Raw genomic sequence first — 456385 nt, 5'->3', positions numbered from 1 at the left:
TAACTGTATGTTGGTGGTTGCTTTCGCAGCATCTTTGTCTTCGTGTCCACATCCATCATGTAAACACCTGAACCATTTCCTTTTTGCACTAAGGTGATTTTTTGTGTGGGTCCAGCATGGTGAGCTTCTAATATACTAAGAGACGTGTGTGTCGGCGTTAGTATAAGAGCCTATGTCCCTTCCTCACACCTCTTCTTTCCTCCCAGTAAATGGTTCCTATACTTTATTTCCAGCTTTTCCAGCCCATCTGTGCTTTGTGCCAGGAGGGAAAAAGGTGCAGAGAGAATTTCATGACTACAAAAGCAAAGGTTAACATTACTCACAGCATAAAAACAATTTAAAAGGGAGCAAAAGGGCTCTAATGGCCCGACAGTCTTCAAAGAAAATGTATTTTGCGCTCAAAATAATTCATAGCTTTTTGCCAGTGGCTTTTCAGCTTCCCGGAGACCCAGCATGAACCACTGTATTTTTCCCAGCAGGCTCTCTGCTCCTTGCAAAATGGCCTTCGCCAGGGCATACCTCGCATCCCCTCCAAATATTGACAGCACTGAGTCCATTGCTTATTGGAAAAATGGCTGTAAGTAATGTTTTATCAGCCGATGCAATCTCCACACCTGTATTTTCTCCTGTCATATGACAATATTTGACGAGATTAATGATTTGATCCCATGACATTTTATTTCCCATCACTGTCAATCTGCCAGCAAACAACTCACTTACTTTTGGCATTTAGTGTAGGAAGCATGTAGCAGCATTTGCTTTGCTCTTGTATTATTCATGAACTACAAAATTTACTGGAGGCATATAAACCTCAGTGACTGCTGGCTCAGACCTGAAACTCTTCCCTGTTTGCATTCATTTCTTTTAAATTACACTCCACAGAATGATGCCGCTTGTCATGTCTAGAGCAACGTTCCAGCCACTATTTTTAGCTCTGAAAACAGCAATGGTCCTGTCTGCCACCACGACGTAATTGGCTAATAATGATAAACCTCGCGACCTTTGAACTTCCACGGCTTCGGGGGTCTCCCGCTCGCGTCCCCAGGGGCCCACGTGTCCCGACAGCTTGAACGATGAGTGGCGGACGGCTGCCTCAAGCCGCCGCCTCCCATTTCGAATGCACGCTAAACACAGAGCTTCCAAAATGGGCTCTAAACAAATGATTAATAGAGCATTTAGAGCGTCCCCGCTGACCAGCGCGTCCCTATTAACAGCCACTAACAGAGGCCCTCTGGGGTCAAAAGGTTTAAAGACTTTCTAATAAAAGTAACAGAGACATGGGGATGTGTTTTGGAGGAGAAAAAGTTGTTTCTCAGTTTGAAATGCTGACAAGTTAATAATCCCCTCTCAAATGGCCCTACCGCAGTAAAATGGCCAGTTTGTTCTTACTTTTATTGCTATCATCTGTCAGTCACTCTCATCCTTTCCTTTTTTTTCTACTTCTTCTTAAGTGGACTGAAAGAGCTAAATCAGCTTTACAATAATGTTCTTGCAGGGGCTTTATTCTCTTTCTTTTCTTTTTCGCTTAAATGTGAATTTGTATTGTATTTTAGGCAGGAAATGCCTAATGGATTCCCAAAGACGTATTCATGACATGGTAATGAGATTCAAATTTGTAGGACATTTTTGACCTGAAAAAAAAGAGGCATCGGCTTTTTCCCGTTTGAATTGTGTATTTTTTTTTTTTCAGTTAGTCTCACTGTTCCCAATGTCGTTTGAAAGTGTATGCAATGGAGACAAAGCGAGGAAAAAAAAGAGTTAACATGTGGAAATAACTGTGGAATATATTGATCTGTCACTTCCTGTCAAAACACAGGTTTGCAGAGTTGACGCGGAGCGGGGGTCAGCGCTAAGCTGCATTGTTTTATTCCACTGTGTTGCTTTTTAGGCGCAAACTTCCATCACCAGAAACGAGCAACGCTTGCCGACGTTCACTTTAACAAACAATCTAAATCATCCCACCTACAACATCCTTCTACAGGCTGCAAACGCTCCCTAGGTCACAGAACACGTGCTATTCAGCTTCTAATATTATTTGATTAAACAAATCCTTCGTGCAACAAACCTGCAGCTATAATTTGCTGCAGAGTCAGAAATCTAACAATATTTTAAGCTGATGTTGTGCATAAAGTGTAATATTTTGCGGGGCAACAGTGGCTACAGGATCAACCTGCCCCCGTCCCAGTCTGACCAGTCATAATAACTGTGAGACTGGTGCCAGCGTCATTCCAGCTCTGCTGAGCATCCGAAAACACCGACTCAGTTGGAAAAACATGTCCATTGTGCAACGATAAACCACTGCAAACTTTACACTTGCCAAAGTGGGAAATTTATATAACTTAGCTGTGTCACCGAAACCACACAGCAGACAGGCTGCCCAGAGAGCGTGACACATCCTGGACTGAAAACAAGATAGCGAGAACAGAACAGACTCTATACGACCAGCGTTATTCGTGCTAATACATAAAAACTATTACGTCCTTTGTTTATTAGTCATGTGTGGAGCCTATTAGCAGAATAATGGAGCTCCCTCTGAATGCAAAGTCTCTGCTGCCTGTCTAAGAACAAAACAATGCCTCTTATAATCTACTTTGGTTAGTCCAATCAGTTGGTTGTCAAGAACTATCCTTAATCATCGTACATAACATGCAGTGCATTAAAGTGGCATTCTTGTAAACACCATATCTGTAATAGCGAGTGACAAGCCGCCTTTGTTTGCACCATAATAACTGGGTGTTGGAATAACTTCTCAATGACTTTAAGTAAGCAGCCAGACTCACTCTGCTTCCATTCAGCCGCGCAGGCCGGTAACCTGGGCTGACGGGGGATTACACCTAGCAGCCCGGCGGGGCGGGCGTCGCGGGGGTTCACCTGCGCTCCGGAGACGCGGAGGTGCGTTCCCTGCGCACGCGACGCGGAGGAACGTGCGAGCAGCCCCGTCGGACGTCAGCCCGGACGCCCGTCGCACACTCATCGCACTCAATCTGGAAGCTGCGGCTTCTGGGTGAATCTGTTTAGTGTCCTTCGGTTCAGATGAAGCGCTACATTAGCCATGCTCGAGGGCATCTGGGAGGGAGGGCGGGGGGGTGGGGGGGGGGGGGGGGGGTGGGACGCCTTGAGATGGTCCAGACAGACCAGTGGGCAGGCTCAAACTCTTCTCCTCCACAACAAGGACCCACACTGACGCGTGCTCAGACCCTGCAACCTGAGAGGGCACAGGGGTCCTCCAGCCTCCTCGCGGGGGTAAATGAACCCAGATGCTTCCCACATGTGACAGTGGGGGTGGGTGGGTGCCAGAAAGGGGGTTTTCTTCTTCTTCTTCCCCTGTCTGTAATATTCCTGCGCTTTCTCATGACTGCTGTCTGATCACAGGGGCCTCCGTGCAAGGAGCATTGTGGGAAATGATCACAGGGGCGTTTGTCTTTGAAGGAGAGTGAGCAGCGGCAAAACCTTTAAGTCCTTTCCTGTTTCGCTTCCTGTCGAGCTGCCACCTGGCCGGTTCAGTGCATCCTAGTCAACCTGTGGCGGCCACGAGGCTCAAATGTGTTCGGGCTCAAAGTAATACATGTAAATGTAAAGTTACAATTAACTCGTCAGTATTTCTACTGGTTCTACTGGTGCTGACTTTCCCAGTGTCAGTCATTTCTTAGCAGTGATCCAGCTCCAGAATGCAACCGTATCCTCAGCCGGAGATGAGTGGTGTAATAGCAAAAACTAGCTGCGTGAAAACGTTGGAATGCCAATGGGTTCCTTCATTCTCTCTGCTCTTCAAAGCCTCTTTTCCGCTGCAGTCTGCAGCTATGTGCTTTTCAGCCGGGACCTCAGGAGTAACCTGTGTCATTACCAATCTGCCAGGCCGTCCTGATGCCATCCAGATGCCCCCGTCCGGAAAACACACACCGGCCTCTTTGTTTGCTCCACTTGAGGTGTAGACACATATACAGATGCGCACACTTAAACCAATTCGCCAACGCAGATACGGCCCGGCGACTCAGCCGCCCGCCTGATGAGCGTACAGGAATACACTTCCTGCTTCATCCGCCTGCTTTCGCTCACTGCCACGTCACCGGGGCGAGAGTTAAATTGGAGAGGACTTAATTTCCTGAAATGAAATGACTGTCAACTCAACTCGGCTCCATCGTCTCAGGAGGGCGTAAACAAAATAAGCCGCTCCTTCCATTCTAATAAGCGGCGGAGTGAGTTTGAAATATCAAAGGCAACCGTGGTAAAAGGCATCGCTCTGAAATGAATTATGAATGAAGGCTTTCTTTGATCTGGGGGATTTGCAGTTAGCCAGCAACATGTAGCTGCCGTGCATGTCATCACGGCCATTAAGGAAGTGCTGACGTCTGTGTGATTAGGCAGGACAAAACAGCAGGCACCTGCGTGCGAGCCAGCGCGTGCGTCCTCCACATCTGGCGGATCCGTGCGCTGTGTGTGCACGCGTGCACGTGCATGCTGCGGGATGAGAGCGTGCGTGTCTGCGTGGTGTGCCGGCTGTCTGTCCTGCCTCGAGGGGAGATAGATGGCTGAGTGTTGTTGTTGTCCAGAGAGCAGACACTCAGACAGCCGCTCACACATGATTAATTGTTTCCTTGTTGGGACTGGGACCAGTTGACTGTGCCTGGGCCAGGGCCTCCCACCCAGCCTTCATGTGTGTGTGTGTGATGAAAGGCAAAGACAGTAAGAGAGAGAGAGAGAGAGAGAGAGAGAGAGAGAGAATGTTAGGCCCCGTTTTATGACTTTGTCTGTCATTGTCCTCTCTTTTTAGACATGTGCTATTGTTTTGAACGCAGCCGCACAGAGAAGCTGCGAGGTTTCTGCTTGAATGTGGTGCGGATGATGGATGCGATTTGAGGAAATAAATGTGTCTGGCAACCTTTTCATGCTCGCCTGCATGGCATTGCGCAATGCTAAAGGTCCTTAATGAACTTTTTCCGGCTATTGATCGCCCCGTTATCTACAACGCGGATGCGGTGGCGCTCTAATTACTCGATCCAAGTGATAGGAGCTCGACTGTTGCCTTGAATCGTGGCCTGCACATTGATTCCTCATAGGTCATCACAGCTCAGGTTGATCTGCGGTGATGCTGGGTTTCATAGGAGTGCATGAGTGAGTCTGATGATTGATTAATTACAATTATCAGAGGCCTGATAATTCAGCAGAGATGATAATAACATCAAGTGTGCTTTATTGCTCTGGCGGAAAAAGCCTCTCCTGTGTCTAAATTGTCCCCCCTGTTAATTTCTCTTCTTTCACTGTCCAATGCTTTTAAGTGCAGCAGGACAGATGGATAGCTGATCAAACACCGGAGGTCTGGGAGGGAACGAGGGGTAAAAAAAATGGGAATAAAAATAGAAAACAAACTCTCTAATTGCCAGGTATCACGGAGGAAGGAGGCACAGCAGGGGGTGTTGTTGCCACGGACGTCACGGCTAAAAACACGCTGCCATCCTCGCGGGGCCGTTCGGCTCCGTTGCACATTGTGCTTAAAACGATGGCACGAGGATGACTCACATGCACTGATTCACTTTACATTAGACCCCTAATCACAGCAGCTATTATCCCCACTTTGTTTTGATACAAGTACTGGACTCCACCAAGATGTGTTAAATAGATGCAAACCGTTTAGTCGGTGAGCGTTGCCACTTTGGGTTGTTATTTCACAGCGCAGGCGACTGGGGCCTCGTGCTGCATGAGCTGATACTGGTTTTGGTTGTAGTTGTGGAACTGGGAGCCATGCTGGAACTACCCAGAATCCATCAGTCCTTTTAGGCAGGATTGGTTCTATGGGCCATAGGTTGCCTGCGCTTTGCTCTTTAACTTTTGTGAAATTGTCCACTTGTCAAACGCCTCGCGAGATGGCTGAAGCGGCGCCTCGTAATCCGTCCCGACATCAGACCGTAGCCTTGTGTTTTCTCAGTGACTCAAGCACCAGGGGATAGCGTTAAACTGAAACATGCCTAGCCGTTCCTTCCCCGCGCGCCAAGATGTCAGAGCGATTTAAAACGCAGACGGGTTTAAGCGACAGTGAAGCCACATCGCGGTCCCGTACTGTCTGAAGCATCCGGTGTCACGTTCACACGCTCCAGTGAATTTATCCTTATTGCAGCTGAGCTGTGATGCACGTGGTGAATGGATTCCAGTGCAAATATACAACCAGAGAATGGTTAGCTAGTCCGATTATTATCATTCAAATCCTGCTTGTACACGGAATGTGCAGCATTTTCCACACTTTTCTGTCGCATCTACTGTATATATCAACTGCTTTTAATTCTGCATCCACATTATTTGTAGAGTAGGATCTCAGGGGGTCCGCCGTGTCTTCTGATCTCATAGAAAAGGGAAAAACCCATTCAAGAAAACACGATCATTTCGATGAGGATGAATGGGGCTAAAAAAGTGGCTTGTGGTCAGTCCATACTGGTTAATTGAGGCAGTTAGGGGAGAAGAGACTTGAAAGCCGCAGTCCTCCTTGACACTGATGGCTGTCCTATAAGGGACCCTCAGTAGAGCCCTCAGGTCTTTTGATAGGGCACTCGCCAGCGTCCTTGGGGGCTGTTTCACCCCCCACAATAAACAGGCAGCCCTTTGTCACCAGGAGTAGGGGGGTCTGGAGGGTTGCTCCTCGTTATTATTTTCTAAAGTAATTATACCTTATTATCTGTGTTTACTTTAGCGGGGGTGCGAGTGTGCAGGTGTGGGCCATTCGGCAGTGGGTTGGCAGTCTCGCTGGAGAACGCACCCCTGAGTGTCCTTTTTAATTTTTTTTACTCTCTCTCCTCCATCGTTACTTGGAGGTTTCGGGGGGTTTTAGTAGTAGTATTCTAGCCCTGCCGCTAATTTCAGCCCAACAAAAGAAACATGCAATTAGGGCTATTATAGTAGCAGCTGCATGCTTCCTAGCTGTGCAGCAATAGCTTCGTCTTCTCCCGGGTTCTGTGGAGATGGGATTGGAGAAGGGGAGATGCGGAGAGAACAGGCGCTGCAGCGGTGGGGAGAGCTGGAATGGTCACAGTAGCCTCCAGTGTGAGCTTTAAAGAGAGGAAAATACAGCCTTGGAGACTGGTGTGTTTCTTCAGCGTAGACACGGCAGGGACTCTCGCCCACAGGCTCATGGGCCTCGAGAACAATGGATCTGCCATCTCCCAATATGAAGTGTTATGAAATAGTCCTCGCCACTGTTCCATTGGCCGCTCTCTTGCATGAAGTCATGTGGTCAAAGGACTGCGTAGGCTGAGAGAGAACAATTTGCAAATAAGAAAACGCTTTCTGAAGAATCACTGCTTTCAGGCAGGCAAGAATCAGTTTACACAATGTGCAGTTTCCCCAGACTGAGTTCTGTGTGAAATTTTCTCTAGACAAAGCCGCCGAACTATTATTCTGGAAAAGCAATTCACTGTTCAAATATGTCAGAATTAGACCTTCCACTGATTTCAAAATATTCTCCCAGCAGACCATTTAGCTCTTTCTAAGTCAAAATGAATTATGTGGACCACAAAAACGCCTGCACAAATTAAAGTGATGATTAAATGGGATCAACGAACTTCTGAAGACACAGAAAAGCCTGGTGATCTGTGAGGTTTAATATTGAGGGCCCATTGAGGCCCTCACACTGCCGAACACAAGGGACCAATCTTACGCTCTCAGCACAAACAAAATGGTCACAGGTCCTCCTCTGTTGCCCTCACTTACCGATTCTCTCACTTCACTGACTTCCCAACCCTTAGAATAATCATCTGGCCCAGGGCCAACGCCATAAACAGATAAGAATATCTCAGATGTGCAAGTCAGAGGTCTTAAGAGTATTGTTAATGATCATGTCACCTTGTCTGCAAATAAAGCCTTTACTTTCTTGAGTGACGTGTGCTGCATGTCAGCAGCAGCTGGAGGTTTGTCTTTAAATAGAGACGGGCGATTCACTCATGAGAGCTATTGGACTGTGATATGCGGCTGATTGAGATAATAAGTAGTAAACAGGGATTTTGTATTTTCCCAGAAGAGAACAAGAGATGGGCATGAGATGATTGTCAGCGAGCATTCAGTTGCCAACATTTCAAACGCTTGACCTAACGGATTCCCACTTCCACCTTTTCATGCCAAACTCTGAGTGTAACACTTTACAGCATGGAGTGATTCTTTCCAAATTTAAACTGATGCAAAACAGTAAATAAGAGCCAAGTGGTAAATCTGTATCACAACGGAAACATTCAAAAAGCTGCAGATAAAACATGTGCTGAATGTAAGTAACAAATAAAAAATAAATGCTGAATTTATTGAATGTTATGTTTAAACACATACCTGCCAGTGTGATGCAAAAACCCAGCAGCACAAACCTCTGCTTCTAAAGTGACCATACATACCAAAAACTATGATGTACAGACTAAATAAATAAGGAGATGATTGCACCTGAAGAAAATAGGAATTGGACTTTACGCCTAATTATATATAGAAAGGACATTTCCAGGATAAAAGTTTCACTAAATGGAAATACTTAAGTACAAAACTGTACATAAATACAGTACTTGAGTAAATATGTTTAGGTTACTTTCCACTTTTGCAAAGGATAGCAATGTTGTTTCAGGATGAAAGCTGCTCTTACAGCTTTGGTCTTACCGGCATCCATTTCGCCTCATTAGGACCCTGGGACTGAGAGTCGACAAAACACTGAGAGAAATCATTTTGCTGGGGGAGTGTGGCAGGGATAAATTGGCCTCTGGTTCAGTACAGGAGTCCCCGCTGTGCCAAGCGGAAGAGAAGGGCCTGGCTGGCAGTAGGGGCAGGCCCAGGCAAGGCAGGCTGGGAGGCCCCATGCTGAGACCCCCCCACTGCCTCTGACAAACACGGCAGTGGATAATCTCTCCTTCAGGGACTCAGCCCTGCGCTGTGGGGCTAAGAGGGAAGGGAGCTGTTATATAGCACAGTGTAGAGGAACTGGCTGTGTATGTAGCATGCAACACAAACCCGTTTGCTTTATGTACTTGCACTGTGCACGATCCCGCCATTACTTTTTCATGATCTCTCATGCAGATATCAGTTTGACAGTTTTAATTACCACAGCCTTACATTAAGTATGGTTACTATATAGCGAGCATAGCTATCTTAAATAAAATCTATTGAGCCACTGCACTTCAGTAAAATCATGCGAAGCTCATGCAGCCCAAAATAAATGCATGTGTCAAAGGGCAATAACAAGCTGCAATAACAAGTGGATTGTAATGACTTGGTAAGTCCTTCTGTGGAGATTAACATGTCTTACAAGGTATGTAATTCATAGATGTTTTATCCAACCTCTGACTCAACTCCCATAATAAATCCAAGAACCACATAGATGAATTTAGATTACATATGCAAGTATAAGATAACATGGACTGGGCTGGTTAAATTTAGCTAAGGGTTTTTGCAACAAAGATGAATTGGAGGTACAAAGCCAATCAAGATGTATTCACTCACCACCATAGCTTCCTCAACTTCAGCAGCATTCCTATAATTACTAAAGAAATGTAATCAAGTTACAACAGACTAGAAGAAAATCTGTAGGTGTTGCGCAAACAGTAAATTACCTCTAGATGTTATGCTCTAAATCTATAAAGAGTAGTTGGTCAGTAAAGACACTCAAAAAAGGATTTTCTCCAAACATTTAGTTAAATTTTTTTTACAAAAAGACAAACAAATCAGTTCTGTTGTCGTGTGGTCGACAAGAAATATTGACATATTAAAGTCCCTATCATGCGCTCTTGTATATTCAAAGATCCCATCAGCTGCTACGACGTCTCCATCTTGTAGCCATGTTTTTCCAGCTCCGCTCTGCAGGGAGAAAAAGAGATCAAGTCAGTGGAGATGATTACAGGTGGGTGGTTAAGGCATAAGTACCCTCTGCTATTGATTGTAAGAACCATTAAGAGATGGGAGTGAAAAAAATATATAAATATTGCATTATGCGCACAGCTATGGATTTGATGATTACACATATATGGCGTCTGTGCCCTTTCACAATAATGATATCGTTAAGAAACACCTTAATAGCATGGCTTTCATAATTGGTCTAAATAAAACAGTAGCGTATTACTGACTAAAGTGTACTCAAATAAAAACACACCAGCCACTTAGGGGACATTGATTATTCAATAAGTGTAACTACAGGCCTATAACGCATAATAGTTATAATTACAACTTTATTTAAAACAAGTTTTTAATATAGCAGCAAAATTATTTAAAAAGACACACTAATGCAAAACTGACAAGAAAATTTATGGTAAGAAATCTTTTTTTTTTAACTTAGCATTTTACACACTCCTGTGCAGTCTCTAGCCTAAATTACAAATTGGATAACGGAAATCAAAGTAATCATTTCATGTTGTATGTTGTACTGTTTGTACTTTTTCTTATCTGAGATGCACCACCTGCCAACAACAAGTCAAATTCCTCATTCTATAAAGTTCTCTACAGAACCTGGCATTAAGCTTTTCTGATTCTGATCCTGATCTGTAAACACGTGTGTGTGTGTGTGTGTGTGTGTGTGTGTGTGTGTGTGTGTGTGTGTGTGTGTGTGTGTGTGTGCTAATGCTTGATATTATCCTTCTGGATTAATCCGGCTGGTTAGAGACAACTTCATGTAAGGGACACTTCACCTTCAGTATTTATAAATCAAACCACTTATGTGCCATTTACATAGGGTTAAGAAACTAATTAAACTAAAGACAGTAAGTAAGTATTTCTGGCATTACCTCAGCTGATTTGAGAAGTCATCTTCTACGTTGTCATCATCCCAGTTATCCTCCCACACATGCGCATCTTCATCTTCATCCAGACCCGTCCAGTCTGTGGTATTTTTACACGATAAACAAACATGGCTAGAATAATATTTAGGAGTTGGACACATTACACGCACAACTGGCGGCCTTAATCTCTTGGTCACTAAAAGACTCAGGCTAGCTTGATTGCTAACTTTAGCTAAAGAGCTACACACAAAATATGTACACAGTTTAATCCACAGGTCAAATACAACCAGTTGCTCTTGACTTAAAAGACGGAGAGCTCAACTGAACAGTCGATTATTGTTTCAGATACACAAATGGGCCGTGGCTGTGGCAGTACCAAGGTCTAGAATAGCTAGCTATGTAGCTAAGCGCTAGTGTGGCTAAGCTAGCTGAGTCACTGCTGCAGGACCCAGCACCGAAAACCTCTAAATCGTTCGCTAAAGTCGGTAGATTTTCTACATAATGCGTAAACGACTTGCCCTCAGCTGGGAATTCTTCGAACTCATCATCTTCCTCCAACAGGCCGAGGTCCACAGTCTGCTTCTTGTCCGACATAGTGGATGTCTTGCTGTTATGTTGCTGTTTGCTAATGACCGTCTCCCAAACGCTGAGGCTTGTGGGACGTTGAAGGGTTTCAAGCGGGGAGCGACTGCGCTACTTCTGCGCAGACGAGCGCAGCACTCAGCAGACGCCAATATTTACAGCATGGCCAAGCAATGTGAACTCCCTCCTGATGCCACAAGTAAACTAAAAATAACATTACACTTCCATTACATTACATTTCGAATCCTTTGTTTAATTGTTATGTCTACAACTAGTCCGTGTCACACTTTTCTTGATTAAGCTGGTCTGTGAACAGTTCTGGAAAAGTTAATTGATATCACCATTACCAGCTTGTCACAGTGAGTTACCATGTGACGATAACATATTTCATATGTACAAAATAATTAAATAACCAAAGTATAAAACAAAGCTGTACCTGCATTGTGGTTGTGGTGAAATTGTCACAGCATTTATTGTTGCACATTTTGCTGAACACTGGTCTTTGTTTGGCATCACACCTGTTCATCGGCATGCATGCTTTCTGTATGTAGTAGTGGTTTATCATTGAAGGCTTGGAACAATAGATAATACATGGAAATATGCCTCTCCGTGTGTATCTATCCCAGACACCCACACAACCGCATAAGCCTCCAGCATACTCTCTTTTCTCAAAACACATGCAGTCAAGTCAGTCAAATTTCCTCAAAGATTTTTCTTTAGGAACAAATGCACATTGTAACCCATGCGGCCGGCTCAAATAAAGAAGCGACAGCCCCAGCTTAGGATGTATTTAAGATCAATGAAAGAACATATTTACCACAAAACCACTCGTGCCACAATGAAAATTGCTTTACAGCTGTCATATGTTGACAGATGGAGAAAACCTCAATTTAGGCTGAGTCCTATTTTCAAATTATTTTGTAATCAGGCTAAGCCCTTACACATGACGATGCCACAACATTTGAACGAGGGAGAAACATGAAATGCACGGTGCAAGCGAATGCCACAAATAACCCCATGTCAGCTACATGTAAAAATGTGTATGTCTAGAAATGTAAATGACTACAGAAGCATTAAAAGGAGCATAATTTATAATGAATTCATTAAATTACAAAATTAGCAAACTTGCATTGTAAAAAAACCATAACAAAACTAAACAAAAAAAAACACAACAAAACAAAAAACCTTAGTTAGCAATAAAATATTTAGCAATAATTCTTTTGTTGTCTCAATCAGCTGACCGTATTTTTGGTAACATGCATTCTCACACAATCCTGTTTAGGCTACCTGACAAGGTATAGCTCAGAAAAATGCAGGTCACCCTGGGGATTTTCTTTGGTCTAACATATTTCAACAAAGTGGCTGAATGATGGAGTGCCTGGCTTTGAGCTGCCCTCCCTGAGGTACAGTAGCTGATTCTGGTGCCCACGTCACTCAGTCTCAGGTGCAGATGAAGCCCTGGGAAGTGGCTGCAGCGTCCACCCAACATACCTGAGACTGCAGTTACACCGCGCCTGGCGCCTGGAGTCTCTCTGTTCAGGGAAAATAGAAGGAGACGGAGGGGTTCGGGGGAGGGTGGGCTTCATAGAAAGAAGATATAACGTGGCCACCGCAGACAGACTTCAGCACGACGTGTATCTGAGTAGAAGCATCACATTTCTGTCCTTTCACAAAACCCTCTGGGAAAGGACAGGTCGGCAGCCGCCATGAGTACACAGAGAGACAGAAAGGGGAGACAGGGGAAGACTCCGGCTGAAGCTGCCTGGCCAGTCTGACGGTCTGCCCCTTCAACCCCCACCGCCACCGCCTGGCTCTTTATCACAGGCCCGGCTCAAGGTATGGCCTTCAGGCGGTTCACACTGAGAGGCAGATGGAAGGAAATGGGTGGAGATTTGAAAGAGAGGAGAGAGGTTTGTCTCTGTCTCACCAAATAATCTAGAGTCCCTACCAGAGATAACAGACAAGACCTTTACTTCCACTTCCACAACGAGGAAAGCGACAGCGCATGTGAAGACAGCAGGCCTCGCGTTGTATTTCCCTGCCATTCACAATTATAACCCTCGAATGTTAAGTCTAGGCTTATTTTTACATATATTGTAAAGGTGTGAAGCATTATGGTAGAAGAGTAACAAGATATATGAGGTTAAAGAAAGGCCGTAAGACACACAAGAACATGATCATCATGGATTAAGAGGACTTAACGAGCCAATTAACGAGGCAAATCCTACAAAAACATGTAAGCGTGCTCCTCGGAAATCTGCAGCGAGAGTGATATGCTTCCAGGATATGTCTGTCAAGATCTTGTATTAAATTTAATCCCAGCCCGTCACTGAGTCTGCTCCATTGTGTGTTGTCTGAAAAGTCAGTCTCCTTTTTTCATATTAATACTTAGAGGAGTGGAGAAATGCTAAGTGTCGGTCGTTTCACAAGCCTTTTCAGAATGACATTGACTTCCCAATAAAACAGAAAGGTTGTTTATGTGTTTGTTTTGCCGTTCAAATCTATTTTTCAGGAACTCCTATTCACTCAGATGTCTGTCATGACGAATTTAACATTCATATTATCCCCTCTGTCCGTCTTGAAAAGCTCTGTCATCTTGGGTTTGAGGTACAGTTTGCCAAGAGGCTAATGGCCCTTTATGACAGTACAATCTGATGCCTGTCCCGGGTAGCCTGCAGGTAATCCTGCCCACCTCGGCAGCTTAGCCCTGCGCGGGCTTAAGTTGCATATTTTGTTTTTATCAGGACGCTGCTGATAAATGCTATCAGCGGGGGAGAAATGAAATATGGGGGGTCTAGCGCCATAAAAAGGCGAAATCTAGGCTTGAGGAACAATGACACTTCTGTTGGCGGAGCCAGACTGGGCTCGAACCGACAGAACATTATTCATTATATATATTTTTTTAAACACTAAGATGGCACAAATTCCACTAGTGGGCTTTGCAAACCTTTTCTACATTTTAGGTTTCTTTGCATAAATGCATGATAATCTGTCCACTCGTCACAGTCCCAATCACAATTACAATAGCTGTACTATTAGCCTCCCAAAATATCATTTAATAAAATCATAAAATTACATGCTAATTTATTTCCAGTAATGCGTGCTAATAGTGTGCTACCTCTGTGTCCGTGGTCCAATGCCACGGACCTATACTGTACGTGAAAAGCACTCACACACTCTTACCATAGGTGATAACCCCCTCTGTGAAAAGCACTCTTATTGGAAGTACCCATTATCTCCAAAGTCTATCCTCATGCTGACACTAAGTCATTAGTTTAAGCTGTCCTCTTTCCTGTTTAAAGCCACAGTTAATTTCTTTGGCAACGGAGCATGGTGAATTGAATCGCATTATAACTGACTGCTGCAATTAATGACACATAAATTAACAACATCCACAGATATACATTACACGCAATGCATGAGTTCATGTGTTTTATAAAGAGATAAAAGTGGATCATTCAGTCCGTAGGTACGAGGACGAAGTGATACATGTTCTTATTTTTCATCAAGGCTTTCGAGCCGTTGCTCATTTGGGCCTGAAATGCATCTATTGTGCTATGAAATGTCCCGAGACCAGAGCCACAAATGGGCTTTGTGAGCGATGACACCTGTCAAACGTCTGCTGGTCTAGATCTCTAACCTCTTTGCTTAAAAAGTCTTCATTTTGCCAAAGATGTCTTATTTCATCCAGCTTTACACTAACCACATCCAGCCATACCATATTTTCATCTGCTTTATATATTAAGAGGATTATTATACATGCTTAGTTGCTTCCATATCTATCATCACATGTCTCCTTTCTCGCCCGTTTCCCCCCTCTCCCTCTCCTCAGTCATTTTCTATTTCTCCATCTATCACACATGAAACAGACGCACCTCCCTCTCTCCAGTTATAGTCATGGTATGTCAAAGTCTTCGTGTCCCACACAGCGGGGGGTTTCGGCGAGTGAGTGACAAGACCTGCTCTGCTCCTCTCCCCGACACCTGTCAGAGCCTCCTCTGTCATCCGTGTGCAGGGATGGAAATGAGCAGGAGTGACACAACATGCCAGAGGTGACGGTGACGGCCTCACCTCTCGCCTTCTCTTTCTAAATCAGCTGCGCGGCTCGTGTGGCGGCTGGGTAATATTAATTATCTACTCCCAGCTTCCAGATGAACGCTTGTTGTGATGCAGTGATCTCACGCTCGTCAGACATGTGAGTTGCGAGGCTGTGCACATATTGTCTTCTGTTGTCAAAAAAAAAAAATTGTTAATGCTTTCGACCCGTCAGTCTTAAAACATTTCTGCCTGTGTGATTTGTATGTTTAAAAGCTGGGATGATTCCACGTTTCTTAGTGGAGCTTTACCACAAGATGTCTTTGTTTCTACTGATGTGCTGTTTCTTAGATTACAGAGTTTTATGTAGGTATATTGACTAAACAGCTGTTTGGTATTTAGGATGATCCTAAACTGACTTTTCTAGCTCTGATTAGCAAACGTTACGTATTTGAACTAACTTCTTTGCCCTGACGGTCTGTAGTAACTAAAGTGCCCTGATCCATCTGCAACTGTAATGTAATCCAGCTTTTTTTTTCATTGTTGATTTGATATAATCTCTAACTGACTAATTCTCCACAATTTGGTTGGACTGAATTCCATGCGCCTAATCCCCAACATGTGGCTGGGGCCGCTAGCCCCGGAAAAGTCTGTGATTGGTCTGATTGATAAATGAAGCCGTCCTCATGCTTTTGGGCGTCCATTTGAAGGGGGCCTCTGTGGGTCTGGACTATGTCCAGGAAACCTGGGACAGCCACTTATTAAGTAGTTAGACCCTCAAGACGAGGCTGCAGACAGGGACGGCTGGTGGTCACCTGGGCTCGGCGTCTACGCGCCATCACTCAGGTTTGGCGCTCGGACTGTGGTTTCACGCTGCGAGCGATTGGTCGGCCGCGTTCCTTCCGCTCCCGGGTCGAGGTCCACGCGGCCGTTTGAATTACACCCATCCACTCAACGAGCAACACTTTGTTAGCAATTCAACTTTGTTCAAGACATAACAATGTGAAGTTTACACTTCTAATTATGCTCGTACTATTATTTTACCCCTGTGGTAGCAATTTGGATTCCCTTCACAGGTGATGTTTTCGCCTTGGCAAAGTTAATGATAAAACAGACAGGGAGAACCCCCCATCTCCCCTTTTTCAGATTCATTACTGTTTCTAAATTGTTTCTTCTCCTTCACTGGATTATTTTACAAGATTCACAGTGTGTCTGTTCATCATCAATTTCACACATTTCAGGGGGTGGGATAAACATCGTAAATGAAGCATAGAGTAAGGCCACAGTATATAGACGCATTATAATATTCTTACTATGACTTCAGAAGAAATATTATTTCAACCAGCGAATATGACACAGAATAACAGCCACTGGTAACAATAAAAGCTTAGTTTGGACCTGAAGCTCTGGCAGCAAAAAACACCAAAATAAATGTTTTCTTGAGAAAATGGCCACGGGTAAGTCGTCAGCAGCTCAGCCAGTAACGCGCCGACGCCGTATCCAAGCAGAGCGTCCAGAGCAGAACTTATATGAAACACTAGGAGGTGAAAAGAAAAGTGGTGATTTGTCATTAAGACTTTTCAAAGAAAGGCCAATGCCAAGGGTCCAATTTATGCTTGTTATAATTTTACACCAATCACTCCCCCATGCCCCTTAACACATTTTTCTTCCAGGTATCCAAAGAACGCCTCACAAGCTGCAGCTGGAACCATGTGATTAAATGTAGAAATATTGGGCTGCATACAATGCCAGAACTGTGTAATGCTGCTATATGTTTTCTGCGTGCAATTTTTAATCAATCATCCTGACAGAAATATTTTTAAACGTAAATTGTTACAACCAGTCTCTGCTTAATGTGACAGAGTCCAGATAAGCATCCTATCAGAAGTGCTTGCGTTATTGTGGGTCATGCAACGTGTTTGGCAGCCGCCTCGCACTGTCTGCTGTAAACTATTCTGGCCCGGAGCGCAAGCTCTCTCTGGGCTCATTAATGCGGAGAGAAGGTGAGGAAAGCCTTTTTTCAGTGTCACTGCCAGGTACAGTTTCTTTTGGCCGCTGCAGCGTTTGTAGAACACGCTCTCATAAAAGCGAAATCAAACGCTCCAGTTCTTGAATGGGATGTTGGAAAATTATTTACAGGCAAATAAAGTTGCGTGCGACCACGCGCGGAGCCTTCCAGTTCGGGGGTGTATGGTTTTATTTAGCAGAAATCATTTGCACTCTGAAATTTGGAAGCGTCCACCGTGATTTGCTGCAGACCCTCGTTAATCTCTTGCACACACTCGAAAGTCGATCCTCTAAATTTAACACCGCTCTCGCCGTCGGCCGCCGCGATTTTTGTGGAAAGGCCCGAGACGCGTTCAGGGGCTCGGAGCGCGCGGCTCGGTACCTCGTCGCGTGCAAACACAGGCGCGCAGACTGTGACCTCGGCTGACTGGGCCGCTAATGGGCGCTGGCGCAGCTGGGTGGGGCGCTTGGCGTGACTGCGAGGGACCACCGCGCAGCCGTAGCATGACCCCCGGAGGCCAGCTCCCAAGCATGTGCACTGGGCTGCACTTGTTCCGCTGGAGGAGCCGGCGGAGACAAAAGGGAAAGGAACTTCCCCAGACCTCCATTTGGGCTGTTTGGACAACTCCAAGGCCCCGGCATTGCCCCCGGGGGGCTCTGGGCCGGCCTGCAGACGGGGGGGGGGGGGGGGACTGGGAAATAAGCCACCAAGAGGCAACGCGCGTGCGTGTTACAAGGAATGCATGACATCAGCGCTTCGGGGAATTCACAAAAGCCACTTCCTACATGTATTCAAATATATTTAGAATTCACCAAATGTAGTCATCGGAATCATAAAGTGGCGCATTGTCTTCCCCTTTTTAATATTAATGTCATGATTTAGGAATGCTTTGCTTTTATTAGTTGGGTGAATTGCCTTTCATTAAATGGACTGTGTCAAAGACTTCATGGATATAAAGTCTGTGATTAACGCCCAGGTATACAGGATACAGCACGCATAAAATGAATTATTTGCCTGGTTTATGTGAGCATGTGCAGCGTTTTATACAAGCGTGACTCATAGTTTCTCCACTGCATGTTTATTTGTTTGTTTATTTGTTGGCCATATATTTTGTTGGATAACGACCCGCAACAGTGGAAGCCAAAGGGGGAAACGCGTGTAATGGCCAGCGCACAGCTTGTTTTTCCAGCCAGCGTAATGGATGAAGCAGGGAGTAAAACAAGCTGCTGTAACCGAACCATCAGTCAACAGAGACCTAACCGAGCCCTGTCCTGTGGCCGGCTATGAGAATTCAATTACCTTCATATATGGCATCAGGACAGAAACGATTGCAGAGCGTTGGGTAAAGAGGCCGCCGTGAGCGGACGCGTCAGGGCTGTAAGGAGGCGGTCAAAGAGTCATCGAAGGAGCTTTTTAGCGAGGGGAGAAAAAAGGTTTGGGTGTAGTTACATGAACGCAGCTTGGCCTCGGCGGATGACAAATTGTCCGGCAGTGGGACAGGACGGTTCAGCCAGCTGGTTGGCCCCATCAGCCGCTTGATTGATGGTGTTGATGTTCCAAATCGGCCGCCAACACGCCGAGTACAGGACCCGTAATAGCGCAGCTTTAGATTGGCCCTGAAGATAGCAGGAAGTGCACAGGGGGGGGGGGCTGCAGGGGAAAAAGGACACGTTCCCATGTATACATGTACCACTGCACGAGGGCCTGAGAGCTGCAGCGGCTGCTTTAAAGGCGCGTTATCAGGAAGGAGAGATCGAACGGCGGCGCTATCGCTCCGGCATCGGCCGCGGGTCACGTCCCAACATCATCGACACTCGGACATGAAACCCCCCGAGGTCGGGACGCGATCATTACTGTCAGACAGAGGTCAGAGGTGGAGCTCTCGCATCCACAGGCCTCAGACCAGCGCGTTTAAAAACACGAGGGTTGGAAGGAGGACAACCTCTCACTAATTGTAACAGCCGTCCCTTCATCACAGTTACAGGCTCTCTGAATAACACACTGTACCTTTGATCACCAGCAAGGAAGTCTGGGATCGTGTGGGAGGTTCACAGAGCTGGACACACGCAAAGGGGAACCACAGCGGCTCATGGTCCCACTGAAGAACAAACTGGGATTATTTTAAGACCAGTTTGTACTGTAGTCATTTAAACTACATTAATAGACAACTACAAATCCTCCATTTTGCTTTTGCTTAACTGTATTTTCTTTTCAATATGAGGTTACAGAATTAATTTCCAACCCCACATAAGCACACCCTTGTTCATGCAGGTGTTATAGTAGTTCCCCCAAATTCCTTTTGTGTAGTTAAAGTGCACACTTTTTAAATGCTTTTGCCTCAGTGAAGAGATTATAAAGAGTTTACAATGATGGAACTTTGAGTTGACCTGTTCAGTGAAACACCTCTTCTCTTCCATTATGTGAACATCCACAACTCAGAATTATAAGAGTAAAAAAAACACAACCCCATAGCTGGTAATATCAGCGGTCCCACCGCTCGCTGCACCCAGCAGCAGTGTGAAGAGGTTAGCCGCTAGCGCTAATGAAATAAAATCCGACTGATTCTGGGCTGTAATAAAATCACGGGAAATTAAAAACTGCAGCAGTGCTCAATTGCGTCTGATTACCTGACACTAAAGGGCACAAAGGTCAGGACCTACACAGGTTTTATTCTGGAAACTTTGCTTGATAATCCGCCTTATATGGACCTGATATTACTTTTAAATAGAAAGGGACTATCATCTGCAAAGAGATGTCTCTTAGATTGTTTTTTTGAGCGTGATATGTTCTGAGAGGTGTGAGAAAACATTCACTCTGATTCGTATCATGGTCTTTTTTACATTGTGTTATAATGTGGCCTAAAAATATAAGTTATTCCTGAATACCTTTATTAGCACAAACCCAGAGAGACGCTCTGACTGATTAGTTCTGATTGATTGGAGAAAGACGATGGGATGAAAGCCAACAAGCTGGTGTATGAGCTGCTATTAAGATGATGTCTGGAATCTATGAACCACTACAATTGTTTTCAGTCACACACACTTCACACATTCACACAGTAAAGGTTTCTTGATTTAACATAAACACAGTTATTTTGAAGCATATTTGAAAATATTTTATTCATTTATACATTTAAACGTAATTACATGTTTGCACATTTACAAATCTTTACATTTTTACATTACTGTAATGAGATCTGTGCTTGGAAACTTACAATTTGTATTGTTATATTTTGCCAACTCTAATTTTCTTCTCTTAATCCCAACGCGTTCTCCCTATCTGAGCTCAGTGAACACATCATGAGATCAGCGGTGACACACAGCCCGCTATCGTGTTCAATCAGAATCCGGGCAAAATCAACTGAAAGTGTCCTGTGGCAGCGCTGCACACATTCCCTCAGACACATCCTCTCCTTCTGGAACCCGGCGTATGATCTACTCTCTGGACATGTGTGCAGAGGTGTAATTTCCAGCTTTTCCTCCTGAGTTAGGACACCCCCTGCCTACACACACACACACACACACACACACACACACACACACACACACACACACACACACACACACACACCATTCACCCCTGAATTCTTGGATAATTTTGGTCACTTTTCACCCTTGGCAGGCTGGTGCAGTACAAATGACAGAGGCAGTGCAGGCCTTGCAGCTGTGTTTGAGACCTCACCAGCCCCCGAGAGCAGCACAGCCGCACACACACGCTTATTCACACGTACCACCTACTGGCACAGCAGTAGAAAGAGAAGACCGTGGTTAGCCTACCTCACTATTATGTTCTGGGCCTATTATGTGTGTGTGTGTACACATGTGTGCATTTGATTGTATCTTTCTCCTTTATCTGTTCTCCCCATGTCGTTCTCTCTCCCTCCCGGCCCCCTCCCTCTCCCTCTCTTGTCCTCCTCCTCTCGGATCCTTCCTCCTCGCCGTGATTTCACAGACCTCCACTTACTCCATTGTGCCGAGAAACAAAAAAATAAAAGGAACACAATCGCCTTGTCCTCTTTCTCATCTTAATAAGCAGCTCCAAGTTTGATAATTACACGTTCAGGCCGCCTCATGAGTTTCTATGCAGTGTTCACATCAGGGAGAAAGCCATTGACTCCGCTGTTGAGGGGAGCAACTACTAGGAATGACTGACAACTGTCTCCCTCCCCTTTCGGTCGAGGAGGCTGTAAAAGTGGGAAGAGCGCAGATCAATTCTGTCTCCTCGTTAGGGAGTGCGTCCCCCGAACGCCTCCGTGCAGCCGCCGGAGCCGCCCGAGGACCACATGCGTCGCTGGGCCCGCGATCCGCTCCGCAGCCTGTCGCCATGTGCTGCCGATTAATGGGGGGTTTCTGTGGAGCAGGCGCAGAGGAGACGGCCAGGCTGAGGCGCGTCTTCTGTGGCGGAAGCCAATCTGTTTGGGATTAGAGGAATGAGCGGTGTTGCTGACGCCGAGGCGTCCGGCGTAAGGAGAAGGGAGGCGCACGGCGGATGTGTTGACGCAGAGCTGATTGTGTTTTGGAACGCGTCCGGTTATCGGCGACGCTTCGAATCTCAAACCAAACGGGACGCATCTGCGGCTATTCCGTCCATTCGCGAGGCCTCAATTCGGCGTGAAATGCTCCCGCGCTAGTTTCCCTTCTGGCTGATTGTTACTGCTCCCTTCGTCCTCAGGCATTGGGACGTTAAACCCTCGTACCTGCGCTGGAAGAAAGCAATGAAGGCCTGTTCTGCTTCCACACAGCGTGACGCACAGACGCACCTTATCTGGCTCCTCCACACAGAGAGGCCTTCTTTTGTGAACCAGAGGCCCCCTCAGCCATTATGATGGCAATCTTGATGATTAAAGAGCCATGGAACAAACTGGGCTACCTGTTGCCATGATGTCATGTCTAGTCTGGAGCAACTGTGATGATTAAGATTTAAGAGCATTAGAGAATTTTACTGGATGCTGTTTGTGGAAAAATATCAATTAGCTCTTGGCCCGCGAAGACGCCGCCGATGTTCTGGAGCCGGAGTTTGAGCCCATTAGGCGGAACATACATGTGCCCGTGTTGTTTTCCAGCTCGGGTACGAGAAGCAGCTGTTTCCTTCGACCGCACTCCCGTTTTTCGAAAGGCTGAAACCGAACCGGGCAATTATCACACTTGGATTAAAAGGAGCGGCTCCCGAACCGTCGCCCCCGCGGGTTCGCGGCGGATGCGCGTTGGGTTCGGGTTGGTATCGGCGCGGCGCTTTTTTCCCGCGAGCCGCTGGGATTTGGCTCGTTCCAGCTTGTGTAGTCTAACATTTAAATCGTTTTTTTTTTTTTCCAATAAACGCTTCTGTCACGCTTGTCAAATTCATTGAAAGCAGTAGTTGAATTAAACTTTATGAAACTCAGCCGCTGGAGCTACTTTGTAATAACAGAACGTGAAATGTGCAGGCTGCCGCTTGGAGTGACAGATGAGCAGACAATTAATACTTTTCGGTGGGTATTTAGTCTTGTAGTGTTCCTCAGCTCTACCATTAGAGCATTTTTCAGCTCTCTGTTTTGATTTTATAATATTACTAATAACACATACAGTATTAACCCCGTTGGGGAAATTCTTGTGGGCGACGCGTCAAGGGTTTGGGATCAGCGCCTCGGCCGACTACTGTCTTACTGACTGGGCTCCCGTCAGTCTCTGCTGTCAACAGCTACAGTTCAAGCTGCAGCCAACAGAGAAATGCTCTGTTATGTAACTCAATTCATCCTGATCCTAGAAATTGACATTTTAGTTTTCTTTAGTTGACTTTCAGCTTAGTTCCCTGCAGTGAATATGTTTTCTTTCCGTCCTCTTCCTCATCGATCACTATTTACCTTCCTCCCATCACAGGTGCCACACTCACGTGAAGCCAGGCCCGGGTCCTCGGCCTCTGGAGGATCCACCAGAGGACCGGGCCTGAGCTCTCAATGCAAATGCGCAGCAACACTTGAGAAGCGAGAGCGAACGAGGCCCTTGGAGGATTTTTTTTTTTCTCAGAAGCACAACTATACACAAACACATGAATACAGATACGCAGGCTGCGAAGCACTGACCTTCCACGTCTGCGTCCTCGGGTCAGTGTTATTTCTGGCTCAGACTTGTCAGTGCGTCACTGGGGAGCGTGTGCCGTGCCTGCTTAATTGGAGTTACCTCAAAGCAGGCATAAAAAACCCAGGCCATATTTATGAGGCGGCGTTTTAGCCGCTCGTCACCAACGCGTGTCCGCGCTGTAAAGTAAAGTTTGACCGAGCGATGGCCGATGTCACAGAGGACGCATCCCCGTCCCCGTGGCAGTTATTTGTTGGAATCAGGCGGACAGAGACGCGTTTGTGCGCCGACGCCTGCTGCTCGCGACTCCGTTCCACACCAGAAGCTCCTGTTGGAGTGGAATAATTTACGACGGGCGTTTTAAGGTGGTTCTGTAAAAGCAGGCCTGTTTCATTTTGCACTGAAAGCCTATAAATCCCAGAGGTGGCATGAGTTAGTGTAACTGTAACCGCGGTTGTGATGAAGACCTGCTCTCCGAGTAGGTGCTGATGCTCTTTACAGCTGAGAACCGGCGTGCGCTGACTTTATGCTTCCACCCAAAACCTATTTATTTCATCAAAGTTCACTTTATTTCTTTGCAAACATTTAAGCAGCAGACAGTTTTAAATGAATATCATAAATATCTCTGTCCAACACTTTCTGAACTTAAAGACAACATCTTTTATTCCGATCTTCCCTCCTTTTGATGGCTGTGCGGCTGATGCAAAGCGCGGCGCATCCATTTTTCATTTCCTTTTCTTGTGCCGTGGAATCGTACACCTGAGGAGAAACAAGCGTCTGCCGCCGTCTCCAACCCCCCAGTGTGAAGCTGATGTAGCATCTCGCTCACAAACACTCTTTGTCACCTGTTTGTCTTCCTCCAGTGAACACAAAAGCTGTTGTTTTTGGTTTTGTATGGAGTATTCTGGCCACTTCACACCTGTCATTCACACATTCATCTCTACTAGTCTGTCCATTCAGCAGCATGAGCACAAGTTTTCTCCGTTTTTTTGTGAACTGCATTAATTTTCCCGGTGAATGGCCCCATTCGCCATTGTCCAATTTATACAATAGACAAACTACTTAATAATTATTCCCACAAAGACATTCATGAACAACAACAATCACTTTATTTTTCTGATGGATTCTCACGTCTGGGTTTATCCTGCAGTACATCACTCCACTAAGCACAGTAACAATAGCAACGGCCTCGTCTGACGTTATCCGCGGTCCATATCTGCGGAGCCGCCGTAACAGTGGGGACGGAGCCGGCTGGATTTCATGATTGTTGGCCTGCAGAGGCGTGGGCTGTGGTTAGCAGTGAGCCTGCCAGCCAGGCCATGCGATAGGCATTACCTCAGAGCAAGCCTCCGCGTGCACCGCTGCACTTTAAGAGCTTTGCAATGCACATTAACACTCCTGGCTCCTCGCAGGCCCGGGTTTCTTTGTAGTTGGAGCGACGCTGCGTTTGAAACATAACAGATTACATTAGTTTTGTCGAACCGCTGTGTGATACTTTCGCGTCCCGAAGGAACTTTCAATTCCAAGGTTTGGGTTATTTTCAATGGACCGTAGCAGCAGAGTTGGACTTTTTCGCAGCAGTTCTGACACAAGTATATTTATGTGTCATTCTGACAGAAGCTAAGTGGCTTTCTGTGCAAATACTAGGTGGGGATATTTTTTTGTATTGACTGACCTAAACCTCAATAAACATGGAGTTAATATGCTAAACCTATATAAAACGACCCTAAGAAAAACGACACGCTCACGCGAGCGTTGACTGCGTTGCACGCAGCTTTTCAGAGCTCAGTAGTACAAAGTGTAAGACTTGTGGGTGATTGTTGGGCACTAATGGACAGAACAGTACAGTACTGTCGTAATAAACGTACAAACACGTATTTTCCACCCGCGTGCACGCATTAAGGTGATTATGGCGAGAGCAGCGTGATGGCTTTGCTAGAATCAAACGCAGGAGCTCATTCTGCGTTTTTAAATTATTAGTCTGTCTCACGGTTTTATGAGCCCGCGTTCCACGTCGCTCCCCAGTTTTCTCTGTGCCACTTTAACTTTATGCCACCTATAGCTCCGGCAATTTAGCTTTTAGTAATGGCGGCGATGGCTACATGCTTGGTTTCAGAAACATTAACGTGCGCTGCGTGCCGCTCGCGGGTCTAACAGAGACTTATTATAATGCGAGACGTTCTTCTGGGTTTCAAATATAATCCATTGTTGCCAATCTCCTGGCTGAAACCTCAAACGCTTCTCAGTGGCGGCCATCTTGATTTCATGCTGGTTTCCCGCATTTGGTTTTCGGGGGCGGGGGGGGCAAAATGAGGCGTGCAAATACCGCGAGACAGCAGGAAATGGAGACTAAGGGCTTCAACAAACCATTGCGATGGCCGACACACTAATCACAGGTTGCTAAACCCGAATCTTGATAGCTGGTGTGTTTGTGAATGCACAAAACCACAAGGTTGAGTCAGGAGAGGTCGAAGATGCCAATGCTGGAAACTCTGCTTAATACATTGCTGTAGAAAGGTGTCTTAGCCTCGCTCTGTTTACAGGCTTGGTGCCTATGGTCGTCTGCTGCACGGGCTTTTAGTGCTTAGAGTAAACCATCAGCTAATCAGCGGTGCCTTCACTGCCTCCCTGAGTAATGCTCCAGTAACAACCGTGTTATCTGATGATATTTCTCTGGTATCAAGCTGTTTTTTATGTAGTGCACACACAACATGAGTTTATTTTACAGGAGAGGTCTGTAGGTTTTCTATCACACTATTACAGTATCGTCCATGCTCTGAATGCTTGATGATTTATACTTTTGGCGCCTTCCATCAAGCAGCGGTTGACTCGAACATTTATACAACCTTTCAGGCTGTTGCAAGAACGTTGCAAAAGTCCTCCCAGTCCTGATTAACGTGATTAATGGATAATACAGTCGGGCCGGAGCTGCGCTTGCTGCAGAACATTTATTTAAGGCGAGGGTTTAACATACTATTGAGAAGCAAAGGCTGAAAAATGGCGAAAGGGACGCAGGAGTTTGTTTTGGCCTGGGAGCCTTGTTCTCCTCTACGAAACGGGTTCACAGACTCGTAGTGTGGCTCTTTTATTTGACTATGTAGGAAAAAATGGCTTTGTATAATCACCAAGCTGAAAAAAGGGAAGAAAATTGGCAACCGTTTTTTGTGCAAAACATTAAAAACAGAGCAAGGAGAGAGGGGCAGAGGGAGACGCTTCTGACCGCAACTCATAAACCGCACTTTATTTAGACTGGCGTGCACCCATTATTTGTTCACAGGGGCTTTCAGTCAGTCTGAGGGAAATAGGTTCCAGCATCTGGGGGGGGGGGGGGGGGGGGGGTTGACGGAGGAGAGGGAGAGAGAGGGAGGGAGAGAGAGAGAGAGAGAGGAGGTGGGATGAACTCTTGCCAGGTGTCGGCTGTTGCCATGGCGCTCCATCAGGCGACTCCATTGCAGCGCGGCGGGCTCATCAGTGACTGAATGCCAATGGGAGGGCGTTCATGCCATGGAGAAATCGAAAGTGGCTCTAAAGCACTGCGTGCCGACCCCCCCCCCAACCCCCCTTCCCCCCCGTACTACTCGCCGCCACCCACCGCACCTTACAGGAATGTATAGGACTGCGAGCTGTTTGTGTGATGCGTGACTGACAGGGAGAGTCCAGTAATGCACTTAAGGCTGGCTTTCTCAGGGCGCGCCACTGGGAATTCAATGTTTTCTGTGACATCCACATAAGAGTTGGTTTCAAAACAGGCCCTGATGACTCTCGTTCGCTGGATGCTCCGCTGGTGAGGGTTGTGTTTTTTATCCAAAGCCAGGCTCTCCAAGCACCAAGCTGCATGGCTTTCATTTTTTTAGGGGGGGGTTCAAGCTCCAGCTGCAGCCGTGGTGGGAATTTGGATTGAATTTTTTTTTTTTTGCATCCACAAAAACATAATTTGCTTCATATTCTCAATATCAGTGACATCTTGTCTTAACCACTCTCATGCTGCTCCGCTGTGAATGGTTTACATTATCATCCCCTCCGCTACGCATGGCTCCAGCAGTGTTTCCATGTTCATGAATATTATGTGGCATTGTCAGAAATGTCACCATCATCATCACCGATACACAAAACCGCCCCATCTCTATTCACCTATATTCCTGTTGAGCAGCAACTGTACATATTCACCCGCTGAATAGGCCTGGCTCACAGCATCTCTTAGCAACTGTTGCTATGTGTAACATTGTTGAACTCCACCTCTCGCTCGCTCTTCAAACACGAATGACTAATCCATCACGGAGCACATTGAAAGCTCTCGGTGAGGCCTCTGGAGCCGCTTGACGCCCCCCGTGACCCTCTCCTGGATGTTTCCTCATTACTTTATAATGTATTCACGCTTATGCTTCCATGGCGCTCGCCCTGGCCTCGTAATGGGAGGAAGCAGTGAGCTGTTCCAATGCATGCGAGCCCGGCACAATTTGCACTTCATTTTATTAACAAAAAACAGCCAGCCCGGCTTCTGGTGACGCCTTGCCAAAACTCACCAGGCTCCAGTGTGCAGTAGCGACAAATTTTCTGCACTGTGACGACAGGATAGAGTCTCTCAGCATCAGTGGGGTACCTCCGCTGGCCCCCAGGAGCTCCTGTCATTATATGTGTTTGCAATCATGGGAGCTGAATACCTTGGCTGGAAGTGAGGGAGAGGACCGACGGAGGGGGAAGGAGATTGAGAGGGAGAGAGAGAGAGACAGAATGAATGTTTCGGCTCCTCTTCGGTGTTTTGAGCTTTCTGAAATGCATGTGCTATCATAGCAATGTTGTGTTTACCACAGCAGGAGGCAAACACAGAGTCACAGAGGAGGGGCGCGGAAACGCCAGACACAGTAAAATGAGCAAAATACATACATTAGGATTCTCTGTATTCACTACACACAAGCCGAGCAGAGGAGGAAAAAACTCATTTCAATATAAATGGGAGACAAGCAGGGAGTGTGTCTTTATGTCAGCTTTTGAATATCCTTTTTTTTTTTTTTTTTTTTTTTTGCTCGCCACATGGAAATATCCTGCTGAAGCCCTGAGACGAGTTTTTGCCGGGAAGTCAGGATGTCAATGTTAATTTTCTTCCCGTTGCTAAGGAGACTCTCTCTCGCAGAGGCCCTGGTTCCCTCCCCCATGGTCACCGCGCTTTCAGTCAAAGAAGCCTGTTCTGTTTCCTGTCTCCTCCGTTCTGCAATCAGACACTGAGCAACATCTCCACATCGGGCTGCTCCGTGGACCAGGAGACCCGGACATCTGGGGGGGAGTGTGTTGATTTCCAGCGAGGACGGACGTCCTCCCAGCGAGCTAGTCACGGGTCCTGTAGTACGAGCCACCTTAATATATCAACATCACACCCCCTTTAAGACAGAGCCTCGGTGGCCAACAAGTAGCAAAGACAACACTGTAAACACTAAACATTTTAGTCTGTCAAGGCCTAGTCAGAAGTGGAAATCACTGACACAAATAGCTGTTGTGTGGCTGCCTCCAAATGATCCCTCTCAGCCTCCATAGTCACCTTTCCGGCTGACACGCTGCGCTAGTTATCATGTAACACATCAGGAGCTTAAGGGGGTTTAGATGATACGCTGCATGGCTCGCGCACACACACACACACACGCACACGCACGCACGCACGCACGCACACACACTCACCTAACCGAGCTCATTCTCTTGCTGCAATCGCACAGACACTGCAGCTCAGGTCAGTAATGAGAGGAGACTCCCAGTATTAGACTGGAGATGGTCAAGAAGCATTGGCGGAAAGCTTCCCTGTGTTATTCCCTTGTTTTCTTAATGTTCAGTCTTTAGCTGTAATTATGAGAAACCAACGCGTGTTTAAAATAAACAAGAAGGTAGAAACCAACGAGTGTTTTTAGGTGGATTTTATTCAGTGTTGAAACAGCAAGACACAGTGTAAGGGTTTCATTTGCACCTGACAGATTTAATTACAATACAATTAGACTCATGCACTTGAAATATAATTATTGCACGTTACACAGTTATCAGTTCATACATCATCTGTATGTTAACATTGCATTTAAATTATATACATGGATGCTAAACAAGGTGAAAGGCTTCATTCAAAGGAGCAGTAAATGTCCAGCAGCACTTCCCAGACACGTCCTGTGTCTTGTTTAATGACCAGCGGTTCCATGGAATAGAATTCACAGTGTTGCAAAAAACAAAACCCACCATCAAGACGTTTGGACGGTCAGCCTGAAAAGTCACATCAGTGTTTCAACTCGCCTCTGAATGCCTATGTTCGGTTCAATCACACGTTCATTATTCATGCAGCGCACACAGGAAACATCACTTACACTCGTCTTTAACATGGAAATTGCCCGAGGCATAAGACAAGATCATACACTGATTTCTCCTAAGTGCACATATGCAGGCAGCAAAGTTGGTGGCTGAGGGCTAAACAGAGAAAAGACAAAAATGACAGGGATTTCACCACTGAATCCATTTAGCAAGCCACTGACACATGAATGAGGGCAGAGAGAGAGAAAAGGAGAGAGGAGAGAGCGTGCAAGGGAGGGAGGCAGGGAAAAAAAGAGTAGACAACCAATTTGGGAGTAATGCAACTAAAAACTGACAAGTGTAATTTCATCCATCTGGGCCGATGTGTAAAAAGCGCTGCTCCGAACATTCCCCATGATTCCCCCTGATTGATCTTCCCCCGGTCTGAAACACCTATTATTAGCCACGAGCCTAATAGCACCAGGATGGCTCAGCGCTCTCCCAGGGGCCAATTCTCCGGTCATCTGCCCCTCACTCACCACAGCTGTGGAAACCAGCCAGGGAGAGGGAGGAAAGAAAGGGGGAGGCGAGGAGGAGATGGAACTGCCAAGAGGAGATGGAGGCGTACCTACAATATGGGGGGGGGGGGGGGGGGGGGTTAGGGAGCAGGGACTGAGGTTGAGGGGAGTGGGGAGAGTGGGTGTGAAGAGGGAGGTGGAGAGGAGAGAAGGGGCCTGGATGGAGCGGAGAGGAGGGAGGACATGATGGCAAAGGAGGAGGCACAGGGAGACAAAAAGAGGAAAAGTTATTAACAGACAGAATAAAAATAGTTTTACCCACAAAACTCATTATCGTGTAATACATTCAGTCAGAGAAACCCCTGTCGCACATATGAGACGCAGCTTGTTTAAACTGAATTACAACTGCTGATGTGAAATTGCACATTTATAAGTCTCATTAAACATCAGGGGCCCTTTTTCCCCGAGCTTCTCGTTTTAATCAAATTGTTGCGTTTTTATCATTTATCAGTTGAAACCACTGAAACATCCTTGAAAAGCAATATTCCACACTGAGCCACTGCGTTCATCAGTTATTTTATATGACACAATAATGGTTTTAATCACTTCACTAATGTATATTTGTCGGCAACTATAACTATAACTCCTGTGGGAGCCCACGAGTGCAGGCTGCTGCCTCACCACATAATAAAAGGCACAAGCTGTATTAAAATTAAATATGTCACCATAGAAATACTTGTAATTGATTGTCAAATAACGTACATGAGAGGATCCTTGAATCTGATCGCATCATTTTAGGCCAATATGGTTGAAATGCTTAGAAATTCCACGTTTATGCACCTAAATTCAAATCTAATACAGCTTCTGATCATAGAAATATTCAAGGATGAAAAAGATTCAGAGTAAATGTTGCCAGTTTGTGTTTAGACACCAAAGTGTTCAAGTCCGCGCTCAAGGTCCTGGACCCGGAGCTGTTGCCTGACGCTCAAGGTGAGACGTCAGCGATGAGGAAGTTTGCAGCATGAAGCTGAAGGAGAACTGCTGATTGGTGTTGGGCCCTTTTTGGGTGAATTTGCAATGGCTTAGGGTCAGAAGCCACCTGTTAATCGGCCCTTCAGTCTCTGTGATTGACTGAGCCCTCAGGTGAGGCGTGATGCATTTCCAAGGGCAACGATGGCAATAATTGGATCCCTTCACTTCACCAAAATGAGCAAAGTCCAAAATAAATCCCTCCACTCAATCTAACAGTTCAGAGGAATGATAATAAACATGCTGGGGGCCTTCAAGCCAGAGCTAGATATTATAAGGAGGCTGCAGACGTCCCCTGGACAAATCATTAAACTGATGTGTGATCTGTGGTTTGTTAAGTTCCTGACCCTGAACTGTGCTGCTAATGTTATAGAGGCTGTTATGCTTCATTTTTCATCCTCAAGCGATAATAAAATGGTCACATCTAGGATTTTTTACAAATTGAGTTTAGTAAAAAATGACACGGCGTTGATGCTATTATTAAAATCTTTATTTTATACAAAATGCTCAGAACTTATAAATCAAAAGGCAAATTTAGAAAGTAATCAGTAACACTTTTCACATAATTATTTTAATTATTGAAATATGTTTAATGCCTGCAGTATAATGACTAATATAATTAAACTATAGTGAATTCACACGCAAGAAAACAGACTCGTGTAATAAATATTTCAACGTAATATTTCATTTCATAGTTTGTGAGGATGTCGTCCCTCGGGGTTCGCTCTGCATGAAAGGTCCCCATCATTTACTCAGTTCCCTCAGCTCTCTGTGACTTAACAGGCCAGCACAGCCAAGTAAAGCCCGGTTTCAGGAAGGAGTGTCTTGAGGCGCAGCAGACAAAGGTCCACAGTGATCACCTGACAAACTCCCCCAACCCACAGTTCATGAGAACCCGAGCGGCATCTGAGAATGAAACACGCTTGTCCGGCGCTATATTCCGCCAGGTGTGACTCCCTTTCTCCTCACTTTTCTTCCACTTCACTTCACAGTGTGCTCTTAAATTTCACACTCTTTTATTTTGCAGCCACTGTTGGCTATTGTGTGCAGCACTTCCTCCACTGGGTCATTCATTCCTCGACTTTGCTGTGGGAGCGCACGCAATACTTTATTAGTTTGTGCAGGTTTGTGTGTGAAGGACGGACGTGTCCGAGCCCACCTTCGTTTTTTATTAGCTCTGAAAAGCTAAAATCAGATCTGAATGTTTCATATTCCCTCTGGTTCCAAGTTGAAGCGCTCCATAAACCGCCTGATAGTCGTTCATCTCTTTTATTTGGCTGGCATCATATAAATCTCAATCTCTGGTCCAAGTGATATTTTAATAGCTCAGTGATGGGCTCACTTATCATACATATGCTGAGGTCGTTGATCTTTGCCCTGATTCCACATCCCATGTTTCCTCAGCCACAGCTCATTTTATAATAAAAAGGAGCCACGTTGGCGTTTCATCTGAACGCACAGACCAACAGGGTCGCGTTTCTTTCTCAGCTGGGTTCTGCGTCTCATTAAGAATGTAGCCATTCGAATTCATTTCCAAACAATCGGTGCAGGATTTTTCCTCCCTGTTCTTTTCCTGCAAGGACCGACGCAATCGGGACATTCAATATCCCCCACCACAATTTGTTATGTCCTTTCTGGAGGGGTTCACGCTTCAGTGCTTCAGGTGTCATTTCTCCGATCTATCAGGCTCCGTGTAGCGCGTGGCGCGCACCTGAAGCGCGCTCGGAGCCTGTGGAGGGTTTAAACCACCTCGCACGGACACCACCCCCACTGACGGCCTCACCACAGCAACTGTCTGTGTCACTGACAAACAAACCGTAAATAAATACAGATAAATAGATATAGATTTTAATCTATATTCTAAACATTTTTATGGGATTCATATAAGTAGCTGCATTGTATCCCTTAATGCATAACCTAGAGTAGAATATTAATAATATCATAATAATAATAATAAAGCAAAGCTATTCATGTAATTTGACTACACGTGTAAAGACTAAACTCTCAACGTTTCGCACCTCTCATTATAATTTCCGGTTAATCACATTGTGTCATTCAATATTTCCGTGTTTCCACAGTGGCAGGTTGCTGCTCACTTGTGCCTGCTCCGTGAACATTTCAGGACTTTGATAAATACTCCTTGTTGTTCTTTCTTAATTCTTTTTCTCTCCCCCCTTTCTCTCCGTCACGGCAGATGAAAAGGCGCCGTAATTATTCCAGGAGGTTGGGAAATAAATGATTGTCTTTGAAGTAGGCCCGGGCCTTGGACTACATTAGAAGCCAAGCATGTGATTTGCGACTGTTGAAGTAAAACCCCTCACTCTGCAGCAGAAAAAAATGGAAAATGAGGAGGGTGGATTCTCGGCAAAAGAAAATGGTATCTTTGTTTGCTCCCCTTTGTTTACCGGGGGATTCGTTCTCATTTTCCCCCTTTTTTTTCATTTTTACTAATTCATTTCAATGGCTTTCAAACTGGAAAATGGAAATGTTGCTCCTGCCCTCTATTTCGGCGGCAGCGTCCTGGCAACAGAGCAATTTTCTATCATCAGGGATAAACGGCATCGAACAGTACATTCTGATAAAAAAAAGCCCATGATTGCTGGCCTTCCTGTCTGTCATCCACCGACCAAATCCTCTCCTTCAAGAACGACCACTGTTCTGTCAGACCTAATAATGTCGCGTATTAAGTCGAGAGAGCGGGGGAAAAGGGGGACCGACGCACGGCCAGACTCTCACTGGTCTTATTTGTCACCAAGCTAAAATTCAGATCAACTTCTGGATACAGCTCCTTTGTTACTGACCTGGAACACAGGATCATGCAGTTCGATAAATTCACATAAAGCCATGACCCGAGCGCCATCAACTGCTCTGAGCCAACTAATGTCGTATTACTATGAACATAAGACATAAAAAAACAGAAAATAAAATCCTTTACTCTTATTTACCTCTGAAAACATGAGCAAAAAATCTAAAGACGTTCAAATACACGCTTGTTGTTGGTACTGAATTTCGTAACATCAGGCTGTCGTTTATTGAAATTTCAGGAAGGACTAAACAGAAAAACCACGAGGCGCGCGAGGAAAACGAAGCGGGGCAATTACTCAGGTGAGTCTAAGCATGCGCCGAGAAAAGGCGAGAAAAGAAACAAGCCAGTATAATTAGGATGCAGTCCGCGGGACCAGTGCAGCTTCAGCCATGCCAAATTAAATCCATTAGTCTATGAGAGGATGCGGAGACTCAGTGGTGGAGGCCTTTGCTTATTTGTGGTCATTTAACTCCAATCCCAACACCTTGCGCCGTCTGAGGGCCCTCGCCTGCACCTGGGGCCATGCATACGCCAATTCTGCCATTTACTCTGGATAATGCAATACTAATTTATGATGCAAAACGCATTGTAAACAGTCGCCTGCTTGGAAACGCATGGCTTTCTTTACGACAAAACCGCACTCATTTTTCTTGGTTTAGTGGTCACGCTTTCACAAAACACATCAAAGCGTGTAATAAGTTGGTTTATATTAGCACGCTGTGCGCAGTTCGTGCGCGTAAAAGCGGCGCGCCACCGTTTGGGCACGGATGAATCCTCGCGCAGCATCAAGGGCTGATCGGTGATCGTTTTGGGGCTGATGTGGGTGTGTGCAAAAGGGCGGTTGCTTCCTCTAAATCTAGTTACAACGAACCGTGTCACACTGACAGCTGTTTGTGGCGCGCATCTGCTTCTCTTCGCCACTTTCCGCCCTTCGCACCGCGGAGACGGAGAGCCGTCGTCGCCTGGTTGTCTGTGCAGCGCCGGTGGCTTTTGCGCCGTTGAAAGGGGAGACATGTTGTTTAAGTGCCTCCCGGTCACTGTCTCCAGTGACAAGCCTCAGAGTCCCCAGTCGCCTCGGTCCCCGAGCAGCCGAGGAGGTGGGGGTTTTTCCAAGTCAATAGATGTTTAGAGGGAGCGACCACAAACGCGCAGCCTCTCCTGCAATTATGACCCGTGCATTGCTGGAACTCCGTGTTAACGCTCAGACATGATTAACACATGTGGCCAAAATAAAAAGAAGACGACGAGTGGCGTTAAAACGCCAAGTGTGAGAGAATAAGAGGGGGAGAGAAACGGGACTAGTTATATTTGTCTTTCAGAGAATTTGAGCGTAAATATGCCGTCTTTTTGTGTGGCCTTATCCATTTGTACCCTGTCTTCGGATTTATAAACTGACCATAACCTAGTTAACCATAACGGCAAACTGAACCAACAGCAGATATGAAATACTCTCAGTTTTCATGCGTCTAATCTCAGACAATGGATGTGAGGGAAACCCTGGCCTGATACATCCACCGCGGTTTGATATTGGAGTGATTTTAGAGAGTCATTCATCAGCGTTTATAAGACAGCTGGAAATAAAGACCACTTCTGTTAAACCACCACGGCCATTGATTGTGGGAAGGTCAATCATCTACTTAGGGACAAAGTGATTTCTAAATTTGCAGCTGAACGCTGTTCATTTTGTGATTGACATTTGGACGAACGGAAATATCAAATAATTTCTCTCCAGGATAAGGCTATGAACTCCTACAGTCCAAGATTAATGGGACAGAGAGGAGCTGCGACAGCGGGTGGGAGCGTCACAAGCTTATAGTGTCCTCGTTTAAAACATTCGCGCAGCCGAAAATGTGCGTTTGACTTCAGTGAGGCTCGTTTTTTTTAAATCCAGTCACTGTCAGCATCCACGCTTGTCAGCACGCATACAATAGGTCACATCTTAAACATGTCAAAAAGCACCAAGGTCGAGGATGTCATGTCCTATCCAGTCAAACAAATCCGTCCTTTCACCACTCCACTCCATCTCACTGTGCTTCGAACAGCCTCCCAGCAGCCCTGCGGGACACCGAGACTTTGACATTACCCGCACTGTTAGCCCGCAATTTAATAATCCCGCAGTGGCACAAACATGATGCTGCAAAACCCGAAGAATGAGAGCGTCTCTTTATAAGCGAGCCCAGAGATTTTAGCCCGCGGGGGAAGCGACTAACATCACCGCAAAGCATGTCTGTCTTTGTAGTAGCACTCAAGGGTGATTAGAAAGATATAGGATCTGGTTTCTCCTCTGCGTGTCCATGTGGAACACGGGCAGGGGAATTGGCCGGTCTGTTAGATCACTGAGGGGTGACCGAGGTGTGCCGACTCCTGCTAGGTCTGAAAGGCCACTCAGGCAAAAAGAAGCAGCCAATAAAATCATTTAGCCTATCAATGTCAACAGAAAGGAGCGTTCGAAAGAAGCTCTTACCTGCAGCCCCCTGAAGACACACGAGGACCCCGATTTAAAAAAAAAATTAATTTATCTAAAAGAGCCTTGGAAGAAGGAAGCAAATCCATGTGGATGTCTCGCTCGGCTCTCGTTGCTCCCTGTGTGCTCCTCTCTTGGTCCGCTGCTGTAAAATGATTATCCGGCTGGGTTGTGCACTTTTAAATCCCACAAAGTAAATAACAACCGTAGCTGACGATAATAGCAAGGTACCAAGTTCTTGTTACAGAAATGGAGAAAATTGAAACTAAACGCTGCATTTAGACAACCATTTTTGATAAGAGGATAATTGAGGCGACACTGGCGTGTAATTAGGGGATAATTTATGCTATATCCACTTTTATTCCACCCTCCCAAAATAAATCTAGTCCATAATCATTACAGGCGAATTGTTCTTAATTTTATAGCTGCAATTTGAGTAAAGTGTGGCCGCTAATCAAATAGGTTTTCGTAGTAACTTGATTGCAACCATAATTATTTTTCATCGCCTTTTTCGTGAAATCTCTGAATGCTGTTACGACAAAAAAAATGTGCTGAAAGTGGTGCAAAACATGATTTGAATGTCTATTGCATTATTCTAAGCGGAAATTGCATTTTATCCCTATTTGCGAATCGAACATCGCAGCCCTCAGAGGCAAACTGTATAATTTACATATATTGAGGACCCTACAAGGCCTCATATTACAACAGAGATAAAAGACACTGTCAGTTTATCTCGGTATCCACCCTTCTATCTGCAAAATAACCTATTGTACCTCAGACATATTGTTATTTGATGTGTCACGCGCACTTTATTTTGAATTGTCTGAGGATCTTTAATCATATGGTCAGTAGCCCCAAGAAAAAGGAGCGGTTATTATATATGTTAGTATCAGAGCGGAGGGGGGCTTGAGAGGAACTGCTCATTAGGCGACATCAAAGCAAAAGTTGCACAGAAAAAAATATCAAATTCACCGTGAAATTAATGCAAACGTGCTCATTTGAAAATGTGTGTTATAGGCTTATTTGCAGCTATATGTTAAGCAGCTCCACCTGCGTCTGAGGTTTCCTTGACGTAAAACAGACCCCCCCCCCCAATATAAACATGGCACTAAAGGTAAAAAGTCTTTAGAGGTATGTTAAATAGGCAAAATGTAAATGTTTATAGTTTTGATAAAAAAGTATTTAAATCCGGCTAAACGAGGCTAAATGGCGTAAAAAATGGTTGAATTTTATAGTGTAGACTAATTTGTAAAACAAATATGTGCCATTTTGTTTAAAATCTATTGATTTCTACTTGTTGTAGCTTAAATATCGCCAATATTTCCCCTGGTGGGTTAATTAGTTCCAGAGTAAATAGAAACAGGCATTTACAGGCTCATCCGGCTAAATCAAAGTGCGCACTATACGCTGGGCGTCGCGCGTAATTTGGGGGTTTGAGTAAAAAACAAAATCGACACGGCAGTTCCAAAAGACTGGGTTCTACGTGTGAAACTTGTCTGTCGGAATTAGGCGTTTTTCCCACCATATATTATTTCCCCCATAGTTGTGGTGGGAGCTGGTAAGGTGGGTTAACTCCAGCTCAAGTCCCCGTGAAGCGCAGAGCAGTGATGACGTTGGGTAGGATGACCAATCGGGAGGCGCTGCCCTTTGGAGACAAACCATTTTACTTGTAGTGTCTGCATCAAGTCTGGAAGCAAGGGCTCAATTTTAACAGAATCCACCTTATAATCTCTCCCTTAACTTATGCCTACCTTCCGCCACTTTGAGTGAGAATATCACAAGACAAGGGGGGAGATAAAGACGCCTCTGGGGGGAAAAAATCGGGTGTTAATAGGACAATATCTGTTCGCGTTGGAGAGGAGAGACAGACAACAGCACAGCGAGAGAGAAACCCTATTTGGTCCTGGGAGAGAGGGGGGTGAGTGCTCTCAAGGCAGAAAATTCGATGATGACCATGACTACGATGGCTGACGGTCTGGAGGCTCAGGACTCGTCCAAGTCTGCGTTCATGGAGTTTGGGCAGCAGTCGCACTCACAACAGAGCTCCCCGTCGATGGCCGGCGGCCACTACCCGCTGCATTGTCTGCACTCCGGCTCGCACGCGCACCACCAGCACGACAACACCGCGTACCCCGGGAGCAACACCTACAACAGGTCGCTACCCTACCCCTACGTGAGCCACCCGCACCACAGCCCGTACCTGCCATCCTATCACAACAACACGGGAGGACAGACAAGGTTAGACGGCACAGGTAAGGAAGCCCCCATTTTAAGCAGCCGAGTGGGGAAAAACGCGCGGCGCGTCGCGTCCGCTCCGCGGCTCGCGGCGCCGCTGGCGCACGTCTCGTTTCTGCGCGGCCGGCGCACGGTGGGCTCCCGCGTCCGCGTCCGCTCCGAACTCGGACGAGTGCCCCTTTGGAGCGTGGGTGGGTGTTTACGCCGAGCCAAAAAACGCGCAGCTCCACGTCGCAGCCCGTCCCGCGTCGCGCTCTCTCGGTTCCCACGAAACCTGGTTTAATGCCCGGGGTGTGATCATCACGACCGTGCAATCCTCACCAGCTACTCGTGGAAATTAGGCAGCCCGCACGCCTTCGGTGTTGTAATTAGCATTTAATTGACATGTCATTACGAGCAATATCCTAAATATGACAGCGTATGAGGACTGTGGCTGCGACGGCGCGTAAAGGCAACGACAGACCCTGACGCTCAGCAGCGAACTTCTCCTTTTTAGGCTCCTCATTCGGGCGCCACTGATTTTTTTTTTTATACCACTTTTACAGCTGTTGCCGTGTCCCGGGCACAAACAAGAATCCAGCCGGGCCGCGGGGTGTGAATAATAACGTTGCTTGTTTTTGTTGCAGAGCAGCAGAAAACGACGGTGATTGAAAACGGGGAAATTCGCTTTAATGGCAAAGGGAAGAAGATCCGCAAGCCTCGGACGATTTACTCCAGTTTGCAGCTGCAGGCACTGAACCATCGTTTCCAGCAAACCCAGTACCTCGCTTTACCGGAGCGCGCCGAGCTGGCCGCGTCTCTAGGACTGACACAAACCCAGGTAGGAACGGGAGGTGCACTGATTTACGAACAGACGCGAGCGATCCTATGAGTCATTGCGTACAGTTAAATGAGGATTCGCGTTATTGCACTAATGCTCTATTTATGATCCGTCGGCCGTTAATAATTACAGTGCACAACGCTCTCCTAATTGCACGCGTTGCTCCTGCAGGTCAAGATTTGGTTCCAGAATAAAAGGTCAAAGTTCAAGAAGCTGCTGAAACAAGGAGGCAACCCCCATGAGAGCGAACCTATACCGGGCTCCATGTCCCTCTCCCCGCGGTCCCCGACCATCCCTCCGATCTGGGACGTCTCGGCCTCGTCCAAAGGAGTAAACATGCCCGGCAACAGCTACATGCCCGGCTACTCTCACTGGTATTCCTCTCCACATCAAGACTCGATGCAGAGATAGACTGACGCGGCACGGGGGTCGAGCGAGCTGTCTGGAGGCCTGCGGATCCTCCGTTTCCAACGTAGCCTACAATTTGGGTCAGCGCAGAGACCGGACGCTGGAGGGGGGGGGCAGAGTCCCCGTGCGTCGCACCTTGGCTGGAGGATAAAACACATAAAGCAGCCAAGCCTGGGTGCGGTGACACAACACAAGGAAACTAACCGTTTTTTTTAGCGTTACATGGCTGTTCAGTGGGCTCGCATATTTGTTATGCTTTCATTCATGTCAACATCTGAGCGTCAATATACCAAATATTACCAGTGACATTTTAGCCACTTTGGGCAGAGACTGCTTACGCTCCACGCGCGCCGTGGCGCCCGGAAGCTGTTGCCATGGTGGACTCCTGACTGCTTTTCTTTTTTTTTTTTTTTTTTTTTCTTGGTTGTTCCTTCAACATGCAAAAACGAGCAAATTGTCTGTCTGTAAATATGATCTGCGATTTTAGTTGTACATACACTTTTTATGTTTTGTCAGATTGAGTAAACCGTGACTCAAAACAGACGCCTGCTGTTGCATGATTTACAAACATGAAATTACGCTTTAAGCCGGGCCTTTTTTTTTGGGGGGGGGGGGTGCTTCTTATTGGGCCAACATCGCGTTAGAACAGGCCTATTTCCCGTCTCCCTGGTGTGCGCACGCTAACAGCCGACAATATGAACATAAGTTAATGGCACAATGCTCAGTCAAAGCCCATATCAGCAGAGTAAACATTTCACATAAACGCAACGCGCTCAATGGCTGAAGGGGAACGCCACAGTATATAGATTTATCAAATGCACTCAGCTCCAGAGGAAATTAACTTACCCCGCACCGCCGCTGTCTACATTCACCCCGAAAGACATTTGCTCCTGGTCCAGCTTATCTTGTCATTTCACCCTCAATTATTAGAAGTATTGACAAAATGTTTTCTCCCTTCTCTCCGTCCTAATGCAGGCCGTTAAATGCCAAGCTCCACGGGATCGATGTTGAACAAAGCAGCCAGCTGCAGTGGCGTTCAATATGAAGGAGATATTTGGGACAATTTGTGGGTTTTTATCCAAGTGAGGCTTTTTTTTCCATTCTCATAAATGCAGGCATAATTAGGGTAATTTTTGATGTAGCCCGCTGATTACAGCGTTTTTACCGTCAAAGATAATTACCTGTAATTTTCTACCACTTTTAATACTAAAAGGCATCTTTATTTGGATTTGAGGTAGCACAGATGGAACAAAAGGGAAAATTATTCGGTTATTCATATACAAATTGCTGAGAAGAGTGAGCGCTCGGGATATTATCTGAAATTAGAACGCTGAAAAGCTTCATGCAGCTGTCAAGTCGCGGATGTCCCACTGGCGCACATTCAGCCTACCTGGGCCCCCAGGCTGGGGCCTATCTACTCCTGGGCCATGTGCACCCTGATCTGCGAGGCTGCAGGGAGCCCGATTGCAGCAGTCGAGTAAACATCAACAGAGCTCATAAATACGCCATCGTGCGTATTCAGCAGCAAGAAATGTGTTTGGGGAAATGGGGGAAAGGGGCTTTGATGAGCTAGAGTCACAGACCTGAGACTGAAGCTAGATAGATGGATAGATGGATAGATAGATAGATAGATAGATAGATAGATAGATAGATAGATAGATAGATAGATAGATAGATAGATAGATAGATAGATAGATAGATAGATAGATAGATAGATAGATAGATAGATAGATAGATAGATGATAGATAGATAGATAGATAGATAGATAGATAGATAGATAGATAGATAGATAGATAGATAGATAGACGTATGGGGGTGGGGGATGCAGAGAGAGACTGAGCTAGGGATGAGCTCCATCAGTGGCTGGTGCACTCAGACATCTCACACATGCACACATCACTCCATCAAATACATCACAAAAACACTAAAGCTGAGAGAAAACCACACGTTTTCTTTCTCTGCCGCAAAACAAATTTTAGCCAAGAGAGATTCGTTTCTGCCTGTAGGACGAGAAATAGGAGTGAGGATAGAAGAGCGAGCCTTACCTCTCTCCGCTTCTCCAACATAGACTAACCCAAAAGCTCTGCACTGTTTTACTGCTGGTGGTTGAATAAGCAAATCCAGGTGGGAAAGTGTTTGCACACCCCGGTAAGCTCTTATATATTGCCTGCAAAATTAGCTGTTATTACTGTCACTGTTTAGTGATGGCGAGCTTGAAAAAAAAGCTCTCTGCAATCAAGAACCAAGCGCATCTTTGCAAATTATAGGTAATTGTCAATGTCCAGATTATGATAATGGAGGCCCTAATCCTGGAGAATAATTATTGTGGAGTGTTACAGTTGAAGCTGTCCAGTAAAGCTAACTGTCATTATTTAGACTCGATTTGCAAAACGGGGGAAACTAGCTGAGTGGAAAATGTTCGGTTGGAAATAAACGGGGGCTCTCGATATAATGGCACCACTAGTGTGTGTGTGTGTGTGTGTGTGTGTGTGTGTGTGTGTGTGTGTGTGTGTGTGTGTGTGTGTGTGTGTGTGTGTGAGAGAGAGAGAGAGAGTTGGATGGATGGTGGGAGACATACAGTAGTGATGTGTGTACGTGTGTAATATAGAGGCCTATGTGTGCGACCGTGCACGAGAGATGTGCGCGTGCGCGTCACAACGTTAACGTCTGAATTTCTCGAGTGACCTGCTCGCGTTGTAATTACGCTACTGCCGTTTATCACGCGGCGGAAATGGGGCTGAAAACAACACGCGGCCCGGCGGTTTTAGACGGAGAGGCGCATCCTGTTGTGTTGCTCGGTTCAATGTGCGCGAGGCGCGTCCAGTGCTGCAGTCTGGAGCAGGAAGAGGCTTCCGTGTCAGGTGGGGAAAGGGTCACATGGAGCGTTGTTTAGCGAGTTAGTGTGTGTGAGGAAGAGAAGAGGAGCGTGGATGTATGTTTTGTTTTTTTTTTAAATCACCTGTGATTTTTTTTTATCTGTGCATTTGACCGGAAAATCCAAGTCTAGCTAATTCTTCCAATTCCCAGTTTCTGCCATTTGCGCGGTTTCTTCTGTGGTTTTTACAGCAGCAACGCTGGTATTAATAACTGCTAATGGCTGGGTGAAATTTTATTTTTTTCGTTTAAAATTCTACCCGGAAGGTGGGCTGTGGCCGGGAGTCGCAGAGCCGCGGAGCCGGTCTACCCCCACAGGAATGCGGATTGTCTGAGATCTCCGTGCCGCCCCCTCGCCTCCTCTCTGCCATTCAAAGCGCCTAATTGTAGGGGACACAAAGCGAGAGCGGCTGCAGACTGTCTGCAGCGAGGAGCGAGGCTTTTTCCTCACAGACGCTGGAACCCACTGAGAGGCTCAATCAGGTTGCTCAGATCCAATATGAATAATAAAAAATAAAGGTGGCCATTGCGGCAGTCACCTGAGAATGTATAATAATAATAATATTAATTTATAATAATAATCTGGATTATAATTTCTATATGAATTTGATTGTGCAACAAATACAGTGAAACAACTGCAAAATGCAATATTAGTCATTTATCATATATCATAAAATTATTTTCTGTCCTAATCATATACAACACTATCCCACTGTAATCTGAGATGTGTGTAGCTCAAGATAGCTACACAGCAGTATTGTTTACGTTACATGTCTCTATAACAAAAAGTGATCCTTTTATTTTAAAAAGTTACATTTTTGCAGTCAATGTATTTTCTTTATTTATTTTTAAAATATCTTAGCAAATATAGACAAAATTGAGTTGGAACATATTTATTAAATTGTGATCTCGACGATGGTAACTCGTTATTCGTGTAATATGTGCAAACATAACCTATACAACCTTCAGCACATTTTCAAAAAATAAAATAAATAAGAACCACGTACTGACTATAAATCGTGCGTGTTGTGGAAAATAAAAACCACTAAGATTAGATTTACGACATTTAAATCATCTTAATAATGAGCAGCTGTGGTTTACAACCTTGTGAGGCAACGTCACCTGAGGCTCACAAACAATATTTATGTCTGCGAGACGTGAGTCGTGATTTTCTGTTTAAACAGATGAGGGTGGAAATGACACTGAGGCCGGAGGTTTCCAAGTTTCACTGTCCATTTCAACGTTTAATATCTTCCAAAATGCAATAAATTACATGCACACATTTACACATTTTACACATTTCTTCTAAGACCGTCATCAAATACATTGCATATTCCTCTGAAATGTGAACACGAGTCCATAGAAGGAAAAAGAAGATTCGATATGAACAAATGGGTTTTTCAATATAACGTCCCCGCTCCAAGAGCCAACGAGTGCTGTATCGAGTTGGGGGTCTGCAGGTGGGAAGTCATGGAGCTGCCGGCAGAGGTGTACCATGATCCCGAGTTTTCCAAAAAGTTAGAAGCTGTCGTGTTGATGCTTTGTTGCTGCAGGCTGTGGGGCCTGGAGGGGCCCTGAGTGTCCCAAACGGCCGGAGACTGTGGAGAGTTGCACGCCATGGGGTCGCTGGAGCTGGGGCTGTGCTCGGGCGGAAGCTCGCCGTTTTTCATGATTTTCTTCATTTTTGATCTCCTGTTCTGGAACCAGATTTTCACCTGGAAACGTGTGGGGGGGAGACGGCGCCATAATTATCTCACTGTAGCCACAAAAACAATCGACTCAAACGAGGATCGTGCGTAAAGACGCGCCTGAAGCCAAACTCGGCAAAACGGTTATTGCTTCAGCAACGAGGCATTTGGGGCGATACGATTTCCTTATTTTACGATTGAAACTGAATTAATAAATGCATTTGATCAAACATCCCACCTGTGTCTGCGTGAGTCCCAGCGAGGCGGCCAGCTCGGCTCTCTCCGGCAGCGCCAGGTACTGCGTGTTCTGGAAGCGCCTCTGCAGGGCGGCCAGCTGGAAGCTGGAGTAGATCGTCCGGGGTTTTCTCACTTTCTTCGGCTTCCCGTTCACCATCCGCACCTCGGGCTCGCTTATTTCCTTCTCTGTCAAAATAACCACGGCCAATGCGAGAGGAATTGTCCCGTTACAAAGTGATCTTTGTTGCGAATTGTCGTGCGAGCGCTTTCACGCGAATACGTCGAGAATACGTTACAAACAAATCAGTTAAATTGTTAAAATAAACGTGAAATTGTATTAATTTCAGGTTAGAATAAACACATAGATAATTCGAATATTTTTTATAAGAATTTACTACTAGTATATAATCAATTGTCAAAGAAAAATAGAAATTCAGGCGCGTACCTTGCGGACTGGGCTGCGCCTGCACTCTGCTGTAAGTCCCAGCGTACTGGTGGTAGGCTGGGGTCGTGTAAGAGCTGTAATCACTGTAGGATTTTGTTGAGTAATTTCCAGCGGATCCATTTACCGTCGGGTACTGGTACTGGTAGGCATTGAGCGGCTTCCCGTACGAGGTGGAGCTGGGCGAACAATAGCCGTGAGTGACTCCACCGGCGGGGCTGTAGTAGCCCGAATCCGTGGCGGTGGACTCGGGTAAAGTGGGAGATTCCTGAGACGGATGGTGCATGCTGGAGAGTTGAAAAGAGCTCTGGAAATCTGCAGGTTTCACACTCGGGATCCTCCGGTCGAATACTCCAGTCATACTTCGGGAAGAAACGCGTGGGCTTTGTTTTATACAATTAGCAAAAAACGAGGCAGTCTGACTCCAAAGTGGGTTGAAAGCTACACTGGCATTGTTTAAAGGCTCTCGGGCCGTCGGGCTCTGGTGAAGACTGCAGCCAGCCTCGCAGCAAAGACTTGGTTAAATCCTAAATCGCGCTCTTACGCACTGCAGGGAGGATCTGGTTCCATTGGCCAAGGCGCACACAGACACAGCTACACCCAATTCACTCAGCCAGCTTTCTTATAGGGGGGAAAACCACCCGGGCTATGTGGCTGCATTGTTGTGTTTTTATACTATCAATCAGTGGAAGCAATTAAAGTGTTGGCCGTGTCGCCAATCGACGTTGTCAGAAGACTGAATTAGAGACAATACCTCATTACGAAAAAGGCCTCCTGCTGTAAGACTGACCGATTATTACCATAATCGTCATTATTCTGTATTTAATCGTTTTATTTAAACAGACTCAACATTATATTAATTTTATTTGGCAAAATAGACCTCACATGACGTAAAAATCAAATATTGTCATCTTAAAGGAAAGAGAAATACTCAAAAATAAAAGTTCCTAGGATAACTATCAAGCTCATAGTCCAATTATGGAATTATAGTCTTGCATCTCACAATGTTAAATTTAATATATCCCAAATATTTGCAACCTATCCAATATATTTAATTAGTTGCATATATTATAATCCAAAACGGACTAAATGATCCCTCTTACAATTACATGTTATTCCCTTGCCAGTTGATTTCTGATTGTCATGAAAAATAATATCAAAATCCACAAGCTTCTCTCGGGGGATCTTTAGAGATGCATCTTATCTCATCTAATCCTGAAATCTGCCAAAAGTCAGTGTTCAGCGCCTCCGTTTTAAGCATTCAGTGGCGAACAGCGCCGACTAGTGGCGACCAAGGAAAGCTACAAACCAAAGTCTCCTGATGGGAAATTCGAGGTATTCTTACAAAATAAAATATAATAGAAAATGAATCCCAAATTACTATTAAGACTTGTGTTACTAATTCACCTTGTGCCCATAATACAGTGATTAGTGTGTGTGTGTGTGTGTGTGTGTGTGTGTGTGTGTGTGTGTGTGTGTGTGTGTGTGTGTGTGTGTGTGTGTGTGTGTGTGTGTGTGTGTGTGTATGTCGACATCCCCACTGAAGTAAACAAATAAAAAAAAAGAGTCTAAGCAACAGGTGTGACGACTGAATAACCGCTTGATATTTTGAGGACTGTAATTTATGATGCATACTGTATCATTATATATTCAGATCTGAATCATCTGATCATTAAACATCAAAATTAAATGTAGGCCTATATTCTGAGATCCTTGAAAATGCTTCTTTACTAATTATCTTCAGAACTCATAATTAATAAAACTAACTCATAAAGAAAATAAATCATAATTTACCTAAATTACCACAAGAAACTAATGTGCACCAGAGCTCTTATGCAGACCCCCATATGCCCATTAACAGCTGAACTATTACATATACCGAGCCGCTGGCGTCCATGGTTGTTTCAACTTCTTTCGTACACCGGAAACACTTCTCAAACAGAGGCAGTACATCTCTTCCTGTGCTGCCTTGCTCGTCCAATTGTATTTATTCATTTATTAAAGATGAGATAATTGTTGTAGGTAGCAGTGTGGACCAACAGCATGGCGGCATAATCGACCTGTGAAAAATGTAATATGCTGTGTTTATTGGATTTGAATTCAGGTCAAGCGGTTGAGACCGCGCAGCGTGCGTCTAACGTCACTCGAGAGTTTGAGTAGCAAGATAGTGCCCCTCCCTTTTCCACTGCTATCTAAAAACTAATTGCTATACTCTGTAAAAACTGCAAAACACATTTTACCGCGTGTCCTACACTTTTAAAATACGTTAAAAGTACTACGACACGTAATAATTACATTAAAATGGCAACATTAAAAAGGTTTTGGCTGCCAAAGGGATGTGACCCAAGACGGAAGTAGTGGGCAGGTCATCCTCTCGACCTGCGTGGGTCTTTTCGGCGCTATCTCTTCTCTCGGCTCTCGTTTTGTGTGTTGGGGGGATGGGGTTGTGCCGAGGATGAGAGACTACAAATATTTACGACTTGGCTAACTAAATATCCCTATTTCCAAACTGGGCTTCAACCATCGCTCCTTTATACTTTTCGGACACGTATGAGTTTGAGTGGAATTTGGCCAAGATAAAGTGGAGTATTATTACGTCCACGACACACGCTTAAAAAGTCGACAAAATGTATTCCTCTGCTGGAGGTAAGTGCTGCAGCTAGCGTTAGCATCGGCTAACTGATGCACACAGCGACATTTTACACACTAGGTGTAACATTTAGATAGAAAAATGCAGCCAGCTACTTCAAGCACACAGCCATTATTGTTGTACCTAGCCGTTTCACGAGGAGAAAGGACTCCGGACACGCGTCTTCAGGAATAGCCCGTCTCAGTCTAAAGTGGAAGCACTGGTAGTAGAGACAAGCTTAGCTAGCGTGCAACAACAACAAACTGCTGTTAGCCAAGTTAGCTTCAGTGGTACCTCGTTTCCGAACTTGCTGTTCGTTAGCCTCTCAGTGCAAAAAGAACGATGTCTGATGGGTGTGTATTTGACTAAAACGCCATAGCGAAACGAACATACGTTCATACTTGTTTGCAGTAAATTGTACTTTGTAATGTTACATTTTAACGGACGACCACGGTAGCTAATTTTATAACAAATCTTTAACAAATCAGGTAGTAACTGACTTAATTAGGTGATTTTTAACTCCTTATTAGCAATTTAAGACACATGACGCTATTAAGTCACTCGCCTAATAACCCATGTAACTATAAAAGGAATGTAAAACATAAAAAGCGTGGTCGACGTTTTTTTAGAACAACAACACAGGGTTAGAAAAAAACACTTTTAATGTTTACGTAAAGTTTCACTATGAATTTTCTTGATTTATGATTTAGTGTTTATCCTGTGTTATGTGAGGCATTTGTGTTGGTATGACATGTCATGTCACTTGGTATATGACAACATATAAATTAAAATGTGAGCTGGTGTGTATTTTTAGTCTAATCCTAGGAGAATGGCTGGCTGTGGCACAGTAAGATCCCCAGCGTCCTTGTTTGGTTCTGTGTGTGAACAGATAAATTGCTCACGATTGTGTAGATCCTGATGTAGAAGCGATAGATCGAATGAAGCAGGCGCTTGCAATGCATATGTAAAGATGACAAATAGGATACTGATCTTGCTATATCAACACATTGTGTTCAGTCCAATGTATTTTTAAAGCGTGAATAGGGTTTTAAACCTTTAACATTTGATTTTTTTTTTTTGTCCTCTTTAGCTTCTGAGACGCTTGAGGGCCCCCGGTCCTCTGGGTCAATAAGCTCTGGTAAGTATTTTTGGACTCTGAAGGCTTAAACTGGCCTCATTGGTCCAAGTGGCAATATTATGCTTCGTTACATCCATCAAGCGTCATAGTTATGATGAAGTACAACTTAAACATTTGAATGACTAATGAAATAGGACACAAGTAATTTAGGACTCTAGCTGAGATTAGAAAATGCTCCTTTAATATGGTATATAGTCCTTTTTATTCTCTAGCCTCAGGCCTTTCAGTAACAGCCCCTTTTGAGTGATGGGGGTTTTATGGGTGTTCCTGTTTGAATGAACAGAGCTGCAGCACAAAGATAAAGCATTCAGGGGAATGTAAAGGGTGTCGTGCCTGTATAACTGTAATGTCTGAAGTTGCAGATATGGAGCTTCATGGTTCAGCTCACCTACAAACTATGAAAGCTTTAGTGAATCTTCTACTGCAGAATAAAAAAGTATTGCTGACACCTGAAATATTTTAGGGAGTTTACGAAGAACATTCTCTGGCTTTGATTAGGTGTCTAAATGAGCTTACTAATAGCTGACGTTGCATCTGTCAAGCCAACTCAAAGGGTTGTTGTTTTTTTTTGCTAAAAGCATTAGTCTGGAATAAATCTTCTTCTCAGCTTGAAACCAAAACATAGTCAGTAATCTTGTTTTGTAACTGCAAAGCTCATGTCTCTCATCAAAGTTATTCAGAAATTAGTTTCAGCCCATAAACTTTAACAAAATGAAAACCTAGTTAAATCCCTGTTTTCCTTTTATGATAAGCTAAAAAACACACAGTTCATTTTTGTCCGTACACAACCCTGTGCATGTTTATCTGAATACCATCTGCCTTAGACTAGTATGGCTAATTGGAAATTGATGCATTGAAATGTTTATGTCTGTAAACTGTGGTACTTATCATGCGCTATGTTGCTTTCTCCCAACTGACCCCGATGTGTCAGAACCCCCCTCTTCCCCAGTACCAGAATATGTGTTCAAGCCACCATCACGGCCTGACTTTGGCACCATGGGCAGGACAATCAAGCTTCAGGCCAACTTCTTTGAGATGGAAATCCCCAGACTGGAGGTCTACCATTACGACATAGACATCAAGCCTGAGAAATGTCCCAGGAGGGTCAATCGGTAGGAATATGTGTAAACACCTTCAGCAGCCCCTGGCATGTGGTTCATCAGTGGTTAGGATGTGCAGGGCATTGTGGTAATATGTTTCATTTTGTTTTAAGTGAAATTGTGGAGCACATGGTCCAGCACTTTAAAACCCAGATCTTTGGTGATCGAAAGCCAGTGTATGATGGGAGGAAAAATCTTTACACTGCCATGCCCTTGCCTATAGGCAGAGATAAGGTACGTGTTGTACACAGCAACCTCCAATGGTAAAATCTCATGCTTGAGGAAATGACATCTTAAAAATATTTGCCCTCGTTCTCATCCACTACACAGGTGGAGCTTGAGGTGACCATTCCCGGTGAAGGCAAGGACCGCAGCTTCAAAGTGTCCATTAAGTGGGTGTCCTGTGTTAGCCTGCAAGCTCTTCATGAGGCGCTATCTGGACGGCTACCTAGCGTCCCCTTTGAGACCATTCAGGCCTTGGATGTGGTCATGAGACATTTGCCCTCTATGAGGTCAGTTACATTCTGTCAAAAATTGTCTTATATGTGGTTAAGAAGTTCTACATGATCATTTCTGATCTGATTGCTTTTTGAACATGCATGTGAAATTTTACGACCGACTTTGTTTCGTTGCAGGTATACCCCAGTGGGACGTTCTTTCTTCACGCCGTCAGAGGGATCCTCAAACCCACTCGGTGGTGGCAGAGAGGTGTGGTTTGGCTTCCATCAGTCTGTCAGGCCTTCTCTCTGGAAAATGATGCTGAACATTGATGGTATTATTCATGTTTCTTTCATATAACTTGTTGTTTAATGATTGTTGTTGTTGCAGGACTATAATCCCTTCATTTGTTTGCAGTTTCAGCCACTGCTTTCTACAAAGCTCAACCTGTGATTGAGTTTATGTGTGAGGTCTTGGATTTCAAAAGCGTTGAAGAACAACAGAAGCCCTTAACAGACTCTCAGCGAGTCAAGTTTACTAAGGAAATCAAAGGTAAGTATGTGGAGGTATTTGTTTGATGTAAAAGGAAAAATGGGTTCATAGGAAGAATTATGTGAGGTATGAGTGATAATAGGTTCCACTTACATTATAAATTTTACTGAGGGGCCAGTGTAAAGTCTTTAGTTTAAATTTATTTTCTATAATTCAGCTCAAACAGTTTAAAACATCTTTATGTTCCTATCCAAAATTGGCATGTAATGCTCACCATCTGGGGGATTTTTGATGCCTCTACTCAGGCCTAAAGGTGGAGATCACTCACTGTGGGCAGATGAAGCGAAAGTACAGAGTGTGCAATGTGACCAGAAGACCAGCCAGCCACCAAACGTAAGAATCCTAGGTTTTAAATTACATTGTATAAATGTTGGGTGTATCTTTGACAAACTAATGTGAATATTGTCCATCTGCATGCATTGCTTCTGAGTACAAATGTTTATAATTGAGTGTTTGATTTATTTATCCCTGTAGATTCCCCCTGCAGCAGGAGAATGGCCAAACAATTGAATGCACCGTAGCGCAGTACTTCAAAGACAAATACAAGCTTATTCTGCGATACCCCCACCTCCCATGTCTACAGGTGGGACAGGAGCAAAAGCACACCTACCTACCTCTAGAGGTAAGTGTCATAAGTGGTTATCCTACATTTGGAGAAGTGATGTACTCTCGTCTTCTACATCATTGTGTGTTTGTCCATTCTAGGTGTGTAACATAGTGGCAGGGCAGCGCTGCATCAAAAAACTCACAGACAATCAGACCTCCACTATGATTCGTGCCACAGCTCGATCAGCACCAGACCGTCAAGACGAGATTAGCAAACTGGTGAGTCACACTCTGACTTCTTGGCCCCTGAACCATAACCTTCCACATTTTTATAACAACTACATAAACATTTTTTTCTCTCCCAGATGAGAAGTGCCAACTTCAACACTGACCCTTATGTTCGAGAGTTTGGAGTAATGGTGAGAGATGAGATGACAGAAGTGAATGGCCGAGTTCTACAAGCACCATCTATTCTGTATGGAGGCAGGGTATGCTGATCACCAGTTTCTGCAAATAATAACCTACAGTTATTGTTGTTTTTGTGGATGTAACTGCAATACAATCATTAATTCTATTGGGGTTCATCAATTAAACTTCACACTGTGTTCTGTCATTACAATGTGCAGAATAAAGCAATAGCCACACCAATACACGGAGTGTGGGACATGAGAAACAAGCAGTTCCACACAGGCATTGAAATCAAAGTGTGGGCCATCGCCTGCTTCGCGCCACAAAGACAGTGCACTGAACTCCTGCTCAAGTAAGTGTGACACATGCCGTTAGCGCTCATGTGCTTCAGCTTGTTGTTAATAGACCAAACTTTGGCTCTGAAAAGGGATTTGTGTAGTCTTCCTCCTGTATGGCAATGAGAGTGTGCGCGGAGCTCAGGAGCTTGTGTTCTTCAATCTCACCACTAAATGCTGACTAATCTTTCAAAATTCACATATTATACCTTAAATGGTAAAACTACTTGAACCGCTAAGACCATAAATTTATTTAAAGGGGAAATTAGACCCGTACTTCAATCAATGATAAGAGTGTTAGATGTTGCCTGGGAGGTGGTGCTTTAATAAAGAAATTATAATTCTGGAAAAATATGTGCTGCCTTCAGTTGTAATTGATAATGTTGACCTGAAAAATTAAACCTTCCTCTGTTTCAGAGCCTTCACAGATCAGCTGAGAAAGATCTCTAGGGATGCCGGAATGCCCATCCAGGGTCAGCCTTGCTTCTGTAAATACGCCCAGGGAGCGGACAGTGTGGAGCCCATGTTTAGACACCTCAAGTACACCTACCAGGGCCTCCAGCTGGTCGTAGTGATCCTACCAGGGAAGACGCCAGTCTATGGTGAGGGCTTCAGTCGTACAGCATATACTTCAAGAATCCAGTGGGAAAACATGGTCCATTTGCCCTCCTCTGAAGATATGGAACATCTTAACCTGCAAACTTGCACCAGAGCCGATGATCTGTTAATTGATATGTTAATAATACTGACGGATATCTTGCTATCGTCGTATTGTGTTGTAGCTGAGGTGAAACGTGTCGGGGACACTGTGCTGGGCATGGCCACGCAGTGTGTGCAGGTGAAGAATGTTCAAAAGACAACACCCCAGACTCTCTCCAACCTCTGTCTGAAGATCAACGTCAAACTGGGTGGTGTTAACAACATCCTTCTCCCACAGGGCAGGTTAGTGCAAATAGAACATCACAATTGCAGTGCTTAAATTAAAATGAATGAATTAAAATCTCTTTCGCTGTAATTTTTAATGTTTTGACTTTTGTCTTCACTGCCCATTTGTTCCAGGCCAATGGTGTTCCAGCAGCCAGTGATTTTCCTTGGTGCAGATGTGACTCATCCGCCTGCAGGAGATGGAAAAAAGCCTTCTATTGCCGCTGTAAGTAGCATCACTACACTCCATACAAATCATTTAAAAAAAATTTTGATTGTTTGGTTGACTTTTATGTATTTGTTTGTACAAAATACAACCAGGCCTTAAGAAATAACTGTTTTTCTTGAGTATTAAATGTTATTTTTGTTCAAAATTAAAATCATTACAGCTATTCAGGCATCCATATCAATTGTTTTTTGGCCCCTCTCTTTTTACTTTAAATATCACATTTACGTTATTGCATGTGACACTGAACCATATTTTATCCCCCTCTCCAGGTTGTGGGGAGTATGGATGCCCATCCTAGCAGATACTGTGCAACAGTCCGGGTGCAACAGCATCGTCAAGACATCATTCAGGACCTGGCTACCATGGTGAGAGAGTTGCTGATCCAGTTCTACAAGTCCACCCGTTTCAAGCCCACAAGGATCATCTACTATAGGGATGGAATCTCAGAGGGCCAGTTCAATCAGGTAACCCACACAACCTGTAGAACAGTCTGAAGAATATGTTCAATCTTTCTCAGTTTTACTTTCTTGCACCTTCAGATATTAATCTTTAATATCCGTTGTCCTGAATGCATCCAGGTTCTTCAGCATGAGCTGCTGGCGATCCGTGAGGCCTGCATTAAACTAGAGAAGGACTATCAGCCTGGTATCACATTTGTTGTGGTGCAAAAGAGGCACCACACAAGACTGTTCTGTATGGACAGAAATGAGAGGGTCAGTATTTGATTGAATTTTGTCAGTTTTCTAGTAACCATAGCTGGGAAATATTGCACACTAAAGTCATATAATCACTTAAATAAACTGATGGGAGCATTCATTAGTCGCATTTTGTGGATGTTTCTGCAGGTTGGGAAAAGTGGCAACATTCCTGCAGGCACCACAGTGGACACGAAAATCACTCATCCATCAGAGTTTGACTTCTACCTTTGCAGTCACGCTGGCATTCAGGTACGAACTAAATTATTATCAGCCCGGCATTACTTAAGTATTTTTGAAAAACTATTTTCAAATGGAACAGATGGATTACAGGGACACAAATCAATGCGTCTGTTTTAACTGTGCAGGGAACCAGCAGGCCGTCTCACTACCATGTGCTCTGGGACGACAACCACTTCTCATCCGATGAACTCCAGGTCCTCACCTACCAACTATGCCACACCTATGTGCGCTGCACCCGCTCAGTTTCCATCCCAGCGCCAGCCTACTACGCCCATTTAGTGGCTTTCCGTGCTCGCTATCACTTAGTTGACAAAGAGCATGACAGGTAAGGACACGGCCTGGTAAATCAGATGTAAAATCTTTAGACAAAACCACTAAAACACTTCTGTATTTCAGTGCTGAGGGGAGTCACACATCAGGCCAGAGCAATGGCCGCGACCACCAGGCTTTGGCCAAGGCCGTTCAGATCCACCAAGACACCCTGCGCACCATGTATTTTGCCTGAGAGCAAACAACACCAGGTTGGCGTGGGTGAGACCCCACTGATGGAACACACTACCCTTCGCTGTCTTACCTGTCAGCTATAGATAGCATCACTTAAGCCTATGTCTACAATAGTACTTCAGCCCCTGACAGACACAAAACACCAAGCCAGCTATTAGACTGTAAGACACAAAAGACTCCCTTTTTTATGGGGATTGAGCTGGAAGAGGTTTTATTTACATGTTGTGCATTAGTGTGTATTTGTATTTGTTGTAGGGAAATATTGCAAAATCTGAGAAGCAAGAGTAAAGTTTGTACACTGATAGAAGAAATCTAACATTTCTGAACTAGTGGGCAGTAACATTATGCATCGGGGTGTTTACTTTAAAAGGAGCTGTTCAACCTCTTATTTTCATTGTTTTGTTGGGCCTTGGTGCTTGAAAGGAGAACAAGACATCAAAGATGATGGGGTCCATTGACTGTTAATATGCCTAATGATTTTTCTCCTCTGACAAACATTATTTATCAGCCAATCAAAGCTAAATGCACTGACTAGAATGGGTACTTCAATCAGGACAATAGTACTTAATATATTGAGAGTTGCGTGTGATTTTCACATAGGGCACTATGTGATGAAAAGTGCCATTTGAGACCACTTTTCTGTCGTCATTTCTATGTAAAAACTATGAATTGGCCCACATCAGCTGGGTTTTCAGTATTTGCCCTTGATTGACACTGATGAACCTTTAATGCCAAATCTGGTGACAACTTGCTAAAGGATTCTTTGCATCAGATTTGTTATCAACCCTTCAACCAACATTTTATCCTGAGGGCTTTTAGTGTTCAGAAATGTAAAGAACAGCATTTTTTTATCTTCCTCTGCCTCATGTTTTAGTCTGAACTGAAAAAAGGTGCACCCGTAGCCCCATACATTGGGACTGGTTCCCAACAAGGACACCTACTCTGAGCCGTGTTGATAGGAGACACCTGATGAAGAAAATGACACGGAGGGGAACTTAATGAAATCTGGGTTTGTTCCCTTCTGTTTTTCGCAGCCTGTTTTAATTTCAATCAGTTTTTGTAATGCATATGCATGTGGCTGACTTCTGTTTGACACATTTAGACATTTGTTGTTTAGGCATAGTTGTTTTTTTCTTCCTTTGTACACATTAACCCTACTTCTATTTTTACTGTATATACCAAGAGGATAGTGTTCTCTGCAGTGTCTTTGTCAGTGCAAGATGTTTGTGTGGAGTCTCATTTTCCAGGCATTCGGTACAGTGGAGTGAACGCCGCAACATGTCAGAGATGAACCGATTGAAAGCCCCTTAAAGAAACTCTTTCTCTTAAAGAAAGCCTTTGCTCCAAGAATCAGGAGCAGAAATCGCACAAATGTTGGGTTTTATGCAAATTACTTTTTGTGAGTCTTTATACTATATAGTAATGTTGGTTATAAGGTATATTTTGAATAAGCTTTCAGTAGAGGCTGCTGAAAATATAAAGATTTTTTTAATGACTGGCCCACACACAGATAAATTTAAGTGTATTTGTATACAGAATTTAAATGCAAATATTCTCTTGCCTTCTAAGACAGTTTCAGTCTTACTAGTAATTCTAGATATACCCTAACATCCCACCTAGGTTTTACTGCTAAGGTAAGCTGGCGAATGTTCATATAGTGATCGGAGGAGAGTAGTCTATCTTTTCTAACTATGCATCATTTTTAACCAAGAGATTTAGCAGTGAGGCATCTGACTAAGATTTGGGTCATTTCTAGAAGTAGATAATGTGTTTTGGTTTTTTTTGTTAGTTTTTTAGCATGTTGCATTTAGTAGCGTTTGAGTGCTTATCAGCGTCTTCATACCTTTCTGCAGGGATGAAGTCTTTGTGTGGTCATTTGTATCGTTGTAGATTTTATAGTCTAAAAATGTTGGGTGTATCCTTTGTATCACACCGTCTTTCTTAGCCAAACAAGATTGCAAACTTTTACATGACTAATAATGAAAAGACATTGAAGCACAAAAAGACATGTTGATTCTAGGTGCTAGACGTTTTCCCCGTAAACCACCTTAAATCCTCGCTGGACTAGTCCACAAGGCGTTTTACTCCTCTGCTTAAAGGTTCTTTGTCTTTTTTTGAGGATCTCTCTCTGTCTCTTTCTTTCTCTCTGTCTCTTTGTATCTCTCTGTGTTATTCTTTTACTTATTTACCTGTAAAGCAACTAGAAATCCGACTGACTGTGTTTGTGGGGCATTCTGAAAATCATGTACTTGATATTTACTTTTATGATGTCAATATTGTTCTTATTGGTGCTGGTCTCGCAACATGTAAATTTGGATGCACTTTTGATAGCAGGACATTGGAATGAATTCTGTACACGTGTTCCTCAATCGACGCAGGAGGCTCGGCCATATTGTGACACTGGTGTAATTGTATGGAAATGGCTGTGTGTTCTACCTCTTGTTACCTGTTTTAGTGTAATGGTAACATCACACTGCTGGCCATTTCTGTATAATTACCCTGCTATCTATGTAATTGGCATTGTTTGAATCTTGGATTGACATTGGGGGTTGTGCTTGAGTGCGCAATGGTGAACACTCTTGATGTAGTTGCGATCTGTCATAGTTTGACTCGAGCTGATGAGAGAATGTGTTTGTGTTTGTTTTTTTTTTTTGTTTGTCACCTTTTTAGGGTTTTGGAGCATTGAGCTGTATGACCAAATTCTTAGTGTGTTTCTATTCACACAAAGCTTTCCCTTTTTTCCTTTTTAATTCTATGCACCAATGAAATGAGACTTTCTCGACACCTTAGTTTTTCACCAAAGCAGTATGACACACACGTAAAGCCCACAATCAGCTGGAAACATTAAGTGTAACTAAAAGGTGCTGTAAGTCAGACTGTTAAGATAGATGACTAAAATACATGTTTAAATCGTCACGAGTAGTTCAGTTGCAGATCAGAAATGTGAAGCGTCTTTGCAGCAGGGCGTTCATTTGTATGAACAGAGCACCCAGATGATCTACTTATTCAATTGTTCAGTCTATTTACCAGCTCGCAAAGTTTTGCCAGGGTGTTCTACAGAAGATGTCTGACGTGTGTCACATTATCTATAATGAGTGTGATCCCCAAAAACTTGGGTTTGTACTTGTTGTTACTGCTTCTTTGTGTTTAACGTAACGTATACCAGCACCTTAATGTACCAGATCAGAATGACATTGCTTTTCTTGGAGATGTTATTTTTGCACTAACATGGATACACTTTGACGCTGTTGCAGCATTGGAGAATTAATTAGGTTGCAGAATGGCAGCAGCATTTTTTTTTCTTTTGTTAAAAAAGAAAAAGCAGTTGCCGTTGATGGTTTTTTTTTAAAATAAAAGAAGCATGGACAGCCTCAGTACGTGCAGTCACCATTCATTTAGCCAAGAGATCCTGCCTAGTCGACCAACACTCAGTGTGTTGTCTTTCACTAATATCCTGATGCCTTTTAACTGTTAAAGGAAGAGTCAAACTTGAAGCTGCATGGGTGGGCTGCCTTTTGTTGTGGCAGAAAGGTGCTTTATGCAAAACAAACTGACAAGCGTTAAAGAGCTCGTTCGCTGCAGACAGTAAGGCTTCTCTGATCACTGCGCGTTGTGTGCTGTGAGAGAATGTGAGCGTGTAGGTTTTACATCACCGATACAAGGCCTCGTGGCACCACCACAGATTCTACTAATATACATATCATGATGAGCTGCGGCAAGAATGTGTATGAAATGAACAAATGAATACACGAGCCTGGGTGAACATGGCACTTCTCAGTTTGCGCGGTGCTCCGTACGGCAAAGCGTCAAAGCAGGAACCCAAACAACACGGCGGCAGACGCACGTCTAAATTCACACCTCAGATTGGCATCGCTTTCACAGGGTGACTGAAAGTTGGACAAAGCTGGTTGGTTGTAAGATGAATAGCATATCATAAGCTAATGTAACCGGCTAATTGTGTTTTCAAGATAGAACGTTTACTTATTTAGTAGGTATGTTTAAATTAAAGACGCTGTTGGTAAAACAGCTCTGGGCTTGGAATAAAAATATATATATCAGTTTAATGTCCTGTGTATAGTAAAGCCTCTCATGCATCTCCTGTAGAGAAACTATTGCTGACATAAAGAAACCTCCTTTTAGAATAGAACCTTCTCTTCGAGTTATGTCAATGAATGTAGTGTGTGTGTGTGTGTGTGTGTGTGTGTGTGTGTGTGTGTGTGTGTGTGTGTGTGTGTGTGTGTGTGTGTGTGTGTGTGTGTGTGTGTGTGTGTGTGTGTTTTGTAATATTTTATAGGCTTGTATCCATCCAGTACATTTATATTTGCTTCAAGTGTATAGCTTTTTTGTGTTTCTTTTATTTATAGGCTTTAATAATTGCAGAAGGTATTATCATTAATAACTAATTGGTTTAAATATTTCCCATGTCACAGCCATTGTTAACCTGAATTACAGAATTGTGCAGGTGAGCAGAGCGTAGTAATCTTTCCTGTCCTGGCGTCATGCTTGCGTGAGATAACGTGTGGGTGTGTGATGGTTGTTTTCCGTCTTATTTGCTCTTTTTCAGCTCCTGCTTTAAACCTCAGTCTGATTCTTGTTCGGTTCTTGCAGAGTTGCTTTGTGAAACTCCCCTGGCCTCATGAACTCATTAGCCCAGTGCCACTGGAAGGTGTAGAGCTAAGTTTGAGTTTGGGTGATGCTTGTGTTCCTCACTTTTGGTGATTGTATTACTATGCAGGTCTATCAACGTTGCTTTTAGTTTTTCGTGGCGCTCTGATGGATTTAGACCTATAGTTTCCCTGTTCCGTTGCTAAATGGGTGTCAGCACATCAATGTTCACCCACCGAAGTGCTGTTGTGCAACATGACATCACTAAATTCCCACAACCTAAACAAAAATGTTGTTCATAGTAGTTGCTGTTGCTACAGACAAGCTGGTTTCACAGTTACTCCATACGTAATGTCTTTTTAAGCATTTAATAATCATTTCTTACACAATTGTAAGCTACTGTCATAGGGAAAAAACTGGATTTTGTGCAACAACAAACCAGAATGTTTTCCTCTTCCTGGCCACTCCAACAGTTACATTACGTCGTATCACAGCTAATAATGACGCATACAAACACATTCTGATCACCTCGAAGGTAGGAGTAAATGTGCAGCTGTTCCCGGTGCTGATCTGTTTTAGATGGGTGGAGTTGAATGTTTGTCACCCTGTTGTAGAGGAAAGTCTCTCGTAGTCTTCCAGCTGGGACTCTCCTTCATACTTGAGTACAGATTGTAAAACTATCTTTCCTCGCGGTCGATGCTTGGCACCGTCACAGTGAGAGCGCGCTGTTAATTAGGTTCTGTTTTAACCAGTAAGTGCAGCAGTGTGGGCTAAAACATGGAGCTGTTGAGGGAACGCACTGAACATTATTGTTACAAACACAGTCGTTCCCAAACTATGTTTTGTGCTCCTTAACTCATTTTTACTCTTGCATGGAGCAATGCTGCACTGCAGAGTCTGGCTGTGCATCACAGTAGGATTGCATGCGTATTTCCTTTTAATCTGGCACCCAAATATATTTGCATATAATTTCAAATGCACTGGCAGAGCATAGTTTGTATTTGTAGCTTCACGTTGCAGTATTTACCCTAAAGGCATATTAGAACTAGAATGTCTTCAGTTGCCACTTTTCCATTTTTAGCCGTGTGTGCTGCGTTGTTGTACAGACGACTGGAAAGAGGTGTTACATGTTCTAGTACAAAAACCTGTTGGCGTGAAATGAAATGTTGCTATAATGTTAACAGTCCCTATAGGATGAATTCAAAGTTTGATCTGCCGGTCTAACATTTCCTAGTTTCCACACAATGAATTCTCGGGACTTGGCTGATCTGCGACTCGTTTGAGTTCATATTAGTTTGACAAAGTGCTGCAGAGCTGACATTCCCGGTCAGTTGGTTGCCAATTGATGATCAGTGCGGTCACAGCTACTCGGTGGCAAAAATAGAACCCAGTGCTCGAGACCTCAGAAGAATGGAGCCAAGTAATTGCCATGCCTCTCTCCAGCAGCCATTACTGGTCCAGAATGGGACGTGGATGTACCCACAGTCGATCTGAACTGAACTGTTACGGAGCTTCACCACACATTACCAAACTAGTACCTTCCAGCTGATCTAAATGCATCCATTTAAGCAAGACTCATGGGTATTTTTGTGTTTTTTGTATTAGGCATTTCTAGTTTTCACAATGACTTGGCTTTTTATTTACCAACTTGGACAAAAACTACCTCAGAGCAGCATCAGGTGCTAGCTAATATTAGCCCTAATTCAAGATAATGGTAAGAAAATCAAACATTGAAGTGACCAAACCAATATATAAGCCAATGTTTTGTGAGAGCGGCTGTCTTTTTCTTAAAGTGCGGTAAATAGAAAAGCAAACTGGCTGGTTGCTTTAGTTCCATTGTAGGGGACCAAATTTGAATTATGGGAAGTCTCATTGTGTTCATTGCTTCAAAAGGGATTCAAGGACAAGCCAGCACGATCTAGGATTCATGAGGTGAAATAAACCGGATGACTGGATCATATATTGCCAAATGTGCCATCGTAATTACTATTCATTAATAATCCAGCTAAGCTTTAGGGGTGTGGTAGTGGCAGTGAAGGTTTGTTTGGAAAGATGTATGTACAGCAATAATGTTGGACTTTAATCTGTGGTTTGCTGGTAAGGTTGGTTCCTTTACTTCAGTCTTGTATGTCTACGTCGAAGCAACGCTCAAACATTTACATTTGTGATTCATAATTACACACAGCCGTAAATGAGTAGATGTACCGATGGGACCTGCCTTGTGTTTTCAGGTTTACCAGAATGTTGAAATATTAAGGTTTCGTACCAGATAGAGCCGCTCCATGTGCTCACATGCCTACAGTTGTTAACCCAGTACTGCAATAAAATCGGGGAGGACGTCCCTGACTCTGACTTGGCTCATATCTACTTTCCTTAGATTAGCCAGGTTCAACAACATTTTTGTAAAGGTTTTAAAACATGATTCACAAAAGGGAAGATACACATTTTAATTTATTCACAGTGGATCAAATCATTGTTAACTTCAGCAAAAGGTACATATGAGGTTGTGTGGCGTTGAGCTGCAGATTGTTTTAGTCTGAACTGAAAGCATCCCGTGTGTTCGTTTCGTGTGCCTTTTGTCGAATCTCTCTCTTCTCGATCGGCCCCAGCTTTGGGTTTGTGAGTCCTTTCAACAAAGGTTTGACTAAATCTGCCGCACCACAAAACAAAAGTCATTTTCTATTTTTAATGATCATGTAAAGTTGCGTGTAGATGCTGCATAGAACGATCAGTATTTGTGTTTGCACTTTCAAAGCAGTCTCAAAAGACGCCCTCAAGGTCGGGCACAAAGTAAAACATAACTGACGAGGTATTTTATCAATAGGAAATCTAAGGAATAATATGACTTTGAAGAGCTTTTCTAAAAAGGTTGATATATCTATATATATTAATGAAGTACCTCATAAGCCTGATATATGCTGCATTGACTTTTTTCTTTAGTGTACTTCATATTGTCCAATAAATTTTTAATTTTGCCCTTTCGGGAGGTTTGAATGTCACTGCAGGCTTTGCCAGCGCCGCCACCAGTTAATCTGATAGTCGGACAGAAGGGGGACAATACACGTTGTGGCCAAATTTTAGACATGTGTCACTTATGCAATTTAAACGCGAATGTGATTTCATCCAAACGATTCCTGGCTGTCGCAGCGTCTCGTCTGCTTCTGCGTCTGCAGTGTCAAACTTCTCGACCGAGGCTCTGTGGTCCAACGACTGCTGACTCAGGTATCGCCATGAAAGGGCTATATCTGCTTATTACGCCCCCCCCCCCCCCCCCCCCCCCCCACCCCCCTCACACACACACACACACACACACACACACACACACACCTTTGTCTTAAACTAGCCTTAGAAACCCACACGAGGTCCCTGCAGGTCCCCTGAACGGTCACAGTGGGAATCCTCTGATCCACAGCCGAAGCCTGTTTGTCCTGATGTGATGCGCTTTCAAGGCAGGTCTGTGCCGTTGTAGCTAACTGACCGAGTTAACGGAGCAAGTTCAGCAGCTCTCGACACTGTGTTACTATTATGGGCTGTTGTAGCTGCGATTTCCGCCTGGGATGTCGCATCAGTTCAAAAAGCTGGAGGAACAATAACAGCGTAACCACAGCGACGCATCCACTGCAATAAATGCATCGTGTTCCACATCATCACGTCTCATCATCCAGATATTAGCCTTTATGATCTCAACTGGTTCATTATAAGATAACACATTATTATGAAAGAGCATTCCCACTGTGACCTTTCGAGGCTCCACAGGCTCTTAACGGGCCTTAAGCGTTTAACAAATTATGCACTACAGTTTCAGATTAAACCGAGTTCGACTCCTGTTCAGACACGAAGTTGCGCCATTGTTGTGTTGTTATCTACCTCCTATGAATGTAGGGGCTTTCCTGGAGTTGTAGTCAGCTGCAAAGCTTTTTTAAAAACACAAATACTTGTCAATTAGAATCTCTGTTCCCCCGTTCATTCAAACATGGAGGATTTCAGGACACTTGATTTTGTCTTGGTGGGTGTTTTGTTTTTTTCCCCTTCTTTTAAACGTTTTAATCTATTTTCATTTTAATAGAAGCCAGGATGGAGGATCAAAGTGACCAAAGTCTCTTAGTACAGGCAGGCCTGCACAGCTGTGTGAATTCAAACCTCCCTTCATTTGTGTCATTTTGAACTCTCGTCTGAGTTATTTATTTTCTCTCTTTTTATCTCTCTCACTCTTTTCTCCCTTATTTAAACCACAACATGCCAAAACTGAATTTGCTGTCATTCCTGTTCTGGTGAGGGTCTTTATGTTGCTGAATTAATATGTTCACATCCACTGCTAAGCTCATTGATGTTGTAAAGTTGTAAGCTTTTGATTTCTATTTTACATTTCCTTATTTTTGTTAACAATTACGCTTACAGGACACGAGACATGCTGTAAACCCTGTTAGGACATAATGTGAATACGTATCATTTAATATAGTTCACTCTTTGGCTTGACTGTAAGTTGCGATAATTAATAAAAATGTCTAAAAAGTCATGTTGTCTTGACATTTAATTTCTTTTATGCCTATTGAATTGCTCTATCTTTGTTCCAGCGTCACGGTCTCATTTCAGTACTGTTTTAAATCTTGAACACAAACAAAATGTTTTGGGAAGTTTAATGAACTTTATTCATCATAACTTTGGTGATAAGAATGTAAAAAGAAATTTGGAGACATGAGGTTGATGTGAAAACAGTCAAATGTGGCACAGATTGACGTGTTACATCTAATGAATAAGGTTCAGTTTCAGGTTTGTCATTTATCGCTCATGAAGTTCAAAGGTCTGTTGTTGGCTTTATTTAAATATTTACCATCAGGTAATATGTCTAATACATGTATAGCCCGTAGGTGAAACACCAGTGGTTTAACAGTACATGAGAACGCTCAGGGGCTTTGGCAAACAGCAACACATTAGGACGGTGCAGGTTTGTGCCACATTCACAAAGATAAAACAACAACACGATTAAATGAAAATAAGCTAGACAAAACCATGAAATCTGTGAATCACCACAAAGATGAAAAACTAGAGAGGAAACCTCCACAAAACAATTGATCTTATAAAAAGCACATTATATATATATATATATATATATATATATATATATATTTATTTTTTTTTATTTTATATAGCAGAGGAAATTTTAACCTCTTCTTTGATTCTGTGGAAGACGCTCGTCATAAGTCTGGGGGCAGCTATGCAAAAACATTAATAGATTTAATGGTCTGGATGTGAAAATGAACACGGAGCTACACGGGTTGCTCAGAAAAGGCGATGAGGTGCAGCCGGGGCTATCGAACAGCGTTCGGCTCGGAGATGATCCACTCGTCTTCGCTTTCGAGCTACAGGCTGGAGGTCGTTAGTCGTGGGCATCCACAAAGGAAGACGTCTACAAAATAAAAACTACGACAATAAATAAAAGCAAGAAAAAAGGGGCCCAATTACACGACCAGGAGTGTTTTTGTTTTTTTCATTCCACATCAAATAGAAAGATTTTTCATAAAAAGTATAAAATAAATAAGCACTCTTTCCCTTTGAGTTCTGAGTAGAAAAACAGTTGCACAGCGTTTAGGCCCAAGAGGAGAGAGAGTCGTTAGCAGTATTTTTTTTTTTGTGTGTTGCTTTGCAGAAGTCGTCTCTACTTTGGCCTTTGTGGTCGGAAACTTGCTGGCGGATCCGTCTCCCGTGGCTTCCGCTGCCGGCCCTCAGTAAACCCAGTTCACCGGGACCCACTGGGGTTCGCTGCACAGCTTGTCCACGGCAGCCTGTAACGTCTCGAAGGCCTTGTCCAGGTTGTCGTTGACGATGGTCAGGTCGAAGTAGTGGCCGTAGGCGCGCTGGATGCGGGCGCTCTCGTCCACCGTCTTCCTCAGGTCCACGTCCTGCCGACACACAAACACAGGCGAGGCGTCAGCGCGTGAACGGGCCGGGCCGCGTCTCAACGCTGCCTCTAAGCTGCGGGTGCGTGTCAACGTACGGTGAGCTGCTTCGTGGTGATGCCGGCGTCCACCACCGCCTTGTGCATGGCCTTGAGCGTGTCGAAGTCCGGGGCTGCGATGAAGACCACGTACGGCATGAACTCGGCCGTCTTCAGAACCTTCAGAGCCTGGAGAGAGACACGACTGTAAAGCATCTGCTCGGCCTATCAGGTCGCAGCCCTCCGGCCTCACCTGCGGGTTGACGTCCAGGATGCAGGTGCGCCCCGCGGCCACCACCTCGTGGATGGACTCGATCTTGGTGCCGTACAGGTTGCCGTCGTACTCGCCGTGCTCCAGGAAGCGGGCGGCCCGGACGTCCACCTCCATCTCCGTCCTGCTGGTGAAGTGGTAGGAGTTTCCGTCCAGCTCCTCGTCGCGAGGCCGCCGCGAAGTGACTGGGGAGAAGAGGGTAGTTGATTGGCGCGCGTGTTGGGCTCCGGCAGCGGTTCAAAACTCAACCCTGGCCGTACATGGTATGGTGGTGCCGAAGCGGGTGGGGTGGAGAACCATGAGCCGGTTCTTCAGGCTGCGCCGGCCCACGCCCTGCGCCCCGATCAGAACCAGCGTCTTCCTCTGGAACGGCGGGACCTTTGCCACTTCCTCATAGATCTGCAGCTCGTGTCTGTCGAACTCTGTTGGCGCACAGGCAGGTTCACGCGGTCACTGGCGGCCATTAGAGAACAGGTGACGAAGGTGCGAAGACTCCACCCACCTGCATTCTTGGCCGTCAGGTACATCATCTTCTTCTTCTTCTTTCCAGCTATAGTGCCACAGAGGATCCCTATAAAAAAAAACTCAAGGTTCATGCTCTTGCAGTGTTTGGCCAGCAGGGGGCAGGCGTGGACCAGGCCACAAGTGGCAGGTCTGGCAGCAAACCAGTTCATCACGCTAATGGAGAAAGCTGTATCACAGCCTGACAGCCTTCAGCTGGAGCAGAAGCACAGCGTTTGTACATGGACCCACTGACGTACCCGATCCATCAAAGTCTCGAGGGACGAAGGCTTTCCTCTTCTCCTCTAGGAACTGACTGGGAATCAGTCCCGTCGCCCCGCCGACCACGTGACTCGCCTGCAGGTCACACATGAGTCCAGTTAGGCGCTGAACCTCATCCTCATCTACTGGGAACCAGTGGGGGAAGCTCACCTGCCACCAGTTGGGATCCTCCCTGTTGACGATCTGGAGGATGTCGCCTTTGTTGAAGGCTATTCCCGCCTCGCGACAGGGAATCAGGTTGTCGTTGGCAGGATTGTAGTCAAAGTACGGCCGCACGTACACCTGTCGGCAACACAAACAGTGTTCTAGAAACAGTCCAATACGTGGAGGGCGTGCACTGGGAAAGACAAAACGAGCTCAGCAGCGGTTCATTCACACCTACTAGCTCCTGCCCCGCGCCCGACGCAGTTGTTCACGCTGAGCAACAGCGGAGGCTTCTGCCAAGAAGGGTAAGTGCTCTGGCCCGGTATTAGATTAAACAGGCGGCCGAGGGAAGCAATAAAACAAGCCCGTAAAATCTATTGTGCGAAGCGCCCCGAGCCACGGGGTCGGATGTAACTCTGCATTATGTCTCATTCGGGTCCCACTGCTGCTCGTTCAGTTTAGGCCTCGCAGGTGAGGACGTCTGTTTGTTCTGGAGGAGTCTGAACCATCAAAACCCGTGTGTGTGTGTGTGACACACAGCTAGTGTGACCTACATAGCATGTGGAGTGTTATTAATAGGGGTCCCAGGGTTCACATTCCTGCATAGAGGATTGTGGGACATCTCGCCAGCCCCGCACCACTGCCCAACATCTGGCGGCCATTATGCAGACGCTCCTGTTTACGTGCTGGTGCGTACCTGAGGGGGTGCAGGGGCGTCACGGTAGCTCGGGAGTATTTTCAGCGTGATCCCCCCGCTGCAGTCTTTGAGCATCTCCTGCAGCTCGGTGGGGTTGTTGCCCACGTCCTTCCCGTTCACCTCCTTGATGATGTCGCCCACGTGGAGCAGGCCCTGCCTGTCGATCATGCCGCCGTGAAGGATCCTGGCAATGACCAGGTCATCTTTCTCCACGCGAAACGTCACGCCCTGAGAGGAGGAGGAGGAGGAGGCAGCAGGTGTTATGGCTTCACGTGCTGACTTTCGCTGTCCTTCACCCACACTCCAACTGTGATCCACATGGTTTTACATCCTTCAACACACACACACACACACACACACACACGCACACACACACTGCTCACCAGTGGCTCTCCTGCCTTTTTTCGAATCCCAATCATGCGCACGGCATCCGCCTGCATCAGCGCGCTGTTCACCGCTGCGTCATTGGTTGTCTCGGTTGGGGGCGGGACTTCGTAGCACTTTGAGGCCACCATGTCGTGAGCCTCTAAAAGACACTGAGAGACAGAGAGGAGGACAAAGATGATGACGTGGACACGATCCAACACATTAAAGGTTACACTACAGATCTCTATACATCTATTACTTTGTCAGTATTAGAACTTGATTCACACACAAGCCTCTATCAACAATGAGTAACATTTAAAGCTGTGTTTACAAAACCTAATTGTCTAATGGCTTTAAAGCCCCACATATGGATTAGGCTCCAAATCTAATCAATTAAAATACAGTTCATTTGTTATTGCCCCACGAGCTAAGAAAACTTGTTTAGATTTTACTCTTATTACTCATATACTGATATATCATCACCAGACAAGCATGGCCAATAAAAACCACATCTATAAATGATGTAATATGTTTCTCTGACCCCCCCTCTCGTCTCTGCCCCCCTTTTCAGTAGGTCAACGGAGTCTTATCCTCCAGCTTACAGTACAAACACATCTGATCGGTGCAGGGCTCAGGACTCCACCTCCTATTGGTGCAGCCTTCACAAAGCCTCTGATAGGTCCAGAGATAGAGGTTAGTGTCCTACTGATGCATGGGAAAGGGATCTAATATGTCAGCTGCTGCAATTAAAGTCAAAACATTACAGCAGGTCCTACTTTAAAGTTTATTATGGGAATAAAGCAGCTCTTCACTTCCAGCGTGCACGCACGCACGCACGCACGCGTGTGGGCTCTGCTGCTGATCCTCTCACCTGGAAGTGCGGCTCCTGCAGGATCCTGGACAGCTCCGCCGCGCTGTCGTCCTTCACCTTCAGGTTGCTGATGTCGCCCAGGATCTCCGTCACCAGCTCCACGTTGTTGTCCTGCACCGCCTCCAGCTTCACTTCCTCCAGCTGCTCGTGAGCCTGGGAGGAGACAGAGGCGCTCAGGAAGGGGAGGCTTCCTACAGGCCCCGTTGAATGGGGCTAATTTGCCGGTCGTGCAGCGCAGACGGCCGCCACCAGACGGGCTTCTGAATGCAAAGCGGCGCAGAGCTGATTCCGCTCCGTACGCGAGCCGCCGTCTGTCTCATGTTACCCTGTTAGAAGTCAGAGCAGGATTTGTTTGTTTGGTCATCTGTCATATCTGCTCTCTGTGAACGGAGCAGCGTGGCGGCAGCCTGGCCTCCGGCTAGCAGCGGTGCGTTAGCGCGCGTGTGCAGGAAGTTACGGCCGGTGTGGCGGTCTCACGGCGCCGCCGCCGCTCGGCCCCGGCCGCGTGTGTGCTACCTTGACCTGGGAACGTACCATGGGACTTTCCATGATGCCGCGCAGGAAGAGCAGGTCGATGTCTTTGGCGCCTCTGGAGGTGGGCAGCTCGCCCACATTGTCCAACACCTGCTGCATGGCTGGGCGGGCGAGGATGCAGAGAGAGAGAGAGCGCGAGAGAGAGAGAGAGAGAGAGAGAGAGAGATGCAAGAGTTGTTAGAGAAAAGCATGAAGACGTCACGTCTGATCTGACTTTCATGTTACAAAATAAAAGCCAAGGAGCATCAATTAGGCCTTGACTGCATGAGTCTCCATTCACTTCATGCAGATTTTTAAACACATATTTCCCCAAACCAAGAGTCTAGTCCCTCAGAAGAACCTGTGCAGACCCCAGGCGTCTGCGAACACCCGATAACAGTCGAAATACGCCCAATCCCCAGATTTTCAGCGTTCTCACGGTGTCGGTTGCAACAGAGCGTGCTGTCGAAGGCACAAACAGAGAGAGAGCGGTGTGAAGTGGAGGTGTCGGCCAGCTGACGCCCTGATACCAGGGGCTCTGAGCCCGTGTGCAACGGGTCGAACCCTGGGAGCGTGTGTGGGCACTAAATACGTCCATAAATACTGGATGCTCTCAAAGCTTCATCACGATTTAACTATGACTTATGATTCACGTCATAATATCAGAGCACAGACATGTAAATCAAACATTTATGAAACTTATAAAGAACACAATCCACTGCATACTATTAATTTAGCATACGTCTACAGCAGTTGACTATCAACCATTTACTACACAACAAGTCATAAACGTCTAAAACTCCTTTCATACATATAATTTACAGCGTATTTAAATGATATTTATTGTGTGTGGAGGCCAAACAGTTTATCAGAGCAGAGGCGTAATTGTCATGAAGACAGTCATTTAACCGACCAACGTAAACAAGTGTCGAAACACTGGCTCGGTTGCAGCAGAACGACCTGAAGTTTGAAAAGCAATGTGTGATTCATACTTATTCATGTTCTGGAGTAATCTAAAAGAGAGTTCATACTATTTAATACAGCAACAAAGTCGCCTGCTGACCTTTAGCCTCGCGGTCAGCTCGCTGTCATTTCAAAATCAACCACAGGAATGTCCACGCAGCAAACACACACACACACACACACACACACACACACACACACACACACACACACACACACACACACACACACACACACACACGCACATACTGCTTGTGTGTACATTACACATCGGCACAAGCAACCAAGCGATACTTTTCTATCCAGTGAGAGATTGGATAAACTAAATCCTCCTCCACAAATTCTCCATAATCCTATGAAATATGGCTTGAAGATACAACCACCTACCAACTTGTTAAGCTCTGCGTGAAGTTGTGAGAACTCCCAGATTACAGGACCGGACAATGTACAGCAGGGCTTTAGTTCAGATGTGGGCATTCATCCCCATAAGACAAAGAAAACAAACCTGGCTGCACTAAAGCATCATCCTCCACATCCAAAGTCCCTTCACATAATCATTCATTCCCTTAGTACTGCAGGTTAACGATGGAAGCACCTGCAGGGAAAAACAGAACAACTCTCACAGCTTAAGCTCCTCTAAACTCCAGGAGGGAACTGTATCACGTTTGAAGATTTCAGAGACTCGAACGATTTATATCACATACAAAAACATAACGTGATTAAAAATCAACCCACATCTTGAGTGAGCTCTAACACCTTATATCTGCTGCAGCTGGTAGTAAACTATTAAAGTGATTAAAGCCAGAGTAGATCTCAGCCGTCGGTGCGAAAATAGCTTTAGAGTTAATGGCGTCCAGTGGCAAATGAATGCAGATGAACATCTGGCGGCGCTTTAACCAGGCGCTTGGAAAGAGATCAGGCAATATGGATACGAAAACCACTGATCACACTCGTTTTCCACATTTGAAGGTGAATAAAGCAACTGTCAGTTAACTACTACTGCATTCGGATGACGAGCATTTAGATGTAAATATGTTAAACCTCTCTCCATGCACTAATGGTTTGATGCCAAATACATTTACTCACTCTGTGCCTGGACTCTGACCAATGAAATAAGATGAATGCAATCTAATCCAAAAGCCCTTCTATCAGTCAATACAGGACCCAAGACCTCCTCTTCCTCCTCCTCCTCCTCCTCCTCCTCCTCCTCCTCCTCCTCCTCCTCCTCCTCCTCCTCCTCCTCCTCCTCCTCCTCCTTCTTTCCTCACCTCCAGACGCATCTGCTCCCTGGGTGGAACGTGCAGCCGGGGGCTCCTCCACGCCAGGCTGTCCCTGGGGCGTCACCTCCTCCTCGCTCGCCCCGTTGGGGCAGGCGTCCTCCATGGCCGTGACCATCACCGAGCTCTCCTTCCTCCTCCCTGCTGCCACAAGTATGCTAAGGCTAACCACTAGTAAACCACTAGCAGCTCAGAAACTATGTCTGCTGTCCTCCGATCCTCTCGTCTGGCACTGCTGACCCTCTAAACTCCCACAAAAACAAAGAGAGAGAGAGAGGGGGGGGGGTATGGGGATTGAGGGCAGGGAATGAGAGAAAAAATGAGACACAAAAGAGAGTGGGATTAAGATCAGGAAATATTATGAAACAGGGCGGGAAGGAGGGGTGGGCAGGAGGAGGAGGAGGAGGAGGAAGGACGAGTGGGGAGAAATTCAAGAAGAAGCCGAGACGCTGATGTGAAGATGCCGGGAGTGCAGGAGCGCACACAGACAGATGTGGACGTGCGTGTAACGCTTGGAAGCCCCCCCCCCCCACTCTGGTTTTAATACCCTACCCTCCTACCCCTGACCCCCCCGCCGCCCCTGTTGATGCCATGCGCACATAATCCCACAATCCTCTCCTGCCGTGCCGGACTTGCTCAAGTACCCCCCACCCCCTCCTCCCCCCTCCGCTCTCGCATCCCTGATCGCACCTCACCTCAGGTCGAGTTGCCCCTCACACACACACACACACACACACACACACATGCACACACACACACACACACACACACACACCAGCACGGCGGAGTGAGTCATTATGTAAGTAACCTTATGTAAGTTGGACTGAAGGAGGACTGACCCCCATGTCCGTGTTCTCACTCTTCATTCAGCATGTGCAGGAACTCTCTGACATTGGATTTGTCCGTGTTCCCGCAGCGGGCGTCCACTTCTTTAAGGCAGCAGTGTGTCCGCCTAATGAGAGCGTCACCTCTCCCTCCTTTTCCTTTCATGTCTCTCCCTCTAAATGAATGTGCCCTCACAACCTTACATCTCTCAGTGATGCTGACAGGATTATCCACTTTTTTTTCTCCATGCCTGAAACTAAACAGGTTTTTTTTATATTGGACAGGAACCTTTTTTACTGTATTTCTTTTTTATATGGGAATGAATAATCACTACACACTACAAACATCAGCAGAATGTCTAGGGTTTGTGCTCTGGGGACCAGGAATGACCATCCATTTCACCATTTGATGGCCTGACAGACACACGGCCAGCCATAAAACTGCAAGGTCAGCAAGATGGACACAGCGTTGTGGTTTCCTTTTTGTTGCAGTGCTGAAGCCGTCAATAAGCTGAGGACGACAAGGAGCTCCCTCTCGCCTCTGTCACAGGGATGCAAGAAGTAGGTATGTAGACCTCACTCCCCAGTCAACCCCTCCCCCAAATCGAGGTGTGGGATTTTAATCCGGCCGCAGAAGCCCGGGATTACACAGTCTCCTATCACCCCTCATCATATCCAGTGCTCGTCAATCTCTACAAAGTTACCACCACTAACAGCTGTTAGTTACACGACACACAGTCGCAGCAGTCGGGAGCATTGTCACAGGGTCAGAGTGGTTTATTGATCGCTCCGTTCCTCTCCAACGGCACATGATTGACATCGTTACACAGATGAGTTGATTTCACACAAACAATGGGAGGGATATGGAGGAAACAAAGCACTTGCTGTAGGAGTTATCGCGCCATCGTGGGAAGTCGACACAGGTGTTTTGGAAGCTGATCCCCAAATTTGACTACATGCAAAGTGTTTACCTGCGCCGGTCGGTGAGGCTCTACTGGATCAAGTCCTACTGGAAGCTCATCAGTCGACCCGCGGAGCCCTGGAAGGACGGGAGGCAGTGAGACGTGTGAACATTTGCAGCGTTTATCCGTCTGAGCCATGAATATTTAACCGCGCTTGCATTCGCGCACACCGGTTTTCATCATTCCTCACAGACTCCACAGCTCCTGCTGTTTCCCCGTGGATTATCTGTTTCATCTATCTGTGTCATCCCCCTCCACATGCGCGAGACGGGAGCTTTGTCCAGCGAGCTACTGAAGGAGGCATCAGGCTGCAAAACGAGCACCGTCCTCTGAAAGTAATGACAAAGCACCCGGCGCACGTTCACACAGAGTGGCTTCGCATTTGTGTAAGCTTTGATTGTGGGTTTATTATTGAATAATGCTGGATATTTATGTATAATACAGTTCACTTTTGCCTGATTTCGAAAAATCATGTTCGAAGTTAGCATCAAATGCTCTCATGCTTTGTAAAGTGGCTAAATGGAGCTTTTGCTTATCAGGATACTGTGAAATGTTTAAAGGTGTTGTCTGATAAAACCACATCTGGAGGCACTGAGGCCGTTCATTCTGCTCTGAATATCCATTGTCAACTAGACCATTACAAAACGCGAGCCGACACAAAACAATGGAATTGTGTGATTTTGAATAATGGATGCCTGCAGTCACCCACAGAACAATATGCTATTATTCATACGCGCTTCGTTTCGTTCAGCTTCCTCCGCTTTCCTTCGTACTTCTGAGCTTCTTCTTGCCCAGAGCAGTGGAAGCACAACAGGCTGTTCAATAACAATCTGCATAATATTCCTCTTTGTTAGTTATCATACTGTTCAATTAGCCTTTGGCATTAACCACCTCCACAGTCTGGACACAGGCTAGGTCCGGGCACCTCTGTCTTTGTGATTGTCTGATGTTTTTTACCCATCACGCCAGAGCTAATTGCGCTTTCTCAGTGTGAGCTGTAGAGACGAGGCGCGAGATAGCGAGGGGTCCACTTGTTATGCAACACGGATTACTGTTAAGCTAAAACGCTGATTGGGAGCGAACGATATCCCTTGAAAGAATGTTAATAGAGACAAAAGCGCAGCGTTAGTTTTCCCGACAGCTCGATCAGGGACCAATCAAAGGCCCGAACGAGGAAGGAGGAGCAGAAGGAAGAAGAAAATATGAAAGGTCACAACCTGATTTGAGAGGAATGTACTGTATGAAGGGAGGTGGAGGGGAGGAGGGAATAAAGGATTGATGAAGGGCAGAGTAGGAGTCAAGAAGAAGAAGGGCAACAGAGAACAAGAACTACGGATCATAGGGAAGACAGAATAGACTAGACTGTACGGTCCATCCATGCTATGACAATGCGCTGTATACAAAGAAGAGATGCTGAGAGGCTGTGCACAAGGATTTCCCTTGATGTTGTAGCAGTGTCCACTCTGAAAGTCACAGGAAATCCCTCGGTTGGTCCCTTAAAAAAAAGGATGAGCCAACAAAAAGTCCTTTCAGTGCCCCTGGTCCACATGCACTCAGATGATGGACAGTTCGTGGAAGGGGATTATGAGGAGGGATCACAGTGTGTGTGTGTGTGTGTGTGTGTGTGTGTGTGTGTGTGTGTGTGTGTGTGTGTGTGTGTGTGTGTGTGTGTGTGTGTGTGTGTGTGTGTGTGTCCGTACATGCTGATAACAGCACAGACAGACATCAGCAGGCTGTGAGGTTTTATTTCCACCAGTTCTAGTCACGCTAGCCTCAGCCTCTGATCCTGTGTCCCTGTGTTTGTGTCATTGCATGGCGCGCTGAGCCAAATGCCTCATGGGAAAAAAAACATGGGTTTATGAGACGCCACGAAACCTACGTCTCTACATTCTCTCTCCGGCCCCGAGGCGCGGCTCTGAGAGCGGCCCGTCTCTCTCGGTTCCTCTCGGTGACTTGAAAATCACAAAGGACGAGCGCTGCCTGGACATTCAGATGTCACTTCACCCGCTGGTAGCAATTAGCCGACTGTCTAAGCACAGGGCTGCAGCATAACACGAGCACGGTAACGACTGCTGGAGGGGAGAGGACGTTCAGTGTGTGTGTGTGTGTGTGCGTGTGTGTGTGTGCGTGTGTGTGTGTGTAATGAACCCTATCTGCTCTCTCACACATCACCCTCTGTCTCCAGACAAATTGTATGTAGGTCACTCCGTGTATTACGGCAGCCGTTCAATAAGAGGATTACCCGTCAACCAAGATGGCTGCTGAGTTAGATCAATATGGCCAAACATTCACCGTGCCCATATTTTTCAACCCATTATCACCGATTACTCAGCTGCCAGCGTAAACGTCTACGAGCCACTTTGTTTCTCCAGATCTCCCGCAAACCCTCAGAGTGCTGCTCCAGCCGGCTTTCTGCTGACTCATGTTTACTCGCGCTCTCCACCTGACACCGCAGTCTGAACTGCCGCCACTTAACTCAAACACATCATCTGTTGCACCAGCGCACTTTCCCCGCATCACCCAGGGTGACCCCGTCCTCGTCCTCACCCCCCCACCCCTCGGCACCATACGCGAGGCCGTCTTAATAACAGGCAGCTCGTGTCATAATTTGCTGCGCCTGCTTCTCTTCTCAGCCTGCTGTTACTGGCCATTAGCAGGAAGGGGTGAGATGGGGGGGGGGGGGGTGATGCAACGGCGCCTAACATGACTGCAAAGTTTTAAACATCATTAAACAGATGTTGTGTGATGTGCACATACTGGACGGGAGGGAGGAATTAGACCTGGCTCCTTTCACACAGGACTATATAACAGGTAGGAAATGCCCCCCACTCGGCTGATGATGCATATGATGATGCACATGCAGAGAGCAGCCCTCTGACATCTGCGTTGCTCAAAGGTTTGAGTCACGGTGGCCTGGTTCTTTTTCTCTCTCTCTCTCTCTCTCTCTCTCGTTCGGCCCTTCCTTGTTGTTTTCTCCCCGCCCGCCGTATCTGGGTATTAATAATGGAAAAGTAGAAGCTTTGGAGTGCTGCACTTGGCCTGAGAGTGACTCACTGACAACTGTCATGCGTTCTAACAGCAGTAATGCCTCAGCCACCCCCACCCCACCCCACCCCACCCCACCCCAGGAAGGATTATGTACATGAACAGAACAATAAAGGCCATCCTGGATCATGACTCTAAAGACTTACTGGAGGTCTTGTCTCCACTACTCAGACACTAATGCCCTAACATACCAAACTGTCTGCTTCCCTTCCCTTTGTTCCTCCTATTACACTCGTGAAATCTGATTACGTCCCATCATAAGAAATTGAATTGAAATTAGGACTAGAACTCCCCTTTCAACGGTCCCTACTGACCCTCTCGGTGGCCTGGTGGCCAGAGCCCCTCCCAGGAAGGATCCCCAAAGATGCTGCGTGTGCGCGTGGCACGGTCTTCCCCCGTCGCGTGCGCCAGAATGAAACAGCTTATAAACATTTTCAAGTGATAATGCGTCCCTCCACCCGGGGACGTGTTCTAGTCTCCTCTGTTTTCCCGGTTCCATTGAGTGTTCATGTAAAGTGGCTGTGAAATTTGGAAATATAATAATCAAAAGAAGCGTCTGGACGCGCCTCGGGTCCGAATCATGAGCGCAACACAAACAAACCCTGACATTTGTTACGAAAGTTTTTTTTTCTGCTGTGTTTCACTGAGGGGCGGCACGTTCCAGCCTCCTCAGTCTGTCAGCGCCACTACAACCTGCGTTTCTTCGCGGAAACTGTTCTAGGCCACGGTTCTGACGCACGGCCGCATCCGCGCGCAACATAGCGTGCGCTCGAACCGTGCGCCGGGCGCTCGAGCCGTTTGGGGGCTGTCTGCGTCCGCGCGGACAGCTGTAGAATCCCACCGATCCTGCCACACGTGCGGCCATTTTTTGTTACCCATCTGAGCCATTGTGGTGCACGCGCACATTGACGACTCCGACCCCGCCGCCGTATCCGTCCTCCTGGTTTTCAGGAAAAGGGAAAGTGCACGTCGGACTCCACGGTGGGCGCCCCGTGACCAGCTGATACGTCCGTGAATAAAGGCTGGAGCAGCGGGCTCCGTAGCGGGGCAACATCCCCCTCTGTCAAACTCCACTGCGGCTCAAACACGCTTAAGTGTCTTTGTCTCCCTTTTTAGACGCCAACTATGAATGAATTCAAACATCCTCCCCACCGGGAATCCGGTCACGAGCCGCGACTTACCCGTGAACAGTGCGCTGGATTTCGTGGTCCACCGACCGTCCCGGTTGGACATTCAGACCCCCCTCAGCTGTCTGTCCTGGTCCCGCTGCAGACTACCCGAGAACACGATGCCAATCACGCCGACACGCCCCGCCCCATCCCTCTGACGTCACCGCCCCAACCAATGGCGACCGAGGATCAACCCTCTCTGAGTGAGTACATTGTAGCACATAGTAATGCCTCAGCGGCACGCTATTCCATTCACATAAATACATATCGCCACGCAAAAGCAGCCATTACAGCGTCAACAAAGACACACACGCCACAATAGAATAATTCAGTTTGACTAATAAAATCAAATTACTCATTTCTGCGCCACCTCATTTTAATAATATTAAAGACTGGACATGTAGTTACTTCCGCCTGTTCCTCACAGAAAGTCCTGACCCTCGTTGAGCCAGAGAGCAATTCATCTCATGTTAATACCCGAAAAGCTATTTGAGTCAAACAGCCAAATGTGGAACCATCACGTGAATACCAACTCCCCGCTGAATGGGTCCCCTCCTCCGGGCTCTACCTCATTTCCATTGCAGACCGTGTGTCTGCATTGCTTCTTAACCGCTCTATTTGTGCTCTGAGGGCTGATTTGTTATCGGGTTGCGCCAGGCTAACCACTCGTGTAATTGCAGTAATGCTCCTGGAAATGCCGTGTCTCTCTCCATTTAGCGTCACAGCAGGTACGCGTCCCCGCGGCCACAAGGGAGCGCCATCAGCTCCCTAATTGGCGGCCTTCCATCGACCGATGGCGTCTGACCGCATTAGAGCTCACCGGGCCGTTCATGCTCGGGAGACTCAATTTAAACGCAGGCCTACCTTCGCCGCGTTCCCACCCGTTACCTCGTCTCGCAGGGTTACAGTCGCCGGAACAGTCACGAGCGTCAGTTGGGAGGTTAGGTGTGGCGCAGCAAGTTCAAACATGACCTCATCAGGAGGGATGACAGGGCAGTCCACGAGGAAGGGGAGTGCAGAGACTCAGTGAAGACAGAAGCACATTCTCTCTAATCTAATACATCTTCGGCCAATTTTCAGTATCTTAAAGAGTCTGTGTTGCTTTTAAAGAAGACGAGTCATTTCTTCAAACAATGAGTCTTTATTTCACAATTTTACAATACAATCAACATGCCCCTCCCCACTTCAGTGTTTCACACATGAATAAACTATTTACAGTTTTATGACATATACTCTAAGCAGCAGGTTGGGTGACGACGAGGGGCTGAATGTAGACGGCGGGCGATAGAGGTGAAAGGGACAGAGGCAGGGTGGTGGTGGTGGGACAGATGTGTAGAGGTCAGAATATCAGCAGTGATGGGGCGGCAGTGAGGTCCAGCCAACACCGATGACATCATCACCACAACGATGGGTCATATCTGGTGGGAGGGAAGAAGAAGTCAAGGTCAGCGTCCCCGGACGCACACGGAGCACGCGGGCCTGTGTTCTCACCTTGACTGTGGAAGTGCGTCTGTGCTTCCCTTCAGCAGCAGCTCTGAGACCAGCGTGTCCAGGATCTCAGGACTGGACCTCTTCCCGTACCTGTCGCGCACAAAGACATGAAGCCGTGACGGCAACTTGTCAAGCTTCTGAAGGGATTAGCGTCGTCTTCGAGCTTCACGCTGGGACGAGTGACACCCCAGTTACCCCGCGGGTCCCGGTGTCACGTTCGTGATCGTAAGCCCAGTGAAAACCAAACGCACTCGGACACAGCTGTGCCGCAGGTGGTCCGTTTCTGCCCCTCTGATGATAAGCTGTGCTGGAGCGCTGCTAAACGCCCGCGGTGGCATCCGAGCCGCTGACAATCGGAGGAAAGCTGAAAGCGGTGGGCGATTTGACAGCGCGAGCCACAGGTTTGGTAAATGTGCAGCAGGTGGAACAAGCCGGACGGAACCGGACCGGGAGGCAACTTCATGGATCCGAAATGCTTCAAATCACCCCTGACTTCTTCTGATGCCACTTTCATTACACATGGCTTTGTTAAATATAGAAACAAGATAAAACACAATGGCACAGCCCAGAGTGTTGAGTCAGTTCAGTCACAGGAGAAGGAAAATCCCTGCAAATTAGTCCTCGATGTAAAATTAAACCTCAAATTAAACTGACTCCAGCTCTGCTAATGAGCTTTCTAAATGCATGTTCATTGCATTGGGCTGCATCCTGTTCTTACAGAGAGGTGCAATTAGTCCGCCTACCTCTGCCTTGTAATGAGGTTGATGTAGTGTCTCAGGGCTGAGTAGTACTTGGCCAGTTCCTCCGCTGGGGCGTCCTCTCCGGGGTTCTCCGGTTTCACCGGGTATCCCTCCGTCAGGGCGCCCAGGCACAGCAGCGCCCACAGAAGGAACCCCAGGGTCCCCAAGCAGCTCACCAAGTTAGGATGCATCTGGCGGGGCGAAGCGGGACACTTTGAAACCACACTGCAGTTCAGTGGCACGAGACCTGACTGCGCCCCGAGCGCGTTATTAGCTGGTCGGAGGCGTCCAAACGACACACCTTCGATAATATTCCAGTATTATTCCAGCTGCTCAACCGGCATCAAAAGTCAGACAGGGAAACTTTTAGCTACTTTAAAATGTCACGTCGGTAGTTTGGCAAATAAAACGTCGAGTTACTTACATTTCCCAGAGGGTCAACGGGGAGAATTGCGCGCTGTCTCGTGGCGTCTCGTCTGCTCTTCGGTGCGCTCGGTGCGCGCCGGGTTTTATAGTGCGCCAGACGCGCCGCGGGAGTACGCGTCAAATATCTCTTTCTTCATGTGAACGTCACTGCTGATGCTGTTATTAGTGCGTTTAACAAAGCCATTTCTATTAATTTATCGAAACGAGGCAAACTAAAAATACAGGGACTTAATAAGCCTCGTCACCAATGGAGGATTAGGGATGAAGTCGTTTTTAGTAGAAAGTGGCCAATCCAGCTGCTTTAATCACATTTAGGACACTGTATGAACAATACAGCTGTATTGCAGCAAGTGTGTTATATATATTTATTTATATACATACTTTGCACACACTGATGTATCTCTTCTTCTCCTCTTCTTGACTCTGTCACTGTGTGTTTACACATATACACATGCTGAGTAACATGTTTTGATCTTTCTGATGCTTCTGTACAAGGAACAAGGTGATAAATGGTTTTCGAAATCAAGCAGTGAGTTCTCTGCATAATGAAATCAAGCGCCTCAGAGAATGGCGGCGATGTAACATTGTGCCTCTGCTCTGAATGAAACTCCTCCAGGCGGCCTTCCGCAAATGGCGCCTTGGGCGACGTGAACCGAAGCAGGTTGTTCACAGACGCTCCACTGACGCGCTGTTTGACTGAATCAGTCCACTTATTTCTCGTTGCGGTGCATTCCGTTGGATGGAAACGAGAGACTGGTGCGCTCAATGTGAACAAAAGGCCTAAATGTGAATATGGCGCTACGTCGGTGAAAGAAGAGCCCAATCTCCAAGGCACCCTCTTAATAAGAAAACCCAAATAGCACTTCAAATGAAACTCTACCACCGAGTGCTTCATTTACCTCCCATTCATAATCCTTTTGTACACCAGCCCGCAGCCGTGTAATCTATCAAAATCAGCATTCTTCAGCAGTGCTGCTTTTTAAGTTGCGCAGAGGATGCGTTAAGGGCTCTTTGTGCGACACAGGATGCTCAGAGGGAAGACGGCGAATGAGACACAAGCGGGAGAATGTGGAGTGCACAGTCATGACCGAGTCAGGATGATCACAGGCAGGAATCGGAGCATCTACATCTCTTCAGGGGACACATGCACACTTACTTCAATGGGTCGAACACCTTCTTGTTTAAATAGCTTGCAGCCGTGCAAGTAGCTGACGCGTGAATCAAGCAGATGCACTGTACAAAGCACGCAGGCGGAGTTGGGAGGTCAGCTGGGGTCAGCTTTGCACAGAATGTAATGGGAAGAGGTGAAAGGTGACACCCGATAGCCAGATGTTGTGATAGGAAAGGATCATCGCGACCCAAGGTGGAAGAAAATGTAGAGTATGATTCTGAAACCAAATACGCTCATTACACAGTGGATTAAGACACAGGCTCAGACTAAGCCGTGTCTTCAGGGAAGCGTCACCAAAACACTATGCAGGCGTCCAGCCGGAGCCAAAGAGCCTAAACAACTCAAACATGGAAAACCCATGTCTTCATATCAGCACCGTTTAACCAGTCAGGTCAGATAATGGTGAGAAAGTGCTGGACACAAAAGACGAATGTGCTCGTGTCAGGACAAAGTAAAAGGGACGGAGTTCAAGAGATGCGCGTTATTCACCGCGCGCAACCCGGCGCCGAAAAGCAGCTGTCAATCATCCCCAGCGCCGCGCAGGTCGTTCACGTCGTCGACGTCCGTCAGATTAGTCGCAAACAACGTTACAATTCCACGTTTCCGTAAGCGCACGTCGCTTCTGTGCACAGACAGTTCTTGGGAGCTGTTTAAATGCAAATTGCGCGTTCCCCTCCCCTCATCATCAGCCCCCCGGTTTGGACAATAAGTTCTCTCCCAAGACTTGTTAGGATGGAAAGGCCTGTAATTTCCCACTACTGTGAAAAACGCTTTTCAAATTTACAGTGTGTACAACTGTAAAAAAAAAAAGTAACAGCGACAAACTGGCTGCATGTGTCGGTCGCCAGCAAACACACTGGGGAGACAAACAGAAAAAAAGCGAAATCTCACACAGCTTTGGCGCTTTCTCAGCTATAACACCGGTTTTGAGCGAGACTCTGACATCTAAATTGCCGCTTTTGAGTTTTCTATTGTGCTATGGTGACAGTGTGTTACTGCTGGTAAGCAAGCACCACTATTACTTAGAGCATCCTTTGAGCCTTGTTGAACGTGGGATGCAGCGTCGCAGCGAAGGTGACTCGAGTCGAGAGCTTTTGGTATTTGGTTAGATTTGCAGGATTGTTGTCATTAAACTCAATTAAATTAATTATGAGCAGCGCTGGTACACTGGTTTCAAACCAACCAGGGATCATTTCTGCTGCCGTTGTCACTGTGAACGCTTCCAGGAAGCAGGTTCTGGAATTCGTCCGTCTCCGTTTTGACTTTGACATTAATTGACAGCCTTTGCATGAAATGAATGAGCCGATAACAGCTTCCACGTTAAAGCACAGTGCTGGCAACGGCTCAAAGTGGAAAGAAGAGAAGAACGCTCCTTGTGCTTTTATTTGTTCTTCCGTCGCACTAATTAAACCCCGGCAGCTTCGGGAGTGGCTCCGCCTCGTCCGTTTTCGTTTACCTGTTTTTTACTCCTTCTCTCTGCGCTCCTCGCTGTCTACTGTGATCTGTGCAGTGTGCGTCACTGGCGCATCCGCTCCTGGGGTGAAGGCAGCGCGGACGTCACGCCAAGGCAGACACCGCGTACGGTGCTTTTGATTGACAGACGGGCACGGGGTCAAGCTCAAGCTGCGGCCGCTTGATTCGTCTCAGGTGTGGAGGTCAGAGCACTGTGTAAAACCTGATGCAACCGTTAACTACGTCAAAGGGCAACGACGTGGGTGAGACAACAGTGACCTGGAGGGGTTGCTGTCATGTTAAGCCTTTGTTAGTGGATGCAAGTCAATGTCATTGACAATTTATCCTACTGTTTTAAATGATTACGACGTCAAAAGAGTTAAAACGCTAATGAGGGAGATGATGAGGCATCCAATAGCAGACGAGGCTGACAGGTGACGTTTTAGAGACATTTTATCAACTAAAGAGCTTAATAAACGGGTTGAGGCAGACACTGTCTAAAGCCCGAACACAAAGAGCCAGCTGGAGAGGAATATATGTGGAGACTCTGAACACTGGAGGCTAATTGCAACAGGAATCAGGTGTGTGTTGCTGACTGGAGAGCAGAGCTAATCAAGGAGAGTGGGGCCAAGAGAGTGTGTGTGTGTGTGTGTGTGTGTGTGTGTGTGTGTGTGTGTGTGTGTGTGTGTGTGTGTGTGTGTGTGTGTGTGTGTGTGTGTGTGTGTGTGTGTGTGTGTGTGTGTGTGTGTGTGTGTGTGTGAGAGATGCAGGTAAATGGCAACAGAGGATCCGAAAGCAGGGACAGAAACATAACAGTGTGAGAAATCAGACTAAACTGTTAATTTAAATACTTTTACACACAAGATACTTTGAAATATCTTCAACCCTTTAAGAAGATTTCAACTTTAACGTCTTAACGTGGCGACTGGAAACCCTTTTCACAGCCCCAGTTCCGATGAGTAAACGAGATCCCAGGTTGAACATTACCACCACATTATGATCCTAGACGCCGGCACCGCAGGTGAAGAGCTCGATAATGGAGAGGAAAATGCCGGCTAATGCGCCAGAAAGTGACTGAACGCTCGAATTCTCGGTAGAAACACTGCATTTCCCCACACGGCTGTCAATCAGGGCGTTGAGGGGGCTCAAATGCCTATTCTGCAAATTAGTCATTTCCAGGTTTAATGTTATTATGCAGGTAGCCGGTGGCGCGGCGCATAATGCTGAACAATGTGTTACACACACAAAGCACACTCACTGCACACAAGTCTTAGTTAGTACAATATTGAAATTAGGAACGGGTCTAATGGGGCTCAAGCTGTAAGTAGTGGTTCTGACTTTTACCTGCAATTGTATTGTTTTATAAAAGAACAAATTTGGCCTAAATGAGTGGCCAAAGCACTCGCATTTTAAAAGGAGGAACACCTTTAATGGCCTTGTTTAGATTATTTGGGATGATCAGTACGACTGTCCTGCGTCCCATTCGTCAGCTGATTAGCTCTATAATGAAAATGGGAAGGAGCCTCTGTTTGACAGGCGGCTACGGCTGGAGTCATTGGTTGCCTTGTTTCACGAAACGTCCAAATGCAATCAGAGAGGTTTGGGTGATTATCGCTGCACGGCCGGCCCTTATCACAAGGCACACAACAAATATACTGTGTCCTCGTTACAAAACGATGCAGTAGGAATGGGAGAGATAGGGAAACTTGGTCTCCCCTTGAATCAGCTTCAACCAGATTCATATAAAACCACACAAACAGTCATCATTACATTCCTAACAACTGTGGATCATTTTAACATTAGAACTAGTTTTTGTCAACATACAGTGCATCTGACACGATTCTGAGGTGCCTGCATGACTTTAAACGCTTTGTGGGGGGCATACTACAGCTACAGTCATTTCTCACGACACGCTTTTCATCCTCCTCCCTGACTGAGTCGTCGCAGGAGGGGATTCAAGCGGAGCCTCTCTGAAGGAGCAGCACTGTCAATTACCCATAGTTTCAAGTTTTCAAAAGGCGCAACACGCAGACGCCCGACGTGTCAAAGTCATGCACGCGATTGTGCTTCAACTGTAGGTCGTGATGTGTTTTTTTGTCTGAAGCAGAACAATGTGTATTTTGTTGATCAAAAGCGGACAAACTGATTTTAATATAAGTCGTGTGTCATGGTCTTTTCATGTTTTGGGGGCTCTCGCTGCAGCTGCATTGTCCTCAGTCCGACCTGTGACTTGTGGCTCCTCGCCTCTGGCTTTTTGTTACCTCTTTATCGTCTCTGTGGGGAAATTAGAGGAGCGCGTTTTTCCCTTCGCAGTCGAGCAAGAGTGCGCTCACTCTAACTGTCACAGGGTTAATTGGGTGTTTCCTTGTGCAGTAATTGCCAATTTAATCTTCTGTGCTTGCTGCTTGATTTGCCGCGTTGCATCTGTCAGTCATGATGGGTGTGGTTTCCATGGGGATAAAAGAGGTGTAGTCCTTCCCTGTAACGGCCAGGCTGATTTACCTGTAGCCTCCTCACAGCGCTGGTTTGGAGAGGCTGTAATTTCCCCGCGCTAACGTGCCAAGTTTCTTCATCTTAATTAATTGGGTTTTTGGTCTTTCTCTCCCGCGTCTCACTCCACCAGCAGCTTCTGTGCAGTGGAAACAGGACAGGTGTGTTTTTTTAAGGATGCTTGAGTCTAGTAATCAGCAAAGCTCCTCCGGATATCAAAGGGGAAATGCAATTGGTTTCATGTGCATGTGTGTACTTACTTTATCTTGTGGCAACCTGATGCCCCGGCCCTCATAGATATACACACACTGAACCTGAAATGTCAGAGACGGGTTCAGCTTCATGCGTCTTGTCCAGCCTTTGACTGCTGAGACCCAGGTGCATCCAGTGCATCCTCCAGGCGCAGCCCTACTTGCTTTACTTCAAGACCACCTGTTCATCTCATAACACACACACACACACACACACACACACACACACACACAGATGCATTTCCCAGCACCAGCGTAAGTTCTGATCCAGCGCAACTTAGCAGCCTCACATCGAGGACATTTGAGTGGGAGTGAATTCTCATCTAGTTGCCCATTCGCTGTATTTCTTTATTTCAACGTAAGACGCTTGAAAGTGGGCCGCCAGTGGAGAAAACATGACCCGCTTCAATCTCCATTCAGTGTGTGAATTAAATCAACCCTCATCACGGCTGATCTGCCATGAGGAATGGGATTAATCAATCGGAGACAGCGCATCTATCTGCAAATTAAAAACTGTGCTCCTCGCTGAGCACGTAGCGCTGTGGTTCTGGAGTTATTTTGGTGACATGTTGAGTGGGAGGCTTTCTTTTTGTCACTGAACATCAATCCTATAAACCTCAGATGTGTAAATCAAAAATCTATGGAACACGTATCATTAAGTCATAAATATGATGCCTTACTTATATGTCAGGTAAATCAGTTATTCTAGGATTAGACAGAGTTTTTATATATTTTACATGTGATTTGTTTTAGGTTTCAGACCTTAATAGGGAATCGGAATTGATTTGTAGATCTGGATCATCGTGCTACTGAAGGCTGCCCACACTCCAAACCTCCGATTGAATCAATATACTGTCAGTTAATTGTTCGGCTGTGAGGTGGAGTTTAATCACTACTGTTGGTGACAGTTGATTGTGTCAGTGTCACGACACATACAAAGACAGACAGACAGACAGACAGACAGACAGACAGACAGACACAGACAGACAGACAGACACACACACACACACACACACACACACACACACACACACACACACACACACACACACACACAAAACGATTTAACTGTGCAGCAATGAAATCTTCTTAGGCTTTAAACAATACTGAGGATCAGAATAAAAGTGACCCAGACGGCTGTGGACCCCACAAGTTTTAGGGATGTTTAGAATCTACACTACACATGTTTTTGTGCACTGCCAGGTATTGTAGGATGAAAACCACAGATGGTGTCAAGCTAAACACTTCAATTCCTGATTCCCGAAAAAGGTAAAATTAGACACGACATTCTGTGGGGAAGAACAAATGTTCAGGACATTTAAATGTGAAATTACAAACTCACAAATTGAGGCATAAATCAACAGCATTTTCAATCTTACATAATTAAATAGGTTTTAAAACTTTAATTAATTGTGCATATTCAATCACTAATTTAAATGTTAATGTTTTTAGGATAGATGCAAATATGCAATAAGAAAGACTGGTATTTTTGTGTCTCCTGCATGATTCAGGCGTGGATTCAGCCTTATTAAACACCTAAATATGAAGGGGACTGCATATGTGTTCATTCAGTACGCTGTGCTGCTCTTTACTGCCCTCAAACGCCACTGAGGGGAACTTTTTTCAGAACATCTGTACTGTTTTCCCACAGTCTCACAAATCTCACCAAAACGCGGATGAGCTGATTCACATTAGTTTAGGTTGTACATAAACCGGCTAGATGTCTAGCACCTAAACCACAGGCTTTCAATCAAGTGTGTTTAAGTGACAGGGTACAGTAACCTACTTTATAATAATTATCTAGAGTTGTAATAAACTACTTAGGTTGTAGTTTTAATAAGAAAATGTGTTCTGAGCTAATTGGACAATCATATCATATTATTTGGATTATTATTAACAGCAGTAGTCGTAGTAGTAGTAGAGCTAATATTTTTCTAAGATTGTTTTGAGGGTTTGAACAAGAATCTAGAGATTTAGATCTAACATTACAGTCAGGACCATTGTCTACACATTTAAAAAACTGTAAGAATGTAGAGCTGCTTTGTAGCTTAATGGGTTTCTTGTACAGAAGGAAAACGAAGGCGTTTGAATACATTTCCCAGAATGCCGTGTAGTGACGTAGGCAGTAGACGTTCAGAGGAGCCATAAAAGTCAGCACAGTTGAATGCTTAGTATTCCAGCTCTCGACTTTTGCTCGCAATGACCTGCTCGCTCAGAAGATCGCAGAATTAGACGTTGAACCGATAAACAGGAGGACCAGAAACCCGAACGTGAGGCTCGGAGGCTACATTTTTACAACAGAAACTGCGGTTCCTTCGTGTCATTCCCCAGCGACAGCAGGTCCTGCCAGAGAAGCATCATTCTGAAACGCTGTCAGACTCAAGTAGCAGCTGGAGCGGGCGGTCGCACGTTTGGAGCCTGGTAATTACAGCTTCGTAAATGTCAGCAACGTTATATTTGTGTAAAAGCATCTTAGTTTGATGACTATTACTGCGTGTGCAGGTAACGTTTTCACTGTCTGTTGACAGTCAAGTTTGAGCGTTACGGGTTGTTTAGCTAACATGTTTAGCTAACATGCAGTGTTGTTTGAAACTGACTCAACTGAGCTAAGGCGGCTTCTGACTGTCTAAAAACGTAACCAATAAAACTCATTATTCTTCACAGTAAGTAGTAGATGTTATCCCTGCATTCTTTGTTTATTTTTATTTTTTGGCGTAGTGTTTTAATTTCTCCGCTTGTTACTTAATTTCTCACGCCGTGTTTTGAAAATCCGTTCTACTCGATGTGCACTGACGTTTCAGACCTTTGCAGGTCAGCTGATTAAGTCTGTTGCTGAGTCTACAGCACAAGCAGCAGTTTCTTCAGTCAATATTTAACCACCGGTTTAGTTATTGTGTGTCTTATCGTCGCCAATCGCGCCAGAAGCCACCCAATATTTAAACAGTTATCCGAGTAAGTGGACGTTCATTGTCTGAAGATGGTAAGTGAATGGCGTGCCTGTCTGCAGAATAATAACCAGGCCCGGTGAATAGAGTCGCATGGCAGTGTCTGGATACTGCAGCTCTTGTGGTTTGCGAACAACCCGAAGATAGATTAAATCTGTTGGCAGACAAATACACTGCGCCCTGAAGGCATAACATTTTCTGGACACAACAACGCGCAGCCGTAGCTCTGCTTCGATTCCATAAACACTATAGTGGTTGAGTTGTGCATACTGAGGGATATGAGTGCATGTGGGGGGCAAAAAGCATTGTTAAATGTATTCTGTTACCCATCTTTTCATAATTAATTCCCTCATTCACTGTCCCCTTTCTGACCTTGCTAGGGAATGACCGCCTCACACCCTCACACACTGTGCAGAGAATGGCCTTGATGACAAAGTTATGAAAACTGAGATGTCCTCACTTTATTGTCCCTTTGTGAATGGTGCGCTCCCTTGCGATTGGTCAGTTCAATAACCAGAGTAGAGGTGGGGTTACGGATTGACTTCTTCCTCCGACAACTGCTGTGTCCTGGAGCTGCAGGGTGGATTTAGTCTTATTCAAAGTGGTAATCGGGTGTCTGGGCTGGAAAAGCGCAGCAAACGCATTTGTATTTGGTATTATTCAAATGTAACCACGTCCACATGGCTACCGTCTCCTTGCCAAAATGATGAGGTGGATTTTGTTCTTCATCCAAGACAAGCAGTTATTTAGTTGTCTGTTTTCTGCTCCCAATTACACGCGCCATTGCTTAAATCTGTGTTTCTTTACCTGTTGTTAATTATACCTTTTCTGTCTTGTGTCCTTCTCAAATGCAGTCTGCGGATGCTCAGCATGAACACCTACGCTGCACTGATCACCTTGTGCTAAAACAGTTTGTGGGTTTCATATTCTCGTTCCACATCCTGGCTTCTGCTGTTGCTCAACAGATGTCACGTCTGAGGGGTTGGACAGGATGCTGCAGCGGTTAAAAACATGTCTTCTGCTGTGTGACAACATGTCATGTTGGAGTTTACTTGACTGAGATGCTGACATGAGCAATGAAAATGCTTTGCGGTGAACTTTGACCTCTGACCTCACAGTGTATAGGCAAATTAGAAAAGTAAATTTCCCTGCGGAAATTATCAAATTGTTACTATAGCACACCCAAGACAAGACCCCCAGACCAGGTCCCGTGAGCACCCCTCCCCGTCGTGTCTCCCAGTACCATGCTGGGTGCACTCCTGCGGAGGAACATGTCCCAGAAGTTGAGTGTGCTGCTGGTAGTGTTTGGCCTGGCATGGGGACTTATGCTGTTGCGCTACACTGTACAGCAGCCACGGCACGAGAGCAGCACTGAGCTACGTGAGCAGATTCTAGAGCTCAGTCGACGATACGTGAAGGTCCTGACAGAAGAAAACCAGAACTCACCAGCTGGGCCACAGGGAACCTCCATGGCTGGTTATGGTGAGTATTTAAGATAAAGTCAGGTTCAAATATTTGGCATTTGCAATTTTCCTTCTTGCACATGAAATCATTAATTATTTACTGCAATATAACAATAATATATAATAGATCATTTGTGTTAATTTTTTTTCTCTACCCACCTCTTATGCACATAGCTGATCTGAAGAGGACTATAGCTGTGTTGCTGGATGACATTCTGACGCGGTTGGTGAAACTGGAAGGAAAAATTGAAATAGTGGTCAATGCCTCTGCCACAAACACCTCCCATACAACAGGGGGCGTCCTTGCTTCCCCTCCCGCTGCCCTACAGAAAGCCTCTAAGCAGGAGTCGCCTGGCAGCCACCCAGGAACGTCCCGCCTTCACCCACACATCCGTAACCGGCGCCGACCATATTAGGAGCGTAGTCTTAATTGGTGCACAAAATTTGTCTTTAGCACACTTTCCAGCATTCATCTTATGAGTAATAGACATCATAAAAATCATTTGGGAGACATATGGACATCCAGAAGCTTGAACCATGGGATGCATCTTAATTTAATATTCTAAGGAAAGAAGGATGACTTTCTTATGCTCAGTGCTATCATATGCTGGATGTGTGTTTTGTTTCTTTATATTTTCACTGCTGATGTTTTGGCCTAAGTGTAAGTATTTTTTATAATACAATAGTCGACTGTTGATGTTAAGGCAGAGGTATCAAAATGGCCTATAATGCTCTTCTGTCTATATGTAAATCAACTGAAAAATACTGCTTTACATATCAAAATGCTAAACTAAACAGCAACAAACAGTCAACATGACAGTCACTACATGTTGGTGCAGTTGCCAGATACTGTGTGAAGACGATTCTTCAGCTTCTAGCATAAACACATACACATTTGAGAATAAACCATATAGTTCACATGTAAGAGATAATCCAAAGAATATTTTGAGCACTCCATTTAAAGAGAGTCTAAATGTGTATTTACATTTTCTGACAAGTTGTGGTTCATGAAGAACATGACAGGATGAAGCTACTTTGTCATTTGTCATTGTACACTTGTGTGTCTGTCTGGGTGTGTGCGCCTTTGAAAGCCAACGATTCGCTTGCCTGGTGTTTAGACTTTTTAAATTTAGATGTGTAACAGATTGAATGTACTGTGTGGTCAGTATTTAGCCTGCAGTCATGTGAAGATGCTTGACCTACTGCTCACACATGTTCAGGGTTTGTGTTGCACTGTGCACTCTAGAGATATTCTACTATCTAAGTACTGGGCTCTTGCAGTTTTTACTTTAGAAGTATGCCAGGCTCTGCAATATATATTCTTTGAAACCCTTCTTCAGAAACTTTGTTAAAATACTTTACTGTGTCCTGCCCAGAGGTTAAACATGTTTAATTCGCTTATTATTATTCTGTGATAACTTTTTTTTTTACAAATCTGGTAAATAATTGAATCACTATCATTTGGGGACTGGCAAAGTAAGTGAAAATTAATAAAATCTTGCTTACATATTAAACATTTTATTTTGAGGTTGTCAAACTGAAACAGTGACTCGCTGAGTTTCCATTAATGTACGTTGATAAATGCGACTCGTTATTACAGGGTTAACTACTCAACCGTGCTGTATGTTGTGTTTGATTGGTTCCACGTGTTGCTTTCATAACGGAGCCATTTTTCTGAAACGGTTCCCTGAAAGTTTTTTTAGGGTAAATTGTGGGACGTTCACGTGCGGTAAGAATTTCTCCAACAAGAAAGGGGCGGCAGGGACGAGATGGGGGATGACGTCACACTCTGCGGTACATAAACATACCACCCACCTCACGCGCCATCTTCCAGCTAATAACCGACCAAAAATAAAATACGTCGCTCAGCTTGATTGCAGCGTTATTCTGCCAGGTACTTATTTGTATTAAATAAGCGGAACGATGAGTGACATTGAGGAAGTAAACTATGAAGGACGGGTAAGTAATTACATCGAATGTTATGTCTCCCTTTCTTCCTTCGCGTGGCTGATAATGAGGAAACTAGAAGTCACCGCATCCTTAAGCTAATGTTTGTTTAAGCTAGCTAATGCTAAGCTACGATGGCTTTCTTCGCTTTAGCAGCAGTTCACTGGGGTAGCGATCAAGAGAAGTGCTGTGTATTTAATAAAAGCCAACAATGTCAATGAAAAATACTGGTTCCGCTCTGTTAGCTCCGCTAGAAGCTAGCCGTCTGTAGCGCCTTAGCCGTGCAGCCTCGGCATGCTCGAAGTGCCCTGCTTGTTCTCTTTCATAGCCAATATTAAAAAAAAATCACTCACTCGCTTGTAATGTTCCAAATAACCCTAATATTATTTACAACGACTAACTATACGGCGACCTTTTTACATCACTGCAGCCTATGTTGCACGTTGACCACATGAATTTTTGTTTAGCCTACGCTAGCATTACATTTACAGACATGCTAAGCCACTGGTCCTTCTCTGGTTTCACGCTTCATATTTGCTAGTTGAAGTTCCGCTATCACATAAATTAGAAAACGTATTACTAAAATTTCTGTAATGTTCCCCATGTGTACAGTTTCTGGAATATTTCAACTTAATGTAGCATCAGTGTAATATATCTGCATTCAGTGTTTTTTTTTCCTCATTTAAGATTTTCACCTTTTTCTTAAACTTACGGTCTTAATTTTATTGAATGTTCTTTTTTCATTAAGGTTATTGATCGTGAAGGATTTGAAGAGTTTTATCCAAGAATGATGAAGAAAATTTTCAAGATAAACGAAGGCTAATGAAAACATGTTCAGAGCAGAACGTAGAAGTGGAAAGGGAGAAAATGTGACGGAAGAATGGTGTCAGATAGACGCACGTGCATTGTAATGGCTAAAATGAAACTGGTGTCAGTTTGGGTGAAGAGAGGAAAAACAGACCTGGAATCAGAAAATGAGAAAGCTGAAAAAAGAAGAATGAAGAAGGATAGAAATCCTGAGAGAAGGGGGTAGCGTGTAAAGAATCTGGAAGAATGAATGTGTCCCTAGGTTAAGTAAATACAATGTCTTTTCTATACCATGCTCCCTTTCTGTAACATAAAATGCATGTATTATTTTTTCCTTTGATGGCCCAGGTGGACATGGAATTAGACCTGTACACTTATTACATATTAATATGCCATACTGTAAACCCATGATACATGTATTGATATTATCTCTAACCTTTTCTTCCACAGTAAATGTGCTGTGCAATATGTGTGCAATATACTCTACTCCTACTCTTACTTCTCTGTGCTAGATAGTGTTCATAGTGTAAAGAAGTGAATGTATATGTCCATGAAAAAAATTCTGAACATGATGTTGTGCAATAGGGGTCACGCTCCCCGTCTAAATCGGATCATGGGAGTCCAGCTCGGCTGAAGTCGGAGAGCAGGTCCGGCTCCCCGAGCCCATCAGGGGTCTCCAAACACTCTGAATCCAGATCCCACTCTCGGTCTAAATCTAGGTATGATAGTTCTTTTTTTTAAACATTGTTATCACATTGTATTACAGACAAGTGAATGTTTTTTAGGGGCTTTAAATTTGTCTTGGTTTGAAGCTTTTGAAAATATTTGTTCTTAAATTTTTTTCTAATGTTTTTCACTAGATTTTTCAAGATGCATCTTTTTAGATACCGCTCTTCTGCCTCCTGCTTTTCAGGTCTCGTTCAAGGCGGCACTCAAACCGCCGCTGTAGCCATTCACGCTCTCGATCCTATTCCCACCGGAGGAAGTCTCGCTCTCGGTCCTACAGTCCTGAATATCGTCGCAGGAGGAGCCAGAGCACTTCTCCTATGTCAAACCGGCGTCGCCACGCTGGGAGCAGGGTGAGTGTCTTGAGCTCAGACTGCCTCCTAATTAACCTTCAATATAAAAATATTTGGACAAATTGCTGTAGAACTTGAAACCAATATGTTAACTCATTGCAGCATATTGAATAGTAATCCTTGTAATTAGGTCATATTTACGTGAATTTGTTCATCAGATGATTGTGGTTCATGCTGTGGGAAGCCACTTCCACATGACATTTAATAACCCCTTTTATTAACATTCCCCTTTTTCCATTATGTCAACAGAGCCATGACTTCCCAAAAGAAGCATACAGTCATGGCGGTGATGCTGATGTTAGGGTATGTGGACCTTTTGTTTGTTTTCCCTGTGGGTCAAAGGTTCTCTTCCAGTGTAATGGGGTGAAGATAAATCAACTTGCTTTACAAGAACTTACTATATTTGGACAAAAATGCAGGTTATGAGACATTGCATTTAGAATTAATTCTGTGTAATATTAAATAGTGTCATTTGTTTTATTATGTGAGAAATTAATATGTACTGTAAAATAATGTTCTTGTGTATGGTACAATTTTGTTGACACAATATTTTAAAGCTTTGAGCCCACCAAAATGGTAAACTTAAGTAGTTTACTTGTGAAATTATTGAATGTAATGATGTAACAATCCGTTAACCTTTTCCTTAGTTTTACACCTAACCTGCAACATTACATAATGTACTTCCTCCTTAAGCCTGTGTTTCAAGAGGTCCATGAAAACTTGAGATTTGAAAGCAAATGAAATAGTCTCTTGGTGTGTTAAAGTCTCCCCGAGATCATGTTTTTGAAAGCAGTTTAAGGGGTTATTAAAGCTGTCATAGTTTACCCACTGAACAGTTTCTACTCTTCTTAGAGGGAAATGTTTTGCAAATGTGTGTCACTGCCTTGGGTGTAAACCTTGAAATATGTATTTTTATTTATTTATTTTTATACAAAGTCTTTTAATATATAATAAGGGATGTTTTTTCTATTTACCTGCTTCTGTTATATTTTTTTATACAGGTATACCCAATATGCACATTAAAATGTGCAATGTGAATTAACATGCTTTGCATATTAAATATAGCACAGTTAGTATGCAAATGGATGTGGTGGCCACCTCAATAGCACTGATCCATACTGTTGACCTTTCCAGGCAAACCCTGACCCAAGCACATGTTTGGGGGTGTTTGGCTTGAGCCTGTACACTACAGAGCGAGACCTGAGGGAGGTGTTTTCTCGCTATGGTCCTCTGGCTGGGGTCAATGTGGTGTATGACCAGCGCACGGGTCGCTCTCGTGGCTTTGCCTTCGTATACTTTGAGAGGCTTGAAGATTCCAAAGAGGTAGGGGTATTTGTGTTTACTTGGTCTCATGGACCATCTTGAATGTTGGTACAGGAGACTAATTGGTAATGGGGTGAGGTGTAACATATAGTTTGAGTAGATAGCTAGATCAAAAGAAAAGAGGATTGCTTTGGGCCTTTATAACTAGAAATTAATTCCGTATAGTCACAAAGTAAATAAACTGTCTTGCCCCAACATCAAATGTTTTACTATTTTGATTTGTCCACTTTAAAATGTGTTAAACTTGTATGTTAAACTTCAGGTTCTATATTTACTCACTAATCTTCCGCGTTCAACCTGTTACTTTACTTGTACCTAATGGCAAGACCAGTGAGTGTAGACCCATATTGACCGTTACAGCTAAACTATTGTGCATCTTGTGTTCATAACTCTAGTTATATGTAAGGTCAAAAGTCTTCCACATCACTCCTCTAGTTTTATATAGGTGTGTTTACATGGTTGCGCCACTAGGTGTCTGCCTTGCCACAGAGTCTCTGGTTTTAAAGTCACATAGCAAGGGTTGGTAATGTATTGTAGGTAGATGTTTTGTTTATTAATTTTGACCGTGGCCTGATAACATCTTCTTCTTCCTCCTGTGCTAACTAGGCTATGGAGCGAGCAAATGGCATGGAGCTGGATGGAAGGCGCATCAGAGTGGATTACTCCATTACCAAGCGTCCCCATACTCCCACACCAGGAATCTACATGGGACGCCCAACACAGTAATATCAACACTAATGTGATAGCTTGTATATAAAATTACTTGTCACATACTAGATACTCTTAACAATCATTCAACTTGCAAATGAACTATTAAATTGGGTGTATTGTGATATCAGCACGGTGTGTGTAGAAATGTTTTGGGGTTTTTTTTTTGTTTTTTTTTTTCTTCCTTGAACCATGTATAGTTATTTCCAACAGATATAAGACACCTGGAAGACTTAGCCTTGTTCCTTTTGTCTGTTTCAACAGCAACGGTGGTGGAGGTGGCGGCGGTGGCAGCAGTAGGAGGGGAAGGGACTCGTACTATGACCGTGGCTATGACCGTGGCTATGACCGCTATGACAGATATGACAGATATGAGGAGTATGACTACAGGTATAGGTGAGTAATGCTTCGAGTACATCGGTGTAGCACTGCTGATGTAGGAGGAACTGTATACATTGTTCTTGTCTCTTCGCAGTCGCAGGCGCTCTCCATCACCCTACTACAGTCGATACAGGTCTCGTTCACGGTCTCGCTCCTACAGCCCACGTAAGTGTGAGGAGATATGCACATTGCGTACGGCAGAAAACCTGGCTTACTCTACTTCATAGTCTTCAGCCACAAAATCATTGCCGTCAGGGTGCAGATATATTTTATTGGTGTCTTTAATGAGTAGGAACTGTACTAATGGGTTTTACATTTTCTTTTTGCAGGACGATATTAAGTTGCTTCTTTCAACTGATGTCTGACTCATTAATTGTGTTTTCTGAAGAACTCCTTTTGAATCAGCATGTCTAAAGCAACGGAACACTTTGCGACAACTATTCATTACATGCAATAGATGTTTTTAATTTTTAGGTGTTTTTGATGAATCCTTGTTTAGTGGGAGAAAAGAATGGAGCACGAGTTGGTATTTGTTCCTTCATTCTTAGATGTACATCCCTCCTCTCTTTTCTGCAGCCATTAAGCTTTTGTTAAACAATGGTGAAGATTTATTGGGCTATGATGGGGGAAAAAATTGTTTTATTAAATAAGTGTGACAACCGTGTCTAGTAAGCTATTCTAAGAATAAGACGAGAACATCTCTGAATGGTGCCAAGCACTAACAGTTTACTGGTAAGTAGTACATGAATAGGGGCTGTAAAATCAGCTGTTAGGCCACAATCAGTGTGTTATTCTTTGCTTGCAGTCACTGTTTTGGTCAAAGAAGTAATTCTTTGAGTTTCTCCAGACTTTTATTATTGTGTATCCTATTGTTTTTTGTTTCTTTGTATGGAAATACAACTCGATGAAACCTCCAAACTTTCTAAGGTGTTTTTCTGCCTAAATGTGCATGAAGTTGAAGTTAAGCTTTTGGGTTGTATAGGTGGGAGGTAATACTGTAAGTTGAGTGGGTGAGGTGGGAAAACAAGCTGTGAGATTTTCACAGAACAAGACTGGAGCCAAGATGTGCATGATAAGTTTATGTTCACACAAATTTAAAGTTACTTTGTAAAATGTACAATGCATTCTGTAAAAGTCCGCTTTTGTCTGATTCAGGCTACAACAAAGGAAACATGTAGGAGATTCTGCCCAACTTTTTATTGGGTGCCTTTTATTGCATAAGATACAAAGGAATAAAAAGATGACTTCATACATTTATACTTTGTTCAATGCGTTACATAAAATGTACCCAGAGACAACAAGGATGATAATGATCATTCCTCTCAAACACTTAAAGTTAATACTACATTTCTTCTACTCCATACAGTACAGCAATCAGACTGTCTCATTAGTTGGTCAGAGTTAGATAAAACTGCAGATTGCATCAACTACAACTATCAGATAAAGGTTTGGATGCCTATAGACTGAGTGACTGATCACCTAAGTAAACCTGAAGGAATGGAGGTTCTTTATCTATAGACCTTAGCCCCAACAATAGGGCACTTCAGATGGGGTTAATAATCAGCGCTGACATGTCATGGGGCCCCTTCAGAGTTATGCGATTATTCACACTGACTCAAAGGTAACTCTTAAGGCTCCAAGGTAACCAGTAGCTGGAATGATAAAAAGGGCAAGGTCTGAGGTCTTCTGGTTCTATGTCTACTGTATATTATTATTAACTTTTAAATTTAATGTGTAGTGTACTTTGATCAATGGATGTGAGATTGTGTCTTTAATTGCACAGGTATCATGGCAGGGGCCACTTCCTCAATACTGGGACTTCATTTAGCAATTACTCGCCTACAGGCCTTGAGCTCAGACATTAATAAACATATGAACAGGCATGTTCTGGTTCAGAGAAAGGACAAGAGGAGGAATCTAAACAATTTGCCAGGAGGAAATAGTCCACACATTCTACCTCGCATAGAAAGATGAAGCAATGTATGCTTGCACTTTGGAGCCGAACGCATGCAATTCAATTACGATGTCACTACTTTTATCTTTTCTCAGTTTTTCATCAGTTTTATCACTTGTTTACTATAGATGTCAGGGTTTATAGTGGTGAGCCAAAGATGTCTGCATCAGGTGCAATCTATAACATCAATTGTTTGTTATCTGAACAGATTTGGGAGGGGAGGCCTGTAACATCATGGCAACGTCCGAAGGTTAACAGACAACTGCACTTATTCTATATGGCGTGAATGCAGCGCTTCTGTTTGGGGCGTAGGCTGAAAATCCTAACATCTATGTGTTTGCTATTTAATCAGAACAAACTGATTCAGTTATTATCTCTCTTTTATTTATCAAAGCATTGATAGAGGTTTTCAAAGAATAGTTTCCTTTTACTTACTAAATGCTGACATTTTTGGAGGTTAAATGCATAAAGTTTATTTGTCCTAATGTCTTTTAACAGTTGCTAACTCATTTTTCTGAGCATAATAGAATCATTTATTATCTAGTTAACTGTTCTTCAATATTTTGCACATGATTAAATACCAAATTCAATGAGAAGAGGCAATCTGCAGACAGCAGAAAAGTTTATTAGTCTTAACACCTAAAAGTTTCTGGTTGAAACATTTTGTTTAACCTGTAATAAATAATTTGTATTTTTGAAGAAAAATAAAAGAATAAGCCAGAAGGTGGGCAGATAAATGCTCCCAAGATTTTAGCTAAAAGTCTGTTTTGACAAACTATATCATAGCTATGTCCAGATTCACTAAGTCATGCATTTTAAATTTACAATAAGCAAAACAACAACTGTACAACAAATAATGATTTCCCCTCCCTTTTGAAAACAAGATATTAACAGTTAGAAACTGTTTGCTTTTGAACTGTTAAAAACATCTCCAACCTAAATCACAGAAGCTTATCAGTCAAGTTGCTAAAACCAGTAAACAAGCAACCAGATGACATGGATTCAACAAGGAGACATAGCTTCAAGCTAAAGTGTGGAGATAAAGTATAGCTTCCATGTGCAAACATTCATGTGATTCTGTGCAAAGCCTCCCTTTTTGTCAGACATATGTCCTGCATGAGCAAGTGGTCTTATTGTAACCAAACGCTGAGGAATTCAAAAATGCAGTTATCTAAACATCACATCAAAATACAAATGTTCAACAGATGTTTGTTGCAAAAACTAGTTGTGCTAAAAACACTGAAAAATAAAAACAAATGCAAAATTAAAGCTATTAATTTACAGCAAGTGCGTCTAATATAAGGTCCTCAACAAAGAAACAAATTATATCCAATTAAATACATAATAAATTAGAAATTGAGGTATAATTATGGCATCTTGTTTAACCAAATCATATTACAAGGGCTGCTGTGTTTGCAAATAGACCATGATTAGCCTATTACAGCATATTTAAATCAAAACCATGGACTAATTATTTGTTTCATTAAAACATATATTTACAGTATTCACTTTTAGTGAGAGGAAACGTTTTCATACAGATTTCCAGGAGTTGGGTTTTGTCTGGAAACAAAACGGATACGTTACGTGTAAACAATAAATGTCACAGTTTCTAGGGAAAGCAGAAATAATATAATAGAGAATATCTGGAGTGCGTTAGCTTCATAAATACACTGGCAGGAATGATTAACTTGTTTTTTAAACGACATATCCCTTGACATGTGTTTTGAAGGGGCACAAACCGCCATTTTCTAATGAGATGAAGGTGCCACACCATAGGAGAGTCTGTGGAGGCAACACAAAAAAATCCAAATCTTTGTCTTGCAGTCTACGTGAGAGCACATGAGGGGAACAGAAAACACACGTGTGGAGCAAAAAGCAGCAGCATTAGCATCGACAGGGACCCTGTTTCCACTGCATTTCACATTACTGTAAGGCTCTAGATTCTCTCCAACATGGCGTGTTCCCTGACTCCAGTCCAAAGCGGTCGGCCAGTGGATTTAATGGTTCCAGCTCAAGTGGAAATAAAACATTGTTAAAAGGCTTGAATCGCCTAACAATAACTAAAAGGTAATAATAAAAACGATCTCACCGGAAAACAGAATCCCTTGATTCAGTGTAGTCTAAAGGGGGCTTGCGTTTGGCGGCGTAGACTATATCTTGGAGTGAGGCCAGCAGCTCAAAGTTGGGCAATAAGATGCGTTTTACTTAAATAATCTGCCTCCCATCCTCCCTGCCTCAGTCTAGAAATATCCTAGACTATGTATAACGAGATCGATTTGTCCGCTCTTTCGCTGCACTGACTTTAATCGCAGATCTCTTCCCACATAGGATGCAGTCTAGTCTGAAACTTTATGTCAGTTCGCCCCTATGGAATTTGTCCATAGCGATGAGTCCTGAAGCTGGGGGCGGGGAGACTTTCTGTACATTCCTCAGCGATACATTCACTACTCCTCCTGCAGAGTCTGCAGCCACACACACACACACACACGCACGCACTGAGACACACACACACACACAGGCTGCAGCCATGCATTGGCTCATTTAAACCGACAGAGCCGTGGAGCACGCTCACATGACCGCTGTCTCTATACGTTCAGTCCGCAGCTATACCGACTACGAGGATCTAAGGAGCCGAGTGCATTTACGCCGACCTCGCGCGTGCGTTTCGTTATTTCCTCGCGCTGGAATGCAGTAAAGTCAAATGAACTAAGTTGTAAAAAATTGTCCGAGCCTAAATAGGCCATTAGAAAAGACTCGGGTTCGTTAAATACCCTGTAAGTGACCATACACAAGAGGCAATAGAGTCTAAGGATCTGTCATTCAGTAAAACATTACTGAGAAACATTCCTTAAAATGAACCGTGAAAGTACACTTTAAACGATTAAAAGTTATAAGGCAGTCGGGTACGTTTGTTTTTAACCGTTTCCTTTATTCACTTTCCGCTATTCAGGTTTAAAGCAGTGGATCCTAAAAGTAAACACACCCTTAAACGTCATGAAGAGTCGGGAACGTTTAGAAAAGCGCCGCGGATTTTGTCCGCGGCTCGTGTTTCGTTACATTTTTATGGGTTATGACAAAGCCCAACGGAGGAAACCTGGGGGAGAAAGGCATCATTGGCGCGCTGATTCATATAGAATAGTCGCGCCGAGCAGCCAATGAATGGGCGCGTTGAGGCCGAGCCAGCAGCAGTAGTACGGAACGGCTCTGCGCTCCTCTGATTGGACGGCCTCTCCGACCAATCAGGGAGCCGGATGTGTTTGTTCAGCAGCTCAGGAGTAAACCCATTGAGACAGCCATGGCCCCAGTCTGAGCCAGTGGCTGAAGGGCCCACTAAACCAACACTCCCATTGTAACCTGCTTTACATGAGCATGCACACCTAGGCCTATTCATCAGCAAACACCGCGGGGACTCGCTGCTATCATTTCAGGTCAAAGCACAGGCATCGGCAGCGTTGCAGTGGAGGCTACGCCCACCTGGGATCACTTTTCTGATACAACTTTTGAAAACGACATATCAAACATACACCTTGTAATGAAACAGTGGAAACAAAACTGTGATGATACTATGTTTACACATTATTACTATTTTAACCTTTGACCATACTATTTTAACATTTTACACACAGTCTATAATTTAGACATAGTTTTTATCTTGTTTGTAGTAATTGATATAGGACAACCTATATGTTGCCATCATAATCATATAGAAATTAAATTATACCTCTGTCTGTGCCAACATGGTCCAGAAAAATACAAAAAACAAATACATTATCATGTTCACTGCATATATATATCTATATCTATATATATATAGATATATATATAGATATATATATATACCGTCACATGTCCTTAAACCTACATACTTGCAGATTAATGAAACCCTGGAGTTTAACACACACACACACACACACACACACACACACACACACACACACACACACACACACACACACACACACATTATGTACAGTATTATGTGTAGTCTGCTGACATCCGCTATCATGATGGTTACATCCATACACTTAAAGTCACTTTCTACAGCACAATACAGTTTACCAGCTAGAACTATTGCTACAACTTTAATGCAGGATTTATTTTTTCAAACTGCAGAGATTTAGGTCAATGTCCCTAAAATAATAAACTGGAAACTGAAATGTTTGCACGTGTAACAAAAATTCAGCTTTGAAACCTCGTTTGCATGTACGCTGGGTCACATTTTCAGGAATGTGTGCTGGAATGCGCAAGGGTGTCATTTCATTTTTACACTTTGGATGTGTGAGCTGTCCTATAAGTTGTTATTTATTATTGCAGTACTGGTGTTTTTATTACTGATGTTTGCTGATTGTTTCAACAGGTATCTTATGGATTACCACACATTAGTCCCGTAAACAGGGCGATTCTATGACCTATGGGTAAACTATCAGCCTTCGCCTTAGCTTTACGACAGATAGTATTGACAGTTGCATAATGTTTTAGCCATGTATTCTACACGTGATTCCATTTGGGCTATGCCTTACATAGGACACTAGAGGCACTTTGGTGGAGGAGACCCCTCCCTCCTAATCGCAATGCCGGAGGTATAGCAGAGAGGCTTCGCCATGTGCATTCAGTTTGCTGGGCCAGTTCTTCCTCCTTGCACCAAATGGTGTGAAAGTTGGAAAAAAAGTGGCGTGGCAGCCCTCGAAGACTCCCCCTTGATATTATTTTGTGCCAGTCGGGCCTGCCGTTGGACTTTGAGTTGTGGATCATGGAGGGCACGGCTCCACTGTAGTTGGAAAAGATGGATGCCGTCATTTGGATAGTAGTACGTGTCCTTCCCATGTTGCGCGAGAGCCCCACAGCCGCTGCAAGACCCTCCCAGTACAGGATTCTAAAAATTAAATGTGCACACTATGCATTTTTACAATATAATGCAACATCATTTATGAATGGCCCCACCCCCTTTTCCTCCCAATGTGTCATCGGTGCAGCGCACTTAAACGCCGCCGTGCGCACAAGCCCCCGCAATATGAGCGTCTCTCCGTTGTGAGCGTGCGTGAGCGCACTGCCGCTTTACTATTCCTCCACCGACCAATGGGAGCCGAGGGTTTGCAGAGAAAGGCACACGAATGTGATTTTAGTAAAGATACACTGGGTTCTCACGGAATCCCTTTACGCACGTAGCTCGCCAGGTTTTTGCCCAACACCAATCCGGTCTTCCCCTCCTTTTTTCTCCACTCCCCTCCGCTGTCCCCACCCCAGATTGTCGTGCAATTTTCCTCAATCCCAAACACTTAATTGAGCAATTGGGATTCCTCACGTGTGGGCTGATTTGTAGTTTGAACACGTGGCTCATTCAAAAAAGCCGGAATAGCAGAGGATTTTTTTTCTCCCCCTTCTTCTTCTTCTTATTCTAGGCTCTAGACTTAGAGGCGGGCGCCAGCCAGCCAGCCTTACCGTGTGTGACATTCTCTGTCTCATTGCCAAGGGGTTTGGAGGAAGACACAAAGTAGTTTCTCCTCCTTTTCACCCAGCCCGCCATCGTTTGGAGACACGAGATTAATAATTGAGCATTTATTTATTGCGCGACAGAGACAGAGGGGCGAGGGAGCGCAAACGCACCGCGAGGCTGACAGTTTAAATCTATCTGTGGCTTGAACGACCGGGAAGCACGCCACAGCCGCTCGCTGGTAGTAAAGGCGATTTAGGCGACTCCAAACGCTGCACCTCCGCGAGCGCAAAATAACTATCACTTCCTCGGCGCAGAGATTGTCGCTTTTCGGCGTGGAACATGAACAAGCTATACATCGGTAACGTGAGCGCGGAGGCGAGCGAGGAGGACTTCGAAACTATCTTTGAGCAGTGGAAGATTCCGCACAGTGGTCCTTTCCTTGTCAAAACTGGCTATGCGTTTGTGGACTGCCCGGACGAGAAGGCTGCGATGAAGGCCATCGATGTTCTTTCAGGTGAGTGTTTTTGGTGGGTGGAAAACTCGTGGTGGGGAAAGACGCACGAACTGCTGCAATTGTGTGGAGATTGCCTTTACTTCAGGGCCCCTGTGATAAATTCGCGTAGCCCAGCGGGGTGGGGGGGGGGGTGTTTCCACGCGTTTATTTCACTCACACAACCTTTACGTGGCCTTTTGACACCGTGGGCTCATCTAAATAGATGCTGAACGTTTGGCAGGATTTCTGCCGGTGTGATTGTGTGTGTTTTTTTTGATAAAATGGTCGCGTAAACACAGGCATGAGGATGAGGACACCCAGGCTTTGCTAGTGCATGCTGTGCGCCGTTCAGGGCACTGGGGCTGCGCACGCCGTGGAGGGAGCCTCGTTGTGGGGCTTTATCACACAGCCCACTTTGGCACGAGTGGGAAACACGGGTCGTGGTCGTTTCGCTGCTTTCGCCGGCTTCAATTTAAACTTGCGCTCTTCTCCTGGCTTCAAAGTGTCGGCCTTCCCCGGCGGCCACAGCTCGCTACATTGTGAAGCCATTTCGCCCATGCTGACACACCAGGTGGTTTAATTGTGTTGGTCAAATGTAGGCCGACTACCCAAGACACACGACTATCTACGTTCACCATATTGTCCCCCTCGCCTCGTGTTGTGGTGTTAAATTAACCTTAAGCCTGTTCACACAGGACACGTAACTATGTAGCCAAAGTCGTATAATTTTACGATTTGAGCTAACGTCTGGCTCGTTTGTGTCCTCGTGCTGTTGGTGGCTCGCGCACATTGAGCAATTTGCGTTGCTAATATCACCCTATGCTGAAAATATCCAGGACGCTGCCATGTCTACGTAGGCCTGTTTAGGTTTAACACACTCCACAAAGGGAGTAGTAAACACTAAGTGTACTAAATAAATTTCCAAATGTAAGGAAAACAGGGGTCGTTTGGCGGGTTGAATGACTAATGGGATATATATATTTTTAAAGTTGTTTTTGTTTTTCTAGGTAAAGTCGAACTTCATGGGAAAGTTCTGGAAGTGGAGCACTCGGTCCCCAAACGTCAAAGGTAGGTCGTGCTTTCGTGTGTAACGCTTGATTCACGTCGTGGGAACGCCACCGTGCTTTCCCCCCCCCCTCCCCGTGGGCTCTACCATTTTCTATATTTCCTACTTCATTTCCAGCTCTAGACGATGCGGTGCTGAACGTGTGCACCGGCGTTGCCGCAAAGCCCCGCTGACTCGGCGGCGTATTTTGCTTTGCGCTAAATGCACTGTGTGTGTGTGTGTGTTTTTTTTTTTTTGCGTGGGTGCTGTGGGGGTCACATCTGAGGGGCATATGGCGGAGCACTCCCTCCTGTCGCCATGACTGGGGTGCTCCTCAAACCGTCGTGCATTTAGCTTCACCCGGCGTGTGACTGAGTTTTTCGTCAGTGGAGGTTTCGGTTTACGTGCAATAGTTGAATTAACGCAGAGGCCGGAGCTCAGGGCGCTTAGTGGAGCCTGGGACTGCGTGTAGGCCCCGTGGAGTCGTCCATTTAAGAAGGATCTGCCTGTCATTCTCCCCGCCTGCCCTGCGCTTCCGCCCTCTTCTGCACATTGTGCTGCTGTTGCATGAGATGGACTCCCAAACGCGAGTGGAATGGGAGGTTTGGGGCCTAAGTCACGGGAAACCCCTAAGGTTCAGAGTGAGACCCCCGTGGCCGCACTGGCGTGTCGGGTTTCACTGGCACGTTTCCCAAAAATGCACCATATACGCGTTTTTTGGCGAGGATGTGATTGCGCTTGTGCTTTTCGCCATTCTGCGCGTGTTTGCGTGCTTGACGCACCTCGGTGCTGGAAATTCTGCTGCTGAATAGGACTAAAACTCTAAAAAAAAATGACGCTTGCTTGGAATTCGCTGTACGGATTTACGCCGGCGGACGACGAGCAATTTGCATGGCGTGGTTAGTTTAAAGTTTAATTGAGTGACCCGCTGTTTTGCGTAAAGTAACGCGTCTCACGTGATTTGAGAAAAGTCGCTTTGCAACGTGTAGCTTATTATTTTACACCGTCAAACGTAGTTAGAAATTATTTAGGAGTCGCTTGGATATGAAAATGGAGTGTTTTGACTATCTTGGGGGTGAAATCTATTTTCCACCTGAACGTCACCCAAGCGTAGGCTGCACAGTAGCTCTGCTAAATAAACCAGGTGAGTTGTGTGGGGATTTAGCGTCAAACGTTGACGTGCTCCTCCATAAGATCCTGGTCACGGAAAAAAAACTGGTGACGTTGCTGTTTTTTGGTGCAGTCTCTTGTGTTGACTGCAACCGAGTCAAGTTTCAGCCACACAAAAAGTGAAACGTGCCTTCCTCTTACAACATGGAACATAGCGGTAGTCAATGGGAACCGTGTTCCGAGCATAAGATACACGCCGCACACACCAGTGGGCTGGGGCCCCTCTTTGCATTCCAGCCTGCTAATATCAGCTGGGGGGCTCGGCCAATCACCATAGCTTAACCTTTGAACCCCACAGGGAAGGGGGGAAGTGCAGTCACAGGCCGGGCTCAAGGTGGGGTGGCTGCAGTCAAGGCTTTGCTGTGTGTGGATGGGCCCGCGTAGAGTGACGTGTCCCGCTGTGCCACACCTCGCGTACTGTAAAGCTTTTTCATGTGCTTTCGCCTCAATCTGTGGAGTAGTTGTGGCCAAAGGTCCACTAGAATTTTATTAGCAGCACATCTGCCATGTGAAGTAGTGACACCAATTACAAATGTCTTTTGCATTAACACTATTCTGAATATAAAAACGTCTTCACTGACTTTTACTGTGAGAGTATTTTAGTTAACTTATTATTTACATTTGATCTACTTCTGGAAAATATGGTGTGCTTGAAAAATATTCAACCTTTTTTAAGTAACACCCACTCAAACCTAACGTGTTAATTATTGTTAAAAAAGCAAAAAAGCCTGTTCATTACGGTGTTGGGCTTGTAGCTGCACATGAGTAGAAGCAATTCTATGTTCTGAATGGTGAACAAATTTTAACTTTATTATAATTTTGAAAGGAAGTCACGCTCACAGCAATGTCAAAGGGGTCAAGTTATGATAAATGCTTAGTAGAAATATTCGGTCAAATTTGCACAGCCCCTCCTGCACGTATAGACAGTTTAACGTACAGGAAGAAAGAAAATGGCAAAGCTATAGGAGGGGTGGCCCCAAGTGTGTGTGTGTGTGTGCGCGTGCGTGCGTGTTGGCTGAACACAGACGTTACTCTTTGTTCCCAGTCGTACCACTATCACTTCATTTATACGGTGTTTGACACACTGGGTTGCGTTTGTTGACAGTACTGTAAAACTGCAAGTTTTGTTGTTCACTTTCTCTATGCATGGTGGCGTCACAATATTGCTTTTAGAAACATTTGTAATTGAAGACTAATGCGTAGCCTTTATGGCTTCTTGCTCTTTATACAAAAATTCTGGGTCATGGGGTCACTGTGGGGCCCCACCTGCAAAAACGGGGATTTGGAATGGGGACTTGCGGTGCCAACGAATTATGAATGTGGCCCCTTGTTTTACCCCAAGTGCAAGCAGAGGTTACTCCAGTTCTCCACCTATGTTTTAAATGACATTATGTTTTCACATTCCGGTAAATAGAACAGTTTTGTGTTCTGGTCCTAAAGACACAAATGAGCCTTTACAGAACGTAATTTCGGTTTAAATCACTGGTTTGGAATTCTGAGGGAATTCCAAATGAAAGTGTTAGAATGTGGCTTAACATGTGCACAATGTGCATGTAAGTCCTGCGAGAGGGCAGCAGGAACCGGACTGTGTGGAGTTCAGTCATTCAGAACCTATGCATGCTGAATAGTGAATGGCTGTAGATGGGCGTTGAGCACGGATCTTGTGGCCCACACTGTTTTGGGTAGTGATGTAGGTTGTTTTATAACGATTGAACGATACAGTACACAGTGCTTGACTGGTGAATTTGTGAGTTTACTTTAGTGATTGTGTTGTTATTTTTTTTTAATTCATGCATGTTTGCATCCATGTTTCCTGGGTGTCAGCTGGGCAGAGAGGAAAGGAGGGAACATTTGTAGTCTTGATCCATTTTTTTTTAAGTGAATAAGGAGCTTGACCACCTCCTGGCCATCACATGATGAGTGGACCCCAGTCACTCCAGGCCCAGACCCTCCCCTCCTACTTTTAACCCTGCTCTACATGTTCCTGTCAGCGGACTTGTCCGTGTCCATGGCAACAGGGCCCCACCCCCACGGGGCAGAGAGGGCCCTTGTTACCCTTGCCTAAAACAGGGCTGGTCCACCCACCCCCCCCAACACACACACACACAATCAAAGGCTGGACTAGAGAATGTATACACCCCCACCTCACCCGGTGCCTTGGCTGCCCACTTCCGTGTGTGGAGCTATAGGTTAATCCGCCTGGAAGTGCTTGGTGCATTTGCACACTTCGCGTGGCGTTCTCACCGCAATGCAGAGCATACGAAGCGCGTGGGGAGGGCAGGCCACGCCAGATCGGCCAGAAAGGGCACAGTGGCCAAAAACAATTCAAAGTTATTTGTTAATTTTCTTCTGTTTACTCGTGTAGATTTAATTAGTTTCTGTGTCCAATGAAATGCTGTGGGGCCACAGTTGGCGTGATTACGGCCGCAGTAGCTAGACTGAGGAATTTCAGATACTGCGGCCCCTGATGCGTGTGTGAGTTGAAGGTCTAGATGTGCTTTGCAATTATGCTCAACTTTATTAAGGGTAAAGTGTAGTTTATATTTACAAAAAAGGTAATGGTGGTTTTACTTGATGAGCTGCTTTTAAATCAGCTGACGCCTGAGAGAATAGAATGTGATGTTTTACACACAAGACTGTGATTCTGCGTTGCATGTTTCCTTTTTTTTCTGATCTCCACTCTCATTTTGCTCATTGTGGTCTGTGTGACACGGAGTCAAGTTCCTTCCAGTTTTCAAACTTATTTTTTTTAAAAAGGCACTTGTGGAACTATGATCCATATCTGCTTGACCTCCACAAATGCACCTTTTGTCAAATGTAGCTACATGTTGGCCCTTCATTCTCAAAGGGTGAGCTGCAGGTCCTTCCTGGTTGACTGTAGAGACAACAAACAGCGGCATCGTTGTAACCACTAGTCTTCAATGACTGCTGCTGTCTGCACGCTGTAGAAAACAAGCATGCCTTTTTTATTCATGCTGTTGAATGTGATGCAGTTGAGGTTCCTTTTGGTACCAGCGCTAATCTTCTGCTTTTAGAGACTGACTAGGCATGGACTCATGCGGATGTTGATTAACCTGAATTGTGTTGGCATGTTACTCATGCTTTTTTGTCGTTTACTACATCTATTGCTGCCTTACCTGGGTTTCCCCCCCTTTTTTTTTTTTTTGCTTTTTGTCCCTGTCTGATTTTGTGCTTTGACAAAGCTTTTAAACTGTGAGCCAGGGGGTGCAACATATTTAGCTTAATTTTATTTTTGAACACCCTCCACTTAATTTTGGCCTCCCAGTGATGATTCCATATGGCCCTCTTGCCCACTTTTCCTCTTTCTCCTTTTAGCCTGTTATCTTGATGCACCTGCTGAGCTGGAAACTGAATTAAAATGGTAGTAATAACTGCTGCCTCTCCACCCCGATCTGTCTCTGTGCTCAGTGAATGAAGATCTGCTCTTCTCTAAACAAAAACCTTATCAGTGAATTGTATTGTTGTACAGCTGACTAATCATTTATCCCATTTCTCTCTCTCTCTCTTTCCATCTTTCCCTAATTCATTTTTTTTCTTGTCCATCCCCCACTCTCTTCCATCCTTGTTCTGTCTCCAGGAGCTGTAAGCTGCAGATCAGGAACATCCCGCCTCACATGCAGTGGGAGGTGAGTGCTAACGTGCTGCTAACTGTTTCCAGGGTGGGGCTGAAAGGGGGCAGGCCAAGGCTTTTTTCTTTTTTTCCTTTTTTTTTTTGGTGCCCTCAGGAGTCACCTTGCGTCCCTTTTGGGATCTAATTGAGATGTGCTGGATAATTTTGTGCAAGACTGCAGTTCAGACCAATGTGTTGATTTGGTAGAAGTGAAACTGATATCAGAACATTGAAAATGCAGTTGTGGTCATTGTAAATCTATGTGGGAAGGATGTGATAGGTGGTGAGGTTTTACTCAAATATCCTGCTGACAGTTGGGCATCTAACTTGTACACATGAAGCATTTACATGATGGTTTATGTGGTATGTAATAAGATGATTTGGAATATTGCTGATTCTTCTAATTTCCTTTAATGGAAAATGTGACTTAAACGCCCTATCGTGTTGTATCAAGGCTGCCTTTCAACACAGTGATGCTTTGAAAGCTTCTTCACACCAGTATGTTTTTGCAAAAAAGCCATTTTGCAAATTATGTAAAAATAAACCAAGGTATTGTATGTTTCTCAACTCCTCAGACATGTGATGAGGGACCTGACTAGCCTCAGATACGCTAGTCTTTATAGCTTATGGGACCCTTTAGAAAATTGAGAATCACTTATTTAGTAGTGTTGTGACGTGTGTGTGTAGCTTATGAAAACGGTGTCCTTGAGACAGAGGATGGACACAGACACAAATCTCAGACAATATTGTAATTTATCCATTTAATAATCTGAGGTAAATCCTAGACTTTCACAACTTGAGGGTTATAAGTCTATACGGTGTTAATTTAACTTTTGTTGAATGCTGAAGAAATTTGTCTAAAGGTGTTGTACACACAAAAGGACACCAGCCATTATTGCCACTGTAAACTTATCATTTGTAAGCAAGTGTTATGATCATTATTTTGCAAAATTACATTGACATACAAACCCGTTAGTGTTGCCACATTTAAAAAAAAAAATGATTTGCAATTCTTGACTCAATCTTGATCTTCTAATGGATTAAACAATTTAAATGCAAATTGGATTAAACATTACGTGAACCATATGATTCTACTCAATGCTGTCAGTGATAAATTCTCATGAAGAGCATGTTTGCCTTGAGATATATGCACTAGATGTTCTTAACAGGTTTCCACAATTGCTTTCCAGAAGCAGAAAATCAGATTATTTTATTTTCTGCAGAGTGAAGTTGACTTGTTGTATTAAAAAATTAAAAGCATACGTAAAAATGAAAAAGAACAAATGGTGTAACGTCAGAATTTTAGGCCACTGCCTGATCAGTGAAATATGACTGTTGAGCAACAGTAGTGTGTTTGTGTGAGAGAGAGAGAGAGAGAGAGAGAGAGAGAACACACAGTGTCTATTTCATTCTCGCCATGTGATAACTGTTTAATTTAAACCATTTATTTGTATTCACTGGTTACTCTGATTACATGCTAATCTGCAGGACACACAGTATTTTTGGAGAAAAGTTTGTCAGACTAATTTAAAATGTTAAAATTAAGCTTTTTTTTTTTTATCCTAAAACAATGTGTCATATGCAAGATCCCTTTTGCTTTCTGTGTGGAATCTCCTATTCTGGTATCACAGCTTAAGGTTACATGAGTCGTGTGTGTGTGTTTTCTTTAACTCTGCAGAGGTTTAGCTGGTAAGCGTGTGTGCGTAGTTTTATTCGCATACTGATAATGATTATGGAAGCATAACTGTGTAATTCTTAAGTCACTAGTAAGATTTCAGCAATGTTTCAGCCTAGTTCAGCTAACTGGACGAATGGCTGTGCAAAGGCTGTTATAATGGTGGGCTTGCCTTGTCTACGCATGTCCATTGACTGGCGCTGCAGATCCACCCATGTTCCTAGTATGTGGCAAACAAACTGCTTTCTCTAAAGGTGACATGGAGGCTTCCCTGCCTCAGAGGGGGAGGGGTTAAGAAATGAACAGAAAAGGAAGGGATCTTTTGATGCAAAGGCCTTGTATGTGCCTTATCAAGTAGGTAAGACAATGGTCATGGTGTGTGCGTGTTGCTGTAAGGCGTTACAGCGAGAGAATGGTGCCGAGAGTAGTGGCGTGTTCGCAAGCTGTAGTGGGTGTGTGAGCCTGGACTGTTTCCCCTTCCCTTCCATGTGCTCCGATTCACAGAATGTGTAGCATGAACTTGCACCCCTCCCCCAGTCACTGCTTCCTGCTGGAATGTACCCCACCCTTTCCTGAATGGCCTGGATTCCCATTGGCCAGCCTTGACGGACGGACAGGCAGATCAGCCAGCCCAGCGACTCTTGGTTTCAAGGAACTCTCAGTCCTGGAGCAGCCAATGATGGAGAGTGGCGATGGCAGGGAGGCGGGCGGTTGCCTGGTTGGTGGGTTGGAGGAGTGTGGAATAGTGGGTGGGGGGCAGGGATGATGTCTTGTTGGCTAGAAAGTGGGGTTGAGCTCTTGGGGGTGTGGCTTCGGGTTTTGACTGAGCATAGTCGGAGGTCTTAGCTTAGCTTGGATCGTTCGCTCCCCCTTCCGCCACATTTGATCGGCTATGCATTAAAATGCCTGGGCCGCCAGATTAAAGCAGTTGACGAGCTGTGTGGCTTTCTATTTAACACACATTCTCTACCTATTTACCTCTTAATGTATGGTTTTTAGCCCTTTCGTGGTTACTCAAGGCTATTAAGAAATGCGAAACATCAACCTAAAAATTTGGCTATACAGCTTTTTAATTGTGTTGCTTTAAAACAAAGGTGGTTTTGTATTTTCTGAAAAGTCCCCTTTTTATACATTTTTATTCATTCCTAAATCAACTACAATAAAACTCTCACTGTCAGTGTAGCTCCATGCAAGTGCATTAAGGGAAGAGTCATAATTTAAGGTAGATAGGCTGCAAAATCCATCCATGTAAGTCTGTATTGAACTCTAGGTTTCAAAATTAATGGAGTGTGTCCTGGAAGTGAGCTGGGCTGGTTCCCACAGATGAGCTGCTTACTAACAGGTTCTGGTCAAAGCTTTCGAAGGCTGTGTAATCATGCCTTTCTTTTTTTTTCTTCTTTCAGGTCTTGGATAGTATGCTAGCTCAGTACGGTACAGTAGAGGGCTGTGAACAAGGTAAATAATGTTTCTCACACTAATTAAAATGTAATTCCAACACCCATCTGAGTTACAAATGCTGCATATACAGGGTTATTTTGGTTTATTTGTCCAAATAAAAAAAATGGTTGCAGACTTTATAAAGCAGTTTGTAATTGTCTATGTTAAAGGAGTGCAATACACGGTCTGTCACTGACTGTTTGAATCGACTCTGCTGTGTTTCTCCTATAGTAAACACTGACACAGAGACTGCAGTAGTCAACGTTCGATATGCTGCCAAGGACCAGACAAGGCTGTAAGTCTACACACTTGCATTCACACTATTGCGCTCACTCTTGCGTCTTGCTATCTTTTGAGTTCTTTTGAGTTTTTCATTTTACCTAAGATTTTATAATACCATCAACTCAATTTTTATAGCACACTCTCAAAGAATTACTATAGTTTAATTTGATGTTTTGTGATGTGCTCTGTGTGTTTGTTTCAGTGGGAGGGGGTTAAATTAGCCAACTGGTGCCCCCTGGTGTACACGATTCATACTACAGTATTTCTCTTTGCACTAGTCTCCTGCTTATCATTTAAAACCTCCATGTCAGAAAGGCAGCCATGTGTTAAGTGTGTATTAAAGTCTTGGGGTTGACTGATTTTTGCAGCCCCTTGTTGCTGTTAACTCACTCTTGTGAAGCTCAGTCCTAACGGGCCAGTAAGAGCTTTTCAATTTGGCAGCTGCTGAGAACTTTTCCTGTTTTTGAATCCTCACTGGCAAGTGATTTACCTAGAGCCATCTTTTTCTGCCCTTGCAGTGCAATGGAGAAGCTGAATGGCTATATGATGGAGAACTATGCCTTGAAAGTGTCTTACATCCCAGATGAGACTGCTGCAGAAGGGCCCGAAGGTCCTTCAGCAGGGGGCAGGAGAGGTTTTAACGCCCGTGGACCCCCTCGTGCCGGCTCTCCAGGCCTAGGTGCACGACCCAAAGTGCAGTCAGACATTCCACTGCGTATGTTGGTTCCAACACAGTTTGTAGGTGCAATTATAGGCAAAGAAGGTGCTACTATACGCAACATCACCAAACGGACCCACTCAAAGTACGTATGTGGTCTATGTCTATTGAAAATGGGAGGAGCACCATCCTTTACTACATACTATTCACTGACCTATTTATCAAACTTTCATTTGTCCAGGATTGACATTCATAGAAAAGAAAATGCAGGTGCAGCGGAGAAGCCCATCACAATTCACTCCACACCTGATGGTTGTTCGAATGCTTGTCGCACAATCATGGAAATCATGCAGAAGGAAGCCCTCGACACAAAGTTGTGAGTTCAGTTTGTGACAAACGTATGCTTCTGCTTGATGGAGCGGTCACCTGATGTGTGAAAGACTAAAAGTAGATGTTTGCTAAGCAGTTACAGCATTTGTAAATTAGTAATAGGTTTGTTTTAAACCTGTTTTTCCCATGTGCTCTAGTCAGTGATAATATGCCTACTGTGATGTTTAGTAGACGTGTTTCATTTGGATTTTGCAAATGGTAAACTTTTTTTAACAAGCAAATTAACTTTAAACGACCAACTGAATGTGTGGTTGCAGTACTGAGGAGATCCCCCTGAAAATCCTTGCGCACAATAACTTTGTAGGAAGATTAATCGGAAAGGAAGGACGCAACCTGAAGAAAATCGAGCAGGACACAGGGACCAAGATCACAATCTCACCGTAAGGCTGTTTGTCACATGTCCAGGCCTCATCTCCTGTGATTTGGCTTGCATTATTGTTGTGGTGCATTCATTTCTGCCTTTTTCGGTCTAGTCTCCAGGATCTGACCCTGTACAACCCAGAGCGGACCATCACTGTAAAGGGCTCCATCGAGGCGTGCTCAAGAGCTGAGGAGGAGGTGATGAAGAAGGTCAGGGAGTCGTACGAGAGCGACATGGCTGCTATGAATGTAGGTCTTTTTAAAGGTTATCAGAGTAACTTCAAATGGAAGCTATTGTATTAAACTGAATAGTTTGATTCCTTCCAATATGAGTTTTTTTTTGTTAAATGTTTATAGACTCACCCTAACGTGGATCCCATTCTCTCTGTTCTGTCCAATTTCAGCTCCAGTCTAACTTGATTCCGGGCTTGAATCTGAACGCCCTGGGCCTGTTTCCCAGTGGAGCCCCAGGCATGGGTCCCTCCATGTCTAACGTCCCACCTCCTGGAGCTCACGGTGGATGCTCGTCGTTCGGAGTACGTGACACTTTCTAACTTGCAAACTGTCCAGTTGCTTGCCTCACACACTAGTTTAAACCAAGGCCTGGCTTTAGGTCCGTCATTAAACACACTGTGCGTAAACTGTTTGGGTTAGGCTAGTGAGAACCGGCAGTCGGTTTAATGTTTCTTTTCTCCTTTAGTGCAGTCCTTATGGGGGTGAGGGGCCATTTTGGGCTTCTATGCTGTTGGCGAGCAGCCAGCACCTTGCTGTAAGTCACCCATCCCAAAGTGCTTTGCACGGCTTGTGGCTGCTCGCTGCAGGGTTTTTCTCCGGCTGCCCATTGATTTCAACTTGGCCTGTTTGCATTTAACCTGGTCAATGGGGGAAAGGACGCTCCCGAAGGACCAGAGTAGCTTGAACAGGTGTTTTAATGTGATTTCTGCCAAACGTGTTTGCAGTTGTTGGGGAAAGTGAATGTTTTTAGAAGGGTGAGTTAATGTCAGAATGTTGCAATGGCAGCTGTCAATGCTCTCAGCTTAAGCATTGACTGGAATGTGGTATCGGTCCAAAACAAAAAGCACTACTTGTTGTTCCAGTTTGACGCCCTTTCCAGAGTTGGTCCCTCTCACCCTAGACACTTGAGTGCAAACAATGAGTGTTGGTATTGCAGAACATGCAGTCCACCATGGAATGACTGGAAATTACCAGTGGAACCTCGATATGGCTTTTGCGCATTGGTGGCTGGAGCAAGTTTTCTTTGAATCTACACAATTCTTACAGGCCACAGTTGCACTAAACTATTTATACCCAACAGGGACCCCCAGAATCGGAAACGGTTCACCTGTTCATCCCTGCACTTGCAGTAGGAGCCATCATAGGAAAACAGGGTCAACATATAAAACAGCTGTCGCACTTTGCCGGAGCCTCAATTAAGGTAAGCAGCAGACGAGTCTTAGAGTCACTTGTTGGTGTAAGATGGAAGCATGGGGAAGCTTTGTTTTATTTTAATGTTGTGATCTCCATCAGATTGCCCCAGCAGAGGGAATGGATGCCAAACAAAGAATGGTGATTATTGTTGGACCACCAGAGGCTCAGTTTAAGGTGTGGAATTTTAGAAATGAGTGATTGGAGCTACGTTAAAATCTGAGTTGCCATTAGTGTTTCAACCATTACATTTAATTAAGACTGAAGGTCTTGACTGTGAAACCAACAATAATCTCTGTTCCCTATTCGGCTGCAGGCTCAGTGTCGCATATTTAGCAAGTTGAAAGAAGAGAATTTCTTTGGACCCAAGGAAGAGGTGAAGCTGGAGGCACACATCAAGGTTCCCTCGTTCGCTGCTGGACGGGTAATAGGAAAGGGTGGGAAAACGGTAAGTAGTTATTAGTACTGGAATCGGTCAACAAACCCAAGACAGAACTGTTTCCCATAACTTAATTCGCACCAATAGGAAATGTGTTACCACTTTTCAGTTTTTAACCGATTGTCTTTGGCTGTAGGTAAACGAGCTCCAGAACCTTACATGTGCAGAAGTAGTGGTACCCAGGGACCAGACGCCTGATGAGAACGACCAGGTTATAGTGAAGATTAGCGGACACTTCTTTGCCTGTCAGGTGGGTGTTAGGGACAACAGGCTTGCACACTGGATCTAGGGCACAAAGTTTAAAATATTGGTGTCTTATAAAATGAATAAAGATCTTTCTAAATTACTGTTGACCCTAAGAGCTAGTTTTACAGAATTAGCCATTGCCAAACTTGACTAATGCGCCAATTAACACGTGTGCCATAATCATCTAGTTGGCCCAGAGGAAGATTCAGGAGATCCTGGCTCAGGTCAGGAGGCAGCAGCAGCCCAAGCCAGCACCTGGAGCCCAACCACCGCTGCCCCGCAGGAAGTAAAGACCCAGTGAACCTGGAGGGACTGGTGACTGAAACTGCCGGAAGACTTGACAGACGAACGGATGGAGTGGGGTCCTCCGAGGACTAGGACAAGGAGTGGACGTGCTCATCTCAGGGGGTCAAATGTTATCAGAACCCAACCAAACATCTGCCCCTCCTTGTCTTACTTGAACTTTCAAGAGTGACTAAAGTGAACCTGCGCCTCTAAACCTCCACCCACCTCACCTCTACATCTGTGAGAATGTACTTCTGAGGGCTCCCAACAATGTCACCTGCCCTCACTCGTACGCGCCTCGACCGCTCTTCTCCTCCCCCCACGGGTGTGTTAAACTTTTTATTTTGTTTTTTAAGACTTTACACTAGAATCACAAAGAAAAATAAGGATCCCCCTCCTATCACCTATTGTTGGTGTGGTACTTCAAACCTGACAGAATAGTTTGGTTGACTTCAGATTTTTTTTCATAGCGTTTAATTGGTTGAATATTTCTGGTGAGTTTTCTGTGGAAAAGAGAAGGCATTGCTAACAAGGTCCAGGTTGGACCAACAGATTTATTTGGGGGGAGGGTTGGCTCAGTTTGGGTGGGCCGTGTTTAGGGGAAAGATTCTTGTTTCAGGACAGGACCCCTGAAAGGGTGAATTATATTGGGCGTCCTGCCCTTGTAATGATAGTGGCATTTTATAAATTCGGATGCATTTTATAGATAGACCTATATACATAGATGAATAAATACATATATATATATATATATATATATATGTTTAGAGGTGAGGGCAGCGCCGTGACTGACACTTTGGGAAATGGTGCCGAACTGCTGCTGCCCTGAAAAAACCAATTTAATATGCATTTTACTTAACTACCTCAGGATCCTAGTACCTCCAAAAGAGAAAAGAAAAATGATTATATATAAATATATATTAAAAAAAATGTTCCTTTCTTTTTTATTTTGCTTTTGTGGTATTTTGTATACTTTATAAAGCTGATAGTCTTTGAACATTTTTATTTTTTTAAGAAAATTTAAAATGTGGTCAGCTGCCAACTGACCTTGCCTTCAACTCTGGTGCTTTAGGTGGCATTGTACATGTTTGTGTGACTTATGACCCTGTACAGAAGTCTATTTGTACATAGCAGCCCCGGAGCAAGAGTTGGTGGGCCCCCTCAGCTGGCGGCTGACAGGAGTATTAAGAAAATCACCTCAGTTTTCCCCTGAGGGTCCACCATCTTCTGAAGAAAAAAAAAGTACAAAATAACCAAGACATGCAAATAAAGCCAACCATGTATACTTGCCGCAATGCCATTTAGTTTGGGGATTGACATCTTTATTGGTAATGGTACTATAATTGGTCAGAATTTCATTTTTGCCTTCCTATGAGGGCTGTGGTCAGGCTTGTGCAGGGTGGTGGACTCTTAACTGTCCCACCGGCCGCTGCCCAAGAGCCTGTGGAGCTCCTGGCGTTGGCTTCGGTTCCCAGGCCTCTCGTCACCTTGTATCACAAGGTCACAGTCTGACTAGGTTTATTTTCAGAGCAAGCTTTGTCAGTTAGGAACCAGGTCGTCAAGTCAATATTAACTAAATGGTGAGGGTAGGGGGAGTCGCCCTGATAGACGCCTTTTTTTTTTTTTTTGCCGTTAGGATGGCTTAAATATTTCTGTATAACCCACAAATTTAACGTCGCAACTTAGTTGTTCAAACAGGGGAAAGGAACCAGGATAGACAAACATACTGAATGAATCCTTACTAAGACTAGAGAGAGAGAATCCAAAATTTTATTAAAGTTTATTTCATTTCCTCATGCCGAATGTAAATATGTTGATTGTGGTAAAAGTGCTTGAGTGTATCCATGCTTCCACAGTAGAACACCGTCTACCTCAGCTGAGGGGGTGGGGGGTTGTTGTGGCACTAGGCGCCCCCACCCTGCCCCCACTGAGCGCCAGCGCGCACTGATACCTCAGTCCCCCCGAACACTTCTGTACATGCGTGCCATCCTGACATCGCGCTGAACTGAGGGGCACAAGTGATACTTAGTCGTCGTCCCCCCCGACACCTCCTGTCCCCCCGCTTCCTGCAAAAACCCCTCTGCACCCCACCCTCCCTCTCTCCGCCGCAGTTTGTTTTGATCTACCTCTTTAGACACTTATTTGAAGTAGAGGCATTCTTCTATTTGTTAGAAATTACCCCCCCCCCCCCCCCCCCCCCCCTTTCCGCTTCTCTGTGCTTGCCCACACATGATTGAGAACTTTAAAATCACATTGTCTTAGGAAGACAAATTAAATGATCAAAAAAATTTTTTTGACACTGGTTTATATAGAACATTTTTGGCTTAACGGAAATCCTCAAACAATTCTTCCTGCTTTCTATTTTTGGTGGTGTGACTTACGTGTATTTGAACTTTTTGCTTGGGGTTTTTTTGTGGAAAAAGGTCAAATCAAGTGTTTAATTTTGCATTTAGTAGTGAAAATGAGAAAATACGGTTTTTAAAAATAAAAGGGCCTGCCTTTTTTTGTTTGATTTGTAAGACTCAAAATAGAAAAGTCCTGTCTTATTTTCTCTTTTTGTCTTTCACAGACATTACAGTCGCTGATTTGGTAGCTATTTTCTTTGTTAGCTTTTCCTGGCTGTGTATCATCAACTTGGTATGGAACAGATTTGAGGGTCTGGGATTTTTGGAAAAGTTGTCTTAACTTCAGCATGATATTCCCTCCTCCCCCTCTGCAACCATGCTTGTGCCCCTTCACCTCCCTCACACACAGCTCCACTTGTCAGATGCCTCTGAATTAAAAAAAACAAAACAAAAACCATGAGGTTTGTTTTTCTTCTGCGCCCTTCATATTTCCCATGACCAATTAACATCACAAAGCAAATTCGTGTTAGTAGTATTATTGTCCCAGAACATGCCTCAAACTCTGTGCCGGAGCATTCCATGCTGTTTGCTTTGTGTAACCTGGGCTTTTGCGGTTTTAGCTGTTGCCGAGGAACAAATATTTGTATATCTAAACCCAGTTTTGAGACCTTAACCCTAGTCCTAACCAGATTCCATTCAACTGGTTAGGGACTAGATGAATTAAGAGGGTAAATCACACAAGGCTGCAAAATTTGCATCAACAACTCACCTGCTCCTTTTTTTTTCCTGGGTTGTTGGCGTTAAATACTGTATAGGTAGTGGATCAGCTCGACCCTGAATCTTAAATTGGTAAACGATTGTACTAGAAGTGGTGTCGGTTATAAACAAGTGATCTTGTCCGTCCAAATTTTCACCTTTTAATTCACTGATCTCAGCACTGCTATTATAATATTATACACTGTTAGGAAAACCATTATTATATCTTGTTACAACAGAGGGTACTGGTTAAGGCGTTTTGGAAAAGTGGTACAGAAAAGCATTTTTGATCAAAATGGCTGATTTCAGGTCAGTACCTGAACCTAGTTCATATCCTAGCAACTACTTTACTCAAAGCTGAAATGGAAAAGAGCAGCGGTTGTCAGCATTTTTAATAAATCATCCTACTCCACGTCCTCTACTGGAGCATCAGTCGCTTGCTGGGCCTCAGCTAAACAAACCAAATGCTAATGATGATTTACACTCTGTAGCTCTGAGACCTACAGGGGTCGAGTCTCAGTCAGCAGGTGACAGCTCTCCTCACTGGCGGGGAACAGGGCCTGTTTCAGGCGAACCATGGGGCCCCTGGTCCGAGCCTGGCCGACGGCGTCCTCCACCAGCGTCCCGCGGATGGGTCGGTAGACCCTGTAGCGCCTGCCAGAGGAGAGGGATTTGAGGCAGGGGCCGGGTCGGCTTAAAAGCCCATCGTCGTGACGAATACTCACCTGTAGACCAGGTAGCCGACGAAAGCGAAGACGACGACCAGCACAGCGCTGGAGAAGAGCGCCACCACTGCCGTGTTGGGAGACTTGGAGGCTGGAAGACAGAACGTGATCTCATGACTGGACTTGGAGACGGGCAGCTGCAGGCGCGTAACTCACCCGTGTCCTGGGATTTGATGGTGACGGTGGTGCTGGCCAGCGCCAGGCTGCCGGGGTCCTCCAGGGTGATGTTGACGCAGTAGACGCCGGGTTCCGGGAACGTCCTCCGGAGGCGCACCTCGCACTGCGTCGACGGGGACACGTCGTCGCACATGATGCTGCTCACCTCCGTGCAGTTGGGGTCCGACACGATGGTACAGGCTGAGGTGGGGGGCGCTGGAGGTCGGGGGGGGAACAAATGAGGCCTTCGACAGGTCACCGCTGGCCAGCAGAGTGGATGGGGCGCTTACCTGCCCAGGCACTTCACCAGGAAGGTGACGTCCATGCTGCTCTCTCTGGCGGCGGACACGTCCACGATGCGGTTGCTTTGCTGGCTGTTCAATGGGAGCTTCGCTTCTGTCAACAGGTACAGACATGGAAGAGTATTTCCCCTCAGACATGGGGTTGTCGACTGTCCTGACTGCGCTCCCACCTACCGATGATGGTGATGTTGTTTGTGAAGGTGCCGTAGACGTAGCGGAAGCACTGGTTGCCGGCGAATCGCCTGCTGCGGAGTCGGGCCATGGTGGTGGCGTTGGCCTCTGGAGTCGCACTGGCAACAGCAGGCGGGAGCGACTCTGTGACGGGCAGCCCTGAGGTGGTAGCCACGGAAACGGTGGAGGGGAAGGGCCTGGCGGTGGCGGTGGTGCTAGCGGGTCCTGGGTCACAAAGCAAACGGCACAGGTCTAGGCTCACTTCAACGGCAGGTGGATGCATTCAGGTGGTGCCCCATGAGTCCACAGGCCTCACCGTGGGTGGTCTCCGCCTTCACAGTGGCAGCAGGGGTGGTAGATGTCGCTGCGGGAGAAGGCACATGTAACACTCACGTATATCATTTGCGTGATCGTGCTCCCGGTGGGCGTGGCTCGTTACCCGTGGGAGGCGGCCGCGCGGTGCTGCCCGGCGTGGGGGTCCCGGCGGTCGTGGCAGCGGGCGGGGGGCACTCCTCTGGGAACGCCGCCTCCACCACCAGCCTCACGCTCACGTCGCCCGGCGCGCCGAAGGTGTGCGCGGCCACGGGCCGGTGCGTCACCAGCCGGTTGCCGTCGCTGAAGTCCCACAGGTAGTCGACGGACGCGGCGGCGCTCAGGTAGCCGCTGGGGTCGTGGAGCTGGACGCTGAACAGCACGGCCTCGCCGCGGTAGAACACGTTCTCTGGCTGCTTGGGCGCGGCCTTCTGGAAGATGGTCACCGCCACTGGGATCTTATCTGGGGCGGCGAAGTCGGGTTAGGGTCGCTCGTCGGGCGAGGTGGTGTGAAGCGAACGTGAGGCTCAGCGCTACCTGTGACGTAGAAGACGGTGGCGTCGGTGGTGAGGGGCGTGTACTGCCGGTGCTCGTGCTTCCTGTAAACCATGACCTCCATGATCTCGGCTCCCAGCGGCATGTTGGTGGTGTTGATGGTCACGCTGGAGGAGGAGCCGTCGCACGTCTCGTAGTACTGACCTGCGAACACGGGGGGGCGTGACGTTCATTTAGCATTTAGCATGTAGCTGCGGACCCGTCCAGCGTCTCACCCATTGTGTGCCACACGTAGACGTAGCTCTTGCGCCTCCAGTCGCTGCTCAGAGGGAACGGCTTCCCGTCGGGGAACACGTTGCACTTGGTCGTGTCTGTACACTTTCCGAAGCCGTAGTCGTCGAGCCACGCGGTCCAGTTGTACACGTAGCCAGAGTTGACCTGCCCGTGTCCTGCTCACACCAGGGGAAAGGGAATCAAAAGCAAGCGTTGAACATGACCTTACTCATAGTGTTTGAGATGTGACGTTCAGGGACGCGTTGGCTTCAGCTCCTACCGTCCATGCAGTGCTGATCCCAGACGACGTATCCGTTCGGATCCACCTTCTGACACTGTGGGTAGCCAAGCTTGGCCGTGAAGGTGATGGAGGAGCCGTTCAGAGCGGGGCTGTCGCTGGTCAGCTGGACCTTGGGTTTGCCTGCAGGGGCGCACGTTTCAGGTAAAGGATTCAAAACACGGTGCCACATCGGAACAAGACGGACCCCACTGACCTATTCCATACACGTGGTCCTTCGGCTTTGGGTTCGGGTTTGTTGGGGGGTAGAGGTAATCGTCCCAGTGGTTGGTGTCAGGGTCCCAGCCAGGGATTGAGGGAATATGAAAGTGGTCTGATACCTCGTGCTTGTGGGAGAACATGTCACCGTACGCTGCATAGAAAGACAGGAGATGAGGCTTAGGACTTCAGGATCATGGGTGTTTACATTTTGCTTGTGGAAAATAATGAAAATACCTGGAACACATAAAAATGAATAATCTAATTTTTGTTCTCCATTTCTCTATTGTGGAGTTTTAAATGGATTATTTCCCCGTCCCTATGTGAATCAGGAGGCGAAAGGGGTTCAGGGAATATTTGTTGCATCCTGTCAAATGTCTCTCAGCTGTAAAGAACAACACATTCCGCCCAGTCCATGTAATCTGATTAAAGGAAAGAGTCCACACAGGAACGTCTCTGTGTGAACGGGCTCATGGTTCGACGAACCTGAGGCGAATCCGCGCCACTGGACGCATTTGAGATTCGTTATTGTAAATGAATGAGACAGATGAATGTTGTTACTTGGTTGTTGAAGCTGCTGTTACAGTTTTTAGGCTGGTGTCATTCGTTGCACTCGCCTTAATTGAGCTCATGGGACCGTGACAGCAGAGAGCTGACGTCAGAAATATATCATTTAAATATCGGTTAAAAGTTTATTTCATTTTGCACGTTCTCACTGCTCCACTGACGGATGCCAATGATGAATATTTAAATAGTCAAACCACTTTAGACTCGCTGTGCAGCTGTGAGCCTCAAGACTTGTCGACAAGTCGCGTAAAGTAATATCACTTACTTGTTTGTCCATCGGCTTGATAAACAGAGCAGGTCAAAGCCAGGAGGAAAATGAATTGCTCGGCTTCCATTTCCACTATTCAGCAGGAAAAGCCCGTGATCGATGGTCTGTGCCTATAAACGGCCAAGTCTCCGCACAAACCCCGCTGCGCTGCCGCAGATCGCGTCTCCGTGTGTCTGCGCGTCCAGCTGCCCTCGACTCGCTCCGTCCTGATGTTCGGTAATTAAATCTGGGGCGGCCGAGCCACGCAGACATGTGATGTGTCCTAACAGGGCGCATCTCACCACCCATTAGCTTCTTGGAAACAGGAAACTCATGAGAGATGAGAGGACACGGTTCCTCGCGCGCGCCCCGCATTATTCGTTTCTTCTTTTTTGAAGAATTTAATTTTTATACAGTCAATTCTATGAGGCTGCATTATATTTATGAACGCTGACGTCTTGTTGTTGTTTGGTTGATGGTTTAATAATCGGTTTCAAATTATTCTTTGGCAATTAAAACGTTTGTGACGTATTTAATAATAAAATACATTTCTAATTGGAAACGGCAAATTTGTCTTCTGTTTTATTTTTGCCGATTTTCTCATCAAAGATGTTGTTATTACTCTGAAACTTTTACAAGTTTAAATAAAGACTGTTTTAAATCGTTCACCAATAATCGTCGTATGAATCTATTTCACTTTGTGTCACCGTTTAAAACCCATTTGACTATTTCACATGACGCTTCACTAAAGGCAACAGTGGTCAATTGTGCAAATCAGTACAGTGAAGTAATACATTTATTACACGGTGGTCAATTATCTTTTCGTTGTAGCGATGTTTGGACGCCTCACAACCGTAAACGCGCGTGCGTGGCAGCTCAACACATGACCGCATTATTCCCGATGTTCGTGCCGTTCAGCTGTGTCACGGTGAGACGCGTGCGAGGGCCGCGCGCGATGCGCCACGGCGGCTGCGCAAAAGCAGGAGGAAAGGGTGTGATGCCCGCAGTTGCGTTCGTTTGCGACACAACCCGGCGTGTGACCGGCGTCGTTACAGCGGGTCTCCTGCTGTCACAAGAGGAGTTTAGGAACTGAACACAAAGGACTCCTGGTCTGCAGAGTGACATGTGGAACACGGTTTTATTTCGCATAAAACCACGGGAACGTTTGCGTCAGAGGGAAACTGTGATATCGAAATGGGAAAAATACAGTTTAAAAACACTATTTTACTGAATATAATTCAGTTTTCTCATTTAGGCTAAATACAAATAAAGAACTTTTGATGAGAAACAAGTAAAGAAGAACGAGAATAATAACTGAGCGGTGATATTCAAAAACAGAAGATGTGGGATACGTCGGTATTACAAATAACCAGAAGCTTATGCTGAATCCCTGGAGTCAGTCGCTAGTCGTTGTGCGCGCCTGAAGCCCACGTGACTACAGGCGACGACACCTGAACGATAAAAGCCTTCAAAGTCCCTAATTAAAAACGGAATATTGGAAATCAAAGCTTTGCTGTCACAACGAAGCCCCTGGACCACAACAAACATCAAGAATCGACTGTGTTTCAGTGATATTTGTGTTTTAATAAAGACTGATTTCATCACACTAGTAAATTCATTCCAATGCATTTATAGGTCATCGCACCGTCAGCTGGTGCGCAGCCTATGGAACCAAGTAACACAAGGCTACCGGGAGCTCAGCATCACAGCTGGTTCTCATCACGACTGTGTGTCAGCCATGGAGACGAGGTGTGGAAATGGGTGAACTTCACAGCTGCTGAGTGGAAAATTAAGAGCCTTTTACGAGTCGTTAGTAAACAGAAAGTAAGTTTAATAAATAAATAAATAAATAAAAATAAATGTCAGTACCGATCCGTGTCCACGAGAGGGCAGCACCACTCCGCAGCTCCTCGGACTGTTGAACGACTATGACGAGTACCTTGAACTCCCACAAAGCATAAGCACCTGCTGAGTTTATTGAATTCATAGATCCACTATATAACGCGTGTGTTCTGCTTCGTCCAACTGCAAATAAAGTTAGTTGAATGTGATTTTTCACATTTAAGAACCTGGATGATTTTTCATTTATTTACTTTGGCTGTATTGGATATGTGTTAATAATTTGTAAAAGAAAAAAAGGTTGTTTCAACATCTACCTCTGTGTCTTTTTATGTACGTGTGGATGTGTTTGTGGTTTAAATCTCTAGAGATTCTCGCTGTGATGATCCCAGAGTCTCAAGTTACTCTGAGGTTAAGTTTGGGTTTAAGTTGGGCTCAAAATCAGCCAAGCAGTGATTATGGTTTAGGCTTGGTGTTAGGCAGGACATGAACATAAGAGGTGTGTGTGTGTGTGTGTGTGTGTGTGTGTGTGTGTGTGTGTGTGTGTGTGTGTGTGTGTGTGTGTGTGTGTGTGTGTGTGTGTGCCACACGCACTTGTTGAAGGACAGAAATATGAATAATGAGCAACAATCCAGAAATGCAGTGTGCAGCCAATTTTTTTTATTGTCTCCCTCTGTGTGTGTGTGTGTGAGTCCTTGTCGTGTTGTCTTCTTTTACAGCTCTGTCTTTTGGACACTCAGTGGAACATTCATGTATACATTCCTGAGTGCGAACCGAATCCCGGACCTTCTCCCTCTCTTTCTCTGCATATTTTTGTGTTCATATTCCTTTAGTGCGTGTGCGTGCGTGTGTGTGTGTGTGTGTGTGTGTTTCTGTAAATGTGCTGGCAGTGGAAAACTTCAATTCAGTGTGTGTTTTGGCTGCAGGATGGAACATGTGGGAGTGTTCTCCGCGCTGCACTGGAGACACATGAAGACCTTTATTCCTCTTCAAACTCAGAGGCTTATAAACGAGTTCCCACAAAGAGACGAGCGCTGGGAGCTGGTCACTTCTGGTTCTGACTGCTTCCTTCACCCCTCTGATCTTTCATGTTGCCTTTCATTTCCAGCGCCTTGCCTCTCTTTCACCCCCTCCCATTGCCCTTTCAACTACTCAATCAGTCTCCTGAGGCCCTCCTCCTCCTCTGTATGCTGTAATCATGATGATGAGAAGCCATTCTGCCCTGTCATCCTGAGCAAAGCGCCTTTGTTTTACAGTGGGGAGAGGGCCGGGACCCGCTAAGCCCACCCCACCTCAGACAGACAGCCAGACACTCCACCAATAGCAGGGAGGAGGTCTGGAAGCCTCGCAGCTGAAGTAAACACACAAGAGCAGGTCAGGTCTTTGTGATGTGGTGACATTGTTTAAAATATCACCAAGAGGCCCAAACAGAAAAATATGAGCGTTTCCTATAGACTGCTGCAGTTTAGTTTCACTGTCTGGCTACAACAAGGTAATAAAATATCCCCAAGACTGTTAGCTCTTCAAGTAAACCAAAAAAGAAGCGAGAGTGAGATTTTTCGTCTCCATCCAGCTGAAAACAGCAGCCTCGTCTGCCAAGATCCGCGGAGGATCCGCGGCGATACAAGCTGCGATCGCCCCGCTTCCCGGCACCGACAGACGGTCATGGGACCGCGGGGCTCGCCGCCAGCTGGCCGGAGAGCGCATCTTTGATGTGTGACGCACCGGGGAGACGTCTGCACCAGAACGACCGTCTCACGCTCAAACCGGAGGAAACAAATTTATGAGCGTATGAAAGAGCACTGTCCCGTTCCACTGCAGCGCGGCTTCATTCGCGACGGGCTGCGCTTGTAAAAGAAAAGTTTGGAAATAGACCGGAGGCATTTTTTTTATTCAACTTGGACGGATTCCTGCGCGCAGACATGCAAAATCTGTGAACAGCATCATTTGAGCAACGCGCAGTCGGAGGATGTTGACAAGTTGTCGGAATCCTTTTAGAATATGAATAAATGAGGTGACTGTGAGAACGGATTGAGGGCAGGTCCGTGGATCAGGTGCGTCCTGCGCTAAAGTGCACGGGCACACGTTTACGCAGGCTCTAGGACCGCGGAGGGAGAGCGCACCTCCACCAGCTACAAGTTTGAGCTTTGTCCCGGTTTTGTTGACACTTGTATGTCTGCTCTGTCCTCCACCAACGGCCGGAGAACATGCGCGGCTTGTTGGATGAGCCGTGAGACGCTGGTGGAACATGACGAGGAAGGATCCACCGACGCGCAGGGGCAGTTTTTGAGCCCGTCCTCTCCTCCGCGCGCTCCGGCATGAGGCTGCGGGGCAGAAGCACCGCGGCCCGGCGGAGGATGCTCTGTCTCTGGCTGCTGCTCCTCGGCTTCGCCCTGGTCACACTGGCGCTCTCCGGCTTCTTTAGCCGAGACAGAAGCCACGGGTATCAGAAAGCTCCAGCACCGGGCGGCGCCCTCCGGCGGGTCCTCAGACCACCGGACCTGGAGCTCATCGTGGACCCGCGCGACCCCGCCTTGGAGCTCGGCGCCGATGCGGCTCCTCTGAAGTCTCTGCAGGAGGACCAGCTGTTGGTGGTGCAGTCCTCGCAAGGCAGCAGGACTCCTCCGCAGAAGAAGGGGACGTACAAGGTGCTCCTGCCGGGCGCCAATAAGGACGCGGACGCTCCGGCGCCCGTGGCGCACGGTGGCACGGGCGGAGCGCGCCGGGCGCACGTGGAGGCGCTGGGGGAGGACGCGGAGCTGGCCGCAGCGCACAAGTACGGCTTCAACGAGGCGCTTAGCGAGGGCATCTCTGTGCGCCGCAGGCTGCCGGAGACGCGTCATCCTGGGTAAGTGCGGCCAAAGCGCACGGCGGACCCCACTTTGAAACACAGCGCTCACGTTTCCGCCTTTTAACAGGTGCTTCGAGGAGCAATACAGCGAGTCGCTGCCGTCGGCCAGTGTCGTGATCTGCTTCCACGACGAAGCCTGGTCCACGCTGCTGCGCACGGTGCACAGCGTCCTGGACACCGCGCCCAGACGGTACCTGCAGGAGGTTCTGTTGGTGGACGACCTGAGCCAGCACGGTACCCCCCCCCCCCCCCCCCCCCCCCCCCCCCACACACACACACACAGCATACCCGTCCGCTTTGACGCCACGCTGAACTCCCCTTTGTGTCCGTGCACCTTCCAGGTCACTTAAAGAGCGTTCTGGGCGAGTATGTGGCCCATTTGGACGGGGTGCGCTTGATTCGCAACACCAAGCGCCTCGGTGTTGCGGGGTGCCGTTCTGTGGGCGCTGCCCGGGCGGCTGGGGAGGTGCTGGTGTTTATGGACTCCCACTGTGAGTGTCAGAGAGGCTGGCTGGAACCGCTGCTGGAGAGGGTGGCCCAGGACAGGTATTGGACTGAAGTCACAGCATCATTTGTAAAGGGAAATAACATGAAAGCAGAGGTGCGCGTGCCCGACTCTCATGATTCGGCTCCAGCCTCGTGTCTCGGGCCGCCTGCAGCGTGGCTCTAATTAGACTAGATAATTAGGCTGAGCTCTCCTGCCTGGAATCTGGAGCCATTCCGCTCCTTCAGCCACATGTTTGACCCTTTCCCCCGTTTTAATCTGTTCCATTTGATTTTCCCCGAGCAACACGTAACACGTCTTCTTTAACAACAAAATCAACATAAACAGGAACAATTTTTAAAAAAAGGACAACGCACAAACCCAAGAAACTGCTGCCATCTTTTATTGCTAGAACCACATTTTGACTTTATTCACTAACTTTATTTGAATCACTCTAAAAGTAAAACTCCCGTCACAGTAAAATGTCTCTTTATGTGAATGTTGTCTATGTGCAGGACCAGAGTGGTGTCTCCGATCATAGACGTGATAGACTGGCAGAGCTTCCAGTACAACGCCACCCAGTGGCCGGTCCGGGGAGTGTTCGACTGGAAACTCAACTTCTATTGGGAATCGAACTCTCATCAGCCAAACACGGATGATAAACCTCTACCGTGGGTCTATATTTGTTGATGTTTATTATGTGCATAAACCTTCTCTGGCACTAATTTATTTCCGTTCTTGCCTTCGTCTCTGGCAGGAGCCCAGTCTTAGGAGGTGAAGTTGTGGCCATTGACAGACATTTTTTCCAAAGTGTGGGATCCTACGACCCTGGGATGCTACTGTGGGGGACAGAGCAAATTGAACTTTCAATTAGGGTAAGATAAAAAAACAACAACAACTTTATTAGCGCCCTTTCATCCAAATCCTTTAATTCAGGTGCTCACACAGGATAAGGAGATAACAGATTGTCTGGGCTCTTCCTCTGAAGCAGCATAAGGTTCCTGTGGCTCAGAGTCTGGGTCGCCTTCTGTTTGGGCTTCAGGAGCACTGTGCTGGGACCTGATGCCTTTTGCAAACAATGCATTCGGGTCTAGGAAGGTTTTGTCCAGCTGACAAAGGAAGGGAAGGTTATGAAATAGCTCAGCTCAGTCAACACGTGTAGTCATTGGAACAATTCAATCACAAATAAGGTCCAACGGATCAAATCAGATTTTTAGTATTTATGTAACTTAAACTATGTGACAGAGTTCATGTGTGTGCTTTTTTTTGCCTGTCCCAGGTGTGGTGCTGTGGGGGCTCCATGGAGGTGGTGCCCTGCTCTCGCGTGGCCCACTTAAACCACTACCACCTGTCGTACAGCTTCCCGGACCAGGAGCTGCTCCAGAGGAACAAGATCCGCCTCGCCGACACCTGGATGGACGCGTACAAGAAGATCTTCTACCGCAGAGACACCTTCGCCCATTTCCTCCGGCAGGTGCGTGTGTGTGTGTGTGTGCGTGTGTGTGGAGCGGACACGGTGAATATTAGTCCCATAAATGTGCGTTGTGCAGTCGGAGAGTCCCAACATCTCAAAGCGTCTGCGGCTCAAGAGGAGTCTGGGCTGTAGGAACTTCCGCTGGTACCTGACGACGGTGTATCCACAGCTCTACATCCCCCAGGACAGACCTGGGCTGTCGGGCGAGGTACTGCACACACACACACACACACACACACACACACACTCCCCGCTCCCCTAGGACAGACTCACACTGTGATGTGTTGCATTTGTGCCTGCGTGAAGCTGTACAACGTGGCCACGGGCAGCTGTGCAGACCACCCGCGGGGGCGGGGGCTGCGGGGTGGAGCCGTGACCGTGGCGCCGTGCAGCGGGACGGGCAGCCAGGTAACGGGAGGCCGGTGGGGGGTCACAGCAGAGGAGGAGCGGGCGATTCACGGGCTGCGTTTCTCCCGCAGCACTGTGAACTCAACCTGGAGGGCGAGGTGCGATGGGGCCCAATGGGCGCCCTGTGTCTGGATGCCCGGGCGGAGAGGGTGCTGCTGTCCCCCTGCCCCAGCCAGCGGCCCACCGCCGGCCGACTCCAGTGGAAGTTCCAAAAGGCAAGAAACAGGCCTAAGTATTTGTGAGCCACAGAGCCAACGGCATGCTGACGCTCCGTTCTGTGCTGCAGCTCAGCGGCCAGCTCGTTCACCAGCAGTCCCAGCTGTGTGTGGAGGCTGCGACGGACGGAGGGGGGCTCTACCTACGGCCCTGCACCCATCACCCCCGGCAGCAGTGGCACTTTGAGCAGCTGGTGGCGCCCAGAGGCGCATGAACACCGCCCCCTAGTGGTGGACTTGCAACACGGGACCCCTCCGTGCAGTACTGTATGTTCTATGCATAGTGATGCGTCGATATGTTTACTTCATAACGAGCTGTTCCTGTTTTAAGGATTGCAAATAGAATTTATTGTAGTGAAGAAACAGATCAGTGTATATTCCTGTATAATAGATTGAATCCTCTACAAGAAAATGAGATTTTGGTCATCGTTAACTCATAACAGTTCTTCCAGTCATAATGTAGGATATGTATCAAAAGGGCATGTTTGGGTTGCGGCCAAAGACGCTCAGACCAGTTGACTGGAGACTGTAAATGAGGTGAGAGTGCGAATGGTCGTCTGCCTACAGTATGTGGCCCTGTGATGACTGGCAGCCTGTCCAGCGTGTGACTTATCAGCCGTCAACAGCAGAGGGCGCCACCTGCCTTCACAATCTGAGGCCTCCACTGTCAAACCTGTAGAATCTTTATGATTTGTTTATTTTTTTCAACATGTTGAGTTTCACATTGGGACAGAAACCGCCAGGGTGACGACCTTGTGCTCGTCCTGTGACTGAGCGCTTGCCCCCGGGTCCTGAATGCTAGTTACTGTCAGATAGTTAGCATGGTGCGGGAGGCTCCGTTAGGTACATGACACCTCGTTAATAAAAGCAGGCATCTGATATGTCTGCAGCTTGGAGGCATGAGTCGAAGACCTAAAGGCAACATGTCTATCAAATCATATCATCCAGAATTCCAGCCAATATTAAGCAAGTGTTAAAATACTTAGCCTTACTAATTTTTTTTATCTTTTGCATTAATTGCTGGACTGACACTCGTCATTTTGCTTTATTAGATTCCAGGCACTGACATCGGTGCTGACTCCATAATGGAACAGTCTGGACACAGATCAGCAGATAGTTGGCTCTGTGCAAATAGAAATCTGCACCACCCGAGTGCGAGAACCCATGTGGAACTTGGTAGAAAAAAAAAAAATGAGTTGCTGCTGGTAAACGACTTAAATCCCAGAAGGCGCCGGGGATCTCTGCTGTCGCCTTAAATGGCTGACGCGCGTGAAAGGGTCCCGTCAGAGGATCGGCTACGCCGCCTACAGGAGTAACAGTTGCTCAGCGCGCTCCCGGTCGCGTCTCCCAGCAATACGCCTTTAAGTGAGCACATGCTGGAACCCACCGCCCTCGGCAGAATACAACATCTCCTTCTAGAACATGTGCTTTAGAGTTTGCAGATATAGACTAAAAACAGCGTTGGAGCTTCTACACTGTGTAACTTGATCTCTTTCCATCCCTGCGTTTTGTAATTCCTCCAGTTTTCTCCCCTTTCCATTCACTATAAATCGGTCTGTGTGACATGTTCTCTCTGATCCTCGTTCCTCTGCTCCTCTCCCTCCCGTCGTGACACTGTCCTGCTTCTCTCTCGCCGGCTCTGACCTTTTCCTGCCCTTCTTCCCGTCCTCCATCTTGGTGCTGAAGGGCGTGCGGTGAATATGGCTAACGCCCATAGACGCTACTGTTGTTTCTCCAGCTCACATGCAGCATCACACATCTTCCCGAGGACCCAGCGTGACTCAGATGGATGTGAGAGGCCGTGATGCAGTGAGCTGTGGCCCCTTTATGAAGATCCATGGGCCCATTTCTCCCCCCGAACGGTGGTGGCTCCACTCACTTCGTGCACCTCAAAGAGCCTCGGGTCTTCTTTACACAGACGCGGTTGTTTCCAGAGATTCATAATGTGCTTTTTGTGCAATTAGCTCGGCGAGGATGGGCCTCGGGACCCGGCGCCGCCGCCCAGCAAAGATTAAGTGCAATAAAATGTGACAAAACCGTCGCTTGCAGCAGTAATTAAGGTGAGAGGCAAAAAAGCGGTTTTTGAGCGTCTCATTTAGAAAGTTGCCGGTGACAACGACACTTTATAAAGACTCTTGAAAGTCTGAGGCAGCGTTTCAATAACACCCTTGTGCCTGTAAAACACCAAACACCGTTCAACCGCTCCTTCATTGCGAATTGCTGTCCTGAAAAAAACGAAACACCCTCATTATATACAAAATGTTACAGATAATGAAACTGTCCCTGATCTGAGCGTCTTTGTGCTTTAGGTAAATGACAGTGCACATGTCAAACAGCCATTTAATACTGTAACATGAGCTCTTCTGCAAAATGAATAAATAAATAACGTTTTTATGGATTCATAAACACACCTGAAGGTCTGTTCTCACTCACTCACAACTGAATTAGAATTCTTTCAAAAGCGACGACTGAAGCGACTCGTGCACAACACGCTGCGCTGCGGTCACGTTCCCTTTTAGGGACTCAAGGACGCTCACTGTGCAAAATAATAGTACAGTTTTCGAACAGAAAAAAAATCTCTCAATCTTTAAACATGTCATAAAATCATAAAACCCTTCGTTATTTTCACTGACTCTCATTTGGTGCCATGCATCACATTATAGCTATAGTAATGATTAGCAATAAGTACATGGGTATGATGGAGAACAAAAAAGAGATTGTCCTCATTCTATTTCCAGTGACATCTGTTCAGTTAAATGTGAGGAACCAACAAACAGAGTCTGAAGCAGAGCCGAGTGCTGGAATAAAACAACCGTTGGTTACAGTAGTTATCCAAAGGAACGCACGTCACCACGAAACAAAGCGCGCAGGAACATGATGTGCTGTGTAAAAGCTGCCAGATGTTCACGGAGACAGAGAAATGATTCCTGTCGTCTCCTGAACATTTAAGTCCAGACTTTTCCAGGCGAGACAACTATTTACCCAAAGGTCTGCCTGGTGCTGATGCTCCCATCTACTGTTTAAAATGCCAGACGACCGTCTGACAGGTGAGCAACAAAGGAGGTAATTTAGCAGCTCCTCCAGTTTCCAGTGCTTGATGGACAGGACGCAGACGTACACCTCCAAGAGAAGAGGCTGCTATTAATCTCTACCTCTGTCATGCACATTGTCCACCCCCCCCACCACCACCACCACCAGCACCGCTTGTACCAGCGGCCCAGACTCATTTATCAAACCCACACCGTGTCCTGCGAGCGTCTCTCCCCTCCCATCCTGTTTCACACCGATGCAAATGCAGACGAACGTGAAGTCCCAGCGAGGAGAGATTTCCTCATTCTGATGTGTTCGTGTGCTATACAAGCAAACGGGCGCGGCGACATAGGAGCTGAATGGAAACTGGAGGAGTTCGGCACACGTCTCCATCACATACTGTATCCCTGCCTCTGGCACCAGGTGTGCCCTTGAGCAAGACACCAACCACCATACATTTCCTGCACTGATGGGATCAATAAAGGTTCAATTATTATACAATGATGATGCTATTTTGCTCACATGGCACTATGCTAAGCTGCTGCACGTTATGTTTTTGACCTCACTACATTCACAGGCCTGTTAATATTCAGTAGAGTCAGTCACGCCACAGAGTTGGTTGGTCTAGATACACATACAGTTTGTGATGAAAACCGTGCTGTGGTACTGTATGTCCTTCTTTTACCTAAGAGAGGAGCTCTCACCTGCATGGACACAGTGTTTTTCTCTGCTGAAATCTGGGACGAGGAACAAATGAAGAAGCTCTTTTCTCTGAGATAAAGTGCTCATTTGAATGGAAGAGTGCACGCAAGCGCCTTCGCGTGCACGTTCGCGCGGGAAGAGGGGACAGAGATGAATAGTCGCGGTATTTGGGTCAGGGCCATCATCAAACAAAGTGAACGGAGTGGATTAAACATACACAGGCGCGCAGCAAACGAGCCAGTGTGAAATACAGAGTTAAGTGTATGTTAAGTGTAAACACGAACGCCCACGTATCAAATCACTGCGCGTTCCTCCTCTTTTCGAAATCATTTGCTGCTTTTTAGTCACAGTGAGAGCCAAGTTTAATCGAAACCCGGTAAGTGGTGAGGAGGAAGAAAGCAAAGAGTGCGAAGGGCCTCGCTAATGACAGGCAAAGTGAATGGGAGATGAGCGTTCCAGCAGGTGGAGGAGAAGAAGCGCTCAGAGATGAGAGCTAAATGCGGAGATGATCGAACACAAGTCGCTTCCCTGCGAGAACCAGTCAACAACAGGGACACACGTTTACGCTAAACAAATGGGGGCCGCTCTGCTATTTTAACCACAGTGTGACCTGACGGGGAGCAGGACTAGTCGTTGTGCGTTTGCTGTGTGTCGCTGGGATAGATGGTAAGTGTAAGCGTGGACAGAGTCCAGTCACGATCCAGCTGATGTCAGTGACAGCATGTCACAGATGATGCATCACTGCTGCCCAACAGGCAGCTGATTACATTTTTTATTTTATCGTCTTTTATTTTGACTGCTTGAACACCACACACCCTACTCTCTATACAAAAAGACCTGCAGTCCGGATAGATCAGCGATCTGTTCAGGCTGAAGCGGTTCAGATGAGCGACGGACAACATGAGGATTTCCCGGAGCTGAGCTTTGGTTAATGTTTATGAATAAACACAGCGTCAGCAGGTAACAGTCATATTTGTAGTTTATTAGCATAACAGTTTTTGTATCTAATAAATATCAAAATGTTAAGGGAAAAAAAAGATTTTGATTACAGTACATTCCATTTGCAAACGACGTGAATTTGATAGACGGCAGTTGACCTGTCGGGCAGAGTTGTGACCTTTGACCTGGTGTAGGATTGCATTGGCTGGCACCAGCGAACAGCACAGTAGCATCATTTCTTACCTTCACGCACTCGACTCTCTTTGAGGTAAAAAAATACATCTTTAGCATCGATACATTCATAGAAATATAAAAGCGTCTTTAAGTCCCTATTGTGCTTTTAAGTGGGAATATTGCGTTCACTCTGAAAAGCTGAGATAATGGATCTCCAGAGTCGGTAACCCTGGGTGACAATGGGCGTGCGTCTGGATCACGGGCCAATTTTGCATTGGTGGTTTGCTCCAGGCAACTTCACAACAGGGGCGATTACCTTGTGCCTAATTCTCCTTTAAAACTGAACCCGAGTTCGATAAATATGCATCAGTAAATGCCAGGTTCAGCTAATAAAAGAGCGAACCTTGTTTCCTTTAAATAGATATATAAATGGCAAGCTGGATTTCCACAGGGTGACATGCAGCATGTTAATGTGTGTCTACAGGCACTACTCAGAAGGCTCAGAAAGGCATGCAGAGGGGGAGAGAGAGAGAGACAGAGGGAGAGAAAGAGAGAGAGGGAGAGAGGAAGAGAGAGAGAGAGAGAGAGAGAGAGAAAGAAAGAGAGAGAGAGAGAGAGAGAGAGAGAGGTACAGTATGCATGGAGGGGAAGGGGAAAAGAAAACAGAGAAGGAGTCCCTGTGCTCGGTGTGACAGACAACAGCAGGGGCTGTGCTGCCTGAGGCATAACAACCCCCTGCCCCCCCCCCACCACCACCTCCACAACCAGCTCCTCTCGCTCGCCCTCTTCCCTGAGGGGTGGCGGTAAAGAGCACAATATGTCCCGTCCTCGTCCTCTCCCACCAGCCCTCGCTCCCAGTCCAACCAGCCGTGCACCAGTGGAAGCTGTGTGCAGCCGGGAGCCAGAGAGGCGCTCCTCGCCTCCCGCCCCACGTGTCCTCCATCGCTGCTCTACCTCAGTGTTAGGGCCGAGGGGAGAGCTGCCCCCGAACCTCCACCTCTCTCTGCCGTGTCCAACAGCACTACATTTCTATAGGTTCGGCTAATGCACCAGTTCCCTTTGTACTTTCATGCAACAGTTTTTCGTAAAAACACGTGCAACAAAAGGAAACAAAACAGAAGGAATCTGAGTTGTGTCCCTGCAAAATGTCCTCCAGTAACATAATGGGGACTCCAGTTGATAGGTTTGACCCTAAGTTCAAGATTCTCCAAAAAGGGACCCTGAAAAAGTTCAGAGTCCTGGAAAGTTCAAATTGAAAGGTTGCTACAAGCTCTGGTCTGGGTTGGGATTCGGTCGCCCAGGCTGCGACTGAGGCGAACAGCTGGAGCTCTGATGAGGGCCGTCGCTGCCCCCGTCCTGCGGAGGAGAGCTGTGTGGCCTCGATCTGACGGCGGGAGACGACCACGGCGGCGACAGAACATGGGGCCGTAAACGAGGGGCTGGAGAGTTGGGGCTGGAAGGCGGAGCTGAGCCGGGGAAGGGCCCCGGGCGGGGGTCCAGGGGTCTGTGTAGCAGAGAGTCCACGTGGGCCCGGGGGGCGGCGGCGGGGGAGGGCAGCAGCGTGTGGAGGGAGGCACCCTGAGCGGAGGAAGGCGACGGGTGGGAGCGCGGGCGGAGGGAGGGGGACAGGTAGGCGCGGTGAGCCGGGGAGTGGGCGGGGCACACCACGGCGGGTGGCTGCGCCGCCGACATGAGGCTCTCCAGGATCTGAGCCATCCGCTTCATGACTTGACCGAGGTCGGCGACTTCCCTTCCCAGCGTGCTCACCTGCAGAACACAATCACAGCACGTTCAAGCTCAAAAGATGCACGTTTCACCGTCGTAACAACAAAAAACAATCTCCTTGGCAACGCCGTGCCGCTATCGTTGGGCATTACGCGCTGATTAGCTGTCCACGGAGCCCCGCCCACGTGCCATCTGCTCCTGCCAGTCAAAGCACTCGTGACCATTCATCAGGCTAATCATGCACATCAGCGCTACGCTGTGCGCATCAGCCCCCAGCAGGACACGCACCTCCAGGTGGGAAGTGCTCCAGTTGCTGTGTGGAGATGTCAAGAAGTGATCAGGCTGAGTGCATAAATATATCGCCAGACAAAATGAGGCTGGGAGCTCCCGCTCGTCTGCGTCCTACTTCAGGTAACAGCGCTAATGCACGTTCCATCACAGTCCGTCACGTCTGGGATGTTCCTGGTCATTCACACCGCGTGACTGTAATCTGCCGTGCCCGTTCTTTTAGGAAAATTGCCAGTCTCCGCTATTAGGGTTCTCCCATCTCGCGTTCTCGCTGCCTCTCTCTCTGGAGCGGCTGATGAAAGCCCGGGTCTGATCTCGGGCTCTGATAAAAATAGAAGCCACAGGACGGTCCAATCTGACACGCTGTCAACATGATTCCAGTGCTCCCACCACGGGCACGGGCCCCAGAGGAGCCGCATTCGGGAACAGACCCGGACCCAGTTTCAGGTGCCGATCACAAGCAAGCGAGCAAACAAACAAACAAACAAACAAACACTGAATCTTTGCAAGTCAATAGTTGCTTTGTGTTGGTACCAAGATCCTATTGAATTAGTTGGAAGTTGGTTTGTAGTCTCCTCTCACAATGAGCAATGTGAGGAAGTCCAACGTTCCGGAGCAACAAAATCAAACGCTTACTGGGTGGAGCCGGACCACCAGAACCCGAGTCCAGATAGGACTGGTTCACGTTTGTTTGCAGCGTCGGCCGCCTTCGTAGTGAGAGCCGTATGAGAATCAGCAGTGGCATTAATCTTTTTAAGCCCACTTTCACATGAAGTGTTTGCTTTGCTCCTCAGAACGGCTGTCGCTTATAAAACGAGACAAACAAAAAGAGGAAACTGCACCCAGACCAGGAGCCCTCGAAAGACACTTGCTGTTTGATTTTGATTAAATAATTGGTGCAATTGCTGTTAATTACTGCATTTTTTTAAACCTGACCTTTTAGCTGCTGAAGCAAAGGCAGGAGGTGTGTGTGTGTGTGTGGGGGGGGTGATGCTGCTGCAGACTGAGGGATGAGTAAATGGCCTAATGCTGGCGCAAAGGAAAACGAGCCCTGTTTAATGCATTTTGGTGCAACCTGTGTGTGTCTGGTGTCACACGCTGCTCCCGCCTGTCATTCCTGTTTGTGTGCCTTGCTCCCGTCCCCTATGGTGATCGGTGCGGACAGATCCAAGTGAGAATTAGCAGACAGAAAGGCCACGCTGGGAGAGTTCCTGTCAGAACACCAGGACGACAGACGCGTCTCACGGTCTGTGTATTCATCCAGGTTACGTCCTAAGGCTTAGCAGGAGGAAGCAAACTGTCCCCATCACCTGCTACAGGTTTAATGTCAATGAAGCCAACAGCCGATCAACTCCACAGGAAACAGCCTGACACACACACCATCACAACTGAAGGCAGATGTCTAACCCTTCACATGTCACCCCTCAAACAGGCCTTCAAAGAAGTGAGGACCAGCCAAAATGTCCTCAATTTGGTAGGAAAATACATTTTTGGTCCTCAGTTAGACACAAGTACAAGTACAAGTACACACACACACACACACACACACACACACACACACACACACACACACACACACACACACACACACACACACACACACCCCACCTGCTGGTCGAGGTGTCTCAGTTGTCCCCTGGTCTCTTCCGCTTTCGCTGCTAGCTCTGCCGTGCTGATCTGCAGCATATCTGGGACACAAAATTAGCAAGTAACAAATTACTCCACTGCTTTAAAGCCCGCACCCGGTATTGGGGTGCGCGTCGACTCTGGAGGCTCTGAGGGAGGAGGCAGCCTTCGTTACATAGCATCACAGGGAGTTGTTTGCAACAGTGTATCACAACCCAGGATGTGGATGTGAATTTGTGTCAGGACCTGTGGCCGACGCCGAGGCACTGGTTGGTTCTTTGATGGGGCGACTGTGTGTGTAGGAGAACGTCTCCATCCCCTCGCTGTCTTCAGTCCCATCCACTATCCTGCAGAGGAAGTGGGAGAATTAATACTCTGATATACATTTAGGCTTTATTTTTAACAGTGGTTTTGAAACTGAGTCAACCAGTGCAGAAAGTGACAGATTGAATTGAAGGCTTTGTTGTACTTTTACTGATAATTAAGTGTTTTTATACACATACTCCATTTCACTGACTTAAAAAAAGCAATTAGACAAAGTGATATAATCGTATATGACGTGTCATTCTGTAAATGTGGTTGCAGTGGCTTCGCGGTCCATCACTGCCTGAAGCCTGGAACCTATGGACCAGATGCTGCTTTCACTGCAGCTGTCTTCGCTTCCTGCTCAGTCTTGGAGGCGTTCAGCTTCAGCGAGTGACATCCGCGTCATCGTGCTGAAGTGGCTGCTTGACCATTGCAAGAATATTCCACCATCTTGCCTCGAGCCTACGAATCTTGAACTCCTCTCTACCCGACGTAGAGCTCCGGTGAGGTTGGACGTGTGTAGCTTCAGAGCTCATTCATCCATCAGGCTTCCTCGGCAGCCATGCATGCCCATGCAATAACGCCATGCTTCACAGATTAGGCAGGAAAGCTGCAGACCATGAGCAGCTCCTTCCACAAGAACAGTTCTTCACCGGCTTTCACTCACAACAGCTAACAAAATATTCTACTTTGAGGTAAATAACCATTTTAAACTTGCTGCGGGCAGCTGTTCATGCACAGAAGGTTCATAAAGATCGATCATAATTAGGTAACGATCCAAACAGATGCGAGTACCAGAGATCCAACTCACCTTGAACTGAGGCTGGAAGGGTCTAAAGTGCTGAGGGTCATTTCCTGGATCTTCCCCTGAGACCTTCTGGAGCTCTGTCCCATGAATTTCTCACCGGGTCGCCTCAGCGGAGACTTCTCGCTGTGCCTCACGCCCCGGTTCTGTTCCAAAGACACGGGCCGCTCCTCCTCCTCGTCCTCCTCCTCTTCCTTTCGCTCTTCGATGATGGGTGGGTAGCCTTGAACAATCTGCCCATTCCTTCTCACCCCTGACTGGTGATAATAAAACAGCAGGCAACAAATAAGCTGGGATTTGAGCCTAGCTATTGCGAGAATGTTTGGTGAGTTTGAAAAAGGAAAAAAAAAAGAAAGAACTGACATCAAGGTAAAATCTATTGATGTGGATTTTGCTGCATTGGCCTTGATGATGTCAAACATCTTTGAATTCCTCTTCTAAAAAGAAATAACAGCTATTTTCCGTTCTCTCTGTTGCAGCAAATGTTACTGTACTAGTCTGTTTTTCTGCTTAACAAAAGGCATATTTGCGCAGTTAAGGTCATAGATGTGCGCAGATACCAACAGAGGTGAAACGATGAGCCAAGTAAACTCTGACAAGGCTTTAATAAACATGGAACGTCTTCTTAATCAGAGCCAAGCTCCTCAGTGACCTATTGATCAGTGAGTTATGACCTTTTCCTCTGGGAGGAAATACACCACCAGCACCAGCATCTGGAAGCTCCAACCGATTTTCTGTGAAATGTCTGACTTCACATGTTTCATTTGAATCATTTTTGCAGCCTGAGCACTACTTGTGGTGAAATTGGTGGTTATGGGGTTATAACCCTGGTGATGGCTCTCATTGCACTTACTGTACACATCTGCTGGCTGATGCTCGCTGTTAGTGAAGAGGAAAGGTTTTACTGCACACTGAAGGAGGCATAAATCGAGTGCATGCGAGTCTGGCTTTGTTACCTGCGGATCTAGAGCAGCTGTGGACAGCCTGGCCTTAACCTGGAAGGAAGCCAGAGAGGAAATAAATCAAATGTGTGAACGGCTGATTGTCTATTCTTGGATTTAATTTACAGGGGGAGCTGCTTTGCGAGGCTCGGCAGTAGATTACGCGCCGAGGAGAGAACACGGGAACAGTATGTGAATGAGTGAATATGACGCGTGGTGATGTGATGACGGGGAATAACTCCCCGTAATGTGGCGCCGCGCTCATATGCAAGGCAGTAATAACCAAACAGCAATCACAACATCCCCCCGCTACCCGGAGCTGCCTCCCTCCTGTCCCTGCCCCTATGCACATTAGCTTCCCCTGAAAGCCCTGCGGCAGGCTGTGTGTGAGTATGAGTGTGTGTGTGTGTGTGTGTGTGTGTGTGTGTGTGTGTGTGTGTGTTGGCCAGGGGTGCACGAGCAGGAGAGGACTATAATTGAAGCAGAACCCCTCCAGGACCCGCGGCCGTTCTTGACCCCCTCTCCCCTCACTCCAAGCCCCCATCCTGTCCAGCCCGTCCCCACTCTCGCCATCATCTCCCCTCACCTCAGGGGGACCTCAACGAGCCGACTCACGTGCGCCTCGTGGCCCTCCCTCAGGTTGTACGTGAGGTCCTGCTGGATGTCCTGGACAAAGTTGTGGGAGTACTCGGGGTAGAGGTCCAGCACCTCGTAGAGCCCCTTCAGGTTGATGCACTGCAGGTCGCAGTAGGTCAGCGCTTTCACGTCCGCGTTGGTCTTGATCACGCGGCTGTCCAGCGACAGGTTCGCCCCGATCAGGTCCCCCTTGCCTGAATGGGAGGGGGACACGGAGAGGGCGGGTCAGACCAGGGGCTCCTCTAATGCACACTCATGTGACATTTATTGAAGGGTGACGGGGGTTTCACAGCTTTTTAATGATGAGCTGTGAGTCTGTGTGCATGGTCTGAAACCCTAACGTGTCCATAAAACAGTTCTTATCCTGTTCCTATGATATATACAGGACAGAGCTAAGCACCCCGGTCGTGCTAATGCCCCTTAAGCTGTGATCAAATATTCATTACGGTCATTGTGAACTGCCAGCGCTCCTCATCGGCTGATGGAGCGGCAGTCGTGACTACTCCCATTCGCTCCGTCCACTCCTCCTCACCTCACTCATTACTTCCCTCCTCCCCCTCCTCCTTTGTGCTCTCTATTTCTCCATTTCTCACTCCAGCTATTTCCAACGCTCTTTGTCATTGTCTTCTCCCTCTTTACGACTGCTCCCCTGCCTGTATTTCATCTGTCCCTGTCCTCTGCGTCTCCTTGTCTTCTTTTCCAACTCTTTTCTTTGTAATCTTCTTCTGTTTTTGTTTTTTCTGCGCGGTTTTCATTTCATTATTTTCTTCCTCTCTTCGTGCTTTGTATTTTCTAGCGCATTTTCATTCCTTCTTCATTTTCTTTTCATTTTACAACTGACTGTCTTCCTTTTTACCTATTTCCTTTATTAAACCTTTATCTGTTCTTGATCCTTTGCCTTTTACTCTTCCTTCTTTAAGGTTCTCTTTCTTTCTTCTCACGTTCTTACTTTCTTTTAACTTTACTTACTTTCTTCACTTACTTTGAATTACCTTCACCGTTTTTCACACATTTTCTCCCTCCTGGCAGTTTCGTATTGCTTTACTTGGTCCTCTTCTTTCTTTCGATCTCCCCTTCTAACTTAAATCTTTTTTCGTGTTTTAACTTCTTTCTTGCTTCCAATATGCTTCATACTTTGAATTTATTTCCTTCTTCTACAAATTCACATTTCTCATTGCCTCTAATCTTTTTTCGTTGCTTCCTTTTCTTGCTTCTTACCCTTCCTTATTTCCTTCTCTACTTTGGTGCTGCTCAGCTGCATTCTCTCCTGTTCCTCACTGTTTCATGTCTTCAGTGATCTTTTCCTCTCATTCATCCCTCAGTCCATCTACCTCTCTCCCTCATCTCCCTCTTCTCTTTTGCAACTCTCCTCCTTAATCCAGGCCAGCTTCACTGACGCTTCTTACTTTTGCCTTACGATCGCCCACAATTTACATGACACCAAGCTGCAGCCGTGGAAGTGTGGTGTGACCAGAAACAGAGGGAGAGAGTCGGTCAGACACCCGATGTCAACCTGACCTTCTGCACAGTCAGCAGGCAAACACAGAGGCAATGCGCTCTGTGCCTGTCAAGCCTACAAGCACCACTCTGTGCACCAGTAAACAATGCCACCTACTTGATGCGCACACAAACAGGAGCTGAGACAAACAACTGGCAGACAGATGTTAGACAAACATACAAAAACAAAGATGGAAATTAGCCTTGTAGCAAACAATAAAGTAGCAGAAGAAGTTTTGCAAACTCCATCCTGAGGATTCGGACCTTCTTCCTACACAGACAGCTATGAGGGCTAAGCTGCTCCTTTTCTCATGGCTTTTATCAAGCACACATTTGGTTGGTTTGATCATTAGTTCAGGGACATGCCAATGATTTGAACACCAGCCACTGTAGACCGCCTGCCTCCTGTGGACCAAACATCTGCTGCATCGGTTTCTCCATCTGGGTCAGTTAACGCTCCTCAGGTGGTCTTTTATGCATAACATGATGTAATTAAATTTATTTTTCTTTGATCGGAACATCATATAATTATCTTACTGCTTTAACAGCACAACTCTTTCTGTAACAAATGATTATATTTCTAACCCAAATATATTTTTTTAGCTTGACCTGAATTGCAGCATCAGCAAATGTTTTAAATTCCTGTTCATTAATGAGCATCTGATTTCTACTTTCTGGACTTTATTACAATGAGCGGCAATAATATGTATTACGAAGAATGTTGTGGGGAGATAACAGGGTAAAACTATAATGAGGACACTCTGTCCACCTCCCCTTGCCCACGTCGTACCCAGGATGGCCAGCACCATGCTGTCCTTGAGCACCTCCATGGAGCCCGAGCAGACAAAGAAGATGGCCTGCAGTGCGTCGCCCTGTCGGAGCAGGTACTCTCCGGGAGCACAGAAAGACGTCTTGATGTGCAGAGACAGGGAGCGCAGGCAGCCGCGACTGGCAGAGGCGAACAGCGACAGCTCCAGGATCTCCTTGTTAAGGTGCATGGTGATGTCGGACCGCAGCTCGTCCGGGAAGTCCTTCAGCAGCTGTGGAGGTGATGGGAGCGAGAAATGGCGAGAATGAGACAGGGGAAGATAAAAAGAGGATCTAGGCAAGAGTGAGGAGAGCGTGACAGCTGTGAAAATATCTCCTGCCTCGGTTGTCATTCATTTGATTCCTAACCTGTTGCACTAAAGGAGGCGTTCATAGAAAGTAAGGTCAAGTTAATGTCCATGGCAAAAAATTACATGTTTAGTTAGGAATATTTAAGTAGTATTGGTTGATTTTAAACCCAGTTATGGAATGAACAATAAACCTAATAGAATCTGAAATATCATGCTCTACTTTTGTGTAAAGAAATCATGAACATCATCCATGTGTCTTCTTGTTAGGACAAAGCGATGAGTCACCACTTTAATCAACAGGCCCATTGATAATTAATCTTTCTGGGACTCATCTTCATCACTTCTTCTGCAGTGAGCTGGGCCCTGACAGCCGTCTTGCAGGCATTCACAGGCTGGATTTGACCACTGAATGGCTTCCCTCGGCTCGTCAAAGGTGTTGCTGTTTGTGTTCACACCTTTGTAACCCCAACAGTCTCACGTCTTTATAAATATTAATGAAGGAGTAAGAATGAAGCAGTTTCATTTTGTATGGTTGAAGCTAATTTGATTTGCTATTTTAGAATATCCAATGTAAATGTTAAAAAATGTTAATGTAAAATACCCCATATTTCATTTTGATATGTGATTAAGCACAAAGTAAGCAAGTAGCTGAAATAAAAAAAAACATTTCTAATGGCTTTAGAATATATGTGCCAGTGTACCTCATTGCAGTCAATGCCATTGTTGACCGACCAAGTTGTCTGAAAATACTCCAACATGCGCTGCTTGAGGCTCTGTGGCAGGTGATGGACACGTATGAAGTCCTTGAGGTCTTTGGTTCTGGTGTGGTACTGGGACCAGCGCGAGTACATCCTCTGGATAATGGCTGTCACATTACCAAAGACCAAGGCATGCATCAGCGCTGCAGGTAAGAAGGGGGAGAGGCGGCACAGGAACGGGATGAAGACAGGAACAGAAGGAAATAAATGGCCCTGACACAAAAATAGCCAAACTTCATCCTCTTGGATGTTTAATGGGGTCTGGTTGCTGGAGATTTGACAAAGTAGGAAGAACACAGTAGGCTTGTTCACTAGTGGAGAGCAGTTCAGTTTGACCCCTGCAGGTTAATGCCTGCCTCATAAAGTTAAATAATATAATATTGATTTAGTCGTAATTAAAGACTTTACCTCCGATAAGCATGACGCAGATGGAGAAGATCTTCTCTGCGTCGGTGTTGGCCGACACGTTGCCGAAGCCCACGCTGGTCAGGCTGCTGAGGGTGAAGTAGAGCGACGCGATGTACATGCTGCGGATGGACAGGTTGCTGCTGGTGCCGTTCCCGCCTCCCAAGCCGAAGTACGGCGACTCCAAGCGCTTCCCAAGCTCGTGGAGCCACCCTGGACCCAAACCGTAACAGTGGAGATATTGATACGATTCACAACCTCCTGACTCCTGATGATGTTGATGCTGTGATTATTGCGTAGACGTGTGATGAGCATCTGCAGCTGATGAGGAAACTGACAGCTCTGGGTTCTGGCTAGAATTGCTCTCTTCGGTGCGAAACACACCAGATGCTTGGGGATCCCGAACTGATCTTTGGTCAGCTCAGTGTGGAAACGCGCAGCTGATCCCGGGAGAGTTTCCCGCAGACACTGATGAATGGTAATTGGATAGAAGCCCCTCGTACAGTAGCTCCCCGACTTCAACGCTCAGTCCGGCATCAGAAACATATAATTAGGATACAATGCATTAATCCTGCCTCGCGCACTGAGCTGTGATTTTGTGACACCGAAATGCAGTAATTGGTGAGGAGAGATCTGAGTCATTCTCATGACTGAGTCAATGCTGACCCAGAACCAGTTATGAAGACACCAGGGTGAGGTAATTGCAAGCGATGCAGCTCATCGATACTGACCAGAGATCAGCCCAGTGGGCCTTATTATATGGAGACCTGGAGGATGAGGGGCCTTCACCATGAATTAAAAAGGACTCAGGCTACACATGTTGCACAAACAACTACACGCTGGCGCACACACACACTCTTATATCTCCATTAAATGCATATTCTGTGACACACCTGAAGATAAAACACACAACGTCTTTCCACTGAACACGTGTCATTTTGCTGCTGTGTTTTAACCTATGGACACGGGCTCATCTAAGGACAGAGTTATGCCTTACATAAGCCAGTATAGTAGCATTAATAGGGTTTTCAGAACAGCCATTCATTCAGTGATAATAGGCAATGAAACCACAGTGAGTCAGACTATTAAAACATGTTTACACAGAACGAGGAATAAAATCACTACAGTAAAAACTGAGTAAAGAAAAGAAAAAGGAGTCAAATGGAGAGAATGAGATATGTCAAGGATTCCTATTATTGATGCTGGATGATGAATAAAAAAACTCAACATATTAGCTTAATGGCCTTTAATTGGAGCTATTCATTTCACACATTCCTCTCAGGTCAAATCAGGTCTTTTATCCAACCTGCTTTTGGTGTTTCAGTGTGATCGACCTCCACACGATGTCTGCTGCTACCAGGTCTCCACCGCACCCACATCAGCAGCAGTAGTAGTTGCGCTGATGTCACTTACATCCCACACTCATATATTTAATAAGGGTCTCTTGTTGTTCATGTTTCTTCACAGACCTATTCTTCTCTTTTGTAAATATTTACTGTAAAAGGCAAATGAACTCACCCTAATGGCTGTTTTCACAGGCAAGTTATTAGATTTCTTTTTCAAAAACTGTTGCCCAGCAACACTAATCAAAACTCCAACAGCACCCGAGATACAGATTTTTAGAAAGATCACTGAAAGCTGAAAGTGGAGGCGGTTCACGGGGCGTTCGGACTCACCAATGTCCCAGTTGTAGGCATTGGCCTCCATCTCCATCTTGCCGATGATGTACCAGATGCAGGCCATCCAGTGGGCCAGCAGGGCGAACATGGACATCAGCAGGGTGAGCACCACCGTGCTGTGCTGCGAGTAGCGGTCCATCTTCTGGAGGAGCCGCAGCAAGCGGAGCAGGCGCACAGTTTTTAACAGGTGGACCACGGACACCTGGGGATGGAGGCCAGTGACTCAAGGTAAGTTTATTTATAGAATATGGCAAATATATGGATTTCCAGCAGGTTTTGTCACACGGGGCATTTCCTGAAGTTAATGAGCTTCACAGTCATCATGCACTTCAATAACCTTTACCAGTGGCATCTCCATAGTGATATCACCTCTCTACCTCACCTTAGTGGTGCCTGAAACACCATCTTTGCCTAAAACAATACTTCATCATTTATTTTATTCAGTACATTATATGATTGTGTTAATAAAGCTCCTCGCCTTCAGGATATCTTCATTTAAGTGCTTTTGGAGTCACTGATGTGATAGTTTGTTTCAGTATTTGTATTCGTCACTCTTTCTGCTCTGTCCTTCTGTTTCTAGTTCCCTCTGTTGACTTGAACTCCACTTCTCCCTTTCACATCTCTCTCTCATTCATGTGCTTCAGATGTGAATGTCATCCGTTGTGCACCCCGGCCTTCAGGCAAGCTCCACCAGCAGTCTATCAGCTGGTGATTGCTGCAGCATAGCCCCTTTAAGGGGCACACACACACACACACACACACACACACACACACACACACACACACACACACACACACACACACACACACACACACACACCAGCATATAGAGGGATGTAGGACAAGGAGGATATTTGTAACCTTTTTGTGAGGGTGTATGTTGCACATCAATTTGTATGTGTGTGTGTGTGTGTGTGTGTGTGTGTGTGTGTGTGTGTGTGTGTGTGTGTGTGTGTGTGTGTGTGTGTGTGTGTGTGTGTGTGTGTGTGTGTGTGTGTCACTTTCACTTGCACCTGTGGGTATACAACTGCACAACTTCAGCATTGTGTGTGTGTGTGTGTGTGCATTTAGCGGCATCTGTGTGTGTGTGTTGGGACTGAGAAAGTGGGACAGTAAATCCATAGAAATAATGAATATCTAATGCATCAATTACAGTAAACACAGGGATTAAACTGATGACATAATGCAAAAGGAACAAAAAAAAGGAGGAAGTGTGTTCTAATTAGATGTCAGCTGTGCCATGTTGAACTCCGGACAGTCTTTAGCAGAGCTGCTCCTACTGTATGTGACCTCCAGCGTGCTTCACAAGAGCTCCTTCCACCCTCTACTCCGCTACTGTAGCTGAGCGAAATGGAGAACTGGTGCAGCGCGAGGGGTAATGAAGCCTCCTACCAAGCCCTGGGGAGAAGCCCCATCTCCTCTCCCCCATTCATCACCACCCTGCATCCCACCTATGGAGAGGCAGGCTGTGCCCCATCGCATCCTCCTTCAGCACCAGCCCCCGTCAGCAGCATACTACGTCCTACCATGCACACTCACACTGCTGCTTCAACTTCTCCTCTCACGTTCCCATCCCACTCCGACGCTCTTGTTTCCATTTCCTCTGCTCATCAGGTGTGAAATTCACCCAGCTCCTCGATTGCCTACCGTACGTCCCAGTAAGGCGGCATTTGTGCAACGGAGGACTATAACTTCACAGAAATGCTCATTATTTCTCCCCCCGTGGCCGCGCCTTCAGCCCTACGAGCCAATCACAACAACCACGCTGCGTGTGTTTATTTTTATTTATTTTATTAATACAGCAGCATAAATGCATGGGTTATGCTGCTCAAGTACCAAGCAGAGCTCCAGAGCCAGGAGATGCATTTATGGCGCCGTTAATAATAACTAGTAAATTCTTAATAAGGAATTACTGTCTTTGGCCCAGGGGTGGAGACAGTATGATGCTTATATTACACTATACAGTAAACTAATATAAAAGTACTTCAGTGTAAACAAGCACAACAAATGGTAAATGCTTTAGTTTCTTTTTTACTCCACTTTGTCATGTTTATTCAAACTCTAAATATATATGAAAAGACGGCTTGTGTCCACTAAGAGGACATCAGTGTGAATGCTCCGTCCTTGGAGGGGACGCCGGGCACAATGCTCAGCAATTACTGGCTAACAGCTACGGGGGAACCGGTGGCCCAGTAGCCCCACACCCCAAACCTCAGCCTACTGGGAGTAAGTGGTATTTATATTAATAGCGTCTGGCCCCTTTGCCTGGAGCAGCCTGTCAATGCTCCCAAGCCTTCACTGTCCCTCTGCTTCACAGCAGCCTGTGTTTTCAACAGCACTTTTTTTCCCCCATCGTTCCTCTCGCTGGATTTATTTCTGCTTTTTTTTTTATGTCATTATAAATAATCGTCCTGTTTCACTCCTTTTTTCTTCACACAAGACGCTGGTGTGGCTTCGGCCAGTGCGGACACATTTTCCTTCGCATCACTGTGGCTGAGTGAGAACACAGCGTAAGGATTAAATTAAAGGCCGCACAGCAAGCGAAGAACAACAACAAAAAAAAACCCTCCACGAGCGACCAATCAGAAGCCCCCCAGCGCTTCCACTGGGTCACATCATTCAGCTGGAGACAAGACATGACGCTCTACCTAATTGCTCCAGATCTCAGTTTTTTCTTAATCTTAAGGGGGTCATGACTCAGACTCAGGCTTTAATGATACAGTTTTATTTTCTCAACACCGCCAGAAACCACAGTATGTTCAGTCAATAGTCGGTGGAAACAACCCATTTAATCTGATCTGGTGGAATATCAACACACCAACAAGGGAAAGAAGAGCATCAAGAATCTCTTCTTTTCTTAATTTATTATTGTTTTACCAGAAGCTTTACTCACCACGCTGACTTTGAAGGCATAAAGCAGGTCAAAGGGCAGCGCAGCAACCAGGTCGATGATGAACCACGTGGTCAGGTAGTGGAAGCAGATCTGCCGCGCGTCGAAAATCACCTGGCCCGATTTGCTGACGTACGTGGTGCGAAAGTTGAAAACAATGTCTGACGGGGCAAACGCAAAAACCAACAGTTACGCCTCGCGCCAATTTCCGCGGCGCTCGCTTTGCCGCGCGTGCACCACCAACCTATGATGAAGAGTATCTCCACGGCGATGTCGCTGACGGTGGTGCTGCGGGTCAGGTCGTCGTCGTCGCCGATGAAGCACACGTTGTAGGGCACGGTCACGGCCACGTAGAACGTGGCCAGCAGGATGAGCCAGTCCCAGCCGGCCTTGAACGCGCTGTAGTGCAGCAGGATGAACTTGGACTTCTTGGCGTCTGCGACCTTGTACTCTGGCAGCGCCGGCGGGTCTCCAAACACGTTCTGGACCGGAGACACAGGCCCGGAGACGGATCAGTGATGTTTCATCACGTCAAAAAAAATCCTAATGACAGAGACCAAACAACGGGCCCTTTCCCTGCGTGGGAGCGCGTGGCGCTACCTTGTTGAGTTTGATCTTGCTCTTCTCGCGGCTGTGGAGGTGGCCGGAGATGTGGTAGAGCACCGTGCTGCTCCGCAGCCGGGCCGAGCTGAACGGAGAGCCCGGTTTCACCCTGCTGCGCCGCCGCTCTGCGAACACACACAAACACAGGCCTCTAACACTTCACCCCCCGAGGTGAAATCCTGATGACTGAGAGTCATTAACCTTGATGAAATACCTAATATTCTTTCCTGAGTAAAAAACATGAATATGCAGGAAGGATCTCTGTGCAACCTGCACAATTTCTGAGAGGAGAAGAGAAACCGGGATTGGTTTGTTTTTGTAAATGTCATACTGTTTTTTTTATTGGTTGATTTTTTTTTTTTGGACAGAGCTCCGGGGGGCGAGGGAGGCAGTAACGCATGATACGGTAGATTTGTTTCGGTAGAAGTGAGCGCGCCCGTGTACCTGCAGGTCTGTTACTCTCTACGAGTTCCCTTCCACTGAACTGTAGGAGGCGACGCAGGAGAAGCCGGGCAATAAAAGAAGGCACTTCATCACCGCCGGCTCGGAGCCCCGCGCTCGCTGCTGCTGCACCCGCGGGAGATGACAGAGGCCGGATCGGCTCGCGGGGAGATAATGGCAGTAACAAAGCTGGACAATGGAGCTGATAAGTGCTTGTTGGTGTCCGTTCTCAACTTCTGCAGACGCTCTGCAGAAGTTTAGACCACTGGAGTGAACAGACAGGGCCCATCCATAACGCGGCGCAGCCTCTGGGGATGCGACGCGGCAGGAGATGGAGACGTGCTTATTTTTAGACCCAATGAATTTCCCTCCGTTCTCGCGTCCGTTGGAGCGGCAGGTGACGGGGAGGAGCTGGGGTTGCGTATGAGGGGCGGGGGGGCGGATCAGGGAGGTGACGGAGGGTAGATACTGTAAAAGCAGCTGCAATAGTTGATCCGAGGCAACGACCTGTGAAGCACCATCATCTTTTAGGTCCTTTAATTGTATTTTTCCAGAACCCGTTGTCTCTCACTTTGCTTTTAACTTTTTAACCAACTCTGTATTGTTGTAAACACAGAGAGGAGCCCCCCCCTCCCAAGAGCACCACAATGCAAATGTTTAAGACGCAGCGGGCGCGTTCTCATTTAAACAGGCTTGTCAGGCCCAAACCCATTATAGTGAGGCGCTTGTCTCTGTGTGAGCGCATGCTGCATCAGCCTCCTTCCCTTTTTTTCATCAGTGAAAGGCATTTCATTATGTGGGCAAAAATAACATTCTGCATTCTCCTCTCCCATATTTACAGTAATTAGAATAATTAGGCAAATCCAGGGGAGGCAGGCCTGAGATGGGAAAGGGCAGTTTGCTCTCTTCACAAACACACACATTGATCTTGCCTTCGGCTGCAGCTCCGGCGTTGCCGTTACGATTCATTCGATGAAACTGATCGATGCAACAGTGGGTATTTTTTGTGCAGCGAGCGCTGTAACTGTGAGGTCTGGGGTGAGCAAACACGTCCGTCACCTGCCAACTGCTGTCTGTAACTTATGCACCAGTATGTAATAAAAATATGCCACATCTCCCCTGAAGTATTTGAATCGTTCATAATTTAATAACACAACCACGCGTACTGACCTTCCTTCTTGTCCTCTTGGATGGCTTTGGCTTTAGTGTCAGTAATATCCTTAAATGAAGCCAGAAAGAGCACCACGTCTCCTTTCTCATTCTTAATTGGCACGATGTCCAGCAGGCACCAGAACGGTTCAGCTGAAAGGGGAGAAACCAGTGTAATTACACTCACAATGGCTTTACAAGTTTTGTGTAACTTCACATATATATATATATATATATGTGTGTGTGTGTGTGTGTGTGTGTTTGTAACGCAGCTCTCCAGACTTATTAGGACGTCTCTGCAGCTGCGGGTCCCGTGGGAGATGCGGAGCCTTTAAATAGACGCCGTCCCGGCTCCTCGGGCGCAGCGAGGGATGAACCCATCTCTGAGATCCCATCTCCTGCTAAATAGATTGCCTTTCACAGGAACTGCAGGTCAGCCTCTGCGAGCATTGTTTCTGCGCCTCCGCCTGTGTTCATCATTTTAACACTCTTGTAAATCCCATTTATCAGCGATCTAATAGGGTGTTTTTCTGTGCAGAAATCCCTGAAAATGAATCCCTCTGTTCACTGGTGCGCCATTCATTTTAGCTCCTAAAGCCAATTTAAATAATACTGCCTCTGCGCCCGGTGGGTGGGAGGAGACGGCTTGTAGTGACACGCACACACACAAAGCGACACAAACGTGTGCGACTGCCTTCTGCTCTCGGGCATGTTGTTAGAACCTGTTCGCAGACGGCACCGAACGGGCCGCGGTGCGGTGGACAAGCCTGTTCAGGACGGGTAACGGAGCAGATCTGCCTGTCGGAACAACGCGGAGCATCTCAGCTCTCCCAGTTTGTTAGTGTTCATTTTAAAATGGAAATAATTAATCACATCGCATTCAGTCTAATCCACATCAAGCTGTGCGGTGCCATCCTCATGGCAACGATGGCGGATCCGTTTTTTTTATGTTTTGCAAAACTACTACATGGCAACTACTCATTGCTTCGAGAATTTGATCACTAATTCTATTTCTTATGTGAAGAAATTGTCCTTTGTCGAGGTGGAACTCTTGCTCAGTGGGTAGAGATATTTGCTAATTAAGAGGGCTTTCCCACGGATTTCCTCCCATCAGTCCCACTCACAATTCTCCTTGGCTAGAGATTACTCAATGTAGTGTGTGTGTGTGTGCGTGCGTGTGAATATGAATACGCGCATCACCGCGAGACGAGACAGCACCATCAAGCACCCAGTGAGAGAGTGAGTGCGTCGCTGATTGCGAGCACGCAGCTTTTCTCCGCTCTCAGTCAGACAGAAGGAGAACAAACTGAGTCAATCAGCTCCGTTTATTTTCAGGACTCGGCGGTGACAGACACGAAGACAGGCAGCGCGCGTGCGCGCGCGCGACGGAGCTGCTCGAACAGCACAACTGGTGCCACATGGAAATAGTTAAGGGCACGAACGAGATGGGGAAGGTGTTTAAATTAGCACGAGAGAGAGAAGCAAATGAGATAACATTCAGAAAGTGCTGGGAGAGAAGGTGAGAGGAGCGCGAGCGACGGGGAGGCGCAGACAGTCACATCTGTGAGCGGATTAGCAACGCGTGTCTGTGTAAACTTCACTGAGCCGCCTGCTACAGCTCCTTCATAAATCAGCCCGATCAAATGCAAAAACGGCACAGAAGCCCTCACGTGCGCATGCGCGTACCTGCAGCACACAGGGCTGGAAGCCATAGGCGTTAAATCGGTGTACACGTTTGACCACACGAGCTAACGTACTGGCTAGCTTACTTTTGTAGTTTTGCACACAAACGCAACACATACAGCGAGTGAGCGGTCCGCGGGAAACAACCAGAACCAGAAGCATTACAGAGGCGCCAACCCCGTAATGACCCAGCGCTGCACACGGCCCCGTCCCACATCACAGCGCGCCCGCCTCCACTGATCCCCGGACGCGCTCATTATTTCGGACTCCATTTTGTTCTCGGCCCAGCTGGCTAATCAGCGCGGCGCGCGACCGCCGCCGTCGTCGGCCCCGGCGGAAGGGACGAAGACGGGGTTAAAAATGTGGAAGTTTAATGCGTGTTAAATAATAACTTAATGCGTGTTAAATAATAACGGAGGCTTGTGACTGATTGCTTTGTCTAATCGCCCATTAACGAGAACGAGCCAATGGAAGTGTTATATGTCCATTTCTCACCAGCATCCATGCAAATTTAAACGGAGCTTCGGAAATAGTCACAAAGAATGAATGTTCATGTCTAGAAATATATGTGCCCGAATGACAGGCCCTCAGTCTGTGCTCTCTAATAGTTGAATCTAGTAAAAGCTGGGTTTAACGGTGCCGTGACGTCACCAAGCGTGATCACCTGTCCTCACCTGTCTTCTTGCAGAACATGATCTCGTCCTTGAACTCCTTGCGCTCCTCCAGGGCGTCGTCGATGCTGAGGATGACGCTCTCGCTGGACTCGGGCCCGTACAGGAACTTGCAGGCGCAGCTCTTCTGCATGACCTCCGCCCGCGAGAAGCCCGTGAGCTCGCAGAAGCCATCGGAGCAGTAGACGATGGGGAACCCCTTGGACACCTGAGCGTTGGCCAGGATGAAGTTGCTGTCTGCGCGCGACGCGGGGAGAAAGGCCGTTTAGAATAACTTCAACGAACTCAGGAATGTCTTATGCAGTTAAAAAAATAATGAGCTGTGAGTTCAGCCTATTCCCAGCTCGTCTAAAGGAGAAGGAAACTCCATGTTAAAGTTCCCCGAAGCCTGTTTAACATATCTTAAAGTGCGAAGACAGTGACACAAAGAATAACATTTAATGTGTTTTCTAATTCTAGTCAGGAAGTGAAGATAGTAAAACTCCCCACAGACCACGCTGGCTTCTACTCTTCTTTAATTTATTCCTTCAAGTATCCCTATCAGGCCTGACACCAGCCTCCGGGCAGCAGCAGACCCACAACACTGCAAATATCAGGCAAAGCAAAGTATATAGTAAATATCATTGATTAACACTGGTAATAGTCACAGTTACAAGGCTTTTACACTTGCCTTGATGTCCTGAATCCTACTTTAAATAGTACAGCAGCACAAGCTGTGAGTGTATAATGTCCCAGCCTCTGTCTGGAGTTGTGTTTCTCTTACGGCCGCTTTATTAGTTCTGCTTTGGTCTCCGCGCATTTAGGAGAATTATGCTGCCCGTTGGCACCGGCGATGCTGATGATCCATAACGCGTACGCTCCCACCGCCAGCCTCATTAGGTAGCGACGCAGAGACACGCGCTCGCTCTCAGCCAGCCGGCATTAAAGGCACATTTCACTTCACCAGGGCTTTTGGCTGCGAGACCACTCAGCTTCCACCACCCACTTTTCAAACGCCAGCACATAGAAATGGAAGCGGCTGGTCAAGGGGTCAGCGAGCGCTGATGGGATGCTCAGCTCAGGTGGATGAAGGCCCATGTGGGCTGTGAGGTGAACGTCATTTACCTCATAGAGGACTAATTTACCGGGACCCTAAACAGCAATAAAATCCTACTCTCCAATCACATTGGAGAAGCTCACTTGAGAGTGAAGTGTGGTGATATTTTGGTAAATGTGAGGATGTTAGAGAATATCACTATTAATTAGCCTGTAGTTTATATGTGTAGTTCTTTGGCAGCTGCTTATATCTAAATGTATCCATTATAGCACACACACACACACACTGAGCTGTGCTGACAGACAGCTAATGTTTACAGTGCAATAGCCATTATCCAAGACAGCGGAGCAGTGATTCTATAATGAGCTCGAACTAACAATAAAATGAGTAAGAATTTCTCAATTCACACATTCAATTCACATTCGCTGTTACGTTAACGAATGGCTCCCAGTTAAACAAAGCGTTTGTTTAATCACAGAAATTAAACGTCACCAACACACAGAAACACAAACCTCTGTATAGGAGACGCCCTGCGAAGTGACTTGTTTCTATTACGTTTCATTACAAAAATCAATTTTCTGCATCAATAATTCGTTTTCCCACCGACCCTGATGTTTAATTGTTTTATGTTGCACGTCAGGCTTTGCTGGAGGAAACCACTTCTAGACCCGAACGGGGAATAGCAGCGGAGGACAAATCCCATGTACGCGTCCCTCAAGAGGAACAACGTTCCCTTTTTCTAATCCCATTTGGAGATCGGCGCTTGCTGGAAATCACGACAGGTATTAGCGAATCCGGGTTTCTACTTTTCCTCTTGTACTGAGTAAAATGAACACGGCTTCCATTTTAACATTAGTCAAAGAAAAAGAAGAAGCCTCCAAGAGCGTGTCTGGTCTTGTCAGCAGTAATATTCAGGGCCCAGACAGATGGTCAGAGCGGGTCTCGGTGTAGGGACCAGCTGTCAGACGTGAGGCCTCTCAGGCTCGGGGTAAGCGAGCGAGAGGCCAACAGCATCCAGAGCCTCTGGGGGATAAGGAGCAAAGGCCTGAAGTCTGCCTCATTGTGCTGACAGCAGGCTAATATTTACAGTGAGCAACACACTGCACGCTGTTTGACAGTGGATTACTTTAGCTGGGCATTGACAGATGCGCTGGTAAAGAGGGGGATAGTGAATTACATGATTGGTGATACTTCAGACTCTAATAGGTCTATGCAGTCTCTCTGTTGTGTACGTTGTGTCTTAAATTAGAGGCTGCACATGTGAATCGACTGATTCGGTGTCTGCTTCATAATATGCAGCTTTTCTCTCCCAATCAGAGAATTAGAGATATAATAATTTTGCACACTTCATTGACTGCATAGACATGCATGAGGGCGTGTGTGTGACGGGCTGTGACCAGGTAGGTTCTGCATGTGTGACTGTGTCTGTCGCACACAAAAACTCAGACCAGGAGTACAAACACCGACGTGGGTCACGGCGGATGTGGCCACTGAGTCGAGACGTTTTGCAGCAGTGCAGCAGAAAACGCCCTCACGGACGAAAGACAAATGGCAAATGAATGTTTCATGAGACGAACTGTCGTATCTCACAGGAACAACAGGAGTCGAGCATTGTTTTAATCATCTTGTACCATTTTATAAGACAAACATCTTCGGGCTTGTTGTGTCTCCAGACAACACATTGAACTTCAGCATCTCTCTCAGAGCAAACCCTGGGAGCTTTTCCAGGACCGTTTAAAGCTGCAAAGGTCTTCGGTACGTAATGAATTAAAGATGCACTGTATTGTAATGAATGCTACTTTTTCGTTGCAGAAGGGAGGGAATCTATACTTCCTGAAATAAACACTGCTTACATGGAGGTTCACACAGCCTCATTGAATGAATTTTATGTCTTCTCTCCACCGCTCCTGTAAATGTCCTACTTTCCCTTCCCTCCTTCCTCCCTCCGTTGCCTACGCACCAACGTTACGTCCCTCCGGTGTCACACCTTTGCTGCATTTCCTCCCAGCAGCCTCCCCTCCCTCCCTTTAACCATCCATTCCCAGCCTCCCCCATCAACCTTTGCTCCCTCCTTCCCTCCCAACAGCTCCTCATATCCCTCCTACCAGTTTGGATCCCTCCACCTAATTACTCTTCATCTCCTCTCTACCCTTGGAATTTCTCCAGTCTTTGCCTCTTCTCGCTGATCCATTTAGCTCCTCCACTCCCTGCACACACTCACCTTCATCCCAGCGCCTCTATGAGCGCATCATCTGTCTACTTTTACAATATCTCCCCTGCACCCTGAACCCTGGCTAATGGAAAAGCCTGAATCATCTGACTCTCCACTACTCTTTTGTCTATTTCTCTTGTTCCCTTTTTAACTTCACATCTCCTCTCTGCCTCAACCCCTGCGCGTCACCTGACATTTCTCCTCTGTACAGTATTTCACTCCATTCTGAAATTCCTTGGGTTAATTGCCCTGGCGTAGGAGCGCATAGATCATCTCTTCTTATGCTCATGCTACTGTGCGACAGCTGCCTCAGAAACCCCACTGACACTGGAAGAAGGGAGGGAGGAGAGATGGAGACACAGAAAGCAAGAGAGAGGAGGGAAGACAAAGAGAATACAGAACCATCTTATGCACAAGGTCAGAGAGTGCCTTGTGATGGATGCAACTATCAGCATACAAGAGTTATTTCCCTATCAGCTCGCATAGCAAAAAACAGCACATGGTCAAACAATTGGATAAACGTGGCCCCTTGTGATCACAATCACAGTGACTCATAACAACTACATGTGGCTCTTTCATACCAGGAGTAGGTCCAAGCCTTCAGTACTGCAGTAAGTAGATGGGTCAGAGAGGACCCAAAGCAGCACAAACTGCAGCATCAGGCCCAGTAAGTTAGTAGTGTCGCAACGAGAAGGGCTTCACTGTCCGTACGCTGACGTGCTCTAGATTCCGGGTTTTAACCAGAGTCACGATTGCTCCACACGCACATTCACCGGGCCCTCGACAGCTCCGTGCCACCACCCAGAGCGAACCCCACAGCTATTTACGGCGCGCCTCTTATGAGGGGCGAGCGAGAACGAGAACGCACTGGAGGCAGAGAGAGGCAGCGACGCCAGAGCGGTAAGCCGAAACCGACAAGAGAGATCCAGCAGGGAGGGAAAGAGATGGATGGCAAAGAAGGTGAGGAAATGAATGATGGGGGAGGTGTGGACAGGTAAGGGGGGGGGGGGGGGGGGGTAGACACACTCAGAGGCAGACAGATGAGAGTGGGAATGGGACGCAGGGTGAGAGGGTGACGTGAGGAGCTGAAAGTGAGCGGGATGGAGCTGTAAGAGGTGCAATGATGAAAGATGTGGATGGAGTGGGGTAAAAATTGGGAGAGAAGTGGGGAGATGGATGGAAAGATCTCCGCAGCTCCTGGCCGGAACTCACACAGGCCCGGAGGAAACGGACACAGAAAAATTGGGCACACACACACACACACACACACACACACACACAAAAAAAGTCACTTCGTAGTTGCCATAGCTACCACAGACACACACCATGGTAACCAAGGTTACTGTACAGTTTGTCAGCAAAAGCATATTGAATCTAATACATGGGTTTGTAGGAGTAGTCAAAAATCATGCCGTAATCCTCACACAATGTAGGGTGTAACATTGGATCTAATGGGAGAAAGTCATTAGACAAATCCACAGCCTTAATCACTTCAGTGCTTCTTCATCACACAGACCCCCAGGCTCTCCAGCTGAAACATTACACCAGTCATTACAATGCTGTAATTTGACAAAGCCCCTCCCGGCTTTCACTCTCTATCTCTTTTTGGTCAATATCTTCTTCAACCTCAGTTCTCTCTCTCTTTCTCTTTCTCTCTCCCTCTCTCTCTCTCTCCCTCTCTCTCTCTCTCTCTCGCTGCATCATCAGATGTCCCGTCAGCAGCTTCTCTGTCTTTTCTGACAGAACCCAAGTCTTTCATCAGAAAATTAATAAAGTCTAAAAATGGCCAGCTCGGCTCTGGAAGGCTGCTGCCGAACCTGCCTGGACAGTCCATTAGAGGCAGCGATTAGGAAAGGAGCCTTGCTAATTATGCGCTTTAACAAGGCGCAGCGTCTGCGGTGACGGGGTCTCGCAGGGAGAAGTCTCAGAAGTTTGCTGGAACAGAGGAACGCCCCTGCTTTCAAGACCCCAGTAATAATCAACTCCGGTGACCTCAGTGCAAGGACAGCGTTTGCCTGCTGAGCCCGTACTGATGATGGTGGCCGTGTCCCCTGAACCGCCGACTTTGTCAAAGCTTGTTAGAGAAGTAGATTGTGCTAGTTTGCTATTCGCACAAAGCTGAAATTTACATATTCCACACTTACAGTAGATAATTTAAATCCCGGGTCCAACCAGGAGCAGAGTTTGTATGTTCCCCCTGTGTAGGTATGGGTTCAGGATGTACCTCGTCTCTCATTTAATGATAGGATGGATGCACGGATGGATGGATGAATGAATGAATGAATGGATGGATGAATGGATGGATGGATGGATGGATGGATGGATGGATGGATGGTTGGATCCGTGATAGTGTTTTACGTGAAGCTGTGGTCGTAATTCCACGCTGGTTAATGAAAAACAAGTCCTCTCTCTTCTATTTCATTCAGTTCTATGCAGCAGGGCACAACAACATTGTTGTTTATTTTCACCCTAAATTAAAATCTGATATTAAGTGGGCTTTGGAGTAAATAGGAACAGCAGTGCCAATCCCCTGCCAGTAAGTGAGAGCCCTCTGCTCCCTGCAGCACTACAGTCAATGATGATTGATTACTCGCTCCCCGCCTCATAACTGCACTCATTACTTCCTTCACAGTCCACATCAGACCTGCTTTCCCCAGTTAGAATAATAAAAGTGTAAACTAACAGTCTTCTAAGTTCCTAATAAAGAAAATTAAGACACTTTCTGGGGCTCTCTCTGCTAATCCCAGCAAACGGTGGAGGTTATCTCCACTTTAATAAACCTTGTTGAAACATATGTGCGTCAGCATGTGGTCCGTGGTCTTTCAAACTCAGTAATTAGCTCCCTGGGTCTTACTGCGGGTCATAAGGTTGCTCGTGAGACCGCGCCACAGCGGTGTGAGCTCTCTCTTGTCTGAGACAGCAGGATCTGATAGTGACAGCTCCTTCCATTGTGCGCGGTACTCTGATGAGTTTTAAACATTCACCTGCCGGCAAGTAATCACGACGTGGGATCCCAAAGCCACTTTAAACGGCTTAATTAGATGTGCTGCTTGGAAAAAAAAAAAAAAAAAAGTTAATCAGTGGAGAGGAAACTTCTGCCGTGCTATCCTTATGTTCAAAGACAGCTGAGCGCACAAACACACACATCCACACACAAAACCGAGGAAGCTACTTCCATGAAAAGCTCTTTCTCTCTCGCGCTCTCTGTATTTTTCATTCACGCACACACACCTAAACATCACCAGCCCCTCCCTGGGCCGACTCAGCACACAGCTGTTCCACGTCTTGGTGTTGGCGATAGTGACAGTAATTATCTGCCTTGTGGAGGTGGAACCAGTGTGAGATGAAATACAAAAGCTCGTACAGCATGCGGCACGCGCCGGGAGACTCTGCGTTGCTGTGGGCTACAAGTGCACAGTCAAACCATCTGCATCATTTGGCAGGAGGACCTCCTTCTCCTCCTTCTCCCCAGCGGAGGTCAGCGTGGAGCGGTTAGCTCTGCCCAGGCCGCTCCCACAGGCCCGGAGCGGGTTGGGAGGACGGGCGGAGGTGTGATTCTCCAGCTGAATGCAGTGGGTCACGGCAGTCTCACGCAGTCATCACACAGTTACACATTCTGTTATTTTAGTCTCTGGCAAACAGGGACGCACTGAACCCGGCGCAGTGTCTGTGTCAAACTATTAGACAACAGAACAACTTATTTAAAGCCTTGAACATGTGCATCTCGTCCTGGTGAGCTCATTAAACGAGCCAGTGTGTTACCCGCCTCCATAAAGGGCAACATTAATATTGGGATACCAACAGTTCAGTTTAATAAGCCCTGGTCTGAACCTCTCTGTGTGAAGACATAAGAGGTTTAAACTATTTTAGAGGCCACTTGTAAATGTCCAAAGCCCTTTTTGTGATTTCGAATCGGATTAAAACTCGCCTTCTTTCACCTTTATCCATTTATTTTACACGGTTTCCAGGTCTAAATGACCTGTCCGGGCTTTGGATGATGTCAGCGGGGACCACATAGGAGTGGACCTTGCACTTCCCTTATATTTGCCCACGGCCGGGCCATCAGATGCAATTTGTCCCGTCGAGCACCGCTGCTTCCCGCCTGCACCCTCTCGCGGTTTCAACCCAACGCTAATTTCTTCTACCTCTCTAGCTCAAGGACAGTGGTTCATTCTCTGGGGCTTGACAAACTACTTCTGCCATAGGTACAGTACCACTCCAATTCCCCTGTGTTATGAGAGAGCTCTGGCCCAGGCAGCTGAAAGTTTGTTGCTGCTCGACATATTGCCTGCTCTTACTCATTCAGTGGTGCTCAACCGGCGGTTATGGGGACTGAAATAAGGATGGATGTCTGTGGTTATTATTGCAGCAATATGAACTCACTGCAGGAAGTGCATAATATCCCAAATAGTAGGATATGAGTTAGCTTCAGCCACTGTAGGCATGATATAGTGTATTATTACCCACTGATTTGATTTACAGACATTTCCTATGGTTGACAGTTAAAATCTTTTGAGCAGGTGTGCTGGGCTGGAATGTGTTTAAAAGTGTGCCGTGACACATTACATGCAGAGTCTTGGACACCAAAGAACAATTTATACTGTAGCTGACACTAAATGAGTAGAGCCATAGTCTCCTATACAGTATGTGGCTGTATACGTTGCTGGAGGACCCGACAATAGGCAGGACACACACAGCTCATAAACTGAGGGAATTGTTGCCAATATAAGATTCAATACCAACAATAAAGAAGTGTAACTTTTAAAGGACTCTGAAGATGATTTAAGGGCAGAATAGTGTACCGCTACTGGAGCACACAGTGTTTTATGTTCTGGAAGAAACAAGGCCACGAAGACAAGTGACAAAAGTACAGAGTAAGTTGTTTTTTAGGAACGCCTCAGTGACTCACATCAGCTTTAAGGCCGCTGGCCAATTAATTTTGATGAATTTCTCTTCCTTGTCCAAAGAGAACTTGAAAAGTTTGATTTGTGCTGGTGTACTGTAGTCCCAGCCAGGCAACGTCAGACACGGGCTTCAACTTGTGCACGAGTTTGCTGTTTGTCGCGCACTGTGGCGCCCAGTTAACCCTTTGCCACTGTCTGAGGTGCTGAGGTTACAGCAGCTTCAGCACCGTGGACAGCGACAGGAGCGCCCGGGCTTCCATTCACCTTCTCGCCCTCATATGAAACAATTCTGAATTACGTTAAAATGTCTTAGTGTCAGTGAACAAACCTGACAACCATTCGTTTATGCCATTTGCATTAAGGGAATAAGACATAAATACAAAAACGTAAAACTGCATGGACAACCATTGAGCCTTTGATTTTTGCAGGAATGCATTGTTTATAACCTTTAAAGGCAAACGAGCAGACAACTTTCATTAAAACCATTAGAGCCACCTATAGAAAAAATGTAAGCAAACTTACGTGTGCCATCAAACCGTGTGGCTATAGTATCCAGAAACGTGTTCTGTGGCGCTAATAATCCTTTCATCACAGGCATTTTCTCTGCCTAATGTCGAAGTCCCCATCAAAGTTACCGAAGAGATGGTGCAAGTCGTCCAAACGTGTAGGGTGTTCCCATTGAAGGCGCTGGACCTGTACGAACGAGCGTCTATCTGCTCAGCTCAGCACAATGCGATCCCCCAGTCGGCGGAGAGTGCACGTGAGGCGCGCGCCCGTGCGTGTCTGGAGCTCGTGTCGCGTGTGTGCAAATGACAAAGGTAGCATGAAGCCCCACAGGTGCAGCTCAGGTAGTAGCCAGGGACGACGACGGGAACGAGAGGTCCCCTGTCAGCGGTGCCATTATTATGCGGCCGGACTCAATGATCGTCTCTCCACGGCGCGCAATGGTGGGAGACATCAGTCACTCTCAACTACAACTGCGATCAAAGCGCGAACGGGGGAGCTTTTTGGCGTGGAGACGCCAATATGAACTTTTATTAAGCAGTTTCAACACCTGCTTTGTTTGTCTGCCACAAATACACAACAGGGCATTAGCGTCTAATTAATAGCATTGCTTTCATCGTTTATCCAAACCCTGAGGAAAATTATAACACACACACATACCAGGTTTAAAGGACCGGAAGTCAAAAAATAATAAGATTAATACGATTCAATAAGGGTTTAATCCAAAAATATTAATAATATTAATACGATTCAATAAAGGTTGATTGTGACGTATGTAAAAATATCCCTCATTATAAAAAGGATAAAGGTACTGAAGTAAACAGCGTCCCCCAAAACCACGTGACCTGCACTTGCACAGGTCATAAATAAACAAATAAAAGTGAAACTAAATGCAATAGTTGCATGACATATTGCACAGTAATTGCGTTGGGAGATGCACGGTTCACTTAGGTTGTGCTGGCAGTGTGACAGTCAGCCTGTCCACACTGCTCTTTGTCTCCCCAACACAGTGTACAATAACCTGTCAGCAGCCTCACAGCTGCCGCAACTGACAGGAACTTTACACGAGCGCTCGACGCCCCCTACTGGTGAAAGCCAGACATAACCTCGCTGGAACAGAATAGAGTCTTCGTGCCCTCATGTGGACAGTTTATAGAAATAAAAGCAGAGGACACTATGAGAATGTAATATATATATCTATATATATATATATATATATATAGATATATTACACACGCACTGTGTCACGCGTGTGTGTCTGTGCGTGTGTCTGTATATATATATATATATATATATATATATATATATATATATATATATACATACATACACACAAGGTGATTTATCTTCCTCAAAACCATCAATGTGATATATGTAATTATTTAATTACTAACTAATAAATTCTCACAATTTAAATGAGAGGAAAAAACATGATTCTGCTCAGAGATTTAACAGCTATGATCGCTGTAATCATAAAATCCTAACACGCAAAGTTAAACTCTCCTCTGTAAATCCACAAATGGGATTAGACCCAAGGTTTTTCCATTACAAGCCACATGTTGGAATTACAAGACACCTCTAGCAAACATCAACACACTCTCTCTCTCTCACACACACACACACACACACATACACACACACACACACACACACACACACACACACACACACACACACACACACACACACACACACACACACACACAAAGGCACGCTCTAATACACATGCAAGTGCAATGTAAGAAATGCAACTAAACTCCAATCTAGGTCAATCCCATTACTAAAGTGCTACACCACAAATCAAGCACTCTGCCTCCTACACAGGCCCTCCACACGAGCGAAGCCGTCGCTACAGATGTTACGTCATTTGGACCGAGCGAGACGTTCAGGTGCTCCAGAGCCGACTGATGTGAATCACACACACAACAACAGGCCTGTATGCACAGAAATGCACTCAGCCAAACCTACAGAACACACGCGAGGAAACATGTGAGTCACGTCCCTGAGGTGAAGTGAGAGCGCACACGGATACGTCCATAAACGTGCCAGCTAATGAAATTAAAGCAGACAGCCAACACACAGCGATGCTTCACCTGGGTAATTAAGTGCTTAATGCATCATTTAAGCCTGATCGCCGCTGCGGTGTGTGTCATACTTAAGTTGGTAGAGAAGTGACAGTTGAGTCAAAACGAATCACTGTAGCTCAGGGTGATAGCTCACCTTATTAACCTGCGTTTTTCTACATCACTGTCTTAATTGTTCACTAGCTATCTAATCATTGATCAGATATTCAACCCACTGACTCCAAGGGAGCTATTGTGGTAAACACACTTCATGGCTCTGCAGTTGTGAGAACCTGACCTGTGTCAGGGCAGTGTTGGAAATCTTGAACATTTAGAAGCCATTTCAAATTTCCTCTCAGACTCACACTTGATTGACTATAATAATAGTAATAATATATTATAGATTCTAATAACAGATCATTCTAAAGGGTTAAACTTTTAACCTAGTAAAAGGCTCTGATGCCAGCAACATAAACAGTATTCAAACAGGCATTAAGCAGTAGATACTGAGAATGAGGAACGTGTTTGTTTGCACCTCATCGCTATGTGAATGCTGTTTTGCCTGAATAATGTGCTGCTCCACTGTAAGTTCAGCTCCACTCCTCCGTCTCTGTTCCTTGGTTTGATTATAAACAGTCCAAATTAAACTCTAATCAGATCTGGCCTCATGCCTGCGTTCATGTGTTAAGGCTCCCTCGCTATACGTTGCAAAGGCAACGCTGTGCCAACATTTTAACCTAATGGTTTTTATGATGCCCCCGGGTGACGTACTGTACAGGAAATGGGCACGGCTCTTTAAAGATACAGCTATAAGTTAATTTTATACGCTGACTGTGACAGGGCTAATAGCTCACGTTGTTCTGTCTGTGGAGTGCGTGCACGGACAGATCATCCTGTAGTCATCGCTCACGAACCACCTTCCTAACGCTGGAGTAAACAGAGAAATGACCTCATTCAACCTACAAAATAAAAGCCAGTAGCTTTGGACCTGGTTGTATCTGACAGCTCAACCTGAGCTCCGACTCCCATCTTTTAGTCCCTCAGATCAAATGCGTATCTCATGTCAGAGCTTTGCTGACCTCAGACCTGCTCAGTGACATCTGCAGGGTCCTGACAAGGGTCAAGGTTTAATCACTAGCAAACCCTTCATTATGTTCTTTTCATGTAAATCACATTAGGCAAATTCACCATAACTGTCAGAAAATTCTGTTTGGTCCTAAGTGAAAGACAGTTTATTTCAAGATGGGCTCTTTCACACTGTGTAACCACAAGCACGCATCTGTGACTTTCACAGCGTCTCTGTGCATCTGCAACACTTTCAGCACCGAAAAGTGCAACACTGACTGTTGATACTTTGTTTCCCCCTTTAACGCACCAACATGATCCACCCATCTAACAGCAGCGGACCCACCAACCATATCATGAGTTTATAATAACCACATCACATCCATGGCGAATGAGGTGGAATGAAAATCTAACCTAATTTGGAGAGATACATGGCTGTGTGAGTAGTAGGGTGTCCCCTGAGATGAGGAGCTGTGTGCTGCGCTGGTAGCATGCTCCGTGAGCGTGTAATGGTCTTAATTATCATTTAGCATGCCAGCCTCATTGACAACATATCAAGCCAGTGATAAAATAGGGTGACAGAGAGAGAGAGCGAGAGCGAGAGAGAGAGAGAGAGAGAGAGAGAGAGAGAGAGAGAGGGGCAGATGTGAGTGTATAAACACTTAAAGGCACAGGCACATGCAACAGCAGCAGATGCCGCTAAATGCACACACACACACACACACACACACACACACACACACACACACACACACACACACACACACACAATGCTGAAGTTGTGCAGTTGTATACCCACAGGTGCAAGTGAAAGTGACACACACACACACACACACACACACACACACACACACACACACACACACACACGGACCCTACTGAGTGACATCTCTCTTCCTGAATTAGTCACGATGAATGATGTTTAACCAGCCGTGACTCGTTCTGGCTGGAGAGATAGCTAATTCACTTTGTTTAATTAGTCAAAAGTAGTAGAGCATGCTCTCTCTCGCCAAACATACACTCCCGTTGCACAACATCCGCCGCCTCTCCCACTGGAGTGACACAGACCTGTATCCACGCAGCTGCAGCGCTTCTTCGCAGGCTTCACCAACAGCACGCAACCCATGTACCCGCAGCTCTTCGCGGTGGGACAGGGCTTCCAGGCGCCGTTCGGACATCCCGGCTGCGGAGGTGAGGCGCGTTTCTGCTGCATGAGGGAGGTGTAGTGACAGCTGCAACTTCAGGTTCCTGCAAACAGCACGGAGTGCAAGCTCTTGTTTATCCTGACTGATTCAACGGTAGATAAACTTGGAGGTACAGTGACGGAGTACTTTACTATGAGGTGCATGATTATTGGAGTTCTACTGTGATATAGTTTAGCATAGTAAATGAATACAATATATATTATTGTTCTTCTATTTGTATTTTGTAATATGCTATATTATATAGTAAAGACTATGAAATACGAGCTACACTGTACATGAAGTACTGTATACAGCCTTAAGATAGTATAGCGCTGTACTGTATACTGTAGTAGTACAGTAGTACTGCACGTTATAATGGTGGTGTTGTACTATAAACCTTGTGACTATGAGACACCATCGTTCAGAAGTTAATCTCAGTCAGCCACTTCCAACTTGTCCTGCTCCACTTTGTTACCATGGAGAGCTCCAATACCCTAAAGACAATAATAAGTGCGTGCACAGCATGCGGCAGAAAATAATAAATAGATTTATGCGCAATTGTCACATTTAATACATTTACGGAGCGCGCTAGTGAATTCATTATTACACCATATGCTAATGCAGCTGGGTCCGCGTATTTATGAGCCTGTGTGCGAGTGTGTGTTGGTCTCTCTCTCTCTCTCTCCCTCCCTCCCTGCCTCCCTCCCTCCCTTCCTCCGCGTGCGCATAGGGCTTTGAAGTGTAACCAACAACTGCTGTCCCACAGTCAGCGCTGTAGCCTAATAAATGACAGGGAACGTACTCCAGGAGCTCGGAGGCATGCATTGTTCTCTCCGGAGCCCGAGCCGCGGGAGCAGCGTGTTTCGGATGCACGTGAACTTGCACTGAAAGGCCAATCCGACGCCGCACCGGGGAGCGAAGAGCGGCCGGAGAACGCGGAGGGATAGGGCAAAAAACTACTCGGACCCGAAACACGAGTAAACACGAGACAATGTCGACGTGCAACGGGCGATCGATGTGAGCCGGGGCACGCGCGCGAGCGTACAGCTGAGCACATACCGACAGCCAGGCGAGCGGAGCGGAGCGGGCGTGCGAGGGGAACGTATGGATGCAGCCGACGGAGGGTCGGCGTGTTGATGCGCGATGGCAGCTCGTGGATGCACATTGCGCCGCCTGAAACAGGTTGGTGTCGCCGCGATCAAACTTCGGCGCGATCGGACGCGGGACGATTAGCGCGCGTTTTGCGCGTTCGAGACGGAGCGAATTAGCGTCGCTCGCGGCGGCGCGCGCCTGGAGATGACAGCGGCGCAATTAGGGAAGCGGCGCCGCGGCATCCGGCGGACTTTTATCGTGTTTAGACGGCAGAATCGCTGCATCTGTGTGAAGGTCATCTTCCGGAGCTCACTCGGAAAATTTTCGGATTCAAATGTGCTTTTTTAAAATGATGCTGTTTAATGCAGAGCTGCGAAATAAACAGTTTATTTCCACACTAGCCAAGTAGCTACAGATACTTACTTACAGATCGTACTTTTTAGTGTACTCAGTATTCTGTTTTTTATTGCTGCCTAGAAACTGAACATAGCATATTTAATTGCAATGTAGTCTAATAACATAATAGGAGCTTAAAAGAGTAAAGTTTCAGCATAAACGCACTGCTGACCACATCTCCCCTAATCGTCTCAGTGATTACAGGCTCTTGATTCCCAGTGTCTCTGTCTCTGTGTCAGTGTGAGACCACAGATGGACACCCCGTGTAATGGAGCCATGAAACCTGAGGGCGGTGATCCCGTTATTGACCCCCGGCCGCCTCCTGCCAAGCTGGCTCGACTGGAGCCCAACGGAGCGGGCTCCTCGGCCCAGGAGAGGAGCCGGCAGGGGAGTCCCGTGGCCCGGAACCCGTGCCCGGCGCCGAAAGCGGCCGCGGGGAGGCCACAGGGCAAGAGCTGGCACAGCCGAGGTACATGTTCATGAGCTGCTGGTGAGGGGCTCAGAGAAACACGATACAGCTAATTATGTCAGCGATATGAATGTTATTCTGGTTAATATTGGGTTTTGGGTGATTTGGGGTGAGGAGAAGCTACAAAGCATGATAAGTATATTTCACAGTGAGAATGCGAATGGTTGAGAGATGTTCCACTGCTGTAATGGTTCGTGTGCGTGGCCTCAGGGAGCCTGCTGCCGGTGTTCTGCGTGGTGGAGCACAGGGAAAGCCTCGCGGAAGGGGAGCGCCGGGAGGAGCACGCCGAGTTCGTGTTGGTCAAGCGGGACCTGCTGTTCAACCAGCTGATCGAGATGGCCCTGCTCACGCTGGGCTACTCGCACAGCTCCGCCGCGCAGGCTAAAGGTACGCTAGCACGCGGCTTTGAGGCTCCATCACCGTTCCGCACACTGTTTCTATGTGTGTGTGTGTGTGTGTGTGTGTGTGTGTGTGCGTTCAGGGTTGATCCAGGTCGGCCGGTGGAACCCGGTGCCCCTGTCCTGTGTCACCGACGCTCCCGACGCCACCGTGGCTGACATGCTGCAGGATGTTCACCATGTTGTCACCCTTAAAATACAGCTGCACAGGTAGCGCACCGTTCAACGCCTCTCGTCACAGACGCGGTCGCCTGGTGATTGTTTTTGTGTCTATTTTTAGTCGTAATGAGTCACGTTTGCGCCTTTTTAATAGTTTTAGTTCACTGATAATCATTTTGGAGCATTTAGCATCACACTCATGTCATATTGTAAATCTCCTCTAATGCTTTTTTGTATACTTTTAAAGTATACATGGACCAGCCATAGATCAGAAGCTTCTTTAGGACAGTGCACATGTTAAAGACTAGAGAAGTTGTGACGAGACCCTGAATCCATGAAAGTTTTCTCATCAGACCTTCCCAAGTGCTTCGGTTTATTGCCGCAGCTAAGACTTCATTCTTCTTTCACGCCCCTGAATGTGTTTGTGCTTTATTTAATACACAAGTGTGCGATTCTGTGTTTTGACATAAAAGTCCACGCTGTGGGTGTGAAGGAAAGTGTGAGCGTGATGATGGGGGGTGTTTGTCACCTCAGCGATAGACTGGCAGATCAGATGATGGGGTTCCTTCCTTCGCGTCACGCAGTGCATGCTGGGAGATGCTCCCTGCAAGCAAATAAAAGAAAATCCCCTTATTTTATATTTAAACTTTACTTATCACTAGAAGCAGCACTCAGCCCTTGGAAACTTTCCTGTGGCTTTGAAGGAAGCTTTTTCACGTCTGGGGAAATGATGCCACAGAGTTACATTATGAGACTTTATTTAAACTGTGTTAAATTGCTGCAGTACAAAACAGTAACAGTCTAACATGAGCGAATGTTGCTGCACAAGGAATTCACTTTGGCCTCTGTCCAGCTGTCCAAAGCTGGAGGACCTGCCGGCCGAGCAGTGGACTCACTCCACGGTGAGAAACGCCCTGAAGGAGCTGCTCAAGGACATGAACCAGAGCTCCCTGGCCAAGGAGTGCCCGCTGTCTCAGGTACAAACACACAGCGAAGGTCAAGGTGTGCGTGCGTCATCACGTGCATGTGTGGTCCCGTCGTCAGACAGGGCGTCCGGATGCAGAGGTAGATACGGTACGGAGGCAGCGCAGAGGAGAGCAGCAGATAAAGGCAGATGCATATCTTTTAAAAGCCATGCTGCTCGGCCTGCTGCCTATCTCGATTCCACTGACTGCAGGCCTGTCTGTCTGACTGTCTGTCTGTCTGTCTGTCTGTCTGTCCCCCAGCCTGTCTGTCCATCAGCGTCGCTCTCCGTTAGCTTGTATCTGACTAATTCAGCAATAACATCCATATCTGGCTTGAAGATCTCCTTCAGTTCTCGTGTGCTTAATTAAGCAAATACAAAAACAACTGCAGAAATAATTTTACATTAATCACGGAATATTCTTTATGGATATCCATAATTACCAGCTTAGCCTAGCTGCTATTTTGCCTGAGGGTGCGTAGGACATCTACGGTTTCATATAAAAAGAAATATCTCTGCTTTTCTGATTCCTTCCTTGCTTGTAGAGCGTTCAGATCTGATCCAAGCCTGTCCTCCCTCCCCCTCCTCTCTCTCTCTCTCTCTCTCTCTCTCTCTCCTCTCTCTCTCTCTCCGGTCCTCTCTCTCCTCTCCTCTCTCTCTCTCCCTCTCTCTCATCCTCTCTCTCTCTCTCTCTCTCTCTCTCTCTCTCTCTCTCTCTCTCTCTCTCTCTCTCTCTCTCTCTCTCTCTCTCTCTCTCTCTCTCTCTCTCTCTCTCTCTCTCTCCTATCACTCCCTTTACCCCCCTCTCTTGTTTGCAAGAAGCAGATTAAAATAAATATGAGGAGATGAAAGGTGTAATCAGATGTAAAGATTGCACAGGATGGTCTTCGGGGAAAGACCGAGCGCGTGCGTGTGTGTGGGAGACAGACAAAGAGGAGTAGTCTCCCATGACCTCTGGTGTTTTGTTTGATTACCCCCACACGCGTGCGCGCTTGCGTGCGTGCGCACACACTGACGCGCTCATCTGTCTTTATTATCCTATTTACCTGGGGGTCTTTTTAATAACACTGATCTGAGTTCATTAATATCAAATGTGTGAACAGCTGAGACACCCAGGCTGCCCCTAGCAGGAGCTCGGAGGATCTAATGAATTTCTATTGTCTCCTCACTTCTGTTTCAGAGTATGATATCATCTATTGTAAATAGCACTTACTATGCAAATGTCTCAGCTGCCAAGTGTCACGAGTTTGGTCGGTGGTACAAGCACTTCAAGAAGACCAAATGCTTCAAGGGTGAGGAAGCTCAATCCAGCACGCACACAGTGAAGCCTGTAAAGGGGGTCTGAAGTACAGGATTAATTGTGGTTTACAGTAGCACCAAGACAACAAAACAGCTGACAGGGAATTACATCATTTATAAAACCTTACTGCCAATTAAACTATTCTCTCTCAAGAATTAAAGCTTTTTTGTCTCATACATATTTAATGCACCGGTTAGATTTGAGCCGGTTTTAATTCTCCCCCATTTGTCTCCACCAGAAACTGACAGCTTCTCGGACCAGTCCACGCATGTCACGCTCGCCCAGCAGCCAGTCGCCGCGAGCCCAGCTGAGCAGGGCTTGACCCGCCTGTACCCGCGCGGCGCCGTGGGCAACATATGCGGCCGCCCCCCCCTCTCGCTGCACCCTCCGGGCTTGGTCACCCAACCTCTCAGCTCCCAAATGGTCAACCAGCAGCTGGTGATGGCCCAGTTCCTCAACCAGCAGTACGCCGTTAGCCGCATGCTAGCGGGCCAGAGCCTGTCCTCGTCCACGCAGCAGTATCTGAACCACCCCCCGGTGGGGAGAGCCCCCGCCAAGGTGTTCTCCGTAGCCCCGGACCCCCAAGCCCCACAGCAGGCGCAGGGCGGCCCAGCAGGGGGCCCCACGGCCGGGCTGCAGAACCAGACGTCGGCCGGACCCGGACCCGGCGTGGGGCAGTGTGACGTGCCAAGTGACATCTATCAGTCTGTGAGGGAGGAGCTGAAGAGAGCGGGCATCTCTCAGGCCATCTTTGCCCGGGTCGCCTTCAACAGAACCCAGGTACTGAGTGGGCAGAGGCAGGGTTAGGTTTCACACAACTCGATGTGGGAAGTGTTGTCTGGTGGTGCGATAGCGGGTTAGCGTGTTCTGCGTTTGTTTAGCACGTTGGCATGGCCTTTGCCGCAGTGTCCCCCCTCCATCATGCATGCATGCGTGTGTGTGTGTGTGTGTGTGTGTGTGTGTGCCAGCTCTCTGCAGCACAAAGCTGGTGCCAACACTGAAGCAGATGCTGGGCCAACTAATCACAACCCCTTGGAGAAATGCTGTCTCCCTCTCTACCTCTTCCCCCCTCTCTCTCTCGCTCTGTCTCTCTCTCTGTCCCTCCATCATTTCCCTCACTTTTATTTTTTTATTAAGTTCTGCATCCTCCTTCTCTTCTTTTTTTTTATCATATTGGTCACACTGCTTCCTCTCCTATTGCCTCTAATGCAAAAACATCCCATTATCTGCGTCCATCATCTAACATTCACCACCACGCCCACAGAAATGGCGCTCAAAGGACCGGCTAAGCCCATTGTTATTATTATTATTGGCGCCATTATCATTTTCATCACAATAAGCAGAGCTACTTATTATCCACCCCCACGTTCCTCGGTTGCCAAGTCCAAGGTGCTCTGGTGCCAGTTGTACAAGTTGGGCACGGCGCCAACGTGCCATCCAGAAGCGAGCGACGCATTTGTCAACTGCCGATTTGCGCGGAGCCGCCGTCAATTTGAAAAGCGGCGTTTGTTGGGCGCGTTCGAAGATGATCCATGATTTGAATAAGAAGCCGTAGAATCTGCACATGGTGTTTGAAGGCTGCAAAGACGGAATAATGTTCACGGGACAAGCGAGGAGCGAGCTCAGCACCGACCGAATGGGCTCTGCATCATCTATAAGTTGTAATGGTGCCTGTTTTAATGAGATTTAGAGCTGGATACACACACAGACACTGGATGCATCTGGATCCGTATTGTGTAAATGATGTGTGTGATCCACCAGGGTCTGCTGTCAGAGATCCTGCGTAAGGAGGAGGAACCTAAACACGCCTCCCAGTCTCTGCTGGTCAACCTGCGGGCCATGTACAGCTTCCTGCAGCTGCCCGAAGCAGAGAGGGAGCGCATCTACCAGGAGGAGAAGGAGCGGAGCCTGACCGGATTCACACCCACCTGCAACAACACCCCCCCGAGATCCACACAGGTCAGAACAAACAGAGGCAGAACATTCTGATCTGATGGATCTGTGAAGATCATCATTTACATGTTCCATGTAAAGAATATGATCCTCACTGGCTTCCTGTCTGTTTCATAGAGCTTTAGGTGGAACCTGCTCCATGCTCACTGTGCCGTATTTAAACCCGGCCCTCTTGTCTTTCTTTCTTCCTGCCTCTTTTAAAGGCGAGACTGTCGCCGGTTACAGCAGACAGAGCCATGAGAACAGACAGTTGTGTCCTCAATGTCAGCGCCTCCATCTATGACGAGATTCACCACGAGATGAAGAGAGCCAAGGTCTCCCAGGCTTTGTTTGCAAAGGTTGCTGCCTCCAAGAGTCAGGTGCAGTAGCTGCTTTCTTTCATTCTGTCCATATTTGAAACACATATTTTGCACCCAAAAGTGTCTTGGTTGTTTAAACTTAGCATCCACAATGAATCCATCACTTGAATTAAAGTAATGATGGCTAGTGTGTGTGTGTGTGTGTGTGTGTGTGTGTGTGTGTGTGTGTGTGTGTGTGTGTGTGTGTGTGTGTGTGTGTGTGTGGAGGGAAGCCCAGATAATCAACCAGCAGCTGTACTCTGCAGAGAACTATCATCAGTGCATCAGACTGCTATTGTGTCCTAAATTATCGCTTTAATAGTCGTCGTACACACGCGCGCACACACAAACACACACCAGTTACATCTGCCCATAAACGCGCTGTTATTGGCACATGCAGTCCCACAAACTCGCACAAATGCACTAATACTCACAAGCATGATTTGAGTGTTTATTGTTCTCATTTTTATGGCAGCCCCATAAGCTTGTTATTGCCTTTTGTTTTGAGGATAATTTACCTTCATGGAATGGAAGGCTTTTGGCTGTCTCATTTTCTCTTTCTTTTATACGTGTCTCACAATTTTCACATTTTGTTTATTTTTCATTTTAGTTTCTTTCTACCCCTCCCCTTGTAACTTTCCCTTCACTCCCGTCGTAATCAAGGTGCTTAGAGGTCGTTTGGCCTCAAGGCCAATACAGAGAAGTGCTTCAACCCCCCCCCCCCCCTCTCTCTTTCTCTCTCTCTTTCTCTCTCTCTCTCTCTCCCTCTCTACCCAGTTGTTTGGCAGCCAACACCATGCTGGATCTCACTGCTCTATCTGCACAGTGCATCTGGATGGTATTGTGCTAAATTTGGGCTACAGCCAGGAGTGTGTGTGTGTGTGTGTGTGTGTGTGTGTGTGTGTGTGTGTGTGTGTGTGTGTGTGTGTGTGTGTGTGTGTGTGTGTGTGTGTGTGTGTGTGTGTTTGTGTGTGTGTGTGTCTATAAGCCAGCTTGTAAAGACGATCATGCTCCAGTTCCTGCTTCTGAAACTAACTTGGCTTTACGTTCCTCAATCTGCCACTCACAAGTTTCTTCTGTCGTGATGCAGAACGGATTCAAGGGAAAAATTCTCACCATGATCTCCTAGTTTGGTGATTAGAGCATATTTACTTTTCAAATCCGTCTTTATTGTTTCTGGTTATATACTGGAAGCTTAGCAAACAATAAATCCACAAAAAGCCTTACATCAACCTTTTCTGATTCAATGTGATAGATGATTTCTGTGAACTTTATGTTTACAGACCAAGCAACACTGCTTTGTTGTTTGTTTCTGAATTCAGACACTCAACTTTGCATTTACAACCAATTATATCTACTTAAATTCTAATTAGTCACCAAATGAATTGGAGAGTGGGTGTACCGGGGTGAAATGAATCAAAACTCATCATAGAAATTTACATGTAGTTACCATGGCAATTTTGATGTCCCAAAACAATTTTAGCTTTATGGCTTCGGTTTGCAGTAGAAAAGATTAAATGTGAGTAAAAGTCTGTGCATCAATGTGTTCAACGTCAACAAGCTGATTTTGTGTGTGTTTTTAATGCACATTTACCTGTAAAGCTGTCGTCTGTTGCATTGTGTTTACATGTTAGAGCCGTTTCTCACACCGTGGGTGCATGTTCCTGCTGCAGGGCTGGCTGTGTGAGCTGCTGCGCTGGAAGGAGGACCCCAGTCCGGAGAACCGCACGCTGTGGGAGAACCTGTGCATGATCCGCAGGTTCCTCAGCCTGGCTCAGGCCGAGCGAGACGCCATCTACGAGCAGGAGAGCGGCAGCATCGGCGCGCAGCAGCACTGCACCGACAGGCTGACGGTGCTCAGCAACGACAATGCTCTGGTGAGAACACAAACACAAAATCATCATCCGTGACACGGACAGTGGGTCGAAATCTGGAAAAAACACACGTCCAGGAAGAAAAGTTTCAAATAAAATGTAAAAGATATTTAAAAGAAAACTGATTTAGCAGAGTAATGATCACTAAATACCAAAGATGCTGGAAAATAAAGATGATTACCTCATTAAGCAATAATTAGTGAGACTGATTAGTTCTTTTTTCACTTTCATTACACGTGGATTGATGGTTTGATTACAGCATAGTTAATGTGAAAATACAGTGTATCTCTCTGTGTGAGTACACGTTGAATTGGAGATGGCAAAACCCCCACATTTGTTGCAGACAATTTACTGTTGAGGAACAAAAGAAAATGATCTTATTGTCATGAAAACACAGTGTTTGACAGTGATCACATGTACAGCGTGTTCTATTAATATACATTTAAACGGAGGTCTGCAGTGAAAAAGCTAGATACATTTATGGTTCCCATTTTTTTTCTCTCAGTACCAACGTAATTCCCCACTGCCACAGCAACACCATCTCCAACCCCATCAACCCCTGCAGCCAGAAACAGGACCTCATCTGTCTCCACGGCAACCATGCACAGCATCTCCAGCCGAGTCTGAGGTTGGAGGCTACTGGGGTCATCTGAAAGTGCGTTTCCAAGGCAGGGGCAGTAGCAATGGTGAGCGAGGGGACAGTAAGGACTGGGTTGAGGGGGGAGGAGGAGATAAATGCAGCTTGGGAGGGGACTGGGGCTGCACTGGAGGGGTGATGGATAAAAGTATGAACAACAATGAGCAGGTGGGAGCTGGCAATGTAAGTGAAGAAAAAGCAAATGAGCCTGTAGACCTCAAAGAAGGCAGCGTTAAGGAGAAGGTGTCTGATAAATGGTCTAGCGTAAAAGATGAGGAACGAGGCACAGCCGGGGTTTGTTCTGCTGATAACGTTGAGGACGACATACACAGTGAGGGGTTGAAAGTGTCCCACGAGGCACTCGGGATCCTGCAGAGCTTCATCCAGGACGTGGGTCTCAACCCAGACGAGGAGGCGGTCCACACCCTGTCTGCTCAGCTGGGCCTGCCTAAACACATCATCCGCAGCTTCTTCAACAGCCAGGACCAAGGGCGGTATCAGCACCAGAAGCACAGTGTGGACAGCCAGCGCTGCGGTACAGCACCGGGCTTGTTTCAGGCTGACACGGCTGCGGAGGAGCAAGGAGAGCAGCATTATGCAAAGACTGATACAGAGCAAAGGGGAGTGGAAATACAAAGGAATGAAGCAAGCGACAGAACGGTTTTAAAAGAAGCAGATGCTGGAACTCAGACTGCTCTCCCTATGAAGGAAGAGCGGGAGAGCTACATGTGACCCTGAACACAGCGGGTGACAAATCACGGGTGATGCAAACAGGGATTTTCTCTTAAAGGCTATAGAAAGAGCAAGGGGTGATTAACTGTATCCTTTATAAAACAGCTTCTACAATATTCATCTAGAAAGAATGCACTCGAGACAGAAAATAACTGTGACTACATGTACAGATGATCTTATAGTAAATGTGTTCCGTGTGTAGATACATATGTCTCATTCCATGGGAGCCAGAACAATGAGCATCAGATCTCATGTCACTGTTTAAATAGGATTACCCACATTGAGTGATTGATGTGGGTTTTAAGATACGTTCATGCCACAAATGCCTTGTAGAAAGTAGCACTGCCAGTTTGTTTTCTTTTATATATCTTGTTTTTATTATATTTTATATTTATATTTTGTCAAATTCAGCTGTTTCCTTCAGGTATTTCCTGAATGGTTGTGTTCCTCCATATTGTCAGTCATACTATATTGAACATCTGTTTTCAATTAAACATAAATGGATTCATATACAAGACCGTGCTGTATGTCACAATCCTAAATACATACAGTACATAATTATTTGGAAATAATGTGTGAATTATTACTGCAGTGCCTAATGAATAAGTATAAGAAACAATGAATACAGTTGCTGTAAGGAAAATATTATACGCATTCATGTAGAGGTTGTATTCACAATATCACCTTTGGTTACTGCTGGTAAAGATCAAATTGTTTGATGGACTATTCATAGTATACAGTACATAAAATATTTGTTCTCATGCATGAATTTGTAAAGGTCTCAAAAATGTAGCTGCAAATGTTGGTGTGTTCACACATCTTGTGTTGTGCTGATTTATCTATAGGTTCTAGTTAATTGTTTGCATTCTTAGTACATGTACACACAACGTGTGTTGCAGTATGTTAAGCTAAACACATTGTGTAAATGGGAAGTTCACCTTTTTTCAAGTTTGTCTTCAAACAACAGGTCAGGTCATAGAATGATCTCTTCACTGTTAGGAAGTCGCATTAGCAGCTAGGCTAACATTAGCTTCATGTTTGTGTTCATTTATTTACAGCAATTTAAATGAATATTAAATAATCTTTTCAAATACATTTTCACACAGAGTAGACTGTAGATTGTTGCTCATTACCTACTGCACATATCACATATCCTGATATTTAATGGGAGGTAATTTAATCTGACTGTTGCGGTAAGACAGACTTGAAAGAAAAACATGTGAACGAGTCCTTTAATGTTTTTTATGTTTCCTCATGAAAGATAAATTACGGACCAGAGGCTGCAGAACATGTACATCAAACAGTAAAGCAGGCAGCGGCACTTTTATCTGCAAGTCATAATTGTATGCTTGTTATTTTAATCTGCTCGCTGATCAACAATCTGAGTGAGATTAATAAAGTTGAATGTGTTTTAAGAGTAAACTGGACACATTTAAGTAAAAGAAAAAAACCTTCGAGTCCATTTCAATTCATAGGACTGAACGTTATTCATTTAAAAACTGAATATTTTTTATGTATACAAAATATTACACAATGTTATACTTTTTATCTCCAGATTTGAAGCCTCGTGACACAATCGATGTGAAAGGCTCAGATAGCCGTGAGGCCAGCGTGTAATTTCTGCTGTGAGACAGATAAAACAATGATTGTTTGCTTTCCAAGCAGCATCAAACCAGATATTTGCACAGTTAATATGTTTTGTTTTGATGTGTTGGCAAATGTATGAATCTGGATCTGGGGGCTTTCATCATGGCACAAAGACTAATTGAAACAAGCGGAGACGTAAAACACACAAAGGCATCGTTAAGCTAAATGAAAGGTTCAGGTTATCCCCATGGCATCTACTGTACATGTACTGTATTCATGTTATAATGTTAGTACTGCCGATTTCTGTTCCTTCCGTCTTCAATCTCTTCCGTTTCTAACTCAGTTTCTGTATCGTGCTCTCTCTCCCTGACTCTCATCTCCGTCTCTTTGGGACCTTTTACATCGCTGCTCGCAGACAGTGCAACATTCAAGCCCCATTTGGCCGGGCTCGCTCTATAGAGTAATTCAATAAAGCTATGCTCTTTTCTGTCATCTGTTACCATGACGATACCTTAGCAAGGGCCAACACGAAGTCATGAAAGCCTCATATCAGTAATATTAGCTTTAATAATGATGATAATGGGGCTCTTGAAATGCCATGCCCGTGATGGTGATGGTGATGATAATGGCTACGATGGTCATTATGGGAGCTTTGTGGTAACCCCCCACCACCAGCACACATACAAACACACACAGCACTACACTACCAATGCACACATCTGAGCCATTAATGCTGTCTAATGTCACCACCTGCACATTTATTTTCATATGGTCTCCTGCCTTTTTCCATCATGTCTGTTGTGCTGCTTTTGTTCAGTTTGTTATTGTGGTCTTTGTTGTCTGCGGGAATCGCTTTATGATGGAGGTGTTTGTTAAAAGCACTCTACCCATAAACTTGTCTGACCTCAGAAATTGCTGCAATTTAGTCTCCATAAAACTGTCTTAATTAACCTTCATGTTGCGGAGCTGCTCCAGTGTTCTTGCTTATTCATGATGTGTTTAATTCCTCCTCTGTGCTTGTGGTCGACTGTATACTGCACTATAAGCATCTTACAAGACGCTTTTTACAGCTCTTCCTTTCTGTCTTTTCTAAAAAAAAATCGGAATCTAACATTTGTACCAGAAAATATGTTGCTTCTTCAATAACAGAAAGAACGTATACTTTTATGTACTCACCTACTTTTTTGGTGTTTTACTTTCCAGGTTGCTTTTATTTTTACTCTATTACAAATCAGAGGGAAATCATGCATTTTACAGCATTAGCTACTACCTTCTACCACCTGCAGACAAGCGCGTCATCGAGCGCGTCCCCGGCCTCAGCTCCTCGGTCACGTGACGAGTCAGCTGGTCTTCAGCACATCCGCCTGACTCGCTACTGTTTACAAATCGGCAGACAGCGTACGGCAGAATGAGGAGTCCTGCGTGACCTGACCAGGTATCTGAGCCGCACCGAGATGTCGCCATGCTCTGTTTTACGCTCGTGGTCACGTTTTTTCAACCCGCATGTGTGTGTGAGCGCGCGCGCGCTGTGCGACGGTACCTGCTGCCTGCGCCGCAGCTGTGTGTCGAAAGTGCGGACAGGCCCGTGCACTGACTCGGTTGCGACTTGCTAACAACCACGCTAACGTCACACTACGTTCCCTGCTTCCCGTCGTTACATGTCGCATTCACTGAGCAGTGACACCTGTCGCATAATATTGTAGGTTTATTGCGCTGGTTCGGGCTGTTTTTGCGTTTTTGTTGGCACGAGGTGCAAGTTAGCTTAGCTGCAGTTTGGCGTTTCGCTCTTCCTCCCCGTCCGTGGAGCCTCGCTGTTGTTGTTTACTGTGAGTTCTGGTCTGTGAACTCTAATGTTACGCGCGCCTTCAAGCTGCTTTCTAGCCCGTCTCATCAGACTTGGTAACGCGTTCAGGGAACAACTGACTGCACGTAAACGCAGCATGGCAGGGACGTGTCAAGTGTTTGACGCTTCATTCCTCATTTATCTAAATTTCTGTTTCATCACATTCGTTGCACTTAGATCATGGGCACAGAAATCAATTGACGTCTTTGTTTAAATACATGCAGTTTTACAGGCTAAAGTATTTGAACACTGACTAGTTTAAAAAAGCTTCTTAAACTCGTTTGTTGGGAATGCTGCTTGGTAAGAACCGTGGAAATGTAGGACGAATCTGCGCAGAGTAGGGCACGTAAATCAAAATATGGTTGATTTGCCTGTGTTCTGCAGTACTACTGATCTGTGGGTGTGTGATTCTGAACCAGCATCATTCACATGGACTCTTACTGTGTTTTACTTCTTCACTGTGCCTCCTTGTAAACAGTCAATAACGCAGCCCCACTGCGTTAACTTTGCTGCACACACACAGCATTGACAGTCAGAGGAAACATGTCAGCGGTGGGGGAATTCATAATGTGTACTTGACTTCAGAATCAGTTCCTGAATGTTAAGCTCATCTTCCTCGTTCGTCGTGCATTGTAGGTCTTTTCACAGCCTTTTCGGCATGTGACAGGTTAAAATAAAGCTGCTTCCCACCCCTCGCCTCCAGTTGCACAAGAGTGAATTGTTAGCACTTGAATCTGTGTTTCTATGTTTCTTCCCTGTTTTTTCAGAATGGTTTTCAGACGACTGGCAAGTATTTGGTAACTAATTCTCTCAGTACAGGGCAAATGGACTGTGTTTTTCCAAGATTAGCGTCCCAAGCATGTTCTCAGCCTCTTGCAGGGCATGTGACCGTGAAGCCTGCCGGGCTCTTGCTGTGCTGGAGTAGAGACATGTGAGTTTGTTTAGCTGGGCTGTCTTGCTGCACTCTGCCGCTGTGACCGGAGCCGTCAGTGACAGCTGCTCTCAGTGACGGCCCTTGAATCTTTTTCTGAAGGATCATCTTCATCTGTGTTGAGATTGTTTGTTTTTTTTATTGTAAGAGAAATGATGCGTGCACATTTGTAATTCACTCAGGTATCTGTAAGTGGAGCTTTTATATGCTTTATTTAAATGTAGCATGTATTAAATGAAAAGGCAATGAACAAGAATGCTGGGACTTTTTAGGCTAATGTTCTCCAGCAGGTCCTTTTGAGGTAATTACTGTTCTTAGGTGCCTTTATAGCTGTAATCATTAGATCTCTTAAATGCTGGTTTCACACCCACTGTGCTGTGAGGCTTGGCCCATTCCAGACTTTTATTTGCTTTAAGATCAAGATGCTGCTGTAAATCAGTTAAGATTTATTTGTTTTGTCCAGTCAACCGCAAGCCACGTTTCAGTCATGTTTCAGCCATTAGCACTGAACGAGACAGAGGTTTCTGACATTGGGCAGTGTTTTCCTCCTTGCATTGAATGTTTTCCTTCAGAATAAAGGCACCCTGTGTTGGATTCAACAAACTAACCCTTAAACACAACTGAGCCTTCTCTGTAGTTCACTGAGAGTGATATAGTGTAGTGTCAGTGTTGTATTTTCTTCATTTCTTCCCGTGAGGACAGAGCTGATGTGACCCACTGCGCTGTACGAAGAAGCTCCAGTTTAGATTCATGTCTAAAGGCTGAATGACTTCTTGGTTTACGTAGCTTATTGCATGAACCTCACTTTTATTCTGATGGTGTGCTGTTACTGAGTATTATTATATGTCTAGCGCTTCACCTTTTAATGCCAACATGTCTCACTGTAGATAGGATAGAGTTTTTCTTCAATGTAAGGGCAATAACACTTTACACTGAATAGAGGAGGCTGCCTGACTGACAACAATTCAAAACTTTTTAAAGAAAGAACACGTTCCAGTGTCAAAATGTTAATTTACGGCATGTTATTAGAAAGTTATGGATTGAGCTTCGTGTGTTGCTTGTCGTCGTAAGTCCCAGGAACAGAACTTCTCTCTCGGAACAGATGGACTCAGTGTTATTTGTATGTTGATTTATTTATGCATTTCATTATGTATTGATTTGATTATTTCATGAAAGATCCGTGTTTTGAATTATTGAGGTGTCTCCAGGTGCTGCGGAATGAATTATGCAGAAGCTAATTTGCCTTGATTATTAGTTTGGTAAAGTTAGGAGTGCCGCTTGACGTTGGGCTGAGGGAAGGAAAGAGAAGACTCGCTTCAGGCAAGACGGTGCCAGCGTGCAGAGGCCTCAAGCCTTTCAGCTACATCGTCTCTCGCTCGCGCACACATGCCTCCTCAAAGTGCAGCCTTGCAGTGAGGGGTCTTTGAAGGCTTCTTTACAAAGTTGTGGAAGGGCCCTCTTTTTATTTGTGGAAGGAGGGGACAAAGTGCTGGGTGTGTTTACAAGCCTGTAGGGAAAATATTCCTCAAAATACAATTTAACAATCTGTGCAAAGCAAATTACAGTCAGATAGTGATAATATCATCCTGCATGAGGTGACTACAGTTATATTTGTGGCTGCTCAGGAGAGTTTAACTCTTTTATGCCAACCTTTTAAAGTAAAATTTAGAAGACAGGCTATTATTGGAGACATCTTTTGAGAACGTTCCTCTGTTTTCCCTATAGTTGTGGATTAGTTACGATAATTAAGTAGGATAAAATCCCTTTTATGAAGGAGGGGAGGAAAAACCCCTACTGAGTGAAGGGGAGCATTAGTCTTGGAGGAGAACAGATGTTTCCTAAGAAAACAGGCACATACATTATGCATAAAATAATTTCTATTTCGATGGCTTGTGCAGCTCGTTTATTGAGCGGCGCTCCATTCATATGGTTAATAGGTTTAGGACATGCCTTTGTTTTGTCACTTCCACAATTAATAAAGCAAAGGAAAGCGTGTCACTGTATGGAAGCTCGCCGCTGTGTAGGCCTGCGTATTAGGCTAACCATATTCATAAACATGGGATAATCCCAAGCCGGATAAGGAACGGAGGAATTGGTTAACCTAGATTGTGGCACGTCTCTGAGAAAGTGAAACTTCCGTCAGAAGCGTGGCGGCAAGGAGAATTTTTCCACTTTTTAAGGTTTTCCTAAATGCCACCTTTTGTCTTGCAGTGCTAAAAATTAATTAAATAATTAATTCAAATTTAAATTTGAATTTTTCTTTGGAGTTTCATAACATCTTAACTATGAGATCTATGATTTGTGACCTTTTCAGATGTTTGATTATTCTTCCTTCTCGTTGCAGAATCATCATTCTTTGTGAGTCTTGGTTGAGGAGAATCACAAGGCTGTGACAGTAAGTACTGTAGGCGGCAGCAGGTAGATAACGCTGATTAAGAGAGCTCTTATTTACTCTTACTGTATCAGCCAGACCGGCGTTCGTTCAAAGAAACGGTACCTCTCAGCAGGTCCTCTGATCAAAGATCAGTCTCACAATCAGTAGACATGAGTAATTTTATTGGAAATCAAGGCTTTGTCATTGGGACGATGTTGAGCCATGACGTAACACACTTAACTAAGACCCTTTTTTAGTTTATTTCTTGCCTGTTCTGTGTCTTTGGCCAGGTCCAGCTGGGTCGTGGTCATGCAGCACCCCAATTTTGAGACCCGCCACCCTCTCCAGACGGACGAGCAGCAGGAGACCGGATTCGATCCGCTAAACAATTTCAACAAAAACCACAGCAGTAGGTCAACGTTCATCAGCGGCTCTGTCAAAACTGGAAATGGGAGTGTAGGAGTCAGTCAAGACAGGTTGATATGAAGACACAATAGTGTGAAGAAATGTGGTGTGAGTCAGGCTTGCGACACCCCCAGGCCGAGGCTGATTTTGTGCCTTTCTGCCTACACGTGAGAGGGGGATGATGGGTGTTGGCGTTTAGTGGAACTGATGAATATTTATGCCAAGGGTCCCAGTGGACTGATCCACTCCTGTACCTAATTTTGATAGACAGCTCTCTGACTTGAATACACGCTCACCTGCAGGCCAAATTAGACTTATTACTGCCAATAAAGAGCAAGATGAGTAGTTTCTGCCGTCCCTGTCTCTTGCATAACTTAAAAACAAAGGCCCAAAAATAACATGGTCATGAAGAAGCAATAAAAAAGAAAGCTGGGTTTGGAGTGGAGTTGCTGGCGAAGGTTGTGTTTTCGTTCACGGCTCTTGTGATTGATTTGTGCTTTCACTCCTTATCGCTGGTTGCTTTACATGTGCCTCTCTGTTTTAATAGTAGGATCCCTTGACAGCAGCGGTTGCTCTCAGTCGACCTTCCTCTCGTACAGGTGAGGCTTTGTGTTTCCCGGGGAGTGCACGACACACTCTTGGCCCAGCATCCCCTCCAGCATCCCAGTTTACTGCTGGATGACACATTGCGCAGAATCGTGTTCCCAATTTGGGTTGAGAAGCTCATAAATCTCCTTGTCCTCTGCCTCCCCCCCCCCCCCCCCCCGTGCAGGAAAGAATGGGACGACTTGTTCCTCAACAGTAATTACCTGGCGAGGATCCGGCAGGCGGGCATCAACGGTCGACTGAGAAGCAGCCGCTTTCGGAGCGTTTGCTGGAAGGTAACTGCCAAGCGAATTAAGGAGTCCTATCGAGTTTGATTAGAGGGGCTTTGGCAGTTTCCCTGCCTCAGAAAAACCAGCATTTCTGGCAACATACAGTACAGGAGGCATCTTAGAGCTTAGTCTTGAAATAGTAAGTTACAGTTCGGTTTATACATTATGAAGCAAAGAAAAGGCCTGGAGGTGGTCCTGAGGTAGCTGCTACTAGAAAACACAAGAGTCCACATGATCAGAGGTCTGTCTGAGACAAAGAACTCTTTGACCACAGCCAGTCAAGTCAAGAACACACTGGAGCAGAGTTATGGCTGCTAATGGAACCGTATCACAGGTGTGCATGTGATATGAGTGCTAATAAACGTACCAGGATGAGTTCTGCTTCATAGTACATTACAAAATTCAATATGAGATCTAGGTTTTGGGGCATTCATGAAACATGTACTCTGTGTCCGTCAGCTGTACCTTGAGGCTCTTCCAGAAGACAAGGGACAGTGGATCAACAAGACCAAGGAGCTGCGGGCCCAGTATGAGAAGATCAAAGAGATGGTACCCACCATTACTGTAGTTAAGGAAACGGACATGTAACATGGTCATTAATCTCAGGATAATGTGAATGATGGTTTGTTCTGTGTCTCAGCACATCACCAACCCTCGCAAGGCTGCAGGACAACAGGACCTAGTGGTTAACAACCCGCTTTCCCAGGATGAGGGGGTGAGTTTGTGTCTGTGTGTGTGTAATGGTCAGTCCCATTTCCATTATATTATTGAAATATCATTTAAAATGCATTTGAAATGTAATATAGTTTTTTGTGTATAACAAACATGTTGACCATCATATTTAGGTGAAAAATATTTTAAAAAAATTATTTCTGTCAATGTTTTTATTATTATTATTTCCAGAGCCTGTGGAATAAGTTCTTCCAGGATAAAGAACTGAAGGGGATGATCAAACAGGACGTGTTGAGGACGTCAGTATCTGCTTTTTTCTCATTGCCCTAATCCATCAGCACGGCGTAAACGTCTGTTTGTTGGGCTTTCTTTCCACATTTGCACCAGGTTCCCAGAGATACATTACTTCCAGGACGATGATGTGAGAACCAAGCTGACGGACATTCTTTTCTGTTATGCCAGAGAAAACGAGCAGTTACTATATAAACAGGTATGATTGACCTCAAGGCTGGTGTGTGTGTGTGTGTGTGTGTGTGTGTGTGTGTGTGTGTGTGTGTGTGTGTGTGTGTGTGTGTGTGTGTGTGTGTGTGTGTGTGTGTGTGTGTGTGTGTGTGTGTGTGTGTGTGTGTGTGTGTGTGTGTGTGTGTGTGTGTGTGTGTGTGTGTGTGTGTGTGTGTGTGTGTGTGTGTGTGTGTGTGTGTGTGTGTGTGTGTGTGTGTGTGTGTCCAGTGAGCTCAGACAATAGAGCAAAATACCTTTGTAACTTAATCATTATCAGTGTCTCACTGTCTGTAACAGGTGCCAGCGAATAAACAGACAGCTAGTACAGCTTGTTTTTTGCAAACTAGAAGTGACATGTGGCCAGGCAGTGGCTAACAATGTCTAAATTAAATCTGTCATCCTAGATTAGAAATCTCGTGCATCACTATTAAACTAGGACTGACCATAAATGAACCATATTCTCTCTCTCCCCCTTGCCCCCTTGCATCCCACGCTCTTTAAACCTCTGTCTCTGTCTGTCTCTGACTGTAGGGGATGCATGAGTTGCTGGCTCCCATTGTGTTTGTCCTGCATTGTGACCATCAGGCCTTCCAGCATGCCAGCGAAACTGCCAGCCCCAGGTCAGTTCCTCATAGCTGTGAATTGTTTGCACTTTAGTAGCCATAAATATCAGCCGGCCTGCCCCTGCCTCAGTGGCTTACATGTAGCCTGAAGCTAAAACAGCTATTTCTCTTCCCACAGTGAGGAGATGAAGTGTCTGTTGAACCCAGCGTACCTTGAACACGATGCCTAGTGAGTGCACTCCCAATCATTTCTTGTTCCCGTCCTGCCTCCTCACTATTAAACATTTTATACCCTTTTAAAGTTCCATCTCCAGCTCTCTCGTTATGATTCTTTTTTTTATTGTCTTGTATTGCATCTCCATCTCTTTCCCCTCAACACATGCATGCACTTCTATCCACAGTGCCATGTTCTCACAGCTGATGGAGACGGCAGAACCGTGGTTCTCCTGCTACGAGAGGGAAGTGAGGAAGGTCAGTTTGACGTGAAGACCTGTTTTACTTGTATCAGAATTACCGATCGCTGCAACAAGCTTTTGCTTTTTGCACCATCATAAACATTTATACCTTAAATTGTAATCCATAAGATCCCTGCTGTGTTTTTTTTTTTTTTTAAAAACACACCTATGGTTCCCATGGTAACAGCAGGTGCCATTTATTATTACGGCAACTGTCTGAGTTTTCGCTCATCAGATCAAGTTAGTGTAATTACAAGCAAAAACAATAATTACTGACTGCAATAATTATAACTGATCAGATGTGACATTTGTGACAAATGTTTCCTGGGACTCATTCACCATAAAGGCCACTGTGCATTTTAATTATTCTAAGGCTTTACTACAGTAGCAGTATTGGGATGAACATTGAGCTTCCATCATCCTACTGATCCATGAAGTGTATGAATGATTGTTTCATAAAGTTGAGACCATTAAAAATGGGATTTAGTTCCACTGAAATCTTTACGTTGAGTTTTCACATATCCAAACAGCAGAAACTTGCACAAAATAACTTTTGTTCAAGCAAGACATTTGCATGCCCTCCTTAATAAATGTAATCCTCTTTAGCATATGTGGAGAATTTTTATCAGATGGCCACAGATGCTGCTCGCCGATGTTCATATAATGTTATGCTGATTATATAATGATCCACTCCTTCAGGGTAAGGAAGAGATGCTGACCAGCATCCCGTTCGCTAGGCCTCAGGACGCGGGGCCATCTGTTGCCATAGTGACCAAAGTCAACCGCATCCAGGACCAGATGGTGAAGAAGCACGACGTGGAACTGCACATGCACCTCAACCGGCTGGAGATCGCTCCACAAATCTATGGCATGTCAGTATCTACACGTGATGTTTTTTTTTTTTTGTTTTTTTTTTGTTTTGTTTTTTTTGGACCCTCAACCACCGAACAAATAATATTACCATATCTGTCTCTGTGTCCTGCAGCCGGTGGGTGCGTCTGCTGTTCGGACGCGAGTTTCCGCTCCAGGACTTGCTGGTGGTGTGGGACGCTCTGTTTGCTGACAGCGTCACTCTGGACCTGGTGGACTACATCTTTGTGGCCATGCTGCTCTACATCCGAGATGCTCGTATGTCCATTCATTACTGATGTAATCCAATAACCGCGTGTGTTGTCTTTGTAGCATGGGCTTTCATAAAAACACTTAACGGCAAGAATGTGATTTACTCTACCTCATTTAATCAGATGGAGTCATATTCCCTAAATAGACAGCAGACCTGCTGCCATGCAGGAGGCAGGATACGCTGAAAATATTCACTTCTCTGTTCACATCTCTTTGCTGCTATTCAACATATGCCAAGGAAAGAAAAAACACTGATACAGAGCAAGACACCCAGTGCTTAAGGTTTCATTTTCAGTTGTAGCTGCAAAATGTGTGACTGGTCTAAGCTTTAATGCTTTAAACCAACTGAGAGATGCAGGCGAGGATGGTAATCAGTGCTCACTGAGTGTGACTAATGCTGTATTTGCTTTGTGTCTGTTGTAGTCATTGCTAGTAACTTCCAGACCTGCCTGGGCCTCTTAATGCACTACCCTCCGATAGGTGACATCAACTCTCTTCTGCAGAAGGCTCTGTTCCTCAGAGACCCCAAAGTAAGCAACCATGGTTCTGGTTCAGGTGCTCTGCTTTGCTTCTTTATATTTGAAGTCCCCTGAGGCTTGATGTGGTGCTATATCCTCCTCAACTATGCCTCACTGATCAGGGAACTGTAGCAGTGTTGCACCGTGTGAAATATATAGATCCTCTTAAACAATCTATGCTTATTTAGTCATTAATTACATAATAGCAACATGATTTCTTTCATTATCTAAGAGTTGAAGAACACAAACAACACAAACCAGAAGTGTGTTTAGGGATGAGGCAGATCAGCAAATGTTTCAGTTCCTCATATATGATTGTAAAGTATATTAGTGGTTTCAAAGAACTCACAGTAAGTACATGAAGCACAGATGTTTGGGAGAAAACGCGCCCATAAACAAGTGAAACATGACATCACAGACACCTATTGCATTGTTTTGGGTGCATTAGCAGTATTTAGGTCTGAACATTAAATAACTGTTTCATAGAAGCCACTACAAACTCACCAAATATCTAAGGGATTTAAAAGTGTGTCCTGGACACACAAACAAACAACAGAGGGCCACGTTCTTGTCTTTAGCGCTACATGTAAATCAGTCATTGTTGTGTGTCTTGAGTGAAGTATGACCTTTGTCATCTCCAGTATGTTTATTTTACAGTCATCATAAGTAAATAAAAATTCACTGACCCAAACACAACTCACCCCCCTCCCGTTCACTACTCTCCTCTGATGAGATTTCAGGAAAGAGCCTGATCTGACGTGACAGTGCCCCCCCCCTCCCCCCAGGTGTTTAAGCACGTCCCATTCCGTCCACATCAGAGCTACACCTGGGGCTGGTCTGACTCAGACGCATCAACGCACCCGGTTCACTTGTTTATGTACATGGAGGCAGAAGTTACTGTAGCTTGACTTGTTTATCACGCACACATGGGGCATTTCTTTTTTTACCTGTACTGTACGTGTGCTGACAAAAACTGTTGTTGCAGAACAATCCGCGACCCGTAAACTACCAGTTCCAGCAGAACCTGGATTACTACAAAACCAGGGGAGCAGATCTGATGAACAAGACACGGTAACGCTCCTCATTAAGCATTTAAGGTTATAAGCTAAAGGCCACAGTTATGTTATTGCCCCCACCAGCAACCAAACTAAAATCCAGGCCCATCAGTCCGTCTGTACACTTTATGCTTTGTGTTTGTAGTTCTAATTCCGGTGCCAAAGCCGCCCCCCTCAACATCAACAAGGTCTCCAACAGCCTGCTCAACTTCGGTAGGAAACTCATTGCGCCGGCCATGTCGGGGGGCTCTGGCGGCGTCTCGCCCATCAACACCGAGGTACACTCCTCCTCTTCCTCCTCCTCGTCCACCTCGCCCGCCTCTGTCCCGGCCCCCGCCCCGGCTCACCCGCTGGCCGAGCCCCCGTCGAGTCAGACAGCGGGCCACGCACAGAACCAGCCCCACCGCCTGTTAAAGTCCGAGAGCATGCCTGTGCACCTCAGCAAAGGTGAGAGACAACGCGGCGATGGCTTGACATTTCAGGACCGTGTTCTTCCTGACAGATACTAAGTGGTTTTGGTTTCTTGGCATTTGTATAACTGGTGTATTATTTGCATGTACAGATCATCTGAGTATCTAAAAATAAACCCATGGTTTGTGTGGTTGTTGCAACATCAGCTTTGATTCTACTCTATTTGTTAGATGTAGTTTCAGGTGGAGTGTCTGAGGTGTCTCTTCCAGCCCAGACTCACACTGACACACAAGGTAACAGCTGCCATGGCGCCTGCTTGTATACCACCCTTACACGTGGCCATGTCGGCACCACTGCTGTATGTCGTTTAGTGTTTGGCCTGCTGTTCCTGCTGCTGAGGTCGTGAGCGCAGTTCGAGTTCATAGCATGTAATGGAGAGCTTTGGCCAGCAGAGGGCGCTCACAACTCGCCACAGAAGTTATACACATGAGCGTCATGGGTGTGCTGTGATTACCTGCAGTCGGCATGTGCTCAACAGCTTATTTGTGCATCTTGTTTTTAAATCACAGTGGCTGCACAGTAAATGTTGTTTACAATGCGTTTGCTAGTTCCTCTGCAATTCATTGTAAATACAAAGAAACAAAGATTAAATTATATAAAAATGACTGACCTATAGTTTTTAAATGCAGTCAACTAATACTCTAATAAATGAAATGCAGTTCTAAATTGACTACCTAAATTTGCATTTAAATAATGATTTAATGAGCTTTGCTGTAGAGCAGCAGCAGGCGTTCTGATTGGTCTTCCTCTACATGTGACTCTGACATCAACATAACAGCTGGCCAATCAGAACGCCTGCTGCTGCTCTGTGGGTGGGACCTTTTAATCAGCAGGTCTTACAGTGCATACAGTAATTAAAAGGCAAATTGAATTGAAATATATTTTTGTAGATTATGTCACCCTAGGTGTCAAATTCTTTGAATGCTCATCTCTTTTTTTCTCATGGACTTGATGTGAAAATGATTGTGCTCCTACTTAGAACAACTTTCAACAGCAGTTTAATCAAATTCTTCAGTCAAGGTCCATTCACTGACTTTTTCCCATGCCTTCAACTGAATATCTGTGCTTTGTTAAAGCTAGTAGGTAGAACTACTCATGTTTATCAATAGGTCGTAAAATATAAAGCATATTTTGTCTTGTGCTTCCTGTTTGTTTCTCAGGACAAAGCTCCAGGACAGTCAGTTCCTCTCCCAGCATAGACAGCCTCACTGGTGGGCGGGGCCAGTGCTCTGCCTCCCCACCGCTTCCTCCCTCCAGAGGCAGTGATGTCAGCACTTCATCTCCACCGCTCTCTGCCACCAGGAAGGAATCTTTCTTCAATATCACTCGCTCTCGGTCCCACAGCAAGACCATGGGCAAGAAAGAGATGGTGAGCATTGCAACCTTTTGTTTACAGAAAGGGCGAAGCACAATAAATATTTTCCATACTCTCTTTATGATGGCGTTATCAACAGGAGGAAGACCTGGAAGGCCAGATCTCTTTCCTACAGGGTCAAATCAATGACTTGGAGGCCATGAGCAAGTACTGTGCCAAGATGATGAACATGCACATCTGTGAGTGCATGTTACTCTTGTTAACTTTTCACAGTCTAAATGTTACTTCAGTTGTTTTCTCAGAGCGCTTGGTACAATATCTGTTGTGTGTCAGTGTCTAAAAAAGGAATATGCGACTGCTATTTATAGGTAAGATCCAGGAGGTGATTCTCCAAGAACACCTGGAAAAGGAGGACGAGGTGCTTGTGTCACTGGCTGGACTCAAACAGGTTAGCTCCAGCATGCAGGCTGAATGCACAGGAGAGTTTTTCCACATCATCTTTAACTCTACTCTCCTAATATTCGTCCTTTCTGTTACCTTCTCCCTCTCAGATCAAAGACATCCTGAAGGGAGCACTGCGCTTTAACCAAAGCCAGCTGGAGGCCGAGAACGAGGAGATCACCATCGCCGATGATCACTACACCTCCACAGCAGCTGCGGAGACGGCTCGGAGCGCTGTCGGTCGCCACGGAAACCACCAGCCGCCGTCCGGCAGCAGGCGGAGTCGTGACGCCGACATGGACGGGGGTGGGAGCGCAGACGAGAAGGAAGAGGAGGAGCAGCCGATGACCCCACCTGAGCAACAGGTTTGTAGCTGCCAGCAGCGTTATCAGCATTAACAGTTTACCACAGGATTAGTTTTCAGTTTGACTGCATGAACTTTTGATCCTTTGTTCAGTGTCTCCAAATCTGGTCATTTCCATCAACAAATTATGACACCATGTGACACTAAATCTGTTCCCCCAGGATCCAGCCTAGAATGATTCTGCACAGTGAACACAACTACTCAATGAAAATATTGAGTCAAAAATTCTGTAGCATTTAATCAGCTGAGTTTAAAGTGAGGAGCCAACCATAGTTACACAGCCTTGGTTCATCATTTCGTGCAGGTGCCGTATTCCCTCGGCTCGGAGGGCAAGAACTGGGACGACTACATCCTCGTGTCCCAGGATGAGGACTTGCAGGCGGCGGAGGGGGGGGCGGGCGGCGGCCGAGCCGCCGCCGCGTGCACCCCGCCCGTCCGCCGGGGCCGCGGCTTGGTGAGGATGGAGCCCGAGGGCGCCGCCGGGAGCTTCCACGACCCCCTGATGGCCGCCACGACGTCGGGCTCCTCCAGCCCGGACGAGGGCTCCACCCACAGCAAGGACTCTGATTTCACCATCGTCAACCCAAATGACCTGTGAACAAGCAACCCCCCCCACCCCCACTCCTCCTCCTCTCATACCTGCATCATATCCTGCTCAGAGGGTGTGATAGGAGGAAACTGACTTTGGATCAGGCTGGCGAATCTGCAGTTTGCGGTGGAGTATCAGCTGATTTGCTGTTGGCTAAACAATTGCACACGTGGACTGTGACCATTCCAGTCACAGGTACCTTCTCCTGTCTCTTTTAACTGTCATCTGTGCCACTTTAGTCCTGTCTCAGCTGATGCTGTAAGCTGTCTATCTAATGCCTGTCTCCTCATTTTGTTGGGTTCTGTCACTCATTTTACTGTAGTGCCCTGTTCTGCAGAAAGTGGGCACCTTTTAACTGCATCCCCCATCACGACATATATGCTCTGAGCTGGACCTTAAACTGCAATTTACCTCTCCCTGTGAGCCGACCGTAGTCTTTTGGACTTTGATACTGCACTTATTCTATATGTGGAGATGTGGCCATACCTCTGACTGTGCCCTGTGTCTGTCTCACTGTGTCCTTACAGAGGACGCTGTCCTCTGATACTCAGAAGGAAGCCTGTCCTGTCAGTTGTGAAGGGCGGCTTTCTCCCCCTCCTAAAGCAGTGCCTCTGACCATTAGTCGTCTCTCAACCAAACAAAACCTGACTCGAAGATCTTATTGTTTTTGTTAGCTTTTTTTTTTTTTTTTTTAATAAAAACACTTTTAATCCTTAGATTTATAGTTTGCTGGATAAAAGGATTAAATTATGGAGTAAGTCTGTTTTTTTCCCTTACATTTTAAAACCTGATTCCAATGTGGACATTTTAATGTGGTGAATTGACACGTTTTAATTTGTCACATTACTGTGTAGTTCTTCTGTTCTCTTCCCATGGAAACAGTGTAAACTAGCGCGCACGGAACGAATGTCTGCTCATTCAGCGTAATTAACTCTAGACAAATAAAACTACAGAGCTCTTGCTGCATCTAAATGTTTCTTTGTCTGGAAAAATGTTTTTGCCTTTGTGGCACTGATGTGAACCCTGATTCTTTTTTTTTTTTTGCAGGTCAAATTTGGAGTGTAAGTATAAAACTGTTACATTAAGTGGGTCAAACAGAAAGATAAAATCACATCTTAAAAATGCATAACGCTGTAAACTAATGTGCATCTTCCAAAAGAGCCATAAAGTTAAATCAATGAAAAACATATTACCTTCATAAAGGAGAATTTATTGCTAAGCTGTTGAAGTCGACTGCATTGGTCCTGGCAAGGGTTATATAACACACTGTAGCTCTATCAGACAAATGGGATACATCTTCTGGGGACCATGATAATAAACAGTCAGGCTTCTAACAGGCTCATGTTGACATTTAATGCCATGCTCTGGACCGCTTCACTGCTGTGGGCCAGACCTGGTACCATGCTCATCATTTTGCAGATGTGGGTTTGATCCAGGCTAAAGCAAATTCGATATCCCTGAATTTATGCCATGCTTACGTCTGGAGGAATAACAGAAACATAAGCATCAGTCATTTAAAACTAGTTTATTCCATATGGAGGAGTGGGAATCTTTAACAGCAAAACCGAGTCAAGCTGCATCTACTGCACTGATATTTGTCTGAAATGTTTTCATCCAGGACAGATGATGGATGTAAAATATTCTTTACAGCTAAATGATGGCTGATGGTAAAATGCTGTGTAGCGTTTGCACCCAAATCAAGCACATTCAGCAAAACGGTTCTTGTTCCCTAGAGGCAGATGCACGCACAGCTGTGGGGCAGTTTGATCACTATGGCACGTAACAGTGGTTTCATTAGCTTCAGGAAAATAGAAAAATATAGACTGCTGTAAGTAACAATATTTAAAAGGCAGAATGGAGGGTTGTGGAAAGACACAGGAACTACACATGGAAATGGACGACGTGTACAGTGACATACACTATGGGCTCAAACTTGATATTGCTGGATAACAGCTTATTGACGCACAAGCTGCTACCGCTGAATGGCAACGACTGTTAGCATGTCATGGCTCAAGATCTCGTCATCAGACTGCGATAGAAATCGATTAGTCCTCCCTCTGCGGGACACGTGCCGAACTCCGGGAGCGTTGCACACACGGAGCGGTTAATACTCTTCTGATGTATTTACATTTTAATACAGTACATTAATACAGTACGTCTGCAGCTCTTTCGACAGATTGGTGGCCGGTGGCTAAAGATTTACATTCATCGACTCCATAGTTCCTTCTTAGAAACACTGCTTTCCGTTGTACAGTATCACGAGGGGGTCCCGCTGGGGCGGACTAAAGGGTTGGATGCACCTCTAAGGAGCGTTTGTCACAGCAGCTGCAGTGTTGATTTGGTCACGCGCTTTCTACGCCGAGGGTCCGCTTGCACTCAGGATGGGCTTCTCATCCTGACCTCGTCGCGTTTGGGAGCGAACTCTCCTCACGCCTAGGCTCTCCTTGGTGAGGTTTCCGGTCAGGGCAGCATCGTGGACCTGCTTCATGTTGTCCTGGACTTCAGCCTTGGCGTGTGTCAGCAGGTCGGTCTGGCCCTGGATGAAAAGGAGACCCCAGAGAGAGAGAGTGAAGGGCACAGCACACTGATGGAGATGGAGCCTAGAGGTGGAGGGAGCCTGTGGGGATGAGTGGGGGCCCCTCAATACACACGTGAGTGTGTGTTGCTGACCTTGAGGATGGTGATGTTCCAGCTGAAACTCTCCAGCGCTCTGGTGACCTTGCGACCCTTCAGCCCCTCCTTTGCCGCCAGGTTCTGTAGCTTCTCATGAAACTCCATGGCTAGAGATGAAAACAAGCAGAGCACATGGGAGGGTGACCCTTCATACGCCAGCAGAAAGAAGGGACCACACGTTAGCAGCACGGGGAGCACAGATGGTTTGTTGCACGGGTCTACTAAAGGCCACCACGACTAATGAGCCTCAGAAAACATGTTCTTCAACCCAGCCTTCCTGTCTGCATCCGGTTATCTATCAGCACTGCTGTACGTATGAGTTGTAATGGACCCACACCACCGTAATGTGTTACTCAGAATTGCATTCCTGGCAATGTGTAGACCGCATGCTGTCACTGTGTGTGTGTGTGTGTGTGTGTGTGTGTGTGTGTGTGTGTGTGTGTGTGTGTGTGCGCGCGTCTGACACAGTAAATAATCATAAAGCAAGAGTGAGTCATTTCATCAACGCTAGTAAGATTCTGGAATGTTAGAATCAATGTGTGACTGAGGTGTTTCATTGAAGTACTCGACTCTGCCGCTGTTCTCGTTGCATAGGTGGCTCCTGCACAGCGCAGGTCACACACTGATTATTTGAGTGTTCAGCTAAAGGTTACTGAGGATCTTTCACTTCACCTTTTGCCTTGTTATTTCACAGCTAGATTGCTGCTATTTCTCTTCACTCTTTTTCTGTCCTACACTGTCCAGGCCCAGCATTCCTTGTGATCATTCTGTTCCTCAGTGTGAATGGCTGACTGAGGTTCTGTCCCCCACTGTGTCCCACCATCACTGGGACATCCTATCGTCTACAGTATCTTCAAATACAAGTTGAGGTCTTCATTTACACACGAACTACATAAACTTCCTGGACATGCCACATGGAGATGAAGCAACTGGAAATGAGCAATGGAAAATTCAAAAGGAAGGAAGAAAGGCTGATGGAACATGTGAGCAACGGATGAAGACAGATACAGAGAAAGAACAAGTGGCATCACAGAACTTGGGCCTGTGGCCGCTGAGCGTGTGCAGTGGGTTGTCGTTGTGTGTCTGGCTTCTTTTGGCTGCCCCGGGCCACTGTCCCACTGTTACCATGGAAACCCGGAAGTGGGTTAACACGGGGCACATCACTGCGAGCCCAGTCTTTAAACGTGCCAAATTGCGGACCACACACACACACACACACACACACACACACACACACACACACACACACACACACACACACACACACACACACACACACACACACACACACACGGAGGAAAGAACAGATTGTAATTTGTGTTCCTCACACATATTCCCTCTGTTATTGAACATCTGCAAACACACACACACACACACACACACACTTGCACGCACACACTCGCATGCACACACAAACACACACGGTGTCGCCGCTCCACATTCAAACGCACCTACAGAAGTTGCCTGAATAATAACCTTTACCGCACGGTTGCTAGGCAACGCAAAGCCTACGTGCCAATGTATTGTGTGTGCATGAGCGCGTCTGTTTCTCTGTGAAAACTGGCAAAGCCAATAGACTGAGTCTCCAAGTGACTACAGGAACAGTCGCATGCACAGACGAGAGACGTCGTCTGTGGCCCAGAGACAAAAATAAGCCAAGGCCAGAAAATCTGGATGTCCCAGGATGTATCACGTTCACTTCCTGTGATGTTTGAAGGTAACAGCCAGGTTAGAAGCTTCTCAATAAGCAGGTCAGGGCCAGAGAAGGCAGCTGGACCTCTGCTTCGACCCTGGGGTCACTGTACCCTTAAGCTAGGCAGCTAAAACAGTCAAGATTATTGGATGGGAAAGCATCTTTATCACATCATTCCCAACACTTTCTGTGTGATCGTATCCCATTAATTACCTACTACAAACTAAGTGAGAAAGTAAGTGTTTTGTAGCACTTCAGCAAACACTGAATTTCATTCACTCCCTCCTCTCCCTCAGTACTCCTGTCTTCCTCTCAGCGTTGCCTCCAGCTATCAGTCTCTGTCACTCATCTTCCCACGCCTTCGTTTCGTGCCTCAGCTCTGATGTAACTTCCAGACATCCATCTCTGCCACCAGCCGGCCAACGGCTTCCCCTGAGTGACCCCTCTGCCTCCTCCACCGCCCGGACGGCGGGGTGCTCCCCCGCCTTGGGATCACCTGATCGCCATCTCCACTCTGTACACACAGGAAGCGCTTTGTTCCAAAGATCAGGCCTCGGGCCCTGCAGCCGGGCCTTATCAGATGAGCGTGGCGGCAGAAATAAAAGATGCACCATGGAGTTGGGGAATGTGCCGCTGTGTCGGCCTGTTCGGCGGCCTGAGCCGAGAACTGATGGATATGTCACAGATTGTTTAATCAGTTGTCCCTAAAACGCAGTTCACTGGAGGATGGAAGCAGCGTGGAGCCTGTGGATTTGTAAACATTCATCTCCCACAAAAGCCTGTCTCTTTCTCTACAATGGCCCCGACTGAACTCGCATTATCTTTTGCTTAGTCCTCCAAGCACTGTAACCTACAGACACTAAAGGCATCATTCCCTTTTAAACAAATGACGTCATATAACGTTTATTTTTAACATAGCCTAGAAAGTCACATGTTAATTTTCTATACTAAGCAACTGGTTAACACTTTCAAATGTCAATCATGCTGCTCCAGCGTGACAGCTCAAGCCTGATTCAGCGTAGGGAACGTCATGATGCGTGTGTTTGGTGTGTTTGAGGGCTTGTTTATTGCCACCACGATGACAGGCTGGCAGACTAATGTCTGATGGCCCGAGGGGCTTGGGTGAAGTAAACAAACCTCTGCCAAAGATCATGGAAATGATATCAGCAGGTCACATATTGGGCCCTTCGCTTTGGGAGATAGAAGAGCGATAAACAGGAACTGTGCCAATTTAAACCCAATCCGTCCAAAACGTACAGAAGAACTGTGTGTGCGAAAGGAAAGGAAAGGAAAGGAAAGGAAAGGAAAGGAAAGGAAAGGAAAGGAAAGGAAAGGAAAGGAAAGGAAAGGAAAGGAAAGGAAAGGAAAGGAAAGGAAAGGAAAGGAAAGGAAAGGAGAAAGCAGTAAAGAGAAGTTAATGCGCAAGTTAATGCCGTGTGGATAACAACATTGCTGAAGAGGCTGTGTGGGCGTAGTCACGAGTGAACTAGGAATATGGGCATGGCCTCTTCTCTACTCGTTACACACACATCTTAACACACGCTCTACATAGCAGCAACTCGTAGACACACATGCAAAGCAACAAACACGCCTACGCACCCGTTGTCTGAATGTGCAGGATCTTGTCGTAGATTCCATCAGAGAGCTCCATCACCGCTCTGCTGGCCTGGACCATCTGCAGACAGGGAGAGGTCCATTAGCATGGAGCGCACGCACACGCGTAGGTGTGTGACCCCATTGCCCCTTGGCTCATTTACATCAGGTAAATGTGCTGCACATGGTGAGAACAGACACAGTAGGTGAAACTGGTGTTAGTGCTGCATATGTGATAAAATGACATGTTATAATATTTGTACATGGATGCACATGAGGATTACCCCCCCCCCCCACACACACACACAAACACGCTTATGCCTGATTAATTGTGCACCTCGACTCGCTAACCCTGCTGGGACGTGACCCCTCGGTGGGGAAAGCATTGCTGTTCAACAAATAGGGGATTAACTACAGTCCAGTACTTAGACCACACACACACACACACACACACACACACACACACACACACACACACACACACACACACACACACACACACACACACACACACACACACACACACACTTTCCTTCATTTCCTGTCCCCGCTGCTGTGCGTCTCCCTTCAGGCACCGGGACGGAGGTGTGGAATCAATTTAGGTGAACGACCAAATCTATGCTAATGGCATTCAGCGCCAGGGTGAGCTTTTTCCGCTCTGATCCGCTTGGTCGGGAAGGGAAGTGGCTAAAGATACTCACACGCGTAGCGTGCACAAACACACAGGCAGCGTCTTATTTACACAAGTACACAGTCAGTCCTGGCGGCGCAGCAGTGACAAATAGCTGTAGTTAAAAAACCTTAATCATGGATTAATAAGGCTGGAAACACATGCATGTGTCTCCACCACAGCCTGTAGCTGCAAACCTCTCACATGGAACACGTACAGTATAGTACTGAATCTCTTAACTGGCCTTTCATACTGACTGCATGTCGTCTCGTATAGGAGTGTGGGAATATCTGATGTGAAACAACATGTGAGCTTTGAGCAAGTAATGAATCAAGCATTGCAATGCAACAATACAGTGAAACCTGTCAACGAGCGCTGGGCCAAAGCTTTATGGACCAGAGGGACGAGATGAGTCAACGCTACGAGATAAAAGGATGGAAAGAAGGGATGTCTGAAAAACAGGCATAATAAAGGAAACAGAAATAGACTGATGTGTCATGATTGGAGCTAAACAAACAAACCGGGACCTCAAACCTACGGATCCCACTTCTTTGACCGGCTGTCGTGTCGACTATGACACCAGTGACCTCTCTACCCACTCCGTTCTCAGTCTGCGTGTGTGCGTCCGTGGGGGAGTTATCTCAATGGCTGCACTTATTTTTATGCACCATTACATAAATTAAGTCTGTTAATTAGATCTCCTCGGTCGGTGAAAGTCCCCAGTTAATCGGTGAGGGAGCGCAGAGGATGGAGGCGAGAGCAAATTAAGAAGTTGTCTGATGCAAAGCAAAGAAAGCTTGTTTTGTGTTAGAACAGTCAGTCAGAAGGAAGCGTCAGACCCTGGGGGGGGGGGGTTCTCATTGTTAGGTCAAGTCGACAGGAGATGGGAGGAGGCCAGCTATTGCTTTTGTTTGCTCCTTCCTTCCTTTTGATGATTGTGAGAGTTGTGTGTTGTGTGCACTCGGTAACATACAAGCGCGTTAGCATGTCGGCTCCCTTCCTCTCTCACCAGTTCATACGTGGAGACGACCCTGCGGAGGACGTCGGGCAGCGGCCCCTGCGGCTCCAGGGTGGGGTAGTCGTCCCGCAGGTCAAACAGCAGCAAAGGCATCCCCTCTGGACCCGACACCGCGGAGCTCAGGGCCAGCACGCACTGCATGAGGTTGGCCACGGCCGAGACCCCACAAAGCTCCCTGAACACCTCCACCGAGTTCTGTGCAAAAGCAAAGAAGACAATGAATGAGCCGATTCCTGCTCAAAACTTTCCTTTCGTCTCTCTCTCTCTTTTCTTTTTCTCCAATTTCTGGAGCCTGATGGAACATCAGTGCAGAGGATGCGTTCAAATCAGGATGAATGTGAAATCTATTTTCAGCTCGGTCTCTTTTATTTCAATCTCTCTCTCACACGCGACCACAGAGGTAATCAAAGGATGCGCCGGCAAAAAGCTTTTCATTTTCCTTCTGCTGCTGATTTTCCCACCCGCGGTTGATGGCGAAATGCGAGAGGTGGATGCTGATGCCGCCTGAACATGTTTTATTACCTGTTTGATTGGGGGACACGAGCGCCAATGCAATGGTTAGATCAGCCTTTAACAACTGAAGAATGTTGGCATATATGTCACTACTGTATATCCATCAATAGCATCAATAGGATGTGGCTCGTTAATGCATCTATAAATTGTTCAGTTTGTATGAAATGTCATAAAATAGTTAAAACTACTCATAATATTTCACAGAATCCAAAGTAAAATCTTCATAAAGCTTGTTCTGTTCAGTCAACAGCCCGAAAGCCAAAAATATCCCATTCACAGAAACATAAAAGCTGCAGATTTTCTGATCTGACAAGGTGAACTGGCGAATGTTTGGCATTTCTGCTCCATTAATTATTTAAATGATTTACTTTCAGTGGAGCTGAAAGAACTAGTTGTGTTTGAACAGTATTAATGTTTGAAGCAGAGCGATGATTATTAGCAACTGTGATGATTACAGCGACCGTGTTTTGACCAAAGCGACATTCTCATCCTCACCTGCATGTTTTCCCTCAGGTCAGTAGCTTCTCTCAGCAGAGGGGCGGCCATCTTGAAAACCTCGTCCACAGCCCGGATGCCCAGGTCCCGCAGGGCCGTGTAGTCGCGGCCCTTCCGGGCCTTGCGCACGGACAGGCCCCTCTTGTGAGGCTTCCCCCCTCCCCTGCGATTGGTGAGGGCCACGTGGACGAACAGCTTGGCGTGTGGAAGCTCCTCCCCCGTCAGGCACTGCAGCGGCACGTGTCGGTAGCCCGACTGGAGGCACTCGACGGGGATCGTGTACTGGCCTGTGGGGTCACAGTGTGTATTTAGCCACTCGGCGGCTAATGAAGATGCTAAAAATGCTAAATGAGGACCCCAGGGCTTCTGAATGACGCTGACCTATGAACTCGTCACCAATGAAGTCGTCGTCCAGCACCACAAAGCGAACCATGGCGAGCTCTGGCAGGTTGATCTGGAACTCGAAGCTCTCATCAAAGATGGGATTGTCCCCGTTCTGGGTCACCGTCCTGGTGCGGCGTTCTGTGCAGTCCGCTGGAATGCCATGGATCTCCACATACACATAAGGGTCCACCACATCCCCTTTGGCCCCAGAACCCCTTGGTTTTGGCAGGTTCTGGCCACTAATTACCTGGAAGAAGGTTAAAAAATGGACATAGGGACTTTGAGTCAACAAACAAGCTGGGAAACATACTGTATAACCAGACATTATTCGTCCACACCTTGACATGAAGCAGCTGCGGGGACACCCCAGGCACCGTGTCCCTGGTATCGGCGCTGAAATAGGACACTTCCTGCCGCATGATGTCTGGCCGCAGGACGTAACCACAGCCCCCGTTCTGCCGGAACCAGGCTGTGTTCAGGTCCATCATCAGCCCCGCCGTTTGAAAATTCATCGACACGATCTGGCAACCGCACTTCCACAGGTCCTGAGGGTTCATGTTGCTGGAGTCGATGCGCATCGGCTTGGGGTACACCCGCGACAGGAAACGCTTGTTGTGGTTGACAAAGTCGCGGGGGCTGTCGCCGGCAAGACGCAGGGCCAGGGTCTCGTGAAAGGAACACAGCTCCCAAGGCCTTTGGCTTTTAGATGACGTTTTAAAGTCTGTAAAGCGGACCGAGCGGCAGAGCGTCACCAGGCCCGACAGCTCCTTCAGGAGCTGGAACTGTTTGGGAGCCAGATGAGAAGGATTCGACGGACTGACGTTGCCTTTTTGCAGGATGTCCTTCTCGCTCCCGGCGTTGTTGGCCGCTTTCATCTTCTGGCACATCTCTGCTCCTTCGTCCTCCTCGCTGACCTCCCCGTCTTCTCCGTTGGAGAACTTCTTACCCTTAATTAAGATTCGATGCCGCAGGGCATGAGGCGACGGCAGGTACAAGTCTCCTTCGTCTGGGGGATCTGTGTACAACATGTCCCCTAGTATTTTCGTGAGATGTTGCCACATTACTCTCTGTTGCAAAAGCGAGCTGTGGTTTTCAATACAAATAATTAATGGATAGTCCGACGCCACAAATGCAAACTTTCCAATAGCTTCTAACACACAGCGTAGGGACAGCGGTGGGGAGAGTGTGCGTCCAGTACACACCACCGGCTCCTCATCAGGGCCATCCCACACGTCTACCTCTACGCATCGACAGCCCATCTTGAGAGCGCGGATGTAGCCGGAGATGTCGGAGGGCCCTTTGAACTGGTCCTCTATGAGGTAGGTGTTGTGGGAGGAGTTGATGTAGTAGTGGGACAAAGGCTGGGACATGTCCTGGCACACGGCGTCGTGCTCGCTGTCAAAGAGGTGGCACTCGGGCGAAGTGAGGTAGCTGGTGAAGCCGTCCAGGGACAGGTAGCCCCGCTGTCGGCCCTCCTCCGTGGGCTCGTGGGACCGGATGAGCTTCAGGCTGGTCTCCTCGCTCACCTGGAAGACAGGAAGTAAGAGTAGGCAGGTTGGACAGAAATGTGGCATGAGTTGCTTTCTGTGTGTGTGTCACCTACTTGGGCCATGCCCTGCTCCGCCTCCAGGAACCTCATCAGGTCCTGGGTGTCCAGGAACTCCTTGTTGCTGGAGAACTGCACCAACAGAAAGTAGATTTCCGGACGTGTGCAGAAGTCGTGGAAGACCTTGTTGAATTCCTGCTTGGTGACTCGTTCGCTCCTTCCTGTTGGCTTTTTGGGTTCGCTCAGGTCTTGAACTCCGGACCCATTGTCCAGCGTTGATCCACACATCCTCTCCCTGAGTCTCTGAAGCTCCTTAAACCTCTGCTCCACCTTGCCGCTGCTCACGCCGGGGTTCACGCTCTGTATGAGCTTAACGGCCGACTGCAAGCGGATCCCTCCGTCGACGCCCTCCTGCCCGTTGGGATCAGCCGCGGAGGAGAACAGCTGCTCCAGCCAGCCAAGGCGGAGGCTGTCCTGACTGCTGGCCAGCATGTCGAGGGCATGCTTCTTGTACTGCATCAGATACCTGGAGGTGGATGGGAGACGGACGGGCATGTCTGACACAGCGGGACTATTTCATATTATGTTGAGTGAAGACTTCAACAGTCTTCACTGAACATAATATAACCTATGTAACACTTAAGAGTGTTCTTCAGATCCATTTTTTCATCCCAGGGCAGCTGGGAAAGGCTCATGTGACCCTCCAGTGATCCAGACTCTGCTTTTTTAAGCATGGCTGAGAGCATTTTAATTACTTCTGCTTGACTGGTAAGTTTTGTAGCATTCTCATTCTTTTTAATCTCATATTGACAACTACAGAATCTGAAACACTGGGTGGAAAGCTGCAGAGCGTAGCACGGAGGGCGGAGGGCGGCAAAGACTATTGATTTTCGGTACAAGGTGTTATCTTAAGCTGCAAATGTGTTTGTGTCGAAGTGTCAGTCAAATCTCACACCATTTTTTTATATTACAAAATTCAAATGATCCTTCTAGTCAACTCATCAACATATCAACATATCTAATTTCTATAAAAGAGGAGCAAAGGACCTGAACTCAGATATATAATATATGACACATGGTTATATAAGAAAGAGATTAAATGAGCAGCTTGTGTTGTTGTGTATAAATGTGAAGCTTCTGTAATATAACTTCTCTGTTACGCCGTACCTTAGACCAGTCACCCAGATGTTGGCCACTTCTGCAGAGTTGGCCACCAGGTCCAGGCTTTCATACAGCTCTCCATAAATGATGGAGAACGCACAGTCTTCTGATATCTGCTCATAAACGCCGCTGGTGCGGAAGGTTTCTGTGTTACGGCCGGTCCGTACCTACAATTTAAAATACCAACCTCAGATAAAACAGAAAAACAAGACACGTGACTGTCGTTTCAATTCCTCTCATTGCTCCAAACTAAGAGAATCGGGCGTCATTCAGCAACTCGGTCGGTTCATGTCACTAACCTCTCGTATGGAGGCGAGGAAGATCCGGGCTTTGTCCGACTCTTTCTTCGACGGCTCCCAGAACAGAGCCTGGAGGCCGGCGTCCAGCAGGTAGTAGCGCTGGTAGACGCGCGAGTTGGGACGGATCTTCTTCAGTTCACAGCCCTCCACCTGAAAGCAGGTATGAACGATCAGTCAACCGCTGATTTCACTTGTGAACAGACTCTGTACAGTATGTGTGTCTCAGGCTTGTGCTTTGGGTGAAGGCCAACCAATGGACCCACCATGGAGTGGATGCAGTCGGCGGCGCTGCTGATCTTCTTCTCTGACAGGCTGCTGCTGAAGGACACCGTCTTCTTCCTGTCCCGACCTGCACGCGACCCGTCCTGATGAGGATGGAGGACAGGGGGTATGTGAGGATGGCACCGATAATGGCATGGTTGGGGGGAGGGGGGCGGAGAAGTGAGTTACACAAGAGAGACAGAGAAGAATATTCTCTGCTTGTGCATGACAAGCATTTTTCCCCGGCCAGAATGGATCTCAGAGGATTAAAGGCACATCAGCTTATATAACCATACATAAAGACAGATTATTTGGAGCCTCCTCCTCCCGATCTGTTATTGTTTTGTACTACAATGCTAAAAGCCTTTGCTTGCCCTTGCCCTTCACCATTACACCATTAATCATACCTGACTAGACGGAGCCGGCAGACGGCCGCATTCTAATTCTGCCCATCTACAATGACCGTGACAGACCCAATCAGTTTATCTGAGCTCAGCATCGCAGCTCGTCCATCTGATTTATTGACCAATCAGACGCCGGCCCCCACAGAGAACCTCATGCTATCAGATAAGAGCATATATGTTGGAGAAGTTATTGAATTCTGCTTATTCCAGAGTCCTGTTCAATCGAATCACAGGCATCAGCGAAACTAATCTGAGGAAGAATGCGATGGGTAACATAATTGCAGTTGATTCAATCTCAAGGGCAGTGATTGGATGCGTAGACACACACACACACACGTAGCTATGACACTTATGACACTTTATTTTAAGGATCAATCACGCAAGGAAAGGAAATCAGCAAGTCGTGATTTGTTTTGTAATATTCTAATGTAAATATGAGTCAAGTCCAATATTACAGTCTTTTTTTAAAGATTTAGATTTTTTTCCAAGAAATAAATGAATTAAAGCACAATTTCCAGTGGACGATCAAATCCAGCTGCCTGTTGTGGCCAATGAACACACAAAGGCAGAAAATGTGTCATTTCAAAAGTCCAGTTGATCCCAGTGTCTGATCTCCATTTCATACTTATAGTGAAGATCTGGGACGGCGCCTAATGAAGCTCTACTCATTAGCATGACTCTCATTTGATTCAAATAAGACTTCATATAACCCTCAAGAGCACTCGGATCTTTTATGAAAGAAGAAAAGAGGGGGGACCCTTCATATGAAAGAAATCCGAGGGGATACGAAAGCCGGGAAGAGATGAGGGGATGAAACAACCTGAGCTGTGTTTCATCTGAAGAATATGAATGAACACGTGAAAGAACGGAAGCATAATTTACAGGGGATGAAAGGTTATTCTCACCGGGAGGAGGGGATCCTGTAACATCACCGGCACAAATCCTTATAGAGTCGCTTCATTAAATGGAGAAGCGTTTCCAGGGGCAACAGGGTTTTTGGAGGGGGGCAATGGGGGAGTGAAGAGAGTAGAAGCCCTAAAAATACCCCCATAATAGAGGGTGAGAGGGGGAGTAGGCGGAGTGTGGACACGCGGGGGAGAGAGTGAACGTTTCCAGGAAGTGAGAAAAGTGAAAGTGCGGGCGAAAATCGAAGTTCGCGCTAACTGCGTGTTCTTACCTCCGGAGCGTGACAGGAACTACCTTTAAATTTAGCCCCGCTGGGACGCCGCGTGCGCACGTGGCGACCTCGCCACGGGCCCCACGCGGTGCCGCCACATGGTCACGCTTCCTCCTTGGCGCCGCGCGCCAGACGTCGATCTGACGCCGGTCCGGTCGGCATCGGTTCCCGCCGATACACTGAGAAATAACTCTCTTTCCTCTTTAGCATCTGCAGTTAATATTACGAGTTATTACACTTCTTCTCCCCGAACCAGCACTTCACCTTGTTTACGTTTCACTCAGACATCATTAGGTCCTTTTGTGCACGAGATGGTGCCTTTTCAACATTTGGGCCATTTTTACATTTTGATGGTTTTGTTTGGGAGATTAACGCTGAGATTAACGATAATGCTGCGCGTGGGCTGCCTCCTAATTCACTGTAAATCCTCTGCCCCGTCTCCTGCTGGCGTCCTGTCATTTCCTAAAAAGTGATACTTTGTGATACATTTTTATCTGCCTTAAACCACACGATCTAATAGACTGTGCATGTCCTGCGAGCTGCGTGCAAAGCACCAGGGTTCGTCTCGTGTGATCTGGCGGGATTCAATTATCTAATGTGCGACGTGTGACCTGCTGGACTTGAAAACAACGAGTGATCGTTACAGGGCTGAAACTAAGCAGGGAGTGCAGTTAAAAGACCAGGCAGCGCATGTGAAAGTACAGATTTCTATGCAAGGAACAGGAGATCAGAGAAGCTAAACTCACAGTTCCCACACAGACGACCCAACGAGGCCTCCAGGCCCCGATAACCTACAAATTACATTACACCTAATCTGTCAGAATGCACCGAACGCCTCCGACACGAAGGCCCCGCGCTCTTTCCTCACTGAGAGCAAAACCACCAGTGTTCTTCAAAACAGGAAGCAGCCTGTCAGCCCATCGCAGTGAGCTTCCTGTGGCTCACGGCTGAAAGCCGCGTGAGGCGGAGACGCAGAGGAGAGACAGTAGAGAGAGTCGTACAGTAAGACAGTGTTTGAGGATGTTCACAGTAGCTGGAAACTCTGTCTGTCCCAACACCCAAACTATTTTTGGATATGACACATTAGTGACATGAACATTAAGTGGGAGGAAAACTACGAGTTTGGTTGAAACACTATTATAACATGACAAGTGACATGAAATAACACACAATGACAGCGTAGTTCCTTTCATTTTGGATGAGTGAGGAAGAGGAAGGTCGGCGTATGTCTGGCAGGAACGACTATTTAGTGGCCAGAGGTAGAAGTCCAAACTCCAGACAAACATTAATATCCAGAAAGATGAGATATGGGAAGAATGGAGGCGGTTCCTGATGCGGGCGGTGACGGAGCCTGCAGGCGCGAGCGAGGCCTGCGACGTCATCAGTCAGCGGGATGAAGACGCAGGTCATTAGCGGTCGACCCCTCTGATGCGCTAATGAAAGACGGATAAATGCTTGGGAGGACGGCGGTTGTTGCGTGGCACAAATGATCAACAGGAGGACGCCCGTGGCGTTGCGTTTGGCAAAGCCGTGACGGATGACGCCGGGCGTGCTTTATTCCGGAGCGCGACGCCGGCGGGGGAGGGAGGGGTCAGGATTCAGAGGCGACGACTCAGTGGGAACGTGAGGTGATGTATGGAACGAGCAGAACAGGCCTTCAAGAGAGAGAGAGCAAGGTAGGATTCAAGATTTAATGCTGACAGCGACGTATGTGTGTGTGTGTGTGTGTGTGTGTGTGTGTGTGTGTGTGTGTGTGTGTGTGTGTGTGTGTGTGTGTGTGTGTGTGTGTTCGCACGAGGCGTCAGCCCCTTTATTGCAATAGTGATGAACAGGCCCACAGATGAACTGAGACGCGAGTGATGGAGCAGCGGCAGGGATATGGATGTGGTTAGGGAGGGTGTGACAGAGTTACACAGAGGTCACATTTATCACATCTGTTAGAATAAACACGGGGGAACAGGACATGTCTCACACGTTCCTAACTCCATCGCTTGATCAGTCCATCTAAGTCAGATAATCTGGGTTTTCGACCTTAATGAGGACCCGATCTCATGGCCTGTGTTTTCTGGGCAGCGCCTGCAGTGGGAGATAATGATGTTAAGAGAGAATGCAAGGCAACCGCTGTCACTGCTGTGAGCCCCCCCCCCACACACACACACACGCACGCACACACGCACGCACACACGCACGCACACACGCACGCACGCGCGCGCACACACACACACACACACACACACACACACACGTACACACACGTACACACGCACACACACACGCAAGCACACACGCACGCATGCAGGCACACACACGCACACACACACAAACACACGCACACACACACGCAAAACGAAACACGTAGAAGGGTGATTTGAAAAGGTCGTCCTGTCAGAGAACTAACCACGAGCGCAGCTGACGAGCGTCACAGACATCATTTTCCGAACAGCGCCGCCGCTAAAACCAAGAACAGGCAGTTGGAGAGTGGCGTCGGGCACCGACCGCGAGTACGAAGCGAGCCGAGCGGGGTTCCCACACCCCCGCCCCCGCCCCCTCCCCCGATGCCTCCGGTCAGGCTCACTCGCAGCGCTCTGAGCGAGGCGCTCACCTTTCCTGCGGGTGAGTGGGTTCGGCCCCGTCCGGGTTCTGTTCCGACGCTGTTTAACGGAGGCTAAAGATGTTGATTCGCTCCACGCGCGCATCCTCCAGCGAATCCTCCTCCCTCTGCAGAAGATCTGAATTTCTTACACGTGATGCGTTCAGAACTGACATGCATGAGTCACACACACACTGTACAGATGTGCTCATACACACACATGCATTTCCCCTGTTAATAGCATCATGCTGGTTGAGTAAACAGTGAGGCCAGCATCCGTATCCAACACTTCGCTGATTCCAGGAAGACACTCTGTTCCTTTAGATGTTCAAGTACATGTCACCGTGTCCTTCAGGATCCTTGAGCTGTGCTTTAAAAACCAGCCCCACATAATGATGCCGGCCGCGTGTGCCTCACGTTGGCTCCGTTCACCAGGGAGCTGGAAAGCACATACTCGCTCCGCTCAGCTGCGTTTCCCTCAAAGGCGGATCGGTGCGAGCGCGGGGGAACGCCGGGAAAAACGCCACCTGATTGTGCATCTTCTTCACGCACACGGGCGCGAGGCGGAATAAGACGGGAGGGCGGCGCCAGGTCCATTCTGATGCAACGCGAGCCTCCTGTTAGAACCAGCCTGGAAGAGTTCAGCCTCAGGGGCAGAGGAGTGAGTGTGTGCAAGGTGTGTGTGTGTGTGTGTGTGTGTGTGTGTGTGTGTGTGTGTGTGTGTGTGTGTGTGTGTGTGTGTGTGGTCTAGTGAGAGAGGGAGAATCGTTGTGTCACCGCCAACCGCTCATGACTTTATAGCAATATTGCAACACGAAGTGCTGGAGGAAATTGGCCAACTGGCCGCGTTCCTGCCCCGCCGAGCGGAGGCCGAGCGCTCGGCGCCGAGGCTTCGATCGAGCGCTCGTGTCCTCGAGACCTCCCACTTGCCCCGAGGGGCTGGAGAACGGAGCCGACAGTGATTGGGAGCGAGATGCTGCACGGACGTAGGGCCGGCGTTTGAGCGAATGCACCCTGATCCAAACCTGCAGCGGGCGGCTGCGCCGGTCGGGTCCGCGTGTTCCGGCCCTGGAGGGTTAATAGGTGACATCGCCTGCTGTCTGGCTTGCCCGTATCGACCACATCCAGTGAGTGAGGAGCCCGGACGATCGGTTCTTAGGTTTTGAGGTCTCCTACGCTCAGTGGTCAAGAATCACACTCAACAGCGTCAATTAATAATGAGGCCTGGACATGAAGATGGAGAAGAGGCAGATGAAAGCGGCCACACGTGTGTACGGATGACTCACTGGTGTTTTTATACTCGCTGTTCTGTGCAGTTTGTTTAACTTTCTATGGCGTCAGCATCACATTCCTGCAGGGGCTTGTTGCGTTGCCGTTCAAAGTGTTTTCAGTAATCACATCCTACTTTATGCCACATCTTGCCTTTTAACCGAAGGGGGTTTCAGAAGCCTGAGCTGCACCAGTGCTTTTGGCTCCTGGTATAATTACGCAAGATGAGCCGTCGTTCTCTTGGAGGACCGTCGTTCGGCCTACCTTGATCAGACTGCTGCGTCGAGGGATCGGCTTCGTCGCCGATTCCGAGCCTGCGCTCTCCCACGTCGGCGACTCGCAGCTGGACGGGTCGTGCAGCCTCGTCGCGGCGGCGTCGGGCGCGCTGCAGCCGCCGTTTGACACGGGTTCCTCCCGGTGCGTCTCCAGGCTCGCTCCGGCCGCCGCCGCCGCCGCCGCAGCCTTTCGGCCAGCAACCGGTGGAGCGGCGGCGCTCTTCCTCTCCCCGAAATCAGCCATGGTGTCACTTTTATTCGTCGGCTCCACCGAAAGCTGCGGGGCTCCCAACGCAAAGCAACGGCGCCGCGCGCGGATACGGACGTGCCATCGTGTACAGCGAGCGATCGGAGACTGTGCGCCACGAGCGGAGGAAACTTCTCTCTCTCTCTCTCTCTCTCGATCGCAGCGTCTCTCTCCCCTTCACGCACGCACACGCCGAGGGGCGATGACAGAAGGGCAGACAGCTGAGCGACAGTAGTGACCGACACACCCCCAAAGCTCCGCGGCCAATACTAATCGCGTGTCCGCGGCAGCCGTGCGCGCGTATGCGCGCGCGTGCGTTCAGACGGAGGCAGGCTGCTCCGTGGCGGCTGTGGAAATGTCAGTCCCCGCCACAGCGCAATGATGTGAACCGCGGTGGGCTTAAAGTCATCATCCGTCACCAGTGTGTTACTGTTGGTAGAGTAGATGCGTGGGTGGGTGCTTTCCTGCCCATCAAAAAGCGTTCTTATTGGTGTTTCATGCATGAACTTTTGTTCTGTGGGGTTGTGAAATATGTGTACTATTGAAGGGACAGATGAAAAACGAGAGACCTGTTGACACCTAAACCCGCAGCTATAACTTGTTAACATTTATTTTTTTGGGGATGGCCATTTGGACACGGTCCCTTAATGTACATACCACAACACAGCAGTCTGCACCTTTACAATTTCAGATTGAATCAAGGTCGTGGATGATCCGGGAACAATTTATTGCAGTGCATTTCTCTGGGACAGATGCCAAGTTCTCCTTTTTTTTCTTTTGCCCAAAATGTAATTACGGCAGCTCAGGTTCTCAGCAGGATGACGCACGCAGCGAAAGGTGCATCCAGGTTTTATGGGTAGATTAATGTCCACGCTGGCCTGGCTGCAGACAAACAACATGCTCCAAATAAGTGAAATGATTCTGTGTATTGACACACAGTCAGTGAAACACAAACACAAGTCAAGGTCGTTGCACCACTGGTTGCGTGATTTATACGGTGGGTGTTCTCTCACTTTTCAGTGTCCCTTGTAATAAAAGGCCCGGTGGTACATAGAGTTCATAATTTAGAAAGAACCTTATCTTAGGAGACTGGAGTTTCCTCCATTTCATTATCAGCCCTTCATTAGCATAATGTAATGGCTGCAATAAAAGTTGTACACTGGTCCGTCCTTGTTGAGAAAACTGAGCCGATTTTGTTGCAATGCTAAACCACGGTGTCATGCTCACACAGGGATTAATCTGTTTTGCTCCTTCTGGCAAACTCAGATCACTTAGGTGATTTATACTAAAAGCTAAATGATCATCTTGTTCTCCGACGGACTCTTTCTGGAGGACATTTACACATTAGCTTAGGGAGGATAACACACAGCTTGTTCTTTCCCTGAGTGTGACCTTCTTTGAGAAAAGGTGAAAGCCGGTGGTGGAGTCAGGCTGAACTTCAAGTTGTTGTTGTTTTAGAGCTGCACCTTTATTTAAAAGTGGGATTTGGGACAAGTACACGTGACCTTCACTCGTCATGCAGCCTGTCACATACAGTAATTCTAACTCCCACTAAATGCATTTATTCACAGAATTTAAGAGCTACTGTCACAGGATCCTTCATCAGCAGCATTTTATTATGTACAGATTGAATGCTGCAATAACTTCCAAACTAATGTAGGTGCGATGCAGCAGCATCAGACACATTATGTGCTGACTACAAGGAACATCAGTCAAACAACGGTGACATAAATACAGCATCTGCAGGGCAGCACCACTCCCCAGACATGTGAAAGTACACCACAAGTTTTAATATAAACCCAAGTGTCACCAAATATAGATAAATGACTCCGTCCATGATTTGTAGAGAGATCCCGTTATAATGTAGTGTCTGCATGATAATCCAACACTGAATAATGTTCATTCATCTCATTTTGAATCGTCACGTAATTTTTGTCAAAAATTCTGTTCAGTGACGGATCCATACGACAGCTACTTACTGCCAGAAATACACATACCCCAGGAAGGAGCCCCACTTAGACCCATGAGCCATGTACAATATCTCCAAGCATATGGCTGCTACCACTGAACAGAACCTTTGGGATGAATGTGACCTGGTAAATGAGAACCTTAATTTATACTGGAGGGAAGGAAGGATGCCTCCCCAGGAACACTGCATGCTGCCATCTAGTGTTCTTCTACTTTTAGAACACACTGCCAGGAGGATCTGACTCCGCTTTGAGAGCTGGTTCTGCAGCGAGACACAATGCCTCTCCAACGGTGCAATCAAATAGACTCATCAGAATTAATTACTGCTTTATTTTAGTTTATTTCTGCATGAAGACACTTTCTTTGGCATGTGAGTTTAATAGTTCAGAGTAAACAGCTGTTCCCCGCTCTTAGTCATCCAGCTGGCAGAGGCACGCCACCCCACGGTTGATCCAGTGTTTCTGTGGTTTGTCAGAGGGAAGCTCCATGGACAGGACGTAGTTGGTGGAGTGGCCTGTGGTGGACAAGGTTCCTCTGCGAGCACTGGTTTTGTAAACGGGACAAGCATAGATGTTTTCATGTGTGAACTTAGTCATTTCTCCCGGTTTGAGCTTGATGATGGGCAAAGAGTCAAAGAGAATCTTGGGGAGGGACTCTCCAATCACCATGTTCTCCTTGTCCCAGCGTGCCCCCTCCATAAAAAGGCCTTTAACATAGGTTCCATTCTCCGGCTTCTCGTCAAAGTGGGTCTTCTCTTCCATTACCTGGAATACAGCTCAGACATTAATACAAAGTCAAAATAGCTCTAATGTATAAAATTAATGACTGAATATCAGAAAAAAATACCATACTTCAAATTCAAAGCCAATGTAGTCTATTGGAATGGTATATTTCCTTGCGAAATTCTGAGACACCCCGGTAAGAAATGACTGGGTGAAGTAAAAGCCAGAAAGCCAGAAGACTGTGGGTGGGCCACTGTCTATCCAGTCCTGTCAGAACATCCAATGCAGTCACTCCTCATGCAGAGCTTCAATTTGCCACTATTTCAATTCTTACTTGTAGGAACTGCAGTCTGGCCAACAGATCCGTCACGTAGCTCCCCAGCGGTTTGAGAGATGGATATGACTTTGCTGCCCACATGCCGGGCACCTTGCCCACCAGCATGCTGTCAAAGACATCTTCAAGTTCAGCAGACATAACAATCTGGCCCTTCAGAGCTTTGCGGACATTTACCAAGCTCGCCCTCACGACTTGTGTGAGCCTGACAGAAGAAGTGACAAGAGTGATGTCAGATAAATAAACATGTCCTTTCAGACATACTGGTGATGCTGGTTTTATTTGAAGCTACTGTAGGTGAAGATGGTGGTGAAGATGAACAGTTAATTACAGGAGCACTGTACCTGTTGAAGCGTATTACTTCCTGCCTCAAAACAGTATTCATAGACTCCTCGTACATGACCGGGTATTTACCATTCACCATTTGTGTGTCAAAATCTGCGGGTAGCTTGGACAAGACGTCTTCTGCAAGCTCATCCACTACTTCCTATAATATAAACATACGACAATATGAAGCTTCAAGGTAGAAAAGCCAGCCGGACTACATAAACCAGAGTGTAGAGGGCGCAAACCTGAGGAGACTTAGCCCCGCCCCCTGCCTGCCTGGGCAGAGTCAGCAGTACTCCCTCCAGGAGCAGATTGGTCTCTTGGTTGTCTTTCGTGATGTCAGCGTTGCTATGAAGTCCAAAAATACAGGGATCGGCAGAAATTGGTAGACTTCGAATGTAGTTGACGTACGTCTGGAATAAAGAAAACATTTATTTTAACTCATTATTATTCATTTGAGAATGTACTTGCTGCTCAAAGGATTTCAGTTAATCCATTCATAGTGTATGTAGTAATAATTAGGAATTCACCAGAACTGAAAGCACAGTACCTCATATGAGCCATGAGCTGGGACGTAGTAAAAATCTCCTTCACACAGGTGGTAGCATTCCTGCTCTATCAGATCCCAACTGTAAAAGATGGACAGGAGTGACAGCAGCAATCGTCTGTCTTTGTCATCTGTCACTCTACCTCCATAGTTGCATTCTCCTGTAAAACAACAGAAGAAAGGACTTTTATGAGTAGTTCATTTAGAAGCTTTGTAAAAGATTATGTTAAGATTATTAAGATCAGGTGTGATAGACAGTCCATCAACACACAGGAACGCTTCCACATTCACATCTACAGTATAGGCAAGTGAACATGTTTCAAATGAACCTGACTGCATATTTTTGGACTTCTAAGGAATCTGAAGTACCCATAAAGAACAGAAAGAACAACAGTAACACTATCGTATTAATACATAATATACTGTACCACATCCTGCTGTGTTGAAAATTCTAACCTGTAAGGTATGTGAGGGCCTCCAGTGGAACGTCATCATACTCATCTAAAAACATCTGGATCTGTCTGATACTAATCCTCAGGTCTGACTCATTGAACTCATAAGGAATATTCCAACCTGAAGACAGAAGTTAATTAATCCTGAAAATATGCTTTATAGTGAATAAAGACTAGCAAATACCAGATACTGTTACATAGCTCACCCAGAGGTCCAAAGTTCCTTCTTTCCTGTACTAGTGCATGGAAGAAGGTGAGACCAAACATTAGTTTCTGCCATATGACTTGTTTTTTAGAGCTGCTGAAAAAGGCTGGGTCTGAGATGGGGTGACTCAGGTAGGAGCGCAGCAGGTTGGCTCTTATTCCTTTAGGAGGCTCATTGGTCATCTTCAGCCCATTCTGCAGAATACTTACTGGAAACTTATTACATGGATAACTCGTTAACCACAGCCTGTGAAGATGAGACGCATGCATTTAATGTTATAGCATGAACAGGATTTAGGAAAGTTCACTACTGTATGTAGAATCAGGTACCTGAAATCAGTGTGTGTGTTTTCTGGAGTTATAATTTCCTCACAGATCCTCTCCAGAGTGGGCATCCAGCTGGTGGCTAAGTGGCAGTTTTGAAGGACCACCCAGGTGCCTTCTTTGATGGCTTTGTCAATCATCTGAGCTGCTATCGGTCCTTGTCCCTGACCCAGAGAAATGGTTTGGGTCTTACTACTGCCCATTTTTAAGTCCTCGGCAAACTTCAGCAGACCTGAGAAAAGATGTTTAGACTTCAAAACTAAGATCAGGGCCATGTGGTTAGAATAGAAACTAACGTAGAAATCTGCGTTTGAATAATCACCTGCAGTTGGATCTGATCCTGGCGACAACACAAAGACGAGTGGTGAGCAACAGTTGGAGTCTTTGTAGCTTCCTGCCAGGTCAAAGGTGGGTGGTTCGATATAGGCTTGTCCCATATTCTCCACTATAAAATCGTGCACGGCTGGAACCAATTTATCTGGTCTGAAGCATCTAATAACAACCATTCGGTCCATCCCCGTCAGTTCATTCCACTTGTCAGGCAGCTGGTCCTTATGGGGCTTCCCTGAATCATAAAGCTTCCTCCATTCAGAGATGTTGCCTTGGACGTGTTCAAAAAACCCATTCAGGTTTGGCAATTTGGAGGCTTCAACAATACTACACCAAGATTTGTCAGACAGCCACTCTGGGGCTGGGTTGGGGTAAGAGTTATGCAAAGCAATGCCACCCGTTAGGAAGAAGCGCCAAACTTGGTCATCGACTTGACCCTTACCCTGCAAGATCCCTACAGTAAGCAACAAAGAGAAGAGGAGTTTATCCTTCTCAAAAAGGGAGCGACAGACATTATTGTAGATGCTGAGTGTGAAATGCTCAACAATGTTGCTAATTCTTTTGGCTACATCATCACTTTTCACACTCTCTGCAATAGAAATGAGGTAGAGGTTGATGAACCAGGCCAAGGAGTACTGGTACATAGGTTCAATGTTGGCCAGTTCTGAGATGCAGAAAAACAAGATGGAGGAGTGCTCAGCTACGGGCCGGTACCCCATACGAGTGTCATCAATCTCCCTCTCTGTGACGTTCGCGATATTCTGCTTTTTAGATATCTCCTCAGAGAGAATTTTGGAAGAAGACAAAATCTTAATAGCAGTCTCATCCTCCAAGATGTTTCCCTCTGAGGAGGAGAGCACTTGTAATATTTGATCCTCAATTTCCTTTAGCTGCTTGTTGTTGGCAGCACTTTCCAGAATGAGCTGATTCTTCTTCTCCTCCAGCTCAGGTTTCTCTTTGGCGGCTACAAGCCCAAGCAGCTGATCCTGTAAGCCTTGTGGAGTGATCATGAAGTTCAGCAGACATACTTTGACAGCCACCTCTGGAAGGTAGTGAGGGTTTCTCAGTCCAGTGGTCATGTAGAACAAAAAGTCTTTGGAATATTCCACAACATTCTCCCCTATTTTCATGTACTCAACACCCTGCTGTTTGAAGGTCTGCTTCAGCAACACAGGCTCAAGTACAGGATCAAGTTCTTCTCCAACATTTTCCAAAAGAACAGGGGTACCAAACTGGATGCAATTCTCCAAGACTCTGACATAGTTTCCATCTGACTGTTTGAGTATAGAGAGCTTATTCGCCTTCTCCATGTTCTTGATCCACTTGTTAGCTTGACCTTGAGGGTCAATTATTAGCGGCCAGCGACGAGAGTTAAACACAATGATACCGTTATCTGTGGAGAAGGAGTCCACTGGCAGCCCCGCGATCTGCCATGCCCTGATAGCCACTTGGTTCCCCAATGTACTGCTGAGGCTGAAGTACTTAGAGCTGGGAATTTTCTTCTCATGGCACAACATGTGCCACTGTTTCTGGCACTCTCTACGGTAGTCTACTGTGAAGGCCCCAAGGTATGATACGGTTCCCGAGGAGAGGAGTATATCACCAGTCAGGTTGGTATATCTGCAGAGTGGAAGTATAGTAGCGGTATCAGGTAAAATTACACACACACGCACACACACACACACACACACACACACACACACACACACACACACACACACACACACACATATTTTTTTAAATACCTCATCTCTAGTTGCCTTGCAGCCTCTGTCCACCTGTCCTTCTCTCCACCCAATCCCCCAATCAGCTTCTCTGCCCTGATCAGCTTCTGAGAACACATTTCAATGTTGTCCTCCAACTCTTTTTTCTTCTTAATCATTGCTGTCAAGTTATCATTCAGGCTCTGCAGTCTGTCCTCTACTTTTTTCAACTCAGCTCTCTTCACAGCTAACATCTTCATCTGTACTCCCAGCTCCTCCTCAGCCATCCTAAGTCTTTCCTTCTTAGGGGCCACCACTTTGGCCACACGCTCATAGACTTCCATTGCTCGAACCCATTTACAGAGACCCTCACAAGCGGATGAGACGTGTTTAATGACAGAGGGCTGGAAGTCAGGGTTGTCAATGAATTTCTCTCTGATCTTCTTCATGTAAGGGGCAGGAATGTTGTCTTTATCATAGGCTTTGAGGTTTTCTAAAAACTTTAGGTCTCCAAGGAGTTTCTTAGATGGGCCCCAGAAGTCTTCAACCATCTTACCTGAAACACAATCACAAAATCAAACTAACCTTACAGTAAAAACCTTTCGCAGAATTTTTAATAAGAGCTTTTAACAACTAAAAACACCATACCTGAGCCACTGGGATCAGGTTTCCTTTCAGGTTTGATGCCTTTCATGACACAGACTGACTCCATGACTAGTTTGACTGGACCAGGAGGGTTCTGCATAGATTTGACTACTGTGATGTCTGCAGGTTTTAATGTGTCCAGGGCTGACAAAGCAGCCTCCAGTGCAGGCATTGCTTCTGCAAGATCTCCTTCACATTCATCCTGAAATACAACGAATGGCATCAGAAAATGTAGCTGCCACACAAAAACAGCAATAATACCTGACTAGAAAATCACATGCACTGCATACTTTAATAGCTTGGGCTGCAGCTGCGGCTTCATTTGCTACTTTCTCATCAGCAGATACTATTTCTTTCTTAGCGTCCACCTCCACAGTTTCCTGCTCTATCTTAACCATCATCTTGTCTGTCTCAGCTGAGGTTTGAATGAGTTCCGGTTGCAAGGCTGTCAGTTCCTGCTGCATCACTGACACCTATACAGTAGATGGTAGGAATTTGAATGATAATCAAATCAAAACAATATTTAAGCAAAAAATGAACATGTTTAAGGTATATATCACCTGAGATGCAGCAAATTCTAGTTTCTCAAGACCAATAATGTAGCGGTCCTTCGCAGTAGCAACTTCATTCCTCTTGGCAGTGAGTAAAGTTTTAAAGGTGAGAATGAGCTCAAGGTAGGAAGTAGGTGTGACATAGTTGTGTCTCCTTAATCTGGAAAAATATCTCTCAGACATCTCTCTAACACTTGTTTGGAAGGTCTTGCACATTTCCACCACCCTGAGACATGTAAAAGAAAATGTAACTGCAAGGTAAAGTACATGCCAAAGCCATAGCAGGTATGACTTTTTTGCAACCGTTTAAATGTTTCCTTACTCCAGTCTGATTTCACGCTCCATCTCTACATCCTCTAGGAACTTGTGGGCAACCATCTCCAAAGCATCATTTGGCCATGCGTGAAACCAGTCAATGGTGCAGCAGTTAATAAGGGAAGGAAACATTCTAAGACGGTTCCTAAACGCATCACCGATGGGACTCATGGCTGTTAAACACATTCATTTTTCACTTACTACTTAGTAAAACATCAGCCAAAATCATAATGTACAGGTCTTGGTGCCTACCTAGCACAATATGAAGGTTGGCCTTCACACGATCAATAAAGAAGTTGTACATCGAGAGTGGAGTGGGATCAATCTTTTTTCCTTCCATCCGGGCAATTCCCTGCACTTTCTCAATGATATCAGCCCGTTCGTCAGCAGCAAAGATGTTAGGCACATCACCGGTGTTGAGCAGCATGTTGATGTCTTCCAGCATACCCTCGTCCTTAATTTGACTGTCTGTAAAAAGGAACACTAATCTCTTCCCCTCAATCCCGGCTTTAATCATCACCCGCTTGAGGTCATCCCGCCAATCTGACTTGCCGTAGCTCTTGGTTAACTCAATCTGGAACAGCATGTAATCACTGATGAAGGTGCTCAGCTTTGTGCTGCTCTGACGACCTGAGCCACCAATGCCAACAAGAAGAAGGTGGCCGTCATCTTGTTTCAGCACTCGGCAGATCCGGGAAATGTGCTCAATGGCGAACTTGAACATTACAAGAGACATTTGGGCCTTGTTGCAATTGTTGTATTCACTGAGGTAGAACTCCATCACATCTTGCAAGGCATGTAAGTCTGTGACTTCGTCATAGGCCTTAGTATCAGACTCAGGCTTGGCATAGTCGCCAAAAAACAAACTACGAATACTTTCATCAACTACTTTGCCATTTTGGCTGAGGTGGTTCAGAAGCTAGAAAAAAAATTACAAATCAGTGAATCACTATATTAATAATGAGAAACGGAAATATCATCATAAATATATCTATATATATATAGATATATAGATAGATAGATAGATAGATAGATAGATAGATAGATAGATAGATAGATAGATAGATAGATAGATAGATAGATAGATAGATAGATAGATAGATAGATAGATAGATAGATAGATAGATAGATAGATAGATATTTCACATTTTTAAGCATGTATATCCTCATTTAGTATTTACCTTGTCCAGACTCTGCTTAAACACACTTAAGGTTCTTTCTTTAACGATTGTAAAAAACATTTCCTTGTCTTCATTGTCAATAAGCCTGTCGTAAAAAACTCTGTAGACTTCATGAATCCACAGGCGTATCAGTTTGTCTCCATCCTTACATAAATGGCCAAAACACATGTAATTAATATATAATTAGAGAGATTCACATCAATGTCTTTAAACATTTTGCTGGTGTCCAATCTTGCCTGCATGTGTGTGTGTGGAGCCAGGATCACGCCACGTATCACTCTAGCAAAGTCTCGCAAGTTGAAGATGTAGTGTGATTTAGATGGAGTGGGGAGGAAGCTCGTCATGGTATCCTTATACACAGCCAAAGTGGCTTGGACCATGATCTTTCCTAGCCTAGGAGGAAAAACACAGGTTTTTGTGAGTCTTCAAATTTTCTTACAGCATTTATTAAAAATTAGGAGTTACCTGTAGAAAGAAGCATCAAAGCCCTTGCTGAAATGCCAGTCAGTAATAGAGCTGAATATCTTGGTCAGTGTTTCATCGTCAAAGCAATCAATAGAGATGACGTTCAAATGACGAGTAAAGCGGCCTAGCATTTCAAATAGTGGGTTAATAATATAGTGATTTCTTTAATAGCATTGCTAATTTCATATTTGAAATAACAATGATTTCAAAATACCTGTAATGTCATTCTTCCCACCGCCAGGTGGCCCCATTGCGGCCATAAAAAGGAGGTCCACTACGTGTAATCTGGACGTGTCCTTCTTGTCATACCAGTGGTGGTGGTCAATCCACTGTCTTAACAGTTCGATCGGGGGCTGGGCACCATATATTTCTTTAGCTGGCATGTTCAGGTCATCTGTAGAGAAGTGATATTGGCGATATTTAAAATCAGCTTTAAAAACAATATGTGAATAAAGATGTCCTTCTGTGTCCGACCAATTTTACCAACATAGACGATACACTTCTTTCCCATAGGAGGTCCAAACACTCCTTTCCTTCTTCGATCCAGCTTGGCCATGATGATGTCTTGGGTCTGATTTGCGGAAGTGCGGGCAGAGAAGTTGATGCAGTTTGGTGTGTACTTCTCTTTCGGTAATTTTACCAAAAAACTTTGATTAATGACTGATTTTCCAGTGCCAGTGGGGCCAACAAACAACATAGGTACTTCGTGTGCCAGGTAGGTGTGCAAGAAAAAGAGCTGGCGTGTTGTCTCTGTAGTGGGGATAATGAGGTCTGATACCTGGAAGATTCAAAGAAAGTAGAATAATGAAAAAGATGTATCTTTAACTCTGTGAATTTAACACACAAACCTTGGCTGCAGCTGGGATGAGGTTCTCTTCACTTTTTATTAAATCAGTCCATACATTCCACTGTCCTTGCCCCTCCTTCTGGAAGTAGTAGTCATATACAGTGCCTGAAACAAGTAAACATCATCATTTGCTAACATAAAGGCAGATTGTTATCTGGTATGTTAACCATAAACATTTTCTGACCTCTCTCAGGAAAAATGTTATTCTGTTTGAGCCTAATGCTTTTAGGCCGAGGACTCTCATCGTCCATGCCCATGACCAGATTGCGGAAGAATACATTAAACTTCCGACGACTGTCCCCAGTTATAGTTCCACCTAAAGTCCATACAACTGAGAAAAGGAAGAGACCTTGCAGCCACAGGGTTATCTGCTGGCTGGTCAGGGTCTGTTTATCATTGGGTCCGGCAGCAGATACCTCATCTAGATATTAAGTAGAGCAGAAAGTTACACATGCACAAAGAGAAAAAACTGAAAAGCGATCTACTGTATTAAATGCCATTCTCACTAACCCATCAGGCAGGTATACAGCTTCATTAGGCTAGAAACCAAGTGAATGGGAGATGTTCGTAACACAAAGCTACAATTTTTCTCTATGAAGTCCAGACAGGGCTGAACTAACCAATTAAAAAGATCCATGATCTGTAGACAAAGAGGATATGATGAAAAAAGACAAAGGACATAAGAAGTCAAAAGGCCTACCAAGAATCCTTGTTTGTTATCTTACAAGTTCTTTATGTTCAGTGCTGAAGCTTTCAGGCAGTGTGGTCATGTAAGAATCTCTAAGAGGAGTCCAACCCAGCTGCTGAGGTTCCAAATAGATCATCCCACACCTATAGACATAAAATTGCACACTGTAAACATTACTTTGTCTAAAATCTTCAAGATGTCTGTAGCGCTTCTGTCTGGGTTACTTACCGACTGACAGTAGCTGGGGACGCTTGCTCCAGGTCAGCGGGTTCAAAGATTAGGCTCATCTTGGGACTCATCTGAATGATCTCACCACTCATAAGACAAAGCTATCAAAAGACAGAGTGAACAAGACTGAGGCTTAATGATCAATGACAGAAGACAGAAAAAATATTTTATAGATTACAAACACTTAAAATCCACATTCTCTCTATATTCTAGATGCCAGCTACTCAAATAAATAATGAAAAAGGTCAGCACCTTTTTGTTGTCATCCAGCACGGTATTCATGTTCTCAATCCAGACTGCGTCAATCGGTCCATCAAAGATGATCCATTGCCGATTTTCTGACGTAGAGATGGCCTGATCCCTAAAGGAGGTGGCCAGTACACCATCAGACCACTCATGGCTGACCTGATCAAAGCAGCCATAAAGCTGTCCCATAGTGATGGATTTTGGGTTGATGATGCAGTAGTTTACTGCAAACTCGTCCATTAGTTTGGCTGTAGCAAGATAGTTACAAAAATTAATATTAGCAAAAAATCTATATATAAATTAATTAATATATACAGTATCTGCTGAGTCATAAGTTGGCATAGTCAGTTTGTGTTCGATGGATGATCAGTAAATTTATAATAAATAAACCACGGCAACCTTTGTAAAGGTCTCCAAGAGAAGCAGCAAGAACTTGATAGGCAGATGTTTTTCCTCCAAGAGGATCCCCTACTATCATAAAACCATGGCGAACCAGCATCATCTCATATATCTATACATAAGCACAAATACAATTATAAGTATATTTAGTGTAAAGATTAATAACAATCTAAACAACGTTTATGGGCATTGCTAAGCAATTCTCTCTTTCTTAACTCTTTTATACCTGAATTATTTTACCAAGAAACCATGGAACAGGCTGGAGGTTTAGTTTAGCAATGTTGTCACAGAGAGCTTTGAGGAGAAGGTCATATTCCGGCTTTGGAAGGACCACTCCAGGGAACAGATCTGAAATTATTCCCTGTAGGCAACAAAAGCAGTGGACAAAAATCATTAATTAATCAATTAATTTATACATAACTGAATGCAAATACATTGGGCGTAAATTGTGACACCTGAAACAGTGGCACATCCTGTGCAAGAAATTTGGCCATGTTGACGTCCATCAGTGCCCTGAGCAACAGAACACTTTCATTCTCCTTTGGATACTTCAGCTTTAGATTCCCAGCGGCTGTGAGCACAGACTTAACAGCTCGCATACCATAGTCATAGTGGTGCTGGGAGGAGAGCTGCTCAGAGCACAAGCGGTAGGTGGCTACAATCTTCTGAGACAAGCTGTCGTTTAAATTGTGCAAATTATATATAATTATTCAAATATACCCAAAGGAACTAAGTAATGTATTGTTCGGGAAATTATTCACACAAACCTGCGTGATTCAATGAAACCCATGGAGTAGAGTGAGATCTCTCCAATGAGGCAATAGTCTGGCACCATCATAGCCACTGTACGGAAGAGAGCCTGCAAATTTGCAAGTATGAATCCAGAACATATTGTATTTCACTAAGCTTTGGTGTGTTTAGAAATGTTCATAATGATTCTACTGTGCCAGAATAATGTACCTTCAGGTTGTCAGGGAGCTCGGCCCTGCCAGCGTATCCAGGGTTCATTGTAATGAAGACAGAGCAGGTGGGGTTCAGTGACAGCTCTGTCCCCTCAAACAGGAAGGTCTTCATGTTCTTGGCAATAGCTTGTTGTATGCAAAGGACCTGCTGAGCCACCACAGAAAGCACTTCAACCTGGGACACACAAGAAAAACGTGTGAATGTATAATACGGTAGTTTGTTTTGCTTGACATGTTTAAAACACAGAACAAAAAGATTTGGCCAGTTTTACAACCTTACCTCAATTCTATTGAACTCATCAAAACAGGCCCAAGCTCCAGACTGAGCCAGTCCCTTGAAGAACTTACTCATGGCCTTATAATCCAGACCATCTGAACAGTTAAACACCACACACTGAGAAAAAAAAAGAAAAGAATCTGAGAATCCATGGGAAGAAAACTGAAGAAACTATAGCTTTCTAATTGTTCTGTTACCTGCTTAGCCAAGGCCTTTGCAAGATCTTTTGTTGTCTCAGTCTTGCCAGTTCCTGCGGGACCCTCAGGAGCTCCCCCCAAGTTCAACTTCAAAGCTCCCATCAGTGTCCTGGTGTGGCACAAACACATTTGACTACTGTGAAACGTTCAAAGAATTTCACAATTTGGACATCTGAAAACATTGAAGGTCTTTGAGCAACTGTAGATCCACAGTCATAGCGTGAGTCACCTGTAGCAGCGATCTGTGAGTGGTGTAATCACCAGACGTGGGGAGTTGCCCAGATATTCATAGCCATATTTCAAACAGGTGGTGATCATGCGCAACATCACGTCTTCGTCTTCCCAGAAGTAACGCAGCTGGGAAATCCACGCAAAGTCATTTAGAGAGGAGATTCTATCATCTGCCAGTTTTGCCACAACATCTCGAGCTAGGGAAGAAACAGTTTATATTAACACACCTCATTCATTAAAATGTATTATATTAACTGTATGTTACAGTATATTTGCTTTTTACCATGAACATCAATCACAGTAAGAGCCCCAAGTGTCATTCTTGCCCCTCCTGGCAGTTTCCCACGCACTAGTTCCACAATGTCTGCAATCTGGATGTTGCATTTCTCCACATACGCCTTTGGAATTAAAAGTTAGTGCACACATTAGATCCTAGTGTCATATTTGCAATATTTAGTCATATTAACTTAACAATATGTAGGACTGAGCATCACATAAACACATGTAAAAGACTGACAGGCAGGGAGTTGGTCTGGATGGCTTCAGATACTTCACTGGTCCAAAAGATGGAGGAAGCACAAATGACAACTTGGCCCGGCCATTGCAACACCCACTTCTTTCTGGGCGCCTGCAGTAAATAAATGAATATGATAATATAAGCTAAGATAAATTATAATAAAATCCTATTTATTTACTACCCTATATACAAGTTAGCAACTAACTAGATGACAGTATTACAGTACCTGTGACAGCATTATAATCAAAAACTGTCAGACCATATGCACCAAATCATAGATTCCAAAACCTCCAAATACCTGTGCATATTCAATCAATCCTTGATGGACAACATGTCGAACACTCCTGAGCATTTGTTTCTCTACCTGCAGCAGCCACTTCTCCACCATACCCTAAAAAACAATTTACCATTTTCTATATTCTCATCAGGTTATGTCCGATACTGTAAATAACATGTAGCAAGATTGACATTTTAAACAGCTATGTGTGCCTTTATTTAAATGACCACAAGCACATTCTGTTCACTACCTTGGCCTGGGCTGGATAAATCTTTTCTGTGAAGGGCACAGTCTCTTTCTCAGAGCTTATCATGCCAGTAATCTCCATGTTGTCAGTGAACTCCAGTTTAGCAATGCCCTCAAAGCACTTCTTCAGATGAGGCTGCACACACAGTGGGTCTTTGGTCTGGGACAGAATCTCCAGCAACTCATCGTTCGACAGAAAAAAGAATCTGTAAATAGAGGACAAAAAATACTAAACCATAAAACTCAGGGAGACACTGATAATTTTCAGTTGCAGGTACTTTAGGTTTACTTTTAATAAGTTAAATCACATTTATATTTTTTAATCAAAAACCTTGGGAAATAAAGCCTCTTCTTTTCCAGGTATGTATTGAGGCCTTTTTGGATGTCATCCAGGAAGACATTGGACTCCTGAAGCTGTTCCAGCATGTTGGGTTGGCCTGTAGCTACCAGTACACGTGCGTCCTTAACCTGGAACAGTGCAATAAAACACAAGTCAAATCCAAGGGAATAATGACTAATTAGACTAAATAAAACTAGAAGTTTGTTTCATGAGGATTTTACTGCTTCGCTAATGATGTTCTTCCAGTATCCATCCACAACGGCAAATTTGCGACCTTCCTCTGGCATCTGGGCTATGATGTCCTCAGAGCTGAAAATGGGTTCAAGGTACAGCCAAGTCGCCTGACACTTCAACATGGCATCGAGGATGTCCTGCATACTCAGCAATTTGTCTTCCCATTGCTTAGGAGAAAGACAAACACTCAAACAGTGCACTATTAACATAATCACATCAATAAAATGTGTTTACAATGACAGGACTAATGTGGAGTGAGTTTGTTGAACTACAGTTTTCTGTTAGAATTGTTTTAGTAATGTTATGGCTGGCACAGCTGGGGTTGTGTTTACGTAGATCAGGTTATTTTTTATGCATTCTGGCATGAAATTGTGCTAAGGGAAACAGAAACACAAAGACAAAGTTACAGCAGCAGGAGAGGTGCAAATTATGTGCAGTGTCAAATTTGAAACATTTGTGCAATGGCACAGGTAATTATAGTACATTTTTGCCAGTGGTAGCACAGTAGTCAACACAGCTTAGAATGAATTCCCAGTACTGTTCCATTCTTCAGCAAAGGAAGAAAGAACATATCATTATCATAGCTGAGGTCACTATGGTTACATGTACTATTTGCACCTCATTACCTACGGTGCACAGCAAATGCTTTGTCCTTTGTATTACCTCATCAGGTGGACCAAGCCTGTTTTGTGGTGCTGTGTCTTACCTTACACTCCCTCTCTAATGGCTTAATGAAAGGAGACCCACGCATGGTCTGGGTCTTGATAATGTGGTCATCCAGAAGCACTTGGATGTCATCTACAGCTGATATAATACTGGTGCCCTGAAATGAAACAGAAAAAAAATTTGGTGGTCAAAATAAGGTTCTTGTGAAGAGGTACAGAACAATGTCTACTGTACAAGTACTAAACATTTTTCATACCCTATCTTTATAAGGAGTGAAAGAGAACTGGAGGTTGGCCCATTCATTATTCATTTTCTCCATTGACTTTTCCAGTGAGTATTCTTTACTGGCAGATGCTCCAATCTCTTCTAGCCTGTGGTTAGAAAAAAACTCAGCACCTTTTGTTCATAGCAAACATTTCCATAAATCGGTAAATGTCTATTTTGATCCCTAGTGGTGTATTCTATTACATAATGATGCAAATAAAATGTTTTACTTGTTTGAGAACTTTAACAGGCCAATGTCCAACATGTTCAGCAGGGAGCTGTTCTCATCTGGTTTGACTGCAAAGCCCACAATGCTGCTAATCTGAAGGTAGACAAGAGAGTCATGGATTATTTATGTCACCTTCATGAATTAGGCAATGAAGGACAATTAGTCTCCGATGATCTAAGAAATGATCTGACCTTTTCCCAGTGTCGGTCTTTAATTCCTGGGTTGCAGATGGTTGTCAGGAGGGTTAGGTTTAGCTTGAACTGGTCTATCTTGTTTTTGAAGCTTTTAGCCACACGACATGGTCCAGGCACATTAACTAAAGTCTTGGTCAGTTTGTGCATTGTCCTCCACATAATGTCCACCTCTTCAGAGATTTTCTCAGCATTTAGCTGTCGGAAAGGACCTTAAATGTTAAAGAAAGTAAACAATTGTGACTAGAACTCCTGTTTGCATTTGCTAATTACATTCAGCTGTGTCTCTAACCATTCATCCACACTTCTGACAAGCTTTGAAAATTTAGTGCTGTGGTCCACAGTTGTTCGTACGGCTGTTTGTCAGCTATCAGAGTTTGTATCATTGGAAATTGGCTCTGCTCCATCTCCAGTAAACTCTGCTCCTTGTTGATATTCTGTAGAAATTAAAATGGCATTTTCAGTCATAAGAACAACGCAATTAAGAATTTTTGTTTTATTTAAAAAAGGGTCAAAGTACAGTAGTAACTGTATATAAACTCTTACCTCTGCTTCAGTGACACCAGCTTCCAGGTTTGAAGTGATTTGGGAGAGACTTCCTACATTGTTCCTTATCTCTTCGATGTTCATCACTTCCTTTTTTTTAAAAACCTGTATCTTATCGTTGATTGATTGCAGATTCTGGTTCAGGTCAAATGTCCTGTAGAGTACAACCGCTACAGTATTTCAGAAAACACTGACTTGCAATTTCCATATAAGAGGATAGTGAGAGAGTGACATAGTGTGGAGACACTGGATTTAAAGCCATCCTAATGCCTAAAACATTTAATGTGGAATACTAGGTGATGTCAGGGTGAAGCTGTGGAGCTGTCACTTGTGGTGAAATGTGTTTTTTTAGTAACCTCTTTTCAAGAGAGTCCACAGCCTGTTTACTGATGGTGACAGTACGAGCCTTGCTGTTATCCAGTTCAATTAGGATCTGATTGGGCCACTGGAAAACTTGGGAGTTCAGTCTTAAGTCATCCACTGGTGAAAAAATAGAAAAAATAAATTGGTCACAGTGGTCTTCCATTAGTGGTTCATAGATCGAGTTATCTGGATAATGTTGTGACACTTTATTAATACTGTGACTAGGTTTCACATACTTGGCAGAGTGGCATAGTCCAGGAGAAAGCTGAGGCGGTATATTGCCTCATCAATCTCATCTATCAGACTGTGAACTGTCACCTCACTGGTCTTTTTAATGTACTGGGTCAGGGTTACCAACTCCTCCGTGGTTTCTGGGGTGCCTCTGACAATCTCGGTAATGTCTTCATACTTTTGACAGATCCTGGCCAAAAACAGTAAAAGTAGTGCTTGACGAGCTATTTTATCTTTTTAATATTAGTGAAAACACAAAATACCAAAATACAGAATCAAAACATCATCTCTCACCGCTTGTTAAGCTCTCGGTTCTCCTCTATTTCAAACATGATGACCTTGTCTTTTAGATTTTCTGCCCATTCACACAAATCTTCATTCAGCTTTCCAGCATGGAGACAAAACATTGACAGTGGCACAGTAACGTGCATTGAGGCAATCTCTATCCACAAATGATGAATACTTTCAATTTTCTGAAAATTGGAGAGGAGACAAGGACTTTGGTAAAGCAATCAAACAGTGAGTGCAACTAGAACACAGAAAGTATTTAGTGTAGACTTCGGATGGAAAGCTTTGATTACCCTGGTAAATTCCTCTAACGAGTGCTTCTCTTTCAGGAATGCTGCTATCTCCTGCTTTGCTGTATGATCCAGTAGACCATGGTATTTTTGATAAACATTCAAATACCTAGATAGTGAGATACAGTACAGCTGGTTAACAGGTACTGTTAAATATAAATACTCAGATGCATGCATTAAATACAGATTACATGTGATTACTTTTTGGGTCCCACAGTATTCTTATCAAAAACATCCTTTGCCTGATTGATTAGGTTTGTAACCAATGACTCATTGTGACTGACGGTTCGAAGGAACAAGTTCTTCACATCAGGAAAGAGATTACATTCCACCTGGAACAAACAAACAGTGATATGTTATATTTATTTGTGCTACATACTGTACAAGTGTAAACCACATTCAACTATGTGTAGTGTCAAGGAAATAGAAATAGGGTCACTAAAGGTCATATGGCTGAAGGATTACAATACCCTCGGGAGTTTCTCAGCGCTCTTGATGATTTCCATGAAGGCGCCATGAATGACCTTCCAACACTCCTGGAAGCTTGGACTAAAGTCAATGTCACACTCAGTTGCTTGCAACTTAACCAGCAACACCTGAGCCTGAACATACTTCATCTCATCAAATATGCTGCCAAAGTCATTGCCTTCCTGACAAACAACATAAAACAAAGACTTTAACCAGATTTTAGAAAAGCAGTATTATGTCATATTATCCATTTAGTTTCTAAAAATATTTGAAACTAACACAATTAACCAAACCTCATGTAGAGTAAAAAAATATAGCAGGTCCTGTAATGATGCTATGACCATGCTTCGAAGCTGCAATGACATGAGAGCAGCCACACAGTTGAAGAACTCCTGGATTCCAACTGGAGCAACATCTTTGCTTTCATGTATACAGGTACGAGGCAACCACAGGTTCTCGCAGGAGCCAATCAGGGATGCACATTGAGGTAGCCATCTGAAACAAGACGGTTGAGATATGTTAAATGTTCAAACTTTTTAGGGACAGTCCCATTATCAATCAGTATTGTTGCAGGTCATGTGACTATATTTACTGACACTTGCACAACCCACCGACACATAATGTCTTTTGAATAGATTCTGGATGTCAGTGAACGTGGTCACACTATAGTATCATGGTATCCATGTGGGTACATTTACAAACATGAAAAATACAGAAATCGCCAGTTTCTATAAATTGCACGGCTCAGATTTCAGTCATGCAGCAGGGCTGCTACACGGTCTAACAGGCTATGAAACAGGTACGTGACAAAGGATGTAATGTAATCCTAAAGTGAAGGACTATGTAAAGCAATCTCCTGAAAGAAAGCCTGACAAAGTGGACAAGGTGGAAATATGACCCTACACTTACAATAGGATTAGTTCTTTCTACATATTACAGACAACAGCAAGTGAGAAGACATGCTTTGAGAAATCTTTGGTCCATTATGCTCTCACTAAGTGTCTGTTGGCCTGGCATCACTAACATTTGGATCAGTTCTTCTCTGGCGGTTTGGCACTGTTTCTGGATGAACTCTTCAAACTCAGTCGGTAGGAGGGGAAGATTAGTAGAGAAAATGTCCTCAAGTCGGAAGAATCTCAAAGAGGAGAAGCTGAGAAACAAATTAAAAGATGATGACTTATTTTTGACATTTTCACTTTCACATGTTATTTTTAATTATTTTTGGTTGTCTAATATTACAAATAGAAACAAGGAAACCTAAAACCAATTTAAAGTAAGTTGTATAAAAATAAAATGTATACCTTTGTTTAAATCCTAATGTTAAGACTTAAATGTCAGGTAAAGTAATTTAGCCATCAAGATCTGTAGAAGCATACACTCCATATGTACAGTATGTGAAATACAAAAGAATATCTGTGACTGCATGGAAAAGTGCTTTTACGTCTGTATTACCTGTCTAGCCATATATCATGCAGCAGGACCATAATCCTACTGACTGTAAACAGATGCTGGCTTTGCCATATGTGTGCCATCCTGAAACTCATTGCCCAAGGCAGGGGAGCACGGATCACCCTCCGGGGAAAGGGCTTGGGGATGCTGGATATGGAAAGTCGCTGGCGCTCAGATGGATCCATCAATATGTAGTCCACTGGTAAGAAAATACATAAAAGACAAAGAAGATTGAAAAGAAGGAATGTCTATAAATTTAATGTTAAAGAGGATAACCTTTAAATCATAGACTGTATGAATATAGCAGTACTGCTATTACATTACTACTGAAACAATATTGTACCTATGCTCTTCTTGAGACTGAAGTAATAATCTTTTTTCACCTCCTCTTCAATGTTAGCCCTCATATTCTGGATGTTTTTTAGGCTATACTCAGTATCAGGTGGCACTAGGGACATGATGTTATTCATTTGCTGAAGTGGCTGTGGAGCCAACACAGATCTGGGGACACCAGACGTGATGTAGTGCATGTATGTCTGTGTGAACAAAGTTACAATTAGAAATTTTCTGAAAATTCTGATTAGAAACTATGACATCCATTACTGAATTCACAGACACTCACTTCCAGTTCATTCTCATTTGGCTCTCCCTCCAAGACTCCCATCATCTTCTCTTGGTTGCGCATGATGTCCAGCTGCTCCATAGGACTCATTGGACGGCTGCTGGGAGTGTGGATACTCTTTGCTCTGGGTTGGGCTGAGTTCCTTGGAAAACATATATCAGTCACAAGAAAAAAAAAGCATAACAAAAGATGAACTCCTGGTGAACCAAGCTACTTTTAGTGTAGGTACCTATTTCGTGGCATAACTGATTGTGTTCTTCCAGGTGGAAAAGATGCTAAAAGCTTCATTAAGAATAAAACTAAAATGTTTCAAGAGCAATATTTAGTATAAATAATGATAACATAAAGTAAAGCCAATTTAAGGTAGGTCTAGGCAGGCTTCCCTTTTTACAAACCATGATACCGTATAGAATCATGAAAGGATACAAGAAAATGTTGGTTTTGTTGAGGACTGGCGGAGGGTGGGTCGTCTTTGACAGAGTTTGATCATTTTCAGGTCCTGGGCCCGTGGACTGTAATTGTTTGCAATAGACTCGCTGGGTGTGCGATGGTGACGCAGCTCTTTAAAGGGAACTGCCAAGGTCCTTGAATTCATCTGAAGAATAGGTGGGTGATGGCTGTGGCTCAGCACTTTCTAAAGGTGACATAATGCATATATTATATCTGTATATTTGTTGATTAGAGGCACTGGAGTCAGCACTACTTATACAGTAATCAGTATCCTTACTTGATACAGTTCTGAGAGTTCTGTATCACAAGCCCTGGTTAAAGGTGGTGGGAAAGGGTATTCTCTCTTCTGAGTCATGTTATAGACAGAGTTTTCCTCCATCTGTAGTTCAAACACAAGTAAGAGAGTTGCAGCAAGCGATTATAAACTAACTGAAAGTTAAACTGTATCTATCCACACAGAGTAGTCCTAACTTTCCTGACTTCATTAATGAGTTGTAGACAGCAGCATTTTTATGATGGTAATAAAACGTTTGTGCTAAAGAACCAACTACAAGCTAGCTAAATGAGATTGTTTCACCAAAAATATGTAGCGTTAGCCAAAAACAAAGACGCGAGACAGGTTGACCTACCTGTTGCAAACGATCCATCTTGGTTTTTTTGCCTATAAAATGAAAGAATAAAAGATCATTTTTAATCATTTCAATAAAGGAACGAATAAAAGTAAACATTTCAGTACACAGTAACGTCACGTAACGTTAAACAAACCAAACATACCCTTAAATGACAGTAAACGTCACCGTCTATCAGTTGCAGTCATTTAACGCTCATTCATTTCATTCATTGTTGAGTGGCTTAAATGTGTCGTATAAATATATTCGCCAAGCGCAATTGCCGTCAAAAAACGCATCTGCCATTCACTTACTGCACAAACGTAAGAACTTTACTCGCGTGGCATTGGTTGCTCTGCCATCGCTTTGACTAATGAGAAAACCTTCACGTCAGTGCAAACTGAAACGCTGTTGTCATACGAGACGTCTCCATAGTAACACCGACAGCCACCTTGTTACCGTCTGAGAGGTTGAAGTCTGTGGGCGGGGTCGCGCGTGCCTGCAGGTTATAGCGGAAGCAAATTTCCCCCATTAGATTCCAACCTCTAGCATGGATGACATTGCATGTGCATGTTCAACAGGTTCATTCACAGACCTAGGCTTATTTGGTGGGCTGTAATAAAATAATTTATGTGGATGCACAATCAACATCGTTGGGAAGTTATATTCTGCACTCAAAGCAACGCTTCTCTCACATGTGCTTACTGTACAGATGGGCACGTGAGTGTCACAGAGGCCAAGAGTATAAATACGAGTATAATTTGAAGACTGGATGATGGCTTGCATTCAGCTGTATATTTATTGGCATATATCTTTAAAACAATAATAAATGATAAAAGACAAAATAATATAAAGATAAATAGCGTGAATTAGAACGTAAGACAGGATGTACAATAAAATTTGGGTCTGATTCTCAGGGCACACTGGCATACAAATATCAAGTATCCATCTAAGATGAATGACTAAAGATTATTAATGACTAAAATTATTCGTAAAATATATTTCTAGAGATACATAAAGCAGTTTAGCAGGAGCACTTGGATGCCGGCTGTCGTGAAACTCCACAAAGAAGCAGGAGCACTTTTTTAACGAACGTTAGGATGTTACCGCCAAGATCAAAAACAGACGTTGGTAAGACTTAATAGAACGTTCATGTCTAAATGTAATTGGACGATGAAAAGTGGGCGTGGTTTGCGAATAGGTAGTGACTGTTGTCGGGCAGAAAATCGTGGCGCTTTCTTTGAGTTTGTCCAGCTAACTTATTAGTTTTAACATTTATTTTAGATATGGTAAGTTGGTAAAGTACGCAGCCCTCGTGTACGACAGCATAATTTTAGTTACAGGTTTGACTGCATGGCCGGTTTGTTTAGTTAAAAAGTTTCTGAGTCTGATAAGCGTATGCGCTAACTATGCTAAGCTAACATTAGATAATTAGCGACCTTCACCTCTAGCACTGAAAAGGCGCACTAGCGTAAAGTAGCTAATGTTTGCTTTGGTTGACACTATTAAGCTAAAATTGTTATAACACATGTAACAACTAACTATCCAACACCGATGATAACTCACCACCGATGTGCAGCGCTCAGATTTTATCGTTTTTGTTGCTTACGTTTTTGCATATTTAGCCAAAACCGTGGAAAACGTCGAGTACCATTTCAATTTAACGTTCGTCACAGTCACCGGATGTCAAGTTTAGTCAAGTTCGATTAATCGATTCGCAGAAAATCGCAACCTCAGTTAATTAAGTCTAAATAGTTTTACTGTTCGCTTTAGGTACCGTGCATTTTTTGTCATTCTATTCAATCATTTTTTTTCAAGGATGTCCACAAGCCTCGGAGCAGCAGCCAGCTTTCACCCTCCCTGAAGTTGTCAAATGGATACATTCTACCTGAAGGCAAACTGACTCCCAACGCCCTCTTTGTTGGTGGGATTGATATGAAGGTATCCTTCATTTACGTAATCATCGTTTAAAATAAAAAAATTCTATCAATTTATTGCAGTCTTGTTAATCAATGCATACGCATTTTTGAACTATGCAGGTTAGAGACAGATGTTTAGATTTCTTTGCCAGATGATCTTTCATCTTTGCTTGGTAGTTGCCTTTGACTGTATTGTATGCACATGGGTATTTGTATTTCTTCCACTTCTCCAAATAGAGGGCAAATGTTAAAGTGTAACACCTCCAATACATATATTTTTTTAAGAAAAATAATTTACACCTTCAGGTGGATGAAAATGAAATGCGGGACTTTTTTGCAAGATATGGAACAGTTAAAGAAGTAAAAATAATCACGTACCGTGGAGGAATCTGCAAAGGGTAAGTTTTGCTGTCTAAAGGTGCCCAGTTGTAAGTGAACCCTTCAATATTATTTTTCTACTGTTATTCAATTTTTGATATTGTAGTGTTAATGTTTTTACTATGATGTTAAACGTTAAAAGCATTTTTTTATAGAACAGGAAACAAGTAACATGCGCCCCACTTCTGTGTAACACTAGAATATTTTTGCTTTTAGTTGAATTCTTCTTCTTCTTTCAAATCTGAAGTGTTTCCTGTTCCAGTTTTTTTTGTCTATGCCTTTATCTATTTTATCAATATTCATTATCTTAATTCCAAAGTAGATTTTTTTGGTGTGTGTCTTACGTATTGATTTGTTTTTCTCATTTAATTATTTTGCTTTCCTAGGTATGGGTTCGTATACTTTAGCGAAGATGTCAACATTCAGTCAATCACCGAGGTAATTATATATCCATTTTCATTTTGCATATTTAATTTGCGATTCAAGGTAGTTTTACTTTGGTCACGTATATGTTTCGCGACAGCAACAGATCATTTTTAAGGGCCGAAAACTCAAGCTGGGTCCAGCTATCATGAAAGAGAGGAGCGCTCGTATGTGTTCTGATATATTTTCAAACATTTAAAGATGGTATATCACTCAACATACACTTATAACATACTGCTGTGTGATTTTTCTTTTCGCCTTGTCTCTGTCCAGGCTCCATGCCATCCCGTTTCATTGGCCCAGCCCCTTGGATGAGTGCCCCTCAGTACTTTTACTGCTCTTGCTGCTCACCCATGGGAGGGGGGATGACACAACATTCACCCATCCTCAGTGGAGGCAACCCATACAATCAGGTAATGTATGAGAAATTCATTTTAATATAATAATATTTTTAATAATAGTTTTATTTCTAATTGTTTACTTCTGTGTTTTCACCATGTATTAATTTACATGATCTAAGTCCTGTGTAATACACAGATCTTTTTTAATGTGTTTTTGCTCGCTCTTCTTGCAGCCATATCCCAACTTTGGAGGGGTCATGATTCCACAGATGCCAATGAACTATGCACAGAATGGCTATGCGTACCAGGTATGCCACATGTGTTCACACCTGCAAACACACACTTCTACAGCACCTTAGTACAGAGTCCTGTAGGAACATTAGTGTCGAATAAAACGTTCAACTTAAACTGAGCCAAGTGGTGAGTCTGGGTTTCTACTCTTTGACCACTGACCACTCTCCCCCCACACACAGTACACTCCACCTCACTGGATGATGGACCACAGGACACGACCTCAGGTGACCGGCTCATTCAGTGAATAGGAATAGATTTCACTACACACATTAGGTTTTTGAAAAAACAAGTCATTTTGTATTACATGGAACGACATTGATCTGGAAGCATTTTATTTACATGGGTTTCTTGGCCATTGTTTTGTAAATTAATAATGTAATCAATTATTACTGTTATTTTCACATAGGAATATTAAGATGTTGACAGTCTGCAGTTCCCACATTTGCCAGTAGATGGTGTTGTCTGACCAATATTGACACCGAAAAAATGATCTGATTCAGTCAATTTGTCTCACTGTAACATGTTGCTTTTGTGCTCATGACTGTATTCTTGAGAGTGTGTTTTATGTTATTTGATTACATCTTATGTCTCTGTTTCGTCTCAGCCAGGATTTTGTGTAAATTTAAATTCTGTTTCCAGAGCTATGTGGACTGCGGAGTCCAGACTATGCTAACTGTGCTGTAGTCTACACATTCCAAGCCTTCTGCCAGGTAAAGTACTGCTCCCAACCACAAAGAGTGATAAATCCCAGGAAAGTGGTAGATGGGCTTTACATGAGTTTGGGATCAAGGACTGCCACTATTTGAATAAGAAAGCATTTAATCTTGATTTGCTGTTTCCTGCCCCCTCAGGTACAAGCTACGGCCCGTCAAAATGCAGCTAGACCACTATAAGCCACCCAACTTCTCAGACCGTTTTCAGTGTACACTCCCTTCCCTTGCCTCACCTTTTGTGAGACCCATTTTAACACCAGACTGCAGTAGTTCTCCACTTGAACTATACTAGTTGCATCACAGTGACCTTTGACCACAATTGGTCAGGTTCAGCTGTGGTCATCTGCTTTTAACCCACATGAATCACAGTAATAATTGCATAAGATCAGAGCACCCTCACTATACAAGCTGATATATGGGCTCACTTTTGTGTGTGTGTGTAATTAATTCCCCAAAGGTTGAAAAAGATTTTTAAGCCTTCCCTTTGTCCCTATTTTATGTTTAAGTATTTATTTTGGACTTATTTTAAGTGTTTGTTTAGTTGGGTATTCTAGCCTGTCCAGGGGCTTCTGTACATACAATGTGTATATATATATATATATATTATTACTGTATCAATGTCTTGATAGCAATCTGTTTATTTGAGGATTGGAGTAAGCTTCAGCTCCAGTTCAAACCTAATCCCTCTCCTAATTACGAGTCTTCGGTAATTCTGCGTGTGGGCACTCAAATCCAAGCACTCACATCTATTTAGTGCTCAGTTTTTTTTTTAAATTATATCTAGATTGACATTGGAAACAAAAGACATCTCTCTGATGTTGCAGCAGCTCTGTCACTGATGCCCTTTTGTGGTCAAACACCACACGCTATTGTGGGGCTCTGATGTTTCCCTCTTGTGATTCCAGAGGTTCACGCTAAAGATAATCACAGCACCCATTTTATTTCTCATTGCCCATCTTTCATCTAAATGAAAAGTGAAAAAATGGGGATTTTAAACCACTACAAACAAAAAACAATTTAATATACTGTAAAGTAAGATGTTCTGTTTGATTTGTTTGGGCAAAATGTTCACTGTATGTACTGTAGTTCACTTTATGCTGGCGTGGAACTTCACTGGTAATTTTTTGTTTTTATTTTACGGAGCACAGCATTTTACACTTGTTTTTTTCAGAAGGTGCACTTAATGTATCTTTTTGACTTTTTTCACCTTTAGTGTACGTCAGCATTTGTTTTTGCTCAAATAGGTTTTGTGTACATCAGGATTGACCTCACGGTCTTCTGTGTACATCTCATACAAATCTAATGCTTGTTCAGACAGCGTAGGCACTACACTGAAGTTTGGTTATTAATGTTGAGGTTTTGCAGGGTTTGGGTACTTCTGAAAAATAAATGTTGAAGTGTGTTATTTGCTTGGGCGTGTTGTATTTGTCATTTTGGGCAATATTTTTTATATTCATTTTAAATTCAGTGGATAATGTTGGTGCATGGAGCTCAGGCTGCAGTGCATCTCCTGCTGTAGCTTCCAGCCTCCGCAACCCTGTCAGCCGGCTGCTGGGTTTCGGTCAGGGTTGGATTGCCTGTCTTCCCTGGCAACAAGCCCATCATCTCTTGGTCACAGAGCGTTTTGTTTTGGTCACAGTCTAGTGGTGTGACTGGGCTCCCCAGAGTGCCATATGCAGCCTGTGACTGCAGCAGCAGCCGCACCCACCCTACCCCCCAGTCAGACGATTGTGAATTATGGATAAGTCTGGATAGCTTCTTATGAAATATGAATATTTTAAAGGAAACCCTTGAAAAACAAACACGTCCAGCATACCTGAGGAACTGAAGCAAAAACTTAACACAGGGCCCAAAACATTTACAAACAATACAATCTCCATGTTACTCTAATTGATATGTAGATCCAAAGATGCGTTTGCTGCCCTTCTGTAAATGGCATTTGTGTTACTGTAAAGTCTTTAATAATAATTCCATTTTTCCAAAGAGTTGTACTGTAGATGATCCAACGTGGAGCGCAGCGAATGACGAACGACAGGGAGGAGATAACATGCGCGTAAAGCATCTCTCTCACCACCTTTCACGCGCGCCGGCGACAGACGGTGAAGTAGACAGGGTGTTTGTCATCAGTTCCCCGTGAATTGGAGCAGCATTCGAGAGGCTTTCGCGTTTCTCTCCCCGTTGGATCGCAGCGTCAGACTCGCGTGCGTAATTCCTCGAGACATCGGCGAGGGAGACGCGACGGACGCGCATCCACCGACTCCGGCGTGAGGACGCGCGTCGGTCCGCACACACTTCGCGCTTCGTGGGAACCAGTATTGGTGAGTTTAACTCTTTAGCGTGGCCGCTTGCTTCCTAAGAGTTTTCACATCTTGTTGTTGACAATTAATGGTTTGCCTGCTGCTAAAACCAGTTACCGAAGCTAAACGCAGTAGCTCCATATATCAATTTTGTGTCTTGTTTTCTTGAGTATGAGAGTGAGACTTTTTAGGGAAAAATGAGAACCGCTCGATAGCCTGGTTCCGGAAACCTCCCAGAACTAAGGGACCGTGAAGTTTTTGTATTCATTTCAGAACGAGAAGTCACATTTAGACATTCATCCACTTATTTGATGTATGTGATGCTTTGTGCCACTCGTGCTCGTGGCGGAACGAAATGAATAAGCCCTCTGCTCGCTGTCACAGGTTGAAGTGAACTCAAGATATGCGTGACGGAGTCAATGTGCGGAGCGCAGATGGCTGTGTGTGCGTGTGCGTGTCAGAACGTGACAGATTCGGTGCGTAAGCGACCTGTCATGTATCATTTCCCGTTCACCAAACCGCCGCCGTTAACGGGCGGCGTCAGCGGGCCACGTGTTGTGAGCGCGCGCGGAGGCAGCGCGAGGTTAAAGGAAAACCAGAAACATGCAATTTCAAGCTAGATTGCTCCCACGACGTGCGCGGGCATCAGTTAGTTACACGGACCCGTGCGGCTGCTCACCATACAGTTAGAGCAACTATTTGAATGGCGTCCGTTTCATCACGTGGGTCTCATAAACAGCGGGCTGGAATTCATTAGTGATTGTTACAGCATGGAAACGGAACCTATTATTTTTAGAATTATCTGTACAGCGCACACCTCAAGTGTCTGCTGCATCGGTGCCCCAGTCTAAACAGCTGTCCTTTGTTCATAAACTGTTCTTTTCAAAGCATAACGGCTTGTGCATGAGCTGCTCAACAGACCAATACATCAATGTCATAATTTGTTTTCATCCTCCCTGCAGCTTCATTAAAACACCTTTTGAGGTGACTACTTTGTTGCCTGGGGGGAAATCACGCCTTCATCCAGGCAACCTGACATGCTCCCAGTAGCTCACGCTGTCTGTCTTTTTTCATCTCCGCTGTCTGTCTCCATTGGCCCTTCCTTCTGTCTTTCTTCTCATTCTGCTCCTTGTTTGTTTTTTTTCCTGCTCATCAAGTCGCCTCATCTCCGGGTAGACACTGAGTGGAACTCCAAGCCAGCGGGAGGGAAGACCACTCCCTAGGAGTCTGTCTGTCACCTCCAATTCAGAAACGTGGTTGGACACAAACACAAATTACTAATAAGGATCTTATAACAATGCAAGGGTTTTCATGTACACACGTGTAGAATCTTTGTCACACAAGCATGTGATTTCATATAACATCACACACTTATAAAGCAGCTGTAATACCTTCCTTTGTCCAAACAGAGACGCACGTGTGATAATATAGGAGCCTGAAAGCCAGAAGTGACACTTTTATGTGCCCGTACTTGCTATGAATCAGTTTAGTGCATCAGGTGCAGACATGAACACAACACACAGGTGCAATATATTCCATGCAGCAACAGCAAACACTTTACCCCAGGTGCCATTAGCCAGTTATACTGTAGTTGGAGCGGATACTGTACAATCCTGCCCAGCCCCCCCAACTTCAGACGGGCCAACACTGTTGGTCTGCTGTTCATGTTTGTGGTCGAAGTTGCAGTTTAACTCTCAGGCAACTTAACTAGTTCAAGTTTAGTTGAGATAAAATAATAGTCAGACACCAAAACAATAATTTAATCACGTCGCTTGCACTGATTCAGATTCAGAGACAGATTCTTCATCTTCAAGTATGAGGTGATGATGGGTTGCAGCTTATATTATACTATGTACTGTAACACAATTTTGTACGCAATGACAAAGTAATATACAGTAGGATGAACCAAACCGTAAGTAGTAACAAACCACTAGAATTGAACACCTCCCCGGTGTTTCTATCTATATTTACTGTGAATTCTGCCGAGCTCGTCGCTCTCCCACAGCTGTGAATGAACGCTGCTTCTTAGGAAGCGGGCGTCCTCCTGTGAGCGGCGCGGGTGGTAGCGGAGCAGCGGCAGAGCACAGGCGGATTATGCTCTCGCGTAAATCCGCTGTCATTTCAAAACTCTCCGTTACATGAGATTCTCTAATGAGAAGCTGCTCTGTGCTCTCTGCTAGTCCCCGTCTGTCTGTCTCCCTCTGCGCCTCATTCTATCTCACCCCTCTTTTTTTTTTCTTTTTTTGCTTCTTTTATCCGTCTCTTGCTCCTATCTCTGCCAGTTTAATGGGTGTTTTTTTGCTGTCAAGGCCGTTTTCTGCCTGTGAGTATGTGTGAGAGCGAGTGAGATCTCCCGTTTGAAGTCGGCATGTACAGAAAAGGGCCTCGTATGTAGCAAAAGGCCTCGAGTGTCGAGGAACTGGAGTTTCTCGGCAACTGCAACCTTGTTTTTTTTGTCTCCCCCTCATTCGAAGTTCAATTATTCAGATCGGTTCCAGACAGGAGTTCATCTGTCAAAGCGGGCCCTTTGTTTTTACTGTCAGCGTGCAATGAAATGGATGATGAGGTGTTGGATCAAACCGATGAGCTGTAGGCTACTTGAAAAGACCAGAACCAATCACGTTTTATTGACAGCAGTAAAACCCAATTGTCACGAGCAAAATCGTAAGCGAATTATTGCAAATTGTTATGACTTTTTAGTTCTGCCTAATGCATTATGCATCGAATAAAGACTATGATTGCACGTGATTACTTTGAAAATGGAGGTCATTTGCATGGGAATAGGTTAGATATTGTATTATTAAAGAACACTGGAGCCAAGACAGAGGGCAGGAGAGGGAGGAAGTGGATCTATGGAACTTCATGCAAATCATTCTCCATGGATGTTCCTGTCTCCCGTGCTTCTCCTCATAACCCGGTCACTGGAAAGTCATGATTAACATATTCTGACCACATTCTTCTCTATTTGTGTGCTTCACCCTCCGGCCTACTTTCTTTTCCACCCTAAACCAGACAGACACGAAGCCCGCTAAGCATCATCACATTAACCTGGCTTTGTCCCCCAGCAGACAGTGTGCTTGAAAGTACAGCCCTGCAGGGAGAAAGCTTGGAAGTGGATCTACACGCTCTAGTCATAACCCAGGTCGCACTTAGCTGTCTGTCTGGAGACATTGGAATCATTTTATAGGACTTAACAGTCTCAGCAGGGGAGCACTTGTGCGGCAGTAACTCGCCGGGCCACCAGACAGAAAGGCAGAATGGATGGAGGCTAGAAACGGCTGCCAGAAGTAAAAAAAAAAGGATTGTATTCAGATAAACAAGAGCCATAAATGTCTGAGCCTCTGGGATGGACTGAGGCAAAGTGTCTGAACATTCTCTTTAGGAGTCATGGACGTGTACAGGCTGAATGGGCGCGAGACCATCTGGCTCATTATCAGCACATAGTTCAAAATGCTGCGTCTGGTGCTACGGGTGTCAGAGTGCTGATGCTCAACTCTAACGCAGAATGCGATTTACATGAACATGCAACAGACGTTTTAATCCAGGCATCTTTTTTTTTCTTTTTTTCTTTGCTCATTTAGACTTTTACCTGAGATTGGAGGAAAGTTGACGGAGTAAAAAACAAAAAAAAAGTGGAAGAACAGCGTGAAGGCAAAAGTCAGATGAAGTGATAACGAGCAGGACAGAGTTAGAAGTGATTGTAGCTTGTAAGGAAGTTTATTGTAAGACTAATCAAGGCTACTGTAGCAGGAGAAAGCAGGGAGTTTGTCCTAATCAAGGCAGACTGGAGCACAGAAGACGCCAAAGAGAATGGGAGTGATTAAGACATGGGAGAGAGAGTTTTACAAATGATAAACAAGACCAGGCTGAGGATGAAGTAGTGGGAGCTGTGAGAGGATACAGTAGGAGGAGGAAGAGGAGACAAAGCATCAACCCTTCATCCTCACTGTAAAAACTGAGTATGTGCACACTATAGTCTGAAAGTCACCTTACACACACACACACACACACACACACACACTAGGCTTAATGCAGCCTGTTAGGATCGTTAGCCGAGTTAACGTCCGTGCACTTGGCCCGATGGGAGTGACTGTGTCATTCTCCATGCTCCAAACAGATGCAGAGGCACAGATATGAACCTGCAGAGGTGCAACCCCCCCACCCCACCGCCCTCCCCCGGTCGCCCTTTTACGGGGCACACTGGGCGTAACCATGGCGATGCTCCGGGCACGGACGTTGTCACATCAAATTAACGTGATGATAATTGACCACACCTTCCATCTCATCTCCTTTACCCATATTTTGTCATCTAATTATACACCCCCACCCGATTGTCAGCTTCAGAAGCCTGTCTTTTTATGCAGATTTTCAGTGTTTATATGTAAATGATCTAATTTAAGAAAGAAGTATTTAAAAAAAAAATCAAAATCTCATCTTGCGGGTCTTGAAACAAGGTGAAAAAGACTTAAAATAAGACAGATTTTAGTTTTGTTGCTTCAAAAGTACCGGATCAACATGTAAATGACTCACCAGAACATGTTCACCGTCCTCTCCGCTCCCCTCATCTCATCTCCCCTCCTCTCCTCTATCTAGTTTCATGTTGCTCTGCTTGACAGGGCAGGAAATCGGTCTCATTTCTGCTTTAATTCGTTCTGATCAAACATGTCGCTTCCAATCAGCCCTATTTGATTAGGAGATGCCCATATCACAGCCCAGCAAGCAGGTAATGGTTGACACTCCCATATTTCAGCATTGTGTGCGTGTGGGCATGTGAGCGATACAGACCGGGAGATAGAGACGCACACTATTGTATTTCATGCATCATGAGCTCAGCTCGCACGTGAGAAACCGCATTTAGGGTGTGTGTGTGTGTAGGTACTATTTTCTTCTATATATTTAGTGGCAAAAACTCAAGACGAGTTTTTGCCACTCGCCTCCTGTGATTCCTGCAGAGTTAGACACAGTAGCTGTGCACCAAGCCGCACTCCCAGTATGTTTGCACACAACTTAGGACGTGATTTTTACGGGACTGGACTCTTTGCGACGGTGCCGACAGGTGCACACAGGAGAGAGAGGGAGAAAGAGAGAGACCTTCTAGCACACTTAGGAACCGCGGCTGCTAATGGAGTGTACGAGATTACGCCCAAAACACTAAAAGCGAGCGAGTGAGAGATGCTGAGCTGATTAATGTGCCGCTGAGTTCCACAGTGAAATATGATTTCTGGTGGTCAAACTGTGGCAAGCTGCCACAAATAAATTGAAGACATGGGGAACTCTGCTTCACTCTTTCTTCCCGGTATTAAATGTTTATTATTATTATTTCTTATGTTTTAGGCTCCTCTCCTGACAGAGATATGGGCTGCAGGCTCCCCAAGTTGCGAAAGGCAGAAGAGAGACGAAGCCCTGGTAACATCTACTCCACCCTCCGACGGCCTCAGGTGGAGACCAAAGTGGGCGTGGCCTACACCTACCACTTCCTGGATTTCCTTCTGGGAAAAGAAGGTATAGATGGAGTCTCTAGGCCAGTGCGTTGCCTTTTATCTTTTTTTGTGACTGAACCTGACTCCTCCCACGAGCGGCTTCGGACGTTATCACGCCATTCAATGGTCATTATCAGTGGTTATCAGCCCATACGTATGGGCCGGCAGTTGCCCATCTACCTGCTGGCAGCGGTGAATAGGTGCAGTAGGTCCTCGTCATTGATTCGTAAGGTTGATCACGGCTCGGATGATTTAACCAGCAGAGTCAGTAGGGGCGCCGTTGAGCGGTTGTTGTTCCGACGGGAGGATCGAAGTTTTTGATTTTGATTTATTAGCGAGCATAACTTAGCAAGTAGCTAGCGGTATTGTGTTAGCTAACTGTAACCTGAACCCCCCACCCGTTATCCAGCCCTAACCCTAACCACAATAACCTCTAAAGCTGCTTAACATAGCAACTTAGCTAGCTGTTAGCTGTTCGCGAGGAGGCAGAGCAGGCACCTACTGGCCCATTCGAATGCGCTGATAAGTTCTGATCAGCCCATTCGTAATGGCTGATAACATCCGAAGCGGGTGCCTCCCACTTGGAAAATAAGGATGACGCTATAGTTAGCAGCACTCTATACTTTACCTTTAAAAGTCTGTGAGGCCATTGTTTCGGTTTTACCACCCACAAACCTATTCCTTTCTTTCAGTCTCACAGCTCTTAACCGCTGGCATTTCCAGATGCAGCAGGAAGCTTTTTTTCCAACAAAACACCTCTTAAAACACACGGTGCACTACTTGTTAGTGAACAGCTGGTGAACACAACAGAGTAGAGCTGCAACTAACTTTGTTTACTGATTAATATGCATTTTCTTCAATGTTGTCACAAAATCCCAAAAGAATAACCCCCCCCCCCCCAATATATATTTTTTAATTTCCTATTTTGTCACACCAGAGCAGGAGCAACAGAGTATAAATCACATATGCTAATGATTAATGCGCTGCTTCTTTCGATTTCTCCGATGATCATTTTAAGTGTCTGACTCGGGAGCGGTGGCGATTTCAGACACAGCTCAGCGGAACAGAACAAATCTTGGCCATCAGATGCAGCAGGCGAGCCTCATTCAGATCTGATACACGTTTGTCAGAGTTCCAGTCTGAGGGAGAGGAGGCGCCAGCAAATGTGTGCTGGTGAATTTCCAGCAATTAAAGTAAATTCTCAGCACAGTTGACTTGAACTTGAAGTTGTTTTGTCATCTTGAACTCCCGCTGCACAGCTTGTATGAAATGCTTTCTGTTTAACTTTACTCAGTTAAATGGAATGTTTAGGTCAGCGGCTCGGAGCGACTCCGTCTTGGGAACAGCGCGTGCATCGGTTTGTGCAAAATGAGACATTTTTGTGTCTTATAGCGCGTGTGGGTGGGTGTGTGTGTGCGTGTGCACGGGCTCACAGCATCCTGAGAGCGTTTGATGAGAATCCTCCAGAGGCATCTGGTTTCTAAAAATACTAAGTCTGCCATTGTGCTGGTATGGACTGTGAGGAGATAGAATGGAAGCGAGGCGGGAGGAGGAGAAGCTGATATTAAACAATCACCCTCCTTTTTTTTTTAATTTCAGCGTGGTTAATGCCGGCGCCGTGCACTCCATCGCCCGACAAGTCGAAGCAGGTGCAAGTGTCTCGCTGAAGTCCCCTTTTAGACGGGCTTCCAGTGCGACATTGTAACAGACAGCAGGCGCGGACCAGCGGCCAAATGGCAACGGGTCCGGATGCCAGTCGACTTCATTCTCAGCCAGCCCTGTTATGTTTGGCAAATTGGTTAGGCTGTGGCGTTGGCTGAGAGCGATCTGGCAACCCGAAACGGTGGCGGTGACCAAAGCCGATAATAGACGCGAGGATTGTTTGTCTTTCTCGTTGCTAATCACACGGGCAGCAGCACACACGTAGCGATACAGAAAGGCCACACACACTCACACACGCACGCAGATAGTGTTCGTAGAAGCTCATCACACACACACACACACACACTTTATAGTCAACAGAGTTCATGTTATCTTTCCAGGCAGGCAGGTCATTTATATGGTAAACTCTGACGCCACCTGAGCTGCTTAAGATGGCTATACCTTATTTTAGGATAAACACTGTGGATTGATTGTGTTATTGTGTGCGGTGGAGAGTGGGTGTGCGCCTGCCGCCATCCAGCTCGATCCTTCTCCCCGCTCGCGATAGAGCGACGGCGAGAAGTGAAGGATTCCTTAAGGATTATCTGATTGTTTGTGGAGATTGAGCGACGTCGTTCCCAGCGAGGGGATTTATTTGTGTGTCATGTCTGCGTGCGTGTAGGAGGCAGACGGTGGAATCTGTATGTCAGCCCGTGACATTGAGGAAAACCCACGGTCAAATCCACGCTTTAATTCAATTTGGCTTTCATTAATAACATTATTTAGTTGCCAGTGTGACTTGACGGCTCCCACACAGTAATGAAAAACAAATATCTTTGCTGGTGCCCCTGTGAGATATGTGGGACTAGATGTCTGTTTATTAAACCAAGTTGTTTTCCCAGGAAGAAGCAGCTTAATATCCAGATGGACGAGGGCCGTGTGGCTTCCAACTTGACCTTTGACCTCGATGATGTAGCGCCAGGCCTTGTTTTAGGAGCTGCAGCGCTGTTTCCATGTGACTCAGCGCAGCTCGCTCACACTGGGTCACGGCAACCCAGGGAGGAGGAGGAGGAGGAGGAGGAGGAGGGAGAATATGCTCAGCGGTTGAGGGAAGTTGGCCTGCGCTTCACACGCGGACCCTCTGATTTGATTTTCCAGCACCTTCTCATTATTTTGTGTCCTGTTCTACTGGACTTTCTTGTTACTCACATCCCCCAATGTGCTACACCTCAACTAATTATCCCCCTTTAAAAAGTGCCATGGGTTCATTATCTCTGTTGTAAAGCTGATTGGTTACTTATCAATGTCAAATGTGAAATGTAACACCCAGGTCTACATGTGCTTCTTATCAAAGTCATGCTTCCGTAATGAGCAGAAGAAACGGAGAGGGGAGAAAAGTCGAACTAAAGGCAGGCGGGATCCAAGTCAAGGTGAAGCACTGAACAGAGGGTGAGAGAATGAACAGCACACGACAAATGAAAGATGTCGACGAGAGGAGAGAGAGCAAAAGGTGTGAGCGCGCGCGAGCGAGCGAGCGGGAGGCAGGAATCTGCGGATGTGTGAGGGAGGAAGTTAGGTGTGATGCCGTGTGACTAATGCCGGTCTCTGGAGCAGAGAGCGAGAGGCTGAACTCCGTTGATGACTTTCTGCCTCCCTGTAGCGACGGAGACCCACTCGGCTCATTAAAACGTACCGCGTGCGCCCTTTTGCGGTTTGCCGCGTTACCCGTGGGCGCGCGTCGGCTTCACGCGTGATCCGCACCTGGACGTGAAGCTGACGTGGTCCCCGTTGACGCGTCCCTTCTACCTGGCGTGATGTATGTATGTGTTTGCTCTCGGTGTCTGCGCGTGATGCATTTGGCGCGGCGGCGATCCATCAACGTGCGACATCTGCACCGGCTGACACGCGTCTCCCCGTAAACGTTTTTCATGACAGATTGACTGGAAATGCCGATCTGCCGCACGGCGCTTGAAACGATTTATCCGGATCACTCCTTAATGTCGCGCCAGTCTTCGTGGCAAAAGGCCTCGTCGACGCTGCCAGCAAAGATGGCGCGGCGCTGATACGTGTCAGAAGTGAGCCGCACGAGAATTCACAGCATCACAAGAACACGGTACAGTACGTGCCGTAAGCGCCATGTTTTTTCCCTTTCCTCCTCTGCGTGTACTCGTCAGCCGCGTTCGTCTGAACCCCGTGCTTTGACTGAGGCGTGTGAGAAGCGGGCGCTCCGCGGAGATCAAGCCGCATTTGGAAGCGCTCATACGCTGACCAACAACCGTCGCAGCCTGCGGCTACGTTCCCCCAACAGCGGGGAGCTCCGGGCTCCTGGAAGATGATTATTTTATAGTCACACTTTTGGCACATATCCCCGCTTAAAACCTCCGTGAGTCATTAGGAGGCCATTTAAATATACGTGAAGCTCCAGGAAGCGCGGGGATAAGCCTGGAGGTTGGCTGTGAGTCGTAATCCCCGCGCACCGCCTGGCAGGCTTAGCGCGGAGCTCTTCCCCTCGCGCGCGCACAGCCGAAGAGACGGGCACCAGACGAGATACTGTGGCCCGGGGGAAGTGATTCGACACTCGCACGCGGATTGAGGGATTTGTGCGCGGGATGAATAAGCCCTTTGCGAGCGGCCGCAGGAAGGGTGCGACGCGCCGCCTGTAAGGCCTGCGAAAGGTCACAAAGGTGCTGGAGACGGAAGCAGAGGCGCGAGGACTAACAACGACTCCGGCGTCTCTCTCTCTCTCTCTCTCTCTCTCTCTCTCTCTCTCCGGCTCCATAAAACTCCACCCAACCCTTCGTACCGCCGCGAGCCGTTCCCGTGTTCCCGTTCTGGAGCGGAACCTCTGCCTCCCTTTAAACCCCGCCGTGGCGGACGGTATAAATGAAGTTGCTTCCCGGCCCAAAGCGCCGCGTAACATCCTAATAACTTCTGCATCTCATCGGTGGCTGAGCGCCAGCCGCGCACGGCTAATGACAGCTAATGACTGTTTACTGTGACAGGATCGTTGTTCTCGCACCCCCCACCCTCACCCCACCACGCTCTCCAGCTGTTCTCACTATTATCACTGTACTGCTTTTGATAAGTCCCAACAGACGCCCGTTTAAGTGTTTGCTTGATGAAAGGCCTCCATGGTTCCAAGCAACAATGCCAAGATGATGGGATGGCTGGATTTTTTCAGGAGAGGGTGTGTTAATTTGATGCTATCCCAGCATCCTTGTGTGTGTGTGTGTGTGTGTGTGTGTGTGTGTGTGTGTGTGTGTGTGTGTGTGTGTGTGTGTGTGTGTGTGTGTGTTCGCTAAAACATGCCACACGATAGAGAACAAATTGAAACTGAGATAGCTTGTGTGTCTCTGTTTCTTCTGTGTGTGTGTGTTTTGTGTGTCTGGATAATTTATTCAGGTTATTTTCTCTTTTCCAGACCCATGCAAATGAGATTGAATGGGAAAGGGTGACAAGCATTCAGGCACAAACAGACAGCCTCATCTCTCTCTCTCTCTCTCTCTCTCTCTCTCTCTCTCTCTCTACCACAGCCCTGCTAACTACCCCTCTCTCTCTCTCTCTCTCTCTCTCTCTCTCTCTCTCTCTCTCCCACCGCCCTGCTAACTCCCCCTCTCTCTCTCTCCATCTCTCTCTCTCTCTCTCTCTCTCTCTCTCTCTCTCTCTCTCTCTCTCTCTCTCTCGCACACCTGGTCCTGAAACATGCAGCCATACACACGTTCCCCTAAAAACCTGTAAACGGAGAGGCAGCCTCGCCACAATGCGCTGACCCCGGAGAGGGCGGCTCTCGCACACATCGCCGCTCGCCCTGGCAGATTTGTCCCCACAGTTTGCTTCCATACGATAAGCACCACTGACCGTTTCCACTGATGTGATAGCGTTTTCTGTCCATTGTTGCGGGCAATAAGGGAACCGGCATGTGATAGCATGGTCTTTCAAACCTTTTGATGTGTGTGTGTGTGTGTGTGTGTGTGTGTGTGTGTGTGTGTTATGTACAGTGGCTGTATGTCTTTGTGCTTACTGAGAGCCAGCCTGTGCTGCTGACTGGAGCACACAGGCTAATAGTTCTGCTGTAATTAGTTTCAGATTTAGCGTGAAGATGCCATGTGTTGCTGTTCTGAGGGAATTATCATAATGAAACATGCTCTCGCTTTGTTCCTTCACACCTTTTGTCTCCACGCTCGTCTTTGTTCCTGCTTCCCTTCCCCTCCACATATCGTTTCTCCACCCGGTCCCATTTGTAATGCACCCCACCCCCCCTCTCGCCGCCGCCATCTTGCCTCACCCGCTTCTCCGTCTCCCGCAGAGGTGCCCGTGTCGTCCGTGCTGTGCCTCTCGTCGGTCCGCGAGCTGCCGGTTCAGGTGCGGGAGCTGTACGCGCAGGGCTTCGTCCTGGTGGCCGTGCACCCGTTCGTGCACCCGTGCGGCCCTCGCCACGCGCACGTCCAGCGGCAGCTCCACAGGGCCGTGCTGATCCGGGAGACGCCCAGGTACACACACACACACACACACACACACACACACACACACACACACACACACACGCTACAGGCTGATTAAGATGAATGGAACCTGCAGCCAGATTTAGACTGCTGTTAGTAGATACTGTAGCAGCTTAGCTCTTGTTACGCTGAAGCCAACCGAGACCTATTATAACGAGCGCCTCACCTCACATCCTTGATGTAAAATTAATTGCAGATGAGTCAGCCACAAAACACGACTAACTTTAGCTCGCTGTCCCAATTCTTTCACTTTTGACTATACATGATAACATACTGTACTGTGTGACGTCCCTGTGTATCATTTCCGTAACCCAGATATTCCTTTTTTAACACCAAAAACTCTAATATTCACCACCACACCTGAGCACTGGGGTTCTTTTTTCACACCTCCCCACTCTCAGCTCTGGCACAGCGTGCAAGGTGAGCTGTGTGTGACATCCCCTCATATGCATATTGTCTCAAGCTCACGGCACGAAATGCTGAAATGTTCATCTGTAGCTCAGTTTCAGTCTCACAGATTAAAGGGTTAAAAATATTAAATATTTCCCTGACTTTCTCCTTATTCAGCCATAATTAGATGGTCTCCGCTATACGTTGACGTCAGACATTGTTCTTTGTCTTTTCAGTCTTCTCACTACATTTCTTGTCACTTGCTTTTGTTGCAATTAAAGGAATTTCTTTGCTTACTCTACATTTTTCGGCGTCCGCGGTGCTCTTTTGATGTGAACTGAAGGAATAGCAGATTGTACTCGCACCCGCACCCGCACCCGCGCACGAGCACGAGCACACGCCCTCTGTCGCACGCAGGCAGGTGCCAGGCTGCTCCTTTGATGCCCCTCCTGCCAAGTGGTCCCGCTGCTTCCTGGCACCTGTCACCGTGGAGACGACTGATTGCATCATCAGCGCTCACCGGTGGGGAGCGGCACGCTGGAAAGGAGGAGCCATCGCTCCATCCTTTCATCTGCTTTCTCCAGCGATGCCCCCCCCCCTTTACTTTTGCCCCCCCCCCCGTCCCCTTTGCTCTGCCTTTTATCTCCCCATCACCACCATCCCCTTTCATCAGAACCCCCTTCAAAATAAAAGAAAACAAATCTGACACATCTACTGTTTCAAATGTAGCTGAGTGTGTCACTCACGCCTCAGAGCGCCAGATATTACGGCGGCCTTCCCACTGACCTCAATCCAAATCTGAAGAGGCGTATCTGAATACTCCTTTCATAATGGTGTCTTGCAGCGAGAGTGGAGGGAAATTCAATTCCTATTTCTGTCTAATAAATCTTTGTGATGAAGGTGAGTGCGTGTATTCCTTAAATGGGAATTTCACCTCTGCTCCAGAACTGACATAGTTTCGCTGCGCTCATTCTGGGTCGATGGGCGCTCCCGATCACGGGCGTTTCCACCACAAGCTATAGATGCCCAGGCTCATTTGCACTGTGTGATGGAACCGCTCAAGTGATAGCGGATAGGAAATAGTTCTGAGAAGAACGTTATAGCACGATGAACATTTACATTTCCTGGTTCGCGAGAGCGGAGTCTAACCGACGATCGGCGCTTCGGCCTGAATGTTTGTTTCATTCTCGTCGCCCCGCAGTTCGGAGAAGAGCCAGCTGAAGTGGGCGAGGCGGCGTCTAGAGACAGACGTGTGCGTGGCCGGGCACCAGGCCGCTGACCCTGAAGTGATCCAGAGCTATGTCAAGAGGGTGAGTCCAGTGAGGCGTGCTTTAGTTCTATGACTGTGACCATTCCCAGTCACGTTCATCCCAAAGGTGCCTCCGTCCTATGGCCTCAACTCTGTCTTTTATAGTTCTGGTTTACAGTTCTTTTCGGCTTTAAAATATTGGAGTTTCTTTTTTACGTATTTTATATGTTAATTGATATTTGGGGTAAAACTACACCCAACTCTCAGAGTGATCCATCTGTGGATATTACAGGTTTTTCTTTTTAACTAACTCTTCGTCGAAGCCAACCGCTGATCAGAGGCTTTCCAGTTCCAACGCCGCAAACCTGATCTGGTGTGAAGGATTTTACCAGTTGGTCGTGAAGGGAGACGAGCAAGAACCAGGTCCATTCGCAGCGTTTTGGACCCAAATGGGCTGCGTAGAGGATGAATTCCCACTAGTTGCCTCACCTGCTCACCATTCCCTCCTCCATTACAGAGAAACGATGGCTCCAGCTGCTGTAGTACAGCGGCTACAGTGAGCGTTGGCCTTATAATACCATGCTCACCACAGAACCCAAACTGGCATTTATCTGCTGTAAAACTCACTTTTAGACTCTGCTCATGAATTTGCCAGCAGTCCTACAATGGGAAATGAAAATGTGCTCTATTGAATAGATTTGCATCTGAACACCCAGAGAGCACAAAGGGAAACCTGATTGGATGGAAATGCACATCGCTGAGTATAATGTGATCGGCTCCGGCAGCGTGACATGAATAACCAATCAGATCACAAGCTGCCGGAGAGTTCGAGATAAGGAGCCGGGAGCAGGGCCAGTGTGAGGAGGACACGGTGTGTGTGTGTGTGTGTGTGTGCGTTTTTAAACTCTATCCTTCCTCTCTATATTCGTCATCAGATAAACCTGTGTAGGCTCTGGGGTGACTGCGAGAGCACCAGATGCTAATAGAGAGGCTGTATCTGAATATGGGCACGTGTGTATGAGTGAAGTGTCAAAAGTGGTGGGTAATGGGGGAAGATGTGTCTCATTATTGTTCGCCGCTAGTTCGCAATCTGATTTCTTCCCCATTGAGCCTGTCTAAAACTGTCAGCCCAAATATCAACTGACAATTAACCGGAGGAACTCCGTGGGAGGGAGCGACTCCCGCGCATGCACGCGGTCGCACGCGCACGCTGTCACGCGTGTACACACACGGACGCGCTGGAATAATGAGGCCCTTTTGTCATTTGAATATTTGATCTTTGCACATGATTAGGCGGGTCGTTATTTTGTAGAATATCCACTCTGCGTACGTCAGCCTTTGTTTGTGTGTAAATGAGGCTTTGTTTGTCTGACAATGGTGCAAATGTATTTAAGATGCAGCCAATGACACATTTTATATTATTTTTATTCAAATAGAGTTTGCTGTTGTGAGTAGAGGTGATAACAGCGCTCTGTGTGTGTGTGTGTGTGTGTGTGTGTGTGTGTGTGTGTGTGTGTGTGTGTGTGTGTGTGTGTCGCCCACAGATCCAGGATGTGGCAGAGCAAGGTGTGATGTTCGTTGGCTTTCTGCAGCAGCCGGGTGGAGGACCCAGCTTCCTGGGGCACTGGGACCCTGAGGAGTTGTCGTCCTTACACTCAAGCCCCTCGCCCATACACAGACACCCCGTCAGCGCCAACGTGACCCCAACAGAACCACATCAGACCAGCGTAGGCCCTGAATGCCTCTTTGAACCTCTGGCGTCGGATGATGAGAGTGTGGAGTGGAACACTCCGAGACACGCAGCCTTGGAACCCGCCCAGAGTTCAGAGAACCTGGAGGGATTCGATGAAGAGCCGCTAGGATCAACAGAGCGGTCCGGGCGTCACCGCAGGTCTGGCGTCCACACGTTTCAGCCCCCAGATGCTGAAGGGGGCCACATACATCCCAGCCCAGTGCAACAGCAGCCGGGTCAACTACCGACACTGCTTCACCTCCCCAACCAGGACAGAAGAGCGTCGAGCCCCGAGAGCTGCCTCAGCTCCCCGGACCTCGAGCGCAGCCGCGACGATGCGACGCACAACAACAACCACATCCGACTCAGAGGTCCGGAGAAGGCTTCGCCACCGGCGCGCGCTCGTAAGGGCTCCCCCTCGTTTGACAGGTACCGAGGCCGCGCCGCCGCCGCCGCCGCTAATGGTCCTGTTGGTTGTGTGTCTGCAGGGATGCAGCTCTTCGCCCTGTACAACCACACAGGGGAGCTGGACACCTCCCTGCGGTTCTACTCACTCCGGGTGCCTCTGCAGGTGCAGAAGGAGGGAGGGCTGATCACGGACATCGACGCCCACTGGCTGGATCACATGACTCAGCATTTCAGCAGTGGCGCTCACCTCGTCGATGGCTTCTTCTACGTCGGAGAGGATAATGGTACGTTTGTCCACAGGCCGCCGCTCAGTCACCCGTGGAATAGGTTGTCTCGAGCCACGAGGAAGCAGGAATGACTTTTAACTTCTCTGTTGATCGCGTCTGCTCACCTCTGACCCTGTCTCAAATTTGTCCCGTTTCCACACAGGCAATGGGGTTTCGTCCGAGGACAGCGTCTTCATCTTCCAGAACTCTGCTCAGGAGACCGTGAACGCCTCGTTCGACGCCATTGTGGTTGAGCAGTGGACTGTTGTTGATGTGGGTCTTGTATTAATGCATCTTTGCCTCCTAATGCGTCCTTTGTGGCTGGAGGCGCCAGCTGTTACATGTGGTCTCTTCCTCCTGCTCAGGGTGTTGTTGTGAAGGCAGACTACATCCCATTGCTCCAGTCTTTAGCTCCGTATGGATGGAGGCTGACGTGTGTGTTACCAACACCGATTGTGAAGACCAACAGGTACAGTTGCTCCACACCACCACAGCCTGAGCTCAGTTTAACCATAAACTCCCTGCTCTAACAAACCTGTCCTCTGCTTAATAGCATCACCTACAACAACACTACTGCTGTTGAGGTTTGAATCAGTGCTGCCTGTGTGGTTGTTTCTGAGATTGGGACTGACAGCGTGGCTTAGATACACAGGACAGATTTTTTTTTTTTTTTTACGATCTGGCAAATCACGATCATTTGCACCTCTCAACATGAAACCGCCTTTGAGATCTGTGGGCGCCGCGAAGCAAAAACACCGTCACCGAAATAAGTTTGTCTTGTAACCTGTCACTTTTGCGAGGAGCGGATTTCAACAAATGCAGCATGTGTGACAGATTATAGCAGAGCGGCTAACAGTCGTAAAAGTGCAGGTCTTGTCTTTTTGCAGTGACGGCAGTTTGTCGACCAAGCAAATCCTTTTCCTTCAGAGGCCCATTTTGCAGCGCAAGAGGAAAGACTTCAAGGTTTGCTCCCCTTTTCTCACATCTAGACAACAAATCTGTCACTTGTTTCTGTTGTGTCTTTAAGATACGTGACATTATGTCACAGAAGGTGCCATTAAAAAGTCATGTTACTAAATATGGGATGTACAGCAAATATAAAACTCCTCTGGAACACTCTAATAATAGGCTAATAGTCACCCTCAAAGTGTTACAGGAATGAGGCATCAATGAAGGAGGCTTTGTTGTGGTTTGTCAGGTGTCTGGAGAGACTGAAGCAAGAAAGAAACAAAACAGAGCGGAAAACTGTCTCAAATACATCTGTTTGATTTCAGATGCCCAACCTCAGGGGTCGCAGCAAGGCAAAGAAAGACTCAATTGGAGAAGAGGAGAGAGAAAGCAGGTCCCCTTTGATGGAGACGGAGATGGACAGGTTGAGGCGCGGCGCAACGGAAGAGGCGGAGGAGGGCGAACGCAGGAGGAGCTGGGACAGCGGAAGGAGCGAAGGAGCGAGCCGGGAGGAGGGCGAAGCGGAGGCGCCACATCAAACGGGCTCCTCTCCGCCGCCGCCGGGGAGCCGGGCGTCTGCCGAGGAGCGGGAGGAGGAAACGGACATCGACAGGGTCCCGCGGTCCAAGCGGGAGAAGGCCGTGAGATGGACAGATGTGTGTCAGGAGGATGACGCAAGGGCCAAGGAGGAGGCCAGGATGGAGGAACGGATCAAACAGCAGCTGTTTTCTGGGGTTTGTTGACACATTGGGCACAGAAACAAGGGGAGGGGAACAGAAACCTGGTGAGTTGATCAAAAAACCCTTTTATAGGGATGTTCTGATCCTCTGTGGGCAACTGAGATGTAGTCAATACGTCCTGCTTTATTTAGGGCCTTAACACAAGTCTTTGAGGTTGGAGCTCCTGTAAATGGGTTTCGTGTTTTTTCTGCTTTGGGTCAATGATGCTACATGTATTTATATAAGATGAATCATGGCTATTCTATACAAGCTAGAGCACAGCTCCAGTGTTATTTTCCTGAGCGTTGTCGTATTTTAATACTTTCTTGTAAAAGGGTTGTTAATAATGAATTATCGATTTCACTCAGCTCCTTGTATTTTTATATGTAAGGCATTTAAGTTGAGATGCAAAGAAATTTAACCCAATCTGCAGCAGGCGGCACTAGAGCTTAAGTCATACATGTACATAGCTTATCTGTGATACAGTATATAATGGAATTATACATCAGCCAAAACATTATCTACAATTGCACAGACAAATTATTGGCACCTCTTAGTAGTAGTGATAAATAAGTGGGTTGTAGTGATATTTCAAGCAGACTGTTGCCTTCTATTAGTGCTACAGATGTCTTTAGTCGTGTAATATGTCATTCAGCCTCTGAACAGAGCTGTCTGTGGAGATAAGAATGAAAACATTGCCAAGTATATTCAAGGTAAAGCCTACAAAACCGTCTCCAAACACCTTTAGGTTACCATCACCACAGCTATTAATATTAGGAACTTTAAGCTGCTCGGGACCATAACCAACCTGGCAACCGGGATGTGGATGAAATAAGCAAATTTACCCAATTGGGAAAAGGCATGATTAACAGAAACAGATACAAGCTGAGCTCCAAGATCCTGGTACAGCAGCAGTCAAACAGCTTCCTGTATTACTTGACTGAGGAAGACGCCAGGTTTGAATAGAAACACTGAAAAACAGACAGCTTTTTGCTGAAATGCATGTCCACTGATGTGATGTTCACAAAGAAGAAATGATCTACACTGTGAAACAGAGACCTTTATATTATGCTTTATTGCATCTGGTACAGAAGGCCTTCAACATGTTCAGCGCAAAATGAAATCTGAGGACTGTCAAGGAGAAAAAAAAGTAGTCTGCCCATGGAAACAGCTGAAACTGGGAGCAGGCGACCGTCCAAACTCGAAGAGGAGCAGCAGCAGCTCAGGAACGACCAGTGGAAAACTGGATGTTTAATATTAACTATCAGATGCATTGGAGGTTGAAAAGTGGACTCAAACATTTGTGTCCATAAGATGTTTTGTGTGTTGAATTATTTAAATAATTTTGCATCAATAATCAAAAGCATCATTCCCATAAACTAAAAACAACTTAAATATATTTTAGAGAAAATTGTAAAAAGGTGAACCCAAATGTAAAACTGTTTGTAGTTTAGTTTTGTTTAGCCAGATTTCAAACGCTCTGGCTAGAAGCGACTTGCTTTTTGTAACTGAGATTTCCTCTTTAGACCATGTGTAAATTAGAAAAACCTATTTATTACCTTTTCTGGCTTAACTGTGCTGTGTGTATAGTGTGACATGTAAGCCTTTATAAAAAAGGCAGAGGTCAATAAAGTCTTTTAAAAACAGATAGACTCCATTTCCTTTTATCTGTAACTCTAATGTCACAGCAATAAAAGTTCTTCATATGATAACGAAACAACGCCAAAGCGAGTCTCAATGGCACAACCCCCACGGAGAGACAACAACTGGAAGCTTGCCACCATCAGAGGGATGTTCAGTGAGGCAAACCAATCAGAGACCACCTGGAGGTTCTATTACAGTGCACCGTGGGATACTCCCTCCACCCCGGGATGTAAAAACCGTTTATAGGTATGTGGACGTGTGCAACTGTGGAAGAAACACTATATGAAATGGCCTCAAAGAAACTCAAGCACTGTAAAATCTTCAGTTCTGAAAATAAATATCTCCATGCTCTTACATATTAAAGTACATATATACACAGTAGAACATGGGTAAGATTGTGTTGCCAAATTAGAGGTATTTAAAATAAAAAACGGATTCACTTCAACAAACACAAAATCACAGTACACAGTCCCATTGTTGCACTTTATCTGTCCTACTCCCTGATGTTTACACTTATGAGCTGTGTTGTGACAATTACTGTATTTGCTGGAAGTGTCTATGCGATTCTATTGCTTCATATTTAAAAATAATTAAACAGCCAAAACATTAGAACCATCTCATAATATAATGCACCTCAATAAAACTGTTTCAACACAGTTGTAAGTTCAACAATGCCGTAAAACTGAAATTCTAAAATTCATCTTATTAAAGTACTAGTAATACATTTCACATCCATTGTCTTTGTAAGTCAACAGCTGGCTGTGGAGCGAGTGGTCAGAGCCGACTATCACTGTTCAGGCACAGGCTACAGCATCAGGAATCAGAGGATGAATTTCCTCGAGCAGTCGCACACATACTCAAGTTCACACCAGTGGAATAATTCTCTTGTTTTCCATCCTCACCCCACTCATTCTCTACCCAAGGGCCACGAGGAGAAACCTATTGGCTTCTGGTAATCGTAGGCTTTTCTACCACCACTTCTCAAAGAGAATCCGATCTTTTGGCAGGCTGAGGTCCATAAGGGTTTGCGAAATTGCTTCAATCATGGGCGGTGGCCCACAAAGGTAACACAAAGTCCTCTGTGGGTCCACGTGGGCATGCAGCTCCTCCTTTGTAATTCTCCTGCCTGGGGAGACACAAGTGAGGTTCATCAATTAACCAGGGCTCAGCGGTTTACAGTACCAACCTCCCACGTGGAGCTTTGATAGGGCCTGTTCTACACGATGACACAGATAAATCAACAAGGGCAGACTGTGGCAGGATGTGACAGTCACTCAATCATTCCGGCTAAATAAAGAAGTGGATGCATGTGGGAGTCATGTGTGAATGGACAGTACTTACGGTTGACAAATGGCTGGAGGTGTGGGTCGACATCTGTGCTCTGTTGCGTGACATGGAAGTCACAGGAGAACTTGTCGGGGAACTCCTGACACGCCTTGATGACAGAGCTCTGGGATCACAGAAGGTCAGTGGTAATGCATTTTTTAAAGAGTAATTCCTTATATACTGAACCCTCCTCCCTATATGGCGCAGACATACATGATAACAAACAATCCCTGCTGGTTCTACATGATGATAATCTTTAATTCTCCGCTGACACAGTCCAAGCACGTACCTTAAAGAGCAGCTCCTGGGTGTTCTTGGCGCTGTAGCATAAGTGAGCAGACCCAATGTTGTAGTCCCGACCCCCCGAGGCACGGTTCAGATGCAGTAAATCTATCGTGTGAAGTAAAATGGAGTAAAGAGGGTTGATCCCAACACCACCGGCCACCAGCAGCAAATCAACGGAAGGGTCGGAGGGCGATGGGTCGAAGAAAAAGTCCCCACCGACACGCATGGCCACACGGGAGCCTAACGCACACTGACACAATGAACAGAAGAGAAGGAATTCAATTTACAGAAAAGGGTAGAGGGTGAAAGGGCGACAGACGATTAAACGGATACCTGTTTCTGATATAAAAATCTCTGCCAAGTGTAGTATTTCTTTAAGTGCATTACAGACAAGACTCAGCAAACAGTACAATAATCTTTGCATATGGATGAAAGCAATTTCACAAGTTTCACAGTGAAGGTCTTTGAAGTCAAAAGCAGCAGTAAATATGCCGCCGTACACATGTAAGTGCGTGTACGCATAATAATGTGCACTACTCTTAATCTGCGATCACAGTTCCTACCCGTTTGTGCCTCACGGAGAGGAGTCAGAGCACAATATTAAACAAAAGCATCATCAAACAATCCTGGGAGAGAGAGGGAGTCTTAGAATATGCCGACACATCACAGGTCTCACGCTCAACGCAGCAGCTCAGAGCTTTTCATTAGGGCTCATCATCAAACACAGAAGCAGCAAACAAACATGAGTGCAGGAAAGGAAAGGTGAGCTGGGAAAAAAAAACACTTCATATCCAAATAAACATTATTGTGTTTAATATACAACCACTTTCTATGAGACAACATTATGCAGCAGCGCTGATTTCCAACCTCTATCGCACCTTAACGCACTCATCCATTCTTGCTTTTTCCGGTGACTTAACCCGTGGCCTTCTGATTATAACCAAACACAGTGTGTTCAAACAGTGCAGACTTTATGAAGGCTCTATGTCATACAGATGGGGAACATCCACTTACCCCGGTATGGATCCAGTGTGCAGGGGGATGTTTGGCATGTTTCACAGCCAGCTCAACAACGCCCTCGCGCTGCAGCAGACCTGGGCTGGAGCACATGGAGAACCCTCCCACCGTCTCCACATCAGGGATAAAGAGATCCACCCTGCACACAAAACACACAGTCATCCAATTGACATGTTATACAAGTAATAAAATGAAAATGCTGCTCAATAACAGTCTATTGAGGACTTTGAATGTGCTGAGTTGAGGGTAGATGTGTGAATGAAAGTAGAGCTGTGAACTGTGACCTCAGTGAAAGGGGCAGTGGTTTTAGAAAACAAGCCCAACAAAACCAAACCAGCTGGAACGTTAGCCACCGTTCATACAGAGTGCAGCAGCGGAGCCACATCTGTCCATCAATAAGCAGAGAACCCACACAGAGGAAAACAGCTGCTCCGCACCAATGTTCCGCCATCACAATGACCCACTGTTACATTTGAGTGAGAAACTGACCCCATGACCATCAAACGCATCATAAATATGGCTGTGCTCTAAAAACACACATATGTTCCACCCACTCCTCCCCCTCTCCCACCTGGACACTAGCAACTAAAGTTATTTTTCCTTAGAAACTCATGGATTTTCATCTATTTACATTCATTATCACAGGGCAGCTAACTGCCAGTTTTACATCTCACCACCGCCTACCAACAGTATGGCCTCATGTACATATTCTGCATGGGCATGGTTCACTAATTAACACTGGCAGCACAGGCTGTCAGACACACAAAACAAGCTCTGCCTTTATCGGAGATGTGCTTAACATGCTGTGAAAAATCACAAACTCTTGAAAGTGAAAATGGGATCCAAAATTAATTTCAATGATTAAAGATACAATATAAACCACCAACCCAGTCTATACTGCTGCTACCTACACAGAAATATAGAATAAAAACTCACGAGATCGTCTTTAATAATTGTGTGACATTCTGTTAAATTCTTCCTTAATATTCAGTCCCTGCGTCCTAAAAACACAAAACTGACAGAACTAAAACAAGTTAGTGGAACAAAAAACATCACAAGCTCTTTCAACTATAAAGTTGATCTAACCGAAAATATTTGCTTTCAGCTGACACAACTCAACCAAGTCAAATTAACTGACAAGACAAAAACAAGTTTTTGAATGTGTGTCTACCATCAAAACAAATCAAACCTGGAGCTTTAAGAGGTTTATTTTCCTGACTTTCTTTGAGAACACCCTGAGTGCTTTAAATTAACAATAGTCTTTCAGCTGTGGTACAAGATTATTAAGAAATGCATGTTATTCTAATTGCTAGTAAATGTAAGGAAAAAAATAACAACACAGTAACACAAGGGCAAGTTAAACACCACCACCACCCTGTGGTTGCTAGGAAAACTACAGGAGTTCTAAAAAAAACCCAGAGGTTTGTTTCACAAACAAGGTTATGATCTAAAGCTTTTATTTGATGGCAAGTGAGTTTAAGAACTGTTTTATGGTCGTTACCATGATTTCTACCATGATGCCTTATGAACTAAATTCATACGTATTGTTTTTATCTAGCTTGCTTTCCTTAAGCGATAAGTGAAATTGTTCATCAGAACTACTTGTGCAAAATAGTGGCTGGGAGCTGCACACAGATGATGCTGCCCTCTACCCCCACATTAGACCATTAAAACGTCCAGTTTGTGACTACTAGCAGCCAAAATAACAGCAAAGCCTAGAAACATTATTCTGTCTTGATCTCATTAGACATCCATCATGTATCACAACACAGTCACAGTTTTCCTGTTAAGATGCAAAAGCATGAGCTGGCAAACACTGTGAAAGCATCTACTCACCACTGTCCAGCTTTGAAGCTGAAGTCTGGATGGACAGCTACCCTCACGCGTTTTACTGTCTCAGACTCATTCATGATTCCACAAACTTGAGCTGGATACAGACCCTGTTTGGAGATCAAGCATATTCTCAGGGTGAACATTTGGATACAGTCAAAATGTGGGATTATTACACGTCAATAAAATTCCAAATGATTAGCTTACGTCCTGTCTGTAGTTGTTTGCTGTCCTCTCTAGGTGGTCCATTTGTCTTTTGGAGGACATATTTCTGCCCAAAAAGGTTGAATATTTGTCAGTAGAAAGCAAAATGTCTTTTTGGGTGATTTGGTTTAACAACCCCTTCAGGATTTATCATAGGAAACAGATGTGACAAGAACAAGTAGTTCTCTCATGCATCAAAACAGTTCCCCTGTCAGCCACTACTCTGTCGGGGGTCAGAGGTGAACAGCCTGGACAGCAGACCACAAAGTCAGGGTTTTCCAGAAGAAATTTACCTTGTGACAGAGCTGCGGGAGGCGGGACAAGACAGGATGAACCTTCGGGTGGCGGAGGAGAGCAACGATGGAATGCTCATGATGACCTGGGATTGAAATCATAAAAGAGAATCAGTTATTCAATGCGAGCATATAACCATTAATCCGCTGTAATACAGCAGTGAAATGAACAACTGTTCAAACGAATAAAGCCGTCCAGCTAATGTCACCCCACCGCTAATCCCCTCAGAAAAAAAGGAGAGAGTGTTTTTTAGTGGGCTCAACACCAGATACCAGTTTAGCCAGTAACGCTCAATTCTAAAAACTGTAGTCTGTAAAATAAACATAAAGATCAACATGACTACACTGGCTTCTTTAAAGTTTCGCGTGACCTCCTGCGTCATGCAGTTGATGCTAGTAGCCCACTAGCTCTATATGTTAGCAATTCGGCATCTGTTTTGCTATTAAATAGAAAAAGTACAATGAACCACGAGCTGCCGAGAGTCTCACCGAAGTAGTGACGCTCTTTTTACATCAGATGATATTCATATTTCTCTCCAGTATCGTTGGAATAACCTTGGTGCTGTATTGCATGACACTGTGGGCGCCGCTTTCTTCTTCGTGGACGCTATTCTACGGCTGCCGTCTTCTTCTGCTGTCAGCTCCTAATATTACGTTAGTGGTAATAGCGCCGCCTGTCTGTACATTATAAAAAAACACAGGCGACATACAGTATTAATACAATATTTTTTCCATCTTAACACATATTCATAAATATATTAAAAATATTATGTTGCGTTATGAATGTATTTAAAATTATATTGTAAATACATATTAATATAATATCAATATAAATATGTAAAACAATATACATATAAATTGCTTTTCAAATGATTTGTCCAATTGCACTACAGTACTAACAGTTGTAATGATTTCTTATGTATTTTCATGCCATTATATATTTGTTCACAAGGTGGAGTGATTTGAATATTCAACACAATGGCATTAAGCTACATTATCTGAAACAAAGAGATGACAGGTAACTTGTCAGCTGGAATTTGCCCTCACTTAATCTTTCATGTATAGTGTTTGTCAGCAGTAGACTGGTAAAGAGGGAGGCTTTACACTGTATGCACTAACGAGTGACATTATGATCAGGTAAACCAACACAACAAAGAGCAGTGATGCACAATATGAAACACAGAGTACTCTAAGAAAAGTGGCACTTGAAAATTTTTTCTCTAGAAACTAATAATCTAATAGTCTTATCTATCTATCAATCTATCTAATCTAATATAATCTAATCTACTGTAGTCTAATCTAATAAACTAAATACATTTTTCTATGTGAAAGTTGTGAAAACCTCAGTGAGTTCTTGTTAGATAGGTGGTAATTAAAGTACATGGTCACGTCAGCAGACACAGAGTAGACATCAATAAAATGATTAGTCATAGGCTCCTAGTTGGCTCATTGTGTACAGTACCAACAGTTCTAAACCTCCGCTCCCAAAGATGGCATTTACCAGCTCCCTCCTCCGGGTACTGTCACTGTCAGCAGCAGTCTGGTGAAGTCTACATGCATCCACCTGAAAGCTCAGGCCATGAAAGAGCTACTGATGCTGCGTCTGCACATAACTGACCTAGGAACTGTTAACAACACAAAAGTCAAGCTGGAAGAAGGTCTGTCAATCACCTGGGAGGCTGAAGAGGTGTTTAATTTGCCCGTTGGTTGGCAGTCTTTACAAAACTTACACCAAGCTTTTGGACCAAGCTAAGAGATTAGCATCAACACCCCAACTGGAGAAACAAAAATGAAACTGATCTGTCAGCGAAGTCAGCACAAGTCAGGGACAAGAAATAAATGCTGCAATAATCACTTGAATGACCTACAGCTGTAGACCCTGAAAACAGAAGAACAATGTGTTCACTGGCTGCGTGAAAGAATATATAGAAACACAATGAGGATGGTAACAACCAAGAACTGGCAATAAAAAAACAGTAATCAACAGAATGAATGGATGCAGCAGAATATTATCTGCAAGTGATGCACGGGATTTACCCAATTTCATTTTTCCTTTTTCATATATGGCACATGGTGAAAACAGTCCATCAGCTCAGGTCCATGACACCATGTTTAAGATGCTGTGCGTGTGGTCACTACCATATGCCAATCTGTGTACAGCTGTACTGTATGAGTGTGTGTACCAGTCTGTCTGGTTACAGTACCCAAAAGAAACTCTCAATAAATACAAAGACAGTGACCAGGAACTGTAGGATTCCTTTCTGCATTCCTGAGGGTTTCATCGAGTGTCTGCAGAGGTAATCACAGGTGAAGCTCAGGTGAGTGCTAGTTTAATAACACTTTAATAAACCTGCCAAAATCCAACAGCAATGCAACACAATCAAAACACAATTCACCTCCAGCTAAATGCTGCGACAGAGTTAGTTCATGTGGAGCTGGTGCACATCTTTTACTGCTTCTGAAGCGCTGGCTTATCTGTCAGGCAACTGGTTTTTAAACAGGCCGAGATGTTCAGCGTGTGACTTGTCGCTGCCATCAGACACGGTAGCCGCTCACTTCCTGCAGCGCGAGCTGACTCTACCAGTCCGACTGGCTGCCCTCCTGCTCGCTTTCCCATGGTGAGCACGCCTTGGTGCGACGTGTTGTTCTCCGAAGCGCAGTGACAGAACGGGAATCTCAGGCTCGGTCATTTCACAACCACTCGCCGGGGGGACTCGGATGCACGCGGCACACGTGTGATGCAAGCAAAGAATACACATGGCACATTTTTCAAACAGGCCACATCTGTGAGGCAAGATAAATATTTATATATGGGTGAATGAGTACTCTGATGACTAATTCTATGTGTTAAGCGTAAATATCACTGCAAATTTGTCTTGACCTGTGTATTTGCATAAAACAGATATGAATACACAACATGGCATTATCGGGCTTTTCTGAGATTAGAAGATGATTATGAACACCATTCACGCACTGACTCACCTCCACTCCAACCGTTCTCAGTTAAATCCCCTTGTTGTTCGGGACTGAAAAAAGAAAGGCCGTGATCACCAGCGCGAGGACGCGACAGGTGCATTTCAGCGTGCTGCTGCAGCGAAACCACCAGGGTTGGCAGGTCGCGCTGCTCCGTCACACCTGTGTGCGGTTGCCATGGAGAACAGAAGTGTTGTTTCCTGTGGCGCGCGGTGGCACGGGGTCAACAATTCCTGTGACACAAGCAGACGTGGGTGAAGGGAATACCTTGCACAATCCCAGGCGGTTTCAAAACAGCTCGGGAATATCACTTAGTTTTGAGTAAACATTCTCCACGTTCCTCGTCGTCTCAGTGGGCAAACGCTCCGCTTTCACCCAGAGGAAACCGCTCAACGCGCTGACAGATAAGCTCTCTGTCAAATGTTTATACTGCAGGGCTTTATCAAAAAGCATCTCTCGATGAATGTTTGCTTTATCAGATGAGATGGAAGTTAATGATGAACTCTCAGCGAAACTACAGTAGTGGTGTAGTTACAGAGAGGAAACCGGATTGAGAGATATGGGACAGAGAGTCAGACTAGGAGATGTTATGGTAAGATAAAATCCTGTTATTATGATATTATTCAGACCAGCTCAGGTTGACCATTAGATCATTTAGTGTTTTATTTATCAGATCATAGAAATAAATCTTTATTACCCAGAGTCAGCTTCTCTAATGTGTCTTCTTCTGCATCCACTCATCCACAGTGTACAGTATATTCTATCCTGTAGTGGCGTGGGAAAGGGTTTCGAGGGCGATGGGAAGAGAGGGAGTCCCCAGGTATGCAGGTCACATCCTGTTGAAGCAGAGAGGAAGACGAGGACAAGGAACAGAGATTGCATGTTGAACATTCCTGTTGCTAGTACAACTTTCACTGAGAGTGTGGAGGAGAGAGCCCAAACGCATTCCCTCCACACTGTGTTTCTGTTTATCTGTGGCTGGGTCTTCCCTGTTGGCCCTGATCAACTCTGAAACCATCTGACCTAAGTCATGCCAGGAGAAACTACTGTAATACTACTAGCATGACATGGCTTTTAAAGGAAATGTTTAAAGTAAATGGAAGAACAAGTTCCTGTTTTTTTCAGCAGAGGTTCTGACCAAGTGTAATGGGTAGAACTGGGTTTGATCCCCTAATGAAGATAAGAGGTTCTGATGAGTGAGTGAGAGACATTCTTAGTGATTGAACCTGCATCTACTATGATACGTTCAATGTCCCAGTCCAACGTTATTGGTAAGAAAACTGACTAAGAAAATGGCCATTGCTAAAACTCCCCAGTTGTTGTCTACAGTATGTGGCTGTTATTACAGAGATCCTGCAGATTAAAACATTAAACTATTACCATTGCCTGTCAACAAGATCTAAGGGCATCAGAGGTATTAATTACTAATTATTACTAGTGGTATAATTTTAAAATACAAAAGGGATGTATGGGATGCCTCATAATTATGTGACTAGCTTGTAAAAGTAAATATGTAAAAGTCCCCACCCTGCCGGTAAAGAAGCAGCCTTTGTATTACTCCTGCACTCTCCATTGTCGACCCTCTCCAGGACGCTGGGTGTGGGTCAGGTGGGCCTGTTTAATAATGCAGCGGTGTGTAAAATTAACTTTTTACTCTTTTAGCTATGTACATTAAGCAAAGGTTAGCTGTCCATCTACTAACAACATATTTTATTCTTCTTATGGTAATCTATACCCCAAACCCCCCATTGATAGCCCCATGAATCATAAAAAGCTAAGTAAAACCTGACAGAGCAGCATCATGTTCATACAGTAGAAAGCTGATGATGATCCATGTACTGTCTCCTGGTGTCAGGCAATAAAACTGTATAATTGTTTAAAGGACGTTGATAAAGTAATAACAGGCGGCTTTGGGCAAACTTACAACAGACAACGTCACGTCTAGCGCAGCGTCATCGCACAGGCGTCCTGACGTCTTCACAGCGCGATTTCAGCACATGGTCCTATTTTAAACCACGTAGCAGAACTGCGTGCTGTCAAGTACAGCGTGTTTCTGGCAGGCGGCTGTTAATACTAATAACATTACTGAATAAACATCCCACTAACCACTCCTTTGCATGACGGCGCTACTAATGGGCGTCCAAAAAAAAAGGAACGTAATTTGGCTTTGACGACCTGGGTTGGGTTCAACTTACACAATGAGCTCTTTTTTTACCCACTCGCAGAAGAGGTGCGGGCTCCCGTGGGGTATGTTGCCAGGCAACCCAACGCCCCACCCACCTTAGCAATGGATACACCTGAGGGGGGTGTGATCACGTGACGAAATCCGAGCGTTCTTCCAATCAGCCGCGAGGACAGGTGCCTAGCGATGAGAGTTTCGGAGGCGGAAACCTAGACCGTAACCTGTGTTTATAAGTGTGTCAGTTCATTTGTACTGTTCTCAGAAGGAGGAGTGATATTTGTAGCATTACAGGAAAGCAATAGATAGCAATAAAAGAAAGGAAAAATATCAAGTTTGTGGAAGTGGGGAGTGCGTCGAGCCAGGACACCTGCTCGTGCGTAAAATGGATACTGCTGCGTCTTTCTGAGGGATCGTTTAAGTATCTTTGAGCGCTTCGCTGCTGAAGAACTCGGCGCCCAGCTGTTCTTTGGATTTCGCCTCTCGACTCGGTCGAAAGTGTGAAATTGACACTTCGATCGGGGTCGTTTTCAAGCTTCTACATCACTTGTAGCTCAGGTGAGGGTTCTGAAATCTCATTTGGCCATTGTTCCCTTGAGAATCACTGCCTGGGTTTGCGCTGCTGTTTTCAGGACTGATTAAACCAGTTTTGCAGACAAGGTGAAGATGGTCACACTGGTTATTCATAGGATTAGCTTGTAAGAAGTCGCCGCGCCTGTTCTTAATTGTTATCAGGTAGAGGACATTAAATCCGAGTATTATCACACTGAGCTTTTAGATGAACTTCTGGTTTGGACAGGAAAATGGAAAATGTGCAGCACAATAAAATATTTTACAGTGAACACCTGCATGTTTTAGAGTGATATGTGTATTGTTTTACATGTTCAAATTACAGACAGACTTTTTTCTTCAGTGCTTTATAAGAAACATTAGATTAGGAGTGTGAAGGGTGACACAAGAATGTGTAAGTTAACCACAGTACTTAAGTTCATATGCACTGGGGATGTTCAAAGCAGAAAAAAAACTCATGTTGATGAAATATCAACGGTAGTCATTATTGTTGATGCAACTTTGTATCTTCTTCTTGTATCAGTTCCCAAAAGCTAAGATGACAGAGAGAACTCCCTGGTGGAAGGCTTTCCTGCCAAAGTGGAAATCCAGCGGCTCCAAGGACGCCAGTGCATCGAACACCATTGGTCCAGACTTTGACCCTTTTGCGACCTGCAGGAACACCGGCGACCAGCCCAAAGACTCCAACAACAGCTCCAACCTCCTCAGTAACGAAAGGTACGACGACTCCCAGATAGATTCGTTCTTCAATGAGCGCTCGACGCGGAGGAACATGACGGTGTCGCGCTCAGGACGATTCAAAGAGAAGAGGAAGGTGCGCTCAAGCCTTCCTATACAGGAGAAAGAGAATGTGGCATCAGGGCAAAAGGACTGACGGCGAGGATCTGATCAAAGACTATATAAAGATGGTTGAAGAAAAGAAGGGTTTGAGAACATACAGATGCTTCAACTCTCAGTGGGGGGTCTATTGCACATTGCGTAAGATGGTGATGAGGAGGACAAGAAGCATTTACTTATAGCCCGGTAGTTGTGTGAAAAGAAATATTGACCAGTTTGGACATTTGTTGTGACAAAGGAGCCTTTAGAATGGTTATGGAACCATTGCATCATTATATCATAACTAAAAAACCAAACATGGACAAACGGTAGTAATGTAGTGAGCATGTAGAAGCCGAGCACAGCACACGGCCCATGTCTCTGTTTCAGCCATGGACACGTTTAATTAATCATTAGTCAAGTGTGATATGCTTCAGGAAAAAAATGTTTATAAGATGTTTACACTATTGTTGTTATAAGAACTATATAGTTTGATAATGAAGTATAATGATAATGGTAATATTTACAAAAAAAATTGGGTTTTGAAGGGTCTGAAGGATGTTTGTGTTAATGACTTTGCTTTTATGTGTGGAAGAAATTAAGAAAAAGCTTGTGAGCGGCTTTTAGTCAGATGCACACTTGCCACTTAAATTAAAAAAATAATAATTAGAATGAAGGATAAATTAATGAATGTGTCCAACAGAAGGAGAGGAAACTAAGTTGGGATAGTATAGTCCCTGGTGTAGTTTGGTGGACAGAACCAGTGCTTTCTGGACCTGTCAGTACTTGAATGAAGGCAAATATTTTGAAATAAATCTGATAACTGCTACAAACAATGACAAGTGTTATTGTGGTTTATTATAGCAATTAATCACAATTAATGCATCAACTAATGGAGAACTCGGTGCTGTCTCCCATGAGAAGGTTTTAAAACAGCAATCAAGCAAAGGATATATGCAAGTCAAACAATGTGTTCATAAAAGAGATCAAAATCGCTCAAATGTTACTTCAGTTTGAGTGTTGAGTGCACTGAGTGGGACTCATCACATTGTCTTAAAAAGGTAATTATAAGTAATTACTGCCATTTAGATAAACTGACTGCAGTGAGTGCGAAACCCTTTGTTCTGTCACTTAAGGGCAAAGCACGTCTGTGTCACTGCATTCCTTTGATGCTGTTCTAAAACTTCCAAGTGTGTGTGAATGTGCTTTTTGACACAGGGTTTCTTCAAACCCAAAATAGTATTGGCAATAACAACACTAGTGAATAGTGTTATGTCCAAATCAAGAACAAACCCAGTTCTTAACAAACGGATTAATTAAACCTAAATGTTTGCATCATGCGTCACCGGGTGAGTGTGTGAAACTTGACCTTTAACTTGTGTTGCTGTGGAAACAAGCAATAATTAGCTGCAACAAAGACACAAATCGTCACAGGGAATCACAATAAGCAAGATACATGTTAGTTTTGTACTTTCCAAAGCAACAGTTACGTCACTAAGACCAAGTACAAATAACTCCAGGGCTGTAGACCAAAACAAACCAACAGTTGTGAAAAAGTCCAAGACTGATGCTTAGAAACATGGACTGGGCTCTGTATCTGGAATCCTCCAATGTCAGAGCTGAACTCAGAATGTTCTAGTGGCAGCGTCAGAACGGAGGTCAAAGGTCAAGTTTAGGATCTTAACACTTATCTCAGTAACAAGATGCATGGGTTGAAGAAGCCCAGTCACCAGAGAACAAGGAGGAGTTTACAAAATGCACCAATACAAATACAGTTATGTATAATAAATATGTGTAACTGAACACATGATATGTGAAAAAAATTCCAAGAACCCACAAGGAGCTGAAAGCGTTAATTACCCAGCACATGGCAAAGGTTTATGCTTATAACTGTTTATTATAACACAACTGCTGTGACCGAACGAAGCAGCGAGACTGTAAATGACTGAAAGGCAATGCAATGTCATGCTATCAACACAAGGGGGCGACCTTAGGCTGCAGCCATACAAACTCAACAGTAAAGTAAGTTTAACCGACTGGGATCAGGATGATTTGATCTATCGTGTGTTTACTGCACAAACGTCACACGTGTGAGTCAAGGTGAGTTAAGGTTTTTGCTAAGGGTTCAGTAGAGGTGATGAGCGCGAGCCTCTCTCGTTGCCCCACGCAGAGTGCGGTGCGGTGCGTCGAGGTGTGGCCTGGAGCTGTGCGCCTCCCGTGGTGCGTTCACGGCGGACTGGCCCGTAAACAGGCCGACCCATAAAGACACCATTGTGCCGGAGCGCAGTTGCGCGTTTTCTGCGTCCGCTTTGTGGCTCTCTTGCTCCGAGGAGCTCCTCGAGCTTGAGTTATTGACAGTGCAGACCGGACGAGCCGTGTCCTCATTTGACTAAAAATAACTTGACCGCCGTGGGCTGAGGCCAGTCTGCTGCACTCCATCTAACCGAAGCTTCCCCGCAAACAGGTGGATCACACGAATACCTCCTCAAGGTAAGACAAACCGTTACTGCCCGTTCTAGTCTAAGTGCAACCTATACTGTATGTGACAGGAGGTTGTTAACGTGTCAGAGACAAACTTCAGCAGGACTTATTGATGAACTTTATTCCAGTGAACAGAAAAAACACTTACAGTACAGGCAACAGATGATAGAGAGAGATAACTGCTTTTTCAAAGTGTGTTGACTTTACTTCTTTATTCTTTGACGTCTCACTGACTTTAATACATATTTATTAATCAAATAGGTTTCTTCTTGGATTATTACAAAATGTGCCACTTACATCCCAAAATAACTTTTTGGGGAGGAGGTTTAGTGTTATGAAGTCTTAAGGTAATAAAACACCAGACTGTTTGTTGTTGTTGAGGTTACACCCTCTCCTGTATTGATCCATACAAATGATGCTTTTTAATATCCCGAAGGCAGGGACTAGTTTACAAGTAAATATTACCAAGTAAGCAGAGTTTTTCCTTCCTTTTTGTGTATTTGGCACATAAAGAAGTGAGTTTTTAGGCTGATGTCCAGCTGCCTGCCTGTGTCACGTCGCTTCAGGGAGAACACGACGCGTTACACGTCTAATAAAAGCAAGTGGTGTGTGCGAGCGGTGCGTTTCCAGTCACTGGCCCACCTGCGCCCCACCAGCTCAGCTAACAAGTGTCCAGCTCTGCCCCCAGTGTCACAGAGGCCGCGTGACACAGATAGGACGCTAGAAATAGCAGTGGCCATCGTCCCTGAGAGGAAAGTGCATCCACACACACACACACACACACACACACACACACACACACACACACACACACACACACACACACACACACACACACACACACACACAGACGCCAGGAAGAGCTTCAAAAAAGCTGATCTTGTCCTGAAATATTATATTGATGTGTGGATTTTATGAGAAACCTGAGGAGGTGTCCTGTCGAGACTCGCTGACTGTCACTGTGGATTATTTAACAGCTCGGCTGCACTGAAACGTGATGACACTATTGCTGAGGTGATCCTGCAAAGTTCATGCATGGACACTGTTGCTCACTTTTGTTACTGAACTAATTGTTCCTAAACGTATCCACATGTTGAATGTGATTTGAAGAACGGGGTGTTGGACGCTGTCGAGCTTTTCCTGTGGAGCTTCCTTAACGTGTTTTCCGTTACTGCAGTAAACGGCACGCGGCTAAAAAGGGTCGGGGTCCATTACTTTACACACAACACTCATTGTTTGCCTGCACAGTCGGTCCACAGGGCGCTGTAGGAGGGAGGACGTGTGTGTGTGTGTGTGTGTGTGTGTGTGTGTGTGTGTGTGTGTGTGTGTTACATTTCTTCGGGGAGGATGGAGCCATAGCTGTTTCCTGTTATGAGCTCTATGCTGGTGATAGCACTTCCTATTCAGGGAGGAGGGCAGGAGATCATGGAGTGGGCCCCTTCACACAGTAGCAGCGTCTGCCGCAGAGGAAACAGCCCTACAACTACACTAGGTGACCACGCCGCTCTGCTTGCTTCCAGGTACAGGGTGCACATTGTCCAGGCATGCCAGTCCCACCGCCTCCCCCTCCGCCTCCCCCAGCTCCCCCTCCACCCCCACCACCGCCCAGCGCGCCGCTGCCACAGGTACTGCGGTTAGAGCTTTTCTCTGAGTCCCTCTCTCAATGCACACGCACCAGTCCCTTATAGCCTTCTAACAGGCCATCAACCCAACACCTGGAGGTCCTTTGCATTATTGATTGAGCGGGTGAACACACAGACAGTAGAGCAGACAGTAGACTTTTACTAGAAGAAGCGTGTTGTGTTTCCATGTCTCATATTGTCCTACAGTGGATATAAGAGTAGTCTCTAGATTGTAGTTTTTCTGTTGTGTGATAAGCTTCTATATATCCACACTCAACACTCAATACCTTTACTATTATACTTTATTAACTTTTTATTTTTTTATTTTTATTACATTATACTATTATCTTAGGTTGACACTGCATCCATAATTAATAGAAAGACAACAGATGCAGTTGCTAATAACTACTGGCCTGGTTCCTGATTGGTTGACACATTGTCTCACTTCCTGATTGGCTCAGAGATATTATCATGGCTTCTGATGGTTGGGACACAGTCCTAGCTCCACTGGGTTTAATAAATCAACTAATACTTTGTGTAGGAGCTAAAGGCTTGTCCTCTGGGTGATCAAACATAGCAAATCCCTTTCCCCTGCTTGTGTGACAGAGCCCAATAGAACCTCCTAAATGCCCGTCTGCTGTAGGAGGAGGTGGAAGGAATGCCCTGCTGGCTGACATCCAGAAAGGAACCAGGCTCCGGAAAGTCACCCAGGTCAATGACCGCAGTGCCCCCGTTGTTGATAGTAAGAGCAACAGACACACATTGTCCGCACAGTAATTGGAACATCACATGCTGCTAGTGTCTCTGACTCGTCGTTCATGAGGTGTAATGGGTGAATTGGAATGTATTGTAAGCCACCGCGGGATTTTAGAAGCATTTGGGACGATTCTCTTTAATTATATAGTGGGTGAAGCAAAATGTGTAGTTGCCTTAACGAATCAGGTGATTTAGATTGTGCAAACTTGGCAACGTCCTACCTGTAAATGATGTTTGTTCGCCAGAGAGCAAGGCCAGTCCTGGGGACGTTCCCACCAGTACTGGTGCTCCTCTGGGTGCGTCAGCAGGAACAGTGGCCATGGGACCCACTTTGAGTGGGCTCTTTGCTGCAGGGTTCCCCACTCTCAGGCCGATAGGACAGCGAGACTTAGCAGGAAAGGTCACAGGTCGGTAAAAGCTACTGTAACTAGATGGTGTTTTCAGTTTACTCTGACTGCATCATCTCTTTGTTTATGTTCATAAGTGTCGAGGTCAAGCTCCTCCATATCCCTGAAGCCGACATGGAACCCTCCCTCAGCTGACCCCGGCACCGGGTCGGAACCTCACCGGACGACGGAGCTCCGAGTCTCCACCCACCGTCCGTTTGCTTCCTCGTCCTCCGCTCCTCCGTCGCCGTCGCACGGCAGCAAGCACCCGCCCCCCTTCCCTGCTTCTTCTCCTCCTCCACCCCCCCCATCTCTCCCATGTGGCCCTCCTCCCCCTCCCCCCGCTCCTCCTTCTGCTCCTCCCCCTCCCCCGGCTCCTCCTTCGGCCCCTCCCCCCCCTCCACCGCATCACACCTTGCACGAGCGGCCGGTCGGCAAGCCTCCACCCGTCCCCTCCTGCCCTCCCCCACCGCCTCCCACCCAGGTGACCAAGCCCACCTGGCTCCCCATCCAGCACTCCCACCACACCGTCGTCCCCCATCCTTCGACCCCGCCGCCTCCTCCTCCACCTTTCCAGGCCTCCTCTGCTGTCCCAGGGGACCGCTCCTCAGGGTGCTTCTACCCTCCACCTGTCCACCCTGAGCCTTCTAGATTTACCAACTCGCACGCCAGCCCTCCGGTCCCACCTCCACCTCCCCCTCTCCCAGCTTCCTTCACTCCCACCTACCCTTCCACCCTCCCTCCACCACCACCCAAGACAGCCCCAGTGCCTTCTCCAGCCATGCGCTCTCTGCCACCATCATATCCCTGTAACGCTCCCACTCGTAGGCCACCTGCTGTTCCCAGGGGTGCGGGTAGGTGGACACGCCAAGAACCTGCCGTTTTGCTGTCTTCAATACAACAGAATGTAATATTTGCATATGCTTTTTAATAATGACCCCCAGGAGCGGGGCGGTTGGCTCCTCCACCAGCGCCCCCAGCCCGTTCTGCCACCACAGAGCTGTCCATCCGTATTCCTCCACCACCCCCTTCCAGTCTGAGGAACGGCCACCTGCACAGCCTGGGTGAGACTTACTTTTTCAGTATATATAGCATTACCACACGAAAGTATGCAAACTGCACCTACTGTTAGAGGAGAGGGAAACACAGTGACAGAGGATGTCACTGTCGTAAGCATTTGACCTATTTCAGTGACCCAATAGTTCAGAAAGAGGACAAATGAGAGTCCCTGAGCATATGTTCACTCTACTTCAGCAGATGATTTTGAATCCAAATTCCAGTTCCACCCTGTAGAAGATTTACCCCCTCCGGATGAGTTCAAAGCTTTCCCTAGGATTTACCCCAGCAAAGAGAACAGAGGTAGCAGCACAGCGCGCTCAGCTTTATTTCCTACGCTTTCGTAGCATCTGTTAAGATGTTCTCTTTTTCTGCTCTGACAGTCAACCCCAAACCACCCGGGGTTCGGACACACCTCAGATGAGGCCCAACCCAGCTCTCCGTCCTCAACACGCAACAAAAAGACTCAGTATTTCTCCTTCTTCCCATGGTAATCGCATAACTGTCAGATGTTTGGATGCAGGGTCCATGTGTGTCATTTGTGTTATGTGTGTGTGTGTGTGTGTGTGCAAGTGTCAAACAGAGTGCCGCCTTATACTGACGGTGACCTTTGACTTTTTCCAGTGTGGAATGTTTTGAATGTGTGTGTGAGGACGACAACACTCCCACCTCATAGTGTTAAGCTAATTTGGGCGTACACACACTAGCAGCTACATGGTTTGCTAGCATTTCAGTATCAACATACAATGTTTATCATGCACCCAGTCCTGCTGTATATGGAGTCCTAACAAAAAGCTTAAGCACATTTTAAAAGTGGTTCGTGCAAACTGTGATCCTGCTGTAACTACAGCTCAGAGACACATCCTTCAAGAGCCGGGAGTGTAAAAGTATCTTAAGTTGCTACATTTTAGCTACAAACTCAATGCAGGTAATTTCAGGTAATTATTTGCTTTCACTGCAGGAAATCCAAACCCAGTGTGTTTATAGTCCATTGTGAATACAGAATACAAGTGGTGCTTTGTGTGTTTATGCAAATTCTTCCAATGCAATGTATAAATATGTGATGTAAAGGTTATTGACACTGTGAGGATCAGGTCTCTTATGAATCATTAATGTGTGAATATAAGGTTGCTTCTTCCCAGTGTTTTAACCGCGACTAACATCTGTTAAGACAGTGCCACCTGCTGGTTCAATCTGTAAAGTGTTACAAAGTGTGACAAAATAAACCACAGTATTTTCTTTACAGAAATCACACTTACATCATTGATCACAAGTGGGTGGTTCATGTTTTTTTCTGGCCAAACCAAAGCAACTTTATACAAAGTACAATATAAAAAAATAAAATAAAAAATCATAATTGAAGATTTGTGATGTGTATAAATATGTTAACCTGGCTCAGTTGACACTTATTTGGATCAAGACAGTAAGATACAAAGTTGGAAGTAACTTTATTTGTAGCACATTGGCCAGATAAACAGGGTTTGTGACTGAATCACCTGCCATCATTGTTCAGGAGAACATCAATACAGGACACCAAAAAAGGGGTCTGTCTATAAACGAGAAATGTTAAAGAGGAATATTATGTAGTATATATATAATGCAGTAGTGCAGAAAATATAGATATGGCTCTAAAGAAGAACCATACAGGCCTGAATTGTCTACAGTGAAGGCATCCATTGGCACAAAACTACCACACCTGGCTTCACAGAGGATGGGTTGAATTGTTGCGCATGATAGGTAGGTAAAACTGCATCTCTTGCCTCGCACTTGAGAGATAGACTTTACAGTTCATCGTGTTTGTAAGTGAACTCTCTGGAGGATATGAAGCCATCTTTGTTCTCATCCTCTTTGGTAAAAATATCTTCCACCATGTTCTCATGTAGTGTGTCATTGGGAGGGTACCCGTGACGCTCAAACTCCTTCCTGAGGTATTCTTTCACCTGGAAGATATAGTGAAAGTAGACCACAATGAAAATAGGGGTTTGTGATATTACATTTAGATTATTATACCTATATTGTATTTCAGTTCATTCACCTCATGTCTGGAAAGTCTCCAGTCATCGTTAAGGTCCATTTCTTGGAAGGACTCGTGTGACCTTGGTCCATTTCTGATCTCAAGCACCTCAACAATGAAGGTTAGTGTACTTTCAGGTGGAATTTTACCTGATCAGGAAAAGCAGGAAAACCAAAGGTCAAGGTGTCAACTAAAACTCTGATTAACCATAATCTGTGGGGTCTGTATGCTTCAGTGTAAGAAAACAGTTGGTCAGTTAGTATTGCAGAAGTGGAACTCCTTTGTTAGTTAATCTGACAGCAGGTTGTGTGTGAAATTGTGACTAAATTGGTATTCAGAATTAGACATATACTGTCACATAGGTATTTTGTTATTGCATATTGTTAGTGAGGCACATGGAGTATGAGTCATGTATGTGTGTGTGCTTACCAGGACAAACCATAGTAACGTTCACATGCTCCATGTTGAGTAAAAGTAGGATCAACATGACTGAATGAAGGTTTCATTCACTGTGGGCCTCCTAGAAAGCCATTTAAAAGAAAATGTTTTTTAACAGAAAACGTGTCTACAATAAATAAAACCCAAGAGAGTGCAGTGCAGTTGAATAGTGTGACAGCATGCAAGAAGACTTCATACAATACAGGACATGCAGACAAACGTTTGGTACCTGTGCCTTCCTTGCCATAGGCCATGGCTGGAGGTACGACCAGCTTCCTCTTCTCTCCAGAGCACATGTCCTGCAGACCTTTATCCCAGCCTTTGATCACTTCTTTGATGCCCAGTGTGAACCAAACCGGCTGTTTGTCACCGTGGGTTCGACTGTGAATGAACAAATTAATGCGTTTTGGGAAAGGACATGCTGCAATAGGTTGGAAGCTGAAGCTTGTTATGCAGCTGGTGGAGCCTAATGTTAAGTCACGTGTCCGAGGACCGTACCGTAAGTTTGTGTACCAACCAAATATACTTTAAACTGCACAGGGAAACGTGTAAATAGCTACATTCGCCATAAAGTCTCCTGGATGCGCAGTAGCAGAAGCTAAAGAGTTATGCTAATTTAAAAGTGACGTGACGTCAGCGTGCCACGCAGGAAACCTACCTGGAGTGGAACATTGTCCCATTTTCGAAGTAGCCCTCGTGATGCACCAGCAGCATGTCTCCATACTTGGACTTGCGGTGGCAGAGAAACGGCCTGTGCAGGACCTCCACCGACACCTCGGCCTCGCGCAGCTTCGCCCCGCTGACAGACGCCAGCAGGCAGGAGCAGAGGGAGCTCAGCACCGTCAGCAGCATGTTCGCGGTACCAACTGACAGCCACGCGACCCACAAGTTCCCACTGAGCAGAAGCAGCTGCGGTGACGTGCGCACGTGCACGTCTACGTGGCAGGGCAGCGACGTTTCACGACGCGTGTTGTTGCCGGAAGTGCTCTCGTGATTGGTTGTCCCTCGACACAAGCCCCGCCCACCCACGACCCGCTCCACCCCGCGTCAAACTTAATGCGCTGTGAACTTTAGGCTTTATTTTTATTAGCGTACATAAATGTGTGCAATTTACAGTCATGCAAGCACATTATTAATGACGTATTTGAATTAATTCAGTCTTCTTCGGTAGTGGAGCAGTTTCTTCATGCTGCTACAACATTCACTAATTCTGTTATTGCACTATACAGTAACATTCAGTTCTGTCTTTGAATTTATGGACAATCACTTTCAAATGTCCACGCTGACAATAGAGCCTAATGCAGTCTGTTGTGCGGTTTACATTCACATGCACTATAACAGCATTGCACTTCATGAGTATATTAATATGGCACAAACACATTTACATGTGATTTGCATATTACAGTACATATAGATAACTCTACGGTGGTCGTGTTTCTCTCTCTTTACAAAATTATTTTAGATCACAGCTTATTTTTAAAGTAACAGTCAGCCGCTCGTACACAGTAAATATTTCATATAATACAATCCTTATATTGTTAAAATGTTTCCCACCACCACTAACATCCATAACAGTGCTGCAGCCGGTGATGTGTCAGCAACAGGGAGCCGTTCCCTGAGACCAGTGAAGGAATTGGCCCTGTGGGGCTGGAGAGCCCATTCACAGCAGACACGCAGGGAACTAGAGAATTCTCCCCCTTAGTTCTGTTTCTTCTTTCAAAGGTGAGACTTCAGTAGACATCTGAAGCAGGATCCTGATTAGAGATCATCTGTTGGTGATATTTCTCAGTTCAAGTGAAAAGATTTGCAGCCAGTGGAATCGATAAGGCAGGAGTCTGTGCATCTGAGTTGCCCAAAAGATCTGCAGGAGACAGAAAATTATTTTCACGAGTATAAAGGATGTTTTACTATGCTACTTATATACCCTGCAATTTATGCATCACAAATGTGGGCAGTGATTTTTTTCTGGGCAGTTTCAGAGAAATCGCATTAGAGCATCAAGCTGCTTCCAAATGAGTTGGCATGTTAGTGTGTCCCTACTTAAAGCTGTCAGTGAACATACCCAGGAATATAGGACTTGCATGTTTGATAACCAAAGTCCTTGCCATCGCACTCCTCCATGCCTTCATGTCGGTAGCCATCTCCACAGTAAGCCCACTTACAGTCTGAGGTGACAAAGATAGAGAGAGAGTCATAGAGGGATGGAAGCGAGGGAGAGAGAGAGAGAGAGAGAGCGAGAGAGAGAGAGAGAGAGAGAGGGAGAGACATTACTAATTGTCTTGGCACTCCTGTGTGCCTCGGTGATGCCAGTACAGCATTTTCGTGCTCATTAAAATGAACAGCCGAGTACAGAGTAGTGAGCATGGCAGGAAAAGAAAGGTTGAGATTAATGACACATCAAGGGAAGCTTTCACAGTGCGTACAGCTTTTATCCCGTGCTACATGTGGGCTGAGACGCTGGTATGCGGTGGTTAGGCTCCACAGGGTGTTTCGTGAGCACCTGAGTGTACAATATGACAGCAGAGGGTTTGTGCAGCAAACGGTCCGGCCCACGTCATCCTTACAGCAGTTGCATGTGCGCTAGAGAGACAAGTGACTCACTGAGACAAGCATCGGTGACAATCTGGTTTCCGTCATCGCACTCCTCTCCGTGCTGGGCCTGCACCTTTCCATCCCCACATGCACCGACCCTGTCCGATGCTTTCTCTGTGGACTGGAACGGCTGGAAAGGCTGAGGAATAGTAACAGAGGACACTCTTAATTTCATCTGCCAGTTCAAATTCAAAATTAGCCATTCAACCGTGGCAAGGTTATTTTCAGTTTTAGATCTGAGCTAAAGATATTGGATAATGTGCTGATTACCAGCATCAGTATTTTAAAGATCTGTAGTCATGCCTGATTATTGCAGTAAAACAAAACTAGTAGTCCTCACCTGTATGGACTTCCATCCATCTTTGTCTTTAAAGTACAGCATCCTCTGGTCCTTCCGGAATGCTATTGCATTGTCCAGATGTAGTCGGTTCATCTCCTCCTCATTGCTGACAACAAATATCTGCACACATGCATATATGAATCAATGAAAACTGATGATTATTTGGATACTGGCATACATATTTTAAGTTTGAAAAGTTATCTGAGAATGAGTGAATCATTTCTCACAGCTGGGACTTTATTGGGGCCGCCCCGTTGCGTGTAGCTTCCAAATGGAGCATTATTAAGTCTGTCACAGTCACAGCGGCCTGGAGACCCTGGGAGACCCTTCTCTCCCTTTTCTCCTACTAAATACAGTCCTGCAACAAACGCATACATGGCAGCAGCTGTGTAACACACACAAGGCTGACTGTTTGTGAATATGTTTTTAACGTATACCTGCGGCAGGTGGACCGGGTGGACCAGGCTGACCGTGTGGACCTGGTGGGCCAGGGGGGCCCATGACCCCTGCAGCTCCAGTCTGCCCTTTAATGCCCTGTACAAACCAGGCAACACCTCAGATAAAATGCACACACAAACACAACCTCACACACTTAAGGTAGAAGAAAAGGTCTAAGATGTGAGAGACCCAACTGCCCCCATTGGAAATTTTGGACCAGAGAATCAGAATGGAACTAGTTCTCTTTGTGTTTTATTCTTGCCTGTGTGTTCCTCACCTGTTTGCCTCTTTTCCCAGGCCGCCCAGTGGGGCCTCTCCTCCCTGGCACCCCTGGCTCTCCCTTTGGTCCCTGTTCACCCTGGTGGATGAGCAAGGTTTAGGAATAATCTGTTCAAATAAAACTTTTAGGGGCCGTCATTGTTTATGTGGTCTCACCTTCTGGCCGAGCATCCCAGGCAAACCAACAGAGCCCTGCATGCAGACACAATGCCATTATCTCAGGATGGGAAGCACTGTGAGAATTTACAATCTTAGACATCTTACTAAAATGTTTTGAAACCAACTTTGGATTTCAACCAACACTTTTGCCACTCTTCAGCCAAACCGAGGTGTAATCATCTTATTAAAAGTGGGGTCAATTAAAACAGCATGAAATAGAGTGCTCATCATCAGAGCTGGGCATAAACAGTCCCAGTGTAGATCACAGAATAATTTCTAAACTATTTATGGATTCGCAATAAAAAAAGGATTGCTCAGACCTTATCGCCTTTTGGTCCTACTGATCCAGGATCACCAGGAGAGCCCTTTAGTTAAAAAAAAAACAAGTAGACTGTTATACATTCTAATCTATAACAGTTGGTAATGATAAACATTTATAGTGGATTCATAAGTCGGAACACACCTTATCTCCTTTGTAACCAGGTAAACCCTAAAAAAGCCAGATGATGAATGTAGCGGTGTATTACACTAACAGAGCAGGTGAGTCTGTGTATGATGCTGGGAGGTCTTGACTGACCTTTGTCCCTGGAGGTCCTCTCAGTCCTGGTAACCCCATGAGTCCTGGATCTCCTTTCTCACCCTAATAGTAAGAACCTACATTACAGTCTGTGTCTGATTATATCAAAACACTTCACCAGCGAGGTGAACTCTGTGACCCACTCACTTTAGGTCCCTCTGGGCCAGGCCATCCTGGAAGTCCTTGTTTCCCTGGGAGTCCTGGAGCACCAGTACGACCCTATCGAAGAACAGCAAACCAGCACTTCATTAATCATCAATCAATCAAAGTAACTGTAACCTTTTCTAGACCTTGCAGAGACGATAATGTAATTGTGGTTGGTTTTTAAATTTAAATCGCATGATGTGTTTTTTGTATCATAGCTCCATGCAATCGTAGCAGGGTGTCGTCTTTGAGCTCCCTGTCATTAAAACACCAGCCCTTTAGAGTCACTGTGGACCTTCTGCTGCATGCAGTGATTTATCAAGGAGAGCGAAAGCACTTAGAGAGATTAAAGTGCAGAACTGGAGCGGTGGAGAGGCTGGATCAGCAGCACTTGAGTCCAGTGTGAGGGATTACGGAGCCAGGCCAAGGAAAAGAAGGATGGGATGCAGCAGAGAAGGAAAGAAGAGGGAGACTGGCGGAAAGTTGGGGAGCAGGAGGGTGACGAGGGACGCTCAGCGATGTGAGCGGGCATTGCTAATGCAGCTTGACCCATTTAGCGGCAAACAGAACACAACCACATGAACATGAGTAGACAAATCACATCAGAGATGAATATGAAGCGCAACAGAAGCAGAAAACCCATGATCCCATTATCCCAAGGACAACCAGGAAGATGAGTGCAAGAAGCGGCCCACCTTTGACCCAGGACGTCCAATTTCTCCCTGGAGAAGGACAAACGAGGGGAGAGGAGATGGAGGCTTTATTAGAGCGGAGCGGAGCGCAAGGACACGCGCGTGCTTCCATAGTAAAATACATTACAGCAATATATTTTATGCAATACGAGATACCTTCTCTCCCTTCGGTCCTCTTATGCCAGGTAATCCACCGTGACCCTGAAAAATGACACCAAGGTTATATATGGCCCGCTGCAGCTCACACATCCTCTAAGGAGCACGACACGTGTGTGGACAGATCGATACTAACAAGGTCATTAGGTTTTCCTAACACATTTATTTCCATTTGCTGTCCAAAAACGGCTGATGGACGTGCAATACTTTTAGATTTCATTTGAGACTTAAAGGGATTACCTCTGGTCCACGGGGTCCTGGAGGTCCCGGGGGTCCAGACCGACACTCTGGTGTCGCCGGTTTCTCCTCCTCCTGCACCTCCACTGCAACAACGCCCGGCTCCAATATGCTCAAACCCTCCTTGGAACACAGAGGCACAAAATCAAAGGCGTGCGTGTACAAATGTGTGTAAATGAGCTGCACTTCTACAGCAGGTGTGTGTGTGTGTGTGTGTGTGTGTGTGTGTGTGTGAGTGCATTGGTGGATAACTACAGGGCTGCCCCGCTTCCACAGCAGGGGCGGCGGTGGGAAGAGCGGCGGCGGCGGCGGCGACGTGAGGCAACAGGGCTCGAACCTCATGGGCTCCGCCGGCAACCTGAGCCCTGAGAGGAGGGGGGGGGGGGGGGGGGGGGGGGTCACTGACAGGCCGCCATGACGGTTGACGGCGGTGAACGCTTCATGTAACACAACGTCCTACCTGAGCGGGCCCAAAGGGCGCTGTCGATGTGGTGCTGATGGGAAACGGTCCAGGCGGGACACAGGATGATGTGAAGGGACACTGCAATCTGGACCAGATCCATTTTGCTTTCTTGCTTCCCTTAAAACAGAGAAGAAGAAACTTATTCTGCCTGCTCAGCGTTTTGCACCCACTGGCAGCTGTCACGTTGCGTTCACGGGTGCCACTATTTCAACACCCCCCCCCCCCCCCACACACACACAGCACAGTGAACTTGTTGCAGCTCCACACTGCAGCAGATGCAGCCGCCGCTGTATTTCCAGCCGAGCCCCGCCCCTCTTCAGCCCCGTTCCACAACCGGAGCCGTGGCAGACAGATGTCATATCAACTGTAGTAAGACGGCATCATAATCAGCCTCACACACATCTATAAGAATATGTTAGTGGAGGTGAGACCCTGTCCCCAAAATTACATCCCGTGTTGAAGCACGTGTGTTGTGCTCAAAAGCTGCAGCAACGAGTCCGCTCATCAATATATTCATTATCATGGCTTCGGAATCTAATATTTAATTCATGTTTTTAGCAACTCAATGCACAGACATGCTCTTTAAACGCGTAAGATCGTCCTTACCTTCCTCAAGACTGGAGCTCCTCTCACCCTAATAAAAGCGGCGGTCAGCTCCACAGAGAGCGGCTCCTCCAGCCAACGTGGGCCGCTAATAAATCCAATCCACTAATCGACCTCCTGCTTCGCCTACGGTCAATACCAACACAATCGCGTAAACGCTGCTGGAGACGATAGAAGGCCAGTGAAGTGGGCAGTAGTGGCAGCGCGGTCCCTGCGGATGCGGATCAGGGGCGCTTTAATTGTCGTGTCGTCAGGGGCGACTTCGGTGAAGCTGCCTGGATAACGATGCCCCTCACACTTTGGATCTGCATGCTTGGACTCGTTTGGCACGTTCACTTGTGAGCTACATCTTGCGGTGATGGAGTTGGGAAGTGCCGCCATCTGCTGGACACTTTGTCCAATAACAGCTCTCCAATGTGGAATTACGTGTACTGTATGAGCGATTTTGCTGATGGTATTTTACAGTATTAACCGCTTTACATAAGTGTGGTCTGGAGGCTTCTACATTCAACTGAAAAACATGAAAGCTCTTATTTTGAAATGTCAGTCAAATATGAATATAAATATAGAAGTATAAACAGTGAAGGTGATGGATTTATCAGGTTGGTTGAGGTACAATTCTTAGGAACAAATGTCTTCTATAAAATGAAATAAAACACATCAGTTTGTTGTATACAGTATCTGTTGCTCAAAAACGCTAATATTTAGTAGTCAAGCATTTATGAAACTACACCACCAAGCTATTTGTTGTCAGGAAATGAAATCATTTTATGTCTGTGCTTGATTTATCCCCTTACACCTCCTCCCTCCATCACAAGGCCGTTTAGTCTCTCTTTCACGGGAGCCTTGATCTTTCTGGGGACTGATGAAAGGGCAGCATTACACTATGAGACTCAGTGGGTCTGAGGCCTCCACCTCTGCTGAGGGAGGGCGTATTCATTTGCACACATAAGGTTTTTCAGACCCCTCCATCCAAAAAATGTGAACCGTGTCTTTAAAGTAAAGAGTGGCCTTTTTTTTTCTTTTAAATGAAGATGCGCTGACAGTCTGTGTCTCCTGGACGCAGTGAAGTGAATACTGGCAGACGTTTGTTTGCTGGTTATTTCATCTTTCTATAAGTTTTACATTTGTTTCTCTTCAAACAATAATAGTATCAGTCTAATTACATTAGCAGTTAAGACAATGAAAGAAGAAGCGAAGTCTGACTTGACACATTTGCCGAGCAACTCAGCAAAATGGAGTTCGATTTGTCGCCACCTAGCGGTCAATTACCATATAGCGCTTTATAGAGATTCACTATTTGATTTGTGCAGCTACGGCTGGTGATGCTGATATTTTCTAAGGAAGTGGAAAAAGGATGAAATGTTGAGGGCTAGCGCAGGTAGGATGGTTAGGAGACAAGTGAAAAGATGGAGAATGGAGCTCCGGGAGGAAGAAGATGAAGAAGGCCAAGGTTCAGTTCAAGGATTTGGTGAGAGAGGACAAGCAGGAGGCTGGTGCGACAAAAGAAGGGAGAGGAAAGACACACGTACATTCCCTCAGTGACTTGTGAGATGCTGCTTTTAATCACAATGAGAAATATCATTTTAGATGGAAATTCAGTCTGGAAAATCAGCCACTCCTTTTATTATTCGTAACATGCTTTTCATCAAAATGATTGAATGGCTATGAAAACAGTTGTCTGACCTTGTTCTTTGTTTAAAACTACTTTTATTTTTGTATTTCCAGTAAAATCCTCCATGTTTACATGCATGCACATGCTTTAATAGAAATCGCCACTTATGCAGCTTCCTCAATACTTTTCCTCACATGTTCTCTCCCTCTACTTGTTCTTCCTCATCTTCTTGTTCTTCTTCCACGTCCTGCTCTTCTGAGCTGGTTGGGAAGTCAAACCCTTCAGCCCTACGAGATAAGAGCACACAGCAGTGTAGTTATTAATAATAATAACCTGTACACAAACAACCGAACTGGAAATGAGGAAATAGGTGGTGGACTGGTGACATTGAATGTACTGAATGAATGAATGCACATCTGCAAACCACTGTACTGTGACCTGCTGTTCACGAGCCCATGCCTACCAATGCAGATCAGTGTTCAACAGCTGTTCACTGGCCAGAGTCCTGAGGAGGCCCCAGTACGGCAGCGTCCTCCCAAACCTCTGCGGCAGCACTGGGCTCGGCGCCTCTCGGGCGCGTTGGCACCCGGGGCACGGCGGCGTCAGCTCCCAGGAGCGGCCGAACCTCTGGGGCATGTTGGGGTTCGAGCCGGGCGCCCTGTCGTCGCCGGCGTCGCTCCACCTCCCGAAGCGCATGGGCATGTTGGCGTGCAGGTGCAGCGGCTTGGCCGTGGGCGGGTACAGCCTGAGGAGGGTCGGCAGGTTGATTCTGCCCGCGGTCGGGGTCACGTGTACGTTGAAGCTCTCCAGGTCCAGACTCCTGCGGATTCCACTTTTTGCCTGGAAACATGAAAATGCTGAATAAAACTATAAATTTTGATGATGAATTAATAATTTCAACCATTTTTTTTGTCAGAATGCATATAAAACACTTCCATAGTTGGACTCAGATAGGATAATGATCAATTTTTGATTATTTAGTATCTATCAAACTTAATCTAATTTAAGTTTGATCATCGGACTAAAACTATAAAATATTTGATACATTGTCAGTAGAAGAATTAAAACAGATAAAGCTCTTTGGGGAGTCTACTTAATAATGTAAAACACAAATGGACCACTACAGTTAAACTGGAAAGCAAATAAGCTCAATTTGTACCAAAATATTAAAGGTGTGGATGCAAATAATTAATTTGTATCTTATCTAAATGTTAAAGAAGAAAAAGAGTTTGATTTATTTACAATAGAAAAGGAAGCTGAGGATTCTCACCTGTTGCTGTGGCTGCTTCCTCACAGGGTGCCGTCCGTCATCGCCGCTCGGCAAACTTTTATCACCGCGCACCGACTTCCTGTAGACCTGGAGGTCAGCGGCCGCGGCCCCTTCCAGCATCAGCAGTGCCGACAGGAACACTGTGGTCAAAAGAGGCATTTTCTCCCAGAGCGGCGCCCAGACACACATGCCTTATCGCCTACACACCCGCTGGCCCCTGTTTAAAAGAGCCCCGGCGACATACGTCACCGGGGCCGTGAAAGTCACCCACTAACACACACAAACAGCCTCCGACTCATTTAAAATGAATGAATTCCTGGCTGTCATTATCCAGCTCAGAAGAATTTGTTTGAAAAGGTTTGTATGTCTTAATTGGACTAATGAATGTATTATGTTGTAGCAGAATAATGAAAAGATATCTTAATAAAACTAAACACGTGTTCAGTGATGGAACCACTCATAGTCAGGTTCATTAGGAGTTGTTCAGTTTAATGGAGGTTGAGCCAGTTTCTTGCAGTTTTTTAATTAAATATGATTAAGGCAGAATAAGACTCAAAGGACACTGTGGCTGATGTTGGAGCAGATCAGGGTAGAGGGACATTCAGGGAGGTGGCGGGTGTCTGCAATGCACGCAAGAACATCAGAATGATCACTATTATGAATTCTATCATAACTGGATGGAACACATGCTCTGTTTACAGTATTATTTGTTAAGAAGACAATAGTTTATCAATGACGTCCACCACATTTTAACCAAGAGAAGTAATGAAGAATTGGTGTAATGTAAATGAAATACATGCAATTCCCAGAGTGTAAAGGCCCCTCACATCTATGATTCACTGTGTTTAAACTATATCATCTTGTCAAACAGTAACTTAATTAAATAAGCCTTCCCATTCCTTCCTCACTGGGACCAGTTTGTAATTTATGCTGTTTGTGTTGGAGTGCACCGTGTTTGACTAGCGAGAGATTCTCTCCATTTCTGTCTGAACCCTCATTATTTGGGCGAAGCTTCTTCTTCAGCCGCCGCCGCCGTTCCTGCTCCGTGGACGTCAGCGGCGTTGCTATATTTACATCCAGAATGTGAGGAATGCCTGGCGTGAGACACAGGGTGATAATGACAACATTCAGGGACCATTAATTTGATCCATGCGTCATGACCCTGACATCGCTGCCGCTCCCCGCGTTGCCACGTACGGTCCCGGTGCTTCAACACGTGGCTCGAGAGCACCTCAGCAGAAAAGTATCCGAATCCCATCTGGTTCCAGTGATCCAGTATCAAGCCTGCGCTGTTTTTATGGCTACAGTTTCACTCTATCTTTCTTTATTATCATCTCCCCCCCAGCCCTTCTCTTTGTGCTCTCCCTCGCTGACCCTGGCCCCAGCGGCCCCAGCGGCCCCAGCTCGCAGACTATGGGGTCTGGGATTTACGATCCTGTCTCAGACACTTATCCAGAGTCTTATCCATAGAGGGCTTCCCTGTACCTCTGCCTCTCTCTTTGTTCTTTTCCTGAACACTCCCTCCCAGACCTTGTTCTCTGCCACTGTAATTCTCCCTTCTTAATGTTTTTAATGCTCATCTCTCGCCACCCCGGCGGCCTTTTCATCTTTCCACTTCCCTGCTTTTTGCTCTCCCCACCCTTTTTCTTCCTCTTCAAACCGTCCGTCCCGACTGAAATACAGCCCGGCGGGCTTGATTTAACACAACCACAGCCTTCCATAAATAACATGCTTTTAACTAATCTTGCGTCAGGGTTTCATATATTACGTTGCACGTACGAAATGGGATCGTGCTCGGTGCACAAGCAGGAGAGGAGAGGTGAGGTGGACAGAACCAGGAAGCGGAGCGAGGCCATCCGCAGTTACACTTGAGCCTCGTCTGTCTCTGTTTCTGGGATTTGGCGGTGATCCCAGAATTCCTCTCCAGCAACAGGACACCGGTGCTGTTATCCCCCTGTTGAGCTGATTTATGTCAAGTTTTATCTTCCCTCTTACTTAGACATCAGCCAGACCATCATCACAACACTTTACATGCCCGGACACTCAGCGAGGGAGACACATTTATCAAACCCCTGTGATGGGTTATAGTTTTATCAATGATCAGAACCCTTTCTGTGAGAACTCAGCTTTATGATGTATGGGAAGACGAGCCGACGCCGGCCGGCCAGGCGCATGGGTAGGACGGCGTGTGTGAGCTGTGCTGCTGTGATTGTGGCAGATGATGATGCATCCACGTCGCTTATTCTACCCGTAAGTGGCCAAATCGAAGGTTAGGGCGAGCGCGTACACTGACTGCAAGCGACGCCACTGTTTTTTTCTACAGATATGTTATTTATGAGGCATACGGAAAACCACGACTGAGAGTATTTGGTGCTATAAATTTTTAAGCTTCGCTTAGGAAACAGTAATTCTCGGTTTGGGATTTTATAGAATGTGTTGACAGTAAGAATGATTGTAATATCATTACATCTGTTCTTTGCTGGTAAATCACAGGGCTGCATGGTTTCATACAGAAACACTAGATGGCGCTGTGTAGTTAAATACTCACATGTAGTTAGTTACATGTTTTCCTAATGTGCTGCTTGTTGGTTTATCTTTAGCTTCCACACTTTTATGAATCCATGTGTTTTAATTTGTGGTATTTGTTTGATGATATTCATCCTATGATGCACAGAATGCTGAAGTGAGTATGTACATGCATGGAGAACATCTCTTTGTGTCCACCAGGTGGCTCCCTAGCTCACGTCTTCCTTCTCTCTGGAGGAGGCAGAACCTCAGAGAGGAGGAGAGAGGGAGGAAGAGACCAGCCTACAAAAAAGAAGGCGTGTACCTGCAAAAGGGGGAGGTGCACTTGTGCCTGTCAGCAAGGGGCGGGCAGTGGGCACTGCCAAAACCTTAGCCAATCAGATTCTAGTACAAATCCACCAATCAGAGACAGAGGAAATGCCAGGAGAGACAGACAGGAAGCTGAGCAAATGAGCCTTGATGAGAGAGAGGGGGTGGAGGATGGGAAGGAGGGGAGGAAATGGGGCCCTGGGAGAGGATTGTGTGTGTGTGTGTGTGTGTGTGTGTGTGCGTGTGTAAAAATGTAAAAATGTAACATAGCACATGCTTTGTCTCGTGTGTTTGTTATAAGATATGTTCCCATATATAAATGTAGACACGCCAGTCATGCGTGTACTGTAAAATAACAGTTGGATGATGGAGAAGATGAGCAACAGAGCATTAAAAAAAGAAACAATAATACTGTGAAATAGGAGGGTGAGACAGAGAAGACGTGTTAGTAGTAAAGAAAAACAGAAAGTTGTAAAAATGTGAACGGACGGGGAGCAAGATTTAGACATTCCTGCTGTTTGGGGAGGAAAAGAAAAACAAGTTGGTGTCATTTTGTTGTTTTCCTTTCTCCTCCTTGATTTGAATGTTTACACGACCATTTATCTGTTGAGTGAGTTTCATGATCTTTGGGCCCTGGAAACCTCTTAAAAACCCAAGTGCATAAATTACAAAGACACAGAAGTCAGTACGTGAGTACATTTTTTTTTCCAGTTCAGCCTTTTCACTATCAAATTTCTCCTGTAGCGTTTGTAAGTAACATTTGTGTGGATAAGTTATAGGAGGATGATGTGATGAAGGGAATAAAAGAGAAAAAAATGCTGAGAAAACAATTTCCCCCCAGTGCTTCTTGTGACCTCTGGGGCTTTGCTCGGTTCCCAGTTGGACGGCCAGTTTGGTTGCTGTTCAGTGGGTCAGGGGAGGTCAAAGGTCAGCAGACACCCACACTGGGGCATCCGACCCCTCCCCAACACGCTCAACGGCTAAAACAATGAAGGAGAAGAGGAAAGCAGTTCTGAACACATGCTTTGGTTTGCCTCAAAACGGATTTGTTATAATCTAACAATTTAATTTCATTTAAGACAGAATTGTTTATTTCTTAGTAATCACAAACATTTTCAACCGACTGCACTCATAAACAACACAGATGCGACTGTTCACATTGCTAATTGATTACATGCGACTTTCATACAGAGATAGGAAGCATGTGTTGTCCTGATTCATTTAGGGCTAAATTTACCCTGAGTGTTGAGCGGCAGGAAGAGGCAAAGGGGGAGAAACACTCTGACTTTCAAAGGAATACTTGGTTTATCGGCAGCAGCGGCTTTGATGGTTTGTCAGTATGTCTTTATCCTGCCTTCATCCGCCGACACCAAGTTGGGGAATTTCAGACTTTACAGGTCAGAAAAAAAGGCATTGTCGAAAATAAACAGGAAAAGACAGAGTCAGTGCGTCGAAGGGCTAATTAAGGTTCCTGATTAAATAACACAAAAAAGCTGCAGCGTTATAAAAATATGTTTAGCAAATTTTACATAATTTAATTCAGTAACTTAAAAACCAATGAGCGGAGGTTGCACTTCCGTGTTCGGACGCTGTATGATCACACCGTCGTCTTAATTGAATCAAAGCAAATATAACAGCCCCCTGAAGGTTATCCATTAAAAAAACGAAACAAAAAAATCAGCTTAAACAGGGAGCACTCAGCTGCCTTCACTTACATTATGACCTCTCGTGTTTCTCTTCCAGGAAGCTTTCAACGTCTGATGCGTTAACCTCCATAAATGAAGAGTGTACAGTAGTTACGCTGCAGTAAGTGCACCATTGTGTGCAGCATTCAAAATCTGAACTATCGTTTCTGAAATGTCTTTCTTTGTAAACACTCAAATATCACATTTCATATCATCCTGGATTAGAAGTGTTACCCAAAAAATAAACCCGGACCTCTGCAGATTTCTCTTTTGGGTACATTATTAATAGAGGACCAGTCTGCTTGTTTAACAAATCAACATGTAATATAACATGTATACAGTTACATGTATGCAGTTAAATATTAGAATATACTGATAACTACACGATTCTAAGAGAAATCCAGAGGCTCTTCTATTTAAAAGTATTATTATAATAAAATGATTGAGCTCCTTTTAAAGCAGACGTTTGAAAATGGTTGATCAGAACCGTTATGACAGTCTCTGTTCCTTTTACATAGTTACATGTGGGGTTCTGGCTGCAGACAGGTACTGTATGTGGGACTGTTTCCCTCTGATGGTCCGTGTTAGTTCACTGTACGAGCATCCCCACATCTCCCTCGTCTTCTCCTTCCTTTCCCACTCGTTCTTCATGCCCTTCCCGGCAGCCAGATTTGGCGCACGCAGCCTCTGCGTGTGTGTGAGAGTGTGTGTGCGTGTGTGCTTCGCCGTTTGAGGGAACATGATCCGGACCAGAGCTTTCAGCGCGGCCTCCAGGCTCCCCAGAGATTTGTAAGAAGACAGAATCCAAGGGAAGGAGACAGTGAGAGTCCAATTTGACCTCGACGCGCACACACACACACACACACACACACACACACACACACACACACACACACACACACACACACACACACACACACACACACACACACACACACACAGTGTAAGGCAACACTGAGTGGTAGCGACAGCTGTGGGATAGTGACATCATCTTTAGTTGCCGGCTGGTGTATTTGATCCGAGTTGAGGGGAAGATTGAAAGTGAAACATCAGACCGCTCTCTGGATCCACATCCCACATGCCAGAAAAGCCCCGTGAGTCTCCATGCGTGTGCTCGTTTGCACGTCTCCCTGTGTGTGTGAAGGTTAAGAAGCACCGGCTGAAACCACAGCCCTGACCCGTCCTCCTCGCTCTGCGTCTGCCTCGTGGTCTCTCGCCCTCGGCCCGGCTGCTGATTGATGCATTGTATATATTCTAGCGGTAATCGGAGCCTTTTCTTCCAGAGGTTTGCAGTAAATACGGGCCGCCGAGGTGCCGGCCAGCCAGGCAGACAGGCCGACTGTCTCTGGCGGGGATCGAGCCTGGCATCGTGCGGTGGACGGAGGCCCCCGAGGGGACGCGAGGAAACGCACCCTCCTCCCTGTGACGCTAACGCTGCATGTGAGAGACGCCACCCGGGGCCCGTGTTAGCGCGGCTGTGCAGATCCATTAGAGCCCCGGTTTGATTCTGCAGTAAATTATGCTCGCTGTTATATGGGAATGAGCGGAGTCGTGAGGTGCTGCCCTGACGTGACTTTTTTATGTTTGGTGACAATGACACAGACTATCACACACACGTCCTAGAATTTGAATGGCACCTCTACCTCTCTTAGCCGACAACTACCAGCACAGTAAGATCAGAACTGAAATGTTCCACAGCTTTTACCTAAGGCTCACTGCAGAGTGTGTGTGTGTGTGTGTGTGTGTGTGTGTGTGTGTGTGTGTGTGTGTGTGTGTGTGTGTGTGTGTGTGTGTGTGTGTGGTTTGAGCCGGAGCATGGGAAAATGTGGAATAAGCAACCAACACCACAAACACCGAATTCCACAGAGCCTCTTAAACAAAACAGCATGTTAAGATGCAGAGACATAACACGCACATGCTCACTCTAATGCCTGTTAAATCATGTGAACTGATTTTTTAGAACGGAACAACCAACACAACGTTACTGTTAAATACAGCTCAAACTACCTAAAACAAAATAAGATAAGAAAAAAAACATATTGAAATCATAACTCTTATCTCCTGACATGCATCGCTTGTGTCAGTTGTGCCTTTGGCCTTTTTCTAAAATAATTCCAGAAAAGATAAGGCCTTATTAGGCTCCATGTTGTTTGGACCTAACGTGCCCGTCTGCATGGAGCAAAGCTCACAAAATAGGCTTCTGAGTATGTTGTTGTGGAATTTGTTTGGCCTAAAAGGAGCTTGGAAAGAAAAGCTGCAGCCAACAGCAGCTGTGGGATAGTTGGGAACTGAACCCAGGTCCTCTCACCTTGAGTCAGCGCGTGAAGCTGGGCTCCCCTTGTATTAATGCATTAATCTCCATGCTTGTTTGGGGTTAGTGTTTTTTTTTTTTTTTTTTTTTTTTTTTTTTTTTTTATGAAGCCCACTGGAAGTCGACCGAATTGACACGTTGCGAGTCAAAGGAGCCTGAAACAAAGACACTCAGCAAAGGCCTACCACCCACAGGAGCAGACAGCGCACACTGGCTCACTGTGCACAAAGTCGACGTAGACACAAAAGGTACAAAAGCCATCTGGGCTCGGCGGCCACGCTGCATCCACGCACAATAGGGGCTCATTCAAGTAGCCCAGCGCGCTCAGGGCCATCTGCTTTAAGGCAGTGAGTGGGAGAGGGAACCCCCGGTACCTCCAGGACCCCCGCAGCCCCCCCCCCCGGCTCACGGCGGGGCCGAAATCAGCATAATATTAAAATGAGGTTATGAAAATATGAATGAAGATGAGCCGAGACAATGGAGGCGAGTGAAGCAGGCGCGTGAGGCCTCCTATACTGGGAATGAAAACACGTGTGGTGCTTTTCTGAGCCACGGTGGTGGAAAGAGAGAGCAACTGTTACAGCAGCGGGTGGAGGAGGGGGGGGGGGGGGGGGGGTGCAAATATCTATATGCATCTATATAATATCTATATGAGTCCGGCCTGCATTTTAGCACGGCGAATAGTCACTCGGATACCAATCAGCTGATCCAGGAATCTGAGGACTTGATTAGCGAAACCAGATTAGCGTCACCAGAGCAAAAGGTGTTGGGAGCAGCAGCAGGAAACGCTAACGTTAGGTCAACCAATATCTGTGCTATAAAATAAAAGCTCCGTCTTTATATTGTGTTTGCTGCAATAAATTACATTTTATTACAAGCCTGATGTTTGGCAAGATTTCTCCACCATTGTTTTAAGCAGAAACAAATGTTCCAGATATGTTTTTCAGCCCATGGGTATTTTTGCAGGACTCCAAGGTAACGTCCACATAACATTTACAGAAGCTCCCCCAAACCAAGGCTTCTTGGCCGAGCGTCGATCGCGGGGCCGCGGGGACCTGATTTCACTTCAGGTGACGGAGAAGCTGCCGGTGCTTCTCATCACCGTACGTCGACGCCAAACTGGCGCAGTTTCAGTCCCGCGGAGGAACGTGAAGATGAGTCAGTGTGGGAGTATTTACAGAGAAACGGTCCAAGTCGGCCAAGATAAACCCAGCTATAATTTTATAATGGATTGCGCGCGGAGCCAAGTGGAAGCCGTCCAGGAGGAGCCGGAGCCAGAAAACTGTTGTGTTTGGCCCCTGTGATGACGGTGGAAGGTGCGCGTTAGCGCGTTGGCTAACAGGTTTAGCTCAGTAACAAGCACCCACCTCCACAGAGGCTTAGAGGAGCTTTAAGTTGTTCCCATTTATTAGTTGGCAGGATTTTCACACAGGAAAAAGCTCTTTATCTCCCTCCATCTGTCTTTGTGTGTGTTTGTGTGTTACCCGCAGGGCAGCAAGAGGTTAGTGACAGGCTTTGACAGGTACAACATGGTGGCAGACCTCCCAGCTGTCAAACAAACAGACCAACCAAAGGAAAGCACAGACGTGAGGACAGCGACTGACTGCCGGCTGAGTGAGTGGGAGCACAAAACCACTCCAGGACGGAGCATTGGAATAATAAATGATCCTCACGCCCTCCTCGTAGTAATCCCTGCTCCGTCCGACCCCTCGCTGCTCCGCCTCCGCCGGCTCGGCTCCGTCTCTCGACACCTGGGCCTCACCTGGAGGACCGTGAACCTGCCCGAGCAGGAGGGGACAGACGAGTACCGAGTACGAACACGCAGCCCAAGACGGAGGCCGGGGGAGAAGAGTGTTCTGTCAGGACCTGTCACCTCGACGACCGCCCCCCCACCCTATCACACACACACACACACACACACACACACACACACACGCACACACACACACGCACACGCACACACACACACGCACACACACGCACACACACGCACACACGCACACGCACGCACACACACGCACACACACACACACACACACACGCACACACACACACACACACACACGCACACACACGCACACACAGGCCTGCTATGTGAGGTGAGAACAACAGGCACGTGAGGTCGTGGGAAACAGCGCGTGCTGGGAGCCACAGGTGTTTTCGGGCCTTACAGTACGTGTGTGAAAGCACGCGAGCACGTTTTCCACTTCCAATCTGTCACCGGAGACGCGACGAGATCAGAGCAAAAGTCCTCAAAAAGGACGAGACGGACGGATGAATGAGGCCGGGGCGCGGAGCAGGCGAGCGCGTCGCCCCCGGGGAAGACGGCTGGTCTAATGGACGGTTGATTTAAGTGACAGGAGAAATGACAGACGCAGTCGGATAAATGGACGGAGTGACAGACGGGTGAACAGGGGGCTGACGCCAAAACAGGGCGGGAAGAGAAAAGCGGCAGCCGAAAGAAGACGTCACGTCCGAGCAGAGAGTGATGAAAACGCACCCGATTTGACTGATCGCATTCAAAGCGGAGTGTTTTTAGCCTTTTTCTGTGGCCCGGCCCGACGTCTGACACGTTGACAGCTTCTAGAGCGGCATCTAAACAAGCTCAGGCTCTCAGGCCGAGAGCTCACTTCCGATTCCTTCTGCTTGGCTGGACGGGCAGAAAGGCAGGATGCGTTTGTGTGTGTGTGTGTGGGGGGGGGGTCTGGCATTCCTCCGCTTCCTCTCAATGGAGCCATCTGACACTGAAAGGGGGCAGATCCCCATCGCTCCCGTCACATCCATCAGTGCCGAGGCTGAAAGGCAGCACGACGGAGCGAACGCAAAGCCCTCACAGACCCGCACACACGTCCCATCAGACGCACACCAGCGAATGAGGAGCCCTAACGAACACATCTGCACTTCATGATTATCTCGCGTGGCTTCGGTCCCCGCGAAGCTCCCGTCAGCGTCGCTATGTCTCTGTTTCCGTCCTGTGTTTGTTGTCGCCGTTGTCTTGGCTTGCCGTCGTTTGTCATCGGAGACAAACTGTCGCGTAGAGGCTGTAATATTTATCACTTGCATGTATTCACTGCGGATCCGTCACATCGCACATAGGCAACGCGGAGTGATTCATTTCTGGCTTGTAACCGTCAGCGTTTAAATTTAATATCCAAAAAAAGGTCCTGGTCATAAATGTGTTTTAGGACAGACTGCGGCTTCGTGTGATGGGGAGTTTGGCTTCGTTTTTCTTACCTGGGAAACAAAAATGGAAACTTGCACATCAAAGGTTTCTGTATGTGGAAAAGTTAGTGTACAGCCTTTTGTTGCTCCGGAGAGAGCACTGAATTTGATTGGTGATGTCATGTGGCGATGCAGTCACACTGCGCTGAATTTGGCTTAATACGTATTTCATCTATAATGTTGGGTCGAATTATTCTCACCCCTGGAAAATTCTGACTTAAAGTTACTTTCATTCAACCAGTAGAGGTTTTTTGACTAGAAATGACAGAAGCTTCTCCCAAAAGATAATAAGATGATGTTCGAGATAAGACAAGAGCTGAAATAAATATTTCTCATCTTTTATTTATAATTGAACAATAGTGGCATTTTCCACATTATTCATTGCTTCTCAATAATCAGTAGAAAAGCCTTTTTTGGCTATTACATCAGACGCCTCCTATTGCTGCTGACCAGCTTTTTAATGTCTCCACTGGTGTTTTTGTCGATTCATGGTTAGCGAGGAGCTCCAACCTTTTCAGTATTGAGGAGTCTCCTAAATAAAAGACGAATAGGAATATGTTTTTCTACAATGATGACTCTTCGATGGAAGCCGCAGGAAAGCTGCAAACATGGTGAAAACACCACACAGAACGCCACCAGGACAGTGGCTGGGTACACACACACACACACACACACACACACACACACACACACACACACACACACACACACACACACACACACATAGTGTGTTAGGATAAAGCATTAAGAGTATCTCTCATGTCGCTCCACACCTCACAGCTGCAGGACAAGAGGCGATGAAAACCTAAAAGATACAACACACACACACACACACACACACACACACACACACACACACACACACACACACACACACACACACACACACACACACACACACTGTAGGTAAACACAAGCCCAAGTTTGTGCAGTCTTTGACACACGTCTGCTGACCCCCGGGTCTCATCCTCACACAGCATTCGGGTCGCGTATTCATTAATCTTCATTTCAACACACACTCTGGCCGCCGTCAGCACATATGCTCCCAACAATCACTTGGCACTGTGCACTCTCGCTCTCTCCCTCCTACGCACACGCGGAGGGAGACTCTCAAAGGGTGAGATCTGATTGCTGACACTGATACCAGGTCCCCTCCTGCCGCTGAGCTGTCCATCTGGCTGCCCGATCAGAAACAGAGTGGGGTCCTCACAGCGGGGCCCCCGTCACTGTGCATTAGGCGGAGGCCGACAGCGGATCTGGGCTGACATTGAGGATAATATTGGCATCAACGGAGCCCTTTGGTGCTGGTATCACCTCCGTATAAGGGTGGAACACGATGACATCCGAGGTGGCCGGGTCGCGTCGTTTCCAGGGCACAGCGTTCCCCAGTGATCCCACGGATCTTTTCCTGGATTTTGCAGGAGTTTGGGCCACGTCCAGGGAACGAACCCACATGATATGTGCGAGCTATTAGTGGATAAACTCTGAGAAGCTGGGACGCCCTACTTTAAGTCAATGTCCAAAACTAGACTTGACAAGTAGTGCTAGTTTATATTTTTCTCTTTTGATTTCTGTGGTCGGATCAGTGAGTTGAAATGAAATCCAGACCTCACGAAAAATGTCATGTTGGTAAAAAAAAAGTCATGTAGCCCAACACAAATCTAATGCCAATCCACTCAATTTTTACAATGTTGTTTACAAAGACCTCAGAACAGGCGGAGCTGCACGTTTGAGTTCAAGCTTCTAACGGGGACGACTGAATCCAGTCTGCGCCGCGGCCCTGATTCACTGCAACAGAGACAAATAAACTCCAAGTCTGCATTTGGCCAAGCAAATCAGCGCCGTTGAATGATTCAATCCCAGCGTTTATTATGGTTTTTACGCCATGCATTCCAAATGAGGCGCTGAGCACGAACAGCCGTTCGGGAGAAAAAAAAAACATAAAAACAGGCACTTGTGCTTTGTGCGACCCCCTCAATGAGCCCCTTGTCCAGAACGATAGATTCGACATCTTCGCCGCGTTTCTCTAATAAACACAATGTTTAATACTCAAAAAAAGCCTTCACCTTGCCTTTTTCTATTACTGACAGCTTATTCTCAAACTGCTGAACAGAGTGGGCCGTGTCGGCTGCGCTATTTCACGTCCCCAGCTGTGCCTTAACTGTCAGTGCGACGTCTGGGGTGCTGGCTGGGGGCGACAGGAAGGTTTAGGTGTTGTAATCAAACTCCTTCTATTCCCCCAAGGCTCGTTACCACGCTCAAATTTGGCTCTAATTGGCTAGCGAGTCACGCGGCGGCCAGGGACCTTGTCTGCCCGGGAAACCTCAAGAGGGAGACCGGAGGAAGGGAGTTTTATTATTTTTAATTTGTAACGATATATAACCTTTAAGTTGATTTTCTGGGCTTCTGCAAAAGCATGAATCATGAGGATGTGGAAGCAGGAAACACAAGAGGGTCTAGTCTGAAAAACTAGCCGTCAAAAGTTTTGTTCTACTATAAACACACACCTACTGTTACATTGGACTAGCTGTCATGTTTGAGTTTCATAGGATTTTAGCTGCTACAGATATGAGCAGCTACTGAAAACTGGGTGATGCAACTGTGGTTTTCAATAACTGGAGCTGGAAGATAAACAATCCTCCTTTATCCGCTCCTCTACCTCAGCAATGATATGGTCGCTCATCCGTCCCCCTGCCTCACCCTCAATCTCCCCCCGCTCCCTGGGTGCCTCCCTTCCCGAGGTTTACGGCTCGCAGTCCCTCGACCGTTGAACCGTTCCACCCCCCGAAAGAGCGACAAACTGATCCGCGGTCACACTTTATAAACCGTCAGCCGACAGGTGAGAAATGCCTTCATTCGCCTCTCTCGCCTCCCTGCGAGCCATCGTCTTCGTTTCCGGCTCCTGCCGCCGTGAATCAAAGCAGACCCCGTCCATCCAGCACCTTTAACCGAGCCCTCTTTATTACCACCTACATGTGTACAAGGCTCCTGCTGCACCCCTACACGCAGGACAACAGGCTGGAAAATAACTTGATATTAGGCCAACATATAACAAATCAGTACTTCATTCTAGTAGATGTGGAACGGTTGAATATAAATACTTTTACTGCCATTTCTTTATCAATAATCCACTGAAATCAAAACCAGTTTTTAAAGTGAGAACATATAAAATGTCTGATATCTGATGGCTGCAGGTCTGAACAAGTAGCTCCATGTGTCATTGCTTTCACTTTTAATCGAGAGACAGACTTGAATCTCACCTCCACTGAACCCTTGCGTCATCGCTGCTTGTCGCTTGCTCCGCGCAGCCTTCCCGTGTTGACCCTCATTAACAGCGAACGTGTGTGTGGCTGATTGGTGTGCGTTTGATCAAGGCTTAGGTTTCTCTCGTCGAGTCGTTGCCCGGGCAGCGCCCACCACCACGCGTAGCTGCTAACGGAAGAGGGGGATTGAAAACACGGGGTCCTGGGTGGCGTGTGTCACCATCGCTCAGTATCTTTTAGATGCTGCTGTCTACACACACACACACACACACACACACACATAACAAGGTACCAGCCATCAGCTCGTATGTGGCATCGGAGCTTTGACAAAGACAAGCTGGCCCCGCAGTCTCACACTTAACAAGATCCAGCTGAGGGTTGGACGTGGGACACTGTGAGTGAGTGTGTGTGTGTGTGTGTGCAGGGCGGTGACACAAGGCAGCCTGTATATGTGTCTGCTCCATCATTTCCTGTTTCTGTGAGGCAGACTTTCCTCTCAGGGAACATGGCAGCGCAGCGATGGGGGGCCGGCGGGCCCATGTCAGCGCTTCGGCCCGGTGTGTGCGCGCTCTCCTACTGATGGAAATGAAAAGCCACGCACACAAAGAGAATCAATCGCACTTGTTGGTGATTGAGCCAAGAGCCCCCCCCCCCTTCGCCCTCCTACCTCTGGCTCATCTACCTCCTCCTCCAGCGCTCCTCAGCTGTAAGTGATTAAGTTGAGCCGGAGGGGCGGGTGGCGGTGGCGGGGTGGAAGGTTGAGAGGAGGGGACAGGGTACTCACTCACAGGCTGAGTAATGGCTTCCAGAGACCCTTGACTCCCCGGCTCTGTGCAGCACGAGGGCTAATCAGGAGTGACGGCTCGGCCCGTTTGGACAGTGTAAAGGCAGGCCCGCTCCTGTCAGACACGGACACGGACAGCCAACCCCCCCCCTCCATCTCCCCACCTCTCTCCCTTTTACCGCAGGACCCCCACTGCTAGGCTGCTAGTCGCTGCCACAACCATCTGACAGGGAAACACAGGGTAGGAAGGAGGAGGGGGAGGACACAGACGGGGAAGGAGAATAATTCAAGCTGATTTGAGAGCTGAGGACGAGAGAAGGCAGCCAAAAATTGCGCACAGGGAGATGCACGCGAGGCCTCCGTACAGTGGAGCGGTGATGCAGCGTGTTGGTTTCACGTTTGTTGTGCTTGTGTTGTCAGATCGCCTGTGTGTGTCTAATGGAACCTCTGAGCAGCTGGGGAAACCCATCATGTTCATTTAACAGTACAGGTCTCAGGCGAAAGCAATCCCGGGGCTACCATGGGTGTGTGTGTGTCTGTGTGTGTGTGTGTGTGTGTGTGTGTGTGTGTGTGTGTGTGTGTGTGTGTGTGTGTGTGTGTGTGTACAGTATACGTGTGCGCTCGCGAGGGTTACGATGCGGTCTGCTGATTTGTGCTGTTTCCACGGTGATTGGTTTCCATCACGCGTCCGAGGGCTAAACCATCGACAGCGCTCTCTCTTTCCACCACGACCCGACTCCTTTTCATTTTTCAATTTCACTTTCATCAACCGCTGCCGCCTGTTTTTTTCATTTTCCTATTTCCAGCCCGATGACAGAAAGCGTGTGAAGTGTGAAATTAGAAAGAGCGTGTGTAAATAATGGCGTGTAACAGGGGGAACACACACGTGAACGAACCCATATGAAGATACACGTACACTATTGCATAAGCCACGAGACAAAACTCATTACATTCAAACTGAGCACTGGGAAAAGTGAACAGAAAACTGGGACTTGCCTCCAAGTGACATAATTAGAAAACAAAAGATGGAAGTGGGAATGGTTTTAATTTGATTTTATCAAGAGGGGATTCTGAATATTGTGCACAACATGCACAAAGCCTTTATCACTTCACGGCACTGACAGAGTCCTTCTCAGTAAAGTTCAAGTGTGTTGTTACGTCCTTTCGGAGTCTTTCTGTGAAGGAGCCACTGTTCTTTGTCACTCTTATGCACACACACACACACACACACACACACACACACACACACACACACACACACACACACACACACACACACACACACACACACACACACACCTTGTACCCCCACCTGGGTTTAACTGTCTGACAGAGTGAGATGCTGGCGCCGTGGTGGGCTTGGGAAGGAGGTCAGGGGCACAAGGGCAGTCAGGTCCCTCAGATGTCCATCAAAATGACAGGTACCCCTGCCTTAAAACTCCCTGACCCACCCCAAAACCTCCTTCCCCCCCAATTGCAGACAAACACACACGTGGAAACACACACACACTCTCAAATACCAGGCCCTGAAAAGTAGCCCCGCAGCGAATGAGACCAGCGCTCCGTAATTAGGACATTCTGCGGCCATGAAATCATTCTGAAAATTAGCTCCAGGAAGCGAGAGGAGGGAGGCAGGACCCTAAAGAAAGACAAAAAGGACGGGGAAAAAAACGAGGGTGAAAGAAAACGAGCGAAGTTAGGGGAGGAAGAAAGTGTTCTGGATCTCCTCAGCAGTCAAACGGACAGGCCACATGTGTTGGCAAGGCGAGAGAGAAAGAATTTTAAATTATCCCATATAATGATGGCTGTTAAGATTAACAATTAATCCTCTGGCCTTATGACATGTTAAATTTGGATCTGGGGAAATGGCTGTAAGAGGTGTAAAAGGGCTCCAACAAGGAGTCAGTCAGCTAAAAGTCAATGTGTACGCATGTGCCTTTGGTGCCTGACGGCGTCCAGGCCCCGGGTCCTGACAGCATCTGGATCTCAGCTCACAACTCAGAAGACCCGCTCCATGTTCTCTGTCCATCCACTTTGCCACAACAATGTCTGCCCTATTTTCTGCATTCTGCAGCTCCTGTCACCCCCGATTTACCCCGCAGTGACCTCCTGCCATTACACAAACAGCATCTGCCAGCGATCAGCCTCCAACAAGCCCTGAGTAAGACTGGGACCACATTAGACGATGCCACCCCAACCCTCAGGCCACGCTGCCTCCTAAAGCAGGCATTTGAGAGATGGACATGGAGATCCCTCGCTGCTGGCTATTTCCACTAACTTTAGAATAAATTGATGTGTACCTAGGTCTCTGCGTGTGTGAACCCAGCTGTGGGTTGTTAGAAGTGAAGTGAGCTCAGTGGGGAAGGGGCACCAGATGGTCGGCGGGACGGAACAATTGCGAGTCAAATGTACAAGGTTTATATTCTAATAAAGGTGAAGTGAGGCCTTCGCTATGGAGGAACTGCCGATATCATCCAAAGATGAATATTTCCATTACTTCAATGCCGTTTGCTTATGGACACAGTGTGTGTGCCGATTAACTGTGCACAATTTGGTATATTTTGCATTCATACTCTTCAAATGCTCTTTATTTTGACGTATTTCTGCTCATCTGCGCAGGGGAAGCAGGACGACACGTTGCGCCAAGGTTCTGTAACTCGGATCTTGTTGCATTAGAACAACATGTGTTTTTCTCGACAACTTTGACAGTTAAAAGGAGAATCACACAATTGGACGAGCTGCAAATCAGGCGATGGGAGAGTTTGGGACTTTCTCAGAAGGCAGACAATGGAGGCAGGGGGGTGTTTTTGAGGTATGCGCAGGAGCAGGCATTAACAAATCAAATTCTGACAAACAGTCACACACGCCTGCACCCAAACACACACACACACCATTATTTGACAAAGATTTGGCAAGAGAACTGCCCATCTTGATTAAAGGCTGCATGCTTCTCTGATGCTTGTTTTTGCTGATGACATATTTCTCTCTCGGTGTCGGGAAGACAGCGCGTACGGACATGTTCCACTTTCCTCTGCAGGAGCACGCTTTTGTGCGCTAGCGTGTACGTCTCCTGTCTGATTAGCAGCCGTTTCTTTCAGGTGTCCCTCGTAGTCTTTAATCAAAGGAGAGGCCCCTGCTGTAGCCGGAAGGAAACCCTGTTCCAGGAAGTGCCTGTCTGATACGGTGCAGCTGGCCTCACTACCACTTGGATGTCCGTTCATGCCAGGAAAAGGAAAGCTGCCGTTCCGATCCCCAGTCATCCGCCCGCCCAGTTACTGTAGAATCCTGAATGGGAGGTTTGGTCTGCCGCGTGTTTGTTTTGTGTTCAGTGATTGACACCTCGCTGATGGATGTGACAGAAATACACACCGGTTACAATCCATGAATCAACACCCCTGCATAAAATTTTCGAAGGAATGCTCATATTTTTTCAAACAAGTCAAACGCGGGTTGCATTAAGTGCATCATGGGTCACCGAGCCCTCGCTCGGGCGTTGAGTGATGATGTCATACTTAGGAAACCGCTGGGACAGCAGGAGGGAAAATAAGAGCTGTAGCATGAAAAGGGAGGGAAAAGACAGAGAATGGAGATGACAGTTGTGACGTGAGAGACAGTTCTGGGGCGCTTGTGGCTATGAGCGCGCCGCATGGTTGCTGGCTAGCTGAGAGCGTTTTAATAAACAGCCTGTTGAAACATGACAGGAATATTGGGCGAAATCATGGTTGTTTTACTGTGATGACTGCGCCGACTGCCTGGGCCTGGAAGACGCAGATCAGGGCAGCACAGCAGCACGGGTGTTGGTTTTAATGATTGTCAGTGGTGACACGTTGGGTTCCACGAAAGTCTCAACAACCCAGTTGTGTTTGCTTCTGATTAGCAAGTTCTTTCCACCTATTGAACCACCAAGTAGGAGCCATTGTTTTAACCAGTCGAGTCAGAATACGCCAAAGAAATAACAATGATAAGCTATTTATGTTAGAGGCTCACAAACATTAACCATGAGTGAAATGAACTGATTATTATGGATGGTGCAAACAAACAGAGATTGTTTTTCCAGGGAGAAAAGGTTGTATAGGAATAAAATATAGCCATTAGTTTGCTTTGCTCCTCAAAAGGCCCTTTAAAGTTAGTTATGAGCCTTTGACAGACAAACGCCTCCCATTCATCCCTACTTAGTAGTGATGAATGGGAACGTAGCCTGCTTCACTTAAAACGCTCGCTCATGTTTTTCCACTGATCCCTCCATCCCGAGCACAACAGCGAGCTTCCTCTTCAGCGTGAGCTCACCCTCTGTCTGCATGAGCTCACCGCTGATTCCACAGCCCCCACGCGAGCGCTAGGTGTCCTAGCGAGCGCCGCAGCTGTGCGAACAAACACGGACAAACCCCGGTGCTCTCAGACGCAGTCCGAGGCGCAGAAAGGATGCTGATGTGAGCGGAAAGCAAGCTGGTCTACGCGGATCCCTCAACAGACGCATTATGCTGCTGCCGGGGTGAAGGGTGAGAGGTGAGAGGCGACGGGGAGGGTGCAGAGCTGCAGGGGAGGGGGGGGGGGGTCTCCTCTGGGCGACGCCTCGTCCGCAGACCAGCTGCCTCGGACCCGCACTCACACACGCTGACGCACACTCTGCACATTAACCCACTCAGCCTCTGTCGCTCTAAGCTACGTTCACAAACCTTTGTCCCCGTTTGATACCAGCATTATTCTCATTCAACCCGTGCACCGCTCGCTCCGCGAAGCCCGACGTGTGACGTTAAACAATGTTAAACTTGCGTGTGTGTGTGTGTTCGACGGCAGCAGCGCGCAGGGCGCCGCGGGCGCTGAAAGGCCGCCGGGCCCGCGGGCCAGATGTTAAACACACTGTGACTGAGGCGAGGCCGCTGTCAGAGCCGAGAGAACAACACCCAACACCTGCCGCGGTCCAACGCGAGGACCACGGAGGGAGAAAGAGAGGAGGATGGGGTCGGTCCTCCTTTCAGAGTGCGAAACGTCTGCACGCTAAATCGGGCCTAATCAAGCGGTGATCAAAGGCCTCACGTCTCTGGGAAAGGAATGCACGTTGGGTAGAGAGGCCGCGTTTGTGATCAATTTCCCAGCGGTGCGATGTAGGTCTGCGCCGTCAAGGTGATGGAAATGAGGACAGGCGGGTCCGATCGACACGTGTGCTGGCCCGTGAGCATTCTGAGGGTCTCCCCCCTCCCCCTCCCCCCGCTTTGTCATCCCTCCGTCTCTCCCATGGCTTCCTCCCATGGTTTATTATTACAGTATAATCGCTTCCATCTGCCTGTCAAGCCACCGGGTAGATTGAGATCAGAAACAGAAGACAGTGCGAGCGAGAGCGTAAAGGAGGGCAGGGGGGAATTTTTCCCTCCAACACAAACACCCCCCCCCCCCCCCGCTCGTCTCAAAGTCCCTCGTCAACCCGAATCAAAATGCTGCAGAGTCACTTTCCCCGTTTCTGTCTGGTATATTATAATTCAGTATGACTTCTGGACAGCTTCATGCACAATTAAGAATTCAGCTGCTCTGGGCAAGAAAATGTGATTCAAATTAGTGCTGTATTACATTTCTGTTTACTTATGATCTATTCTACCATCTCACACCCTCAGGTAATCTTCGAGGGTGCCCTGTGTGTGTGAGTGTATGCATGAATGCACTTACAGGTATTATGTATACACAACCAGCATGAATTTATTTATACATGGGGGAAAGGTTTCCAGTTTGGATTCAGATACACGCTGCACTGACAGGGAAGTTGTAGCTACATCAACACGTAGAACTCGCTGTGTTGATCCGCTCCCAAACCGCACGGCAGCGACCGGTAGCAATCAGCTGCGTTACACAGAGCATGTGTTTGATGTGTACATCTTGGGTCAACAGAGGGGCAAGGGAACACTCGCTCACAAGCCACACAGGACCCCCGGCCCTCTGATCTCCAATCAGATTAGCCCATCGCCGCAATTACAGCCAATCAGAGGCAATTAAATCCAATTATGACCAATTATGGATATTTTGAATGCCCCGGAGATTGATAGCTCGGCGAGATGGGGCAGCGGGCTGTCACTTTCAGGATCCCGTGACACTCATCGGACCCCCTCCTCATTTGGTCGCTCACTCCGTCTCTGTCCGAGTCGCGGCGCTGGGTCTTTTCAGGCGATTAGCGTTAACTTCGCACAGACTTCACAAAAACAAAGCAACATAAAAAAACATAAATAACTGTGTTTTCGCCTGCTTGATTGCCCGTCTGCGCTGCTCTCAGATGACGGAGGGTTCCCACTGAAAGGTCCGAGATGAATGGCCACCATTCTGCGGCGCTGCCAGATCACGATGGTTTCCCTCGCTGCTTTCCTAAGGCGTAGCACCGCTCTGACTGTCAGGCATTTACCGCAGAACAATCCGCTCTTTCGACAGTCGGGTATTTTGGTAGTGTGGTTTGAAAGCACACTGCAAGAGAAGGCAGAGCCTGTTTTTATTCTTAACTCCAGATCATTGCAAGAGTAATGTTCTTAAAAATATCGAATGCCATGCACTTGTATTTTCTGGGGTTTCCCTAAAAAGTGAATGTTTTCACAACAGTTCAAGCCCTCTCCCTGCGCGCTATGGAATGTCTATGGACTGTGTTATTGCATGGCTTTAAGTTTCGAACTACCAGGGTGTTGATGTTTGACTTGGGCTGGTTTAAGGTACATGGAGACATATTTCCATCTTTTCAGACACTGCACAGACACAGGGAGATGTGGAAAATGAAGCGAGTCTTCAGTTTAAACCCGTGCCAGCGTTCTTGAGCTCCACAGGTCTGTCACATTTGTCCATCAAACCGCGGGGCCTCCTGTCAGTCAAAAGGTCAACTTCTGACCACGTCCTCTCCCACCTCTTGTTATCATCCAGTCCACTTAAGGTAGTTATGGCACAGCCTTTCATTTCAACAACCCTGTTTTCCATTCCACAGAGCAATTGATGTTATCATTTTGATTAAAATCACTGCTCAGATATTTGACTGTAATGGCTGACAGAGAATAATGAGGTCTGTTCTACAAAGAAGTCCGGCCAAGATAAAGTGCAGGGAATAGTGTTTTGCTGTTTTGAGGATTTTGAAGATTGAAATAATTACTAGAAAATAGTCGCATAAAAGCTTCCTTCTGTTTCACTCTGTCAGAGTTCCAACACGGTGCCTGTATCTGAGGGGGACTGAAAAAACCTCAGTCACAAATCTATCAAATGTGGATGAACGCCACCAGACGAAGTCTAGGGTGTCGTGTTGTCTTTGTCGTGTTAATCGGTTAATACATCTTTCTGTGCATATTGATCTTTCCTTTGTAATATTCTGTGCTTCCTTGTGTATTGCGGGTTATGTAAGTTCATTTGTGTGTGTGTGTGTGTGTGTGTGTGTGTGTGTGTGTGTGTGGTGGGAGGGGGCTTCAAAGGAAAAATGGAACATAAACAAACAGACTTGCTGAATCGTTAGAGAAAGTTCTGCACTGATTGCCCAGCTTAGATTGACTCTGCCCTGGTTTATTTGTCTGTGTCACCGAGATAAACATCACCGTGACCCTTTGATGGAGCAAGATCAACCCACAACCGGAGCAGAAACTGCTTGCACATGCACATGAACATGCTCGGACGTGCAACAGGGGCAGGCGCTCTTTATTTTACCAAAAGGCCCAAATATGCCTCCATGCTTTCACCAGCCCCTGCTGTGAAGAGAGCTCTTTAAGAGTTATCAGTCAATAGCAGTCACTATGGAAGTGACTGGAGCTGGAAACAAAGACCCTTAAGAGTTTCTCACAAGGCAAATGGGAAGGCACACAACAACAAAGACGAAGACAGCAACAGACAGAGAGCGAGAGAGGCATCGACACTTGTGACGGACATTGACTGAACGAGCACAGACGCCAAACAGACGAAGACGCGGTGAAAAGATCTGACGGACGGATGAGACAGAAACACTGGGAGAAAAACGCAAAGGCAGCAGAGTTCAGAGCCGTTTGCAAATAGGAGACCGAAGTCGAAAAAGAAGGGGCCAAGCCTCATTACAGGCTCTGAACCCTGCTTAACATCGTTTTACCACGCAGATATACACGACGCATCAACATAGACGCTGCACGTGGTCAAAATAAGGTTCTCTAGGATTTTTATGTACATTTCAGAAGTTAATGGGCGGCGTGGCAGGTTGATGCGGCACTGAAGCCAGAGGGAGCGTGGGACAGCGGGTCAAGAGGTCGAGGGTCAATGGGTGCAAAGGGTGTCGGAGCAATGGGCCTGCAGCTACGGGGTCACATGGGTGTTTCAGGCCTCGGGCAGAGTGCCAGGCCAAAAGGCACTTGGGTGGGCTCACTGAGACAGGGAGGCCCGGAGGGAGAGAGGAGGTCCAGAGGGTGAGGGTGGAAATATACCCATGTAATGTGCCACAACACACACGAAAACCCTGAATTTGGTTTGAACAGCATCACAGGAGCTAGGAGACTTTAAGGTGTGTGACGATGAGTGGGTAGAGAAGAGGGCATCGGATTTATGCCCAGCATAAACAGTCTGGCATGAACTAAGTTGTCTCCGTCCCACACGGACACACACAAACTCAAGTTCTCCTCACACGACCCGGTGGCGCCTTTCACTCGGTCTGAAACGCTCTTCAGCCCAGTTTTAAGTGAGATGACTGCTTTTCAAGGCTGTGTGACACAGTGATAGAAACCAGCACAGAGCGGTGACGGACAGTGTGAAAGGTAGAAAGAGAGGGGAGGAGGAGAGACAGTGAGAAAAGACAGGGGTCTATAGCTGAAGTGAAAAATACCCACGGGGAGAAACAGTAAAAGAAAGGGTCTCGTCTGAAAAGAGGGCGAGAAGACAAGAGCGGGCCAGCGAGGAGTGAGCGGAGGCCAAGGTGGAGGAGGAAAGAGTGGAGAGCCGTGCGGGAGAAGGAGGAAAAAAAAAGGCGTGAGTTGAAGAGATTACTTTCAGGTTCAGGGACGCTCTTTCTGGCTGCTTACTGGCTGTCACTCAGTGCCCGGCTCCGTGGGGGAGGGACGGCTGGCTCTCATTGGTGTCATTCACCCGTCAATCGGCCTGACAGGCGGACCACAGGGCCCCGTGTTGTTGTGCGGAAGCTGCCTGTCTGTCAGCCGGTGAGCAGCTGCACATGACATCATTGCGGGCCGCCGTTTGGGCCACATGTGCGCGCGGGACGGAGCGTGTGACGCCAAACATGCATGCGCGCGTGTTGAGCTGGTTGGAATAAGACAGAGGAGTCCTCTCACGGCTTCGGCTCCATGCGCTCATGCCGGTCCCATGGATGCCCTCCCTTCCACCTCAGCAGCCCAGGAGCCCTCGATACTGGCAGGACAACAACCCCAGGACATCTGGACACCAGAACCTACACACACACTCACATATGCATATACTGTATGACAGCTGGACAGTAAGACGGCCAAATAGGAGAATAGGAGAAGCAGATCCCTGCGTTCATCTCAGCTGTAATTAGCCACACACACACACACACACACACACACACACACACACACACACACACACACACACACACACACACACACACACACACACACAGCTCTCACTGAGACGGCTTGGCAACAAGACAGCACCCATCTGTTTCGAGCTAATTTAACATGGTCACTAAAACAAAGAAAACAAAGAGCCGTCTTGTGAATAATGATGAAGTGACTGTCAACAGAAAAACACTTACTCTGTCCGTCTCTATTGGTTCACACGGCACAATGGAGGGGTTTTGATTGGAACCTCTGCGCTTTTGAAGTAGTGGCCTGTTGGTGTGGGAGAAACCACAGCCTGGTTTGGAATGCATGAATGCTACGTATAAGTGTCAACAGGTCTTTTTACTCTTCACTGTCTATTTTTATATTTTTATATTTTCACACACACACACGCACGCACGCACGCACACACACACATACACACACACACACTCGCGCAGCAGATGGAGAAACAGGAATCGCTGAACCACAGCGATGTGACGGCTATTATGACAGATGACTGGATCGTCTCAGAGAGGAAACCCCTTCTTCTCTCCTCGCTGGCGTCTTTAGGGGTTCGATTTCTCCCTCTCCCCGTGTCTGATTTTCAGTATTAGGGTCAAACACTGACATTTTCAGAGGTTAAGGAAGAACGCAAGGGGAGTCTGAGTGTCGAACACGCCTGCAGGACACTGTGGGATGTGAGATGAATTGAACCTTATTTATTTAGAACTTCATTTAAAAGAAGCCCCTTTTTAAATGTTAGCTCTCACAGTTTACCCAGTGATTTAATGACATGGGTAATAACCAAGGTCTCTGTATGAGCCCAGCTCACTGAAATAAAACACAGGCGTGAATGTTCTTTGTAAAGAGCGCTGCTCTGCTGAGTTTCTTTGCCTCTGTCTGTCATGTGTTGCCTGCTGACAGTTTTGTCTGTTGGTGAAAGCAGCCTGGAGGCTTTTCATACTCTATGACAATCCACAGATTCCTTGAATGCCTCGCATGGATGCTCGGAGGCACCAGAGCAGTTGCCCGGACGCTGTTGCTCCCGGTTACACCTCGCCCCCGGTCGCAGAAGATTGCCGCTCACAAAAGGACATCCTGCTTTTTACTTGCTGCTATTATTGATGTATTCTTTGAATTTTATGCCTTGGTATATCAGCTCAATAAGCTGGAGGTGATGACTGTAAATTTGCACTGTTACGGCGGCGACCTTTGGGGTGATAAAAATGATACACGGCACGGACAGAACCGGCGATTTCTTGTAAGAACTGCTGAGTGGGAATGTTCCATCGCAGACACGAGCAGAGCAGCGAGCCTTTTGTAAAACTCTGTTCCTTTCTTATTCTCGCATCTGTTTTTCCTCTTTGCTCGAGCAGCTTTAAGTCATATTGGTATTCCAGATGGCTTGGCGCTTTGTGAAGAACAGACAAGAGGAATACTTCATTGAAAATATAAAAATATGTCAGCATGCGGACATGATTATAGCAGCCTACATCATTTAAGCCCCCCCTAAAATTACCTCCAGGCCTCATGGCGAAAAATAATAAGTGTGTGTGTGTGTGTGTGTGTGTGTGTGTGTGTGTGTGTGTGTGTGTGTGTGTGTGTGTGTGTGTGTGTGTGTGTGTGTGTGTGTGCATGCATACAGGCTCACATGTACATAGGCCTCGTAGCTACAGAGTTGAGATATGCAGATTTCAAACACATGTCTGCCTGTTTTCTCAGGAATCTTTACAGCAAATCACTTCTAGCACTAACCCAATTAGCTTTAGGCAGGAACGAAGCACAAGAACAAGAAATATGTTCTCCAGCTCCCCTCCGCTCACTGTTTTATTTCACTCACATCGGTACAAGGCAGGCGGTTCTTCATGTGGGGCTTCGTTTTCTCCCTAAATCCGCCTCCGGTGGGTCCTCAAAGTGCCCTTGTGCCAAATGAGCGGCGTAAAGCATGCCCCGAGGCACGGCCCAAAACGACACCCGAACAGCAAAGCTGTCAGCCCGTGAGCCAACGCACTAAAACATGAGTACAACCGAACCGCTTGCTTTTATAGCCTACAAGTCCCAGTCACAAGCTCTCTAATGCCCTGTTTAACAAGCTGAAAATCCTCTATTTATTCCCTCTCCATCTCCCTTTAGGAGCTCCTCCATTACCATTCACAAACAAAGAAGGGATTGAAATACACTCCATGATGCTAGTGCTAATGGTGTTAATACGTGGGTGACGTGCTGGAGTCGATGGAGCCATGCTTGGATTCGGGCTATAAGTGTAACATGCAACAGAGGAAACAGCAGAAAGAGGATGAAGACGGAGCAACGCTTCACTTCACGACGGACTGAACAGGCAGAAGGGGCGAAGAAAAGAAGATGGACTAATCTATCCGTGGAGGATGGAGGTCACGCTCTCTGCTCCCTCAACATGAACACGACGGAGTGGAGGAATTCTCCATCAGCGTTACAGCCCAGCAGTCACAGTCCCGTGAAACCAGCACCACGTCCCTACCACACACACACACACGCACACGCACGCATGCATGCACACACGCACACACACACACACACACACACACACACACACACACACACACACACACACACACACACACACACACACACACACACACACACACACAGCGCTCCATCATGGGCATTAGCTATGGGGATCAGCTGCTTTAAACAGGAGAGGAGGGCTGTGCCTTCGCAGCCAGAACATGAGACAACTGCAGACCATTACTTTAGAAGTTTTGTCTCTATTTGTTAGACGGGTTTCACTTTAAACTGGTTTGTAAGGGGAGACACCTTTGTGTTTTCTTGGCCTGTGAAACATTATTCCCTGTTTGATGCATTTAAATCAAATGCTCTCATTTGGCGTTCTTCTCATGGGTTTACTTCAGGTTTAGTACATTTTTTCTGCTTCAGTTCAGTTTATGACACATGCTGCGGGGTCCTGTTTTTGCATCTCTAGGAGGATAAATTAAATAAATTGACAGGAAATAGCAACAGAAGCCATGTGTTGAGCAGACCTGGCCGGTGGAGTGATTCCATTTTCCAAATGAGGATTTGTTTGTTTGTTTGTTTTTTGCAGTTTTTCTCCAGGAGTTGGAATCATAAAAGCTGTGCTGTCTCAGTGGAAGATCGTGCTCTGTGAGCCAAATTGTTTTTCCCTCCCAACAGTTTTTTCCTACTCGAGCAAATCACGGGCCGTCGCCGTTAATGTGATGTGTGCATGCAGAATCCTGCTCCACAATCTCCACCTAGGTCACGGTCAACGTACAGTTATTTAATGTATCAACACTCAGATTTAACTGTGCTCCAAACTTTCCTTTTGAATTTTTAAACTGGCTATAAAATAATAAAAAAAGAAACTGAGCGCATATAATACTTTGTGTGGGCATGATTCATTCTTTGTTGTCTTGAAGGATGATGCACAGAGCTTTAGCCACAGTGATATTTACCATTACACCTCCCAACTGCGTTTTGAAGCATATCTTTATAGCTTTGGGGGCATGTTTATGTTTGACACCGTGACAGGACTGGAATCCTCCAGAGTGCCGTGATGCGGACAGGAAACTCTGAATCTTTCTCCCTTGAAAACACCATGCACATTTTCCCTCTTCTCACCCCGTTCTCTAAAATAACAGCTTTGACACGTTCCGCGCCAGCTTGCCAGTAACTTGAGCGCAGCCCGCTCAAACAGGGAGCGCTGAGGAATCCAGTCAGAAAAGCAGTTCACAGCCAGGCAGGTTGGGATCAGTGGGTGTAGGGAGCTCTGGACCCGCTAGGTCTGGGCCCTGGTGAGATGGATCCGGGTCATCTGGCTCACGTAGGGGGCACAGAAGACTGACGGGAGCATTCACCACCTGTCTTACTGTGGAGACTGAGTGATCTGGGCCTTTGGCGGGAGCTTATATGGTGCTGTGTGCACACAAATACTTGCTCCTATCTAATAATCCCAGACAAGCAGTCAGGCCTCTGTAAACATCTGTCAGCCATTGCCCCCCCCTCCACAACCTCACCTTGCCTTTCCCCAGAAATTCAGCTTGCTCTTTGACCTTCAGCTGAAGAAAGAGCAATTGTGAGTATATGCCTAAAAGTAGCAAAAGCTTCAGTTGTGTAGCAAGTACCACAAACAGGGAGTCCATGCCTGTATATGGTTAAACCGGTATTATGAGAAAGTGTATGTTAGGGATTACACCAAAATGTAAGTGGAATTCCCTTCAAGTCAATTTGAAAGGATGCAAAGGTCTTGAATTTTGTAAAAGGCATGAACAAGAGACTTCGACATTTATCTTAAAACCAGAACTGTGCTAAATAGCTTTTTAAGAGTTTTAATTTGATTTGCCAGCGAGGAAATTCTAGCTGTTGCACATAATGGACAGAATATTATTCTTTAATCATAGTGGATTTTGTGCTTCATTCCTGTTTAACTAACCAGTCAGTTCAATTAATAAGACGTCGCTGATCTTGTCATCACAGCCAGTCCCCCTCCCGCAGGATCCAGATCAGCGCCACAGGCCCGTGGACACAGACCAGAGCCCCCATCAACTGAACCTCCCACTCCTGCCTGTCTCGCTCTGAGGCCTCAAGCAGCCCCTGCAGGCCTCTCTCCCACCCCACATCAATTACCGCCTGCACTCCTTAGCGCCAGCTCCTACCCCTGTGACCCAGGGGGTAACCAAGTCAGGGAGGTCAAAGGTCATTCTCCCCACTGCCAGCCCAGGCATCTCTTAGAAGTTTGTGTCTCCATGCCTGAAGCTCGTCATTGCGACACCCACTCGGCCCTCGGGCAGCCGTGGGGAGACACAGATCCCCCCACTTTGAGTCAACAATGGTCCGCCCCAGTCAGTCTGGTCTAGCACACAGATAATTGAAGCGATAATATTCATATGCAAGTTGGGTAATAATGTTTCTGCTTTTATCTACAAAAGCACCATTCCATATGCACTAGACCGAAAAGAAAACACGTTTCCTCCAGACACACTCACAGCACGCTATAAAGTATGACACAGACACAGCAACTGCATCACTATAGCAACGTGCATCCTGTAAAAAAATAAAACCAGCTCCATGTACATATTTATTTAGTAAAATATGTAGAATTAGTTCTTAAACCTTGAAGACAACCTTGGCACTACTTTTCCCAAAAATATACCAAGATGAATTTTTCTTACAGAAAATTGCAAATAACAGGATGTAAGATACTGTCATCCTGGTTAAACAACAAAGCAATGACTCAGGTCGCTTTGTTGACCACAGTGTTTTGACATGGAACTCAACCTCACAGAGCGGAGCTGTAATTCTGTCATAGTACCCAGAACTCACGGTGTCAATACCAGACACATTATCTCTAATGGGAGCGTCTGAGGGTGGAGGGAATAGGAGACAGGGAAAAGAGCGAAAGAGACATGGGGAGACACACACACACACACACACACACACACACACACACACACACACACACACACACACACACACACACACACACACACACACACACACACACACACACACACACACACAGTATAAGTATGGTATCTCTATTGATTAACTGGAAGAAGACCTCCACTCCACCCTCTTCTGTCCAGACATATGGGGTAATAAGGACCACTCTTCTCCACTGCCACAACTCCCCCCTCTCCACTTCTCTCCCCTCTCTTCTCCCCCCGCTCCAGCTAGAAAGCCTTTTAATCAACCCACAAGGGAATACATGGATATGATACAGAAGAAACGGGAGGGGAAGAAAGATGGAGGAAAAGGAGATATGGCGAGTCCATTAGTGAAGCAGACACAATAGCTACAGGAACAGAATTGGCACTGGGAGGTTTTCCTCAAATACAGAAAAAGGCAGACAGGCATAATAGGCCCGAAGTCATACATCCTCTGTGACTGCACACAGAAAATAAACACAAAATGAACAGGAGTCAATGTGTCTCTTTTTCCTCCTCAAAGTCACATATATTGTTATTGTTATATATTGTTTCCCATCTGATGGTTTGCATGTACAAATTTGTGCACGTCAGGGTTTAAATTATTCCAAAGTGTCTAGGTCACATCACACAGGCCTGTGTTTCTGCTCGGTCAGAGCCATTTTCGAGTGTTTACTTTGGGTTTTTCTGTTTCCCTTACTGATGAGAAGGCTGCCAGTCTCAACAAGCCAGACCAACAATATCAAGGCAATCATCTCAGATATCCAGTGCACCACTGCTTCTCATGCTGCAAAAAAAATAAAATAAAGTTGTAAGAACTACTGACTACTCTCCCTTCTGGACTCGGTCTTATTTTTTAAATTCTAGATAAGTTACTGATTGTAATTGTAACTCTGTTCAGCTATACAGTAAAGAGACCTTTGCAAAATTTCAATTAGGGAACACTGAATTAATAATTGAAAAACAGAAAGGCTAAAAAACAAAGGTTAAAAAACTACAGCTTGGTCTTTAAGATTGTTAATACTGTCACGCCCCCTTGTGGCAGGAGTATCTCTGATTTCTTGGGCAAAACAATAAGTGGGCAATTCATAATTCATATTCCAGACTGAAAATTGTAGGGGGTGATTTATTGTAATTAACAAGTCTTAGATCAGGAACAGAAGTCATAAAATACTGTCAGTAGAACATAATTAAAGATGGTGGAAGAAAAGAAAAACGACAGTAAGATAAATAAGCACAAATGCAGCAAAATGGGCAGACACAAAGCATTCCTGTTTCCAACAGACTGGTGGAACACATAATTTAGAAATCGGCTGCTCGGTTCATCAGCATTAAAACACAAGTTGTACTAATAATGAAAAGAAATAATACGTAATGCATTTTTCACTTTTATAACTCAATTTGCAGAATACTTGCAAAATACGAGCTCGAGATAAAATTGTTTCCATATGCCTCCGCTGCGGGGCGCCACAGAATCTGCCAGAAAGCCTATAGCAAGTTTTATGGCGATGTGTGCTCTGTGATTGGTTCCAGGAGCAGAAGCAATGAACCTATAGGAAGATAAGTGTATGGTTCATTTGTGTGATTGGCCGAACAGGGATGTCAATCAAACAGCAAAGGGGTCTGGAGGCAGAGAGCCGCCAGTCGGTTGTTTTGCTCTCTGGAGAACAGAGCTCCGCCACAGAGCCCGTTCACACACCAACACACACACACACACAGGGACACGATACACACGTTTACATTTTATTATGCGCTATAATAATAACAATATAAAACTAAATTTACATATTAAAGGTTTTAAAACTGTTTCTGTAAATTAATTATATTTTAGGATTTTAAAATTACATTTTAAAAAATGTAGCTATGTTATTATACCTTTTTGATAGAAAAGCCAAAATAATAGATTAGGAAGTAAAATACCTATTTTATCTATTTAAAAGACTAATTAAAATATAGCCTAATCAATGACATAAATATCAGGGCAGTAGTTTTCTATCATAAAGTTTACTTTAGTTATGCTAGTTTGCTTTTCATTAGAGTATAAATCTTAATTATAAAATGTAAACTGTTAAATTGTATTGATTTTTTTTCTAAAAACCTAAACAATTTGTAACGTTGTTTTAATAAAAAAGCTAATAATACGTCAATTTATCTAATTAAGTATTGACATTAGTAATAATGTCTCCCAAGGTTTAAGCATTTGATGAATTTTTTCATTTAACGTTAAACACTTAAAAATAAGTTAATCGTACTTAATCTATTTGACATAATATGTTCATTCACTATAGATGGTTTATTTACTTGAGCCATTTTCTATGTTACACTTTCCACTGGAGAATAGAAGCAATGTGTGTCATAAAAGAGAAAACAAATATCCTAATGAAAAATTATTCGAATACAGACTAATGAAAACGTGACCGTGTCAGCAGTATTCGTGCACATGCCTGTTAATGCGACATGAAATAATTATTCCCGACAAGGAAAAACATCAAAAAATTCCAACGAAGACACCTCGAGGTCTCCCAGATTTCCCATGAGCCTATGCGGACTGTTTTCGCACATGCGCACTACCCATCAGCACGTCACGTACTCGTCCACCAATCAGCGTAGGCCTAAGAGGAGTACAGGAGACTGATTTAAGAGCTCTCCCCAATAAATCTGTCAGAACTTCACAAAGTTGATTTAAATGTGTTTCACATCGTTATGAAAATACTTGTGGATTAATCAAATGACTTCAGGCTGGCGTCAGATCAATTGGAGCAGATTATTCTTCACCGCTTTTTAAGGCGACGCGAATTGGAGCATTTAGACCGGATTTGATTTGCTGGGCCATCGAGTCGATGTGTAAAGCTTAACGCGGACCGCAAATGTCACTTGCTATTTTCGAGAGTTTTTGCAAGAGTCAGAGGCAGAGCATGAGTATAGAACGCTTTAACTTCCCATTGCGATGATAAGGGCTAAATACAAACACTTCTCAGCTGGTAGTAGCCCATTGTGGACGTTACATTATTGCTCTGGACCTGTAATGCTGTAGCTGCATCCTAAGTGAAGGACAGTGTAGATGCAATGAGATGAGCCTTGCAACAGGTCTTATTTGTCTACTCTAAATTTGTGACTATTCTCTTTTCTCTTCATCCAGACATAGACAGTGTGTGTTGAACTGGACTTTCTATACAGACTCGTTTCTACAAGTGAATGCAGTGCAGTGTAGCTAAAGTCTTGTCAGACTAGTTCCATTATATCGTGAAAAAATACCTGTAATAAAACGAGCCTAATACGAGAAAAACTTAAAAGAAAAGCTTTTCCTTACTTTCCACGTACACATGTAGATCTGTGGGGCTAGATATTTTATTTTGCAATGTTAACATAATTATATTTAAAAGTATAGATGGGAGTATCTCAAATTCTATGCAACCTTGGTTTTTATATAATTGTTTTAGTAGTAATGGAAAAAATGTTAAATAGGTACATCATTGCATTACCACCGTTGACCAGCAAGTGTCACAATTGAGCCGGATTTACCAGCTCTCAGCAATGACCACACTAAAGCCTGTAGTCAGTCCAGTTTCCTCTGTGAATCAGTAGACATTAACATGCACATATATAAAATCGACTCAGTGCTGAATAATGACAAGCCACAGCAAAATTAATATATACTTTATTTAATTGATGACTATTCTTACCAACAAAAGGGTGAAGAAAAAAAACAGAAATATTCGAAAGTTTGAGGTCTCTTGGAAATACCCTTGTTTGTCTAAAAACCATAAGAACCAGATTTTTACAAGTTCATATTAATCAAAAAAAACACAGTGTGGACATTGTTAATATCATAAGGTACAGCCTACTGTACCACAACTACTGTGGTAGCTATATATATGTCTATATATTCATCATGTAGAAGAACAGAGGCCCATTATCAGCAAACCTTAGTTCTGTGTTCCAGTAAAATGTTGTGTTTACTAATGCAAGTTCATAAGTTTAAGACTAACTAATCTGAAGGGAAACCTTTTTACAATGGTGTATTTACAACGCAAAAAAAGAAAAAAAACTTTTTTTTAATGTTCATGGTGTCTACCTCTCCTCTAAAAAAATTGTAATAATAATAATAATAATAATAATAATAATAATAATAATAATAATAATAATAATAATAATAATAATAATAATTGTAGTGCTCTGTCATTTTAACAGACACATTCACAGATCATACTATCATACTATAGTAAACCTGCTGAACAAAGTATTCCTACCAAGAGCAACACAGGGTTGGATGACTTTGCCCGAAGACACTCTAACATATAATAATGTGACCTAATCTGTTGAATAAGTGCAACATTACATTACAGACACATGTAGCAAATGTGTAAACCCGTTCTCATTGGATTGACACATTTTCTCCTCCCTTTTGCGTAACAGTTAACACTGACGTCATTCAAACAGTCTAATCCCTATTGTTTTCGCTTTGTGACCAACGAGAAACCATATATTCCTAACAATTAGAAACCAGTAAGACCAGTGTAAACTCACTATAGCACCTGTTTGACACTGACACAATCTGCTATCAGTCTTTAGATCTTAAAAATGGCACCTGTCTGTTTTGGTCTTTAAAAGCGTGGATGGAAGAGAAGCAGAGAGTATCAACAGTGGCTGTGTCTCATCCTCTAATAGATTTGACTGTATTTCAGTTTACATGTATTTTCTGTACTATTTACAGTATTTCAGTTTTCTGCCACAGTTTGAAAAATAAATGTAATGGATTCAGTAAATCAAAGCATATCTTCATCTGGATCCAATTCTTTGCATATACAAATATGCCATATATATGTTTATATACTTAGTTGCAAGTTGTATTGTTTGAAGGCAACATAAGTTTTTGCTGCGTATTTCCAATGTTTTGACACAGTTCAAGCCTTCAGCAAACAAAGTGTGTCATTTTGGTATTGGAGCAGCTGTTTAGACCTGTGTGTGAACTGTGTGAACAAGAGAGTGTGTTGTTTCATTGGATGGCTGCATCAAAGCAACCAATGAAAACTGTAACGTAGTTTAATCTTCACTTTTCCACTATACTTGTTTTGATTCTGTGCTTAAACAATGGATTGTAACTATAGGCAACGGTAATGGCAATCAGCATTAGAAGCATTTACTTTGGTCCCATCAGTGTGGACACCAATTGAGGCAGAATAGTTTACAGTGTTTATTCAGGTCAAACAGTTTTTTGTTAGTTAGAAAAACAGGTGAAACAGAAGGTTGGGCGCTTGCTGGTCAGTGTTAAGTGAGGAGGGGGCAGTGATGAATTGTCCCCCTGTTGTTGTTCCTGGTTGTTGTGATTGTACCACAGGGCCAGTAGGGAAGTCAGAATGTACAGAGTCAGGAGTGTCTAGTTAGCAGGAGAAAAAACAAGCAGGACTTTGATCCTAAAGGACAGGAGCTCACACCCCTGTTGTATGTGAAGTGTTAAAAGTGTAAAACACTTAAACAATCACCTAAAACAAAATTAAAACCTGCAGGAAAATCCACCTGCAGCGTTCTAAAGGTGCAACAATGTTTGTTATTATGTCCTTGATTTAATTGAAAATGAGCACCTGAGTGAATGTAGTCACTAATACAGTATATACTAGATTATCCTACAATAACTGATTAGTGAGTGTACAATGAACTTGAGTGGCGTGTAAAGAGTTGTGTGTCAACACGATCAGGATTTCATACCCCTTTGTTGAGGGATTGGCCATAGTTGAACAAGTTCAAACTGTAATTCGGTGACTCGCCCATAGGAACGTCGCTGCAAATGCAGGTCAGTAGCACAAACATCCGGGAACTACGCCTATAGGCTATGCACGTGCTTGGACAACTCCTTAGGGTCAGTGAACGGTTAAGCTTGAGAAATTATAAGTAATTTCCAATACTGTGATTTGTAGCGTCATAGTGTTTTCTTCAGTTATTTGTATAAATATTGTGACTAGTTACTAGCAAGTGTGGGGGGAGGGAAACCGCATACTTCCATTGGCCGTTGTTACAACTGACATTCGTTCCATCCAATCACATTCTTTTCCGGTGGTCGCGTGTGTCCAATCTACATGAGTTATGTAAATCGGGAAAGAAGTTTCCCCAGTAGCACACTCTGAGGTAATACCGTTTGGTTTTACTGATGTTTCGTTTTCACTTTGATTACTGATATCAGAAAGATTCTGATAGTCCGGTAAAATATCCGCCATTATTTACAGAAGGGAAAGGTGTTCGCCATGTTTGCGCCTAAAGGTTCGCTTTAACCGGTAATTAAAGCCGATTGCTAACTGCTAGCATAGCTACCGAACGCTTTCGCCGGTAGAGAGGGACCTCTTTGTCTGACAGGGGACGGCGTGCTCTTTTGTTAAGCTTTCCCTTTGTCCGTTTAGGAAAGGGGAACTGTCGGGTCAGGGTTTCGCAACTATCTGCAGTCCGTAAAGTATTTAGAAAATGCAAATCGCGAAAAAATACTTCACAGAAGGCCTGATTCAGTTAACGATCTTACTCAGTTTGATTGGAGTTCGTGTGGATATCGACAGCTACTTGAGCAGCTATTATACACCTCTGATAGATATTAACCTAGGTCCGAGCTCAGCGTACATCCAGACTCCTTTTCATATTTTAAGAGACACTCTTGACGGATACGGTGTGCACCCAAAATGTCCCGAGTTGGACTATTTCTTTGCAAGTCGCCGGCTACTAGACGAGGTGAGGAACCTAGGCTCCCCACGGTTCCCCACACAGTTGAGCGCATGGCTGGTGCATCAAGTGTCTGCCATTGATAAGGCCGAATGTGGACCTTCAACCAGCAACAACACTGACACTGAGCTCGAAAGCTCCGGGGACGAGGTCAGGGATGATCGTCAACACCTGCCTGACAGAGTCCAAGAGCTGTGCCAAACATCTCCTGAACTCGGGCAAGGGCCCTGCACCTCAGGAGCCTGCGGGTTTCTCAAACAGGCAAGTGTGCACATTGTAACCTACAGCTATGCTAACATTCTGCTCAGATGGGCTTTCGGAAAGCTTAGCTGACAGCTACAGCATTAAAATGAGCTGATAATGTATGGGCAAAACTCCCTCAATGGCTATGCAAACAGCTAATGCTATCACTAGCTAACTAGCAGTGCAGTAGATCACATGCCCATTTTATTGTCCTGTAACACATCATTGTTCACTGTTAAGCAAAACAACAGAACATCATAACTTGTTGGTGCCTTAATTTGTATTGTTTGTCACTGGAACTGCTGAGTTTAAATGATGACATATGTCCTTCAAAAGTAAACTTTTAGACATACGTATTGGCATAGGCATAAGTACTATACAGCTACCTGCCTGCCACATTCACCACTTAAGAACATGCCACATCAGGATTAGCTTCGCACATAAGGCCTAGAGTTATTGTCCTCGCTCACTGGGTAAACGTAAAACCACAGTTTACTAACAGGTTTACCCACTTGTCATTGTTCAAAAAAACCTGTTGTCTTGATTCTCCACCATTTATAATGTGTGACTGTGATCATGATTTCTAAGAATGTACCTTCACTCAAACAGCTGTTCCTGCCCAGTTTTTCTAGCCAAGGGTTGAAACAGCTGCTTGGTGGATGTTGTGTCCTGAGGGCACGTGATGTCTTTAATTGTGTAACCGTATCCCCTTGCTTCAAACTCGACAGCCAACTGTGGGGCTTTAGAGGTGAAGAAGTGAGGCTCACACCCACACCCTGTTTGCCTATATAAAAACAGTGGTCAATATTTGAACAGTATGTCTCCCCCTAGGGTTCTTGTTTTTCATAGATAATGTTTCATTGATACATGACTTATTTACGATCTGTTTTGTAATAGAAGTTGAGGCTCAACTGTTGGCACTGTTGTTGCACATAAATACAAAGGAAAATTATGTTGACAATCTATAACTACCTGTATTTATAGGGCGGGTGAGGCTGAAAGGGCTTCATCTCTACCAGTCAACAAGCTCAGACAGATCTTGGGCAGAACTAGTGTAGAGTGAATGTTGTAATTTTTGCCTCTAGCATTAATGCACAAAAATTCAGCTATCGTTCAGCTTTTGAAACACCATCCGCATCATTTGCAGGCACAGGAAGTAATTATCTGCCTCTGTGTAGAAATGTCAGAAATATTATACTATATATATATACACAGTATAATAGTATATAGCTGACTATAACAGCTGCTTAACAAATCAAAACCTTCAGGTCTATTGGACTAATTCTGTCTTCTCTTTATCTCTGTCTGTCTTTCTTTGTGGGATCAGGATAATGATGTTAAAGTAAAGGAGGAGGAGGAACCTGCTGCTCTTACCCAGCTGGCTCACAGCTCCACCCTTGAACAAGAGGTATAATCCTGTTGGTCCCTTTTTATGTGGTTGAAAATGTTTTATGAATGACTGTTTTAAGTAATTTCAAATGACAGTGTCTATTTATTCTTTTAAGTTGAAATGCACTACATTGGGACTCCAAAGACTGTAGAGGGTTTTAATTGGAAACTCGAACTTATTCAAACTGTACATTGTAGAACATCTTAAAACGTGTGCTTATGTGTGTTTTTAAAAGGATTCTGTAATAAAATAATGCCTTTTCAGCAATTTCTCTTCTAACAATTCTAAACAAAATACTTGAAATCAGTATTGATTTTAGTTAAAAAAACAAACAAAAAAAAACTATTAATTACTGTGCTTTTTTCAGAACCTATTAGAGAGCATCAATGCATTTTCTGATCCAGCACGTCCTGATGTTGATCAGCACTGGAATAACTTATTCTCTCTGTCTGTCACTGACCTTGAAGTAAGTCACCTGCTCATGCTCATTACATATGCCTGAAAATGTTCATACATGAGGCTTTACATATGTATGTATATGTTTAGGACTTGGATTCTCTTGTTGCGGACGCAGACATCGGTGCCATCAGCCAGGATGTCAGTTTACGTGATGCAATGGAAGCAAGCGCTGGTGCCTTTGGTGTCACATCGGAAAGAACTGAGTCCAGGCTACGCACCCAACAACAAAGAACCTTCTTTCGTCTAGAATCCACAGATTCCTCACATTCGGACGCCTCACCAGGGATGGCTTTGGGACTGGCCGCTCTCCCTTTTGCCTCAGTGTGTAATGTGACTGTAAATGTGTCATCACGGAGCGCACTGGGAGGCTGCCTGGATGAGGCAGTGTTTGACGAGATCAATCAGCTGGGTTTGGAAACCCTGGACACCATGAACCTGCAGCTAATGAGCGGTTTGCAGAATGTGGACCCACAGGTCGTTGAAGACTTGGATTCTGATTCCGGTCTCTCCCTGGAGAGTAGCTGTGGAGGTCCAGTTTCACCAGGTTTGTTCATTTCATTACACATGCATATAATTACTTATTTGTACTGCAAGTAGTCAACTGTTTGTTCATATTAACACCTTTTAATAATACAGTTACCACTTCACTCATTCAGGCTCATCTGACATGTCCTCATCATCGTCATCCAGCTCTTACTGTGATGATGAGTGTGGCGCTACAGGCTATAGCAGTGAGGTGGATTCAATCCCCTCTAAATGCATCATTGACAACACCACAACTTGGTCACCTGTTGATCTGAGTGAGAGTGTGTGGCATGACCACAGCTACTCATCTCCTGCTTTCTACGGTCCCCCATCACTTACTCTTCCCCACAAAGGCATCCACGAAGAGTCTTTCAGGGATGACAGTGGGACAAGGTTGGACGACAGAGAGCTGAGTCGTGATGAGCTCCGTGCCCGTGCCATGTGCATCCCATACTCTGTCCTGCAGATCGTCAACATGCCTGTGGAGGAGTTCCTTGAAGTTCTTGACAGTCACAGTTTCTCTCCTGAACAGGTTGCGCTGCTGAGGGATATCCGCAGGCGCGGGAAGAACAAATTGGCGGCACAAAACTGCCGCAAGCGCAAACTAGATGCCATCACGGGGCTGCAGGAGGAGGTGGAACAGCTGCAGGCTCAGAGGGACAGGTTACTCAGGGAGAAACAGCTTACAGCCAAGACAATGTGTGCTGTGGGCCAGCAGATCGAACAGCTGACCAGAGATGTCCTGGCCAGGCTGAGGGATAACTCTGGACAGTCCCTAAACCCAGACAGATTTACCCTGCAATGCACGGCTAATGGAAGGGTTGTAGTTCAGCCTGTAAGGCGGCCGGCTGTCTCCACATCAGCTGGAAACAAAACAGACAAAAGGAAGAAAGAGAAAAAGCAATGATGTCGAATTGCTACCTGCGACTTTTAAATCTTTGGATGCAACTGAACTTTTTTGCCTGACTGTTCTTTTTTTTTGGGAGGGGTCCTTTTTGTAAAGGTTTGTGGATTCACAACTTTTGGGAGCCTAAGTTGTCCAAAACTGCAGAAACAAAAGACAATGACAAAAATAAATATTTTCTGTAAATAACAAGGGAAATGTAGAAAGTATAGTGTGCACACTGGACATTTTTTGCTTATTAAAGATGGAAAAGGCACCAAAAGCAGTTTAGGGGAAGAGCTACTTGCTGGTAATATTACCAGTCCTTCTTTGTGCCTAACATTTATTGAGTCTTGTCGTTTCTTCAAACAAGTATAGACAGCCAGAAATGTCTAAATGTCATATCCATGAATGTTACAGGACAGAAATTGGGGAGAGGTTTGTTGGTTTTGTGTGTTTTGCCTCTTATATCTGGATTCAGTATAAAAAGATTTGTATTTATTAAAGTTGCTGAGGCTCAGAGACATCATGAGACTGCCAAGGGCAGGATCTTTTTTTTCTTACTGATATCTTTATAGTGATAAGAATATCAAAAAATTATTTCAGGGTATTTGAGGCTGTGTACTGTTAAGCAGAAATCCAAACTAAAATGTTGAGGTTTTGTTTTTTTCCTTTTCTATTTGTCTTCTGTTCTTGTTGTTTTAACTTTCCCTGTGTGATGGTTAGCTAAAATATACCAATGATTAAACTGACAAGGCCTTAATTTGCCAGTGTGTATTTGTGTGTGTGTGTGTGTACACGAGAGGCACAGATGCACATTTTAATGTGTTAAACAGTATTGATAAGATTATTTCAAGCAAAATTCTTCTGTAACATTTGGTAAGAAAGGTTTTCTATCTCAGGCCTTTGTTTGTGTTAATAGATTTGAGGTTAATAGAAAATAAAATAAAAATAGGGTTTATACTTTTTAGCAACAAAGTCTAAATGAATTTGCCATAAATAGGCCTGCATGAAAAAAAAACATGATCACTTGTTATTTCATAGCCAACAGTTGTGGACTCAGTGTTTTACACAAGTTTAATTGCAGTTTTAGTACAGATTGTCAAGTTATTTATAATTCCTCACTGAGTGAGTCAAAGAACAAAAAACAACTGTATAAAGGGACCCGGATCTTTACAAAACTGTATTTATTTTTAGTGTGACTAAGATTTGAAGTTTGTGTTGATTTTTTTGTTTGTCTTTGTTGCTGGGGGCAAATGTCTTGGATTGCATGGTTAAGATTAATGGTATGGTTATGCAAAACAACGTTCTTTCTCATTAAAAAACGTCTCTGTAGTTTTTGTTGGTTGTCTTTCATCAGAAGATACTTCTGACTTGGACATGATGATAGTAAGTGAGCCGTGTGGCCACGTTACGTGTAAACGAGTGATTAGCGAAGGGCCGTGAAGCGCGATTCACTCTTCTCTTCCAGGCTTCCGTAGGAGCCTTCGATTAGGTTGGCGCCTGTCTTGCAGTGCTACACACAAAAGATAAAGAGAAGGTGGACCGCGTGGTAACACGGCACCACTGAAGTAAAAGCCTGTTATCTTAGGGTACGTATGGATGATTTTTGTTGAATTCTACCATTATACACCACTTCATCACCATCGGCCGAGGTAATCTGTTTGGCTCACCAGCTGTACGTTTAACGTGTAAGACTTATGTGTAGTTTACGCAGTTTGCAAGTTAGCGTTACGCAGAGTTACGCTACGGCAAGTTAAAGTAAAGTTTGCAAAGCAGTTAGCTAGCTGTTTAATTAAACATGCACCCAAACACTGTTGAATTAAGCTAACGTATTGCACGATAACGTTACGTTGGTGAGCTAGCTTGAAGCGGCACAGTTCCAGCTTTTAGTTACATCACTCGGCCTTTATGGCCAGACGCTGGGTGTTTTAGGTTAGCCACTCTGGCGTCACCAAACACCTGTAAAAACCACTTGCGTGAGGTTTTGGTCGCTTTTTCACATTCACGCTTGTGTCTCGGTTAATGTCAAACAGGGCACTTACAGAGAAGCGTTATGTTTTGCTTAAAACTAGGCCTAACGCTGCACGATGGCAACTTCAGCTAGCATGCTGGCTAAGCTATTTAACCTATTTTTTCTAAATCAAACTCCGCTAGCTTTCAGTGTTTTGTGACGCAAGTCTGTTGCGATGTAAGTTGTATTATTTGTGTTGGGACGCGTTGCCGACCTCATTTGTGGTGAAATTGCGATTTTTCGCTGTGACGTTGCAAAAACACCTCCGAAAAGTTTTCATGTTTTTTTTGTGTGTGGTAAAGAGCGCAACATGGGCAAGAAGCAGAACACCAAGGGCAAGAAGGATGCGCAGGAGACCCAGGATGAACCTGAAGAATTCGTCGTGGAAAAAGTACTGGACCAACGTGTCGTCAATGGAAAAGTGGAATTCTTCTTGAAGTGGAAAGGATTTACAGAGTGAGTTTGCGTGGGGGACAGCTGCCCCCCTGCTGAGCTGGAGGTGTTTCCCTGCTATGGTTTGTGCTGTGCTTTGCCACTAGTAGTTGTGGTTGCATGACGACGCTGCACATGTGCACACAAACGAGTTCTTAAAATGCCTCAGATTGCTTTATCAGAAAAGCAAATGTTCCATGCCCCCTTCTGCTCTCTTAGTGCTGACAATACCTGGGAGCCCGAAGAGAACCTGGATTGCCCAGAGCTGATCTCTGCCTTTTTGGAATCGCAGAAGAACGTTAAGGAGAAGCCAGCTCCTGTAAAGAGGAAGGCGTCGACGGATGAGCCAGAGACGGATGCAGGGGATGCCAAGAAGAAAGAGGTGGTGAGTTTATTAACAATTTCCTTTGCATCTGCAGCCAAGAGTTCTGAGTTGCGGGAGTCCTCCAAGCCTGGTTAAAACAAAACCTTTTATATATAATTTTATATATAACTTTTTTTTATAATTTGTGTTATAAAGGCTTTGTCCTAAATGTTTTACACCTAATAGCAGACAGAGAAGCCACGTGGGTTTGCAAGGAACCTTGACCCAGAACGAATCATTGGTGCCACAGACAGTAGTGGGGAGTTGATGTTCCTGATGAAATGGTGGGTACAATGTTCCACTTGAAACTTGTGTTCACATTAGTAAAATCACTATCAGTTTTGCTGATAATACTACTTTGTTTTATCACTAAGTTTTGAATAGAACATGTCCACTTTTCTCACAAGGCATCATCCCAGACGTTACGTTCTTATTCTCTACTGCTCTTTTCTTTAGGAAAGACTCTGATGAAGCCGATCTGGTCCCTGCTCGCGAGGCCAACACTCGCTGCCCTCAGGTGGTTATTTCCTTCTATGAGGAGAGACTGACATGGCATTCCTGTCCAGAAGATGAAGCTCAGTAGTGTTCCTCCGGTGTTTGAAGACCCTGCACGTGTTCCATTTTCCTCAGGACTGAATTTTCCCCTAAGGCTTGACTTCATGATTTAGCTGTCTTAGTTCCTTGTGAGGACACTTCAGCATTCTCATTCTATGGCAATCAAGAAGAGCTATGTTGTAAATAAGAACTGAACCAGTTGTAGGAGCAGGTTATGTTGTTCTGATATTTGAAATGTCTTCCAGTATCACTGCGACTTATCTAAAACCAATTTTCATTAAACTAGGGAAAACGTAAATGATTTCAGTAAGTTCAGACATTGACTTTGTAAACCACCATCTTAGTGTCACAGGATACAGTTTTTCTTTTTCTTCAGTTTTGATGTTTTGTTCGAAGTGCATTTTGTATACTGTCTGTAAATATTATTTGAACTTCTAATAAAGGTTTTATGTGACCAAATTCCATTGCTTGGTTTAAGAACACGTGTGAAGACGTAGTAAGAGACAAATTGATGGTTTCATCTTAAAAACGTCTGCACGAGGACACAGACTCATATTTTTGTGTTCTACGTGTATGTACTGTATAGCAGGTGCCAATTGTTGGTTATCAACCAAACCTTGGTTGCTGGTTTCCTGTTTTAGCTTCTTTCACACTTGCTGCAGCAAACCAAACAATAAAAGCTTCTGTTCAAAAGGTAACTCACCCTATAACTCGCCATCAGTTAAAACTGAAAACAGGCTTTATGCTAATGTCCCCCACATGTAAATGAGCCATCCTTACTTGGCTGTAGTTGAAAACTAACTGTCTAATAACTTTAGAATGTGAAAATAATCCCAAGAATATTTGTATGAAAGTGTTTTACTAAAAAACGTGTGGATCAGGGTTAATATCCATGTGATATTTTCAGCCAGTGAGATGTACAGATGCTTTGTTATCTGATGTTTTGACAACTTGAAAAACTCCTTAGGTGTTGGATGAAATAACGGCACAGAACTTGCAGGACGTATGGGACACGGGCCACTAACTGGAGGTTTGTTTTATTTTAAACAGCACATCAAGCAGTTTCACGGATCACAAGACCACAATGATGAACACAGCACCGTAAGAATTAAAGTCACAGACACAGGCACTCTTTCATTTCAAGTATTGTGGATGATTGGATCACAGATGCGGCTAAATGCAAGTAGACAACCCTCACTGTGATCTAATCAGTCAAACATCTTGCCAAGGTTGTCTGGGACACACTGGTCCTGACAGCTTGTGCAGTGTAAACACGAATCCATCCTGATGGAAGCAGCTGAGTCAAAGTCTTATTCTCTTGACTCCTACTATTGGTTTCTGATGACACTGTAAATAGACCTGTCATTGAAGTGGACGTGGATACTGTTAATACAAGTTCATCACAATAATCACATGATATCAAATGTATCGTCAAAAAATGCCACGCAACTACTTAACAAACAAATGTAACAGAGTAACAGGATTGGGAGATCGTTCCGGTTCCACTGCCTACCGATTATGTGTCCGCCTCATCTGTCAGGTGAGATCACTTAAAGCCACCGCGCAGGGAATTGGAGACAGGTGCGCGTGAGGAATGCGCCATGCGTATTTGCCAGGGGCGTCTGGGTTAATGCGGTGAATTTAACCACACCGTGCATTTTTGAAGTTTGGTGCAACTTTTACGACCTCGTGGTCCGATCGGGGGCGTGAACAAACTTCGGGGCACATGTCACACTGAGCAGCGAGCAGAAACACCAGCAGCGGGTCAGACCGAGCAGGGCTGAGCTCCACGGCGGAACGCAGAGCCGCTCCGGGCCGTTCCCACGCACCGGCTCCGATCACAGGAAGGCGAACGGGTGGGTGGAGGTTTCCACGGCCACAGTGAGTGACTCCGTCTGATTTGAGTAGAGTTTGCGTAAGGAAGCTAGTTGCTCGTGGAGTTGGCCGTTTATTTAACACTTTCAGCTGTGTACAGGTGATTAAACTCAGCTTGGCTTTTTACCGTAAAGATGTGTTCAACAGATGTTTCAGCCACGTGATCATAACACGTCATGTTAATTTTGGCCATTAGTCAGGATTTAATGAACCAAGTACTTAATTGCAGCCTAAAGCAAAGTACTGATTGTCTCGTGTATCTCATGGTGTCAAGAACTGAAAGTTTGCTTTTTAGATTGGGTTTAGCACATCCTGTTATCTCTACTGGACCAGAAGAGATTGGGTGGAATTTATTGCCTTTTCTTTTTGTGACTTCAGTCCTGAGACCTGCACAGCTCATTACCAGTCCATCTATCATTACACAGTGCAGCCATTAGATCCGTCTGTCATGATGTGTTCCTTCACGTGATGTTTTGCAGCGCAGCAGCGATGTTTGGGTCTGAGGTGGCCTCAGGACTTTGTTTTCAGTCATTGTTTGTGCTTATTGATTCACTTGGCTTGTACTTAAGTGACCTATTAGGATGTCAGGGGGTCAGTCTGTAGATATGCCTGTCGTGAAGCAACACCGTCAAGGTGTTGTCCCTTTAACGGGTCGCCTCCATCAGCCAGTAGACGTCTTAGTGTTCAGAGCTGGCTGCGTTTCTGTTCTGGTCCTTGACCTACTAAACAGGCTGCACAAGACATGAAAACAAAGGGTTTAGTTTTGTCTGCACTGTGTAGTTTAAATGACCTGTTATTTACCAGTGCCCATATTTTGCCGGAGGATATTGTTGAACTAAAACATTTTGTATGTTGAAATGGGCCACTGTGTTTCTATGTGACTCTTTATGTTCCCTTTCCCTGCAGGCTTGTGTCCCAGTTATGGAAAATGTGCTTCATGATCTCCCTTGGCAAAGTGTAAGTGGTCAAGCCACCGTCTTGCACCTAGTTTGACCAAATATGTACTAAATGTAATTGTCTTTTCTCAAATCTTTTGATAAATGGTAATGGACTCTTTTTGAATTTCACAGGAGTTTATCAGTATTTGTGTTCGGGATGCAAGACTCCATAAATCTGACCTCTGGCACACATACGTTGACTATGAGATCTGCTTACACGTAAAGGACTCTTGCAAAATGTCCAGTTTTTTTTTTTTTTATCTTTTAGGTGATTTCTTAAGTTTAGTGAAATGTTTTGTGTCTCCACAGACCAATAGCATGTGTTTTAGGAAGAAGACTTCCTGTGTAAGGCGGCGTTATAGTGAGTTTGTTTGGCTGCGTCATTGTCTGGAACAGAATGCGCTGATCATGTGTGTTCACAATTTTAATATCCTTTAATAATTCCGTCCTTTAACTTGCTTTTTACGATTTCTATCTCATCTTCCTTTTTTAAGATGTAAAAATAGTAGAAAAAGTGTGTGACTTGCTATTTGTGGTTTCTCCGTTCAGTGTGTTGCCCAAGTTGCCGCCCAGAAACCCCTTCTTCAGCCTGTCAAACACAGAGCAGGTCATGCAGAGGATGAAAGGGCTGCAGGAGTTCTTGGAAAGGTGAGAAAATGAATGATAACAAAGTTAGACAGTAAAGGAACGATGCAAAGATTTCCTTTTAAGTTGGAATCCTAGTTCTCATTTCAGCATCCCTTTTTTTCCATAGTGTTGTTCAGACGCCCCTATTGCTGTCAGACAGTCGCCTCCATCTGTTCCTCCAATCAGATCTCAGCATCACAAAGATTGACAGGTGCGCTCAAGGTAAGACGAGGTACACGGTGGCTGAAGCCATCCAGCGCTCCAGGTGTGACTGCATGAACCAGTCGGAGGACAAGGTGTCCAGCGACTCGGACTGCGAAAGGTACCAGTTTAGACACAATGGTTGAAGGTAAACCACTGGTTTTCTTGAGTGCTCAGCGGACACTCTCGTCTGTTAACAGCACTTCATCATCGGGCTTGGGACACAGTGTGGACATTTCAGTGCGAGAAAGCCCCCTCCCCTTCTTGGAGTCGTCACATGGAGACAAGCATCTGTTCGGCTCCCTGTCAGAATGCCCCACCCCGCTGACTAAGGCATGACGCCTTCACCCCTTATTAGTCTAGTGATTGGATTTTGATTCACTCAGTTTTTGTTTTTTCCTTTAACTTTCAAAAAGCATTACCCACCCACCCCCCTCCGATCTTGGCTTTATTTTCCTCTTAAGCATTTGTTTTAATAATGAGGTTTAGTTTTACCAATGTGATACCCTTTTTTAGTTGATCTGTGTACCGAGAAGAATGGTTTCATGTTTTTTTTTTTAATGTATAGTAAAAGTACATTTCATAATGGACTGTCAATTCTTGAATTTTTTTTTAATTAGTACTAAAGCTCAAATTGGCCTTGATCTCTGAATTGTAGACAATGTTTTAGAAAAATAATTCCTTTTATATGTTAGATAAATAAATGTTTCATTTTTGTTTTGAGGAAAATGAGGTTTGTGAACATTCTGTTTATTGCTGAAAAGATGAAGTGGCATCACAGGCATGACCTTTTAACTCATCCATGAATAGAGCTGATGTGCACATTTCCATCAGCCCAGTAGAGGGAGTGTAGACATCGCAGGACCTCCAACTGGTGATTAATATCCAGTGCTGTTAAAGTTAGATCAGAGCTTTTGTGCACTAGTTCATGTACAAATGATAGTTGCACTTGCTTTTGTTTCCTGGGTCTGTAGAGGAAAATCAGATGTGCATAGACCTGAGGCTGCTTTATTAGAAATGCTTTTAATATCTCATTTTCAACATTTCCCCAGATCTTTTGTTTAACGGCAGAATCTCCTCATTTAATTATGATTAGATGTTACTGATGTGCATTTTCATTGCTGTTGATGCTGGTCCACTGCTACTCGCATGTGAGCGCTGTCCCAGGTGGGACCGTCTAATTAAAAGGAGACAGCAAATTAATTTAACCATTACAGACTGCACCTGAGAATTACCTGAGAGAAACACGAGCATTGAAACAACAGTGTGTGTGTGTATTTTTGGTTGGGGGGTGACGGGGCGTTGTGGACAGCCCAGTAAATTGAAAGCTGATGAAAGACGCCTTGGCTCATTAAGGGAGACAGCGGCTGTCCCCCCCTCTCGCCCCTTCTCCTTCACTAACCGCTGGACTGACGTGGGCCCGGCCCGACAGCAAACCGGGCCCGGCCCGTCTTCTGTGTCCTCTTCTCTCCTTCCCCTGGATGGTGCTGTGTCCCTGTGCGCGGGAGCCATAATGAAGCTGTCAGCGACGCCGCACGGCAGCCACTGAGCTGTATTCATACGGCAAACGCACACACACGCGCGCAGCGGTATGTCTGCAAACACACTGACAGCTGTGGGAGCAAACACACACACACACACATGTTGGTGGGTGAAGCTGCGGATGAATGAACGCTTTCTCTTCCTCTCATCCTGTCATTTTCCGAGTCCCTCTGGTTTGTGTTGGGAGCTCTCCGTCTCTGCGGCTTGCTGAGGTTGACCTTATCAACGTGCCCCATGACAGGCACACAGCACCACACACACACACGCACACACACACGTGCTGCTCGGTTCAGAGCCAGTCAATTTTCGGACTAAATGAAATGCAGCTGCGAGCGATGGCATTTTGTTTGTGTGTGTGTGTGTGTGTGTGTGTGTGTGTACAGTACATGCTCGCATCTGCCTCTTTGCGGAGGATATCATCTAGCGTTTGGATATTGAGCATTCACGGTACATGTCTATTTCAGCTTGGTAATTTATAACTCAATTTCCAGAGTGCACTGATGCGCTTCATACCTCCAAAACACCAAACAAAGCCCAAACCCAATTGTATTTCAAAGCAATTAGGCTGTCCACTGAGTTGTGAACGGAGCACGTTGCAGTGGCTCTGGGCCCCGTGTGATATTTTTAATTGTTAATTTTCTGTCACATTAGTCAACTTCAGTGCCGGTGGACAGGTGACCGAGCTCCTGTAGACAGCGCATAAAATGAGGCCGAACGTATTGTCAGCGCTCCCTAACGCAGCAGAGCGGCGGCTGCTTTTATGCACGAGGGTGGAAAGGTTCTGCTCCGCGCGACGAGTTAAGATGACAAGCTGCTATATTTACAGCCGTTTTACGGCGGGGATCTCTCTAATGCTTTTCAGTAGATGTGCTCGCTGTCAATATTGGTATTAGTTTATGAGTCTAAATTATTATCTCATTTAGACTTTCACCTGGGGAATGGCTTCACCTTCCTGACCCCACCAAAGCAAACAATGGCAAAATCCATATGAGCAATTAGCTGGTGTAGCTGCCACCCTGCCCCTGTGCTTATTTGGCGTCCCTCCACTATTTACCCCGTTTCATTTTCGGTTTCCATCCTTCGCCCCCTGAGCTCATCAGCTCGCTGCAGGTTGCTAAGTTAATTAGCTGCTCTCCTTTTGTAGTTGGATGTGTTTTTCCTGCTGACGCTGCAGGTCGGGCTCTCTGCTGTCTGTCTGTAGAGGAAGGGTCAGTCCAGCTCAGCCCCCCCCCCCCCTTTTCCTTTGGTTGCACACATTAAAGGCTCAGGGGTCAAAGGTAACCACTCGCATTGTATAAGTGATTATTACCTTTAGAGTGCCACAGCCCAGAGCATCATTAAAAGTCAATGCGTCTCCCTCTGCCTTCCCCGCCCAAACACTACACGCCTAAAACTCACACACACTCAGTCTGCGCGCACTCGGCACATCTCTAGCCATTTAACAGCTAAAATATGACCCGTGTGCAGATAAATGTCACAGGGCCATCTATCTGTGAGTGTTAAAAGTCAGCTAATGGAGATGACATATTAGCTGCCCAAATGACTGCCATAAAAACTCCCAGCGTCCCTTGCAGCGCCGCCCCGGCCACTGAGCGCGCCCGGACGCGGCGCTGGCACCGCGAGCATGCGTCTGCGGGAGGACGGGGAGGAGCGGCGGGTGATGTCATGTGCGGATGGAGTGCTTTTGATTCGATAAATCCGCGCGTTCGGGCGTCGGAAGCGGCGACGGGGGGCAATAACAACCGCGTGATAGATGTAGCATCACAGCACGACACCGCTGCACTCTACATTACACTTCTGATGTAATGCTAATGACCTCTCACCTTTGACCTTTCGCGGAGTGGCCGAGAGGAAATTATGAGCCGGGTCGGCCTCGCGTCGATGTTTATGTGCACCTTCACGATCAATACGCGGCTTCAGTCCCGCTCCACAGGTATGTGTTCACCCCCCGCCCCCCCTCCTCCTCCTCCCCCTCCTTCATCCCTCCTATCTCTTTATTAATTACCCTTCTCCATCCATGCGTGTCTTTCTCTCTCTGAGCGAATGGAGCAGTTGTAATTGCTTCTCTCTGGAGCAGTTAGAAGCAGCACAAAGGAACCGTATAGAAACCACATTTGCATTCAAGATGAGCCGAGACGGAGCGGAGGGAGGGAGGGAGGGAGGGAGCGCTGCCCTCCTGCCCTATACTGAGCAGCGCCACTCGCTCCCTCTCTCCCTCTTCCTTCCCTCCTTCCTCCTCTCATCTATTGTCCCTCCCTCCTACCTTATCTACCCCCCCCCCCCCCACCACCTCGCAGCGTGGCTCCCCTTGCATTGTCTTTCCAGAGAGTTCCAAGGTCGGCTGCAGCTTGCTCATCAGAGCAGGGTATTGTGCACTTAGTCCTGCTGTGGACGAGCTAATTTTTTTTGCGGGGTAGTGTGTGCTCACCCCTGCGTGTTTGTGTGTGTCTGTGAGTGTTTGAGGTCTGCCTATGTGAGCATATATGGGTAGAAATATGAGTCTGCATGCATTTATATATACACTCTATATATGTGTGTGTATGGGTGTGTGTGTGTGGTAATATTTCTAATGGCTGGTAAAAAGGGGTGAAGGGCTGTAATTAATAACTCTAGAGCTCAGAATTGCTAGTTTTTATAAGCACCAATATCTCACCACCAGCCAGACCTTTGACCTGCACACACACACACACACACACACACACACACACACACTGAGGGCTCCCCGTTTCCAGCTTGATAAGCATTTCTTGTTTGTTTCAGCGTTTTGATCAATACAGTTAAAACGCCAAACCAAGCATAATTAGGTCTGAGACGTCTCCCACTGTGACTGAATAGACTTTACCTCGGGAGACGCTCGCCATTATCATCGCCGCCCTGCGTGTGTCTGCGCGCGTGCGCTCGTGCCGCGCACAGCGGGGCCTAATGGAATTGACAAAGTGCGCATCGGGGCGTAGATTACAGGAGCGCGCTGATCTATAGGTGGATTTTAGCAGGTGATGGAGCTGCCCATTCGCCGCGGCTTCGCTCACCTCCATCTTCATTCCCATAATCATTTAGACAACCTTTACAATGCATCTCTGCCAGCGGCTTCATTTCAATATGTTATGGACCACCTCAATCATTTTTTATTGGTTTATTTACTCAGAACGATACATAGATGGAGACTAGAGAGATCATAAATTGTCCACAATTACCATTACACACAATGAAGTGAGTCTCCTTTGTGCAGTAATCCAGGGTGAAAACCTCTATAATATCCATCTTACTCATAAAACAACGATGGCTTCAGGAACGCTCATTTACTCTCACATCTACTGCTCTCACCCCTCATTAATACCACAATGCACTTTGCTCAGAAGAATTGCTTTGAGTTTTCTCAACTATATGCATTTAAAATATACGTAACATGGTATGTTTTTTAATGTATATGTTCACATGACTTTATTGACAAACCCTGTACAACTTCATTTAGGTTGTTAATAAGCGATAGTATGAACTGTACTTTATTAGAGGATGCTGGTGTATCAGTCTACTGATCCAGGATCAGAGCTAAGAAACGTGAGCGCTGCAGATTACAGAGACAGGGTTACATCCACACAGAGTTTCAGCTGAACTGCCCTTTAAGAGACACACGGAGAGGAGACATCTCAATTCTGATCACGGACAACAAAGAGCTTAATATGATTAGTGGCGGAGCGTGTGCGAGTTTGGAGGGCTACACCGGAGTGTGTGACAGAGAGAGAACGTGAGAGAGAGAGAAATAGGCCCAAACTGCTGCTGTTTGAGGGGATCATTTCGGAGCAGAGGCGTATGTTGTGCATGTGCGGGCGTCTACAAGCAATCTGTGTGTGTGTGTGTGTGTGTGTGTGTGTGTGTGTGTGTGTGTGTGTGTGTGTGTGTGTGTGCGTGTGTGTGTGTGCGCGCCAGGGAGGACGCGGGGCAGGAGGAGGATTTAGACCCATCATAAAGGAATTCTCCCCCCCAGACCGTAGCTCATCCCGACACTTTTATGCCTTTTTATTTTCAGGCCCATTGCAGCCAAGCCCAGAGATGTGATTTATACTGCCTGGCAGCATGGGCACTGCAGCAGGAAAGACAGATGGAAGGAAGGAGGAGAGCGGGGAGGAGAGGAGGGCAGGAAGAGAGCAGGAAGAGAGGAGGAAGCGAGGGCTTTGTGGGAGCTGCTGAGGGAACGAGGGGAAGGTGTGCGTGTGGAGGGGTGAATAAAAACTGTAAAGAGGAGATAAGAGTGATAGCTTAACAAGAAAACAAAGGCAGACGCAAGGTGCAGGGCTGAAACGGGAAGAAAGCGAGAGGAAGGAAACAAACAATCTCCCTGCTTTTGTAGTGTTACGCCCTCAGTTCTTCTCCCTCTCCTCGTCGCCTCCTCTCTGTCGTATCCCCCTCTACATCTCTCTCTTTCTCTAATGAGTTATTGGCCCTGTCTGACTCAGGAAGAGAAGCCCCATCTCTCCACACTGGCGCCCTGACAGCCTAAATCACCCTCTTTCCTCAGCACTCCCCCCCCCACACACACCCCCACCAGCCCATTCCTCTATTTCTCCTCCCCCCCTCAAGGCAACAGGGACTCTCCTCCTCCTCCTTCCTCATCCCGCCGCGCTCGCCTCACGCCTGCCTGAAGTGTGTAAAATATTCATGGCATTGATTGGGATGGAAGGTATTAGAAGAGGAGGGGAGTTTGATGGGCTCCAGTCAAGGAGGCCGCCACCCACCAGGAGACAGCTCACTTACAGGGTACACGGACGGGGCAGACGCCTAGACAGAGGTGGTGGACAGGGGCTGTGAGGGGGGGGGGCTGGATGTGGCACGCAGGTACATGCTTATATGTATTCATGCGCCTGTGTGTGTGTGTGTGTGTGTGTGTGTGTGTGTGTGTCCCTTCTAGTGTGGCACTGCTGTCTCTGCGCTGCAACATCTCTCTCTGTCACACAGCTGCCTGAGAGGAGATGAGCTGCCATGCTGACTGTCATTCATCCATCACAAAAGACAGCACGCGCACACACACACACACACACACACACACACACACACACACACACACACACACACACACACACACACACACACACACACACACACACACTCTATAGGGATACAAAGCCAAACATGCCTTTTCAGCCTTCCTCTAAATTTCCACTTAAGTAAAGTCCTTTTTCGGTCTCTGATGATCCACATTTCTCTCCTTCTGTCTCTACTTCTGACCATAACTGTCACAAAAGTATTTTAGAGAAGGAACTGCCTCCAAATTCGACTCTCAAATGAGAGCAGGGACTGTTGAAATGCGTTTGGTTTATTACCCCATTAATCTGTGGTTATTTCCCCCAGAGACTTTGATACTGAAGCACATATATAATGTCTGTCTGGTTTGGAGGCATCCTGTAGAAATGCATCTAAAGCATCGGTATAATCTACTCCATAACTAGGGTCAGTTGTAACATCAGTTGGGGTTAATTGTAATGATCATAAAAAGCATTCATTTCCTAATTAAAATCTAATTTCTGTTGTCATTAATTTTAATGGGGTCATTTTTAATGTCTCAACAACAGAGCGCTGCACGCTGCATGCGTTTGAACGCATCACGAGAGCTGAGAGAGAAACACCGCGGCAACAAATTAGAACCTCGGTCTGGAGCCGGCGTTTGTCATTAAACGCAGCACATGCCGCTTTGTTTGGCGTCGACGCAAGTTGGAGGCAATCGTGGCAGCGGGGGGTTGTTTGTCGAGCTGCGTTGTTTGCACTCGGGATTGTGGTTTTTACGAGCCTGCGTGTTGAAAAAGACGCAGCGGACGCAAACCGGCTTAATGTTTGCAGACGACGAAGCGAGTGCGAGTGTGTCGGGCTTCATGTCGTCTTAATGGCTTCTCTTAGAGAGCGCTGATGTGTTTCCATGAGGTTCTGAAATAGGTCCTGAGATTTGGAATGAAAACATAAGAACAGGATTAAACAAGAAGATAAATTGTTATTGTAATTTTATATCGACGCCACAAAATCCCCAAACTACTAACAACTGTTATAATATGAGTCTTTCAGTACTTTCATCCTTTTGAAGACTGGGGATAAGATCATGATGAAGAACAGTTTAGGGGGTAAAAGTGCAAATCATTGGGAGAGTTTAATTATCACAAACAAAGTTGAGCTCGAAGGTGGAAATCGGTCGATTGCCTGCTCTGAACTGGATCCACAACATCATGAAGGAATAAACAGAATCACAACAAGCCGTGTGTTGGACGTGAAGAGGAACAAAGCTGAAAAACTGGCCTGCAACCAGATACGACACGACGGGGTGAATAAACACACTTCTCGTGACTAATGATTCACCCCAATTAAAATGTTATCATCATTACAGATGCACAGGGAAACAAAGAGCTACATCCACACAGGCGCGTGAATCAAGCGCTCCTCGTGCATCTCTCAACAACGCGCACAACGGCCGTTGCCAGAGATCGATCACACTTCCTGCGCCTCGAATCACTTCCTGTCGGCGGAGGCGCAGCCGCACGGCGTCACACGCAAACAGGACACCGGCGCAGAGTAAATACACCTCCTTTTACGACGCAGTCCCGAAGAGCGGCGCTGGGTTTTATTTAACCGTAACAGTCAGATGCCACCGGAGGTGTTTGAGCGCGGCGCAATTTGCGGCGGCTCTAATTGCTCCGCGCTCCCGCGTCCTGGCGCGTATCTCCGCGTGAACAAACACGCGCCGCGCCCGTTCTCGCGGCCGCTCGTCACCGGCCCTTCGCCGGCGCGATGGATTTGATAAATCCTTTTATCGCCCCGGGAGACAATTAAAGCGTGTGTGACAGGGGTCCCTATCTCCGCTCTCCTCCTGTAGCGCTTCATTTAGAAGCCATTTGTCTCCGCTATGGATTTCCTATTTTTAATGGCGCGCGTATGCAGGGGTCGAGGCCGTGCTGAATAATAGATGCCTTTCGCTTCCTCTTTTTTTTTGCCCCCCCGCTCTCCTCATTTCCTCGTCGACGATGGGCCCCCACGGGAAGACGCTGGTGTCACTCTGGAAACCGAGGCGCATCGCTTCCTGGCGCTCTCCGCGTTCTGGCAGGAGGCTATTGAATCCGGTGGAGGAGGCTTTTGGCGAAAGCGGACAGACAGAGAGCTGATATCAACTGGCACGTGTTAAGTCGGACCCCCCCTCCTCCTCCTCACACACCCAGTAAAGGACGTTTATCACAGAAAGCGAGGCTGCGGCGCACTGAGGTGATATATCGCCCCGGCCCAGCGCGAATGAATAGACTAGTAATTATCCCGTTAAAAGGGTGGCCAGACAAAGAGAGAGCCTCGCTATAATTTAAATTGTTTTGTTCCCCCCCCCACAGTCGAAGCCCGGCGCACTGACTGACATCATGGAATGGGAAAAGTGAACCTATTTATAGCCCGGGACGTTGGGCTAATTGTAGAATTTAATAAGGTTTCTGGAAGAGTGGGTCCTGAAAGAGCCCGAGGCCTGAACCTCCTCTCTGCTCTTATATCTGCACAACATCTCTCTTCGTCTCTGCAGTTTGGTCCACTCCCACATTTCTCCCCATCTTGATGTCTTCTGCGCTTTCATCTTCTCTTCAGCTCACCTAGAAACAACCTCTTAACCTCCCCCCCCAATCCTGTTATCTCCCATCACACAAAGTCTCCCCCGGACTAATGCTCCTCTCAGTTTGCTTGCGTGACTCTGATTGTGTGATTCTCCGCATGTCACAGCAGCTTAACTTGTGCATGGATATGTGTGCGTCCGTCTATAAATACGAGTGAGGGCTCTGATGTGTGTGTGTGTGTGTGTGTGTTTGTGCACATGGCCTCATCTAGTGTGTGTGAGACAGGGGTAATTGAGCTCAGAGGGTTTTCTGTCTTTGGTGGCAGAGGGGAAATTGGAATCTTCAGAATCCATTAGAGAGAACCTCTCGCCGCGTGCGCTTTGTGCGTCCATTGCGAACGCGTTTGCATGCGTCACGTCTGCATATTTTCTGCCGCGCCGACGGAACGGACGGAGGGGACGTTGGGCGCCAGTGTAAAATGGAGGCCCCTCGCCTGCCCTCGCCTTTGACGCTAACTGAGTGAGCGGCGTCATCGGGGGCCGCGGGGGGAGCGGGGGAGGAAGAGGGGGGAGAAGGTGAGCAGCGAGAGGGGGAACAGCAGGTTGCCAGCAGCAGATGGTCCCATACTTCCTCCCTGCAGAGCGATCACTCTCATTCTCTTTCCTTCAGCACTCCTGCCTCATGTTCTCTCCTGCAGCACACGTATAATGCATCATCTCACCTCAGCGTCCTTGCTCCAATACAGTGTTTCCCTTATTAAGCTCCCCGCGTTCAACGTACAGTATATTTAAATTGTCGACGTGACGCTTGCGGGCTTAACTTTCCTGGTGACATTCTTAACTTGTAAACTATTAGTCTAAGTGTCTGTGAAACCTTTTAGAGATGCAGTGTTTTAATTGGCATCACTGGATCAGGATCTGAACATTATAAAAATCATTTGCCAGGACTTTAAGTGTGGAAATAATTGAGATTTTGGAGCAAGTGGTACAATGGCAGCATTCAGGAGATGCTGCTACCATTCTAGACATAATTTAGTCTCTTATTATGAACCACTATTGGTTATGAGGATGTTGGCTCCACCCTAGAAACTGACAGTAGAGTGAAAAATATCTTGTCAAACAAATCCAAGATGTACAAACACATTCTCATGTCTTTCTGCGGACTTAAGAGTAAAAACATATTTGTAATTGCTTTGTTGGAGTCAGTTGACTCCAGTCTGATCATTAGAAACTCTAGCTTACATACAAACTAACTCATTCAAAGAAATCCATGTCTCTGGTTTTTTACATTGGTTGGTGAAATGTGAAAAATGCTCAACACTTTACTTTCTTGTCGCTTTAACTTATAAGTGGGGTTTTATTTAAGACGTTTTGAGCTAAACAAGCTCAGATCAATAAAGACGTTGTTGGCAATTTAGTCACAGCTTCTTTTGAAGTCATTGTGTGGTCAGTGTGTGTGTGTGTGCTTTTCAAATACGGCCTCGTGTAGAAAGTCCTGGTTTTGCTGGTAACTGGGCTTAAATTGATGCCAAACTGCAACTGGGATGCATGAATATGTATGTGCGCATGGGTTCATGTGTGTGTGCATGTGTGAGGGGGGTGGGGGGTTGGGGACCGGCATGTGTGTGTGTGTGTGTGTGTGTGTGTGTGGTTGGATGCATGTTTGTGTGTAATGATTAGCCTTCTCTTAATGGGAAAATAACGTCAGAGCCACTGGGACGTTTAATCCATCTGAGCTGATTCTGTTTCCATCACGGCTATTGATCAACTTCCAGTGACAAATCAACAGGGGCCTGCGTGTGTGTGTGTGTGTGTGTGTGTGTGTGTGTGTGTGTGTGTGTGTGTGTGTGTGTGTGTGAGAGCACCTTACGCAGCATTTCACCGTGTCACAAACCAAGCTCTAATGCAAAAGCAGACTCTAATAAGGTACTTTCCCCTTCTCTTCCGTCTCCCTTGTTGTCTTCCCTCCCTTCTTCTTCAGCTTTTTCTCCTCCTGTTTGTCTGTTTTCCCCCTCACTCTCATCCTCCCTCCATCCTTTCAGCCTCCTTCATGCAAGTCGTTAAGTGGTATTGGCTTTAAAGGGGCAGCAAATCAGTTGCTGATTAATACTGAATTTTTGGGGCCATTTGTCTGCACCGTTGCCCCTGTCTGTGACACCCGCCCCCCGTTTTTTTCCGCCTCTCTCTCCCCCGTCTCTCTCTCTCTCTACCTCTCCTCTCGTTCCCTTTCCCTCGGTGGTGATAAATGACTGGTCCATTGGCGAGGGATTAGAATCGTCACGGTTACCTGTGCCTTGACAAAGTGGTCCTGATTGGTGACCACGGCACTTCAGAGGAGGGGTTGGGGGGGGGGGGGGGGGGGGGGGGGGTGAAGGGGGGGCATCACAGAATTGGCTCGTGTGTGATTTTGTGGTGCGTTCAGCTCAAGTTGTGTGTGGCCTGTACACAGTTCATCATGTTTTCCTGCTGTGACTGGGGTTCAGGGCTCCGCTGTGCAGGTATGTGTGCTTGAAGGGGTCAGGGGTGAGCTCCCAGTCTCTCGGACGCTGATCCGGCGCGACAGAGATTGGCGAGGTCCCGGCAGCAATGTGACCACACTGACACCCGAGAGCTCGGTAAACGGGTGCCAGCGGACACTGATGAATCGGCGCTCGGAGGGATCGAACCGGGCCTAATCAGCGCATGGATCCCCCTGCAGCAACATTTTTCAGTTTTGTCCGGGCTTATCAGGTGCAGGCCATCAGCAGTGTCAGACTCCATCGGTCGGGCCCGTCTGTCACTCACACCTGCATGAGAGGTTATCAGGCGAGGGCTGTGATACAGTACGTGCAGGAGCTGTATGACTGGCCTGCTCCTTTAGAACAGCTTTTGATGTGAGGGTGAGGACGATTAAGTCACTTCTGCCACGTAAGTAGATTGAGTGACAGCACAAGTGTAAGACGTGAAGAAAGCCCGTTGTGCAGTTCTGCAGGTGTATTTTTACATTTTGTGGGAACTTTTCAGTAAGTAAATTATTTAGCACATGGGGAATCTTTAAAATAGCTCTGGAATCTGAAGTGAGGATATTTTGGTTGAGCCAGTAACCACATGAAATCAGTTGGAGGTGTTTTCTTCTCCCCATAAAGTCAAGATTAACTTTAACATTGCACTAAAAACTAAATTAGTGATATAATTAAAGAGAACAATTACATTGACAAGACATTGTTTCCAATCACAGCTACATCTAATTCTACTCGTGGAGACAGAAGGGGGAAGAGGCCACTTGAGGCAGATCAGAGGAGATGACCTTTCTGTGCAGGGCTTCTCCCACCGTCAGACGGGGGATCCTGCGAGGAAGAGAAGATCCCCCCTGTCCCTCCAGGCCACGGGGGGATGAAGGATGGAGAGATGGAGAAATGTGCGGTTCGGTTGGAAGATGATTGTGTCAGGGCAGTAAAGGCTGAGGAAGAGCCTTGACTAATTATAGTCATCTATTACAGACACAATTAAAACCTGGCTAATTTACTGCAGCCTGACGCTCGCACACCCAGCTGATTTATACCAGGGCTCAATGACACCCGGAGGACATACACACATACACACACCCACATGCATTGTATTTGCTCTTTGTTAATCCTACTGTAAAATTGAGTGTGTTGCTACTAGTGCATCACTTTTGACTGATCCTTGAGGCATTTAGTTTCAAAGGCTTCAGCTCAATCAGTTCATTTTTTATGGGCCTGTAAGAAAATCCCTGACAAAATGTGACATCGGCTATTTATTATAGCAGAGAGCTAAAGCATCATTGTTTATTAGCTGAGCTGCAACACTCATGTAATTCCATTGTCAGAGGGTAACGTGCTCCACAAAGACAGACATTAGATGGGAGGTGATGGTACGAATATGTCTTTTTAATGCGCTGGGTGACTTTTTTATGAGCTCGCTAACTGAGGGTTAGCATGCACTTAGCCGGCTTGCTAGCTCCCAGAGTGTCCTTCGTCTTCAATGCGTGCAGATGTTCAACTGCTGGGAGCAACCAGGCCTTTAGCATGTGTAGCTAACAAATAGCATCAATATATATAATGGCGGTCAATCTGAGTCGCACAATGGCGGAAACTTGCAACTCATCTCAGTTGCCTCCATCGTTAAGGTTATGGTAAGTCATCTACTTCTACAGTCTGAAAATGGTGAAGGTTTAGGGCCTTGTTCGTTTTTGTCTTGTCCTTCTTATTGTTACATCTCCATCATTAACTGTTGACCTTTCCCTGCTGCTCCATCTCTTGGCTCCGGTCTATGTGTTGTCACCGTTGATCAGCCATCCGGGCCTTTCTGCACAAATCAAACAAGAGAAAGGTGAACGCAGGACACAAAAAGAGCTTTTCAGAGAGAGAGAGAGAAAGACTAAGAGATACCAATATGTCAGCAATTTTCCCAATCCTCCAATGGCTTGTCAAGGTGTTGGGTTGCTGCAGCAACCAGGCTCCGCCTCCAACCAGGATAGGCCGTGCCCGTCTGCATTTGTTCCTCCCTCAAGTTTATCAATCAGGGCCAATCCTGACAGGAGGCCCCGCCCACGCGTGTGGCTCTGCCTCCGCTCACTTCCTCTCCCTCTCTCTCCTTTTCATAGCAGCCCTCAGGTGACGCGGCGCTTTAAGGGTTAACTCGGCAGCGCGCTGGATCTCTGCAGAGGTGACAGATGCTTCCTATCCCACCCAGCACCACAGGGGAACCAGAGACACTCAGCATATCAATGAGTCCACACACACACACACACACACACACACACGCACACACACACACACACACACACACACACACACACACACACACACACACACACACACACACACACACACACACACACACACACACACACACACAAAGGCATAAATATGTATATTTGAACATAGAGATCGCAAATGTACCCAAATACACACACCCCGAGACCTGAGTACGCTCACATGCATACACTATGCATCTGCTGGGCTATATAAAGGATGTCATATTTATGATAATGCTCAACATCTTCCTGGTTTGTACAACTGGCACTAAAACAAATAGATGGATGCATGGCTGTCTTTCCACCAGGAGTCAGGCACATATGATCCTTTGTCTCCGTGTATAACCTGATAAGGAAGGCCACTGCACGCAGCTATACGGTAACACACACACACACACACACACACACACACACACACACACACACACACACACACACACACACACACACACACACACACACACACGTATGCGTGCAGGTATAAGCATATGGCACAAACACAGCGACGTGCACGCAGGCGGACACATGCACACACTATAAAAGTGACAGCTGTCGCTATGATGGAGCACTCGGGGAACAGGAAGTGAAGGCTTAGCCACCGCGCAACATGGTGTCGAGAAGACCTGCTATTCATTTTCAGCTTAATATGTTCCAGCCCATTGGAAAAACACTGCAGCATATAATGTAAGCAATTTCATCCGCGTGCACCGGTCCTCACAGCTTTCTCTCTCCGAAGCACCCGGCAAAATGAAGAGACCAGATTTAGCTGATGGTTGACTGGCTTCAGAAATAACACGCAGCTCGTGAGTGTGTGAGCAGTTGTGTGTCTGTGTGTAAGCATTAGACTTTAAGTGGCTGCCTGCCTGCCTGCCTGCCTGCGTGTGTGTGTGTGTGTTTAGTTTTGTGTGTGTTAATTAATCTGCTGCCCATCCATGTTTCTGTTCTGCGTCTTTGCACATTTGCTCTCCCTTGAACGTGATGTTTGCACAACCAAAGCAGCAAAGACGATCCGCCGAGTGACACCGAACGGATGTTCACGCATGCAAATATGTGCGAACGCACAAACGCGCAGGTCGCACTAAACACCCAGCGTCGGAGCCGAGAGACCGCTGGTGGCTGCTCTCTCCTCTGAAACCAAACATTAGCTCCCACGCGCACGTACGCACGTTGTCATCCCATAATAAAATCCTCTTCCTGTCTGACAATGACGCTCACGCATGCACAGACACACATGCACAGCGGAGCCCCAGCCGGTCCCCGAGCATCTTTATATGGGTAAATAAATGGTGTGCTTGGCAGTGGGTAAATGCATGCGCTCCCAGCCTCCGGGCCCAGATGGTAGCCCAGTCGTTTGCTTTACCTTGTTTTGTTTAATTACTACAATCAACTCTGTATTTCTTCAATTAATCACCACCAACCTGTTCCATTAGTCGCCCCCTCTCTCTCTCTTTCCCTCTTCCCCAACTTGCACACAAATCACAAGGGCTGCACAGCGATGTGCCTGCATCAAATATGGAGAAAGGGAATGCACAAAGACATATTAATAGGAAGCACGAGGAGGACGATAATGGGAATGCCACACACTGTCACTGGATGCAGCTGAGGTCCCTGTCAAGTTATTTGCATTTTAAACGATTAGACCTTATATGAACTTTATGATGAGGACAAACAGTACGAAATAAAAAAAAGAGAGCAGGCGAGCAGGAGGTGGCGCCCGGTGCCGCGGTGGGGATGGGGAGGAGTGGCGCGTCACGGCAGCGTGGAGGTGGCTGACAGCAGCCGGGCGCGCGAGAATAACGGGGTGGAAAGCACTTCATTACGTCCTTTTATTCCGTTATAATCACCGCGCGGCCATCACTCCTCGGCGACACCGGGGCCCGGGCACTGACACGAGGATTGATGCGCCGGAAACGCCGGGCTCCCGCAACACAATAAACAACACCATTAACCAACGCGGCCCCGTCGACGCCGTAAACAGTTCATATTAATTATAGCCGGGCCCGAAGCGCGCGCGCGTCCACGTTGCATTTAATCCGCCCTAATATGACGGCAGCCCAGAAGATGGTCAATTATAGTTTTATGTGTAGATGATCACGGATGCGGGTTTGTAATAGAATTAGGTGAGCTCAATTTGAAACACAAAGCAAGGCAGAGATTAATAGATATAAACGTAGGCCTCATATTTTACCACGAACCAACGAGGCACGTTTTCTCCAAGTAAACACTTTAGAAATTGGCTTCACTGAACCAGAGCCCTGGTGTGATTGTTCTATACTGTTGATCGGTTGTTGTTAGTGATGGGATGAATCTGTGGGAGCTCACTGGTCCATAATGGGTGATTTCCCCCTTATCAGACAGAGGAAGACAGAGGAAGGTGCGATATGCGAGGCGAATCCTTTACTCGTGATACCGGACGATGCGCATTAAGTGTCCGTCTGTGCAGACAGGCAGATTCAATCACAGTTTAATCTGAGCGATACAGGCAATGCTAACGTGTTGCTGGTCTCAGTCGCTGGATGTAAGCATCATAAAGGTGACATTAGGCCCAATCAGTGGTGGGATCTGCACACGGCGTGCTGTCAGACGTGAGTGCAGCCACCGCTTGTGTTCTACTGCCATCTACAGGCCAATGTGCGCTACGTCCCTCCACGTTACACAGGCGCACAATGTCCCTTCGTATTTGTCCCTATAGTAGGAAATGAACAGTTCTACCATTCATTATTTTTCATTATTGTCTTTCATTATTGTTGTCACAGAGTGAATCTCAGGCCACTGTGAATGTGTCTTTTTGTGCGTTTAGCAAACACCGACTTAAACCTTATCTTAAACTGCAACCACTCTGGTTTTCACACATTCATGCAAATGTTATGCTGTAATTGTTCTGTCTGCATTAACACGCTGCTAAAGAAAGAATCACAATAAGATTGGACATAATCAGGTTTATTACTGATTTTGTGGTAGGTTACGAGACACTGGTGCATTCAGGGACGGATCAGGCTTTTTTCTATCGGCTTGAAAAAAGCTAAAATAAAGTTGTGTGTTCTCTGTAATCATTTACAGGCTTAACTCCCTTCAAGAGTTTTCGGCCAAGATATTTTCTGTGATCTTTGTGCACTTTGACCTAATGACAAAGACAATATTCCGAGAAAATATAGGCCGAGGATCGTCCCACTCAAACTGAATGTAAATTTTCACAACTGTAAAGTTTGAAATCCATTAAAATGGAATGTAAAAGATAACACGGGACCATTAGGGAACATTTAAACTGTATGTTTACTCAGACCTCCCCAAAGATTCCTCCCCACTTACATAACCGTCATTACAGCACAGTGATATAAGGATGAACCAATGTGCTCAGTGTTGCTCGGTGCTCAAGGTGACTGTGATCCTTCTCAAATGGCCTGCAGATTTTTCTTTGTTTGCCTGCATCATAAACAAACTGTAATATGATGCAGCATGAAGATGCATCCCAGGCCATAAGGGAAACACTATCACTCACACTATTAAAAATGTGTGTAAATAATAGGACGTTGGAAGCTGGTGGAGGTAAATCATGTGTCAAACATTAGCAGAAAGAGAAGTAGATGGTAATATGGGAAACCTAATATAAGATGAGAGTAGCGACCACAAAGTGAGCTCACCCCTTTGATTGTCCTCCCCGTTCTGGCCTGGATCCAACTTCATGCAGCCTTGGCCTACATGTGCACACACGGACGCACACTCACTTAAACCCTTTTGTCTTTAGCCCTGTTAAACTCAGGATATGAGTCCTGAGTGAGGGCAATAAAACCAGTTCAATAAAATACCCCAGTTCGCCTCTGTCCTGCTGCGTCTCCTCTGCTCTACATTATGTATCCAGCTGTACATAAAGCACTCCAATATGAATAATGAATAACAACAACAATTCAGTGCGATGTACGGTGTTGTGTCACTATACTGACGTTTAAATCCACAGCACGCTACGTCTCCATACTCTCATCGCCCACTTCTAAAGGTGTCGTTCTCCTTTTCCGTCAGTAGATGGCAGACTTGAATGAATCATTTTTCACGGAACTCGGGGGCGCGCCCCGGAGCCGCAGGGAGCGCGCTGCAGCATCCTTCGCCTGCTGCTTGGATATTCCGCCTCCGTGCGTCGTCTCGCCGCCGTGCCGTGCCCGGGTGAAGAGTTCACGGTGCGGGCTCGTCGGCGGATGATGCGGGGCCCGTGTCAGAGTCTAATCTCATTTTGCAGCGCGGTGAGAGCGACATGTTATATTACCAGAATCAGAGAGGGGACCCTAAGAAAGCATGCCAATAAACAAAAGTAACAGGCGGCTTCTCATTTATAACTATTAGGAACACTTAACCTTATGGTCAGGTTACGGCTAAAGATAAATCCAGTAGCCATTTACTGCAACGTTTTATTGAGAGGCTGGATAGTGAATCATCAATATTAGATTTTCAAAATAACAGATATTTTATTAAGCCTATTTGCATCTTTTACTGTCCAATGCAACTTATTAACTTATTTCGAAATAGATAAAGTCAGCTGTCACGGTTACACAAAGTCAAACGCAAGTCCACTGTTGATCAGACCTTAAAACACACTATAGTTTTAGTGAACCTGTTCCCAAAAGCAGCAATGGCCTCTCTCTCTCTCTCTCTCTCTCTCTCTCTCTCTCTCTCTCTCTCTCTCTCTCTCTCTCTCTCTCTCTGTCTACCACGCACACATGGAGCCATCACAAATTGTCCCACAGTGTCAGATCCAAACAGGCTGTGCTGTGTCCTTCAGTGTAAAGATGCACTTGACTGATAATGGCCAGTAGGGAGCACTCTGTGTGATCATAACGACCTATATCATATGAGTTATATCCAGATTGGTGTGTATGAATCAAGCCTCTGCATTATATAGACAGATTTTGGAAGACAGAACCCGATTGGTGTTGCGTTATAGGTCTGTTTGCAGAAAGACAAAAATATGAGGAAGTTAGGAAAGTTGTGCGTTTGTGAAGCTTCTCACTGTTCTGAATATTAGTCATGTAACATAAATGCTACTGGGTATAAAATATGTATATATAAGTATCCGAAACCCTGTATGAATTTACATGAAATAGTCACTCATCTGCCTTCAAGTGCGTTATAAATTCCTCCACTATCAAACTTAATGCTTTGCCTTTACATGTTGAACCGCCATTAAAAACAGCTAGAGATCCTTCACAGCATGTGACAGCTTCATACATTAAGTTTCTCTTACTGCTGCGTGATACTGCATCTTTTTTCAAATTCGTGGGAGCTGCAGTTCTACAATGTGGGAAGGCACAGAGGAGGCGAACGCGTTGGTTCCTCAGGTCTGATGGAAATGAGCGCCGTTCCACGTTTTGGCCAGTAGTGGGCAGCAGAGGACTGAAGCAGTGAGTGATCGTTTAATCCCCTAAAATCCCGTTTTCCTCCTTTGCTGCCGTCACTGCCTCATCCACATCTCTAGTAGCAGCTGCTATATCCATGAACTTGCATATATTATTTATGCAACAAAATTGTTTAATAAAACTTGCAACATCATATTCAAACCTTTGACTACAATTGGACTGTTTTCGCAAATTAGCAAATTAATAAAAAAATGTGGAATATTGAAATCAGGAAAGTTTGAGTAAAAGTGTTGAAAGTTCATCTGTACATCACTTAAATACTACAAATTTCTTTTTCTCTTCACATAAAGGGAGCGAGACAGACAGTGAAGGCTGTGCTGCATGTGTCACCAGTCTGACCCAGACTGAACTTCCTGCTCAGCAGACAACTATCGCCCTGCAGTGACACCCAGTCTCTCACAAACACACCCAGTCACACACGGCCCGTCGGCCGACACCACACGTAGGTGCTGACATAGACGGAGCAGATAAGGGGGTTGCCCTCATCCCTCCCACTTACACACTGTCAACTGTGGGTCTCACACACACACACACACACACACACACACACACACACACACACACACACACACACACACACACACACACACACACACACACACACACTGTTATCTGTGGCCATCGCACCCTGCTCGCGTCACACTCCTGTCCCCTTATCAGTGCCTCTTTGCTCCGAGCTGCAACGCTCATCCTCCTAAGAGACGACAAAAAGACAGCGGGTCAGAGAAAGAGCGTGCGTGTGCGTCTGCAGATACGCGGCGGGGCGGCGGGAGGAAGCGCGCTGGCGATAGAGCGGGTGCAGAGGGCAGCCGACAGACACCCAGTCTGGATGGGCTGACGGCGGCTGTGAGGGAGGACGGGGAGCGGAGCTGCAGAGGATGTGTGGTCTGATTACGGGGGTGAAAGTGCTGCCAGCCAGATGTGCTGCACCTCTGCATGACTCCCTCGCGTCCCGCGGCGCTTTGTGCTCGGCCTCCTCTCGCTAACGGACTCCCGGCCCTCCGTGTCCTTCCTGCCGCGGGGCCTCTTGGCTCCTTCCTACGCCCGCCGTCGCTCACGAGTGCCTCCAGTTTGTGTCCTCGTCCTCAGTCAAGCTGTTCTGGGACGCAGAGAAACCTGTGGGAGCTTCTTTTCTGTTTACATCTCCTTCACTTCTTCCATCTTTGTCTGACTCACCCCCGACCACCCCCACCTCTCTCTGACCATTTAGCTCTAACAAGTGCTCTCATAGTTAATGAAATTTCCCTGTCTCTGCTCAAATTTCTGCAATTAATCTTACTGTCCCATCTCCCACTACTCATCCTCTCACCTCTTAATAACATCGCCTCCCTTCCTTTCTGCAGAGAACCCAGCCTAGACTTTTTTCCTTGCCTCCTGGTCCCATCTCTCCCATACTGCCCCCCTTTCCTCCCCACGGCCGTTTTAATTTGCTTGTGTGTAATCACATGCACAGAGGCACAAGGGGGGAGGAGGGCTCGGCCAACATTTGCCTAAGGCTCTGCAACCCGGATCGATAAGTGGTCTTAAGTTTATCTGACTTTTATCAGCGGAGCCGACAGGGGGGCAGGTCGATGGTCTGTGCCCACGTCAAGTTGACCTTTTCAGGGACGGCGGCGAGAGAGCTCCCCCCCGGGAGCCCCGCGCTCCCCTGTCGCCGTCTGACTGGCACGGGTCCGTTGCGCTCGGCGACAAAGTGCGCGCGGACGTCTATATCAGCGCCCGGCGCGCCTGACAGGGCCTGGCTGTTGTATTTATAAACTGTCCTTTGGCCGTGACACTTTGCCAATGATCAGCTCCTAATTTATGCAGGCAAATCTCCTCGGTGCAAAAATGAAAGCTAATAGAGTCATTAGCCGCTAATTCGAGCCGGGATACCTTGTATAAATTGGCTTACTTTGTAAAGCCTTCCCTCGATAATACTCACCCCCATCACGTCACCAGCCTCTGCTTCTCCCCCTCTCTCTCTCTTCATTCTCTCCCTGCGTCCATAGCATAACATCACACACAACCTGAGCACGAGCATTATTTTAGTGCCTAAATGGTTGATGGTGTGTGTTTGCTTAATGGCGTGTGGGGAGCTCTAATGTGTGTGCGCAGGGCAGAGGTTGTTTCAACCTCCACGGCTGCGTCACATAAAACACACATACTCAATGTAGCAGAGATACAACCGCACAGGAGCGAGCGGCCCGTGCGCTGATGTGCTGTTGTTGCCGCCTGATGGCTGATTATGACGCTGAATGTTTATGAGCATTGATCAGCGATAGCCCCAAAGTGAGAGCCATTTCATATCCTCACCGGCCGCTGCTTAACGGCGCGCTGACGGATGCACGATGGTCTTCCATACGACGCTACAGGGAGGCCTGCAAAAAGCTCACAGTCCACCATCTTCTGGGCGATTAAGCGTCAGATCTTTATTCTAAAGACACTTATTTGAGTTGTAATTATGAAGCGGCTGAAGTGCTGCTTACAGAAGCTTCTGGACGAACGAGCGCGAGGCAGAGTTCGTTCAGGATGTTACATGATGGTTGCTGCTGCCGCTTCCTCTTTCGAGCCGTTTCCATCTCACACGCTCGTTTGAAAGATCATCGTGGTACTCAATCGTTACTACATGTTTATCACTAACCACACACACATTATAAAGGTGGGATGAATCCACTCTCTCCTGCTTGTCTGCAGCGTTTGCATTAGTTCTTCATCACGCTGCGAACTGTTGAGCGAACCTCATGAATACAGATATTTCTATGAATTATATTCCATAATCTTAACCAGATTCCCCCCTTTTCCTCCTAAGCATAACTCATCTATACTGTATTCGCCAGAAGAGTGTGTGTTGGAAATAATCTTTTTTTGAGGCTAAATGGAAAGACTATGAAAACCTCGGTGAGTTACTAAAAACTAATTTGAATTTTAACTTCTTTGGATGGTTTTATTATTTTGCCAGTGTCAGTGGCCAGAGGTTTAATATTATAACAGGACTCAATTCCCTACTGGACTCTACTGGGCTGCTTCCAGGTGCAGAACTGTGAAGAGGAAAGGCTGAGCACAAATATGCAGCAAAGTCAATCCGATAACAAAGGGAATCTCGGTGGAATCAGATTTAATGTTTCAATAGAGCCAGATAAAAAGGCAGATTTCAGGAGAGCGTGACTTTGCAGACATGCAGTATTAGGTGCTGTACATCATTAGCAGAATGCACCGCTGAGGCATCTAATAGCTGTAAATTTAGGCTTCGCTACCAAGCTGGCCCACGGAACCAGTACCGCACCATTTGTGATGTGAGTTATGGGAAATCTGAATAGACTTTCCGTTTGAGTTAGTGTGAAGTTAAAGCGCTAATGCCAGGTATGACATATGCAGGAGCTCATGAAGGGAGACCACACCAGCTCGTTAAGACCCAAAATTACTGCATGTTTTCCCTGGAAAAGCTCACAGTCTTGACAGCAGGTCCAGGAAACATCCCACACACCTCTTAACAGCAGGCAGCAGATGGAAAAGACAACGTGGATTCACAAAATCTATTTCCAGACGTACTGGGAGGCGCATATGGGAATAACAGCACAGACTTAACTCTTCATTAAGATAGTTAATCATCTATATTATTAACAATATGAAAAGCTGAAATAACTGTTTGGCTCAATTTAGAGAGCTCATGAGATGAGCTGGCCAGATGTTCATTATTCGGAGCATCTAAATAACAAATCATCCTGAAACTTTGGACGAGGCTTTGGCTCAGGGAGATGAAAACCCGCGTGCATGAAATGCTTTGCAGAGGTGTGAAAAAAAACTGACTGGGAATAAAACAAACACAGCTCACCTCATTGCACCCTCTGATCCGAATGTGTAATCAAACCTTTGTCCGACTTTTGGGATTAGGAAATAAATAATTAACTTCGTCCAATTGCTTAATTAATTATTTCATTAATCATGTGCTCACAAATTTCCTTCCTCGCCATTCGTCTTGCGGTTCAATGGCTTCATTACGGATCAATGTGGAGCCGTCCCCATCAAGAGTGGCACTGTCATCGACGGGATTAATCACGATGTTGCCTGCATGCAGAATGGCCCTTACAGCCATCGCCATAGTAACTGGTGTGTGACACTGCGAGTGATTGGGAAGTGTTGAGAGATGATGCAGGGACTGAACGTTTGCATTAACGAACTGGTGCTCAAGATGAAAGAAAATGATACTTCTCTATGGGTTTTAGGTTTTACAGCGTGAGTGTAAAATAACTTCTGCCAATCAAACCTAGAGTACATTATAACATGGCTTCTCATGTTTATATTAGCATCATTCAAATGTTATGAAAATAACATATAAAATATACATATTTGACCAAAATGTTCTATTTCGTAGCCAAAGCTTTGCTGTTTATGACTTCTGTTCTTTTACCAAAGTTGAGGTAGACATTTAATTTGAAATATCACAGTAAATTTAGAATGTTTGAGGCTTCGGTTTGAACCTTGGAAGGAATTCAGCTTCAGGCATTTCCACCTTTTACTGCTGACTGCTTTTCATCCTACATTTATATAAACCCATTCAACATGATGCAACCGAACTCGGAGCTTCATTAGTGATGCTACAGTCGTCACGCGTGTAGGAAGCCTTTCCATTTTAGACTTTGCTAACAGACTAGAAACCGACTACTGACTGGACTGAAGCTTTAATGTTGAGAAATGCATTTCGTGGCCTAGCACTGCTTTGTGGTGCATAAGAGCCAGCAGACATCTGGTGACTCTGGTGAGTCAGAGGAAGTGAGGCTTCGCGACGTCCCCCGTTGATGCAGAATAAAGGACGCGGGTGTCAAACGTGTCTGATGGGGAGGGGGGGGGTCTCCTCCGTCCCACCTGCGACTGTGCCGGTGTTAGATGCTCGTCCACGTGCATGCGTGTTGTCATCCTCAAGCGCCTGTGGGTCTCAGGGCGCAGATCAGAGCAAACACGGGTGAGATGAGAAAAGAGGGAGGGGAGGGAGAGATGTCCCGGCTTTAAGTCTAAATTCCTCGTTTATTTGTTTGATTAATTTGCACGACGGCGTGCTGTGACCCCGTTCTGTCACACTCCTCCTTCACCGGGGTTTATTTTAGCAGGGCGGTAAGTGGCCCCATAATGTCACTGTAATACTGGGTCAGGCTTTTCCAAATGAAAGGATGGGACTTGGGGGGGGGGATGGGAACGTGTGCGATGAGAGCAGGGAGAGGAAAAACGTCCCTCGTTCATCTTTGGAAAGCGAGTGTTAAAATAACACCTGGCCTGACTGGATTCACAGTGGGTGTGCTGGAAGGTGTGCACGTCAGGGTACCGGGAGCTGTCAGTGGAGACGGACACACACACGCACACACACACACACACACACACACACACACACACACACACACACACACACACACACACACACACACACACACACACACACACAGAAAAGAGAAGCTACACTTTAAAAGCAGGATTACATATTTTTTACACACGTGACTGGCCTCAACCGGCAAACTTTCATCTGTCAATACCCTCGGAGGTCAAATCCTCCAGGTGAGAATGCAAATTGTTCAAAAAGTACTAAGTTCAGGGGGTGAGCGTGTGCTCATGCATACATTGCCGGTGCTCGCAACGGAGGTGGATAGTGAGAGTTTAGAGGGATAGAGGCTGCGACATCTTGCATATTCAACGCTCTGTCGCGCGGCTGTCACCAGCAGCTGAGTGGTGAAGAGATAGCGAACTAGTCAAATTACCGGCCGTGCTCGATTCTGTCTCCCACTCTGACAAGTCTGTCAGAGATGGGATTTAATCTCTTAATAACGAACAGGCCCGGTGATGCGTTTTTTTCCCCCTCCTCTTCTCCCTTCATCGTCTTCCGATCGCATCTGCTTGTGTCGACGCATCGCGCGCATCTCTGGGAGGAGAAATATCCACGTGTGAGTATCTCATGCTCCGCTCCCTTTGCATCTTTCCATCCCTCCATCTCCCCATCTCTAATACGAGCTGTCGTGCTAGATCATGATTGATCAGGGGCTTAGTGGCCGACGCCGGCTCTCGCGCTCCTGCAGCGGAAATGAATGGGGATCAGATGCGCAGCAGCTACAAAGTTGGACGCTGAGTTATCGGTGACACACAAAGGGAGAGATGAAAATGAGGAGGGGGGAGAGGAAACAGGGGGAAGATCCACTCTGGCATGTGTCAAGACTTAGAAACGCTTGCATTTATATTTGAGTTCATAGAAACTATAAGTGCGTGTTGTTTTGTCGTACAGTGACAACTATCATTTGCTCACAAGAGGATGTTCTAAGCTTTGAAAGAAGGGTTACTGTAGCTGCATCATCAGCCAACATCAACAGAATATTAGACACTTACTCTGCAGGGCCTTGTAGTATAGTGATTTGGATCAGAAGTGTCTAAAGCCTCCTGCTTAATTGTGTAACTTCTAGATTAAAACACCATTATGTCTAGAGGGGCAACAAACGCCGTCAGTCACAGGAACTGGCTGCAATTAAACAAGCTATTGTTAAAAATCTGCCACTGTAACAAGAAACTGCTACTGCGTCCGACTGCAGGTAAAAGCAGGTTCATCTAGGCTTTGGTCCTGTCACATGCTCCCTCCCACCCCCTGGTTCTACCTGCTGCCTGTGAACTCCGCTAACATAAACATCCACACCTTTCGCCCTCTGGGCCGCCCCCCTGCCCCTCGCTTTGCGGTCTCCGCGGCGACAGTTGGAACTTCGGTGATTAATGCCCCAGGAAATTAAAGTGTTGCCAGAGACAATGTGGGAGCGTTGTAACTTCCTGCGTTCAGCGGGGGCTGGAGTGCTTTGGCATCCGACATCGCGCCTTTAGCTAATTAGCTAAATCAGCTCGCTGGGGCTTAATTAGAAGCAGCTCGCAGACACGCCCGTGTCCAGGGGCTCTTTAATTACCCTCAGGTTCGTTAGGAGAGAGGGGCCTCCTGCTCTAATTAACTGGCTCCGTGCACTTACAGGTGTATGGGTGTGCATGTTGTTATAAATAAGTGCTATTTATATGAAAATGAAAATGTGAAGCAGCGTCTGAAAGCAAGGCTCAACATTTCATTTAGTACGAGAACGAGAGAGAGAGAGAGAGAGAGAGAGAGAGAGAGAGAGAGAGAGAGAGAGAGAGAGAGAGAGAGCAGTGAAAGATAAGAGAGAAATGTTGATAGAGACCTTTTTGCAGGTAGTGAGTGACAGATTTGTGGAGAAGTGAAAACGGGCCGGCGAGGCAGAGTGAAGGAGTTTAACTGAGTGTGTGAAGCGGAGTGATGAAGATGGAAGGAGAGCGATGGCGCCCGGCCGCTGTGAAGCAGCAGTGTGTTATCTGGGCTTCCGTGGGATTTGTCAGGCCTTCTTGTTGTCTCACTGTGGACAAACAGCAGTAATTAGAGGGACGGAGTGATGGAGCGAAGGCACCAAGATACACACACACATATATATTTACACACCTTATAATAGAATAGCCCATTTTGTTTGTGTTTTGCTGGTTATTTACATTCTAAACTATCACCAACACGCTACGTCTGCGTAATATTTTCTGACATTAGTGCAGGGCGTCTGAGCATCCAGAGAGAAGCAGATTAACAACAGGAATGATCCATGTGTGATTTCATCATGTGCGACACCCTTTTCCTACGAGTCTGGTTTGCCACTAGGGTAATTTGTAACGGCTGGGACTTCAAACCGTCTACAGTCAAAAGCTTCAATAGGAATCGAGCGACAACTTTTCAGAGCCTCTTTTTTATTCCTGCAGCTGGAGATGGTTTCACTCAGATGTTCTTCAAAGTATACATAACTGGATGCATATTTTCCAAGGCGTGTTATGTAGGTTATGGTTTTAATAATTTAGTGAGTTTTAACTGATATTTCCTTCAAACCAGGATGACGTGGACAAACGTCTTTTAATCTATCTGCATTACTAATAGCTTTCCAGAGCATGAACCATATGGCACGTTCGCTGTACTGCAGCTGCACAGTTTGTGATGCATCCGTGCCTTTGGCTGCTCCTCACAAAGTGCTGCTCCCTACTATATCAGGCAACCTTGGTATGGATTTGTTGATTGACAAGATGACTGGAAGCTGCCACGCTTACGGCGTCGAGTTCGCTCAGTCGATTTGTCCTTGGCTGACAGAAAGGACTGTGATGACACATAGAAAAGAGCACATTATCAAAGCACATCGTCAGTATAATAGAGCAATGCAGAGGGACTTGGAGTAGAGGTCAGAGATGTGATGATGATGATGATAAAATAAATGTTCCAACAAGTAAAGGCAGTGATTTGACATAACCTGTATTTAGGCTTTGCAGGAAAACTGATTCAGATTGTTTTCCGCTCATGGTTACAGTGCGACCATGTCATGCTGCTAATACAAAGAGTGGCAGTGATGACGATGATGATAGTGATAAAAAATGCAAGACTTCAAGGTTGCATCAATTGAACCGATGGTCAGGGGTCAAAGGTCAAGTCCACTCTCATTCTTTTCATACCCTGTCCTTGTGCATCGTTAACACAGGAACTGCGACCCGCTGCTGAGGAGGTAATGGTGGTAGTCGAGATGCTGATGATAAGCAATTGATAACAATTTTAGTGATGACATCAACAGCTGATAGAAAGATGATAAAATATTGATTACGAGACCGGTGATGATAAATTCCACGCAATGGCGGCGAGGCTGGTGATGATGACTGATGTTCATGGGCCTGACAATAACAACAGTGGTTGTGGGCGTAGCGATAATGGAGATGAAGATGGTGACACGATAATGGGAAACGCTAACGGCGAGCATTTTGATGTTAATGGTCATTATCATGGCAACGTTGATGTTTAGTACAGTTATTATTGAATGCTAATCCTATATACAGTGCGGCGTGTGATCTGTGGCTCTCTCCCACACGCACACACTGACGCACACACAGCACACCGTCACACTGACAGTCCTCCCTCTCCCTCCGACTGTAGAGAACGCACCTTCAGCCATTCATCAGTGTCACCCTGTCGCCGTCGGTTACAGCCCAGGGCTCGTCGCGTCTTCATTACGGTCCGAATAAATCTGAAATAAAACCACAGATGATTTATTAGCTCCCGGTGGCGTCGCGCTGGTTAGCATGGTCTGCCGCCACTTGGGCCTGGAGAGACAGCCCTCAGACACGAGCCGCAGAAATCACATGTGACAGGGAGACGTTTGCGCCATGATATTGGCCTGTGATCACAAGTTCTGGCTTAGTGATCCGTGTTCCCAGTTTAAGGGAGGAAAGACAGGGAGGAAGTCAGAAGGCACAAACAACTGTATGATATTTATACGCAGTATTTATTTATTTCAGTGAACTGTTCTTAGCTGAATGCCAAACTGCCCCCGGTGGACGTGTTGAACAGTCTCCACGCGTGCCGCGCATTCTTTCGCCTGCTTGAAAAGCAAACAAAGATAATCCTGACGTCACTTAAATGCTGACTGCTCAGGAATCTGTATCTGCTGGATCCAAGGTGCTTCTTTACATTTCAGTGAACTTCTGAAATGCTTCACTTGTTGTATATGGGAATTAACCCTTGGCACCATATACTAATTGCCTCCATTTGTTCTTGGATGAGTCAATACACATTTTGATACATTTAATTGTGTATTAGAACAGATTGCTACAGATTAAACAGGATGTACCGATTGTTAATTTTAAATGCAATAATTGGGTCTGAAATAGTTCTTACAATTACAGAACCACATGTTTTACAATCTGCCTTCGGTCAGTAACCATTCAGTCCCCGGGTCTGACATGGTTTATGTTAGCACCACACCTTCCTCCACCGTTGGCTCCAGAGGCAACACAAATCACACAATGTCACGCACAGAGGCTCATCATTCTGGATGTTATCTTCTGAAATACAGCTGGCATCAGATGACAACATCAGGACAAGACGATCATTATTACGTGGCTATTTTTGACCTCTCTCTTCTTTGTGGCTCCTTTGTATGAATGTCTCAGTGCAGCGTGACTGCTGGTAACATTTACATTAGACACACTGTGGCCACGTAGCCAATTAGTAAAAGCTGTAAACTTACATATCCTGGGGCGGGTTATGAAAATAGTTGAAGTGTGAAGATGAAAATGTTGTTCTGTCCCAAACAAATGAAGCACTGTTCCGAAGAATTAGTGCACAACACATCAAGTTCTTTCACCAGGAACCAGAAAGCACAGTCAGTCCCCAGGAAACTGGAGGCTTTGTGTCACAGTAAACATTTAAGGCAGCACCCACGTCACTCTTTGCAAGTGATTATTTTGTTTTTGTCACATTTTAGATGTCATATAATCGTTTCCGCTGTTCCTTCGGTCAAACTAAAGGACGAGTGGTGCGACTGGAAATGTGCTTTGTGCCCAGCAGAGCTTCTAGCGCTGGATCATCTCCAAAAGGGCCATTTCAGCTGAGGCTGGTCCAGATGACAGAGCTCCAACTGACTCCAGGCCAGTTCAGCGGGGAGACGCACAGCTGAGACCTGCAGGTGTCACATTGTCCTGGTTGTCACTAACCCAATTACACCTGGATCGCCGGGGACGCCATCAGTCCAGCACACAACATGAGGGGACAGACACACAACAAGACGAAGTGAACAGACAGATAATAAACACACCTGCAGAGAAAATGTAATCCATGACATCCATGGAAGAAATTTACTATTGTAGGCTCAAACAGAATTTATTTATTTATTTTTTTATTTTTTTTTTTTTTCAAACATGTAAAGCGGTTTATATACCAACACACATGATTTCGCACAAGAAAATGCATTTCAGCTTTCAATTGACCTAGTACATGTTTGAATGGAGTAGGAAGAACCCAATGACCTCACCTTTTAATCAACGTTTAATCCCATCATTTTTTAACCACTCTTTAATTTTGCAATGTTGCTCTCTGGTGGTAAGACTGAGTCTGCCCTGAACCCATCTTTCAGCGGTTTCCTTCCCTAGAATTCCTGTTATGAAAGTGGATTTTAGATGTAGCTTCATCCAAGCTCCTCCCATCTCCCGTCCCGTCTTTTGTTCTTTATCTTTCTAGTTCTCCTATTCTATTGCTCATTTACTTTCAGCTTTAATAAACCTGACTGGCAAAAGCCTTCCTCTGTTGCAGTGGCACGTGTGTGATACCTCAAGGAGTTTGTGTGTATGTGTGAACATTCATTCATGTAGGGTTGTGGTAAAGAACTTCTGTGTGTGTGTGTGTGTGTGTGTGTGTGTGTGTGTGTGTGTGTGTGTGTGTGTGTGATCTAATGGTGTTTAATGCCCAGACTAATGGTTTCAGCAGGGAATCCTTGTGCCGAGCTTGAGTCCAGGCCCGGTCTGATCGCTGGCAGGACCATCCCTCATCCTGATACTGCATGGAGGTGAGAGCCAGGGGAATGCACGCACACACACACACACACACACACACACACACACACACACACACACACACACACACACACACACACACACACACACACACAAACACACACACACACACACTGTCTCTGCTAGCTTGCGTACACTCAGATTCTCCTTCCTTTGTTTCTCTGTCAGATAATCCTCCCTGTGCTGAAGCTACTGTACAGTACATGGTTTAATTTTATGTGTCTTCATTTTATCAATCATGTTCAGAGGCTGTAACTAAATGTAAATGAATCCCACAAACATGAATTGTCTGTACAGCTAAAGCTTAATTATGCTACATTTATACTGTATTTCATCTGCTCCCACAGTTCCTTTTGTTCCTATATTACCACTAACATACATTGCACATGTTGCTTGACCTTGAGGTTGCTCTCTTCTCGGCTTAAGGGCCGCTTTGTGCATCAGGGACCTGAATCCTTTGACCTTAACCAGCAGCTGAAGCGGACCGGAGATGCTTTTAGCTGCTGGAACTGATGTGCAGAATAATCTTTTTGTTAGATAAAATGTGTGTCTGTCCCATTTATAGACATGCAAAGATGAATATTGTAGGTGTGTGTGCTTGTGCGTTTGCATGGTTTACTTAAGCTACAAACTGGGGGGGACATGTGGTTGATTATACTGTAAGACAATGGCTAATAAGAAGCTGTGTGCTGCAGAGGTTTGGAAGGTTGTGAAAGGGAAGCAAGATGAGGGAGTGAAGAGGTTTGGAGTGCAAACCTGTGCAGATATACAGTGGGGGTAGGAAGAAGAGAACAGACAGGAGGCAGTGGAGCACAAAGGAGGAAACGGGCAGGGAAGGAAATGAAGTGGTTATATGTTGTTGGAAGCTGGAGAAGGGCAGAAGGTAATGGACTGCTGGGGAAGAAGTGAGGCGAAGGCAGGGGGTACGTGGGTATATATATGGGTGTAGGCGATATAGGGGGTGCGCAGGGCAGTGGGTCTATGGGGTGTGTCAGTACAGATGCTCTGTGACCGCGTGTCACAACTCGGGCCAGGAAGCTGAATCCGACGATTAATCACCGGGCCCCTCCGCTTGTAATCAAACGGGCTCTGGCCATGATGTATGAGCCATGTCACAATTACTGACTCCCACTCCCACGCCTGCGCACTCACCCGCACCGCAGCCGCCGAGCACGCGGCCTCGCGCGCACGGCACGCTGGGCGACCTCCGGCGGCTCGCTAGGATCATGGCCGTCTTCCAGGAGGCCGCTGGGGCCGACTCCAGCGGCACCAACGTAAACATCGGACAAAGCCGACGCATTAGCGCCTTAGTCAGCAACACGGGGGCAGCAGAGGAGAGGACGTCAGCGAGGGGAAAGACGTGGGGAGGAAGAAGTGGGACGGGAGTCAGTGGGAGCTCGGGGGCCAATGAGCGAGACAGATAGACTGAATAATGGGAGGGGGAGAAGGAGGAATGAAAAGAAGCGAGAGATAAGGTGGATTGGAGGGTGGCAGCGAGGGGGACGAGCGAGCCGGGGGGGAGATAATGAGAGGGAGAGAGGCGAGGAAGCGAGGGCCGAGGAGGGGATGAAGAGGTGAGTCCATAGGGATGGGGGCAAAGCTCTTGGTCAGCGGTTTCCAGGGCGATGGTGAGCAGGCCCGCTGACAGGATGAATAATTTAGGACGAGGTGTGGACATCGATCCCACAATGCACTTCTGCCCGACCACACTGTCACAAGCAGATATATTCGCAGACGTACAGTAGACGCAAAGTGTCTCCCCACATTTAGAGCTGATCTCTGTCAAAATGGTTGTTCCTTTTCAGTTTGTAACTCACTATTCAAATGGTTTTAGGGAGTGATAATTAGGCCGCTTTTTGTGCTGACAGACACTGATGCTGCTGGCTTCCAGTAGCCGCCGTTGGCCAAACTCCTTCCTGTTTGGCCTGTTCACATCCCGTCTACTGCAACCTGATACCTCCCGGTCAGTCGGATGTCTTTGACCCCCACCGACCTGCCGTCCAAGCCAAACACAGCCGCTTCCACCTCACTTCTCCCGCGGGGGGGGGGTAGCAAATATTAGATTAGCAAAATCGCTCACTGAGCAAATCGCACAATCAAATAGCCAATATTAATATTTGATCACTTTATTACGGTGCCGAGCTTGATTTTAAGCATGGGATGTGATGACGAACATCCAGCTTAATTGCGATCTTGTTTTTCCTCAGCAGCGTTCCCTCAGCCTCTGGCACAACACAGGACCATTTTTTAACCCCGTAGAACAATGTTTCTCCCAAATCTCCCTGGCTTTGCAGGCACCTCTCTTCTTCATTCATCACGCAGCCTGAACGAGTGACCGGGGAATGACCTCGCTCACACACGCACACACACACACACACACACACACACACACACACACACACACACACACACACACACACACACACACACACACACACACACACACACACACACACACACACACACACATATATGTTGTACACAAACACGATATCAACTCACACAAAAGCACCGTTCATTTATCACAAACGATGGATACCTTGGAACACATGCTCACACACACACACGCACGCACACACGCACGCACGCACACACACATCCACACACACACACACACCTAAACGCGCACACACTCACACGTAGCGGTTCCTATCACATCTGTTACAGATGGGTTCTCCTCCTCCTCAGACCTAAATGAATATAAATATGTCTGTTTGACATCATTCATCTGCCAGAGAGGAACAAATGTACCACATCCAGCCAAAAGAGGCAGTGTTACTCTCTTCTTCGCTTGGGAGGAGAGAAAAGGGGAAACAGGGAAGGAGACAGGAGAAAGACTTACAGAGATAAGGATGATCCAAGGGCATCTAATGAGGCTGGTGCAGCAGGAATTTTGGGTAATATACTTCTGAAGTTTCCTTTTCCTCCCAAATGTGCAGAAAAGCAAAAACATATTGTCCTAGTAAATACCTTTTATTTGCCCACTGGTCCCACCCAGTCAAACCTGATCCTATCTCTCCTCTCTTGACAGGTTGCATTCACAATAAAGCATTTGAAAGCCCATTAGCGCCACTTTCCAGCGGCGTAAAGCCAACAGCAACCTGATATCATCGCTAACTGTCCGCGAGATCATGACGGCCAGACGACAAGCAAGATGTGGACGGACTGAAGGGGCTGAAAGGAGGAAGAGATATCGGCGATGGGAACAAATTGAAACAAAATGGAGGCTGATATGCTGCTGGGAAATGCGTAGGAAGATCTTAAATGCCGCTGGTGAGAAATTTTAAAAGGAAGTATTATCATATTATCATGTGGCGCCCTAGATAATAATCATTTAAAGAAGTGATCCTCTGAATTTTATTTCAGCTGTTTAGAAAGTGATACAGTGATACACCTGTTGAGAGGCTTTCAGTCACATGTGAAGGGGTTCCAGGTCAGAAGAGGGTTCTATAAACTATCATCTAAAACCCATTAAAGTTCACCAGATTTGACCTGCGTCCTTAGTCACCACGTCTCCATAATGTGCTCCTGGCAAAGCCCTGAGGGAGGCGACAGCGGTTTCAGAGCGAGCTGCTGCAATCTGTGCTCCATATGTCATTAAGCCCATTAGGGGAACTCTGGGTTAACATCAGTGCCAGAGCAGGAGCCTTTTGCTGCGGGAGCCGCCGTGGGTCGGCGTGAGAGTGGCGTCTGGCTTTGTCTCCCTTCCGCTCTTTGTATCAGCGCTCTCTCAGGACTGGATCCTCCATTTCGTCGCTCCTCGCTCACGTTTTCCAGCTTGTTTGAGGCCGCTCTCTTCCACTTGGGGCGGTAGATGTCGGCGCTAAGGCACCGCTGTCTGTCGGCGAGGAGTGATGGCAGCCCGCGTGAATGAGAGCGTTCCTTTTCCGAAGCTGGAAGTGAAGATTTCGCGTCGATGACGAACACGTGTAAATACTCGGACGTCAGCCTGCGAGAGACACGTTTGATTGTAGGTTTTGTGATTCAGGTGAAAGAACTTGTCGGTGTTTAATCCGAAATGACGATTTTGGCGATTTTCCCCTCAAGGAAAGCAGGGAAACAAGACGTTCACCTAGAGGTCAGGTGGAGGTCAGCGTGAGTGTCATACCTCTGCTCCACTCCCCCTCCTCCCGCCTCCCTCCCGCTCTCCTCCTTCCCCATTCCTTTGACAAAGAGAGCCCGTTTGGTTGCCAGGGAAACAAGCTTTTCCATGGCGATGTTGGAACACGTGAGGGGCAGGGCAGCTTTGTTTCACCCGTGATGAAGGATTCTCCACATGCATGTTTAATCGCCAGACTTATGGTGCTGAGCCCGGCAGCCGAGACCATCCACCACCGGCTGATTATGTGCAATGGGGCTTCTGACACCCTCGTTTTGCCGGTTTTACCACGCTGAGCGGCTTCCAGCGCGGCCACCTTTGCAGCCATACACAACATAACCCATGTTCATACAGTACAGAAACCCAAACACTTTAATCCAAAACATGCACAAAACCGCGCACACAATTCCCTTTGTCTGTTCCACCTTCTCTGCCCACACCCACCACTGTTTGGCTTAGCACAGCGGGGGAAAAATGGCCGATCGCCATGGCAACGGTGTGTGCCGTTCTGCTACAGCTGTGATGCATGTGGTGACACTTCTGACCCTGCGGTGAACTCTCTAATGCAGGAGCTGTGCAGACTCTGGAGAAAGCCTGGCTGCTCCGTCCGTTCCGCCGCCGCACTTTCACAGTAGCCCCTGTTCGTTTTAGTAACACCCACCTTGGGCAATATAACGGAATCGAACCGGCCACACAGGACCAAAAAAAAAAATCAAAATCTCAACCAAGGCTTTATTCACAGTTTGCTGTGAGGACAGGACCGCAGAGATTTTAAGGTCACGTGACACATTCTGCAGCGTGCACATAGACCATAGGTCTTCATATTAATCATCGAATAACAATAATGGAATCAGATGCGTATGCACATACATAAGAGCACGTGCACTGTTTGCGAAATAATAACAGACGGCGTTCAGTTCCAGACGTAAACACAAACACACACGCCGCCACCGTTGCGAAAGCACAACACACACAACACGGAGGCGAAGCAAGGCAAAGCAACACAAGCTCCCTCAGTCATCGCCGCATCGTTCCCTTTCATTTGCGACCTGCCGACTTCCGTGTTCCCACCACTAGGGGCGCTGCAGCTTTGCGCAACGCCGGCCCATGCTAAATCTGCTACAGCTGCTGCTCCACAGCGGAGCAGAAGAAAGGCCGCTGACACCCAGCAAAGGCAGACAAGCAGACACCTTCTTAATCATTCACAAGAGGTTTTTTTTTTTTTTTTATTAAGAAATGATTGGTTCCACATGGCACCAGACACACGGTGAACATACATAACGTGGGACAGACAGATAATGCAGAAAGGTTGCTATGCTAACACCAAAAATATGCTCACAAAAAATAACACTGGAGTTCAAATAAATCACATTTTGAGCAGCTCAGGACGCAACAATCAGGAGAGAAGAGAAGCGAGAATAATTCATCCTGAGTTACAACACACAGCTCACTTCGCTACAGTTTTACAGTGTGTTTTATATGTGAGCTCTTATCATAACTGTGGTCATTATTTTATTATTTTAAGTACAGGAGGTTTTTTTGTTTTTCCGAGTGTGAAACAAAATAAAATATTCTGTTGCAGCTTCTCAGTCCTGTACGTCCAGGTTGTGATACTTTCAGACCTGTCAAACCACCGAGGAGTCACATGATGTGACTGAGTGTGAAGCTGTCATGCTGAGTGCCTGAAATTCTCCATTTCTAGTTTTTGTGGTCCTATATTTTAGTCACGGTGGTGAATACAATATTATAACAACAATTAAATATCCTGAATATGTAAATGCACGCAGCCCTGCCAATCACCATCTCCATGTTTGGGGACAGTCCCCTCACAAAGCCCCCCCCCCCCCCCCCCCCCCCCACTCTGTCTGTGGTCCTGCCAGTGATGTTGAGCGTTTGACCTTTTCTCTCGACTAATCCACACCAAAAAGCCCTAATTACTGCTGCCGCTCCACCAACCTCCCCTGGCCCAATAATCAATACGGCCGATTGGCCGGCGGATCACCCCATCAGACGCCAGCGCCTCACATGTGAGTCAGTCTATATGTGTGTGTGTGTGTATGTGTGTGTGTGTGGCAATGATGCAGTGATGACATTTTCATAGGGAAATGGAATAATGTGAGAAAAAACAACAAAACAGAAGAAGAGGCAGGATGTGGAGCAACTGCACAAGCAAAGTAAAGACACACACACACACACACACACACACACACACACACACACACACACACACACACACACACACGTCCCTCCAACCTGAATGTTGTGACACCAGTTGACCTTATTGAGCTGCTGCTGTGTAAAGAGTCCCTGATTAGAATATCTTCTCTTTAACCTTTAGCAGAGTGCGGCGCGTCTTGAAATCAAAGAAATAAGCCATCCGTTTATGCAGGAAGGTAAATGTATTCTGTCGTTCTTTCATTAAGATGTGGCATTTCACTAAACATCCTGACTGCGTTGCTGAAAATGTCACTTTTCAGTGAAACTGCTGCTTTTTTTTTCTTCTCGGCACATGCAGGTGTACGCTTCTGGAGATCAGCTATAAGACGAGCTGACACTGTAGAATGCTCGCTGCCCAGAGCACTCGTGATTTTCTCACCTGTGTGTACGAAACGCTGGAGGGCATCTCGGCAGCATCAAAAGGCCAGGTACCGTGTTACCAGAGAGAAAAAGGAAGTTGCAGCTGCATGAGAGGACTCATATATCCCTTTCCTCCTTTCCCACCTCTCTTTCTCCTTCAGTCACTCCTGCTGACAGTCTTTGATTGTATTAGACAAGTTAATGAATAGAAACATAGGAGCAGCGACTCCCCCACCCACCGCTCCCCACACAACCTGCACCTGCTAGAGTGTATGTACGTATGCGTGGGTACCTGCCAGTGCCTATGTCTGCCGCCCGATGTCCCGGGGCGTGCCAGCCAGTCAACACCATGACGAGACAGTCAGAGAGTGATGAGAGGCTCGTCCGTGCCTCCAGGGTGGGGTCCGTTCTGCAGATGTGCAATGGTTGTGATTATCAACTGGCTCCACGTTAGACGGAGCCAGAATGGAGGGGAGGAACGGTGTATAAGCCAAGGATTGCAGTCAAAATGGGAGTATTCTTGTGTCTTGTGAAAATGAAATGACACTAATGACTGTGTCACACTAATCCATCAGAGACGCCATCAGCTCCATCACCGCGTTAATAAGTTAGGGACGGCTCAAAGCGGTCCGCCGGCATCCTCATCCCCAGTCAGCCTCACGACTACTGTACAAGACACAAGCCAGGGGCTGCAGAGTCAGGAGCCGCATGATGCCTAATGCAACACTGTAAACTAGTAAGGCAACGTATTCCTACATGGAATACACACGCAGTAACGCTAACTGTCTCCATGTTATGGCTAAACTATACTATATTTTTATATAAAGGAACTAAATAGTCGGTGATCTTGATGGGCTACAATCCTTTCCAATTTATATGCATCATTTATACAATAATGATCATAATAATAAATACACTGATACACAGAGCTAATCACCGATGACCTGTGCATATGTGTGCAGCATGTGAACATGTGATGGAGGATTGAAGACATACAACCCCACAGAGAGTTGCCCCAGTCAGCCCGGCCTGCTGAGTGAAACCCTGTGCTAATGTTTAGCTTACGGGGTGAAAAAGAAGGTGAGTGGGGGGTGGGGGTGGGACGGATAAGAGGCTGACAGGGTTAAGGGCTCTGTGGGTAGACACGGAGGGGCGAGAAGCGAGAGTGTGGAGGGGTGCGGTCGGGGCATGGGGGGAGCGGGTCGGGGAAAAGTAAAGGGGAGAGGGCTGGAGCAGAGGAAGAAAGGCCCGGTCCGGACGGAGCAGGAGAAGCCCTGCGTGCTCTCGTCAGTCAGTCGTCTCCTTCTGACACCTGAACCTCCGCTGACCGGGTCGTGACTGCCTCTCTGGCACAGGAGATATCACTGGGGGGGCCTGACCTTTGACCTCTCACCACCGTGGCCCTAGCACCACCTTCTTGAGCACCTCCTCATTCGCTTGCTTGCGATAATGCTTTTTGAGTTTTTTTCTTCGCCCGTTCCCAGCAGTAAGTTACACCAACAAAAGTGCTGGTCTGTTCTTTTTTTTTATCTTAACTAGTCTGAAAAGACAAGGAATAGAACTATTGCAACTATTGCAAGGAACTTCCTTCCTTTCATCTTTTATATCTACTGCAAATCAGTGTTTGCAGTTTATTTAGTCAGGGTTGTGTCTTTAACAGCATAAGCATGCGCACGCACGCACGCACGCACGCACGCACGCACGCACGCACACACACACACACACACACACACACACACACACACACACACACACACACACACACACACACACACTTCCCTGGAGAGTCAGGTCTAATCCCAGGTTTACATTGTTAGGACAACAAGGATAATCCTGCTAACAGGGTGTTTATCTAGAAACTGCAACCGCTGAATCCCCAACACACACAGTATTGACCCAGAGGGAAAATAGCCGAGGTATGAAAATGTAAATAATGAAAGCAGACAAACAGGACAAACAAGTGCAATAAAGACATTCTGTGAAACTTCTGTTGGAAACGAGTTAGAACACATATATTAGAATGAAGGGATCACAGACGGACAGAGATGGAGGGAAGGAGGTTGGAAGAAGAGGAAGAAGGTCTGTGCTGTCAGGTATGTAGATGAGAGGGTGATGACATCAATGCAAGAGTGAGCACAAGCAGTCCCTCATGGCCACACACACACACACACACACACACACACACACACACACACACACACACACACACACACACACACACACTAGTTTCACGTGATAATCTGACTCTGTGTTTTTATCCAGCAAAGTAAAATAAATAATCTGTTGTTACAGTAAATCTCCTGCATCAGGTGACATGCCGTGCTGTTCACTTTACAGCATACTAGACTACAACAAGGCAGTCTCAGGCAACTTACTGGCGACAGCATCAAGAGGCCGGAGGTCATAACTTGGCCGTTGTGCAGTTGTAAACGACTTCAACCGTGTTCATAAACTCATGAATTAATTTTGCCCTCCGCGATGGCGTCTGGAGTTGTGCAAGTCAAAATGGCTCCAAGCAAAATTCAAAAACAAAAAGCAAATGGCTCTTTAATAAAATGCAAATGAACTGAACCCAATGACATGAAACCAGAGGGCTTCTTGACATCAAGCTGCTTATGCACATCGACAGAAGACACACAGCCGTGCATACACACACAGCGTCTATATTTCCCCTACAGGGGCTCGAACTTCAGTGGTTAGCTGCCACTCCACTATCTAATGCTGCCTGTCGGATTATTGCGCCGGCTGGCATTAACTTCCTGTTGGGGGGACTTTGGGCGGGCGGGAGGGGATATCGGCAGAAGCGAGGCGAGCTTTAGCATGCATGTCAGAGCCAGGGGACGCTCCCTGAGCCAAATGCCAGTCTATAGATCGCAGAGGGGACTAAAGATCACATCATCGTCCGCCCGGACACGGGTGACACCGGACAGCGGACGGGGACAGAGGGGGGATCGAATGATCCCTGCCAGGACGAGCCGTTATAGACAGCCGCTGTCATTACCGGGCGAACATGCGCGGTGACGCGCACGCGCACAAGCGCGAGCGCGATGACGACGACATTATAGACAAGGGCTGTCATTAGAAGAGTCTCGGCGGAGATCAAATTATAACGAGGCAGGGGGAGGGAGGGGCCGCTGACGAGGGCGACTGTCCGGCTGTCTGCAGGTGAGCGCGTGGTGGAGAGGTCAGCTCACTTTAACGCGCGCACTTAATTCCGAACACCGTGGAAACAATTACGCACCTGATGCACGTTTTGGCTCGGATTTATTCTGCGTCACTCGTTGACGGTCGCTGGCCTTAGTTGGAGCGGATCCTGGCACCGGTAGCTGCACAGTAGCATCATGGTCTTCGTGTGTGTGCGCGTGTGTTTACATCACATCGGAAAAAGGTTACAGTCCCGGAAGGAGCGCGTTATCTCACAGAGGCTTTTCACAGACTATTTGGTTTATGAGTGGAACTGTGGGAGAGTAAACATTGTGATTTTTTTTATCAGATCAGTTGAATTGGTGACTCTGATGTTTCTCATAAGCACAAACTAAGGTCCGGTGTTGACGGTTCTCTCCTAGACGTCAACAATTCATGCCGGTGTTGTCTCTGTCATCAGATAAACACCTGTATCTAAGAGGTCCAATTACTGATGTCCTAGCTAGACGTACCTCACCAAGCTGGTATGGATTCCAAACTCAATATCCCCCAGAGTATTTTAAAATTTATCATGAAGACAGAAATGAGGAAATATGAACGACATTCAAGACACTGTGACTCCTTTGCTTTGTTGAAATGGGAGAGAACGCAAATACTGGCGCAACTGCTGAATAGCAGCCATTTTGGACCCTTCCAGCCGTTAACGCTTTCTTTTTAACTCGCGTGTTAAGTTTTACCACGTGCTGCTTCACCTGTCTCGGTGCTCGCGACATCAAAGGCAGCTCTGCGGTATCAAAGACTCGGCTGACACGTGAGTCCTTCGGGCTGGAATCCTGAACATGTCGGGGCTTTAAACGAGCGGCTTGCGTGCGGCGACACGTCAAAACTCCCGCGTGGACATCAAACGGACCGTGCCCAGTAAACTCCCCGTGGTCCTAAGGGTGGTTCACGCGCACGGTGGCGCCGAGCGTTGCGTCGTGGCCGATGCCGTCGCGTCAGCACCTCGGCTCCGAACGTGTGAGAAGAACACGTTGACACAGTTATAAACACACGGCATCTCTCAGATTTACTACATAATCAATTTGTCCGGCGACGCCCACGGTTACGGGCGTGATATTGAAACGCGCGCCGCTCTCTGCCTGAAGGGGACAGGCAGCCTATCAGCGCATAGTTTCTCTCCCGACTCTCAGCGCGAGGCCCCTCGGGGCCCGAACAAATGAGAGGCTCAGAGTTACACTAAGTCTCGCATCTGTCACTGAAACATCCTCATCTTTCTCCACAATAACAGTGTGAACGCTGCTTGTTTAACCCGCCATGCTGGCTTTACAGCTGTGTGTAAAGAAGCTCCTCACATCAAAACGCTCAGTCGAGCAATTTTAGTAAACTTGACTTTACTCCTAATGGGCCTGATCGTGTAATGACTGTGTTGAATGTTAAAGACGGTGCAGTTAACACATTTAATAACCCATAAATTCTGACTTTGAACAAGCGGAGGACAATGACATTCAGGAAGCTCGGCGTCTGTCAGCTCTGAAAGGAAACCTGGTGTGTCAAAGACGCTAAGGGCTCTATTTTGTGTTAGTTAAGGCGCAAATTGCTCCCTAATCCTTCACGGATTATGTTTCCAGTGGCTTTCTGTCACGAGACACGTGAGCCCCATTGTGGAGGAGAGTGACAGGTGGCTCTCAGGTGAAACGCTCAAACGTTCCCGACCAAATTGCTGCGCGTAGAACCTCGGCCGCCCCCCCCCCGACATGTAGACGCTTAATCTGAGGCGCTGAAATGTTTCTTCGGCCCTGGAGCTGTACCCGAGTATGAAAGAGGCAACTGTGGTTCTTCTCTGTGACATGTTAGCAATCTGCTTGAGGCGTTTCACCGCCTGCTGCTCCACCCGTCTATGTATTCATGAGACCAGAGACGGGTCCTTGGTATCAAAGACTTGGCTCAGACTCTGCTCACCTATCGACATGCGCTCGGGAAACACTGGGTTTGTTGCTGGCTGTGCAGTTTAGGATTTAGGATTATAGTTTGGCTCAATGTTAATCTTACACCTTTGGATCAATAAGAAAAATACAACAAGCATAACAAAGCGGGGGCATGTTGTGTTCAACTGCATTTGTCAGATTAGACAGATTAGATAGAGTTTGATTACATCCTGGTAATAAAATTGGCACCAATTAGAGATGGTGTAACTCATTATAAACTTATACATTCAACAAGCGCTGACTAGACTCCATGTTAAATCTGTTTGGACTTGTGCATCTTCCCAACCAGGATGTCCCATGGTGGTTATTCCTGTGTGTGTGTGTGTGTGTGTGTGTGTGTGTGTGTGTGTGTGTGTGTGTCTATAGAGAGCTGCAGAGAAAGGGAACGACAGGATGAACAGCCTCTGTCAGGTGTTGGTACTCACATTAGTCACTGAAAAACAAAGGATTCTGGGAAGCAGCGAAGGCCAACACAAAGAGCATCCAGACTCCACTCTATGTCACCCGATCTGTGTGTGTGTGTGTATGTGTGTGTGTGTGTGTGTGTGTGTGTGCGTGCGTGCGTGCGTGCGTGTGTGTGTGTGCATGCGTGCGTGCGTGCGTGTGTGTGTGTGCGTGCGTGCATGCGTGCGTGCGTGCGTGTGTGTGTGTGTGTGTGCGTGCCGTGCGTCTTTCTTCAGGGGATGGGGCGCCTCATTGGCTGCCATGCTGGGGTCAAGCTGAGGTCAGGACACGGGTGATGGATGGACCCATGTCTCTAGACCGCTGCGTTTCACCCCGTCCTCTCTCCTCCGATGGGCCTCAGACTCTCCGCAGCTTCCTGGCTGTGCACTCGTCTCAGCCGAATATTTGTGTCACTCCAACATCCAAGTGGGACTGATTCGCGAGAGGAAAACTGCAGACTCTCCGAGGTGAGTGCTGTTGTGAAGCTGCCGGCGACCAGTCGTCCTCTAACCTACCACTGAATCACTTCTTCCCTCGTCTTGGAAAAACTGTCTCACACCCGCATCACCTAATCAGCATCACATACCTGTACGTAGCAGCAGCAGGAGAGAGCCGCTGACCGCATGATGTCACCTCTCCCTTGCTCCTCTTGCTCCATCATGCTGTCAATCTGTCCATCGGCTCTCTCCCTTTATTGGCACAAAGAGACGCACAGCTGTCGATGGAGGAATTCATTTTGTCTGCCAATCACGCCTGGGGAGTGGTCAATGAGCGCAGACGTGCCAATACCTGGACTTGCCTGGTGAGTGACTTCTGTCTGTCTGCCTGGACCAGCTCCTTCTGTCTGCTGCTGTATATGTATAAACAGAGAGTCCGTCTGTCTGAGAGAACAAACTGTGTCAGCTTTCATCCATGGCAGATTACTACAGCAAACAGTGAACAAACAACACCTCTGAATTATCTATAAAAACATCGTCAAGTGCCACTGGAGAGGCCTTCAGAGACCAATAATGTTAGAGTTCTATTTAACTTTTTTATTATATTCAAGAAATAAGACTTTACCATTACAGTTTATGTAATAATGATTGAAATGAGAGTCTGTACATTGTAAGTTTTTTAATTCATTTGGTTTTTTTTTCAGAAAGGTTTGAAAAGTGTGTGTGTGTGTGTGTGTGTGTGTGTGTGTGTGTGTGTGTGTGTGTGTGTGTGTGTGTGTGTGTGTGTGTGTGTGTGTGTGTGTGTGTGCCTGTATATACATGTGCAATCTTGTCCCTGTCCCTAATATTGTCAAGCGCTTGCATTTTCATTTGTGTGAACAACTTTTGTATGCACGTGTCTGTGCATGACACTGTACCTGCACACTCTCAGGTGCTGGAATTTTTTTTGTCCTGCTACTATTTTTCCACAAATCGTCAGTGTCCATTGGTAGCTTTTATCAGATGCAATCAGTCATATTGTCACAAGCTGCTTATTTCTTAGCTGCTTCCACACTGTCCTGCAGTGCAAATGTTTGTGTTACATCTTAGTGAGGGATTTGCGGAGGATTTCAAAAGGTTTAGTGATTTAATTGAATAAACTGAAGCTCTTACACAACTTAAATGTAGGTCCCTGCAATTTCCATACATCCTCATAAAAATGTATTATTTATTAGAACACGTTGATATAAGAACATGGTGGACCAGACATGAGACTAAAATGGATTAAGCACAAAAAACATTGTTATTATTATAACGACTCCTATATGAAGACTCTATATTAAAAAAAGATCCCTGGTATCGAAACGAAATCGAATTTGTGCATTAATTCTAGATATGATTATATATCTATAATTACAAATAAATGGAATTATAAACGAACCGTCTAATATTATTTTGGCCGAACGTCTTCTTAATGTTGTGGTTAAATCTAATAAATCTGTTTTATATAAAGTTATACATAATGTGCACATAATATAAATGAATACCTTAATAAAGAATATATTGTAATTCATCTGTATTTTAGGGGTAAGTTAGACATCTAAAAGCTTTTTTATTCGTTTACACTTAAATAGGATTTTCAAAGTCATATTTTTCACGTGCTGCATATTATTTACTCCCATGGCACAAATCTATGCTTGGAAAATGCGCACGTCTGTTTCAGGCCACATCAAGGACGCATATCTCCATCTAAACTTCTGTCACCTTCTTAGGTCAGATGCTTTAAATGTGTATTCCTCCTTCACAAAGCCTTAATGCTTTGCGTCAAACATCTGTCATCGCCATGTGTTTATCTGAGGGCCTTAATGGGAACCATCAGCCCCGCCGGACCAGATTTCGGTGGTAATTTTAGTAGAAAGTAATTCCGCAACGCGCAGACCTTTTTCTTAGCGTCTTACAGATGTTTTAAAGGTGTGTTAGTGGAAGGGTTCGTTAGAGCTGATCTGTCATTGCGCTTCTGGAGCAACTGTTTGCCCACTGTGGTCTGTAAACTCTTGTTTAGGTCTGAATGTGCTGTGACAACAAACTCAAGCAGTGACCGAGCGCTGACCCCGGCGTTTCTATTGTAGGTCAGCTGCGATTCCATTCTACTCTGCGTGACTCCAGAAAAGGCGCACGAGGGCCTGTGGAGAGAGAATGCGGAGCGTAAACTTTCCAAACGTTAGGCCCGGGGACACCCGAGGGTCCTTGAGGTTTAGGAATCTCCAGAAACCAGACTAGAATTTATTTTATTGAATAAAATTAGCCGATCACTTACGAAAATATGTAAAATTTAAATATTTTTCACTGGACTGTCTAATAAAACTTCTCTCAGAATAAATGTCTCTTATCTTTTATTCCATTTGGACACTAGATGAAATACATTTGATTGCAATATACTGTAGGATGATATATTTCGATATTTCGGATGACGGGGAATTAACCACATTAATAAACATTTTCAAATCCAGATATTTTCATCTCCATGAAAACGACAATCTTGTGAGAAATGAGATTTAATATAATAATACTAATAATAATAATAATTTGTTAGACTATACATAGTTTTCATATAACTAAAATGAATTGAAGTATACGTGTTGTGATTAAGCAATCTCTGCTCCGACTGAGCAGGTCCTGAGGTTGATTTAAGGTAAAGTTAGATGTCACTCGTAAATCATGACTCTTTCGTTGTTTTCTTCTTATAAAATCACATGATGCACAAAGAATTAAACAGCAGCATAGTTAGTTGGTTAGTTTTGATGCTGGAGACTAAAACCATATTTTGCTCAGAAATTCAATCGTTTTAAAAATTACGAGAAATTATGTAATAATAGGTTTTGTTCAAGGCACTCAGTGCTGCAAACTTTCACAGTTCCTCTTGGCATCAGGTGGAGATGATGACACCGTCGTGTAACTTGGAGAACTGAGGAGCTGACGCTGATATGACCAGTGGGGACCCATCCCTGTCGATAGCCTAACCTCAACGTTTTAATCAATAAGAGTTTCTTTTTGCCCCCTCAATAAGCCGAGAGCTCGATAAGGTTGTCATCACAAATGACGCTGACGTCCACGCTCTCATCTCCTCCGTGGATAAACATGCCTTTATTATGCCAATAACTCTTAGCCCCGGGGACGAGAGCGCGCACGGACGCATACATTAAGAGACTCTGGTGTGTAAAAGAGGCACGTGCAGCTTCTCGAGCGGTGGGGACCTGCACGGAGCTGTGCTTCTCTGCCTGTAGAGGATAACGTGGGTGTGATGGGTGGATAAAAGCGGACGATTTGCGGTGTAATCCTTTGAAACCCCAGCGCTTCCTCTCAGCAACGACACGGGGCGTTTTGAAATGTAAACGCACTTTAATACACAATAAACTTCTCTTTGGACAAAACATTTGCATGTGCTCTACTGGATTAAATATTTCATAGATTGCCTGGAACATATATGCTCATAAATGGCCGGTTCACCAACTGATAAAACTCAGCTCCCCGCAAATAAGACATGAGAGGATAAAGCGTCGTGCAAATCTCACACCATAGACGTTCAGACAGTGACGACACATAGAAAGGGTTGAAACACAGGCTTGACATTGATCAGGGAGCAGCCAGAACAATTCACATTATAGGAATTAATAAACGAGGTCGTCTCGTTGATTGTGTGATGCCTAATTGTCGACATCCAGTGCAATCAAAACGGTCGTGGCCGTGACGCACGGATTTGGCACAACTGAGGTATGTGTGCGCATCTTCGTGACTTAACATTGTGACATTCAGCAGCTATTGGTAAGTGGTGGCCATTACCATCGTACCATCCCGATCGTGTTTGTGCGCGTAAGTGACATTTAATGTATGACTTGTACATGATTTGACAGCAAGTCTTTAGTTCTTAACACTTTAACTGTACAGCCCCGAAAGAAAGTTGCACGAGCCCCATATAGTGCATCAGCTCATAAATGTTCTCATAGGCTTTCCATCAACTTTGGCTCCGTACTGGGTGTGAACTTTGGCGTAGTTAGAGGGTCCGTGGCCCACTGAGGTAAAGAGGGAGTTGATTTCTACTTGGAGGAGTACGACTCAGTCCCAGTGGAAGACACCGTGGATGTGGGAGAAGGAGTCGAGGGAGCCGAGATAGATTTCTCAGATGCAGCATCGTCTGTTTTCTCTTGAATGACCTCTCCCGGGTCTGAGGTCTGCGTTTTGGCCGGCAGCAGTCCCTCTTTCTCCCGTTTCTTCTGCTTCATCCTGCGGTTCTGAAACCAGATTTTCACCTGAGTCTCGTTCAGCTGCAGCGCAGCGGCGATCTCCACGCGCCGCGCTCGCGTCAGATACTTGTTAAAATGAAACTCTTTCTCCAACTCCGTCAGCTGCTTGGTGGTGAAGTTGGTTCGGACTGTGTTCGGCTGACCCCCGTAACCGTATTCCCCCGACCTTCCTACAGACAAGGAAACAAAACCTGTGATCTTGCAGAAAGTTGGAGTTCACGCTGTTGAGAATCTGACTGGTGGCAACTTTTACGCACCAGATATCAACACCAGTACGTTTAGAACATGACACAATAATTACATGTGAAGTTAGCGAGGGGACTTTAAAGTGCAGAAAACATCATCTCTACGCACCCAGCTCGGCGCTGTCGTCACATGCGCAAGTTGGCACTTACCGGTTTTGGGGGGGTTCCGCTTGACTTTCATCCAATCGAATGTCTGTGCGGAAGATGCGCTTTCGGACAGAGGTGAACAGCAAGCCTCCAGGTGAGCCGCGTGCAGCGGTGACAGCGGGTTCGAGCACCCCGGAAAAGGGCTTGTTTGCTCATGTCCGCCGCCATAGGCCGCGTGGGCATACTGCAGCTGACCCAGGGGGGCGGCACTGTAGCCTTGGCGATGCTGAGAGACCACGGAGGAGGAGATGTTGCCCGAGTACATCAGTGGGCCGCACTGTGGGAATCCCGATGTGGAGTCCACTTCCTGGTTCAGCGTGTAGTGGTTGTACGTGGCACAGAAGGTTTGGGGTCCATAACTGGAGCTGCAGGCCGGGTGGGCCCCATAGGCGAGACCTAGAGAGCTCACAGACTGGTAGGACCCCGGCTGGTGAGCGATGCCGTCAGGGGAAGTCCTGCTTTCAATGAAACGCTCATCCGACCCACAGTTGTTGACAGTGAGCGCACACGACTGGTACGTTGTAATCCCGTGGTCCGAGTGGAAAGCCCTGACAGAGCACGAGCCGCCCTCGCCGCTCATCACCGAGTAGTCTAAGAAGCTGCTCATTGTAGCATTGTTCTGCCGGGACCGAGGGACCGTCCGCTCTACAGACACCCTCTGATCTCTCACTCTCTCCCCTCTTACCCCGCGTGACCGTGCCAACCTTTACCTATACTCTGGTCTCATCAGAGGAAGGAGGGGGACGCACGGGCCGATATCAATGAACGGGCGTTGTCACGTGAGCCCGGGTCAGCCAGTGAGGTACTTGTCCTTATCCCTTTAGCCGGTGACAGATTGGTGTTTGAGTGGCTATTTCAATTCCAGGCGCTCGTCGATCAAGGTGACGCACGTCGCCACTAATGTATTGGCTAAGCAAACAATGAGCTGGGAGGCAGACGGCGGCGGACAGCTCGGGGGCTGCACGGAGAGCCTGGGACGGCGGCGGACGCCGCGTCTTTTAACCCCGGCCGTGCACCCTGCCGCCCGGGGAAAGATTAAGGCTTCACCCACCGCGACCTCTCCGCGTGGACGACCCAGCACTCTGACCCCAGGTAATGTATTTTTGGAGCAGGCTGGAGAGTAGACGTGTGTGCGTATGCGTGTCAGCGCGCGCTCGGCTGCGCCCGTGCCCTCCCTGCGTGTTTGTACTCGCCCGTGCAGAAGCGCCGTGATGTCATATGTGTAATAATGTCATTGTCTGGATGGATGGATAACTCAGTGTCACTGCCACAGGCTATCTGCAGGCTATCAGTGTCCCATTCCAATGCGAAGTGTTTCACGCTTTAACGCTGCGAGGGATTTGCTCAGCAAATATTGTCACAGTTTGAGTGACACGGACAAAAAGTACTTTTGTTCTGTCAAAGAAAGCTCTTTTGTAACTTTTCTGCCCTCATCAAGGTCGCATTAGAAATGCTTTTCATTTCTCCCGGTGAGGTCACAGGTGATGGAACGACCGCATATAATAGATCCAGATGATGTGCTATTAATTTTTTTCTGCAGGGGTCGTGGGATCTCCTATCAACTCCGCTTCCACTCCCACGTGTATTCATTACGCACGTATAGTGATCAAATGATTCCATAATGTGCGGACCATCGTAGCGCTGTAATGCGACCATAGCCCAAGGTGCGAGTGTGGGCTGATTATCCTGTTAGGTTCATCAAATAAAGCTGTTGGAGAAAATAATGGCAACGAGAAGCAGCGCTGAGTAGGCGAGAGCAAAGGGGGAGACGGCGAGTGTGCGTGGGAGAGCTGCGGCAGAGCGATAGCGATGTGCGGATCCAGCCTCTCAGCGAGGAGGGAGAGGCGAGGGGAGGGCTGTGGAGCAGGAAGGGGAGAAGGAGGGGAGGAGGAAAGGACCAGACGGAGAGATGAGCGCCCCCTCTGGTGGAAGGCGGAATATATTTCATGTGGGAAATAAGTATAAGCAGTGGTGAACAAAGAATAGGCTTTATATATGTATAATTTATAGGTGGTTGTGCTATAAGTGATACTTCCTTTTTCATATATGAAGATTGAAAACGTATAAATGTGGCCCCACTTTTTATCAAAATGCTACTTAGATGTTATTAACACAAACAGTAGGGTGACTAATTTAAAACAGTAACAGGGAGCAGTTCTGTGTTTGATAATTTCGGTATACACACGTCAGCCACATCATTACAGTACGTTTTTAATGAAGTGCTCCGTGTTCTGGGTCCTGTCAACAATAGTAAAACTACCACGTGGATATAAGGTTGCTGCTGACTGGTGTGTGTGTGTGTGTGTTGTTACTGGAGAAAGTTAAGGAAGTAATATCTAAAAACTTTTTCAAACACTGCCTCGAGTTGAGATGCTGTACAAATAGATTATGTTTGCTTGTAAGAGGTGATACCTAAAGCTTATACTAAAGAAAAGCAAAGTTGGTGGAAGTTCCCACCAGTGAAAAAAAAAAAGCGCAGTAGTGTCAATACTGCGCCCCCACTCCCCCCCTCGCCTCCCCTGTCTTCCCAGCTGCCTCTGCAGTGAGTGGGCGCAGTGGATCCTGCCCTCCGCCAGGCCTCGGAGGGTTCCTGGCTCTTTGTGTGAACACATGTGCGCAGAAAAGGCGCGCTGTCTCGGAATGATTTCGTTATCCTGGCTCTGTGTGATTTAGTCAGAGCGCAGAAGTGCTCGAAGACCCCCCCCCCCACCCCCCCCACCCCCACCCCCACCCCACCCCACGCCGCCTCCAGTCACCCTCCTTTAAAACGCACACAGAAATACCAGCACGCTAGTGTTCAACCAGCCACTGCGCTTCTTATGGCTTCCAGGTTATTCGATAAGCCGCTGAGCACTCGTGCTCATGTGCTCATGAATTTCACGTGTGTGGATGAGTTTTTGTATCGATCTGCACACGCCAGCATCAACCGGTGGTTGTTTTTGCTGCTCTCACACTCTCACACTGTTAAAGTAGAATAACCTATTGAGTCACGCTGTGCACGAGCTAATAACTGATTCCTATAAGTCAGCCCTAAGTGCAATATAATGGAGCAAGGGCATTTATAATCCCCTACATCGAACTCGGACTTTTTTTTCAACACTAACTGCTGCTCCAATAGCTGTAAAAAATAACATACAACTCTTGTGATGAGGCAGAGCAGAAATTGCATAATGAGTCCATAAACGCGCTATTTTTAGTAAATCCATGTCTGGTGATTCACGTTTAGTTCACATGCAGTCTGCTCTGGGTTCGGGCTACTACTGCTTCGTACCGACCAGGCTGCTGCTACTGCTGCCGCCGAGTCAGGGCCGCGTGTAAAGAAGCTATAAAAATGAATTATTGCCTATCGCATGCAGAGACTCGGCCCCTTTTAGCCCAGGAATTGGGGAGTCCCATATGAAAATGTAAGTGGGGTTTTATTTGTGCACATTACGCCACAATTGGTCTCCTTAATGTCCGTCTCATTCATGCCACGGAGTGATTTATGAGCTCCTGAAGGCAAACATGGCTCGGGTATTTGCCTGCAACATGCACACAATGTTGAGAGTGCTGTCAGGCAAAGATCTGTGCTGGCGTATTTGCTTTTTTTATCAGGAGAGTATGAAGTTTGCTGGTGACAGTAAAAATAATCTATATTAGTGAGTGTGTAGGCAGCGTGAAACAGTGACGTGAACTTTTACGCGTGGATACGAATGAGTAAAAAAAGTAATTGCTTTGAAAGTGCTAATGCTGGAGTATGCATTTTTCTTAAAAGCAGATAATTTTGCTGATATTTTAAAGTCATTTTCTAAAATGAATAAAAAAGTTAACAAACTAGTCTGCCTAAGTGTTTAGTTTGTCAAAACAACAACACACTCGTTTAAATAAACTAGTCTTCAAATGTATATTATATTGAAATTTAATTATGTAATAAAATAAAATCCAAACGTGTGTTTTACAGCTAATTACTGACCGGCTATTTACATTCATTAGCAACCTGTTGGTAAACTATGAATTTGCATAATGCCCAGATATCTCTATGCACTGCTTGTTTAATTTTGCATGTGTTCTACCTTAAACTTTAGAGCAAGCACCAAAGAGGAGGAGGAAAAGAAACGACGCAAACACCAGGAAAAAGGATTGTAGCAAGTTAATTGTATTCTAACAAAAATATCCAAGACATTAGACGCTATACAAAAATAAAAACGACCAGGTTCCATAGGCCTAACATTGTATAATTATTCACATACACTCATAATTTCCATTCCAAAAAATCTGTTTGTTATGGTAACTACAAGTCACGTTTAGGTAGAGCTATTTCAGTGATTTCGAGTCATCCTTACCTTGAATTAAAGGTCAAGTCAAATACCAACAGAATAAATGTGCCAAAATACAAATAACATCAGAGATAATACCGTCGTTGCCAGATATTAATAGTCCAGGGGGGAAAAAGTTATGGTGATTGATTGTAGTTAATAGTTCAGATGCTGCAGGTCGATTGTAGTTAGTGACTCTGAGAAGAAATAGAAACTGTCCGTAGAAATGTCCACGGGGCTGTCCAGGGACTCTGACAAGCTGGGCGAGGCCGTGTCGGAGAGCTGTAGGCAGGAATCCGAGGAGAAAGGTTGAAAATCGTGTAAAGAAACATCCAGGGCCGGGGGACTGTCGCCATTGTCCGGGCCAGATGCCGAGCCGGGGCCCATTGTTGACATGCAGCCCGGAACAGTGGGTGCCGGGTTGGGAAAATGTTTCAGATTTTTGTCATTGCTGTTCAGCGGCGCAGCAGCAAAGCTCGCCGTCTCCCCATTGTGGAGCTGCTGCGCGGAGCCGAGGGAGTTGTTCTGAAAGGAGCAGGTATCTCTCTCCAGCAGGGCCCCGCTCCGCTCGAACAGGGGGCCGTCGTCCTCGTCCTCGCTGTGCACGCCGTCCTCGGCTCCCGGCCCCTTCCCGTCCCCGTTGTGGTTCTCCTTGCTCTGCGTCTGCCGCTTGTGCTTCATGCGCCGGTTCTGGAACCAGACCTTGACCTGGCGCTCCGTCAGGTCCAGCAGGGCCGCGATCTCCACCCTCCGCGGTCGGCACAGATACTTGTTGAAGTGGAACTCCTTCTCCAGCTCCAGCAGCTGCGTGTTGGTGTACGCGGTCCTCAGCCGACGGGAGCCCCCTCCTCCTCCTCCCCCGCCGCTCTCCACGATCTCGGGCGAGCCTGGAAGACACGCGCGCGGCAGCACTGGGATTAACGAACGCGGGGCATTAGAACGGTTACATAACCCCCGCCGCCCGTGAATCCACCGCCATGGCTGTCACAAACCACCAGAGAGTGGTTCACAACACGCTGCAGCAAAATGGCCGCTGGAGCTGCTGACCCGAGCTTATAGCCCGTGCGGCGCGGGTCTAAAAACCATTTAATGCTCATCTGATAGTTTTACATGTGGAATAAGGTCCGGTGTGAGCGTGAAGGCAAACACGGTGCACTTTAAAAGCACTGAGGTCCAGGCTGGTGCGGGATACTAATGAATGCTCCAGCTGCCCTCTTCGGCAACGGCACTCCATCACTCTTCATTACTGTCACACATCAAAACTATGCTGCGACTAGAGGAATAAATCATCTTACATCACTAAACTTTAGCCAAACTTTTTTTTTCTGCTTTCTTGGTTCAGTCACAATCGCCGCAACGCAATAACCTTTAATCTGTCAGAATAAAACCCCCGTTGCCTCTGTTCCCCCCCCCCCCACTAACACCAGGCCTGCGCGCGATAGGCTTTGGTCGTAAACACCTCTGGAATCACAAACCTTTCGGAGAGAAGCAAACAGGTCCGGCGGAGAGGGTGGTGGCGGTGGAGGTCGGCAGGTGGTTCTTCTTGGAAGCTTTCTTCTCCCGCATCCACGGGTACTCCGGGGGTAAGGAGGCGGTGGGCAGCTGGCCGCATCCATCGGGGCTGTGCCTGGGCCGGCCGTGCCGCGGATGGCTGCCCGGATTCAGGCTAGGAATGGTCTGCTCAAAGGGAGGAGGAATCAGTGTCGGGCGTGAAAGCGTCGAGCTCTTGATTGATGAACTTTGAAATGAATCAGCGACAGGGGGGAAAGATGTCAGGCACTCAGCAAGCGACGGCTGACTATTGATAAAACCGCTCTCTCGCTCGAATTCGTAATTCATCTCCGCTCGCCGAGAGCCGAGGAAAGTTTGCACGCGTATTTTTATAAATGTTGCGGCTCAGTGAGGACGAGGACGAAAAAAACATTTAAAAAAAATCTCCGGGTGGCTTTTTTCTATTTCACTGATTACGGCCGTGTGGGGACCGAGCTACTATTAAACTATTGAATTCATGGAGACAAGGTTGAAATTGGACCGAATTGCCTGTCACATGATTACCTCTGCCCAATGACAATTTGGGGTTTAATCAAAAGAAGCCCCTGTCTGCCTGATTGATCCAAAAACTCAGTTGAAGAACGCCTCGCTCAGCCAGGGGACGACTGTTTTTATTTACATCTTTGTCCGCTCAGTTTATCCTCCTCTCGCCCTCGCAGTCCAGTCCACTAAGCTACAAAACGTGTTTTTTAAGAATGGCTGACGCTCTCTATTACAAGGAAGGAGCCCGGGCTGGGGTGCGCGGATTCGTGCACTCCTCTTTCTCGTATTGTTTGAGCATGTCAGTCGAGAACGCCCCCACCGCCAACACACACACACACACACACACACACACACACACACACACACACACACACACACACACACACACACACACACACACACACACACACACTTCACGCCAGTAGCTTTTCAGATAGGCAAGAGTCAGACTTCAGAAGTGAATAAAACACACCTCCAAAATTGAGACATCTCGACAGAAGCAAACCCTAACAATCCAGTCTATGCATCGAGCTCGGGCTTCAGAATACACGCGATTCTTCAAGGATGCGTAATATTGAAATATGCAGCGCATCCATTGACATGTGTTGCAATAAAAAGACCATTCATTACGTGAATCCTGACGGATATGACACCTCCACACCGTTACATCACACGACAGCAGTTTACCATTTACACATACAGTGCTCACAAACAGTCATGTTTTATTTTTGCGAATTGTGTGGATATGAATGAAGGATGTGGGTTTTTCGTTTATTCCACAAAATAGGTTAAGTGCATTAGGAGGTCATGATCGTCCACGTAGCCATAAAAAGGACCAAACACAAGCACCTTTTTGCTGGTAAATGCTAACAGTCAAATTGTTCGGCAAAAATACGGTCAAATAATTCTGTAATATTTTGAATTGTTTTGTCATGTAAATGGCGAAGCCCAAGACAAGATGAGTGGAGAGGAGGGGCAGTTACAGTGCTGACAAAATCTGCTGTATTTTCAGTCTCAACCCTTCGTGGAATTGGAAAACAACAACTTGGTACCACTCGAGCATTCACAGCCATTTTTTTCGTTATTTTGCACGTGGAGATGTTTCTTTGAATGTCTCTTCCCTGCTGTGTCTGGTTTTGTAGCGCGTCCAGAATAATCCGTAAAAGCCACAATTGGGATGTTTTTCGTCAAAGCTGTAGGCTACATGTTGTATTTTCATTCAAACATAAATATGGCTTGGTGAGTATGAGGGAGGAAGAGGAGAAGTGGTAGGCCTCTCTCAGTTTGTTGCTTATATACCAAACAAAGAGTCCTGGAAGCCTGTGCGCGATCAATCTTACTCGCCAAAAGGTCTGACAGCTCGGTGCCCTCACAACACATTTAAGGCTTCTAACTCTCCCCCGGATCAAATGCAGCCAGGAAGCGGCGAGAAACACTGGCCACTCAGATTAGAACTAGTTTCTGTTCGCAGTTATAGCCCTGCTGTCGCTTGAGGGATGTTTAAGAAGATAAATAAGAAGCCAGCTTCACAAGATGCGACCATTTCCTTTCTGGAAGGAGGCTGTAATGCGCCAACGGTGAGAAGGGCGAAGCAGCTTCTCCACCTGGCTTTTATCCTTTGGACTGTGACTGCGAATTACACAACGACGTGTGTTTCTCGTTTAGGTGGATATGCAGGTTTGTAAAAGGAAGAGGCTCCGTGGCAGAGACAGAGTTGCTAGGGGAAGAGATGGATGGCTTTTTTGGAATTACGCACAGGCTTTGTGTGCTAGGAAAGGAGTGGGTGGCAGCATTTGGTGGACCTCAGTCTATCCTACACACTTGTCTTTACATCAGGATTGATTTAGGAGCACTTTCCCACGGTTGGAAACGTAAAGAAACATACAAATAAGATATATTTATGGTAAAACCTTATTTATGTGCTACCTGTGTATAACGCATATGGGTCAAATCAGTGCCTTGCTGTGAATGCGTGTGTGTGTGTGCGTGTGCGCGTCTCAGTCTGTGTTGGATGGAGAAATACTGACTGCATCAGCTTTTTTTCAACACATCATGGTTCAATTGTTCTAGGTTTCCCTGCTAACCATATGTCAGGGCTGGTAATGTTCGTGGCCTCATATCAGTCATATTGTGCTGAAAATGCTTCCTTGGTGCAAAGTATCAGCCAGAACAAACAATACAATTACATAGTGGATAGAATAATCAGAAAGGATGGACTTAACGTAAAAGGGATTTGCCTCTTAGATTAAAAAAAAAAAAAAGCAGAAAACCCTTTGAGCTTGGAAAAAAAATCTGCATGTTTAGGGAGAATTTGAATTTTAAAAAATCATCATAGCAGAGTCACCGAGAACACAAAGAAATTAAATAATGAAACCATATATTTACAACACGAACATAATTTAAAATGCATGTTTAAAAAAATAACGTATAATTTCTATGAACCACCTTCATTTTAGCAAAATACACAGCAAAATATCTTCATCTTTTCTGGTTATTTCTGCTCGTTTGACAATATAAGCGAGGTCCTTCATTTTGAAGTGGCTTTACCACTGGCATCTGAAATCGTGCAGAACAATGAGACAAATAATCTAGTTCAGCGTGGATTCTGCGTGTCTGGCCGGATTTGACTGACTGAACATATCAGGGAATTATTTTCCAAACGATTTCTCATTTAGCTCGTTGTCTTCTTGCAGAATCTCCAGAAGAGCCCGGCTGACATTTTTATTATTATGGACGTGCCCACGCTGATGAGAGGAGGGGAAAAGGCCACCCGAGGGTTTTCTTCACGTCGAGTCAAGAGGGGCGAAAACAAAAATCAAGTAGTTTTTATTCAATATTTGACTTTATCTCTGGCTATTTCCTTTTTGTCATTGATTACGAGTTAGGTCGAGGATATCACATTATTTTGCCGCATACATATTTTATAAGCGCCTACTTTTTATCGTCATCAAATGTCTATTATTTAAATATGTTTTTGCATTTTTTAAACATTATATTTTCCGTGTGTTGAAATGGATTTTGCTTCCGTATTTACTCGACCATTTTATACCAATATGAACTATGAATGTGTTATTATTAATATCTTGGCTGATGCACATCTAAGAGACGTCTTTGTGTTTTCTTCAGTGGTTATGTGAAACGCTTCGGTTGTGCCTAAAGCTGAATGATGTGCTAACAATATATTTCAATCCTTTTATTTATTTGTTCGAACTGGAGCAGCATGGAATGTATGACATCGGGAAATAAAATGATGATGTCGGTTTCTTTTTTCTGCAATAAACAAAACACGTGTGTCCTTCTTTCCACTCTTATTGCATGACTGATTGATTTTACATTCGCTGAGAAAGTGAAACACCTCCTCGAAGGAAAAACATGAAAACATGGCCTATATTATCAACACGGTGCACTGCTGCTGCACACTACATGTATGAGCTGGAATAGGGGCCGAGAAGCTAAATCCACCAACCTTGTCCCCACACAAACATCGCAGGGGTGTCAAAAAATACTAAAGGACCCTTTTATCTTTGCACTGAACAAAATAAATAACATTAGATTAGTCCAATAGAACAAAACACAATGCAAGGGAGGCCGCGTGTAAGATCGTGACCCTTGTTTTTGAAAATGTGTTTCCCTCATAATCCCAGCTCGTGGCTCTTGAAGGATCCTTTCACAAGTGCAACAAAATGCAAATCACAATTCTTCAACTGCGGATAAATAAAAGAAAACGGACAAATTCACATTAAATGAATAGCATATGTTCATAATACCCTGTTTGAGTTTCAATTGAAAAGAAGAGTTTAAAAATGATTAAATAGGCCTATGCATATACGTCCCTCCCTCCTCCCCCTCTCTCTCTCTAGACGTCCTAATGTCCAGAAAAAGGCCTATGTGAGACAATGACACGAGCAAATAGAGAAAAAAATTAAACAAGTCGTGATTATTGATCCTACGCTACTTCACGCATCAAACTATAGAGAACATAAACAACGCAGAGAGAAGGTGGAAGCCACGAGAAGGCGCAGGAAAAAAGCAGTGATGTGTCTGGAGGTGGATAAGACAATGGGCGGAGTGATCCAGGCAGCGCCACGGCTACAGATGCGTCAGTTTGGGCGCTTCCTGGATTCTTCCCTGAGAGTAGTGCGGCGTTAGGTCTGTGTACGTCGGTGTCGGATCACACACTCCGTGATGCTGACTGTTGCCCATTGTGATTGCTCCATTGTAGTCCATGTTTGCAGACGGCGGGTGCGGGAGGTGGGTCAGCCCGAAAACAGATGCCCCGGAATTGGGCACCGAGTCGATGTAACCACCGCCGACATACACGGGGCTACCCTGCATGTGCGTCCCGTAGTTGCCATTGCCTTGGAGAGGGTGCGCGTCATACTCGGGCGTGGCCGAGTCGGTCCCGGGATACCGCTTCTGGGAGGGCGGGCAGTTGCTGAGGGAGCTGTTCAAAGGAGGGGGATATGACGTGGCCATGCCGTATGCGTTTTGATGAGGTTTGCTGTAAGACGTCGGAGATTGCGATTCATACGGTACACTGTTTACTAGAGAATGCATAGAGTTGAGGTATCCTCCGCCTCCCCCGCCGCCGCCACCGGAAGCCGGGCCCACTGGGCTGCGAGGGGACTGTCCGCCGGGGGAGGGCATCATCCCGACGCCCTTCTGATCCTTCTTGTATTTCATCCGGCGGTTCTGGAACCAGATCTTGATCTGTCTCTCCGTGAGGTTCAGCAGGTTGGCCATCTCCACCCTCCTGGGTCTGCAGAGGTACCGGTTGAAGTGGAACTCCTTCTCCAGCTCCACGAGCTGCGCGCTGGTGTAAGCCGTCCTGGCCCGCTTGGACGCTGCTGACCCCGGAGGACTCTTGTCTCCGGGGCAACTCTCCACTGTCAGGGAGGGGGAGAGAAAGATGTCAGTCAGCAATGCATTACAGGCAGACAGCGAGAGGGAGGGAGGGGGGAGGCAAATACAAGAGTGAGAGTGAAAGCTAAGCCGTATGACAACATGTAACCAGCTGATAACAAAACTCTTTATGATGAAGAGGGGAGGGAACAGTTTGCTAGATAAATATGCTCAGTTCCACTGCTTAAATAAAGGTTTCATTATGAGCTCCAGCTCATTTTTCCGCCTCTTAATGCTTATGTGCGTGCGCGCGTGCGTGCGTGTTGCAAACACCTCAACGTTTTGATAAATCAGCTCCCTACTGTAAAGCACAGGGGTTATCAACCAGGCCGCACGAGACAATTAACAATCAGCCCCGCGTCCTCGAGCGCGTGCACTGTACGCTGGTGCCTGGATAATAGTAGGTCAATATCTGATACAGAAACAGGTAACCTCAGAGTTCCTACTAAAACATTTTGACCCTCACCTTCCCCCATTGTTACACTTTACACACGCGCAGCGCAATCACCTGCATTACGTATTCCTCTGGGTGCGTGGAGCGACTCGCCTTGCTCTCGCTGATAAACCTCCCTTTCTAAGAGGCTGGAGCTTGGCTGCAGCATACAGAGGTGCTGGTCTACTTACCGCCGTGGCAGGCGGCCAGCTCTTAATACATTTCACTACCTGTCGCCCAAACGTGCAGCAAAAGGAATGCAGCGTGACATAACCTGAGCTATTAGGATATTACGGAGATGAAATACGAATTTAGCACGTGGTATAAAAGGAATGTCCATAATAAAGCGTCAGCAGTGATTCCTGCATTTTTATTTATGAATTCATTTTAAAGGCTAGTAGACTTGAATACATACGAGTCTAGTTTGGGAAATGTATACACCGTCCCTGGATCATTGTTATCTGTCTGATTTATGCGTAAAGCCATGTAAACATCGTGTCTAAACATAAATCATACATTAACTAAAAGGAGACTTCGGATTTCCAACCTTTGTTAAATGAAACTACCTATTACTGCCAAACAAAGAAGAACGCTGGCACATCAAAAAACAAATTCTCCTTAAACAGGATTTGACTTAGTTTTGTGCGTAAAAGATGTGCGTAAAATCTTAATAAATCTCAAAAAGGTCTAACCATGAGTCAAGGAGAAACAGGAACGTTGTATTTTTGCGACTTAACTCCAATTTAACATAAAAGCTCACCTATAAAGGCTATTAGGAGGACCATGGGAAAATAAGAGTCTCCAAGAACCTCTTTTAGGTTGAATCTATGTAAATAAACACCCAAAAACATCCCTCCCAACACACGCCCCCCCACTCTGCCTCCCCACGCTCTCCTCTAATCAAAACAGCAGGACAAACTGAAACAACTGTTGTGCCTGTTTGTTTGTGGTCTCTCCGGGAACATTATGTGATCAGTGGAGATGCGTGTTTACAGTAGGGACAGGTCAACTGTAGGGCACAGTGACAACAAATGGTGGAGTCTGCGTCCAAAGCTGAGCCACATTATTTTATAGTCTACAGTCGGGTAGGATATAAGCAACCAGAATGACAGAACCATTTTGCAGAAATAAATATTTCGATAATTGACTTATAGTGAAATAAAATATAATAAATAAATTATTGCAAAGTGTATATTCTAGTGTGTGTGTGTGTGTGTGTGTGTGTGTCACTGTCCAATCTGGGAGTACCTGAACTGGAGCTACTGGTGGGTTTCTGCTTGGTGTTCTGGCGAGATTCCTTCATCCAGGGGAAGATCTGTTTGTTCCGAGCAGCAGAGGTCGGGGAGCCGTTCTTGGCACTGGGCTGGCTGGACCCGTTGCTTGTGTTTTGGCTGACGGCACCGGGGGATTGCGAGGGAGGGGGCGGGCCTGATACCGGCACCTGCGCTTGATTGCTTTCAGGATGAACCTTGGACTGCGCCGCCTGAATAGCTGCGCTCCTGTCGCAGCTCTCCGCCATCTCCCCCGGCTTCTGCAGCGCCACGGAGCCGTCAGGAGACTGCAGGGAGCAGGCAGGTCGATGGTACTCACTTTCCACATGAGAGGCCCGGGGATATTGGACCTGATTGGCATCATAACTGAAGCCATTTGCGCTTTGATATGGGTAGCCACTGTAAATTGCAGAGCTGTCGTAGTAGGTTGCCTTTTGCATCTCGCCGTTTCCCAATATTTATTTCAGAAACTGACAGGGTCTTGACACCCTTGTAGAATAACATTGGCACCCCGTGGTCACGTGACGCCTCTCCGCCAATGGCCTCCTCGGGTGAACCTAGGGTTACAAGAAGCACTGTGAGGAGAAGAAATGGTGGCGATCCATCTTACTTTTCAATACAGGCCTGACACTGGAGACTATGGAGGCAAGATAGGGCCAACACTCCTGTAGACTATTACCGTTTACCTTATGGCTTACAAAGGGCACGCACTAACCTTGTATTACCATCTGTGCCAAACAACATCAAAACAAAAAGCTTTTCAAAAGCATTTCAGATTGCCAAAGCAATTTAGGACCTAACAAGAAACTGCATGACATTTTAAACCTCTGGGCCCATTAACAATCAAACGGAATATAGAGTTACAGAACACCTAGTGGAGCACAGGCTGTAGGAAAAGCCTATTAGCGGGTTACCACACAGGAAAATAGTATTTCTATTACAATGTTATTCTACAACAGGGCTGTCAACAGTGGATCTAATTTCCCACGTAGTAGATGAAAACATTCCACGTGGTCCACAGACTTCTGAGCTATTTTTGTCTTACATTATTAATAAAACAAAGTCCTCTTTTAGTAACAGGGGAGAGCTGTGCTTCCCCGACCACCTGACTCAAAGCACAAACAACCGCATTGTCTTCTGGCCTTTTTTTGTCTTTGCTGCAAGACAAATAGATGGGCCACGAGGAAACCTGAAAAACCGGGCGGGCATCCGTGCATCTCCGTGACCACGGTGTGAACTTTTCCTCGCAGGCCCCATAATAAGTGCTGCTGTTGGTGTTGTCTGCGCGGCGGCCCGTCGCGGTGATATATGGGAGGGTCAGTGGGCCGGGACGACCTGCACCGGAATGAGCGGACCGAGGTGCGGCTGAGCCCGGTGACACGAAGCCGAGGACAACACAGACAGAGCCGAGTCCATGCAAGTAACCGCGAGAATCTGATTCGAAATGATTATTACTAAAAATATAAATAGACACAGATCTACAAATAATAATAATAATAATAATAATAATAATAATAATAATAATAATAATAATAATAATAATAATAATAATAATAATAATAATAATAATAATAATAATAATAATAATTTGTATGTTTTTAAATCATGCAGGCTTTAGTCATTGTCCGTCGCTCCAAACTAGACAGCAGATAGTGAAGGTTTAAAAAGAAATAAATACAGTAGCTCGATTTATTTACTAAATAGATTTCATTTGACAGCGATTTTTTGTCATATTTAAATACAATTAAAATAAAAAATATAAAACGTCCAATAACAACAAAAGCAGCATTGGTTTTAAAGTAAGCTTCGATATTTGTTAATATCGTTCTTCAAGCGTAGATGTTTAGCCCTGGAGCGGATATGATTTGAATGCATTTTCATAATATGAACACAAATTAGTCAAAGCACAACTTTGGGCAGCCGTGCATAACAAGAAGCAAATCAGTTTAAAATGGGCCCCCAGCTTGCCCTCGGTGAGGCTAAACCGCAGCCTGAAAGAAGGTGTCCCCACTGTATCTGCACTCATAACGAACCTGGAAAAGATACCAGAAAGCCTCGTGGTGTATATCTGCAGGCAAACCATTGCGATACTCATAAATGGCAGAGAAAGATAGACAAAAGACAGACTGCAGCTCTCTGCGCAGCCCTGTGCTCCGCGTTGGAGAAATGTGGCTGCCTGCCTGTGTGTGTGAACTCTTCCTGAACCGAGATCTAAGTCATACGGTGATAAATCACCGCGCGACACACAAACTCCACCATTTACAACCGAGGGAGCCTATTTCTGGCCTGCTTACCTTATCCTCTGACGACGAATGCAGAGCACCGAGCAATATTTTCTCATTCAGCGACGAAATCGATCAAAGCATTAATCCAGAGAAAAGTTTAAAGGCAGGGCTTGCTGGGTGAAGCAGGAGCAGCAGACTGCGCCCTGCCATAGAGCAGGCATAAGTAGCCAAAACAAAAAAGGGAAGAGCCGAGAGAAACCCCTTTCCTCCTGTCCTTTTCTTTTTTTCCTACTCGACGTGGATGGGTAAACCGAGATTACGAAAGCAGGCGTGAGCACTCAGGTCAGCGAGATAAGAGTTATCTTGCCCCAAGACTGAATGTATCGTCATGCTACAAAGCAATGGCCAGGACTTCATAGCAATATTAAACTCATGCCAGGTCTATGCTGGACTATGTGATCCTTCACCAGTACCATGCAGACACCAGTGAACTGCCCCGAACCAGAGCGTCACCATAGACAAGAAAAATTATGCAAATGAAGTAGCGCCTTGGAAAACCAGTTCAAATCAAGTGGCTGCCTCTCCTCCTCCCCCAACCAAATGAGGTAGTGTGCATGGAAAAAAATAATACATCGTTACCAATGCGATTGAAGTCTGTCCCTGAAGTGTTTTAAATCTATTTGTTCTTATTTACTCCACGTCCTGCGCCGGAGTTATGAGCCCGGTGGAGGAAACGTTGGAGAGACGGGAAGGCACAAAGGAATAATCAGGCGTTGACCATGCTGCATTTCCATTTCCATGGACATAATGGGCTTCTCTCCACAGCTTAATCATTAACCCGCATTTTTGCGTATAATTCACAGTAGTTTTGCACAGAGAGCAACCCTTCGTTTTCACTCCAGCGCCAGATATTCCAAAGCCTGTGTGCGTTTTTGCGGGAAGAACACAAAAAAAGATCTATACATAAATATATATATATATATATATATATATATTACATTATCAAGAGCAGCAACCTCGGTTCAAACACGACGCGCCTCCAGCGGAAATCCCACCAGGATCATGGTGTGAAAAATGGAAAGAGGTTTCATCACCAAAAGGCAAGGCGGAGAGGACGAAGCGAGGAGCAGGGGAGAAGCGAGGCGGCAGCAGAGGGAATCCCTCTGCACGGCGATGCTGTCGTCTGCAGCCAAATTTAAAGAATGGGAAAAAGCATATTTATATTCCATCACCATCCCCGGGCTATAAACACGCTCAGACCTGCAGCTTCTCCGCTGGTTTCAGGCTGTGGGAGCAAATTCTGGGAGAGTTAGAATAGATAGAACCGGCGGACGGCGTGGGAGGATGACTGGGAGAAAAATCCACGCGTGAGGATTTTCTTTTAGCCAACTCGGCTCTTTCTTTTACATCGAGTCGCCACTTTGTGCAATCATTTACTCCTTTGCCTTTCGCTAAAATGCTGATTCCCCTCTCTCTTTAATTTGGCCCTGGGCGGAGGGTTAAATGTCAGCGTGGCGGCGCGGTGGATAATGAGGCTTAGGACTAAATGTAAAATGTTGATGTAAGAAAAGAAACATTTTTTAAAAACTTCGAGGCAGTAAATTACAGCGGCCACAAGCAGATGGCTTTCACACAAAGTAGTTTTTGAAAGGAGTAAGGCGCCGCTCCAAGAGCTGCGATTCCCCTCGTCACTTTTATAGTGACAAATTACACCACAAAGACAAGTGGAAGAGAAGGAATTATTGCTTTCGGGCTGGTCATAATGCTGCAACAAGGAAATGTACAAGCCACGGACTGCTCCTCTGTCCCTGCCAGTGCTTTGGTGGGCGTGCGCGGTACTTATTAGAAATTGACTAAGGATATCACCACCAAGCGTTCATAACGCAAATCAATAAAGATATATGGACTTACCGAGGGCAGTTTATGGTGTCTTCGAGACCGTGCGTTGGCCAGAGTTTACGCGGCTGGGTTTCTGCAAACAGGATGGGAATGCACGTTGTTTTAACAGAAAATATTTTAACGCCTTGGGTAAATTATTATTACGTGACTTTTGTCCTCAAATACGTTCAGCCCATGGTTTAAAATGTGATTTCAAAGCCTAAAACTAGTTTGCAGACAGGAGCGTTTGGCCTCTGTGTGTCCACAGCGCAAGAAACAGGCGCCCGACAAACTGCAGAGCAGGAATTCAAATAATATTGATGTAAATTATTCAAAATAATTACGCAGGGCTGAAATATACATTTTAAACGTCCAATATTAATATATACACTATTATAAAACATAAGGTGGTTTCAATATTATAGAACAACACATCACCCAAAATATATTAAAGGATAGAAAACACAATTAGAGCTAAATACATGAATGGAACCTAGAATCCTGACGTTTAGGACAAAAAACAACCAAATATTGTAAAGCGGAATATGATGAAAGATAAAATAGGCCTATGCAAATAACGTGTTTGTTGTTTCCTCGCTGGCCTGTAAGCATTTTCTTCACAAACGGATCGAATAGTCATTAGCCCTCGCGCACCATCTTCCCCAAGTCCCTGCGCCCATAAATCAAGCAGAAGCGCCGTGACCTCAGCGCGGCCGCGCGGTCCTACATGGCACTCCGTCTTCCATTATATCCTCGTTTCCCTGGCGGAGCGACACAGCCCCACTGCCTTTCCACTGCTTTTTATGGAGCTCGTCTTGATGTATCATTTACACCCAAAAACCTCACAGAAGGAAGCGACGGGGCTTTATGGGTGCCGGTCGCGCGTTGTTTGGGATTTTCTCTAAAGGCTACATTCAAATGGACGTTTTGATCATAAACCATGACGCATAAGCGTTTATTCAAATGGATGCTCGTTATAGTAAATATGGAATTAGAACAACACGATGTATTTTTGCTCCGTTTTAAATTCGGATTGAAACTAATGATGGGTTCGTACTGTTTAGTCGTGGAAGAAAAAAAATGGATCAATGTCTGAATCTAAATGGACTAGTCGAGCCATAAAATAGTTACCTTTTTATTATGTGTGTACATTCTGCAGACCGTTTGAATAACTGTGACGAATCTGCGATATTAACAAGTAAATGAATATCGATAGTTTTTTGGTACCTGTTTATTTTCTCTCCCGGCAACAACCCTGGAACCCTTGTTACTGACCTCTGCGTCGCGCAGCAATAACTCACGACAGTAATGAACAATCGGCGGAAATACCTCAAAATAAAATCCATCCTCCCAAAGCTAGGGCTCTGACTCTGCCTGCGTGGAAAAGCATATCCGTCCGTGACAGCAGTATAATACATCCACAAACCCGGAATCCTCTCTCTTTCAGGCAGCCTCGCGTTTCTTTATCTCTCCTCTATAAACAAACTACAAAGCCCGAACTCCACTCACGGAGAGTGGGGGTAACCCGCATATAATCAGCATCATATGGTCAGACCGGGGCTCCGGTTTTCTTCCCCGTGCCATAACATCGCGCAGTATTATGCGCCCTGCTCACGTGACGCAACGTCAACTTAAATCCCCTTTATTTGAGCCCGTGAATCATTAATGGAGGCAGTCATTGCCCCTGAGGAGAAACGGATCAGTTTGGAGGGAGAAAAAAGAGGGGTATGTGACAACTGCAATGTATCTGGCAGAGAAGCAAGGCTCTTGCAGAGAAGCAGCTTTTCCACGTGTCGCCCATTCAACGGGAAAGACCGTTCTGTCACTTTTAAAGTGCCATATATTTGGTGCCTGTTAGCGGCTGAAGGAGCTAATCCTGCTGCATTATGCTGAGATTGGAGTGGAGCCCCACGCCGAGGCAGCATGAACGCCAATTCTCTCTTTTTGAGATGGGGATAATTTATTTAATAATTACTATCCATATTGCAAAATACAGTTCAGGTGTGTCATAATAATCCCTCATTACCCTATAATGAAGCATTTTACCTTCTCCGTACTTCACCGTTTGCACAGTGCATTAAATAGAAATCAGCTCACTACCGCCCCCCATGTTCTCATTGCGCCACTGCGGCTGTTCTGTCTGGTTCTGCTTCTGCTTGCCGCGGGCTTAATAGGGACAAAAGTCCACACCGTTACCTTCCCTGCATAAGAAACGTGTGCGTCCTGGTGGTCGTCGGGGCTGCGTGTCAGTCAAAGTGGAGGTGAGGTAACCAAAGACTGGCTCCTCGACCCCGCTGATCGGTACATGGACACCCATTAGACCTACATGCCCTCGTGCGTTTCCTATGAGCAGCTGAGTGATGGCAGAATATACTGCTTTAAAGGAGGAAAAGGTTTTGGAGCTTTTAGATACAGAAAGTGTTGGGTGAGACTTAAAAACGCCACTAAGCCTGAATTGCCACATACACCGAGTTTGATCCAAACACTTGCACGGGATGGAATAAATCTGGCTTCAGTTACTTCAGGCATTGCCAGAAGCGCCGGGCCCGGAAGGGCTCCTCTCTTCGTGGCACCGTTTGGCGCTTGTTTTCCGTCAACACCCAGCAGCGGGCGTGGAAAAATCCTACCACAACTATTAATCATCCGGGGCGGACGTGGGCAGCATCCCACTCCCACACGAGCCTTTGTCTCCTCAAACTACAACTTGAGCGGTAAACTTTTACAGAGCGCAACAGACGCAGAAGAGTTTCTTATTCATTGGTGTTAGACATTTGTCAAACTGAAGAACAAAGTATTATTATCGGGCGTTCCATTAAATGTTACGCGCGGAGTTAGGACACGTTTTGTCTCCTGTTAATCAGAAGGTTTGTGCCTGTAATATGTTCTTTTGTTCTCTGAGGTGTCAGGCTGTCATCGGGATTATTTGGCTCAACATGACCACGCACTGAAGAGAAGCCCACGTTGCCTTTCGCCACTGCACCTGAACTCTCCTGTGACCCGGGCAGAGAAGTATAGAGTCGAGTGGGAAGTTATTTTGAGTTGAGAGACCAGGAAGAAGATGGCAACCAAAGGGCCTCCAGATGGTATAATATTTTATTTATAATTTTGTTCCACGATTGAGAAAAAGAGTTTAAGAATCAACAGTTTCTGCATAAAATAAATGTTTCCGAGCAATTCACACAAACGAGGGCTCCTCATCAGTGTCAGGAGTTGGAGGCACAGACCTCTGGAGAATGGCCAGACGGCGCTCCATATCTACCCACAATGTTGACACTCGGAGCTCTTAACAGCCAGGCTTGGGTTACCGATACACTCAGCCGAAGATAACTCTTTCTGCGAGGTTTACACCGGCCAACATCAAGGCTAATGCGAAATTCAACGCCGTAAACTGCCTGGAGCCATCTCTCATGGGCGTAGAGCACCGGGACGGACTACGACACGGTCATTATACGTACTCAGGTTGTTGTAATAAAGCAGTTTGAATTGTCACCATGAACTTAACGCGTCTTTATTGTGAGTGAAATGTCCACCATAATAATAATAATAATAATAATAATAATAATAATAATAATAATAATAATAATAATAATAATAATAATAATAATAATAATAATAATAATAATAATAGTTTTAAAAATGTTTAACCTGTACCTGAATTGACTAAAATGTCCATATACTCTATTACTCTAATACTCTATTTTTTAGCAGTTTAGTAGCAACAGATGCGCCAGTGTTTTATTACTGTTTTAAATTAAGTGCTATTCAAAAAGTAATACGTTTATATCGGTGTTCAATAATAATACATTTGCTGGCAACCTGATTTTTTTTTGTTATAATGAAGTGAACCTTGCTGGTATAAATGTAGATTCTTGTGTATTGTTAAAAGAAGACCGTATCAGCTGCACCTTCACTTCCCTGCAGCTAAGTGTGAATCATTACTTCATATTCAACATATTTGCACAATTATTTAGTATCTTAACAAGTTTATCTTAACGTTTAAGTCTGTGGTGAAATCTACCATATTAAGCCTTGCAGTGTCTTGAGGATACTGGTAATTGTGCAAAATTAACCCCACTGTTATTCATCATATTCACTGCAAGATACAGTGCAACAACTTTGCTTAATACCCTTTGCTACATTTTAGCACAATATACATAAATTGTACATCAGCTCTAACAATGCTACTTATAACCATTGGCAACAAAACCAAAATATGATTATTTTGGTTTAATCACAGGCTACATGTGATTTCATTCAGCTCACATGTTTTATATTAATTTAAGATGGTATGTCATACTATACACACTACAATAACAATTGATTTCTTTAGGTAAACACTTCCTGCGCTTCATATAAATAAGAAAGGTTTTAATAAACAGTGAAATACTCACAGGTCATGACGGTTTGCGTCCAGCAGACAGATCTGACTCGCGCTCTGCAGAGGATGACTTCAAATGAAAATTAGGCAGATATTCAGATCTATTTCTGACCCTGGGACATTCATTATTGAACAAGTCACATGAACGGTCCAATTAAAAATTCAGCACATTGGAAGTGACCTCTATTCGAGAATCAAATGACTTGAAATCTGTAATTTGACTAGTTGGACTTGTTGGAGTCTGCGCCAAAAATCTGTGCCAATCACCCTGAACCCATCTTCTGCTGAGTTTCCATGTCTGCAGCTACAGCTCGCCTCAATGTCCCGTCAGTAAACGCATCATTTTAAATTTAGAAAACGACGAAAGAATATTTGAGGTGAGAAGGCTGTTTCTTAATTGGCCTAAACATTTGAACAAATAGGCCACGCGGGAAATTATTAATTACGCCATCATTGATATAAGAACCCGTTAGTGCCATAACATTTCTGAAATGATTCTAAGTCATGCACGACACCAACGTGTTCCTGCTCCCATCAGCCCTTCTTTACACGACCTGACAGGGGTGTTTGTGTGATGAATTGCACAAGAGGTGTCCTGAAGAATAATTTTGGGGAAATCTATGGCTTAGATTCACACCTAAACAGCGTTTTTGTTTCCATGCCGTCTCTTGGTAAATCTTACAAGAGAAGAAAAAGCTCGTGGAGGTCTCAGCGCTGATGTATGGCCCGAACGCTGTGTGTGTGTGTCGAAAGGTCAGGGGTGAGAAGAAGTGCTCCGAGCCCGTGATTGGACGGAGCCGAACGTGTCCCCTGGTTGAACCCTCTATTGTTTGGATGTAGCAGGTAGTGACCAACACTCACACTCTGGTGCACTCAAGTTGGCTGAGATCTTCTTATGATGGCAAGAAGGAACAATATGTGTAGCCGGAAACATTTAACAATTTGGGATTGGTCTTAGTCTCTTAGATCTTACAGCTGACACATGACTCGTATTTCTAACATATCTTAATCCACAATAAAAGCGCATGACTTTCACGGACATTTTACGCATAACACTTTTAGCCTCTGAACACTGAAACCAACACAATCGAATCGCACAATAAATCCATTTAAATCTGCACACGGGGATGTGTTTAATTCTGAAAATGCTGCGCACGTATTTATATTCTGATCAGATTAAGGTGCTAATCTTGATTCATAAAACGCGCAAATTTGCCTTTAGTGCATCCTTTCAAAGACCTTCAAATACAGCGAAATTACTTTTATTTTATTTACATGAAGATTAAAAAAATATTAAAGTGTAGTTTAAAATTGAAGCCAATGCTGTGACGCTCTATTACACATTTACGCACGAATCTCCACACATTCAACTAATTCAAATAATACAAATAAAACACCGCACGAAACACAAATGAACAAAATTAAACCTCCCCGAAAAAGGAATCTATTAAAAAAAAACAAGCCACCAAACATCATTAATTGGCGCGGCTTTAACCAAACAGGCTGCACTTGGACAAACTCGACACGGTGACAAAATATCCAAAGCCACGTCAGTCTTATAAGTGAAGGTGTTTTTTTTATTTATTTCACAAGGACAGACTGATTCTACACTAGCCTACATCACAACGGTCATTACTGAGACAACACACACAAATATTCACAGTTTAGGAGACAGCACAACATGGGACGCACTAGCACAAATAAAACTAGACCTCACGACACCAACAAAACGGAATTCTACTTGCTTTCAATATTGTGCCTTCATTATGATTTGTCTATGTACATTACATATGAAAGTCACCTGGACTACATTCAACAGTAAACCAGCCCACTCAGACACACAAACTACACTGGTTCTGACTGATGCCTCGCCTCTAATACAGGCGTGTGGGTCTCTAAACAGGCATCTGCAGAGTCTCGCTAAATATCTTTCAAGTATATTAGAACTTTTCCATGAGCAATAATAAAACAAGAAATCAATATTGAAATAGAACATAGAAAATGACTTCGAACTTACTTTTGCCTCACTCAATTTTAACTGCAATGATACATTTTGATCCAAGTCCTAGGTTCTGAGTGTGCGTAATCCTCCATCCTTCATAATAATAAACAAATATATAACACTTCAGTTGCCACCGTGGCAATTAAAGGTGAATTTCAAGCTTATATGAAGAGGGTGCGGACGACCGGAGAGGGAAAAGGGTACAAAAGACGTGACAGGGGCCCAATGGCAGAGGCAACGTGAAAGAGATAACACCATGTGTGTAAAATACTGAGAATCGGTCCCTCAAATTCCACTTGTGTCATTTGCCATCTCAGTCTGGATTTGGGTTTTGTGGGGTCGGGGTGTTTTCGTGCACTATAGACCTGCAGTGCACGGCGTGGGGACAAGCTGCTGGCCTGTTTTGATCTGCTGCTGCTGCTGGGCCCCCGAGGCTGAGGAGGAGGTGGAACTGGACGAGCGGATCTTGGTATTGGGGAGCTTGTGCTCCTTCTTCCACTTCATCCTCCGGTTCTGAAACCAGATCTTGACCTGGCGCTCGGACAGACACATGGTGTGCGCAATCTCCACCCGCCTGCGCCGGGTCAGATACCGGTTGAAGTGGAACTCTTTCTCCAGCTCCAGAGCCTGCTGGCGGGTGTAGGCAGTGCGGGACCTCTTGGGCACTCCTCCATTGTAACTGGCATTGACTGGAGGGGAAAGCCATACACAGGCAAGCAAGCAGGTGTTACATGCAGGCTGATAGCGTTTATTCCACATCCACATACTTCACCCAGTGGACACATTGCAAGCTCGAAAACCTACGACATATTTCTGCGTTTGGAACAAAATTGCCGGCGCTTTGTTTGTTTTACTCTCTGTCCCGTTTCGGCTGAGGAACATGACCTTAATGTGGAGATGCCGAGTGCTCGAGCATTCGCATCCAGGGACAGATCAAGCTTAGAAATGATTAACAAAACAGCGGGGCTGGATATTACAGTTTGGCTCGGCTCCAGTGGTGGAGGTAGTTTGGGTTAAAAAGCAACAAAGGCACATGGCCCCGACAGACGAACACAGGCAATAAAATTTACGAGGGTCCTTAATTACCAACCCTGCTGCTCGATAGTCGTAAATTGCTGTTGTAAGGGCTGCTACTAGTGCCGCCTCAATAGGTTCGCGTGTGTTCCAGTGGTTGTTTCTCAGTGGTTCCGCTATTTAACCGTGACGATAACTCACCGGTGCTAACGTGGACTTTTTTCATCCAGGGATAGACCACCGGCTCCTTGCCCTTCGCTACGCCGGGATATACCTCACCGGCGAGGCTGCAGTCTTTGCTGGCATTTGCCCCTGCGCCACCGTCTGGGGCCGCGGCGAGGCGAGGACCGTGGTTCTGTGGTACCGGCTGCGGCTGTGCGTGGTGCCCGTCGCCGAAATCGTCGAGTCCGGTGGCGGGGACGTTACCGTAATCGTACGCCGATTCTGTGTAGTTTGACCTCGGATAGGATGGCTCGTCGTGATGGGGAAAGCCCGTATCTTTTGGCCGCTCGTAGTAATCGCCGGGGTTGGGGATGTATCCGCTCTGCTGATATTCGTCGCATGGAGGAAAAGAAGGCTCGATATAGTTCGAGTTTATCAAGTAGGAACTCATGGTCATTAATTTGTGAAGTGCAACAATACTAATTTTTATCGCGCTGTCGTTTTTCTGATCTCCACAAAACCCTCCTACTCCCTGTCAAATGTACAAAGTTGCCTGGTCACGTGTGAAGCGCCACCAATCACCGCGTGTCCTGTGGGCATCATGTAAACAGGAACCAATGGAAAGCATGGCACTGGTACCACCAACACGGCTCGGACTGGCTTACGTTGGTGTTTTCCTTATTAAATCACAGTATATAAAGCAAAACCAATCATCTAACTTGTTTACTGCATGGGTCCAAACTTCTGTGGGTGAGGTTTTCCTGCACGGGAAACATATCTACATCCACGAAAGACTGAAAGTGAATATGAAATTCCAGCCCTGAGAAAATACAGACTGTTCACACACACGCACGCACACAATAGGCTATTTTGATAGTCAGTGATATAAATATGGGTTATTTGGGTTTAAAATGTATTGAAGCCTAATACAAACACGAAGGGGGGAACACGCAGCAAAAGAGCGGCTCGGCGCAACAATTGCACTGCACGTTGCATTGTTGCATTTAAATCCATTCAAATCACAGACAAGTGCACGAGCTGCCTGGCCAAACGCAGGCGAGCCGCTGCTGTGCGGACGTCCAAGCAAGCGTTCGAGGCATGCGACCTGTGCATCAGTAAAACCTGTTTATTCCTCGCTTGTGGCACACAGACACCAACAACAAGACATGTCGCGTCTCGTGTTGCGCGGCTGAGCACACGCACAGAGCACGGTTTAGTTCATTTCACAAGTCCAAATGGCGTCTATTGCATATTTGCTTGAACATGGGAACGTTTGGCCGCTGTTTGTCTTACAGTACAACATTGCGCGTATCTGGCACTGGTCGCTGAGCCACTGCGTATTTTCAACGCTCTCCTGTTCACGTCCATTGAAAAAGCTCGTGCAAAAAAAAAACTTGCAGACACATAATCTTGCACTAAAGCCAAAAGCCTAAATATAGCGTGGGATTTTAAACCAGAGTAGACAGTTTACAGCAAAACATGTCAATCTGAATTACTATGAACCACAGGACAAATGGGAATTCATCTGAAAATATTTACGCCCAAATAAAACTTTTACCACAAACAATGTGATGTTGCAAGACTCCCAAAAATCTTCACAAAACGCACACTTGCGTTTGCTGGAGAGAATTATTCCTACTCGTCATGCTGCACCACTTCATCAGAAACAATGAAGGCTCCATAGAACCGTTTTAATATACATGCAGCAAAAAGACTTGGTAGTTTAGTTTCGCCTACAGTTGTAACAATAATAGTATTGATCAGGAATAATAAAAATGTTTAATATAATTTTTAGGGGGAAATCTTAGTCATGAGTTATGAAAGCCCTTGGTCAGATTTCCATGCGTATGAAACTACAAATTACTGCACTCCTACATAATTCAGGAAATATAGAAGCCACTGACCGTTCTCCTCATTTTCAGCCATCACGTCCAGGTCCCGTTTCTTCCCCTTCTCTGAGACGGTGGCACACTGTATCTGTGTCCCATGAAGATGCAGCAGCTCCCCACAAAGCTGATCCACACTGTCCAAGTCAACAAGGCCCCTGCGTCGAGGAGAAAAGAGGCAAAACTTCGGAAATATTGAAAGCTTTTCTTTCTCTCCCCTTCTTTTTTTTCCTGGTCCCCATTATTCTATTCGCTCCCCTAAACAGAGATAACTTCTGCCTGACCCCAACGTGACACCGTTTCCATTTTGTTTCTGATTAATCTTACCCATTGACAGTCTTTGTTAAACAACAAGGCGTGCCCCCTTTTCCAAAGAGGCGACATTTTCATATCTGTTAGACGCAGTGACCTAGGGTTCACCCCGGACTTGGACTTCAGTTTTGCAGGGTCTGTTCAACACTGGGGAGTTGGAGGGGGGGGGGGGCACTTAGCGCGGGTCAAGACACAGGAAAGACCCCAAAGGACTTTTAAAATGTGCAAAAATCTTTAACTGTACGGAAAAACAAAGCTCCATATGAGCAAAAAACGAACGTGGAGAAGCGGCGAATTTCAAGTTACACGTTTGCTGCAAATTATCCTAAACAATGGGAATAAAATATATATTCTTTTCTTATTTTACGTGTTTTAAGTTCGTTTTGGTGATTTGCTGACCCAGGCCACTTCCAACGAGTGACTTCTGTTTTTCCTCGATGCCCACAGGAAAGTCCTGGGTCCACAAAATGCCACTTCGTGTCGTGCCCTCACACTGTTGCTTTAGGGCGGAGCCGCTGCTACATTGTGTATCTAACAGGCCACCTCGCACCTAACTCATTGTAAATGGCAGCGGATGCACTTTGCGCCATATATCCACTGTATCCATATGACCAAGAGACCACCTGAGAGGCACTATGTCAACATAATCTCGGCGGTAAGACGACTTCACATGATATCTAAATTTACAGCCTGCTGCCATTCTAACACATAAAGGTCCTGCGTAAATGTGGGCCAGGTCACTGTGGCCATTATCCACTTATTGGAAGTCACACCGGCCTGGATAACGGTTTTATTCGTGCAGGTAATTCTACTTGTTGCTCTGAGTTCAGGTTCTCCGTCATATTGAGCTGTGAATAACTTCATTAGCTCGTGTTGCCAACAGATCAGAGAGCTACGAGAGAAGCATTTTATATACCAGAGGCTGTGATATATACAGCGCGGGCCTGATGGTGTGTGTGTTTCCAAGTAATGCCTGGTGATCTTTCATACAATGCAGAATAATATATATATAACGTGGTGATCATCAACCAATATAAAGATAAGCTTAAAGGCAGCTATTTAGTATCAGTTGTAAAATCTCTCGTCGCTTCCTCCCAGTTTTTAATTTAAAGCAGTGTTTCCCTCTGTTGTGAGCTCGAGGTAGAGGTGAATTTAAGTTAGATCACCGCGTCCCTTTCAGGGCATAAACTGTGAAGTGCGGGTCTATTTAACAGGCATACATCATGCTGACAGTTTACTGTAAATTTAGATTATCAGAGAAGTGCTGTGACGATGGTGACAGATTGCAGATGACTCTCACAAGGTCTCTTGTCTGCAGTCCCGCTTGACGGGCGGGATAAAAAATTCGCCATGAATTCGAGATGTGTGAAGGATTCTTGCTGGAAAACGCCTTTCACACCTTTACGGAAATGTTGTGCTATAAGCAAATAAAGAACATTTTTCTCTTGTGTGATGCGAGCGTCCTCCCTTTTTGCAACAAGCATAAAATGGGCTTCTTCTAAAGCTGGAAATTTTGATGTGACTCACAATGTGTGACCTTCAGGTCTTTTATAATAGCTGCGAGGTGAACAAAAGCGACTGCATCCTTCAGAAAGTGCTTCCGTGTCATTTTCGTGACGAGGCTGTTGCCAAAAACTGTTCCAAGGATGTAAAATCGAAAACCTATGCACGAGCCTGTCACAGAACATCAGACTAATAGAAATCTACATGTCGATTTTTAGAAGTAAAAGTAAATAGAAGACATATGCCAGCATAAAACGAAAAAGTCTATTAAAATAACTTGGAAACGTATGAACTATTTAATATAATAAGAAGCATAGAGACTATTTTGCAGCTTATTGGTGAGAGCTTCTGCTTTTGATCCTGTTTGAATATTTGAATACTTGCATCGTTAAAGGGCAATAAATCTTAAAACACGGACGTGGCACATTGTGTTATTTATAAGTGTTAAATCATTAAATAAAACTTTCATTTACACTTTTTATGGGTAAGTGCTTATTTCCTAAAACCAAAAAGGTCGATACGATGAAAGTTAGAGAAATATAAAGTAACGGTTTTGATATTTATGACGTTTTCATAGGGACTGCAAGTGGCAAACTGTAAACATTTAAGTTATATATATTTCTATGTACACGTATAAGACGTTGGGACTGTGTGTGTTGTCAGTTGCCTTTATAACGTAAAGGATTTTAGGCCACTGTAAATTTTAAGCTTTATAAACTGACAACAGACCCAATTTCTTTGTTGTTGGTGTCACTTCCAATTGATATTTAACTGGGCCTTCACATCTTCACACAGTTGGAAAATATTTTTACTTTCCTCAGAATTCAGTTGCTTTCGTTTTCAAAAGCGTTGAAATTGGCCTAATGCAAAATATATATTACGACAATATATTATTTATTATATATAATATTTTGGGGATATATGTTCCCAAAAACATATATCCCGTTTTTCTATTCTTAAAATCTTTCTATTCATCTGATCAGGAAGAGAGGGGCTAAATGTTTTTTAAGGGTCCGGGGGCTCTGTTTGGGGGCTGTGGGCCTTCCCATTACCCTGTGACCGGGTCGAGAGTATCAATCCTCAAAATGCAAATTTTGCCCTGGTCGCCAAACATATCAAATGCAATTTATTCAAAGGAAATTCACCAATCAACCGCGCTAATAAAACGCCAGCTACTCAATCTTGTTGCCGGGGACGGGTTGGGGGTCCCCTCCCCCGGTCCCAAGCGCGAGGTCACCGCGCTTCCAGGGTTCACCTGGAGTGCATCGTGCAACATATGTAATTCAAAGCTATTCTGTCTTTTGTGTGGAGAGTCAAGATCGCTATTATAAGGCTGGCATCAGGCTCCGAGTGAACAGATGACGGAGACTTGTTCAGCGCCTCAACTTTTGACCCCAATTTCTCCTCCTCTTCTGCCGCTATCGCGCTCTCATCCGTCCCAACCCGGTGAGATATCTGCATCTCTTGAAAGAAAAAAATTGATTCCAACAATGCGCATATCTCCTGCCATCGCCACGATCATTTTCACACATTTCATAATTAGAGGAGATGCCAGAGTAAGATCTAAAATGCAAATGCGGCGATGTGATGTTTGCAACAAGGGAATGGGAAGATAAATCCAACGGGCTCCCACTCAAGACTAATAGGCCCGTAAAATATGCAAATCATTCATTAGTGTTATGGAGCAACCAAAGCAGCTAAAAGTCTTTGTTGGAGGCAACACTTTCAGAGTTTATCCCCCTCTCTTCGCTGCACTGTCTTTTCCTCCGGTGCAGGATGTGACCACAGGCGCCCCGTCCTCAGCTAAATTCATTTTTACGCATTATGCTTATAGGCATCGCCAACCGAACGTGCCATTAACGTGAAGGCGCGTGGACGTGTGGGTGGTTTTTCTCTCTTCATACAGGAGGATGACAGTGAACTTGGCCTAAAGCGAGCTCTGCTGGTGGCTCTGAGAGGATGCAGATTTATCTTGGTTCTGTGGGTGACCTCCAGATGAACCTCTCCCTCACTGTCTTTCTCCGTCTCTCACCCTGGCAGTCTGCCGCACATGGGGCCCCGTCGAATTTTGTCTTTTTGAAATATTGGCAGGGGTTTTCAATTCCAAGTAGCCGCACTCAAAATGTGTCTTATTTCATTTTCAGTGCTTCCAAAATCAAACCGGGGAGAATAGAAACCACTATGGTGTCAAGGCGGTGACGTCTTCACTGACAATGCGCAACGGTTTCAATAGAGTTTCCAGTGACTGTAATTAAAGTAGCACCAAACGGCATTTCTGTGTGTTTTAATAAAATATAAACCTTGTGAGCTGATTTCCCTCTTTGTGGTTCAATATCTCCCAAAACGACTATTGCATTTGTTCTCTAACAAGTTTTAAAAACTTCTGTGTAGTGACAAATACAAGTGTTTACAATAACCTGCCTCATAATATATTTAATTGGCTAAAGCTGAATGTTTTTCTCTGTTAGCTTCCAAATGCATTTGGAACAAAAAAATTCAAAAAAATACATTAAGACACACTAAAATTGCGAGTAAAAGCAAAAAAAAGATCTAGAAAAGACTTTTCGTCTCGCCAAAGACGTCACCATTCAAATCATTTCGTTATTTGTTATTCATACATATTCATTCAGGGTATTTCAACCTTAAACCAGGGTAAAATTGACTCAATATTTCTCATAAAAACAGATGCAAAATGTAAAAGTAACAAGCGAGAGCACGTTGGGCCAGAAAAAGCAACATTTTTCACGCTTCCCTCTATTTTGAGCTTGCGTTTTTTGGAGGCACCGTTCAGTGCTGACCGCTTTCGCCCCGGCTGCGCTCGGACACGAGGTCACCACGAAGCGAGAGTGACTTTTGAGGGGTCATCTGAACTTTTCAACCCGACACACAAAACGTCTTGGCTGACACAAAACGGAATTCCTTTTCAGATGTCTCCCTGTTGCTGTTTGTTCCCATGTTGTGTTTACTTGACACTGTTTACAGCCAACCCTGAAACCACGCGCTGCGCAGGGGAGCGCCCGCTGTTAACTTTTAGTTAACGCAAAAAAAGGCGACGCACCTACAACTTTTCCAAGGACTCAGACCTCATCAGCGCACATGTGTTCTGTCAAAGGCAACTAGCGGTGAATCTGCAGGCCTAAATCAACGCTCCACTCCTTTAATGAAATCTACGAGCTCCACACACCCCTTGGAAACTTTCAGGCTCACGGTCTGTGGATTCTCCAAAGCAATAAAACGACAACAACTCGAAGTTTGCGGGGGTGGAAATGGACACAGGGATAATTATCCAACATGTAAAAATGGATTATGACTTACACCACAGATGGGGGGAAACAAGTTACACAGGGAAGGAAGCAATTAAATAGCCATGAACCGGACCCAACCCTGCGAAACATCTGCCGAGACCAGTATTCAGCACTGCACAACTGACAAATTAGTGTAATGGCCTAATAGGGACTGATAGAGGGAGCAAATACAACAATAAGGCTGTTTAACACAGGCTGCTTGTTCTCAGGCTACCGGCTAGTCTGCAGAAACTTACCAAGGGACGCGGTCCTCATCCTGGAGAGCGTCCGGTCCAGACTGAGCAATAGAGACGGTCTGTACCGGTCAAGTAACACTTACAGCCTGCAAAGAGAGAGTCAGACGAAGCCTCGCCGTCAGAGCGATTATATGTTATGTGCAATATACTGTCAACTCCCCAAAACCATAAAACTTACTTTAATGGCCACCACGTGACCGTTTATGGCCAGTGAGCCTATCTGGCCGCGCTCTGGATGATTTTTACGATCTAATTCATAGACAAAACGCCCCATTCATTTAGCACCCAAATGTCAGAGAGTCAGATTCGGCCCTAATAAAGTTTAAAGCTTGAAAAGTCGAGCTGATTCTCCGCGAAAAAGCACAGGAGCCTGTGTGGAAGTAGGCGCTCGGCCCCTGGCGCTTATTAGTGACCAAGGACCCCAAAGCCCCCCAGATCCGCAGCAAGGTGAGTAAAACCAGAAGCTTTCATTCAAGGAGACCTGTTGAATTCAAGGAGATTTAACTCGCGGACGCTGACAATTACTCACAGCTCGCGCGCGAGTCTTAATGATTCTGACCCAGTCAGCAAACTCTGACTCTTCCATAAGAGCGGACGGAGCAGAGCGAAACCAGGTTGAGCGTCTTACAAAAACGCAAAGTGAAGTTGCCGTTCCAGTAAAAAGTTTATTATAATGGCCATCATTATTATAGTATATTCTTCACTTCCAGTCTTTGAAAAACATTTACAAAAAAGCTTATCACGATGGAGTTCACACATTGGCAATGGCGTTTACTTTACTGAGCCTCCACAAAACATGGAAAAATAAAACAATAAAGCAGCTAAAACATAGGACGAAACACGGTTTGCTAAGATGTTGCGCCCTGCATGTAACAAAGCACACAGCAGCTCCTGCAGAAAAACAAAGATACAAGGCGCAGCTACTGCACACACACAAGACTGAGTCGGCACATTCTGCCCATACACGTTCGACAACGCACACGAAAACCACACGAGGCTTAAACATATCTGCTGGCTGCACGTTTGGAAGCGAGTTATCGGATCAGCTGGTACAATACACCAAACAAATAAATACACATATGTACAATACAGACATGGAAAACGAAGACTAAACACAATGAAGCCCAACCTCAACCTTCTATTTATTCGGCTGGTATTGTTCTGAGTGCATCACACAACTCTTGTACAAGATTTATTTGCGGAAGGTTTCATTTCAAGCGTTGACCGTTTATTATTATTATTATTTTTTTATCTGAACAAGAAATAATTTAAACAAACATTTATTTTGTTTCTTCTTTCTCTAAATCTAAGAGGACTGTACATGATGCATTTTTTTACTCACATAAACATTACCACGGTGAAAGTAAAAAGTAAATAATATTAGGAATAGGAATATAATGGGACATGGGCATACACTGGGCTGCGTGTGGGCTGTCCCCTGTCCCGCAAGCAGCCTCTTAACAAGTCTCTGCGCTTTATGACATAGGAAGATAAGTTGATATGACAATCTTTGTTTTCATTCTCATATAGTGCTCGTTATCAGGCGTAGAGGGGTGAATATCAAGGCCTGTAGCCTCCCCCGCCTGCTGCCGCCATGCTCATGCTCTTCAGCTTGTTGTCCTTCTTCCACTTCATCCTGCGGTTCTGAAACCAGATTTTGATCTGTCTCTCCGAGAGGCAGAGGGCATGGGCTATCTCGATCCTCCGCCTGCGGGTCAGGTACCGGTTGAAGTGGAACTCCTTCTCCAGCTCCAGGGTCTGGTACCGGGTGTAAGCAGTCCTGGCTCTCTTCCCCTCGGGTCCAGATAAATCTTGGATAGAAAACGAGGAAGGAAATAAAAGATGAAGATCGATCGATTTTCCACATATGACATTAGCAACTTTTTAAAAATAATCATATTTTGCTATATTACGTTAAGTAGTTTTTACAGGTAAAGTTGTTCGCACACAACTAAGTTTTAAACTGCGCACAGTAGAAAGAGGATTCAAAGCTAGTAAAGTAAAACACACACTTTCCCACCTCCACCATACGATAAGAAACTATCACCAAACTGTGGCCGCCGGGGCTATTTAAAGTTTCAAATCTATTAGTAAACAAATCAATATATTTAATTGCCCTTAACTAACATGTTTAAGTAACTTTAAAATCGTTTCCCGTTCCTGTTCAACATGGTGACAGCATTAAATGCATCAAACAGGTGAGAGCGCTAATGGCGCCACTTCGACGGCACATTGATTTTTATGCTTATATTAGATATTATGTTACGAAATCTTGAAATACATCGATCTGCAGTGCTCTAAATAAAAATGTCCTCTTTATCAAACGGACCAACAAACGTCACTCTAAATCGAAAGAAACGTATAAAAGCTCTTTACCGTGACTTATGTGTAGTTTCCTCATCCACGGGTATATTTGAGGCTGCGAGGAGTCGGTGACATTTTGAGGAGTTGTCGGCGCGCTTCCCGTGGGCTTCTCCTCCTCGAGGGGCGACGCTTTGGACACGCACTCCCGGTTCAGCAGCAGCGTGCCTCCGTTCGAGCTCGAGCACGGACTCGTTATGGAGTTCTTCGCGGCTCGGTGCTGGGACTGAGCCTCCGCCACCGGGGACGAGCCGGCGACCGAGGCGCACGGTAGAGGGTCAGGTGGCGGCGACAGAGAGGAGTTGCCGGCGCTGCTGGACGACTGCGTGTACCTGACTGGCTCCACGGAGGGTGTTGACGGCGCCGAGTGGCTCGGGGAGTAGCCCGGCGTCCGCTCGCTGCCCACAAAGTGTCCGGTACCGGCCCGTCCGACGGTTAGGTCCATCCCGTTGTAGCCATAGCCATACCTGCCGGCGTGCATGGCTGTAGAGTCTCTGTATTGCTCGTTTGCCGTACTATGGTCTCCATAATTATGTAACTGGAAGTCCGCGCCATTGGGATAGCGACCGCAAAATGAGTTCACAAAATAGGAGCTCATTTGTTGACAATTCCACCGTTTACTCGTTGCACGCGTTGTTGTCGTCTTTTTGTGTTTGGAGGTAAAATAGCATAAACCTGTGTACTTGATTTGTGGCTCTTATGGTTTAGCGCGTCCTATAGCACCCTTGCACAATTTATGATGAATTATGGAAATGAGTGGGACATGGACTTGATTCTCTCTTACGTAGGCACCCAAATATGGGGTACGGCGGAGTATCACGTGCTTTTGTTGACCAGTCGTAAATCCTGCTTGGTGACCTCCAGAGGTAAACTCGTGCACGCAGGAAATACTGGGTGGGATGTGAGGTGCGCGCGCCTCCAAGCGCTCGTGGCTAGGGCAAAGCCCGAGTCGGGGCTCGGCTGTTTTGAATTGTCGTGGTGCGCCATCCTCTGGCGCAACTGTGCACTGCCTGTCTGCGGCGCTCCGCGAGGCGTGTGCTCCGCACGGGGTCATTTCGAGGTTAACGACCAATGCGGCAAAAAAACCAACGGGCTCCTAAACAATACAACAAGTGACACGCTGAGAGTGCAATCTCCGCGAGCGTAGCGTACAACAATAATTCGATCAGGATCTCTTACGCATGTTATGATAGGCGATGGGTGCAAATAGCGTCTGCACTTAATAGAATAAAAGCCCATTCGGAGCAGGGCGCTGTTTTCCACACTTTTTTTGTAGAATCGTTAAGAAAGTGAACAAACACGCATGTGGGAAAAGTCTAATGAATAAATGTTTAGGGAAAAGATAAAAGCACTACATCGAATGACGCCACGGAGGCTGCCAGTCAACATCTGCCCTTTATGGCGCTTGATAAAGCAGACTGTAAAAGATGCACGCTCTCCACGTTACCGTCTATATAAACTGATTACAATTTAACGATGCCGAACAACAGCCATTTGGATGAAATTGCGAGCACAACCCGATGTTATTTTCGGTCTTATTTAAGTGTGAATCCTCTGTCATGCTGACTTTTAAACATTCGCTCTTAACAAGACGCTTTTCTATTTTTTTTTTTCTTTTTAATGTCAAGACAAGATGGAGAATAGCGTGTGGTTTTAGTTCATAAGCAGCTTCGTTGTGCTTCCACTATGAAACACTGGTTAAATGAGCTAATGCGTTAGAGACGCAACAAAATGTCAAAAAGAATAGCGTGTAAAATACACCAGGTCTTTGCATTACCGCAGAATAAACATGCATATTGTGCAAAATAATTAAATTAACATTTAAGATACACTAACGTAAAACATTGTGTCGAATTTTCCCATTTTGTGAAAAGTTGAAAAATCTCGTGTGATATTTGAGAAAGATCAGAACCACTGCATGATGTAAAAAAAATACTAATAAAATAGGTTCTCACTAAAGCAGCCATTTGGTACAACAACGAAATGTTGAAAGGCTTCGCCAGACTCTGATCCATCTCTGCATATGACTTCTGTCAATTAATGCTAAAAAAGCAGTTCGCTGTTCTTTCTGTGAAATCCGAGTCATATGAGACAAACAAGAGAACTGCACAGCGCCTCAAACCGGAATGAGGCCCACGGCTCTGCCTCGGTTCTCTGCTTGTGGAATTTTTATGGCACCGTCGTCTCTCGAAAAGCAGCGGCTTGTCCTCTATTTGCCCACTACGTGCTATTCCCCCAGAGTATCTCAGCCCAGCACAAGCCCAATCCTGTGTTAGTGGAAAAAACAGCTAGATTGAGATTAATCAACTCCAGGTATGTGCGTCCGTTACATTAACAGAGCCCCAGAAGGCACGAATCGAGCACGGGGCGAGCGCTGGGCTCCAAAATCCAGTGGGCCCACGTGAAGGGGAGACCTGCGCGGAGCCTGCTTTCGCTAGACACTCTGGCTTTAACAGCTGATGACTGGCCAATGGCAACAAAGTTCCCACGAAAACCGTGGGATACACCCAGTAACTAAATAAAGGAGGAAAGAAAGGAGACGAAAGCAGAGAGCGCGCGCGGCTGTCAGACGCGTCGGGCACGGAGTGACGGGGTCACGGCTGCAGGAAGAAGGAAGGCAGTGCACTCTGCAGGCAGCTTCACACACCAACACCCCTGAGCCCACGAGCACTCAATTACACTGCAGCAATGCGTTTCCCTCTTTAAAAGCCGTCCACTAAAACGTGACTTCAAATTCAAGGTGATATTTTGTGTAATAACAAACTTTACTGCAGCAGAAGTGTGAGGGGGAAAAAAAAGAGTAAAACAAAAATCAAAGCAGATGAACAGTCACGTCTCTCCTCAAAAATTAAGCTATAATTTAAAAGGGGACAAAACAGGATGTGGTGCGTAACATGGGAACTGTTATACGCTATTTGCATCGAATCAGTGCAGAGGCTTTATAAAAGCTTTGCATGTTAGCGCGTCAAAGAGCTGCTTTGGCGTCCATAATAATAATAATAATAATAAACTACGCAGCAAACCTCTGCACAGTCCCAACACGTTACTCTAAGAGAAAAAAATGTCTTCATTTTAAAACATGTTGATGTTGATACACTCCTGCGTGAAACAGTCTATCCACCCCGGGTCGAGGCCTGGCTGCGCGTGTCGGAAGCACGAAACCTTGAAGCAAACGCACCGAGGCGCAGGTAAAAACAGAAGCCGACGTGTCTGACGTCCAGCCTGCAACGCAGGACTTTCTAGTGTCTCCACGTGAGGGCGTCAAAGAGCACGTGTTTCAGCCACAATCCACTTAACGACTCTTGAAACCTTCAAGCCATAGCAGTCCGACAACAACAAAGTCTAGCAGACAGGCAGGCAAACGGAGTGAATGTAGAAAATGGTCCGTTGTTTTATCCGAACGAATCAGAACAACGACGTGTCTACATCATTCAAACTAGGGGCATTTAACATGCAACCAACAACGTCAAAGGAATGTGACTTTGGTGTATTTACAAAAAGACATTGCATTTAAATTCCCGCATTGATTGATTTATCAGTTCGTAGTAAAATGCACAAAACGAGCAGAATGTGAAAAGTGGTCTTACCTTGTGAAGGTCTATGGCTGAAAACAGTGGAGGAAATTGGCAGGTGCGGACAAAATTCTCCAGCTGAGTCCCCTGACAGAAACTGAGGATGCCGGGGGTCAGTGACGCACCGGGACTCTTTCCATTCATCTCTCCGAAACCGGTCAAGGCACTGACAGCACGGCACCTAAACAATACAGTCATGTCTCGTGAACAGCTCCCGCTTGAATGTGACCGAGGAACAAAAAAAAACCCTCAAAGCCACAGAAGATAGACGTGAAGAGGCAGAAAGCATGAACAAGGTTGCTGGTGAAAAGAGCCGCCTGAAAGCTGGAGACCGTTAAATGAAAGGCGGATCTATTCCGCTATTGGAAATTATATATAAAAAGTTCATGTTCACGGCTCACTGCCACGTGACGAGCTGCGGCCAATGGGAGGCCGAGGCGCGTCGTAAAGTTGTATTGCTATGTTGTAAATTTTCATAAACAACAGCGGATTTATGACCGAGAGCTGGAGGGCGAGGGGGGTGGGGGCCTGAGAGGGAGGGAGGGAGGGAGGGAGGGATGGATGGAAGGAGGGAGGGAGGGAGGGAGGGATGGAGAGGAGACAGGAGGAAGAGGCAGGTCACCGTCAGGCGCCATCTTACCGAGCGAAGAGGGAACGCAGAGTTCAACACTAATTCCCTTTCATGTGCAGCCTGCCCCATCTCGCATCCTCATAGTTCACATTCCCCAGCTCCAGTGTTTACCTAACCCCCATAACACACCGCGGCGCGTCTCATTACAGGTAATCTCATGTTGCGTACAGTGAGCGTCGCGCGACCTGCCGGGGACAGGACGCTGTTGGACAAGCAGCGCGCGGGCGAATTGCTGTGATTGTCAACAGTCATGAGGCAGTAAAATGTCAAGTGCGAACAAATCAACAAATGAAAGCTATTTTATTTGAAATATTGTAATTTTATTTACAGACTTGATATATTCTGAACAGGGTTTCAGTGTTATTTGCTGTCTTGTGTATTTGCTTCCACATTAATTTTCATTGGGCATTAGTTTCTTCACAGTTTGTTGCAAACGCAGGTATATGCGCTAAATGTATATTATTGTTTGCACATTTTAATTTTATTCTCATTTACACTCAGTATAAACGGATACCGAAATCCAGTGGTAACAAAATTGTGTATGAATTCATTCTATGTGAAATATTGATCCTAACACTAAACATTTTGTAATGCACAGCTAAAGTCTAAGTGTTTGTTGTATAATAAGCGCGTGGACTGTATGGCCTCTGAGGTAGCTTAAAAAAATAACAATACCGGGATAAAAGCACTATATATATACACAAATATAATCACTTAGTTCACAGCTGATACCTAAACCTATTAGTCTATAAATTTATGGAAGTCTACATAAAACGTTATATTTGTTCCCTATAAATATAAAAGTCTGAGAGGAAGGACAAAAAAGTACATTCATTTACTTCAACGTGTTGAATTAGTTGCGTCAGTGGTGTGAAATTAGTAAAGAAAATAGGTAGTTTTTCGTTAAAGGAATGTTGGCTCAGTAGTGTAATAATATTTAATGCTGTATGTTATATATAAAAATGATTTTGTAGGTAGTCACAGGATACGGCTCTGTCTCGCAGAGCAGGTTGTTCACGTTGGGTTTAAACCCACATCTAAAGTTTTCTGTGTATCGTTGATTACACAATTTTTATTGTGGTGTGATTAATTATCATAATTATTGACCTGCTCTGTTTTTATAACTGTCTTATTGTCTTTGTTACTTTGCCGCAGTTTCTCCTTCTGGACCGGAGCTCTGGGTGTCGCCACTGTCATGCACCGCCTGCACGTCTTTTTCCCCGGGGTTCGGCACCGGCTCGTCCTTGTGATCCTTCTTCCACTTCATCCTGCGGTTCTGAAACCAGATTTTGATCTGTCTCTCCGAGAGGCAGAGGGCATGGGCTATCTCGATCCTCCGCCTGCGCGTCAGGTACCGGTTGAAGTGGAACTCCTTCTCCAGCTCCAGGGTCTGGTACCGGGTGTAGGTCTGCCGCCCCCGCTTTCGATTTGGATCTATGAGAAACATCGTGAATTAGCTATATAAAACCTGCACAGTTTTATTTACTTATTTTTTTAAATTGTTGACGACAATAAAACACAAAAATCTCCTGAGCCACGTTTTTGTGAAGTGCAATAATTGTAGATGGTATTTTAACGTTGGAACCAGCCCACACACCCCATCACCAAACGGCAGCAGACGCGCACTAAAAAGGAACAAGTTTAAAGTCTTTAAAGTCGTCCTGCTGAGGTGTTTGGCGCATGCCTCCCCAATTAAAAGCCAACAACGCTCCGCACGCCGTAATTAAATTACAGCCTTTAACACCTTCTCTTTTAAAGTTATAACAAGCGGCATTGTTTTAATTTACTTGCGTCCTCAGTCCGCCTGGCTTCTTTACAGCTGTGGCCTAGTGGCGCGTATTGATCCAGCAATGTGCACGAACGAGTTTCAGAAAATATCAGAGCCTCTGCAGTGCAGACCCAATTAGAAAGGAGCTGCAGAAAACTGATTTACACAACACGCTGGTCTTCTTTTACAACCACAAAAGGGAGAAGAGGCTATAAGAGTAATAGGAGAGCAGAGAAAACCCCCAGCGGCAAGGTCTCTGCGTAGCCAGCACAGAAGCGCAGGCCAAATGAATTTATGGCTGCAGAACTCATTAGTTGCGCAATAAAAGTTTTACGATTCTTTCCATGCAACAGCATCGACTTCACGAAATTAATTGAATCTCTAACAATCAGAGTAAATATTGCAATAATTTTAAGAGTATCGACCTAAGAAATAGCTCATAGGAGACAATATCTGCACGTACCTGATGCTCTCATCCAGGGGTACATCCGGTATTGTTTGTCCGGCGGCGAGGTGAGAGGTCCCGGCCCCGGACTGCAGCAGCTGTCGCTGAACAGGAGGCTCTGGTCAAACTGGCTGCAACGCAGTGTGTGTGTGACCTGCCCCTGGCCAAAGCCCGAGGTAAACATAGGGTGGCTCTGGTATACGCCATTATTGACGCTGTAAACTCCAGCCAGGCTTGGTGCAAAGGCGATGGCCGCAGTGGTCCGAGCGGAGCCACAGTCCTCTCCACTGGGTCCACTACTGCAAGAAAGCCGCTCCACGTTTGGGAACAGAGGACTACCCGCCGTATATTTGCTAAAAGGACCATCCACATAATAAGAACTCATATTTTTTCTCTCTGATTTGTTGTCCCAGAATCCTCAGTGTCGTTTTTACGAGGTAGCGTGATATATGACAGCAATACACCCTAGATTTACACCAAACCCCATTTTTGTTCTGGACCAAGGAACTCAACCACGTGACTCGGGCTTGACCACTCTCACCCAATCAGGCATGGACTTCATTGTGGCGCAGACTGCAGAGTGGGATTAACGCTTCTCAAAAACAAATACATACACACAACAAAAAGAGTCACACAGTTCCACTGACCGAAGCAATGCACAATAACCGGAACGGTAATGTGCGCAGTAAATCACTTTTCTCACTACAATGTTACAAAAAGTCACCACCGATTTATATAAATTATCTAGGGGTGAATATGTGTAGCATGCTACTTTAATCTTGCTAGATAATGTTTTCTGTTCACAGCACAATTTGTTTAATCAGAGAACTTGCTACTTATGTTATTGTTGCTTTTTTGTTTATCGAGAAATAAGCGTTCATAAAACACATATCGTGATATTAGCTAAATAAAATATATCTAAAACATGTTCATGTCGTAAAAAATAGTAATTGTAATTGCTTATCATGCGTAAAGCAGCAAATTAGCATAAAACAGGCCTAAATTATGCAAAATATAACAACATAAATATATATAAATATATGTAAAAATACTTACATGTCGATTTTTTAAATTAAACTAAATACATTAAAAAATACAAACTGGATCAAGTAAATACTTAACAAAAGCAATTTTCCTAGAAGCAAACGACGGAGCGTGCTCGTCTGTGGGCAACTGCAGTAAAGTAGTAGCCACCGTGTGCTGCCTGTTTTTTTTTCTTTTTGTTCTACAAAGAGCTGCAGCCTGAACGGAGACTGTAAAAAGGTGTGAAATTATTTTGCTAGACTCTTAAAAATGTTACTACAGTTTGTTACCATATGCAGGTTCATTAGTGTTCAAAAGCACAGATGCTGTGGAACAGTGTCGCCACCCGCTGGTGACGTGCAGGTACTGCAGGGCGAGTAAAGCACTGCGCATGCGTTTTCGCTCCCCTTTCTGCTTCAGTGAGGGTAAAAAAAAAAGATAAACAAATTCATATGAAAAAGAGGAGTGTTAAAATGTGACGTAATTGCTAATTCAGCAACGCGCCTGCGCATATATAAAAATGCATCTACCATCATCATCTGTGGGCCAACTACTGCGTTTGAAGCTAGTTGCTGGCTTTATTGCTCCTTCTCCAATAAGACAGGCCCAACACCAGAGCAGAGGGCGGAAGGTTCCCAGGTAGAAACAAAGGATCGCTCCGAATGACCGTGAGTCCTGCGCGTCCCCGTCGGGAAGAATCCAATAAAGCTGATCATTTCCGCTCGGCCTTTTGTCCAGAGCCCAGTCTCACAGAAAGGGAAGGGGAAAAAACACAAATGGGTGCCATTCTGGAAACAGCCTAATTGTGTCTGGACGGCCATAAAGCCATTAAAAGTGGAATGCCAGACAGTATAGCAGACCAGGCGTTTTATTGCACTGTCTTTGGTCGAGTCTTTGAAGTTTGGGTCCATCTGCGTCCTCTAACGCGTCACAACACCTCTCCAGCTAGTCTAAAGTCCACCTCACCTTCTACTGCAATAACAGGCCTGTTTCTGAGCTCTCTCTACTGACAGAGCCGTGGCCGCGTCTGATCCAGCCGCTCTGCAGCTCGCTCACACTGGATTTATCGTATTCTTTTTTTTTTTTTTATCTTGTGTCAAATAGTTTCGTCAACATGCAGAGACTTGAAGCGTCCTTACACATGGACGGCACATGTTAAAAGTAGAGCTCCTCGCCGTGACCCTCCTTTATCTAAAGCAAACTCTGGAAGGTCAAATTTCAATGCATTTGTGTTGTTTAACTGATTTTCCCTCTTGTGCAGTGAAAGAACGCTAATGTCGGCGGCTTCATCCTGTGCGGGCCCGTCATACGAGCTCAACAGATACACATCGGCTGTAATATTTTGGGCTTCAGCCATCGAAGCCCTCTATATCTTTTTTTGTTTCGTGTCCTCTCGCCTCACAGCGCTTTGCACCCCATAAAAGGTTATAGCGGTAATTGTCTTTTATGGCTGTATACAGCTAACAACATCCTCTGCCAAGACGCTGCTCTGTCCCCAATCTAGACACACACACACACACACACACACACACACACACACACACACACACACACACACACACACACACACACACACTTGAATGTGCTCCTTGCAAAATAAAATACCTAAAATATTTGTAAAATCTTTTACATATTTGTATATATGAATGTCTGAATTTAGATGTGCATTTTAAAATCTATGGAACTATCAGGGGCAATAGAGACATTATTGGGCATAGAATATTACCATGACAGGGTAAAACAAATTAATAATAATGCCTCGTTCATGCATTCGCAGATATAATTTGTTTATTTAATAAATAAAGTACAAATTACATTTGTGAACCAAAAGTCAGACGATCAGCAGATCGCGAGGTATTCCATAAGTAGCCTACAGTGTTTTATTTCATGTTCTCTCACTAATAAACATGTTCTTTCAAAAGGTTACTCCCTGAAATTCGTAAATTCGTTATATCTCACGCAAGCAAATCTACTATAATCCACCATTGAGAAAAGAAATGAGGTTATTGTAGGTAGTTGAAAGACATAGGTAGTCAATCATGTGATATAGAATCTATAACATATAATTTAGTGAGCATTTTTCAGAGGTCTGTGAGGTTTATGTACCCACTTCAAAATGCGATGAGTCATCAGTCTTGTTCATCTACGGTTCCAATGTTAGATTCAAACTCATGGTCATCAGTCATAGTTGAATAGGAGTAAGAGAGAAACAACAATAAAATTAGTGTATTTCACAAACTATACGTTTAGATAACTCTGAGATAGACAAATGTCGCTACAAACCAGAAAACACGCACAGCTAAAAGCACTCATACACAACAAAGCACAGGGACGAGGCCAACTAATACACGTTAACGAGGTATTAATTCAAATCAAGTTTAAAAATGAACAAAATTAAAAATAATAATAATAAAAGGAGTGGGCACTGTTAAAATTGTGCAATACAAAGGTAGTCGCATCGAACTGAAGCGCGGCATGCGATTTATATCAAGACAAATAGGCGAAGCCTAAAAGCGTCTGTTATGGAACAATAAGACAATGAAGTTTAAAAACAGGGTCCAGCAGAGCTCAGAGCTCCCACGTGAAGCTCGCCACCGGCCTAAATACTGTTTACCTATGGGTTCAGTCATTCGTCTTTCGGTGCGCCGTCTTTATTAAACTTCTTCATCTTCATCCTGCGGTTCTGGAACCAGATTTTAACCTGTCTCTCGGTGAGGTTTAGCAGCCTCGCCACCTCGTACCTACGGTCCCTGGTCAGGTAGGTGTTAAACAGGAATTCTTTCTCCAGCTCCAGGATCTGGTGCTTGGTGTACGGACAGCGCTTTTTTCTCGTGGCACTCGCGTGGAGCCAGTTGGACACGGGGTTATCTGGAAAGAGTGGGGTGCGACAATGACGTGAGGGGCCTTTGTCTGGAGGTCAAATTGAAATGAAATAAAATAGGCAATCACACATCGCTCATCGTTTGGTGCAGACGAGGCGAGCCCAGATCTGGATATTAAAACCTGCGTGTATGAACGCATCTACATCCTGTCACATTTATCTCCGCCTCTTTCTGCTCAGTTTTTTGAAGCTACAATCACTTTTCTAATATAGCGATGGGAGCCGCGTTATTAACAGTCCCCATAAGGAAATGGCATCCTCAGAATGGCATCTGTTCAGACGCGCGCCCCCATCACGCACCCACATCGCTGCGGCTTTATGGGGTATGAGTCGTATTAACATAAAGGACTGTGCGGCGACTTACTTGGATCCAGGCCTGGTTTCTCCTCGCTCTCCCCGCTTATGTCGCCTGCTTGGCCGGACAGCGCGTCCTTTTCCACCGGTGATGCCGTCGCCACGGTCCCGTTGGCGTAGTCGGAGAGCAGCAGCGCCGTGTGGGAGCCCGGCAGCGTCCCGTCAGCTCTCGCTCCCAGACCCTCCGGTTTGATCCCGTAGTGGTGGGTCGTCGGTAATCCGGTCATGGGCAGCGAACCGGACATAGGTTCTAGCAGCCACGACTGGTAGCGGCCATCTGTGTCTGCACCTACCGGGCCTTGGGGATGCCCATAGTGGTGATGATAAACAGAGGAGACCGTCCCTGGGAACTGAGTGCCGGGGACGTGGCTCCATGACGGACCGAACACCGGAGGTTTGGACGGAAAGGTGCAAGCTCCAAGCTCGCTGTGGTCGCTCAGGGAGGCGGACTGTCTCGGGTGCTGGAGCCCTGGACCGGAGGGGTATCTCGGCACAGAGAGCTCCTCACTCTCGGGCAGAATGAGGGAATCGACGTAGTAACTGGTCAGCGTTCCGGATGTCGACATGGCAGGAAAAAATAGACTAGTTACATGTACACCGTCATACAGCAGATGCATGCAAAAGTAAAACGCGCGCACACAACATACACACGCACACACACACACACACACGCAGTAAACCTAGCCTCACAAAATAACAATGTGGAGAAATCAAGTAGCAACTTGGCCCCACAGAGAACTACAGTGGACTAGTAATGGGGAGACAGGCTGCCATGCCATTGGGTAACGCGCACACGTGACCACAAAGGCTGAACAATAAAGGATAAATCAATCCCTTTGGTCATTAAATACTCACCCGCGCTCCTGTAACAACTCCTGGTTTTAAAGCTAAGAATTAAACATATGCGAAAGATCTGAAATCCGCAACATGGAAAAATGAATGACTGACCGAAATGATGTTTTCCAGTATTTCATGCTGCTGCCGTTAGAATCCCTCACAGACAACCAGAACGATAAAGTATGTTTTTGGAAGCCTTATTTTACGAGGTATTTTATAGGACACGTAAGCACCCTACCATTGCTGCTCACTAACACATATTCGAACCGCAGCCGTATTAAAAAATCTGCAATTTAAAGCTCAAACATCGTCTGGATCTCGAATCAAGTCAGTGCAAACTGCATCTGATATATTTTTGCCACATTTCGGCAGAAACAGCCACCACCTCGCGCTTTCCGGCCTGAAATATCAAACATAACTCACCAGCAACACAAACCTCATATTCAGTATTCATGAAATAGGGGTTTGTTGCACTTGTGAATGTGATACTGTGTAGGTTCTGGTTGGTTCAGAACGGAAGAATTACCCAAAAGCTCGCCGCTGTTTCATGCAGGACTTTTAGCTTCAGCGCCTGCGATGAGGTTACAGCTCAATATGCGCCGATATAATAACCTAAACTACAACACAGAAAGAATACAACGGCATATACCGCACCGCATATTGCACATTTTCACATTAAAGCTCAAACATTAAAATATTAGGTGTATTTCTAGCCATTGGAAATAAGTTATTGTGAAAGATTCCACTTAAAAAAACACCAACTCAAGCACTGATTATTTTATTATTTTATTTTCAAGTTCGTCTTGTTGCAGTTTACACACAATTATTAGCGTCTATAATTAGCCTAACCGTGTAAACTCAATTTATATTACAAACATGTTTTTAACTGTATTATTGATAAAATGTACATGTATATTACAAAGTAACAACAACAACAAATAAACTGAAGATGTTCGGTTTACAGTTTGTTAGTGACAAACTAAATTAAAGCAAAATAGAAATTTCTGAAATATTTTACAAAAGGAGAAAATTAAAAGAAAAAAATGTCGTGTCAATTCGTGGTTTTTGTGCCTAAAGTGTTTATTATTTGCATCGTCGTTAACACTTGCATAAGTCCGCATGTTGTAATCGCTGCCATTAACAGATTCTGTCTAATATCTGCCAGCAGCCAAGGCGACGGCGTAAAGTTACACTCAGTAGATTTAGGAATATGCTCAAACTGGTGTTAGTGGTTTCGTCTTTTGAACATTGCATGTGGCAAGTACGCAAAAAACGTAGCTTCACGGAAGCCGTTGAAAATAATAATTAAAAATAGCTAAAGTAGCTAATAAATACAGACTAGTGTAAATATGCACCATTAACTTTGGATTTTTATAAATGGTGGAATTTTAACTTGGAATAAAATGTATTGTTTGAAAGTGGACATGTCACATTTTATTAACTCAAAAGCATGAGAAGATTCTCACACTGATACAAGCATAACAAAGAAAAACAAACAAACAAAGCCTTGGACTCTGGTGCCTGCGTGTTAACTAACACGCTGCTCGCCAATGCAGATCTACAAATCAGCCACCTCGGGTTCTCACATATTCCGCTGCGCGTTATATTTATTACCAGCAAATAAACGGAGAGCTTGGCCAACACCCCACGAGGCCACAGGCAATTAAACACGCAGGAATTCTCCCCACTCGCCTGTTACTATATTGCGCTTAGCAGCGGAGCGCGGAAGACGTCGCGAGGTGTCTGCGCCGTGCGCCCTGGTTGCAGGCTATCACCTCTCCGCGAGCTGCACATTATTTGGCCAACAGACATCAAACAAGCCGAGGGGGGAAACGACGGGCTGCGCGCCTATTTGTGCACTAAGACTTAGAATAGACAAACACCTTCAGAGCAGGAAAAGACGCCACTTTGCCAATGGCTCCCAGGCTGTAAACCTAAATCAGGGTGTTTTTTCACTCGGTTTACCGCGGGGGCTATTCACTTCTTTTGCCTGTGCAGATAACAGCCTGTCTGGCGGATCTAAATATCGCCATAAAGCCCTTCCCCTCCTTTTGTCTGAGCCGCCACTGCGCAGCGGAAGTATCCGGTCTCATTGCCCACGGAGGTCGCTGTTGCCCCATTCACCTTCCCCTTCCCCTCCACTGCAGTGGTCGTAACCGAGGCCTTGTCTGGCGCGTCTGCGTCACTACTACTCACGGAAAACGCTCGCCGCTTTACCATTAATCCCAAGTCCACGACGCGTGCGGCTCGGCTTCAATCGCGTCCGAACGCAACACACGCACACCCCCAGACCTCGTAGGTGCTCGAGGGAGAAACACGTGAAGAACACAGGACATTAGACAGGACAACAATACGCTCAGCAGCTCCACATGGACCCCTCCCTGATTTATAAGGCGGGCAGGTTTGTTTGTTCGTTTGCGGCACAATTGTCGACAATTCCGTCATCTTATGCTTCTGATTCGCTTTCCGTTTGGTGTCGATGTTAGTAACTGGGGCAATTAAGACAGTTTAATGTTGCAGAGTTAGAAAAAGGACCCCAACAACATGAAACTACCTAAACCACTCGACAGTCGATCCGGGCCTCAAGTGAAACACAGTCAAGCAATTCATTAGTAGGAGTCGGTTCCGAGTGTCCACACAAACGGTCCGCGTTGAGGAAGTGCTGTGCACAGTAGAGCGAAGCCGCTGCAACAAGGCGCAAAAGGAGCAAATACACAAAGAGGAATGGACTTACCCAAAGCTGTGAATGTGGATCCCGTATTCCCCAAACTAAAGCGGAACATTGTTTATCCACAGTGCATCAGTACAGTTCGGATTTGTAGCCGAGAGCCGGGCCTCCTCTCCGTCTGAAAGCCTCTCTCACGACTGAAGCTGCTTTTAGAGGAGAGGGAGAAACCTCATATAGCAGCCAGTCATAAAACTCTACAATAGCCGGCTGGGCTTGCAGCTAGACGGCTTATGGCCTAATATCTTAATTATTTCCGAGGGCTGTTACAGTAGCCCCCAGAAACATTTCTGCCACACACGAAAAAGCAAGAGAGTCGCCTTGTGGAAAGGTTCGGTTGGTTGGAAATGGTTGGAAGCAGTTCGTGTTTGGATTTTAAATTCCACACGTATCGGTCCCTATCTTCTGCGTGATGCACAGGGACTACAAAATATAAAACACAACAGTCCAAACAGCTAACTCCTCATAATGCGGGCTGATAATTTATTAGGCATTACACAAAAAAAACACAACGTCATATGTACACACAAATATACAATTAAAACATCTCCCTCCGCTTTGCGCACCGTTTGTGGGTAAAGGTCATACAAGGAATATTCTATATCATGAAGGACTAAATCTAATTTTTATGGGTGAATTATTAATTATATTTCACAGGGTTTAAAACTGATAAAATGTGGGTAAATGTGTACAATACTTCTCCAATTATATAAGATAACCGTAATTGTTTCACTGGGTTTAGGATATTTATGAGCTGTGGGAAGTGGTGGACAAATGAATGGAAGTAGGGCCGTGTTTTATAAATTGCACTGATTTAACTCCACTGACGACACGATCCAACCACACGACAGAAGTGACAGAAACGGGTCAACGATATAAAAACACACCAGGAGACAATCTAATAGAACCCAGAGGATTTCCTGTTCCCTCTGCTCTGTTTCTGGGAGCTCAGAGCGGATGATGCATCGACATTAAGTGTGTGTGGATAGTTTTTTTTTTTTTTTTTTAGTTGGATCCCACAGTGAAATTAGTCATTTTGTGGGCAAAGTGAAGAGTTGCTGAGGCAGGAGGAGGGGGTCTCGTTTAATTCACCCATGTTATCATATATCAGTATAATCACCTCATGCATCACGAAAATCCGTAGTTAGAGGTGAGCTCCCGGATCCGGTTTTCCCGAGTCATTTTCTTCAGTTTCATCCTGCGGTTCTGGAACCAGATCTTAACCTGTCTGTCCGTCAGGTGGACGCTTTTACTGATCTCTAGGCGGCGCTCTCGGGTCAGGTACATGTTGAAGAGGAACTCCTTCTCCAGCTCCAGTGTCTGGTGTTTGGTGTAGGGGCAGCGTTTTTTCCGGCCGCTCTTCGCTGTCAGCCAGTTGGCCGTGTTTTCACTTTTTGTGTCACCTGAAGGAAATGGTATAAATTAGTGTGGAGCATCGCAACACGAGACACTGTAGTGTGTGTGTGTGTGTGTGTGTGTGTCTGTGTGTGTGTGTGTGTGTGGGTGTGTGTGTGTGTGTGTGTGTGTGTGTGTGTGTGTGTGTCAGGGGAAAACAAACATCTGTGGTGCGTGTGCGCGTATCATTGACGAGTTACAGTGAAATACTAGTGTGGGTTTGTGTCTGTCGTGTCGTGTATTACAGTGGCGTTGGGGCGTGTGTGTGCGCCAACGTGTATTTGGCTTCATGCGTCAAACACGTCTTCTTTGTTACACACTCGAGACATTCCAACAGCAGATATTAATTTAAAGGTTAACAAGTATTAATTGTCACAAACAGTCAATGAATTGACAAACATCATTGTCATTAACAGCTGTAACAATATCACCTATGCACTAAAGCATGCACGTTATTAATGAATACGCTGCGGGTATTAAACACTAGCTACAGATAATGATTTAACTTGAATTATAATTTAAAAGAAAACTTTTGGTCCATTATTTCCACTGCGTGGCCCAAATGATTCCCTATTTTACATCTTTCAAAACAGACGCATTCATGCATAACTACACAGTTGTAACCCATGTATTAGCGCAACACCTTGCGTTATTTACGGAACAGAGCTTTTGGAGTTAGTAGGAACTTGACTCAACCCTTCAGCCGAAAATCAACCTTGACCTGGGTCTATTTCATTTCACACTACACATATACATACAAATCAGTGCAGGACCGCACCTGTGAGGAGCCGCGATTACCTTTAGTAGTCTTTGGTCTCTCTTTGTCATGCTCGTCCGTCTCTTCGGCTGAGGAGGCGTCTGCGTCCGAGGACTCGTGCGCCTTCTCGCTCCCCGGCGCGGCGCGAGTCTGCGGCTCGCCTCCCCCCGAGGACACCGACTCCTCGGCGTTGCTCCTTTCCTGCGCCGTGGCTGGGGCAGCAGTCGCGGCTGGCGGCGCGTTGAAACGAGCAGAAGCAGTGGGGTGTAGGCCGAAATGAGAATGGGAAGGGTTCGGTTGGGGGCCGTTGGTGTTGTAAAGTTTATGAGAATGTGCGTGCGTCTGAGACAAGCGGAAGTAGCCCGGCACAGGCACAGAGCCCCCGCCGCCATCAGTGATTGTACAAGAACCGGAGCCGAGGCCGGCTGTTGTTAATCTTGAATACGTAAGATCTTCGGCGGTGGACGCTTTGGGGCACTTCGGCTGCTCATACAGGCAATAGGTGCTCTCTTCCTTAATGTTCTGCGGGAAAGAGCAGGGCGCGACCTGAGGACCTACCGGCTGCTCTTGGTCCATGCGACATGACCTCTGCGCGTCCATCCACATCTCCATGCTGGACATGTACGCGCCTGAGGTAGAAACCATGTTTTGAGGACACACCTCGCCCCGCTTGCCCATACCTGGGAAGTATCCATAGTTATGTAGTCCGTAAGGCACTTCTGTGGCGGCACCGTGAGGCACGCACAGCGCACTTCCCGTATAGTGACCTCCGCTGTCGGTGCGGCCACTGATCAGAGAGTCCACTAAAAACGCATTTCCTGACGGGCTGTCCGAACATGACATTATTGTGGTGTATTTTGGCGAAGGGAGAAGATAACCCTTTCTGGCTGACATTTCTTGTGCAAAACATGCTGGATATGATTAGAGGCACCCCCTCTCCGCCGTGCGGACTGTAAAACCAATGGCAACGCTGGAAGACGGACAGTCCCTCCCACTCAGGCTACGTAGCAGCCGGAGCGTTATCCATCATGGAGCTGAGGCAGAGGAAGGAGACAGTACAGCAATCAGTGCGGTCTCTCACCCCGCTTTAACCTAATACTGTTATAAGACGGACAAAGTCCAACACAAAGCAACATCCGAAAATAGAAAATAGATAGATAGACATAAAATAAATCTGCATTTAATGGATATATGTCAACAGGCTCGTGCGAATCTAAAACGCAGCATGGCCCACATGCAAATGTGACCACAAAGCTCAGCATTAAACGCAGCAAAGAATCATAATGTTCATCAGATATTAAAATTAGAAGAGGCTTTGAAATCAGTCAATTAAAAGTAAAAAAAAAAACTCCTTGGTTCAAAACAGGAATAGTTTACATGAAGAAAATATGGACTTGCAATAGCAAATCAAGTTTAAAAGTACAGGGCTGCCGAAGCCCACCATCAAAGGCATGAAACAACAAAGCCACGGGACTTAATGGTAGTAAAGGCTTTTTACTGCAGGCAGAATTTGCCTGTGGCAATGTGACTTGGCAGAAATTCTTGTCCAAGATGCGTCCTCTTGCCCGAAGACAGAAGTTCCCCACTAAAGTGTTGCTACACACAGATAAAGTCAATTGCATTCACTACTTTGCTAGTTTCATTCAAATTCCACTTTGTTTATTCCTCTTTGAGCGTCCCCGCCACAATATTTCTATTTTACACCATTGAAGCTTATTTCAGTACTTTATGCTACATCAAAATATAATCTAGTAAAGCCTTTATATGGCAATAATTTGATTAATAATGTAAAATCCATCATGAAGCTGAATCCGTTTCTGAACAAGAGCAAAGCAGCTCATTGTCAAATTGTTACAGTAATAAAACGCCTTGCTACAAATAACAAACGCTCTTTAAATATTAAAAGCACATTATATAGTGAATTAATGCACCTTATTTTATTTTATTGCATAAATGCCTCGGAAACGCAAAATACAGTACGATCATGAGAGAAATCGTTTTATAAATGGATTACAACCATTTTGACGCAAAACAAATTGGCCAATGCTGTTTAAAATTCCACTGATATTTTTTTTCTGTATCACTTCAAAATGGTATTTGTATTTTAAGAACGACTACTCGCGCATGGCGTTTAGTCGTTTGTTGTGTTTCGCCATCGGCAGAAAAGCGTGGGTCGTTATCAGAATTATGACTGAACATTAAGTAATATCAGTAAAGGCTGCTATGCATCCATTTAAGGGCTACCGTGGTAAAAATGGTTTATATTAGCTTTATTATACATTTAATGTAAGCATTCTGTTGTAATAAAAATGTTTAGTGTACAAATGTGACTTTCTAAAACTGTGGGGTCCACAGGATTCCAATTTGCATCCCGTGGATCTCGTGTTTGCAACTCCTGTGGATCCAATTTGAGGCAATAAGGACAACAATAAAACTTTCCTTCCATCTCCTAGTGTCCTTGGCCATGTGCACTCTACAGCCCTCTCCATCCGGGCCAGCTTTGCCATTACCAGGTCCAGGTGGCCGCTCGCCCCCCGGGTTTGTTTGCAGCCTGTTGCACTGAAATGGGGGAAATTGCCTGAAATTCATAAATTGAGCCCATTCACTTTTTCAAACGCTTTTTTTTTTTTAAATTGACGGCTCATTTATCAGCACTGGCTTAAAATTCACTGCGTCGAAGATGAAATTGTGTCAATCTGTGTTATTTAAAAGGGCGCACATTTTAAATCACATGCAGTTGGTTGCAGGATATTTATTTTATATAAATCCCACAAAAGAGCACTTTAAAAATGCATAGCATGGGCTTTTATAGATTTTGTAGAAGATAGAGGTATTTCCCGCAGTGCGGGGGTTTTAAAGGCCGTGCGCCGAACTGGTCCCCCCCAAAACCATAAAATAATTCACTCCAGTGTAAAGAAAGACAACTAACAGCTATAAGTCTGTGTACTCTTCCCCGTGGTGGCCTGTTCCTAGTGGACATATGAGCTGGTAAGGAAACCGAATACATCAATTAATTACATGGGCCTGGTATTAAGTTGTTCCGTCCCGCACACTTCGTGGCGTTGAGCTGGTATGAAGGCCTATCGATATCTTTGTGTTACAGTTATTAATTGTTGCTATTAAATCTTCGTTTTCACAGCTGCCCGGCTATTAGATCTTCAAAACAGTGTTCTCTGACCACTGGCTTTGATCAGGCCCATATAATCGTGGCCGAAGAGGCCGTTTGACTCGTATCATGTTCGTCCTGAGTGCAGTTATGAACAATAATGCAGCGTTTTATTACATCCAGCGGAAGCATTTATTTTTCACGAGAGACAAAGGAGAAAGAGACTCGGTCCACACGCATTAAGGTCCAGAATAGCCACTCGTCACTTGCCCTGACACTGAATAGGCTCACAGTACCGAGCAGGAAGGAAAAGGAGGACGCGATTGCTGCTCTATCACATTCAGATCGACGCTTCTAATCAGTGCTTTTACACACTTGGCACGTACTGACAACAATGCGCCCTGGACGGATGTCAGATGCTGTTAGCGGATTCTTTGAAGGGGAGGAAGACGAAGGAGGCGCACGAGCCAGCTGCTGTAATTTCAGATGAGCCGCATTAGCACGAGAGCCATCTAAAAACAATGAAATCATTTGTTTTCTATCCGGCACCCGCGACGGGCTGCTGCGTCGTTAAGACACTGACTGCAGCCATTTTTTAAAATCATTAAAAGGCAGAGTTTCCTAAATCCAAAACATTTGTGGTTGGATTGGACGGGGTTGCAGACCTCTTCAGGTATAAGCCGGCCGTGCTATACTTCACCCATTAAAAAGCTCAAGCTCAGCAAAATGAATAGCACATGCAGTTTGAAGGCTTGGCACAGATGTGTTGCCTTATTAGGGCCCCCAGGAAGACTCTACCGCACGGACTAGTGAGCACCGCAGAGTGAAGTAGACACGAAAGGCTTCCGCCTAAAACCCATCAGCTCCGGCATGAAAGAGGAATGGAGTCGAAAAGGCTGCCACGCAGACAGAACACACTATTCAAGTTCCAGGCTGTTGACAAGTTTTACCTGCTTCAAGACGCAGACGTGCACGGCAATGACATTGGTCCCAACAGCGCCGCCCGGTGGCCGGAGAGGTGAATCCCGCGTGCTGCCGCTAAACAACGCGAGGCGGACAAACTACGCGACGAGGAAAAGCCTCCCAAATGAAGTCAACGCGACAAACGAGCAGGAGCCTTCCCCGCGCGTCCTCTCCACGTCGTTGCGGCCGCTTCCTTGGCAACACAGTTAATAACCTTGGGTCTCAGACGGTTTATTGCACTACACTCCAATTGTACAAATGCTCCAGACTCTCAGACAGCTTTTATGGCCGCGTTGCTGCGGCAACGGGGAGGATGTCCCGTAATTAGGGACGGAATTCCAGCGCGCAGTAAAGGATGCGCAAGGCAAGGCCGGACTATGGCAGCGAGGGGCAACCATAAACTTCAGCCTCTCTCCCCGCGTTTATGGCCCTTTTGACTGTCATATATGAACGCCAATGCGCTGCGGCTAGCGCCCATAAACACAGTGATAACAACAGCAAATACGGCGACCCTCGCCAAAGGAGAGGGGCTGGTGGAGGAGTGTTTCCACAAGCAATCAGTGAAATGATAGCTCGCACGCAGGGCGACGGACAGGGCAGAAAACAAAGTGTGCGTGGTGGAAAGCTGAATGTGTGCTCATGCAGATGGCGAAAGGTGGAGCAACAAGCTGTGCACACTGAATCAATAACGAATTCCCTTTTTCTTTTTTTCTTTTTTTTTTTTTAAATGTCAGAGTTGTAAAATATCTAATGTGGCTCCAAATGCTATGAAAGATGTTTCAAAGTAATTTGAAAGCACAACAGCATGAGACCAACAACGTTGAGATATCGTAAATATAACTGTTATCTATTTATCTATAAAATCCACATATCACGAGATTATTTGACAAGAACTCAGATTTTTTATTTAATATTTTACTTTATTAACATTTATGTTAAACATAAACAAGTTTTGAAAGAGGTAGAGAGTGTGTGCGCCACCGTAGGCTGGGCTGTAATTTGTATAGGAGCCCTCTGATCTGCTGCGCTTCAGTTTTAAAACGGTTTTGTACATGCTCAGGCACGCAAATTGGTACAATTCTGCTCGAAATGTGACAAGTGTGTTGATGACGAATGCGCAAAATGAAACCCATCCGCGTTTTCCTATTCACCTGATGTGCGTTTGAATGTGCGCCACATCCAAAATGACCAACCAGAAAACGATTTTGCCCCTGAAGCCTTTTTCAATTCTTACTGGTTTTATTAGGAAATATAATACAGAAGAGTTTGACCCTGGCCAGTCCTGCCCTGATAGTACACTTGAAAATGTAGTTTTCAATTTTATTCTGTAATGGATCAGGAATCAAGACGAAAATTATAATGCGTATCAGTGTCACGCAACACAAGTCGGCTGCATTTTACAGTGTGAACGATGAATATTTTTTGGCGTGTACTTTCAGTGCAACTACTCTCCACCCTTTGGAAAAGCTTATCTCTCTGGCTTGGCCTGGTTATAACTGCACCAATCTTGAAAAATGACAAAGTCACCGTAGATTTGTATTGAACGATGGGCTAAATATCAAGAGTCAGGCCTCGTTGTACAGGCTGTAAGAGAGACGACACGAGCTCGTTTTGAGGTCAGCGAAGACTCAGCGTGAATCCCAGTAGGCTGTTTTAATAATGGGCTTGGTTTGCCGTGGTATTATTAAAAGGAGATAGTAAACGAGTGGCTACAAAATAAATAGGCACACAAAACAAACACATTACATTCTCATCCGTTCGGACTTATTTGGTCACACCAATATAAATTCAGATATTTAAAGTCACATATTCGCCATGATTCCTAGTCCACGAGTTTTCTGATTTTAAAGCAGAAAAAAAGTCAAATAAATCTGATTACAAAATACACTGGGTCAGTCAATTAGTGACTGTTAATCCCCCCCCAGTGGTGTGAAATTAAACAAGGCGTCTTTCAGATCTAATAATATTAACATGGGCCTCCGCACGCACGCAATCTCGGCGGCAAGGCAAAATCATTTTCTACATTTTCTCCCAGAAAAATGAGTCTGAAGAGCAAAATGGAAGTCCAAGGGCTGTCCCAATTGCATGCTCGCTCTCCTACTGATCTGATCATTCAGATCACAGGGTCCTGCCGTCCTCGAACTTGAAATTAACCACCGAGCAGAGCTGCTCGCTCCTGTTGAGTCAGTGAGTCTGTAAACGCGCTCGGCCCCGCAGCAGAGGGCCGCCGGAGCCGTGGCGGTGCTGCTGTGACCCCTAGAGCAGAGGGTTGGACGTATAATACTGTAACCTATCCCTGTTCAGTTTCTTCTCCTTCATGCGTCGGTTCTGAAACCAAATCTTCACTTGTCGGTCGGTGAGGTTGAGCATTCGCGACAGTTGCAGGCGCTTCTCTTTGTTAATGTACACACTGAAAAAGAATTCTCTTTCAAGTTCTCGGATTTGATATTTGGAATAGGGGCATCTTTTCTTGCGGGTCCTTTGTCCATCTGCAACGCAGAAAATGTGCAACAGTCAGATATAAAATACATAAAGGTATTAAATTAGCCATGACTATGTTTCAAAAAGAATGATACGCTCTGTATATTATCCAGAATACGCACCAGTGGATTTGCTACATAAAGCATTATTAACGTATTCCCCATTCGTCCCTCTGTACTAGTGTGTGTGTGTGTGCTTATAATATATAACCCTACAATCATCACTAAACAATAACAGATGAACAGTTCTAAATAAAACCGAGCAGCAGCAACACGGTGACGTGCTGCAATCGACAGTTTGTTTGTTTGTAAATGTTCAACTTCTAATTTCATACAGAGGCCACGATAGCTTCAACAAAGGAGCTCATGTGAACTACACCTTAAAGCGCAGGCACCACCCTCATTACATGCAAAGTGCTCTTAACGCTAGGAAACCGTGACACGAGCACGTTTATAAAACATGAAACTAATGCAGGTCTTTGTGGGGAATTCACTTTCATAACTGGGTGCTCTTGAACCGTCAGGGAGTGTTACCGAAAAAAAAAAAATCACTGGCCTGAAATCTTTCACGGCCAATTTCAATTCCACACACGTGATCCTGCAGTTTATAACAAAGTTTTGTTGGGGGTGGGGGGTCTACGGGCCCTCTATAAACCTTATATGCTTATAAAACAGCATATAAAATTTTTAACAGGAGCGCACAAGATTGCAAACTTTCTCTCATAACCGAGGCGCTGACTTTAATACGTACTGCTGCCGCTGGATTTCTCCTCATTGTTGCCGGAAGACAACTCCGGGCTGCTCGTCTCATCTCGGGGCTCCTTTACTTCGGTATCCCGGCACGACGACGCGTCCTCGCGCGCCGAGACGGGCTGCTTGCTCGCCGCCTTGTCCTCCGGGTAGCCGTTCGCGGAGGAGCTCTCCGCCGCGTTGCCGTACGCCGTCTCGTAAAACTGATCGAAGGCTTGTGGCAGCACGCCATTTCTGCCCACGTTCCCGTAGAAATTGGAGGCAGCGGAGCCTGCGCTCGAATGGTGGTGGTGGTGATGGTGGTGGTGGTACGCGGCGGCGGCGGCGGCGGGACTATTTTTACCGAACACGTCCCCCACGACGGCTGTTTGCGCCGAAAGACAGTCTCGGTGCACCATGTCCTCCGCGCTGGGGTAGCACTGGGGCAAGTTCCCCCGATGCGGCCATTTACCAGAAGCGTCAATGGCTGCATAGTCCCTGAACGTCACCTCTCTGACGGGTTGGACCTGCGGCAGGTTGGAGGAGTAGGAGTATGTCATGGGGCGAGTGGATGGGGTCTGGGATAAAAACGAGGGAAGACCGGAGAAATCGGCTCCTGCCGACACGTAATAAGTGCAACTGGGCAAATACATGTTCGATCCGACAGGGACCCGCTCGTCAAAATCCATCATCGTAGTTCTCCCTTTGCTACAACTCTATGTTGGTGATCGGTTCCTCTATAGTCGCCCTGAACATGGCTCTGAAGCGCCGTGCCTCCTGCCCCTTTGAAGCAGGTTCGCTAAGCAGAAATTTGGAGACGTAGGCTGACGTGGAGAGCCATCTCCATCCACTCCACGGAGGAGGAGGTCACGTGACCACGCGGCAGAAATTGACAGATTTTTCAGGGTGTGCGTGTGTGTGTGTGTGTGTGTGTGTGTGTGTGTGTGTGTGTGTGTGTGTGTGTGTGTGTGTGTGTGTGTGTGTTTGTGGCGGTGTTTGTGCGTGAGAGGGAGCGCATGCGTGCGTGTGTGTGCCTGCGTGCGTAGGAGAGAACGAGTGTGTGTAGGAATGCAAGAGGCATGACTGCTGTGTGTCCTAAAGCTTGACATTGGTGGTTTATCGCCATGTCGGTTAAAAATGAATTCCTCGACATGTAACAAAGTCACAACGCAAAACAACACATTGGAAAGATAAATGTAGAAATATAGACGTTGAAACTCCGTTGTAGCATTTGCCAAATCATCAGTTAATTATGATTTATGCGCTTTATGCGTATCCGAAGCTTTCGTGGTGCTTCCTATTTATGGATTATGTAGAAAATGCAGGATTCTGCATATTAATCTGCACGAACCCTACCGGGCAATAACAATGTCTAAGCCCTATGAAGATAACGCAGCTCTAAACCGAAGGAAGGGGCAGACGGCTTATCTGTAATGTCTGCTTTTAGAAATGTCTTAGTCATGATCATTTGGTGCTTTTACAACGCAGCATTTCGCCCAGTGGGCATTTGGTTATCAGGGTCATGTTCAAAGTAGCAGCTAATGTTTCAACTGGCTATAGCCTTGTTTTTAGTGCCAGTATCACAACGAGCAAAGGGAAACAACAGCGCATGCTGGGGAAATCTCAGCATTTACACTAAACACAATCAAAACGGACGCGGAATGAAATTTAAGCTGTTGATAAAACATTTGCAACGCAACAATCATTTGTTTTTAAAATAGCCACGTTAAATTTATTTGAGACTCTGTTGCTGTGACTGACATTCCAAAGAGAAAACTAATACTCCTTAAAGACCCCTGGTCTATAGTTAAATATTATAAGCTCGTTAGAAAAACAAACATTCCTATTTTTAAATGACCCGTGTTCACTATTCTGAGTTTCCTCATTAACATTTAATGGATTCTCTGGCAGCTCCACGCGTCCCAACGTGGACGCTCACGCCACTTTTACGCACGGCCATTTCTTTCCGCTTTGGCACAAATATTTATACAGATGTGCATCGGTCAGTAAGAAGAGCCTCCAGAAATTTACAAGGCATTTTATGTTGTGATGAATAATAATTTGCATTAGTTGACTGTTTGTCCCCTAGTGACGCATGAGCATTCAGTCAACATCAAAGGGGCAAAATAGTATTGTTTGCCGGCATTTCAAAATCAAGCAAGTTGTATTTTGTTGTTAAGATTCTAAACGTGTAAGTAGCATCTTAATATCCACTTTGAAAATCCCAACGGGAAAGAAGGCAGAGATTCGTCCTGTTTGTGCGTTTCCTGGCTGTCTGCTCTCAGGCCACCGTGGAGGCTGTTTTGAGGAGGCTGCAACCTGACTCTAATGTGCTGTGAATGAGAGACTTGAGCTCGGATTAAGACCGCCGCGACTGACCGGGCCCCACATCCTGACGTGCACGTGGTGATCCAAGGGACTTTTGATGACACGAATGAAACACAACCTCAAAATATCACACACACTAAGACGGCGCTAGCGCCGACTGACGCCCTGTGGTTGTGTCAAAACAGGAAAAACGGCGCAGTCTGAGCGCTGTCCACCGTCCCCACTTACTCTCCATTTTACTGGGATTAATGGCCGGGACAAAAACAACTCAAGTGTCTTTGCAACCGCACGCTCCGCCTCTCCGTCAATCCAGACAAATTCTCCGACTCGTGCTGTAGCTTTTAAGCTGTAATTGAGCACAGGATGCCCAGGAAAAGCAAAGCAAGGTCTGCGCAGCCCTGCGATTTTATAGCTGCTATAGTTCTGCTGCCTTTTTTTTCCTCCCCGGCTAGACAGAGACCACAAAACTGGCCAAACGTGATAGGAAGCCGCCACCTACCCGGACCAGCCAGCTGATGACTCCTAACTGCAAGGACGCTGGTACGCCTGTGTGCAACTAAGGTAAGAATTCTCTTAGAAGAAATAGGAATGAATAAGCGTTTCATTAATATCATTTGCAATCTAGTCAAATCTTCAACTAAGTGACAAATAGAGGTTCTGGCCGTCCTTTTAGTGCGGGTTCGGACACTAAAACCATAGTCTGGCGCTGCATAAAAGCTCTCAAAGCCAACGTTTTGTCTGTACGGTCGACTTCAAGTTCGGGGGAGGGAGAGGGTCTTTCACAGGGAGCAAAGGCCCACAGTGCCCCGGATGGAGTTCCTTTAATTGCTTGTGCATTTACGCAGGCTTTAGGTTACAAGATAGGCCGATAATGTGAGCGTGTAACTCTAAGCTAAGGAAAAGGCAAAAGGACGTCACCTTTGGGCTTTGCCAAAACTATACGCATGTGACACTATTGATACGCTTACGATGGAGGTTGAACAGTTGCACAAGTAAACAAACTGCGGATTCTTATACTGCTTTGACCGAAAAACGTTTTAAATCAGAACAGTTTAGTTCACCGAAAAGCGCGTTTTGTGGTCTTTACGCACGCGATGGATACAGAACAGAATAAATGCTTCCAAAGACAAACGATGTACTGAGGTTTGCTTAATAAACAGGGACACCGCTTTAATTCCTTCCGTGCACATGCGCAGTCTATCCTAATCAAATTGACTTAAACAAAAATAATGTACATTAGCCGGCATCGCTTTATTTTAAGTGGAAATCCCCAAAACTGGGGCGACACGTCAGGGCTGTGTCAGGAAGAGAATGCGACACATGTATTGCCCATTCTATGTGCCATAAAACCCTGCCAGACAACAAGTAAACAATCAAGTGTGGGGATGAGCTGGGAGCGCAGTTAAACGCCACGTCAGGTAGGCCCACAGGCTGCGAGGGAGGCTAAATAGGCGCATTCAGTCTCTTGCAAATAAGCCTCCTGCGGAGTTCTGGCTTCAAGTCGAGCAGTATGTCTAAAGCCCCAGTACAGGCCGATTTGTTTTTATTGTGGTGAAAAAAGCAGCCGCCACAGGATTTATTCGCTCGGTTCTTAAACTTAGAAATTAAAAGGTCCAGTGGTGCGCACGAGGCCCGAAAAGCTACTGGCGTTGCAAAGTTTCATTCTTTCATTTAAAAAGCCACAAAATACATTAAATATGAAAAATTTACAATAACCTTATGTAGAGTAAACTGAACTAATAATGATATTTTGTGCCAAATTCAATGTAATTAAAACATCCATTTACATCCTCAAGTTTTCTATAGAACACACGATTTTAGTGTTTTTGAACTTGAATGGCACGTGGATTTCTGCTAAGCCGCTATAATGGCGCTGCTGGTGATAAGGGCCTCTGGTTAAGGAGCCATTACGAAACCACCAGACTGCAAGATAAAGTGATGGCAGTACGCATTTGGCCGCGTTCTTACAGGCCCGAGCACGAGCGCAGATGAGTAAATCTGAACCTGATTTAGCGAACATCTGTTGATTTGTCCACAGGTGACGGGGACGCGGGCGGACGGCCGATGCGACGCCAGGCGGACCACACACCGAACACGCAGGGGAACCGGCCAACTCCATGGTCAACGAGAGCGCAGCTGTCCAACCACTGGACGGTCGCAATGCTGGAGTAGCCTGTAGAGGGAATCCTAGGGAACCAGGCGTCAGGAGCAGCAGGCCTGGAAAATACATAATATATGAAATTATAAAGAATCCCAGGAAAACAAAACGGTGATTCGAAATTTAAAAGGCTGAGGCAAGATTTAAACGTCTTTTTAGAAAAGGAAGTCGATATACGAGCGTGGTTTCTGCGTCAGGGTATTTTGGAGTCTCACAATTTCACATTGAATAATGAAAACAAACATTCCGTTTATTCACCATTCACAAAATTTCTCAACTGTGATCCCAACACTTTCAGAGAAGACATCTTTCGATTAAATACTGCAGTCTACGGCTTCCTTAAAATGCGCTTATTCCCGTAGATTAATCGATTCTTAAATGAAATACGGTTTAATTTCTACTGCATTTAACTCTCTAAGCAATTATGAAATGACATATTTACGCTACAGGCGGTGGACCTGCATTAACATAAAAGGTTGGACGATTTCTCGCCCAATTCAAATCAGCGTCGCCAGTAAGTTTAAACAGGACATTTTAAAAGTCAGGATACGTATTCTCAATCTTTGCATCGCTGTTTATTCAAGTATATTATTCCTGAACACACAATTCAACGAAAGCGGCGGCGCCACGTGATGTTTGTTGCATTTAACTATTCCTTACGAATAGCAAATATTGTTTAACGGACACTTTGGACGTGCGAGAAACAAACGACAGAGTTTTGGTTTTAATAATCCTGGTTGTTATAACTAATAGGTGATCTTATGTCAAAATACCCGTTTTTAACAAGAATTTTTTTTTTTTATTTTTGTATTAGAGCCGCAACGAGAATATGAAGATTGGAAATAGACGCTTTGCGGAACGGTTTATTCCAGTTTGTTTTCCAAAAGACAAAGGCGTGGGATTAAAAGTGAAGCACAATTTATAGACGAAACAGAGTTCATTGAACGCATCTGTCGCAGGTATGAGTTTGTTGTTTGGCTCATAGGTTGAAATTCATTGCTGTGGAGAGATTCGACTTTATCCTGGTTTACGCTTCATGTTACGCTTCATATTTGAGGCATTCGGGTGATTTGCTTACTTTACGTACTAATGCTTTATTTGCTCTCCTCGGAAAATGCATTCTGTTAATACAATATATTCTATTTACAGTTGAAACAAACATGTGGAGGAACCAGGGAGTCTGCTGTGGACTAACCAGGCTTGGGTGATGGAGGCTTTCACGTTATCTCAGTCAGTTGCTTCTATTTGACCGCTGTCAGTGTGTCGGATAAAACCGTGTCTGCTGGTGCCGTATTACGCGATCGTCTTCTAAAGTCATGCTTTTAAGCTCGCAGAGCCGCGGCGTGTTGTTGAGGGACTGAAGGCCGCGCCTCCATTACGCACAAGGACAGTGAAGGTCAATGTAAAGCGCAGCGCCCTGTTTGTGTTTGGACATGTTTGACGTGCAGACGAAATATTTACTCTATGGAGCTTCAATTACACAGATCTGAAAACCACCGGTATTTATCTAATGCATAGATGTTGCACTATAGGATACATTTCCCAAGGATGTAAATCGGTCTGTTGAAGTACAAGTAATTTTTTGATAATAGACATTTTCATGCTGCTGCAACATGGATATATAAAGAAAAAAGCTTAAACGTTTGAAAACACATATTTCCCTCATTCTTCGTCGTCTCCAAATATTGTGATTGCAGGGAAGCTCTCCATGTGCAAAGTTTCGCAGTGAAACGAGGTGAATTTATGTTTATAAAGAGCATTAAATTAAGTGTAATTCACAGAGTTTCCTTAGTGTGGCAGCAGAACACAATTCTTGCACAGCGACCCAGCCTCCTGCGCCAGTCCATTAGGAGGCGGCTCGTGAGCGGGGCGGGGGGGGGGGGGGGGGGGGGGGGGGGGGGGTGGGAGGAGCTGGGCGCCGCGAGCTTTGGACTGTCACGTCATGTGTCAGGCTCGGAGGCGGGACTTGTGGGGCTTGTTTTGGTCCTCGTCGAACCAGCGAGGCGCTGCTGCTCCCTAAAAGCCAATGAGCTGCAGTGTAAGACAACGACGCTCCAGAAAACTTCCGCTCCGCAGCTTCCGCTTTGGTGCGTATTCTGGAGGCTCCGGGATTAGTTGATACAAGACTTTTCTCCCCGTTCCGAGTTTATTGTGTGACTCGTGCTTATGGCAGAGGACGTGGGAGCGTTTTCATGGCCGTGCTATCATTACTCTCAGCCAGGAGCCTGCTGGCGACGACCATATCACGAGGGCAATGAATATGACGACTGTCTTTTTAAAATTAGCCCAGGAGACAATAATTTAATTACCCGTGAGAAATAGGGCGAATGACTGTTTATGCTGTGGAATGTTCACCACAAATATTTTCGATGGAGGAACTCCATGTAGGCCTACAAAATAAACCGTTGAATCAGAAAACCGCTGTGCTCTAATTGCCTATTTCCTATTGATAATTATGGGAAACAAACTCATTCTAATCATCAGAAATTAAATTCCCACATATGACTGTTCTAGTCCAGCTTGAAGTTTAAATGACAGCTAAATATTAGTTATTTTACCAATTATTTTTAGGAGGAGAATTGCTTTAAAAAACAGACACTGTGAATATATTTTACTTTAAAAACACACAATTCTATAATTATTTATCAAAATTAGTGTTTAGTTTGAATAGAGCCAATCAAAATAGCCACATTTATTAATGCTACTATACTGCTGCTGTTACTCTCAGGTTCCGGAAAATGACTTATAGCAACATTTTATATTCTTAAATTATCTTAAAGTAGAAAGAAAGCACATTCACCTCCTTATTACGACTAAAGCTATTAATTCATTGCCTAAAACTGGCCTGTGTAACAAAACAAGCTGAAACATTAACGCGAGCGAGTAAATCAGATAAACAGGTGGGGTAGTCAGCTCGAAAGAGTAAAGAACAAGGAGGCATTTGGGTTCATGCCCGACATTTGACTGCCAGTAAGACTGAATCATTTTTATTAATGCAGCCAAACCAAGCATGCTGGGATGACGGGGTTTTGGCCGCAGCGTCATTAACTGCACTGAATCACTACAAAAGAAAATATTTTGGAATAAAACGGAAGTACACTGCTACCACAGACATATCGACACTGCAGGACGCCTGAGGAGCGGATGACAGAAATTTATATTCAATTAAATTGAAAACATTTCACTGCAACTAGAATGAGCGGATTGTAATAACATTACTTAAATGTGAATCATGCGACAATTAAAATGGCCCAAAATTTTCCATCATCGACACTGACAGTAAATTGTTTATATGTTTTGTTCAATTTTTTTTAATAGAAAGCGCGCACACACACAGGACATGCATGAATCCCTGTTTTATCGTGTCTATGTCCACACGTTCAGTACGGATATAAAAGTTTTAAAACCAACACGTGGTTTAGTTTTAACACTACCAATTCTAAAAAGTGGTAAAAAACTTCTCTACCATCTGCGCGGCTTTTATTCTCTGTATCACGTGTGTAGATAGGACGGATTTGTACATAATTTTAACAGGAAAATTAAGACATTCATTAAATACTATGCATAAACAGAATGCGCAAATGCAAAAAAACGCACCCGCAGCTTTGTGAAGCAGGTTATTATTGAAACAATGGTATTTGAGCTTTAGATCAATAGAGATTATCGTTAAAATTTAACTAGTGTCAATTGTACTTTGGAGTATATATGTTCTGTTTTATTTTATTTTTATGTTCATCAGCACTCTTCATAAACAAATTCACCCCTTGTACTGCAGCGACTGTTTGTGCATATCATATAGTCACACTCATATTCTGACAAACGTTGACAAACGATGTGTACAAAAATAAAATAAAAGGTTTTGTATCATTATGACACAATAACTGCCATTGTCTTGTTTATCTCGTTTTTGCTTTGAGCTGACTATGACCATTTTCCACCTGAATGTGACACAAAGTGACCGCTAGGTGGCGACGTCCGCCTATATTTCAGCCCTGTCCGGCTTTAACTGACTTGCTTTCCTCCCAACTCGGGTCTACTTCACATGTAAAGAATTTGAATTACAAAATAACATTTGTATATGAATAGTTAGGTTTTACTTTAAAGGCCGCAGCAAAATACGCAGACACCGGGACGCCCAGTCTGTCCAAACCCAAATTTTGACGTATGGCAAAAAGTTTATGTGCTTTGACGGATTTCACATTTATGATTAATTTATTGTTAATGTTTGTTCAAATTAGGCAAACGTGTAATCGAAAATCATATTAAATTGACATCTACCAACTGAACCTCAAATGATGAATCGGGTAAACTTGCAACGAAACTTTTATAAAGTTCAACCAAGTCCATATTTTATTGGACGGACTTTAAACAACGACATATTGGACTCATACACATACAACCTGGATATCATGCCAGATTTTACTTTATACACAACCACATGAATACGCACGCATTATATAAAGCTATGATCGATATAAACATATCCCGGATGATTATCTAAGCATTATAATAAGAATTGCACCATGGATTGGATAGGAATGAGAGCACGGATTCATATGATAAGACTAAACTTCATACAAATCAAGCATGTGAGTGGGTTTTAAGGGAAGCCAGGATAGATTAATATTTAACACTCCCAAGGTCCAAGTCTGTAACACCGTCACTTCCTGTGAATCTTCGTTTTTACCACTATCAATAAAAAAAGCAGATAAAGGTGTAGCTCGGTGGCGCAAAGCTTTCTGAAGCGGGGACAACGTTTTCTGAGAAAAAAAAGCCAGACATACTGCAAACACATATGTTCTCTGTTCTCAAAAAATCAACTCCTTAGACAACAGTTAACATCAAGTGGCAGGAAAGAGAGGGTCCATTCACAGGGTCGCGGACGGAAATGTTGTGTCGGAAGCTCCGGGAAATCATTTGGCAACATACAAATTAATCAGGTTCAGTCAGGAAGGAGGGCTGTTTTGTTCCAGCGGATTGCTGTTCCAATCCATCTGTGATCGTGTGTGTGTGTGTGTGTGTGTGTGTGTGTGTGTGTGTGTGTGTGTGTGTGTGTGTGTGAGAGTGTATGTGTGTGCGTATGTGTGGGCCTATAGTTTCTCCCACAGATGTTGTCCGTGATTTAAAATAATTAAGAAAAAAACTAGCTGACAGTTTTTAATTTGTTGACAATTTTCTTCTCCTTTACGCGTCTGTTTTGAAACCATATCGTGACCTGCCTCTCCGACAGGTTTGTCTGGGCAGATATCCTCCTCCTTTTGTCCTTCGTGATAAATTTATTGGCGGCGTACTCGCGCTCGAGTTCCTTCAGTTGCACCTTAGTGTACGGCACGCGCTTCTTTCTTCCACGTCGATAGGAGCCAGAATCTCCCCCGGCGTGAGACACTGCGTCTAAAAAAAAAGGCACAAAAAGAGGCTTTCATAAGCTGCTTCCCAGCAAGTGTTAACAGAACTATACAGAGCTTTATCCTCCGATAAATTAAAAAGAACAGAGTCACACATTCTCAAGCGAATGTTAAAATTCTACAATCAAAACGTGTTGGTTTATCTATAAACAAGTTTGTAACAGTTGTAATTAATATCAATAAATTGATCTCTATAGAGTGCGATTAATAATATTTCTTTGCAATGTCTTCTCATGTCAGTGAATACTTAAACTTCTGAGAAAATTAGAATATTTTTAAGATTATTTTAAAACAATTTACCAAACAGCTGTGCGGTTGGTTTTGCACTTGGCCGATATTGCACGCACCCAAACCTACACAATTTCCAAGCGAAGCTGCTGCTGTGTATTAAAACATGAACACGTGAATCCGCCGCCGGAGGCGGACGTGTCCTACCTGGTATGGAGGACTTCCACATGTGTCCGGGCTGCGGCTGGTCTTTGGGGCAGTAAACCTGTCCGTTCCAGCCGTTGGCGGCGAGCGTCCACGGTTGGTAGCTCTCCATGGGTAACAGGGAGTCGTGTCTGGCCTCGGACGGCGCGCTGATGGTTGGCACCACGGGCACGTCCAGGTAACTGGGGACAGGTTGATACGGACCCGAGGGGTAGGTGGGATAAAACGCAAATTCCTTTGCCCGAGACGCGAAGTCTTCTCCCGACGTGTCCATGTATTTCTCCCCATAGGCGGAGGCTGGCTGCGCTCCGCACGGCTTTATGCTGCTGTGAGGCGACATCCTGCACGGGTAATAGCTGCTACCGAAATACCCATAAGGCAGGGAGGCGCTGGAGGAATTCTGGGCTGCAGAGCACGGGCTGCACTGCTTGACTGGCTCGCCTATGCCGGAGGTGGGCACGTCGCTGGAGGAGTACGCCGTGCTCGGTGCCAGGGACGCGGGGTGCGCCATCAGATTCCTGCACTGGTTCGCAGCAAAGTTGCCACCAGTAAAACCCTCCATGTTCTTGCTCACTTCATCTGAGCCGCCGCCGTTGTCGTAGAGGAACATCACCGACTGGTCGACCCAGCGCGGACGGAGGAGCAGTGACGTTGTCATAGCACGGCATCCAACATTGACGCTTCTGGCTCTTTTTTAAAAAGCCCAGAGACTGAAAAAAGGAGATACTGGTTCCCGGAGCGTAAAGCGACTCTGACGCGCGCGAGAGCGCCCAGGGTGCGCGGTGATTGGTCCGCGCGCGGCCACGTGACCCGGCTATGCAAAGAGGACGGTAAACATCACCCAGTACAGATAATTAAATGGAGAAAAATGCGGAGAAATAAGGTGACCGTAGCTATCAGGGGATTTAGATGTCACCGAGACTGCTGGAATTGTGAAGATTATTGTGTTTATTAGAAAAGAGTAGGATCCTCGAGACTGTAGGTAATGTTGTATTTATATTAGATTACATTTAGATGACAGAAATTGACAAATTATTATAGTATAAAAACAGCCTCCTACAGCCGATAAGGTTTAAAAGGGAAAGAAAGGAAAGAGAAATGTCTAAAAAGACAGTTATGATTCATTATGTACATATGACTAACACGTATGGCCTTGACGCACGCACGCACACTGATCATTTCTTTGTCTGCGACGCAGTACAAACTGAGAATCATTACACAACCATTCACCAACGGAGATTAACACTCTTGATTTTCATACACGCTTAACTATTACTTACTTTGCCCGTGATGTGCCGTGAATGGACGATACGGCTGTTGCCTGTCGAGGATGGGTCTAGTCTGACATTACACCGAGTAATTTGCACCAACAGCGTTTGCAATGTAGAAATAGTCAAGAGTAGAAATTAAATGAGTACCCATGTGATAATTATTATATCCCATGCATGTAAATACATATAGATATTATATAGAGGCGCTACGAGGCTTTAGGCTGCTAAGCTCCATGTAAAAATAAAGAATATGAGGCCCAACGTCATGTTTTGGGTGAATATTGCTGTAACTTCCGACGTGTTGACAATATGCAAAAGGCTGAACGCGGCTCTGCTCTCGGCCGTGCGCGTGTGTTTTCACATAGGAGGTAGACGCGGCTGGAGGCCAAGGTCAAGTTGAAAGTTGCTGTCTAGCCATGCAGCCTGTTGGGCTATTCAGGCTTTAAAGGAGCCGTCTGAGCGCTTGAAAAGAGCGGAAGAGGGGTGAGAATTCCTGCCCCAATGCGAGCGATTGGAGGACATTAACTTTTACTATCATTTTGTTTTCTCCACCGTTTAGTCCCGAACTAGTCTGTACCCGCTGCACTTGGGTTGCGCGTGCTCTTGTACTTTCCCAGCGTTGGAAATGAGAACATTCCGTTTAAAGTTGCAAATCTTCTCGAGGTGTTTTGTGGCAGATACGTGTGAAAATGATGTTGGTCTCTAAAAAAAGGAGGGGGACGGAGATGGACGTGTGGTTTGTGTGTCTGGTCTGCTGCTTTGTGTTTACGACCAGTGACTTTTCTATTCAGCGCTGAGGGAAATGGACCTAGTGCAGCTTCCAGTGGATTTGTCACCAGAGTTTCAAAATCGAGCTTGGGCTTTGGAATGATTGGAACTGAGTGGATTTGAGCCGCTGTGTTATCTGTTGCTGGATTGTTAAAATTCAACCAGACATAAAATTACCACTCAAGCGCCTAAAACACTGATCCAGGAGTTTGGTTTGTCCCAATGACGTAGAATTAAACCATTGTCCCTTCACTTGTTTTGGCTTCATCTTGTACAGCCATCACAAAGCAGAGTAAATAAATACCACAACACATCATCTTAAAAGTACAAAATCAAATTTGACAAAAAGATGCTCAATTTTAAGTCCTTAAATTAATAGTGAATATTAATTCAGCCAATTGAGTTTTATTTGGAGATATCCTGAAATATTTGTTGCTTGTGCTGTTGGCCTGAAATGGAAAATGATGGATTAATTTTCTTTAAAATTTAGAGAGAAAAACTATCGTTTTACATGTAAACAAATGAACAAATGTGCATCCTTTCTGTTGATTTTATTAAAAATAAAACAAATGGAGACTTTGAGTATTTAAAATATTTTGATTAACATAATGAGTTGAGCCTTTGCATGTTTGCTTACAATGTTTAGTTTAAATCGTAGTTCACGATTATATCAAAGAATTTAAGTGACCTCAATTAAACACGTCTTGATGTGATTTAAAATAATTTAATTGATTCAAAAGTAAAACCTATTTTTCGTCATCCAGTTTTTCAGTCCCTCTTTGTTTGAGCTACAATGAATGCACTCGCTCACACATCTCAAACATTTAAAAGGCGACCAGTTCGCCATTTCTCCGGTTTTCACTCTTCCATCTCTAATACACAATATTAAGATTGGTTTTACGCTGCTGCCTGATAAAATCCAACAAGACGTGATTCATTCCAAACAGTAACTCGATGCGTCTTCAGTTAATCACATAGTGCTTAAGTAGTAATAACAACGCGTAGTAAACTAGTGCACAAGGCCCGGCCTGTTGCGCGCTGCCCTGTGGCATTTCTTCCAGTGAAGACAAATCAAACGTCGGATGAAACACAAATGCTTTAATTATTTTCCGTTCCTTATGATACAGCCGGTATGTTAAATGTCACGCTTCCCCATTATAATCAACATACCTGCTATTTTGGGCTCTATGTGCTGTAGACGCTTACATAAACGCATCGTTCACGTTTTATCCACCTTATGTCGTTGTTATTTAGGTTTATGGGCGTCAGTGCAGTCACAACAGTGCCGCGTCCGAGCCGTGGCGGCCCCGGGCGCGCACATGTGGTCAGTCCAGACGTGAGACAACAAGGACAACACACACGCGCGCGCGCGCCCGCAAAGCAGACGCACACTTCCGCTTAAACCCAAATCCTGGTGGAAAACACTTGTTGACTGTATTACTTAAAGAAAACTCTATAATAGTGTGAGTAGGAAGCACACGACTGGTGATCGGACTAAGAGCTGATGACGAGCACGTCCACAGGTCACAAACACCCGTCTGACAGTTGGTAGCAAGGCCCGGAGGCTTTGTTCTAACATTTATCAAACTCGACCTTTAGCGCATGCAGACAGAGGAAGAAA

The 456385-nt window shown here is 45.7% G+C and overlaps 35 protein-coding genes and 9 long non-coding RNA genes across 79 annotated transcripts; 19 read left to right on the top strand and 25 right to left on the bottom strand.

Annotated features, from left to right (window-relative positions):
* Positions 1-9624: 9624 nt before the first annotated feature.
* LOC114865858 (uncharacterized) lies at positions 9625-10827 on the bottom strand. The gene is made up of 2 exons (XR_003787572.2): positions 10728-10827; positions 9625-9807 (listed from the first exon to the last, which is right to left on the bottom strand). It is a non-coding gene; the product is annotated as an uncharacterized LOC114865858 (long non-coding RNA).
* An 18454-nt stretch (positions 10828-29281) lies between these two features.
* Positions 29282-37992, bottom strand: LOC129604887 (uncharacterized). Its single transcript, XR_008696195.1, has 2 exons — positions 36475-37992; positions 29282-30391 (listed from the first exon to the last, which is right to left on the bottom strand). It is a non-coding gene; the product is annotated as an uncharacterized LOC129604887 (long non-coding RNA).
* A 174-nt stretch (positions 37993-38166) lies between these two features.
* Positions 38167-40480, top strand: dlx6a (distal-less homeobox 6a). Its single transcript, XM_029167308.3, has 3 exons — positions 38167-38726; positions 39336-39529; positions 39701-40480. Exons 1-3 carry the CDS (start codon positions 38420-38422, stop codon positions 39938-39940), a joined length of 741 nt encoding a protein of 246 aa, XP_029023141.1. The 5' UTR covers positions 38167-38419; the 3' UTR covers positions 39941-40480.
* Positions 40481-44027: 3547 nt separating this feature from the next.
* Positions 44028-45809, bottom strand: dlx5a (distal-less homeobox 5a). The gene is made up of 3 exons (XM_029167296.3): positions 45183-45809; positions 44739-44923; positions 44028-44527 (listed from the first exon to the last, which is right to left on the bottom strand). The coding sequence occupies exons 1-3, from the start codon at positions 45538-45540 to the stop codon at positions 44213-44215; spliced, it is 858 nt and encodes a 285-aa protein (XP_029023129.1). The 5' UTR covers positions 45541-45809; the 3' UTR covers positions 44028-44212.
* Positions 45810-47582: 1773 nt separating this feature from the next.
* On the top strand, positions 47583-64041 carry ago2 (argonaute RISC catalytic component 2). Of its 2 annotated transcripts, none has more exons than XM_029167118.3 (20): positions 47583-47825; positions 48899-48946; positions 49878-50058; positions 50160-50280; positions 50377-50558; positions 50682-50818; positions 50902-51036; positions 51282-51369; positions 51511-51658; positions 51742-51861; positions 51948-52070; positions 52209-52342; positions 52743-52927; positions 53108-53267; positions 53385-53475; positions 53748-53942; positions 54057-54191; positions 54324-54425; positions 54542-54741; positions 54813-64041. In XM_029167118.3, the coding sequence occupies exons 1-20, from the start codon at positions 47807-47809 to the stop codon at positions 54919-54921; spliced, it is 2613 nt and encodes an 870-aa protein (XP_029022951.1). In that variant the 5' UTR covers positions 47583-47806; the 3' UTR covers positions 54922-64041. The 2 variants fall into 2 exon arrangements, with proteins under 2 accessions (XP_029022951.1, XP_029022950.1); XM_029167117.3 differs by having other exon boundaries at positions 47584-47825; positions 49863-50058.
* A 107-nt stretch (positions 64042-64148) lies between these two features.
* pals2b (protein associated with LIN7 2, MAGUK p55 family member b) lies at positions 64149-78286 on the bottom strand. Of its 6 annotated transcripts, none has more exons than XM_029167201.3 (14): positions 78210-78286; positions 73141-73208; positions 71337-71588; positions 69127-69227; positions 68593-68745; positions 67739-67891; positions 67356-67583; positions 66665-66796; positions 66493-66589; positions 66234-66302; positions 65992-66153; positions 65714-65916; positions 65521-65649; positions 64149-65425 (listed from the first exon to the last, which is right to left on the bottom strand). In XM_029167201.3, exons 3-14 carry the CDS (start codon positions 71461-71463, stop codon positions 65249-65251), a joined length of 1731 nt encoding a protein of 576 aa, XP_029023034.1. In that variant the 5' UTR covers positions 71464-71588; positions 73141-73208; positions 78210-78286; the 3' UTR covers positions 64149-65248. The 6 variants fall into 6 exon arrangements, with proteins under 6 accessions (XP_029023034.1, XP_029023033.1, XP_029023038.1 ...); XM_029167200.3 differs by lacking the exon at positions 78210-78286 and adding an exon at positions 77358-78171; XM_029167205.3 differs by lacking the exons at positions 71337-71588; positions 78210-78286 and adding an exon at positions 77358-78172.
* A 180-nt stretch (positions 78287-78466) lies between these two features.
* On the bottom strand, positions 78467-80153 carry npy (neuropeptide Y). Its single transcript, XM_029167347.3, has 4 exons — positions 80001-80153; positions 79580-79767; positions 78837-78926; positions 78467-78763 (listed from the first exon to the last, which is right to left on the bottom strand). Exons 2-4 carry the CDS (start codon positions 79765-79767, stop codon positions 78742-78744), a joined length of 300 nt encoding a protein of 99 aa, XP_029023180.1. The 5' UTR covers positions 80001-80153; the 3' UTR covers positions 78467-78741.
* A 2185-nt stretch (positions 80154-82338) lies between these two features.
* Positions 82339-86528, bottom strand: LOC129604890 (uncharacterized). Its single transcript, XR_008696198.1, has 3 exons — positions 86129-86528; positions 85376-85547; positions 82339-85254 (listed from the first exon to the last, which is right to left on the bottom strand). It is a non-coding gene; the product is annotated as an uncharacterized LOC129604890 (long non-coding RNA).
* A 959-nt stretch (positions 86529-87487) lies between these two features.
* ccdc126 (coiled-coil domain containing 126) lies at positions 87488-91288 on the top strand. The gene is made up of 3 exons (XM_029167343.3): positions 87488-87787; positions 89166-89793; positions 89949-91288. Exons 2-3 carry the CDS (start codon positions 89556-89558, stop codon positions 90188-90190), a joined length of 480 nt encoding a protein of 159 aa, XP_029023176.1. The 5' UTR covers positions 87488-87787; positions 89166-89555; the 3' UTR covers positions 90191-91288.
* A 273-nt stretch (positions 91289-91561) lies between these two features.
* tra2a (transformer 2 alpha homolog) lies at positions 91562-97270 on the top strand. The gene is made up of 9 exons (XM_029167289.3): positions 91562-91733; positions 93114-93247; positions 93442-93607; positions 93857-93910; positions 94742-94930; positions 95537-95652; positions 95903-96034; positions 96114-96184; positions 96349-97270. The coding sequence occupies exons 1-9, from the start codon at positions 91698-91700 to the stop codon at positions 96357-96359; spliced, it is 909 nt and encodes a 302-aa protein (XP_029023122.1). The 5' UTR covers positions 91562-91697; the 3' UTR covers positions 96360-97270.
* A 5830-nt stretch (positions 97271-103100) lies between these two features.
* On the top strand, positions 103101-118233 carry igf2bp3 (insulin-like growth factor 2 mRNA binding protein 3). 2 transcript variants are annotated; one of them, XM_055513065.1, is made up of 16 exons: positions 103101-103921; positions 104908-104968; positions 109714-109762; positions 112825-112876; positions 113090-113153; positions 113659-113943; positions 114040-114174; positions 114446-114568; positions 114662-114797; positions 114953-115084; positions 115249-115317; positions 115864-115983; positions 116076-116150; positions 116290-116421; positions 116549-116662; positions 116847-118233. In XM_055513065.1, exons 1-16 carry the CDS (start codon positions 103747-103749, stop codon positions 116946-116948), a joined length of 1824 nt encoding a protein of 607 aa, XP_055369040.1. In that variant the 5' UTR covers positions 103101-103746; the 3' UTR covers positions 116949-118233. The 2 variants fall into 2 exon arrangements, with proteins under 2 accessions (XP_055369040.1, XP_029023026.1); XM_029167193.3 differs by lacking the exon at positions 115249-115317 and having other exon boundaries at positions 103110-103921.
* Positions 118234-120191: 1958 nt separating this feature from the next.
* Positions 120192-124020, bottom strand: gpnmb (glycoprotein (transmembrane) nmb). Its single transcript, XM_055513095.1, is given in 12 exon segments — positions 120192-120698; positions 120770-120860; positions 120926-121141; positions 121196-121321; positions 121402-121623; positions 121715-121762; positions 121838-122173; positions 122248-122409; positions 122481-122654; positions 122759-122899; positions 122973-123128; positions 123807-124020. Coding segments are annotated over 12 exon segments (1896 nt in total). The 5' UTR covers positions 123877-124020; the 3' UTR covers positions 120192-120544.
* A 2752-nt stretch (positions 124021-126772) lies between these two features.
* On the top strand, positions 126773-133633 carry LOC114865760 (polypeptide N-acetylgalactosaminyltransferase 15-like). The gene is made up of 10 exons (XM_029167190.3): positions 126773-128475; positions 128546-128712; positions 128820-129024; positions 129478-129633; positions 129720-129837; positions 130242-130436; positions 130513-130644; positions 130743-130844; positions 130916-131059; positions 131131-133633. The coding sequence occupies exons 1-10, from the start codon at positions 127946-127948 to the stop codon at positions 131272-131274; spliced, it is 1893 nt and encodes a 630-aa protein (XP_029023023.1). The 5' UTR covers positions 126773-127945; the 3' UTR covers positions 131275-133633.
* Positions 133634-135752: 2119 nt separating this feature from the next.
* On the bottom strand, positions 135753-176872 carry kcnh8 (potassium voltage-gated channel, subfamily H (eag-related), member 8). Of its 5 annotated transcripts, none has more exons than XM_029167093.2 (18): positions 176757-176872; positions 171137-171211; positions 167978-168157; positions 155129-155362; positions 152793-152924; positions 151179-151306; positions 150823-151060; positions 150582-150739; positions 147686-147890; positions 146013-146222; positions 145548-145747; positions 144519-144768; positions 142211-142425; positions 141611-141649; positions 140661-140911; positions 139790-139890; positions 139526-139605; positions 135753-137671 (listed from the first exon to the last, which is right to left on the bottom strand). In XM_029167093.2, exons 3-18 carry the CDS (start codon positions 168120-168122, stop codon positions 137168-137170), a joined length of 3090 nt encoding a protein of 1029 aa, XP_029022926.1. In that variant the 5' UTR covers positions 168123-168157; positions 171137-171211; positions 176757-176872; the 3' UTR covers positions 135753-137167. The 5 variants fall into 5 exon arrangements, with proteins under 5 accessions (XP_029022926.1, XP_029022927.1, XP_055369017.1 ...); XM_029167094.3 differs by lacking the exon at positions 176757-176872 and adding an exon at positions 172785-173089; XM_055513042.1 differs by lacking the exons at positions 171137-171211; positions 176757-176872 and adding an exon at positions 169153-169272.
* On the top strand, positions 137812-138824 carry LOC114865865 (uncharacterized). The gene is made up of 3 exons (XR_003787582.3): positions 137812-138040; positions 138141-138364; positions 138712-138824. It is a non-coding gene; the product is annotated as an uncharacterized LOC114865865 (long non-coding RNA).
* LOC114865862 (uncharacterized) lies at positions 153999-158047 on the top strand. The gene is made up of 3 exons (XR_003787579.3): positions 153999-154290; positions 155143-156943; positions 157835-158047. It is a non-coding gene; the product is annotated as an uncharacterized LOC114865862 (long non-coding RNA).
* Positions 168085-180484, top strand: satb1a (SATB homeobox 1a). Of its 3 annotated transcripts, none has more exons than XM_041072930.2 (11): positions 168085-168223; positions 169821-170050; positions 170261-170437; positions 170532-170658; positions 171437-171584; positions 172752-172863; positions 173110-173651; positions 174633-174830; positions 175028-175183; positions 176836-177039; positions 177542-180484. In XM_041072930.2, exons 2-11 carry the CDS (start codon positions 169834-169836, stop codon positions 178403-178405), a joined length of 2745 nt encoding a protein of 914 aa, XP_040928864.1. In that variant the 5' UTR covers positions 168085-168223; positions 169821-169833; the 3' UTR covers positions 178406-180484. The 3 variants fall into 3 exon arrangements, with proteins under 3 accessions (XP_040928864.1, XP_029022945.1, XP_040928863.1); XM_029167112.3 differs by lacking the exon at positions 168085-168223 and adding an exon at positions 169135-169275 and having other exon boundaries at positions 171461-171584; XM_041072929.2 differs by lacking the exon at positions 168085-168223 and adding an exon at positions 169135-169275.
* An 818-nt stretch (positions 180485-181302) lies between these two features.
* tbc1d5 (TBC1 domain family, member 5) lies at positions 181303-195452 on the top strand. Of its 3 annotated transcripts, none has more exons than XM_029167119.3 (23): positions 181303-181427; positions 185111-185161; positions 185431-185549; positions 186093-186144; positions 186318-186426; positions 186880-186969; positions 187061-187135; positions 187324-187391; positions 187480-187582; positions 188125-188213; positions 188335-188385; positions 188558-188627; positions 189311-189483; positions 189597-189739; positions 190157-190263; positions 191237-191322; positions 191452-191753; positions 191948-192010; positions 192938-193146; positions 193232-193331; positions 193461-193540; positions 193644-193898; positions 194202-195452. In XM_029167119.3, the coding sequence occupies exons 3-23, from the start codon at positions 185450-185452 to the stop codon at positions 194493-194495; spliced, it is 2619 nt and encodes an 872-aa protein (XP_029022952.1). In that variant the 5' UTR covers positions 181303-181427; positions 185111-185161; positions 185431-185449; the 3' UTR covers positions 194496-195452. The 3 variants fall into 3 exon arrangements, with proteins under 3 accessions (XP_029022952.1, XP_029022954.1, XP_029022953.1); XM_029167120.3 differs by lacking the exon at positions 181303-181427 and adding an exon at positions 181617-182766; XM_029167121.3 differs by lacking the exon at positions 191948-192010.
* LOC114865723 (inactive phospholipase C-like protein 2) lies at positions 195145-213121 on the bottom strand. 2 transcript variants are annotated; one of them, XM_029167084.3, is made up of 12 exons: positions 212497-213121; positions 206795-206896; positions 206532-206681; positions 206239-206399; positions 205129-205597; positions 203864-205051; positions 203523-203772; positions 203142-203428; positions 202125-202328; positions 200452-200527; positions 197157-197266; positions 195145-197022 (listed from the first exon to the last, which is right to left on the bottom strand). In XM_029167084.3, the coding sequence occupies exons 1-12, from the start codon at positions 212749-212751 to the stop codon at positions 196840-196842; spliced, it is 3435 nt and encodes a 1144-aa protein (XP_029022917.1). In that variant the 5' UTR covers positions 212752-213121; the 3' UTR covers positions 195145-196839. The 2 variants fall into 2 exon arrangements, with proteins under 2 accessions (XP_029022917.1, XP_029022918.1); XM_029167085.2 differs by lacking the exons at positions 206795-206896; positions 212497-213121 and having other exon boundaries at positions 206239-206419; positions 206532-206670.
* Positions 213122-215037: 1916 nt separating this feature from the next.
* dnah3 (dynein axonemal heavy chain 3) lies at positions 215038-235636 on the bottom strand. Of its 2 annotated transcripts, XM_041072903.2 has the most exons (64): positions 235491-235636; positions 235198-235229; positions 234846-234947; positions 234545-234752; positions 234348-234393; positions 234119-234260; positions 233840-234032; positions 233500-233695; positions 233072-233197; positions 232341-232542; positions 232050-232229; positions 231781-231911; positions 231583-231688; positions 231296-231474; positions 231007-231191; positions 230764-230887; positions 230408-230561; positions 230154-230298; positions 229862-230073; positions 229672-229763; positions 229434-229548; positions 229218-229334; positions 228499-228678; positions 228269-228405; positions 227942-228143; positions 227713-227805; positions 227415-227525; positions 227181-227295; positions 226896-227094; positions 226667-226775; positions 226473-226586; positions 226191-226367; positions 225998-226089; positions 225686-225905; positions 225457-225591; positions 225231-225342; positions 224838-225079; positions 224586-224686; positions 224395-224500; positions 224180-224309; positions 223854-224090; positions 223671-223774; positions 223306-223600; positions 223037-223216; positions 222823-222946; positions 222594-222750; positions 222358-222501; positions 221429-222095; positions 221184-221349; positions 220871-221087; positions 220601-220783; positions 220314-220512; positions 219708-220221; positions 217955-219582; positions 217639-217864; positions 217311-217555; positions 217109-217225; positions 216656-216813; positions 216351-216518; positions 216123-216265; positions 215779-215983; positions 215574-215711; positions 215388-215486; positions 215038-215265 (listed from the first exon to the last, which is right to left on the bottom strand). In XM_041072903.2, the coding sequence occupies exons 2-64, from the start codon at positions 235213-235215 to the stop codon at positions 215194-215196; spliced, it is 11934 nt and encodes a 3977-aa protein (XP_040928837.1). In that variant the 5' UTR covers positions 235216-235229; positions 235491-235636; the 3' UTR covers positions 215038-215193. The 2 variants fall into 2 exon arrangements, with proteins under 2 accessions (XP_040928837.1, XP_040928836.1); XM_041072902.2 differs by having other exon boundaries at positions 215038-215486; positions 235491-235635.
* Positions 235637-236311: 675 nt separating this feature from the next.
* Positions 236312-240646, top strand: dazl (deleted in azoospermia-like). 2 transcript variants are annotated; one of them, XM_029167326.2, is made up of 10 exons: positions 236312-236465; positions 236995-237117; positions 237402-237493; positions 237860-237911; positions 237997-238063; positions 238170-238309; positions 238471-238545; positions 238711-238755; positions 239171-239241; positions 239383-240646. In XM_029167326.2, exons 1-9 carry the CDS (start codon positions 236463-236465, stop codon positions 239213-239215), a joined length of 642 nt encoding a protein of 213 aa, XP_029023159.1. In that variant the 5' UTR covers positions 236312-236462; the 3' UTR covers positions 239216-239241; positions 239383-240646. The 2 variants fall into 2 exon arrangements, with proteins under 2 accessions (XP_029023159.1, XP_029023160.1); XM_029167327.2 differs by lacking the exon at positions 238711-238755.
* Positions 240647-241301: 655 nt separating this feature from the next.
* rftn1a (raftlin, lipid raft linker 1a) lies at positions 241302-260522 on the top strand. Its single transcript, XM_029167182.3, has 10 exons — positions 241302-241562; positions 246876-247043; positions 252969-253152; positions 254756-254864; positions 256348-256939; positions 257024-257227; positions 257373-257482; positions 257575-257678; positions 258097-258172; positions 258484-260522. The coding sequence occupies exons 2-10, from the start codon at positions 246896-246898 to the stop codon at positions 258898-258900; spliced, it is 1944 nt and encodes a 647-aa protein (XP_029023015.1). The 5' UTR covers positions 241302-241562; positions 246876-246895; the 3' UTR covers positions 258901-260522.
* oxnad1 (oxidoreductase NAD-binding domain containing 1) lies at positions 259934-270500 on the bottom strand. Of its 2 annotated transcripts, none has more exons than XM_055513088.1 (13): positions 270373-270500; positions 269146-269284; positions 268458-268681; positions 267872-268259; positions 267147-267764; positions 265965-266153; positions 265476-265561; positions 265186-265249; positions 264985-265088; positions 263146-263287; positions 262136-262381; positions 261862-261970; positions 259934-261646 (listed from the first exon to the last, which is right to left on the bottom strand). In XM_055513088.1, exons 7-13 carry the CDS (start codon positions 265553-265555, stop codon positions 261489-261491), a joined length of 903 nt encoding a protein of 300 aa, XP_055369063.1. In that variant the 5' UTR covers positions 265556-265561; positions 265965-266153; positions 267147-267764; positions 267872-268259; positions 268458-268681; positions 269146-269284; positions 270373-270500; the 3' UTR covers positions 259934-261488. The 2 variants fall into 2 exon arrangements, with proteins under 2 accessions (XP_055369063.1, XP_029023123.1); XM_029167290.3 differs by lacking the exon at positions 270373-270500 and adding an exon at positions 269976-270062.
* A 3578-nt stretch (positions 270501-274078) lies between these two features.
* wipf3 (WAS/WASL interacting protein family member 3) lies at positions 274079-279676 on the top strand. Of its 5 annotated transcripts, none has more exons than XM_029167240.3 (8): positions 274085-274503; positions 276015-276119; positions 276723-276858; positions 277118-277279; positions 277357-278112; positions 278203-278322; positions 278513-278617; positions 278698-279676. In XM_029167240.3, the coding sequence occupies exons 2-8, from the start codon at positions 276039-276041 to the stop codon at positions 278736-278738; spliced, it is 1401 nt and encodes a 466-aa protein (XP_029023073.1). In that variant the 5' UTR covers positions 274085-274503; positions 276015-276038; the 3' UTR covers positions 278739-279676. The 5 variants fall into 5 exon arrangements, with proteins under 5 accessions (XP_029023076.1, XP_029023075.1, XP_029023073.1 ...); XM_055513082.1 differs by having other exon boundaries at positions 275008-276119; XM_029167243.3 differs by having other exon boundaries at positions 274079-276119; positions 278539-278617.
* A 67-nt stretch (positions 279677-279743) lies between these two features.
* Positions 279744-281735, bottom strand: LOC114865842 (peptidyl-prolyl cis-trans isomerase FKBP14-like). The gene is made up of 4 exons (XM_029167330.3): positions 281425-281735; positions 280996-281147; positions 280350-280477; positions 279744-280254 (listed from the first exon to the last, which is right to left on the bottom strand). The coding sequence occupies exons 1-4, from the start codon at positions 281616-281618 to the stop codon at positions 280096-280098; spliced, it is 633 nt and encodes a 210-aa protein (XP_029023163.1). The 5' UTR covers positions 281619-281735; the 3' UTR covers positions 279744-280095.
* A 95-nt stretch (positions 281736-281830) lies between these two features.
* wu:fc38h03 (acetylcholinesterase collagenic tail peptide) lies at positions 281831-287813 on the bottom strand. 2 transcript variants are annotated; one of them, XM_029167230.3, is made up of 18 exons: positions 287450-287812; positions 286841-286960; positions 286636-286745; positions 286384-286503; positions 286144-286188; positions 285991-286017; positions 285299-285370; positions 285152-285214; positions 285038-285064; positions 284895-284939; positions 284572-284607; positions 284414-284494; positions 284136-284232; positions 283926-284056; positions 283699-283818; positions 283368-283497; positions 282829-282931; positions 281831-282627 (listed from the first exon to the last, which is right to left on the bottom strand). In XM_029167230.3, exons 2-18 carry the CDS (start codon positions 286941-286943, stop codon positions 282552-282554), a joined length of 1386 nt encoding a protein of 461 aa, XP_029023063.1. In that variant the 5' UTR covers positions 286944-286960; positions 287450-287812; the 3' UTR covers positions 281831-282551. The 2 variants fall into 2 exon arrangements, with proteins under 2 accessions (XP_029023063.1, XP_029023062.1); XM_029167229.3 differs by having other exon boundaries at positions 286384-286745; positions 287450-287813.
* A 1184-nt stretch (positions 287814-288997) lies between these two features.
* On the bottom strand, positions 288998-290510 carry npvf (neuropeptide VF precursor). Its single transcript, XM_029167331.2, has 3 exons — positions 290332-290510; positions 289525-289901; positions 288998-289348 (listed from the first exon to the last, which is right to left on the bottom strand). Exons 1-3 carry the CDS (start codon positions 290488-290490, stop codon positions 289252-289254), a joined length of 633 nt encoding a protein of 210 aa, XP_029023164.1. The 5' UTR covers positions 290491-290510; the 3' UTR covers positions 288998-289251.
* Positions 290511-292346: 1836 nt separating this feature from the next.
* LOC129604888 (uncharacterized) lies at positions 292347-293851 on the top strand. Its single transcript, XR_008696196.1, has 2 exons — positions 292347-292581; positions 293059-293851. It is a non-coding gene; the product is annotated as an uncharacterized LOC129604888 (long non-coding RNA).
* A 16195-nt stretch (positions 293852-310046) lies between these two features.
* Positions 310047-315905, bottom strand: LOC129604892 (uncharacterized). The gene is made up of 3 exons (XR_008696200.1): positions 315754-315905; positions 313416-314201; positions 310047-310875 (listed from the first exon to the last, which is right to left on the bottom strand). It is a non-coding gene; the product is annotated as an uncharacterized LOC129604892 (long non-coding RNA).
* Positions 315906-325403: 9498 nt separating this feature from the next.
* On the top strand, positions 325404-330870 carry nfe2l3 (nfe2 like bZIP transcription factor 3). The gene is made up of 5 exons (XM_029167184.3): positions 325404-326296; positions 327606-327686; positions 328036-328134; positions 328215-328671; positions 328784-330870. The coding sequence occupies exons 1-5, from the start codon at positions 325787-325789 to the stop codon at positions 329557-329559; spliced, it is 1923 nt and encodes a 640-aa protein (XP_029023017.1). The 5' UTR covers positions 325404-325786; the 3' UTR covers positions 329560-330870.
* A 105-nt stretch (positions 330871-330975) lies between these two features.
* cbx3a (chromobox homolog 3a (HP1 gamma homolog, Drosophila)) lies at positions 330976-333359 on the top strand. 3 transcript variants are annotated; one of them, XM_029167341.3, is made up of 5 exons: positions 330976-331127; positions 331852-332005; positions 332201-332366; positions 332535-332629; positions 332802-333359. In XM_029167341.3, the coding sequence occupies exons 2-5, from the start codon at positions 331860-331862 to the stop codon at positions 332926-332928; spliced, it is 534 nt and encodes a 177-aa protein (XP_029023174.1). In that variant the 5' UTR covers positions 330976-331127; positions 331852-331859; the 3' UTR covers positions 332929-333359. The 3 variants fall into 3 exon arrangements, with proteins under 3 accessions (XP_029023174.1, XP_029023172.1, XP_029023173.1); XM_029167339.3 differs by having other exon boundaries at positions 332532-332629; XM_029167340.3 differs by lacking the exon at positions 330976-331127 and adding an exon at positions 331169-331190 and having other exon boundaries at positions 332532-332629.
* A 1141-nt stretch (positions 333360-334500) lies between these two features.
* Positions 334501-337869, top strand: snx10a (sorting nexin 10a). 4 transcript variants are annotated; one of them, XM_029167321.3, is made up of 7 exons: positions 334501-334756; positions 335682-335732; positions 335846-335932; positions 336023-336123; positions 336263-336361; positions 336468-336662; positions 336742-337869. In XM_029167321.3, the coding sequence occupies exons 2-7, from the start codon at positions 335697-335699 to the stop codon at positions 336878-336880; spliced, it is 657 nt and encodes a 218-aa protein (XP_029023154.1). In that variant the 5' UTR covers positions 334501-334756; positions 335682-335696; the 3' UTR covers positions 336881-337869. The 4 variants fall into 4 exon arrangements, with proteins under 4 accessions (XP_029023154.1, XP_029023156.1, XP_029023155.1 ...); XM_029167320.3 differs by having other exon boundaries at positions 334502-334781; XM_029167323.3 differs by lacking the exon at positions 335846-335932 and having other exon boundaries at positions 335682-335730.
* A 45112-nt stretch (positions 337870-382981) lies between these two features.
* On the bottom strand, positions 382982-385243 carry hoxa1a (homeobox A1a). Its single transcript, XM_055513096.1, has 2 exons — positions 384543-385243; positions 382982-384317 (listed from the first exon to the last, which is right to left on the bottom strand). The coding sequence occupies exons 1-2, from the start codon at positions 385144-385146 to the stop codon at positions 383941-383943; spliced, it is 981 nt and encodes a 326-aa protein (XP_055369071.1). The 5' UTR covers positions 385147-385243; the 3' UTR covers positions 382982-383940.
* A 3410-nt stretch (positions 385244-388653) lies between these two features.
* Positions 388654-391424, bottom strand: LOC114865805 (homeobox protein Hox-A2a). Its single transcript, XM_029167276.3, has 2 exons — positions 390310-391424; positions 388654-389721 (listed from the first exon to the last, which is right to left on the bottom strand). Exons 1-2 carry the CDS (start codon positions 390671-390673, stop codon positions 388991-388993), a joined length of 1095 nt encoding a protein of 364 aa, XP_029023109.1. The 5' UTR covers positions 390674-391424; the 3' UTR covers positions 388654-388990.
* Positions 391425-392631: 1207 nt separating this feature from the next.
* Positions 392632-394185, top strand: LOC129604886 (uncharacterized). The gene is made up of 2 exons (XR_008696194.1): positions 392632-392771; positions 393562-394185. It is a non-coding gene; the product is annotated as an uncharacterized LOC129604886 (long non-coding RNA).
* On the bottom strand, positions 394112-428424 carry hoxa3a (homeobox A3a). Of its 6 annotated transcripts, XM_029167252.3 has the most exons (7): positions 428286-428419; positions 422324-422489; positions 416376-416461; positions 411038-411177; positions 401611-401671; positions 397452-398031; positions 394112-395754 (listed from the first exon to the last, which is right to left on the bottom strand). In XM_029167252.3, the coding sequence occupies exons 6-7, from the start codon at positions 397912-397914 to the stop codon at positions 394958-394960; spliced, it is 1260 nt and encodes a 419-aa protein (XP_029023085.1). In that variant the 5' UTR covers positions 397915-398031; positions 401611-401671; positions 411038-411177; positions 416376-416461; positions 422324-422489; positions 428286-428419; the 3' UTR covers positions 394112-394957. The 6 variants fall into 6 exon arrangements, with proteins under 6 accessions (XP_029023085.1, XP_055369059.1, XP_055369058.1 ...); XM_055513084.1 differs by lacking the exon at positions 422324-422489 and having other exon boundaries at positions 428286-428424; XM_055513083.1 differs by lacking the exon at positions 401611-401671.
* LOC129604894 (uncharacterized) lies at positions 404181-405066 on the top strand. Its single transcript, XR_008696202.1, has 2 exons — positions 404181-404288; positions 404477-405066. It is a non-coding gene; the product is annotated as an uncharacterized LOC129604894 (long non-coding RNA).
* Positions 407512-411028, bottom strand: hoxa4a (homeobox A4a). Its single transcript, XM_029167303.3, has 2 exons — positions 409173-411028; positions 407512-408646 (listed from the first exon to the last, which is right to left on the bottom strand). Exons 1-2 carry the CDS (start codon positions 409588-409590, stop codon positions 408315-408317), a joined length of 750 nt encoding a protein of 249 aa, XP_029023136.1. The 5' UTR covers positions 409591-411028; the 3' UTR covers positions 407512-408314.
* Positions 417021-422276, bottom strand: hoxa5a (homeobox A5a). The gene is made up of 2 exons (XM_029167298.3): positions 418752-422276; positions 417021-418186 (listed from the first exon to the last, which is right to left on the bottom strand). The coding sequence occupies exons 1-2, from the start codon at positions 419332-419334 to the stop codon at positions 417936-417938; spliced, it is 834 nt and encodes a 277-aa protein (XP_029023131.1). The 5' UTR covers positions 419335-422276; the 3' UTR covers positions 417021-417935.
* On the bottom strand, positions 423263-427528 carry LOC114865837 (homeobox protein Hox-A7-like). The gene is made up of 2 exons (XM_029167318.3): positions 425171-427528; positions 423263-424373 (listed from the first exon to the last, which is right to left on the bottom strand). The coding sequence occupies exons 1-2, from the start codon at positions 425535-425537 to the stop codon at positions 424081-424083; spliced, it is 660 nt and encodes a 219-aa protein (XP_029023151.1). The 5' UTR covers positions 425538-427528; the 3' UTR covers positions 423263-424080.
* hoxa9a (homeobox A9a) lies at positions 427942-432972 on the bottom strand. The gene is made up of 2 exons (XM_029167297.2): positions 429421-432972; positions 427942-429043 (listed from the first exon to the last, which is right to left on the bottom strand). Exons 1-2 carry the CDS (start codon positions 430025-430027, stop codon positions 428802-428804), a joined length of 849 nt encoding a protein of 282 aa, XP_029023130.1. The 5' UTR covers positions 430028-432972; the 3' UTR covers positions 427942-428801.
* Positions 432973-433432: 460 nt separating this feature from the next.
* LOC114865800 (homeobox protein Hox-A10-like) lies at positions 433433-446874 on the bottom strand. Of its 2 annotated transcripts, none has more exons than XM_029167271.3 (3): positions 446735-446874; positions 435166-436158; positions 433433-434375 (listed from the first exon to the last, which is right to left on the bottom strand). In XM_029167271.3, exons 2-3 carry the CDS (start codon positions 436016-436018, stop codon positions 434101-434103), a joined length of 1128 nt encoding a protein of 375 aa, XP_029023104.1. In that variant the 5' UTR covers positions 436019-436158; positions 446735-446874; the 3' UTR covers positions 433433-434100. The 2 variants fall into 2 exon arrangements, with proteins under 2 accessions (XP_029023104.1, XP_055369060.1); XM_055513085.1 differs by lacking the exon at positions 446735-446874 and adding an exon at positions 439181-439307.
* hoxa11a (homeobox A11a) lies at positions 440088-443298 on the bottom strand. The gene is made up of 2 exons (XM_029167294.3): positions 442425-443298; positions 440088-441682 (listed from the first exon to the last, which is right to left on the bottom strand). Exons 1-2 carry the CDS (start codon positions 443092-443094, stop codon positions 441450-441452), a joined length of 903 nt encoding a protein of 300 aa, XP_029023127.1. The 5' UTR covers positions 443095-443298; the 3' UTR covers positions 440088-441449.
* Positions 446875-451288: 4414 nt separating the features above from the next.
* hoxa13a (homeobox A13a) lies at positions 451289-453533 on the bottom strand. The gene is made up of 2 exons (XM_029167293.3): positions 452729-453533; positions 451289-452279 (listed from the first exon to the last, which is right to left on the bottom strand). Exons 1-2 carry the CDS (start codon positions 453381-453383, stop codon positions 452032-452034), a joined length of 903 nt encoding a protein of 300 aa, XP_029023126.1. The 5' UTR covers positions 453384-453533; the 3' UTR covers positions 451289-452031.
* Positions 453534-456385: the final 2852 nt, after the last annotated feature.

This window comes from Betta splendens, chromosome 11, assembly GCF_900634795.4.
Source record: "Betta splendens chromosome 11, fBetSpl5.4, whole genome shotgun sequence".
Taxonomy (NCBI): Eukaryota; Metazoa; Chordata; class Actinopteri; order Anabantiformes; family Osphronemidae; genus Betta; species Betta splendens.
The sequence above is the reverse complement of the archived record's forward strand: the minus strand, read 5'-3'. Positions and strand labels throughout refer to the sequence as shown.

Coding starts and splice junctions, on each gene's coding strand:
- wipf3 (XM_029167240.3), top strand. CDS start 276,039: ATGCCAGTCCCACCGCCTCCCCCTCCGCCTCCCCCAGCTCCCCCTCCA. Junction 278,113..278,202: donor TGCTGTTCCCAGGGGTGCGG/GTAGGTGGACAC, acceptor AATGACCCCCAG/GAGCGGGGCGGTTGGCTCCT. Junction 278,618..278,697: donor CCCCAGCAAAGAGAACAGAG/GTAGCAGCACAG, acceptor CTGCTCTGACAG/TCAACCCCAAACCACCCGGG.
- hoxa1a (XM_055513096.1), bottom strand. CDS start 385,146: ATGAGCAGCTTCTTAGACTACTCGGTGATGAGCGGCGAGGGCGGCTCG. Junction 384,318..384,542: donor GCGGAACCCCCCCAAAACCG/GTAAGTGCCAAC, acceptor CCTTGTCTGTAG/GAAGGTCGGGGGAATACGGT.
- LOC114865723 (XM_029167084.3), bottom strand. CDS start 212,751: ATGGCTGATTTCGGGGAGAGGAAGAGCGCCGCCGCTCCACCGGTTGCT. Junction 206,400..206,531: donor TCCTCGCCTCCATACGAGAG/GTTAGTGACATG, acceptor TTTAAATTGTAG/GTACGGACCGGCCGTAACAC. Junction 200,528..202,124: donor TCGTCTCCACGTATGAACTG/GTGAGAGAGGAA, acceptor CCCTGTCTGCAG/ATGGTCCAGGCCAGCAGAGC.
- rftn1a (XM_029167182.3), top strand. CDS start 246,896: ATGGGCTGCAGGCTCCCCAAGTTGCGAAAGGCAGAAGAGAGACGAAGC. Junction 247,044..252,968: donor TTTCCTTCTGGGAAAAGAAG/GTATAGATGGAG, acceptor CGTCTCCCGCAG/AGGTGCCCGTGTCGTCCGTG. Junction 257,679..258,096: donor CCGATTGTGAAGACCAACAG/GTACAGTTGCTC, acceptor GTCTTTTTGCAG/TGACGGCAGTTTGTCGACCA.
- igf2bp3 (XM_055513065.1), top strand. CDS start 103,747: ATGAACAAGCTATACATCGGTAACGTGAGCGCGGAGGCGAGCGAGGAG. Junction 109,763..112,824: donor CGCCTCACATGCAGTGGGAG/GTGAGTGCTAAC, acceptor TTCTTCTTTCAG/GTCTTGGATAGTATGCTAGC. Junction 115,085..115,248: donor GTGGATGCTCGTCGTTCGGA/GTACGTGACACT, acceptor TTTCTCCTTTAG/TGCAGTCCTTATGGGGGTGA.
- dlx6a (XM_029167308.3), top strand. CDS start 38,420: ATGATGACCATGACTACGATGGCTGACGGTCTGGAGGCTCAGGACTCG. Junction 38,727..39,335: donor GACAAGGTTAGACGGCACAG/GTAAGGAAGCCC, acceptor TTTTTGTTGCAG/AGCAGCAGAAAACGACGGTG. Junction 39,530..39,700: donor TAGGACTGACACAAACCCAG/GTAGGAACGGGA, acceptor TTGCTCCTGCAG/GTCAAGATTTGGTTCCAGAA.
- LOC114865837 (XM_029167318.3), bottom strand. CDS start 425,537: ATGAGTTCTTATTATGTGGATGGTCCTTTTAGCAAATATACGGCGGGT. Junction 424,374..425,170: donor CCCCTGGATGAGAGCATCAG/GTACGTGCAGAT, acceptor TGTTTCTCATAG/ATCCAAATCGAAAGCGGGGG.
- oxnad1 (XM_055513088.1), bottom strand. CDS start 265,555: ATGAGCATTCCATCGTTGCTCTCCTCCGCCACCCGAAGGTTCATCCTG. Junction 265,250..265,475: donor TCCCGCAGCTCTGTCACAAG/GTAAATTTCTTC, acceptor CTTTTTGGGCAG/AAATATGTCCTCCAAAAGAC. Junction 263,288..264,984: donor AGCTTCAAAGCTGGACAGTG/GTGAGTAGATGC, acceptor TTTTGTGTGCAG/GGTGGATCTCTTTATCCCTG.
- satb1a (XM_041072930.2), top strand. CDS start 169,834: ATGGACACCCCGTGTAATGGAGCCATGAAACCTGAGGGCGGTGATCCC. Junction 173,652..174,632: donor TCGCCTTCAACAGAACCCAG/GTACTGAGTGGG, acceptor GTGATCCACCAG/GGTCTGCTGTCAGAGATCCT. Junction 177,040..177,541: donor TCAGCAACGACAATGCTCTG/GTGAGAACACAA, acceptor TTTTTCTCTCAG/TACCAACGTAATTCCCCACT.
- hoxa3a (XM_055513084.1), bottom strand. CDS start 397,914: ATGCAAAAGGCAACCTACTACGACAGCTCTGCAATTTACAGTGGCTAC. Junction 395,755..397,451: donor CACCAGTAGCTCCAGTTCAG/GTACTCCCAGAT, acceptor CCTCCCTGACAG/TGGAGAGTTGCCCCGGAGAC.
- kcnh8 (XM_029167093.2), bottom strand. CDS start 168,122: ATGCAGCAGAAACGCGCCTCACCTCCGCAGCCGGGATGTCCGAACGGC. Junction 144,769..145,547: donor ATGGCATTGACTGCAATGAG/GTACACTGGCAC, acceptor TCACCTCCACAG/CTGCTGAAGGACTTCCCGGA. Junction 140,912..141,610: donor CAGCTGCTCTAGATCCGCAG/GTAACAAAGCCA, acceptor TATTATCACCAG/TCAGGGGTGAGAAGGAATGG.
- hoxa9a (XM_029167297.2), bottom strand. CDS start 430,027: ATGCATCTGCTGTATGACGGTGTACATGTAACTAGTCTATTTTTTCCT. Junction 429,044..429,420: donor GAAACCAGGCCTGGATCCAA/GTAAGTCGCCGC, acceptor CACTCTTTCCAG/ATAACCCCGTGTCCAACTGG.
- LOC114865760 (XM_029167190.3), top strand. CDS start 127,946: ATGAGGCTGCGGGGCAGAAGCACCGCGGCCCGGCGGAGGATGCTCTGT. Junction 128,476..128,545: donor CCGGAGACGCGTCATCCTGG/GTAAGTGCGGCC, acceptor GCCTTTTAACAG/GTGCTTCGAGGAGCAATACA. Junction 129,025..129,477: donor GAGAGGGTGGCCCAGGACAG/GTATTGGACTGA, acceptor GTCTATGTGCAG/GACCAGAGTGGTGTCTCCGA.
- snx10a (XM_029167321.3), top strand. CDS start 335,697: ATGGAAAATGTGCTTCATGATCTCCCTTGGCAAAGT. Junction 335,933..336,022: donor ACTATGAGATCTGCTTACAC/GTAAAGGACTCT, acceptor GTGTCTCCACAG/ACCAATAGCATGTGTTTTAG. Junction 336,663..336,741: donor AGCGACTCGGACTGCGAAAG/GTACCAGTTTAG, acceptor GTCTGTTAACAG/CACTTCATCATCGGGCTTGG.
- dlx5a (XM_029167296.3), bottom strand. CDS start 45,540: ATGACTGGAGTATTCGACCGGAGGATCCCGAGTGTGAAACCTGCAGAT. Junction 44,924..45,182: donor GGCGCAGCCCAGTCCGCAAG/GTACGCGCCTGA, acceptor TTATTTTGACAG/AGAAGGAAATAAGCGAGCCC. Junction 44,528..44,738: donor TGGGACTCACGCAGACACAG/GTGGGATGTTTG, acceptor ACACGTTTCCAG/GTGAAAATCTGGTTCCAGAA.
- cbx3a (XM_029167339.3), top strand. CDS start 331,860: ATGGGCAAGAAGCAGAACACCAAGGGCAAGAAGGATGCGCAGGAGACC. Junction 332,006..332,200: donor AAGTGGAAAGGATTTACAGA/GTGAGTTTGCGT, acceptor CTGCTCTCTTAG/TGCTGACAATACCTGGGAGC. Junction 332,630..332,801: donor TTGATGTTCCTGATGAAATG/GTGGGTACAATG, acceptor TCTTTTCTTTAG/GAAAGACTCTGATGAAGCCG.
- npy (XM_029167347.3), bottom strand. CDS start 79,767: ATGCATCCTAACTTGGTGAGCTGCTTGGGGACCCTGGGGTTCCTTCTG. Junction 78,927..79,579: donor AACCTCATTACAAGGCAGAG/GTAGGCGGACTA, acceptor TGTGCGCGACAG/GTACGGGAAGAGGTCCAGTC. Junction 78,764..78,836: donor GACGCACTTCCACAGTCAAG/GTGAGAACACAG, acceptor CCCTCCCACCAG/ATATGACCCATCGTTGTGGT.
- pals2b (XM_029167201.3), bottom strand. CDS start 71,463: ATGGTCACGGCCATGGAGGACGCCTGCCCCAACGGGGCGAGCGAGGAG. Junction 67,584..67,738: donor AAAAGGCAGGAGAGCCACTG/GTGAGCAGTGTG, acceptor TCCTCCTCTCAG/GGCGTGACGTTTCGCGTGGA. Junction 65,426..65,520: donor TCACCACGAAGCAGCTCACC/GTACGTTGACAC, acceptor GTGTGTCGGCAG/GACGTGGACCTGAGGAAGAC.
- npvf (XM_029167331.2), bottom strand. CDS start 290,490: ATGCCTCTTTTGACCACAGTGTTCCTGTCGGCACTGCTGATGCTGGAA. Junction 289,902..290,331: donor GGAAGCAGCCACAGCAACAG/GTGAGAATCCTC, acceptor TCATGTTTCCAG/GCAAAAAGTGGAATCCGCAG. Junction 289,349..289,524: donor TTGAACACTGATCTGCATTG/GTAGGCATGGGC, acceptor CTTATCTCGTAG/GGCTGAAGGGTTTGACTTCC.
- dnah3 (XM_041072902.2), bottom strand. Junction 234,261..234,347: donor TCAGTTATGCCACGAAATAG/GTACCTACACTA, acceptor ATGTTTTCCAAG/GAACTCAGCCCAACCCAGAG. Junction 224,310..224,394: donor GCACTGAACATAAAGAACTT/GTAAGATAACAA, acceptor CTTTGTCTACAG/ATCATGGATCTTTTTAATTG.
- LOC114865842 (XM_029167330.3), bottom strand. CDS start 281,618: ATGCTGCTGACGGTGCTGAGCTCCCTCTGCTCCTGCCTGCTGGCGTCT. Junction 280,478..280,995: donor CTATGGCAAGGAAGGCACAG/GTACCAAACGTT, acceptor TTTCCTGATCAG/GTAAAATTCCACCTGAAAGT. Junction 280,255..280,349: donor GGAGACTTTCCAGACATGAG/GTGAATGAACTG, acceptor TATATCTTCCAG/GTGAAAGAATACCTCAGGAA.
- hoxa4a (XM_029167303.3), bottom strand. CDS start 409,590: ATGACCATGAGTTCCTACTTGATAAACTCGAACTATATCGAGCCTTCT. Junction 408,647..409,172: donor AAAAGTCCACGTTAGCACCG/GTGAGTTATCGT, acceptor TTTCCCCTCCAG/TCAATGCCAGTTACAATGGA.
- dazl (XM_029167326.2), top strand. Junction 237,118..237,401: donor TTGGTGGGATTGATATGAAG/GTATCCTTCATT, acceptor TTACACCTTCAG/GTGGATGAAAATGAAATGCG. Junction 238,546..238,710: donor AGAATGGCTATGCGTACCAG/GTATGCCACATG, acceptor CCCCACACACAG/TACACTCCACCTCACTGGAT.
- wu:fc38h03 (XM_029167229.3), bottom strand. CDS start 286,943: ATGGATCTGGTCCAGATTGCAGTGTCCCTTCACATCATCCTGTGTCCC. Junction 286,189..286,383: donor CAGGACCCCGTGGACCAGAG/GTAATCCCTTTA, acceptor GTCATTTTTCAG/GGTCACGGTGGATTACCTGG. Junction 284,940..285,037: donor CTGGTTACAAAGGAGATAAG/GTGTGTTCCGAC, acceptor TTTTAACTAAAG/GGCTCTCCTGGTGATCCTGG.
- tbc1d5 (XM_029167119.3), top strand. CDS start 185,450: ATGCAGCACCCCAATTTTGAGACCCGCCACCCTCTCCAGACGGACGAG. Junction 187,583..188,124: donor AGCAGTTACTATATAAACAG/GTATGATTGACC, acceptor CTCTGACTGTAG/GGGATGCATGAGTTGCTGGC. Junction 189,740..190,156: donor GCTCTACATCCGAGATGCTC/GTATGTCCATTC, acceptor TGTCTGTTGTAG/TCATTGCTAGTAACTTCCAG.
- tra2a (XM_029167289.3), top strand. CDS start 91,698: ATGAGTGACATTGAGGAAGTAAACTATGAAGGACGG. Junction 93,911..94,741: donor GCGGTGATGCTGATGTTAGG/GTATGTGGACCT, acceptor TGACCTTTCCAG/GCAAACCCTGACCCAAGCAC. Junction 96,035..96,113: donor GAGTATGACTACAGGTATAG/GTGAGTAATGCT, acceptor GTCTCTTCGCAG/TCGCAGGCGCTCTCCATCAC.
- nfe2l3 (XM_029167184.3), top strand. CDS start 325,787: ATGCAAATCGCGAAAAAATACTTCACAGAAGGCCTGATTCAGTTAACG. Junction 327,687..328,035: donor GCTCCACCCTTGAACAAGAG/GTATAATCCTGT, acceptor TGCTTTTTTCAG/AACCTATTAGAGAGCATCAA. Junction 328,135..328,214: donor TGTCTGTCACTGACCTTGAA/GTAAGTCACCTG, acceptor GTATATGTTTAG/GACTTGGATTCTCTTGTTGC.
- LOC114865800 (XM_029167271.3), bottom strand. CDS start 436,018: ATGTCAGCCAGAAAGGGTTATCTTCTCCCTTCGCCAAAATACACCACA. Junction 434,376..435,165: donor GAGACCAAAGACTACTAAAG/GTAATCGCGGCT, acceptor CATTTCCTTCAG/GTGACACAAAAAGTGAAAAC.
- ccdc126 (XM_029167343.3), top strand. CDS start 89,556: ATGCTGGGTGCACTCCTGCGGAGGAACATGTCCCAGAAGTTGAGTGTG. Junction 89,794..89,948: donor AACCTCCATGGCTGGTTATG/GTGAGTATTTAA, acceptor TTATGCACATAG/CTGATCTGAAGAGGACTATA.
- ago2 (XM_029167117.3), top strand. Junction 50,819..50,901: donor AATGATGCTGAACATTGATG/GTATTATTCATG, acceptor ATTTGTTTGCAG/TTTCAGCCACTGCTTTCTAC. Junction 52,071..52,208: donor CTATTCTGTATGGAGGCAGG/GTATGCTGATCA, acceptor TACAATGTGCAG/AATAAAGCAATAGCCACACC.
- hoxa13a (XM_029167293.3), bottom strand. CDS start 453,383: ATGACAACGTCACTGCTCCTCCGTCCGCGCTGGGTCGACCAGTCGGTG. Junction 452,280..452,728: donor GTGGAAGTCCTCCATACCAG/GTAGGACACGTC, acceptor CTTTTTTTTTAG/ACGCAGTGTCTCACGCCGGG.
- hoxa11a (XM_029167294.3), bottom strand. CDS start 443,094: ATGATGGATTTTGACGAGCGGGTCCCTGTCGGATCGAACATGTATTTG. Junction 441,683..442,424: donor GGAGAAATCCAGCGGCAGCA/GTACGTATTAAA, acceptor TCTGCGTTGCAG/ATGGACAAAGGACCCGCAAG.
- LOC114865805 (XM_029167276.3), bottom strand. CDS start 390,673: ATGAATTACGAATTCGAGCGAGAGAGCGGTTTTATCAATAGTCAGCCG. Junction 389,722..390,309: donor TGTTTGCTTCTCTCCGAAAG/GTTTGTGATTCC, acceptor CGTGTCTTCCAG/GCTCGCCCGAGATCGTGGAG.
- hoxa5a (XM_029167298.3), bottom strand. CDS start 419,334: ATGAGCTCCTATTTTGTGAACTCATTTTGCGGTCGCTATCCCAATGGC. Junction 418,187..418,751: donor GAAACTACACATAAGTCACG/GTAAAGAGCTTT, acceptor TTTCTATCCAAG/ATTTATCTGGACCCGAGGGG.